The sequence below is a fragment of the Pygocentrus nattereri genome, chromosome 18, assembly GCF_015220715.1.
Source record: "Pygocentrus nattereri isolate fPygNat1 chromosome 18, fPygNat1.pri, whole genome shotgun sequence".
NCBI lineage: Eukaryota > Metazoa > Chordata > Actinopteri > Characiformes > Serrasalmidae > Pygocentrus > Pygocentrus nattereri.
In genome coordinates, this window is record NC_051228.1 from 15,459,333 (window position 1) to 16,036,048 (window position 576,716).

At 39.0% G+C, this 576,716-nt stretch overlaps 7 protein-coding genes across 26 annotated transcripts; 2 read left to right on the forward strand and 5 right to left on the reverse strand.

The window, feature by feature from the left end:
• Nucleotides 1-139,633: 139,633 nt before the first annotated feature.
• On the reverse strand, nt 139,634-144,095 carry plk2a (polo-like kinase 2a (Drosophila)). The gene is made up of 14 exons (XM_017693683.2): nt 143,865-144,095; nt 143,535-143,642; nt 143,317-143,433; nt 143,082-143,211; nt 142,792-142,975; nt 142,505-142,703; nt 142,183-142,330; nt 141,972-142,066; nt 141,731-141,866; nt 141,519-141,599; nt 141,230-141,389; nt 140,957-141,086; nt 140,738-140,848; nt 139,634-140,436 (listed from the first exon to the last, which is right to left on the reverse strand). Exons 1-14 carry the CDS (start codon nt 144,054-144,056, stop codon nt 140,245-140,247), a joined length of 1,983 nt encoding a protein of 660 aa, XP_017549172.1. The 5' UTR covers nt 144,057-144,095; the 3' UTR covers nt 139,634-140,244.
• A 4,153-nt stretch (nt 144,096-148,248) lies between these two features.
• On the reverse strand, nt 148,249-158,311 carry LOC108425195 (ATP synthase subunit C lysine N-methyltransferase-like). Of its 8 annotated transcripts, none has more exons than XM_017693680.2 (6): nt 157,810-158,310; nt 157,566-157,713; nt 154,067-154,344; nt 151,919-152,059; nt 151,772-151,822; nt 148,249-149,265 (listed from the first exon to the last, which is right to left on the reverse strand). In XM_017693680.2, exons 3-6 carry the CDS (start codon nt 154,337-154,339, stop codon nt 149,077-149,079), a joined length of 654 nt encoding a protein of 217 aa, XP_017549169.1. In that variant the 5' UTR covers nt 154,340-154,344; nt 157,566-157,713; nt 157,810-158,310; the 3' UTR covers nt 148,249-149,076. The 8 variants fall into 8 exon arrangements, with proteins under 8 accessions (XP_017549169.1, XP_017549165.1, XP_017549164.1 ...); XM_017693676.2 differs by having other exon boundaries at nt 154,067-154,432; nt 157,810-158,309; XM_017693675.2 differs by lacking the exon at nt 157,566-157,713 and having other exon boundaries at nt 158,051-158,311.
• An 82-nt stretch (nt 158,312-158,393) lies between these two features.
• LOC108425194 (ras-related protein Rab-3C-like) lies at nt 158,394-192,771 on the forward strand. Its single transcript, XM_017693674.2, has 5 exons — nt 158,394-158,544; nt 159,464-159,673; nt 180,290-180,408; nt 186,338-186,462; nt 190,319-192,771. Exons 1-5 carry the CDS (start codon nt 158,521-158,523, stop codon nt 190,510-190,512), a joined length of 672 nt encoding a protein of 223 aa, XP_017549163.1. The 5' UTR covers nt 158,394-158,520; the 3' UTR covers nt 190,513-192,771.
• A 5,038-nt stretch (nt 192,772-197,809) lies between these two features.
• LOC108425192 (cAMP-specific 3',5'-cyclic phosphodiesterase 4D-like) lies at nt 197,810-462,318 on the reverse strand. 13 transcript variants are annotated; one of them, XM_017693666.2, is made up of 17 exons: nt 462,234-462,318; nt 434,134-434,366; nt 241,226-241,417; nt 238,612-238,674; nt 229,775-229,811; nt 229,216-229,292; nt 228,939-228,988; nt 220,259-220,371; nt 207,074-207,167; nt 206,720-206,895; nt 206,343-206,441; nt 206,081-206,245; nt 205,735-205,834; nt 203,930-204,084; nt 203,044-203,166; nt 202,383-202,565; nt 197,810-201,675 (listed from the first exon to the last, which is right to left on the reverse strand). In XM_017693666.2, the coding sequence occupies exons 1-17, from the start codon at nt 462,276-462,278 to the stop codon at nt 201,178-201,180; spliced, it is 2,403 nt and encodes an 800-aa protein (XP_017549155.1). In that variant the 5' UTR covers nt 462,279-462,318; the 3' UTR covers nt 197,810-201,177. The 13 variants fall into 13 exon arrangements, with proteins under 13 accessions (XP_017549155.1, XP_017549156.1, XP_037403132.1 ...); XM_017693667.2 differs by lacking the exon at nt 238,612-238,674 and having other exon boundaries at nt 462,234-462,317; XM_037547235.1 differs by lacking the exons at nt 434,134-434,366; nt 462,234-462,318 and adding an exon at nt 427,108-427,299.
• Nucleotides 462,319-504,397: 42,079 nt separating this feature from the next.
• depdc1b (DEP domain containing 1B) lies at nt 504,398-511,072 on the reverse strand. The gene is made up of 11 exons (XM_017693577.2): nt 510,883-511,072; nt 508,890-509,155; nt 508,635-508,776; nt 508,423-508,550; nt 508,197-508,327; nt 508,031-508,078; nt 507,804-507,944; nt 506,624-506,790; nt 506,254-506,430; nt 504,966-505,157; nt 504,398-504,708 (listed from the first exon to the last, which is right to left on the reverse strand). Exons 1-11 carry the CDS (start codon nt 510,928-510,930, stop codon nt 504,544-504,546), a joined length of 1,605 nt encoding a protein of 534 aa, XP_017549066.2. The 5' UTR covers nt 510,931-511,072; the 3' UTR covers nt 504,398-504,543.
• A 157-nt stretch (nt 511,073-511,229) lies between these two features.
• Nucleotides 511,230-515,036, reverse strand: elovl7b (ELOVL fatty acid elongase 7b). The gene is made up of 8 exons (XM_017693576.2): nt 514,994-515,036; nt 514,097-514,179; nt 513,579-513,769; nt 512,999-513,079; nt 512,856-512,912; nt 512,646-512,751; nt 512,423-512,559; nt 511,230-512,322 (listed from the first exon to the last, which is right to left on the reverse strand). The coding sequence occupies exons 2-8, from the start codon at nt 514,158-514,160 to the stop codon at nt 512,098-512,100; spliced, it is 861 nt and encodes a 286-aa protein (XP_017549065.1). The 5' UTR covers nt 514,161-514,179; nt 514,994-515,036; the 3' UTR covers nt 511,230-512,097.
• A 9,173-nt stretch (nt 515,037-524,209) lies between these two features.
• LOC108425191 (aryl hydrocarbon receptor-like) lies at nt 524,210-543,745 on the forward strand. The gene is made up of 10 exons (XM_017693665.2): nt 524,210-524,624; nt 527,455-527,642; nt 538,415-538,521; nt 538,648-538,737; nt 538,863-538,968; nt 539,071-539,177; nt 540,915-541,117; nt 541,740-541,849; nt 541,959-542,100; nt 542,183-543,745. The coding sequence occupies exons 1-10, from the start codon at nt 524,584-524,586 to the stop codon at nt 543,081-543,083; spliced, it is 1,995 nt and encodes a 664-aa protein (XP_017549154.1). The 5' UTR covers nt 524,210-524,583; the 3' UTR covers nt 543,084-543,745.
• The last annotated feature ends 32,971 nt before the right edge of the window (nt 543,746-576,716 follow it).

A 576,716-nucleotide genomic window follows, 5' to 3' on the forward strand; every position in this document is an offset into this window, starting at 1 on the left:
TGTCTCCTTCTGGTTCTCCCCTTTTAGTTAAGCTGTTATAGTCAAATCTGTCGGAGTCATTAGCCACACTCTGGATATGTTCACATTCCCTGTTTTACATACAAACAAACAGAATAAAAATAATTCCATCTCCCTTTTCCAAATAAATGACCATCCACTTGTCCAGCTGGACATTGAAGGATGACTGACTTTCGAGCTCTCCTGCTACCCGCTTCAGACCAGCTGCCCATGCCCCAGCTACGGCCACCTGCCTTGGACTAGCTGCCCACCCTACATTGAAGTTTTCATGGACTCCTAGCTATTACTACTACTAATACTACTGCTATTTATATTAGTAGTATAATCATTTGTAGGTAGTTTGACCAGAGAAGGATGGGTCACCCTTGTGAGCCTTGGTTTCTCCCAAGGTTTCTTCCTCAGCTCTGAGGGAGTTTTTCTTTGCCACTGCTGCCCCTGGCTTGCTCACCTGGGGATTTTTACATTTCATGTTAAAACTTTGTCTTTACTAGAATTCTGTGAAGCTGCTTTGTGACAACATCCATTGTAAAAAGCACTATTCAAATAAATTTGATTTGAAAAATTTTATTTGATTTAGTGCAACAATTCAAGAAAAATATTTCTCAAATGTTGTAAAATAGCAAAGAAATTTTGTTTTTCATCATCTATGGTACATAATATCATTAAAAGATTCAGAGAATCTTGAGAAATCTCGGCATTTAAGGGACAAGGCCAAAGACCAGTATTTTCTGGCCATGATCTTTGAGCCCTCAGGCAGCACTACATTAAAAGTAGACATGATTCTGTAGAGAAAATCACAGCATGGTCTCAGAAATACTTCTGAAAACCACTGCCTATGAAAACAGTTCAGTGCTGCATCCATAAATGCAAGTTAAAGCTGTAAAACACAAAGAAGACTCTATTTACAACCAGGGTCCAGAAATGTTGCCACCTTCTCTGGGCCTGAGCACATTTAAAATAGACTGAGGGGACTAATGAAATATGACCGAGACCCTAAACTATTGAGCAGCTGAAATCCTAGATCAAGTAAGAATGGGAAAATGTTTCACATCTCAAAACTACAAGTGATCTCCTCAGTTCCCAGTCGCTTAGAGTGTTGTTAAAAGAAATACTATTTTGTAGTACTATTAAAAGAACTACTTTGGAATGTGTTGTTGGCATCAAATATTTTTCAAAAAACAATACAATTTTTCAGTTTCAACATTTGATTTGTTGTCTTTGTAGTATTTTTTTCTTTGAAAATATGGTTTACATGATTGCACATCATTGCATCCTACTTTTATTTACATCCTTCACAGCATCCCAACTTTTTGGAAATGAGGTTGTATGTTATGACATTTCACAGATGCTGTTATCCAGAGTGACTTACAATTTGATCATTTTTTTCAGAGGTAGGCAAAGGTAGTGTTAAGAGTCTTGCCCAAGGACTCTTATTAGTATAGTGTAGAATGCTTGCCCAGGAGGGGGATTGAACCCCAGTCTACAGTGTGGGGGACAGAAGTGTTCCCCACTGCATTATACCAACCAAACTGTAAAAATGGTCAGATATAGTCTCTTCACGCTGATAGACAGGCTAAAGTGGACTGATAAACTGTTGGATACACTGTACAGCAACAGGCAGGCTACAGCAAGCGGTTGTATACCTATGAAGTACACTTATATGCTAGGTATAGCAGATAAAATAGTCAGTGGGCATGGATACAGAGTAGGTGTTTCTAATAAACAGGCCACTCTGTGATATATGTCATTTAGCTCCTCATTTGCTTTAACATGAGCCATATTTTGTAGTGTACATGAATAGATGTCTTGCAGTGAAAGCCTCACTATTTGAAGGAAGGTTGTGTATTTTTCCACTCCTGCTTCTCTGTTTAATGTCAGGCGCTTGGTCCTCAGTGTGGGTGATGTTTTAGAAGATCTCTTCTGTAGCTGAAGCCAAGCTGATGAGCCACTCGATTGTTTACTACTGTGTACTGCAGTGTGTTTATAAGACAGCTTCTCTTCTCCCATTTCTGCTGTGACGTTTTCAAAGCAGGCTAATATTGACCTAAATGGACTCCACTAGATGGCAACAGAGCTGTGCAATGTTGTTGTCTTTAAAAGCACAGTCACTGACCCTCACAGAAAGGCAGGTGGGACTGGAAAACATCGCCAAGTGAAGTGCTTTGTATGCGCTCTCGTGCAGCAAACATTAATAATTCAGTTGTTTAGAGAAATCCCCAAGAAGGCAGCTGGTGTTTTTGTTGTAGGTTGTGAATTGCTGTCATTTTGGGAAGAGTAGTTTATTTATTCATTCCACCATTTCATGACAGACAACGTTAAAACCCTTCACGCCCCTTCGAAATGTTCAGGCACTGGAAACTCTTATTTGGGTACTTCCGTTTGGACAACTCTCGAACGTTTCCGGGAATGGACTGAACGCATGCCAAAGACACCCTTTGAATAGCCCGTAAGATTTATGCATGATTACTTTCTCCTTTCATCTGCAATTGCACTTCTTCAGAAAAACATGGCCTGAAGTGTTGTCCAACATAGGGTAGTCTGTAATTAATATCTGACTCAGAAACTTTTTGATCAGAACCTTACTGATGGCGGCTGATCAAATGACCTTTAATGAAAAGGTCACAAGGGCAGTAGGACTGCCATTATTGGGAAGCAGCTGCAAAAAGATGGCCAGTGGAGGAGACAACTTCAAGGCGTGTTTCTTCTTGTGCCGGCTGATTTCTGGGACTGCCCTTAGTCACGAAGATATGGATTACCGGATTAGGCGACTTTGCATTCTGACTATTTTTGTTTGGGCAGGCATGGGAGCATTCCTACATTAAAGTTTCAAGCAAAAAGAATGCAGCCTCTGAAATGAAAGTATGCAGAGAAGATCACAAGATGGCCTGTTCTCACAGGTCCATGGTGGGGGGGAAGTACATTTCTTATAGAGCCTTTCGGATTTCCTCTAACAGGTACATCAACTATTGTTGATAAAGCAGATGAACTACTCTGTGTTGACAGAGAACATCCCAAAGGTTTTAAACGGGCAGCCACTGACAGAAAGGCAGCTCTAGCTATTTGCTATTTGTTACTTGAAGATATCTCTTATCATCGGTCTATTTCATGTAAAAAAAATTTTTAATAAAAAACGTTTGATGCAGTACAACCCCATTTCCATTTAAGAAAAAGTTGCCGGATGCCGTGCAAAATGTAATGAAAACACAATGCAATAACGTGCAAATTCTTCAAACCCCATATTTAATTGAAAATAGTACAAAGACAACATATCAAATGTTGAAACTGAGAAATGTTCTTGTTTTTTTTTTTTTTAATATATGACCATTTTGAATTTGATGCTAAAAAAGTTGGGACAGAGTTAGGTTTACCACTGTGTTTTATCACCTCTTCTTTTAACAACACTCTGTAAGCGTTTGGGAACTGAATTATTTTCCAATTCTTGCTTGATATAGGATTTCAGCTGCTCAACAGTTCAGAGTCTCCTCTGAGGTATGTTTTCATTTCATAATGCACCAAAAGTTTTCAATAGCAGGCTAGTTTAGCACCTGAACTCTTTTACTATGGGGCAATGCTGTTGAAATATGTGCAGAATGTGGTCTGGCATTGTCTTGCTGTGATAAGCAAAGCCTTTCCTGAAAAATACGTGACGTTTTGCAAACATTCTGTAAACATTTACTCCCCAGTCCAGACAGAGCATATATGTAAACTAAGCTGCAAAAGCAGCCTATTTTGAATGTATTACATTTTTGTGATGAACATTTGCATATATACACAGCCTATAGCAATGTAGCCCTGCCCATTCATCCTATAGCAGTTCAGCCCCACCCATTCAGACTGAAGTTATAAAGAGAGTTTCACCCCGGACTGCTTTTCAAACTAGGCACAATACAGGGCACCCAATCCTAATACAAGCCATTTTGTCACACATGCAGGCAATCCTCCAGAGGACATGAACTGCAAATCCCAGAATCCTCTGGGGAATCACGAGGTGGAGCTACATCCCTCACTACTGTTTCCGGATTCGAACTCCATTTTCCAGACTCCTCAGCGAAGTCATGTGACTACGGATGTTTCTTTGCCATCCTATCAGTGGTCACCTGAGTATTAATGTGGCTCAGCTGAGTGTGTATCACATGACTCTTTTAGTTTAGTATAAAAGCCCAGGCTGTAGACTGGCTCAGTGTGAAGTATTGCTTTCATTGTGAACTTACTGAGTGGTTTTTGGACAGACCTGCATCGTGTGTATGACTTCCTGTCTGGTCTTTTTGGATTTTGCATTTCCTTGCCCATCTCTGTTATGGTAGCCTTTCTTATTTTGCTGATTCTCTTGGATTTAATAAACCCATGCTGGTTTATTGATGACTCTTTGCGTTACCGATTCCCCAAGTAAAGCTTCACTTTTGGTTTCTATCCGCAAGCGTCTGCTTTCTGATCCCATATCACATTTTTACATATACCATTCTTAAAGGCACAGTGTAACACAGTCTGTTTAATTCAAAGAAATAAAGAGAGGCTGAAAAAGTCACATAAAAATACACTTTAGCATACACAGGGGCTGCATCAGAAGAATTTTCACATAGTTGCTAGAAAAATGCTGAAACATTTAAAGGGGGTAGTCAGTGCCAAGTCCCATGAAAAGTGTTGATATTAAATAATGTTCAAACCCAATTGACAAAATGTTGGGACACTGTAAAATGTAAATAAATGTAAAAAAACAAGCAAAAACAAAATGCAATGATTTGCAAATCTCATAGACCCATATTTTATTTACAATAGAACACAGAACACATATCAGACGTTGAAAGTGAGACATTGTACCATTTTATGAAAATCATTAACTCATTTAGAACTTGATTGCACCAATGGATCTCAAAAAAGTTGGCATAGGGTCATGTCGACCTTTGTGCAGCATCCCCTCTTTTACCAACAGTCTGTAAATGTCTGGGAAGTGGATAGACTTAGTTTTGGCAGAGGGATTTGTCCCATTCTTGTCTAATGTAGGATTCTAGCTGCTCGACAGTCCTGGGCTTCTTTGCCAGATTTTTCATGATGCGCCAAATGTTATCTGTTGGTAAAAGATCTGGACTGCAGACAGGATAGTTCAGCACTGGAACTCTTATTCTGCGAAGCCATGCTGTTGTGATGGATGCAGTATGTGGTTTAGCATTGTCTCGCTGAAATATGCAAGGCCTTCCCTGAAAGAGACGTTGTCTGGATTGTAGCATGTTGTTCTAAAACCTCTATATACTGTTTACCATTGATAGTGTCTTTCCAGATGTGTAACCTGGCCACGACATAGGCACTAATGCAACCTCATATCATCAGAGATGTAGGCTTTTGATTGATAGTCCATCTACTCTTGAGTCCGCAGGGCACAGGGTCCGTAAAAAAGGATTCAAATTTTGATTCATCTGACCACAGAACAGATTTCCATTTTTCCTCAGTCTATTTTAAATGTGTCTCAGTGAAGACAGTGGCGTTTCTGGAACATGTTGACGTATACCACGTTGACGTTACCACACTGTCAAAGCTAACTTTGTTTGATCTTATGTAATGTTAGTGCTAATGTTAGTATAGATACAGTGCCCTCCATAATTATTGGCACCCCTGGTTAAGATGTGTCAAAAGCCTTAAAATAAATTCAGTTTTTATTGTGGAAACATACTGTCACACTGAAAATTGTAGAAAAATGTAACCTTTAACTCAAGTAGAGTTTTAGGGGGAAAATAAAATCCCTGACTAAGAAATAATTTTTCTTCATAAAATCACCTGTTCCACAATTATTGGCACCCCTAACAATTCTTAGGAAATAAATGTAATTAAAGAATTTCTGTCACTTCTACAGTAGTTTACGAAGTTAATCAAAGTATGTAGGAACATTTAATTAGCAATTCACAACTTCCTGTTTCCCTGGGGTATAATTATGACGTGACACAGAGGCCATTTCTCTTCAACATGGGAAAGACAAAGGAACATAGCATTCAAGTAAGGCAGATGTGTGTTGACCTTCACAGGTCAGGCAATGGCAACAAGAAAATAGCCACTCACCTACACCTGTCCGTATCTACTGTCAGAGGAATTATTAAGAAGTTTAAAACAACTGGAACAGTGGTAAACAAGTCTGGACGAGGACGCAAGTTTATTTTGCCACCACGCACAGTGAGGAGGATGATAAGAGAAATAAAAAGTTCTCCAAAGCTCACTGTTACGGAACTGCAACAAATGGTAGCATCTTGGGGTCACGAAGTCTCCAAAACAACCATCAGACGCTATCTACACGCCAACAAGCTGTTTGGGAGGCATGCACGGAAAAAACCTTTTCTCACTCACAATCATAAACGTAAACGTTTGGAGTTTGCTAAGCAGTACTGGGACTTCAACTGGGACCGTGTGCTTTGGTCAGATGAAACAAAGATAGAGCTTTTTGGCAACAAATGCTGTAAGTGGGTCTGGCGTAACACAAGAGCTGAGTATGCAGAAAAGCACCTCATGCCCACTGTGAAATACGGGGGAGGATCAGTGATGCTGTGGGCCTGCTTTTCTTCCAAAGGCCCAGGGAACCTTTTAGGGTGCATGGCATCATGAATGCTTTGAAATACCAGGACATTTTAAAACAAAATCTGGTGGCTTCTGCCCGAAAGCTGAAGATGGGTCGTCACTGGGTCTTTCAGCAAGATAATGACCCTAAACATATGGCAAGATCTACACAGAAATGGTTGACCACACACAGAATCAAGCTCCTCCCATGGCCATCTCAGTCCCCAGACCTTAACCCCATTGAAAACCTGTGGGGTGAGCTGAAGAGGAGAGTGCAGAGGAGAGGACCCAGGTCGCTGGATGATTTAGAGAGATTGTGCAAAGAGGAATGGTCGAAGATACCTCTTTCTGTGTTCTCCCATCTTGTGAAACGTTATAGGAGAAGATTAGGTGCTGTTTTGTTGGCAAAGGGGGGTTGTAAAAAGTATTAACATCAGGGGTGCTAATAATTGTGGCACACATTATTTGATGTTAAACAATTATTTCTTAATGTGGGATTTTTTTCCTACTGAATAAATGCACTTGAGATAAAGGTTGGATTTTGCTCTTTTTTCCATCGTGGTCCTATATTATTTAAAAAAAAACCCTCAATTTATTAGAAGCTAAAGAACACATCTTAACCAGGGGTGCCAATAATTATGGAGGGCACTGTAGCTCCAGTGTTGGGGTATTTATTAGAAAAAAATGATCTATTATTCCTTTTGCAAGTTTTCAGTTTTTCTTTCATAATGTGTTGTTTTACTTATTACTTCCTGGAAAAAGTAATCTTACTATTATGCCATACCAAACTGCCTCACTATATTGGCAAATAATGTTTGTTTCAAGCTAAATTATTTATAGTGAGACAATTTGGCTTAATAAAGTCAAGTAAAAAAATGTCCAGTATGTCTTATTATTTGTTTGCTACAGAAACCTCAAAATGAGAAAAATTACATATCTCACTAGATTTAAGATTTCACTTGCCAGTTTTTTTTCATTGTAAATGGAGGCCGAAACGCATTTAAAAAGATATATGCAGATGGCCCCATGGCTGTTATTTGCCTAGATCCCTAGAATGACTAAATCTGCCCTTGATGCTGTGGTACCTATGGCTGTTGCAGTGACAATGTTCGAACACAGTCACTGAACACAGTCTACCTACACATTGAAATCTGAATGGAAAAAATTCAACATGAAGTTTCAATATTTGAGCACGTGTCTAAGGCTTGCTGTCACCAGTGTTAATTCAGGGTTGCTGCATTTTACCGATGGTCACAGTTTCAAGAGGGAAGTGATTTGGTTTGCAGGAATGACCAAAAAAAGTTTTCTTTACACAGCTGTACTTTGAAGCACAAGAGCATGCATTTAGACAGTGTTTTAGTTTGTATACCACAAACCCTGCACTATATGTTTTTTCCAGAGAAGGCAATGATGCACCAACAAGGCAGTTGTCATGCTACCATCGTGGCAGTCATTGCATTGCAGCACAGGCTATTGTGATATAAACAAAGTTGCTACTTAAGCAGCAGTGTAACTGATGATGACTCAAAGTAGATGCAGTTGATGAGCCATTAAATGGCTAACCAGAAAAATTTCCGCAAGTATACATATTTACATACACACAAATATACATACAGTATCTCACAGAAGTGAGTACACGTTTCTGCAAATATTTTATTATATCTTTTCATGGGGCAACACTATAGAAATGAAACTTGGATATAACTTGTAACTCAGTGTAGAGCTTATATAGCAGTACAGATTTACTGTCCCCTGAAAATAACACACACAACCATTAATGTCTCAATAGCTGGCAACACACACACACACATACACACGTATATACATACACACCCACACAAACACCATATGGCCAAAAGTATGTGAACATCTGACCATCACACCTATGAGTGAGCTTGTTGGACATTTCAAAACTATGGATATTATTATGAAGTTGCAGTCCCAGACCATTATCCCTCCTCCACCAAACCTTTGCAATCTGGTAGGTTGTGTTCTCTTGGCATCCACAAAGAGATGCCTTCAGCACTCAACAGCCATGGCTGAGCTGTTGCTACTCCTAAATACATCCATTTCACAATAACAGCACTTACAGTTGACCAGGGCAGATCTAGCAGGACGGTAATTTCTTGACTTGAGGCACTGAGTCACTGAGTCACTGAGCACATTACTGATTTTACCACCAATGCCAATAGAAATTGCATGGCTATGTGCTAACAGTGAGCATAGCTGAAGCACCTGAACTATTAGGATATATATATATAATAATTAGGAGGGGTGTTGACATACTTTTGGCCATGTAGTGTCTGACTGAAGATCAGCGTAGGATGCTAGTTAATGTTTTGATTAAGAGTAGGCTAAAACAGGACAGATATAATATCAGCAGTCAGCTTGAGCACCCCCCCCCACCACCCCCCCTGCCCTTAAGCCCCATGTCTGGGTATGTAAACCCATACAAATGTTACAGTTGAACCTCAGGAGAAAAAAGAAAAGAAAGGAAAATTGTAGCATATGAGCCAAGTTTAACAGCTATGCAAAGTCTGTCAATGTGAAATGCTTTATATATTTCAGAGCTTTAGAAAAATGCCTCCACAGTTCTCTGTTCATTCATGTCAAATGAATGAATTGATGTTTGCTCTGGGAGAAAAAAGTCTCTTTAGGCTTTGCAGTGTCTGCAGCTTTAGAAGAAACTCATGAAAGGAAGATGGCCAAAAAATGCAGAGTATGTTTAGTCACAAAGTTTGATGTTCTACATGTCTCATGAGCTTTTTGCTTGCGTTCCACTGTTTGTTGCATTAAAAGAGCAGTTGGCATAGAGTTTTTGTGCAGTTTCTATAGCAACTTAGCTATGATGTTCAAAAAGCTCAAGCAGATGAGGCCACACTATGACACTGCTGCCTCTGCCACTACCTCTCTCTTTCTATTCATGCACATGAGACACTATTAGGTTTACAGGTTTGGAAAAAGAGGATTCCTACAGGAGGTTAAAAGCTTTAAGGGGGCTTTGTGAAAGCAGCAGGACCCATTCTTGGCTCGGTTTCATCCTTGGTTGGTATGAGGAAGGATGATGCCCCTGAACAACTGGAACTGTTTGAGAGGATGGGGGAGGGCTTTAGTTGATTAAGGCCTGTGTTCTTTTGCCAGCCGGCCTGACCTTCATCCCCAGCGTTAATCACGTCAATGTTGTCCAAATCAACAGCCGGTTACCGAGCAGCGATGAGGCTTTGCACAGGGAGTTCCTTCAGAAAAAAGGCATTTTCTCTGGTTTTTACTGTACACAGTTAATAGACTTGGGTTCAATGTTTTTGGACAGAAGTGGAGCTGTATATATATGTAGTATTACATGATATACTGAAAGTTTTATACCTTTTTAATAATGCAATCAGGTAAATAATTTAATTACCCATGCCAAGTTTGATCTAAGTATTCTTGGACAAGTCAAGGTTGTGGGCGAGAAAAGGAGCCTTTATGTTGGAGAAATTGAGAGTGACTAGATGCTGCAATGTATAACTTAATCATGTGTTTGAATGTATAAGTTAAGCTTAAGTGGCTTATTCTGGGTGACTGGGTGCCATTTGTGTCCCATTGAAATTACATTTACAAATATGCATGCAAAATACAAGTAAAGGACATTTAAACATAAAGTGTCCTGTTTTTCACAACAACCTATGTGCATATCTCAGATAAATAACATTGACAAAATCTATTTATAGTGTTAAGAAATCAGTATTTTGCCCAACTACACATTACCTTTAAATAATCATTAAAATATTTCAAAAATCTTATTTATTTTGCATTACTTATTTCTCATGCTTGAAACTTCCTTCTAGACAAATTGTCCATTACAGGTTAATAAATCTACTGTATATATGCAGACGTTTGAGCATCTCTGGTCAAATTGCATGTTTTGTTTTGTTGCCTGGACACACTCACATCTGAGAAAGATGTTTGGAATATTCAACATATACAAACAAGGAATTTCCACCGTCCAAATTTCTAGGAGATTGCTGGAAGAAGAAAAGGAGGTTATCTTATTATTTTTCTCCTTTTTTCCCCAAACATTTCATGTTATTGACTGATGTGGCCAAACCTGTTTGCCACATTATAATCTGAATAAATGATCAATATCAATTTATTTTATGGTTTTGATGTACTCAAAACAAAGGTGTCACTAAAATGTAAATACACTGCTTTTTTTTGGTTTTGGTGTACTTTTTAATAAAGTTTGTACAAAATAAAATAACTCAATCAAAGAAACAAATAAATAAAAGAGTGGGGTGGTTCATATGTCAATATAATGTTTATTTGTTGGAGGGGCTCATATACTGAATGGTTGAATTTTTTATATATAACTTGTGATGCATATACAGTTTATGAGGGAGTTTTCATGCACATGGCCAGAAACGGCACATTCAGGCTTGTGTGCCAGTTTCATGCTTACACAGAATTCACCCAACATTAGGCTGTATTGTATATTTTCATCTCACTGTTAATATTCCTGTCAGAATTGCATGTTCAGTTATTTAAACTGTTTTGCTGTAGTAACCATGTAGTATTACATTTATTATCAGAATCAAGTGTGGTTGTCATGACAATCCTAAATGCATGCAGATGAACTGACTGAGGATTTTAAAACAGTGTATTTTGGCTGAATCCTGATGGTATCAGGTTTACTTTGCTGTGTCTGTAAAGGTGCTGGCTTTTGATCTATGCAGATGGGACATACTGACCTTTAACTGTGTGTGTGTGTGTTTGATAAAACCCTGATCTCTGTCAACACTACATTCACCAGGATTGCTCTCTCTCTCTCCCTCTCTTTCTCTCTCTCTCTCTCTCTCTCTCTCTCTCTCTCTCTCTCTCTCTTTGTCCTTTTCTTTCTTTTTCTGTCTCTCTCACTCTCTTCACCCCCTTTACCTATTTATTTCTCTTTTTCTTCCCCTCTCTTTTCTCACTTTCTCACTTACCATCTTTCTTACTCATATTCTTACCTCATATTCTCTCTCCACTTCCTTCTTTCTCGCTCTTTTTATGTCCCTCGCTTTCCTTTATCCTCTTTTATAATCACCCCTTTCTTTCTCTCTCTTTTCCTTTCCCTCTCTTTCCCCTTCTTCATACCCCCTTCTCTCATTCTTCTCATTCCTTCTCATTTTCCCTCACTTTTACCTTCCCCTTATCTTCTCTCCTTCATTTTCTCTAGTTCTCCTTTTCAATCTCCCTCTCTCTACCTTTCTCTTTCCCTTTCTCTCTCCTTCTCTCTGTCATCCTATCTCTCTCCCCCTTTTTTCTCCCTTTCTCTAGTTTTCACTCTTTCCCCTTCTCCTTCACTCATTCTCATCCTCTTATCCTCTCTCACCCTCCTTCTGCCTATCTTTCTTTCTCTCTCACCCTCTGTTCTTCTCTGCCCTTCTGTTTGTCTCCCTCACTTTATCTTCCCCTCTCTTACCTTGCTTATTTTAACGCCCCCCCACCCCCAACCCCCCCACCACTGCCTCCCGTCCCTGCATCCCCTCCCCTTTCCACCCTGCTAGCAGCTGTCTCTGGTAGTTTCCATGCAATCGATTCAGCCATGTGACGTATCATTTTTGTGAATGGAGCTTCTGCTGTGCTGCATGTGTATAGCAGCGGACAGTACAGTATGTTATGATCTTTTCAGTGTTTGCTTTTGCCGTACACGTACAAAGTGTATACATGCAACAGATCTGGTGTAGAGGAAGCCATCAACTTAGCAAGCAATTGACCTCTGATGAACATTGATTGCACAAAATCAATCAGTTTTTAAAAGCCTTACATAAGTCAGGGAGACACTAGCTATTGTTTCCTTGGATTAAATCCAGATCACTCCAGCAGATTAATTTAGACTGACATCATTCCTGCGTATCATTTCCGGCCTTTCTGCACCGCACATGTGTGCAAAGCTAAAGCTTTTATGCTCTGTTTCCAGCCCTGTAGATCTCTCTCCACTCCAATTCAAACACTCTTTCTTGTATGAATGCTAAAAGTGCACTTAGAGTCTTGCTGTCCATTCAGATACCACTCACACCTCCTGTTTACCCAGACAGTGGATTTGTCTCTTAAATCATTCATTCTTTCTTCATCCCCTTGGCACCTGCACAGATCAGGTTAAGTCCATGTTTCATTGGAATTTTTGGCAATTGTCTAGCACTCGATGTGAGAACACATTTTTGCATGAATGTTTCACCTTTTGAACCTTTTACTGAGGTAATCAGAACATGCTGTAACCTTGTTAGCATCTGTGCATGATATAGGTTTTATCCTTATATAGGCCCCTTCCTCATTTCCATGTTGCCACTTTCATTGGTTTCATTGGCAAGCAGGAAATGATGTTTCTGGTTTAACCGAAACACATGATGCAGTCAAGTTTTAAGGCATTTTGTTGTGGCCAAATTTCAAAAATCATTATAAATAGGATTTCATCATGGCCAGGGCCCACTAGAAGGCTCAAAGTTTTATTACACCCTTCTATAATCTAAGAATAGCTCATCTAGTTTGCACTGAAGTTTCTGTAGTTACTGAATAACAGCCATTATTATGTAAGTCATAAAAAGCCAAGAGATTTTCTTAACTGTGGGTTAAACTGGTGGGTTTCTGTGCTTGATGAGGTGGAGGTATGAGTGAGGGATCAAGGCTACTCTTTGGTCTTATTCACACATACTGCCTCTGCTCATATGTACTAGCCTTTAATACATACAGCGTTTGTGCTGTGGAGCCAAGCAACGAGAAAGTTTTAGACATTCATTTGTCTAGATGGAGAAATGGTCAAATTAGTCACTCTGGTCAGCATTCTGGCTTTTGATTAGGAAAATTAGTTGATTTAGATCAACTGGGAAATCTGTTTTCAGCACAGAATATTTAACTCATGAATTAAATAAAATAAAAAGTAGAAAAATAAAATGAAAAGCAAGACTTTCTCATGCCACGCAGACACAGTATCAGTAAGATCAGCCAAACTGTCATCTGTCCTGATCTCTCAGCAGCTTTTGACACAGTCAACCATACAGTCCTTCTGGACATCCTCATCAACTTTGGAATCACTGACTATGTGCTATGCAATCTGGAGGATCGCTCTTATCAGGTAACATGGAGAGGGTTCACATCCTATCCACGCAGGCTCTCCACTGGTGTCCCACAAGGCTCAGTGCTGGGTGCTCTTCTCTTTTCTCTTTACACTAGCTCTCTTAGTGATCTAATATCTTCTCATGGCTTCTCTTTTCGCTGTTATGCTGATGACGCTCAACTAATGCTTTCTTTCTCACCATCTGACACACTGGTTTCCAGTCGCATCTCGGCATGTCTGCCTGGCATCTCTTCATGGATAGCAGCTCACCACCTGAAGCTCAATCCTAGCAAGACTGAGCTGATATTCATCCCTGCAACCACAGGTTCTCATCATGATCTTGCCATCTCATTCAAGAACTCTCTGATTGTTCCATCTTTAGAGGCAAAAAGTCTTGATGTGATTCTGGATGGCCAGTTATCGTTCTCAACTCACATTGTGAACCTAACTCAATCATGCAGATATCTCCTGTACAACATCTGTAGAATCTGACCCTTCCTCACCCAAGAGGACGCCCAGGTGTTAGTGCAGTCTCTTGTCATCTCAAGGCTTGACTACTGCAACTTGCTCTTGGTCTTCCCATGCAGGCCATCAAGTCTCTGCAACTCATCCAGGATGCAGCAGCATGGCTTGTCTTCAATCTGCCCAAGTTCAGCCATGTCACCTCACTGCTGCTCTCCCTTCATTAGTTTCCAGTAAGATGCACGCATTAGCTTTAAGACCCTAATGCTTGCCTACAAAGCCAAAAATGGACCAGCCCCTACCTACTTGATGGCAATGGTGAAATCTCAAACTGTACAATGAGCCCTTCGAGCTTCGAGTACAGCTGGGCTTCACCTGCCATCCTTCAAGGTGCGTGAAAGACGAGCATCAAGAATGTTCTCCGTACTGGCATCCAAGTGATGGAATGAACTACCAGTGGCTGTCCATACAGCAGAGTCTCTTGCTGTATTCAAAAACAGACTGAAGACACAACTCTTGTACACAGCACTTAGATGAGCATTGAATTAAGTATTGATTGCAATATATTGTTCTGCACTTATATATTATATTTTATTGTATTGCACTGTGTATGGTTGTTTATTGTATTGCATTGTAATGCACAGAGTTCTTTTCTTAATTAATTATGTGCAAGCTTGTTCGTTTATGTTTATCCTAGCTAATTATTTTTTAATCATGAATGCAAATAAAACTCTGCCTTGTTTATTGTAGTATTTGTTATGCTAAATGGGAAATGTATTTCCCTGCTGAAGAACCTAATGGAAGTAGAAAGCTGGAAATATGAAGAGGTCCCGCTATTTGCATAGTATTCTTGAATTTCCAAAACAGTCTGCAGAAGAGGTGCACAAAATGTGATATTAGTCAGCAGTGCTGATATAACAGAAAGCTGTAATATGTGTTTATTTATTTGTGTTTGCTCGAGGCACCTTGACCAGTCAGTCTTTGTGTGCTTTCAAGAATTGTGGTACTTTTGGTCAAAACAATGCAGGCAAATCTTTGTTCATGTAACATGATTCATTGGTGCATTTTTGATATATTGCTATCCATTTGTAATATTTTGCATGGAATTAGCACAACACAGCTGCAATGCAAGTATTTCGCCCATATAAAGTTACAAAGGAAACATATGAACTCATATGTAACTTTTTCACTGCTGGAGGTCAGATTAAACAATGGCCAGCTGCTAAAGGGCTGTTTCCAAACCATATTGATCCAGTGGCAGGATCAATAAAGTAGGCCAGATGTATTGAGTGTAACTGCAAGCACTCTAACCTATAGCCTGACTATGCTAATGAAAATCTGTGAAAAAAACCCTCTTTCTTTTGACTTTTTGGGAATGTGTCTCTAGCCATGTAGATCTCTGTGCTCACAACAAATTTGATGATTTGGTCTGATTAAGAATGCCAGTTAAAAATACACTGAATATACAAATGTAACTGTTTACACAGTAGTGGACAGTAGACAATAAAAACAACACATCAAAACTTATATTTTTATAATACTTATAACTTTAATATTCTTATAACTTTATATTTGCAAATAGACCAAGAATTTTCTTTCAGCCAAAAATTTGCACATATTTCATTGAATGTTATTATAATTGATTATAATTTATTTGAACATTTCAAAATCAATGTAGTTGAACCACCTCCAGATCACAATGAATCGACACATTTTTATGACCATGTGTTCCTTAAGCTATGATTTCATAAAGAGGTAAAACTCAAAGAAGACTAAAATATCTTTAACCATACTACTGTTGCTGTATGAATTATTAGTGCTAGTATTAATAAAGTAGTAATACTTTATTACTATTACTATTGGCTATGATATACAATATTGCATAATATTTTATTTCCAGTCAAAACAGCCATTAAGCCATTAACCACTATTTGCCTTTATTACAGCTTTCATTCTTTTCAGAAAACTTGCTTTTAGTTTTCAGAGAACTTTCCATGGATATTTTTCCACACCTCCAACGTTCGAAGTTGGTTGTATTTTGTCATGATCCAAGAAATTCCAAGCTTATTCAGTAATGTTGAGGTCTGGACTTTGAAGTTGTCAGTCCAATGTTTTTAGAACACCAGCAGCTACTTATTTGATTCATACATTTTCTTTTCTCATGAAGAGTTTCTTGACAGATACTCATCCTTTTAGACTCATAGTGCTGTGTTGTCTTCACTCAGTGGAAGGATGGATAGAAACACATGGATTTTTCATATCAAAAAACAAGAGTGAAGATCGATTTCCTCTTCTCTCTCAAAGATGAAGGCTTTGAAACCATTTATCTGATAAGAACAGGTTTAGTGGTCTTGCATGGTTGTTAGGGGTCCTACTTTCTCTTTTATTTGAACTCCTGTGTTTGGAAAGTCTTGGTTTTTGTTTTTGCTTATTTTCCTTTGACTTTCCACTTCCTTGTGCAAGTAGATTATCGTATCTACATCTTATATATCTCTCTTCAGGAATATCTCCTGAAAAGTGAATAGTGTGTAGTTAATGGTCATTTTGACTAGAAATTGAATAAATGAAGGCCGCTTTCTGACATTTGCACAGTGCAGTTCATCATTTTATCATTTCATGTTTCCATGAGAAAGGGAAATATGACTAGTTTGCTTTATCTCAGTGACTGTAATGCATATTAAATGTATTGTATTCATTGTATTATAATTATGTATGCTGTCTTATCTTACAACTTGGTTAATTTGTTTCTTTTCATTTGAAGTTGCAATTTACAATGTTGTGTTAACGTACACATAGCCGTTGATGACATGGTGTTAGTGTCTGTTCTCAAACTTGATTTTCAAACTCCTTTGACACATTCTGCTACAGCTGTTAACATTACTCTACCGTCCACTGACTTCTTCCTGCTGGTGCTGCTTACAGGCATATTTTTGTTGACATTTGCAGGATTGAAATGTAAATTGTAGGTTTCATCTGCGTGTATAAGTGCCTGGCGCCCTCCTTGATTTCTCTCTGTAATTTCTTTGCAGCCTGCTGAAAGATATATGGTGTTCTTGTAGGGACTAATATAAGTTTTATAGCCTGGCGTCATGGGAGCATAAGGCACAGAGAAAATGCAAATGAACTTAGCGCTCCTAGAGTAATAAGTATAAAAGCTTTAGGGCTAATTCTTCTCACAAATGCCACAACAAGAATGCAGCCCTTATGAAGAATTATAATGTGTCATAACATTTGATGTAGGTGCTTATCAATGGTAATGTCATCTAATGAAAATGCAAAAACGGATAACACATGCATAATAGATTGTGTGGTGGGTGTTTTGGTTTGGGTCTAGCTTGTCGGTGAAATTGGGGGCTTTGGCACAGGTCCTAGTTTGCCTTTGTGGTTATTATTGGGGTAAAGACAGCTTAATATTAATCCCAGTGCTTTCAATTATACTGAGTGTATAATGCATTATATATAATGAAATGGCATATTAATGTAATACTTCAGCCTTTTGTCTGATGGGTGAGCATTGTTAAATGGGTGGAGAAACCTAATATTATAGGAAATATAGCTGTGAGGAAATGGAAAAAGTACATTTACCTCTTAGAATCATAGTTATGGCCACAGAAAGACTAAGCATTAACCATGACAGTGTTTGTATCCCTACCAATGCCAAAGCCATCCATAATTATCATGTGATTCCAAGATTCAAAGTTTATTTACATAGCACTTCTAACAACAGACATTGTCACAAACCGAAAAAAGGCGACAGGGGCAAGGAAAAATTCACTAACAGCAAGAGAAAAAAAGTCTTGAGCGGAACCAGGACTCAAAAGGGGATCCCATCCTCTCATCCCCGTAACTGAGAAGCTATTAATCTTCAGCAATAAATTAGAGAGTTTGTTTCTAGCAGGTTTTGGACCAAGAAGTAGAACATCTGTTCTGTCTTAAATGGGTAAGAGGAAGTTACTTGACATCCAATCTTTTATGTCTTTTACACAATTCTCAATCTTGTTATGTTGAATTTACCCTCTGGTTTTGGCCAACATATACAATTGTGTGTTATCAGTGTAGCAGTGTAAATTGTTGCCATGTTTAGTGATAAAAGTGCCCAGCATTACCATATAAAATATAAATAATAATAGGGTTCCTAAAACAGAGCCTTGTGGAACACCACACTTTACTTTTGTTCAAATGGATGATTTGCTGTTTACATTTACAAAATGATTACAATCAGTCAAGTAGGATCTGACCAAGGAAAGAACTATTCATGTTATTCTTACAAGGCTTTCTAGCCTAGCTAGCAGGATAAAGTGGTCTATCTTATTGAATGTTGCACTAAGACCAAGATCAAGCATAACTAACAAAGATACAATTTCTTGGTCAGAGTATAATAAGAGATTGTTTATTATTTTTACTAGTGCTTTCTCTGTATTGACTGAAAATTTTCATGTATGTAATTCCTATGCAAGTCATTGCATCACAACTTTCTCCAAAAATTCTGATATAAATAGAAGATTTGAGACTGGTTTATTTTATATATAAATAATTTTGACCAGCTCTGTTTGTTGAAGTGAGGTTATAGATTCCAACCACTCTGCAGTAGTTACATTGTACTGGACACATCTGGATAGGTTATGTAGAGCAGCAGATTTATAGCGGTCAGCTGTGAGTTTACATTTTTTTGTCTAATGGTTTCAATTCTATTATTAAACAAAATGATGAGACCATTGCTGCTGTAGACCAATAGTATTTGAAGTTCAGTAGCTGTTTGATTTTTAGATATATTAGAAATTTTTTAATGGACAGCTTTTGACTGAAGATTGAGCTTGTTAAACTAGTGGCTGCATTTCAAAGCCTAGGCTGCAGCCGAGGTAGTACAGGCCCTCTTTAGGACAATCCTATGAAGATTCCTCCTTGGTAGCCTATTGGTCTCACAAATGGAACAATCCTAACAAGGCTGCATGGTGACGTCACCACAGTGGCGCCAAACTTGTGAAGGAACAGGTAAAAGAAAATGGAGCTTGTTGTGTTGTGTTTGTTACTTTTTCATTTCTTCATGGAAATGGAGATGTTCTTATGTAGTATGATAAATTACATATAAGCAAATACTTCTAAATAAAATATGACATAAGGACAATATATGATATCGATATACGATATAAGGACAAATGCATTAATTAATTAATCATTATAGACTTTATAAGGTAAAGAAAACAAATTCAAGTACATGAACAAGAACAACAAACTAACATTTTAATAAAACAAACTCTTCTCAAATGGCTTTGTTTTCTGCCATTTTATGGTGCTGTTTTTTTCCTTCTTGTCATTTGTGTGCAGAGAGCTGTGAGCAATTGAAGGCCTTGAAGGTCCTTCACTTTGGAATGGCCTGCTATGATGTCGTGGCTAAGAAATGCAGCCTTCCTTGTCTGCAGCCTAGGCTTTGGAACGCAACTACTGTCTTGAAGTTAACTCCAGAAAAGTAATCAGCATAATCAATTACCTTACAGTTCAGTGAGGCTTCAGTGAGCCCGAATGAACCTGTGCTACCTTGTTTCACATCGGCAGTATAGCCTCACGCTGCCTCTTGTGGCTCCCATCGGTGCCTGGCATATTTTAGTACACTGAACCGTGATATATTCAAGCTCATTCATGACGTACAAAACTGTGTGCTACATAGCGCCCCAGGAATCATGTTTTTGGACGCCTGTGTCTGTTCCTTCAGTGGAAAACTGTGAACTCTGCACTATAGTAAAACATTTGATGCAAAAATCAGTATATATTACCATATTACCATTAACCATCCATTAAAAAACATTTTTAAAAGCATGTTTTTAAGAGTAGGGGATCTATAATACTGTGTTTCACTGGAAAATATGTCTCAGTACACAATGACATTGCACTATGATTTCTGATTCACACTGACCCTAAAACCTCAGGCCAATATCCTCTTATGTTTTTTATTAAATGCGTTTTTGAGAGAGGTCATAAGAAAAAGCTTGCATCAGGTTCATGACGTATTCTTAAACTGCAGGGTTTGTGTACATTCTGTTCTTATCTGAGAACAAATCCCAAATAAGAAACATTGGTCAATGTTAGAATCTTTGTGAAAACTGCTTATGTGGGTTTTTAGAAGAACAGTGGGTGACTGAGGCCCCTTGTTTAGTCTTTGTGCAATTGTACCAATATAATCTGTCAGTGTTTCATGCTTCAAGTAGTACAAATGTAGCCACCTATTATAGATACCCATTATATAGTCAAGTAAGCAGTATTTTGTAGTCTCAGCTGTAATACTGTGCCTGCAACACTGAGAGAACAAAGCCTCCTCTTCTGTCTGAATCTGCTCTGTTTGTGTAGTAGTGTGGTGTGCCAGTTTTCCAGGAATGAGGGGTTTTTTTTTATTGATGTACAGCACAACAGTGTGAAAGCAGATAATCTCTTACGTGCTCTTTCATGTCCATGTCGGACTGGAGCTGTGCAGCCATTAGCACATGCTCAGCCAGTTCTGCAGAGTATGCCTGCATGAGAGTCAGGAAAAGTCATCAAGTCTGTCAATGGCTTTTAAAGCCTCTCAGCATTTGACATTCTGCTGTCTGTTTAGTGCAAAGCAATTTAGGACATGTGCGTGCAAGCTCCAAATCCCCAATTATAGTATCATAGGCCCTCATTGTACCACAAACAAATGTGGAGATTTGTTATCAGTGGAGTATGTTTGCTGAAAACAAATTGTGTTTTTTGGAGAGATATGGATCTGTTCATGAGGAGAAGTGGAACAAGCTTTGTGATCTCTGGCTTGCAAATCCATTAAACCATCACCTGCCACGTGCATGTCTATGTTTGATCGAGGTTGCTATCCACTCTCTGAAGTCTTGACTTTTTTCATCACCCAGCAGTCTGATTTGTATTTGGATCCAATGTTGTCAGCCTGCACAGAATGGCTGGCCGTTTCAATTTATCTTTCCATGATTAATCAGTTTATTCTCATCCATGATTAGCCAAGGCATCTCACTGTTTGTTTATTTTTTTTTCTAAACAAACTAATTTACCAGAACTGTGTGGGATGATGGCCAGGACTGCTCTTTATAGAGGGGGTGGGGGTATGGGCAGGGGTTTAAAATATCTAAGTTGGAATATTTGACTACTGTACTTAACACCTTAAAATCACAGGCTTATTACATGGAAAACAATGCAAACAGGCTTAATTATTTTTATCTTATAGGAGTGAGAGATTTGAACCATTCAGTGGGTCTTTAAATTGTCCTTTTCTTCTGGATTTGACCTCTTTTTGAATGTATTTCAAGTTAAAACTTTCACATTCCCTTCTTTACTGTACCACAGTAAAAGTATTTTTTATCCAGTCCATTTTTCCACGAGAAACAAGATTTCCTTTAAATTTATTTGCTCAGTTAAAAAAAAAAAAAAAAAAAATATATATATATATATATATCACCAGTCCATCACAGGGCAGACACACAGACATATACATTCACACCTAGGCATCTCCAAATAGCCTGATAGCATGTCTTTGGACTGTGGGTGCAAACCAAAGCACCCTGAGGGAACCCACACAGACACAGGAAGAGCATGTTAACTCCACACAGAAAGGACCTTGCCTGGGTACTTGGCATTCTAAAGTAATAAAATAAAATCCAGACAAGAGAAACGTTTGTAAAGCTAAATAAGATAATAATTGTTTTAATCGTCTTTGCTTTATACAAAAATCAGTCCAGCAGACATTTAGTTTTGAGACCCCTCATTTAAAGTAATTCTAAACAAAAGCCTTAAAGGTCTGTCCTGGTTTTTAAGGCTTCATATTAGTGCATCGTATGTAGACAGTCACCTTCTGTGATGTAATTTGTGGATGGTGCCTTTATGCTTTCAGGGTTAAGTAGTCCACACAAATTAGCTTGTCCTACAGATTTTAAAGACGTTCATTTCACAGAAAACACTGTAAAAAACAGTGAAAAAAGAAATCATTCATGCAAAAATGAAATCAACTTTACCCATCACAAGACTCTTTTCTCATTTCTCATTCCTCTGTCTCACATGATTATTCTTAGTTAGCCTTCACCACATAGCAAAAAAGATTTACAGCTAGTCAAACTGAAATATTGTATGTGGCAAAAAACAAGAATAAAAGAGCTGTTTGCTACTGTAGAATCAAGTGATGTGGAAAATCAGGTTAAAAGCCTGATTCAAATATCTTCAGGAAAACACAGATCTCAGTTCTACTGTGAAATATAAAAGACTAAATTTTACATTGATTTGCCTCATAAAAGGCCATGAACTGTTACTCATGAGGGGGCTTCTTCTGAATTCTCTGCTGGCGGCCTTCCCAGAAATGAAAAACTCTTCAAATCTTCACCAGTCATGTAACATATCATTCAAAATGGTGAAAGGTGACTGCATGTATGTGATTTGAATGTAACATCTTGCTAGTTGCTTAATATCCTAAATGACTTTTGATATGATATTTATTAACCTGCCTCTGATTCTTTCTTGTTTCTTTCTTGATCATGTTTATTTGGCACATTACACAAAATGCCAGGTCATGTTTGTACCCTTGCAGGCCCTGTCTTTGTTGTGAGGCTGTTATCTATATGGGTTCACTTATTAAATAGAACACAGCTCTCTTTGAAAACGGAGCCAAGAGCTGTTGTGCAAGAAACCTATCCACCTATCCAAGAGTCAATGCTTTGGTCTCGGATAATAAGTTGGACACAATGGTATCGTCACCTTGGAGGACTTCAAAACACTTTTGTTCAGTGGGTTATTTTTCCACAGGACTGATCAAACAAGATAAAGATCACAAAGCCTTTATGAGGAGTTCCCCAAGCCATGTTGTCATCCTGGACTAAGGTTTCACTTTCATCATCTCCATTTACGAAGAATAGACAAGCCTTCTTGGAATTCAATGCTCTGCTCAATGTAGCAGTTTGGCCTTTTTCTCTGCCGTGGAGATTAAACACATTTTGTTGTTGCCGAATGCTTTTAAGTGGTTGATCTCAAATGATCCAAATTGGGTGTGCTCTGAAATGGTCAGTGTCATCTTTTTAGAGGCTTTCATGTTTTATTGGCTGCTCCCCATCAAAGGAAAACAACATGAAAGAACGACTTGCAAATTGCAATATCAGTCCAGTCATTGTGTCCAAAGAACACCATGAGCCAAAAGAATACAATGCACTCCAGAGTGTGGCTCTTCTGCAGTGAATAGCCCTATTTGGATTTGGCTTAGTTTATCAATGGGACATCTGTATTAAAATTTCTACACGTCTCATGAGTGGCCCCCATCCTGATAGCAGATATACTGTGAAGTTAAGTTTTTTCTTAAATGGGTCTACGTCCGATTCGTGTTCTTAAACAGCAGAATTGTTCACACATTTGTGCTCTTGAGTGCGTGTAGATTCTGTTAGAACAAGCCCCAATTATGAAAAACACTGGTAATTCTTTGTGTGGTTTTAACAAGAAATGGTTCTATGTAGAACTTATGACTCTAAATAAAGTCACTGCCTTTATGAAAGAGTAAATGTTTTTTAAGAGTGTTGGCTAGGCGTGGAAGGTTTACAAGACAGTACTGCGTCCTGCTATGATGTGTGGTTTGGAGACTGTGGCTTTGTCTAAAAGACAGGAGGCTGAGCTGGAGGAGATGAAGATGCTGAAATTTTCGTTGGGAGTGACAAGGCTGGACAAGATTAGAAATGAGCAGATCAGAGGGACAGTGAAGGTGGAGCAGTTTGGAGATAAAGCCAGAGAGGCCAGGTTGAGATGGTTTGAACATGTGTTGAGGAGGAATAGTGGATATATTGGTCAAAGAATGTTGGAGATGGAGCTGCAGGGTAGAAGGAGAAGAGGTAGACCTCAGAGAAGGTTTATGGATGTAGTGAAGGTGGACATGGAGATGGTTGGTGTGAAAGTAGAGGAGGCAATGGATAGGGCAAGATGGAGGCAGATGATCCCCTAAAGGGAGCAGCCGAAAGAAGAAGAAGAGGCTAGGTGTGCACAACTCTAGACAGGGTGTCTGGAGATGTGTATCCAAAGAGCCTTAAAATGTTCCGTGCTCTGGTGAATACAATAGTTAATTCTGCTGAAATCTTCTCAGAATCAGCATGGTTGATCTAGATATAAAATCACTATATAGTGCCTGAAATAGAAAATTACCCCAGGTCCCCAGTAAATTCAATCTTATCCATGTCTGGGTAATGAACCATTTTTGTGTGGAATTAGAAGTACATTTTGAGTAAATGTTCTACTGAAACTCCAACCTTGACTCAGTCTTAGCCAGATTTGTTGGAGTCTATTTACCTTATACTGTTAGAAACAGGTACTGTTAAGGTACATTTTTCATTTATCAAGGTACAAACAATTTAAATGTTACCTCAAAGGTGCAACAGTGATTTTAAGGTCCAGTTAAATTGGACCTTAAATAATTGTTTTCCAGGTGAAAAGTATATATTTGTACATTTAAATAACCTAATGCTTTAAAACAGAACAATAAAATAAAAAGCCTGGATACAAGACGGGAAGGGTGGAGTCAATACAGAAAATATAATTTCAATGGACTGAAGGTACTGAGATGTACCCTTGAAGGTCCCATCCCAGGGACAAGAGGGGTACTGCGCCAGTGACAGTTTACTACCTTCGTTTTTCAGAGTGTAAGAAGATTCCTGGAGCCTTTGAAGAAAAAAGCAGCCCCTTATCATATATGACCTTTTATTTTTTGGCGTTTGTTTCCAAATGGCTTTATTTTCATCTAAGCAGAGAACCTAGCATCAATCAAAGTCTCACAACACCAGTGGCTTAAATTTGTGATTTGATGCAGAAGCTTTTTCTGGCTAATCTTGGAAACAGTGTGTTGGCAAGGACAATATACAATTGTATTGTAGTGTTGGAGACTTGGTGATGCAACTCCTGTGAGTTCTTTTATCTATTTTTATATATATATATATATATATATACACACACTAGAAGTCAATAGTCACTCAATTATTTTCCATAAATATACACCCAAAATGTCACTCTGTCACTCAGCACACTTAGTCCACTTCCAGGTCTTTATAAATACAGACACAATATGACTTAGCTGAAGTGGGCAGACACTTTAGATGGTGTCAACAGTTGTTGCGCTGAATCCGACTTGCCTTTGTATGCATACATGACATGCAGGCATACAGACAGTACAGATCACAATAATGATTTCTGTTGTTTCTGTCTATAAGCATACATCTTAGTTCCAAAAGTTAAAAGTTATTTACATATGGAAATTACAGCAATCACAAACATGCATGCACAACAATGGGTTTTGCATATTGTCTAAAATAGCTTACCCAAGCTATCTACATGGTGAAGTTTTGGTCATTTTTGTAGCTCACCGTCATACTGACTCCTGAACCACATTGACAAGTCTGAACAAGCTTAATGGTGTGTGGCTTAAATGGTTTGGACATGTGTTGAGGAGGAATAGTGGATATATTGGTCAAAGAATGTTGGAGATGGAGCAGAAGAGTAGAAGGAGAAGAGGTAGACCTCAGAGAAGGTTTATGGATGTAGTGAAGGTGGACATGGAGATGGTTGGTGTAAAAGTAGAGGAGGCAGTGGATAGGGCAAGATGGAGGCAGATCTGCTGTGGCGACCCCTAAAGGGAGCAGCGAAAGAAGAAGAAGAAGAAGAAGAAGAAGAAGAAGATTTATGGAAATAAAGTGGCTGACTATTGACTTCAAGTGTTAACAAAATTAACCTCTTAGCTAGAACGTTAATCTACAAAGAAACAAAATTTGGACACCAAACATGTTAGTGGAAAATTGTTTTGAATACTATCACTTCACTGAAAGGTTAGATGACACCAATATTTTCATTGTAAGATCAAGCTGATGAACAACAAAGACATTTTCACCAAAGATATTTGACCATTCTTGAGGAACTGTATGCCTTAGGCCATGAGAAAAAAGGAAAAAAAATCTAAATCTCAGCATCTTCAACTGAATCCATTTTATTATCCTGATAGTAAGAGAGCTCTTTTCTTTCATTTCAGCCAGGCAGTCTCATTGCGCCCTGAACTCCTAGAGAGGAATTAGAGCCCTTTACCTTCAGTGAAGGAGCTGTCTTTGACGTCATTGCTTTGCCGTGTTGCTGCGCAGACTAGCCGACGTGAGCCGACTACCGATGCAGCTTTCTTCCCCCCCCGCACCGGCCAATCAGACAAACTGTTTCTCTCTGGGGCTGGCCTCTAGCATCACAAGCACATGAACGGCATAGCAAACAACCTTTCATTGACACGGAAGGGTATGAATGGATGTTGAGTGTCAATCACTTCTTGGAGCCCCTCCGCTCATTCCATGTAATGCTGCGGTTATTGTAGGGTCCTTCAGAGCACTCACTCTTACTTCAGCAGGTGCCATCAGGCATACCAGGGAGACTGCAGCGCAATATGGTCCTGTGAGGATGAAGGAGGTGTCACCTATTCATTCTCAAATCACATGTTTGCTGAAATCATCAGAGGAGCTCAGGCAGTGAGATGTCATTTTGCAGCAATATGAAGGTGTTTTAATGGAGCTCCCCAGCAGATTAGAGAGTGTAGCAGATACTGAAATACGGGAGGACAGCGTGATTAGCCAGCTGCCAAAGCAAAGGTCTGGCTGCTTAATTGTTTCAGAGAGAGTTGTGATAGCACCTATGAATGCAGAGCATGACAAGAGCTCTTTAACTCAACATTACCTGCTTGACCTCTCTCAAGGTCTGACCTGTGTCATCATAAACCAGCAGACTGGAGGAGCATCAGACATGGATCAAATTACAGAATGATTAGAGGTGATGAAACATGGACATTTTCAAAGTAATGGCCCTGACATATTCAATCAACTGTTGGGCTGTCACTGATTGTCGGGCTCAGGTCAGGTTTAAATTTTATGTTCTCACAGCCCACCTGCTGCTTTTAACAGATTTTACACTGCATTTCCCCTTGGGAGGAACCAAGGCTCACAAAGGGGGACCTATCCTCCTCTGGTCAAACTACCTACAAATAATTATACTACTAATATAAATAGTAGTAGTATTAGTAATAGTAATAGCTAGAAATTCATGAAGTGGCAGTAGCTAATGGTAATAGCTAGGAGTACCACAGGTGGCAGTAGCAGGGGTGTGGGTAACTGGTCTGAAGCAGGTAGCAGGAGAGCTCGACAGTCAGTCATCCTTCAGCGTCCTGCTAGACAAGTGGGCGGTCGTTTACTCTGAAAAAAGTTAAGGAGCTGGAATTAGTTTTGTTCTGTTTGGGTGTATGTAAAACATAAAAAGTGGAAATTTCCAGAGTGTGACTAATGACTCCGGCAGGTCTGACTATGACAGCTTAACTAAAAGGAGAGAACTAGAAGGACACACAGACACGGGATTACTCTGAAACAGTTTGGCTCCAGTTTGGCTCCGCTCGACCGTCCACAAAGAGTGACCACGTGCGAGCGGCAGGACAACAGCAGCAGCGTCTCAGTTTACTATAATTCCCTGTGTCCATGGAGCCCTAGATCTACTGCCCTTTTGTAAGGAGGAACATTAACTACCAAAAGTTAAACTGAACAAGTGAGTTTTCAGCCTAGATTTGAAGATTGAAACTATGTCTGAGTCCATAACATTTTCTGGAAGATCATTCAAGGCTCTTCCCCCAGCTGCAGCCTTATGAATTCTAGAAACTATTAATAAGCCAGCACTCTGTGATCTGAGTAATCAGGGTGGTTCATAATAGGAAATAAGGTCTTGCAGGTACTCAGAAGTGAGCCCATGTAGGGCTTTATAGGTCGATAAAATGATTTTTTGTCATCAAGACCACAAAGCAGCACAAAAGGATGGTAAGAAAGCAATGATATGCAAATTTTACAATACAATAAAAACATGTTGCCATTTTTGCATCACAGTATGTAATGTGTTCAATAAATGTCTGAGAAAACTCTACTTTTGTAGCTGTGGCCAACAACAGCTGGTTAATAAAGCACCCTGATTTGTGCAAAAGCTTTATCACTTTTACTAGCTGTCAATGCTACAATTGGTGTTCAGAAGTAAAAATACACTGCTCAAAAAAATAAAGGGAACAGTCAAATAACGCATCCTAGATCTGAATGAATGAAATATCCTCATTGAATACTTTGTTCTGTACAAAGTTGAATGTACTGACAACAAAATAACACAAAAATCATCAATGGAATTCAAATTCCTCTCCTTGGATCACCACCTTATCGTGGTGGAGGGGTTTGCGTGCTTGAATGATCTTAGGAGCTATGTTGTCTGGAGCAAAAGCTCCTGGTAGGGTCTCCCATGGCAAACTGGTCCTTGGTGACAGGTCAGACAAAGTGTGATCCATAATAACCCCTATGAAGACACAAAAACAGGACTTGTGTACCCTGCCCGGAACAGGGTTACCGGGGCCCCATCCTGGAGCCAGGCCTGGGGGAGGGGCTCGCCAGCGAGCGTCTGGTGGCCGGGCTTTTACTCATGGTGCCCATCGACCCACCACCAATGGGAGGGGCAGTAGTAGGGGTTCGGTGCGTTGTGGATCGGGCAGTGTCCGAAGGCGTGGGCCTTGGCGTTCTGATCCTCGGTTGCTGAAACTGGCTTTTGGAACTTGGAACGTTACCTCACTGGCAGGGAAGGAGCCTGAGTTGGTGCGCGAGGTTGAGAGATACCGGCTAGATATAGTCGGGCTCACCTCAACACACAGCTTGGGCTCTGGGTCCAATCTCCTTGAGAGGGGCTGGACTTTATTCTTTTCTGGAGTTGCCCATGGTGAGAGGCGGCGGGCAGGTGTGGGCTTTCTCATAGCCCCTCGACTCGGTGCCTGTATGTTGGGGTTTTCTCCAGTGGACGAGAGGGTAGCTTCCCTACGCCTTCGGGTTGGGGAACGGGTCCTGACTGTTGTCTGTGCTTATGCACCGAACAGCAGTTCAGAGTACCCAGCCTTCTTAGAGTCCTTGGGAAGGGTGCTTGAAAGTGCTCCTCCTGGAGACTCTATTGTCCTACTGGGGGACTTCAACACTCATGTGGGCAATGACAGTGAGACCTGGAGGGGTGTGATTGGGAGGAATGGCCTCTCTGATCTGAACCCGAGTGGTGTTCAGTTTTTGGACTTCTGCGCAAACCACAGTATGTCCATCACGAACACCATGTTTGAACATAAGGATGTCCATAAGTGCACATGGCATCAGGACACCCTAGGCCGCAGTTCAATGATTGACTTTGTAGTCGTGTCATCGGACTTGCGGCCATGTGTTTTGGACACTCGGGTAAAGAGAGGAGCGGAGCTGTCAACTGATCACCACCTGGTGGTGAGTTGGATCAGGTGGTGGGGGAAGATGCCGGTCAGACCAGGCAAGCCCAAACGCATAGTGAGGGTTTGCTGGGAACGTCTAGCAGAAGAACCTGTCAGATTGATCTTCAACTCACACCTGCGTCAGAACTTTGACCAGATATCGGGGGAGGTGGGGGACATTGACTCAGAATGGGCCATGTTCCGTTCCTCCATTGCTGAAGCGGCTGACTGTAGCTGTGGCCGTAAGGTAGTTGGTGCCTGTCGGGGCGGTAATCCTCGAACCCGGTGGTGGACACCCCAGGTGAGAGATGCCGTCAAGCTGAAGAAGGAGTCCTACCGGGCATGGTTGGCCTGTGGGACACCAGAGGCAGCTGGCAGGTATCGACAGGCCAAGCGATCTGCGGCTTCAGTTGTTGCCAAGGCAAAAACCCGTGTATGGGAGGAGTTTGGTGAGGCCTTGGAAAGTGACTTTAAGTCGGCTCCGAAAAGATTCTGGCAAACCGTCAGGCGACTCAGAAGGGGAAAGCAGTGTGCCACTAGCACTGTATATAGTGGAGATGGTGTGCTGCTGACTTCGACTGAAGACGTCATTGGGCGGTGGAAGGAATACTTTGAGGATCTTCTCAATCCCACCGACACGTTCTCCAGTGAGGAGGCTGAGTCTGGGGACATGGGAATAGGCTTGTCCATTACTGAGGCCGAAGTCGCTAAGGTAGTTAAGAAGCTCCTTGGTGGCAAGGCTCCAGGGGTGGATGAGATCCGCCCTGAGTTCCTCAAGGCTCTGGATGTTGTGGGGCTGTCTTGGCTGACACTCCTTTTCTTTTTTTTTTTTTTTAACCTGTCATGTCTGGCCATTTTTGCAATCGGAATGGTAATCCGAATGTACTGATGTACCAAACATATTTGTTTTCACAAGAAAAAGCTCTATAGGTTACTAAAGCCTATTCTTGTTAAAGTTTTTATTTTATTTGTTTGGCCAGGCCTGACAGGCAATAAAAAAGAGGACAGGAAAGAAAGAGAAGAAGGGAGGAGAGAGAAGAAAAAAAAAATAATAAATCATAATAATGATAATTAAGTAAGTAAATAAATAAATGGAAAAAATAATAATAAAAAAATAAATAAATAAAAAAAGAGAAAAAACAAATAAAATAAGTAAATAAACAGACAACTAAATAAAAATAAATAGATAAATAAGTAAGTAAATAAAAAAAATAAAAAATAAAAAAGGGAGGAGAAAAAAAACAATTATACAGATATACATACATATACATATTCACATATACATATACATATATACACCCAGACATAATTCTACTATTTGCTGCTACATACATACACATGTTTACATATCTATACATATGCCTCTATACATATACACCCACCCACCACACACAATTCTACTGTTTGCAGCAATGTGTATATGTGTGTATATGCGTTCACGTGTCATGTGTCATGGAATGTGCTCAGCAATGAGGGCAAGAAGCCGCAACCATGCCCCCGTGGTCCAGAGACAGATAGGGAAGGACCCGGGGGACCCGGACCATCCACAGCCCATTAGGAACTCAGGAGACCTGAGGCCACATGCTCCGACGGCCACCGCGTGCACGCCCCAGAGGACGAAGAATGGAGGCCCCAGACAGAGCGCCCACAGACAAAGGGCAAGTGACCGGAGAGCCAGAGGCAATGAGCAGCCCCCCCCCCCAGCAGGCCAACATCCCCAGCATGAGCCGAGCATGCGGCCCCCGAGGGCCCAGGCGCCCGAGACCGGCCGACCCCCGGCAGGACCCCCCCCCCATGCCAGAGAGGCCCAAACCACCCTCAGGACACAACCGCCAAGGGAGCAGGGCAGGGACCACGCCAAGATGTCCAGCCATGCACCCAGGGACCCACAGGACACCCATAACCCGGGGGGTGGGTGGAGTCGGCAAGCAGCGGGGAGCGGTGGGGAGGGGTAACTCCTGCCCACCACCATGTACCACAGATGTCCAGGCTCAGCAAGTCATAGACCCAGGCCCAGCTGTCCACACACACATGTTCACATGCACCCACACACACCCACACCCACACTCGCACACACCAGTCACCCACTCATGTATACACACGGAACATACATGGACTCACAGTATCGGCGGGCGGACACCAGCACGGATCAGCGGTAACCCAGGGAGGCAGCCACCCCGGCCCCGAATGACCGGCCGGTCCCCCCACCAGGCAGGGTGCACCAAACCGGGGTGTGAGAGGACCCGCCCACCCCCCCCACACACACACACACACTCAATATGTGTGTGAAATGAAAAGAATGTGTGTGAGCTACAGTGCAATTAAAATTGGAGGGACAGAGGCAATGTAGTACTGAATAACAGCACACTGCCACACTGCCCCCCAAGGCCCTCAATGTCTAATGTGTAAATAAAATTGACACGCCTTTTCAACATTGCGTGGACATCGGGGGCGGTGCCACTGGATTGGCAGACTGGGGTGGTGGTGCTCTTTTTAAAAAAGGGGACCGGAGGGTGTGTTCCAACTACAGGGGAATCACACTCCTCAGCCTCCCTGGCAAGGTCTATGCAGGGGTACTGGAGAAGAGAGTCCAGCTTATAGTCGAACCTCGGATCCAGGAGGAACAGTGCGGGTTCCGCCCTGGTCGTGGAACACTGGACCAACTCTTCACCCTCTCCAGGATTCTGGAGGGTTCATGGGAGTTTGCCCAACCAGTCCACATGTGCTTTGTGGATCTGGAGAAGGCATTCGACTGTGTTCCCCGGGGTATTCTGTGGGAGGTGCTTCGGGAGTACGGGGTACATGGCTCTTTGCTACGAGCCATTCAGGCCCTGTACAAACAAAGCTGGAGTTTGGTTCGCATAGCCGGCAGTAAGTCAGACTCGTTCCCAGTGAGAGTTGGACTCCGTCAGGGCTGCCCTTTGTCACCGATTCTATTCATAATTTTTATGGATAGAATTTCTAGGCGCAGTCAAGGGATGGAGGGTGTCCGGTTTGGTGACCTCAGGGTCACATCACTGCTGTTTGCAGATGATGTGGTCCTACTGGGGACATCAGGCCGCGAACTTCAGCTTTCGCTGGATCGGTTTGCAGCCGAGTGTGAAGCAGCTGGGATGAGAATCAGTACCTCTAAATCCGAGACCATGGTTCTCAGGCGGAAAAGGGTGGAGAGCCCTCTCTGGGTCGGGGATAGGCTCTTGCCTCAAGTGGAGGAGTTCAAGTATCTCGGGGTCTTGTTCACGAGTGATGGTACAAGGGAGCGGGAGATTGACAGGCGGATTGGTGCTGGGTCAGCAGTGATGCGGGCTCTTTACCGGTCTGTTGTGGTAAAGAAAGAGCTGAGCCATAAGGCAAGGCTCTCGATTTACTGGTCGATCTACGTTCCCACCCTCACCTATGGTCATGAGCTTTGGGTAATGACCGAAAGAACAAGATCGCGAATACAAGCGGCCGAAATGAGTTTCCTCCGCAGGGTGTGTGGACTCTCCCTTAGAGATAGGGTGAGAAGTTCAGTCATCCGGGAGGGACTCGGAGTAGAGCCGCTGCTTCTTCACGTCGAGAGGAGCCAGCTGAGGTGGTTCGGGCATCTGGTTAGGATGCCCCCTGGACGCCTCCCTCGGGAGGTGTCACAGGCGAGTCCACCTGGGAGGAGACCCCGGGGAAGACCCAGGACACGCTGGCACGACTATATCGCCCAGCTGGCCTGGGAGCGCCTCGGAATCCCCCTTGGAGAGCTGGTGGAAGTGGCTGGGGAAAGGGAGGTCTGGGCTTCATTGCTTAGGATGCTGCCCCCGCGACCCGAACCCCGGACAAGCGGAAGATAATGGATGGATGGATGGAATTCAAATTTATTAACCAATGGAGGCCTGGATTTGGAGTCACACACAAAATTAAAGTGGAAAAACACACTACAGGCTGATCCAACTTTGATGTAATGTCCTTAAAACAAGTCAAAATGAGGCTCAGTATTGTGTGTGGCCTCCACGTGCCTGTATGACCTCCCTACAACGCCTGGGCATGCTCCTGATGAGGTGGCAGATGGTCTCCTGAAGGATCTCCTCCAAGACCTGGACTAAAGCATCAGCCAACTCCTGGACAGTCTGTGGTGCTACGTGGCGTTGGTGGATGCTGACACACTCCAGCCACATGAGGTCTAGCATTGTCCTGCATTAGGAGGAACCCAGGGCCAACCTCACCAGCATATGGTCTCACAAGGGGTCTGAGGATCTCATCTCGGTACCTAATGGCAGTCACGCTACCTCTGGCGAGCACATGGAGGGCTGTGCGGCCCTCCAAAGAAATGGCACCCCACACCATTACTGACCCACTGCCAAACCGGTCATGCTGAAGGATGTTGCAGGCAGCAGATCGCTCTCCACGGCGTCTCCAGACTCTGTCACCTCTGTCACATGTGCTCAGTGTGAACCTGCTTTCATCTGTGAAGAGCACAGGGCGCCAGTGGCGAATTTGCCAATCCTGCTGTTCTCTGGCAAATGCCAAGCGTCCTGCACGGTGCTGGGCTGTGAGCACAACCCCCATCTGTGGATGTCGGGCCCTCATACCATCCTCATGGAGTCGGTTTCTAACCGTTTGTGCAGACACATGCACATTTGTGGCCTGCTGGAGGTCATTTTGCAGGGCTCTGTCAGTGCTCCTCCTGTTCCTCCTTGCACAAAGGCGGAGGTAGCGGCCCTGCTGCTGGGTTGTTGCCCTCCTACGGTCTGTGGTCCCCACCTGCAGAACCATTCCTTTACTGGGTGTGTCTGGAGTGTGTCTTGCTAATTGCCAATAATTTCCACCTGTTGTCTATTCCATTTGCACAACAGCATGTGAAATTGATTGTCAATCAATTTTGCTTCCTATAAGTGGACAGTTTGATTTCACAGAAGTTTGATTTACTTGGAGTTATATTGTGTTGTTTAAGTTTATTTTTTGAGCAGTGTAGAGGGGAGGTATTCTGATTATTTGACCGCTAGCTGGTTAAGCTACAAAGCTCACTATTAAAGCACTCAATTTGTATGAAAAAAGAAGAGGATGATAAGAACTATGCATCGTCAAGAGTGCCGCTGCCACTGAGCGAGAGTCCTACTGGCCATGAGTGCAGTGAGACAGCTGTGGTGGTGCAAGAAAAGCCGGGCTTGAAAGCAACAGCTAGCACAAAGGCTAACCACAATATGCGCTCTTTGCAGCTTTCGCAACATCAGCAGGAAACCCAAATGCAGATGTAAAAAAGTAAACAAATATGCCAGTGTCCAGGGACAGCATTTAGCAGTAAATGTTAATACTGCAAAATATTCTGGGGGAGAGAGATTATTTTGTCTGGGGCATTTGTAAGGGGAGGCAGTGTAGCTTGTTTAAGAGATATTAATTAAAGTTATTAATTCTTTAGCATTTATTAATGGGTTATTCTGATAAGGACTTTTATTGTGAAGGATTGGCTAGAGAAGAATTCAGAATCAGAAATGAGATGCTAACATGACTTACACATTTATTTAATTGTTTATTTGTTGGTTGGTTGTTGGTTGCCATTTACAAAATGTTTCCACTCCCCACAAAACAACAGCTCAATCCATTTCCTTAGAAGACATAAAAAATACAAAATAAGATCAATTAAAAATTTATATTACACTTTGCAAATGTGCATTTTGTAAATATGTGTTATTATAGCTCATAATGATAAAGTGAAACCAAAAAATTGATATTATATCTTTCAGAGGCTTATTTACAGATCATATGTTTCTCTATAGATCATTCTACCAAATTGGTTCAATTGGTTGATTCAAAATACATTACTGACTTAGACTTTAACATTATTTTGCTTTTAAAAACTTAAATTATGTGTTTGTTTTAATTATGTTTGTATTTATTTTGCAGGGTGTGGCTAATATAAGGCCCTGCCTTAAAGCACTTTGAATGACAACAGTGTTTGAAAGGTGCAATATAAGTAAACTTGCCTTCCAAATGGACTAAAAAGCTTGTGTTTTGGTTGTGACATGAAAACATGAGACAGTATTTTTGAATATTTTTTTATTTTAATAATTAATCTAATGAAATCTAATAGTAATGAAAGTTGACGAAAAGTTTACCAGCAGCTGTTTATGGCCTCTGTTATTCATAGCTGTGTCAATATTGCTGGAGTAAAAGTGATCAGGCCCCAGATTTAAGTGGTGTGAAAGTGATAGGCTAGGCTGATTTCTTTGTTTTCTGTGATACTGTCTCATTTCTTCCTCCTCAATTCCTCTGTCCTACCTCCTCCAGACTGTGACCTGGAAAATGTGCTCTGCCATCTTTATGGAGGTACCAGTTCTGGAAATGTGCTCACAGGAATATATTACACTGTCTCCACCTGCACCTTGTGTAGTCAAGGTAATGGGATGGTACTACTGAAGGATAATGAAAGTGTGTCTGCTCTGTGATGGACTGGCAACCTATCCAGGGTGTTTCCTTGGGCCTTGGGATAGGCTTTAGCTGGCCTCGCAACCCAGAAGGATAAATGGTTTAAACAATGTTTGTGTGGGTCTACTATCAGCAGATCTGTAAGTGATGACTGAGGGAAGGACGCCTCATTCCTCTTTCCTTGCATCGCATCCTTTCCTCATTTTCTCAGAGGGAGGAGCTAAGATACAAATACAAGAGGCAAAGAAAAGGAAGCGAGGATGAATGATTAAAGATATGTCATAGAGACCCTCCATCTCCCATGGGGAGATGGCAATGTTTGGTTTAAAAAACATAATAGGGTGCAAGCAGGGAGAGCACAGCCTCTGAGACTGTAAACAGAGGTCATACCTGAGTGCTATTTTGTGGACACATTTTCAAATTTTCAAAATGTATTCAAAAAAAAAAAAAAAAATATATATATATATATATATATATATATATATATATATATATATGATCAAATATATTATATTGTGTCTGTCATATCATATTGTGTCTGTATTTATAAAGACCTGGAAGTGAAGTGGACTAAGTGTGTTGAGTGACATTTTGGGTGTATATTTATCGAAAATAATTGGGTGACTATTGACTTCTAGTGTTTTATATATATATATATATATATATATATATATATATATATACATACACACACACACACACACACACATATATATATATATATATATATATATATATACACTCTTTATATAATATACTTTATGATATACACACACATATATATTTATAAAACCTCTCCTCGAGGAATACAGTTTTACAGTATTATATGTAGTTAAAAAGCAACTCCTGATTTGACCGATCAGTGCTTCATTAAATTGAGCTCATGATGTAATTGATTATTATTGTGATAAACTCACTGCTGAGGTAAATTGTTAAAAATTTTGCTTAGATGACTTTTGCACAGTACCGTAGATTGCAACATGCTTCTGCTTCTGTTGACCTTCTACATGTTTTCTGTATATTTTTTAATGAGCCATGATATATCTAATATTAGAAAAAACCCAAATGTTTCGTGAGATGTGTACCAGCAAGTGATGTTGTGACAGTTAGTCATTTAGAGCACTGTGTCAGTTTTCTCACAATGGTATGTCCAGCAAAAGAGTAAATACTAAAAAAGTATATGAAAAATGACTGGCGCATACCTGTACACGGCTCTTTTATATCATCATCACCATCATTTTTATTTATGCAGAGCCTTTCCGATGCTCAAGGATGCTTTCCAATCAATAATAACAAAATACACAATCAACAATACATAACACAGAACACATAAACACATTTCACTGACCATGGTATAGAATCACTTAGCTAGCCTGGAAAGAGTCCTTTTGTTGTTGTTTTATACTAGAAGAATCAGCTGAAGCAGGACAAAGTAGCACACATTTATCTTAATGACCCAAACTGTGCACTTCTGCTGTTTAATTTTATTTTGCAATCTTCAAGCAATAATGGTATATTTGCATTATACAACAGTTTGTAGCAGACAGCACTTGGCAACCAAGAATTGTCTCTAACAGCAGCTTTAAATACTATTAATGTTAGCTTCAGCAGCAGCAACACTAGTTGGCTATAGTTTGTAACCATCAGTATTTTAGCATTATAATATTATATTATTAGCATTATAGCATTAGCATTATAATATTATGATTATATTATAATAGCAGTCATAAGTAATGATTTCATTAAAACTAAATTTTGTAAAGTACTAATGCTAATGATTCCATGCTGGGCTCATGACCTGTTTTGCTGTTGCTAACGCTTTTCTGACGCCAAGGTTGTATATGATTGGCTTACAACTTACAAAGTCTAATTTGATTAGCCAAGCTGATACCCAACAGCAGAGGGTTGCCATCTATGTTAGAGAATCTGTGATATGGGATAAATAATAATTTCTTATTTTATTTAAAATCCAGACTACTGCCACCTGCTAGTATAGAGAGTTATGTACTTTCTTGATTAATATACATGAACAACATGTATATTAACCATAATTTCTAGATTTGTAGTGTTTAAATGCACCTTTGCAATTCAAGACATGAGACAGTGGTGAGGTAAAGAACTAAGGGGCCGAGTCCTAACGTTGATAAACAGACCCAGACCACTGTCCCTCCTCCACCATACTTTACTTATGGCACTATGCAATCCAGTTGGTAGTGTTCTTGTGGCGTCTGACAAACCCAAAGCTGTCCATCAGACTGCCAGATTATAAAACATCAGAGTTTCTGCTGTTCTAGAGTCCAGTGGTGGCTTCCTTTACACCATTCCAGCACATCTGATTCTTGTGTTCAGCTGTTCAACTATAGAAACCAATTTAATGACACAGTTCTTGTGTTGATGTTGCTTTAAGAGGTAGTTTGGAGGTTTGCAGTGAGTGATGCAACAGAAGATGGGCTTCAACACTTGGCAACCTGCTCTGTGTGATCTACCACTTTGTGGCTAAGCTGTTGTTGCTACTAGATGCTTCCATTTCACAATAATAGCACTTACAGTTTCCTGGGGTATAGCACCACGAAATTTCACAAGTTGACTTGTGCTAAAGGTGGCAACCTAAGGCTGCCATGTTAGAAATCAGTGAGCTTTTTAGTGCATCCCATTCTACTGCAAATGTCTGTTTATAGAGACTGAAGAGGCAATGTGCTTGATTTCTATACATCTGTTAGCAATGAGTGTGGCTGAAACACCTGAATTCAAAAATTAAGAAGGGTGTCCACATACTTTTGGCTAAATAGTTTGCACACAACATACATTTATAGTATGCACACTTAAATACACAGTGTGTCTCGCTTTGGTACCAAAAAAGATTAGGAAATCCTATAAATGAATACTCTGTGTTAGCAAAAAAAAAACAGACCTGTCCAAGGTTTCTGGAGCAATAAAAGGTGTTGCCCCACATCCTGTCTCAAGTGTTTGTGTTCCTCAAAGCAAACCACAAGTTCAGTTCTCAGTGAAAGCCTGAGCTTCTTTCATTTTCCCTTCTCCATCTCACCCCTTCTAAGTCTGCATTCATGCCTAAGGTTATCTCCAACATCTAGAATAATGATGCTGGAAAAATTGTTGTTTTGTGGAGACATCGCATCTCCTCTCGCAGCATCCGTGTGTACGTGTATTTTTGAGGTACTGACCATTAGAACGTGACCAATGTCGCATGCTGCCTGTTAGACACATTCCAGTCACACAGTCACTGCATCCTTCCCTGGAGTATCAGTTTAGAGGACAATGCTAAGACTGTGTGACCTGTTTGATCTAAATTTAAAGCCTGCGCATGACAAGGAAAGCTGTGGAGGAAGTAGTTCTGACTGTATACATCCGATTCTGTTTTCGCAATGTGAGAATTTCCAAAAAGGAAAATGGACAAGCTTATTCAAAATATACCAGGTGTATAGGCCTAATGTACTGCCCAGCCACAGCTACTGTAAGAGGTTGATGTTTAAGTACAGTGCAAAATTTGTCTTGTCCTACATTATATTGGATCTCCTCAGAAATATCTCCGCAAAAATGAGCAACTTGTACTGGTCTATGATTTTATATATTGTACTATACCAACTGCCAAAAGAAAACACTAAAGTCACTTCAAAAAAAGCTTCTTTTTCATACCTCCCTGGCGAGGGGATGCCTTTATCCTGAAAATATACTGAAATAACTCCTTTGGAAAAATTAAGCTTGTTGACAGTGATGCATTTGGGATGTAAGGAAGCAACAAATTTCGCTTGCCATCACCTGAACTCTAGAGACAAAAGCAGCAGAGCGGAAATACAAATTAGATGTGCTAAGAGTGGAGGGATATAAATAAATCGCTCAACTGCTTCAGGCATGGAAAGTGTGTTAAGTCAAAGAAGGCCCATGAGCCTAGCTTCCGTGTGCCTCTCAACCTTCTGTTATTTGCATGTATATAAACCTCCCGGAACCATTTCGAATTCAGATCACGTTTATGTCTTCTCATCTGTAGTGTAGTGCTCTAGTCTACTGTATGTGTGGTGATTACTTAGTCCTTCATGGTACTCAAAAGGAATACAGTGCCCAAAATTCTAACATAGCTAATAATGAATGAAAGCTGGCAGAGGCGAATTATGCAGACGAGATGCTAACTGGTCTATATTATCTTTCATTCTTGACCACTTTAACATAATTCACTGTAGCATTTGTTTATGAAGTCCCCAAGAGTTTAATTTGCATATTATTATTATATTTTTTTTTTTTTACTGTTTTTTATAGATATTAGAAAATAGATATTCTGGCTAAAACTAGAGTTTGACATGTTTGTCATGTTATGTAGTGCAAATTTATATCTCATCTTACATCTCACATAATTCACAATTTTATATTGTTTTTGTTCATTAGTGTTCTCTTATAATACCCAGCCTACACTGTACACAGGGAATCCCTATGTTTTCAACCAGGCCTAATAGATACATATACATTGATGCCGTGTTGGGGTCATCTATGGCATCTGTATTTTGGGACTATTTTGTGCAGAGCAGCAGTTTAAGAAAGACACTGAAATTATATTATTTAAAGAACATAGCACACAAAAATGTTCAGCATTTTTTGCATTTTATGTTCAGAAAGATTAGATTAGATAGTGATTCACATGTTCATTGATTTGCTGATGTGTGTGAGATTATTGTGTTTCTACCAGATCCCTGCTGCACCTGACAGCTATGCAGCACATTTACAGTTATAAAATAGAAATAAAAACAACTGAGAGCAATATGTGGAACCTGAATATGCATGCCAGTTGAGAAATACAGGAGGTCCAAGGAGGGTGCAGGATCTTCTCATTAGAATTTTGATTTTGAGACATTCAGGGGATCCAAGACATTAGTCTTGGATCCCCTGAATGTCTCAAAATCAAAATTCTAAGGGGTTCCTGAAAATGAACTTTGACGTTACACTTTCCATTTTACAAAAACAGATACTCAAATACAAAAGTATTTTTTGAAGGAAAGTTCATGGTTTAGCTGCTTCACTCAAAATCAGCCAGTTTCTGTCTTAGGTATTTTTAACTATCTAGAAATGCACTGATCTGCCTCAGGGTGGCGCTGCAGCAAATTGGTTTACCCAGTTGGTCCTTCATATCCTAGCAACTGTAACTATTCTCAGGATACCTAGATAAAACTTTCTTACTCGCTCAAAATGTTTAAGATTTAAGTTTATTTCAAAGCAGAAAATAGCTTTTCTAAAAGAAGAATTGTTAAACACAACATTTTTTGCCACTGAAGCTGGCATCAGTGCTGCTATAGCAAGTGAGTTAGCAGCCAGTAGTCAGACAATATGAGACACCCCTCCACCCCCCGACCATGTATTATTTTTATTTATTTATAGCATTCCCTATGTACACAGGTGTAAGCAAACTGTCAAAATAAAGACATTTGCTTTGCACTTTGTGATAATTTTCTATAACACTTTAACTGAACTGTACCATTGGACTGTAGATACACATTAAGTACATTTGCTTTGTATTTTTATGACAGCTAGTTTATGTTAAGATTTTTAAAATCTAGATCACAAACATGTTACTGGTAACGTGTTCTGCTGTCTGTTTGCTCAAGAGAGATCCCATCACTGCCTTTAATTCACTCTGACACTCCTGACAGCTTCCTGATTCCAATTTTGTTAGAAACCAAGGCACATTACAAATATAGCACCATGTACCTCAAACATCTATTTTTTATTTAATCAGCAACAGTTGGAATGTCTGAGAAATTTAACAAAACAAATCTGGTGAAAATTGATTGAATAATAAGGAAGTTATGGGCAATTTGAGTATGAAAGCCTACAAGTGGATCCTGACACTTCCAACACGGCAGACGAACAGATGTATGTACTGGTAGAGATCCTCAGATAAAGAACAACAGACTAATATAGGATTAGTGATACAATCAAGCTAGCATTAATGTAACTCTTACCCCACTGTGAAACAAAGCTGTGAAGAAAACAGAGACTGATTCTGTTTTTTAAGGACAAAATGGACACCAGAGTAAAGTTTTTTACCCTTTTAGCCATAGCAAAGAAACTGAGGTACAATAGATCTAGATAGCCAAGTATAACTTCCTTGTTAACTTTAGCTTTTAGCTTGTTATGCTCTTCGTCTGATGAGTCATCTCTGTCATGTGTTTTTTCCACTTTAATGATTATTGGAGGAATGTTACCACAGTTCATAGCTACAATAAAATATTATTTTGTAATGTTAGCAGTCTTGCTACCTTCTGTTAATAAAATCACAAGCCTAAAGCACTTATAGTTTTACTTTGAACTACCTTTAAAATACATCATCTCCTACTCTTTAAGCCAGAAACTGTATTCATGCATGTTAGCATGTTTACAACAGAAGTAGCAATGATTCCGTTTTTCATTTTGATCAGAACAAACACACAAACATCTTGCAAACCATTGAAAGCTTAATAGTATTTACATTGAGCCTTGTGCCTGTCACAGTTGCTGTATTTGCATTGCAGGGTGAGGTTTCCTGCTAATGGTGTCAGGCTTTTCCTCACGCTTATCAAACGTGTTTAATTAGAGGTGCTGGAGGTGGTTCACACCCTCTGAAAGGCTTTGCAAGCCACCAGCCAAGAACTGACTGTGAAGTCTTGCAGTACCTTCGCCTCCTATAGGCAAAGCTGATTTTAGATCAGCACAAAAATTGTTTCAGTGGGTTTTGGTGTGTAGCTGCTGGAGGTGCTGTCCCACAATAAGCCAGTGCTGGTGGATGGAGGTCACTCCAGAGGGACCTGCTGTGGGTGTTGGCAACGTTTCACAGCATTGTTCTCCATGCTCTGCTCTCTCCGGTAGGAAGTCTCCGCCACACTTTTCCCAGCACCCTCCTTGGCCTGCTTGCTGTGTTCAGCTGCCCTTTCAGGAAACAAGCCCCACTCCCACCTACCTCCTCTCCCCAGCCCCCCCCCTTTCACAGGACTTCCCTTGCAGCAGCCAAGTGGCACAGTGCAACCTAGCCAAGACCCCAGCTGTTCCTTTTGCTTTCCCTTGCAAGACAACTTTCTAAGCATTCTACCTTTCAGTCTTTTTTATGGTGTAGCTGTTTCTTTTGCTTTCCCTTGCAACATAACTTTCTAAGCATCTTTCTTTTTTTCATTTTGTGACCTTCACTGACCTATCCATGATCTGCTCACTAATACTTTCATTCATAGCAACTCATGCGAGGTTGGATGATCCCAAGAAACCTGTCCTGCTTAATGAACAACAGTAGCATTGTCAAATTATAAAAAAATTGAGTGCTATTAACATTGGATGATATTTATTTTGTATGTATGTGAAAAGTCACACTGTTAGAATAGATAGTGGTAATGGAGGTAATGTTAACATGGTGGCAACTCAGCCAACCTGCCAAGGTATGATTAGTTACAACATAATCTGGATGTTAAATGTAGCATGTCATCATCTCTAAACTAAAGTTGCAGATTAAGGGTAAGCCTACTTATGGACTATATTTTCTTATCAATGGAAAACCTCCATTCAAAGTCCATGTAGTCCAAGACTAGGCTTAATCCTTGTAGGGGAAACTAGCTCTACCATTCCCACTTTAATGCAGTAGTCTAATTTTCTCAGTGGTCTGTAAAACTTCCCTAACATTTGCCATGAAAGAATGTATTTGTGGGAATAGCATGAACAGGACTTTTCAGTACTGGATGAGGTGTTCTGGTTGTCATGCAGAGTAGTTTCTTGTTATTGTGCCACAAAGCAAATAAGCCCCAGCTTAATTTGTTTTGTTCATTTTCTTTATATAGACCAGCAATATGGGCTCAAGAATTGTTCATCTTTTAAAATTATTAGAACTAGTTCACTCCTGAAAACAGAGAAGTGCACCGGTTGATTTCTTTCCCTCTCCTGAGCCATGACTTGAGAGGAAATCTAACGGACTTTATTCTTCTTTTTTTGTTAGAATGCAAGTATTATGCAACCACAGAGCGGTGCAAGTGTCTTTGTGAATGATTTTTAGCATGCATTTCAATTAGGCCCAATTGGCTAATGATTAGACTGTGAAATAGACCATTACACCCTGAGCCTAGAAAGCAGAAATGGTGTGAGTATAGAGGAACACATGTTTTATGGAGGAAACAAGGGAGATAAAGGCTTGCATTAGCCTGCAGAATTCAGTGCCACTGGCACTAAGCACAATTCTAATTTGTGAAATGTGGAAAAGCTGTGTGCTTGAAAATGTAAGCAAAGTATCTATCAGTGGGATTTGGGCAGAAAGGTTTGGTCTAAAATGCTAATAATGCTAACCATGAATGAACAGCCACTAATACAATGCTAATAGCATTATGCTATTTGCTAACTATTGGCTTCCATTTATTGTTAGCTATAATTAGCTATCCCTGCTAAAAACAGCATAGATCGGAATAATTGCTAACCAGCAAAACCAGCTTATGTTGTTTTTTGGATGCTGGTGTGCTGGTGACCATGCTGAGTGACATGCTAAACCAACACAAACCAGCATAGACCAAATCTGTTATGTTTGGCTTAATGCTTCCTTTAATGGTGAACTACAGTATTGTGTCTCCAGGAGATTTTCAGTCCGTTGCAGCAAGTAATGACCGCAAAGCTTCCATACACAGAAACACACATGCATTCATCAGTGTCGTTATCAGCAGTAATGGTAAGTAAAGGGCACCTGCTAGCTTCTGATTGCCATTTCCTGTTTCTAACTCAGTTGGGGAATGGAGGCTTCTTGGGAAAACACACCTCCCTAAGTGCAGGGCACTCAGTGACGTCTTTAAACAGTTAGAGAGAGAGCACAGGCCCTGGCATTTGAGAGATAAGACAGGAAAAGGTTAAAGACTGGAAATGGAAGGGTGTCACAACATTGAGGGCTGACTTTTTTGCACTTACGGTTAGAAGCTCATTTTGTTTTCCTGTCAGTAGATGTTCCATAGTACCATAGATCCCACACTATAAACATAATAATCTGTGTGATGTCAGAGGATGATCTGTGTTAATTACTGATGTGGAGTTTTCCAAAGCAAGCTGTTGATGTTCTAGTTTTTAAACCAGCAGACAGAATGCAATGCTGGCAAACCAGCTGAAAAACATTTCTTATAGCAGTTCACAAATACTTACAAAATCCTTTTTATATGTTTTGCCATTTATGCCGCATTTACTTATGTTTTCAATACCCACACGTTGTATTCTACAACTACAAACCATCCTGCTAAACATGTCAGCCAGCCCTGCTAGACGCTTTTGGATGCTGGTGTGCTGGTCAACCAACATGACCATGCAGGGTGACCATCTGAACTAGATTAAGACTAGCGTGATTCCATGCAGGTCTGCACTAGTTTTTTCAGCAGGGAGCTAACTAGCTCATTTCTAACTGAGCTAACAATTAGGTTAGCTAACAGCAATTTAGAACTTCATCAGTTCTTAGTACTTAGTTTAGCAATCCATCAGCAGCCATGTTGTTTGTTGTTTTTAACATCCTCTAGGCAACTGAAAAACATTTTTATTTATGATGTGTTTGTCCACTTTTGCAGTTTTAATGCTAAGTCTGAAAAAGCAGCAAAAAATAATAAAGGCTAAGTGAAACTTTTTGTCTAGTTTGCTTGTATCATTTACTTTAAATTTTCATTTTGATTCAGTTTGTGATATAGAGCATGTATACGTACTGCATAGCCTGTAGTTTATCCACACCACAGGTTCCCGACCCTGGTCCTGAAGTACCCCGTCCTGTACATTTTGATGATTTCCTGTTCCATCACACTCATTTCAGTTCAGGAAGGCTTGGGAGTTAGCTGATAAGTTGAATCAGGTGTGTTAAGAGCAGGGAATACATTTACATGCAAGGCAGGGGATACTTCAGGACCACTGATACACACAAGCCTTTTTGATCCAATCCAGATTTCTTTACATGGCCTACATCCAGGGTGGCAAAACTGCTGATTTCGCCCTCCAAGACCACAATTTGCCGCTTCTGGCTTATATTGCCATTACTGGCCAAAGCTCATTGAGTTGTACACCATTTAACACACTAATGGTGCAGTAGAGAACACAGTGTGTCGAGACACCAACCCCTGGGCTTGGAAATATCTAAAATGCAAGGCTCTTATGTAGGACATACAGGTATGTTTAATGGCAGGACCAAATGTCATGTGGGTATTATAAACAATAATAATGTCAATGTGGCCCCAGTGAGCTGCTCAGATTGAAATTATAATATGATGCTGAGATAAAGACTAGAGGCGTGCTGTATTTTAAAAGGCTACATGCAATGTTATATAATAATATATCAAAATAATGGATCCCTCCCCTTTAGTGTTGGCATAGGGTTTCGCTGTTGAAAACATGTTCTAACACTCAAGAATCCAATTTACACCTGAGGTGGCAAGGATTTTCATGAAAGTCGTAGAACAAATGTGAGACTTGGATGACTCAGAAGATCAAACACATTTCCAAACATCTGCAAGCCCGAGCGAGTGGTACTAAAGAATCCATGGGAACACACTCCTTACTTTCCACTTCTTTTTCACCTGTACTTTTCTCTCCTCCGCTCACAGCTCCAAAGCCTAACGTACATCTCAGCCATATTCAGAGATATATAGAACATGTGTGAAAAAGATTATCCATGTTCTGTTCACAAGTGCTGACTGCTACACTGCCGTGCTAGGCGCTTTTGTTGTAGACAACCACACCTACATTACACAAGTGGTCGCTCGCAGCATTAGGTGGGGCAAGGAGCAAGGATTTGTCAATTGAAACACACGCGCCCTTGGTTAGATTGGCCTCAGTGAGCTAATTAGCAAGCCATGCAAACTTTGTAAAGCAAATTTCTTTAAGAAGTCTGAACATGATGTATATAAATCCTGAGAATAACTGCTTTGTCTTGCTATAAACTTTGCTTTGGATCAGTGATGCTAACTAGCATGCTAGTAAAGAAGATAATAAATTAGCAACCAGCAATCATAACTGGTGGAATAGTTTGCTACATAAATCCCAGTATGACCACAGCAGCTTGAATATAGTTTTGAAAGTATTTTTAAATGATTAATTGCTGCTTTATTATCGCTTTGTCTGCCATTTTTATGAGGGCATGTTCAAATGAGTATTTGAAACAGAAAAAATTATGTTTCACAGGACCTTGAAATGAAAAAAAAAAATAGCCGATAAATGTAGGTATTCTGAGGAAATCTGAGAAATGCTCTACAATTTCTCTTTTGGTTGAATATAATTTTTGCTAGCTGTTGACAAACAAAGACATAGCAAATGTCATGAAGCCAAGCTTTATACAACACTGTTATAAATCTGATTCAAAATAATATGAAATGGTAGCATGTTTTTTTTGCCAAAATAATAGATTTTGGACCACTGGTCCACTAGTGTTTTAGGTCACTACATAGCACTTAGTTTCAAGTTTCCAATTCTATAATATCAAAATGGACTATGTATCCTGACAGTGTGACCTTTCACCCACAAACAAAATGCATATAATTTGAACGTCTTTACATACTCTAAATTTGTGCTACAACTTCTCATTTTCACAAGTGAAAGTATTTGTCAGTGAAGCATGTAAAGGTCTAATGTGTCCTTTTCAGAAGATGGAATGCTGCAGTCATTTAGGATGGAAATTTGGAACAGTAAAGGGAGTTCACAAGTTGGCCTGCGCTCAAGCATTGCACACAGGACAGGGCTTCTTTTATTTTAATTGGCCTGTGTTGATGGGAGGGCGGATAGCATGCCTGAATGTTCTACAGCTGAGAAAGCCATTTAGCTCCTTGCTGCGGTTTCCTTTTCGACACTCACTCGCAAGAAGCGTCTTATCTCCTAAGAAAACACGGCTTGAGGAATAACCCAAGGCTTGACCCTTAAGGTGTTGGCAGGAGAGGTGTGTGGATTGGGTCCATCATTTGTTTTGGGATTGGACTTCCTTCATACAAGAGCTCACAAAGGCACTTTTTCATCCATCTCACCTCTCCCCTTCATCTGCTCGCTGGAAGGGGAAGGGCACGCCTCGCTCCAGCATTCCATTGTAATAAGTCAAACGGGAGTGAGGTGAGAAAATGAGATGGCAAACAACATCCCAGGAAGCAAAAACCGCCGTCCACCCAGCAGATCAAACCCATACTTCATCCTCCCTTGGCCTGGAGGTTTAACACATATATATACACATAGGTTTACACAATGTCAGGACATACATATATGGACAAGGGAGGCAGGGGCACATATGGTATTATGAATTTGCCACTGAAGTCACAGAGCTGAACAGCTGCTTGAAAACAATTCTGAAGAGGCATAACTTAACATATTGTATTATTTCTGTTTATTAATCTGTGAAACTGGCAATGAACGGTATGAAGACACTTGAAGTGCTTACTAGTGTTCACTGATGAAGTTTCTTATTCATTAACTTCTTGTACACAAATCATAATAATTTTACTATAACACAAAGTTTAATTAATCACAGAAAATATGTCTTTCAGTGTTGACAATTCTTGCTGTTGTACACTAACTTTCAGAATTTGGGACACATTTTGTATGTCGTGTACATTGTGCAAATTTCTCTTTGTTTTAAATTACTAAAGTGTTTATTCTTTTACATAAATGGTTGCAACTGTAACAAATGCAATTTTCCTCTGGGATTAATAAAGGATTCTAATTTTCTTCAGAACAACAGGATCTAACTGCTCACCATGAGGCCATGTGGGACAGGGATGGAGTCTCATTTCCTGCTTTAAAATGCAGGGGTTCTCTGCCTATGGAATAAAACTCATTGTGTTTCAGTAGTGACATGAAAATGTAGGACACTAAACTATACTGCCAAAAGTATTCACTCACCAGTCCAAATCATTGAATTCAGGTGTTCCAATCACTTTCATGGCCACAGGTGTATAAAATCAAGCACCTAGGCCTGCAGACTGCTTCTACAAACATTTGTGAAAGAATGGTTCGCTCTCAGGAGCTCAGTGAATTCCACCGTGGTACTGTGATAGGATGCCACCTGTGCAACAAGTCCAGTCGTGAAATTTCCTCACTACTGTCAGTGGAATTATAACAAAGTGGAAGCGATTTGGAACTCAGACACAAAGTGGTCGGCCACGTAAAATGACAGATAAGGGTCAGTGGATGCTGAGGCACATAGTGAGCAGAGGTTGCAAACTTTCTGCAGAGTCAATCACTACAGACCTCCAAACTTCATGTAGCCTTCAGAATAGCTCAAGAACAGCGTAGAGAGCTTAATGGAATGAGTTTCCATGCAGCTGCATCCAAGCCTTACATCACCAAACACAATGCAAAGCGTCAAATGCAGTGATGTAAAGCGCTGACACTGCACTCTAGAGTAGTGGAGATGTGTTCTCTGGAGTGACGAATCATGCTTCTCCGTCTGGCAATCCGATGGACGAGTCTCGCTTTTGGTAGTTGCCAGGAGAACGGTACTTGCATTGTGCCAAATGTAAAGTTTGGTGGAGGGGGCATTATGGTGTGGGGCTGTTTTTCAGGAGTTGAGCTCAGAACCTAAGTTCCAGTGAAAGGAACTCTTAATGCTTCAGCAGACCAAGAGATTTTGGACAATTTCATGCTCCCAATTTTGTGGGAACAGTTTGGGGATGGCCCCTTCCTGTTCCAACATGATTGCACACCAGTGCACAAAGCAAGGTCCATAAAGACATGGATAACACTTTACTTTAAGGGTACATGATAGGCAATAAGGCCTTTTACTAATGAATAATTAATCAGAAAATAATGAGACAGTAATCAGGAACAAATTAATAAGTCATGTATTAACAACCACAAGACTAAATTACTAAAGCATGTACTAATGAATGATGATGAAGATAATAAAGACTTTATTCAGCACCTGAATTTATTAGGAATACATGTGTTAATTAAGCATACAAAAAGAATGTTACTACACACTGTTAAACTGCTAGAAGCTGTTAGTTTCATTCTATTCATGAAATTTATGATTACCTATGTCACACTGCAATGTGAAACAGTTACAACATAAACTATTGTATGTTTAATAAGCTGTAAACTATTTTATTTACTGAAAATAGGCATTTGATTTAATTTAAACTGTGAATTATCTTAATATATGCCATTCTGAAACATACCACCTTAAGAAAATTTTAAATACCATTATATATCTGTTATTCTTTTTAAACAATTGCTATATTTAAATGTTTAAGTAATGGAAATGCAACATTTTGAAATGTAACACTTCAACTGTTTCTGCAGCTGGACATAACTATTTGTCTTCGCCAGTAAATGGTAGTAATTGCGATAAATGCTATATGTCAAGTGGCCATAGAGTCTTAGGTGGATAACTCTCCTAAAACGTTTAAGAGAAGTGAATGAAAACAATTGAAATCATTTATATAAAATTTTATATTTCTCTTTTCACATTATTGCAATATTTAGCATTGTTCTTACTTTTAAAGGTGAGTTATGCATATGCATACTGTATTATATACATAAGATGATTGGGGTCTCTCTCCCCTCCATTATGGACATCTACACCACACGTTGTATGTGGAAAGCCACTAGCATTGTGGACGACTCCATCCATCCCTCACATTGACTTTTTTCACTCTTGCCGTCTGGCAGAAAGTACCGGAGCATCCGAGCCACCACTGCCAGACTCTGCAACAGCTTTATTCCTCAAGCAATCAGGTTTTAAACTCACAAGGACTGAGCTGACCCCCACCCCCCTCACACACATACTCCACACACACACCTCTTTTGATGCTCTACTTGCACTGTCTGGAACACTGCTGCTACACTGTGTTTTCACTGTTTTACTCAGGTTTTTTCTACCTCAGTAACTGTTGTGTTCATGTCTGTCATCTGCCTGTGTGACTGACAGATCACGGCATGTTAAATATCTCTGCACCTTATTCCACTACCTCATCTCCAGAATGAGTGCTGTGTCGGTGCTGCACAGTCCTCTCTGTTTACTGTGTCTAATGTCTGTTTAATTTATCATATTTATTGTTTCTAGCTTATTTTTGTGTTTGCACACTGTGTCTGCACGTTCGCACTTTATACTTTTGTTCCTTGTTGCACCGTGTTGTTCCTGGAGGAACGTAATTTCACTCCACTGTGTACTTGTACATAGATAGAATGACAATAAAAGCCTCTTGACTTGAATTGACATCGTAGATATAATATTTACACGTGGTGTTGTTGTCTGAGTGTTGTGAGTGCTAGTAAGCACAGAATGGATTTGCAGATGCAAATTATTTCTAAATTCGTTGTAAAGCAGCTTAAATATTTGGTTTGGTGCTTACTTATTTGCAGTAAACCTTTTTGGTTTTAAGAGTAGTGATGTGTTTGTTTTTCTCACGAGCGTCAAGTGATTCTAGTAGTAATATGTGGCATCAGGTATGTCTCTGAAACGATTCTGCCTGGTTAAAATCACATGTTGATTATGCTGCTTGGTTAATTTGTAATTCCTCATTTGACAGGGACTTCATTCTGAAGGGCTGTGTGTCTGTGGTGGCAGAGCTTTACAGGGCCTAGTAGTAAACAGACTGAGCCGAGACAGCGAGAGGGCGCTAACTGTGCTTATCAAATCAAATCATCAAATCAAATTTATTTGTATAGCACTTTTTACAACGGATATTGTCACAAAGCAGCTTTACAGAATTTCGGTAAAGACCAAGTTATAACAGGACTGTAAGAATGTACAAAACCCCCCCCGGTGGGCAAGCCAGGGGCAACAGTGGCAAGGAAAAACTCCCTCAGAACTGAGGAAGAAACCTTGGGAGGAACCAGGCTCACCAGGACCCATCCTCCTCTAGTCAAACTACCTACAAGTGATTATACTACTAATATTAATAGCAGTAATATTGGTATTAGGAATAGCTAGCAGTCTATGAGAACATCAGTGTAGGGTGGGCAGCTAGTCCAAGGCAGGTGGTGGCAGCTGGGGTGTGGGCAGCTGGTCTGAAGTGGGTAGCAGGAGGGCTCGGCAGTCGGTCGTCCTTCAGTGTCCAGCCGGATATATGGGTGATTGTATACAAGGAGATGGAATTAGTTTTATTCTATCTGTTTGTACATAAACAGGGAATGTAAACATTTACAGAGTGTGGCTAAAGACTACGGCAGATCTGACTATGACAGCTTAGCTAAAAGGAGAGAACCAGAAGGACACACAGACACGGCAGCACTCTGAAACAGTTTGGCATCCCTCCGCTCCACCGTCCACAAACCTGAGTGACCGCGTGCGAGCAGCGGGACGACAGCACCAGCGTCTCAGTTTACTATAGTTGCCTGTGTCCATGGACCCCTGGATCTGCTGCCTTTATCTAGGGGGGAACATTAGCTACCAAAAGCTAAACTGAACAAGTGAGTTTTCAGCCTAGATTTAAAGATTGAGACTGTGTCTGAGTCCCGAACAGTTTAGATTATTCCAGAGTTTGGGGGCTTTATAAGAAAAAGCTCTTCCCCCAGCTGAAACCTTCTGAATTCTGGGGACTATTAATAAGCCAGCACTCTGTGATCTGAGTGGTCATGATGGCTCATAATGAGAAACAAGGTCTTGTAAGTACTCGGGAGCAAGCCCATGTAGGGCTTCATAAGTCAATAAAAGGATTTTATAATCAATACGGAATTTAATAGGCAGCCAATGAAGTGATGATAGCACTGGACTAATATAAAATGTTCTAGTTATATTAGAACTGCGTGGATGTAAAATTGACTTTTCAATGTTTAACTTATAAGTTGTCTGACCAGTGGTAGGATGGTCCCCCCTTTAGATGTGAGTCTTGGTCCTCCCGAGGTTTCTTCCTCCTCCAGCTCTGAGGGAGTTTTTCCTTGCCTCAGCGCTCACGGGGGTTCTGTATATTCTGTATATTCTGTATATTATGTTCAGTGTTTTGTCTGATTCTCTGTGCTGTGATTCCCATTTTTGTAAAGCTGCTTTGTGACAACATCAGTTGTAAAAAGCGCTATATAAATAAATTTGATTTGATTTGATTAGTTTTAGCGAGGACCCTGGCTGCGGCGTTTTGGACTAGTTGGAGTTTGTTTAAATTCCTGCTCGTACATCCTGACAGTAGCACATTACAGTAGTCTAGCCTAGAAGTAATAAAGGCATGTACTAGTGTTTCCACATCACGCAGGGACAGGGCATTTCTGATCTTGGCAATGTTGCGAAGATGTAGAAAAGCTGTCCTAGTGATGCTGCCTATGTGTTGATCGAATTAAAAATCTGAATCTATAATAACGCCAAGATTTTTTGCTGCTGAGCCAGGTGTGGCTGGAAATTCGGCGAGATTTAAGATTAAATCTGGTAATTTACTTCCTGCTAATTTTGGACCCAGAAGGAGAACCTCTGTTTTGTTACTGTTAAATAGGAGGAAGTTACGTGACATCCAGCCTTTCACGTCTTTTACACAGTCCTCCATTTTCTTTAACCTGTATTTGTCATCAGGCTTATCTGATATGTACAGTTGAGTATCGTCTGCATAACAATGAAAGTTTACGCCATGGTTACTTATAACTAACCTAACTGTGCCGAACGGTAACATGTATAGTGTAAATAATAATGATCCTAAAATAGAGCCTTGCGAATTCCAAATCTCACTTTTGAATAATTGGAAGATAAACTGTTTACACTAACGAACTGATAACGTTCTGTTAAGTAAGATCTGAACCATGATAGGGCTGTCCCTGTGACTCCAACCATGTTTTCTAACCTTTCTAGGAGAATATTGTGATCTATCTTATCGAAAGCTGCGCTAAGGTCAAGTAGCACTAAGAGAGCTATGTAGCCTTGATCAGAGGCAAGAAGAAGATCATTAGTTATCTTAACTAGAGCCGTCTCAGTGCTGTGGTGTGGCCTGAATCCAGATTGAAATTGTTCATATATATGGTTCTTGTGTAGATATGAACTAAGTTTTTGGGCCACAGCTTTTTCTAAGATCTTTGATATAAACGGTAAGTTAGAAACAGGCCTGTAATTAGACAAAAGGGCAGCATCAAGATTTGGTTTCTTGATCATGGGTTTGATAACTGCTAGTTTAAAAGCTTTGGGTACATGGCCCAGACTAAGGGATGAGTTTACAATAGTTGAAAAAAGGGTTTATAATAACTGGCAGTACTTCTTTGAGTAATTTTGATGGAATTGCATCGAGTATGCAGGTTGTGCAACTTGCAGAAGAGAGAATCTTCTCTAGTTCTAGCTGTGGGAGTGGGTAAAAGGTTTCCAGGCTCTTTCCTACAGCTGTGTTTTGTTCTATATCAGCCAAGTCAGATGACAGCCAAGCTGGATTTGAATTTGATACTGTGGGTTGAATTTGTTGTCTAATATTTTCAATTTTATTATTAAAGAAGTCCATAAAAACTTCATTAGTGAGAGTTGTTGGAATTTCTGGTTCAGTACCTGCCTGCTTTTTTGTGATTTGGGAAATCACATTAAACAGTATTCTAGGATTATACTTATTATTCTTGATCAGCAAGGCCAGATATGCTGAGCGAGCTTCAGTGAGAGCATTTCTATAATCCATAAGGCCGTCCTTCCAGGCAGAGTGGAACACTTCCAGCTTGGTTTGACGCCATTTCCGCTCTAATTTCCGAACTGGATCTTCAACTTGTGGGAGTTATTTGGAAACACGACTCGCTGCAATATGAATATCTTTGTGACTTTAATTAGCTAGTTAACAGTTCTGAACGTTTTACAGATGTTTGTGGAACAACAGAACCAGTATGTATTTGGTTCCTTTTCATTTTCCGTGCACTACAGTGACATATTCACCTGCTCTAGTCCTGTGTATTGTGTAGAAGTCATAAGATAATAATAAAATAGGCTTTTTTATTCCAGTGAATTTTGTCTGTGTCATGTTTTTATATGAGCCATATCATACTTCTTTCATCACTGTTTTTCAGAGGGCAAAAAAATGACTGTCAGTTTGGTAAGTAATGATTGACCCCTGCTATTTTATTAGCTTTTAATCAGTAATAAAGTGTGATTGGCTCATCGCTTTACTGTAGGGGGGCACAAACATGAATTTATCATGAAGAATCAGAATTTAATGAGTAATGAGGTGTGATTGGCTCATCACTTTACTTTAGGGGGCACAGACATTATGAATTCATCATGAGTCATCAGTAAATATTGCTTTCTTTATAGTGAACTGGGAATTGACGCTGCATAGTGTTTTATTTTTCTCACTCTGACACACCTCAACCAGCACAACAGGAGCTTGTAAATTAGCAGTTGAGTTCAATCAGATATACTAGAATAGGGAAAGCACAAAAATGTACATACGATTAAGGATTCTTATAACCCCAGGAGACAGGCACTGTACTTTCCATATCAATAATGAACTCATTTCAGAGTTCAGTGGTAACTGTAGGATAAACCATTCCCTAATGAGGCACTGTGTATCAATATAGGAGTTAAAACGTCACATTATTACCATGAAAGATGAATTACAACTTGAAAATATTGACTAGTTGCAAAACAAATTCAGTGTAAGCTTTTAATTTTATTAAACAGACGAGGTAGCATAAGAAATAAAAAACAAAAAAGACCTGACAGATAGAAACAGGCAAATACAAGGGCTGCTTACACAGCATGATGAAGCAGAAGGACAAGATGACGAGAGGATGGAGCTACAAAAAAGACACAGTTGACTTTAGGCATAATTTTCCAGAGCACCCTGCCTCAGGGGGATCGTGTGACAACAAACATTAATTAACACATGAATTCCAAATAAATTCAAATGCTGAAGAAAGTCTTTATTATCCTCATCTTCATTCATTAGTACATGAATTATTAATTTAGTCTTGTGTTGTTATACGACTTATTCATTTGTTCCTGATTAATGACTTGTTACTTTCTGATTAGTTATTCATAAGTAAATGCCTTAATTACTGACAGTTCATGTACCCTTAATGTGAAGTGTTACCAAGACATGGATGAGTGAGTTTGGTGTAGAAAAACTCGACTGAACTGTACAGTTCTGACCTCTACCCAATAGAACACTTTTTGGATGAACTAGAGCGGAGACTGCGAGCCAGGACATCTCGCCCAACATCAGTGTCTGACCTCACAAATGCTTCTGGAGGAATGGTCAAAAATTCCCATAAAAGGCTTGTGGAAAGGCTTCCCAGAAGAGTTGAAGCTGTTATAGCTGCAAAGGGTGGGCCGACATCATATTAAATGCTATGGATTAAGAATGTGATCTCACTCAAGTTCATAGGTGGTCTTAAATGCTTGAATTAATGCATATCTACTAAATAACCCTTTAACCCTGAAGATTGGCACACAGACTGCTGGTCTATAGCAACGCAGATAACAATCTTGCCTCACATACCATCTAACAATAAGGCAAAGAGAAACTTTTAAGATGAACATCAATAATTGTGAGACAAATAGACTTATTTGTATTCATAATCATTCCAGCTGGTTTCCTGATACATTTAATCTGCAACAAGAGACTGTCAAATGCTAAAAAGTCAGCTTCTCATTCCAATTCCTGTTCCACCTTAAATGGTGCAGCAGTTACATTCTGGTGCCTCAGGCACTGTTTAAGGTGGAATGGGAAATTTTTAACAAGAAGCTGGTGAATTAGAATGCCTCTAATTGTTTTTGTACATTATTAAAACTAATGATGCAGTTACTAGTGATGTTCACATACCAAGCCTACAAATATCTACTAATATAGGCCTTAATAATGAATAAAGCTTAATCTCTAGTGAATAGCCCATTTAGATGTGCCTAGCGCGGGTTTTATCGATCAAAGAATCACTGTTCCTTACAGCTGCACTATGTGGGATTTGGGGATTTGGAGACCTCTCTGGTGGAAGTGTGGCATAATATGTAAAAACTCCCACAAAATGCGACCTAATGCCTCTGACTTTTATATTATTATTGTGTTGACTCACAGAGTTGCATGCACACCATATTTTAGTGTGTCTTTTTCTACTGAAATTAAGTGAAGTAATGCTATTTCTTTCAATTCTTTCAAAATGCACTAAACACATAGCACACAAGTAAATGTACAGTCTCTCTGGGGTTGTATAGTTATCGGATAAAGCCACATTTCAGAGTTTTTAAATATAATTGTCAAAAACCCATTGAAGTTTCTATAGCAACAGTGCCGGCAATGGATCAACACATCATCATCAGTCTAATGGAAACTCAAACAGTTTACAGCCCCATAGAAATGGATAAATATTTGAAAAGGTTACTGACTGAGCCTTCACTTTCCCTTTTATGTCTGTAGACCTCAGCAGTGAGGTGAAATTATAGGACAGTAAATTCTTTAATGTATGTGCATAATGTAAGAGTCAGAGTGTGATAAGTTTACAGACTCAAATCCAAATCACTGCATCATTCAGTAGCTAATATCTTAATATAAAAAGTTTACATTATACATGTTTTGGTGTAAATGTATTGGGAGGGTGGACACTGCTATATGTAAAGTTAAGGCTGAGGTTTGTACTGGATGGAATCAGTATCAGTCTTATTAGTGGCTTTTTGACAATTGGCTGTCAGTTATTCTGGCTTTGCAGCTTTCTCAAATCTGAGACTAATTTTAAAGGATCTCCCTATGTTTTTCAAAATAATCTCCACTTTTATAAAATATGGTCGATTGTGGACATTAATGTGACATCTCCATACTTTCCAAAAAAGAATAGAAATCATTTTGACTTTTTAACACACGCATAATTCACATTTATACACAGAGGTTTGCAAATTATGTTTTGTTGACTTTTGAAATAAAAGAAGTAAACACAACCTCTGCAGCAAACTCTGCAAATGTGCAAATAAATGGTAGTTAAGGGGAACTTTGAAAGTCAAGATAAGATCTAGAAGACCAAGAAGACTCTTAGATAGAATTGTATGCGCGGTGGTCAGAAAAGAAAAGCAAAACTCTTATATGACCTCAAAAAACCTGCAGGAACATAGGAGTGGTGGTACATCAATCTCTTGTGTAGTGTTGCTACACAAACATGATCTGCTTGGAAGAATTACTGGAAGGAAACTTTACCTGATACCTCATCACAAACGTCACTGTCTGCAATATGTAAAAAACATCTACATAGGCTAGAAGCATTTTAGAAGTGAACTCTTTGGTCACAATTACCAAAAGTACATTAGGAGGAAAAAAGAAGCAGCATTTGATGAAACCGTGAGGCTTTTGGGTAGGGTGGTAGCCTAAGTGATGGAATGGTTTCTACAACAGGATAACAGTTCTAAAACATACCTTAAAATTCACCATGAACTATTTTAAGAGTGGCAAACTGAAGCTTTTAGAATGGCCCTCAGAGTACCCTAACATGCAGTGCATGCAGGACATGATTAGAATTAGAAGTGCTCCACTAGGAAGAGTGGGTAAAAATTCCTGAAACAGTAATAGAAAGACTCCTAGGTGGTTACAAAAGCCATATATGAACTGTATTTACTTCCAAAGGGAGTGTTACATAGTACTAACTTAATAGAATGTCCAAATGTATTTTTCTCCCAACAACAGTGCATCACATATTTTAACGTATTTTGCTGCTTTTGTGTTTCTGTGTATCTTTTTACATTGTGTAATGTACTCCATATAGCTATATAAAACAGCATGCTGTGGGCAGGGGCTGAAGCAGCTGCCCTTTGGCTTCTATTGTAAATGTTTTAAACTGTACCATGATTTGTGTCTTGTACCTTTAGTGTTGGTATCATATTTTAATAGAAGGACAAACTATCTCCTGCATGCCGCTGTTACTTTGCAACAGCTGCATCTTTCTAAGAGGGAATTATGGAGGATGCAGCGAAGCATGGCCGTGGAAACATCCATCAAATCTTGTCTGGCTGCAGTAACAACCGTGGATAACAGGCTTCTCGTTCTGTCTTCACACAGCTTGATGAAATCAATAATGTCAGAATAAACTCAGACAGAAGAAGATGAATTTCTGATAAAAACAAAAAAACATTCATTTCGTTATGCCAGTGCTGATGCCAACTATTCAATGCCTACAGTATGGCCCATTGTTCCTTAATAGACTGTTTGCCTGGTGATGATATCTGCTCTGATTAGTTCACGGGGACTCGGGGAGAGGTACACACGTGCCTCGTGTCTCATCGAATTACGGTGCAGAACTAATGGGCAAAAATCCTTGCTGGGCCCCAAGGCCGTGCTGAACTGCTAAGATGCATCTCTGTTCACTTCACTACATTCACTCACTCAATAACCACACTTCAGATTTTCAGAGGGATGGTGTAATGAGTAGTAATGTAATGTTTTTTGTTCTGTGACTCTAAGTGCAAGAATGTAAATCACAACTCTAGTTGAAAACCCATTTTCAGAACTTACAAATTACAGTCTGCTGTATTTTGCTTTAGATATTTACTAACATATTCAAAAGGCACCGAGCAGAAAGAATGACCTGAAGAGTTTGCCTTGGCTCTAAATTGGGATCGCTTTGATATTATGATCAGGCTCTGGACTTTTTGTTTGGAAATATAGTAATGTGCAAAAGTCAGAGACACCACCCAACTGTATATTATAATGTGTGTGCATTTCGAGTCAGTAGGTTTTCTGTTCTTCTATGGAAAATGTGGAAATGAAGCACTGGGTGTGTTCACATGCACTCAATAATGCAATAACATGCAAAAATAAAATTTCTGCAGAGTTACCAGGATGGATTTGGAGTTTTTCTGGCCACAGAAAAAAGAAGGTCCGACTTGATGTTTAGCTCTCAAATGCAAAATTAACAATATGCTGATGAAAATATGATGGTAATAGTATGATGATATCAGACATGCCCCTTCGAATTCTTTTTTGACACACTCATAAAAGTTAAGTTTATTCACTTGTGGGGGTCCAAAGCACAACAGACATTACAAAATGCTCTCCAAACATTGTGTGCAATTACATATTTCCACCAGAGAGGTCTCAAAATCCCCAAATCTTACATATTGTTGCTTTATCTGTTTATCTGATGTTTTGGTGATCTAGCAGGTCTTGAATGATTGGTAGCAGCACTGTATTTGTTTTTCTACTATTTTCACCTGTTTTCTCCCAAAAAATCAAAAATCTAATGGACACTCTGGCTGGATTATGTTATAAAATAAATGTTTTAACATAATTACAAATGCACAAATAAAAGAGTCTTGCTGAAAATGCATGATTGAAATTAACTACTGAATTAGCTACAAACATGGAATCTCTTCTGCTAACAGACAGTCAATTTCTTGAAGAACATAAAATATATTGTCATGTCTATGGCACCTTAAGCAGCTTCAAAACATTGTAGACTCCAAAGCACATTCTGGTTGATACTTTTTCTGTATTGTAGGTCTGAGTGACACACCAAACCTTTGCCAGTTTTTTGCTTTGCAAAAACATAGGAAAGCATTTTGTTTACAGTGTGCTTGTTGATATGCTGGTTACTAATTGAAGCTGTTTATAGTATCAGTCTCATTTAAAAGCTTTGCTCCAAATTACACACTGGCATGAAAATGCATTCCCATCGCCATGCCCATGAACTCTGGAAGTAAACAAGATAAGATACAGTAACGGGGAAAGTTTCTTCACAGAACCTTCTTGGCATACTCGTAAGCACCATAGTTTTTAGCTATGTGATCTAATCTGTAAAACAATATGATTATTGACACATTTGTAAGCTCTGCACAACGTATTTTCTGTAAGAATGCATTCGCAGTTCCTAAGTGTATACATTAGAATCATTTTCAGCGTACTCAACAGAAGACACAAAACACATGGCCATCTAGCTCCAGTCATTTTTAATGGCTTTTTATAGCTGTGCACTGCTCTGTAGATTCATCTCCACCAAGGCCAACAGAATGTGTTTCTTATTTCTGATTCAATTTACATCCTTTGTGTGTACAGTAGAGCTGAATATTTACTCGGATCCTGAGTGTTGTTTCACATTGCAAGAGCTTATTAGCTCTGCAAAGCAATCCAAAGAGCAAATAAGCTTTCTAGAAGCCATCATAATGTATTGATAGCAGTGAAAAGCTGATTCTGCACCATGTAGGGCTCATTATTTTGATCTCTTCATCTCACAAAGCAGTGCCACAGGTGAGTAATAGCATCACATCCTATTAGGAATGCAAGGATGTGCAGAAAGGCTACTTGAGTTTTCTAGGCAAGAATGGGGGCTTCTATTCGTGGCCTTCTACTATCAACTTTCCCACTGCTGTCCCTACTAACTCCCACTGAGCCCCCTACTAAGAGTGAAAACATTCGTTGTGAGGCATCTGTGTGAGAGTTGCAGTTGAATTAATTTTGAAATGTTGATATTAATATTAATTGTAAATAATATGAATTTAATGATGTGCTTACTTTTGTTGTGAAAATACACTGAAAAGGGACTTAAATAATTTTCATTCATACAGGAAACACTTTGGACAGGTTGCCAGTTAATCAGGACAGACATACAGTCACACACAAAGGGGCAATTTAGTATTTCTAGTTGTCCTGACTGCATGTCTTTAGACTGTGGGAGGAAACCAGAAACCCATGCAGACACAGGAAGAACATACAAACTCCACACAGAAAGGACCCTGTTCACCCATTTGGGGAATTGAACCCAGACCCTCGAATGCCATGAGGCCATCCTGTACACATAATTTTCACATGAGTAAAGTATGTTACATCAATGCAGTTATAAGAAAAAGGCAATGATTGTATGTAATAAAGGGAATATATTTACTGATGAGGAAAAAACTTTGTTGTGTCGCCATTCTGCAGTTGGTGCCATGATCTCCATGTTAGAAACTCCCAGTCTAAACTAATGTTCTCCACAAGAAAAGTGAAAGGATTTCTCCAAATGAAGGGATTTCTTGAAAATTGTTGCCCTGTGGTAAACCAGGGTGTTCCAAAGCTCAAAGATCTTTTTTTTCATGTTGACATATTCTGTGAATTACAAGGTCATTATGAAAACAAAATGTGAATATTACTACATGCAAGCTGAACGAATGCGGCCACTTACAATTTCAATTCCAACTTTCAATTTCAATGGAATGGGCCACTGCATCATGCAGTGCATGATGGGTTGCGATATTATGAAATCTGAAAATTCTGCAGATTTCAACTTAAAACAAATGAGCTTAGCCAATCAGGCCAAGGTAGGCTGGTGTGACAACACCTCTCTATCTTTTCTCTTTTATGTTTAATGATGAAAAGATGTGATTTTATACAGAACTATTGCCAGTGAAAATTGAAAGGGAAGATGTCATTTGGATGTAGTTTACATGGTTTGAACAGGAAGGCAAATATTAAATCTAGTAGGTTACTTGTGACTTGATAGCTAGTTTGCCTTTTTCTACACATTATATGTTAATTCCATACATTAGTCTCATCAGAAGCTTCAGAGCAACAGCAATCAGTGTATCAGATTGTTTACTGCTCAAGAAGTGTTCAGTGCTAGGTGTGTAACGGTGTGTGTATTCATCCCGAACCACCACAGTTTTCTTGCATGAAATTATACCGAGATATTTTTACACATGTGCAGAGATTCAGCACAGAGGCTTACAATTTTTCCTGCGTCTTCTGCTCCTGTCTTCAAAATCACAACTGGAGTCCAATGTTCCCCGTCAAATGCAAATAACTCACACTACAGGCTGTATCAACTACCTCAGGAGGGAGTATACACTATATCTTGCACTACTGTCTGTTCAAATTAAATGCAACAAACTTTGTCTTATGCATTTGGGTGTTGTGTTGTGATGTTTTTGTTGTGTTTTTCCTGTTGTATTGAACTCGTACTGAACCGTGATGTCCAAACCAAAGGTCGTGACTTCTGTGTACCATTACACCCTGATTCAGAATAGTACTTATATTTAAAATAATTTTTTTTACAGTTTATTTGGGCTCAAACATGAACACAAACACAAACACAAAAATTTCAATCAAGTACATTTAATGCATATTTCAGCTACATCAAATATAGAAAAAATATATTAAATCAAATAGTGTTAAAATTTGAAATTTCGTGACATGCTGAGACTTATCCCAAAGAATTGCAATCAAATCAAATCATTGTGAGGTCAGAAGGAATACGCCTCTACCCCCTACACTGAACTGGACATCTCTGGTGTCACCATCACCCTGTGATGCAATTTTGCAGCCTGGAGCTGTGAGCTGCTCACTGAACAGACCCTACCTTCTCAACACTTGTCACATAATGATCCTGTAATGTCTGAGCAGAGTATGAAAGAGCGGCTCGTCTATTATTCAAGCAGCTCTTTCTGCAAGATTTGCATTCTGGTGCTTTGAAATGGAATGGTAAATTAAATTCTGATAACGAGTCATTTCGAGTTTCCAAGAAGAGATTTGTTTTGAAGCCTTGCGACCCCTTGACCCCCAGGCCTACATCACAGCCTTGCATTTGCTTATCTACCCCTTCCTGTTTAACCCAAGCTTAGATGCAATTTTCTGATTACTGTCGACACAGAAAACAACAGGGCCGAAGAAAACCTCACTCAAAGCTGAAATCAGCTGAAACTGATTGGACCTGCTATTTTAAGCAGAACTCCTAATACTCATACGTTCAAAAATAAACAGGCACTAAAGACATCCTACAGGGCAGCGCTGGGCTTGATCAAACTGTCAGCAGCTAGATACGCCCAAAGGATACTTCAAAGGACAAGATACTAATTCTAGCTTTGGTTTTAGGCCTATCATTAGCCAAACACCACCCAATAATCACAGTCCTTTGTGTCATTGGACTTCCTGTGATACAGCCAACATTTCCAACCCAAAAGCAACATTTGTCCCTGAGCTTAGTACCAGCATCCCTGCAAAACTGCTGCCTGGTTAATTATGCATCTTTCAGATATAACAGCATTTTCAACAGCACACTTCCGCGTGGAATGAATGAGATCCCAGCTGTTACATGAACACTCTCCATCTGCAGCATTTTACCTCTCAACATGGCCAAGATTTCAGCACTTTGATCTGAACTAAACCAAAGCACATTACTGTCAGTTAGAACATCTGTCCCCAAAGGAAAATGAATAGGCCTACAGGTTTTTGACTAAATTATGTAATTCCAGCTGCTGCTGTTAAGATCAGGAACTGGTGAACATTGAAGTGTCATAGTGCAGTGGATTAAAGTGTTTATAAAGTGACCAATATTTTTAAATGCTTTTTGTATTTATTCACACACGCTTTTAAAAACATTACGTCAACTTTTTTCTAGTGATTGTATCTTGCTCCATTTTATCTGGCACATTGTTGTGCAGAAGAGGCTACTGCTTGCTAATGAGTAGCAAGACTTTGCTAGACACAATTCCAATAGTTGTGGCTATCTTAGCATACTCTGTATAACATATGGTCTATGTATCTCTGTGTGGGTGGAGGGTAAAACCGCAAACCTAGGGCTTCTAATGGCGCAACCGTTTAAGCATTGGCCCTATCACCAGGAGATCACAAGCTCAGTTCCTGGAGATGCTACAGCCATCCGTGGCCTTGAGTCCAAGAGAGCCCAATCGGCCTCGCTGTCTCTGGGTGGGTAGGATGGCTGACGTAAAAGAACTGGCAGTTGGCATCTTCCTCTGAGCATGTTGAGCTGTCCAATGACATTGCGTTAGAGGCAGTTTAAAAAAGATGCGTTGGCACTTCACAGGTCTCAGTGGAAGCCTGTGTTAGCCTTCACCCTCCTATTGCTCATGGTGTTGTGTGATTGGGGGAATCCTAACTAGTGGATGGAATTGTATACATCTAAATTGGGGATAAAATTGGGAAAAAAAATGCAAACCTGACTACAAAAAGTTGAGGCAGTAGATTAAATGCAAATAAAAAGAGAAAGCAATGATGTGTAAGTGTACTTTGGCCTGATTTCAATAAAAACAATACAGGCAACTCATAATGTTTTCCCTAGTTAGCTTCATTTTGTTTGTTTGTTTGTTTGTTTGTTTGTGTTGTTGTTATTGTTTTGTAAATATTTGCTCATTCTGAAATTGATACCTGCCACACAATCAACAAAGTTGGAAGAGGGGCAATTTAAGATTAGGAACACTGGGCCTTGTTCAACAATCATTCTTAAGAAGAAAAGAATTCCTTCTTAAAACCCACTTTTCATTAATCAATTGCCATGAAGATTCTGACACGCACCAGTGCTTTTTTTTTGTGCGGGAATTGTTCTTAGGTAAGAACTGAACCTACACACAATCAAGAGCACAAAGGTGAGAGCAGTTCTGTGGTTTAAGAACACATCATGAATCTGATGTAGACTTTTTTTTGGACCTGAACATTAAAAAAAATAATCTAAACACAACCTTTTCTGCAAGTTTGTATGCTATTTCTACATAGGATATTCAGCATGCACAGATAGCACATGCTTTTAGTCACTTTTTTAACCACATCTCTGAGGATCGTGACCCTGGGTCTGAAAACCAATGTGAGGAATGGCAATGGAGACTGTAGAATGGGGCAAACTTTAAAATTATGGCTTTATTTCTGATGGATGTACTGTTATGGCTGTGTGGTTGTGTGAGTGATTTCAATAGAAGAATGCAAGCAAGGCTACATTGTTCATTTTCATTCTTGCAAGCACATTCAGATTTTTGCTTTGATCACATGCCCAAAATTTGACTCACAGCACTAAGTTTTAACTAGCCTAGCTCACACGTCTCTGCATGTGAAGAGACACTGCAATCTCAGGAATGAGAGCAGTATGATTTATTAACCTGGCTTTTATCCAGCATTCACTAAACCCCCCACTTTAGTACAGGACGTTTTACACAGCTGACGCAGTGAAAAGCATTTAACACGCCAAGCTCCATCTTAGGTGCAATCTAAGGGTGCAAAGCAGAGGAAGGCAATTGCGCAAAAAGCTGCTTCCCAACATCGAGGCTGAGTTTCCTCTCCATGATCCTAGAAGGGGGTGTTCACACAGATGGCTGTGCCTTCCTCCAGGCACACCCACATCCCACTTCCTCATGTTTATCATCAGCCGTTTGGAGGAAGGATGCTACACATATCCTTATCCGCCGCAGCTGCCTTAAACCGGCTTGATACTCCAGCCTTTTCTCTAAGGCTGATGGGGCCAAGCAAGTAGGTGGAACTGACTTGTGAAGCAAGGTCATGGGCTGGAACCGTCAAAAGTGTCAGGAACCTTTGTTCCAGAGCAATTGACGTGATTGAGTCCATAATTTCTTGCAGCCATTGGCCACTGGAGACCAATTGGCCAGATATAACACTGGAAAGATCTGTTCAATGTAATGAGTTTGTAGCACAGAACTCAGCCTTTAGGCACATGCAAAAGTAGACCCAAGGGAGGCTTGAGCAACCCTTTTGCTCTGTGACTGTATGGTTGATGTGTAAATGATTGTTTGAGATTGCTTTCGCCATTCTTCAAGATCTGTTTCAGTGAGGTGAGGCTTAGCCTTGGCCTGTGACTATAGCTTCCACGAGCTTCAGCGCCTTTGAGTGTCTCCACTTGTGCCCAAGCTAACACCTGATTTCACCTCAGTAACTTGCCATCACCATAGCACTAGAAATCCTACCAATAAAACAATGACAATCTCTTTATGAAAGCATCAATCCATAATATGGTTATTTTAAACTTCAACCAAACATAATGTCAGCAGTATGAAGCAGCAATAACCTGATAAACAAGTATTATAAAACAGTTAACATTTATCCAAGACTCTATGAAGCTGTTAGAACTCACAGGATTGTAGCAATTAGCACAGTGGGTGACGTTAAAGCCTTGTGTGCTATACATTGGGATTCAAATCCCTGTTCAAGTAGTAATGGACTTTTGTGTTATATGTGTGTGAAAGGTCATAATGTTTTATTTGAATACTTTGCCATTTAATGGAAGATTTTTAAGCATATTTGATTGATAGGCTAAGCTGGTTTGAGCTATATAAACATTGCTATCTAGCTGTGTAAACATCTTTACCTCCACTGCGAGCTACTGTAGTACATCTGAAGCTACTGTAATGGGTTTGGCAACAAAATTACAGCAAAAACAGATAAGTTATATCAGCTAAAGTTACATTATGTGGTGGTAGCGACGGTAACAGAGGTGAAAAGGATACACAAAGTCTGTATAAATCTGTATAAATCTAAAGGAGACAGTACTATAAAATGCTTCCGGTAGTTATAAGACAAAAAACTACACCCATCCTTTACATGCATATAAAATAAAAAGCATTTATAACTAGTAATACGCTATGACTTGATGGACTTCGTCAAGGGGTATCAGAACCCTGATGTCATCCGATGTTACACATTCATACATTCCTCCTCATGTTGAAGCAAACAGTCTTGCTTTCTGTCTGGCCCTATGTAAGCCCATTTGGTTGTGCGGTACAGAACAAGGCTCAATAGGGGGCAGTGTTCATTCAGGCCAAACCTGCTGACTCACATAGGTGTGGAAAGCTCTGAGCAGGCTGAGACAGGAGAACAAAGAGAACAAAGAAGCCGTCATCACTGCTGCCGTGAAGAAAAAGTCTGTTGTCACTGCAGAAATGAGTGAATGCAGTTCCTAGAGAGAGGGGAAAAAGTTGCCAAAGCCATGAGTTGTTGTATTTAATGAATGTCATGAACACACAAGTTTTTGGGAGGTTTTTCAAAGACAAGACAAAACTAGTTTAATTTTTGTCCAGTTTAATCATTGAAAGTGTAGCTTGGGGAATCAGGGTTTGGTCCTTGATTGTACATTTTCCTCCCTGTTTAAAGAAAAGCATGCCTGCTCTCAAGAAGCATGACATAAATTTCTCTCATTACTCAGTTAAACTATTTTGGCTACCGTTTCATGATGAAATGCTCTTCTGAAGTGCGGGTGCATGCCTTTTCTTGGGAACTCACTGAAATACATTCCTCACAAATCACCAGTCAGCTAAGAAGACTGTTGGTATTTGGTGTTTGCGGTCATGGCTTAAAAGTAACGTATGATAGTACTTCATGGAATGCCTACATGTTTGCTGTAGAACGCTTCGTTCCTTTAGTGTGATTCAGCTTTAGCAGTGTTGCTTGGGCCAAACATAATCTTGATGTTGTTGAGCTGCTGCTAACAAGGGTACACCACCTCTAAAATCCACCTTCTAGTCCAAATGCTTTTAATGTTTTAATTGTAAGAGTACAATCAATACCTCAAGCAAAACAAGCTAGCTGGGAAAATGCTATCGTTAGTTAATGGAACTCTTTCCCCTGCAAAAGCCATTGTCATTGTGCTCATTTTCATTGCATGTAATGTGTTCTCCACACATGCGACACACATCTACATGCTTAATTGGAGGCCTTTTTAGCCATGATAACTTACATTCCATCTATGAGTTAGTAACTGTCAGGCAATGTTGATGAACACACCATTGCTTTGAGCTCTGTCATCGGTTTAAATATATCAATTTGTTTATTCCCACCTTTATGTTCCCTCCCACATTTAGGGCAGAATTTCTCATGGTTGTCCCCAGATGTTCATGTTACAAGATCACATCTGGCTCCACTAGATTATATCCTTAGCTGACAATTGATATCTGCAGTTAAGAAGAGCTCATAGATTTAAAGACCACTTTCTTAGAAGCCCCTGCCTTGTAGCTCCACTTTGCTGGTGTACAGACACTGTTGATGCACAATTTCTAGCCTTTTAACTGGTGGTGGACCACTCACAATCTGGACCACTAAAACACCAGCAACGCTGCTATGGCTGATACGCTCATACCAGGACCATAAACATACTACTGTGCCACTATCATGTCAGTATCATTGTGCTAAGAATTACCCAAATAATACATGGTCAGTAGTGATCCAGTTGTCAGAAACTGACCCATGAGGAATGGAGTGGAGACTGCAGCCAGTGATCAGTGAGCAAAATTGTTCCTAATAAAGTGAGTGGTGAGTGTGGTTCAAGGGTTTTTTTCCAAACTTTTTGAATCCTTGTTTATAGTGTAAATCTTTAACCATCATCTGTTGTAAATATGCCACTACTTTAGTGGCCTCTAGAGCATGTTTCCCCTGTTTACAGACTATAAAGGTAGTTTTATTACCCTATAGATCAGTGGCTAGACTAGCAGGATTGGTTGAATGCCATAGGGATGCTCCAATAGTTGGAAGATGTTTTTGCATAATGCATGATGGATTTTTAGTGAGATACTAATGAGAAATGAACACAGAAAATGTTGCAATACTAAAGCAATACTATAAAGTAATATATAATCTAACTAATCACATATATGGATATAATGGATTAGAGCATGTCTTAATATTAACAGCACCAAAAACAGATAAGATTTACAAGTATTGTTTGTACAGGTGTGAAAGATGATCAGGTGTATCATCATTTTTATATTTTCCCTTAAATGCAGAAAGACAGAATCCCCTTGGATTCTGTGCCCCACTAGGGCCCCTTCCTGTAAACTGGTCTGGAAACATCACTGTTTCCAACTAGGAAAAATCAAAGAAAACACCCCCCTCCACTGGGAATTCATACTTGGAAACAGTTGTGTTCTCAAGTCCAAAGTTAGCATATGACATCAAATCAACATGGCTGCTCACACAGTAATCAGTTATAAAGTGCCTGGACATCTCTACTTTATACATGTGATTTGCTTTAAATAAGTCAACATAGAGTCACAATAGATGGTTAAACCTATAATACTGAGCATCACGTTTGCTGTTTTAAAAAGGTACAAGCTTCTTAAACATCATTATACATGAAACATATCATTAATATACAGTTAAAGTTATCACTCCTATCACTAACATGGGCTGGATAGCTTGTATTTTTTCCACTATGTAGCTGAAATGCATGGAGGTCAAAACTGATGTAATTCCAGGTTTTATCTTCTCGGGTAAATCGAATGCAATGTTATTCCATGTTGTATTTGTGCAACAAGGGGTATCAGTGTTGATCTGTATGGAAGCCCACAGGCAGCCAGCAAGCAGGGGGAGAATGTTTAACCACACACAATCCTGGGAACCTGTGCTGAGGAAAGCAGAAAGGATGCACGCTCACTTCCTCTGCTCACTGGAGTGCGGGTCTTGGCTGCAGCAGAGCACAAACTGAAGCACATTAATGCTGCAGTGACTACAAAAATTCAAGCTTCTACAGCAATGTGCTAGATACTCCAGTGGTACCACTTGTCACAACACTCGGTTTGGTCTTTTATGCTTGTATTTGAGTTTGTCAATTGATCCACGTTGGTTGGTGTATTGTAATGTTTTTAGTTCATGCTTAAAAATAAAGGTTTCTAAATTGGTTTTGGCTTGAACAGGAGATCCAAGGGAGAGCCTTTAACCATCTCTTATAATATATAAATAAAAGGGTCATTAAAGGGAAAAGTTTAAATTAACCAATAAAATCCTTTCATTTGGTCACCATATAATTTGCTCTGCTTTTTAAAATCCTTGTATGGCACTTTGGACCCTGTGGAAGACACATATTTCTGTGCTTGCAATATTAGTGAGCTACAAGTGCATTAGTGGTCTGTTGTATCTGATGAATATACATTTTTGATGAACAGGTATAATAGCAACTAATGGAGAAAACAAAATGAATTAAGTAACAAGCAGCATCAGCAAGAAGAGCTTAAACTATATAGATGAATGGTGACTTACTGTTTAGCAAGCAAGAAGTGACTGTTGCCATTTTTATTTATGTGTTATAACTGATTACCTTAATAACTATTAATACATTTTTTAAACAATTCAGAAACCCTTTATATTAGCCACCTTATTGCAAAGTGGGGTGCAAAAATTTGATTTGTACATTGTGTAGTTACTTACTTTTGTTCTAAATAATTAGTTTAAAATTCATTATTTTCATATGACAACCTGTTTCTTTGAGGCAACATGGTGCGACAAATGTTGTCTCAAGGCAACGAACCCCACAATGGCCTCAAAACACATTATGTTTTAAAAAATTGCTTTTGGTTTTAATAATCAGGTCAATTTTTATACAATAAAACATCCTTTCCAATATGTGGAAGTCATTTTGAGATTATTGTAAATATATTATTGAATGATAAACAATTCAACATTTATTTCAAAATAAGAAACATAACACATTTAAATTAGATCTAAGATCATTTTTCTTGCCAGTATATAATCAATGTTCTTTCATGGGTCAGTCGGTCTCTTACAAAAATAGTTCTTTAAAGAACCATCTATTGAAAGGTTCTTTAGGGAACCAAATGCAGTTCCTCCATTGTATTCCTCCATATAAATGTATTTGGAGTGTAATGTACTGTTTATGTTGCACTTCTAAGTTCTTCATTAATGTAGTGATTTAAGTCAAGAGGAGCAAGAAGATACAATTTGAGTTAAATTCAACTTTTCAAAATGCACACCATGCTAACTACTCTGAGTACAATGTGTGTCAGCCACAAAAGGGTTGTGTAGGGTGAGGTGGCAGACAGATGAAGGCAGACAGTGAAGGAGACAGAACTCCAAGCAGTGCAATAATTGGCTCAGTGTGCCATCTGGAAAGAGATAGAGAGAGGGAAAAGAGAGCGAAAGATATTCTGCAAATGGACGCAGAACGAGGGCTGTAAACTCTACTGACCCAACAGTTAAAAGCTTATTGAAACCATTACAAAGCTAAATGCTCGTATCTTGCCGCCTCACCTCTGCTGACCTCAGCTCAGCCTGCTATCAGCAATCTGACTAATTGCCACAAACTAGCCTGCAGCCACTTAGCTTGACAATTTACGAGAGATTATAGGTGCACATCTGCTCATGCCAAAGTACACGACTTTCACAGTTCAGCTTAATGATCAAAACAGGCAAATGAACTCTGCTGAAATGAACTGCACATCATGAAGACTGGACCACACTGGCATCGGATCAGTTTCCTACTGGAGGTGGGTTGAATGAAACTTCACTGCTAGAAAGCACCAGTGGGCAGGTTTTTTTTTTTTAAATGTAAAGGAAAGTAGTGGGGATTCTGAAGTTGGTCCTGATCTATTAGAGACTCACACAATACCTTTCAGTACTGTAAAGTCAAAGACACTAAATCATTTAGTAAATGCCCAGTTAGAATGACCATTAAGTACAAGCTGCATTGAATACACTTAAAGAACCATTTCCTTGCTATAATGGTTCTCTGTATGGTGAAATGGTTCTTCAGATTGATGTGTTTCATGTGGTTCGATATAGGACCTTTCTGAAAATGTTGCCATATAGCGCAAAAAACAGTTGTGCTATTTTTAAGGTTGTAACAATAGACAAACCCCTTTTGGGGCCATTTAGAAGCATTAAAAAGTGTGTATATAGAACCATGTGCAATGCATTCTCCATCTATTTGAAGAACCTCTATACTCTATATTGAGTGTGTGGGGGGGGGGGTGGGCGGGTCCTCTCACACCCCGGTTTGGTGCACCCTGCCTGGTGGGGAGACCGGCCGGTCATTCGGGGCCGGGGTGGCTGCCTCCCTGGGTTACCGCTGACCCGTGCTGGTGTCCGCCCGCCGATACTGTGAGTCCATGTATGTTCCGTGTGTGTGCATGAGTGGGTGACTGGTGTGTGTGAGTGTGGGTGTGGGTGTGTGTGGGTGCATGTGAACATGTGTGTGTGGACAGCTGGGCCTGGGTCTATGACTTGCTGAGCCTGGACATCTGTGGTACATGGTGGTGGGCAGGAGTTACCCCTCCCCACCGCTCCCCACTGCTTGCCGACTCCGCCCCCCCCCCCCGGGGTATGGGTGCCCTGTGGGTCCCTGGGTGCATGGCTGGACATCTTGGCGTGGTCCCTGCCCTGCTCCCTTGGCGGTTGTGTCCTGAGGGTGGTTTGGGCCTCTCTGGCATGGTGGGGGGGTCCTGCCAGGGGTCGGCCGGTCTCGGGCGCCTGGGCCCTCGGGGGCCGCATGCTCAGCTCATGCTGGGGGATGTTGGCCTGCCGGGGGGGTGGGCTGCTCATTGCCTCTGGCTCTCCGGTCACTTGCCCTTTGTCTGTGGGCGCTCTGTCTGGGGCCTCCATTCTTCGTCCTCTGGGGCGTGCACACGGTGGCCGTCGGAGCATGTGGCCTCAGGTCTCCTGAGTTCCTAATGGGCTGTGGATGGTCCGGGTCCCCCGGGTCCTTCCCTATCTGTCTCTGGACCACGGGGGCATGGTTGCGGCTTCTTGCCCTCATTGCTGAGCACATTCCATGACACATGACACGTGAACGCATATACACACATATACACATTGCTGCAAACAGTAGAATTGTTTTTTTCCCCTCCCTTTTTTTTTTTTTTTTTTTTTTTTTAACTTACTTATTTATCTATTTATTTTTATTTAGTTGTCTGTTTATTTACTTATTTAATTTGTTTTTTATTATTATTTTTTAATTATTATTTTTTTTTTCTATTTATTTATTTACTTACTTAATTATCATTATTATGATTTATTATTATTATTATTATTATTTTTTTTTTTTCTCTCTCCTCCCTTCTTCTCTTTCTTTCCTGTCCTCTTTTTTATTGCCTGTCAGGCCTGGCCAAACAAATAAAATAAAAACTTTAACAAGAATAGGCTTTAGTAACCTATAGAGCTTTTTCTTGTGAAAACAAATATGTTTGGTACATCAGTACATTCGGATTACCATTCCGATTGCAAAAATGGCCAGACATGACAGGTTAAAAAAAAAAAAAAAAAAAAAAAAAAAAAGAAAAAGAACCTCTATGCAAAGGATTCTTTGAATGTTCATGGAGCCAGTGTCTTTATTAAAGAATTCTTGAAGAACCATCCTTTTTAAGAGTGAATCAATTTTCCAGTAGAAACATATATTTAACCTCAACAACTATCAGTTCTTCAGTATTCAGATGAAATTTTCACTGGACAACACATATATGAAGTGGTCTTACTTTTGAAAAGTAACTGACCAAGGTGGGTCAACTTAGTACCCCAAAAGGAAACATTCCAACACAAAAACAAAAACCACGTTACGTGTTAGAGCAATGATGTGAGGTTCGTCACACAGACTATACACTCATTTACTAAAATAGTTGTCTAAAGAAACATCCATTGGAAGGTTTTAACGGAACCAAAAGTACTGTAGTTGTTCCATCATTGAACAAGCCATTTGTGGCCTTTTTTAAAGAGTGCACCATCCAAAAGTTTATAATCCGTGAGCATGTTATTAGGCATTTTGGGTGAAATAAGAAGAAATGATTATCTACATACTAAAATGACCTATTTATGATTAGTTTCTGTATCTACCTTGAGATTTGATCACTTTTCAGATTTGAGGCATTGAGGAAAAAGTCAACATGAAGGAGAAACAATTAAGCATTTTCTGTCCATTCTGTCATGTATTTCTGAGTGGAACATGATATCAGGGAGGGTCTCAGAGATAGCTGAGCATTTTCGCTGGATGATGGAGGTGGGGAGAAGAGGTGGAAAAACATAATTGTAGTGGTTTATATTGTTTTGTCTCACTTGCTGCTGCACAATGACGTTTTAGTGACGGCAAATATATGACTACATTTTGATGGAAGATCATAGGAAAACAAGAATTTTGTGTTTTATATGATGTATGATATGACGTATCCTACTTGAATATGACCAAGGATATGAACTAACAAGGTAAATATATATTATAATATGCATTATATATGATTTTATGTTTTATATTTTACTTGTACATTCATTTACAACCAATATGATTGAAAATAATGACTCAAATCTTTGAACCGTGAGCCCAGCCTTTAACACAGCAGTATACAATAAATTTAAGTTCAGGCCATGTCAGATCTATAAAGTCAGTGGTTCTCCAAAACCCATGAGAAAACTCAGTTAATTGGTATTTGCATTGTTATCTTGCGCCAGTGCTCTGACCTGAATTGACTTCTTGTGGAACTATGTAAATTCTCTGCATACATTTGAAATGAAAAGTCTCACTTCAGCTGAGTTTGCATACACCTTTGTTTTGGCCGTGCTCATGGCTAGAGCTTTTCAATGCTGAGAAAAGTTAAGGGCAGGAATTGATTTTTGGGCACTCCCTACCATCCCAGGCTGGGAACACTGAAAACAATGGTGTGAACTAGATAAGCTCCGCCCTTTGAGCAAAAGTGCCCTAGGAAATGTCCATTAACCCGTGTAGGAAATTACACTGTGGTTTTAGTGATAATAACCCACAAACATCACATGCTCAGCATTGGTATACATGCATAAACACAGGACAGAAGTCAGAAACAGATTTCTCTGTTGTGTCAGTTTTACTTACTTGTAATGTATTTAAAAGTTACCAGATTTAAATAAGAATTCTGGTAATTTTTTTAAATGTCTGCATAATTAAATGATGTAAATAGTCATTCAGAGTGATGACTTACCAAGTCAGCATTGTTTACAATGGTGGTGATGGGAGCCAGACATTCAAAGTGTTTGATACCTCTAAAAGCTACCTCATAGTTATTACATGAAGTGGTTATGAATATTTTGCTAATGTAACAAGCTCTGTTCTGATTGGTTGGGCCTCATTCAAAAAGCAGACCAGGCAGAAAACACTTCTTATAAAGTCAGTGTGACTTGCTGGGGTTGAACTGCTGAGGGCTGAATATATATGTAAATAAGTTGGATTTCTTGACATGACAAACACAATAAATTCATAACAGGTGTTTTGCAGCTTAGATGGCTTATGTGGACTGTAAGGACTGGGAAGTGAATTGAAATTTTAGCCATGCATATATACCACATTGGACTAATTTATTTCAAATAAATGGGGAACGTTCTGTTTTCTATGATATGGCCCATTTAACTGTACCACTATCATCGTTACATATATCATTCAAGGTTTAACATACTCTTTGAAGATGTGTAGGTTCACTGGTTGTTTTCCACAGGAAGTAAAATGGCTATATAGTGTTGCCTCCGATATGGTTACTTTCACCACAACTGCAAAGAAATCTGTAAGTTTCACTAAAACAAACCATTTCATTTAAAATAACTGTACGAAACCTGTACAAATTAACAAGTAATTTTGGACCAATTCCATTGTCCAATTCATCATGAAGTGTTCACACAATGTAAAGGGCAGCTGGTGTTTATAAATGGTATAAAACAAAAAACTGAAGTTACATATTTTTGACATAGAAAAAAATTATTTAAAACAAATATTTTGAATCTGTACAGTTACGTATGATATTCCACATCCTAATGTTCTTTCTCTGTTGGAACTACTTTAAACATTCTCACTTATTTTTATCCACTTAGTTTTTCAAGTCAACCCTGTGTTTTGTGATTATGGCTTAGGTATCCAGTGAAGCACATAGACGTTTCACTTATTACTATTTTTAGCAAAGTCAAAAAGCTTGCTATTTAAGTTGTTGTTTTGTCCTATTAAACGTCTCTGAGGTGCTCTGGGACAGCATGCAGTTTGCTGCTGTCGCTACAGCTCAGTGAAAGTGCAATGTTACTAGCATACAAAGCACAGAGCTATACGTGAACATAGCTTCATAATGACTTCCTAAAAAAGCCAATTGTTAGCATTAAAATTTGTGCACATAAAATGCAACCAGATGACAAACTATAAGTTGAGCATGATTTTTACTCCTAAGAGACCCTCTTTAACTGGTTTACGCTTTATTGTCTTTATAATTGAATATATTCTGCCCTCAGTAGAGTAGCCTGAGCACGTAGCAGCAAGCTAACTGGCTATCAGGCTAATGCTACAATAATAATAGACTTCACTTTCAAGTCTTTAAAGAAAGTGCTACTTAAAAACTGAGGCACACCGTGACAGAGAAAGTCACCCACATGCCTTTTATGAACTTAAAATGTCTGGGTTTAAAGTAGATCTGACAGGAAAATCCCATATAGCGCTGAGATAACTCTGCTAGCTTGACACTAACAGACCATGTTGAACTTACAAGGAGCATTATCGAACAGTTGGATTAAAAAAAAAAAAAGATTTCTACATTAGACAACATGGCTCTGCTTTGTGTTTTTATGCTTATACCAGAATCTCACAATTAAAAAGTTTCAATGAAATAAATTTTAGCGTGTGTAATCGGTGAAGACTATACGTGCTCTAAGCGTGTCTCACACAAGTTCAGGTTTCTGCTGACAGATCAATTACAAACAATTACAAAATTGGCACACAAGCATTCAAGCAATTCAATAATGATTATTTATATTTTTATATATTCCTGCATTTCTGTCATTTTAGGCATTTATTTGAAGTTTAAAGAGTTTTTTAAGCAGGGATTGACCAGCATGGCTGGTCTCCAACAAAACCATCATATTTTGTGCTTTGGAAGCTGGTATGCTGGTCAACTAGTATGAACTTGCTGAGTGACCAGCTTATCCAGACCCAGACCAGCACTAGACCAGCCTAAAGCAGGCTTAGACCAGCAACTTTCCATTCCATTCCAAATCACTCAAAGCATCACAGGCCACAGGAATAAGATAGATATTCTATCTTCTAGAACTGCTTTGTAAACTCTCAATGTCCATCGGCAAGTGATTGCACAGCGGGAAAGTATGCACAGTATGTAAATGGCAGAGAATTCTATTTTATAGCATAAACAACAAAAACTACTGAGTGTCACGATTGGCCCCTCCCAGTCCATGTGCATTTGTTTTGGTTTGGCCCATGTGTATTTGTTTTGGTTTTCTAGTCCTGCCCCCTCGTTTCATGACTCCACCCCTGATTGTCTCCACCTGTCCCTCTTTACCCTTATGTATTTAAGCATTTTCCCCGGTCTGGTTACTGGTCTTTGTTTGATCGTGCTGTTGTTTGAATCTGTGTTTGCTTTGTTGGTTGTTATATGCTGTGTTGGATGTTCTGTTTGAGTCTGTCATGTCTGCCCCCCAATCTATCCGTGTTGGCTCATTGACCCTGGACCGTTTTGACCGTGACCCTGGATTTGCCCATGATAAAAGTTGCTTATCTCAGCATATGCGTCTGCCTCCTCGCTCCCTGTCACACTGAGCTGGCTTGTGTCTCTGGTCGACATAAATACTTCAGCTGAGGGACCCAGTGTCCTGAATTTATTGATTCATCTGTGCCCATTAAATTGCTGTTTGAAAATTGTTTCCTGGGGACAGAACATTTTGAGTTGGAACACAGCAGCGGCCTTTTTGAGCACGGAGCTTAATTATGTTCCATGGTCAGAGGCACTTTTGTTTTTGTTGTTATTCTTTTGCTTTGTTTATGAAAAACTGAAAGAAGAACGTTAACCCATACGATCTCCTGAGGTGGAGTGGAACCAAAGATGTGTGCAGTAGTTTCTTCATACCTATTGTTTTTAGACAATGAAACAAAACATCTCAAAGACCTTAGAAATCTTGCAAAGACTTACATTTTCTTGACTTAAACTTCAAAGCAATATTCAAACAAATATTCTCCAGAACGTAAAGAAGTAACCTTACATCTGCTTTTACAAATACATAATAATTCTTGGCACCCTTGGCAAAGATGGGTAAAACAAAAAGGTCATGAAAAAAATGGCTTTGTGGTTATCCCTCCTTTTAAAACTGTAGTGACACACTACTGGCTGGTGCTGGCTCCAACAAGCTTGGGAGGCATGGCCATGCAAGCGGCCACACAAAGGGTCAGGGTATAGGCACACACCTTCTTAAAAAGGGACTAAATGCTGTCACTGCTTGTCAGTTGTAAGGTATGTGTATGTGGTAATGTGTCGATCTGTGTCAAAAAGAGGGGTCATCTGTTCTTCTCACAGCAGAAGCATGGTTACCCCTGTGTCTTACTCTCTGCCAATGTCATAATAAAAACAGCATTGAGTCTTCTCCTGCACTACTCAGTGAGACTGGAGAATAGAGAGTGAGGAATCTAAGAGCACTCTTCAATACACAGTGTCTCTGGATCCTCCAAGGTCCTGCATGGTTCTCTCTTTTTCACTCTCCTCTTTAGCTCACCCAAAGGCTTTCAATGGGATTCAGGTCAGGGGACTGTGATAGCCATGTCCAAAGCTTGATTCTGTGGTCATTGAACTATTTTGTGTGCATTTGCATACATCTAGGAATATTGTGCTCCTGGAAGACTTAACTGTGACCCAGCTTTCGCTTTTTAGCTGATACAGCTAGATAATAAAGACTCTAGAAATCTCTTTGGACTCTTAAGAAGTTATGGATGACCACTTAAATTTTCCACTTGGGTGAATTTAAAAGTGAAATTCAAATGGGAACACGTTTACTTTTCACTTCTTTCATAAGAATTTCTTGGGGGTTCCAATAATTATAAACTATGTGGATTGGTTGAAAAATGTTTTTGACATCCTGGACCAAATTTACTTAAGTTAAAGGTTAGATTTCTCTCAGAATTTCAGTGTGACTGCTAATTAACCACAAATACATTTTGTCAAGTGTCCAGTAGTTTTGAAACTGACTGTATTGTTGCTGTCATAACAAAACATTTAAGCCCAAAATGGTCACTTTGCAAGAGGAGAAAAAATAATCAAATAGATTAATAAATAAACAAATAAATAGGTAAATGAAAACTATTTCAATAATCTTAACTTTAATGGATGAATATACCAAAATTTTATCCAGTTATTTTGGACAACTTTGTTGTACATTTCAGCAATAAGAAGGATTTTGTGTTGAAAGTCGTATGATGGGCCTAGATCGCTGGAGTCAGAAGGAGCAGGACAGGGGGATTAACCCAACCACACACACACACACACACACACACACACTCAAACACAGCTCAGTGGCTGTGGTCCACAGGTCTAACACAACTCCCTGCCTTATCAGCCACGCTCAGATAACTCAAACCTCCATTCCACCCTGACAGCTTACTGATAGGACCAATTGGATAAATCAAGAGTGTGAGTGTGCCAGAGAGAGAAAGAGAGAGAGAGAAAGAGTGAGAGAGAGAGAGAGAGAGAGAGAGAGAGAGAGACAGACAGACAGACAGACAGACAGACAGACAGACAGACAAAGATACAAGTCTGTGACCAGGTAATTGATGTTGATATGGGTTAGAGCTTTGACAAAGCCTAAAATACTGATACAAACCAGAATACAGCCCAGACATTTCCTGCTCAAATCCAACCTGCAGCACCAAGTTTTCAGAATTGCAACCTAATGCAGCTGTAGCCTGACAAAACTATGTGCAAACCTGAATGCAGTCTGATTAAATTCTGTCTCAACTCAGCTGTACTCCATCAAAACCCTGTCCCGACTGCAGCCGACAAAATTCTGCCTGAGCCATACCATGGAGTGACAAAACTCTGTTCCATATGAAATGTTGCCTAAAAAGGTATTCCATCCTGACTGCAGAACAACAACGTTCTGTTCAATAGCTGACCAACAAACCCAACTGTAGCCTGCCGAAATTTTATCCCAGCCCAACTGTAGCTCAACAAAATTTTATCCCAGCTCAACTGTAGCTCAACAAAATTCTGTCCCATCCCAAATATAGCCTGACAGAATTCTGTCTGAAGCGGAGAGAAATCAACAAGATTTGTCTGAACCTAACTTTAGCCAGAAAAAATATCTCCTAGTCCAACTACTGCCTCACAAAATCCTGTCCGAATCCAACTGTAGACCATCAAAATTCTGTCTGAACCCAACTTCAGCCTGACAAAATTCTGTCTGAACCCAACTTTAATCTGACAAAATTCTGTCTGAACCCAACTTTAATCTGACAAAATTGTGAGTGAAATGGAAGGTAACTGCCAAAGCTCTGTCTGAACCTGAATTTAACCATCAAAATTCTGTCTGAACCTAAATGTAGCCACCAAAATTCTGTCTAAACCTGAATGTAAGCACCAAAATTCTGTCCTAACCCAGCTGCTGCTTGACAAAATTCTTTCTCAATCTGAATAATCTGTTTGAATTCTTAAATTTGAGTGCGTGACCTCTATAGTGAGGAGTTCCCAGTGACTCTGTAATGGTGTGTGGGGCATTCCGCTAGCATCATTTGGGTCCACTTGTCCCTTAACAGGGAAGTTACATATATATATCCTGTTAGGTGTGTCTCTTCCAAGATGACAGTGACCCCATCCACATGCACGAGTGCTCATTGAATGGTTTGATAAGTAGTATATAAAATTATGTATATGATATGCTATGGCCTTTTCAGTCACCAGATGTCAACCCAGCAAATTACTTCTGAGAGATACAATATTTAAGGGAACATCTTCTGGAATAATGGTGTTCCATCCCTCCAGTACAGTTTCAGAGATTTGTAGAATGCAGTCGCCCAACATCTTATTTTGTCTTGTTTTCGTCATGAATGGCAAATATTTAATATAACTTGCTTTAAAGGTAGAGAAGGCAAAAGATTACTCTCTTTTTCTTTTTTGAATGTGTGATAGTTTAACATAACAATACATACAAAACCAGAGAGGAATGGAAGATGTTTAACTGGATAAAGTTTATATGTTTCGAGCAAGAAGGTTAAATTCAAACCATACGGAGCTCTAAGGCTCTTGGAAGGTGACTAGCTTGAGACTGACTGAGCTACATAATATCCTAACATTCCTACTTTAAAGATCAGCATAAAAAGCATAATGTTTTTGTATTTTATGTATATTATGTATTTTATGCTCATTACAAGCTTGTATTATATTAAAACCAATAAGACAGTTTTATTATGATATTTGGGCATTTGTATTATTATATTATTATATATGAAGTAAACAATGTACTATGTTGTACTAAATCTCTTTGGACAGAAGTGTTTCCACTATGAAACAAATAGTACAACTTGATGCTAAATGAACTTGACATGGCTGTACTCTTCAATTTTTATACAGCCTCCCTGCACTTTGTTCAACGTTAACATGGCTGCTTCACAGATCTCTCTGACTGTCAGGAGTTCGCGTTAAACTCTTGCAAATATGTGGTCTAGCATATTTGCTTGTGCAAGGGGATATTACAAGTAGGCACTTTTGTGTGGTCAGTTTGCTGATGTGCAGCTGTGCTCCTGTTTGCTTGTTGCTAATCAGCAGCAATTTGGTTTCATTTGATTGAATAGCCCTTGAACACATCCTGCATAAACGCACATACATAACAGAAATTGTGTCAATAGGAACTGAACTGTTTACTAGGCAGATGAATCAATTAACAACATTCATGCAAATGCAGTGAAGAACTAGCCTCTCACTGTCCCCTGCATGCTGATGTCATTTTCATGCTGCAAGATGGTGTGTTGGTGGAGGGGGGCAGTATGATTATGCCTTTAATGTCATAATGAAAGCGTATGTAACAGCATAAATCGCATACAAGAAAGTAGTTGACCCTGAAGCTGTCACAGCAACTAAACATTACTAAACATTGTGATACATATCATGTACCATGAAAGTCTGTCAACCAAGTTAATTAGACTAAACTTAAAAACACCTCTACAAGTTTCTGTTGCCACCCTTAGGGGATTTCCAACAGTATGTTAGTGCTAATATAAAGGTGATTCTCAATAACATTTTAAAGCAATTCTAGACTAAGCTCAGATTCTTGAAGCTTGTAAAAGATATTATGTATGTTTTATCTGAAGCTTATAGCAAACATTAACCTGTATATACCTTGTATGCAGCAGTTTTACAGTCACTTTCTCAGTAAAGATCCCCGGTTTTCAATTTCTAACAGCTGACTGAAACCTGGTTAGATTAGCACTCATGCACTGTACAGAGGACTTCCAGATCGCCTAGTGTGAACTTTGTTCTCACAAAATTCGTTCCACTCATTGTAAATCAGAACACGGTTGAGTAATTCCTCTGTCACTTGGTAGTTATTGATGTTAGTGGTTAAACTGCCTTGTAAGGCCTTCTGTCCAGCTCCTGAAAGTCTAAACAGTAATAAAACTAGCTTTGCTGTAACTACATACCATAGTTTTCCATTAGCAATTTTAAAAAAATAACCCATTTGTTTTCAGCTAAAACACTAAATTAGAGTACTACTGCAAAATTTACAGAGGATAAATACAACAAACTTGATGTCTCTGTTAAATCAATATGAATGAAAAATTACAAACATGTATCTTTTAGTTCACAGAAATTATTATGTCCTCTTTGAATGCCAAAAAGACCCTAAATAGTAGGAGAAGGCCCACTTATCAAAATGTCTTCAAGTTACAGACATGTCTGTAAAACTCAGTTAGAAAAAAAAAACTCTATACATATATTTTTTGACAAGAAATACAAGCAAAGTTTTGAACATCCCAATATGTAAAAAAAGCCACCATGTCCAAGCTAATTGGGGAGCGAGGCTTCCGTTGCTTTGAGAGAGAATCTTTGAACCTTTGTGAAAGCCTCTCATCTTTTAGAGACATCGGAGTTTGTTGCCATGGCAATGGAGGAAGAGGCAGAGCGAGACAGAGAGTGAGAGAGAGAGCGAGAGAGAGCGAGAGAGAGAGAGAGAGAGAGAGAGAGAGAGAGAGAGGTGCATTGAAGTGTGATAATAAGTGCAGCTGTGGCACATGACGCCACAACGGTCGCCGCAGCAACATATTTGGTCAACATTTGCATATGAAAGAATTCAAATAGACTTCAGACTCACCGTGCACACTTTGAATATTGATTACTCTGAAAATATGTGTATTTGATGTCTAAATGCATTTAAATTCTCCACCTTTTATGTTTTAAACAGGAATGTTTGTCTTTTTTCCTGAAAAAATAATCCTGCTCATGAGTATTGCTGATGATGGTCAGTTAATACTGTTGATGTTCAGTTAATGTCAGCAAGCTTTTATTGCATTAAAGTTTTTGCTGGAGTATGTAAGTGCGACTGACATGCTACAATGCCTCGCATTCATTCACATATTGAGGGGGCCAACAACATTCCCTAATTTCATATATTTCAATGCTGCTTTGTTCCTTTTGAATTACAGTTCTGTCCTTGGCCTCGATTTTTTTTCACCCACCAGATAATGCATGGAGTTATAGCTGTGACCACTGTCAGCAGACAGTTATGAAACAGCAGGCCCCCTTTACCTCTCCAATAAAAGCGATGAGAGGAGCGTGATTATGAAGTCCAGCACATGTCACATAAATGAACTTCCAAAGGGCATCATGCTTGGCCAAGTAACGCATTGTAAAAACAAAGTCCTATGCAAATTCAGTGAGCCTTTAAACCATTAGAAGGCTATAGAAGTTATTTTACTATTTCTTTCATATTTAAATGGAATTCCATTCATTACATACTGAGTTACACAGTAGATTCAATTTACATTTAATTTACATTCTTTATTAGCAAATTCAAGTCTGAATGTTTCTGTCCTTGTTTTAATGTCAAGAGGGTCATTTTTCTTACCCCAAACACTACACATAAAACAGTAACGTTTTTGTCAAATTTGAATCATGATAAAATGTTACAATTGACAAATGTGCTGCCTGTTCAAAGTTCTGAATCTGATTATATGACAGAATATCTTTATTTATTTAAATGAGCTTCAGATAAGAAATAATTTGGTAAGACTTCTGTACAGGGGGACATTATATTGCTCTTCTAATGCTCATACTAAGCCTTCTCAAGCCAGCAACTGCTATCCAAGTTGCTGTTTATTACTGCTTTATAGTTGTTCACATCACATGAATGGCCTTCCAACATGATCACTGGTCTTTGTCTTGTCTCAATATCATTGACTCACTCTAGTCTCTGTCTCTGTTTCAGAACATCATGTGCCTGACTGCATTGTGCCAGCTGTAGAGCTTGGTAGAGGAAGGATAACGCTATGGGATTGTTTTTCAGGGGTTGGCCTAGGCCCCTTACTTCCACTGAAGGGATATCACAATGCTTCAGCATACCAAGACATTTTGGACAATTGTACACCCCTAACTTTGTGGGATACGTTTGGGAAGGCCCTTTTCTGTTCCAGCATGACTGTGTCCCAAACAATGTCCAAAAAGGCATGGCTGGGTGAGTTTTGTGTGAAAGAACTTGACTGGCCCACACAGAGCACTGACCTCAGACCCATCAAACACCTTTGGAATGAACCAGGCCCTCTCGTCCAACAACGCTGTCTGACTTCACACATGCTCTCCTGGATAAATAGACAAAAATTTCCACAGACACACTTTTTGTAGAAAGCTTCCCAGAAAGGTGGAAGCTGTTATAGCTACAAAGGGAGACCAACTCCATATTAATGATTTAGAATGGGACGTCTTAAAAGCTCCTGTGGGTGTAATGTGTAGGTGTCCCAAAACTTTTGCCCATGTTGCATATAATACATGTAAAACAAATGAATGACAATAAATGCACAATGAACTACAAACAAAATCAGTTTTTTTCCCTTTCTTCTTTATATTTTTATGTTTTGAAAACTACAATGCGTCTTGATCAAGACTTGATGTGCCCGGGTGTCTTCACTTGGCCTCGAATCTAATGGTCCAGACAACACTACCATCAATAATGGCAAGTCATACAGGCCCTGAAAGTGAGCAAGGCTTACAGTTCCTCAGATGCTCTTCTGTGTTTTTTTTTAGCTTCCTGGATGAGTCGCAGTGTGCTATTGGAAGAATTTTGGTTGGTCATCCACTGTACCAATTTTTCTCTATTTGGAGTTAATGAATCTCACTGTGGTCTCTTGGAGACTCAGACCCTTAGAAATGGCTTTGTAACCCTTTCAGACTGTTATATTTAATAATTCTCTTTCTCTTCTCTCCTGGAATTTATTTTGATCAGAATAAGGTTTTCCTGCTTGGCACAGGCCCCCCCAAACCCATTTTGACCAAAATCCACCAACTGCTCAGCTGCTTGTGTAAGTCTGTGTGAACTATAGGCATTCATCCACTACTCACCTCCCATTTGACTGTTTACTTGACCATTTTTCTGTACTTTTTTCCATCTTTGGGGAAGGGGGAGGTGGGGAGGTCCAGGTAGGAGTGCAATTGCACTAGGGATGATGGCACTTTGGGGCTGAAGGTCCCTAAAATCTTTATATTGTATATACTGTATATATTGTATATACTGAAACATTTGTGCACCCATTATTATTATTCAGAGAAAGATGCACCTGTTAGCTTCTATCAAGACTATACAGACAGCTCGGATGTCTTTTTATCATCCTTTTATTCAGAATGCATTTCATGGTAACCGTTTTCAAACAGATCCATTACAAACATCATCATCATCATCATCACTTAAACTACTTAATCCAGCTAGGGCCACAGTAGCAGTTGGGAAAGCAGAGAATCCCAGACGATCATGTTCCCCGCAATTTCCTCCAGCTCATTTGAGGGGACACTGAGCCACTCCCAGACCAACTTATAGATATAACTCCTCTTGTTTCACTGTTAACTTGTGGATGGCAACAAAAGGGTTGAATTCTTGAAAGATCCAGCAGAAGATTTACCAACCGGGACTTTTTCTTCACTTTTTTTCATTTCATTTTAGTGATTGTAATACTTTATTAACTTTGTGATTATCACTGTACAGGGGGATTTTTTCTGTCATATTACCGATTTCAGTGGTTGCTATCATACAGTTGAGGCATGCCTAGATGTATAGGCTTAATTTGTGCCACAAGGAAGATAGCTAAATGCTATAAGCTGATGTGATGTTTACAGAGCATCTCTCTAAACATCACATGCTCTACAAGTTAAAATAAACACACCAAGAATGGTTCTTTGGATTGACATTATAGAACAAGGTTGGTCTTCATAATGTATCAACCAAGAAATTAATGTTCAAAATGTTCCAGAAGGCCTTAATTAGCTAGATCACATGTTTTAGATAAATGTTGTAAGGACAGTAAATAACCAGGAGCAGGGCTGGGCACCCCTACCAAAGAATAATCAATTTTATTTTACTAAAGAACCTTTGAATCTATGTTTCTTTAATATTAGAATGCACAAGTTCCAGAGGAATTATTCTGTGAAAAATCCAGTTTACATCATTTTCCACTGATTGATCAGACAAGACATGTTTGGTGTCCATATTTTGCTTCTTTTGTTTAGCGCAGGAGCTAAGGCCAGCATCAAAAGACTGGATATCAATTGTCATCCAAACCTTTTCCATTAATACATCCCCAAAACATCTCTCAAGCCCCTCAAACCACATCCAGATCTTCATTAAGGTCTTGCAGACTTGTCAATGTATGACTTCCTGTTAGCTAAAATTATGTCCATAAAATAGAAACAATAGGAATTACAAATGTAATCTGGTGTTCATATGCCTGCATGAAGTGGGTGCAAGCAAAGAGGACTCAAATTCTGTTGACATGTGTATGTTTGTACACGGCTCATCCGGAGGTAAACAATCATGAGTTTCGCCAGCATCACAGAAGTCCCAGTGGTTGACCGCTGGACTCATCATATTCCATCACGGCCACTTCTTTGGTTCGTATCCTCAGATTCTTTAAGCGTTGCATCCTCCTGCCGCGTTCGGTCATTTCCCTTGAAACCTCTTCAATCACGGAGCGGCTGCGATGAGTTTCTTCTATTTTTTGGTACAGAAACATGAGCCTAAATGTTTATGAGTCTCAGTGCGAAATGATGACGAATGTCGAGAAAAAGTCGAGAAGTTGACGGAAAAGTCACATGAATTCTGATCTGGCTGTTCAGACTGAGTCGCATTGCCGTGGATCGGATACAGATCGGATTTCAGTGCCACATATGAAAGCGTCTCAAAGCGGAATTGAAAATGTCAGATCAGATTCAATGCTGAATGTTTTTGCTGTTCACACTGATACACAAATATAACACCTCTGTGTTACATATGAGGAAAAAGATCGGATTTGGGTCACTTTTACCTGCTGTGTAAACGAAGCCTTAATGAAAAACACTTAGGTAACTATTTACTTCTATTGATTGTTAGCAGCATTAGTATAATCATTGCAGCACTAATCTAAAAAGCAAAATATGAATACAGAACATGTCTGATCTGGGGTTACTGGAAAGTTATATATAATAATAATTGCATTACTTCACTTCCCCATGTAAAACTAATCATGTTCAAACAGTTTACTGAACAAAATACTTTCACACAGCACTGCTGACTCTTCACTTAGGCTTTTAACATGAAATGAATGAGCCAACAGGAAACCGGACTGGTTCTCTAGGACAGCATGCCTGTACTAATCCGCTCTTATCTAAAATCATTGCTGTATGTTTGGCTTCCGGAGGAACGAAAACCTGATGCGCTGGCCTGTGTCTGTGTACCAGGCTGAAATTGTAGACCTGTAAGTCTCTTTAACTAAATCCTGGTTGGGAAAGTTTCAGGTGAAACTGCCCGCACAGCTTTATTGCTTTGTAATTTTGCAATGGTTGGTGTAACTTTACATGTTTTAGGGGATATTGTGAGATCATCAGCCTCTGGTGAGACATTTCACCTGCTGTATTTGTGCCATGCCTTTTCCCACACTTTCTTTCATGAATGAGAGTTTCCATCGCAACTCTACGCCTCGTAGCACAGGGTACTTTTACTGCAGCAAAGAACTGCAATATGATAAACTCCCCATAGTCAAAATTCATGGAGTTAGTGATGGCACTGATAACCAGTATCAATATCAAAAATTCTTAATCAGAGTAAAAACAACAAAAAATCTAATAAAACTCTAGTCTGGAATATTACAAAACTGTATAACTGAATTTATTGATTTTTAAGTTAAGTGAAACTTTTTTAATCTCACAAACGGGGAAACTTCACCTCCGCATTTAACCCATCCGTGAAGTGAAACACCACATACACATTAGTGAATACACACACACTAGGGAGCAGTGAGCACACTTTCCCGGAGTGGTGGGCAGCCCTATCCATGGCGCCTGGGGAGCAATTGGGGGTTAGGTGTCTTGCTCAAGGACACCTCAGTCATGGACTGTTGGCGCTGGGGATCAAACCGGCAACCAAGTCTGATTTTAAATGTCTGATTAGATTCATGTAATGAATTTATTTTCATGTTAAAGTTATACACTAACAATTATTATTATTATTATTTTTTTCTATTTGCATCCCAGTCATTTTTTAACCTGGAAACTAGAACTTAAACTGCAGTTTCCCTCTGGGATCAATAAAAGATTCTGATTCTGATTCTGATTATGTCACATATTTTATTTGCCATGTATATGTATGATACACTTGCAATGTTAGTTAAATCAAATCAAATCAAATCTAATTTATTTGTTTAGCGCTTTTTACAACAGTCACAAAGCAGCTTCACAGAATTCCAGAAAAGACAGTGTTTTAACAAGAATGTAAAAACTCCCCAGTGGGCAAGCCAGAGGCGACAGTGACAAGGAAAAACTCCCTCAGAACTGAGGAAGAAACCTTGAGAGGAACCAGGCTCACCAGGGGGGACCCATCCACCTCTACTCAAACTACCTACAAGTGATTATACTACTAATATAAATAACAGTAGTATTAGTAGTAGTAATAACTAGGAGTCTATGAAAACATCAGTGTAGGGTGGGCAGCTAGTCCAAGGTAGGTGGCGGTAGCTGGGGCATGGGCAGCTGGTCTGAAGTGGGTAGCAGGAGAGCTCGTCAGTCAGTCGTCCTTCAGTGTCCGGCCGGACATGTGGGCAGTTGTATACTCAGAAAAAAGGCAGGGAGAGAGAATTAGTTTTATTCTGTCTGTTTGTATGTAAAACAGGGAATGTGAACATTTACAGAGTGTAGCTAATGACTCCGGCAGATCTGACTATAACAGCTTAACTAAAAGGAGAGAACCAGAAGGAGACACAGACACGAGAGCACTCTGAAACAGTTTGACATCCCTCCTCTCCACTGTCCACAAACCTGAGTGACCGTGTGCGATATTTCTGTTTTTATTTAGTTTGTTTTGAAAAATCACACTAAAGCCTTTAAAGGACCAAGTAAACAAACCTCCATTGTCCTTGCCAGTTCACACATGCATTAGTTGTCACTGCATATTCTATTCTATAAACTGTGAAACCTGAAGTCTGTGCAGTTTTAGCGCATTTTCCTATGAAAAAAGGCATATGATTCTACATTTTGTTTTTATTTCTGCATCACAGTAAGACATAGCCTCATCCTCTGCTACAATGGCCACACCCATCAATGCCACCTCTGTCGTTTCCAGCATGATTTCACAGCAAACAGCATGGACATAACAAGAATAATTGTGTACAATCGTTGGGTGCCAGGTTTCCATTGAGTCCTATGTCCAATGTTTTCAAGTCCTAGAATGTATGAAGAAGTGAACACCTGGTTAGTGTCTGTATTTTAGTTTATCTTGTAACATTATGTGCCCTCTGGACAAATATGTTTGCATCCCTTTTGCAATTGAAGACATCAGTTCTTGGCTGAGCTCCTGAAAATTATGCAACTTGTAGGCCTTCCATGATGATTGAACTCTCAGCACTGAGATTTCTGGTTTAGTGATACAAAACTGATATGTAGGTGAAGTCGAAAATGAGTACACACCAGTTAGACATCAGTGACAGGTCTATATCAGATTAATGTTAAATTCCTGTGTGTTTGCAAAGTCAGCAAGATAGCGCCGTTTATAAATCGTCCTTACCATTCAGAAACATCTTGCTGCATCCTGGTCAGTGGTTGGCAATCTTCAGCAGTCTCTTTGCATTCGCTGAATCTGGCTTGAACATATAAGACCACTGCAGAGTGTAGCACAGCACCCAAAAATTCCTGCAAAGGCACTGGTAATTCACGTTGATGTGTGGCAGTACTGCGACTGACTCCAAGACTTCTCCACTCCCTGTTCAGCATTTTGACCTTACTACATTACATTAAAGCTATATTGAGACCATATAAATATGCTATGATTCTTGTGGATAAATAGATAAATGCTAATGCTCTGTTACCTCTGCTAATTTTATTAGCTTCCTCTTTTTTAACTTCATATCTTTCAGCTTGAAAACACTAAATTTGTTATGAGGTAGTACACTGATTTCAAGCAAGAAAACAATTTTTTTTGTTCAATTTAAATTAAGTATAGAGTAAAAATCCATTCTATATCACTGTTCTGCTACCTGATGTGGGGGTGCACAAGGGTCCTGTATAGCCAGTGTCCAGCACATTTGGGTGTTTTACCTGCTCAAACACACCTGATTACACTCAAATATTAATTGCCAAGTTTAGTGGTGTGTTTGAGTACGGAAACCTCCAACTCCAACCTGCATGACTTCTTTTCAGTCTAGCAATGCTGTGGTCCATTGCAGCCATGTACAGCAGTGCAGTGATGACCCCAACTGTGCCCTGAACATGTTCTGCCTAGTCAACCCCACTATTAATTTACACACATTAGCAACAGAAGGGTTCAAAACTAATGCTGTCACTTCAAAACTAGGACAACGCAATAATAACCTTTAAAAATGAATAGTTAATGCATTATTAATACTATAAATGATTGACAACACAATTTAGCACATTTTGTTTTTTTTGCATGCTTTTGAGAGAATCCATGACTGTAGCCCACTCATTAAAATATAGCTTTTAAGTAGAAATTTCCATTAATGGCTCTCAATGGTGTTTTTTAAACTCTTTTTTGATGGCTTACTTATTTGTGTTAAATTTGTTATTGTATGGTTGACATTTTTCCACTGAAAACACAGTCTTCCTCAGTACATCAGGAAAATAGCAATTCATGAGTCACTACATATATAGCACAAATGCAATCATGATTCAGTTCATTAAAATATGCTACAGATCACACCTGTGGTAACATTGCAGTGTTAGAATTTTAAATGTTTGGGCTGTGCAGTATGCTAAAACAGGTTATGATGTTATTTAACATCATAACGGTGTCAAATTAATATTCCATATCTACCTAGTAGACGGTTATATATGGTACAGTGCTGTTCTAATAGCAGGAAGCATTTTAATGCAGTAGTTGTATTTGTCTGTGGAGCTGTCAACTGAAGCTATTTTTCCTTCAGTGTCCTCGTTTGGACTAGAGGCTAGCATTAGCTTAGCGAGAAGGCCTAAACAGCTTTATACATACTAATGCAGGTTCATTCCACCTCACTGATGCAAGTTTAGGGAATAAAATCTCAGATCTGAGCAGGTAAACCTGTGTTCTTGTGTGTGAAGCTGTTAGCTTAAGCTATTTATAATATCCTCATTATTATCAGAGGCTAATGTTAGCTTAGTGAGATGAATAAATCAACAGCAATTTAGGCTCACTGATGCTGCACTGAGGCAAGTTTAGAGGATAAAGACTGAAATATAAACAAGTTACACTGAATGACTGGTGCAGATGTGACAGAAGGGGGTTAAAGGGCTGTAAATCACAGCTTCATAGCCATTAGCATACATCATACAGCATATAGAGTAAGAGTTTGGGGTTCAAATCTGTTCAATGAAGTATGAACTTCATGAAAGATCATCTAAAAGATTATGAAGAGCAAAGAGAAAAATACTGGATTATAGTCAGGCGTACTTTCAAACCTAGTAACTATGCAGTGTCCATGGTAATTTAAAATTTAAAATAAAGGTAAATAAACAGTTTTTCAGGTTTTTTAATGTTGCTGTAGTTTAATGAGCATTGTCTGCTCATCTCGAGGCTAAAACAATTATACTGTTATCTTGTTCTGTTTTGAGAATAGATTCTGACTAACACCATTAATATTCTAATCTGGTTGCTTAATCAAAATTCTTTTGGGAGCTGTGCCTCCAGACTCACTGAACCAAACCAAATGATGATGATCATCTCATGCTTTATACATTAGGCAACTGACTGAATTATCACATAATCATGTGTGCTCTACCACTCAGAACTCATGGTGCTTAGAGTGATGGTTCAGTCAAAAATCCCATTTGCACAGTTTTCCCTTCAGTATAAACGTAGCTGCCAAGACATGTACATTACTTGGAATCACGTGTGATTCCAAGTAATGTACAGCAGCTGAAAGCTTATACTCCACCAATTAGCATTGTGCAAAGCATGTCTAAGCAATCACACCCGTCTCGAACCATGTCAAGTTGTTAAGTAATCTCAAAAAGACTTATGTGGTTTTTGCTGCTGTCTGACATACTTTACATCTATAAAAATTAACAAAGTATAGACATCATGTAAATTCAATTATGCTAAACCAGATGTTATTAGCAAAGTAAAACTTATTAAGAAACTTAAGGAAAAATTAGTTTAATTTAGATTTTTGACAGCACCATTGCATTTAAAGCACAAGCAGAAGATGAAATAATCTTCTGACATAACTCATATATGAACTCACTTAGTTCACATACCACCTATATTACACTGCACACAATGGCTTTCAATGTACAGCAAAAATGATGATGATTATTCACTCAGGGTCTCTTTGCTAGAGAAAATCACATGGCCCTTTTCATACTATTTAAAGGTATCATTGTGCAAATAATATCATGCTAACTAGTCCTCAGTGGCTTTTCATTGCATTTTCATTACTTCCCTCCACAGGCTCTGCATCCTGGTATCATCACTGCCCCATGTGAACACCATATATATACCCAACCTTCCATGATGTGAAGGAATGACCTTTTGCTATTGATTCAAGCTCCAGTTGCAATGCTTGTGTGCCCATTGTAGGCACTTTTAATGGGAGAAAGGGGTTAGCAGGGGCACTCTGACTGGTCTGTGGCTATGGAGCCCTGTACATAGCAGGGTGCAATGCACTGTGCGTTGTGACACATTCCTCTGATGAAAATCATTAAAAATTTCTGTGACTTGTGCTACAGTAGCTCTTCTGTATGGACCTTGCCCATTGATGAGCCTTGGGCAACCAACACCCTGTCACCAGGGCATGGATACTCACCACTGCTAAACAGGATCTCCCCATTTACTACATCCCCATTACTATGAGATAATTTACGTAACTTGCTTCATCTGTGAGCGGTCACAATGAGTGTACCTGTGTAACTAACCCTACATTTGAAAGCTGTACAAACTAAAAAAGTTGTAAAACTATTAAGAGGGAATTCAAATTTTACTGATAGCCAATACAACCAGTGGATCTACATATCTTCTGAGTTTTTTTATGTAACATTGATATATTTTTTCTTTTGAGTACTATTTTGCTATACTACTCCCTGCATGAACCTTTCCACCATGAGTAAACATATGCTTTAGGCAAAATTATCTTAAAATGATGTCTCAGGCATCAGGCAGTATTTTTATAATCATTTCATGTAATAATTTTTTGTAAGGTAGCTTTGGGACAACGCTTTGGATGTCTGGTTCCTATCACCACCACTGTAAACAATTCTGAATTGATAAGTTTATCTAGAGCAGCCCTGCGATGGACTGGCAACTTGTCCAGGGTGTATCCTGCCTTCCGCCCGAAGACTGCTGGGATAGGCTCCCAGGCCCCGCGACCCTGACGAAGAAGCGGCTTAGAAAATGGGTGGATGGATGGATCTAGAGCAGCACATTTCACACTAATCAACTCTGAACATCTTTGTTTGTATCTTTATGATTGAATTATGTAGACATTTGGAAAATCTGTGGAATTCCTCTTCAAAGCAGCCGACCTGGCGCAGGGTACACTGCTGAGTGCTCAGATCTAACTTCAGTAAACAATGAGGTCATTCTCACTGATACAGTCTCTGGTGACTGTATGGTGGTGAGGTATACAGTGCGAGTCTGTCTCAGGTGAGTAAAAACATCACCACGCAACATGACCATACAGGTCATCATAAGGACACCACAGTGAGTCACGAGCCAAGAGAGACGGCAGTCTGTTCAGGTACTACAGTCATGTCACTGTTGATAACAGTCATATTCATTCTTGTCTAGCTAATATGCCAGTTTGGTTGAAGCTTTCCGACACAATAATAACTGAAATCTCGTCTTACATCAGTGTGAGGAGAAGTTAGTAAGCATGATTCTGCAAATTATTAGGCCTCGATGATCCAGACTTGAATTCCCTCTTCCTAATTTGATTAACTGTCCTCTGTACCCTGTTTCATGATTAATTTATTGCCAGTCCACGGGTCCCAAAAAAACTCATCCAGATGTGTTGAAGGCAACTTACCATCTCCTTAAGGCTTGAACTCCCATTAAACACAGCTATTCTTCATCAGTGATTCCAACTAAGAAAAACAGTGCCGAACTTTTCCTGTTGAGAAGCTCCTGTGGCCTCTTGTAAGGTTTAAATACAACCAGAGGAGAACACGTCTGGCTCTTGTCCAATTTTATGAGCTCAGGTATCGAGCATACCTAGCACTTTCTTGGAGAGATCTCCTAGAATTTCTCATGAGAGGTGACAGCCCACTCTTTCTGCCCTAGGCCACGTGTGGTGCAGCCAAGCAAAACTTACAGAATAACCCTGAGGGGGGCACGATTTTGGTTTCAGACATGAATATGAATTAAAACATGCCTCATCTCTTTGCACCTACCTATTTCTAGCTCTTATTTTCTTTTTTTTAAATAAAGAGAGGGTCAAGTGCTCCCCATGTTGAAACCTGTATCTGTACCTGAGTCAGACTCAATATGAGTCATCCAAAATCTAAACAAAACTTTGTGCATTTTCAGACTGAATGACCAAGGGACAAGATGGCAATTGTAATAACATAAGGATCTGAAATAATTATTAAATTGAGCATAGCAAAGACTCTTGTGTGTTTGTCTTATAGTGGAGTTTGTGTTTTTCTATTTTTATTTCTGTTTAAGTTGACGCTGTATTTTTATTTCAGCAAGCCAAATTGCTTTTCTTGAGTACAGTTAGGCACTTTGGAGGCATGTTGCTAAAACACAAGCAAGTTGTGGTTTGAAAGTATAGAGATAGAGCCAAGATCTAAACCCCAATGCAGCCTAATGCGGTTGTTAAACATTTAAAAATGAATCTGATGTAAGAATAATGTTTTCCCAACTATTATTTCTCCTGCTCAGTCCACTTTCCAGTGTTAAATCTCACTGTGTGATGGTGGACCTGACATAAACTCAGTGCAACTTATTTGCATAAAGTTCATCCAAAATGAGCAAGCAGGGAGAGAATGTGCATCAGCAGTCTGATGTGTTAATTATGTTTATATACACACATTTTGTTTCACATAAATTGTCAAAAAAAATCTAATAGAAAAAAAAGGAAAACAATTTTGCATCATTCACATTACATATATGCTGCTTAAAATTTCAGCACACCCAGTTTAAAACACCCTAAAACGCATCCCTGGTTGTGTGACATCAGTATAGCAGTGGTAGGAGAAGCCATGAGAGGATATTATGTCACCAAAAGTGTGAGTGGAAAGTGAAAAGAGGACCCAGCACTGAGCCTTGTGGGATGCCAGTGATCTTCCCTTACTACAACAACCAACATTCATTACACTACATCCTCCCTCAGTGCAATAAAGAAATTCTGCTAGCTTAGCCACTGGTGTAGCAGCAAATAATTACATATGGGATATTCATGTTCTGACCAGAGATATTAACTATCTGGTTTTCTTCATTAGCTTGCTAGAGAAAAATAACTGGAGAAAAAAATTATTCTAACAGCCTAGCCCCAGAAATACACCTCAAAGCAGTAGTACTTTTTCAAAATTTCCACCTTCTACCTTCAAGATACATAATCCCCATCAAAAGGAGTGTTTCCTAGTCTTTAAACCAGAAAATCTCACTGAAAAGATTGTTTCAGTCTTGCTGTAGAATGAGAGTAGACATGTTTACAATGGATGTAGTATTGGTAAAATTTTGCAATTTAAGTTTAGCAGTCTGAGTGCAATAGTCAACAGAAATCAAAGGTGATATTTATAGTAGTATTACTCAGTGTTTGAATGTAAAAATAGTTGTTCATAATGTGCCCTCACCTGATGTTCTAGTGTGCAGAATGTGGGTCTTGAAAACAGTGCTAATTAGCTTAACATCACGCAGCAGCTCGTTACACAATGTACCTATTTCATCCAGCAGCCTGTGATTATAAAATGTGCGTGACAACGGCTTCTGTGTTTTGATGTGTACTTGACCTCATTTTCATTCTCTTTATTTTGCAAGATTGTTCCTTCAGTCTTTTGACTAATAGCTTATGAAATGTGTAAGAATTGGGTACATCCACAGTTTGTGGCCTAATTTCAAAAGTCATAACCTAAATTTAACAAAGGCTTGACACTCTCCAACCCAGAAAAGATGACATTACTGTGACAACACCATGTATAATTAGTTGTTCTGCATGTTACCTAACCTTAGCATGTCTATTTAGCATGAGAAAACAACTCATGGTTCATTGAAACATGATGTTATCAGTGAAGAGTTCAGCAGGAGAGCTCTGGTCACGAGAATAATCAGCACTCGTTTCTTTTTCCCCCTACATCCTTTGCCCTTGTGCCTGCTCGTCTTATCTTCCCAGTCGTGTTTGTTTCTGGTAAGCAATTTGCTAAAAATGTCCTGGGTTCGCTTGATGTGTGCAGTCCCACCCATCCACAGAGTGATTAGATTTTGCTTTCCTCAGCATTGGAGACCTTGCTGCAGAGTTTACAGTCTGATAAGCTTCAAAACCGACTTTACAGAACAGATCTTTTATATGATTATGCTTCTAAAAGACTACTTCACCCTGCTTTGAAGATAACATGGCTAACATTGAATGGAAGCAAGTGGGGATGGGTTAGCATAATCATATTTGCTTAATATAAACTGCTTTCACTGCAAGATTGAATTGTTAGCAGAGTGAGTTCTTGCGTATAGTCAAGTTGACTATAAGTGCCTGTCTGGGATGACAATTGATTTATGGTTCATGAGTTTTATAGGTTAAAGATGTTTAAAACTAGCATTGCAATGCTATTTGTTAAGTGATGCAGTATTCTGAGGTGCAGCATGGTATCATTTTCTTGCTTTCTTCCACCAATGTTCTGCCACTACAATGCCCACCATGTATTACGCAAATACTTCAAACTGTACTTGGAATTCCTACAGTGCTCAACAAGTCCTCACTGCTAGCCACTGATCTAAAGGCTAATAGGTACATCTGTGGTGCTAGCTAGCATAAGTGATTTAGCACTAACCTCAAGTGGAAAACATGTTTCTTTGTTAACCACTTTAAAGGCCAGGGTCTGCTGGCAGGCCCAAAGTTTTATTACACAATGCTATACCTTAAGAATAGCTCAACCTGTTCACATTAAAATCCCTGCACTCACTGAATAATAAGTCTTAGTATGGAATAGCTTTGGGTTTTAGGTGGTTAAAGGGATAATTCAGTAAGCTAGCACAAAAATCCAAATGGCCCACCCCCAAGCATCCATTCAACACTTTCAAAATCTACTTCAACCTTCTAGACACACCATCAGAAGAGTGTTTTCCTAGTCTTTAAATGAGGAAGTTTCACTTTAGGTCTACTCTGACACTGTCGTAAGAGGCAGATATGCACGTTTACAACAGATGTAGCGATGACTGTCCCTTTATTGTGTTGTGTAATTACAATAAAAAGCACTAACTCATAAATCACAGTATTAAACCAGCTGTTGACCTATTTCTTTTTTCCACAGTGACTTCTTGGTTTCATCTGCCACTGAAACGACTGACCAGCGGGAACATCTAACATATGTGGATGTAAAAGCAGAACTCTCATGGAGCAAAGACGTGACTGGGATGCATATGGGCTTCGCAGCTGAGCCAGCCAGCAAGATGCACCTGCACCGGACTAGAGGAAGCGAACACAATGGAGTTTGTGTCAGTTAGCTCAGGGCTTCCTACTCTCTTCCTGTTTGTCAGGAAGTCAAGACTCCCCAGGACCCCTGCAAAACCAGCTCCATGCACACGCACACTATGACTATTTGCTCTGTATTTGTTCCCAAAACTATAGCTACGTATATTCACGTTCAGTGAATCCAGTATTTTTAAAATTTAACTGCATTATAAAACACAGCTTTATATTATAAATCAATGTCAGCTCATGGAGAGCTGACAAAGTGAAAGGCTGTTTGCAGATGAACTAATATTGATTCTGTCTGCCATTTAAATACCAGACAGTAGTCAGATAACAGGGACGTCAGAGGCATAATGGAAGGACGCCCTCTGTTTAAATAGTAATAGACCATTTGTTGCAGCTTAGGACATCAGGAAGTTGGAAGTGGAAGTTGGATGCAATCAGCCAGTAAGTGAATGAAAAAGGGCTTTTAGGAAACAATGTCATGATGGGGCCTTACCTTAAGTTCTCTGGAAATGGAATTGCTAACAGTGTGGAAGTGCTGTGGTGAGCTAATGGCTTACATAACAAAAACAAAGCTGGAGAAAAGAAGCTCATGTAAAATGTCAATATACTTTGACACTTTGATGCTTCACATGTTCCTTCATTGGTCATTGCTAACAGCCAGAAGGCGAAAGTCCAGTCGAATTAGGACATTCACATTAAGGTAAAACCAAATATGTTAGAGGATTATCTGTGTGATGTAAGGGGTCTTAGTTAATAGTTTTTTTTTTACCCTGAAGTGCATTTTTATTGTAATAAATGAAAAGTGTGCACTCCGTTCTAAAGTAAATACCACAAGCCATTACTTGTTATGATTACACACTGATTAAACCAATACAGAATTGCAGCTGCAGATCTGTTAAAAGGGAATTTCACTGATTTACCAAAAAACCTGCAGCTAACTCATCCAATCAGTCAATTAATATGAAATGTGTCCTTCTAGAGAAATTTGCAATGTCAGAACAGTTCACTGTGGTGGTGTCAGGAACTAGACATCTGAGGTATTTAATGGTTCTGTATGGTTCCTCACAGATAGCTCTTACACGACATGGTAATTTTATAAGGTAATTTAAGTGAAAATTATTAGTCCCACAAGGGGGGAATTTCACCTCCACATTTAACCCGTCCATGCAGGGAAACACCACATACACAGTGGGCAGTGAGCACATTTGCCCAGAGCAGAGGGCAGCCCTAACCATGGCGCTCAGGAGCAGTTGGGGGTTAGGTGCCTTGCTCAAGGGTAGTTCAGTCATGTACTGTTAGCTCAGGGGATTGAACCAGCAATCTTTTGGTCACAGGGCTGGTTCCTTTCTTCCAGCCCAAGAGTGTAACTGGATATGTTGCTTGATACCTGAGAGATTGTTTTCTGATATTTTTTAAATAAGGCTTTGCCCTAACATGTATTTTGTGACTTACAAACATGAATGGAATTTGTCACAATGAACAATTTTGTGCCACACTTCCAGAGTGGAGCAATTTTGTGTGCAAAAGTTTCAGTCAGGTTCAATCTTGAAGAACGCAAATTCACATCTTCGACCATTAACGTGATAGCTGCGCTGACTAACAGCCACCCGGCTGCTGCTGACCAGGGCAGTGACCTAGTTTTTTGGTATAACAGTATGTCCACATGTATTGTTCATGGCTAGCAAGTTTAGCTAGCTTGCTAACTTCACCAACATGAAGATTTAAACAAAAAAATAATCTATTTTGAGGAATTTTGTGAACAATTCCATTTAACAATTTTCATAAAATGATAAATGATATATTGCATGTTTGTGGTGTCGTTAGCAGGGGTAAAGATGGGTGTTCTTGCCTGGTGATTGACTTCGCTTCAATCAAAGGTTGCAAAGAAACAAGAATTTAAAAAAAAATTATGATATGACACAATGGATTGTGCTACCAAACCAAAGATGTGAACTAACAAAATAAAACATGTCGATTTTGATTTCAGGTTGACTTTAAAAGCCCCCAGTTGCCTACAGTGAATGGAAGCCAAATGAACAATCAGCATGACTGTATTAGCACAATGCTAGTTAATCATTCATTAAGATTTTAAGGTGTTATTTTAAGCTTGTCTGGATCTACTTTTCCTCCTCATGCTCTCTGGTTGTGCTTTGTGAACAGGTCGCAGGGTTCAGCTTCATCCCACGACTTTCAGGCTGTGAGGTAGCATAAGAACACACTGGTAGGTTTGATTAAGGGCTTGATTCAGTGCTCAGCAAGGGCAGAGGAGTGCAGTCTCCAGAGAAAATAATGCTCAAGTGATTCGACGCTTGGCCGAAACCCACAAAGCCGACTTTTTCTCACACCCACTTCATTAATGGACCCTTGTGTGGAGAGCTGCTAATGAGAGCCGTTTTCTCTCACAGAGAGTGAGAGAACATCATATTCTGGCAGAGATTTTCGATGAGCTTTTGCGCAACAGGCTTCATTATGGAGCAGCAAGAGACGATCAGAGCATGGCCATTTGTCTTTTTCAGGGGCTTTTGAAGGTGATTTTTTTTTAATCTCAGACAAAAAATAAATCTGCAGTGTTCCAGCGCTCTGGTGGGAATTCCATTATTGTGACAGCCTTCTAGTGAAACTGTTCTATAGTGATGAATCATTCAGATCTCATGTGTATGGCTGACCTTCATGTCATGTAGGGATGCACCAATATGGAACTTTTGGGCTGACAAACAATAATCAACATTATGTAATGGTTTACACAGTTTTAATGAACAATAATTACATTTTTAAAAAACTTTTAATAATTTCTTAAAATCAATTTTTATTTAATCCAAACTGCTCACCCCTGGGTCACTGGATCCCAATGCTCATTGGGCAGAGGGCAGGGCACACAATGGACCCAGGTGCAGACAAACAGACACACACCTAAGGGCAACCCACACAGTTCACCCAGCTGGGGAATCAATTTAAGGGCCTTCTTGCTGTGAGGTGACAGCACTGCTCACTGCACCACCATGCAGCTCTTAAATGAGTTACCTTTTTTTACGTTTTAAGACAAGTTCACATTATAGCAGGGGTTCTCGACCTTTCTCATTTCAAAGCTCACCTGTTTATCACTAGGTCCACAGGAGAGCAATACAGTTTTGCTTGACAATTTTTTAAAATATATTTCTTACATGAAAAACAGAAAAGAGAAAATAAATGTAATTTGTGTTCAGCTTGTGCTTTACTTCCAACTTCTATCTGAAAGCTGACTCTGTATGTCAAAGCCCAGTGTCGAGCCTGAGTCAGACTCAGAGACCAGGAGTAGGCTAGGGACTACAGGAGGCTAAAGGTTACATGCAGCAAATTCAGTATGTCATATATCATGTTGATGTATCATGCTTTATTCATGAAATATTCTTTTAGTTTAATGTAATGTAATGAGGTTTTTTTTTTTCATTTCATTGCATCACAAATGCTCTTAGTCTAATCTGCACAATGTTAAAATATTTCAGCAAATAGCTCAATTATGATAAATATGATTATCTTTAAGAAAAAATAAAGAACTATTAAAACTATTATGCATAAGTCAAAAAATGATCATAGTTCATAAAAGTCACCTTCTTTTGCTGTTACTGACTCTAAACAAAACAACAGTTAGTTTTTGTGCTACTTTTTTACTTTTATACTTTTTTCAACAACCATTCTGTAACCCTCAAAATGATCACGCACATGCCAAACATGAAATATGTCTTGTTGCAGCTTACCAATGAAAGCACATTTTATCATTTAATCATTGTACAAACCCAATTCCAAAAAAGTTGGGATAGTAGATAAATTGCAAATAAAAACAGAAAGGAGTGATTTGTGAATATATTTTACATGCAATTAATTGAAAACAGCAAAGAACATTTAAGAAGAAATATATAATAATTTACCTCATCAACTTTATTGATTTTCATAAGTATAAGCTATTTCCAAATTTGATGCCTGTAATGCAACTAAAAAAGTTGGGAGAGAGACAATGTAAGACCACAATGGTCACAAACATCTGTGTGGGAACCTTTAACATGTAAACAGGTGACGTAACAGGTGATGCTTTCATGATTGGGTATGAAAGCATCATTCACAAAAGGACACATGACAGCAGAGAAACGTGGGATTTCACCATCTACAGTCCGTAACATTATTAAAATAATTAAGGAATCCAGAGAAATCTCTGTGGCTAAAAGGCAAGGCTGTAAACCAATATTGAAGGCCCATGACCTTCAATCCCTCAGACAGATATCGACATGCTTCTGTAATAAATGTAACTACATGGGTCGTGAATAGTTCAGAAAATGCTTGTCAGTATACATAGTTTCTCACTCCATATAAAATTGCAAGTTAAGACTTTACTATATAAAGCGGAAACCATATGTCAATAAAATTCAGAAACACTGACAACTTCTCTGGGTTAAAGATCATCTGAGATGGACTGACACAAAGTGAAAAAGTGTGCAGCTTTTTTTAGAAATACTAGATGTTGTGTTTTCTGGGCCAGAGAGGATGAGGACCAGATATGTCATGATATGAGGGTTTGTTGGTGCTAAAGGTATAGGTAGCATGCACATCTGTGAAGGCACCATTAACATTGAAGGGTACATATGTATTTTGGAGCAACAAATATCGTCATCCAGACAACATCTTTTTCAGTGACATCTCTGCTTGTCTTAGCCAGACAATGCCAAGCCACATTCTGCATGTGTTCTGTGTGACTTTGTAGTGAAAGCATGCAGGTGCTAGAACCGTCTCTCTCTCATCGTCAGCTCTGGCTCTCATTAGAAATGCGTGGTGCATTTGAAGTGGAATCTAATCCTCTTTTACAACTACAACAATTGGTATCTTTAGTTTAATGAAACATGGCCCCATTACAACTTTTTGGAACATGTTGTGGACATCAAACGTAGAATAAGTGTGTACCTTTACAAATAACACTGTGGTTTATTAGTTAAAACATTAAACACCTTGTTGTATTGTTTTTAATTGAATACACATGAAAAAGGATGGAAATCTTTGCTGCTTGTTTATTTCCTCCTGTCTGAATTTTTTTGGAACTGAGTTTGAGGATTAAAAAGGCGCACTGTATGGAATCTGACATTGCTTTACTTTTGTTTCATTCAGTAAAGATGAGCTGTTGAATGAACTCAGCCCCAGGCCTTTGCGGATGACTGATTTACACCAGATCTTTGCTCGTCCTGTATGGTTTACACATTAGTAGTATGGTTAAAGTTTATGTGGATATTCTCCCTGAGGAGTTGTGTAAACTCACAGCTGAACTCTTCTCTGGTAATAAAATGTCTTTCCCACATTTAAAGGCATGTCAAAACTACTTCTCATAAAAAAATGAATGTAAATCCTGTTGCACTTTACTTTTTGTGTTAGAAATGATCATGTACATGAACTCCTAGCAGTTCTAGTAGATCCTGTAGAAGGCCCTGCACAAAGTGGATATTTTATTTAAATGGATGCTTTGTTTAAGTAAACTCATTGACACCTTGATTTGTCCTCTCTCACCAGTGGAATGTGTTCCTCCTTTTCTGTGAGCTATCATTTTGTTAGTTATTACTGGTCATGTTTGGGCATGTCTAGAGGAGGTGTTTTCCACTGTGCTCTCAGGTAACCTTTTGCTTGGTGTCCTTTGGTTTCTTGATGACTCTTTGTGTTGCAACCTCTGTTTTTCTCTTGCTCTCAGCTTTTCCACAGCTTGCATCAGTTTCGCCGAAAGTTCTCAGGCGCCTGGAATGCGAATCCCTAAGGTGTGTTAGGGAGTAACTCTCCACAGTGCATTCAAGATCTGACAGCCATGGTGTTCGGTGTTTTTGTGTATGGCACTCAGTAGATGGGGTTTCCTCTAGCGTTTGTCCAGAATGTCAATAAACCTTTGGCCTAATGCCTGATACATTTGGGTGAAGTTCAATATCAGGGCCCTCAGGCAAAATCGGAAAACAAAGAGGGTGACGCAAGACATGGATTAGCATACATTTGTGTTATATGTACACTCAGGCAATGAACTAGTTTATGGACACTAACATTTCAATATAATATGTTAAAAGTACACATAGGGTATCAGAGCAATCCGATGGCGCATAATAAGGCATGGCAATTGGTATTCTACAATAATCATGACACAGAGAGAGCTAATAAGTACAAAAAATGAAAACCCACAACGTATGTTCTGTTTTTCACAATAAAACAAATAAATATGCAGGACTTGGAGTACTCCTGGACCAGAGTTAGAAACCTCTGTAATGTAAATGATTGGATCCAACAAATTCTCTGACCACAGGCTATTAAATGTCCCCAGTCCCTACTTTCTGAACTTTTTGTTCCTACTGATGGAAGAGAAACCATAAACTTGTAGACTTATAACCATAATAGTTCATTTTTCAACTAATGCATATACTAGAAAGAAGCCTTAGGTACCACGTAATTTTTTTAAATCATTTATATCAACAAAAAGTTAGTTTTTTGTGAGTAAAACACTATATAATATCAGAATGCTAAAATAAACACGAGGACTTCAACTTCATGCCATCGTCCATTGCATGGATTTGTTAAATTCTATTACCAGCATACCTGAATTAATTTAATACAGCACTGAATAGCCAAACCAGATTGTGGATGAGAATTGCAAATAATATTAGACTCACACAAGGAGGTGTTTGTAGCAGGTAAACAAACAAAAACTTACTGTTTGAAAAACTTTTAAAAGCAGAGACCAGCTTCTACCGGCTCCAAAATAGTACATAGTGATTGGACCCCAATGATTGCCATTCACTATGCAATTTGTAGATGATGGCTAAGCTCACATAGCAGTTATGAAATATTAAGAAGTTAAGAAATGTTCTACATAAATTTCAGACATAAACTGAATGGAAATAATTGTCTTCGTTGCTACCAATCATTTACCAGAGGGGAAACTCACAGGGCCTTCTGGGCATTCACAAGACTGATGATTTTACATGTCTGTAGTTTTTAGTTTATTTATATTCAATACAATCATGCTTGTTTTCAATTCTGCAAGTATTACAGTACTACTTTAGTTTCTTTTTTTTAATGGAAACAAAAGGGTTAAACTCTTGAAACACCCAATCAGCAATAGTTTTCTTAATGGTACATGAGGGAGATACAGCCAAGTAAGCTTTCATATTAGTTAAGACTGCAAGAGCTGACACAATGTGCTGCCCGAATGTGTTATATCAACCATCAACGTAATTACAAATGACAGAGAAATCAACAGATAACATTTTGATTTCTAATATTCTGGACCAATTTTGTAAGAAAAAAGTACAAAAGAAACATCATTGTAAACAGAAAGTGCAGCCTATTAGTCAGTTGTTAGAAATGGAAACAGCAGTAACCGCCACCAGATCTGTTTACTGAGTCACTGTGAAACTGCTTCAAGATAGAATATATGCTAATACATCAGTCACATTCTTCAAGTAAAATATGGAATGTCTTTTAAAGGCTTCAAATGTCTGTGTTTAAACTAAAACTGCTAATTACATGTTTGCCCTGACAAACTAAAACATACTGGAAAAATTTGAGTTGAGTATGTTTGAAACTTAAAAGCCCCCCTTCCCTTCCCAAAAGTGAAAAACTCATCAAATCTACACAGTTCATGTGAATGGTATGTCAAATTTGTAGAAAAGTGACAACTTTGCATGCGTGTCTACTTATTGTGTTAATAGTACTTGTATTTTTTCTAATGTTAGTGTTTTTCTCTGAACAAATATACACTCACTGCCCAATCAAACAGCTTTTTAAAATATATTTTTGACAGCCTTGTAAGCTTCACATTTCATTCTTCCTCTGGTCATCACATGTTCTTGTTCGTGACTTTTCTTGAGGTGATTGAACATGATGTTTCTGAAGCTAAAGCTTAAACTCACCGAAGCTGTCTCTTCTAATCCATGCCAGGGTTAATCATTATGCATACAAGGAAGGATCAGACCAAAATTATCAGCAAATCATAATTACATAATATCTGTCCTCATCTCATCCTATTCTAAGCACGGTTTGTCCATCTTGATTAATTATCTAATCAAGATCTAATCTATTCCAATCAGACCCATCACATTCCTATCACGACTAAAAGCAAAGTTATTTTTTTTAGCTTGTTTTGTGCTGAACAGAAACTCCTCTGAGTGAAGATACTTGTTTTGAGCTTAACAAACATGATAATTGTTTCATGCTTCTTCCATGTCTTTATCTATCGCTTGATACTAATTAATGAACTGCTCAATAAAGAAGGAAGAATCCACAGGGATCATGAAGGCCTTTTTTCTGCAATCTCTTCAGGTGGTGGTCAGAAAGGACATTGTTTCTTTACAGGTGTATTGAAGTCCTGTCTGAGAGCTATAATTGTGGATGCATTGACAATGGGGTAAGCACAAGTATTACAACGGTATCAAGGCCCTTTTAAAGAAAGAACACAGCAGTGCAAACACACTGTGTGGAGTTCATATTGCTGACTCAGAACCACTTAAAGGAACAATATAGAAATGTCTGTTTTCCTTCTCGCAATTGCCTTCATCAGCCAGAGGAGAAAATAAGGAAAATGAATCATTATTGTTTTGGACTCAGTATTGTGCATTGCCTGTTAAACCCCTAGCAGGAATGATAATGTGGCAGAGAGACTGTACACGCCACCATCTTCAAAACAAGCACTTTGAAAATGGCACTTTCCCGTTTTCACTTCTATAAAATGTCCCTTCTGTTGGCACATGGTTACATCATGCTCTTTAGGCTGAAGCGAAACACTCAGCCTGCATGCCGGTGCTGAAATCACACAAGCAGCCCGTTTCCTTGCCAACTGTGTGCATTTCCAGGAATTTTTCAAACCCACTTTATGCAGCCCCGTCCCATTACCCTTAACAATACTGATTCACTCACATCAATTGTGCCCCTATTTACTCTGGCAAACCAAAACCATTAGATCCACTCAGATGGAGGTGCGATTCTGTAAATGGAATGTGGAGGGGAATGAATTTCATTAAACATCGATCTCAGTCACGATTGCAGCCATCATAAGCTTTTCAGTGACATTTGGATCCAGAGTTGAGGAGCAAATCACACTTCTCTTAACACTTGGTTTTGTTTAGGATTAGTTGATTTCCCCACCAAATTGGGCTTGTTTGAAAATGCAGTCATTGGGAAAATAATAAAGTTTTATCTTTCGGTAAGTTAGCAAATAGGGGCTGGAGATGTTTGCTGAACGTGGCAACCCTACCTGCCACAAAAAATGCTAAAAACCTGACATTCTAAACTTTGCTGGTAATTGCTGTGAGGAATTTTGTTAGAGGGAATAAAACACTGATGTGATATTGTTGAAAGAAATGACAATGCATTCCATGATAATTTTGCCAGTATTTTTACTGGATTTTTGTTCATATGTAATTATGAGACATGTCAAAAATATACCTGTACAGTTATAGTAATTAACTGCTAACTGTTTGTCCAGTATTTACTTCTTTATTTACATATCCTGCAATTCACAGTTACAGCATTTTGTTGTAATCTAGTGGGAAACCACAAGGGAGATTTTAGGTCTTCAAAAAAAAAAACTTCTGTGAAATAAATAAATAGAGAGTCTCTTTTTTCCGTTTTTTTTGTCCACTTTTATTTAAAAGAATCATCATTCTTATTGTATTTAAACACTTCAGAGTTGTAGTAATTCTCTTATTTCATTTATGAAATTTGGTTGGAAACAAAAGGGTTAAATTCTTAAGACACAATAGAGCCAAGATAGAGCCAAGCAAGCGCTCTCATTGCTTATGACTTCAGGAGCAGAACAGAAGGCCTAATGTGTAAGATTAGACACTAATATAAGTGGAACTGACAGTAGAATCAACCAGTCATGTTTTGATTTACAATGGGTGGAACCAATATGTGAGAAGAAATGTCACTCTAAGCCTTCTGGAAGCTCTAGATACATCATTGGCTGAATGTGAGTGTCAGCCCCAGCATTGCAGTTCAGTCAGGGCAGCAGTTCTAGATCAGGGCTCTTTACAGAAACAATTATTGTAAGGTTGCTGTAAAGTAAAATATGATGCTATGGAAGTTTTAAATACAAATGGAATGTCTTTCACAAGCTTCAAATGTTCACATTTAATATAGAATATAAAATACAGAAAATGTTCATATGAATCACCACCAACTTAGTGCTAACATACTTATACTATCCCATACGGGTACTAGGAGAAATGAGGGTTATCATTTAGTTGTTTTTTATGTGCTTTTGAGTTTCAACATTTATTACCCAAACTGAAGGCCTAGCACTAATAGTCACGGTTCACCACTACTTTTATGTATTATACAGTAGTTATACAGTGTTATATGTTATACAGTTTTTTTCACAGTATTACAGAGGTTAACTGTACTATTTTTTGAGTAAGGTATTGTTTGAATATTGCACATATGCACTGAACTACTGTACTATTTCACTAGTAATATTCTAATTACATAGTGCAGTAGTGTGTATCTTACTGCTGGCATATATTTAAGGGCAATGCTGCATACAGTTGAACTTAAGCTAATACTACCTATTTAGAGCTAACAGTATAATGACAAAATCAATTATAATTGTGCTAATATGATTACAAAGAACATTTTTTACACAATGTATTTTAGGGCTTACATGCACTTATACCAGTTGTTAAGCTGGCTGCAACCCAATGTCTGTCTAAATATGATACTATAGGATAAACTTGTTAACTGAAAACATGGTTAGAATAACAAAACATGTCAAACGTATTAAAGCAATTTAAAAAGAAACAGAAAACTGGGAAAAATTAGTGCTGAGAAGCTCCACCCTCCATCTCTACAATATTACAGACAGGCTCCCAAGACTGCACAAAGCACCAATCACTTACCTAATATGCTTTGCAAATAATTGCTAACTAGTGTAAAATCTGGTAATTTCCTGGATACTGAGCATGAACTTTTAATGAAGTTTTAAGGAATATAGTAGATTACTACAGGATTTATGCTGCAAGTTTGCAGCAGTTTCTTGTAGTTTAGTGAATAACGGTAACCATTGCAGAGCCGGGTGTATTTTCAGTCACGGGTGCTCCAGATCACAAGGGCATTCCAAGAGTAATAGCTTAATTCCATGGAATGTTCATACAGTATAGTGGAAGTGTCTCTATTTAGTGACATTCCCCCAGAGCAGCGGTTACAGACTGCTGGAAAATCCCTCTGCTCTGTAATTAGCAGTGGGCCTTAACCCGGCACGAGCCATTTAGTTTCTGACCATATGACTTTCCATTGTAGCTATACCACAAAAATGATTCTGATGAACAAATGACAGAGTAATATAATTGCACTGCAGAACCCTGTACTTTTCCAGTCATTTTCTATGAGATAATGTTGTAATCTTGGCCATCTGATGGGTCGTATACCAATTTGCTGTTTCTTTTCACATTTCTTAAGGCATTGACTGAACATGTTTTTGGAGTGTTGTTTGCTTACATGTGGTGATTCCTTTCTTAGAAACTAAGCCCAGAAAAAACTTGGTTTTGCAGGAGGTTTTATATCCAGTCATCTTAACTCCCTGCCCTGGAGGGCCCAACACTACTCAGTTTATTATGCCTCCTGCTCTAAAAACCTGATTCAACTCGTCAGTTAATTACTGAGCTGAGTCAAGGGTGTTAGAGTGCTGACTACACTAAGCTGCGAAGGGAAGAAAACTGCTTTAATTCTTGCAGAATATGCAACAGGATTCAGCTATGCACAGTCGTATGCAACATTTGAACACCTTCCAAATATGTTAAATTCAGCAAATAAACATTAATTGTGCATGGTACCTTTGAGCTTTAGCACACATGCCCCTCTACCATGAGAGTTTTTAAAAATATTTTTAGGCCAAACTCATTTCAAAACTATCGTAAAGCAATGTCTCAGGCATCAGACAGTGTATTCATAACCATTTCATGTATTATCTTTCTGTGAGGGAGCCTTTAGTGGCATTTACCCCCTTAAAGTCCATGCTTACTACAAATTAAAGCTTATTATTCAGTAACTACAGGGACATCATTGCAAACTGGCTGAGCTATTCCTAGATTATAGAATTGGGTAATAAAACACAAGTGAGCCCTGGCCATTTATGGGGTCAAACTTTTTAGATGTCTGGTTCCAATCACCACCACTGTGAACAACTCTCACTTTAAGTTAAGGTAAGAGTTAAGGTAAGTTTTATCTAGAATGAAGCATTTCACACCAGACTATTTTTAATGACTTTTAATGATTGAATTACGCAGAAACTTTCAAAAATTGGTGGAAGTTTAATGCCTTGAAAAGATACCTCAACTAAATTAAAAAAAGTGATTAGTAAATTCTTTTTTATCTTTGTAAAATTAAAAGCAATGCAAAACGCAAAATTTTATTGTTCAGCAATAATGTTGCTTTCACAGATGTGCAGGTTACCCAATATTTCCCCCATACTATGACAGACTCTGGCTTTTGAACTTTATGCTGGTAACAGTCTGGATGGTGCTTTAGTCTTCGGTCCTGAGAACTGTCCATCTATCTATTTCAGATGAGCTCCAGTCCAAAGAAGTCAGAACCGTTTCTGGGTGTTCTTGACGTATGGCTTTCACTGTGCAGAGTGTAGTCTTAACTTGCATTTGTGGATGGACCTATGGCTGGTGTTTATTGACAACAGTTTGTCAAAGTATTCCCAAGCTGACACAATGATATCAATCATAGATTCATGCAGGCCTTGGTATTTCAGAACTTTCCTAATCTTAAACTGGCTTTGACCCAACCTTTTAGGAACATGTTGCAAGCATCAATTTCAGAATCAGCATACATTTACACAAAACAGAAGTTGATAAGTCAAAACATTACATGTCTGTACTGTTTTTGTTCAAATAGAAGCAAAAAGTAATTAATATAAATGGCCAGTAGCTAGGCAGTGAGACTGGACAATACTACACTGCACATGATATTACAAGCCTACCTGAAAGTGTTTTACTGGGCAGATGTACATGCAAAATAGTCCCAAAGAAAAACATGTTTTTAAGATGAATCACTATTTTACCATTATCAACATTAATAACATTATAAATCTTTCAGCTTTAATATTTTGGCATGCTATCTAGGGCAGAACCATGCAAATCAGCACCAGCTTGCCTTTGGACAAGTCTACACAGTGGCGGAATTCTGAAATATAGTTAACAGGATGTGATTTCTGATTATCTTCCAAATACATATGTCACAAATGTGTTCTTATCTAATCTCACTCTGCAACTAACAATGTCCATGAAACAGCTGGAAACAGAAACCAGGTTCGTTGGCAGGCTTTGCGAGATTATTGACAGGATTCGTTAATGGTGTCAGGCATGATGGTGTAGTGCTTTTGACAGAATGCGCTCTTCTGGGAGGCTTTAGCACTTTCTCTTGCTGATAGCTCTGCTGCTGAGTTTCTCCACAGGCATCCTTTTGGTTTGATCAGCAATCCACTCTAGTTTTGGACTGTGGTGCTAGCTGCTAATGCTAATCTTTAGTCTGCTCAGTTTCTTTGAAACTGCATTTCCAAAGCACAGCAAGGCTGCGAGTGACCACGAAGACAAAGAATAGAGAGACCAAGCTGTGCTGTTTTAAGACTGGAGAAAACTACAGGCAGTGAAAAGAGAATGAAAAAGCCTTGGTTATGTAATCCATGAAGATCCGTGGAAACCAGTGATCAAAATCCTCTTGAATAGCGCACACTGTGAAGTGGGGTGAAGACTAGGGCATGCTTACTGTACAAGAGAAACAGAGGAAGCTCAGCTGAAAGATGGCTTTCGAGAGAGCTGAAGAACAAGAGGAGCAGAGGAGAGGCTATCAATGAGAGATGATGGATCTGGAATACCACTCTTGGTGAAGGAGGCTTAGCCAGGAGAAATCTCAAAATCTGTGATTAAGGCAGCAGGCCAGACAAAATATGACAAGAAAAAGGAATCTTCACAATCTACTGCACTGTGTCTTTTATTTTATCCCCTACACAAAACAACACAAGAGTATAAGTTATCAATTTTTCTCAGGAAAAAAGCAGAAAACATACAGTTGAAAGAACATTAAATAGAAGCCTTGACAACTAAACAGAATATCACAGAATATAAACCCTTTTCCTTCCACTATATAGTGGTAAAGATAGGAAAATACATTGGCTAGACATATAAAGACCTGGGGCTCAGCCTAGTTCACTGTAGAACTGTATATTCTGGCAGATCATTAAATTAGCCTGTAAAATGTGCAGTTATTTTTTGTTTAACATTTACACGTAAACGAAACATGCAGCGATTTGGCATTGTTGATTGGTGTTATGAATTTAACCATAAGATACAAACAAAATAAGATACCACTATAAAAGCAAGCAAACATTGATGATTATAAAACAATGCTATTCTTAAACCCCTTTGCACATTTCCTTACATTACTGTTACACTCAGTGAATTCTGACATTGGATATTTGTCTGCGACAGTGAAATTGCTTGAAAAGTTGTTTGGTGTAAGGCCGGCATAAGAAGTTGGTTGCATTTTCCCCTTCTTTTGATCCAAGGAATCTCAAACACATTCAATGATGCTGGACTCTGGGGTGGACAGTCCATTGTTCTAAGAATACAGCTACTTTTTGGTTGGCAATGGTCTCTGGATAGCTACACATCCTTTCAGATCCATAGGGTTGAGCTGTGTTCTCACAGAGGGAGGATGGACAGAAACACCTTTTTCAGTTCTGATGCAGTGGAGCTTTAAGTGCTGTTTATCTCATGGTGACAGTTTCGGTGGTCTGCCAGGTCTTATGTGGTTGTTAGGGGTCTCATTTTCTTTATACTTTGCCCTTGACTTTCTCTTTCCTTATGCAAGTGGATTATCTTATATCTAATCTCTTCAGAAATGTGTCCTGAAAAGAACTTGTACTTACTGGCTATTTTCTCTGCAACTTAACGTGTGTTCTGAACAGCTAGCAAAGGACATAACTACCAGCAGTGCAAGTGGGCCTCTAACACAATGGCCCCCTTACAGCGTTATTTGACCTCTTATAAGTAGCTATGCAACATTCCACTCATGAATCATGGTCAGCTACAATAACTCAATAATATACTTTAACCATTAGCCCACACTAGTGCACCAACTGGGTTGAGACCTAGCAATTGGTACGTAATTACTTTTGTATTCATCGAAGGTAATTTTCATGTGGAAGGGGCATTATTTTATTTTGCATTGCAGCTCATAACATCCTAGTTACACCATTGGCCAGGAATGTGTCCTGATCTGAGCTAGAGAGTTGTGCCAAGTCAGTATAGCTAATAGCAGTGCTAATGAGCACATTTCCCTTCTCCACATATCTTTCTCTCTGCCGAACAATGCATTTCCTACGCCAACACACTGGCCTGCTCTATTTGAAGAGGGATATTATTGAAGACAGTGTCTATTGAAAGTTGTAAATGACCTGCATCTGTAGAGCTCTCTGTATAATTATCAACAGAATGGTTACTCATTCTGTTTTCATTCATATCTTGGTCCATGGTTCAGTGGCTGACACCAAGACACTACAGTGATTGACCTGTTATCACTGGTGTTTACTCTGAGTTAAGGAGCTTAGCCTTTACAACACTGAACATAAGGTTATGATTACATAATGTTGCTATTCATGGATATTGCTTTTTGATGTTCCTGTTTATAGATGCAATATACTGATAACTACATCCTTAACAGCGACAACAATACAATCACAACAATGCTGAAATGAGGGCATGGATGTTCTGGAGGAATAGCTGTTGAGGCATAGCTGATTATGGTGTCATTGGCCCAGCAATAAAAGTTGCAGGCCAACATTTTAGATAAGTAAACTAGTTGCCTGTGACAGTTAAAACATCAGTACATGTTCCTACATGCCCTGGGACCGAGCATAGACTGTTGGTGCTCAGTGCATCACCCTGTATCAGAGGTTAGCTAGTACCACCGAGTATGGTAGAGTACAATTGTAATGTTTTTTTTGTTTTAGTACCACACAAAAACTGTAAGAAAAAAATGCAAAAAATAAATAAATAAAAAAATCTTAATGGGTGGTCTAGAATGGTTAGGAAAAAAAGCCTCTCCTCATTTGATATAGGAGTGTCTCCTAACAGTGGTCAGTTATTTCTGCTGAGTTGCACTAGGTAACTGTGAGTTTGCATGGTCTACCTGAGCTGCTGTCGTACCTAGATGCTTCCATTTCACAATAATGACACTTACAGCTAACCAGGGCAGATCTAGCAGAGCAGAAATTTCACATATTGACTTTTAACAGTGCCACATTTAAAGTCACTTCAATATGAGCTATTCTACTGCCAGTGATTGTCTATAGAGATTGCAGAGCTATGTGCTTGATTTTATACAGCTGTCAACAATGGGTGTGGCTGAAACAGCTGACCTCAATAATTACGAGGGGTGTCCATATACTACTGGCTCCACTATAGAGTTCATTTTTCTTGATTGAAGAGGATGTTAATACAAGCTAACAGTGTTGCAATGGTCGTACATATACATTAAGTAATTTCATATTGTATTATACACCAACAATTCACAATACAGCCTGTCCTGTCTGTACTTTCCCATTTCTCTCTAAGAAATCAGTCAGTCACTGACATGTTGGTACAGCCAGGCTGCATTTAAGAAGTATTCAAGGCACATTTAAGAAGCATTCTGCACTCATGTGACTGTGTCAGACTGTCTGCTTATTAGCCCCAGTGTAAATCCATGTGAATGTGACATTCTCTCTCTCGCTCACTGTTATTCAGCAGAGTAGACATTAAGAGGGCAGATCCAGGCTGCCAGCTCACTCTCTGTCACTGTGCTTCACACTCTCTAACTCTCTCTGCACTCATCTCTTATGGCACCCGTGATCTCACTGCATGCAGAAAGGAAAACAGCATCCTATTCAAACATGCATCCAAATCTTCAAACAAAAAAGCTTTCATTTATCAGTGTCTGGGTCCATTAGCAGGTCTAGCTTAATTTTCCCCGACCACCATGCTACATTGTGTTAATCCTGTGGGCCCATATATTTTACTCGCTGTGAAACCATGTTCACACAGTTTATTGTCTTAACTCCAGGGCATAGCTATGAAACAATGGGTTAGCTGCTTGTGAGTCATTGTGTATGAAAATGTTAAGGCGTGTGCCCAGATTTTATGATTAATACATTAAGTCAACATCACAACCAGAGAAATCAGTGCTAATGACCCACTGACAGTTTTAAAAGGCTCATATCCTGTATTGTTATTCTATTTTGTTTGTTTCCTTGAGGTCCACTTATTTAGGTTGGTCATAATAAATTTTTGCATGACCATTTGTCCAACCTCTGTTTATCCATTAGAATTAAATAGTTTGTATTGTTACTATGCATGTGTGGCCGATATATGTAAATGACCTCTGACTAGCTGTCCTACAGGGTCTTCACTGCTGCAGGCTCAATAGGCAGATACGTGTAAATAAAATGATGCTTGTGACTTCACAAAAAATGGGGAATTCAAAACAGCCCATTTTTTGTGTGGACTGGAAAGTGAACAGCACATTGAAACTTTCTTAAAGCTTACGTACTACATGCTACAATGTTCACATACTACAAGAACTAGAAATTCAGTTCTCTATTATACAATGTATGCCAAACAGTATCTTTTACTGGTTTGTCACAGCTTTGTTGCTGTTTAAGCTTTATTCTGATTATACTGGACCTTGGTGTCCTTTACAAAAGTGCTCCAAGTTGACCCTCTTTGGTGTATAAATGTGGAAGTGTGGCACTATATTAGGTTGGTGTGAAACAAAAGCTCTTTTCTGTGAGGTTGTTCTGTTTTCTACACTGACCACAGCAGGTTTTGAGTTTAGCTTGTTTATTTCAGTGTTAATGACACTTTGACATTGGCATTTCCTAAATATGAACAGGCACAGAACATCCAATTCAACTTGAAAAAAAAAACATTTTCTAACACGGGCAAGTCAGTATATCACTGTTTCCCCACTGTTGTATTCTCTCTCCATATAGCACCAAAATGGGTTCTTTTATTGTTACTATATCAAGCTTATTACAATAGAAGAAACCTTTTTGGTGCTATATGACATCTTTTTCAAACAGCTTTTATATAGAACCATCTACAACACATTCTTTATCAATATGAAGAACCCTATCATGATGCAGAGAACCCTGTAATCATTCCAATATTATATGTACATAGAACCATCTTTTTTAATAAAGTAGTTGTGGATGTTCTTGCTGACAGTCACCTGACGAACTGTTTCTCTTCTGATTTTTTTACATATTGCACTAATGCACAAACATCACAGCCACTGAATGTGCAATTTCAACCATAAATTCCAGCCTTACTGATGTCTTTCCTTAGATCTAAACGCAAACGTCACTCTAATCCCTGCCACAGTAATGAGCCCTCTTTCAAAGTCACTTAGATCTTTTCCTCTTGCCATCTCGATCCAACATCGAGGTCAACTGGGCCTGCTTAGTGTTTTTATACATAAAACAGGACGTTAATTGCATCATGAAGTACACTTGTCTGGAAGCATCAGCCCTCGTAAATGAATTTCCCTACTCATTTCTAAACATAAATTCATACACCCAAACCATTTTTCGTTGTACTGGCTAAATAAAGAGTTCAGCTATTCAGATATTTTTCACCCTTTACTTCCTGTAGATGTAAGCTAAAGTCTTGTGTTCCATTTGGGTTCCATTATTGGAGTTCAAAGCATTCTGAGTATCTGAATTCTCTGAAAGGAAACTCTAGCCCAGGAACAGGCTTAATCCTTGTCCAGGAAACTGACACTTAGTGTACGTAATTATCTGTATCTGCAAACAGACCCATAGTGGAGGGTGGGGGGGGTGGGTTCTCTGAAGCCAACATTTTGTTTTTGCTGCCGAGAAGATCTTTAAAAAGAAGGTGTCAGATTTGATATTTCAGTGTACTTTTAAAATGTGAAGCTGCTCATCAACAATCTAATTGGAATTAAAGGCCAGACAGAGAATATGCGTTCACGCTTTGTGTTGAATATGTTTTACAACCCCTTTTCCAAAAAAGTTGAGACACTGTGCAAAATTTAAATGAAAATAAAATGCAACAATTTGCAAATCATACAACGGACAAGGCCAAAAACAAATATTTGCTGGCCATGATCTTTGGACCTGGGGGCACTGCATTAGAAACAGACATGATTCTGTAGTGGATTTTTTTTAATGTGCTGTTGGCATTAGGAGTCTTGCCCAAGGTATAGTGTGGGGTGCTTACCCAGGCATGGATTGAACCCCAGTCTACAGAGTCTACAGTGTTACCCAGTGTGACACATTTTGTTTGACGTGAATTATCAAAACAATGCTAGTTATTTTGCATGATGTCATCATTTTTGTCATGAACCCTTAAAACACATTCCTGTGTACCTACACTGCTATAGGTCTGAAAGGATGAGTATAAGTCATTACTGAGAAAAGAGGTGTGAACTGGGACACCAAAACGAGATTCTGAGATGTGTAATAACATTTTATGAACTTATAAGTCTAAATTTACAATGTGGCTTATCATGCACACCTAGGTCCAATTTAGCATGGCCTGACTGCATGTCTTTGGACTACGGCAGGAAACCCACATGCACATCCAGCTGGGAAATTAAACCCATGCCCTCGTTTCTTTGTAAGGACAGTGCTACCGCCATACTACCATGCCATCTAGGTATGTGCTGCTTATTTTCCTCATGCTGAAAAATAAAATGAAATGCTTGAGCGCAGTACTATAAATTTGTTTATTTGCCTCTGTAAACTTTAGACTTTTAATGATTAATCAGGCTTAGTGCTCAGTGGCCAAGATGAATAATTCAGGAATTACTATGAAACTAATGTGTAAGTTATGTAAGGCATGTCACGGTTCCTTGTAGTTCCTTGGAGGGGTTAGTGTTTATTCATGCATGCTGGGCCTAAGTGACAGTAATCGCTCATTTCCACTATTGCCCTGACAGGGTGAAAGCACTTGGAAGAAAACAATTGCTGGTTTGAAGTCATCACTGAGGTGGTGCAGGACTGATGAAATGAAAGTCTCTGCTAAGCGCTGTCTGCCTCAGTAATGCTGCTTCTCCATGCAGCAGTCGCTCACTGCAAGATTGATGATGTTTACAGGAAGCAATGACAATCCCCATGCAAATGTTATTGGGGTGCCTGCTAGCACCAGTTCTACCAAGACAGTGGATTAAGCAAAAGCCTTCGAGGACTTGTGTATGATCTTGCCATCAGCAACAGGACCAGCTATACACACACAGGTGTAGGCCGCTCTGACATGGCTTGCCTGCAATTACTCAACCTGTCAATCAAATTGCAGGAAAATGAAATGATTATATTTTGCATAAACATATCTGTCCTGGATAGAAAAATTTGAAAAGCGCAACTTACCTATGGTGCTAAAAACGTTTATAACCACTGAATTAAATCATTGCATGTACAGCATGTATCCCATTTCTTTCAGCTGGTGCTAGTGAGGGGTAGATTAAAACCTTAATTTCTGTCATGATATATCTCCCTCTCCCTGATGTGACTGTAGACTGCAGGCAATTTCCTGGTTCCTGTTTTTCTCTGCCATATGTAAGGCTAGCTCTATTATCAAAAACCACAGAGGACATATGTGTCATAGAGCAGAAGTTCAGTGAAGCTGGCCTTCAAAGTTTTCTAGGCTTCCAGAAGGAGTCAAAAAGGGTGCAAGAAAAAGTGATACAGTAGAAAATGCATCAATTTTTTTATTGATTTGAAATGAAGCCATTTGGATAGCCATCTGTCATTGGGGAGCTCTCGGGGTATTCTAGGCCTTTAGAGAAGATCTAATGATTTTTGTAAAAAAAAAGCCTATAATGTTTTGTTATTTTTGAACAAAATGATTATACTTGTTGTTCAGCAAGTATTTTATTAATTTTCATATTTTATTGTCAAGTAACCAAAAGGATTTTTCTTCTCATTGGTGTCAAGACAGAAAAGCCACATTTGCCCTCCTACTGGTTAGGTCATCAGGAGCGGAAATGAAGGCCTAATCACTAACCTGACAAGGAACTGACACTGGAATCAAGCAGTCACGTTTTGATTTTCAGTTTTGAAAATCAGTCTAGGCTCTGTTAATGTTTAACCTAGAATGTCCAAAAGTTGCTCATACGAGTCATGTGAATCATGCAGAGGAGTAAAACTAAAGCAGGGTGAAATACGGGGTAATATCTGTTAAAAGTGGGAGGTAGGCTGTGAGAACTTAACGTGAAATTTGAATCAGACCTGAGCCCAATACATATTTGGGAAGTGTTATCCAAACCTGATGAAACCCAGCTTTAGCATTTGGATCCCATGAAGTTTGGACAAATATTTAAGTTGGCTTGAAAAAAAACAACTTACTTTTCTTCATAATCTTCTTATTGTTATCATTCTATACTTGAAAAATGTTTTTTTGTAAAACAGTTTTAGAGCTATAACCATAAATCTTTGCAGCATCACAGGTTTGTAGTTTTCTAAATGATCCGATGTATGGTTTCATAAAAGATCATTCAGAGATGATATTTTTTCCTATAGGAAATAAAAGACGGAATGTTCAGGACATTCAAGTCTAACTGCCACAAGTGATGTCACAATGGACATCTCTCACACAGACACTCTTAAAGCTTAATGCACAGCAAGGACAGCACAAATAATGGATTTAAGGTGGCAGTGAATTTAAGGTGGAACTACTTTTAAATTAGCACTGAATTTAAGGTTCAACTGATTTAATGGTAGCATTGAATTTAAGGTGGCAGTGAAATTAACATATGAGTAAATTTAAGGTGACAGTGAATTCAAAGTAGTACTAAATTTATGGTGGAACTACATTTAAGTCAGTCACAGTCATTTCTAAGTGAAAATAAGTACACATTCTCTCATTCTCTCATTTGGAGATTCATTCATTATTGTTTATTTGCTGAATTGAATATATTGGAGAAATAATCATAGCTTGGGCAAAAATTGTGGCACATTTTAGATTTAAAACTCAGTGTAGTAATTGTGCATGAACATTTGCAGAAACATGTTTAGGTTAAATTTAAGTTCTTTTCCTGATTTGGCTGAGTTCACTTTGATTTTCACTTAGAAAATCAACAAAACAAGTAATCTGACTGGTGATGTTCCAAATTTTTACACAACTGTTTCACAGGCCTCCAGTGATCAATACCCCCATGAGTCAAAATGAAGTGGGCTGTGTGTTTTTGCTCTCTGTCTTCTTCCCAGACTTATCAAAGTATTATTACCTCCAGTGAGACCAGGCTAGAAATCAATGAGCTGTTTCTGGCAGCTAAACCTGCAGCATGCCCAGATATGCTCCATAAATGTGTGATTAGAAACCAAAATCGAGATGCCTTCTTGTCTGTTTCTTTTGCCTCAAACAGAAGTATTGCAACTGCAGCAAAGATCTAAATGTGAGATGACGCATAATTGAAAAGTTAAACCATTGCAGTCGAACTAGCTCACTAAGTGTCATGAATATGCCACTCTGAAATGAGAACAAAATCAAATACGGGTCACTTCAAAGATCAGCAAAGCAGATCTTTTAGAAAGGCAGTGAAATGTAATCTCTGTCTCATAGGCTCTCATCCTCCAGAGGAAACCTTTAGGCTCAAGGCCGTGTTATTAGAAAGTCTGAAATTTCACATGGCTATCTCCTCTCCGGCCTTCTCTTGGTCCTCCTCCAGCTGTATAAATAACCATGCTTTTAACTGCTTTCCCATCGAACGGCTCTCTGAGCCAAATTAAAAGCAAACCTACCGCAAAACACCAGAGGCTCCCTTGGTGTACATGACTTAAAGGAACCTCCTGTACATGACAGGCATCTTGAGAAGGTTCACAGGGTGTCTGCTTTTTACGAGCCAGAGCAGCCAGTAGCCAAAGCTTAGTTAGTATATGATACATCTGAGGAAGTGGCTTTTGTGGAGAGTCAAATCTTTCAAGACAAAATCAGTTTTATGAGGTTTAATGGCAAACACATTTGCACCAGTGACTAAACGGATGACAGTATTCTTAAGAATGCACTGTTCACTGAACTCTGCAGGCTTTCTGCTCTGCTTCTGATTGCATGTTTATAGTTTAACCCTATCAAATTAAGTGACTTTTAGAGGGGTTAAGGAACATGCATGCCTCCATGTTGATCACACTGTTACATATGAGTGTGTAGATCTGGAGCTTTCTGTGTGCTATTGTGTTTACCATCACAGTATAAAAGATCCACTAGGCTTCAGTTCGGATTGGCATGTGCTTATTATTGGCTGGGTTTATCAATTATCACAGTAAAGATAAAACATGACTGATGTGAGACCAATGGTGTAGTCCTAAGATCCAGTATGTATGCATCCAGTAAAACTACAGTATATATACTGTAATACTGGGGCGTGTATACTGTATACTGGGGCATGTGCTGAAGTGCTGTGCAGACCAACTCTCCGAGGTGCTGACAGACATCTTCAACTCCTCTTTAATCCAGGCAGTTGTCCCCACCTGCCTGAAGACCGCCACCATCATCCCAGTCCCTAAGAGCTCCACAGTGACAGGACTGAATGACTATCGGCCAGTAGCCCTCACCCTGATAGTCACAAAGTGCTTTGAAAGACTGGTTATGACCCACATCAAAGCCAACATTGACATCACTGGAGATCCACACCAGTACGCATACCGGAAAAACCAATCCACAGAGGATGCCATCTCCTCTGTGGTCCACACTGCCCTCACCCACCTGGAGAGTAAGGACTCTTACGTCCGTATGCTCTTTGTGGATTTCACATCTTTGTGGATGGAGAGCATTCTGTGCTCCAGCATCACCGTGTGGCATGGAAGCTGCTCTGTGGCAGAAAGGAAAGCTCTGCAGAGGGAGGTGAAGGTTGCACGACTGCAGGACTGTTGGAGTCAGCCTTCCCAACACCATGGACATTTACACCTCTAGATGCAGGAAAAGGGCCACTGGCATCATGAAGGACCCCACTCATCCAGCACACACACTTTTTGTTCCACTTCTCTCAGGTAGGAGGCTGCGGAGCATTAAGAGTAAAACAACCAGACTGAGAAACAGCTTCTTTCCTGAAGCCGTAAGACTCTTAAATTCCAATTAGACATCACTGCAGTGGTACTTAATATCCACTTATTTATCTCTGCTGCTGTACTGAATCAGTGCCTCCACTTTATCACCCCCACACATGTCACTTTATACATGTCACTTTATACATTACCAGTATTAAGATGTACACCTTCTACCTCATATTCATGCTGTTGCATGTGTTTCATGCTGCTGTTATTTGCACCTTACTCCATCCATCCATCCATCCATCCATCCATTTTCTAAGCCGCTTCTCCGAACCTTACTATTTATTGTTTATTGTTACTTTTGGGAGTTAACTGGGATGTTGTACACTATGTCGTTCCACCTCATGTATCACATGTGATGCGAATGACAATAAAGCCATATCTTATCTTATCTTATCTTATCTCTTATCTTATCTTAAATTTGCACCAGAACAGGACCATTTAACTAGAATTGTTTTTTAGATATGGAAAAAAGTATGGAAAGTCAACCAACTTAAATATGACAATTCTTTGAATATTTTAGAGCTCAAATTTATTTGTATGTTATATTTCCCTAATATGTTAAACTAATGAAATAAACAATAATTGTGCATTAATATGTGCAGTGGTGTGTTCTCTGTACTGGATGTGTAAACTTATTAGATGACACTTTGTTTTATATGGTCCTTAAAAAAAAACACTCAATGGACTCTCAGTAGCATGTCAAAAACATATAAGGGTTAGGATTAAGGCCAGGGGTAGGGTTTTGGATAAGGCTAGGTTTGACATAATGGAAATAACATATTAACAATACAACTACTTAATGTAAGTAATGTAGAGGTTTATTTTAATGTATTCACGTTTCACTACTGCTGTTTCACAGATCTGTTGCTACTTCACTGATATATACAGATTTACTGATAATCTGCTAAGGGTTTATTAATCACCTAAAAATGACTCCAATAAATTGTGAAATGTTCCAAATAAATTGTTACCACTTATTTTCACTTTGAAAAATCAACAAAACGGGTAATTTGACCAGGGACCCCAAACTATTTTTACCTGAAATCACATTGCCATATCTGCAGTTGACTGGTTGATGACTCCGATAGTGGTATCCATAGAAACAAATGAAAAGGATCCAGTCAAATTTTATTGATCATATGAAACTGATCAAATTGTGTTGGAAACTGACAGGTTTTTTTCTTCTCCCTGACTTGGAGAAATGATTTGGAATAAGCTACATGGATTTATGCAAACACCCAGCATTAAAAAGTCAAGTTTAAAAAAAAAGTTAATCAAATAAATGCAGTAACAGCACTGAAAAATTGCGATACTAAAGAAGAATGGATTAAACTACCACAGAAAATAGACAATTTAAAAGAACAGGCAACAAATCAAGTTTACACAGTTATCCCCTCAACCCAAATGTAGTTGAGTTGTCAGTAATCTCAAATAGACTTGCTTATGTGGTTGCTGACATAGTGTGATACACTGTCATCTATAATAAATGGACAAAAGAATGTTGCATATTTAAGAACAGTATTAGGGGCAATTTTGTCTGTACTCTAGTCAACTTTTATTGATGTCATATGATCAGCAAATATATAAGCAAATGTAAGTCAATTGGTGGTTTTTAAGTGTCCATTGTCAGTTAGCAACATTAGCCTTTTAAATCCAGCAAAAAAAACAAAAACAAAGCAGAAAATGCTCTGGAAAAACATACCACAGCTAAGACTGAAGGTCAGTTAAGTTAGAAGGTAATGGAGTTCTGCAGTCGCAAGACTGTTTCAGGTCATACATGGAAGAAACTCTGAAAGCGGCTGTTTTTCTTTCCACCATAAAATCATATGCACATCATGTGCAGTTCTCTCTGTTCTCAGGCCTATATTTGCAAACAGTAGTGAAAATAATTAGCTGTCTGCGTTTGCCATTCTAACAAGCATTTTCAGATCACTTAAGGCCTGAAGCACATGCAGCTAGTCAACATGAATCAGAAAATATAATGCATATACTGTGACATACTTCTAAGTGTCTCAAGGAGGTTCTCAAGGAGGGTCCCTGAGCTGTGAGTTTTTGCTCAATGATAGGAAGGGATGTGGGGAAGGTGAGGTAAAGCAGCACAGCCCTGGTTTGCTGAATGTATCTGAGTCTCATACAGTGGTTATAAATTAGATGAAGTTGAAGTTAGCTTCTTATTCTCATGTCCTGTTCCACCTTAAACAATGTAGGACTTACATTCAAGTTGTACAGGTGCTAGCGTATGACTGGTGTACAGTTTAAGGTGGAACAAATCTCAGAGAAGAAGCATCACCAAAAGTCTACCCAACCAAATGGAAATGGGGAAAGAATATTAATTCAGCTGAAGTTAATTAAGATAATGAAATTTGATTTACTCTGAGTGCTGTCATTGTGTTATGGCCTAATGAATCATTACATTCTCCACCAAGCTCTTCCTTCTTTTTTTAGTCCTCCAATCATTGCTTAGTAACTGATGCTTTCCGACATTGCTTTGAGCCTTCAGTTTGTGATCAATGCACTAGTATTTGAATTCGAAGCTCCAGTTGCAGTTAAATGATGTAACTGGGAACCTTTAAAAAGTCATATGTAGAGTATGTTGTATGATGAAGAGACAAGACAGGGTGTGTGGAGTCAATTCAATATAGAAAATTTTATTTAAATGTATTATGGTACAATTAGGTTTCCGCACTAATGGTATCGAGATGTACCCTTGATGGTACCACCCCAGTGGCAAGAGAGGTACTGCCCCAGTGAGAGTTTCACACCTTTGAGTGTACATGGAGTCATCACAGGTAAGACATAAATGGGTCAAAATATTTTTTATGCTCACCAGGGTAACATGCTTTTGCCTATGGTGATCAAACTTTACATTTATGTTGTGCTGTTTTTGGTTTTTTTTTTCTCCTTTTTTTCTCATTTACTTGTGTTTATGTGAATCTGGTTAATTGCTATTGCTATTATTTTGCTATTATCACCATAGGAAGTGGAAGAGTTAATGAAATAAGGGTGATGAGTGTATGGCTACCAGATGTAGGCTATTTCCTGATGTAAAAATACACCAGGACCTTAGCATGTTTGTAAATTGTTTCTACCAAGTTACCTACTTTTTTACAAGCTTACCTGAAAATGTATTTTTGTGTATGGCACTGGTGCACATTTGTAGCAGGAGAATACAGTTAGAGTTTGGAGGGCCGTTCTGCATCACGTATCACTCTGTTTCTCTGTCAATTGCTTATTATGAAGGTAGCTACTCTGATGTGTTAGTCTTTTAGTTCAGCTCCTGAAGGCCTAACAAATGAGAAAGCTACCTTGGCTATCTACCTAGACAGCATGTATCTACCTACATATTACATGTCTAGATATCTACCTAGTTATCACATTTTGTTTTACAATTTGTGGGACCAATTTCACGGGATAAAACATGATTCTAGGTCTTCTGGAAGCCCTAGATACTGTATGTCACAAACTGCAAATACAAGCTGTAGCAGCTCAGTGTCAGGGCTCTTTACTGAAAGAGTCACTGTATAACTACTATACTACGTTAATGTCTGTTACATGATCAAATACGTTGTATGCAGTGTCTTTCATAAGCATCAAATGCCCATGTTTAAATGTTTTTATATACACCAGTGTTTAAAATACCTTAGTGCTAAAATAGCGTTAGTCTTCAAATAGGCATGCTAGCTCAAATTAGCATTATCATAAAGGTGTTTTTTCCATGTTTTCATACGTATGGCTTAAACTGAAGCTGTAGCTGTAGTAGCCATTGATTACTAAGCATTTATTTATCACGTTCTTTACATATCTAAGGTAATGTGACCAAAGCATGTTATTGAATGATCATGTTATTAAATGAGAAGAGTTGATTAAAATGCAGAAATAGCTGCTTTTTGCCTTTTCATTAGAGTTAAGGAGTTAATTCAGCGTGATGCTTGCATGAAACAGAAATCGCTTTGATCTTGCACTGGAGATGAAGCTCTTCCTCAGTATCTATAATACTCAGTTGAAGTGACTGTAATGGAAGTGTCTGATTAGTTAAAATGACTGTTAGTATGGTGTATTGTATATTTGTAATTGTGTAGGCCAACAGTGAAGAATGCTGTGGTGTGTGGGAGGGAGCAACTGTGTGAAAGACTATGCAGGTGTTTGGAGGAATGCACGGGTGTGGTCATGTTCTGAGGAAACCGGCTGTGTGTTGACATTCCGTGGTGTGCCACACGGCATGAATGAACTAGTCACAGGGCCACAAAAATGTAACACAGAGCTCAATGCAAGCCTCCAGTCTTAGACAAGTACAATTCGGCAGCTTAAGCATGAAAACACCAGTCATTATTCTGGCATTTTGCAATGTAATAGTATTAAGAAAGAATGGAAAAAATACAAGGAAACAGTGCATACAGCAAATTTCAACAACGATATGTTCAATCTTGCAATTATTTGCATAAACGCTACAGCAGGTTCCATCAAATAGTTCTGATCTGGGGTCAAATGTACCCCTCCCTACACACACACACACACACACACACACACACACACACACACACACACACACACACACACACACACACTTTACGGGGCAGTCATGGGCTGGAGGTTAGGGATCCAGCCTTATGACCGGAAGGTCGCCGGTTCGACAGCACATGACTGAGGTGTCCTTGAGCAAGACACCTAACCCCCAACTGCTCCCCGGGCGCTGCGGATTGGGCTGCCCACCGCTCTGGGCAAGTGTGCTCACTGCCCCCTAGTGTGTGTGTGCTCACTAGTAATAATAATAATAATAATAATACATTTTATTTAGTAATGGCGCCTTTCAAAGCACTCAAGGACACCTTACAACGGTTAAAAGAAGAATGGTAGAGTATAAAAGAGGATAAAAAACAAAAAACAAATAAACAGATAAACAAATCAACATACATTCAAATACTTTCAACCAGACGAGAAACAAGACAAACAGAGAAAAGTGAAGATGAGGAATCAGGAGTATGCAAGTGTGAATAGATGGGTTTTAAGCCGAGATTTGAAGGTAGTTAGACAATCAATATTGCGAATTTGGGTAGGAAGGGTGTTCCAGAGAGACGGGGCAGAGTGGCTGAAAGCTCTAGTTCCCACGGTGGACAAGCGGACTGGAGGGAGAGTGAGCTGGCCAGCTGACGAGGATCGGAGGGTGCGAGCAGGACTGTATGTCTTAAGGAGATCAGAGATATAAGAGGGAGCAAGTCCATGTAGAGCTTTGTAGTTAGTTATGTAGTTAGTAAGATTTTATACTGGATCCGGTAATTGACAGGGAGCCAGTGGAGCTCTTTAAGGACAGGGGTGATATGTTCGGTGTGTATGTGGTGTTTCACTTCACAGATGGGTTAGATGCAGAGGTGAAATTTCCCCATTGTGGGATTAATAAGGGTCTATTAAATTAAAATTGATCAGATACACTGCCTCACATATATTGTTGACACTGTCACCCAATTACATCACAAACATAGGAATGAGTATTTTCCAGTCAGATTATATAGCATATCCATAAAGCCTATATTGAACTGAATTTGTCTTTATGTATTTAAATTAAATATTTATTGTAAATTAAATAATTCAAAACAAGCAGTTTAACAATTTAAATTCAATATATACACATAAAGTAGCTCACTGGCTCTAGTCGTTTTTGTGTGAATCATTGGAAAAGAAGAAAATAGCATGGACCCACACCAGGCTAAAAGATTTATGAAGGATTCTCAGTAAAAGTGTATCACAAAAAAGTAATAATAAAGAAGCATAGTCAAAAACTTTTACCTTCCATGTGAAAAACTGCTAAACTGCTGTGGAATGAATGGGCATTGGTTTTCAATGAATTCAAAACAGCCTTAGTATCTCTATATATGGGCTGAGGAGTGAATGGTGCATATTAACATTTTAACAAAGGTTACATAGTACATGCTACTCTGTAATCTCAAAAAGTGAGGTAAATTCAGTTTTCCATGAGCCATTTTTATTAAATTTGCATTATGAAATTGCTTCTAAGATGCAATCGCAAACTATTTCTTGCTAAATATCTTTTTGTGCTAATCAAAACAATGATATACTGAAGTCTTTGCAAATGCAGTGAAAACTGCTTTACCAGTGCTGATTTGTATGGCAGCTTTAGCCATGAACAGCAGCGCTAATGATGTAACACAAAATATGTTTTTGTAAAGCCACACACGTTGTTTTGGACAGACAACACACCAGAACACAGCGGGCAAAAAGAAGCAGGAAACTGGGGCAAGTGTGTGATGCATGTATCTAATGTAGGACACTTGGACTCTGACAGTGCCGTGATGGACATTCGAGTGAATGGCAGATGCCGATTATGTAAGCATGAGTGATTCACTGTCTTCAGATGGTGTTTTCTAGCTCTTGATACTTGCATAGAAAGGTCACATCCTCCTGATCAACCTAATTTATATGCAAGAACCCTGTTTTACATTTACTTACATCCCTTAACATTCTCTTCAAACTGAATCTTAACATACAGATGGGTCATGCATTAAAGGAAAAATGTGAATAAACGAGTGGAGAAATATAGCAAGTACAGATGTTTCCAGACAGAGTGTACTGCATGATATAATTACACTATTAACATCCTACAGTGCTCTGTGGCTTGTGTAAAAATGCTGAGCAAGCCATCAGGCCCTTGATTTTGGATCTTTGTTACTTTGAAAGAAGATTCATAATCATCATTGCATTAATGACTGCTCAACTGGCTCAGGTGAATGAGAATGTCAATGCAGGACATTGTTGAACTGTTGTCAGGAACAGTCTGTCCACATCTATGGAGAAAGAAACCATATAGAAGGGCTGCAGTGCAGTAATCCTCATTAGAAAGACAAATGCATATTATAGAATTCAGTGGTTACAGCACTGGAATACAGAGATGTGGAAAAAGTGGTATGGTCAGATGAGTCATCCTTCACCAAATTTTCCACAAGTGTGCCGCTTACACCAAAAGAACATTACAGGCCTAAATCCTGGACACTTAGGCTCAATCCCATTTCACCCTTTGCCCCTACCACTTAGCCCTTGCCCCTTCATTTTGCGCATTCATGCCTAGGGGTAGCGTGTCCTTATTTTTATTGAGACTGAGGGGTAGGGTGAAGTATTAGGGCTACATGGCCTTCCAGACTGAGATTTTCAGAGGCACACTCCAAACGGAGTGTTAAGAGAAAAAAAGAAAAACATTTTTTTAGCGTCTTACAGTCCTTTCAGCCTCCTTTCAGGTTGATGGGTTTTAAATCATCTGGCAGGGGCTTTAAACCTTCACCCCTTATAGGTGATTTGATGGACAGTGGAATGATTGATTTCCGATATTTTGCAAACCTTAAAATCCTTTCCCAGAATCACAGGCTTCTGCAACCTTCTTTCTGAAGGCTTTAGAGAGCTCTTTTGATGTAGACATCATGATGGTTGTGTTCTAATCTTTAGCACCCGATCTCCTGATTTCAACTTGTCAGTATAAGAAAATTGCATTTCTATTCATTTAAATTTTATGAAGGATGAAAAAATATACATTTAATGTTTAATTCACCTTAGTTATTGTTCAATATAGTTGTAATGAGAAGCCATTTAATTGGTAATTAGTGGCTTGACAAAGTTTAATAGGGACAACTTCCAGTTACCACCTTAAACAAAGTGTTACCAAAATATATCAATATTTGAACCCGGTGGTTGTATGAAAATTTCGTGATGAATAGACCAATTGAAATGCTCCAAAATGACTTTTGATAAAACCTCTTTACTTTAACTCACATTATTTAAAAGTTAAGAACATTTTTGCCCTCACCTGCAAAGTTATTATTTTGGAGAGAACAATTCCAGCAATTATATGTGCGGCCTTATGAACAGAATAAAGATAGCGGATTCAGAGGAGTAACCTTAAAGCCTGCTTCCACCAAAATTAGCCCTTGGTACATCTGGTGCATTCACACATTACACAGCAGCTGAAAAGAAGCAGAAGACCTTGTACCAGAGTAATGTCTGGTAAATGTCATTAGGCTCGCGATGTAACAGTTCCATAGACCGAAAGTGATGCACATTACCGTTTTACTTTGCTAAGTTTAGAAAGCAGCTATAAGAAAGGAACAAGGCTGTTGGGCTGTGGTACACCAGCTCCTTTACTGTGTATATGATAAGATTGTTTTCTAGCAGTCAAATTCTATCAAAGGTGACCTGCTGTGACACATTATTTTGAAATCTTAGCTGATAGCTCATCTTAGTAGCTATTTTTAAATAACTGTGTTTTATCTGTACAGAGCTGAGCTGATGTAGCACATGCAGCAAACCCAACTCTTCTTACAAGGCATTATTTAAGGAATTGACTTTTCACAGTTTAATCCTTACCAAAAGCAGCTAAGACATGATTGTGGTCTGACGTATGCTTCTTTCATTCTGCACTTAAAGCTATAAGGCTAATGTGTCGAACAAGTAGCATTATCACAAACTTTGGCACTAAAGTTGTTAAGTGACGTCATGTAGACTTACTTATGTGGCTTCTGACACTGCATGACATATTAGCTATAAAAATGGGTAAAAGTACCTTCCATAGCATTAGCAATCATTGCTGTCCGTCATTGCCTCGAGCCTTCAGTTTGTTAGGTCATAATTATCAAGAGGACACAGAGGTCTTTAGTACTTTCAGAAGGGTTTTATGTTTGAATGTGGAAACAACAATGAGAACAGCCAATTAGTAGTGACTGGTACTCAGTTGATCTCAGAACAGCTGTGGTTTGGCCATAGACTTTACCACCCACTATGTTTACTTCTGTACCTCTGTAAATGTGGGGAGTTTATGAGTGTAATTAACAGATTATGCTTGTAAAATGCAAATTCCATGATTCACTTTTTTATTTGGGCCATTCATAACATTGTTAGCTGACTCAGCACAATTTGCTCTGGTTCCAGTAGCTGCTCAGTTGAGACTAATTTTAAAGACGCCTTACTTGGTGATATATTATCAGTTAGGTGAAAAATGTACGTTTTTGTGTTAGCTATTCATAACATACAATGCCAGGCATGAAAAGTTAACTGTTATACAATATATTTGCGCAGTGTATTTTTTATAATGTATTTTTTATGTATGCTTTTCCAGTAACCAGTAAACTGTGTTTACAGTTGTGAAATGCTGAATGCTATGTGAAAACCGAATGCAGCTCTAATACAGTTCTCACTATTCATTTTATTAATTTGTTTAGATTGCTTCTCTGCATTTGCCAACTACTTCAGCACTATTTGTAGGATTGTTATGGTGTTAATTATGGGATTTAATCCAGTAAACCAGAGCTCCTTGAATGTTTTGGCCCAAGCCCCCAAAAGAAAGAATTCATATCAAACCAGCAGAAAATGCTTACTACATTGAGTTTAGGAACTGGCTCAGCATGGTTCCACAACCACAGTACAGCTTATCAATGCAGAGAAATAAATGTTTTTGTATCCAAATAACAAAACTTACAAAAGGCATGCAAACAACTGCCATCAGCTCCTCCTCACTCTTTTTCCAACTTCTCATTTGTCCTGTCCATCATGTCAGCTTTATGTTTTGACGTGTTGGTGGTGGGATTATTTATTAGATTTATATTGTAGAACTAAGAGCAGCGTTTGCTGCATTAGCACATTTATCACTTCTTTTTTCAAACTTCTCAAACAAGATGTGTCTTTTTTTAACACACTGAAGCTTCTCCATAAATTCTGAAATATGGTATTAATATGCATGTCTGAGCAAGAAAGACCAGCATAGACCAGTCTAACTGGTCACCAACAAAAGCAGCATATCACTGTTGTTGGAACAAAACCTCAAATCTCAGAGAATGGTAATTTTACAAGAGAAGGAAGAAGATACTTTACTGTAAGTCAATGGAACCAGAATTTTTTCATTTTGTTGTTTTTTTTTGAAAGTCAATTTTTTTTTCTTTTTTGGTCCATTCATCACAAACTTTACATACATAAAGGGTAACATTTCAATTTCAAATTATGTCAAAAACTGAAAACAAAATGGAGATTTGTTCTGACAGCAGCAATATGTTTAGGATGCTGGTATGCTGGTCAACCAGCATGACCATGCTGGGTGACCAGCTAAACCAGCAACAGACCAACATAAACCAGCATAGATGATCTTAGATGCTCCTCTACTTTTCATTGTTTTTAGTTTGAGCTAATGTCAGCTAGAGTAGCTAGCCTAGCCCAGGGGTCGGCATCCCAAATGTTAAAAAGAGCCATTTTGTCTGTCCAATAAAAATCAAACCACCTCAGGAGCCACAAAATTTTATGTCCAGTTACCATCTTGACTGTAAATATGTCCCAGTACTAGTAAAGACTAAAAATATATAATATAAACGAAAAAGCACTTAGATAGCTTTGCTCTGAGCCTTATCTCAGCTGTAGTGGCTGGCAGGAGACGTCTCCTCAAAAGTAGAATGGTTTCTTGTAAAATGTCTCTTAATATTCAACTTTTTACAAAGCTAAAATTAACTTCTCATTTGCCAGCTTCTTGTTTGAATTTTTCCTTTCTACCTTAAATGGCACCAGAATATAACTGCTTTACAATTCAAGGTGGGACGGAAGAATTAAAACAAGAAGCTGACTTCAGCTTTACAACTTTTTAGTGTCTGACAGTTTCTTGTTACAGTTTAAATGTACCAGGAAACCAACTGGAGTGATTATAAATGTAAATGAGTCAATTTGTCTTGAATTATTAATGTTAATCTAAAATCCCTCTCAATGCTTTTTCGTTAGCTACTAGCTAGGGGAGGTTCTTGCCTGCGTTGATGTGGTGATCAGTAGTCTGCACGTCAACCTTCAGGATTCAAGGTTAGTTCATTAGCAGCTATAGGGTGCATTAACTCCAGTGTTTAAGACCATTTCTTGTTAAAACTGTGTCAGAATGATCAGCAGAGCTTTATTTTACTGCAAAGGAGGATTATTTTATTTTTACCTAAAAATCAAATTCTTCTGTGGAGCCGCAACAGGGCAGTAAAAGAGTCTCATGTAGTTCCAGAGCTGCATGGTGCTAACCCCTGGCCTAGCTTTTAGCTTCTTAGTGTCTTCTTAGTCACATCCTCAATAAGATGTCATTGGCAACACTAAGGCACTTGTGCTTTGCTGTAGCAAAATACATACTTAATGTGCACTTATAGCTACATACAATAAATGAACTAGTGCATTTATAGGCCTTGTAATATATAACAGCATTTCACTAAATTGCGACCTATATATATTTTCTCCCTGATGTAGCAAATTAAGTAGAGCTTTTAGTATCCGAATATGGCACCTAGAATGGTTAAGAGAAAACGATGCCCAGGAACATTTCTGATTTAAATTAAACCAGCAGTTTTCTTCAGCACTTAGTGCAAGCATGTTTGCATGGAAGGCAAGTATAAAATTGATTCCATTGCCTACTATGTCATCATGTAACAAAGCGCATGGATGGGTCACTGTGATTTTCCTGTGGCCTTTGTTTGGCCTAGCATCTTCCTGAAACACCATAAAAACAGGAACTTTTAGACAGCAATCTGGCACTCATTCAGTTTTCAGCTCTTACAGTTAGTATCGCATTTAGCGTTTGTTGATTGTTCCTATATTAAGGATTGGGTGAACTTTTGTCTTCAGAGCTTCTTGTAATGTTCCTATTTATATACACAATCACTGTTATCCAAAACCATTGAAAAAGGACAGAACATTCTTGAAGAATATTGCCAGGGTCATTGTGAACTGTTAGAAAGGCAATTAAAAAGCCATTTCTGTCATGTAGGCCAACCTGTCTACAAAGAAGTCAGTGCTCAATTAGGAGTCAGTTAACTTTGATGAATCATTGTGAAACTGTCATTTAGATCTATGCTACTGTTAACAATGTATTTTATTCAACAATTACAAATAGGGCCGGTTGGTTCTGGACCCAGGACCACTGTGTTTGCGTGTATATGGGTGTGTGTGAAGTTTGTTGCGGGTGAGTGTGTTTGTGTTGGTTTGTATGTGTGTGTGTTTGTATGTGTTTGTATTGTAATTGTGAGTATGTGTATTGTCATTGTGAGTATGTGTATTGTAATCGTGAGTATGTGTATGTGTGATAATTGTTGTCTTTTGTGTGCGTGTGGGTGTGTATGTTTTGTGCTGGGTCAGCTGTAGCTGGAGCGTGGTGGTGTCCTGGGGGCGTGGCCGCTTCGGGCCTAGGGCCGGCCTTCCCTGCGCCGCGGCCGGGTGTAGGAAACCCGGGGTGCCTAGTGAGCTAGCGCCAGCTGGCTCTCTTCCTCCAAGGGGTAGTTCTCTGCCTCTCGGTCTTTCTTATCCTGACCCTTCCCCTCCTCCCACTCAGTCAAACATCACACTACACATGGGGGTTCTGGGGGAGGGGGGCCCATGCTGCAGTGAGTAGGGCCACCTACCTGGCTCTGGTCACTGTGATGCGTGATGTCCCACTCCTCCCCTTTTTTCCCCCCTTACAATGACATATTTCATGACACAGTACAGTACACACAGGGCTTTGGGGGGCAGGTGTGTCACTCAGTGGATGGTGGGTAGCGCTGCTGATGTGACCTCACTTATCTGCTCACTGCTACCTGCCCCTCAATTTTATTTACACATTAGACATTGAGGGCCTTGGGGGGCAGTGTGGCAGTGTGCTGTTATTCAGTACTACATTGCCTCTGTCCCTCCAATTTTAATTGCACTGTAGCTCACACACATTCTTTTCATTTCACACACATATTGAGTGTGGGGGTGGGGGGGTGGGCGGGTCCTCTCACACCCCGGTTTTGGTGCACCCTGCCTGGTGGGGAGACTGGCCGGTCGTTCGGGGCCGGGGTGGCTGCCTCCCTGGGTTGCCGCTGGCCTGTGCTGGTGTCCGCCCGCCGACACTGTGAGTCCATGTATGTTCCGTGTGTGTGCATGAGTGGGTGACTGGTGTGTGTGAGTGTGGGTGTGGGTGTGTGTGGGTGCATGTGAGCATGTGTGTGTGGACAGCTGGGCCTGGGTCCATGACTTGCTGAGCCTGTACATCTGTGGTACATGGTGGTGCGCAGGAGTTACCCCTCCCCACCGCTCCCCGCTGCTTGCCGACTCCGCCCACCCCCCGGGTTATGGGTGTCCTGTGGGTCCCTTGGCGTGGTCCCTGCCCTGCTCCCTTGGGGGTTGTGTCCTGGGAGTGGTTAGGGCTTCTCTGGCATGGGGGGGGTCCTGCCGTGGGTCGGCCGGTCTCGGGCGCCTGGGGCCTCGGGGGCCGCATGCTCGGCCCATGCTGGGGATGTTGGCCTGCCGGGGGGGTGGGCTGCTCATTGCCTCTGGCTCTCCGGTCACTTGCCCTTTGTCTGTGGGCGCTCTGTCTGGGGCCTCCATTCTTCTTCCTCTGGGGCGTGCACGCGGTGGCCGTCGGGGCGTGTGGCCTCAGGTCTCCTGAGTTCCTAATTGGCTGTGGATGGTCCGGGTCCCCCGGGTCCTTCCCTATCTGTCTCTGGACCACGGGGGCATGGTTGCGGCTTCTTGCCCTCATTGCTGAGCACATTCCATGACACATGACACATGACACGTGAACGCATAAATACACATATACACATTGCTGCAAACAGTAGAATTGTGTGTGGTGGGTGGGTGTATATGTATAGAGGCATATGTATAGATATGTAAACATGTGTATGTATGTAGCAGCAAATAGTAGAATTATGTCTGGGTGTATATATGTATATGTATATGTATAGATATGTGAATATGTATATGTATGTATATCTGTATAATTGTTTTTTTTCCCTTCTCTTTTTTTTTATTTACTTACTTATTTATCTATTTATTTTTATTTTTATTTAGTTGTCTGTTTATCTACTTATTTTATTTGTTTTTTTCTCTTTCTTTTTTATTTATTTATTTATTTCTATTTATTTATTTACTTATTTAATTATCATTATTATGATTTATTATTATTATTATCCTTTTTTTTTTTTTTTTCCTCTTTCCTCACTTCTTCTCTTTCTTTCCTGTCCTCTTTTTTACTGCCTGTCAGGCCTGGCCAAACAAATAAAATACAAACTTTAACAAGAATACGCTTCAGTAACCTATACTTGTGTTTTCTGGTGAAAACAAATATGTTTGGTACATCAGTACATTCGGATTACCATTCCGATTGCAAAAATGGCCAGACATGACAGGTTTTAAAAAAAAAAAAAAAAAAGTGATGAAACATACGTTTCCTTTTGTGGGGTTCCTATCCAGTGAACTGGAACAAATTTAAAAACTGCATTTCTAAGATACAGTAAGTGCTCTGCAGTTGGCAAATTGGAAGCCTAGATCTTTGGTTGGATAGGTTCAAGAACTGGATCATTTGCAGTTTTTGATACGATGCAAAAAACGTTTTTTGGCATACTCTTGCTCATATAGTAGAGTATTCCTTTCAAAGAGCAGGGAGATTGTTTTCCTTTTCACGCTTTTATGATTCTGCCATCTGAGGAAACAGAAGCATTATATAACGAAAGTCTTATTTCATTAATTCAGCCTATTAAGTAATCCAGCCTTGACTCATCGGAGACGAAGCGGCCTACATTTCTTAGCACCAGATGGCGTGAGTAGAAACTCCAGTATGCCAACTACAGGGCTATTCTGTTGGACTGTGGCTTCCAAAAACTTTCTTCCTCAAAGCCAAAGGAGAAGATGCCAGTTGTACAGACACTGCCAAGGAGAATGTTTCCGACGCATTCCGAAATGTTGACATGGTAACCAAGTGACATAATGTAACCTTCTTGTTTCTATATATACAGTATCTCACAAAAGTGAGTACACCCCTCACTTTTCCTGCAAATATTTTATATCTTTTCATAAGAAATGAAACTTGGATATTACTTAAAGTAGTCAGTGTACAGCTTCTATAGCAGTATAGATTTACTGTCCTCTGAAAATAACTCAACACACAGCCATTAATTTCTAAATAGCTGGCAACACTAGTGAGTACACATCACAGTGGACATGTCTAAATTGTGCTCAAGTGTCAATATTTTGTGTGCTGCACAGGCAGCTACTGGAATCCTCTTCCACTCCTCCATGACATCATGAAGCTGGTGGATGTTAGACACCTTGCACCCCTCCTCCTTCTGCTTTAGGATGCCCCACAGGTGCTCAATTGGGTTTTAGGTCTGGAGAAATACTTGACCAATCCATCATCTTTACCTTCAGCAAAGCAGTTGTCTTCTTGGAGGTGTGTCTCGGGTTGTTATCGTGTTGGAAAACTGCCATTTGGCACAGTTTCCAAAGAGAAAGGATCATGCTCTGCTTCAGAATGTCACAGTACATGTTGGAATTCACGTTTCCTTCAATAAACCGCAGCTTCCCAGTGCCGCCAGCACTCATGCAGCTCCAGACCATGGTGCTACCACCACCATGCTTGAGACAGTTGTCTTCGTACTCCTCACCAGGGCACTCTTTATCTTGGTCTCGTCAGACCACATGACATGGCTCCAGTAATCCATGTTCTTGGAACGCTTGTCTTCAGCAAACTGTAGGCTTTTTTGTGTGTCAGCTTCAGAAGAGGCTTCCTTCTGGGAAAATGGCAATGCAGACCGAGTTGATGCATCGTGTGACGTATGGTCTGAGCACTGACAGGCTGACCTCCCATTTCCTCAACCTCTTCAGCAATGCTGGCAGCACTTATGTGTCTATTGTTTGAAGCCAACCTCTGGATATGACACTAACAATGTGGACTTATGAGGAAAACAGCTGTATGATCTTTGCCACCATGCTAGTTCAGCTTCATGGTGTTAGCAATCTTCTTATAGCCTAGGCCATCTTTGTGGAGAGCAATAATTCTATTTTTCACATCCTCAGATAGTTCTTTTCCGTGAGGTGAATATTTGCAGAAATGTGAAGAGTGGACTCTCCTTTATGAGATACTGTATATGTATAGTTGTTCCATTTCAGCATATTTATGCTCTGTAAATCACTAGATGTGGTAGCAAGCTGACCATTGAACCTAAAATAACAGCACTTAAAGCATTCGTCTTTTCCTTTTGTCTAAAAGGAAGTGAAGCAGTTAGGAAGTCCTTACTGTGAAAAACGAAAGGAAATATAATAAAAAAAGAAATTGTCAAATCAAACCTAGAAGCTACTGGTGTTATAAGAACAGTGGAATGGCCACCCCAGAGTCCAGACCTTGCATGCATCATCAAACATCACTGAATGCTTGTGAGATTTATTGGATCGTGGGAAGCAGAAGGTGCAACCAATGCCTAAGACTGAACTTTGGAGGTGTGGAAAAATATTCCTTTAGATTTCTACTTGGAATGAAGGGCAAAAATGATATTTTACCAAACAGTGATTATACATCTCTGAGGAACCCATTTCGTGTTGTGGAATGAATTTAATAGTTCTACAGCAGTCTGCTCTACAGAGAGCTAAACATCACCCTGCCCGACTGAAGCAGATACCACAGCCATCAGAGTTAAGCTTCAGCATAGCAAGACCGGTCCATTTCAAAACAATGGACTGGCCATACAGAATGCTAGACCCGTTCATCAATTAATGCATTCAAGGTTACATCGACTGTGAGAAGCAGAAAGTGCAACCAACTTTTAGAACTATGGAGTTGTGGGGTAAAATATTCCTTCAGAGTTCACCAGAAAAGAGAAGTTGTAATAAAGGCAAATGGTGGGCACATTAAGACAGGCGTTGAAGAAATTCGATGAAGCTTCTGAGCAAAACTGTTAAATACATTTTCTGTATACTATGTGCAAGGAGGGGCTGCTAGGTTACTGAAGTTCACATAAAGTAGACTTTTGATTGAGCAGGCAAACATAATGCAAGACAGCTTGTGCCCAAAATAGAACTGATTCAATCTTTTCATCAAATGCATGCCACTTCAATATCCCTCATGCTTTTACTGCTGTCTCAGTAAGCTGTTCTCACACAATGTGATTGCTATCTTAAGGATAAAAGGTGCCTCATTTGTCAGAGAAATGAAGGGAGAGAACTCTTTAGACATTTTTGTGATCATGACTCAATTTAAACTATTATATGAGGAGAAAGTGGGAAAAGTGGGGCAAAAATGTTTTCTTCCAGTCTTAATATAGTACAAAAACATCTAGTGCTTAAGCCTAATCCACACAAAGAGGAGGCAAATTTTGCCTTCTCAAAAAAAATGGTCAAGAATGGCAGACTCCTTTTACCCCCCCCTTTTTCTCCTTGCTTGTGTTTATGCATCTACTTCCCCAGGCCTCTAGAGATCCATTTGTCAGCTGCAATGGCTGGCATTTAGCTATAAAAGACATAAGGGAGAGCAAAATATGCCCATGATTCTGTTTTAGTGCAGAAACCGTTGTGCATGTTCTGGTTGAATACACTAGAATACATCTGCTGTTGCTCTAAGGACCGCACATCCATACAGCTGTTAGAACATCAAAATCAAAACACTGAACTTCAATGAATTCAGTTGAAAGAACTATTCAAAAACAACATTTCAAGGTTATCTTTATTAAATAAATAAATACTGGGTTCCTGTCAAATAAGTTACATCCATGGCACACTAGCGTAGTATGTCTCTCCAGTCAACATTAAAGAAGGGGCCTGGATCCTTATCCTTGCAGCAAACAGTGATTATGGGGGACAGAACTATGGCACTGCTTCTAGGATGCATCACCATGGAGCCCACTTCATGTTGTGGAATGTATTCACAGTTTTACAGTGGTCTGCTCTACAGAGAGCTACACATCACCCTGCCCCGCTGAAGCTAATTCCACATCCAAAATCCCAGTTAAACTTCAGCAAAGCAAGATTGCTCCATTATATTTATATAAAGAAAACACTAAATATGCTGTTTATACTTCAAGTCCATTTAATGGTCTCTTCTGGTTCCAGCCCAGCTCTCTTGATCTTTTCACAAGTTCATAGTCATAGTCTCTTGGTTCCTTTGAGAGAGGACCAGTGTTTGTACCTCAGATCCATCACCACACTCATGTAGGTTGAAAGCCCTAACTGGAGTTCCAATGAATGGTGGTCAATGGAGGTCAGGGAAGTCCGTCAACAAGCCCATAAATTAAGCCTTCAGCCTGCAGTCATGCATGTTCAGTTGCATCTCTGAAGCAGCATGTTTAGGGCATACTCCATTCGGCTGCACAAATCTGAAGAGCAGCCAGAGCGAAGCAGCGCGCTGAGGCGTAATGTGGTGGACACGCGCTCCTCGTTGATGTAAGTCAGAAGATACTCCTCACTCTGGCTGCACAGGATGATCTTGGTGTGGTCATGGTAGAAGTTCACCTGTCAAGGCCAAAGTAAAATCATAAGCAACCAGAAAACTTGAGGAATAACTCTGCACAAAGACTAAGGGCCATCAATTCCAGTCCTGGTGGGCACCACTTATTTGTGCTGTATTGATTACCCTTTGCATAGTCTACAGAAAAAGCTCACCAAATCTGAACTTTGAATATTAGTTTCTATGCCTGGATTTTGCAATACTTTTGTCACCATAGGTGGCCAAGTTATCAACCAGATTATAAAATCCAGGAATTTCAAAATTCCAGATTTGAAGACCTCTGGCCTATAATGTATAGCACTCTACCTGAAAAGTGCCATCGTTAAAAAGCATCATGAGTGCACGGTCTGACTTGAGCCACTGCAAGAGATAGAGCCTGGGTTTGCTGATGTCCATCACATTGGGCAAATCACCACCCTGGAGATAGAGAAGAGCAGTCATTCAGAGAAAGCAGGACAATTCTTTATATTGAGATATATGCATGTATATGTGTAGACTAATTTTACACCATGTGAAGACACTTACATCCATTAGATTTTCTTCCATGTAATGTGCAAAATACTTCAGGATGGTGACCTGGCTGACAAACTGCTCTGGTGCCTCACTGGTAGAGAAAACCGTGCACTGGCCCAGTTCTGCATAGTAATGCACAGTCCTACAAGGAGAGAAGGCGTGTTAGTCTCTGAGCATCATCTCCAGCTGATTAACAAAACAGATGGTGTTTAACGCAATGGAGGTAATGACAAGGGTGTTAAACTCAAACTAACAGCTGAATGCTTGAATCCCTGGGCTACTTACTTCTTATCAGACAGTAGGCTCATGTGAGTGCCATTGTTGAAAAGAACACCAACTGTGTGGTCAGATAGCTGGTAGCCAAAGCCATACTTGTTGGAATAGTCCACCCACTTCGTCACCCACTGGAAGCTACAGCTCAGGCTCTCTTTTGGAATGTCATTAGCTTTGGGCACAAAAAAGTAAACGTCAGCATTATAAAGATTACATGTTTATATTTGGGATGATATCAAAAATACATGAGCTGTTCAAAGAGCATGAAATGCTTCTGTATCTGCTAGGAGTAACTGCATACCTTCTGGCATATTCTCCAGGCAGCCTCGGAGCACTCTAGCAACAGTGTCTGCTACAGTACCCATTGTGCTGTCCTCCAGGCCTGCCACCAAAACAAAGCACAGAAACCCATTAGCCACCACATTACAGCATCCATTAATGTCTAGCTCACAAATAAACAGCATCAAGATGAAGCACATGAAGAAAAACTACAAGCCCAAGCGAGACACATACATTCACTACTGCTGCTGCAGCTCCCCAGTGTGCCACGCACAATCATGCGGATGGTGTCACGGATCTGCTGCTTGTTGCCCCCGTCCTTGGCAGTGACAGCTGGCTTTCCGGTAGGTGGGACTGGTGGTTTGCTGTCCTGTTAGGACACAGACAGGGTTAGGTCACAGTTCAGAGTGATGAAGGAATGTCCTTTGGGATTGTGTAGGTAACACTACAATAATAGTAAGGGGCTGCAACTAACCTCAGGAGCTTGTCTGCAAGGCTGATTGCTGATTGAGGCCTTCCTAAAGTCATGTTGCAGTCTATGGATGTCCTCTTCCTCTTTTGTTAGTTTATCTGCAAAGGACAAAGAAAGGAATAGAGATATTAAACTTCATTTCTCATAGTTTGAACACAACTATGGACAAATGGTTGTAATGCACAGCCATTATTCAAAAAACAGAAGTACTTACTTAGTGTTTCAAAATACTTTGCCTTTTCCTTCTTGCCACCAAACAGAGCTGCTGCAGCCTTCTTGAAGAAGCTCTTGGCAGGGCTTGTGTGCTGGAGGTCAGGGGCTGTGTGGCAGCAACTGGAAGACAGCCTGTCTGGAGTGAAACCCTGAAATAAGACAAACACACAAGATGACTACAAAGCTAGAAGTGAGAGATACTAGAATAAAAGTGAGCAACAGTATAACCTGTCCTATATCATATAAAAAATATTGCAATAGAAACTTAAATTCATATCACCCACCACTACAGCAACATCTATATGCCATTTTGTCAGTCATACCTGGCTGAAGAAGTCATAGCGGAGGATGTCATCTAGCCTTGGCCTGTCCTCCGGGCTTTTGGCCAGCATGCTGCTAATTAGGTGCTTGGCCTGCGGTGACAGCGTGGAGGGCATGGAATAACGTGCTTCCCGTATGCACCGATACGTCTCCTTCAGATTGGTGGTTTCAAACGGAGGCCTGCCCAACAGCATGGTGTACCTGTAGAGTCAATCAAGGACAACTCATGTCAAGGACAAGTTCATGTGCTTTCCTTTTAGCTTCCAGCAGTTTAGCTACTGTAACTCACATGACACAGCCGAGTGCCCAAACGTCCGATTCACAGCCATGCCCTTGCTTGTTGAGGACTTCAGGAGATAGGTAGTTAGGGGTCCCACATATTGTTCTTCTGCGGTTTTCAACTGGTTCTAGCTTAGCTGCCAGACCAAAGTCCCCTATTTTCAGCTCCATCGCCTCATTAATGAAGAAGTTTCCTGTGAAGACCAGAACTAGTGGTTACAAATTATGTTCTTACATGTAGGAAAAAAGTAGTGAAATTATTGGTAGCAAATCAACATTTGGTTTTGGATTGTTTTCTACCTAATTTAAGGTCTCTGTGGAGGATTTCCTGCTCATGGAGGTACTTGAGTCCTGACACAATCTGTCTTAGGTAGTACCTAACCTCAGGTTCTGTGAGCACCTTGCGGGCTTTCAGAATGTGTGCCAGTGACTAGAGAGAAAAAAAAATACAGACTATTAGTCATAGAGCAAAGAGTCAAAGATCATCTGCAGCACAGCATCGGAGTTCAATACACTGCATTCTGTTAGAACTCACTCGTCTACTGCAGTACTCAAGAAGAATGTAGATGTTGTCTTTGTCTTCGAAATGGTGGTAGAATTGGACGATGTGTTTGTGGTGAAGGATTCTGTGCAATTCAATTTCTCTGTCAATCTGTAGAATAATTGAAAGGAAATTCAGTATTCTGTGTAAAGGAGTGAGGGAGGGAGGGAGGGAGTGAGGGAGTGAGTAAGCAGCAAAGAAATAAATCCTACCTTTTCCCTTTGGTGAGGCTTGGAGACACGTGTGTGTGGAATAATTTTCACAGCATAGACTTTGCCTGATCCCAGATCAGTAAATTCATAGCATTTGGCAAAACCACCCTGTGAATAGAAATCAAGCATATGGTTTAGGTTATGAGGGGCTTCCATAAAGACAACAGGTCAAGATCTGCGGGTGTCCGGACCACAAAATACAGTGAACAAAGCACTTGATTCCATAGTGAACCAAGATGGAAAAATAGTTCCAAAAGGCGTTTCCTTCTCTAGCCCTGGTGTACATGTATATTACAGAGGTGCTAGCATGCCTAACTCCTCTTAACGTACCTTGCCAAGAACTTTTCCCCTACAGTAACATTTCCCAGTCGTGGAATCCGATATGATCCGTGACATCTCCTGTGTTGCATGTGAACTGTCCTCCAGTTTCCCACGTCTCGCCTCAGAAGGTCTGCTGTGCGTGTGTTCACACATTTTGCTGTTATTTCCAGGCTGATGTGCGATAGTCCTGAGTATATCCATTCCAGCTCAGTCTTCCTCAAACCTCCTTTCTGAAGGGAAAAGCGGTGCGCTCTGAGTCTTATAGCCTAAGCCCCGCCCCTTCGTTTTCCCTCGCTACGTCACGTCTCTGCACGAGTGGAATGCAAATAAGTTGTCTCCCAGTGTTTAGTAGAAGGTGCTATTTAGTGTTCAAAATGTGCCAATAAAACAATAAGGAACACCTTTCTTACTTTTACCATGCAAATTCGGCATCCCTAACAACGTCATTTGAAGATTCATAATATATTCCTCTTAAAAATGAGGTAAAAGTTAAAACAAAGTTTTACAAACACAGTTTTCGCTGCACCTTCTGTCAAGAGTTCATACATCATGTTAATCCCATACGAAAATCAGACATATGGGCATCTATGGACATGCATCATAGAGTCATGATTTGCTGTTAAATCTTGCTATCTTAAGTACCAGTTTTGTACCAGTTTACTGTTAAATATTAAATTAATTATTAAATGTCAGAAAACATTTTTTTTACTAATTTCATGTTTTAATACTTTAGTATTGCATAACTTAGCATGTGCATGTATTTAGAGTTTAGTTATGTAACTAGTATACAAATATCCAACTCTTTAGGACTGGGAAGAAACAAAGACACATAAAATTATTATATTATATATGATGAAGCTATCCTATATGAAATATGCCTTCCATTTATGAACAATGTTTTGTTTTTTTTTATCTTGGGAAAGATATTAAACACATATATTTTTGTGTATGATGATAAATGGCTGAAAAATATGTGCCATATTTGAAAAAATGCAAGTTGGCACATATGTCCCATATTTTCATATAAAAAATACGAGAAAACTTATTTCACTCTTTCATGTCATTTATCATCGTTTTGCAAATGTATTAACACATTCTGTTAGGACTAACTTTGGAAGTCCAAGTTCTAATATTTATATTAATTGTACTGCAAAATATGCACGTGCTTGCTGAGCATATCAAATGGGAATTCCTCCAATTTTTCAAAATATCTGCTTACCAATGCACAATTTCTGTACAGCAGGGGTGATATATATATATATATATATATATATATATATATATATATATATATATATATATATATATATATATATATATATATAGACATCTTGTTTATTTATATTGTCCAAAACCACCAGTGAACCTGAGTTTTCATATGTAATGTTAACGATGCTAACACAGTAGTACAATTAGACAGTATATTTTTTATTTGGGGAATAGAGTGACTTTGTTTACATTTCAAAGATTAAATTATATAGAATTTTTTCGAAAAATCGGGGGAATTCCCCTTTAAGGCTGCGGCTTTATGTGTAACCTCACTGGCTCAGTGTGGTAACCTAATATATTCAGAGTAGGCTGAGATGCTGAGATGGAGGAAGCTAACAAATTGCAACATGAACACTGCAGCATGTGTCGTTACAGGACAGAAGGTACTGGAAAATGTGACTAGTTTTAGGATGTTCTATTTGAAAGCAACATTTTAACGTTTTAACGCTTCTAGGTACCAAAACTGAGGCAATGTTTTAGAACAGCGGTTCTGAAGAGCTGGAATTTGAGAACAATTTGAAAGCACGTCAGCGCGCCCTTGTGGTGCCAGGTGGTACTTTACTCTAACAACTGTCCTCACGCTAGCTACTAGCTCTGAAGAAGTCGTTCTCACTAAACGCGAAAAATGTAAAAATAACTAAAAAGACTGAAAGTCTCTGTTTTCTTTTTTCATATACATAGACAATAATGACTGTTGGAATGATTTAAAGTAACCCTGAATGAAGATAAAAACAACTAGCCCATTTCATGCTGGTCTAGTACCATTCTGGTGCTGGTTTAGCTGGTCCCCCCAGCATGGTGATGCTGGTTGACCAGCATACCAGCATCCAAAACAATACACAGCAATGCTGATCTATACTGTTTTTTCTAGCAGTGGTCATTGATATTAAATTTATTTTTTAGAAACATAAATGACCAAATTATCATTGTAAAAAATGCCAAAAGCAGTACAAAAACCAGGACTCCATTGTACCATAAAGCTCTCCAGTTCATTTACTCTATTGTTTATCTACATTATTATAATGACACTCATGACGCTCAAAAAATAAAGGGAACACTTAAACAACAAACTTAAACATCAAACTGTCCACTTAGGAAGCAACACTGATTGACAATCAATTTCACATGCTGTTGTGCAAATGGAAAAGACAACAGGTGGAAATTATTGGCAATTAGCAAGACACACTCAATAAAGGAGTGGTTCGGCAGGTGGGGACCACAGACCACTTCTCAGTACCTTTCTGCTTTCTGGCTGATGTTTTGGTCACTTTTGAATGTTGGTGGTGCTTTCACACTCGTGGTAGCATGAGACGGACTCTACAACCCACACAAGTGGCTCAGGTAGTGCAGCTCATCCAGGATGGCACATCAATGCGAGCTGTGGCAAGAAGGTTTGCTGTGTCTGTCAGCATAGTGTCCAGAGGCTGGAGGCGCTACCAGGAGACAGGCCAGTACACCAGGAGACGTGGAGGAGGCCGTAGGAGGGCAACAACCCAGCAGCAGGGCCGCTACCTCTGCCTTTGTACAATGAGGAACAGGAGGAGCACTGCCAGAGCCCTGCAAAATGACCTCCAGCAGGCCACAAATGTGCATGTGTCTGCACAAACGGTTAGAAACCGACTCCATGAGGATGGTATGAGGGCCTGACGTCCACAGATGGGGGTTGAGCTTGGATGCTTGGCATTTGCCAGAGAACAGCAGGATTGGCAAATTCGCCACTGGCGCTCTGTGCTCTTCACAGATGAAAGCAGGTTCACACTGAGCACATGTGACAGACGTGACAGATTCTGGAGGCGCCATGGAGAGCGATCTGCTGCCTGCAACATCCTTCAGCATGACCGGTTTGGCAGTGGGTCAGTAATGGTGTGGGGTGGCATTTCTTTGGAGGGCCGCACAGCCCTCCATGTGCTCGCCAGAGGTAGCCTGACTGCCATTAGGTATTGAGATGAGATCTTCAGACCCCTTGTGAGACCATATGCTGGTGCGGTTGGCCCTGGGATCCTCCTAATGCAGGACAATGCTAGACCTCATGTGGCTGGAGTATGTCAGCAGTTCCTGCAAGATGAAGGCATTGAAGCTATGGACTGGCCCGCCCGTTCCCCAGACCTGAATCCGATTGAGCACATCCGGGACATCATTTCTCACTCCATCCACCAACACCACGTTGCACCAGACTGTCCAGGAGTTGGCGGATGCTTTAGTCCAGGTCTGGGAGGAGATCCCTCAGGAGACCATCCACCACCTCATCAGCAGCATGCCCAGGCGTTGTAGGGAGGTCATACAGGCACGTGGAGGCCACACACAATACTGAGCCTCATTTTGACTTATTTTAAGGACATTACATCAAAGTTGGATCAGCCTGTCGTGTTTTTCCACTTTAACTTTGTGTGACTCCAAATCCAGGCCTCCATTGGTTAATGAATTTGATTTCCATTGATTTTTGTGTGATTTGTCAGCACATTCAACTTTGTACAGAACAAAGTATTCAATGAGTATTTCATTCATTCAGATCTAGGATGTGTTCCCTTTATTTTTTTGAGCAGTGTATAATATAAAGCACAAACAGGGGCAATTTTCTCCAAACATCATGGAAAACAATTATTGACCTACTATAAGCTACATAAACAGTGGAAATAACTTAATAGATCTCAAACTTTTAACAAGCAGACACTCTCTTTCTCTGACAGCAGTAACAGAGTCCTGCAGAGGGTCTCTTTGTTACAATGTCCTCACAGTAATTGAGGAACCCAAGCATTGACATGTGGCTGTGCCAATACCGCACACTTAAATGTCACACACAAGACCAATTTTACACCACTCTACTTCCTGCACTCACAGAGACTACAGAGAGGTAAAGCTCTTCTTTTGTTGTGCAGTTCTTTCACATACTGATCCATGTTGAATATCATACTGTTTAATGTGGATGTTCAGATGTCAGGCAACAATGTTTAAGATTTTTGGAACATGTTAAGATTTTTTTTTTCATGATTTGAGTTAAAGACTGCTAATTAAATAACTTGACTGCTTAAATCACAAAACATTCTGCCATTTCAAGGTTCATTTTAGCTTCCAGAGTGACAGCTTTCATAGTTTGTCAAAATTCAGAAAGCAAAAAAAAAGAATACACATTTCATAAACATGTATTTATTCTCTTCTATGTCAATTTGGTCATTAGCTGTGAAAGCCAACAAGCCACAGATCATCAGTCATATCAAACAGCATGGTTCCTTCAAACATTTTCATTATTGGTGGACCAGTAGTAGCAGCTGTACTGTTGGGCCTAGGTTTTGGACTGATTGTTTGGTGTTGGAGGCGCAGAAGGAGAACAGTTGTTTTGCAGTCTTGGTTTCCCAAACCTCAAAATGAAAACAATCAATTCTCCGAGCATGACTACGAATCACAAGGTGGCCACCAACACGATGGAGATTCTGAACATAATTATGAATCTCAACATGGCAGAGAACCTGAACATGAGTATGAATATCAAGATGATGACCAAGCTGAGGAAGACTCTGAACCTGACTATGTGAATGTGCCTGCTCAACCTCAAACTCCAAAGATGCATGGGGCCTCCATGAGGATGAGCAATGCAGAAGGAGTTTACTTATCATACAGTTCACTGGACATCAGCAACATTTATGCAAATTACAACCCTTACATGCATGACGACTGAATGGCTAATATATCAAGCAAGCTTATGTATAACATTTACTTGCTAGTACTCAAGTGAACCTAACTCTAGCCTTCATACATTTAATGCTTTTTAAATTAAATAATGTTTATGAGTGGTTTAAAGAGATACATATTAATAACAACCACAAAAAAAATCTTCACCTCATGGGATTGAGAGTTACATGAGGTTATAAGCTTGCATGAGAATCAGACTGCTTTTTGCAGCAGTGGGTGAACACACCTCAGTGTCAAGCAACACGTTTGGTAAGCAATGTCCAATTTAGCCTTGAGGTTTCAGAGAGGAAATGTTGGCTCTGTGTTGCACTGTGTAGACATCATAAGCCCAGACTTGGTCCAATCCAGTGCCTGTAGTACAGCTGTGGGGCCAATGTGGAAAAGGAAAGCGGCACACTACGACACGGGCATCCCCAGGAAGCTCCTTCAGCAACTTCTCCTCCAGATCCTGCATCTGACGAGACAAAATACAACATGCTGTATGAACTGTGACATGCAACAAGACTGCTGTGCTAGACTCTGGTTCCCCTACAGCAGTAAAGCACAAAGGTCATCATTATGTACCCTGAGCGCTGTCTCTGACATTCAATGTGACATTAAAGCAATAGCTTGGACAAACACCTAGTTTACACCATTTCCTCCTTACCATATGTGTAGATCATCAGTCAAGACATGTTGGGGTACCAGACGTTACGATAGATTTATAGTAGAGCTGCAAGGCTAATGAAATTGTAATGTAAAGGCCAACTGTGTCAGCTTGTATAAAATAGACTTGTGATGTTTATAAATGGAGAAAAATAAGTGTATGCCAAGCTAATTACAATAGTTAATAATAATTTAAGCATGCAGACTGCACTGTGCTAACCTAACCTAACCTAGCTTCCAGTACTTGTTAGCTACATTAGCCTCATAGCTCCAGCACAAAAACTAAAAAACTTCAAACACCAGCACGTCTTGGCTCATCAGGTGCAACAGAGGTGCATTCAATTGTGCAAATGCTAAAAATTGTGTGTGTGTGTGTATATATATATACACACACATACATTTTGTATATACAGGGTGGGCCATTTATATGGATACACCCAAATAAAATGGTTGGAATGGTTGGTGATATTAACTTCCTGTTTGTGGCACATTAGTTTATGGGAGGGGGAAACTTTTCAAGATGGGTGGTGACCATGGTGGCCATTATGAAGTCGGCTATTTTGGATCCAACTAGTTTTTTCAATGGGAAGAGGGTCATGTGACACATCAAACTTATTGAGAATTTCAAAGAAAAACAATGGTGTGCTTTTAACGTACCTTTATTCTTTCATGAGTTATTTACAAGTTTCTGACCACTGAAATGTGTTCAAAGTGCTGGCCATTGTGTTGAATTGTCAATGCAAGGGGGTCAGATGGGAGACCTTGGGGGCCATTCAATTGGCCCACAACAACCAATCCACTTTCCAGGAAACTGTTCATCTAGGAATGCTCAAACCTGACCCATAATGTGGTGGTGCACCATCTTGCTGGAAAAACCCAAGGAACGTGCCAGCTTCCAAAGTGGCCCCCAAGGTCTTTGGGTGTATCCATATAAATGTCCCATCCTGTATTTTTTTATATATATATATATATATATATATATATATATATATATATATATATATATATATATATATATATATATATATATATATATATATATATATATATATATATATATACACACACACACACACACACACACACACACACACACACACACACACAGCTCAACAAAATAAAGGGAACACTCAAATAACACATCCTTGATCTGAATGAATGAAATATTCTCATTGAATACTCTGTTCTGTACCAAGTTGAATGTGCTGACAACAAAATCACACAAAAATCATCAATGGAAATCAAATGTATTAACCAATGGAGGCCTGGATTTGGAGTCACACACAAAATTAAAGTGGAAAAACATACTGCAGGTTCATCCAACTTTGATGTAATGTCCTTAAAACAAGCCTCAAACATGAGGCTCAGTATTGTGTGGCCTCCACGTGCCTGTATGACCTCCCTACAACGCCAACAACAACCAATCCTGGTGTTCTCTGGCAAATGCCAAGCGTCCTGCACGGTGTTGGGCTGTGAGCACAACCCCCATCTGTGGACGTTGGGCCCTCATACCATCCTCATGGAGTCGGTTTCTAACTGTTTGTGCAGACACATGCACATTTGTGGCCTGCTGGAGGTCATTTTGCAGGGCTCTGGCAGTGCTCCTCTTGTTCCTCCTTGCACAAAGGCAGAGGTAGCGGCCCTGCTGCTGGGTTGTTGCCCTCCTACGGCCTCCTCCACGTCTCCTGGTGTACTGGCCTGTCTCCTGGTAGCGCCTCCAGCCTCTGGACACTACGCTGACAGACACAGCAAACCTTCTTGCCACAGCTCGCATTGATGTGCCATCCTGGATGAGCTGCACTACCTGAGCCACTTGTGTGGGTTGTAGAGTCCGTCTCATGCTACCACGAGTGTGAAAGCACCACCAACATTCAAAATGACAAAACATCAGCCAGAAAGCAGAAAGGTACTGAGAAGTGGTCTGTGGACCCCACTTGCAGAACCACTCCTTTATTGAGTGTGTCTTGCTAATTGCCAATAATTTCCACCTGTTCCATTTGCACAACAGCAGTGAAATTGATTGTCAATCAGTGTTTCTTCCTAAGTGGACAGTTTGATTTCACAGAAATTTGATTTACTTGGAGTTATATTGTTGTTTAAGTGTTCCCTTTATTTTTTTGAGCAGTGTATATATATATATATATATATATATATATATATATATATACACACACACACACACACACACACACACACACACACACACACACACACACACACATACACATATATATCTAAACACTGGTCAGGTGTGCCCCCATGTGGATTAAGCAATAAAAATGTTCAGCTAATAGAGCTCTCTAGGAGCAACTTACCACAGCGGGTGCCAGAAATGCAATCACGTTCGTGTATTTCGACAGGTCAGTCTGCATGAAGACAGAGCCTACAGTGATAAAGGCATTGCATAGAAAAGCCAAACGCTGAACCTAACCAAGTTTAAAATCTATAGATGTCATGAATACCTTCCAGAAATCCTGGTTAACAAAGGTGGCTTTACTGTGCGGAAGCCCCCTCCACCATGCTCTGCCTCTAGAGTAGGCTAACAGCATGGAATTGATCTCAAATCCTGTGCACTGAAATCCTGCGGCGCATGCTGCAAATACCTACAACCGAAAGATTCTGCTCAAATGACTGGCATTTTGATTTCTGAGCTGCAAGTCATTGATTTGACTAAGGTGACTAAAGTTGATTCTATCCTGTGTCTCAATTTAGGCACTATGCACCATATTCATTCACTATACAATATGTATCTCATTGTCTGGTGTCCGAAGGTGGTATCTTAAATCAAACATTACCCAGACAACATACTGATGTGGGCCACTTCTGGCAAACATGTCACCGGTGGGCCACTGTTAGCGCTGGCAAATTGCCAAAGTAGTTCACATTAAAGCATGCTTATTTGGCCCATGTTTTAAAACAGATCTGGGTGATTCTTGCAGAGGTATGGCAATACCAATAATATGTTGGCCTATGAATTTTTTGTGTCAAGTGAAAAAAAGTAGGCATTCCAAAACATAGAATGCTTACAAACCCTGTTTTGCCACAGAACTGTTTGGTGGTAGCATGTAATGTCATAGCTATTCGCTGATTACTTAGAAATGTATTGCTAAATGCTAAACTGCACTGATAACTAGGAAAGAGGTGCTGGTTAGAATCAGCCTACTAGCTCTTCTCACCTCACAACAGGTTCAAGTCTGACTAACAGAAGCTACAATGACGCAAGTGTGGTAATGACAAACTGAGGAAGAGAAGTCGAGCGGTTGGTGTTGGAATGACAGCAAGCCAAACTTAGACACGTTCTGTAGCCTTCCAGCTAGGCTAATCTAGGGGCCTACAGGTCCAAACACCACAGTACAGTTTTGATTACATCTTCTCCGCTGCTATATGCATACATGATAAAAATTCTTGTCCTCACATCTGAGAAAGCCAAGTTGAATGTCTAGTGTTGGACAAAAAAGCCGAAATCTGTAGTCAAATTTTGTTCAAAAGCAAAGTATTAGTGTTATCCTGTAGTGTTTGCAAAGTCCTGTAGTGTTTGCAGTAGCCTGTTGGGCTAGAGCAGGCTAAAGGTTTCGGTCATTGCAGTACAGTTAGGTTTTTCTTAGGTACTTCCAGGCTTTGATTTAGAAGCAACATAAAATACTGCAGACAAACCAGCCAGCTTTGTAAAATGTGGTAGTTAAATTGCTTTAGCATTAGTCTGAGTTTGAGTAGCTGATGTTGGTACATAATAGTGTTGCAGTTTAATATAAGAGTTGCGTTCATGCACCGGCATTTCAGTGTGCATGAGCGTTAGCTTTCTTGTAGCATGTATGTGGCAATAAATTTGTATTTTGACTGATAACGACCACATAGTTCAAAAGATTCAGTGACGAAAAAGGATAAAATGTACATATGACAAAGCTTTTTTTTTTTTTTTTTTAAACCAGGGGATGTAACAGCATTTTCTAAAACAGTTCATTTTTTGTCATAGAGAAATTCAGCGTAGACCAGGGTTTCCCAATATGGACATGATGCACACTACAGAATGACGCATGACTTCAAAGATCCATAGTCTGTGTGAGAAGTATACTATACATCCATGCTTTGTTGACATCAGTGAAGTGTGAATTTTGAGGAGGGCCATAAGGCTTCGGGCACCTTTTGGGACAGGCCCTTTGCATTCTATAGCCTGCAGGCTGCCATATGTAACAGAAGGGGAAAAGCCAGCAGAGCTATGAAATCCTATACTGTGAAAATAAGAAAAACATTATACTACAGTGCATAGTACCCACATTGAAACACAGGGACTGTTTGATGTTTCACACTATTTTCCGATGCGTCTAGAACATCATCCAAGTATTAAAAGGGGAATTCTGCACAATTTTCAAACCATTCAGTTAGTAAGAAGTAAACAGTCATTCATAGTGGTCTGATGTGAAATTCAAGAGAAACTTATTGAATCAGAACTCTTCAGCGTTGATTATAGAAGCTAGAGGTCCAAAGCATAAAAGGTACCTCACAGAAAGTTATTGAATAAATGAAATATTAATTAACAAATTTTTGTCCTAAAATGTATTTTTTAAATTGCATTAAAAGTACAGTATGTGAGTACTTGGTCTGAGACACACCAGTCTTCCATCTCCTGAGCCCAGGTCAGCCAGCTGGCCTTGCCGTCCATCCAGCATCTTTATTACATTCTTGGTCTGCACGTTTGTGGAGGGCAAGAAGGGCACCTTTAGCCGCAAAGGCACTTTTAGCCCAGGCATACAAAACATGGCCCAAAGCCCGTACACGCCAGAGAAGACGGCTCCCGTCACCAAGGTGAGAATCTGGTTGTCCCGGTAAGGGTGAAGTAATTTGGAGTTCCTGTCCTGGAGAATGACATCTATAGAGTCCTCCATACCAGCTGCAGATTATTAATACATGCAGTCTGAAAGAGTACAGGCTGGATTCCCACTATTTATAGAAGACAACTGTGAGCCTGTGCTAGCACACTCACACACACACACACACACACACACACAAAACAGATTAATGTTTCAGACATGGCAAGTTTAAAATACTATATACTATAGAATTTCCAAAAAGGTTGGGATGCTGTGCAAAATGTAAATAAAAAAAATTAAATGATGTGCAAATTATTTGAACCCTATATTTTATTGAAATAGTATAAAGACAACATATCAAAAATCAACTTATCAAAAATCAGAAATTGAAAAATATTTGCACATTTTGAATTTGATGCCAACAACATGTTCCAAAAAAGTTGGGACGTGGGCAACAAACCTGGTAAAGTTGTGTAATGCTAAAAAAAAACACCTGGTGGTTAATTAGCAACAGATCAGTCACATGACTATTTTTTTTTTTTTTAAAGCATCCCAGAGAGGCTGTCTTTCAGAAGTAAAGATCTCCACTCTGTGAAAGACTGCATGATCAAACAGTGAAACAATTCAAGAATATTGTTTCTGAATATAAAATAGCAAAGAACTGTTGCTTTTTGTCATCTATGGTACATCATATAATTAAAAGATTCAGAGAATCTGGAGAAATCTCAATGGTCTGACAAATCAACGTTTGAATTTTTTTGGAAATCATGGACACGGTGTCCTCTGGGCTAAAGACCACTCAGCTTATTATCAGTGCACAGCTCAAAACCAGTATTCATGATGGTACAGGGGGACATTAGTTCACGGGGCATGGGTGACATGCATTTGTGAAGGCTCCATTAATGCTGAATGGTATATGCAGGTTTTGCAACATATGCTGCCATCCAGATGACATATTTTTCAGGGAAAGCCTTACTTATTATGTTATATATACTTATGTCAAACCACATTCTGTACATATTATAACAGCACGGCTCCATATTAAAAGAGTCCAGGTGCTAAACTGACCTGCCTGCAGTCCAGGCCTGTCACCCTCTGATAACATTTGGTGCATTATTAAAAGAAAAACACAGCAAAGCAGACCTTGAACTGTTGAGTAGCTGAAATCCTATATCAAACACGAATGGGGAAACATTTCACTTTCAAAACTATAGCAGTGTCTCCTCAGTTCCCAAACACTTACAGAGTGTTGTAAAATGTATGCATGCTGAGTATTGTAATGAGAAACCACTGATGGTGGTGGATTCTGTCAAACGAAAGAGGCTGAGAGATGCATTGCTGAACACTGCATAACAAGACAACATTAAATGTTAGTATTAGGCCAGAATGCCTTTTAACACAATCCAAAACCAAGATTTCTTTATATACTATTTTATTCAAAGCAGCTTTACAGAAATACTGGATCCAAGCCCCAAATGAGCAAGTCAAGGGTGAGAGCAGCAAGGAAAAAATCCCTAAAACAAAAGGAAGAAACCTTGAGAGAACAAAGACTCAAACGAGTCTTTTTCTGGTCAGAAAAAAAACTTCAAATAAGTAAACATACAAAAGAAACATAACTATGTCAAAGATACACTTATTTTATTGTACTGCACTGAGTATTGTACAAACCGGATTCTAAACAATTGGGGCACTAAACAAATTGTGAATAAAAAATGAATGCAATGATGTGGAGATGGCAAATGTCAATATTTTATTCAGAATAAAACACAAATCACAGATCAAAAGTTTAAACTGAGAGAATGTATCAATTTAAGGGAAAAATATGTTGTTTCAAAATTTCATGGCGTCAACAAATCCCAAAAAAGTTGGGACAAGGCCATTTTCACCACTGTGTGGCATCCCCCCTTCTTCTTACAACACTCAACAGACGTCTGGGGACAGAGGAGACCAGTTTCTCAAGTTTAGAAATAGGAATGCTCTCCCATTCAAGTCTAATACAGGCCTCTAACTGTAGAATCGTTTTGGGCCTTCTTTGTCGCACCTTCCTCTTTATGATGCGCCAAATGTTCTCTATAGGTGAAAGATCTGGACTGCAGGCTGGCCATTTCAGTACCCGGATCCTTCTTCTACGTAGCCATGATGTTGTGATTGCTGCAGAATGTGGTCTGGCATTCTGGTACTGCTGCACTATCTTTCTGCGCAACAATGGTGGAATTGGTGATCCTCTTACCATCTTGGCTTCTGAGAGACACTGACACTCTATGAAGCTCTTTTTATACCCAATCATTTTGTCAATTGAGCTAATTAGTGTTAATTGGTCTTCCAGCTGTTCGTTATATGCTCAATTTCCTTTTTCCAGCCACTTATTGCTACTTGTCCCAACTTTTTTGGGATTTGTTGACACTGTGAAATTTTGATTCAACATATTTTTCCTTTAAAATGTTACATTTACTCAGATTAAACTTTTGATCTTTCATCTATGTTCTATTACGAATAAAATATTGACATTTGCCATCTCCACATCATTGCATTCAGTTTTTATTCACAATTTGTTTAGTGTACCAACTTTTTTGGAATCCGGTTTGTAGTTTATTGTATTGTATTGTATTATATCTTATTGTTATTGTATTGCATTGAATGGCACAGAGTTCTGCGTTCAACTCTGTTTCTTTTTCTCTTGGTGTCTGCAGTGACATTTTGTTTCTAGCAGTATCTGAGCCCAGGACTGTCTTTCTCTCTAAGCTACTGGTAACTAGCAAAGATACTTTCTCTAGATTGACAAAGCACTTCTTGTAAGTCGCTATGGATAAGAGCATCTGCTAAATGCTGTAAATGTAAATGTAAAACAAGTTAATGCCAAAACTCCTGAGAAAAACATGAAAGCTTGCTTTAGAAGTTAAGCCTAAAAAAAGTTCATCTTTGTCAAGACTAAAAAAACACCTTTACTTTTAAATGCATTGAAAGTAGACACTGGATCTTCATTCACAATAAGCCAAAAATCAGCACAACTCAATCAATACTAACTCCTAAAGTCTCCAACGAAGAAAGACTTAAGTTTAAGGTAATGAGCAGTACAGTACTAATATGAGAGTAAACGTTTTTTTGTGTGTAAAACGGCTAAAAATAACTTGATGTCTTATTCCCTACAAATCCAACTGGCCAGCAGAGGTCGCACAACAGCAGCTGCAACGGCATTTTCCACAGAGGGTTATTTAAGGTAACGTCTGTACCCTCTCACGTGTATGTAGCAGTCCACACTTCACCAACCCATTAAAGCCACAGTTCTAAAGATAAAACTTACTTTAAACATGCCCAGGACAAACTGCAAACTGCAACTTCTTAAGGCGAGCTTGAACTTGAGCGTTAGCTTCTTTCTCGTATTTCTGCCGTCCTACCTTAAGTGCTGCAGCAGCTCACGTTCTTGCGTCTACAGACTCCAGACTGTTTAACTGCGCACCATTTAAAGTGGAACGGAAAATGAGAAGCCAACTCCAGCCTTGTAAGCGTTATCTTATAGCATAGATGGACATAAATTGAAGCGTTACCATTACATGTAGGAGTGGTGTCATACTATAGCTCTACTTCTCTTCTTCTTCTTTCGGCTGCTCCCTTTAGGGGTCGCCACAGCGGATCATCTGCCTCCACTATAGCTCTACTTCTACTTCTCTGATTTTACCTTTGTTGGCTACGCTGGAAAATGATACTCTGTAGAGAAGTCGGTCTGGATTCGGCACATGGATTTGTCAGACTGATTTAATGCGTCTAACAGGTCACAAAGCAACGCACCTGGAGAAGACAATCGTTTGCGTCCGCGCCTTAATGCCCTCCATGCCATGACAATAGCGAAATTGTTTACATATCGACGTGTTCATCGCTTCATATTCATGACTATCAAATAATACAGCGCCGTGACGCAGGCGATCCAGTGTCCTGAAACAAAAATGAATCAAAAATACATCCAGCTGTGCTGCCAGTCGTCAGCTGTTTTGTTGACAATGCTCATGTCGTACTTTGAACTGTAAAACAAATCTGAAAGTGCGCAATGACGACTTATAGCGTGAAGATTTGTAGTCTTAAAAACTACAAATCCCGGCAGGTGTTCTGTGACGTAGGATCTAACAGTGAGTCCGCTCGGTCACGTGACACCGTGGCTTTGAAAGAGGAGGACGGAGCTGCTGCTCCACAGAGGGCGCGGAGCAGCCGGAGCATCATTGGGCTTAGTAAAGCTATTAGTGGCAAAATTTGGGGTTGGTAGCATGAGGCAGGACGGTTCCATGCAGGTTAGTGTGTTTATGTGTTTTTCACATTTATTTGGCTGATTTAGTCAGAGTAGACAATCGTAAGGCTGAAAAACTGCAGGTTCTGAGGGACCTTTACGTTTTGCAATAGAGCTTAACAGTGATCGTTTTGCACGACGGTGGCCTCCATGTCGCTATGTATTTTTTTACTCACTGTACGAGACTTATACGTCGTGGGGAAATGAAAATAAAAACAAAAGGTCCGGACAGTGTTAAACGTTGATAGAAAACACCCGTCTGTGAGTGGGGGGTGGGGGAATATTCCCCGTCAGCGTTTTAATGGCTGTGAGGTAAAGGTACATATAATGTCGTTTTCGACATGATACAAAAAAAATCAGTCGTTTAAAGTAACGTCTTGAATTAATGCTAACATTTGATCTGTGATATAGTCCAGATGTGTACTATTTCGGTCGATCAGTAAAAACATATATTCGATAATTAATTACTTATCTTGTTTAGTAAATAGTACATGTAGTAGCTACATACATTTAACGCCTTTTATAGCTTGTTATCAGAAGTTGGCATTCCCTGCATTTTAAGGATTCTCTTGTAAATGGGAATGCTGTAAAGAAGTACTCGTATGAGTCATTTTAGAAGGAATAAGTGACCGAATCTTATGTTATTTCCGGAGGCAAGATTTTTTGTCACACGTTTGTTCTTGAATAGCCTCGAGTTTAGGGTTTAGTTGGCTAACTAACCATCGCATCTTGGGTCTTCAGTCTGTATTGATGTTATGTCATCATTGATGGCAGTGGATAGGCTGCAGAGTGCATTCACTAACTGCTATGAATTAGAGCCCATTAATATTAGATGCAAATGAAATGGTGCACATGTAATCCTCATTTGAAATGCTAAACCATGTATTGAAAGTGCCTCTTTTATTGTGTTCTCCTTGGTGCAGATGGCTGCGGCGCAGAAAGAGGGCTCAGACCAGAACTTTGATTACATGTTTAAACTGCTGATCATCGGGAACAGCAGCGTAGGGAAAACATCGTTTCTCTTCCGATACGCTGACGACTCCTTCACGTCAGCGTTCGTCAGCACGGTGGGCATCGATTTCAAAGTCAAAACTGTGTACAAGAACGACAAGAGGATCAAGCTGCAGATCTGGGTGAGTGGTGCTATTGAGAAGGACTGTATGTCCTTGATGATGGTGAGACATTTTCTTGTCAGTTTTTGCTCATTTTACTGTTTGCCTCAATCTGTATATGAGCACTTGCAGAAGTGCTTTCAAAGTTCCTGCTAACTGTTTTAAAAGGATAGGACTGTGGTTCAAGCTTAATCCCATGTCATATTCAACTATGATGGCATGTTACTTTTTAAGTCATCTCAATGTACTACGATATATAGCAAGGAACAGGGATGTGTAAAAGTTGAGATTGTCATTGTTGATTATTCAGTCGTTGATAAGAAGGTCATTTAAGTGCATGGTGGCCATACATAGCACTTCCAAGTGTACAGTGCATCCAGATTGTGATCCAGTGGAGCATGACAATGATGTCATCAATGTATACAAAGCATATGTGGCCCCATAGCTCCCCTAAAACTGTTTCCATAAGGCACTGGAAGGTTGCCCCTGCATTTTTTTAAACCAAAAGGCATAGATTTATGGTAGAGGCCTACAGGTTTAATGAAGGCTGTCTTGGCCTTGGATCCATTGCTATTTGCCAATAGCCAGATTTCAAATCTAAAGAAAAAAAACACGCTGTCCCGTGTAAAGATTCCAGGATGTCATGAATCAATGGCATTGGGTATGCGTCTTGGGGTGTCTTGAAAATTCAGTTTTCTGTAGTCGACACAGAAGCGGTAGGACCCATCTGTTTTTCCCACCAGCACCACAGGCGAAGCCCAAGCAGACTGAGATGGCTCCATGATGTTGTCTTCCAACATGCGTTTCACATGCTCCTCTATGATGTTTCTTTTCAGTGGGGATACCTTATATGCCCTAGTGCGAACTGCAGTGTCATCACTGGTATATATATGATGCTGGGTTATGGTGGTCCTTCCTAATTTTGAAGAACACACTAAGGGCCAGGTTTGAAACAGCACCTGTATCTCTGGTGGGTGAAATTTCTCCAGAGTTTCATGGGCCTCTTGGGTTTCCGATGCAACAGTGGCCTTCACACTGATGGAGAGAGGAGGAGCCATAGCCACATACAAATTCACAGCCTTTCTTGATTCTGCTGATAGTGCCAGGTCAAATTACAAATTAGAGCGGTTTAAAAATGTAAAGAAAGATCTTTTCCCATGGATAAACACTCCATAAGTATGTCCTCCTAAATTAACTTGAGCTTTTGTTAAAAAATATCCAGACCTAGAATAAGAGGAAAGGCTAAGTTGCTGTCTGCCATAATGTCATAATGGCGTCACATGGGTCCTTCTCTTGGCCTAGCCTATGGATGTCTTTGCAGTATCACTGATGTAGCTTTCATAGACTAGAATGCAGAATTACATATCAGTACAGTTTGTCCAGTGAAAATCAGGAAAATCTAAGAAGGTGGAGAAAATGATGGTGTTATTGTTAAATAGACTAAATGCTGTTCACATATAAGCTCTCTCTCTGTCCAGTTTTGTTTAATTGTGTCTGACCTGGCTTAAACAAATGAGTCACTCTGAATCAAAATTACTTCAACACATAAACCAGGTGGTCACTGAATATGACTGAAATAGGCTAAATGTTCACTAAAGGTCAGGTTGGCATGCCGTTTATCAGCCTGACGGTGGTATTTCAGTTTATATATTTTCTAATTTGGTGTACTGAAAGGTTACATAGACGTTAAAAGCCTCATTAATGCTTTTGTAAATTCAAATAAGACGTATCTCCACAATGTAGACACCACAGAGTGGGCCTTGGTTTATGATGTGCCTCTCTTCATTTGAAATACTTGTTTCAGAGTCTGAGCTGATATTGCAGTGCAACTGTGGTGTCTGTCCCACCAGCCTGACTAATACATATGGAAAGTAGCCTGGAGCAAGTGCAAAAGCCGAGGTTTCACAGCGTAGGGTTACAGTCAGAGCGGAGCTGGACTCACCAGATTGATTCTGGGAAGTGGCTTGCCTCTAATATTATTTGTGGAGTTATGTGAGACTGACTGACTGACTGAGTGTCCACGATTTTAATCAAGCCAGGGTCCTCCTTGAGGCTTTTATAATCATTGATCCCCCATTCGTTCCCTTTTCAGCATTCCTGACTTCTGCCACAGAAAGCATTATGACCTTTACAGAAAAGGGTGTTAAGAAAGCAGATTCTAAATGTGTAGAGCTGTAACAATAAAATGAAAACAAAAACATGTGGTGCTTTGTTTAAGCCTGTCCTTTATCTTTTAGGTAAAATAATACAATAATCAATACTTGGGGAAAAAAGTGATATAATTATTAACATAGATTAACTAGGGATACACAATGATGTCGGAATAATATCTTTACTGGACAAAAATTGTTGTTTTTAAAGATCATCGGCATAGAGCTGGGCGATAAAACGATAACGATAATTACCGTGATATAACTTTTCCTCGATAGAGCATTAAGAAATGTTTGATAAATGTTCGATATAATGCACCACCACACTTCCATGTTCAGCGAAAGCCCTGGTGGTGTTTTCTACTGCAAGCAAAGCGACGCTGCTTTCGACGATTAGAGAGGGGGCGGGCACGAGTAAGATGAATCAGACGCAACGGCTGAAACGCGGAGTTACAGCTGCAGTCCCTGTTCGAGTGGAGCGACCGGTAATCTGTTCTTTGTGACAAGGTCAGTGGTGTTACTATAGCTACTGACCTACACTGACCTCACCTCTTTCTGTACATCCTAACAAGCTTTAGCAGCGTTAAATCCCAATCCTCACAACTACAGCGCTGTTACAGTGCTCAGAAAGTCATATTTTAGTATTAGTGCATTCCCAAGCAATGAAAGTGAAAGAAAGAAGTGGGTTCATGTGAGTTACAGCCCAAATTTAAACGAAAGTAAACTGAGGAAGACTCTTTCCAGGCTAGCCTTTTTTAGCAGCTGGCTAACTTGAAGCAGCGCTCCGTCACTCGCACAGCAAGGCGAACTGATGTAGTTAGATCAAACACGATACAAAAGCACCGCTATTAGTTTAAACATACCTAAAAGAAGGACGCTGTTTGTCTGGTGTTGATATATAGCGGTTCACCCCTCAAACGATTACGAAAGTATAGAGAAATCCAGTCGTCTACTAGCTGGTGTTTGTTGAGAAACTAAACAGTTTAGCACTGTTGGGCCACGTTTAGCATTTGCAATGGGATAGCTGAGCATTCGTCACCAGAAGGCTAAAAATAATCTGCTCCCTTTTTTAAATTATGACTTACAAAATCCGCGGCCATGCTTTTCCAGCTGATAAAACCAGGTCACCAGGCACTTTCTCCCACTGTCCCATGACAGATTTGTGAAATGTTCCACTGTTTGGTGAGTGTTTGTTGTGTTCCGTGTCTTCCGTGTGTTGTGTCTAAAACAGCAATTCATCACCCAGGAGCAAAAATCAGCCTTCAAACTTGAAACAAATAATGAATTGACATTTATCGCGCATACGTCTAATTAGCAGCAGCTCACACAGCTTGGAATATTCCAGTAAATATTTCTAGTGAGTAAGTAAAGGTTGGAATCAGCCAGGGCCGGCCCTTCCATTAGGCGATATAGGTAAATGCGAGGGGCGCCGTCTGTCCAGGGGGGGGGCGCTCGTGTGCATGTTTTGTTTTTTTTAACAAAGGAACAATTAATAAATATGAAAACAAGCAAAGTCCACATAATCGTAACTTCATTGTTTAACAATATTAGTCAAATTAATAATTATTATAATAACAACACCTATCATCATTTTTTGTGCAACACCTTTATATTTATTTATTGTTATACAGTTATATTAATAATACGTTTACTTTTTTTTTTTTCTTTAATACTGATTTTACTGTTTTACTGTAGTTTTCGTTCTTAAATAAAAAAAAACATAAAGCTTTGCAGTGTCTGTGTGAGTGTATGAACCCGATGATTGATGATGCAGGGGGCACCAACCAAAATCCCGCCTAGGGCACCACATTGGTCAGGGCCAGCTCTGTTCCCAACAGTTCACTGAATATCTGTTCATTAACCCATTATCTACGGATGGATACTCAAATGACAAACCGGTCAAACTGAGTATTGGGATATATCATATAGTGATATTGCAGTTTATTGTTTTGTGTAAATGTTATCTCTATGAACTGCTTGATTTAACTCTAACTGCTTTTATCTAATGAAGTTTCATTTGATAACCATATTACACCATATTCATCTCACTTTAGTCTTTCTATTGAAGCAAAACAATGTGACATTTTTGAAGCAAAAAATCAACAATCACATTTTAGTCTATTGGGCTTCATACACATGTAAAATGTTAATAAATAAATATTATCTGTACTAGAGTCTAGATGTATTTTTTTTTCACCCAAAATATCATAAGTGTGTGGTTTTGCTTATTCGTATACAGGCTCTATTCTATAGTATTATAATGTAGGTTCTAGAAAAAAAAGTTTTGCAGTTTTTGCTCATAAATAATTGCGTGCCATTTATTGCAGAATGCTGTGTGGAATATAAATCAGCTTGTTTGGATAAGTAGAAAGGTGTCAAAAAGTCCACTGTGTTACTGTGAGTCAGTCTTAGTAGGTGATTACAGTAGTATAGTAGCCTCTTGTACAGTGTATTTATGAGCCCATCTTATCTCTCATCGTTTGAAGCAGATGTACTGCAGCCTCCCATTTGAGAGGAACAGCTGCTCAGTGTCTTTTGTTCCAGCGAGCCAAGCATGCGTCAGGCTTGATTCATGCTCTGCATTTGGGGACACTGGTCCACCGAGCTGCATGGCCCACGCTTGCTACGTGTGGCTTCGTTTCTCATCGTGGAAAAATGGGCGTCACTCACTTTTAGTGGGGCTCCATTCACAGGAGCCTTTTAACTGTAGCACCACCCCAGAGTGTCTAATTATCACTGCTTCAGACTGTATGTTCATCACTGACTGGGAGATAAGTCTGGCTTGAAGCTTCCACACAACGAATAAAAGTTTAAATTCAAAGTTTGATGTAACTACATGCTATACACAACAAGGACAAGTATCACTTTCTAGGGCACTTTTGTCACTTTTGATTAGATTTGTTATCGAGGACTTTAGTTTATTTTGACAATTAATTGAATAATCAGATTTCTAAAAATGCAACAAAAAAAAGACTTAACAGTAACAAACCATGAGTCCTTTCACAGACTTCAAAATATGTTACTGGAAAGATTAAAAAAATAAAATAAAAATCTAAAAACACTAGCTACACTATATTGCCAAAAGTATTCCCTCATTAACTTGAGTGAGATCCCATTCTTAATCCATAGTGTTTAATATGATGTTGACCCACCCTTTGCAGCTGTAACAGCTTTCCACAAGGTTTAGGAGTGTGTTTATGGGAATTTTTGACCATTCTTCCAGAAGCGCATTTGTGAGGTCAGACACTGATGTTGGACAAGAAGGCCTGGCTCGCAGTCTCTGCTCTGATTCATACCAAAGGTGTTCTATCGGGTTGAGGTCAGACACTGATGTTGGACAAGAAGGCCTGGCTCACAGTCTCCACTCTAATTCATCCCAGTGGTGTTCTGTGGGGTTGAGGTCAGGAAACTGTGCAGGCCAGTCAAGTACTTTCACACCAAACTAACCCATCCATGTCTGTATGGACCTTACTTTGTGCACTGGTGCTTTGTCATGCTGGAGCAGAAAGAGGTCATCCCCAAACTGTTCCCACAAAGTTGGGAACTTGAAATTGTCTAAAATTTCTACTGAAGTTCTGCTGAATCATTAAGAGTTCCTTTCACTGGAACTAAGGGGCCGAGCCCAACTCCTGAAAAACAACCCCACGCCATAATCACCCTCCACCAACTTTACACTTGGCACAATGCAGTCAGACAATTACCGTTCTCCTGGCAACCGCCAAACCCAGACTTGTCCATCGGATTGCCAGATGGAGAAGCATGATTTGTCACTCTGGAGAACACGTCTCCACTGCTCTGAGTTCCTGTCATTCCCAGCCGTTTCCACTTTGTTATAATACAGTTGACTGTTGAATATTTAGTAGCAAGGAAATTTCACAACTGGACTTTGCACAGGTGGCATCCTATCACGCCATGCTGGAATTCACTGAGCTCCTGAGAGCGAACCATTCTTTCAAAAATTTTTATAGAAGCAGTCTTCATGCCTAGGTGCTTGTTGTATATACCTGTGGCCATGGAAGTGATTGGAACTCCTGAATTCAGTGATTTGGATGGGCAAATTTTTGGAAATATAGTGTATGTAGCCAAAAAAGTGTAATTAATGATTTTTGTGCAAATCGAGTAATTAGAATTAACTGAGTGATTGTGATGCCCCTACTTTTTAACAGAACATTTTCCTTGAGAGATTGAGAGCTGAAATAGAAATTCTTTGCTGGTATCCAGTGTACAACCTGTTTATTAATTTTCACAGGATGTGCTGTTACCTATTACCAAACTATTTTGGTTGCTTTTTAAAGTTTATTTCTGTTTTTGATTATATGTGAAATGTTTCATTCTAGAGAAACTTGCCAATTCAGAGTTGTTCACAGTGGTGGTGATCAGAACCAGGCATCTGAGGTGTTTAATGCTTCTGAAAGCTAACTCACAGAAAGCTACTACAGTAAATGGTTATGAATACACTACCTCATACAGAGACATTGTTTTTTACGGTAGTTCTGAGATGTGTTTTTAGCCAAAACCTTATTTTTGAACAAACATTCATGGTGAGGAGGTACATGCAAAAATAATATAATATAAAAATATTATATACAGCATATCACATAATGATATGAGCATTTATAAAAATGAACATTTGTACAGTTGTGCAAATAAGCATTGTTATAATACGTTTATATTATATTTCAGATGAACCCTTATTTTACCGTTATGAACATATTAATGATAGTAATTAAAAAAACACTCAGAAGACATATAGGTTTACTGGTCAGTTTGGATAGAAAATGAAATGGCTATAATTGTGTTGTAAACATCACAACCTCTGGTTTCTGTGACCACCATTTCTCTAAGTTTCTTTCAAGTCTAAGTTTCTCTACAATGCACACATCAAACACACCTGTAATTTCACACCAAGTCACTGAATAACTTGGTTAAATCAGCCATTGCATAGAAATTTGCCTCGTTTTTGTTTTAAAACCTAGGTTAAACTCAAGTTATTCAGTAGTTTTATGTGAAATCGTGCATTGTTGGTTGGGTAGTATATTGGTAACAAGGTATATCATTTAAAAATGACTGTCAAATTTCTACAGTCCCGCACACCACCAAACAAGTTCAACTTCAGTTTTTCTGTCACTCCAACACTCAACTTTTGCTCTCTCAGACACATTTTTTATCATCTACAGAGCACCAGTTAATCAGAATCAAGCCCATACTGTGGTGGATAGGACTGTTTGGGTCTTTAGCCTGCTCACTAAGCTGACATTAAGTTAGCAGTTCAGGCTACGGATCCAAACACCATGGCACAGGTTTAATTTCACATCTCTGTCAGTGCCACGTGCCCGATTTCACACCCTTTAATTTAAATCATTATCATTGCGTCTGTGCTTTAGTACCCAGAAGCTGTTAATGTGTAGAGCTGTTATCATGCTAGTTAAACTAATGCTAACCAGCACCGCTTTCAGCTGGCAGTAATATTTAACATTTGTCAGGTGTTATATAAATGGTTTGACATTTATTAAATGATTTATAGATTGATTTCTTGAAAATCCTGCCCTGCATTCACTGATTTGTTGACCATGTAAACAAACTTTTTGATTTTGCAATAACACAAGACGTAACAACACAGAAGTAATGTAAATGCTTTTGTGTCATTTACAACATGTTATGTCCCCTATAAACACCACCCAACCCTGGCTTATGCAGAGATGTTTAAAAATCAGTTGAATTCCTCTTTGAGGGCATTTCTTATGTAGCACATCATCTACATATCTTCTCCACCTCACTGCTCCTTGTTGTGCTGTTAAATGCTATAAATGTGCCAGTTTACATATCACCTTCTCTTATGCATATTCCACAAATGTCTTATATAATACATCATGACTGTTGATGTCAACTCATGGTCTGACACCACACAACATACTTACACAGGAATTTCCATTGTAGCTTGGTTATATACGTTCTTGTTTGCCTCTATTTTTGGTGGTGTCATGATGTTGTTGAGGACAGGATTGCTATTTGTCAGCATCCCGCATCCCAAGCATTCTCAAGACATTTCTTGTCCCCACACCCCTAAAAATGAATTCACCAGTCTTGTGCTTTGTGCCTCAACGCTCCGCCACAACCAACGGCATGACTATTCATCTTGAGCTATTTTTATCCTGCCTCGTTCAACCACAGTGCCTATTGGGAGAAATCTCTGAGGTAGAGCAAAGGAGAGCGGAAAGGGGAAACAGCTGAGCTGTTTTTTTTTTCTCTGTCATTTTTTTCATCCTTTCATTCAGTGAGATTTCAATCTGGTCTTTTATTTATTTATTTTTTGTTCCGTAATTTTCCCTGTAAAGTCAGGCATTTGATTGGCTGCTCTGCTGGATTGGAGATTGGCGAGGTCTTTTCACTGAATGAGTCTGGGCACAGATTTGAAGCTTTGAAGACTTTTCTGGAAATTGGGGCCAGCTTCCAAGTGCCAGTTTATATATCTGTTGGACTTATGTTTGTGTAAATGTGAATGTGTTTTTTAGTTTCCTGTAAAGGCCAAGGATCTGTTCACACTTTACCATTTGAGCTGGTTTCAGTTCTGCTGAGTACTTTTTGATCTGGCCCTTCATGTGGTTTTAAGTGCTCTTAAACTGAATCAAATCTGTTTGTTAATGGGGGTGAAATACACTGATAAGCGAATACATTGTGACCTCTTGCACTTTACATAAATAAGCATTGATTATCTTGTAACAGCAGCACATGTCAAGGTCTGATATATATTAGGCAGTAATCAAACATTCAGTTCTCACAATTGCCATGCTGGATGCGGGAAAATCGGGCAGCACGAAGATCTGAGTAACTCACTGAGGATAAACAAACTGGGTTGAAGGCTTTCTGAAACAACAGTGCTTCTGGGGTGCTCCACCCTAGCCGACACAAAGGCTACTATGGCACAGAATTTTAAAATTATGGTTATGGGAGGAATATGTCACCACACAGTACATCCCAGCCTACTACATAGCTGCAGACCAGTCAGAATGCCGGTGCTTACCCCTGTCCACCAGTACAAGTGCCTACAATGAACGTGAGCATTGGAACTGGACCATGGAGCAATGGAATGCAATGGAATGAAGTCATCTAGGCCCATGAGACCCCTTCAGGTAGATTTATAGCATTTACCTGAAGAAGTGAAGGCACCAGAATACACTGTGGGAAGATGTTTCAGTGAGTGTAATGTTCTGGGCAATATTTTGCTGAGAAACCCTAGGTCCAGTCATTCATGTGGATTTGACGCATGCTATATACCTAAATATTGTTGCGGACCAGGTACCCCCATCATGGTAATGCTACACTATATTGCCAAAAATATTCCCTCGTCTGTTTTCACGCACATGTGAACTTGAGTGACATCCCATTCTTAGTCTATAGTGTTTAATATGATGTCAGCCCATCCTTTGCAGCCATAAGAGCTTCAACTCTTCTGGGAAGGCTTTCCACAAGGTTTAGGAGTGTGTTATGGGAATTTTTGACCATTCTTCCAGAAGCACATTTGTGAGGTCAGACACTGATGTTGGACGAGAAGGCCTGGCTCTCAGTCTCTGCTCTAATTCATCCCAAAGGTGTTCCGTTGGGTTGAGTTCAGGACTCTTTGCAGGCCAGTCAAGTTCTTTCACACCAAACTCGCTCATCCATGTCTTTATGGACCTTGCTTTGTGCACTGGTCCGTAGCCATGTTGGAATAGGAAGGGGCCATCCCCAAACTGTTCCCACAAAGTTTGGAGCTTGAAATTGTCCAAAATCTCTTGGTCTGCTGAAGCATTAAGAGTTCCTTTCACTGGAACTAAGGGGCCGAGCCCAACTCATGAAAAACAACCCCACGCAATAACCCCACCTCCACCAAACTTTACACTTGGCACAATTCAGTCAGACAAGTATCGTTCTCCTGGCAACCACCAAACTCAGACTTGTGTATCGGATTGCCAGGTGGAGAAGCGTGATTCATTACTCCAGAGGACACATCTCCACTGCTCTAGAGTCCAGTGGTAGCACTTTACACCACTACATTGGACGCTTTGCATTGTGCTTGGTGATGTAAGGCTTGGATGCAGCTGCTCGGCCAAGGAACCCCTTTCCATGAAGCTCTCTACGCTGTTCTTGAGCTAATCTGAAGGCCACATGAAGTTTGGAGTTCTGTAGTATTTGACTCTGCAGAAAGTTGGCCACCTCTGCGCACTATGCGTATCCTTATCCACTGACCCCTCTCTGTCATTTTATACGGCCTACCACTTTGTGGCTGAGCTGCTGTCATTCTCAATCACTCCACTTTGTTATAATTGCACTGACAGTTGACTGTGGAATATTTAGTAGCCAGGCAATTTCACAACTGGACTTGTTGCACAGGTGGCATCCTATCACAGTACCACACTGGGATTCAATGAGCTCCTGAGCTCTTTCTCAAATGTTTGTAGAAGTAGTCTGCATGCCTAGTTGCTTGGTTTTATACACCTGTGGCCATGGAAGTGATTGGAACCCCTGAATACAGTGATTTGGATGGGTGAGTGAATACTTTTGGCAATATAGTGTATTCCCTGAGGAAAGTGGCACATTCATTTTACACAGTTTCCAATATGTTAAAACCAGCACATAAACAGAAATCATGCTCTAAAGTTTGCAAAAAATGCTGTATGTAGGTTTGCTCTCTACAGAGGGTGTGCACTTATTTTCACCTTTGTATACAAATGTATATGTCACTGGGATGCCGTGCCGATATCAACAGAAAATGATGCTGTCTCTCCATATATATTCAGCGGAAATTAATACACTAGACCTCAATCCTTGTAATTATCATTATTATAGATGGTGTAACAGAATTGTCAGTGTTGGTGTTTTCTTCCAAGCACAGCTGTCCAGTGATGTTACATCAGCAGTGCTTTGAAAAGATGCACTTTATGTGTAGTCCTAGCCCTCACCCTATCTTGGTAGCATCATCTGGTGAGACCTGTATAGCAGGTGAAGTCAACTATGACTAAACTGGGGAGAAGTTTGAGCAACAAGAACAAACAATACATAAATAAAATAAAGGAAATAAAGGTTACTGCATTGATTTTTGGCTTGGCTGTATGGTTTTAGGAACTTGTCCTTTAATTGAAGTTGACCCTTTACATCTTGGGTTTTTTTTAAATAAATGTTAACATGATTCTTCACATCGTATTTACAAAAATTATTCTTCAAACATTTATTCATAGAAAATGTTCAATAGGGAATCAAAAGTGGTTATGGTGTCAGTTCGGATAACCCTTTTTGGCATGTTTATTTTTAAGAGTGTACTGCATAGATGCACGTTATACAAACCCATTCCTGGTAGAAAGCACAGAATGGAAAGAGATGGCTTTGGAAGTCTAGAGATGTGGTATTCTGTTTCTGCTGTAGACACTGTGTCTCTGATGTACAAGCCTGCTGATATATACAAAAAGCGCCTGAAAAATTGTGCTGTTGGACGCAGTCTTTATTTTAGGTACTTTTACCTTGCTCTGATTTGGTGTTGATGTCTAATAACACAACAGCCAACATCCATCACATTGTACCTTTTTGCCAGCCATTTGCTTCGTCTGTATCTTTTCCTCTTGCTGATCATAGTCTCAGCTCTTCATCTGCTGTTTGCTTTTTTACTTTTTGTTAAGCAAACTCTGATATGATGTGGTCAGATGGCTGTCCTCTGTTTTCTTCCATATTCATTAGTCTCAAGAGCTGTCCATGGTGCTGCTAGTTTTTCCCCTCTTAGCGCCTTGCACTGGAGTCACAAAAGGTTGTGTTCATTTATCTCATTCATTTATCTTTCACAGGTAATTCTCTGCACAAATAATATAGCATATGGCTTCTTTATGAGTATTGAGGTATAAGTGTTTCTTCTCTTTCACCATGTCTTTTTTTTCTTTTTTGTCACAGTTTACTCAGTTAAACTTGATTAGTTGATTAAAAAAAAATATCAGTTTAAAATAACCTGAATGAGTGAATGAGCAGTGATTCAGTTTCAGTGATGTTGCATATTGCTGTCAAAAAAAGCTACATCTCCATTAGGCCTGGGCAATAATAATTATTAGTTAGCACAATATTTTCTAGTTAAAAATTCTTGAAGTTATTGTTGATTTATATCGGTCAAGAATGTGACATCATTCAATTATAAAACTGTTCTGAAAACTGATTACACCCAAGGCTGTTGTAAAATATGCTATAATACTACACTACAATAGTACTAGTACTATATACTTTAGTTAAAATAAACATAAATGCCATGGCTGGGGTTGGAACACAAGTATTTTTAGTTGCATGGCAGGAGAACCAATTGCCTGTTTATTCAAAATGAAATAAAATAAAATTGACACTTTTTTTTTTAGATAACATTATCTTTGATGTGTTTGTAAATTTCAGCATAATAGTTTAACAACCTGAAAAAAGTGTTTGATTTGCAATTAATTAACCATTAATTAATGAAAAGAACAATAATACTAATCATTAATGCAAATCGTAGTCTAGTACAAAACTTAATGCACATATTTTACATCCCAAAAGATAAAAAATCCAAAACACAGATAGTACTGAAGAATCTCATGCACAGCAACAATTCAGTTTGTTATTTATAATATTAAATGTTATTTCAGAAAAATGATCACAATACACATCATGCTGCTGTCTTAAATGGCTAAGAAGTTTGGTTTATTTCACGTTACTCTTTCTAGTTGAATTTTAACATTATAAACTTTGGTCAGTAGCGAGAGCAGTGCACTCACTGCTTGACCTCAAACTCTGCCTGTGAGCACTTCCATTGACTCACATTCCCCTCAATACTGTCATTTTATTGGCTCCCAGGTGGAATATCTGCATGAATTAAGGCGTTTTATGTCAATGTGTAAATTGAATGCACTTGATTTCATATTTTGGAATCTTTGAAAGGTTAGTATTTTATTATTAATCCATTTTTATTGTTTGGCCTCATTTTAAAATCCTCTACTGGTTACTCAGTAAATTGTTAAAACTGAATAAATTGCGTGCGCCCGCTATCCAATTACTAAATGTCTTACTGTGCGCTGTGAGGATCCTGTCCAATTCTCACATTAATTAATCAGAATTGTATTAATAAGGCAAATCAGAATTGTAGTATGCAGCTGTGTAACTGCAATGTGGTGTTATGTTCATGTCGTGCAGCCTTTCTCTCTTCCCAGGTCTGCTTGGAATGCCTTGACTAGGGCACAGAGGCTAGGGAGGTTTCAGCCTGTCAAAATGACGAGCACTTACATTGTCAGACAGAAATTTATCGGCCCCCATGAAAGGATAAAGGGTCGGTCTGTTCACAGAAGGGATCAATAAAGCTGCTTGGGGGGGCTGAGCTGAAGGCTCACTGGCACTGGGTGCATGAATCTTGTGGCTGTAGTGCAGGCAGATTGGCCTATCAAACTAAGGGCTGTACATTAACAAATACAGCTTTTACCTTAATTGCCACATTGCCTTATACCCATATAGGAAATGAATAACGCACACCACCCCCCCCCCCCCCCCCCCCCCCCAAAAACAATGCTTAAACAAAAAGTATTCACAGATTGCTTCAGAGATATTGTTAAATAATGATTATTACGTAATAATTATTGATGATTTATTCCATATGAAGTAAAAAGCAGTTTTCAAGTGGGCTATTTTCATGAGCACTGTGTTTTTTATTGTATTTTTTGGATTGTTTTCACCACACACTATTCATACAAAGGCCACAGTTTGAGTACGGCACTCTTTTGAATCTGGCCTTTGGAAAGTGTGACATTATTTGAGTCTTTTATTGAAGAAGCTCAATTATTACCAGGCATTTTCAAGTACAGCCTTTCAGCATAAAAGTCAATATCGAATAAATAAACGAATAAACAGCAAGTGACTTCAGGCGGCTTTTGAGAGACTGCGCGGCATCAGAAGGACTGTGTGTTGGTCCCACTGTGGGGCAGCCAGGCATTTTTTCTGCCAGACTGCACTCTGTCAGGAGCAGCTCTGTTCATGTCTGAGTGAAGAATAACATTAGGTTAAGGACAGGAGAACATACCAGACTGGTCACACTGACATGAGCGATTAGGACTTGTTAGGTCTAGGTCACTTCTCATTGCCTTTGGACTCTGCAGTCTTGAGTGAACTGTAGAGATCGGTCACTCATTGACTTTGTGAAAGAGATATTAGGACTAAACATACATCATTTGTTAATCAATGTAATGGGACTGGCCTCAGTGGGAGTGTCACAGAATGTTGCAGTATTCAAATGCACGTTCACAATTATTTCAATTTTTTTTATTTATTTTTTGTGAACTTGCTGACCAATAGCATACATTTGTGTTTTGCATGATTGATTTGTCATTAATTTGTCAATTTAGTGCAGTAGTTTAATGACAGAAATGTCCATATTGAACGACTGGGGTTTTCTATTTAGCCCACTTAGCTGCTTAGGGATGCACCAACATGTGAATTATGGGCAGGTGCCAATATACAGTATGTTTTGAGAACATATAGTTCTGTACTAAATTTTTTAGAAACCTGAGGAAATTTGATGTAAAAAGTTTTCTGGCCAGTAAATGTTTAGTTGCTGGGAAGATCACTAAGATTACAATAAATACAGATAGCATTAATACACAAACAGTTATTTTACATATGTCAGTGTTTTCGTTAAACCATTTCTTATACCATAAACTCTCCTCTTGGTAGCCCAGTATTGTTTGTAGTTAACATCCCTCCAAGAAGTCCAGGAGAGATCTGTAACCAGACTTTGTACTTCAAATTAGCTCACAGAATATTAACTATTTCTTGTTGCTTTTTACTGTAATTATATTTATTCTCTGGTATATAACTGGTGAAATATTGTTTATATGACTGGTAGAAAAACACTTATTGCCAGGATAAATAGTTTTGAACAATATGCTTAAGTTCATAAGACTTTTGCACAGTGCTGTATCTGCTGATACTAATTTATAAACAGTTATAATATTGGGAATAAATCCACATAAACCAGGAATACAGATAAGTAGAACATTTATTTCTGTAGTTAAAAATGATGCAGAATTTATACAATGTAAATATTTCATCACAGTGACCCACCTTGCCTAAATGTTAAGCTCTTCTAGAGTACAATACATACATTGTTATGTATTGGTTTGAAATATTGGTTGAATCTAACCATCTGCCGCATGCAGATGTTTTTTTTTTTTGTAATAATTATCTACCACTTTGGTTCTAACATCATCAGTCAAAGAAACAAAAATCGAGAAGCAGGATTTAAAGATATTTTATCACTCCAGTAAGACGCCTGGTTTGACGTTGTGATATTTTGTCTGTTCCATGCAGTATGTTGTGAGTGATTTGTTTGCTTTTACTGGTGTTATCCAGATCAGGCTTTTTAATTTTTTGTTTTTACTGTCATCTTTGAGTAGATTTGTTCTAAATCACGTTAAAATAAAACAAAAAAATCTTACATAATCATGTAAGCTGTGAAATATAGCTAGTTCAATTGGTTCATGACTCAATTGTTGTACTTCATGGGTCTTGAAACACTGGAAAATAATGTAGAAGCCTACACATTCACTGATAAATTAAATGAGTAACAATTTCCCCTCAGAATGGCTTCTGTAGTGATTGCAATTACAGCATTGCAGCTCTTACAAGAAATCTCATTCTTGCCCAGTAATCCAGCTCTGTGCCTTACTGAATCATCGTTTACTCAGGGCCACATAAATTTATTTAAATACCCTCTGAAAGTCACTGAAGCATTTTCTTGAAGCACATACTAAGCAGATGAAGCTGTGTTGTCACTAGGATGCACTGGTAAGAAATTTCAGGTAAAATAACATCTTGTTAAGGGTGATGCAGATACAGACAATAAAATATTTTACTTTTTAATTTTAAAACATGCTTTAATTGACTTATGAAGTGAGTAAGACAGACTAAAATACTAAAGATGCTAGCTGCCGGTGGAGATCAACACTGCTGTTCAAAAATGTGTATTAAATTTGTCAGTTCAATAGTTGGTAATAATAATAACTTGACACAATATGTAAGTTATGACTAATATATACGTTGTCATATGCAAAACCAAACATTATTAAATAATCTTTAAGTGATCCAATTACAGTAATTTCTTAATCTAAAATAAATATGAGTACCTATTTGATCAGTGATATTTGGTGCTTCTTTAAAATGATAAGGCATTCTGGATACCAGTTTTTTTCATTATAGCTATGAATCTATACAGCTTTCTCAATTATTATGGAATCATCTACAGTTCTGTTCATAGAAGACTGTTTTTAACACACAATCACTTTGTTCATCGCGCTACAGAAACTGTTGTTGAAAGGGACAAACCATGAAATGTACTTTTCTTGTAACTGCGCAGAAGTGCTTTTTGTTCCAGGTCAGAACTCACTCTTTTCCACTGCAGCGCTGCTTGGTCAAAGGTTATTAATGTAGCAAAGCTAGCCAATTCACATAATTTCATATCAGCTAGATTTAATGATTTAACTCTTAAGGTGCAGAGCACTCATTTATGTTAACAGCTGCTTTATTCTAATGAGGTTACTTAGTATGTTATCAGATTTGATATTGGCGATTACTAAAATACGTATATTTGTACTCAGTCTGATAAAAATGGTATTGATGCATCCCCAGTCATTACTTATTATGCCGATAATAATAATTGCATTTTTCCATTTGTTTTTGCGAATAATATCAGCCACTTTATTTATCATTGAAGTCATGCAATGATCAGATCCCAATAGAGCCTTGTCCAGAGCTAATGCTCTAGAGGATCCCATCTGCTCCTCTCCCGTTCAGCATGTCGGCATCAAAAGTAAATAAATAAATAAGTAAATAAATAAATAAATAAAAATAAAAAACAAACCAAAGGCTCTGGCAAAGCAATAGGTTTGTCCTTTTTGGCAGTAATGGTATCGAAGCAGCTTTGTGCTGCCTCCTGAGTGGTTTACCAGGCTGGCTGTTACCTGCAGAGGGAGGGGAAGAGGAGGCTCTTAAACAGCCTTATCAGTGGCTCTGTTTGCAGTAATTAGAGCTGTCCACTCAAGCATCTGTGTGCAAACAACGTCCTTTTACAGAGTCATTAAAAAAACGCATGATGCTTGAGTCATAATTGTCAGGAGATTGCGAATGAATACGTTTAATGGAGCCCGGTTTAGGTAGTTTGTGCGTGTGCGTGCGTGTGTGTGTGTGTGTGTGTGTGTGTGTGTGTGTCTGGAGCGCAAGTGTATTTTGTGTGTGTCTGTGGTTGTTAGAGCACGTGTTTCCTGGCTTTATCACGTACATGTGTATGCATAGAGAATGTGTGGCCTGTCCGAGCTGCCACTGTAAGATAAGGAGGCCTTCCTCCGCAGGCTGAGCTCCACTGTGGCTTAGCGATGGGAGGGAAAATTGCTACTTTGTCATGGTCCATTGCACACTAGAGGGCAGTGTTAGTAGTCTGGTGGCACAGGAAAGCTGATTTCAAGCACTTTTGGTGATGTACTGTCAGCCAACTGTGGATGTTTTTATTTATTTTTTCTTTAAACAGAATCTTCTCTATTTAATGTGTGGGATACTCAGTAAATGTAGAAGACATTCTGTGACTTCTGCAGTACATTCCCAAAGCAGTAAATTAAGAGGATATTCGTCAAGCACAAAGCAGAGGCAATAAGGACCTGACAGCAGGTGTTCTTGTATTTTTAGCTTCAGTAAGTAGTGAGGCTGTAAAAGAATATATCACCTTAAAATACTAAGATAGCTAACAGTGATGAAAGGTACACTCTTAAAAAAAGGTTCCTAAATGGTGCTTGATTTGGATGTATGGAAGAGGAATGTTTAGAAAGAGCTTTTCATTTCGTTCGGTAGTTATGCTATTTAAAAAGGGTTATTCAAAGATTCCTTAACAAAGACAGTGGTTATACAGTACTGTGAGAGCACGCTTCATCACACTGGCCAGTAGGTCCAAAAAAATGGAAATCATATTTAAGACACTTTGCTTTTATCATAGCTTCCATTCTTCCATTCCGTGTTTTAAAATAAATCTGCAACGATGTTTTTCCACACCTCTAAACTCCACTCTTGACATTCTCTCCTTTTTGTGGTCCAAGTAATCCCAAACGCATTTAGTGATGTTGAGGTCTGGGGTGGTCAGTTCATTGTGCTGAGAACACCAGCAGCTAATATGTCTGATTTGCTATTTTCTTTTCTATTTATAAACAACCTTTAAGATCGATGGTGTTTGTTTGGTGGTTTTCTTTCAGCGGAAGGATCAACAGAAATTCGGATTTCTTTCTTAGATTTGAAGCAAGAATGGAGCTTGATTTTCTCCTCTCTCTCAAAGATGAAAACGAAAAGTCTTAGTGGTCTTCCAGAGCTAGCAAGGTTGTGAGGAGTCTCGTTTTCTTTGAATATGCTTTTGAAGTTTGGTTTTGGAAACTCGTGTTTTTTTTACTTATTTTCTTTCTATATTTACCTTCCTTATTCTTTGACCTTTCCCCTTCCTTGTTTAATTGGGTTATATTTATTATTCTCAGAAATCCATTTATGTGGCTGATACTACATGACTGAAGCACAGCTTAGGAAAGTTGTAACACATCAATTTGTAATACATTTCATTAAACGACAAAAACTTTCTTAATGCCACAAACTGATTTTCAGACTCTGGGACACATTTACTTCAAAACAATGGGATCTAACTGCTTACCATGTGGTCATGAGGGACAGGGATACAGTTCTACTTCCTGTTCTAAAATGCAGCTGTGTGGCTAAAATAAGGCTCCACCTATGGACTAAAACTCTTTATGTTTTGGTAGTGACGTGAAAGCGTGGAAATTTTTTTTTTTTTTTTTTTTTGTTTTGTTTTTTGCTTCACTTTAGAAGAAATCAAAAATCTTTTTTTTTAAATACCTTGTTGTTATTGTTTTCACAAGTTGAAATTTATGGGTTAGTGTTTCGAAACAGTAACCTCCCAACAGAAAATACCCTAGAAATGGTTGCTTTTGTATATTGAACTTATTACTGTCTCATTATTACATTATTACTTATTACTGCCCATAATTTTTTTAAATTGGAAGAAGACCCCAATCCATTCATACATTAAAAAAAAAAGTTTTTCTTTTTCAAACCAGTTGCACTTGTTTCTGTGGTACACATTTGCTGATGCTATTGCTAAGTGTATGCTGTATTAATGTATGTGTTCTGGCCATATCCCAAGGTCAATAATTTAACCACCCACACCTCCCTTGTCCCCCCTGCCTCTTCTTATCCAGTTGCATTTGTACTTCCTGTTGCTATGCCCAGTCTCCATGGGAACACTGCAAGGACTTCTGGTTTTCTCCCCAGCCCTGTTGAATTTTCTTCAGAGAAGACAATACATTCTCTGATTTACTTCTCAGTCACTTTGACTCAAAAGCAGCCTCTCTTTTACTTTTGTCAGGTGGATAACATAACTGGATCTGAAGTGGTACTAAAGTATGGTGCTGCATCTTTGCATTACTGTGCAAACATCTTAGGCAAACATGAAAACTGTTTAAAAATATTTGTCTTGGCAGTAAGTTTGGTTCCTAACTTCTAACTTCTAGTTGAAAAATTCTGTCAGCAGCACACCTGATTTAATTTAGTGACTGATTAAAAAGCTGAATACTAGTCTTCTTTGAGGAGAGATGTGGAAATGGTTACACTAAAACAATGGTAGACATAAAATCAAAATGTATTGTTAATTTGTGTGCATTCTAATGAATTTTTGAAGAAATTACTTACTGTCCAGATCAATTTATATATGATTTTCTAAGTAGACTTTTGCACAATACTGCATATGTGTGCATGTATAAATATAACTGTGCATCTAATCCTTTTAAATATACAAGGTCTGAATGTGTGATTATTTTCAAATAGTATTATTGTGGGATGGACGTTCAGTACAATGGTCTATATAACACTAAAAAAGGGTGCAACTTTTGTATTGTTATGTAGTTTATGGTACTGTCTTATTACAGTTTATTGTAAGTCACAGAACCGTTTTGATACTATATCACGCTATTTAGCCCTTTTTTGCTTTAAAATATTGACCTTTAAAATATATGAAGGGTCTTTACATTTTAAGGAGATTCTTCGTACTCACAACCCTCCTTTTTTGAATAAAGTTTTTAAAAAATTGAACTCCTAATAAATCCATATTTCAACTTCAAAAGAAATCAAAGCATAAATACAAAATTATACATACATATGTAAACACTGTGTGTGTGTGTGTGTGTGTGTGTGTGTGTGTGTATATATATATATATATATATACTTGTATCAATATTTGGATTTAATGCCTAGTTGGGTAGTATCGGTATATTGTGTTTATATGATTTGTATTGTTATGACTGATATTCTTATTTTACAACCCAAAGCACTGCTGTCAGTTGTATCAAGGTATAATTATTACCAAACATACTCAGAAACTAACTAAACTTCATATTTTGTTTGAAATACTTTGTGTGTGCAGGATACAGCAGGACAGGAGCGTTACAGGACCATTACGACTGCCTACTACCGCGGTGCCATGGGTTTCATCCTCATGTATGACATCACCAACGAGGAGTCATTTGGAGCCGTTCAGGATTGGTGAGTGTGTATCAGATCAACTCTTAGAACAGTGTAGGAGAAGATGGTGCAAATTCCCCAAACACCACATCTTCCACCAACGTCCATGCTCTTGTGCCTGCCAACTAATCAAAGAGGAATCTGTGTAATTTTTTTTTTTAAACAGTAGGGGATATTTTTCTGTAACAGACTGTGCGTGTGTGTATGTTAGTGTCATTCCTGTGAAAAGGTGCTGTTTTTTATGGAGGTAAGTGAGTCATCGTCCGCTGAGAGCAAAGCTTTCCTTTAGTACAAATGTCAGGAGTCACACTGTGCTAAGAATGACTAAAATGAGCTGTGCTTTCTTCTATTGTGGTAGGGCAAAAAAAAAATGTAAAAGCCATAACTTATTAGCTCTGAATCTGTGTAGGTAAGGGACAGTTTAATGAATTAATGTTGTAACAGATCCATAAAAATAATAAATTAGTGCTCATACAAGATTGAACATTTAGTTAAAATCAGCAGAGTGGAAGCTGAGTGAATGTGTGTGCCTGTAATTTGTGATGCGACACCTTTTATTGCTGACGGATATGACATTTAACCAAATTGAAGGGAAAAAGACAGGAGGTAAAGGTTTTTGAAGGACAGTTGGGCTGTTAATATTTAATGGAATTGATTCTTGAATTTCCCTAAGGATCAGGACCTGTGAGTCAGGCAGCAAGAAAGTAGGTTCTGCACCCAGTTGGACCAGGTCAGTCCTGGTCAGACACCTCATTCTGTTTTGAGGCGGATGAGAGTTTATTGATCCACCCGGTGGGGTGTTTAGCTGAGCTTGGGGTGCAGAAGTTGATTTAATTAGGCAGCAGAGAGGCTAATGAGAGGTCTGACAATAGACTGAGGAAGTGGACAGAGATGGAGGGGGAGGCAGAATAGCTCACCCAGACTCAGACACTGGGGCAAGGTGACCTACTGTAGCATCAAGCTTCTGGGGAATTAATAAAACATCATGTTCTAATATAATAATAAGTTGTAGGTATTTGCTCTGTGTGAGTGCTAATGTGTTACACTGGTCTTCCTTATATAAAGGGCAAAGAAAGTTAGCTATGGCTGACAGAGTAAGAAGGCAAACAAAGGAATCTGTGACCTGTATATATGCAGAAAGGCAGAAAATGCACTTCGAGTTTAATGACATGTAGAGTTTGCTGACTGCTTTTGGCCAAATGATGGTCACCCACCTCACTGAAACAGTTCATGCTGAAAGAGTGCCTGTGAAAAGTAGGGCTCGAATGATATATCAGTAGGCAAATAATATTGGCCTATATTAAGGTTCTGCAAGTCCCCAACTGTTCTGCAAGTCCCCAACTACCTAGTGTAACACTCTTTCTCACTGGTTTTCATTTCTGCACTTGGGTCTGCCTCCCCACCACCCCATAACAGAAAGGTGTGACCATTATTGGCTGGCATGAGCAGCTGTTGCAAGACATAATTCAGCAGTTGACCCTTCTGGTCAGGGCACAGACCAAGGGGGTTCAGCCTCCCAGTACTGCTGCTGCCCCTACCTTAGCTCCCACTCCACCCCCCTTGCTGATCAGAGCCCCATCTGGTCTTATAGCCAATCCAGAGAGGTATGCTGGGGATCCAGAGACCTGTAGAGGGTTTCTGTTGCAGTGCTCTCTGGTGTTTGAGCAGCAACCCTCCAGGTTCCCCACAGAGAGATCTCACGTGGCTTATATGATCTCTTTATTGACCGGTAGGGCTTTGGCTTGGGCCACCTCACTGTGGGAGTAGAACTCTCCTGACGGTTTCGTCAAAGCCATGTTGGCGACCTTTCATAACCCCATCGGAGGAAGGGAGACTGTGCCCCGCCTCCTGGCCTTCTCTCAATCGGTGGCAGATTATGCCATCAATTTCCTTGTTGGCATGGGGGCTGTACTCTCCCACACCTAGGTCCAGCCAAGAAGCTCCACCCGTTTGCGTTGTCCCACTGTCTTACCCAAGATGAACACAACTACAATGTCGGAGACAGAACTTCTGGCCGTGAAGTTTGCCTTGGAGGAATGGAGGCACTGGCTTGAGGGGTCTAAACATCCCTTTGTGGTCTGAACACAAGAACCTGGCCTATATACAACAGGCGAAGTGGCTCAACCCTCGCCAAGCCCGATGGGCACTGTTCTTTAGCTGCTTTGACTTCCTGCTGTCTTATAGGCCAGACTCTAAGAACACCAAGCCAGATACCCTGTCCAGACAGTGGGTGCCTCCAGGGCCTGAACCTTCCCTGGAACATATTATTCCTGCTTCTTGGATCTTGGCCCCTTCCTTTGGGTGCTCGAGACTGCCATCAGGGAGGCCCTACGGCAGGAGCCAGATCCTGGAGGGGGTCCCCCTGGTAAGCTTTATGTGTCTGCAGCTGTGCGGCAACAGGTGCTACTATGGGGGCACGCCTCCCCATTTTCAGGTCAAGGCACCCAGGGTCACGGGCCCCTATATTTCTTCCACCAGCTGCCCATCCCTGCGTGTCCATGGTCTCACATCTGCCTGGATCTTCACAGGCCTACCTCCCTCCAAGGGCAACACTGTCATCCTGGTCCTCGTGGACCGCTTCTCCAAGGTATGCAAGTTTGTGGCACTGCCCAAGCTTCCATCTGCCAAGGATACAGCAGAGCTATTGTTACAGCATGTGGTTAAGATTCACGGGATGCTTAGTGATCTGGTGTCTGACCTGGGTCCCCAGTTCGCTAGCCATTTTTGGAAGGCCTTCTACCAGCTCATGGGAGCCTCTGTGAGTCTCTGCTCCAGCTTCCACCCAGACTCCTATGGCCAGACTGAGAGGGTCAACCAAGACCTTGCCTGGACTCTGCGGTGCTCGACCTCCGTGGAGTATCTACCCTGGGCCTCTAACACTCTCAGGTATTCGTCCCTGGGCATGTCACCCTTTGAATGCCAGTTTCGGTTTCCTCCGCCCATGTTCACTGAGCAGGGGTTGGGGTTCCTGCTGCAGAGGGCATGGTGGAAGGCCTGTGGTTCCCTCCTGACCACCACCAGGCCAGAAAGCAGGTGGCCGACCACAAGAGGCGTCTGGCACCCACCATTCTGCCAGGCCAGCGGGTCTGGCTCTCCACCAAAGATCTCCCGCTCCATTTGGAGTCTAAAAAGCTGGCACCTACCAGTAGCCTACCAGCTATGCCTTCTGCCCTTCATGCGGATCCACTCCACCGGTGATGTGTTGCGCCTCAGGTCGTTCCTTTGTGGCACTCAGCCCCCAGCATTGCGTCTTGTTTCTAGCTCTCCAGCATACATGGTCCGTTGCCTCCTAGACTCCCGTGGTGTGCGGGGTGGCCTCCAGTATTTGGTAGACTTGGAGGGCTATGGGCCTGAGGAGCGGTCTTGGGTTCCTGCATGCCATATCTTGACCCAGAACTAGGGAGTTTCCAACGGGTGCGCGCTGCTGGCCTGGGGACTTCTGGGGCCGCCCATAGGAGGAGGGTACTGTAAGGGTTCAGCCTGCACCACCAGTTGCCAGCAGAGAGTGACGGCGGCAAGGAGCCATAAGTTCAGGGAACTCCGATTCACAGAAGCCTTCAGGCTGATTACATCCAACCCGACACACCTGCGGGCTCCTCTACTTAAGGTTGTGGCAAACGGTAGCTCTCTGTCACACTTTTGTAGAAGGGTGACCGGTACGGTACGCAACCCACGTGGGCATTTGAACAAAAAGCAAAAAAAAATGGAAAAGAAAAGACAAGAAAAGAAAAAAAGAAAATGCCCCAAAACTACAGAAAATGCAAAAAGAAGCTTAAGCTACAAACTGGTTCAAGCTGTAGAAAAAGGTGTTTGCTCCACCAAGAGCAAACAACTGAAACATAAAGTCTACCTTCCCTTCATACTTACAGGGGCAGTGAATTTTGTTTTCTTTCTTTTATTCTTTTATTTCACCTTCTTAGTTCAGCCTTTGTTTGAGCACACTGCTTTCAGCGATTTTATTTGCCGTTACCCATTGTCACCTGTGTGGTAACTCCATGATCAGTACATCGGTGGTTGGAGCCTTGCTCTGGGTCACCTCAACTGCATCATTCCAAACTCACATTTCATTTTGTTAACAATGTTGACATGTTTCTCACTGGTTTTCATTTCTGCACTTGGGTCCACCTCCCCGCTGTCCCGTAACACCTAGGGCCTAATGCATGCACATGGAAGCCAAACACACGTATTTAAACATTAGGTGGAAAAAACAAACTGAAAATAGAGCCTATAAGGACTCCTTTTCAGACTCTTACTCACCAATCAAAGTTCTCTCTCCAAAGTTCTCCCTCCCACTGACTCAGAGAGGCTTAGGTTTGAAAGTGTCCTAGCTTTTCCCCAGGTTGGTCCCAGCTATCTAGAATCAGAAGAGGAGCCTTAAGGCTGGCCAGAACAGTATTTTACAGGTTTTAAAAAGTAAATATTGTTTTTAAGGATGGTCTTCCAAACGAATACCACAATAGAAGGCCACCCAAAAAAAAAACATATTTATGTTTCATAGTTATTTTTGTTATTTTAAGTATTGTCATTTATTTTTAGATAGATTTTTTTTTTTTAAGGTAAAATATGTCAGTTTTTGATTTGCAATAATTTTACCAAGGACTTTGCATTGAACATTAGAGAGGCTGAAAAGATCTAGGGGGCAGATTTGATAATGGCAACATCTACAAAGTTGTAGATTTATTGTCGCCGTCTGGAAGCAATATCATCACAAGAACGAAGACTAAGATCACTGCACAATGCAAAGAGTCGGCTGGAGTAAAGCATACTGCAACTGGATTCTGGATCATGGTGAATGGACCAACAAAAATGCTCAAGAAATACTTGACTTCAACATAAATATTGATGTCAAATCACCTTTGTCCCCATTGGTTTAATATTTGGAAACATATCTTGTTAGCTGTTAGCAAGAGGAGCAGTGGAGTAATGTTAAATACATAAGCTAATGTTAAGCAATTTAGTCATCTCGTTTAGGTTAGGACTCCACTGACGTTCCTCCACACAAAACTTGTCAAAGCATGTCTTTATGGATCTTGTTTTGTGCACAGCACCACATTCATGCTGGAACAGGAAAAAGTCCTCCCCAAAATGTTGCCACATGGTTGCAAGCATACGGTTGTCTAAAATGTAGCATTAAGATTATTCTTCACTGGAACTAAGGGGCCGAGCCCAAACTCTTACAAACCTAGGACCATACCTCCTCCACCAAACTTTATAACACTTTACACCTCTCCAGCCCAAAACACTTGACATTGTGTGTAGTATGACACATCTAACAAAGGAAAGGAAACCTCTTATATATTTATATAGTGATAGAAAACATGGTAGCTGTGGGTCAGTGTGCTGAAATTAATAAAATGATTTTACTGTTGCCAGTGGGGACATGCATGCAGTGCAACTCTGCTGTTGCCAGAAAACTGACACTTTGAACATGACAATTAAATCAGCCAAATGTGCTTGTAAAGCACTGTTCAACCAGAACGCTCATTTTTGCCAATATTCAATATCAGCTGACATTTTTGTCCTTTAAAATTGGTATCGGTATCGTATCAGTCATATCCTGAACAAAATCCTGTGTCAGTCTGACCTGCTGTATGTGAGTAAAGGTTGGGTTTTCTGTATGCTTTGTGGTGAAGGGGCTGGGCTCCTATCACACCCACACCAGCTGTCTGCTCTCTGCCAGCTCCGCTGTTGCTATGGCACCGATTATTGGAGCGAACAGCCTTTTTAAAGCAAGACCCGAGGAAGCTGTGTGCATTATATTCTCTCTGTGTGTGTGTGTGTGTGTGTGTGTGTGTGTGTGTTGAGCCCAGTAACAGTGTAAGGTCTTTCATGAAGTGTGTCTCCTTATGTGCAAATCTTACAGGGTTTGGCATTATCATTATTTAGGTTCTGGTGCATAATGTAGTGCAAATAGAATTTCACACGCAGACACTGTTGTTTTCGTATCCAGGTCGACCCAGATAAAGACGTACTCCTGGGACAATGCGCAAGTCATCCTGGCCGGCAATAAGTGCGATATGGAGGAGGAGAGGGTTGTGTCTGTGGAGAGTGGCAGACTGCTGGCTGAACAGCTGGGTAAGTCCTTTCCCTCTGCTGCAGCTGTGCTTCTTTCTCCAGGGCACCAATCAGCTGTGTCCATCTGACAGAGGGAACTAGTCATCAGGGATGCTCTGGGCCAATCAGCTGTAACTCTCTGACCTAGAGCGTACTTTATTCCCAGTGCACTGGAATTTAGTAAATCAGAAGCAATATACAGTTGTAGCAATGTATTTCCTGATTTAGCATGTGACAGTACAAAATTTCTTCCGTGGACAGGAAGATGATGAGACATACAATTAGAGTGCATCAGTCCTTGAAGTGTACACTATAGAAAATCAAGTTACACAGTAAAAATGCCTTTGGTTAATGTAGCATACCTTCACTGTGAATAAATTAGAGCATATGGAGTGTGCTGTTTGAGCTCACAACCTATGTGATAATTAAACATATCTAATTAGATGACACTAATCACTTGCAAACCACACCTCTCATACCCCAGGCCATTGGTGTGGGGAAAACAATAAAAAATAAAAACTTTCTTTAGAAAGTCACAGTCTTCTTAGAAGTCACAGTCTATCTGTCTATATGGTAAAGCTCCCCAATATGTCATTTGTTAATTATTAATATGATGTTTACATTTGCAGTAGTACAGTTTTTATGTAGTGTGCTATGAGCACTCTAAGCAAAAACCTGAAACGCATCTGAAACATCTGAAATTGTTTAATCAAGGCATTCACGTAATCCAGAAAACATCAATAACTTTGATTAATCTTTAATTGTGTCATCAGACGTTGACTGTTAATACTGCAAGGCAATTGTAATATTTAGCCATGTAATTGCAATATGGTCTTCTGCATATATCGTGCATCCCTAGTATTAATGTAATACAGTCATTTTACTTGGTTAACCAGATAATTGAATGACTGCCTTGATGGCCCCATTTTATAATATTTTTTTGTGTCTTGTTTCTTTGCCTGAAGTCCACTTATGGCATCTGTGTGAATTTTTGGACCAAAATTCATTCCGTTTTCAATTTTTAGTGCCAGTTTAACATCTTGTTTTGTTTTTTTGCAGATGTACAGTATGTGCATAAGACTGAAATTAGTTTCGGTCACGTAATGTTTTTATATATGTATATGTGTGTGTGTGTGTGTGTGTGTGTGTGTGTGTGTGTGTGTGTGTGTGTACACATACGGGTGTCACTGTACTCATGGCGGTTTCAGAGATCATCCAGTGTTGTGGAAAACAACAATGAATGGTCTGAGCTGTTGGAGGTTCACTGCCCACAAAAATCATGTTGCACAGTTATGATGGAATCACTCTTATTGAAGTGGAGAACACAAAACGCATCGGCCATCTCCTCACAGACTGAAGGGAGCCATCTTCTGGTGGCAGTCACTCTGTGTGACCCCCTCTTTCAATTGGTATGTGATTGGTTCCTAGGCACCTCACGGTTGTATAATTTGATTTCAAAGCATCATAATTTATGTTTTTGAATTCCCCTGTATTTGAGCTGGGCGATATGGCCAAAAATCTTATCACAATAACAAATTTCATATGGTTCGATATCTATATATATTTGTGATAAATGTCAAATCATTATTTCCTGCAATTTTGAAGGCTGATTTTTGCTCCTGAGTGGTCAGTTGCTTTTTTAAACTACCTTTTATGATCAGAATATGACAAACACTTGCCAAACAGTGTTTGTCACAGGGGAAGTGGAGGAAAGTTTCTGGTGAGCTGTTTTTACCACCTGGAAAAGCGTGGCTGCTATTTTTGTAATATTCATAATTTAAGTAAACAGATTATTTTAACTGTCTGGTGATGAGTGCTAGGCTATCTGGTTACAAGTGCTGAACTTTTTAATTTCTCAACAACGTCAGCTTAGTACAAACAGCAAACCTCAGCTGGCTCAGTACGTCAGTGATGGATCACACAGCCTTACTGCCATCACTCCTACCACATCCTTGTCAGAGCTTAGCACAGTGATCAGACACCAGCTAGCGACGTCTGGATTTCTCTTTTCTATCGCAGTAGTTTCAGGGGTGAACCGCAATATATCTAACACTCGCTGTATAAAAGCATTAACTGCAGTGTGATTCTCTCACACCAGACAGTCTTCCTTCTAGGTATGTTTAAACTGAAATTGTTTGATCTCACATCAATTTACCGTGCTGCGCAATTGACGAAGTGCTGCTTCAAATTAGCCAGCTGTTAAAAACAGCAAGCCTCGGAAACTAGCATTCGCCCACTCTCCAATGCCTCACAGCTTCCTCAGTTTATTTTCATTTAAATCAGGGCTGTAACTTGCATGAAGCCATGCCTTTCTTTCATTTTTGTTGCTTGGGAATGCGCGAATACAAAAATCTGTGCACTGTGACTGCGCCGTAGCTCTGAGGAAGAGATGTACAGGTGCAAAAGCCTTTTGGATGTTAGGAAAGATGTGAGTCACAGGAGAACAGATTGCGATCGCTCCTCTTAAATATAACAGCTTCAACTCTTCTGGGAAGGCTTTACAGAAGGTTTAGGAGTGTATTTATGGGAATTTTTGACATTCTTCCAGAAACACATTTGTGAGGTCAGACACTGATGTAGGAAGATAAGGCCTGGCTCACAGTCTCCGCTCTAATTTATCCCAAAGGTGTTCTATCGGGTTAAGGTCAAGACTTTGTGCAGGCCAGTCAAGTTCTTTCACACCAAACTCTCTCATCCATGTCTTTATGGACCTTGCTTTGTGCATTGGTGCGTAGCCATGTTGGAACAGGAAGGGGCCATCCCCAAACTTCCCACAAAGGTGGGAGCAAGAAATTGTCCAAAATCTCGTTCTGCTGAAGCATTGAGTTCCTTTCATTGGATCTAAGGGGCCGAGTCCAACTCCTGAAAACTAACCCCACGCCATAACACCCCCCGGCCCCCCCGCCCCCTCCACCAAACTTTACACTTGGCACAATGCAGTCAGACAAGTACCATTCTCCTGGTAACCACCAAACCCAGACTCATCCATCGGATTGCCAGATGGAGATTCATCACTCCAGAAAACACGTCTCCACTGCTCCAGAGAGTCACCACTGCATTCAACGCTTTGCATTGCACTTGATGTAAGGCATGGATGCAGCTGCTCGGCCGTGGAAACCCGTTCCATGAAGCTCTCTACGCTGTTCTTGAGCTAATCTGAAGGTCACATGAAGTTTGGAGGTCTGTAGTGATTGACTGCAGAAAGTTGGTGACCTCTGTGCACTATGCGCCTCAGCATCCGCTGGCCCTGCTCTGTCATTTTATGTGGCCTACCGCTTTGTGGCTGAGTTGCTGTCATTCCACTTTGTTATAATACCACTGGCAGTTGACTGAGGAATATTTTATAGCAAGTGATTGGAACACCTGAATTTAATGATTTGGATGGGTGAGTGAATACATTTGGCAATATAGTGCCGTGTGTGTGTGTGTGTGTGTGTGTGTGTGTGTGTGTGTGTGTGTGTGTGTGAATATATATATAATGTGTGTATATATAATATTATATAGTCTTATGCTAAACTTTGGGTGTCCCTGTTTAAATTACATGTTTTGTTGATAATAAATTAACACATCCTTTACAGAGAGCACACTTTTTAATTACTAAATTTAATTACTTTTACTGCTAATTGGATTTAACATATTGGGGAATGGAATAAACCATAAAATCTTGCTTGTGCAAAAGGTATGGCACATTTTATATGTTATGTTGAAATTTTGTCCAGTATGTTAAAGTAAATGGAATTTATGCACAAATATTTGCATAAAGATTGCCATATTAATGTTTAATTAAATCAGTCATTTGTAATGTGGTAAAAGTTTTGGTTTTCTTTTGGCCATTGACGCATCAAACTGTACCTTTTTTTGTTTTTGTGTCTTGAAGGTTTTGAATTCTTTGAGACCAGTGCAAAGGACAACATCAACGTGAAGCAAACCTTCGAGCGTCTGGTCGATATTATCTGTGACAAGATGTCTGAGAGTTTAGAGACTGACCCTGCTGTTACCACAGGAACCCAGGGCAACGCCAGACTAACAGACAACCCACCGCCCATACAGCAACCCAACTGTGCCTGTTAAGTGTTCTGCCTAGTGCGTCATAGTCCAGCGCGTGCGTGTCTGTTACTTAGGCATTTAACCTTTAACCTTGTGGGTGACCGGTGCCAGAACAAGCCTGTTCTTATTAGCCATGGAAGACTGAGTCATGTGATCCTCTGCCCCTGCCCAAATATTGTTTTGCGTTGGAATCTGACTGCTTTGCTTTTTTTGTTTGAGAAAAGATTCAGAACGGCTTCAAAAAAGCCAAAAAGCTTTTGTTTTGTAAGCTCTGTACATATGAAAAAGTGATGCTCTAGATGGCCAGTGTTAGACTCTTTTTACAGCATATGAACTGCTCTGGCACCGCTGTACCACACCCATATCTGACTCTCTGATGTGCAGTGCCTGGTTCTTTTTAGTTTAACGTTCATTTTTTTTCTTCTCTTTAGAGTGGATCTAAGTCACTGTGGTCTTGCACTGTAACACGAATGGTTCAAATTGTTCCAGCGTGCATGTATCAGATATTTAGAGTTCATTTGAGCATATGGTCAGTTTGCTTGTCTTAGGCCTGTTCAAGAAAAGATGTAGCTCTTTCAAAGCAGGAGCAATTCATTTCCTCTTAAATCAGAATGTGGGGTTTTTTTTTTTGTTTGTTTTGTTTTTTTACAGTTCCAACTGCTTATTTTGTTAGCGTTTCAGCACACTGATCTATCTGTGTGGAGGTTGGTGGTGTGCGTACACCTCAAGTAATTTAGAAATACCTGAAATATATAATTGTATATACCTCAGCAGTTTAGAATCGGAGATGTTGAGTGAGCCATACAGGGACACACACTATATTAACAAATGTTTCTATTATTAGTAGTTTTTCAGAGAAATCTTCAAAGATTTTTATGTGATTAAACTTATTTATTTATCTATGTATTTAATGTAAACCTTCTCAGAGGGTTCAGAGTTGGAAGAAAAGCTTCAAATGTCAGGCTTGTTTGATATTTGATTATATGAAATGAGTGCATGTTCGTGGCCGCAGTGCTCCCTGTCCTTTCTCTTTGTGTTTATCGCTGTGGTTTCTTTATTTCTGCTGGCAAAAAAGGTACTTTGTGGTAAAAGCAGAGCCTTTTAGCTTCTCCCGCCTCAATTGGTATCTCAGTCTAGCCTAAGAGCGGCTTTTGTGGTGTTTAGATGTTTCCTGTTTTCTTACTGAAAGTGAAGTGAGTGAGCTGTCTGGGGCGAGAGAACGCCGCGATACTCAAGCAAAGGTCCCAGGCAGCTATTTCTGCAGCGTGAGTCAGTCCATCAATATTTAAATGGGAAAACCTGTTATGACTTCTTGGATTATAAATAACAAGCTTGTTTATGCTTCCTATTGTGAATCACCACTGCCAGGCACCTGTCTGCAAGCAGAGCTCTCTGTCCCCATTCGGTTCACTGTTTTCTGTGATTGCCAGCCGTGATACTGCAATTGTCATCCATGCTCCCTCTGTAAATGCATTCTTTTGAGGCCACTGTTGAGAGGTTGGACAAGCTTTACAAAATGTTGGGAAAGAAAAAATCCTCTTTTGTAGCAGACAACTCAGTTTTTGCACAAATGTCTGAATTTAGAAGGCAAAAGATGTGTTGTATTTTGTATCATGTGGCAGGTGGCCATGATAGAATAGAGCAGATGTAGTTTTTCTTGTCGTGTAATCAGGCTGGCGTTAGCATTGTGGCAAATTAAATTGTTTCCAACCTGTGTAGCTTTAGTGAGCTACAAGAGCAGTGCAGTAGATTAGCATCTTAAACTGGAAACTTAGTAGCTACGTGTCCATTGAATTGTTCTGCAAATTACAAGCTATGAAGTTTTTGAAGCATGAAATCATTTTTTTGTAAAAGTGTCACTGTTTTCAGTGGCAAAACTGTTAGAGCCAGACCTTCAGTTAATGCCATAAATGTCAAAACGAGAAGCAAGCCCACCCCATTAACAATACTAATGACTTCTAGTGCCCTTATATGATTTTGGTAGCATGTTAGCACTAAGCTAACAGTGAATTACAGCAATGTTTTTGGTTGTTCTAGATTAAATACAGATATTTGAAGCTAGTAACAGACGCATTAATGTTTTTAACATGGCATTTTTTCTCACAAAATCAATCCCATTCACTGTAAATCAAAACGTGATTTACTGCTGTACTACTACAAAACATGACTGCACATTGTTACAGTGGGGCAAAAAGTATTTAGTCAGCCACTGATTGGTTCTCCTACTTAGAAAGATGAGAGGTCTGTAATTTTCGTCATGGGTACACTTCAACTATGAGAAAAAAAATCCAGGAAATCACGTTGTAGGATTTTTAAAGAATTTATTTTTAAATTATGGTGGAAAATAAGTATTTGGTCAATAACAAAAGTTCAACTCAATACTTTGTAACATAACCTTTGTTGGCAATGACAGAGGTCAAACGTTTCCTGTAAGTCTTCACCAGGTTTGCACACTGTAGCTGGTATTTTGGCCCATTCCTCCTGCAGATCTCCTCTAGAGCAGTGATGTTTTGGGGCTGTCGCTGGGCAACACGGACTTTCAACTCCCTCCACAAATTTTCTATGGGGTTGAGGTCTGGAGACTGGCTAGGTCGTTCCAGGACCTTGAAATGCTTTTTACGGAGCCACTCCTTCGTTGCCCAAGTGGTGTGTTTGGGATCATGATCATGCTGGAAGACCCACGTTCCATCTTCAATGCTCTCGCTGATGGAAGGAGGTTTTGGCTTAAAATCTCAGGATTCATGGCCCCGTTCATTCTTCCCTTAACACGGATCAGTCATCCTGTCCCCTTTGCAGAAAAACAGCCCGAAAGCCTGATGTTTCCACCTCCATGCTTCACAGTAGGTTTGGTGTTCTTGGGATGCAACTCAGCATTCTTCTTCCTCCAAACACGACAAGTTGAGTTTTTACCAAAAAGTTCTATTTTGTTTTCATCTGACCACATGATATTCTCCCAATCCTCTTCTGGATCATCCATATGCTCTCTGGCAAACTTCAGATGACCCTGAACATGTACTGGCTTAAGCAGGGGGACATGCCTGGCACTGCAGGATTTGAGTCCCTCTCGGCGTAGTTTCCACCATAATTTACAAATAAATTCTTTAAAAATCCTACAATGTGATTTCCTGGATTTTTTTTCTCATTTTGTCTCTCATAGTTGAAGTGTACCTATGATCAAAATGACAAACCTGTCTCATCTTTCTAAGTAGGAGAACTTGCACAATCAGTGGCTGACTAAACACTTTTTTGCCCCACTGTATAGAGACCCTAAACAAACCTTGTAGTTGTCCTTTTGACAAAAAGTATATTTTCATGTTTTTTGAAGTTGTATGCTACAAAGATGTTCTTCTAGGATTCTTTAGTAAAGAAAACAATTCTATTTAGCACCAAAACAGGTTCTGCTGTTTTACGTTGTCAAGCTTGTAACAGTAGAAGAACCCTTCTTGGTGCCAGATGGAACCATATACAACACATTCTTCATCATATGAAGAGCCCTTTAATGAGGAAATGCAAAGGGTTCTTTGAGTGTTCATGGTTCTGTAAATAACCATTTTGTTTACTAAAGAACCATTGAAGAGCATCTTTTTAAGTGTGTACAATTTTTCTTTAGACCAAAATGAGATTTTTGACATTGTGTAAAGCTTGTCCAACCAGTTGTTAAGAAAGAACATGCACGCTTGTCTGGAGCACCGATGGACTGATTCCCCTCATAGAATTAAATTCTAATGATAAAATGTAGCCCTTAAAAGAAAAATGTGTTGAATGTGATTTTGATCACATGTTCTGTGGTATTGTGAGTGTATTATGTGAAAAAAGCTCTAAAATGGTAGATAGTTATTTTGACATAAGCAAAAATAAATGCAGTCATATTTATTGTGTCGGAGGCAAGTAGGCCAGTGTTAGTAATGCCAAATGATCCTTACGCATCACTGATGTGTAATCAGTGTAGGAAATGGGTGAAAAATGAAAGTTTTCTGCAGCAACTACATTTAGCATTACACTTGCATGAAATTGTGAGACATTATATTTAGAGAACTGTATCTATATAGTTATTTTATTTCTGCATCCTACAGTATGTGGGCTGCAATGGGCCAATAAGTGCAATATTTTGAAATCCTGTCTCTTGTATATACTGTAGATGTATATTAAGGCTGTATGAACTGTGTGTGTGGGTGTGTGAGAAACAGATTGTGCTGTAAATGAATGAGAAGTTGGTGTGTCAGTAGTAAGTTTACTACTGAGTGTGTATTAGTAGATGTTTATCCTATAAATGGGCAATGCTGGTTTTGCACATTCCATTCCAATGTTTAAAAATCCTCCTGTTGTGTTGATCATGTGTTCATTTTTTGTGCTACAAATAAGACTTAAATGTTGTGTGGCAAGTATGTACAGTACTGCGTAAAAGTCAGAGACCAGCCGTATATTTCATTTCCAGTTGAAACAGCCAGTGTCATTTTTTTGGCTGCCTTCAGTGCAACCCTTCACAAACGTTGTACGGACAGATACACTGACATAACATTAGAGCAAACAACCACATAGCAAGTACTGTAACTAACGTTTGCTGGGATGTGGGTTAACAGACTCACTACAGTTGCTGCTGCAAAGCTAACCAGTTGGGTTTAACTGTCACAACATTAGCAAATAAAACAATGCTGACCTACTGGTTCTGTAGCAAAAATAACATTGCCCACCTGTCAAGCAGAAACAGAACAGCCTCCTCATCCCTTTTCATCCCTTTCATCTCTCAGTGAAACTCTTGTTCACCAGTTTCTTGTTTAAATTTTCCCGTTCCACCTTAAATGATACAGCAGTTATGCTGTGGTCCCTGAGGCTAAAACACCCTTTCCTGATCTAAGAACTTCTTTCTTACTTTTTGTTCTTCAGATCTTCTCCGCTTCTCACCATCTGTCCTTTTACAACACATGTATGCCCCAGATATACAGTTTTCCTTATGCAAGTAGATTATTTCATATTCACTCTTTTCAGTCTATCTACTGTAAATTAGCACATTGTACTTAATGGCTGTTAAACAGGAAATGAAATAGAATAGTGTGGTCTCTGACTTTCCAGTGCTGTTTGTGTAACTGTGTGTGTTTGAATGAGATTAAAAACAAGCTGCCTGTAAATTCTCTCCAGGTTTGGTGTGTGTGCGCGTGTGTCTATTAGAGAGCTGGTGCATGTAAAGTGTATCACTGTACTGAGATTCCTCTGTTATAAGACTGTAGACCACTGGACCTTCCTTGACATTCATTCATTAGCCACATGAACCCTCCACTAGAATGATCCAACCTCAGCAGTTCTAATGAAACTTTAGCTTCATTGCTGCACAGTGTCGTATTTAGAGAAATTAGGAGTTGGACTTTTTTGTATTAATAGCCATGCAGTCTATTACATTTATATGTAACCTACAATGCCATCACTTTGGTAAGCAAACCATAAAATACGAAACAAATAAGTAGTTTTTCGCTATGAAACAACCCAGAAGTAGGTTCTATACATGAATATCGTCAGTTGAGTTGTGTTGTATGGTCCACATTGATCCCACCCCTAAACTATGGGCATAATCCACACGATAGAGTTAAGACGTCATTGCACAGCGGTTCTTTATATTTTGTTGTACTGTATGTAGGAGTTACTGTCGAACTGGTTGTTCTGTTTGTGTGTGACGAATGTATGACAAAGGTGTTATAATTGCTATTGAAAATACCAATAAACATAACAACTGTATTGATACTGAAGCCTTAATTAGTAGCATTAATTACTACCACTCCAGCCTTTGGACCATCTGGTCAATGTGTGTGTTTATTTTTTATTCTTCAATTCATTTTGTTCTTTCTTTTGCTTCCTTGTACGTGTCCTGCAATTGAGGACGTGGGAGAATCCTGACCCCTGCTGGCTGTTTCATAGTATCACCAGCATGACGAAGCATATATTTTACGGCTGAACAAGCTTTTTTCCCCTTTTTCCTTTTTTACACGTAAAGAGCTGAATCTGTAATCTATAGCAAATGCAACCTTAAAACGCGTAGCCCATTAATCACACTGGATTATACATTCGCTTAGCATCGTGTAACTGTTAGAACACACAAAGAAATCTAAACCTGCTGTGAAGGCATTCATATAACGGACCTCAACATACTGAGTTTGGGTGGTCAAAATTGTGGCCACCAGATGGCAGCATTGGCTTTCTCTGAATTTCCTTTTGATCAAAAGGGGAATTACATCACTTTTCCAGAATTTCAGCATTAAGGGTTAAGAAGTACACATTCAGTTTTTTGGTGTGAAATGCGCCAGGCTAGAGAAACCTACCGAGTCAGAATTGTTCACAGCAGTGGTGACAGGAATCAGACATCTGAAGAGTTTAAAGCCTTTAAAAGCTCCTTAACAGTGAGCTTTTACATGAGCACACTGCCCGATGCTTGAGAAATCCGTTAGTGGAGAGGCAGTGTGGAAAATGCAGGGTCAGTCCAAAAAAGATTTACCCCATACTGTCAACATTACACATTAAAAACTGAAGATGTGAAGGTTCACTGACGAGTACAATAGCTGTACTTTGTGTTCTACACATCAACACCCCTGGTTCCTATGACCACCACTGTGAAGAAATCCAAGTTAGCATGTTTGTCTTTTTGATGTTTTTCCATTGTAAGTTAGTGCCTGTAATGTTAAAGTATGTTAGTGAGTTTGTCTACAGTGGATGTTTTTGCATCAAACCACAGTGATTGACAGATGTTTTCAGAAATCAGTGGAGTTCCTTTTTAACGTAGGCAGAGCTCTATGGTAACTGCTTCATGTTGAATGAATAAGTAACATATTTATGGCCATCTTTATTTTGCTTTTAATACCGCCCTAGTACTGACCACCATTTCTACGGTCATGTTACTGGCAGGCTTACCATAACCTGGGGACAGTTTGTTTTAAATTGTATGTTTCATGTTGTTGCTAGTGCAAATCCAGTAGAGCTAAAAGAGCTTAAAAGACTTCATCATGATTTTGGATCATATTAATGAAACATAAAATATGTTACCATCTTACCATTTTCATGTATTTACATAATAAATTGTTTTACATATTTAAGAATGAATTATTCTAGGTATTGTTACATTTTCTACTGTATAAATGAATCTTCTCTGTTGGTGACTTGACTGCCCAGCTACCACAAGATGGCAGTGTGAGACTGATGCAGCTTCCCACTGGATGAGGCTCAGTATTTAACATCATTGGATGAGGATCCATTAAGACTTACCTTTAGAAGACCACAAGGGTCTAAAAGGGCTATGGCTCAGCATTATTTCTACAAAAGCACATGTGTGACACAAAAGCAGAATCAACTCATGCTTTTATTTTATCTGTTGCATATAAATTTCTTTTTCTTTCTGTCTTGAAATTTTATAGCGTTTAAACTGATTGGAGCAGGATCTACAGTACCGTCAAAAGACTGTAAGAGACAAGGTATCCAGTGAAAGAACTGTAAAAAGTTTGTCATTGAAAGATGTAACCTAATGAATCAAATCTTGAAGTATCTGTTTATGTATCCCTTTAATGACACTGAAAAAAATACAAGTAGTATTAATAATAATAATAATAATAATAATAATAATAATAATAATTATAGCCACCATTGGCTTTGGTCCAGGGCTGCTAAAATCTACAGTATGCGTGTCAGAAAATAGGCTCTCTTAACATACAAACTCTAAGTATATATATTTTTTGTTTAGTGCACAAGCACATCTACAAGGCTGGATGAGACAAAGGTAGCAGACGGTACCTGAACAAATTCTGGAACAGCATGAACATAAGAAGTTAGTTGATATATTCAGCCAGCAAGCACCTATAGGCCAACTGTTCTCCTGCGTGGACTTGACGTGTAGGACTATTGCATTCAGCTGCACTGCGTGTGGCAATCGAACCCATGCAGCCGACAGTCTGCTCTCATTCAGAAACTGCAGTAGCAGCATAATCAAATATGTTCTAAGCATTAGCTTCACAATGTAGCACTTATTATGTCCTGATAATCAGGCAGCAAAATGGGTCGAACTTTCCCAGTGTACGCAACTACTGTCTAATACAGAAAGAGGGAGAAGGGACATGGACGGACGGACGAACAAATAAAAAGACACTGATTTAAGTTAAGGCACAGCCCTGGGGCCAAACACCAGTGGCGTCTTTTCATATTGTTTGGCTTTCCTCTGGTTCTCCATAAACAAGCTCAAAGGTGACTGTTTTTCCATTTTTTTCGTTTTTTTACAGAATATCCTTTTTTTTTACATTGTATAATATCCATAATAAACATTCTCTCAACAAGAGTTTACCAAATACAGCAACACCATCGCCATTAGGGATGATAGAGTAAGAACTGGTTATCATTTACATCAAACGTTACAATATATACATCATAATAAATACATGTCTGTAAACAGAGACAAACAAAATCCAGAACAGCAGAACAGGTAAGGTCATTTGGTGAGGAAAAAAGAAGAAGAAGAAAAAAAAAATACATGGCACAACTTAAATAATAATAATATTAATAATAGTCATAATAATAAAAAGGTCTAACAAAATCATCACTACTTTAAAAGCCAGATTCAAGTTTCTGTGAAGCAGTTTTTCCTATGCTTTTAAAAATGTTTGTTCTATGTACATATTTATCTTAAAAAAAACAGTAACTTGCAAGTAACATGCCGCCTATGCTACAGTTTGTGTTCTACAGTAACGCTTAATATGTACAGCAACATAAAATGTACAAACCAATAAATAAAACCAAATACATGTATAAATAATCCAAAACGAAAAGCCACTTGGCTAAGTGCTGCAAGTCCTATAGTGCAAGTCCAGTGAGGGAGTGTGGTTTTGGCATGAAAAGCGACATCGGTAGCTGGATGTTTGTCTATGTCTAGCCCTAAGAAAGCCTACCTGACCAAACGAACGGTCTCTCGACATACCGCAAACGCTGCATTGAAATCATATTCGTTTAAGCAGTTTACATAACTGCCCCTATAAAGATGTTGCACAACATGCTCCATTGTGGAATATCTGGGGCACGTAACTTATGATCTGAAATATTATTCAATTCAATCTAGTTAGTATATGTGAACAAAACAGTGGAGAGTATTACTGAAGTATGTATGTTCAAATGTACGAGATCCACTGAAGAGAAAAGAACAAAAGGCATGCGAGAAGAAGCACTGCTCACTCAGAAGGCTTAAAGCATCCAAATTCTGAAGTGTAAAGTAACCTGAAACATGCAAATCTACTTCAAAGTGTACTGTAAAGTGTATCAGATAAACTCTGTTGACAACAGGATGTCGACATTTTGACCATACAGTAGAAAGTGTTTGTGTGAGCGAGTGGAAACTGATCTGAGAAAGGCCTTGCCTGGTAGCATGTGAGAAACGTTTTATAGGATGAAGATGCGTTACAGGGATACAGTGTTTTACAACCTGATCTCCATCTGCAGCTTTTGTAGCTCGCAGTTACTAAAGACAATGGTGCCTATACACTTCCCTGTTCTTAGTAAAAGTCCTTGACTTCTAACAAAAACACAATTATAACAGAAGCCAATGGGAAGATGCCGAAGCACCTGCACACTGGCTTCTTCCATTAGTCAACAGATTTTCTGATCTGTTTTAAATAAAGTTCATGGAAAATAAACTACATGCCACAGGTGCTGCAGACAGAGATTGGGTTCTAAAAAAACAGCGGTTAAAATGTTTGCCAACTTCTTCAAATAATCTACAAGCAATCAAAGCAATGAGGCCATGCATAAATAATGCTACTTAAGCGACTGCCATTCACTGAACATACAGAAACGGTAGCGTCGTTGTGAGGCATTCTGTAGCTGAAACTGTATTCGTGCTGTATTAAGAGGCTCACTGGAGGTAAGTGTTTTAAAAAAACAGTATCTCAACAGAAAGACAACAGTAACATCAACAAAACTGAAGAGTACTTGTGCAATAAACAAAAAGGACACAGCAGTGTTGAACGACATTGTGAACTAGCCAGAGTCGCAAACACACACAAAAAAAATTATTGAATGACCATCATGAAAGCATACTTGCAAGTTACTCTTTGCAAGAAGATTTCTTGAAAGATTTCTTTGCTGTTGGTGTTTCTGTAAGAAAAGTAACATCTATGTAAAAATCTCCATTTTATATGCCATACAAAAAGAATTAGAGGCCATGACAGCACTAAGCTGCGTGTTTTTTTCAGTCAGGTTTTCAGGAAGACTTAAAATGTAGAAAAAAGGGTCTCTTTGAAAGCCAAAGAATGCATTCCAATGAATTTCCCATTACCCCCTGATGGCCAGGGCTGATGCAGTCTTGTTAAGCTCATTTGCTTCAAACCATCTGGCCTAAACTTCACCGGAACTCTTGCTGTCGATGCAGAGGAGGAGGTAATGGGGACGAAAGCACAGTGGTTTTAGCTCCAGCAGTGTTCAACCATGCGCAGGGGGCTCACAGAGCTAAGGGGGCCAAGGACCTTTGGGGGGAAAAAGGAGTGAAGAAGGGGAAAAAGGACTAAATGTTATTCCTGAGTGCAAAATAAGGACAATCTATCAGAGTCTGTGTGTCTACCCATCTCCGCAAAAGGAGAGGGGAGTGGCCAAGGTTTGAGGAGTGCAAGGTGCGCTTTGGAACTAAAACTTTGCTGTCTGTTATTAATATGCACCAAGACGTGCTTAGCATCACTGCTACGTTCCGGCAGGCTGCTCTTCTTCCTCCTCCTCCTCCTCCTCCTCTTCTTCTTCCTCCTCAGCCATGCTGGGTTCGGTTGAAGCTTCCTCTCCGGCGCGCTCATCCTCCTCCCCCTCCTCTCCCTCGGGCTGCTCGTCCAGCGGTATCTCTGTGGACTCGGAGTCCTGCGTGCAGAGGGTTTTAGTGTCACTGCAGCTGTTGTCCTCTTCCTCCTCCTCCTCGTCCTCCTCCTCGGCTTGACTGCCGCTGTCCTTCTCAGTGTCCGACTCTCCGTCCTCCTCCAGTGTGAGCTCGAACTGGAATTTCTCTGCTCCGCCGCCAGGTCGCCCACCCTCCTCAGCCTGCTCCGGGGCAGGGGACGGGCTCTGAGGGATGGTGCTCTGGTACCACTCCCTGTTATCCTCCAAGGTGTCCAGGATGTCCTGGGCGTCTGGGTGGACCAGGTCTGCCCATGTCTCCCACAGAGGGTGTACGATGTAGTCTATGAACCCCACCTACAGCACAGAGGAGACAGAGCTCAGAGAAATACTGACACTACAAATATACATACAAATTTGTCAGTTCTTTAGCACACATTACAAGCCTCACATTTGCATAGGTCAGTGACTCAAACCTGTCATTAATGTGAACCTTTTCCTGAAATGACTCGCATGCAAATTCTAATTAATAACACATGAATAAACCACGTGCATCAACTAGTTTGTTAGAGTGAGACGATGGTGAAAAGGGTCAAATGCAGGTTGTTTTGCTACCAGCACCAGCGCTGATGCCACATTAACACCGAATGACACCACATGAGCAGTGAAAAAAAAAAGGCACATGAATTCTAATCTGACTGTTCTCTAAGGTCGCATGGCCATGAATCAGATATGTGTCCATTCTAGGAGCATGTATGAAAGTGGCTTAGATCTGGTTTTTACTGCATGTCCACATAACTCAGAAAACATCAGTGTCACAGTAAAGCAAAAAATTGTATTTCAACTTCAGTCTAATGTGAACACAGCCTAAATTACATTCAAATCCACAATTCTGCTGGTACAAAGAGTATCATTTTAATTTTTCATTCAAGCCAAACTCAGGAAATCTGGAGCACCAGGTGCAGTAATTTCTTATTTTCGAAATGCATAATTAAGCATTCATCAGGCTAATTTCATATCCTGAATACCCCCCAGGGAGATGAATTTGAGGTGAGTTTGCATACCTGGGACTTCTCCACTGAGGCATTGTGCTTGTCACACATGGGGCTGATCTCCATTCCCCGCTCCCTCTCTCTGTCGCCCTGGCTGAAGAACTCCTCCATGATGCGGTCCGTCCACTGGCGATAGAGCTGCAGGGGCTTCGTTGGGTTACTGAGGTCCGCACAGTGGACCATGTTCTGTAGCACCTGAGATGCACAAAACATACATTCACTAAGCTCACAATTCACATTGTGCATCAAACAGCAGCAAGACAAAAATAGACATGAGTATCAGTGAGTATTCTTCCTAACTCCTGACTGAACTATAGGAACCTTGTTCATGTGTCCCTGAACTGTGTGGAGAACACAAATATATACGGTAGCTGTTATATCTGATTTTTATGCATAAATGTTTGGAATCTATATTTCTATAAATATTCAAATCGGTGCCCATATGCATTAATTTGAAGATGTAATTCTGAGTGATCAGCTGTGATGATGAGTTATAATTAGTCCAAATAGCTTCATTGGTAGACAGCTAATATTTCTGATTGTAATAATTCCATGTTGTTTTGTAGTTTTGATGTCTCCATTGTTATTGTAAAATGTGGAAAATTGTACAATTCAAAAAATAACTTCTGACTGGTGCTGTATGCTGAAAATTGTTCATGTGAGCAGTGCTTACTTGTATCCTGTCTGAATAGTTATCCAAGAGCAGGACTCCAGAACTGGTCACTTTCTTTGTCTCAACCATTGTTTTCAGGTCAGCCAATAGGTTCATGTGTTTAGACATATCAGTGGCTAATACCTAACACAGAAAACACACAAACAACAGTTAGCCTCCCAAGATAGTAGGTACTGTACAGTGATGTGCTGTTCTTTGAGCTGACTCTTTTAGGTTAACTTTGGGTCTCATGTTGAGTATTTATTTTTTCAAGTCAAATGGTTAGATCTTTTGACCTACTTGCTTGAGTATATCCAGTGAAACATTTCCGTATCTGACATAAGATCTAGAGCCAAATCTATGAAGAATGGTGAGATGCCAGCTAGACTATCACCTGTGTGTAGTCTAACCAGCATCAAGCAATTAACTGCTTATTATGATATTGTGTAGTGCAAATTTTTACATTTTTATTTTTGTACATCATTTTTACAACAGCACTCATGATGAATGAATGTTCTTTACTTTCATTAATGTAAATAATACAAACACCGGCTTTCCTTTTCCTGGGTGTCTCTGCCTATTAATCATAAACATATTTCAATATAATGTTATTTTGTAAATCAGGCAGTAGAGGAAATGTGACACAACAACAGGTCATAATAAAAAAAACTTAGGATTTCTGAGTCTGAAAAAGTGGCAATGCAACTGAAGGAGTCGGCTCTCATTGGTGAGCTAAGCCAACTTATATGACTCATTGAAAAGAGCCACAATGCCCCTCAATATTGTGCACAGGGAGAGAAAACTGGGTACAATAAAACTAAATAAATTTATTTAATATAAAAATATAAAATATTTTTAGAGCAGAATTTGAGGGATTGTTTGTCTGCATTTGGTCAGTTCCACTTACGATGTCGATAACCATCTTCCGTAGGGATTGTCTCTGTTTTTTGGTCAGGTTCTGGAAGATGTCACAGTTCTCTTCCTGGAGCAGCTTGAAGCCCACTGCCAGGTGATGGTTCTCCAGCACCGATGAGTCATTGTACATGAGAGCCAACTCTGAGTCTGCGCACACACACAAACACATGCACCATCAGGTCCTTGTGCTAATCCGGTGGCACATATATCACGTATATAAGCAGACAGTAGTACACTGGACTGTCTTATGCGATCCCACCTTGCTGTTTAGTGCATGATAAACAGCTGCGTCAGAGCTTCGTCACTGTTGGGGAGAGATTAGAGGATGTGGTGCAGGGGGGGTTGGGGGATCTGCTCCATGCACCACCCTCTGCCTCTCACAGGCAGACACGCAGTCTCATAGTCATTTATCTGTCATATACTCAGGCACTATTGCTTATGTCATACTGCTGTTATGTAAGCTCGGGTAAATCCTTGGCGGGAGGTCACTCGGCTTTGGGAGCAGATGTGGTCATGTTTGTGTCTGACTGAACCCACCTATGGTTTTACAAAGTCTTACACACAATAGAGAGTCCTTTGTTTTTTTTTTGAGAGCTGTGTCTCTGTATAATGGGACATAAGAGGCCCTGGTGCAGTGGTTGTCAATTCTGGCCCTGAAGTACAGTCCAGCACAGCACTCAGTAATACATGTGATTATGTGTTACAGTATGTATGCAATATTTACTATTCTGTTAATACATTTAAAGCTTCTGACTTGTGAGTTACTTTTGGGTTACTTATGATTTTGGCTTTTGTCAAAATGAAAATAAAATGTAAAATTAAAACCTTAGTCCTGGAGTATCCCCACCCTACATATTTTGCCATTTTCTCTGGGCTTTTTTGGGCTACGCCAAGACTGATGGATTGGGAACCACTATCCTAAGGGAATACAGTACTGTGCAATAGTCAGAGACCACCCTTAATATAAATATTTTTAGTATTTACTGTGTGTCCCAATGCCATTATTACAGCTTCCATTCTTTTCAGAGATCTGATTTTATTTTTTTCCAAAAGTTCTTTCAAAGTTCTTTTTCTTTTCATTTTCTGATTGTTAATATTGAGGTATGGGCTCTGTGGTGGCCAGTGCGTTGTTCTGGCTTCTTAGTTTGATTTGCAAATCTTTTCAGGCTCAGCACTGAGCTATCCTCCAGGTCTTGCACATTGTTAAGAGCCTCATTGTCTCTGTATCTTTTCATCACTTTTTAAAATCCAGTTTTGGAAACTCCGGTTTTTTCACTTATTTTCCCTTTAAGCTAGTGTATTATTTTACATCTAATCTCCTCAGAAATCTCTCCTGAAAAAATGAATAACCTGTATTGAATGCTCGTTTTGACACAAAATCAAATAAAGTGCCTCTTTCACAGTATTGTCACACTGGAAAGTGGTGTCTTACAAGTTGGCATCTGCTTTAATTAATTAATTTCAGAATTTCTGTGGTGTCCAATAATGTCTGTGGGTGATCAGTGAAGCAACACAGCTATCCCAGTGCTAAACAACCACTGTGATGAACCGGAAGCCGGATGGAGTGGGCCTTTACCACAGACTTTTTTGTACTGTTCAAGTCTCTCTGTGTCTTACATTTGTTCTAAAAGTGAAGTGCATCTTGTTAGGTGAGGAGTGGGAACATGTGAAGTGTGATGAGGCTGAGCTGTGAAAACATATACGCCCACTGGGAAACACATAACTTCTTCTCAATGAAACAAAGGAGGGCGTGGGAGAGAACTTATTTGCATCCCTGACATGAAGAAAAATACTCACTGGTGTTAATGAGGAACTGGTTGGAGACCCCCGGGTGGTCGACGTCGTGAATTGCACTAGCAAAAATGGCAGCGAGAATTTCGAGGTCTGTGAAAACGGCCTGTGAATAGACGTGCAGATCGAAAAAATTAGCAACACGGCTGTGCCCACATCTCCCCATAATAACTTCTCATGCATTATACTAATGCTAAAAACAGCAGACGGAAGAATATAAGCTACAGTGTGAAATTCCTGACAATATGAGCAATAATCCCCCACATAATCACTCTGTTCCAGAATACATACAGATACCTGAAGGATACAGATCCAGACATCTTCCTCTGTAAAGGTATGAAAATGGCCTCACCTCTAAAGCAGGCGTGGAGAGCAGCACATGTGTGGATTGGGTGACATCAGCAGCATGAATGTTGTTATGATACGCCACATCTCCATGGTAATGGTCTTCTAAGGTCATCAGGTAGGTTATAAAAGTGTCTAATGGAATTTTAAACGTCTTGAGCAAGTCTCTTTCCTAGAAGAAGAAAGAAAGACAATAGAAATCATCTTAAATTTTACAAGGAAAGACAGCTTATAAAGGCTAGGATCATCTTTAATTGAAAAACTCTCACCTGAAATATTGTGTACATCATAACTGTTAAAGGCCTGTTCCCCGAAAACTCTGTGACTTTGAAAACGTTAAGGCCCCATTTGTTTATGTCTTCCAGTTCCTGTGATGAAACATAAAGCCGTGTGTAAAAAACAATCAAACTTAAAAGTCAAACAATAAGTGTTTGTACTTTTTTAGAGTATTGTAGATTGTTCTATCTACTGGATCAATATGTTTTGTGACAGAACAATGACCTTCATACAAGGTCCGCCACAGCCTATAATCAGATTCAATCAGAATTCAATTAAAGTGGCTGAAGCCCCATCTGTAGCTGAAAGAGTACGAGCGGTTGAAGAAGCACTCCAAAACTTATAAGTCGTCTTCTTTTCTCCAGCTCACCTTGGCTAAGGACTCCTCTGTATCCGTCTTGACCCCAAAGCGAGGGATGTTAGAATTGGTGAGGCTGGTACTGTGCATTAACTTCTTCACTCCACTTATTTGAGACATGGGCTTTTTCTTCTTCTCCTTCTCCTTCTGGGTGTGAGGGGAAGGCATCTCCACGTCATGCTGTTTGTCTGTGGAGCAGGAGCAAAGGGGGCAGCACAATCAGTGCACCAATGAAGTACTCTCCAACATTTGTGCGGTAGAGGAACCAGTTGGCCTCTTGGGTGAGGACTATTTTTTAACACATGGATGTCATTTGTAGTATAGTGTAGTACTTTGTACTTGATGAGCATTGATGGGTGTGATTACCTAAGAAGGTGTTGGAAATGAACTCGGAGACTTGGTTCCCGGAGCGACTCATCTCAGACAGGTGGGTCAGCTCCCGGTTCAGCATCCTCTTGAACTAGAGTGTAAACATAGAGGTGGGGGGAGATGGGGGAGGGGGGCAGTGTTAGGCTTACAGACACTGACAAGCAGCATAACTGAGTGACACCAGAAGCACAAAATGAAATTGTACAGGGCCTGCCACACCCTTAAAAAGCTTTGATATATCCCCTTTAATCAAAAAAACACAACCACTAATTACTAATTATAAAAAAATAAAAATCTTAATAAATTATGAATTACTGTAATTAACTATATTAAATTATTATTATTATAAACAACAACAATAACAACAGAAGGATTGATAATAATAAAAATATAATGTTGTATTCCTATTGTTTTTAAGGGTCAAAATATGTTTATATTTAATTTACAGTCAAAACAGCTATTAAGTACAAATTAGTCAATTTTCAGGAGATTTATCTGAGAAGACTACTTGAAAGATTTTTTACTTGCATTAGAAAGAAAAAGCGAAAATAAGTGAAAAAACAAGGGTTTCCAAAACTGAAGTCCAACCTAATTACAGGTTATAGACAAACCTGGGGCTCCTAACATCTGAGCAAGACCTGGTAGACCACCAAAACTATCAACAGCTGTTAAACAGTACTTAAAGCTTTGATCTTTGAGAGAGGAGAAAATCTAAAAAAATCTGAAAAAAAAAATTTCCACAGTGATTTCCACTGTGTGAAGACATCTCAACAATATAGATCTAAAAAGATGTGTGGCTGTCAAAAAACCATTACAGAGAAAAGGAAAAGACCAAAAAATATGCAATAGAACACGACAAAAACAAGAACAGCAGCGGGACATCTCAGATGTGGAGTGAGCTTTTATACCCTTATCTGTATAAATTTGTAATTGGGATTATGTGGATTGTGAGAAGCAAAAAATGCAACCAACGTCTAAGACCGAACTTTCAGAGGTGTGGAAAATATCCCTGTAGATTTCTTTGAAAAACCAAAACCTCCAGACAAGAATGGAAGGTGTAATAAAGGCAAAGGTGGACACCCCAAATACTGAAAAGATTTTATATTTAGTTGTTGAGTCTTCTGTGTCATTTTCTGTTAAACTTACACACACAAAAATTTGAACCCCGCCCACATCAAATGACATGTTTTGTAACACCGCCTCTGCAGAGACACTTTATTTTTTGGTGCACAATTTGTATTTATCATTGCAATTTGTACATATTGCTGCTGTCGGGAATTTTAAAAAGGCAGTTGCCCTTTATGATGTCTCAAAATTGCATGACAAATGGACCAATATAAATAGTCCAAAATGACCTGGAAAAAAATACTTCTCCATTTACATTCATTAAAAGTTGAGAAAGTTTTTCCTTCTCCTGTAAAGCTACAAGGTTTTGTTGTGACAGCAGCAGTAATACATATATAGCTGAGTAAGTCAGCGAATATGTATGTATGTTTGTATGTATGTTTGTGTGTGTGTGTGTGTGTGTGTGTGTGTGTGTGTGTGTGTGTGTGTGTGTGCACGTGTATATACACGCTTTGCTTTATATCTTTATATACATGCAATTTACAATGTTAGCAGACATAAGAAACAGAACTGACAATTTAAAAATTACAGAATAAATAATGAACAAAATGCAGTTTATTCTTAATTGCTATCTGTCTACATGTCTGTATGCCTTTCTAAAACCCCCAACATATACAGAGAAAGATCCGTCAGGCTATGTAGTCTAGTCATTAGTGGGCCAGCTGTGGTCAGAGAGCTATTACAGCACAGAAAATCAATGCTTTTGATATTAGCAGTGCCAAAACATTCTGTCACCTGACAGCACACATATTTTTCAGGCCAACGAAGAAAGAAGCCCATTATGACTGAAGCCCTAGAAATCAAGCAGCTGAAGATCAGAATCTCTTTATGTAGGGATTCACACAATAATTATCTCAAACGTCCGTGATAAAGGTCAGACGGCTTTCACACAGCAAGAATTTCACACATTTCTCTGTCCTCTTTGACCAGCACTTCCAATTATTAATTTCCTCTCATTTTCATACCTTTGCATATCAAATACTGCAAAGCATCCTCTGACATCCTCTGAAGCTAACAAACAAACTGTGATAGAATAGTCCTTTGTTTAAACAGCATCAACTGGGTCAACATCTCAGAGGCTGGTTTCTCCTCTCAGAAGCAAAATATAGCTTTTAGACATCCTATATCTGAAGTCATGACCACAGCCCTGTAGAAGATAGAAGATAATACAGATTCTGAGCAGAACCAGGACGCCATACCTTTATATATCCCCAAGAGACCGAACGTAAATAATTAGCTTCAGGCATTTTCACAGAAGCAATCAGCCAGACACATAAGAAGGAAAAAAATAACAATGAAAACTGGTCTATCCGTCAGAAGGTGAGATAACAAATCTGCATTTGCTCATTTTCTCAGCCCAAAAAGGATGGGCACGAAGCAATGTCAGCTGACTGAAGATCAGACGGAGGCTTCAGAGAGATCCTGTCTGGGTCTGTGGGATGCATGTTCTCTGCCTGTTCGCTGAGAAAAATGGCAGTGGAGGGAGGATGGTGTGCTTCTGGAAAAGGAGCAGTCCTGCCAACACATTCCAAATAAGGGCCGGTGCTCATAATCCATGCAGCCCAAGCCCACCAGGCGGCCAATCAGCACTGATTACGGCTGGACGAGAGAGGGATGGGGTGGTCGAGGCATGCCTACCGTCTGCTGATGAAGGTGGGAGGTGGGGGGGGAGGTGTGAAAGCCTTGGGGACTGCTGTTCTCATTCTGTTCCAGCCCACCTCTTAGCTCTTACATATATATACCGGTGCCATTACTCAGATTCGGTAAAAGCCCAGCCAATATCAAAGTGTTGTTACCAGAAATGATATTAAGAACCTAAATTTTCCAATCATATCAGCCAATATACTTTGATATGGTCAAAATTTAAACAGACCATTAAAGATCAAACTCCTGAGTTTCAGCTAAACAGAGTTTTATTGACTGTGTTTCTGTCCTCATGGCTAGGGATCTGAAAGAATGCATAGCTGTCAAGAAGCCCTTACTGAGAAAAAGGAAATAGACAAAGTAAATATGAACTACAACACTGGAACTGGACACTAGAGACCTGGAGTAAGGTTTTATGGACTGCAAAGGGCGCACACTAAATAATTAAAAGTATAACAATCAGTACTTTCCTGGTAAGATTTTTGCTGATACTGATTAACCCTTCAAAAATACGACTGGACAATTTTATGAGCTAAATTATAAATAGATTGGGACCTAACATAGCAGGCCACCTGTGAGAAGTATATTTAAAGTTATTTATCTGGCAGGGAGCATTTATTCACCTGGAAAATATTAGAATAAATATAAGAAAACATTACTAAATTGAGATTCGATATCTTTCGGTGTGGTAGCTTACTCATTTCCAAGCCTCTCCTCTCCATCAAATTAAAAATCAAGTTAAATCAGGTGTGCTAGTGGTGAAATTTGGAGCTGCATTGAGTAGGGGAAGGACTGAACCTGTGATCTTCTATCCTGCACATAAACTATCAATATCTTTTAAAAATCTTTATTAGTTTCATGACATTAATGTTTATTTATATATACTGTAATGTTATATAGTGTTTTTTGCCAGAACAAACTTTTACTGCACACATTAAAGATGCCAAAAACTGCATTCATGCACCATTGATGACATATAGACTAGTCTCTCCCATATCCTTCACATTAAACTGAGATATCTATACATCTAACTCTTGGAATAACCTTTACAATACAAAAATGATGTTTGCATCTGCTCTATTCTAAGCTCACACTTCTGTTGATCTTGGAACTAATCTAAATTGCAGATGAAATTCCACTCTCAAATAAAAGCTGAATTAAGGGCGAGTGACTTTGATAACACTTCCTCTTATTCGCCAACAGGGGCCAGCGTTATGAAAGCGGTGCATCAGACACAACACAAGAGCATTCATATGGAGATAACAACTCCCACCTGGAATTCATCGAACCTGGCCTTGGGCCTTTTATGTGGTCAACTCAGATGACCTTATTTGAAAAACAAATGAAACTGACGAATGAAACACGGCCCCTTATTAAACCTGTGCCTGATGGCCAGCTTTATTGTGCCACCTCTCACCTATTTGAATATGAGCCTGCTGCCTGGTATGCACGGTATAGCGTGGCTGCTGGTTACCTGGGAAGAATAACAGGCCTCTTCTGTTACCTTCTGCGTCACTCTACGCCATTTATGCAAAGTGAAGAAGCACGATACGCTTGAAAGAAGAGATAGACAGCGAGACCATGGAAGTACATAAATATTGAACATCAATCATTGAGAGGTGTGAGTGAGAAGAGTCGGAAAACAACAGGGCCTGACATCGGATGACCAGCAGCATCAGAGCTACGCATCTGCGAACTGAGGATGCAGTTGCTGGGCAGTTTTTCTCCAGGTGTAAAAACTAGTGTAAAACATCAAAAAGTCATTCCACTAAGAATCAACAGTCTGCCATTCTGTTTTGTTGAAGCATACTGCATGCTATAAAAATATATGGTAAATGGCTTTTCAAAGATTCATTAAAAGACCAAAAATATAAAATTAAAAATCGAACAGTTTAAAATCAAATTAATACCCAGTTTTTTATCAATTTTGCGTAGGTTTGTTACTGAAGAATACTAGTGATGAATAGATATATCAGACAATTTCGCCCAATGATAGCTGGGATAGGCTCCAGCACCCCCCGCGACCTGGAAGGAGAAGCGGCTTAGAAGGTGTGTGTGTGTGTGTGTGTGTGTGTGTGTGTGTGTGTGTGTGTGTGTGTGTGTGTGTGTGTGTTTAAAACAGATAGTTCTGAGTTTAAAACTGAGCTGCTGTGAAACATTGTGATAATACTGATATACACATGCAAGCCTGTGTTCTTAAAAGGGCGGGATAAAGCTAAATCTATTTTATATAGAGGATGTCTTTCAAGGAGACTGGCTGATTTAATTCAAAGTAGCTGACATAAAAAAAATCCCTTCCACTCCAGAGATGACACCAGAGCACAAGTAACATAATAAATTATATGACAAAAGGGTTCTACAGTACAATATAGTTCAAGGTCAATAAGTCTTCTATAATATTACCAATACTGATGATCTATAATAATTAGTTTGCAATAATAATCTCTAAACACTAGTTTAGAATTATGAAAACAATAGTAAGAATATCTAAATCTCCAATAATATAAAACACAGGTGTAATTGTTAGTTGCGTGAAAAAAAAAGAAAAAAATGAAAGGAAAAAAGCAGCACTGTGCTAACCCACCACCACCACGTCACTGCAATGCTGAGAATGATCCACCACCCAAATAATACCAGCTCTGTATGGTCCTATGGGATTATTGACCATTAAAGAACAGGGTGAAGTGTGCTAACAAAGTATGCAAGGTAACTGGACCTCAAAATGGACAATGAACGCAGATACTGGCTTTAGTGAGTCGCTCTGGATTAGAGTGTTTGCTAATTTGCTGTAAATGTAGATGTATATACAAGGAGACTTAATGACATGGTCAGTCAGTGTATATACTCACAAACACATTTTACAGTCCTGTTGAAACACAAAAGCGCTGAATTGTTAGCCTATACATTTATTGAATGCTGACACCTCAACTTGCTAACCCCATGCTTAAATACCTGTGCACATCCCTAGCAGCCATGTTCCTGGCCATCCCTTTACTCCGCCCTTAACTGTAAGTATATGTCTCATTTTGTTCTTACGCTTTCAAGCTATGACATCACTTCCACTTAACTCCTATTATGTCTAATGTTCCCAAATATTTGGAACCATTGTACCCCATCTTTTCCCAATAGAATCCAAGCCCTGACCTTAAACTACATCAGAAAGTCACAATAAAACAATGGAAGAGAACATAGTGTTTGTTCTGCTGGAGCTGGCTTGGGACAGCACTGTGCCTCAGTGCTTTTCTGGGAAGAGTAGTGTTGGTGTGACTTCTCTGGAGGCAGCTGAGGCTGAGCCTCTGGGTTGGGTTCGTCTGGAGCTTTGGTGGCTTTAATTAAAGCCATCGTCTGCCTTTTGGAGCGCTCCACTGCTTGGTGTTTCCATCTTGCGGTTGAAGCTAAGAAGTGTAGTAGTGTGCGTGGCAGTGGCTGCTGCACCACAGCACACATGCAGGGTCCCACAGTGCCCTGGCAGTGTTCTTAACCATTTTAAGGTTAAGATGTAAACAAAGTCATGTAGAGTGATCTGATATGAAATGCTCCATTCTAGACTTCACAAAAAATCACAATTGTTCACAGCACTGGTGCAAGGTAATAGATGTCTAACGTATTCAACTCCACTAAAATTTACCTTACTGAAAGTTGTAATATTAAATGTTGGTGAAATGTGCAACCTGAAGTATGAGATACTGTTTTACAATAATATTAAGGCTAAAATATAAATAAATAATAAATAATAAATTAAATAAATAAATAAAATAATAATACATAATAATATTAAATGAATATATAATAAATTATATATAAAACATAAATAAATAATAATTATTCAATAATTGTTGAATTCCTCAGTAAAATCCCCCACATCCAATCTGGAAAAAGCTTTGCTTTAATTCAGGCAATCAAATGGAACTGCAATTAAAGACTAAAGTTGTCACTGGTGTCATTTTGTGAGATGTTAACTTTAAATCTGAAAAAAACTGACAGCTGTTTGAACTCATTTCCAATGCCATGTTTCTGACAATTATGGATATTCTTTCCCTGTGAATTTTCAAATCCCCTCTATACTAAATCTGTGCTAGTGTATCACAAGATCATAGTAGACACAGGTGATTTTTAGTATCTTCTGCTTGTCAATGCTTGGCAGTTAATCAGACAAATAAATATATTGCAATTGTATACTACACTGCCATTCTGCGTATCCAATCAAACCACTCGGTGTTATTCTTCTGCACAAAATTTAATATTTTCATTTTTACACCATTTGTGCGTTTGTGGTCAATAACCAGCACACAGATTGCATGATTAAACTTAACTATTACATAGTTAAGTTTCAGTAAAAATATTAGGACAAGCCCAGACAGTTAATTTTCTCTACACTTACTGGCCCTTTTATCCTAAAGCTATATAGGTACACTTTGTAGGTTTAGAGTCATACACTGTAGCCCACATACTGCTGCACAATATATTAGTCCTCCCTAAATTGTTTTATAAGAAATTATAAATACATAAAAACATAATTTTATATACAGAGCTTGCTGGTTACCTGCAAAAAAAGCAAGCTTGCTAGTGCAACAGAGTAAGCTAACATTGTCGATGAGTGATATAAACTATGAAAACCTAAGTCTCAACTTTTGTTACAGTAAGCTTTGGTGTAATATTGACTAAAATTAAGAAATGCCATGGAAACGCCCAGGCAGAGGGATCCAGCTTGGTGAAAAAGCAAAATGAACAATTTAAACGGGCACATATAGCAATTGTGTGCCATTCAAAATGGCCAATGCTTTTACAATTAAGCTTGTATGTGTGAGAAGATGTTATCAGCCATCTTTACTGGAACAGGCGTACTAGTGGAGGCCCTACAGCACTGATGAGGGCTGAATCAGAAGACTGAGTGTTGAGGGTAATCCTCTTCCAGTGGTCTACACACGTCGCACCTCTGAGTCATACATCCACTGAATCACCACATGTTCGAACACTCGACGCTGGTGGTATAAGTGTGTGAAACTACCAACAGCCTCATGGATGTACCTGAATAAATGTGATTAAAAGCACAGAACAGAACTGTATAAGCCTAAGGTTTGAGCAAACCTCACTGACCTTCTGGTCTACACCAGATACACTTTTTTGTGTGAGTGTGTCTCTCTCTCTCTCCCTGCTCTCTGCCACCCAGACCACTGCGGGGCTCCATTTGTTGTGTTTCCATGGCGACCTGGAGCATGTGGAATCCTGCTTGGGCCCGCTTGTCTGCTCAGTGACAGAAAGGGCGTGTTCGTTGCCATGCGTGTGTGCTGGTATTCCATTTATCAGCATTCAGCACGGTGGTCTGGTGCTTTTAGAGCATGCTCGCTTTAATGACAAACATGAAACAGGCAGGGGAGAAGAGGGGCCGCATAACAGGAGCGCAGCTGATTGGTCAAACGCAGACCTACAGCTATTACTGCAATGCTGAGAATGATCCACCACCCAAATAATATCTCGTCCTATGGTGGTGGATTTTGATGATGAACTGTGCAGTGACAGATGAGCTACAGTCAGTAACTGTTACTGACTTACAGTAACTGTGTACCAAAATGGTAGTACTAAAAAATGGCCAATGAGTGTAGTACAACATACACTACTATTCAAAAGTTAGGAATAAGTTCTCCGGTTAATCGTTTACTATTAATTTATACACAGCAAAAACTTAGTACAATGTTGGTGTAGCCTCTTTTTAAAGGTCCCTAAAGGGAATCAACTCAATTTTTTAAAAATAAACTAATAATTTCCCACAATTAAAACTCTGTCATCAGATTAACACTGTTATCTCTGTTATCTGCTGTGAAAATATTCACACCTCTCCACAAAGACAGCCATACTGAGACAAAACAGACAGTTATATACAGTTATATATAGTTATACATAATTTCATGAAAAACATTCCATCAACCTTACTGAAGAAAAAAAAAGAAAATCGCTCAAATGAGAAACCTTCTATAAACCAGGTGTAGATGGCATTCTGTTGCTACTGTGAAAAAAGGATTAAATATTCAAAACTGTCGTATACATTCATTAGGCATGAATATTAATTTAATTGTAACTTCATTCTTGATGTTATACAGCTTTCTATAACTCCGGTTATGAGTCTGGAATCATCTAAAAAAAAATCAGACTCTCAGTTTCCTAAAAATTATTTAAAACCTGTCAAGACACCAAGGACTAGTATATTAGGGTCATTTTATACATTTATGTCCAGCCTCATGAATTTATTTTATACTGACTCCAAACTTTTGAACAATGTGTACATGTACTTCAGAAACTAGCAGTACTTCAATTACATTTGGATAGTGTGCTGTATAAGAAACAGTCACAAAGCAGTTTTAGAGAAATGCAGGACCAGCTTATAAGGAACAAACTGAAGACGGCTGCAGCAGGAAAAACTCCCTAACACACTGAGGAACCGAGACTCGAAAGGAAAACCCATCCTCTACTGAGCCGCACTGGATAGTAGAGTTATGATACAAGTTTATATGCAAGAATAAACAAACATTTCAAACATACAGAAGAGAAGATCCATGAGATAACCCAGAGACCAATGTTATAAAGTAGACTGCTGATTGCATCAGAAATGTGAAGGAAGTAAAATGAGACAACATACAACACTATGCAAAAGCCAACTGAGAAAATTATATGTTTTTTGAGCTGTCAGCATTTATTTGTTTTAAAAACCCACTAACTTTGGAATATAAACAAACTAAATAAATAAACAAAACCAACACATTTATTTTTCAGTCTGTCAGTGTGTTGGCTTAACCATTACCAATTGTCTACTCAAGACGTCCAGCATTTACCATCACCATCCAACACCTAGTTCAGCCAAAACATCCTTCATTAAATTAAATCTGCTGTGCTGTTGATGGAATTTAACAAACCCATGAAATGGCTGGAGGGACCAAATCTGCAGTCTTCTAACTGTATTCTTTGACCTAAATATTAATAACTTCTTAGTTAGTTCTAGTTAGTTCTGCTCAGCTGGTCTCTTATTGTCGTGGGCTGGAGGTTAGGGAACTGGCCCTATAACTGGAAGGTGGCTGGTTCAATCCCCAGAGCCAACAGTACATGACTGAGATGTCTTTGAGCAAGGTACCTAACCCCCATCTGCTCCCTGGGCTCTGCGGATGGGCTGCCCTCCGCTCCAGGCAAATTTGCTCACTGCCCCCTAGTGTGTGTATGCTCACTAGTGTGTATGTGGTGTTTCACTTCACGGATGGGTTAAATGCGGAGGTGAAATTTTCCCATTGTGGGACTAATAATGTCTCTTAATCATCATGTCTTTTGACATTCTGCAGTCTCTCTAATTAATCCCACAGTTTCCCAAATGCTCTGCATATGCTGTCCTCAGACTGAGTTAATACATCAGCCTTAATCCAAATCACCCCATACTTAGGCCACACTGTAGCAGAAAAGCAGGTAAGCAGCTAATACCTGTAAGACATGTGGGACATCTACAGTGTGGATGCCTAAAGCAAAAGAAATGTAATTAAACTGTACTTCATTGATAAGATCTGTCCACATGCTGTGTGTGATAATGGTGGACAAGGTTGGAGTCTTTCTGTATGCATGCTGGCACCACAGGCCACGAGCCTCAGGGCCTCAGGACTGAATAGGTCGCCTGTGTCTGTGACAGACAATGATGCTTTCATGACATTACTAGCATTTCCAGATAGAAGTGCTGGCATGTAACCCAGCTTATCGGTTCCTAGAAAGCACTCAATCCTTTCTGTTCGTCAGTGAAGGGTAATTGTGTTAAAAGCTGCGTTACATAATTGAGTAAACACAGTGCACATTTTTGGATAAGACCAGTGCAGCTGCAGTGCTCTATCACCATGTTATTGGTGCACAATTGCAAGTCGGCTGAGTGATGACGAAGGACGACGAGATAAAAGTGTGCAGAGAAATGCTAACCCCTTCTAAAGATTTGATATATGATCAGCAGAATGAAGGCACAAATGCTTTACAAATATTTTCAAATGTATTCTTGATAAGATCTGTCAGAGAACATCAGCACTTTGTATTTGTTTTAGTGATGAATTTTGCAGCATGCTGTTTATCAAGAATTTAACAGAAAACATCAACGTTTACAATGTGTCACCGGAGCAATACGGTATTTGAAATGTACAATATACTGAAAAATTGACATCAAATTTCTGTTCCACATCTAATAAACTGCCAAATAAATAAATTTCAACCAGCATGTGAATTCAGGTGTGAGAGAAATGAGCGGTTTTTAATTCATCACTCAGTATAACAACAACCGCTAAACAGTAAACAGTGCTAACCAGCACAGCAAGGTTTAAATTTCTCTCTAAACCCAACCTGAACCACATCATCATATTTTGAGTTCAAAACAATTAAAATTCTGTTTGAAAATGGTGAGAACAAATCCACCGTCATCCAAAGTGCATTCGTTAAAAAATCATGCCCATTACCATGTGGTGGCATTAATAGCCGCCTCTATGTCACAGATAAATGATAAATGAAACATAAAACGCTACAAAAAGAAAACAGCTAAGGTTAAATTCTGCGTAGCAATTTATCAATCTAATAATGCTTTGGGACGACATCTGAAACTTTAAAATTTCCATAATGTGCTGTTCTCACGCTGTGCGGTGGTGATATAGCAAGACACCTGTTTAATACTAAATATTAAAATCAATACTTCATATTAAAACTCTATTTTTATAGCCGGTTAAAATGATTTAAGTAGTGAATGTAATGAAGAATAAAGTAAGGTAAAAACTAAAGTAGGGTGAAATACAGGGAAATGCATCTTTTAAAAGTAGGAAGTAGGCTGTGAGAACCTGGATGTGAACTTGAACTTGTTATATATTTCAGAAATGACAACAAAACTTGACCTGAACAGCCAGGTCTCATCAAGGCTGATAAATAATCCAAGTTCAAATTATAGTTATGGCTTGGTTAGCAAGCTAACTCCTCATTCCACAGGACATTAGCTTCCACCTAACTGATGATCCCCTGACAAGTTGAGGATAAAGAGTTAAAACTAATGAGCAAGGTGAACTTTGATGTTGGAGTGACCCCCTTTGGTAACACTTTCTTTGATGGGCTGAAAACACTGATACTGCCCTAACCTATATGTCACTATGAGATGACCTGGAATCTCGACACTGTGGAAATGAAGCGGAGAATGATGTATGACCTTCAGTACAGGATATGACGCTTCTACTCTCTCTCTCTCTCTCTCTCTCTCTCACCCTGTTTGGAGGATCTTGCTATCCTGTGCTAACCACAATAAATAAAACTAGACACCTGTGGCATCACAGCTCTAAGCACAACATAACATTCACCTCCAGTAACACCAAAGACAAACCAGCAAGTCACACCAAATGACGATGCAAAATAAACATCCAGCCAGCTCCATGCAGTTCGCTGCAACCTAACTTCTACAGAAACCATCATCACGAGAGTAGGCAAATAATGCAAATTTGCCAGTAACAATACTTCAGTCTGACTAAAGGATCAAATCTGATCATCAAAAAATACCGACGCAGACACACACAGACAACCACACGTTGGTGAGATGGCCAGCCGTTACTCACACAGCATTCCAATCGTCTAATCTCAGACAGCAGCACGTTTACAAGAAGAGAAGCAGAGCTGGTGGGGGGACAACATCATCTCAGATGCTGTGGAAGACCCCTGGGGCTGTACTGGAGCAGGCTGTGTGATAGAAAGTCTTAATAATTCTGACTCACTAGCATGTAACATGTGGTTTGTATACATTTGCCTAACACCACATGCCTGGAGTGGCCATCTTGGGTCTGTCTGATAAGTCTCAGCCAGCCAGCTGTCCACCACTGCTAAGACACAGAATTTACCTGCCTGCCCTGGCTTGTGGTAATAATGTTAACTCCACAAAATCCAGAATGTACCATTTTTTACAGCGATGACTATTGCTGTTCCTGAAAAATCTTATGTGGACCAGTTTTCTAGGGTCCCGGTGCATGTGGATGGAATGGACTATATGAATGGGTGAAAGCTTAGAGGGTTAGAGCCATAGGACCATCACATAAACATCAGGCAGAAGAACAACACAATCAGAATCAAGCTTAATCGTAAATATATATTTTATGTCTTGTATATAGATACAATAGACCATGAAAGGCATGTAAGTTCAAAGACTTAAAAGTTGGGACCAGAATCTGAACCAGAATCAAGCTTATTCTTCGTATACATCAACATGTGTGTATGTATATGTCCAATATATGTAGGAATCTGTCCTAATGTCTGGCCACAACATGCCGCATTCAGTGCAATCCACACCAATATTGCACATTGAATGAAAATACAGGGAAGACCCAGTGTATATAGATGGCACAGGCCCTTAAAGGAGCAGAAGCTTAAAGGCTGGCTTACCTTGTTGGAGGCCATCTCGCTGACGGAGTGCCTGGTCTGTAGGGTCTCCAGCTGGTCCAGGCACCAGTCCAGCTCCTCCAGTGTCTCAGTGGCCAGCTTCTGGTAGGCCTCCTCTGGGGGGAGACAGGGGAGGGGATGGTCAGTTTTGAGGCGTTTGATGGGGCTAGCCGAGGCTTCGTGCGCATCCTCCTCGTCGTACACAGCCATGTCAGGGTGTCCAGAGTGCACACATGGGTGACTCTTCATAGCTGGGAATAGAAAACTCCCCTATGAGGAAAAGAAAGGGCTGAAGGATCAAATGATGATGCTGCTCCTGGCCCTGGGAGAGGGGGAAAAAAATAAACTCCTGGCTTTAAGTCCACAGGAGCGCAGGAGTGTTCAAAGGAAAGGGCAAAAAAAGGAGTTATGCTGGTAAAGGTCCAGCAGCGTAGGGCTCCTGGTCTACAGAGCGATGGAGCGCCATGCTCTAACTACATGAAAACACAAGCATGCGCACGCAAAATCCTTTCTGAATCCTCTCTTACTTATCCAGAGCCAGATGTGTCCCTGCCTGGCATAGCAAATCCATGTCCCGCAGGATTATGGCCAGGCTCCAGCAGTGCTCCATCAGAACTTCAGTGAAGATACGGCTCTCACCTTTCCAGCCATGCGCTTCTGCTTCAACAAAAGCAGTAGAGCCCCCTCCTCCTCCTCCTCTGTGCACCTCCTACCCTCCCCAGTCTCCAGCCAGCCCCCCCAGCCAAAGACCCACACCCCCCATATGAAGCATTGGCTGCATACAGATGAGCTTCTCTTCAGATATCCAAGCTGATATTACACACCAAAAAAAAAATCACCCCCCCAAAAAAACAGCAAATGGTATGATGGTGAGCCTAGTAGCACCTCAGCTACAGTAACATGACTTAGGAAAGCATTGCTTTACACAAACATAAGCGGCTTCCTGTGAAACCACAAACCTAAAAGAACTAGAGAGCACGACGCAGGGCGAGGGAGAAAATCAGGGACGGATTTCATGGACTGGAGCTCAGCTGTCAGCAGAAAAGGAGCCTTCTCTCTGTTACAAAGCTGCTTAATAATGGAAGCATGACCCCAAAGTCTAGTTATGACTGCATGGCCTTGCTTTATATACATTTATTGCACTAAAAACAGCAATGTAGTGAATTTGATTTATTCAAATGAGGGAAAAATGTACAATGTTTTACAATGTAATATTTAAAAAAATACATTATAATAATGCCAAATGTAAGTAAATTGAAGAACAAAACTTTGTTGATTTAACATACATTATGCATTTGGGAATGAAGCACAAATTCTGTACATCACTGGTGTTTCCAACACTTCATGAGAAAGCTTCTATGCCAGAGGTGCAGAGTCCTGGACCTGGAGATCTACCACCCTGAAGAGTTCAGATCAGGTTCTAATGTTCAGAAGGCCTTCATTGCCTGTTTCAGGTTTGTCAGACTAAAACTGGAGCTAAACTCTTTAAGGTGGTAGACCAGGATTAACCTCTGTTTTAGGCCATGGCACCCTCATGTAAGCAGTGCTTTAGCGGTAGGAACATATTTTATGTCCATACAGGAACATTAATGAATATGGTGGGCAATAAAACTGATTGCACTTGCAATAATATTGAACTGGGTGATGTGTTACACAAATACTGTTATCACATTATGAGATAAGAAGGCCATGGTACTACTTGAATATCATAGCATAGCTTTCAACCAAACTTAATATTGGCTTTTTTAGAATCCTGAATTCCCAAATGTGGGTTTAAGACATAATGTGGGAAGCAGGATTTTAAACTGAGGGTGCTAAAGGTTTAAGCAACGTATATGTGACCTACACAATGTTATCCTAATGAACGATATGGAAAGTTTGTTTTTCCACTTGAGTTGGACAGACAATTCACATCATATAGATCGCTTCATAATGATAAAGTCCTGTAATGTGGTTAGAGACGACAAAAAAGCTCAACACAAGTAACTGATACAGCAACCGCTAATGTACATCTTGCTCTCCTTGGTTCCAGAGAAATTCTGCAAATTAGCTCAGTGGTAACCCATCATATTGTTGATAAGTGACTGGTAAATAATTGCGTCATGCCTAAGTTAAGCTACATGCTTTGGGTGTACATGAAGTGAGAAACAATTAGAATGAAAAAATAAATAAATTAAAAAAATAACAAAATACCTATAACTCTCCAGTTATTACTTTACTTGGGAAGCCAAGCCCTGCTTATATTTTAGCAACACAATCTAAAAGTTAAATTAAAAACAAAAAGAATTCCTGTATTTATCAATCAAATATCAATCAGGTCTTTATTACACTTGAAATAGTTGTTCTTTTCTTTTATCTATTTATGTTTTCATTCATTTTAGCAACTGCAGTCAAACCTTAAATGTGGAGATGCTGCAGCCCCCTCAGCCCGTGTCCCGTGTCCCTGTCAAGAGGTATTTTCTTCATTTATATTAAAATGTAATAAGGTAATATGTAGATAATAACACAGCAAGTTATGCAATGAACATCGCTTATATCTGAATTATATTTCATATGAACAGCATTGAGTGTGCAGTTCTGTTTAGGAGTAAAAAGAAAAAAAATGTGGCAATAATAGATGTTTTTTCTTTCTGCTGAATCAAAAAAAAGTTCTTTTTTCTCCTCTTCTACTCACAATCACAAATGTGCTATAAGCTGAATGTTTTACAGTATTTCTTCTCTTGTTTCAGTTACCTTGAGTAGTTTAGTAGTTCCTGATTAATCCCTTAAAATCCAGGCTATTTTACATACATTATTACATACTAAAGCTTATTATTCAGTAACTACAGGGACTTAAAACTGGTTGTTATTCTTAGGCAATATATGTGTGTAATAAAATTTTGGGCCTTTAGTGTGTTTTATTTATTTTCTTTTTTTGTTTTAAAAAATAAATTACATAAAATATAAACTGTGCCATAACTTTTGCACATGCTACATTTTTCTGCATTTCATTCATTCATCGTAAAGAGGAATGAGGAGGGCATTGTGAAGCAAAAAAGTCAGCAAAGAAAAGTATATTTTTCAGATTTCCATGTTTTACCATGATTAGCATTGCATCTAAAAGACATCGTGATCCCTGGTTCCTATCACCACCACTGTGAAGACTTCTGATTCAGTAAAGATCTAGAATGGAGCATTTCACATCAAACCACAGTCACTTTGTTTACATCTTTTTGGAATAACTGAAAAATCAGTGGAATTCCCCTTTTACGCAAATAGATAATTGTCAAATTGCTGTTGATAAGACATTTTCTTCACACAAGCCTGATGAACAAGTCATTTTCGGTAAAGCTACAGATGAGTTCTGATAGCTTTGCTCCGTCTTGTCCCAGCAGGACAGAATGAAAGGGGCTGAGGATGTTTACTTTAGGCCGCTCTGCAGAGCCTGTGAATCAGAATCGCAGAATTACTTGTTCCCGGAGATGCGCTTGCAGATTATAAGCAAGTGAATAATTTCAGATTAGAGAAATCATTGTTAGGAAATTAAGCAGTGGTGAACCCATTCAGGCCTGGCACCTTTTTTTCTTTGCTTTCTGTTTTTTGTGGTAATCCTGGATTATGACAGGCGGTGCTGCAGACATTCGGGACGTTTTCAAACCTACGTCAGGGCCTGCTGTGCAGATGTGCAGTGCGCTTTGTGCGTCTGACACCTGCATTGTAAACAAAGCAAACGTTTGTAAAAGTAGCTTTTTTCTGCGCTCGCTTTGACACGTGAGTCAAATGGTATTGTGTTAAAATACAAGAGTAAATCATTCAACAGGTCAAGTGTGCGTACATGCATAACCGCTATGGGACCAGGTGCTATTGTTTCCCAGTAGCCCTTTGACACAGTGTGAATTTGGACATGGAGGGATTGCTTTACCAGGAATAAGACAGAGAAATGTACAAAAAGGACAAAGACACATTATGTGTCACTTTCTCTCCTCCTTTCTGCCCCCCCCCCCTTTTCAAAAGGCTGTGCAATCGCTCAGGGGAGATTTCAAGAGCTGTCCTTGCTGACAACATCTCCTCTGACGTCAATGGCATTCTTCTCATGCTTAGTGCGACACCAGAGGCCAGCCCCTCAGAGGCTGGTCCGGCAGAGTGTAGGGCCTGGCTGCACCTAAACTCTGGACTGGACTGTCAGAGACAGAGAATAACATTCGGAACTTGAACACTAACATCCACAAATACAGCTGCTTTTAGAAGCCAAAAATCCCATTTTAAGTTTTCTTCTTACCCTAAATGTTGCTGATCAGCAAAGACATGTTTTGGGTCCAAACATTTGCTTCTTTGCAATGTTTGCACTGGTGCTACAAGGCTAAAGTAGTATTCTAGAAGCTTATGTACACCAAACTGTATGTCTACATCATCCCAAACCTAAAACAGATGCGTTTTCAAACATGGAAATATAGACTATTATCTACACAACTGCTGTATAAAAGTAGGCAAAAATAATAAAAAAAGTAAAATTCATGAAAATTCAAGCAGAATTCATCTGGTTCTTGTGATCTATTTTTGTCTATTTTCTATGGATAACACTATACCATACAGACAGGTGGGCCATACTTAAGTACTTCATTACTATCCTTAAGTATTATTTTATAATTGGTCTCACTTTAGAATATTGCTATTCTTATAAAGGTTAATGAATGGTTTAAATGGTTTAATGGTTTTTCATTAAGGAGTATTAATTAGGTAATTAATACTTTTAAAAACATTAATAAACATGTACAACACATTAATAAGTGGGCCAAATTTGACCTGTTATATATGATGAAGCTGACGGGTTAAATGTTGGCTGATGGAGATGACAAAGATAAATAACCAGCAAGATCTGAAGTTTAATGCTATTTTAACAGGTCCTTTTCCCTCTTTTTATTTATTGTAAGTGCTTACTGATTTTAAGGTGTTTAGGAACTAATTAATACTAATTAATAACAAAATGATAATAATAAACTTATTTTAAACCATTCATAAACACTGTATTCTAAAGTGGTACCCTAAAGTTATCAATCTTATTTCAATCCTAAAAAAATCCTGAATCTTTTTGTGTTTTACTTTTATATATTTTTGGATTCCTACTGACACTTTGCACACAGCACCATAAGTCAGTGATGAACTGTGATTACTGATCATGCTCATTTTTGCTAGGCCCTTATTCTAGTAGCGTGTTCCATGTTTTATCGGAAGCTTGTAAAATACATATCAACATATATTTTACAATGTATGTCGCAATGTTACAGTGACTCGGTAAAGAGCCCTGACAGAGAGCTGCTATTACGGTTTTCCATTTCTAACAACTGACTGAAACCTGGTTAGATGTTGCCCCGGTTTTACAGGCAGTGATATATCTAGAATTACCAGAAGCCCTAGACTAACATTTCTTCTCAGGAAATTAGTCCCACCCTTTGTAAATCAAAATGAGACGCCTTCAGTACAGCTTCTGAAGGCCTAACCAACGTGAGAACTTGGTAGTATCTACCTAGATCCCATGTCCAGAAGAATAAAAAAAAAAAACCTGATTGGACAGTTTCAATTGGGTGTTTCAAGAAACACAATGTTAACTGGTATAAGCATGTTAGCTACATCATCCTTGTACGTCCAAGTGGAAAACAGACACGAAACATGTTTTGGTTGACGAGGAACATTGCAAAAATTTAATTTTTCATTTAATTGTCAAGCCATGAAGAGGTAGCACTGATATATCAGAGCACCTGAAAGGGAAATTCACTCTGTAAGACTCTCATCATACCACAGAATCAACACAGGGTTGGTATCCAGAGCACTGGGTGGATGGAATGTCCTCATACCCTCCCACAGCACAATGGCTGGCAGACGTATTAATAAAGACCAGGACAAAGCTCACACCTAACACCTAAAGTGTCATGTCTGAAACTGGCTTCTCCACGTCCCTGGAGGATGCTGATGACGTCATCCTTCCAAGTCTAATCTCTTGCCCTTCCCCTCTCCTCTCCCTCTCCCTACCATCCCCAGATCTCACCAGATGCTTATTCGGGTCTGCCATTCCCAACGCTGTGTTGCCAGGCAACTGGGTCTGGTTAGAATGTGAGGGGGCAGAAAACCTTACTATTTTTAGCAGGTGCTATTTATGGCAGGGTCTATAATAAAACCAATCAATGAGAAAGGCTGAGCAGAGATTGAGCAATGGGGGGTGAACGGGTGTGAATGGCACCATTTCTCAGACGGCTGGTTATATTTGCTAAATTTGAAATACGACACAAGGGCGACCAGCTGCTGAACAGCAGAGGTCCTTATCAAGGCAGGCTTTGGTAGTTTTGCATGAATTTTCAAGAAGACTCAGCTCAGCAAAAGGAATGAAATGGCACATATGGACTGTGTTATCTTTTCAGACAGTGACTGTTTGAGGGGGAAGAAGGAAGCAGAGAGCGTCTTTGACTGACAAGCCCGTCTCGTGAGTCATGGCGAGGTGCTGACATACGTTTTAGCATGCTGATAACCTGTCTCTTGCTGAGGAGGAAAGTGAGATAGCATCGCTGTGTACATTAGAGCTTCAAGATATGAACAAAATACCATATTGCGAATATGTTGCTACATATTGCAATTGCGATAAGATCAGCCTGCAGTAGTTATGACTGAAATGATTTACCATTAAAATAGTTATTAAAATTATTTACTTTGACTTATAAAAAAGCACCCACACAAACTTATTTGTAAAGTTTTATCAGGGAGATTCACTAGCTCTTTTGCAGAGTACAGACTTGTCGGTACCAATATGGCAGTATAACAGTATATCGGTGACCCAGGGCCATATGGGTAACTTCTACACAACACTGACATAACCATGCCATAAAAATGTCATGGCAGATATCATTTGCTGTTGGGAGTTGTAATAATGTCTGGTGTAATCAAGGCTAACTTCAGTACAGTAAACATTAGCATGTAACATAAACTGTCATGACATCAACATCACAGTATGTTTCTTGATAGTTTTTGGTAATGGTACCCACTTTTACTGTTACTGAATAAAATCTGTCACAACAACACATGACAGCATATAAGATCTGCAATGACATGTTTATGGCATGTTTAAGTCAATGTATGCATAAAATGTTTCCTGATCTCATAATGAGAACATCTGGGGACAAGTATGAGAAATCCTTGGCCAGGTCTGGGTGAGATTGTAGACTTAGCCTGTCGTAAGCCTGTGGATATACCGTAGGTTAGCATGGCTACAAACCAAAAAAATAGGCGTATGTCACATGTGCGGAGAAGACATTACATGTGGAAAAAATAAAATATGCAAAACGAGTAAAAAATAAACATTACCTCCTGTAAAGGAAAACAGTTCTGTTAGCTAAGTATAACATTTAGCTAGTTAGTTTGTCTTGCTTGTGTTATTGAATGTACTCCAGACATTAAAAGCACCCTGATTACAACAGGGGTGGAGAACTGTGACTTCCCTGCTGTAGAACACTACGTGAATGTGGTAATTAGTTAATGAGTTGAATCAGGGTTGCTTAAGCAGTAGTATCACCAAACTGCAAGACCAGAGTTCCTGACGTCTGGGCTAAAATAAATTTGAGGGTGGGTTTTACAGTGAGTGTACCCTATCAGTAGCAGACTTCCCACAATCTAGCATCACCAAGTGTTGTCCCCAAGTGTGTATTCTCGATACAAGATCACGTATCTGACTCCTCAAGATGATACCTAGTACTGTATAATGATTAAGAAAATCGTATTAAAAATGTATTTCTTCCGAAATAAATGTATTTACTGTGCAGCTCTAAAATACACTGATGATTGTTGTGTATTATTAGAGAACCGTCAGCTGTATCTTACCCACAGACAGCATCAGTGCACAATTTTGATTCATCTGAAAATGGTATTATATATTTATATATAGTCATATGCAAAAGTTTGGATGTGTTTTTGACATATTAGGAAAAAAACATAAAATATGGCCAGTGTAAAATTTATGACACACTTTCTATTGAATGTTTTAGATTATGTAATATGTGTCCTCTAAAATGTGTCCTTAAATGCCAGACTTAAGTTTGTTCCCCTTAGAAAAGCTAACTTCTTTTTATGTAGAAAATCAACACACTGTGAACTTGCATACAACTGTACTAAATACATTAGGTTTTGTTACTGTAGAAAATCTGTAAAAACATTTTTTTATAAAATAATGATAAGCAGGAGTGATGTACAGTGATGTTGCCATGCTCAGTGATGACCAAAAGGTAATCTCATTTGTTTGAGAAATTGAGAAGACCGGCTCTCTGTCTCTCTCTAAGGGTGTAAAGTTGGAATGACAGGATGCCCCAAAGAAAAGACATAGAGCTCACATGACCTCTTACAAAAGGGACCAAGAAAACTAACCATTAGTATCAGATCTCCTTCAGCCACTTCTATCTGCAGAAATTCAGTCTGAAATGTTTATGAAGGTGTCTCATGTAATGATGTTTTCAAGATTTATACATTACAAACATACAGAGAAAGTTAAAAGAAGAAATGAAGAAGTTTAAAGAAGTATATACAGTTCATCCTACAAACAAAAGAGAATTAAAACGGCGGTCTTTCTATATCAGCTGTAAGTCACAGAATAAAAATCGAGTCATAGTCACACAAAGACCATCACCAGTGTTTATACAAAAGTAGAAAAAAGCAGAAAGGGTCTCACCTGTGAAGGAGGCTTTTGTGAGAGGTGGTTGGTTACACATTGGGGACCGTCTGCAAAATGACCACAGTATGAGAGGATAAGGGGTTTGACATGCATTCCATAACTCTTTCCCTTTTTTTTTGTTTTTTTACCAAAGACAGTAAACGATATCTGTATTATAAACTAGCAGAGGTTTGTTCAGTTCAGTTCAGCTCAGTTCCTTAACCTATTCATACTTATAGATGGGCTAAGCATGATGGTGCAGCATGTATTTCAGCAGTTACGTAACTGCACTCACTTATTTGAGGTTCTGTCTTGCTGTAAGTTGGTTAATGCTGCAAAGTTGTTTCTTACTGTTCTCAAACTGGCCAGTACCTAAAAAACAAGAAATAAAAAATAAATAAATCACAAACCATAAATTGGGGATAGAAATATTTATTGTATAGGATGTAAATATGTAAGATCAATTTCAATTAAACTGTCCTTCTTTAAATTGGTTTATCTAAACTCAAAATGGTCCAGAACCATATTACCAAACATTTATTATGTAAGTATTATTTATTGCTCTCATAATTGTGCTTCCATCATGCAAATGCAGGTTGTCGACCAGTTTATTATAGAATAAAGGCAGCAATTCCAAAAAAAGATTCATTAAACAAGGCAGTAGTTTCTCCAAAAATCTGAAATTTGGTAGAATTTCTGGAATTCCAAGGTTATTAATAGCAAATTGATTCTCAATATGAAAAACAACACTTAAAGTCTGCTATAGCTAAATGAAGCTACACACATTACAGCATTTGCTTTGTTATTACTGATGCAATGCTGAAAATTGTTCTGAAGCAGTTATTGGCACTAACCTGGGCAAACGGCGTGACAATCAGGTCGTCCCCATGACTGGAAGAGAGTGGACACATGCAGTGAATCAGCAGTTGAGGCGGACAGGCACAGTTTCAGCTTTGTTATGCTATGCTGTGAGGAGCGTAATGATGTTCCTCAGATGTGCAATATAGCTACATGTTTGAAATGTGGCATGCAGTTTGTCTCCACAAAAGAACCATATCATAAAAAAGGGCAAGAGGAGATTGTCTACAACGTGGACAAAAAAGCAGAGCACAGAAAGGGAGAAGAAACGTGAAATCAGTTTTGACTTCTCCAAGGGAGTTGTGATATGGTTTGTCTGTGTGACAAGGGCAGCAAAGGTGGGAAGGGGGCATGGCATTTCAGAACGTTAATGCTTTGAATGCTTGTGAATGTTAACTAATAGGATGTGGAGGCTGGTCCATCACTGGATGGATGAACAAAGGCATTCATTTGCTGAAGCTGTTTTGGTGATAGCCATCAATACTGTCATCATCAATACTGCCATTTCATGGCAGTAGAGGCATGACCACAATTTAATTAGACTGCAGTTCTTAAGGAAACAATGTAATCCATCATGAAGTCACGATTTAGAAAATACTCTGAATGCACAGACGTGGCTAGTGGAGCTACAGTTTAAAGTCAAAACGGTCATTAAGCCATTATGTTATTCATTTTTTGATATTAGGAACAGGCAGAAAGTGCCTACTGTTTGCCTTCATTACAGCTTCCACACTTCCATACTTTTGAAGAAATCTGCAGGGATTGTTTTCCACACTTCCAAAACTTCTCAAGATCTCCTGATCCAAGTAATCCCAAGCATGTTCAGTGATGCTGAGGTCTGGTTTCTGGGGTGGTCAGTCAATTGTTCTGAGAACACAAGCAGCTTCTTTATTTAATTTACAGATTTCCTTTTTTTCAAATCTGAAGCCATGCTGAAATTTTCTCTTGTGTCTCAAATATGAAAGCTATGCACTGTTTATCCAGTGGTGACAGTTTTGGTGGTTTAACAGATCCTGCATGGTTGGTAGGAATCCCATTTTATCTGTTATCTTTTTATATCTTTTAAATATCTCTGGAATGAATAATTTGTACTTAATGTCCATTTTGACTGGAAATTTAACAACTGGTGTGTGATCTCTGGCACAGTACTGTATGCACAATATTAAAAAACAGACAATAAAAAACAATACACTACTGAAAACAGTCCCAACAGGCCAATGAGCACATACTCGAATATTACTGTGATCAATTACATTGGATTCTAACACTCCCAAATCGATGCAATGAATCACCACCTTCAGATCAGTGGATCAGTGTATTTTTACACCCCTACAACTGCAGTAAGGTGTCTTTTGCTTGTACACAGACTGTAAATTAAAGGATATGTTGATCACAGAGAGCACCGTGTACTTTAACAGGGTTACTCTGAATGTGTTGCTTCAGTAGACCTCCGTCCTGGCACAGCTCAGAGCGTTCCTAACACGGACCCATGCCGGACAGGTTTACACCCGCAAAGGTCAGGGCTAAATCTATCTGCTAACAAGTCCACAAAGAACAACGTATTCTCTGCCGATTCTGTCCCTTCATTCTTCTACCACGTCATCGCCTTTTTCTTCACCGTGTCTTTCTCACCTCACCTGCCATCTGATCTGGACTTATTTCTGGTTTGAAAGTACCTAAACATAGGCATATAAAGGATCCAGTGATCCACAAAATGAAAGTCTACAGCACGTGTTCCATCAGTCCACAAAAAACCTGAGCTTAAACCAGTGTTACAATTACGCTGCTACATACTGTGACTACAACACATAGTGAATCAATAATGTGACATGAATAAATGATTGGCCTGCATTATATTAACCAAAATAATTACTTTATTAGGACACCCACACAAACACTCATCCATAACTGTGATTGGTCAAGATTAGGGATGTACAGTGACAATTGGTTCAATTAAAAATTATATTTGATATTAATTATTGTACTGTAATTATTATACGTTATCCCAATAGAATGAAGGCACCAGCCCACGATTCCCATAACGGCGTATCCCTAGCTAAGATGGTTACAGAACATGGTAAAAACGTGACAGGTTAGAGAACTTATTTGCATACTGCATCAGAATTGCTAAGGCAAACATTGCAATAACCACAAACAAACAATACATTGTGCAGCCCTACACCCCTTTCATATGTCAAGTCTTCCCTCTCAGGCTCAGTAACATCTGCATTCTCCAACAGGGTTCTCACATTAATACAGGAATCCATAGCTTTTATTTAGCCCAATGTTTGTAATGAACAGCTCAAGGAAGCATGCACTGGAGGCGGGTCATGCCGTGAGCCGAGCCGGTCATCAGCCCGGCTATAGAGGAGGAGAGCGGCCGGTCAACAGCTGTTGTTAGTGGAGGGAGCAGAGGAAGAGGTGCAGGGAGGGGGTGGGGCGTTCAGCTGGGATTTAGCATGAAGCAGCGGGTCTCTGGACAGCCCTAAAGGCAACTGGTCATAGCCTACCCTCTCCGTAGGTCACTGGGCTCACTGAAGAAACGGCTTATGATGCGCATGGCCGGCGTCTGCTGTCAGTGTGCAGTGTAGACAGCGCAGAGCTCACTACGAGTCGTGTGGTTTGACCTAGCCAAGTGTGCCTGGCTCTCTACATGCGCGCATGTGTGACTGATTCACTCAGCACCGCGTCTTCGCGCGCTGCAGAGGGAAAAGGTCGTGCAGCGTATCACGCGCTCCTACCGTGCTCCGTGGCTAAATAAACTACTCTAAACATAGCTCAAGGCCACTGCTTAATCGGGCTCGAACAATCCAGTGCGGGCTAACAACGATCACAGCAAAACACTACTTATGTAGAGCAATCAGCTGCACGTCAAAGGTTTGGGGACGTCTAGCTTTTCAAACTATTTTAAAATGCGTTTTCTTTGTCAGCGCACATCAACATATGAACGCCACTGTGAAGCAGAAAACTTATCTTGACGTATTTTTGAAGTGAAACACAGCGTTAGGCATCATACTGTGAGTGTTTTCTCTCAGTGACAGGTGAGGGGTGGGCACTAAAATGGTAGAGCATGATGAATGCCTAAAGGAACTGTTGTAAACATACCTACTTCCATCCCACAGCAGTGCCAGAGTGCTCCCTAGAGTGAAAATATCCAGGTTGAACACTACTAAAACCTCTTAGGACACACGTTGAACGTAGAAGGAACTTTTGAAAAACAACTGCTTTGGGGCGGATATTTGAGGGTGGGCTGTTTGAAATGCTGATGCTAGCTTGTATTATTTGTCTGTAGATCAGTGGCTATGCTAGCAGTGAAGACTGGTTGACACCACAAGAGTTCCCAATGGCTGAATGATACATATGCACAATGCATGCTGAGTAATGTAGCGAGAGTTCATCTATGAGCAAAAACACGAAGGAGGGAATACGCTTTAATACGTGGGTTTATGAAGCTGTTCATAAACTTTGCAGGTACACTTTCCTTCTTAACTAATAAAAAGCAACAAAACATAAGTTTCAAAAGAAGGAACATTTTCAATGAGCAGTGTTAAGTGTTCTAATCTGTAAACGCTTGTATTGCTGCATCACATCTGTACGTGTAGAACAACAACAGTGAGAATATTCTTTAATAGACTTGCGCAAAAGGAGGGCAGGTCAGAGCATCCTGTCGACGATGAACTCTGGGTGAACTTCACCTAGCTGACGTGCTGCGTGTGCGCGTTCACGGCCTGAGGGCTGCTGCTGACTATCTTCCAGAGAGCAGCGAGTAAAGCTAAGTACTGCAAGTGGGCCATTTATCAGTGCTTTGTCCCATGCGCAGAGACAGACTGCCAGGGCTTTCAGAGAGGCTCAGGTGACAGCCACCAGCTTCTGAGCCCCATTAAAACACTCAGGCCACTCATATATGACAAATACATGGACTTATGAACAAAATTCAGACAAGTACAGTAGTATAAACGTGGCATAGGTAGCACCACAACTAAACCTCGCTCTAAACCGATTAATACAGTACTCTGGAGGGAAATCAAATTTACTCAATTTGCTCCAAATGAAGTTTAAAAATGAAGTGTATGAAATATGCTTTAAAGACAATAGTCAGGCTTCAGAATTGCTGCCACTATTACTTTTGTCAATTAGTATAGATACAATCAAAACCTCAGGGCCTAATGATTTCTGTTAAATATCTGTATTTTTTATTTTATTTGTTTTATAACAGGTTTATAACATACTAAGGCTTATTCTTTAGTAATTACACAGAGCACAATGCAAACTAGGTTAGGTTATAAAAGTGTGTAGTAAAACTTTTGGCTTGCTGCAGGGCCTTATCATACAGAAATATAGTCACTGAGTCACTCTTAACAACAGAGCGATAACACAAAAGGATGCTGTTTCTGGTGCCCTCCTGCGTTAAAAGACACATCGAGTTAAAAGAAAGCAGCAGCCTAGCCAGTATTGCCAGATTGGGTGCAGTCCCCCAGAACAGCATCAGCTACTTTTTCTGAATATAATTGTTATCTATATAAGTATAAATATGTAAGGATGTAAAAAGAAAAACAGAAAAAAATGAACAAATGAATATAATTTAAGTAGGGTACTACACAAAACTAAAAAAAAAAATTATTCAATGAATCAGTAAAGCGAAACATATAAAGAGCTTTTTTATCTTTATAGAACATTTAAATATTTCAGATAATATTTGGCAGAACACTGGAAAATTGAATTATTGATTACATGTAATTAAATGATTTGCAGCCCTGATGTAATACAGTCATACAATGCCAAAAATCACATACACAGATCTGAGATTATGGTTTGTGTAGTGAACAGTCTAACTGATGGCTATAAACATCTATTACTTGGTAGCTACAATAGGTTTGTAACTTCATTGCAAAACTGAGGATTGGGGTGAAGGGGGGAAACTGTAAATTAAATTTTTCACAGGCAGGTACCGGGGGAAATGATATTTCCTGCTGTTCCTGAGGAGGAGCGGTCTATCTGATGGGATTAAATGAAAAGCGTGCGTTTGCTGTCCCATGGGGGAGATGCATTATGCATACCCTGGTGCAGAGTTACAGCCAGAACGACACTGAACCTGCAGAGGCAGGCTAAAGAGAAGGGAAGGAAGCTCACACTTGACTGCAACCTCATCCATCAGCGCACTTCAGCTATATATCTCATCAGGGCTTACGCAGCTTAAGGCTTAGTTAAATGCAGTGCTGCATTTAATTCATATCTTGTAGGCCTGCATAGTAGTGAGTGAAGACTTTTTCATTCATAGTGTACACCATGTGATTGTAGGTGTTATATGGCCCCATCTACTGTTGGAGAAGTGTCACTACACGTCCAGTGAATTCACTGCTGTACTGACAGTGGCACCTGCATTCTACAATGCAGGAAATGATTAAAGTGATAGTTCTACACAGATGTTCTCTTATTCCAAATGTAATCAATCAGCAAAAACTTTCTGAAGGTTCTGTGTTTAAAGGTTTTGGTTTGCAGTGGAGATACAAGGTTAATGTAGCTATCAAGTAGTGAAAGTTTATGTACTACAGTGTGATGGAGGCATTTTGAAAATTGCATGTCTAAATCATAGATTTGCTTCAAGCTATGTTGCTGTTAAATGACCTCAAATAGACATTTTTATGTGGTTTCTGACAGCATATGACAGTTAAGGCCCAACCAATAAGAACATTTGTGGGCAATATGATACCAATCTTACAGGAAGTAACAGTGCTTTACCAACAGATGCAACTGTCAGTTCTCAATTGTCACACCTCTTAACATAAAAGTGAACTCACAGTCTTAACGTATACGGTACTGTACAAAAGTTTTAGGCACCTAAAAGATTAATATTAAAATGCTTTTTTATCTGGGCAAAAGGTGTCTATTTGCTCTAATATTGAATAAATGCAAACAACTAATGCAATAAGCTGTGATTTTATGTATGTCAGTGAGTTTAACAATTTCCATACTCTCCTATATTTGTAGACAACATCTATTTGGGTTAATCAGTACATCATTATGTTAAATCAAGTGTGCAAGTGATAGCTGGGGGCATCACGTAGAAATCAACCAAACTATGTTCTTTAAACAAGCTCACTTTTTACAGTATTTATGTTCATTTGCATTTATTCTTATTTCATTTATTCAGATGATTACAAGCCAAAAACACTTGCCAAGATACATGGCTTTAAACAATGCGCTTAGGTGCCTAAGACTGAAAAGTTACCCTTGGTGATCCCACTGAAGGTGGTGCTACACATAATCTAAAATCCAGTTTGTCTAGTCTCATGTTAAAGGACATGTTTACATACATTTTACATGTTTTTGTTAAGATAACTATAACAGGGTTTTGTAGTCAAATCCCAGTTTTCCCAGATTGCCCTATCATTTGGAGATTAAGAGTTTGAATACCAGCAATGTCCCCACCAAAAAAACAGAGGTGCTTTGTCACCTTTATGAATACCATAGGCCAATAATAATTCAATATTTAAAATATATATTAACATATCAATAATTACAGGAAACCAATATGTCAGTTGGGCCCCAATACTGCTCTCTATAAAAATGGACAAAGGTATGTTGTATAGCTAAAAACAGTGGCAGCCATCTTGAAGCCTGAATTTTCTCCGTACTTTTGTAACTTTTGCACAATGTGAGTTCCCGTTGCTTTTGGCCTACGTTAGCTCCATTACAAAACAAAGGAATAATCTTTGGACACTGAGCTTACTGTCCTGGTGAATACATTTGAAAAATGTAAATGTAATAAAAATTGTGTAGTTTACAAACTATCGTTTTTAATTTCAGTGTCTCCTAATCATGAATCTACAGCAGGACCTAGAATGCAGTAAAGATGTGGGCTCAGTCTAATTTTGACATTCACAAGCTTGTGAATGGATACTCGATTAACCAAGGAGAAGAAAAAAACAACTTAAAAACAGAAAAAAAAAGATTTTGGTTGCAATGAGCTATGGCTTACTTTTTAGATAACAGCACCAGTGTTGCACAAAAATGTAGCATCATAAGGGAAAACATTTCAAAACATCTTTCATTGTAGATTTTCATGTCGGATAAATAGCATAGTGGATGCCGTATCAGACTAGCTAATGACCTAAATCTAACTGTTAACAGTGGATGCTGATGGAGACAAATCACCTTCTATAGGTGTTTTTTTTCTCTTCAGTGAATGATGTGCTAATATGTTAGTCTGAGAAATGTACTTTAACTGTTTCTAGACCTAGCTAACAGCCTAGCCTTCTTAGCGATAAAAGCCACACTATCTATGCCTTCTGTGCCGTGTTCTTAACAATGCATCCTTGACACTGCACTCCAGTAAAGGCAGTCACATTTCAGAGTACAGAATATAACACAACATAGTTTCTCACAAATACAAGCAAAACATTCCTGTTTCTCTAAATGGGTCCCCTTCCCAAGGAACATAAATATGCAAACGACGGATTAATAGAAGTATATAGAAGTTCTGCTATAGCCTTATATCCTGAGAAATACTGCCGTTTTTATCACTTCAGCTCACCACTGAAAGGTATGCATATGTGTCCCGAGTGGTTAGAGAAAACCAAACACAAAACAAAGATGACTCCAGACCAAAAAAAGGATGTAAATTCTTTGTGGCAGAATTCCTTGACAACTATCAAAGTATGATAATGATAGTTAATGCCTACATAAAACAATATGTGAAAATAACTATAACCAAAAAGCTAGATCAGTTATATTATCTGGAGATGTTAAAACAGCCTGCTAACAAGAAACTAGTTGGCAAGTAAACATGAACACACACAATGGCAGGGGGCGAGCCTCGTAGTCAAGGTCAGTAGCACTGTTGTAGACGTTCTCCACAAACACTGGTTCCAGTAAACATCTGCTTAACACCGAGCACTTGCTCTCTTAAATGCAGGAGGAGACATGAAATCTGTCCCACTGAAAGCGGCTGGGAACAGCAAGAACTTTAAAGCATGAACTGCCTTCAGTGTCAGCAGGCGTGAAATTCTGACACAAAGCTGATTTATTCATCCCTTCAAGTTGCACAAACCCATATTTTTCCTTGGCTCATTGTCAGCTGAGAAGTCATTAGAACTGAGATGCTAGCTCAAACACTTGGGGACGATGCAAAAGCTTTTGTCGCTGTTTTAGTGGAAGTGGCTTAACCTGGTGATGAGAACTGCCAGCTGAAGAAAAAACTTGGAAATGTGAAAAGGGTCTATATATTTCCTTCCTCTTCCCATGTCTTCAGCAATTAACCAAGTACTCAACTACTCTTGCACATCCATAGTATCCATGTTAACCAATCAGGAAAAGACATAGTGGATTGGGAGTCAATGGGGGATTTGTGGAATTCTCTACCACTACAGCCGGGGGTGTCGCATGCAATGCGAGGTCAATGCAAAGATGAATAGTGACACATACACGCACACACGTGGACAAACACAAATCGAAAAACGCACAAATTTTCATGCTATGAGCAAGAATTCCAGGCTTGATCGCACGCTCACACAAACTGTCTCCTCCATGCGATTTCCCTCACGACCGGCCCAATCCAGTCCAGAACACAAAGGTTTTAATGCCCAGAAGCTTCAAGCGTTACCATACTCCACAATGGCAAGAACAGTTTGAGACAGTTTCAGGCTAGTGTGAATGGGCCAGGCTGATTCAGTAACCGTTTTGTGCATTGAAAAGGTGAGAGGGGGAGAGGAGGGGATTCTTGATGCATGTGAGAGACCATGATGCCCAATGTCTAAGAAGTGAAGCAAGCCGATGCAGATCAAGCAGAGCATTCCTTTGCTGCTGGGAGAGCAAGCCAGCGCCAGCGACTTACTTTCCACTAATAACAGGCTCAGAGCGCCGAGAGACCAGGCCTGGCCTCTGCAGGTGGTTATTCCTATCGATAAGGACACAATTCAGTCAGACACACACATACACACACACACACACATACAGGTGACAGACACTTTGTATAGCTTGAACATACTTTGTAGATTCGTTTGCTTGTACAGTGTCAGTTTTGCTTTTCCTTTTTTGAAGGACAAGGTCAACAAACCACTACAGATTCATTGGCTTACTGTCAGAATGGGAGAAGCACAGCTGGTCTGGTAAACGGAAACGACAAGCAAACACGAGAAGGGCCAACCTTGTTGCGGGAAGCAAATAAAGAACATAACTGTTAACATGTACGGTATAAATACCCTATACACGCTGTCTTAAATTTCATTCAGAATAGCACACATCAGCTCAAAATACTTTCATTTTATTTGGTAACTTGAGAGAGGCACACTCCTCCAAATCAATGGAGGAGAGTTATTGTGTTGCAATAATGAGAATTCAGTCACTTAAATTGGAAAATGGGACTAAGAAACAGCAATACATCTATGTATATAATTTTAGGGTTTTTTTTTGTCAGAAGGTGGATAATGTACATGCCCCCACACGTGACAAGAGCGACCTCAAATTCAACCAAAAGACAAAAGTATCATTAGCGATTTCTTGGCTCCTAAGGGGAATATACACTAAGGGTGTTTTGCAAGAAAAAATGAAAACATGCCAAAGAAGTGGTTGTCCTTAAGACTCCTCCAGTAGGAGAGAAGACAGCGGGTCATTTGTCTCTGATGTCTCTGACAGTATATAGACAGAGAAAAGCCCCTAAGGCTGTGCTACAGAAAAAAAAACAAGTGAAAGGCCCACCTTCTCGTGTGTGTCGTCGTATGCGGGTGTGTTTGAGAGTGCGAGTGTGTTTGTGAGCACAACATAGAAGGACGTAAACACAGAGAGAGTCATGTGACAGTTCATGTATGGTTCTTTGGGCTAGGGGGCAGACACCAGCTTACTCATGTACTTACAAGAGAACACACACACACACACACACAGTGCAGAATGGCATGAATCATTCTAATGGAACAGTCCCTCTAAGCTATAGCTGTATGTCAGCACAGCAGAGCTACAGCGTGCCTCTATAAAGCCCCATTCATTTCAGCCTCTACTACATTATAATTACTCTGCACTGCAATCTACTACACTGGAAAAAGTGATGCACTGACTTTACATGGTTTAAATGTGCATCATAAGATTTATTACATCAACACAACTGTCTCCAAAAGTAAGTAAACTGCAACACAAATCTGTGTCAGTGTAATAGATGTGCACATCTAAATCAAGTAAATTCAACCCATCACTCTTCTTCAGTGTATCAGCAGGGCTCGATCTGGTTGATTTTCTTTTTTCCACTGCTTTGTTAAAATCGAAAAGCCAGATGAGCAATCTTTGCTCAGAGGTCAAAGGCGAGAATAAAAGTCAAAATTTTTCCCATGGGAAACTATTTGAAACATTAAAGCAAGTAGGATTTTTAAAGTAATGGCCTCAGAAAACCTTTATGAGACTTTTCTCAAGGGTGACTTTACTCTGCTGTCTGCAGTAAAAAAACAACAAAAAAACTGCTATAAATCTTAAAATGAAATCTGTTATTGGCAAGGGAGAATGCTCAAAAGTAGCCTTGGGACACCTCTTTTATTTTTTTAGATAATTTAATTTATTAATGTATTATGAAACTTTACCATATTAATTTCAGCTGTAACTTTTCAATCAACACTTTGGAAAACTAGAAAATGTACCCCTAACTGCCTATTTTACTTCAAAAGCAATGTTAGAACACTAATCTAAATGCACATCATGAGAAACCAGAGCTCCACCATCCAAAAACACTTGACACTTAAGAATCTTAACTAAATATCTGCAAAAAAGGATGGAGATTTCATGATTAAGCATGAAAAACAAGAATGCGCTGATACAATTTTTCAATACTGATACTTGATCCTTAAGTGTTGGCCTATAGCTTATAAGTCCTGATATTTACACAACTGCACTTTTTAAATATTTTATTCAAGTAAAGTATTACCCAAAATACTAACCTAAACAGCACACTAAATACTAAACTGCACAGAGGAAAGAGACACTAATATTTGAGTACTTTTGCTTGTCTTATTTAAGGTTTAAACTCAAAACTCAGCTTGATGTTAAACTACTGGGACTGTTTTGAGTTTCTGTTAGTAAACCTGGTAGTTATTTCTATTAGTTATATCTTTTCTGGTGATATGAACAAATACAGGATAAACAAAATTCAGAGAGCATCCCAAGAATACTTCTAATGATTGTAATCTCACTTAATTCCAGTTTCTGTTTTTACTTATCCTAGAGTGGTGATCATGTTATTTGTACATGGATTAGGCATGAATGAATTATGGGCGCAAAGACTACAAACTAAGAGTGCATATTAGTCCACAGGAAGACGTATTTAAGCATACAGGAAATACCTAGTTGTTGAGCTAAATGAGATGAGGGTGAGGATAAACGGTCCCTTTAGGGGACATGGTCTAACAGGAGTCTGCAGCAGGGGCTCATGGGAAGCTGAGTTCGCTTCTCTTTCACTGCACGGTACTCACATGTCACTGGCGATGGAGGAGTTGCGGGACATGGATTTGGGCGACAGATCATAGTCACTGTCGGAGCGGTAGAGGAAGGATTCCCTCCTCTGGCTGTGGACGAAGTTGGCCTGGAGGATGAGGCCTGAGCCCGGGCTGGTCATGGGGTCCAGGGGGCTCCTTCCTGACGACGTGCCATTGTCCACGTCGAAGCTGCATAGAGAAAGAAAGAGAGAAAGATATGACCAATTTTGAGACTGATGTAATCAGTTGAGTAGACAGAAAGAGAAACACTCGAGGCTTTGAAATTAGGGTCAGAGATCTGACTTGAGGAAGAACTTCCCCTTTTGTGGCACAACTAAAAATGGACAAATCCTTAGTGCAACAATTAGAGATTCTGTTTGGTTGGAGAACAAGAGCCTGAAGAATTTTCAGAATTGCAACATCTTCTATCATCTATCTTTAATAAGACATAAGACCTGAAAAATTCTGTGGAAAAAAACACTACAGTACTCTTGTCCACTCTTTATTTTTGTGCACCCCACTGCCACTTCAACTTTTCATCTTTCAAGTCTTAAAAACAAAGAGTTGCAGCTGAAACACAAAGCTGTTCACAAAGATCTCACCAACATAATGATCAACAAAGAGACACATTCACACAAGCAAGTACCAAAATACATCTTAGCTACCCCGAGACTTCTTTCTCATGTGCATCTAAAATGGCTAAATGAGATATTTTGGACGAGATTTGATATAAGATAATCCACTTGCATAGAGACAACATTTAAAAAGGGAACTTCCAAAACTAAAGTTCAAAGCATGATTAAACGAAACAGAGATAATGGGTACCTAACTACCATGCAAATACCTGGCAAGCCACCAAAACTGTCACTATCAGATTAACAGCAAGCTTTCATCTTTGAAAGGACATCAAACTCTGCTTTTGTTTCAGATCTGAAAAACATTTACAGGTGTTCCTTACCATCCTTCCACTGTGAGAAGACTCTCACACTCTCTCTTCTCTCTCTCTCTCTCTCTCTCTCTCTCTCTCTCTCTATATATATATATATATATATATATATATATATATATATATATATATATATGTTATATTTGCAATGTATGTATATGCAATGTTATTTATGGGGATGAAACGGTGTATCAACCTGCTGATAGTTGGTCCCTGCAAAAACCTTAACACACACTCATAGACACACACACACACACACACACACACACACACCATCCTAACCTTCTGACTTAGGATATTTTCCAGAAGAGCATGTGAGCCAAGAAAGATGTACAAGGTGCTCTGGATAGAATGTTCAGATGCTGACAAGTTGCAATCTCTCATTACAGAAAACACATCCGCTCACAGATTCCTCACCTAAAAAGGCTAACAGCAGTCCGCTTAGTGACAGACTGAGGCATACCTTGACGCAAATTTTTATCCAGAGAGGCATTTTTCTCTTACTGCTATTTAAGGTATGGACTGCAGCCAAGTTTAGTGCAGTCTTAAGTTTAAAGACTCCCTGCATTCAAAATGTGCTTTTTAAATGGTGAACTCCTCTTAGACAACCATTCTAATTGTATAGTCCAGCACTCCCGTGCTACATAGCACTCCCATGCTCCCTCTCATCTGTTCGATCTTTTCAAACATACAAGTTTTTGGGCTTGGGAATGGACCTTTTGCCTTATGGATTGTTCCACCATATTGACAGGGTTCATTCTTTGTTTACATGCTGCAGATACACACAAACACTAACCCTAACCCTACACTGTGAAAGCCTAAAGAGATTGCTTTATTATTACATTTTTCCAGGCTTGACACACTTAAAATTGAATCAAATGAAAAGGTAGAGTATCTTAAACAATTCAAGAACAATGCCAAATGTGGACTCCCAAACAAAGAGAGGAGTAATAATCTGCACATGCTAATGTTACCTTCTTTTCCATTCATACCTAGCTGGAGTGAGGCTTAAGTGCCCATTGTACAGTTTACAAATATTCATTTCCTTCAGACACTGGTAGACTTAACTCAGTTGCTGCTGTATTTAACTCACCCAATGCAGATTTGTCTGTTTTTCACTCTTAACTTTAATCAGTCAGCTACTGGTATGTTTAACCAAAGGCAATTCACATAGTCCTAACTCTGTTACTGGTGTATTTCACTTGGTTTCGATACACTTCACCAAGTCATTGGTGTATTCCACTGTAGGTAGCTTTAAACACTGCTTGCCTAGCTAGTTAGGAAACTAATGACACTTTTGCTGTATTGTATGATATTAATCTCCACAACAGTGTATACTGGATTATGCATGGCTTTATAAATAAAGTAAATAGAGAGGCAGTCAGCCTAAGGCCTCACATAAATAAAAACACATAAATACATGCTAATCGTCTCAGAGAGTAAGCATATATTGGTCCATCAACATGATAAGATCAGCACCCCTCTGACTGCATGCCACTGCTCATCCACCATCAGGCCACAAAGATTTTTGCCCTGCGTATGAAGTCTAGCTAGTTTTTAATCTTGTCAAACACATTTTAAAGGCATGAAGTCTATTAATTTGGAATCAAAACTATGGCAAATAATACCAACTACAGAGGGAAAAAAATCACTAGACCTATTATAAAATGATTTTATTGAAGTGTTTTTGCTGTTGCTGACACTGTACTTAATTGGTTACAGCTAGATAACCGGCTTTACTTATGATACTGGTGTTAAAATTATTTATTTAACTCATTTATAAAGAATGATTAAACAAGTAAATTAAGGAAAATAAGTAAATTAGACTGAGCAGAAAATAAGCAATTAAAAGTGGCATTTTGTCTAATACTCTGCTTAACCACTAGCGGGCTGGAAAACACTGAGCAAAAAGCCAGTGGGTCGCCAGTGTTGCCATTAGCAGGCCAAAAATGTGACTTGTTTATTTTCTGCCAGCTTCTCACTCCAATGTTCCGTTCCATCTTAAATGGTACAGTAGATAAATTCTGGTGAGGTGTTTTTTGAATGGTTAGTTCAATAATAAATCCACTAAATTATACTGAAGGTTTTATTCCATTAATTCTATATGATTAGAGTATAAATGAGCTTATGCTTGATTTTAATCTGCATTCTCACTGTGGGGCTTTGTATGAGCTGTTTAACTAGAACTGTGTCTGAATAGCTGAATCAGTATAGTTTTTCAGTTTGCTTTCGTCGATTTTGCTCTGATTTTTAATGTTATAGTCATGTAGATCCACATGCTGGTCAGCTCTGCAAACGAGTCAATGAGCTTTATATCAGATAAAAGCTGAGCTTGAGCTTCAGATCAGATCAAATCAAGGAAAACAGGTAGGAAAAGAGCCATTCGTTCAACTATTCTACGGACTGCTAAATGGTGATTGTTCGGTAATTATGAGAAACAGGCATCAAATTCAGTCCTTTCCATAAAGAGTCATGGCAAAACTGCATGTAAAATAAAGAACAGGTTCTTTTATGTCTGTTACATGCTTCACGTGTCATTTTAAGCTAAAAATGGCATAAAATGAGCTTAAGCAACACCACGAGCGTCATAATGACAACGCTACAAATTCCCACTGGGATGCTAGCAGAAATAAACATTTTCTACCAGCTAATCAGACAAATAAAGGCTGCTTATAAATTTAATTTCAGGGTTTCTGCATTAAACACTGCTATATAATCACAAATGGTGGATCTTCATGATTTTATGATTGTACCCAGTTCACTGCATAAATAAAACTATGAAGTTCATGATATGACTGGAATATGCCAGTCAATTTACATTCTGGTACATCCACACTTATTATCTTACATCTTATTAGCAGATACGTTTATGCCTACTGTGACTGTGGCTTTCTTTATTTTTATGTGTGGTAGAAGGTTTTAGATCACCATACATTTCTTGAATAATAAACACTACTCATGTCATGCTGCATTTTACACATGACACACCCTGATGTCCACTGATTTGAATGATGTAATTTGCTGCTGGAATGCATATTTAATTATTTTTTAATTCAACACAGGTTACTTTTAAGCAACAAATGTAGAGGTACTAAAAACAACACAAATCAAATAAAAACCACAGTTCATCATGAACAGGAAAAGTAAAAAAAATATATTCCCAATGTCTGCAATGAAAACATTGTCTGAGGAACTACTACACTGAAGACCTTTGATATGACCAATTATAAGTGCAAATAATACTCTGGCTAACAAAAACATGACCAAAAATGGACTTATGGATTTGGCCATAAAGAAATCGATATCTGAACAGGTCCTAAAAATGAATGATTGCACACTGCACAAACATGTGAACTATTCCAAGTTCCAAATCCCCTGCCTAATACCACACTCTGTAGCTGAATGCCACTCAGCTTGACTTCATCAAGCTGGAGACAAAAGCGAGCTCTGGCCAAAATCCTGCTGGTGGCTATAAAGTGCCAGGCCCTTTTAGGTGCAGGCCTGGGATGTGTTGAATTGCTCTTTATAGAGACACTCCCTTGTGGAGACTTAGGCACAATGGCTCAGCTATAGAGTTACAAGCCAAGCAGCTTTCCCCTCAAACTCCTCACTCCGTAGGTCAGCCAAGAACCAAGGCATCAGTCTTTGTCTAGCTCCAAATGGTGCCACGTTCGACGCCATCATTCTTAACACACAGCTTGAATGCTCACTGTGCAAAATAAAAGCGTGTAGGGCAGACACACAAATTAATTTAAACACAGTGAGAGTAAGTCATGGTTGTCTGAAGACGTAACAAATGAGAGACGTTCAGTACTGAGTGTTAAAATTTTGCTTGTGGACAAATACAATGTTACTTTGCAGGCCTTCGGACCATCAACGTGTGCTGTTCATCTACTGCGTTTGTCAAAAAAGGTGCAGATGAGGTCAAATAAGCTGCTTCTTAAACTTGCATACAGATTTGCCAGGCTGTCTATATCTCTTTATTTCCTTGTATTATCTAGGCATGTCACTACCCGTTACTAGTCATGCAATCTATGCTTAATTAAGTTATCTAAGCTTTGAAAAGGCCAAATAGTAAAAATGAATTTAACTATGCAATATCAAACTATGCAGAGCTTTTCTAAGATTGTGAAACACTTTGCTGGAAAAGGATAAACCAGGAAAGTTTTTAAAAACTTAAAATGCACATAAATGGGTTTGCCTATACAGCACAGCACAAATCCTTGATCACATATTCTGCTAAGTGAACCGTACCGTACCGTACCTGAATACCTGTGCTGAATTTGGTTACCCTTTTTGCCGGCGTACTGAACATGGATGCATGGATAGAGTTCCAAGGTGCAGACCACTGAATTGTCAGACGCAATCATCACACCCTGTCGCTTGAGTTAGACAACTATCATTTTAAAAACACTATCTAGCCAGCTGTCAGTGACTGTTTACAAAAAATCAGAGCACTGTTCCTCTAGTTGTTTGCATTTACTGCTATTCCTAGCATGACGTGGCTTGGAAACGGATACAGGTGCTCAACCTGAGTACAGATAGTTCTGGAATCAAATTAGTAAAACCACACTGAAAAAGCTGTGAAAAGAGATGAAAAATGCATCATCAAATGTGAAAATGACTAACTATTGACTCATCTATTTTAATTGATTAATGTTATAAGTAATCAATGAATAGTGACCACTCTAAAACAATCATTAAAAATCCCAGCCACTCTTAGGCTTCCAGGCTATACTGTATGCGCAAGGGCACTTGGTCCACGGGCAGCATTTTGCATAAGCAAGCAAAAGCTGACTGCATGTGGACACCTGAGCTTTACTCAATACTCTTTGCCATAATGTATTATGATACATCCTGCAGGGCAGCTACACAGAGGAGAGAATGTAAACAGCGGAAATGCGGCGTAGTTTCATAGCCAATGCAGCTTATGATGTAAGCGTGCGGCTAAACTTGTTTGGCTGATGCTGCCTTGAATATAAGGGGTATAGTAATAGCAGAGGTTTCTAAGAAACCCTTTTTCCTCATATTTAAGACTCCAGCTCAGCTGCTGAAGTTCTAATTAACTGTAAAGCTTGTTTAGCTGTATCTACTTAGATACTACAATAAAAAAATAAATCAATTAGACAATTTTCCATTGGGTGTTTCAAGAATTTAACCCTTTTGTTTACAACCAAAATCTAATGAAATAAGGTATTACCAAAATACTTGCCAAGTGTACATGCAATAAACACGATGATTATATAACATCATGAACTAAAAATTAAAAACGTATATATATATATATATATATATATATATATATATATATATATATATATATATATATATATAATTATTTTGCAGGACTTCCTAACCCTAGAAGGCCCTGAGGGTTCCCCACTGATGTACAACCCTAGTTCCAATGGAGTTGGGACGCTAACATAAATAAAAACAGAATACGATGATTTGCAAATCCTTTTCAACCTATATTCCTATATATTAATACACTACAAAGACAAGATATTTAATGTTCAAATGGATAAACTATTATTTTTGGCAAATATTCACTTATTCTAAACTTGATGCCTGCATCATGCTCAAAAGAAGTTGGGAGAGGGGCAACAAAAGACCGGGAAAGTTGAGGAATGCTCAAAAAACGCCTGTTTGGAACATTCCACAGGTGAACAGGTTAATTGGAAACAGGTGAGTGTCATGATTGGGTATAAAGGGTGGCATCCCTGAAAGGCTCAGTGGCTCACAAGCAAGGATGGGGCGAGGTTCACCACTTTGTGAACAACTGCATGAGAAAATAGTCCAACAGTTTAAGAACAATGTTTCTCAATGTGCAATTTCAAGGAATTTAGGGATTTCATCATCTACAGTCCATAATATCATCAAAAGATTCAGAGAATCTGGAGAAATCTCTGCAAGTAAGCGGCAAGGCAGAAAACCAACATCGAATGCCCGTGACCTTCGATCCCTCAGGTGGCACTGCATTAAAAACCGACATCATTCTGTAATGGATATTACAACATGGGCTCAGGAACACTTCAGAAAACCATTGTCAGTGAACACAGTTCGTCGCTCCATCTACAAGTGCAAGTTAAAACTCTGCCATGCAAAGTGAAAGCCATATATCAACACCACCCAGAAACGCCGCCGGCTTCTCTGGGCCTGAGCTCATCTGAGATGGACTGACGCAAAGTGGAAAAGTGTCCTGTGGTCTGATGAGTCCACATTTCAAATTGTTTTTGGAAATCATGGACATTGTGTCCTCCAGGCCAAAGAGGAAAAGGACTGTCCAGATTGTTATCAGCGCAAAGTTCAAAAGCCAGCATCTCTGATGGGATGGGGGTGTGTTAGTGCCCATGGCATGGGTAACTTGCACATCTGTGAATGCATGATTAATGCTGAAAGGTACATACAGGTTTTGGATCAACATATGCTGCCATCCAAGCAACGTCTTTTTCAGGGATGTCCCTGCTTATTTCAGCAAGACAACGCCAAGCCACATTCTGCACGTGTTACAACAGTGTGGCTTCGTAGTAAAAGAGTGCGGGTACTAGACTGGCCTGCCTGCAGTCCAGACGTGTCTCCCATTGAAAACCTGTGGCGCATTATGAATCTGACTTACAATTTGATCATTTTATACAGGTAGGCCAAGGTGGTGTTAGGAGTCTTGCCCAAGGACTCTTATTGGTATAGTGTAGAACGCTTGTCCAAGCAGAGGATTGAACCCCAGTCTACAGCATAGAAGGCAGAGGTGTTAACCACTACACTAACCAACCACACAATTAGTGTCCGCAGTCCCCAAACGCTTATTGAGTGTTGTTAAAAGGAAAGGTGATATAGCACAGTGGTAAACATGCCCCTGTCCCAGCTTCTTTGGAATGTGTTGCAGGCATCAAATTCAAAATGAGTGAATATTTGTAAAAAACAATAACGTTTATCCGTCTGAACATTAAATATCTTGTCTTTGTAGTGTATTCAATTGAATATAGGTTGAAAAGGATTTTTTATATTCTGTTTTCAACATCCCAACTTCATTGGAATTGGGGTTATGTGTGTGTGTGTGTGTGTGTGTGTGTGTATACATATATATATATATATATATATATATATATATATATATATAAACCTTAAACATTTTTTCTGTAACATATATAAAAACAAGCACGCACACACACACACACACACACACACACACACACACAAACTCTCATACAAAGATTCCTTCGTCTGACAGGCGAGAACTGACACATCTGATCTGCCTCATCAGACGTCATGCCCAGGGCTTAATGTCACACGTGACCTGCATCAAAAGGCATGTCATGTGAGTTCCTCACAAGATCCACCTTGTCTCTGCCTCTCCAGCACGAAGGAGCAGGCTAAGTTTGGAGGTGTCCGGGCAGGTACCTCCCCACAGAGAGCCCATCTGGGGTTAGAGGCACGAGTCTGACGCACTGTAGGGGCCTCTGGCTCTGCAGGGGCCATTCTAATTGCCCTATGGGTGGCCCAGGCCCTCAGCTACTGGCACACGGATGACAAAAGGGTTTATTTATAAAGGCGCCGAAGACGTGTGGAGAGGAGGAGACAGAGAGGGAGAGGCAGGAGGGGAGCCAGAGGGAGCTAGAGGAAGAGAGCAAGAGGGGCGCCCTTGGCCCATTTTTGGCAGAGGTCGTCCCCAGATAGATCACTGCATGGCAAGACAAGAGAGAAAGAGAAAGAGCGTCTGGGGAGCCGAACAGAACGGTCATGACGCGTTCTATTTTGACATTACGCCTGCACGGTTCCTCACGCACATGGCTGCTCCAGGTCGAGGCCATGAGCATGTGAGAATGAGAGGGTGCTGAAGCATGCAGCAGCATCTGTTTTGGAATATGCTCCTCATAAGCAAGCGTTTGTGGGGCAACAAAGCAGCTAATAACAGACCAGCCGGCACAAGTCCTCCAGCTCAATAGCTCACTTCACACTGTCCTCATGAACCCCTTCAAAAGCAACACAAACATGTAAGCAAAAGATCACATTAACATCAACACAACTATCTTAAAACATTATACTAAAGCTTTTTCACTAATAGCATGGAAATATTATCTCGCTGGTTTGCTAGCTAAAATTATTAGCTGGGGTTTTTTTTGCATTGTTTTTATCATTTATAACTGCAGACAAACGTTTTCAGCAATTTTGAGCAGTTTAACAAAGTTAGAGGTTTTATGTCACCCTCTGTGATTTAAGCATGCCATTGTCATTTTCATTAGGTAAAATTAGCAAGCTTGCTAATCTTGGATGGATGCTTCTAGATCATGACTGTAGCTAGCTAGCTTAGCCAGCTGCTAGCTAGATCACATTGCTATTATACAATACAGCTAATGTAGCTAATGTCATTTATAACTTGTGCTAGTTTCCAGGCCAGTTGATCTCAAACGAGAACACCCATGAGAAATTTGGGGCTAAATGTGGATGAGAACATAGACTTATTAGGAACTGAAATATTAGGATGAAACTTCACAAGCAATTCGAACACCTTGGGAAGGTGGAGTTCAAACTTGGCAGCTTTGGTGCGATCGTCAACACTATCAAGCAGACAACAAGTTTGTCGTTAGTGTTATAAGTTAGTATGACCGAAAACTCCCCCAAAAACTTCAATAAAGCTTGCAGATAAAAATGAACAATACAATGCAAAGGAAAACAGTTTGCCAGCTAGCTTGTTTTTCTCATGCTTTCCATTCCAGACATTAAAAGATCATGTTCCAGTGGAATCTGGACGTGAAATTTAGAGGGTTGTACCCTTGTTAGTACCGCAATCCAATAACAAGCTGTCGCCAGACGTGTTCTCATTACAATATCACTTCTGACCCCATGGTCACATTTTTAGTGAGCTTAAGTTTTTGGATTTGGTTTAATCCTGGTTTGGAGATGCCACTAGCACAGCTGTCACTGTCAGGCACTGTGCTAGATGCTAGATCAATCCTTGCTAGCCTAGCTATTGTTACTCAGAAACTGCAATTCTGCAGCTGATCCATCTATGATTACATTATGATGATTAGTCACCATTAGCCCAGCGGAATGAAGTAGAGTAGAGAATGGAAGGTTGTTAGCGTTGCTCTTTAAATTCTCAAGAACTCACATGTTGGCCCACATTTCAATTACTCTTATAGCTACATGAATTACTAATTAGATGTATTACTTACACGGATAAGTCCTAAGGTCAAAAGCTGAATATCAAGCTTGCAGGCTGCATGGGGTTAACTGAAGAGAATCTTAATCCAGTAAACGTCTTTGTTCAGTACAATAGGCATTACAGCTTATAAGAGAGTAGGTGTTGCTGCCTACATTCATTTAGTCTCTGTTTGCTGATAGGAGAGACAGTAAAGCGGGTGGACAGTTAACCCTGCAGTTATTGTCGTTATCTGAACTTTCAGCAGATACTGCATTTGTGGTTGTGAGTAGAACACTATGCACTTTTTTACAATTTGAATTGCTCAGTTACATTTTTGCCACATTTTTGTCATTTTTAGAGAGCTAAACAAAGTCAGAAGAGCAGACTCAAAGCTGTCGATACAGAATGGAAAAATAATGTTAAAGTAACTAGTTGTCTTACTCACTAGTATGACTACTAGTTACAGTTAAATATGTAAGCATTGAGCATTATTTAAAATATACATTTTTCAGTAACTATGATCAATCAGCCACCTGCCCAATGACTGCTGGGATAGACCCCCCCTCCCACCCCCACCATTGTAAGAAAAAGTTTGGGATTTGGTCAAATGACATGTTTTGTTGACTTTCTGAGTGAAAATAGGTTCACATCCTCTACAGAGAACACATTTCTGCATAATTTAATGCACAATTACAGTTTATTTGTTGAATGCACAATAAAACATATGGAACATTTAAGATTTATGTCTTTCCAATAGGCTCAACTCTAAATGTGTACTCAGATTTGAATAAACATCCCCTACAGCTCATATATATATATATATATATATATATATATAATGAGCCCCCTGCATTTCGATCAGCATTGTAAAGAAATCTGAGTAAGTTTCTCTACAATTCACCATTTAACATCAAACCACTCTGAGTTTGTTTACATCTCAACAACTGCATGATACAGAAATCCTGAATTTAAGAGAAATTTACTGTTTAAGGGGAAAAAGAAGGGAGAGAGGAAGGGAAGAGAGAGGAAAATTTACCAGATGCCCTCTGTGTTCCTAAGAGAGCTGGTGGAGCGTGAACGGGGTTTCATGACAATGCTCATGGTTACACGCGTCCTGATGCTCTCTCTCCACCTTTTCCGTTTTGCTGGTTCCTACTCCTCCACTCTGGGCATTCTCTCGCTGCTGCCTGCCCTTAATCCGCCTCTGTGTCTGAACACTCTCTCGCTCTTTCTGCCTTTCGTGCTCTCTATGTCTCTCTGACTTTCTCTGTCGGCTGAGTAAGTGCTGGCTGTGGTCTCGTGTTTCCACTCTCTCTCTCTCCTCCTCTCTTCTGTCGCTCTCTCTCTGGGTAACAGCGGCCTGGGAGGAGGGGGTGTCCTAGGGGGCAACGTTTGTGTGTGTGTGTGTGTGTGTGTGTGTGTGTGTATATATATCTGTATGTATGTGTGGTTTTGTGCTGTATCTCAAGCCAGAAAGGCTTCAGGGAGTAGACAAAAGTAAGGGGGGGGGGTTGTGGGTGGGCTGCAGCTGGTGACAACATCATAGCCTGCTTCACAGAGGCGCATGGAAAGCTCACAGACATGCCCATCCTCACTCACGTGCATGCTAGAGCGTTCACAATTTATAGATTCAACTTTTAAAAAGAAATCAATTAAACTGTAGGTACTTGACAAATGAGCAGGTACTATATTGTTAGTTTACGTGATAATATTACTTATTTTTAAATTCTGCAACTGATTTCTCTTACTCAGAAACCAACCCCATATCAGTCCAGAACATTTTAGAGATTTTAACATGATAACTGTGGTGCACTCTAAGAATAATGAACAACTGTGGAGTAATTTTGTTAATTGACTTCAACAATTATGCTAAAACAAATCTTGTCCAAAAATTTGTTTTTCTTACATATTTCTGTGGTGTTTGGACCCTGGTGATTGCCACTTGTAATGTAATTGTTTAGCCCTCAAAGCAGTTAGTCCACAGAAATCAACATATTCTGCATACATTTCAGATGAAAACTGATGGGATGGGATGGCACAGGATGGTGAGACACCACAAAATGGTGCGAAATGACAAAATCAGTTCCCCTATTCACCAGGACATGACTGTCAACTGTCAAACCCAGAACTTCTGAGAAACAGGAAATTCTATTACTTTTGAAACAAAAGAATACAATGGAATTCCTTCACAGGCCCACAGACAGGATTGTGTGCTGCACTGTCCAGCAGACCGTATCTGATCTAATAACAAGAACTAGGAGATGTAAAAGGCAGCTAGTAACGTCAGAGGCTTTCAGCAATAGCCCCCCTCCACCCCACTCCAACTCAAAACTCTTCGACCCCTATCCGAGCTTTGGCTGGCCTCAGGCTGTAGCCATCAACAACTCCCCCCACCGCTCACATACACTGCATTCTAACCTGCCCTTCATTATCCCGTATTACTGAGCCACTTCCAGCAGAGAGGCAGACTAATTAAAGAAATTAGTGAGGAAGAGATGTGATGCCTTATCTGAAGGCACAGAGCCAAAGACTGAAGAGAAACATGACAGGTTTCAAAGGCCAAAGCTATTGAGTACACACAGATCAAGTTCAAATTTCAAAGGGCCATCTGCTCGTCAAATGTATAAAGGTGAAATCTTTGACCCCACAACACAACCTCATTACAGTTCTTCTACAGAAAAATCTGACAAAACAGAGTGAATACAAAAAATAGAGGAACTTTTCATGCATTTGTGGAATTTATACATTAAAAGCCATGCACCAATGAACTGTTTTAGTTTTTAGTTTTAGCTAGAATTTTTAAATGAACACATTCTTTATTAAATATTATAGTAATAAGTGATTCAAATATTCCTAAGTTGGTGTATATTCCAAAATTGGCACTGCTGGGGCCAAAGACACCAGGTTTCCATCCAGCTGCTGGATAAACATCATAATAAAACTGCAATGCAAGTCCTCCTCTACTTTTACACCAACCATCTCCATGTCCACCTTCACTACATCCATAAACCTTCTCTGAGGTCTACTTCTTCTCCTTCTACCCGGCAGCTCCATCTCCAACATTCTTTGACCAATATATCCACTATTCCTCCTCAACACATGTCCAAACCATCTCAACCTGGCCTCTCTGGCTTTATCTCCAAACTGCTCCACCTTCACTGTCCCTCTGATCTGCACATTTCTAATCTTGTCCAGCCTTGTCACTCCCAACGAAAATCTCAGCATCTTCATCTCCACCACCTCCAGCTCAGCCTCCTGTCTTTTAGACAGAGCCACAGTCTCCAAACCATACATCATAGCAGGACGCACTACTGCCTTGTAAACCTTCCCTTTCACGCTTGCTGCTATCCTTCTGTCACACATCAACCCTGACATCCGTCTCCTCCCACTCCATCCTGCCTGCATCCTCTTCCTCACCTCTTTTTTGCACTGTCCATTGCTCTGGATGGTTGACCCAAGATATTTGAAGTCATCCACCTTTACGACCTCTACTCCTTGCATCTTCACCTTTCCACCTGCCTCCCTCTCATTCACACACATGTATTCCGTCTTGTCTCTACTGACCTTCATTCCTCTCCTCTCCAGTGCAAACCTCCACCTCTCCAGATTCTCTTCCACCTGCTCTCTACTCTCACTACACATTCTAAGAGCACAACACTGTCAAAATAAAGGCTCAGACTCAAAAAACAACTTGATTAGATGTACAAAAGTAATGGGTCAAAAAAGCGGCTTAGGCACTCGGTAACTTATAGAACTACAGTGGAACTTAGTACATCTAGCACCCATCATTATAGAAACTGAAGCTTGCAATTTTATATTCTTCTCTTTTTCAGATTCTTTCGGTCTACAAGATAATGCTAAAGCTCCAAAGTCAGAGGTGTGATCACACAGCAGTGCAGATGGTGTCATAAAAAAATGAATGAAATTCAACACTGTGAACTACCCACCTCTGGTGGCGGGAATCTTAGGTCAGTTTCTGTTTAATAATGCCAGATATGTTAGATAAAAGAACATTTTCATTTCTTTGTCAGTTCACTGGTGTCTGCTGTGTTCCCTCATGTTTCATAGCTACTGACAGACAAAAATGCCATGGACTGATCAGGTGTCTGACTTTGTTCAATTTGTTTTTACATACATTTTTTGGCCTGACTGCATGTCTTTGGACTGTGGGAGGAAACCGGAGAACCCGGAGGAAACCCATGCAGACACGGGGAGAACATGGAGCCGATTGGACATGCTAAATTGCCCCTGGGTGTGAGTGACTGTCTGTTTGTCTGCCCTGTGATGGACTGGCAACCTGTCCAGGGTGTATCCTGCCTTCCGCCCGGTGACCGCTGGGATAGGTGGATGGATGGATGGATGGATGGATGGATGGATGGATGGATGGATGGATGGATAGATAGATAGATAGATAGATAGATAGATAGATAGATAGATAGATAGATAGATAGATAGATAGATAGATAGATTTTTTGGCAAGTATCTTTCATTGTAATTCATTGCTTTTCTTTTTATCTGCAAATCCACCCCAAACAGGCAAAGTCTTATTTCTTCAATATGTCAAAATGCACAGACAAATAAGTGGATGGAAACCCAGCTACTGATATAGGTCACAGAACCTAACCCTACAGACAAGCATGAAGTGAAAATGGATTACTCAATATTATATTGAACAGTGAGAATACAAACTTGTTCATGTTTTTAAGTTCTAACGGTATTTATCCTTGTTCCCCAGCAGTAACTCCACCCTACAGTTAAACTGTAATACCATATCAAGACTAAAATTTGTTCTATTGCTTTTGCTGTGATAAACACCAAACCACAAGTTAAAGTTACTCATTAAAAACAACAATCACTGGGTCGCAAATCTTCATGCTCAGGAGTCGCCATGTAGCACTGTCTTTTACAAAGAGCTGTGGTGGAGAGTCATCACTCAAAAGGAAAAGGAGAGACAAACAACCGTGGCATTAGCCATCGTGGCTGCAATGTTTGAGCAGTGGCTATTGATAGCAGAGCACTTCCAAAACACACCAAGAGTGGGACCAGCTGTTCTGCTGTTACATATATGGAAGTGCGGATACTGTTTCAAAGGAGCGGCATAAGCTGGTGTGGAGGGAGGTATCAGGAGGGAAAATGGCAGTGGACAATGCTGTCCCAAACTGGAACAATCAGCAGGCCTATCAGGTATCTAGGTGATAAAAACCATCAGTAAACATCTGTTCATAAGTAGTCATCTCAAATTGTACTTGGGTAAATGAGCAGCCACTGACACAAAAAATACATATTAAAGAAAGAAAAAATTATGATGCAATATGATGATGTGATATACAAACACAACATATTTCAAAAATTACATACAGGTGAGGCATTCTGCTATTGTAGAGAGGAAAAACAGTGTCCCAGAACTTTGAAGCCAAGAGAATGAACAAGAGCAACAACAAAGAAAATAAAATAAAGTAAAAAATTTTTTCTTTTAATAAATTTTAGTCACGTTGAGCATGAAAACCAGCATGTTACACCAGTGACTTCACAGATGCTGAAGTATTATTTTCATGTAAAAAAACAATTTTGACTTTTGAAGTTTTTTCTCCCAGTTTAAATTGTAAAACTACATGGGCTATCCTGTGTTAAGATGAATTTCAAACGAAGAGCTGTGGACATCACAGTGCTTGTACTGTATGTGCTGTAACTTCAGGACACAACCTCTGACACTTTGAGCACATTCACGCTAAATGCGACGCAAGCTGGTTAGGAAAACATTAGGCAATGCTGATTTCATTACATATTCTGGCAGCCACTGCTGTATATTCAAAATGCCCTTTTTAGATTGTAGGCATTGTAATACAGAAATAAGAAACCAGAGCATCTTATGCTTCTACTGAAATACTCAGACTGCCATAATTACATGAAAGCATGAGCCTGTTAAGTGAAGCTAGGGGTCCCTCTAGTGTTAAGGAAAGAAACAGCTGGATTGTGATTAGTTATTCCTGGATTCTCTATGTATTGGGCAGTTCTTAAAAAGATAGTATGCTAGACACACATACAGAACTTGGTTTAAAAGTTTGGAATCTTGTCATATTACAGGGCTCATATCCTCAAATCCTTGTCTTTTATTTCCGCTTCTAAAGTCTGCTTATAACGTGTGCTTTTATGTATCAAAAACAGGCACAATTCAGTTTTACATGGCAATTACCCAGCCTCTCTTTCTTCCTCACAATTAAACAGGCTGTTTTTTTATTGTGGCTCTAAGATTGATATATACAAGTAATCTCTGCTCTGATTGGCTGAGCTGCACTGTTCCTCATTCAAATAGCATTCTAGGTTGAAACTCTCCTTATTACTTATCATTATGAAAGTGAAAGTTTTGTGAGGAAGTATAATTATACTTTGTTACTACAAAACATAAATGCCTCAACATGAGCATGTTATCAATTAATCAATTATGTGCTGTTAATTGTTCTATCTGTTCTAGTTGATTTTTTAGCAAAGTATTTCTCTGACAAACAGACATGCTTTTACATCATCTACTGAGGAGAAAAGACCTTCTGCAGAGCCTCCATCTGTATCCAACATCGTTCCGGTAGCAACAGCTTATTAGCTCATCTGAAGGGTCAGCTTTTGTCACTCAGCTGTCACGAACACCTATCAAAATATCCCTTAAGCTCTAATAATAAAACATTTCAAATCTTTACCTTCAATGCTACCATCTAATTTCAGTCTGTTTTTTTCCCTTTTTGTTGCTGCTTTTTGACTTCAATTTAGTTAACCAGATATCTGTTCATTACCTCTTATGGATACTCAAATATCACATTAAGACAGAATGCACAGCCCCGAAAAGAGTGCATGGTTATAATCTTAGTCACATCGGTGTAAATAGGGTCAGTTTGGCTTTATATCAAAACTTTTGAACAGTGATACCAAACATGTTAACTTTGCAAGTGGACACTCTGTTTATGCAGAGGGAAGATGGCTTTGGCCTGCATGTTCATCATGAATGTTGTAAGGGGTTTCTTTTCTGCACTTCTAAAGTGGTGTGAGAGTTGAGGTTTGGCCGATAGCACTTCAGTCTGAGCATTGCCCAGCGTGAGCCTACTGCAACATCCTCTTTCAAAATGAACAATGCATTGCAACATTTTTCAAGCCTTAGCACAGGCTAGGCTAAAAAGTGGCTATATTGTGCCCAGGCTGTCCATAGCACAGTAAATATAAAGGTCAAATTATATGAATATATTTTGTCTTATTTTTGGATGAAATAATGAAAGAACAAATATAACTAAATAAACACAATCTTAAACTAAATTTTAATTAAATGCTTTAACATCTCCAGCTTCTGTAACACTTCTCCATTTCTGTCAGCATGCTGAGTGCTTCAACACTAATGCAACACATTCGCTTTCCACAAATAGACAACTGTTAAAAAAACTTACATGACTTGGTAAAAGGGGTCTGTGTCCATGCAGATGACCAGTGCACTTACATCACCTGTCTACTTGCTAATACAATGCAGTGACATAAGGGTGTCCTGACTGAGAGTAGCTACAAATAGCTGCATTGCTCTTATAATAGCTGTGTGGAAAAGTAGAAAAAAGGGATAAGGGAGAGAGAAAGAAACAGAGGTACACTTTCTTTACTACTGAGCCCACCTCATCCAGCCACTGAGAGCTTAGAAAGGTGAATTAAGTGTCCAGTCTGGGGGCATTACTTCTATGCACTCTGAATTTCAGCAAATTCCACTCAGATGCTGAGCAAATGACACTAAGACGTTAATGGCTAATGCCTCCAATGAACTGACTTGAGAAAGCCACAAGATGCCTTTCTCGCTCAACATAAGGTAGAACAAGTCAAACACACAGGACAAGAACTGATAGCAGCGTGCTGCAAGGAGTGTACAGTACCTGTAGGATCGGAGCAGGCGCTTTCTCTTCATACCTTTGGATACAACATGGCCTGGGGCAATAAAGTTGCCTGTGGAGTCCCTGTGCCAATCCATGGCCACTGGGGCTGTTTATTTCCTGTGACAGAAGCCGAGTTTGAGTCTCGCACTGCACCGGCTGCTTCCTGGACTGTTCTGCGCTTTGCCCTCCCCACCCCCTTTTGCATAGAGTAACGGCCCACTCCACTCCCTCTGGCCTCCCCTTAATCTTATTAGGCCTTGGGGACACGGAGTTCAGCCTTGGGCTTCTCTCAGCTCAGGGCCTCCCTCTCCCTCCCCTCTACTGCCGCTGAGTCAGTCTCTCTATCCTTCCTTGTACTTGCTCACGCAGAGAGATGAACAAAACCACTTCCATTACTGCTAGCCACAGTTAATGATGTTATCCAGAAGGCTTTGACCAGTGATGGGCAATTTAGCTCGTTTTGCTATTCTGCTTTTTAAATCAATGATGACATGTGAATGCAAAACTGCACATACATTCCCAAATGTATAAATATGAATACAGATGAAGTTCAGGATTTCTGTTGATTCTATTCATATAGAACTTTTTGTATTGAATTTTCAAGACAAAGATATATGTGAATTACACCTGAACTTACTACTGCAATCCAGTGTTTCTATGCCTGCATGACATCCATAATAGGGAGTCATAAGTTGTCTGCCTGAAGTTCTCAGCTACATCAGAAAGCTTTGTTCACTTCTATCATACTGGCATCACGCTGTGTCCTAAACCACAGTGACGAGTCTGTGTGACCTTAATGAAGACCTTGATTTGACCGCTTTGAGGGGGTAATTATTGAAAAGGTTTGGGACAAACTTCCAGTGTTTGCCGATGACTTTATGTAGCAAGAATACTATTATGTATTAAAAATAAAAGCTACTAATGTGGGCAACAAGAGCACTAATCCAATGTGTTGTGTGCAAATGTATTTTTGAATTGCTTTGTGTAACTGTCAAACTGCCAAGTCGCATGAAACTAGCTGCATTAAAGTTTTACCATGTAAAGCCTTAGAATCGACACAGGCAGCCTCAAAGATTCAAACTGATGTCACCTTATGTAAAGCTCAGCCTCTACAGGGAGGCATGTAAGAGGGTAGAGCATTAGATCTGAAGTCAGGAGACTCAAAGGGCTCTGTGAGGTGAGAAAGCACCCTGAGGGTTATATCTTCTTTTCCACATGCCTCTTAACACGACAAATGCCAGGCTGCTGCTTGCATCTGATCTGACTGCAAGCATTTCCTCTGTGGCTAAGTGATCCGTATTCTAAGCCTGGTGTTTTTCCTAAGACGTTAAGTTGCGCTGCGGGTGGGGGGGGGCGTAATACCTTATGGTGTGGCTTGAATAGATCACTAAGTAAACCGGTTGCGACCAGAGACCCATGAGAGCTCGTCTTGTGCAGGGAGTTAAACCCTCCGGCTCAAGGCCTTTCACCCACATTCACCACCACTAACTGCCCTGATAAACAGCGACCGGAGCATCAAGACTTTGATGACGTATGACCACCCAGAGCCACAAAATATGAATGCACATTAATGGCCAAAGACGCAAACACCAAAACGAGACACATGGCTACGTGAGCTTTAACATGTAAGGAAGTAAGGTTCCGCTTAAATGTTGCCTATACAGCGTATGTTTGTGTCGTTCTCAGGCAGCCTCTGATAAAAGAAGCTGACACAGCAAACCTGCCAATCTTAAGCTGCTTTGCACTGAACTCAACGGAGCACTGAGATTACGCATGGCTTTGCAAGGTTTCTTGCAAACATTTGCTGCCAGGCCTTCCCAGTTTATTCTGACCTCTCAGACCACATGGACAGTCGTAATAGTATATCTAAATATACATCTTTATATAACCACAATCACACTGTAAAAAGATGTTTAAAAAACAATTAAGTATTCAGACTTCCAATATTTACAATGGTTATGTTATGGTCTTTAAATCCATGGCATTAACTGAGACAGTAATAAGCTAAATATACATAATCATCATCATTTACAGGGTTTATTTTCTGCTGGTAGGTATCTGTCCCAAACCATAACCCCTGAATTTTAACTTGTGAAAATAATACTTATTACATTTTCTTTTACAGTGAAGTTGAACAGTTTAGACTTATGAGTTCACTATTAAACACTGTCACTATTAAAACACATATGGTGCGCTGACAGGTTCTGCTAATGGAGCAGGAAAGTTGCACAGCAATGCAGGAAAGCACCTCTCGCTTGCCTGCGGATAGTCCCCATGATGCTACTGTCAAGTGTTCATGGCAAGCAGGCACAATCAGACAATAGTATATTGCACACAATCTCACAAGCCTGAACTCAACGTGCCATAGATATAAGGTGCCCAATGCCATAGATATAAGGTTTTGGCCTAAAACATATATTTTTTAAATGAAGTGTATAAAGAATGTTGTAAGACAAAACAGACATCAAAGAAAAAAACTTTAAAAAAAAACTATTCACTGGCTTCTTGTATGATGTTCTTTCAGAAATCTGTTGGTGTCTATCAAAGACAGCATAGCAGTTTGATACCATTTTTATTTATATTTGTTTCGAGAAACATCTTTACACATGATTTGTTCTCACGTGAGTAAGAAAAGCATTAGTTTATATTGTTTTATTTAATATGTTTACTACATGATCCCCATTTTATCTGATGATTCCATTATTTTCAATAGCCTTGCATGTTTTTTTTTTTCCTTTGCAGGTGGATTGGCACTGGAATTGGTGCTCCACTACTGATTCAGATCTATTACACCCATTAAAGCCAATGTGATTAGCTGATGAGGTAAAACAATTCCATTCCTGCATTCAGTCTGAGCTCCTGGACTAAGACCATATGTCTAGATGCAGCCCTGATGTTTTGCTCTACAGTATTTAGGTTAGAATTTGCAAACGTCAAACACCTCCCTTCATTGATTTAATTCCAGCCGAAATGCTAGGTAAATACAAATACATTTTCAGGCGATATTTCTGAGGAGATTAGATACAAGATGATCCGCTTGCATAAGGAAAAGGAAAGTCAAGGAAAAATAGTTTCCAAAAAACGAAAGTATTACAAGAAAAAGAAAAAAATGGAAGAAAATAAAGATCCACTCTTGTTTCAGATCTGAAAAAAATCCACAGGTGTTTCTGTCCATCCTTGCACTGTGAGAAGACAACAGCGCTCTGAAAGAATGTGTGGCTGTAAAGAAGCTCTTCCTGAGAAAAGGAAAATTTGCAAAGAAGCTGCTGGGCTCTCAGAACACTGGGCCTCATTTCCGAACTGTTCTTAAAATGCTATTTTTTTCCTTTTCCCACTTTCATGAAAATTCTGACATTCACCATTTTTTTTTATTTGGAATTTGTTCTTAGGCAAGAACAGAATCTACACACACTCAAGGGCACAAAGGTGTGAACGATTCTGTGGTATAAAAACACGTCATGAATCTGACGTAGACTTTTCTTAGGACCTTTCTGAAGAACAGATTCAATAAAAATTTTAGGAACATATTGGTGAATGAAATCCACTGAACTGTCCACCTTCAGAATCCAGATGTTAACATCACTAAATATGTTTGAGATTATTTGCATTGTGAGAGGCAGGAAATGCAACCAACTAAAAAGAATGGAAGCTGTAATAAAGGTAAAAGGTAGGCACATTAAATACTGAAATATCTGACAGTATACTTAGATGTTGAGGCTTCTGTATAATTTTCTTTTCCATGTTTTCTGCCTTTTTTATGCTGAAAAATGAATAGGTTGTACTTGATGGCTGTAAACAAATGAAGGGTGGTCTTTAATGTTTGCACAGTACTGTACATAACTTACAAACGCAAAAACAGCTTTGTTGTGTGGTACTTACTGATCTGTATGTACAGTTCCTCCAGCAGACAACCAGACAAACACAAACATAACTCACAATGTCCAAATCTTACCATCTCCTCCTGACTTTGATGTCGATAGGTTTATGGGTAGCAAATGGTGAGCCACTGGCGGAGATGTATCGGCTTCTGGTCGCCATCTCCATAGACAGAAGCTCAGTACTGGCAGGCAGACTCATCTTCAACTTCACACAACGTCACCAGCTTTACCCGCTCTTTAAGTACCAGCCACTGGGTCCCTGACGCCAGGGCAACGTGACACCTTGCATCCTCGCTCACACAAACACTGGGCATGAATAGTCAGCACCAGGTCCAGATGACATACTAGTCTTTACATGCTAATGAGCAGGGAAAGCTGTTGCAAAGTGTCAAAGTAGAACAGGCCAGTTCTTTCAGTTCAGCAACTCTTGTGGAGCTAGTTTTGACGGATACGCTAGCTTAGCACCCTTAGTGAACAAATGTAGGTCAAAAATATTATAAGCACATACTAAAAAAAATAATAATAATAATAATTAGGTACTTTACAGCACTTAGATTCATGACAGCATGTTTGGTGCCAACAATGCAATGCTAATGAAAACAGGGATCCAACAGGAGCCGTGGCAGATGTTTGCGGGAATCATGAAACTGCTTCCTCTGACTATTCATCGCGCAACAAAACTGAAAAAAGATGACTAATTCACATGACCAACTGAGTAACAAGATCGTTTTTTGCTAATCCCATCTGGCTTAGAGGCATTCATGAGGTAAAAAGGGCGATTGATTTGGATGGGCACTGTCTCACAGCCAGTCCAACAGGTGTAAGGTTGGTACACTATACTGGAAAGCGTTAGAGCTTGAAATATTTGTCTGAACCCGGCAGGACCGAATGCTAACATTGGGTCTGGTCAGATTTGGACATAATTTCTTAAATATGCGCTGATTTAAAATTTCACGTTTGGGTACTCACAGCCAATTTCAGACTTCTAACAGATTTTACCTCCTTTATTTTTTCTCCTTACTTTGTTATGAACTACATTCAAAAAAATGACTGAAAACATTTTTAACTTCAGGTTCACGAGGCAAACACTGATAAGAAAACAACACTGAAATGACTCAGGAGAGATTATTGTAGTGCAGCCAAAAGGACATTTAATTTGTTTGCCTAAAATAAATTATGTTATATGATCAATATGTTCTACGTAGCATGTTCTGTGAGCAGAAATAGACTTTCAGGATTAAACAGGTGAAGGTTAATCTTGCTATATTGGTACAGCACAGTGTGAAAACAGCACAGTATGGAAAGCTTATTACAACAAAAAATCATGTGAGATACTAAAGCAGCATTATATGACAAATAGATTTGTAAAGTAGAATGAAAACTGAATGTTGAATTTTTGATTATTTTAGAATAGGATCCTATTTTGGTTGTTTTATATATGTTATTTATCCACGCCCTAATAAAGGCTATGTTTACAGAATGTTGTAATACTCTTAAGTTTCTGACTCAAAAAATGATGATGTGGTTCAGGTCAGCTCAGGTTCTCAGGCTGTATTCAGCTTTGGAACAACATTTAAGGCCTGATTTTAGCTGTAGAAAATGCTGAGAAAAGTCAGAATGTTTATTAATCTCAGTTTCTACCATTATACAATCTTAACAAACTGCTGACAGTGCTCTAAAACCAGGCATCTGCTGATACGGCACATTCGAGTCTACCAAGTGTCAAATTAGCAAAAGGTGAAGAGCGGTTCAGTTTGAAGAAAGCTCATGCCTATGAAAATGTCAACAGCGAACTCTGTGTAGCACAGCCACATTTGCATGCATATGATACAAGAACGTAGTTTCCCTCTAAACAGTCTGAGCTGAGTGGTGGTGATGCTTTAAAAATGTATTTTTCATTCCCCAAGCAGCAAATGATATCCAGCTACAGGTGCGGCCTTGTTGCTGTGTGCTTCATGCAAACTACTGGTCACAAAGCTGTTGCTGTTTGCCAGCGGAGGAAAACAGTGTCATGATAGGTCCAACTTGCTGGCCATGGCAACCAATCAGAGAAGTGCAAGGGTGAGGAAGGGAATGTTACCCATTAGTGCACATTTAAAAGGACAGTATACAATGCACAGTGCTGTAAACCCTCAACAACACTGCTGTGCCTGATACACACACACCTGCAATACACACATTCCCATGCAAGAAACATGTAGGTGTCACTGGGCTGTTCAGAATGGACCTCCACCAAAATAATTTCTGGTCAGAGGTGGTCCCATTAACATGCTATTTAATGGATGGGATAGTGGGTGGCTGATAAACTACAGTGCAACAAATGTAGGGTACATTCGGGGAAGAAGTCCCCCAAGGGGATCCCTGCCAGTGATCAAATGATGGGGTCTTGTGGCGAATCTAATCAATGGCAAATAGTTTAACCGTCTATTGCATGAATTATTACTTAAACATGATAAAATGTTTAATGCGTTTCCGTTATTTCTAAAACTTTAGTAGGTTGCTTGGTAAATTGTTGCCATTTGGCAACAATGCAAAATTGTACCATAGCACCATAAAATCTAAAAAAAAGCTCCATAAAATATTTTTGCTCTAAAAACATCCCTTTATCCTTTTATTAAACATCATTTTATAAGTACAACTTATACTTAGTGAAATGTACAACCCAATATTTACAAATATTGGAAATTAATACAATTTCAATTGGAATTTTGAATGTATGATGATAAGAACATGATAATAAAAATTCTCGGTCATGTGATGTCATGAAGTATTAAGAAAACACAGATTTTATATATTACTGCTTTTTAGTAAAGTTAAGGTAAAGTAATTATGCAGTAGAGGGTTAAAATTACTGTATATTGTTCTCAACTGCTAAAACGATCCCAATTATGCTTGTAAAAATAGCTGTCATAGGAAAAGCCCAACTCACTGCTCTCATCATTTTTAGTGCTGTCCCTTCTGCTTCCACAAGAGGACAGCATGATCTCATCTGTTCTCATGACTGTTTCCGAGCAGGAGCAAAGCATTTAATCTGACACTGCCCAAAATTAAATGCACATGTGACATGCCACAGCAATTTTGTTTGCATCACTGTGAAAAATGATTTGCTAGGTGTGAAATGTGATCTGCTATGGTCGTCAAACCCTTTCAAAACTGCCAGCTTGACTGTTTTTATGCTGAGGCAACATAGATTTTAAAAGTAAGTAGTATGTAGAGGTGGGTAATCCAGCTCCAAAAAGTCAAAAACCTCCCCAGGATTTTGTTCCAAGTACCTGAACACTTTTGCTGCTGGTCTGAGCAAATTAGAGAAACAAAGCAGTTGGAACAAAATCCTGGGGAGGTTTTTTACTTTTTGGACCTGGATTACCCACCTTTAGTAGCATGTTATGTATGTTTTTGTTTTAAAAGTAATGAGGGAAAAAATGGCAATCTAGAAAAAAAATAATGAAGCTGTTTCAGGGCAAAGTCACTGACAAAAGCCACATTAACTTCTAATCTCATGAACTCTGCATTGAGATGTCCAACTTTTTGACATTGTGGTCATTTGATGAGAATCTGAAAAGCTCGGAAGTGCTAAAATTAGACGGTGACATTTTTACGACTGCAAACTTTCCCCTGCACAAAACGTGGACGGCAAGACATTCTGAGGAGAGGGAACAATTAAAAGTGGGGTATTTATAGGAGACTCAAACTTTAAAGCCCTCAGGCAGGGAGACCGGCCTTTCCCAGGACACTGCTCACTGACCTTCTGCCATGCAGGACGCAACGAGGGCCTAACAGAAAAAAATGGCAAGCCAGACCACGTCGTTCACTGAACCAGTGTAACATCCTCCACCCATCCAAACGACACTGAGGAATATTAAAAGATGGATGTGGGCTTAGAAAATGGGAGACAAAAGGATTTTGTCCATGCACTATTGATTAATCTTATTCAGTGTCTACAGTAAGAGCTATAGGCCAGTGGTGCAATCACCTATCCTGCCGCCTTTTATTTAGCCCACTGACATGCCACACCACCTGTGCCCCATCACGTTGCCATGGAGCTTGCATTCTTCTGCCTGCCCAGCTTGTCCCAGACTTCAGAACAGAAAATAGGTTTCCATGGCGGTTGATGGAAAGGTGGAAAAAGTGCTCAGGTTTGATTACCTGCTAATAGCAAAGCAAAACTGTAGAGCAGAGAGAGAGCTCTCCCTTATGGAGTTGCCAGAAATTTTGTGTGCATTTAGTGAACTATGCATCCACACATGAAAGATCCAAAGGAAAGCCTTCAGAACTGCCTTAATTCTTTGTGGCATACTTTCAACAAGGTGTTGGAAACATTCCTCAGAGATTTTGGTTGTTATTTGAGTCACTGTTGCCTTTCTATCATCTCGAACCAGTCTGCCCATTCTCCTCTGACCTCTCACATCACATCTCACAAGACATTTTCGTCCACACACCTGCCGCTCACTGGATATTTTCTCTTTTTTCTCTGTAAACCCTAGAGATGGTTGTGCATGAAAATCCCAGTAGATCAGAAGTTTCTGAAATACTCAGACCAGCCCGTCTGGCACCAACAACCACGCCACGTTCAAAGTCACTTAAATCCCCTTTCATTCCCCATTCTGATGCTCAGTTTGCACTTCAGCAAGTTGTCTTGTCCAACTCTACATGCCTAAATGCTGTGGCCATGTGATTGGCTGATTAGCTATCTGTGTTAACAAGCAATTGAACAAAATTGTACCTAATAAAGTGGCCGGTGAGTGTATGTTCCACACCCATGGTTCATGAACAGTTTTCACTGATAATCTCAAGTCAAATCATCGGTCTGACTGCTGTCAAAATTTGTAGACAAAAATGCTATGAGAAATATAAGAATGTGATCAAAAGCATAAACTATTTCTGTTCACAGTTTAACTCCATAGAAAAATCAAGATTACTTTTTACCCCATGTGAGGTGGCAGTCTACTCTCCCCCACATCCAAGAAATCAATGTACAGTTAGTTACAGTTAACTATGTCAAAAATGTAGAGTGGCTCTCTACACAAAAATAGTACAATAACTTATCAAATTCAAATCATAACATGGCTTGATCTCTTCTGCTAAATGTGGTATTGATTGAATGCTTAGAATCTGCACTTTCCACAGCATTTCTCTGCTTGCTTCAATGAGCTTAGAGCGAGAAATCATTTATACAATTAAATTAAGTGCTTTATTGATCCTACAAGAAAAAGCTGTCATTTTGCTGCCTAACTATGCCCAGCTTGCAGCACCAGCAGCGCAGCACCATCTGGGGCCACAGGGGGGTTAAATGCCTTGTTCAAGAGCACAAGTAGGTATAAACTCTTAAAAAATAGTGGATGGATTCTTTAGCAAGAGCAATGGCTTTATTTAGAACAATGAGTTTTATATAGAACCATTTGATGCTTAAATGGTTCTTTGCGTGATAAATGATAGTTTGCATGGTTGTTGTTCATACTGATGGGGAATATGTTTTTAGGTTCTATATTGAACTATTTTTAAAAAGGTTCTATATAGAACCATATATAATACATTCTCTATCAATTTGAAGAACCATTTCACCATGCAAGGACCATTTAAGCATTAAATCATTCTAAACAGAACCACTGCCTTTACTAAACCATATACTAAACCATTTACAAACCATATTTTTTTAAGATCGTAGGCCTGAGATTTGTACTGGCAACCTTCTGGCTGCTGGCTCACTTCTCCTACAACTATTTCAATACACTTTATGGACAAAAGTATTGAGTATTGAGACACAGCTCTTAATCATCGAATTCAGGTGTTTCGTTCAGTATCATTGCCACAGGTGTACAAAATCAAGCACCTAGCCATGAAGCATGCCTTTACAAACATTTGTGAAAGAACAGGTCATTCAACGAATTCAAGCACGATACTGTAATAGTCTGCTGCAACACGTCAGGTCGCAGAATTTCTTCCCTCCTAGATATTCCACAAACAGCTATGAGTGGTATTACAGAACAGTGTAAGCATTTAGGAACCACAGCAACTCAGCTACAAAGTGTCAGAACATGTAAAGTGACAGAGTGTGGTCGCCGAGTGCTGAGGTACATGGTGAATAAAAGTTACCAACGCTCTACTGACACTTCCAAACCTCCTCTTGCATTAACATCAGCACAAAAACTGTGTGCCGGAAGCTTCACTGCATGAGTTTCCATGGCCTAGCAGCAGCATGTAAGCCTTACATCACCAAGCACAATGCCAAGCGTCAGATGGGGTGGTGTAAAGCACACCACCCCTGGTCTCTGGAGCAAAGGAAACATATTCTGTGGAGTGACAAATCATATTTCTCTATCTGGCAGTCTGATGTACAAGTCTGGGTTTGGCGAATACAGAGTCCTGACCTCAACCCCATCAAACTGCTTTGGGATTAACTAGAACGGAGATTGTGAGCCAGGCCCAACATCAGTGTCTGACCTCACACATGCTCTTCTGGATGAATGGGCAAAAAAATCCCACAGACACACTCCAAAGTCTTGTTCCCAGAAGAGTGGAAGCTGTTACAGCTGCAAATTGGGAACCTACCCTATATTAATGCCTATGGATTTAGAATGCAATGTCACAAAAGCTCCTGTAAGTGTAATGTGTAGGTGTCCCTATACTTTTGTCCATATAGTGTAATTCAGTCAGCTGCCATAAAAAAACACTGCAATGTATGCTACAACAGCGTGAGGAAGTTCATGCCCCAAAATGTGTAAATGTCCATTTTCAGTATATGCCCCCTTGATCAGAGAAAAGGTTATATCCAGTAGAAAACTGCATTTAGTGTAGCTGGGGGGCTTACTTGTATGTATTGCCCCCTACAGTAGCATTTGATTCAGACTTACCACTGTGCTTTGCTTTAGTCAGTACACAACAAACCTCTACATGTCATGTGATCTCTGGATTTGCTCAAATGTTCAGAACCACTGTGCTACAGGCAAGATCTATTTTTGCTTCAGGTTTTTCACAGATCATCTCATGCTTTGTGGTGCATTGTGCAATTCACAGTTGATAGTAAGCTGCCTTTGCCTTGAATTATATAATGCTTCCACCACCAAGCTTTGTACATGTCATGTGAATCTTTAACTTACTTGCAGTTTTTTTGGCTTCTAAAATATTCACATTGGATAAATGAAAAATTTTGATACACATATCTGGCCAAGCATTGTAGCTCAATAACTCCAGCATCAGTGTAGAGTTCCATCTTTGTCTATAGTATATAAAATATGATGTTCAATGCAGATGGTGGACATCTTCAATGTTCATCTTTGATTTATATAACTATATAATTATTATTATATAGTTTTTAATGTCTTTCTCAATCCAGAGCATGTGCTTTTGCCTTCCTTGCCACCACATCAGCCATATTATTATTTACCTCCTAAAGAAGCTGCTGAATGATAGAAGCTGACCTATTACAGTTACTTATTAATATAACACATCTGCAAATTTCCTATAAGGTCTTGACCTAAGAAAATGCAACACCATCTTTTCCAGAATATTATATATAACCTTTGTTCACAAAGTGGGAAAAGTTTACTCCTGCACTACAACGGTAGGCAGAATAGAGTAGTTTGGTCTAAAGAAATGTGAATATCTGGGAACCGTGTTGGATGAATCCCCTGATATACAGAACAAACGATAAGCAAAGGGTTTAGTATTAATATAGAGTTTGTCTTGATTTGCTAAGGGTTTATTATTAGCAAAGGGTTTACCTTGATTAGCTAGGGGTTTACTATTAGCAAAGGGTTTAGCTGAATTAGGAAAATGTTTGCTATTAACAAAGTGATGCAAAATGCTCACTATTAGCAAAGTGCCGCAAAGAATTTACTATTAGCAAAGTGCTGAAGAAGTTTACTATCACAATAAACTGCAAAGTGTTGCAAAATGTTCACTATTAGCAAAGGGCTGATGTCAACTAGCAAAGGGTTTTACTAGTAAAAAAAGGTTTATCAAGGTAAGACCCCCACAGTCAGTACCATGACACAACGCTTACATGAGAAGGTAAGCAGTGCAAAGATCCACAGAAATCAATAACTCTCAAGTCAAGAGATATCAAGGTCAAGAAATATCACCGGCTATAACAAATACATCATTTTCTATTATCTCTCAAGGACAGAAAACAGAAACTAAACTTTCAACTGACACCACATTTGGGTTATTTTTACTAACATGACCCAACTTGAAAAAGAAAAATGACTAAACTGAAAAATGTCTTTTTTTTTTTTAGATATGCAAACAATGACACCCCCCGCCAACAAAGATTTTACTATTAGCAATGGTTTAAATTTGATGAGCAAAGGGTTCACTATTAGCAGAGCAGCTGTATAACTAAGTGGTTAAGTCACTTGTCCTGTAAGCAGGAATGTGGGATTCTGACACCCAGTTAAGACAAGCTCTAATGTTAAACATGGCTTCTAATGCTGCAACAATTTTAATAATTCTACCTGCTGTATAATTACAGTCCTCAGCAATTTATCAAGGTAAATCATATGGTGAAGACTAAAGAATGATTAACATCAGCCCTACATCACATGAAATTTCCCATCTGCTTAGCGCCAAAGAAATGTGAACAAAGCAGAAAGAGGTGAAAAACAATTCAAGAAACACCGAAGTGCAGGTCAAGACACATCAATGAGATCTAAATCAAGCACGATCTATACTGTTTTTTTAATTAATTCTGGACATGCCAAAAGATCAGCACACAAGCTTAGCTCTGTCTGAAAAACCAAGAGGCTAAGATCTGTTGCCCCAAGAAGCTTGGGAGGCAGCGATGGAATGTTTTGTCAGGATCATGTTAAATGCTGGAATGCTTATTGTCTTCTCGGTTCCCTCTTGCAAGCTTGCTTTACTGCAGTCTAAACAGCCTAATAAGGAAGACCACTTCTCCAATTACGCAGTCTTTCTGATCTCACGCAGTCGGCAGCTAAAACAACCAACCGCATGGTTAGGCAGGTACACTTACTGTCTCAAAATAAGCTCTGCTTCCTTCCTCCACCTTGATATGTGTTTTTGCCTTTATAAGCTTATTAACCTTTAACGTTTTCCATCTGTCATAACTGTGAGGTGTTCAGGCTACAATAAAGCAATACAATTCCATTACTAAAATCTTATTTAGGCTGATTAAGCGATGAACCAAAATTCCTTTCAAAACAGTTCTAGACAGGGAACAGTGGGTACTGTAAATAATCTACTATACCTCAGAAATCAACCTCCGTTAAAACACAATGGGATAAAGAGAAATAGGTGAGCAAGGTAAGGCTCCCTGAGTCAGTACCAATGAGAAAGTGAGGGGTGTGTTGACCCACAGAAGTCAGAGATATCACTCGCAATAACAGACACGTAATGTATTATTCATTGTCACCCATATCTCATTGAAGGACAGAAAATCTGACAGAGCAGATTTTAAACTTTCAGCTAATGTCATATTAAGTTATTTTCACTAACATGACCAACACTGGGACCCAAATTGGAAAAAGGTTAAATGACTAAAATTTAATAGTGTTTTTACATATAAACAATGACGCCTGGTTGTAGGGTGAGGGTTATATGGCAGGTTGTAGGGTGAGGGTGATATGGCAGGTTGTAGGGTGAGGGTTATATGGCTTCGTTGTAGGGTCCCCGGTTGTAGGGTGAGGGTGACACGGCAAGTTGTAGGGTGCCTGGTTGTAGCGTGAGGGTGAAATGGTGCCACTTTTTTAGAGTGTGGAATCTTTGGGAAAGTTTGTAAGGGTTAATCACTGCTGTTGTGGGCTACGCTCTAAAAAAGTTGTATACTCAGGGGCACAGAGTTGTATATTTGCTGAAACAAATGTGAAAAATCATGACTGTATGAATTCCCAGGGAATCTGCTAATGTTGCTCAGAAGGCACATGATTCTGCCACTGGGAGAGAAAAAGAACAAACCACCTGAATAAACAAGAGGGCGGGGGAATCGGTGTGCAATCCGCTCCCTCATTACATCTTCCACAGTCCTCCAGTCTGAGATGCTTAATTTGTCACCAAAGGCTGACACTTTGTCTCGCCACTTACCTAAACACTGCTCATTACAATAGCAGTGAGCGGAAAAGACGCCGCCATCCATCCCACAGATGTGTTGGAGGTGGGCTGGCTGTGCCCTCTAATGGGAGGGATACATTCCCCTCCAGCTGCAGGTTTAATTAGTGACTGCCATGTGGGCTGATCATCTGGGAGCACCTTGATGGGCGGTATAAGCTGTGCTAGCCTGAGCCTCAAGGCCTCTGTGTCACTCTGTCTTGCTGTAATGATCACCACCGCAGGAGACTGCAGTCACACTCACCCAGTCTGCTGCTATATCTTCCATCATGCCATCTGACTGAGTGCTCACAAAGCACTTAAAGTGTTGCCTTGCTGTTGGAAGGCCACTGTTTATCATCAAGTACCAGGGAACACAGTGAAACAGTAAAAATGTTCTGCTTTTTCTTCTTATTATTATTATATTATTAAGTGCCAACAAGTCGTTTCTGACTCCCAGCAAATATTTGGACAGGTTTCTTCACAATGTTAGGGTCTGTTTGGGTCTTCAGGCTTCTGAATGGCTGGTACATGATCCCTCTGACCGTATTTATCCATCTTGTTGCTGGTTCCTCTTTCTCTTTTACCTCAAACTGTGCCAAGTAAATGGTATTTTCCAATAAACGGGTTCTTCCCAAAGTATGTCCAAAATAAGAGCTTCAGTGTTGTTATTTGGGCTTTTTGGAGTGAGAGGTGAGGCTTGATTTGTTTTCTTTGCCATCCAGAGTGTTCTCAAAAGTTTTCACCAACACCAAAATTTAAAGGCATCTACATTTTTTCTGGCTCACTTATTGTCCAGCTTTTAAATTTATAAAGAACCACAAAGAAGACCATAGCCTGCACAATTCTGATCTTGGACCACAGAGACAAATCATTGAAGCTCCTTTATCCTTGTTCTGCCAAAAGACAAACTGTGTCATATTTCTTGACTGCTGAATATTTTGTTGTTAACAATACCCAGAAAGGCAAAAGCTGACCTCCATTTCCACATCTTCTCCATCAATAGTAAATTCAGCAGTCTTTCCTCTCACAGCCTTAATGTGAAATGTTTGTAGGTTACTAAAATCTGGTGTTATACCATCCAACAATCCCATAAAAAGTTCCACACTTCAAGAAGAAAATCTGGGGCACGGTCAAATCTGATCATAATATGTGCACATGGAAATTTTTGTTAATGAAAAGTTTTGTTATCCATCAGTTTCAGTTAAATAATCAAAATTATTGGCAATAGCATCAATAATATCAGCAATAAGAGAAAATACAGAAAATAGCAATAATGGTACTAATAGCTTTGCACACAGCAAATCTTGATCTAAAGCAGAGAGAAAGTGGTCAGAGCTTAAATTGACTCTGACTCATGGCACAGCAAAAAAACATTAAGCTAGCTTCAACTTTATGCAAATTACACAGTATCTGCTCCTTACCTGACTTCTTCTGTTTTTGTTAATTTGTCTCATTTAAATGTGTCAGATCATCCAACCAATTATATTACATGATACAATGATACACAAAATGCAGCTTTTACATGAACATGTTCTTTACTGAACATAAAGATTTATTCACAATCTATATATATCACTTATGTGAAAAAGTAAATGGCACCCTAGACCTAATAACTGGTTGTGTCACCCTTGTTAGTAACAACTGCAATCAGTTTGCGGTAAGTTGCAATGAGTTTATGGTCGAGTCTTCTTTGCAGAATTGTTTTAATTCGACTACAATGAATGGTTTCCGAGCATGAATTGCTTGATTAAGTTCTTGCCACAGCATCTCAGTGGGGTTCAAGTCAGGATTTTGAAAGCAACAGCAAAAAGTTTCTTTTGAGCCACTCAGAGGTGGACTTACATTACCCAACTGTGCTTGAGCTTTATGTCACAAGCTAATAGGCAGACATTCTCCTTCAGGATTTTCTGATAGTGAACAGAATTCATGGTTTTGTCAATTATGGCGAGTCCTCTAGGTCCTGTAGAAGCAAGGCAGCCCCAGTTTGGTAGGCCAGCCTCTCCAGGCAAGATTCACCACTGTCCCAAGATTTCTTCTTTTATGATAATTGGTTCTCACTGTGGTTTGTAAAGTCCCAGAGCCTTAGCAATGGTTTTTGTAACCCTTTCCGGGTTGATTTCAATGACTGTGTTTTGCATCTGTATGTGAATGTGGCATCATGTGCTGCATTTAGAGACCTTCTAGCCTGCTTCACATTACCAGACAGGTTTTATTGAAGTGATGTTTAGATTCAACAGGTCTGGCAGTAAAGATGCCTGGGTGTGGTTAGTGAAAGTGAACCCAATTATCAATTGAATTTGGGTAAGTGGATGATTAGCATCCAGTGTTTAGTAACAGCATTTTTCCTTCAATTGATGAAATCAACATTTAAAAACATTTTGTGTTTACTTTGGTTACCTTTATCTAATATTAAAAGTAGTCTGATGATTTTAAACTTTTAAGTGTGACAAATATGCAAAAACAGAAGAACCTGGGAAGGGGTAAATACTTTTTTACAGCACTGTAGTGTCATCTGAACAACATGGACAACAAGTTAATAACGGCTGAAAAGAATGGGAACTTTCCAGCGCACACAGAGCACAGCACACACCACCTTCTTCACTTCATGGTGTTGCTATTCTATTTGACGAATTAATAGCAAAACACAGTTTTTTAAAAATAGCATATCTGAGTGAGAATGTGTGTCATTTCATGCTGTATACAGTAAACACATATTGTCACTGCTGGCCGGTGGCCTCAGTCATGTTTGCTCGGTTAGCTTTTGTTTGTTGTTAGCTTTCCCTAGGTAAGCTTCTCAAATGTAAAAAAAAAGAAGGAGGGTGCTATGGAACACAGTTTTGTTAAAGAAATCCTTATGACTGGTGAAGACACTGGTTACATATGCACTACCCAAGACCAGGCCTGTCCAGTTTATACTGAGACAAGAAAATGTTGGAAAAATGCATTGACCATTTATTGGTCATTCATTCACAACACATACTTTGTACATTAACATTAGAAAGAAAGAAAGAAAACACAAATGTAGGTTCTCTGATACTTTAATGGTTGATCACGTGGAAAAGCAGCACCTCTCTGATTTGGCAATTCAACAGACTATTTATAGTGTCGTCTCATTTAGATTTCCCTTATTGGCAATATGATTTCAAACCAAGCTTACTTCTAAGGTTTTTCCATCCAGAAACATTGAATAACAGAGCACGCACGTCAGGCTATTTTTGGAGAAAACATGAACATTTAAAGTGAATGTAAAAGGTTAAATCACCTCAACACCATAAATATCTCCTTTTGCATCACACAAAATGCAGAAAAACTGTGGCTGCAAATCAAACGCCTTCTGCCACTGCTAATAAGTAGGTGCTGTCAAGGGAAACATGCTCCTGCACAATGCAATGGCTGAAAACAGGCAAAGTGACCTCGGAAAGGTCAGAAGGCTATGCTTAGCTTTCACAGGCTGTACTGTGGTTCTGAACTACCCTTATCACTCAAGTTCTTCTCAGTTTCCAAGACTGTAATCAAAATCTAAAATTAGCAAGATTGTGCCACCTTCAGAGTTACTATTGCTTGTGGAAAACTCCGGAAGATGTGGTAGTGAGAAGAAACCACTGGGTGACCTTTGAATTTTGAGCCCAACTGAGCCAGTTCTTGCCAGGCTAAACCCAGGGCAGGAGACACCCCAGCTACCACCATCGTTTCCTGTGACCCCAACTGCATCTGGGAATATGTATTCTTAAAACAACATTCCCAGATGGAAAATTTTGCACAGTTCCCCAAGGGGCTCAGCTTCTCTCGCTAATGAAGTGTGCTGAACCCACAGAGAAACAATGGCTTCATTCCGAGGAAAAAAGAGGTAATAATAAGCCAAAGGCCTTCAGATAAAATGTAAACAGACTCTGTGCCTCATCACATTACAGGCCCGTTTGCTCTTGTGATGATCCTAAATGAGAGACCATGGGAACACCCTACACTTTTAAAAAATACAGGTTCCTAAATAGTTCTTGGCTTGGATGTATAGTTCAAAAATATATACTTAACTGGTATAAAAAATTCCATTATGTTGAACTTTATAAAGGTTTTCATACTTAGATGGACATAATTCATCATAATTTAGGTGGATCTAGATGAAAACACAATAACTACAGCAATGTGAGTCACAGACTGTATTTTAGACATTTTGCTTTTTTTAATTGAACTGTTTTTTCAACTAATAGTTTTGCACATTTATGCAACACAGATTGTTAAAATGTGCTTTAAACATCTGCCACTCTGCGCTCTGACAGGAACTCCACAGTGACCCACACCTAGAATACAGTAGATCACGGTAGACCATTTTATTTATGAAATATTATTCATTTTAAGGGAAATCTCAAAAAAAGTACATTTATGAAACTTTGTCCAGTTTGGACGTTTCTGTAACACGGGTCCTGGTCTTATGATATATTCCTGTTTAAAACAGTGACACATAAGCAAAACTCTCAATACTATTAGAAATCCAGGCCAATTCTTAACTGTATAATGCAACAATACAAAGACTATATTTAGCCTGGATACTATTTCAAGATTTAAGATTCAAGAGCACGACAGGGTACATCCACTGGATTCTACTTTAGGAATTGCAACCTCATTTGCATTGTGGATTTGAGCGCTGTCGTGGCATGAAAGCCCGGGAGGGAGTTTCCGTCAGCGATGTAATGACTAATCCGCGCATTACTTACTATGCAAGGAGTGGCCTGATTACAGCAGAGTGGCGTGAACATCCTTAGTGTGAGAACACCTGCACATGGCTGGGGTAATGGATTTAGACATTTTTGGCAGGAGGAAGGGCATCTAACCCTAATCCGATCAAACCCTCCCCTGTGACATCACTGACCTGTACTTGGAAGGGTGAAAGAAAGGAAGGTGTGACTCCACGAGGATCCCACATGGAATATCATGGGGAATGCCCCTGACTCAGTGCTAAGTCTGTGAAGATCCCCTCCAGCGAGGCACACAAGTACGTCAGAGCCTGTAAACTTGCCCTGTCCTTCATACGCATTGGAGAGTCTATCGTGGCAGCTATGAGATCACTGCAGCTTGTCTTCAGGGTTTATGACATGCCTGAGCAAGGAGTCTGTACATGTTCTTTCTAAGTTCTTCTTTATTTACTTAAAAATTCAGTTCAGTTTTATTTGTAGAGTGTTTCTACAGCGGCCCTGCGATGGACTGGCGACCTGTCCAGGGTCTGTTATGCCTTCCACCCAATGACCACTGGGATGGGTTCCGGCAACCCTGCGACCCAGAAGGAGAAGCGGCTTGTGTGTGTGTGTGTGTGTGTGTGTGTGTGTGTGTGTGTGTGTGTTTCTACAGCAGACATTCTCCAAAAGCAGAGTTACAGGTTTACAGGAAAAATATCCTAAGAACATGAGGAAAAAGCCCTGAGAGCAGCCAAGACTATGAGACAAAGTTATTATACATGTGTAAGTTTACAGGTTAGGTTGTGTAGGTAAGTGTCAGGTTAAACAGAGGCAATAGGACTAGCACAATACTTACATAATCACCTGACCATAAATATGTGAACTGATCACATTTACTTAAGATGACCACAATTACTCTCCATAGTTGTTATTTTTCACAATTATTTGTTTATGCCACAAAATTGAAATATGTTACATCAATTTGGTTGATGCAAATGTAAAAAAAAGGTGTGTAAAATAGAAAGAAAACACATTTATTGAGAAATGTCATGGGTCTTACAAAAACAGCAAAATTCCAATCTGCTAACTGGTGCCATACCACCCACAGAGGGCAGCAGTGAGTAATGTTTGTATATTTGAGCTCAAGCTGTTTCTGTCGGAAGCTACAAAGTATCGACAGCTAGGGAGCAAGACAGCTAATCAGTCAATCTGCCCACAGTAAACCTGTACTTTAATCAGGGCTGTACATAGAAATGTTGAGCATGAGCATGTAGCACTAAATTTCATGTGCTGTAGAACATATGCATTTTTTTAACAATGAGATTAAAACGACATAAATGCCTCTGAAAAGTACAAATCTCAATAAATTGAACCAAGTGTCATTTTAACTGTAAAAGAAATACAGAAGCAGCATATAAAAGGTTTGTAGTTTAATGTAACTTCCTCAAGGTATTAGCACTATCAGCACTTGAGGAAACCCACACCAGCAGTGATGCATGAATATTTGGGATCATAAATTTTGAAACAGATAGTCTTATTACCTGACTGTAAAGATCACTGATATATAACGTGTGATTTTTAATCAGTGTACTATTATTAAAAACAGGCTATAATGGTACAGACAGCAAAGGCAGTGAGTGCAGAAGGGGATGCTTCAAATCATTGCAGGCTTTATGTATGGCATTATAGTACCAAACTAAACATCTCTGCATTCTGCACATCACAAGTCCCTTTGTTTACAAACGTTCTGATTACCTAATAGAACATAACTGAATTTGCGCCACGGCTTGCACAATTACACTCACCTGAACAGAAGACCTGAGCAGTGAAGAAATGCTTGGTATTGCACATACCACATAGTTTGAATTGCTGTGATGTTTTTTTTTATAACAGAGTTGTGTAATTAAGTACATACAAACCTATATGATTTATTACAAACCTATATGATTCAGTTCAGCTTCAACACACAAGGGTTCATATTAACTAAGCCTCCCAAAGTAGGCAATGAGAGAAATCCATATCCCCCCATATAAACTCAAAAGGTTACATTTTGAAGACATACATTCATCAATATCTCCAGATGTAAATATATTTCAAATTATATGCTGATATATGCTTTCCTACTTTGTGATCAAAAACAATTTCACTGCATTTCACAATTTTTTTTTCTAAACTCTTTCTAATCATACTGTATTTTCATGAATATATATTTCTAGGTATTCAGGTTGAAAAAGCTTCTCTGGAAAGCTCATCTGTGTTTTGCATTGATTTACCAGACTTTCCACCAACGTCTCTGAGGTGAAGCACTGCTGCCACTTTTGGCTGAACTGTTCAGAAACAGTAGGTGCTGCAAACAAAATGTATGTATTCATCTGCAGCAGAGACGTGTGCTTGAAAATCCTGTTAAAATACTTTTACAATTATTAGACAAAAAAACATGTTAGGTTGTTCCCCACTTTCTTCTGTTAACATGAAAACACTCTCCAAATATCTCTGTACATTTTTTAGAAAGTTTTATGTTATTTTACGTAATTATCTGGGAATGAAAAGAACAGAAATTCAGTCAGATTCAGTAGAATTCTCTGAAAAGCAAAGGTGCACTTCATGGAAAAAAATTGTAATAAGGGCCGTAACTGAGCACAGCTAGGACTAAAATGTCCTTCAGAGACATAAAAGGAAAGAGCATCTGCAATTGAAATCTCCTGTTAAATGAACTGAATGTATTCCCAGAAAAAGTTGCTGGAAACAGCAGAAAAAAGACTATTTTTTCTAGGGAGGAGAAGAGAAATCTTCCTCAGCAGGCTGCAATGCAGGGATAGGGAGGATATTTCCGGCTGGCTGAACAGTCCGTCTCTGGGTGTCAACCTTCAGTCCTAGAGGGCTACAGCACAACCATTTCTCCTACCCCTGTCCTCAGCCCTTATTTATTAAGGGCTGGTTAGTTACAGTAGCTGCTGAGTTCAATCGGATCTGTTTAAGCAGGGAAAATACTTTATACATGTTTTTTTTTTTTGATAAAACAGGCTAATAGTGGCTTATATAATGCTTTATAAAACTTGCCCTGCAGGCTAATCAAAAACACAGCTAAACATTGTTTCACGTCTTAATTCGGTTAAAGCTGGCCTCCTTTGTTCAAATTTCACGTTCCATCTTAAATGGATAACATTTGAAACACTTCTAACATTCATTGTTAAAAATTTAGGAACGATAAAAAAGAAAGGCAAAAAGAACACTTCCCCTACAACTGGACGTCTGAAGTTTGCAGTAAGGTTTTCTAAGCTAAATTTGACATCTTTGCAAGAAACAGAAGGCAGTATATACACCAGAGTATATGAATAGTGTGGAGTGGAACTGGACTTCGTCACAGATTGCAAAACATCTTAAAAACAAAGCAAATAGGTAAAGTAACTTAATATGAGATCGCGTTACCTCTGATTTCTATAAATGAAGAAGTCGAAGGTTTGTGTGTAAATTTGCAGACAACCTTTTACAGAAAGAAGAGTCAGTATTTTCCCAGTAAGCACTGATGGCTTCAAACAATTGAAAAACATTGTTGAGATAGTTTGTGATTAATGTGAGACCAAACATTCCCTATAGGGTTTAAATCTGGACTCTGTCCAGGCCAAAACCATTAGCAAAAAACTTTGTATTTTGGGCTTGGCCTATTTTTCTGTCCAGGAGTGTGTTGTTCATTTTGTTGTATGGATGATGAAGACAGTGTTAAAAGCCTGTACATTTATCCAACCTGGGCAGTTTTCTGGCTTGTGATAGTGCCATCATTTCAAGTCTGTATCTACCAAAACAGCCTGCGTAGCACAGAATGTTTACTACTTTGTCATTTAATACCGACCACAAAATATATCATTTGTGAAATAAAGAGCCTTGTCTTGTCCACATGTCTGAATCATAATCAATATCATAAGAATGAATCATATGGAATGGACAGGGTGCGGGTTTTCTCTGATGTGTAAGAAGCAGGAAACTGAAAAGCTGGAGCAGAGTGAGTAGAGGAACGCTTTGGGCCAATCCACTTCACTCACATACTCTGGTATACGCAACTTTCACTGGTGTATATACCATTGAAAGAGTTTTTAATCCATGTCTACAACCATCAGTCAAGCATAGCAGCAAATCTGTGCATGGTTGGAGATGTATAACATCTACACAGATCAGGCATAACATTATGACCACCTCCTTGTTTCTATGCTCACTGTCCATTTTATCAGCTAAACTGACCATATAGGTGCACTTTTTAGTCCTACAATTACAGACTGTAGTCCATCTGTTTCTCTGCATACTTTGTCAGCCCCCTTTTACCCTGTTACATCCATGGACCCTCACAGAACAGGTACTTTTTGGGTGGTGGACCATTCTCAGCACCGCAGTAACACTCACGAAGTGGTGGTATGTTAGTTTGTGTTGTGCTGGTCTGAGTGTCACTGAGTGACCTTAGTGTCACTGCTGGACTGAGAATAGTCCACCAACAAAAAAAATATCCAGCCAACAGCATCCTGTGGGCAGCGTCCTGTGACCACTGATGAAGGACTAAAGGACGACCAACACAAACTGTGTAGCAGCAGATAAGCTATCATCTCTGACTTTACATCTAAAAGGTCAACTGACAAGGTAGTAGTGCCTAATAGAGTGGACAGTGAGTGAACACAGTGTTTAGAACTCCAGCAGCACTGCTGTGTCTGATCATACCTTCTCTGTGCTGGACCAGTGGGGGGCCTGACCATTGAAGAACAGGGTAAAAGGGGGCTAAGAAAGTGTGCAGAGAAACAGATGGACTATAGTCTGTAATTGTAACTCTACAAAGTGCATCAATATAGTAAGTGGAGCTGATAAAATGGACAATGAGCATAGAAACAAGGAGGTGGTCATAATGTTATGGCTAATCTGTGTATATTTGGCTTATCTTTTAACTGAATGCATTACAAATGTTATACAAACAGATTTCAACACATCATGCATCATGTGTTTGTGATTATTGCAACCAACTTCTAGGACTGAACTTCGAAGGTGTGGAAAGATATCCCTGCAGATTTCTGTAAAAAATAAATTCTCCTGAAAAAAATGGAAGCTGTAATACCGACAAAGGGTGAATACACTAAACACTGATATTTATATGTTTGTCTTGTGTCCCTCATCCTAGCAGCCACACCCTCCCAGCCTGACAGTCATGAGAAAAGACAAACTTGGATCAGGTGGGAATTGGCCACAACTATACATGGGAGAATACTGTGGAAAAAGTGGGAACGCGTTTTTTGACGGTTATCTTCTTAGTCAGCTATTAGAAGACTGTGTCTGATCTATGAGCCTGTCCATCCTGGCACTTTAAACCAATAATGCATTGAAACGCAGTGCCTCCAAACACCCAGAGCTGCATGGATGGGCCCAGGCTTTAAGATTTGCTGATTCAGGTTGCGTCTGCACTATAATTAAATAAGAACCTACACCATGGACTTCAATTCCATTCCGGGGTGGCGGAGTGCAGTGCAGCGAGCTGGATAAGATGCAGGACGGCACTGCGCCACTGCAGTGATGTGGCAGTACCAACCACAGCACCCTCCTATCCTTTCTGCACTCCCACCCTAAACCCAAACTGTAAAACTAAGGCCAGCGGTGACGCACGTAGGCCCGAACACAAGCCACAGCACAACCTGTGTTAAGGCCTTTGACCAATCTCAACTAGAATCAGTCTGGAGACTTGTTTTGGAAATAACAACTTTGTGTGGTTCAGTGGCTTTGTAAGGGCTAGTGTTGACGGCGGTACATTTTCAGTGGCCTACACTGGAAAAGTGCATCTTTGAGGTTGAGGAAAATGTGGGTCATGTAAGTTCTAGACATCCAAAGATGTAAACAGCGAGATGCAATTAAGAAAGAAAATAAATAAAATTGACGCAGCTAGAAACAACTTAACTTCTGTAAGCTGTTAAGTGCTAATCATATTATATAGGCGTTCATTTAAAAAAGGTGCATATGAACCAACTTATTTGTGTAATTCAGCTACTGTAGGCCATGCATTTTAGAGATCTTTTGTTATATGCAATGCAACAGAGTGAAAGCATGAATATCTTACAGAAAAGACTGCACAGTTTTAAATATGGTGAGATATTATAAAAAACAGCACACGACTACAAACAGTACAAAGTACATTTCTTGAAGAAAGTGATTGTTCAGTTTAAGCAGCTCCCAGGTTGTTGCTAGAGTTGCCAAGTGGTTACTGTGATATTTTAGGTGGTTGCAAGGTGCCTGCTATGGTATCCAGGATAGTAGCTAAGGTGTTGGCAGGCGGTTCATAGTGTGTTGCTAAGTGGTTGCTATGGTACTCTAGGTGGTTGCTAGGTGTTGCTATGCAGTTGTTGTGGCATCCTGCATAGCATCCCAAGTGGTTGCTGTGGTGTTGCTAGGTAATTGCTGTGGTATACTGGGAGTTGCTAGATTGTTACTGTATGGTTGCTTTGGTATCAAATGAAGCTGTCAAGTGATAGCTATTGTATTCCATGTGGTTGCTGTAATGTTGTAAACTGGTTGATAAAGTGATATTGTGTTAGTGTTAGTTAGTTAGTGTTACCGTGGTGGTTGCTAGGGTTTTATGAGGTTGTTGTAGTAAGATCACAAGGTAACAGCACACGATATATCTATATAGCATACATACAGTACTGCTCAGAGATCACCTTCATTTACTAAATTCTGAGTCAAAACAACAATTAAACACAAGATATACATTTTTCAGGAGATCAGATTTAAGCTAGTTCCAAGTTTCCAAAACTAGAGTTCCAATCATGCAAGACCTGGAAGATCATCAAAACTACCACCATCAAATAAACAGTGCTGAAAGTTTCATCTTTGAGAGACGGGATAAAATTCCATCAGTCTCCATTTGCTGGTACACAATCAATTTTTCATCTTGGTTGTCGCCGTGCCAACAGCAGACGTGACCAGGATCGGTCAGTGAGTTCATATCACTGGCAAAAGTGCGCAAAAATCTAACAGCAAATAAAACAATGTTGCTCTTACACCATCTGAAAAATCACATTTGGTGTGCAAAGTAGCATAATTTATACACATAATCTAATTAATTTGCTGTTGTCCAAATTATTCATGCTTTGTGTGAAAAATATCCCTGCGGAGTTCCTAAATCAAGTCTCCTGAAAAGAATTTAAACTGTAATAAAGGCAAATGTGGATTCACTAAGTATAGACAAAACTGAATAAATTAAATCTAAATTTTATTTAGATGTTGAGGTTTGTGTGTAATTTTCTATTAAATAAATATTTTAATAATTTTAATATTTTTTTCCTGATAGTGAATAATTAATAACTTGTACTTAATGGGTGTTTTGACTGGAAAGTAAATAAATGAAGGACTCCTCTTCACATACAATTGTACATATAGTCAACTATGGTCCAAAGCTATTTATATCATAAGGTCTTTTATTCGCAGCAAACAATAGATAAAACACAGTCACCATGACTCTGCAACCTTGGCAGAAATATGTTATGACTGTATTTGATATTAGAAGAAATGTGAGCTGAAATGACTGAAATATTATCCTATGCCATCTTTTAGCATTTCTAGTTGACATAGGCTATAATAAGAAACAGTCTGTATATTCTGTACGTGAACAACAAATGCATGATGCAGTATGTGTTTTGAGAAGTCTTTCCTCTGTAAGGTCAGATTGGTCACATTCACAGCCTGCTATTTTGAGGTGGACAGACTCCTTCATCTGGATGGTGAACCATCTGCTCATGGTGGTGGCATTTTAGCCTTAAAATGCACAAGCAAATGCACAGTTACTGTAGTCAATGCCTTTTGTTCACTGTCTGTAGCTAATATGAATGGAATTAGGAATGGTGGAGAATATATCAGAAAGCTGAATCCCCCTTTTTTTTCACATGACCACTGTGTTTTAAGATTATGGCTGAGATATTTGGTTTGGGAATGGAGAAGTAATTTGTTACTGTTTCTCCAGAAGTGAAAGTATGTATTCTTACTTTCTAAGTTGTTGTTTCGCCCCAATAAAAGTCTCAGAGGCGTTCTGGGACAGTGTGTAGTTTGCGGCTGTCACTACAGCTGAGTGAAGAAATTACAGCAGGAACAGCAATGTTACTAGCATAAAAAGCACAGAGCTTCAGCAGACACATGAATGTGGCTTCATAATGACTCCTTGAAAAAGTCTGGTTGTTAGTGTTGAAATCTGTGCACATAAAATGCAACCAGATGACAAACTGCCTCACAACATCACATTTCTGCAAACAGACTCCCTTTAACTGGCTTACACGTTATATTCTATTTTTAACTGTATATATTATGCCCTCAGTAGAGTACACACTTAAAAATGATGGTTCTTCAAGGGGTTTTTAGTGAAGAAAATAATTCTATATAGACACATGAACACTCAAAGAACACTTTGCATGTAACCTAACCTAGCAGAACCCTTTTTGGTGCTCTCTCGAACCCCTTTCGAAAAGGTTCTATACAGAACCATCTACAGTACATTCTCCATCAACCTGAACAACACTTTCACCATGCAAAGAACCATTTATGCATGGAAATGGTTCCACATAGAACACTTTACTAAAGACCCCCCCATCATTTTTAAGTTAGCTAATAAGCTAGCACTATGATAATAAAAAACAGGCCTCAAGTTCAAGGAAAAGATACTGCCTGTTACAAGGTTTAATGTTTACAATTTAATTAGAGCTGACTACAATATCTGACCTAGAGCTGAGCTAGCTTGACGCTAACATACATTGGTGAATATCAATAAGCAGATTCTAGATTTCTGCCATTAAAAAATATTATTTTTTTATATATATATATATATATATATATATATATATATATATATATATATATATATATATATAAAAAGGTCATTACCTTAGCCACAGCATTTTCTTTTACTGTATGCCTACATATGGTTTAAATGACATAAAGAAATCACTGAGCTGTATATGGTATAATAATAATAATAATAATAATAAATTACATTTATATAGCGCCTTTCACAAACCCAAGGTCGCTTCACATAGCAAGACAAAAAAAAAACACTATACAGAGGAGGAGGAAGAAAAATGTGCATTAAACAGAAGAGAATTTAAGTCACATTTAAAAGAAGAAAGAGAAGAGCAGTCCCTGAGGGACTGAGGAAGAGAATTCCAGAGTTTGGGGGCCATGGCACTAAAGGACCTCCCTCCCAAGGTGGAAAGTCTGGTGTGTGGAACAGCAAGTATGTTATTGCTAGAAGATCTGAGAGAGCGAGAGGGAGTGTAAGAGGTCAGCAGTTCTCTGAGGTAGGGGGGAGCAAGATTATGCAATGTATGCATAGCTTTCTATCATTGAAGTACATTGCCTGGTTTAATTCTTTATTTGATCTTTTTTTAGTTCATTTCATTTGTTTCTAGTGTTTTTTCTAACATTTTATTTTTATTTGTTTTACTGTCATATAACAAGCGAAGTTTTAATTAATTTTATTTCCCCACTCAGTTTGCTTCAATTGTTTTACACTATTTTCAGGGTTGCAAAACACTTTGATCTGCTCCAGTTGTGAAGTGCTATGTAAATAAAATTGTTGCTACTCTAAAATCACTGTAACACGAGGCCTCTAGTGGATTATTGCTTTAAACCACCAGACTTGCCAAATTTCAAGTCAACACAGACATGAGGAATTAGCTAATATAAACACTCTGTCCCTGAGAGAGAACAACTCACATGCACACAAGATGAGAGAAAACACATTTGTTGTATGCCTTATATTTGCAACTAAAAATATCAGCCTGAAATCTAGAATATGATCCATTTTTTTCACTATTCATAGAAATAACAGAATACATGCATTTTCTACAACAGCTGCAATGACCTGCCATTAGTAAAATGAATGAGAGGAGTTGATTTAACTGAATAGCACTGCAGCCCGCCTAATCATGCCTGCTGATATACAGTTGTATGCAAAAGTTTGGGCACACCTGATCAATTTCATACTTCATGTTGATTTTTCTAAGTGATATCTGCTGAATGTTATATATTGGAAAAAATCAAACACAAATCCAGACACCGCTGTGCACTAGGTTAGCAGTTGCTCCATGTAAATAACAAAAATATACCTGCTTTAAAAAGATAAAAATACCACAAAAATAGGATCTCAAGGTTCTACAAGCTTTGTCCATTCACAATTAATGTAATCATGCATGAAACTTCAGTATGACTGAACTGTAGCTACGATTCTTCAGACAGAAGCCATGCAGAGTCATTTAGTGAGAGAACAGACCATGATGTCCTTTTCTCACATGCTTCTCCTTGTAAGATAAAGGACTGGTTGTGACAAGATGGAGCACAGCTGGAGTAGGAGGCCATGTGGGTGGGGCATAAAGCTGCCACTCACTGGAGTTGGAGATGATTTGCTATCTGAACAGCCACACTCTCTGATGAGAGCCAAGCACAGAGGACTACAGCTGAGGAACGACTCACATGCCATAAACTTGCTGAAATGAGAGACTAGCAGACTGTAAATTTATCTGATTAAAAGTGATAAAAATCTATATTTAAGTGATTAAAATGAAAACTCAAACAAGATATTAAGATTTTATATTGACACTCACAAGTCTGGATATCACCTTAGCTTTGCTATACTACTAAAAAAGGTTATACAGTAATAAAAACTAAGTACTGTGCAACCTTCACACAATACCATCTCTTGCAGTCAATCCCCCCTTGAGAGGGCCGAGAATTTAATTACATAGTGATTTATTCAATGAATTACATATACTTTTTGTACAACCCCAATTCCAATGAAGTTGGGACGTTGTGTAAAACATACATAAAAACAGAATACGATGATTTGCAAATCCTTTTCAACCTATATTCAATTCAATACACTACAAAGACAAGATATTTAATGTTTACCACTGTGTTCCATGACCTTTCCTTTAAACAACACTCAATAAGCATTTGGGAACTGAGGACACTAATTGTTGAAGCTTTGTAGATGGAATTCTTTTCCATTCTTGCTTGAACTTCAGTTGCTCAACATTCCGGGGTCTCCGTTGTCGTATTTTGTGCTTCATAATGCGCCACACATTTTCAATGGGAGACACATCTGGACTGCAGGCAGGCCAGTCTTGTACCTGCACTCTTTTATTACGAAGCCACGCTGTTGTAACACGTGTAGAATGTGGCTTGGCATTGTCTTGCTGAAATAAGCAGGACATCCCTGAAAAAGACGTTGCTTGGATGGCAGCATATGTTGCTCTGTATGTAACCTGTATGTACCTTTCAGCATTAATGGTGCATTCACAGATGTGCAAGTTACCCATGCCATGGGCCCTAACACACCCCCATACCATCAGAGATGCTGGCTTTTGAACTTTGCGCTGATAACAATCCGGACAGTCCTTCTCCTCTTTGGCCCGGCGGACACAACGTCCATGATTTCCAAAAACAAAATGAAATGTGGACTCGTCAGACCACAGGACACTTTTCCACTTTGCGTCAGTCCATCTCAGATGAGCTCGGGCCCAGAGAAGCTGGCGGCGTTTCTGGGTGCTGTTGATATATGGCTTTCACTTTGCATGGCAGAGTTTTAACTTGCACTTGTAGATGGAGCGACAAACTGTTGTTCACTGACAGTGGTTTTCTGAAGAGTTCCTGAGCCCATGTGGTAATATCCATTACAGAATGATGTCGGTTTTTAATGCAGTGCCGCCTGAGGGATCGAAGGTCACGGGCATTCAAATGTTGGTTTTCTGCCTTGCCGCTTACTTGCAGAGATTTCTCCAGATTCTCTGAATCTTTCTCCTGTCAATGAGTTTAACTTTTGTAATTCACATATAATTCATGTAAAATCACACCACGCTTTAACGGCGATGACAACTGCAGCCATGGCTGTAATTAGCAAGAGGACACCATGCTTCTAAGCTGACCCCATAACAGCTGTGGTTTGACAATAGACTTAACAGCCTGATATGTTTATGTCTACCTGTATGAGGTGCTATGCTACCCAGAATGAATTTGACTTCTTGAGATGTTCAAGTATGCAGCACACATACAAAAACATATGACACTGCTATGATAAAAATATTACAATTTATGAGGGTAATTAACACATTATGCTTGTAAAATGCAAAATCCTTCATGTTTTATTTGGACAACTCATAACATAAAATCAGTATGCTTAAGCCTAGTTCCAGCAGTGACTCAGTTTAAGCTACAAGCTCCATAGTTGTACATAAGCAATCAAATGAGAACTTAATAATAGTTCACAGTAGCTGTATTATCTACTCACAACATACTTTAACCAGCATGTTAAAAATTCACTTTTAACTAGCATATTGATGGCAAAGTATATATAATATAATTAAGAAATCAGCAGGTAAATTTGACTGTATTACATCTCATTAAATGTAGCCAGCCTTCCTGTAAGCTAGGGTTTAGTAGACACAGCCTTTTATAATATTTGTATTGTATGCGTTTCCAATAATCAGTGATGAGATGTCAACACCACAGCGAGAAAGAGGGAGAGACAGAGAGAAGTAGGCAAATACATAAAAAAAAAATCAATAATCAATAAAAAAAATGTAAAAATTATCAACTGATTTAGTCCAACTAAACTATCATCTGATAATGTTGGAGAAAAAAAAACTCTCTGAAAGTATTGTTGCTTTTCACAATGTAAAGGGCAGCTACCATTCACAAATTCTGTAAAAAAAAAAAAAAACGACATGCAAGGTTTTATCCAAACAGCAAGGATATATATATATACACACACACACACACACACATTTCAAAAAGCATATTGAAGAATAAAGGGATGGGAATCGAACAAATTAAAGGAAATATGCCTGGAATTTTTATGGCATTTTACTTTATAGCATTTAATTTTGCTGCAACTTCTATATATGGACCATTCTACTGAATGAGCTCCAACTGTGGAATTTTCTGAAATGAAACTTTTTTTGTGTTTAATGAAAAACAGTATGATTTTATGTGTGTACAACTGTTCAAAGTTGTGTTTTTTCTGGTCATGTACTGGCTGGAGGTTTTGAACTATGCTCAGTACTGAAACAGTCCCTACCAAAACATTCAGTAAAATTGTGTCGTTTTGGTAGTGAAAATAGAATGTTCAACTATTGGGTTCAATACAGTAAACATAATTACATATAAATAAGGTCAAAGCAGTCAACTCTGAACCAGTTCGGTAAGATGATCAATATAATAAGATACATAATATGTAACAAGATACTGAGTGTTCAGTAAAGAAACGTATAGTCCTCCTAAACTTAACATCTTCTGTCATCAGACAGGTATGCTAATTTAGCTCTATTTTGAAACTATACACACACACACACACACACACACACACATCTGTTTTGGTTCCCTTCAAGCTACTCTCAACACTAGTTTTTACATGCTGTGTTTTGGACAGCAGCCTAATGCCTCAGGAGCCACAGCACAGGGCTTCATTTCGTTTGTCACGAACATTGACAATAAATATATCATACATGGATGTACCTCCTACACTGCTTCCCAATCAGACAACAGCTTGAATGTAAAGATGTATTGACTATACGCCCCCCCCCCCCCCCCCCCCCCCCTGCTCCTTTATGCCAGTGTGTTAGTAAAGCAGAGTCCATTGTACACTGTGCATTAACCAATACTTGATTGAGTTAATTAGCAGCGATGCAACACTGCACACTGAAGGAATTGGAGAAAACCGAAGGCGGTCACTATTAATAACACCAACAATCAAGTAATCTACCTTTGTTATGACAATTAATCTAGTATTTAAAGTATTTGGAAATTGTCTGGGCAATAAGTATTTTAACTCAAAAAATACTATATTACAACAAGTCCAAACAACATGAATACAAAGAGTAGGTCTGTCAATGTTAACAATTTCCAAACATGTCCTTAAGGAAGCTCAAGACTATGTGTAGTTATCATTCAGCAACTAGTTTGGCTCAAATAAAGCTTCATTATGTTAAATCAGATGTGCTGGTGATGGAATTGAACAAATTCATGTGATGGCAGGTGGGCATCGATGTGAATTCTGGAACCAAATGAGAAAGATTTTTACACTAAATTGTGTTTTTATTGTAAATAAAAAACACAATGTAGCAAAAAACGTCAGGCTCTGTTTCTTACTGCTAAAGCAGCAGGAGAATTAAAAAATTGCATCAAAATTATACTAAATGCTAACAGCAAAAAAGGCATTCATCAAAAAAGTAATTTTTTACTCCATCAGGTGCTCTTCAGTTTAATATATTAATTTCAAGAGCACTAGTTAAAAGAACAAGCTTGGTCATCTTGGTCAACGTATCAGAGGATATAAAGAATGAGGGTGAAAGAGGGGGTTGAAAATGAGACTACTAGTAGAAAAGCTAGCAAACATTGTTTTATTTGCAACCTTATCCATTGTTTCTGCAGATATTGTATGGTATGGTCAGATTCACCTCACTCTTACTGGACCGACTTTTCACCATCCACAGTCAGTTTCCACAGTCAGACAGAAATATCCACATAATTACACTTCAAACATAAAAAACAGGACCTGTGCACAGGACCGCCATGTGTTCTCAATTGTTCAGTGATAGAATCCCATTAAAATTCTTAGCTGTCCACTGTTTGACTAATATCTTGACCTCAGGCACCTTTTGATGTTCAGAATAAGCGCATATTTTTAGTAAAATATGTATATGGGTTGATTGGTTCTATGCAGATGTGGAACTGTTTGATCACCTGAAAGCAAGGAAGAACGTAGCAAAAGAAAAAAGAAGCACCGCTGTCTCAGAAAATGTCATGCATCATGTGCTCGTCTCGGCTCTGAACTCATGACTCCAGCACCATTTGATAAAACTGGTCTAAAGTGAAATGTCTGTTTTGCAAACAGTGATGTGGCTTGTTTTCACTGTCATTTTGCTTTTCATAGACTGATAAGGATTCAAGGGAATCAGACTGTTCCTGGGCTGCTCTTGAGAAATCCAATTTATGATGTGTATCATTCCGCTGACGACTCAACCTTTTAATGAAGGGCAACTTATTTGTTTTAGAAGTTGTCAGATAGCAAATCTTGACTATCTAGGACACAAAATCTAGTTAATGTAATGTATAGGAATCTCAAACAAATTACATTTGAACAAAGCTGATTTTGTTTCAGGCAAGTCATAACTAGAAAAATACTGTATGCTAATTGTCTTTTTCCCAACCTGTTGAACGGGCAATAATGCACCGTTTTCACATGAAACTTCAGACCCATATTGACACAATGGAGTTATTTGATCTCGTCCTCTTAGCCTGGAGGAACAGGGTAACGATGAGAACCGTGTCTGCAGGCTATGGCACACAACATTAGTGCAGCAGGATGTGGATGTGACCGTTTGAAGGGAGGTAAAACTCCACCCTGCACTGTGCAAATAGCGCCCACACTAATAGTAGTTCCAGTCAAAGTCACATACCCACTCTCCCAATGCCTGGGCCCCATATACAGTAAGCATTGCCAACAGTGTACTATGAAATCATTGACAAAGCACGGTTAACCTTCTGTTAACCTCCTACAAACTGTGCATTCTTTCCATACTATTTACGTCCACAGCAAACAGCTGTGCCTTTAGCTCATACGTCAGGAAAAACCTCATTCATCCAAAAGAAAAATGTGCCTTAAAAAGACAACTTGCCTGTTTTCTCCACAAAGACTTAAAAAGTGCTTTAGGTGTGCGTGGAAAACTATGACTACCACACCAAGTGGAGCTTTGTTAAAGGTCATGTGTCAGTTGGGTAGCTCTGGTGTGCCTCTCCTCACTTTATGACACCTATATTTGACTAGACAGTTTCAAAGATGCCAAACGCAGTCCAACTAACAGATTAGCCAACGTGCGTGAAATGTTGCCTAGCTGAACTGCATTCTGCATGTTATGTTCATCTTGTAATTGCATGGGCCCGCTGGTTATGTCGCATTCATCCTGCTTCCAGCCTGTCAGTCCTGTTTAAATTACGTCAAAGAGGAAGAGAAAGACAGACAAGAAAACCAACAAATACTTCTGTCATGCTTGAGTCACTGTTGCTCTGTTTCCTTTAACGTGGCTTCAAGAGTAAAGTGACGGCACAAGCCCCTTGTGCTCATACTTAGGTGTTAAAAGCGTTTCTGAGCAAGTGGTCTTGCAAAACCTCAGAACAAACAGTGCCACACCCTCAACCGGCCAGACCATCAGTCACCACAAACAGTGCGAGCAAGACACATGAAGCAAGTGTAGCAGGAGCGAAAATGTGAGGATTTACATGAGGCAGAACCTGTCTGTGAAGCTGTGAATACCTAAATCCCATTCGGATGTCCATTGTGTGATGGTCAAACACTGACCACAGACCACTACAACATAAGCACGATGTGGACCACACCATGAGCTAAACCTGGACCACAGCGAAGATTTACTTGAGTATGAATTAGACGATACTTGAATAGGAATGTTGTTAGGGATCATCATAGTGCATTTAGTACCTTGTGGTCAATGTCATTATCACCATCAACTAATGATCATTCATAGGGGTGGGGACAGCTACTGATCATTCGTTGGGGTGGAGACAGTGATAATCATGCTATTTCAAATTTCCCTGAAAAGTATGTCTACTGCCTGTTCACATAATTAACCTAAACAGTTTAAGCACTAAGCACTAGCACTGGTGATAATTTCATATTTATTTAAATTGTAACATGAAGTTTAAGGGTGTACTAATGCCTGTGTATTAATGCTTTTTTGAGCAATTACAGTATATTTTAACAGTGCAGCTTTTATAATCATAATAAATGTATATGCTGTCTCATTCCAGGGTCATCATTCCGTATATTTCATTTTCTAATGGAAAATGACAGTCGTTAGACCTTCAAGCTCCAGAAGCTCTGAAGTGCATTGAGCTGACAAAGCCATGGGCCTGTGGTGGAGGCCTGCCAGCTGTGATAGGAAGCGACACATAGGTCTCAACCTCATCTACCCTCTTCCAACCAAGTGCAGTCAGCGAGCCTTTGCTCTGACCATGCTTTCATGAAGCGGATGTCTACTTCAAGATTAATGCAAATCTCAGAGCTCATCTGTGTATAAGCCTGGTCTATAAATAAGATTGACCTGACACAGGGGATATCATGATGTTATAATCCAAAACACAAACACATTTTTTTCATAGTGATTAAGTAATACAGAACAGCACTCACCATATCCAGGAATGCCTCCTGAATGGGAAATTATTGACTTGCATCATTTTTTGGTCCCTTCCTGTGTAATTGCGGCCAGTCTTCATTTAAGCAAAGGTGTAGTTTGCGTGGCTTTTCTTTCATAAATAAATAGCCCTTACACAGGGTCTGGAGAATGCCATTACTTCCACACCTTACATACTTCCTCGTAAGTCCTTCTCAAAGACATAGAGGCTGTAAGCAAACATATAGAGTACATTGTCCTCTGTGATATACTACTCCATGTCAAAGATCTGAAAAAAGCCCATAGTACAGTTTTAAGGCAACAAAATGAGCATGCCAATGCTAAAGAATGTAAGGTTCATCCAACATTAAACAAAAAAGGGGAGCTAGAAAAAGGAAAAACAGTCAGGGCACCCTTGGAAGAGCTGTTCTATAGTAGTAGAGGAGAAACAGAAAGCAAAGAGTGGCGTAGGAGTCGTCACTTTCCTGCCTTTTTCGCGGAATTCTCCCGGCTAAGATGTCAAATTCATTCTGGCACATCCTCATCGTGAAGTCATATTATTGTCTTCCACAGGGGGAGAAGGCGCTGTCTCTCCCTCTCTCCTTCCCTCTCTCTTTCCCCAAGTCATCCAGGGGGGAAGGGTTCATTTGAGAGAGAGAGCCGCATGCCTCTGTCTCCAGCAAGCCTGGTGTGGCACATAGTTACCCCTTTTCTTCTGTCCTGCCATCTTCCTGGATGCCATGGAGAAAAATAATGGTACAGGACCTACTGGTGGGACACCTCAGAGCCCAGAAGCACAAAGTGAACACACTTCAGGAGTAAAGAGTGCCTGCTGGCTCCAGTCGTGTACAGCACAGTGCAAGCTATTGATCCTCTTAGTGCAGACACCTCTGATTAATTCAGCCCTGTTTGCTGAAGGATGGGAGGTGCAGCCTTAGGGAAGACGGAGAGACAGCAGTGAGCAGCAGGATGGAAGAAAAGAAGTTCTGAAAGAGTACCGAGTGTCATCTCAGGTCTCCCTGCATCGCCTTGTCCTGCCAGCTGTTGTCACCCTCGGGACGTCCGGGTGGCTTAACTGCAGCCAGGGTGTTGGGAGAAGCCTTACCTCTTAGCACGTGCTAATGCAACACAGCACGCACAGTCACTCCCACTCCTTCACCTCCTCCTACCTTGCTCACTCTTTGCAAAACTGAAGTGCTTTCCTCTTATCTCACTCACTCTGAGCTGATCAGATAGTAATCCAGGTTTTCCTGCTAACTCAACTGCGCTCACTCACTCACTCACTCACTCACTCACTCACTCTGTTGAGCTGTGCTGCAGAACCAGCTCTCGGCTGCAGTGGGTGTGCGTGTGTGTGTGCGTGCGCGTGTGTGTGTGTGTCTGCGAGAGACTGTGTGACTGGATGTCTGAGTGCGAGCGTCAAGGGCCCCCACGAGGGAGGTTCTGGCTAGCCAACGTAATGGAGCACTAAATAAGGCCGTAGAGCTTCATAGCTGGAAACGCCTGTTTCTGCCAATGCCAGTTGTGTTAAGGACAAAGACAAAGGCTGTAATGATCACAATACAGAGTTGACACAAATCCTTTTTTTTTTCAGACCCATGTGAACAAACGTGATGATTTCAGATTGGATTTGAGTCACTTTCGCGAAAAGTTCTAAATCACACATATCCAATATGTGGCCATGCGATCATAATGATGCTGTCTCATATGTCTGTTTTTTTTTATTTATTTTTTTATCATACTTCACTGTAAATGTGCATATCATGGCTGTCATCATCTACTGTCAGCAGCATGTCAAAATGTGTGCTTGTAGGTCCTTTCAGGGCAGGGATGAGTTCACAGTATTGACAGATATGGGTCACTTACAATCATGAATGTGAACAGAAATTAGAAACCTGGACCTGAGCAAAAAGGGCAACGATTATAACGACACACAGGTTAAAGCCCCAACAAATAAAGAACAATGAAGTACACCTCTGCCACCTACACAGAAACAGGCATGGTTGGGACTCACAACTCTCCACTACCTGAATATTACACTATTTTCCATCAGAAGCAAATTAACATTTTAAGCAAGACTCTTCAGCAATGACATAACCAACAGACCCTCAGGGAGCCCTGACATGCCTGCCTCCTGCCATTTTAGGACAAAGAGTAAAGTGTAAACAGACAACTTTGCAGTGAAGCCCATATCAAAGAATTAGGTCTGTTGTCAGCTGCTTGATTCTTCTTTATTCATTTTTCCTTGAATAAGCAGACAAGTAACAAATCACCCCCAAATTTGTCCTAAAAACAATGCAACTGATCTAGTTTCACTGGTTTATATGCACTACTGAATGAAACCAAATGTTAGTGCAAAAACAAAAAAATCAAAGGCATCCTTGTGACAAAATGTAAATGATGTTCACTGAGAGTTTTGTTAAGATAAGTCATGCGTCACAAAGCCTGTTCTCTGACCTGAGGCTACTGCAACTAAGGATAGCAGCTTTAGATGGTATTATATCAAATCCTTTGGCTGCAGTGAAAGAATAAGTTTGGCTCAACTACCAAAAACAAAGCATCACATATTGTGTTTGTTAACACTTTAAAGTCTGCAGTATTTCTGCTTGTGTTTTACATGTCATGCTGTCAATGTCTGAAGTAATATCAAATATTATTCACCTTTCAGTTCAGCACAAGCTTAGCTACTTATGTATGTCACTCAAAGACTTATACACACTGTAATAGGAAATCATAGGTCATGCACAATCTACTACAGCCAAACCATTTTAAATGTATATGTGAATCACTCTAAGCTTCATCAACAAAGAAAACTGATCCACATCCAAAACAGAATCACCCTCAATTCAGTTTTTTCTCTATGAGGTTACTGAGTGGTTTGAAGATGGAATGAAACCAAGTCCACACTAACACACTGGGACTTGATAATTATGCTGCATTGAGTGGTGTCAGAAACTGGGAAATACCAGTTTTCCCACTTGTAAACTGTCACATTTACAACTAGTGTATTCAGAATTCTAGATGATACATGGGTTTGTGAGATGTGACGTATAACACTACCTTTAACCTTTAACACAAGTCAAAAATGCGAAACCTGCAGTGAATGTGAAAAAATAAACCACTGACACACTTCTATTAGAACCTGTCCAGGGTGTCTCCTGCCCTACGTAGCATTACTCCGGTACTGTTTTATTCTAGAACCTATACATTTGATTATCTCCCATAGTTCCATACTAAATGTAAAGTTGGTGGGGGTGTGGCTATATCAGCTCATCTATATCAAGTCCTCATCCAACATGAGTCATTTAGCATTGCAGTTTCAGTAAAGAACAATGTTTTCTACGGAATTAATAAACATATTTGCTATAAATGACTATTTAGACAAAATTAGTTTCATAAGGGGAGGTGGGGTCATTTTTACTGCTATTTTAGACTCGACTGAATATGCCATATCATTTTTACAGACTGCGTTTGCACTCTCATATCAGTAAAGGTTCCGGTCTCTTTTACATTCTATAAAAAAAGTACAGAATTAACCCTGGGTTCTATTATCCTGTGCCAATCGACATGCTTGTAAAAACACTATGAGATTCTCTGGAAAAGAAGTTTATTAAGCATGAATGTAGAAGTGTTTACTTGTGTCCTTTGTGGCTAAAATCAGGCCAGTGTATGCTGTCCAGCCTCAAGCGTACAATTCAGAACACTAAAACAAGTTTCATTTTATGTGATGATGTTGACTGTTTGCTGTGAATTCCCAAGCTAATGAAAGTCCATTAGGGTAAATAGCGAATTGGCAAAATTAAATGTTTTAATATGTTTTCTGTTCTTTTCTGGAATAACTGCAGTGCATAAATCGAGTAGCCACTCCCAGTTCTGTCACTGATTTTGAGATCTCTTAACCCACGCAAATTGGTCATAAACATTACAGACTTCCTGTGGCACAATTGCGCATCCCCCCCCGAATAGTAATTGTCAGTAAACATGCTGACTTTTGATAGTAAAGACAGCAGTTCTTTCAAATCTCTGAAGCAGCTTCACACATCCAAACATGACGGTTCCCCTTTAAGTGTTGGAGCTTCTTGCTTTTGAGTGGCCTCATCTCCCATGTGTACCAATGGGTCCATGTTTACTTATTAAAAGCTTTGTGTTGTTTGGCGCTGGGCATAAATGTCACATTGGGTTTGCTGCAGTCAAGAAAGCGCCTGATGCCTAGAGTCAATTTAGATCACCGTGAACACAGCAACCACGCGCAGAGCAGCCTGCAGAGCAATGCTGATTAAATGCATTTGGAAGCGCCAGCTCTCTCCATGGAGCCCTAGCCAGTGTCTTAGCCAACAGCCAAGATGCGAGCCTTGGAAAAGCCATAAGGTCTGTAACATAATTGAGCAGTTCTGCTTTGGTTGTTTGTTCTCTGTTTTAAAGCTCAACAGTTGCACAGGAGAACCGCTACAGCATTTCAAAGGACAATGAACATTATGTTTGTTGTAGCTTGAATGATGGTTTAAGGCTCAACAAGATCTGGATTAGGAGAATATCCTATAAACTTAACGCACAGTCTCCATAATTGACTGTTTTGGCCCATGAAAATGGTACAATACGACATTGGGGATTGTGGAAAGTTGGCTGAATTATTATTGCAGGAAGTAACTGCATTCTCAGTTTGGGGATCTGTATGGAACGAAGAAAAAGGCTGAAGTTCATGTGTATGAGAAACAGCATTACTGACTGCTGAGAGACAGTGAGTGGGATGTCTATCTCTCTTGGGCTCTTTCACTCCTCTTCATCTTCAAGACTGTTCTCAGAAATTAAAGTTAGTCTAAGCAAAATCCCAAAACATAACTTCACAATGCGTCCATTCAAACCAATCCAAAAATGTCTAATTGTACCAATAATATCAGACATAAAAATTTGAGCCAAAAATCCATGATGTCTTTTCAGGATCACCTCAGAAAACCCTGTTGACAAATGAGAGCTTCATTAGGGAATTTCTATGAATGCACTGTTACAGGAATGCATTGAGGCCGTCCAGCACCGGAGCATATGCCAGAATCTGTGTGGCCACAAGTGGTTTGGTGCTATTTGCACTATGAGAACACTACTGTCTTGCTTACAGTAAAAAGAGAAGCGCAGAGCAGGCTGCTTCTCCTGAGGCTGCTGTGGCAAAAGGGGAATCAACTTGGGATCTTTGCAGCTTCATATTAAAGAAAAGGGGTGGTAGGTTATATGTATCAGAATTTAACACTGACCCAAGAGTTTAATCAAAGATCTAGACATGAAAGGGCCTGTACGTGGGCCCACACTTCAGAGTCTCACTCTTAGCTACGTAAGTTATATATTATCCACACAGCAGTTACTGTATAACCTGTAGTAGTTACTGAAAAATGCATTTTAAGATTTATGAATTATGAATAAGCCGTTGAAGATGGCAAGCAAATAAAGTATAAGCAAAGTACCATGAAGTTCTAAAACTATTACTGAAGTCAGACTTTTATCCCTCCCACTGCGATGCAGAGAAACTTGTACATGCATTTGTCACACACAGAATTGATTACTGTAATGCTCTTTTTACTGGGTTTCAGAATAAAACCATCCATCTTCTACAACTAGTACAAAATGTAGCAGCAGGGATCCTAACAAAGGCTGAAAATAGAGAGCATTTTGAAAGAACTGCTTTGGCTGTTAATTTATTGTTTTTTAAAACTCTAAATCGCTTAGCACTTCACTCAATGTCTGTCTCTCTATGTTCCACCATGTGATTTTAGATCAGCAGATTCTGGCCCATTCCAAATTTTCCCTGTGTAAACTACAGAAACAGCAGGGAGGTCTCTTTCTTTTTTATGCTTCTAAACTGTGGAAATCATTACCCCTTACAATTAGGCAGTCGAGTTCAGTACATATTTTTAAGAAGCATTGAAAACATGTTATCTAATCTAGCCTAACTGAAAATACTGTTGTAATCTATTTTAATTTCTCATCAATTTAATTTTCTTTTTCTTCATTCTGTTATTTTCTACTTTTATTGTATTTATTGTACTTTTGCTTTTACTACTTAGTTTTAGACTTTGATTGTAAAGCACTTTGAGCTACTTTGTTAAAAGTGCTCTATAATAAAATGTATTACTATTATTATCATCATTTGTAGACACCTGCTCTAACAATGTTTTACCTGAAATCAGAGGTGTTAACAGTAACTGCAGTAACTGCTTCTACTCTTCTGAGATGACTTTACACTTGACGTTGGAACGCTCCTGCGTGGATCTGATTGCACTGAGCCACATTACTGAGGTCAGGTACTGATGTTGGGTGATTAGTTCTGGATCACAGACCCCACTCCAACTCATTATACAGATACTGGATGGTACTCAATCGCTCCAGAGAACACAGTCCCCCAGCTCCACAGCACAAACCCCTATAGTTGACATTTGGCTTTGAGCATGATGACCTTAGGCTCATGTGCAGCTCTTCCAGAGCATCCTGCTCTACTGTCAGTGCTTTTCTATAGAGATTATGCAAGCTGTGTGTATGCAAATGATCACTTGTGTCAGCAATGGGTGTACCTGAAAGCACCAAGAATAGTACTAAAGGTGTCTACAAACATTTGGACACATCCACCTTATCCCTGCACCCCATGGTGCTTTGAGTGATTTATGGAAAGACCATCGAAGCATAAATATGTCGAATGCTAAGGACATTCTAATATGACAGAAATGTGGGGGAAAAATCTTTTTATTGTTATGATGCTTGAACGCTTGTGTAATCAATAAGAAATCTGAACGTGCATGAGAAAAACTTGCATGAAATAAACGCTTTAGTCAGAGGACTATTTATAGCCCACATCAATTCATTATCACTTATTTAAAGCCAATTCGTTTCAACTAATTTTGTTTACACTCTCAGGTCCAGCAATGGTATCACATAACAATTTCAACAATCATGCATTTAAGTCACAACAAACAGAAAGAGAATAATCAAATAATCAAAAGCACAAAACACATTTACATTTAACTTCTGACTGCTGCTGTAACACATTCAGTGGGCAGGTGAGTAATGCTTGATTATTTAGGTTTGAGCTGTCTGTCTTCAGCTAGGAGCTACAAAATATTATCAGCTAGAAATCCAGATATCTAATCAGCCATTTTGCCCACTTCAGTCTTGTACTTCAGTAGCTGCATGTCATGAACAAAAAAATGTCAGTTCAATTGTCGCTTGCAATTATTTGCATAGCAATTAGGCTAATCGGTTAAAAATTTGTGATTGTGACTGGACTAACATGAAGTGCAGGTTCTGTACAAAGCATCTACAATTTCAAATACACACATTATACAAAAGAAACTATATACTCGCATGTCAACTTGTAAAGCCTGACTTTAAACAGTGCCTTGTGCTAATGTATAAACTGATTGGACAGCCAGAAATTTGAGAAAGAAAAAGAATGCCTGCATGCTCTCTGAGTTACACCCCATACTGTGTCCTGACATTTGAGCTGTTACATTAGCATAATATGGCAGGGCCAGTGCACTCTCAGTGACACAGCACTGTATACGACCCTGGTCAGAAATTCAGTTGGGGAAGACGTTATTGGTTGCTCTTGCCCTTCACACACTGTCTCCTCTGGTGCGTAAGGGGCCGAGATAACAAGGAGAGCATTTTCTCCTGAAGGCTCACAGGGCTCTATCTCCTCCTGCACTAGGCCATGCATGGCTTCAGTAGGCCTCCCTATCACTGCACCCCTGACTCCAAGCAACCTTGCTGATAACATACCCTAACCCTGAACAAACACACACAAAAATGCCTAACTGTAGCAGATTTCTGAGAAAAAGACCATTTTACTGTGTAAACTCTTTACCTTGTAATTGCTGCATGGCATCAACAAACAAATTATAAGAAATATGCATTATTAGATATTACAATAGCCAGTGCTCAGATCACATATGTGTGTGTGTGTGTGTGTGTGTGTGTGTGTGTGTGTGTGTGTGTGTGTGTGTGTGTGTAATTAAGATCCTGGCTTGACTTTGCCATTTCAGAACTCTCTATTTCTTTCTTTTGAGCCATTTCTTGGTGGATTTACTGGAATGTTTTGGACCACTGACATGTTGCATGGTACACTTCCGCTTCAGTTTCAGTTTCCTCAAGTACCCTATGGCACAATAATGAATGCATAGTGGATTTTATGATGGAGAGCTTGCCCGGCCCTGCAGCAAAGCAGCCCCAAACAATTCCACCTCCATGCTTCACAGTTGGCATGAGTTTCTTGTGCTCACGTTTCAACTTCAGATTCATCTGTCCAAGGCATATTGCTTCAGAAGTTCTGGCAAACTTCAGGGATTTGCTTCTTGCACACCTCCCATTAAGTTCAAACTAGTGTAGTGTCTTTATAATGGTAGATACATGTACTTTGACATCAACTGTGGCAAAAGCTACTTGTAGGTCGTGTGATGAAATTTCAGGCCTGACCTGGTTATGTCCACAGATCTTTTAAATGTTCTCCAATTATAAACTGTTTTGCACACAGTGGAATGGCTGGTTTCTCATCTTTTTCAATCCTTTCCCAAGCTCATATTCATCTACAACCTTCTTTCTGAAGGCCTCAGAGAGACCTTTGAATCTTCAACAATTAAGAGCAAACCAAAAAAATTTCTAAAGTTTAATAAAGACAGGCTCTTCCAAAATCCTCTCTAATCATGTCCTGTTCTTTTGCAGCTGATCTAATGCTCCTGATATCTAATTTTAGGCATTTTAAATAACAATAAATGAGGGGATATTCTAACTTTTTCCTCACAAAAAAATTATATTAATCCATTTTTATTAATTACACTATTTATTTTTTAGGACCTTTCTTCAGTTTTATTTGTTTAGTTGCATTACCTACATCTCAAATTCTTAAAATGAAGATCAAAACCTATTTTTTTATTTGTTATATCCAAAATAGTTACGAATGTATAAAAAGCAATATGACTCTTCTTTTTATTTTCCAAAATAATGAAAACTGTATTTTTGTATGTAATGAAAAGTTAGGTTTCTGTTCACATAGCCAAAAAGGACTCTGTATTTATTTTACCTATTTTTAGACACTATTTTAATTTTCTTATATAGTCATCATAATATCCAACCCCACAACTTTAATTGAAAATTCTGATCATTAGTTATTGGTCCTTTCATCATAAACACTTTTGATATAAACTTCAGCTGGCATTTAAAAATAAATGGAATTACAAAGTTTTGGTATAAGAAAATGAATATAAACTATATATAAATAAAATCACAGATGTGAAACAGTTATATAATGGGAGGTGCAGCCAGCACAGTGGTCTGTGCATGTGGATTTCATTTTTGTGTGCGTGCGTGTGTGTGTGTGTGTGTGTGTGTGTGTGTGTGTGTGTGTGTGTGTGTGTGTTTGTTGCTGCTGTCACAGGCTGTTCTGGCTGGCTGAAATGGGAAATGTCAAATGCTGCTGGTTCAGGTACACAGTGAAGCAGGGATAGAGGTCACATCTTGGCTCCTGCTGAGCGATCAAATCCCAATAGCAGTCTCTCACTGAGCTTTACACTGACCACTGTATGGACCACTGTGACATGAGAATGAATGCACCACAGCAGGCGCAGGCATGGACTGGACCAGCCTAAAGAGCAAACTTGTGGTGAAGGCAAAAGCTCTTATATACCATGTTTTGCACTACAGCTGTGTTTTTCCCTACCATAGGAATTAGTACCCTGTAATCTTGATCACCCATCCACTAATCCATCCACTCTGCTTCCTTTCCTCAAAAAAAAGGAAGGCATCCTACAGAGGATACAAATAGTTGTCCACTGTGTTTGACTGATTACTTTCTCGTTGTGTCTGTACTTATTCTGCAGACTTACTCTACACTGACTGGATACCAAAATGAGCCTAAAAGCCACTGCCCACTGAACATGTTGCACTGTACTGTGTAGCATCAAGTAGCACATGTATGCTATACTACACAGAATTGGCTGCATTGGGAGTTCAGCATCATTTTTTTTATGCTCCACTTAAATAATTGAATGAAATAAAACTTTCAACATCATTTATCATCAGTTTACTATCTCTACACAAACTTGCTATTTTCAAGCTAAAAGATACAAGGCGAAAAAAAGACTAGGTCAGTAACATTAGCTGTGGTAATACATCATTAGCATTTGTCTGTTTCTCTTTGTATATTTCAAGCCACATGTTATCATCTGTGGCTTTTTGTGCTCTCAAAATGGATTTGTGGAAATATAATTTAATGTAGGAACAGCAAAATGGCACACTGAGAAACTAAACAGCGTTCAGAGTCACTGAGCACTGACAAACCTTCACTATGAACAACGCTTTTTCATTTTTTGGATGCAGCTTGTTGCGAAGTGCATCTAGTGTGTCGTGGTCTCAAAACTCATTTTTAAAGCACAACAGTGCAATTTTACATTTGGAGTCTTCGGCGCTTGCAATAAGCACAGTGCATATTACAACATCCACACCATATTAGTGTGTGTTGTATTTCAATTTGCAGTAGGCCTAGAGGATATCTAAGAATAGTCATCACCACATTATCTTTTTTTTTTTAATTACATTGATTGATGATACAGTTCAATGAAAGTGATCAGCGTGTGCCCTCTTGTGGAGAAACTTTAGACTGCTAAACTTATGTGAGTGAGTTCCAAAGCCACATCCATGTGCAAAAACAATTTTTTTAACATTATTGCAGAAGGGCTCTTGAATTCAGCTAAACATGCCTGTGGGAACTATACAATATTTTGTAAACTCATCTGAACCATCAGGAGACTTAAGCTATGCTGAAAACTAAGAAATAATTAAATTTTTCTAATTTTACAAGTCATCCAGACCATCAAGACACTTAAGCTTTACGGTAAATGCTTAAAATTTACCACAGACTCCAGCAAAAATTTGCTTTCTTACTGTACTTAGTTTTAATTTACTCTCCTGTATCTTTACAGCTTCTGCGTAATAATGTTTTTAAAAGTTTTATTTACTTTTACAGTTTTGGATAACAATCAAAACATGAGCAAAACATAACATATATGTGTCATTTAATAATACATAGCAAGCTGTTAAAAATGATCATTCCTTTCTAGGTCCATCTGTTCCCTTTTCCAAACACTGCAATTATCGGCTTTATAACATTCTTATTGGGTTACTTGTAAATCATTCCTAACATCTGATTACATCATTCTATTGCACAGGCTCAATTCGTTGCCCCGAAACAAGCTGAACTCTAACAAGAATTTAGGTAAACACTGTAGAGGTAATTGAATGGGTAGCAGTACTTAACTTTATTTATACTCATTACCAACTAACTCTCTTTATATCTAATTTGTATCTAATTGTGTATTAAATGAAGTCTGAGAGCATTATGCAATAGTTACTGCTCACTGAAGAGAAGACAGAACTTTTTAGAAAGCAATGACCTCAACACTATACATCCCATTAAAGAGATTTCATTAAAGAGAAACGAGTGTGAGAAGAACGAGGCAGAAACATCAAGTGGAAATGATCAGAATAGATGAAAAGCTTCATTACCCCATTCTGACAACAGATGGAGCAATTACAGATACATTTGTGCGCAACTGCAGGCGAAGGCCGATGCCATCTGTCAAAATCAGATCCAACTGGACTTTCTGCTTCAGATCCGAGTTCTCAGTGAATTAAAAGGCTGTATGTGTTCGTGAGTGCTGCATGTGCCACTGAGTGTGCAGGCCTGTCGAAAACGAGTCATCGCAGCTCACGCAAATAGTGAGTAACATTGTCAGTTAAACAAACCTTAACATAATGATCACTGTTAGCATCCAATTGCTTAAGAGAAAAGACGTACTATTTAGCACATAGCAGGTCAGGGAGCCTTTATGGTATTTACCACAGGATGGTATAAATGTGGCTTCTACTCAATGTAACCATCACTCTTCAGTTTAGGACATTTTCCTTTATAGCTGTGTGATCCTATTTGATGGAGCATCTGGGCCTCCAAGCAAATGGAATTGGGCTGGATTTTGAGCATTAGTATTGTGACTTGAGGAGTTTGGAATTAGGCTTGAGAGTTCATGGTTTCATTATTCTCACTGTGCACACATGACCTGTGCACACCTTCTTACATAAATTAAATATGGCAACATTTTGATAGTTACTGTAAATGTTCTTAGATATTTCATCAATGAAATGATATTATTTGAACTGAGATTCGAAATCTTTTAAATTCAACATGAATTTTCCCTATTCCTACTTTCTTAAAAAATACAGCTACTCAAATGGGTTCTTTGGAGAGATAAGATAGAAGAACTTCTGGGACCTTAAGGAACGTTTAGAAGGAAATGTCTCAGGTGAAAGGTTCTTTAGGGGACCAAAAGTGGTGGGATTGCTGCAAACAACCCTTTATTTTTTAAGAATGTAAACTTAACATTCACTCTAACCTTAAACTCTAATTGTTCCCAACACAACAAACCTGGCCCTAATAATCACCCTAATACCAGAAAGCTAGTAGACAGGCTACAAGGGGACCTTAAAAAGAAGCGTGATCGGGCTGTCCTGAATAATCTGAATACTCAAGTAGTAACTCATAAGATTGGTTTTGTTTCTCTATTTAGTATTTGAAAACTTCATCCCTTCTTTTAAGCCACCATATTTGTAGTCTAAACTATTAGGTGTGAAAATTACAAAAATAGAAAAATGGGGGATAATAATGTATGTGAATGAATGGATTATGTTCTTCTGTTTTCTCTTTTTCTGGAAGGCTATTTTACCCTGGACAATAGCTAACTTTGTTTAATTCATGCCTGGATCCACGTAACCTCGCTTCAGAGCACAACAATCTTCACCGCTTTCCATGTAGCCACTGAAGCTAAAAGAACAGAGAAACTCTTCAAATTATCAGACGATACGAAATCTGCTCAGTGCAACACTGAGTGAGGGGTTTGCTTTGGTCTAATACAACGCCTGCAGCTAGTAAGACTAAACTACAATTCTCTATTAAAGACTCAAGACACAACTTGCACAGCAGTGACTCTGACTCATATAAATCAACTTGCGAACACTTTGAAAACATCAGATGCTTCTTATACTAGTACACATGCATTATTAAACTAGTCTACAGGTTATACAGCTCCTGTGTTCTAGCATGAATAATCAATGAATGGACAAAGCTTAGATTCTGCTGGTTTTCTAGCCAGTTGTTAAGAGTCCTCAAATGAGCACAGATTAGAATATCATTAAAAACACTGCTATAAAAATACTCCACTACATGATGAATTATGAAAACTAGTGTAATACACTTTCAATGCTGACACGAACTTCACCAAATGTACCCCTTTTCTACATCCTACACCCTTTTCCTCCTCACAGGTTCTCATGTTCCCTGTGCACTTTGGTCAGCCAGAAGGTAACACCATCCCTGGAACGACAAACAGGCCTCCTGCGTGTAGTTACATGCCATGACATGCATGCTTAATGCGTGCAGAAAACCCAAAAGACCACAGCCCCGACTTCACCTGATGACGTCAGAGGAGCAGGTCTGCGTGCCAGCACAGTAGGCGACATTTGCGTACGCTGATCGCTTCTCAATGACTCATTATCATGCATCACGGATTTCCACACTGACTGACAACCCGCTTGTGCTGCCACCTAGAGCTTCCAGCTTTGTGGCCATGAACTTTTGAGAGGCCTTGCGGCAATTAAGAGTGTCCCAGTGCATTCCTCGCCCTCCCAGAACCTTTCTATTAGTGCTAATGAGCCCATCACAAATCAAAGGCACCTTCTACTAAGGCATCGGCATCTGAGATCTTTTAAGGCAAAAATCCAAACTGCAGAAATGAATGAAAAGTCAAGAGTGGCAACACATTTACAAAACATTTTTACAAAAACATTTGTAGACTCTGGTTAATCCCACATTTATTCCAATATCAAAAGTAAAGATGGCAAATATCAAACATTTTGGAATATTCTATAAAAATTAGCATTTTCTTTAAGAGTAAGACAAGCTAAAGACATGCTTCTTAACTTTTTATTATTCTTACTGTTGCTTTGTTTTCTTCATAAATAGCAATTTAATCATTATCTTAGAGTTTGTTAATAATAGTATTATCTAATAGAATTATGTAATAGTCACTTGTGCATTAATAAGTGCTACCATTTGAATAGTTAACAGTTTGCTTGGTGGCATACAAATTAATGTATGTATTTTTTTTTCATAAATGTATTATTATTATTATTATTATTGTAATACATAATACAAAATGCATTTCAATAACTCATAAAGTTGCTTTACATTATAATAATAGCGTCATCATCATACTGATTATCTGATCATTAATCAAAAGTTCATACATCACAAAGCAGTAAGATAATAACTACCTACATAACCACTTGAAACGGGATGTAGATAATTCATTCATAATCATTATGAAATGCTTTTATATGCTAGACATTTCAAGTTGTATCATTTGTGAGATATGAGTATAAAAATACTAAATCATTATCATCATTAACAAACTATAATTAATTATTAGGTTTCTACAATTTAAAAATGAATATTGATTATCTGTATACCACTATGTAGATGTCTAAAATGTTTAATTATGTTTAAATATGCACTTATTAATGAATGTGTAACTATTATTAACAGTCAATTATATCATAATTATTTAAATATATAAAAATATATAAAAAAAACATTTCAGTCACCTCTGGTCAGTGAAGGTTATTAAGCCACCCAAAACATGCTGTGTAACTTAGCTATATGCTTCACTGCCCAGTGCTGTCCGAATAACTCTCCTACAGCTCTAGATAGCTTGGTAGCCAGCACACTGTCACTTATTCTCAGTAAAAAAAGTGCCTTATAATCAGGAGTTTGTTGAGTTTGTTCCCCAGTGATGCCACAGACATCCATGGCCAAGAATCCAAGTGAGCACAATGGGCCTCACGCTCTCTGGGTTGGCAAGCTGCTCCTCCCTTCCCCCCCATCATTTAGCATGATGCTAGCCAACGCTAACATAACATCATAGCTCTGGCAGTTAGACTCTCCTCCAAGCATGTCCAGCTGTCCAATGACATTCCGTCAGTGGCAGTATGAAAAATGGAGTAGTTGGCTTTAGTGTTAGCAGCTAAAGCTTTGATTAATGGAAGCTGAAACTGGAGGACGGTGAACAGCCAGGGATGCAGCCACAACTTTCTTAATCTTTTCAAGCTTCCAGGTTATTTGAGTTTTGTTTTGACATTTATTTCACAACAGTAGCTCTTTGGCTAACTACCTTACTCTTTTTTTTATTCTGATTATGTGTTACGCTTGAACTGTGTGCATATTGTTGGTTTCTTGGTAACAGATGTAACAGGTGATTATCAACTTCAACTGAGTAATTTAGGACTTACTAACTTGTGATAAGATGTTGTAAGATATGTTTCCTAAATTAAGATGTGATTTTTTGTATTATGGCACCTGGATTACAAACGCCACTGTAATCCATATTATAGCCCGGTGCTGTGGGGCTAATTCACCCTCTAGCCAACACTTTGCATTGGGCATGGCGACCTTATGCTCATGGATCACTGCTCCAGAGTTTCTCATTCTACTGAGATCTTGCAGCTGAATGCCTGTGTCAGCATTGGTGCCTTTTTTAGGTAGCTGAACTCAATAAATAGAAGGGGTGTTTTGATAGTTCTGTAAAAACTGTAGTTCAGCAGCCTTTCTGAATCTGAAGCCAACAAAGTTAAGCTTGGTTCAAGAGAACAACGTTCAAACAGAAATCCTGCAGGACTGCAGCTACTAGAAAAATCATTGTTGATTTGCGGTACTTTCTGTGAATTAACTCTCAGCTAATCCTGTAGTGGCTGTGCCCAAATTCCCAAATGCAGCTTTAAGAGTCTTCAGAGGCAGGCATGTTTATTAAAGCTTGAGTAGGCTTTATTCTCTTAAGTAAGTGGAGGCTTTTCTTAAGGCTAACATCCTTTCAGGGTGAAGACCATTTAAGAACACATCTGTCTCAACAGATCTCCTCTCCGAGGCAAAATACCTAGGAGCAGAGTACAGCACTACATCTCTCTGTTATAATCTTTTTTTCTGGTAAATCACAGACATACAGGGTGTGACTGTAAAAAGAGGGACTGATTCAAAACAGGGATTCGCACGGGTTTGGTAAATGGCTCCCTGGGCACAACTAGTTGGTCTTAACATAATCACAGTATGAGTCAGGCCTCATAGTTCAAGCTTTTACCAGAACCCACTGGTAAACATGTCACATACTCCTCATTTGGAAATGAAATATAAACACACTGAATCTCTTTCACTGAGTCAACTGAAAATAAAGGTGATTCACCAGTCAAATGTTTCTCTCATTTAATGATTTTCCATATTTGAGGATAATAGTGAAAATGCCAAAACTATGAAATAACATATATGGAGTCACAACATGTTAAACAAACATGCTGGAATACAGAATGTCTCACGAAAGGTGAACGTTTCGGTGATGTTAGGTACAGTGCAGTAAAATGCCACTCTGAACTAGAAATTCAATAACAATGGTAAGCTCCAGACTAATATCCATCCATCCATTTTCTAAGCCGCTTCTCCCTCAGGGTCGCGGGGACCAAACTAACATCTTCACGCCAATCATAAACACAGTAATGTTTAATGCAGAAACTTTTAGCCAATAATATTTCAGATGTTGTCTAACCAGACATGCCCCATTAAAATCATGAAGGGTGACAAAAATGGGAAATACGTTTTTAAGCAATATGTAATTAAAAGGTGGTGAGTGGAAAAATAAAAGTAGAGAAATAAATGGAATATAAAGTTATTTTTGACTTATTTTCTTAACTGTTAGAAGACTTCAGTATTGATTTAAAATCCAAAAAGACCAAAAAGCATAGGAAATCACAGATTTCACAGTTATAGACATGTAGAAGATACAAAATGTGAAATAAAGGGTTTGGATAACCCAGTGTGCAGTGTTGACTTAACTGTAAGGAAATGGAAGAGGCATCATATCACCCAAGCACTTGTGAGGGAGGCCACTAAGAAGCCAACAATCACTGTGAAGGAGGTACAGAGTTCAACGACTGAGAATGGAGTGAAGGTGCACCAGTCAACAGAATCAAGAGCTCGACATACAACTCCTGTAAAGAAGGGTGGCTAGAATGAAGCCCTCACTGAAGAAAAAAGACATCAGAGCATATATGGAGCTTTCCACAAAGTATGACAGATACCCAGCTAAAATGTAAGATAAGATTTTGTGGTCAGATAAGACAGAAATTAAGCTTTTTGGCCACAAAAAGTCTAACACTGCCCAATCCTCAACAAACACCATCTTAATAGTGAATCATGAGGGTGGCAGCATTACGTTGTAGGCATGCTTTTCCTCAGCAGAGACCGCACATCTTGTTGTGAAGAACGGATGGATGATGCAAAATACAAAGAGATACAACATGACAATTTGTGTCAATCGCCAAAAAACATTCAACTTGGCAGTAGTTTTAACTGCAGGACATCATCAGCACATATATATATATATATATATATATATATATATATATATATACACCTAGCTCTAATACCATGTCCTAAATGATATACTTTCTATCTATATGTGCATATATATAGCAAAGTTTAGATGCGGCTTCCTACTGAGTGACAGGAAGCATCACAACCAACAATTCAACAAATTACTTCCACAGCAACATCTTCCTTTAACAAGACATGTTTGTATAACTAGAGCCGTCTTGCCCTGAGAGATTACATACCTGCAAGCTAAAATCTGCCAGCCTCCTTAAGTGAATATCTGAACCACTTGTCTATGAGAAAAGTCTATGGGTACTTAAAGTTCTATGTGTTATTTGGTCATCTTGTTAAGATCTTTTCTTATCCACACAGTCAGTTTCACCCTGGGGGAGCTTGTGGCAAAAATGTTCTCACATTTTAAGCACAAGATTTTCTTAGGATGACTCTAACCAGCCAAAGACTGGTTAACCACTTAAGACTAATAAAAAATGGTTTTGTGTGTCATTTAGTCTGCTCTTCACTTCATCTCCCATGATTAGGAATATAAATCACACATCGGTTTTCTCTAATCAACAATAATGCTTAAAAAATTTGTGCTCTGGATGACCTTGTATGCTCACTTAGTATTTTTTAAATGTTATAGTTAATGAAGCTGTTGGTAGAATTATGCATGATTATCAAATGCTAATTAACATGTGATAATAGCAGTAGTTTATTGCATTATTGGCAACTATGGCTTCAAAATGTCAATGTTAAACAAATGATTGGCTTTTTGCATTGTTGTGGTTCAGTATTTTGGGCCATTTCTTTTGTCAAATCATCTTCAATTGCCCAAGGTTATAAGTGTTCCTCTAATGACCAGTTTCAAAATCCTCCATTTTTTCCTATGTGATTCAAGCACGCTTCAGTTATTTTTTGGGATTATCGTCTTGTTGAAACATCCATCTCCTCCCCAGTTTCAGTTTCTTTGGTGATGAAATAAAATTCTCCTCTAATATGTCCCGAACATTGCTCCATTCATGTTCCTTCGGTAATGTGTAATGCCTTCAGTATCATTTGCAGAGAGGCAGCCCCACATCACGATGCTCCCACCAGCATACTTCACGATGGGTATGGCCTTCTCGGGATCTACATGTGCAACCCTTGCTGCTACCATGACAGCAAAATCTAACATGAAGACATTTTTACAACTCAGCACAGTCACATCTCCATTGTAGCTTCACTTTGGTAAGTCGTGATAGAGCAACAGCTTGGACAACACTGTCAAAATCCAAAATCCAAATCCAAAACAGGAAAAACACCTGATGTCAACAGGAAATTATGTTACGTAACCAGCCATATGTTGTAGGAACATTGTGAGCAGTGTTTTCTGAGAGACATTGCAGGTACAGTGTGACAGATGAACATGCACAGACCAAAATGTGCCAATTCAGACGTTGCATAGCTTTCCTTGATTCTTGGGGTGCAGATCACTGAGTAATACTGGGTCAGAAACATGAGATGAGTTGCAGAGTGGCTGGACTGACATGGTCACCCAAAGCTTTGGCCCTCTTTACTGTCCCTCCATCACCACGAAGGAAAGCAGCACTCTGTCCTCATCAATCATTCAGAGCCAACCCACACGGTGTGCCTTACAGTCACAGCCTGGAAATGGCAGACTTCCACCTGCTCGTTTACAGCCCATAACACACTTTACAGAGAACTGCTGCTCTGCTTATGTCATATTCTGTAATTCACAGTGATGAAATTCATCAAATTAAAAAGCAAAAACAAAGTTTCAAGATTTCAAGTTTTCAAGGCTCTTGTTTAGCTACAAAATGTGCTTTATAATTTTATAGAGAATAAAGCCTCATATCTCCATAACAGTAACTTTAAAAGAGAACGAAAAAAAAACACTTTTAACTTTCAGTGCCTGTTAATGTACCAAGGTTGTACTCTTGGACCTGGACAGTGCTATAATTTCAAATTATAAAAATTATTTTAAAAAAAAGAAAGAAAAATTAAAAATGGAGATAAATTGCTTAGACAGTGATACCTAAAGTAGCATTCCAGCTTAGAGCTGATGGGCTATTATCATGTTATTCTGTAGCGCAGCACAGTGAAGAAAAGATTCTGTAAAATCACAAATGACAAAATGTCATAGAATCACTGGAAATCACTGTGGTGTCAACCAGTCCTGACTGCTAGCCAAGCTATTGATCTAAAGGCCAATGAATTCAACAAAGACATCATTAGTGTAACACTTACCTCAATCATCAATCAAGATCATTTCTTTTATTTATTCACAGATACAGTTCAATTGATGAAAGCTGGCAGATCACATTTTATATGTGGATGAACCTGAGGGATTGGGTAGTGTACTGGGCAACAAAGCAAGAGACTGGACTCAAAATATCACCTTTCTTATTTCTCTGAATATGTCAATGTGCTAAATACGCAAAATTGCCTTCTATTTCACCGTTTTTACAACATTTACAACATTATTTACATGCATATGTCAAACTAGAGGACCACTAGAAATATGCAGAATCTGTATCACTGGCATGTCCAGCAACGCAAACTGTAAAGAAATCAAGGATGCTACCTTAAATTCAGTACAAAATACACAGCAAAGACATGCTGCACGAGCGTTCAACCAGAGTAAGGTAGATAAACTGAGGTAAGTCATCTAGATAGCCAGTTGGCTGCCCTGCTAACTTTTAGCTTGTCTTCTTCCTCTGATAAGTCATTTCTGTTGCCATTCCAGTGATGATTTGAAGGCAGTTAACGCAGTTAGATAGCTGCAATAAGGTATCCAACTTCCTTGCAGTAGTAGTAGCTAACTGCCTTCCTTCTGTGTTTAGCCACTAGCAAAAACAATCTCCCTAAAGTGCTGTTGAAACTTTGTCTTTTCTGAAATTCTGTAAAGCTGCTTTGTGACAACATCCGTTGTAAAAAGCGCTATACAAATAAATTTCATTTGATTTGATGATTTGATAAAGTGCTTGTACTTTTTCAAAAATTCCTTCAAAAGGTTCAGAAAGGGGCTTCTCCTAGTTTTTAAACCTGAAAAGCTGACCAGTTTCATGTTTGGTTATTATTGTTTTCTGTCTGCTGGTAAACAGTGATACAATACATTTTTCTGTCTTGTATACAACATAATGAATCATTGCTCTCATACTGCGCGCAGTACAGGGTTAACTTTAAGTATGCAGTATGCACCCTGCTAATTTAGGGAAAACTGCATAAATAAACTACGTTAAATACAAAAGTTTTGGCACCCCAGGTCAAATTACATTTTGTTGATTAAAAATAGTAAATACACAAAAAGTGAAAAAAATAAAAACATAAAATGTGACCTGTCAAAAGTTAAAAAAAAATAAATAAATAAATTATGGTTGATTTCTTTACAGTGTGTTGAACTCAGCAAACAAGTAAAACGTGTGTGCTAAAATGAGTAAAAATGCAATATTTAGGTGCTCTTTCTGTAGATTATGTATTCAGTTATTTTCACTTCGAACATTAACTTAAGCAAACGGCAATAATCAGTGACAGAATCTGATCCCTGTGCAGTACTGAATGAAGCAGAACTGTGGGAATGAAGCAGATTTCAGCTTCAGTGGGTAATGGATGAGTAGATTGAGCACTCTGTTATCTTCAAAGATGCACAAGCTTGGAAAAGATTTTTGCTTAAAGCAATCCTCTGCATGTTTATTTATGAACACTTTCCACTTGAGTGTGGGTGGAGGAACTAGCACATTTTTTGCTGTGGTTGTGTCTGCTCCGTGGGAATGGTTTTGAAAATACTGGAAGAAGTTCCTGTATGTAGTTAAAGAAGTCCCGTTCCCACACACAAACTACGTGATTTTGAGCAGGCACGATGCCGTCAAGACAGATTCCCAAAAACAGAAAGCAGCTTAGAACGAGATTAGACAGTGTGAGAGATGAGGGCAAGGCTAGGAGCAAGGGCGGGGTTTTGCTTGATGAAGATCTTCATTAATATTAACAGGTCTCCCTCCAAAATTAGGCCATGGCACCCCCAATTACACAAAATGACTCATCCATATCACGTCACATTAGGGGAATATTAATGGAGCTCGAAATAGAGCAAATGCACACATGCTGAGTGATTACAAATCAACTGCTCTGCCTCATGGGAAATTGACCCTGGTTTTTGTTAGGAGCTTGAAATGTATGTGTGCATGGTGGGCATTTTTTTTACACTTTTCAAAGCACTGACTGCAGCTGTGTTTCAACACCATCATAGAACAAAGTCAATGTGATATCATTTTTAATCCAACATTCTCACAAAATCTGATTTAGCCACATGGATTTACTGAAAAAGTGCTTTCCAGTTCATAAATAAAGCAATTAATTTTAACATAAACAAACTTTACATTTCCCCACCAATGTACACATCTTAGCTAGCTTGCAGATTTCTTTCTCAAAAAGTTCAAAAAATTGGGACTTCTCATAACCATTTGAGACCTGGCAGACCACCAAAATTGTCTCAATCAGGTAAACATCTTTGAGAAAGAGAAGAAAATCAAGCTCCGCTCTTGTTTCAGATGTGAAAAAAATCCACAAGTGCTTCTCTACATTCTTCCACTGTAAGAAGACAACTCAACGCTATGGGGCTGATATATAATAAAGGCCAAGTGTGAACACACTAAACACTGAAAAATGTTAAATGATATGTAGCTACTGAAACTTTTTCTGCACTGCATACTGAAAATTAATTATTAATTAATAATTAAAAATTCATTATTAGTACTTAATGGTGGATTTCACTGAAATGAAACATATTAGAGACGTAGGAAGTTGATTTGACTTGCCAAAAGCCCTTGACTTTAAATAAGATGAATTAATATGAAACTGCAAAAGTGTAAAAACCTTGGTAAGTGGGTTTTTTTTTGTGACCCCACACTTCTATCACTTCTAAATATATCAAAGTACATCTTTATCTTCCATCATAACACCAGAAAGGCATCTTACTTCTTATCAATGTTAATATGACCATTGCAATTAAAAACTACAACAGCCCTAAAACGAGACAGAACAGAAAATAGGTTCATGTCTCCAGTGTTTTGAAAACACAGCCCCAAGACATGCATTCATAAATCAGTACCAGCCACTCTATAAAAGCACTGCTGATATTCCTGAGCTACATTTCACAACTCATTTTACACACAGCTTTGAGCTAAACTCCTCCCTGCAGCACTCAATTTCACAGAACTAATTTAATGTCGCATGTCAATCTTTGCTCTAGCTGTTGTATGTTACATCTGTAAAGCAATTCAGACCGTAGGAAAGGCCACTACACAAAACAAAGCAGTTATTATTAACATTAATGACACGGGTTGTGAATGTGAGGTGGATTAACTGAGCGTTGTTACGCAATCCACTGTAGAACAGCTAGTGGCTCCTTTTCCCCATCTAAACAGCACCACAGAGAGCAGCTTCAAGATGTGAATGATAAAATGATAAAAACAAAATAAAAGGAGCTCTAGACTTATTAATTTTGATAGGAACCAGCACTGTAATAAAGACAAAGAGTGGACACACTAAATACTGAAAAATGTGATAATATATGTAGTTGTTGAGGCGTCTGTGTGATTTTCTAAATACTGTTGTTTTCTGTTGTTTTCCTGGTGCTGAAAAACTATTTTTAATAAATAACAGTTCTGATTCAATAAACTAAAGGGTGGCCATCGACTTTTGCAGACAACTGTACTTTATACTTCAAGTTGCGTCAAATTTAGTTTCTAGTTTGACTCGAACAACATAAAGGAAACTGCTTTGCATTCCACTAAGTTTTCAAGCATCTGCATTTTCAGGGAGATGTAAACAAAGTCATTCACAGTAGTTTGATTTGAAATGTTTCCTTGCATAAATACTTATTAGCTCAGATTACTTTACAATGGTGTTGAAAGAAACCACAATGTCTAAAACTCAAATATAGCCATTTTGTTTACTTTCCAAAACAACCAGTGAACCTACATGTGTCTTCTGAGTTTTATATGTACTGTTGACAATGGTAAAATAGTGTAAATCCAAACAAAAACAGGGAAGACTATTTCAGTTCATTACACACTGTATGTAATTTGCTGCTATATAGGAGTTTTAAAAATACATTTTAGAAAATTACATAAATATAATTTACTAAATATAAAATATATAGTAAAAAAGGTATCAGCCGTCAGGGAACTCTTCAGACATCTGGATACTATTATCACCATTGTTGTCACAATTGGCCCCTCCCGGTCCTGTCCATGTGATCGTTTTTTTGTTTTGGTCTAGTCCATGTGCCTTTTGTTTTGATCCAAGTCCAGCCCCTTGTTTGGTTACTCCGCCCTGATTGTCTCCACCTGGGTTTCCACCTGTCACTCATTTACCCTTATGTATTTAAGCCTTGTGTTTTCCCCTGTGTGGTTGCTGGTCTTTGTTTGAATTGTTGTTTGGATGTTTATGCTTGTCTGAGTTGTAGTTTCGCTATTAGCTCTCTGTATTTAGCCTGTGTTCATTTTGTCATGTCTGTCCCTCCTGCTCTCTGTATTGGCTATTTGAACCTGGACCGTTTTGACCATGATCCTGGATTTGCCCATAATAAATCACGCTTGTCTCCGCACATGCGTCCACCTCAATTCTGACTTAGTGGGTTTCTTTAGAACGGAGAACTTCACATCAAATCAATTCACTATGAATGACTTTGTTTACATTCCAGTGGTTTGGTTATATGAATTTTACAATATCTGAGGAATTTTCCTTTAATCAATATAGGCTTTCACCACCTGGGCAAGCACCCTCTACTATACCAATAGGCAAGACTGCCTTCGCCTATCTATGTAAAATAACCATTCTGTAAGTCACTCTGGATAAGAGCATCTGCCAAATGCTGTAAAAATACAGTTGTATGCAAATGTAAATGAAAGAGAAGGAAAGGAGACTCCTGTTGTGTCATTCACTGAGATTAGCGCCAAATGAACATGTTAATTCGAATTTTACTAATCTCAGGAATAATTGTTCTTACCTAAAATCTGATTTTCCCAACTTATCTTTATATTTTTAAAAAATAATTTGGTGCAAAATAACAACGACTATTTTAGCCCTATCCAATGAATTTATGACAGAGGGGAATGTAATGGAATGCGGGGAAATATTTCAGGCTTTTTTCAAATGTTAATAATATGACTTTTCTGTGAATGATGTAAAAAAATGTATGCATTTGTTTTGTGCAACAAGGTGGAAATATATTTTATAATATATAAAATTATTTGGTCAAATCATATATTTTGTTGGAATGAAAATAGTGAAAATAGGTTAACACATCTTCTACATGGAACATACTTTCATATTCTTCTAATTTTAATGCACTAGTTCTATTTTTTTCTGAGTTTAACATAAAACAGAAAATAGAAAATGCGCCATAACATTTGCACAGGCCATATTTAGTGATTTTCCCAGTAAGTACAGCTTAAATAAAGCTAATAAACAGTAACAAACTACAGGGTGGGCCAGTTATATGGATACACCCAAATAAAATGGGAATGGTTGGTGATATTAACTTCCTGTTTGTGGAAGTTATTAGTATATGGGAGGGGAAAAACTTTTGATGAAAAACTGAGATGTGCAGGACCTGAAACTACAGATACTTGAAGCCTGTGCTAGCATTTCTTCTGCGGTGTTGCTGTCAGTGTGTGAAGAGTGGGAGAAGAGGGTTGCATTGACAATCCAACACAATGGGCAGCACTTTGAACACATTTTATAAGTGGTCAGAAACTTGTAAATAACTCATGAAAGAATAAAGTTACGTTAAAACCAAGCACACCATTGTTTTTCTTGTGAAATTCTCAATAGGTCTGATGTGTCACGTGACCCTCTTCCCATTGAAAAAACTAAAGTTGGATCCAAAATGGCCGACTTCAAAGTGGCCACCATGGTCACCACCCATCTTGAAAAGTTTTCCCCCCTCCCATAAACTAATGTGCCACAAACAGGAAGTTAATATCACCAACCATTCCCATTTTATTTGGCTGTATCCATATAAATGGCCCACCCTATATAATTAATGACTAGGTTTCTATAGATCAAACAATAACTGATTCTATAACTATTCATATGCCACTATGTAAATGGCTAATATTTCAAATGATAGGCATATGTAAGTATAATCATTATTAACAGTCACAAAAATTTTTAGATTGTGTACTTATGCTAAATTTAATACGGTTTACCTTCCTAATGTAACATATTGGGGGAAAACTATCATAAAATGTGGCCTGTACAAAAGTTATGGCAAATTTCATATGTTTATCAAATTTCATGTTAGATTTTTTTCCAAGTGTTACAAAATTGGGAACTAAAATTAAGAGGAAAATGCCATATTTAACTGTGCTCACTGTGGGGGAAGGGTTAACAAACAAAATCAACAAAACACGACTATGTAATGTGTATATGGAAACAGAGATATATTTGCAATATTTGAGACTTCAATGACTGTCTATATGGACATGTTTAAAGATATAATAAAATAAACCTTTTTCACTTGCAATTAAAATATTCATGCACTGAGAAGCGGCTTAGAAAATGGATGGATGGATGTATTAATAATGAACTTTGAAATCATATACTTGAAAAATATTTATTAGCAGATTTCTGTCTCTAATCCAAGAGATTAAATGTCACTCTTTTCATGGAATGACCCCACTATACAGAACTCCCTTTCTCTCAGCAAGAAATAAAGCCATACTTCACCAGTACAGACACCATTCCAACACATCAGAGTTGCTTACCTAAAGGAGAGAAAAGGAGAGAAGAAGAACATAAGTGACACAAACTCAGTGATGGCGTCATTTTTTCATGCAGTAATAGTCACTCAGGCAGGTGCAGAGCTCTCAGCTGAAAAGACTCCCCATTAGCAGTTGTGAATACAGAATCAGTCTGAAATGGCTCACACTAATGTGCTGCATTAGAGAGAGGAGTGTGTGTGAACTCTGCACCCTCTCAGACTCCCCTTCGTACGGAGGTGACTCAAAAAAGAAAAAAAGAGAACGAAACACAAATTTTCACTCAGCATGCTCTAATGAGGAGCTCTAACTGTTACTCTGCTTCACACTTCACTCCTCAGATGGGTCTATTTATAAAAGTGTTACTATCAGCACCAGGCAGTTCATCCAAAATTCACATATACAACCCCAAATGAAGTAACTGGCAGAATATGTAATAGGAAAAATTGATGCTGTGGGAGTGGGAGCTTCCCAGAATAAATACAGAGCCATGCATACATTCACTGGCCACTTTATTAGAAACACCTGCTCTGCAGCTGCACCTTGCTGCTGTACATTTAAAACACAAATTAATCTCTACGTCTACACCAATGGTAAGATTTGACCCAGTGAAATATTAATGGTATTATTGTGGAAAGGAGGCCTCTAGGAGCAACCACAGCTCAGCCATGAAACGTTAGACCACACAAACTCACAGAGGGAGCCGCCGAGAGCTGAAGCAAAAATCTGAAGCATGAAAAAATCTGATGTATCACTCACAACAGAGTTCCAAACTGCCTCTGCTAGCAACATCAGCACAAGAACTGTCTGTCGGGAGCTTCACGAATGGGGTTTCTATGGCTGAGCAGTTGCACACAAACCTAGGATCACTTGTTTGGTGGAGAAGGGATAATGGTCAAGCAGTTTTTCAGGGTTTGGGAGAGACCACTTAGTTCCAGGGAAAGGTAATGCTAATGATTGCCACTTTAAAATAAAATTACTTTTACAAATTGTTCATAAAATGAGTTTATTAATGGCCATTAATTAGGTTTTGAAGACCTTAAAAGCATTAAAAAGCATTTACACATAAATAAAAAAAATAAAATAAACACATAAATAAAAGGAGCAACAGTTACCAGTTAACAGTAACAGTTGTGAATTGTGAAATTCATTTAAACCTGTCACATAATTATCACATATTCATCAGATATAACTACTCACTCTTGCCCATTTTATTATGTTATAACTGCTTAAGTCCCAAACTGTCAAATTCATGTAGAGAAATGTAATAAAAAATAGTCATGGTAGTAGTTTTGATCATTATGTTCTCCACTTATTTAAAAGGGCAAACTACAACTATGCTGTCACTGATACATGAACAATTATCTGCTATGACAAAATTCTATCATTTTCATATGCATCCTTAATTTCTGTGCTGCTCTCAAATCAAATCATTAAAGTCGACCACCTGCAGTTAAAAAACTCTCCCTCTCCTCTGCGAACGCTGTCCTTTTATTGCTTTCACATTCACACTTGAGTGGATCATTCCAGAAAAAGCACAAAAGATGCGCCTTGTAAATAACGCATGGCAGGTGGCGCAGTAAGAGATTTAGCGTTAAGGATGGGCTGGAAACTCACTGAGCTTACGGAAAAAGTACCCTTGATGTCAGAACCTGGCGCAGGGGAGCACTGGAATTAATCACTCCTTTCCCATGTGTTCTTAGTGAATTTACAAAAAGCTGCTTTGATACAGTGAGAGGCACATGTGAACATCAAAGGTTAGGAACGGGTGCTGGGCAAAGCTTTTGCTAATCAAATCACACATTTCGTTGGATATGGTCTTTGGCAGCATGTGCTTGCCAGCTTTGTCCTGATGTGAATTAGGATGATGTTGTATAATTTCACCCAAACTGACAGATTTGTGTTTCGAACTATCATTTCCCTGCATAAGCTGCCATTTGTATTATGTAACGACATAAAATCTTATGAAACTCACTTTGTGCTGGATGTGAGTAAAATCTAATTAAAAGGACCACAGACATCCTTGTTCGCCAGTGATTTTTACAGCTTTCTAGGAACGGACATTTTCTTCTGGTGAAGTATATTGTTTTAATAATGAGATTACTTCTGCTGTCTGGCTGTAGTAACTGGACTTTAGTGCTAAAAAAAAAGCCAGTATTTGAGGTAAGTGTGAAAATCCTTTGCTATGAAGGATGTGTGGTGGGTCTCATGATTCATGGCTTGGATGTATGAATGCAGGAAAAGCACAGAATGTTGTAAAAGCTTTGCAGTTTTTTTTTTGGAGGTTCTTTAAAGGTTCTTCATGCTTGCACATCTCATTTACAAAAATGATCCTTTAAACAAACATCAACTGAAATGTTCTTTGGGGAACCAGAAGAGGTTTTTCACTGGAATCACTCCAAAATATCCTTTTTTTGGCATCTGTGTAGCCCTGTTGTTAGTGATTATTTGGTAATTGACTCATATACATTACTGTGGCACTGATTAATCTTAATGCTTCATTCAGAAATAAATCTGTGGTACTACGTATGTGAATTTTGCCATTTGTTTTGACTGATCTCCAACTCTTATGATTCAACGATTGCTGATTACTCAACAAACTTAAAATCACAGACAAGACCTCAAAAACATCAAACACAGCACTATGTTTAATATAAACCAGCCTACCATAACAGACATGACAGCAACATTATGTTGTCTGCTTACATACTTTACAACATAATGATTACCCCAATTAACAAAAATATATGGCCTGACAAACTATCTATATTGTGAGATTTTGGGGAACAACCTCCTTCCCTCAGTTAGAGCATTGAAGATGGGTCATGGCTGGGTCTTCCAACATGACAATGACCCAAAGCACACAGCCAGGATAACCAAGGAGTTATCCTGAGAAGCATATCAAGGTTCTGGAGTGGCCTAGCCAGTCTCCATACCTAAACCCTATAGAAAATCTTTGGAGGGAGCTCAAACTCCGTGTTTCTCAGCAACAGCCCAGAAACCTGGCTGATCTGGAGACGATCTGTGTGGAGGAATGGGCCAAAATCCCTGCTGCAGTGTGTGTAAACCTGGTGAAAAACTACAGGAAACGTTTGACCTCTGTAATTGAAAACAAAGGCTACTGTACCGAATATTAACATTGATTTTCACAGGTGTTCAAATACTTATTTGCAGCAGTAACACACAAATAAATTATTTAAAAATCATACATTGTGATTTCCATTTTTTTTTTTTAGATTATGTCTCTCAAAATGGACTTGCACCTAAGATGAAAATTTCAGACCCCTCCATGACTTCTAAGTGGGAGACCTTGCAAAGTCACAGGGTGTTCAAATACTTATTTTCCTCACTGTACTTGTTATGTTTTAGCACATGAGGACAGAGAAAAACAGAAATGAACAATTCCATGAAACTTTTTTCAAACACCTGCTTTTATGTTTTAACTGGTCTTTAAAATGTTATAGTTTTGCTTGTATTTGTATGTGTATTATACTTTGCCACTCCAAATACAAACAGCATAAACGTGAGTGTGTTAAGGACGTGACTGAAAAGGCATATGCAGTGTGGCTTCTCTAAAAAAAAGGGAGGAGAAAATACCTTGTGTAATATAACGCGTCCTCATTAGTACTGTTATACGAATCCGCTGTAGTTTTAGCTAACATCTAAAGAGGCAGCCTCAGTTTCTTGCAACACAAAAGCTATTAATTTCACTTTACTTTTACTTACTGATTTTTTTAAACACCAGTGCTATCATCTAAAAGAGTAAGCCTCCAGGTCTAACCCTATGTTTATTTTGCTCAAAGTGCCTTTTTTGGGGTGTTTTTCATGTTTTTTTTCTTCTCTGTAGTTAACCGTATATCTGTTTATTAACCTTTGTGGATACTTGAATATCAAATTGACCTAATCTCTAGCTTGAAGTTGCATAGCTTAAACAATCAACATAAATTCAGTAGCTTGCAGCTAGAACCAACTTCTACAAGGAACCATTTCATTCCTGAATGGTTCTTTGCATGGTGAAATGGTCCTTTTATGGTTCTAGATGGAGAATGTGTTGCGTATTGTTCGAGATTCTATATAGCAGCCAAAAGTGTTCATCTATGGTTACAAGCTTGACACCATAATAGAAGGACCCTTGGTGATATATGGCTATAACCATTTAAATATGACTTAAGTATTGGCTTTACTAAAGAACACCTGAAGAGTTTAATCGTTACCAAACATTCACAGCTGTGCTATAGCTTAAGGCTAAAGAGAAGCAACATGACCTTTAAAGGAGTCAGAATCTCTGCTGTGTATCTTTATCAATGGCTACAGCACTAACTATTAAAATGAAGTAGAATCAAGGAGTCTACTCAATCGACTTCAGCAGCAATGGAGTCATGCGTTTCAAGCTGAATGAAAACCTTGACTATTTAAACACAAACATCACTTGTTAATCGGAAATTAAACTGACTTTTTAACCAAAAGCACTGGTCAACATTTCTTAATTGTTGGTCAACATTTGATCTGTTAGCCATAAATATCCCTACATAGGACACCATCAATTTCACAAATCTATAGGACAAGGCTGTGTAATGCTCACATGTGGTACTTCCTAACTGAATGTGCCTCACAATAAGAGTTTATCACAATAATCTCTGCATATGATAATCGTCTGTTTAATTTGGTATTATCATCCACGCCTAGTAAAGCTCTGTTCTAGGAGCCTCCATGCTGTTTCAGATTGCTTTGGACTGTTCCATACCAGCTCCTTCTCCATGCTGCCAAGCCCCACAATCTCCTGCACCTGTGTCTAGTTCATCTGCAAACAAGCTGTGCACTTCTGCATTTTCTTGACAAAGTCTTGCTTGAGTTCCTTGGCACTATAAAGCTGCTTTCTCTGGTGTTCTTCCTAATTCTCAGGTTTTTTTTTTTGCTTTATGTTCTGACCTCACTGCCTGTCACCTACTTTATGATTGTGAATATGCCCCATACCACTCTGTCTGCTTTTCTGTTTTGAATCTAACTGCCTGCGATGACAGTGCTCTGAGGAAATGGCCCATTAAAGCTTACTTGTACTTGCAGCCTGTCGCCTCAGGCTCCACTTTGTTACAAAGACAGACTGCGCAAACGCTGCCAAATTACAAAGCATGTCAGTGCCGTTGCGATAAAAAACCTCCTATCCCCAAAACAGCAACTTCTCATTCTTTCTCCCAGTTTTGGCTTAATTTGCATGGAACGCCAGGCTGCCTAGGCTTGATTGTTTTGCTCCCACAGCTATAAAATGCTTAGAGGGCATAAAAAGGACAGTTAACTTTCAAGTTATGCAAACACATGTATCTATGCATATATTGCTACTGTAACAGCAGTGACACATGCAAGTCTTAGAATGGGGCTTTCTGACATGTAAAGATTGTGAGAAATGCATGAATTTCAAGCTGATGCAAAAAGACAGAACAGGCATAAAAGATAAGGTGTGCTGACGTCAATGGTCTGGATTGTATTTCACCTTAGATTCTTAACAGAAGATTAATCCGTTCTGGTCTCTCTTGTGCACAAGCAGCAGCTCCAACCACTGTTTTTTTCTTTCACTTCAAAATCTGATTTGAGCATTATGACCATGTGAGACTAATAAGCATTCACATAGCCAGCAGAGAGACTTCAAGCATTAACACTGCCAGATAGCAGATATTTCCTCTTCGTTTGCTGCTTGTGCTGCTTCTCATTGATCTTGTAACCAAACCTTCAAAATGGCACAGAAGAAAAACAGCATTCTTAGTATTTTCCAAGTCATTTTAGACCATTTCTATTCCATTTGTAATGAAATGTTTACACAATATAAAGGGTAGCTTTAGCTCAGATGGTCCCAAAAAAGAGATTTTCAAAGTTTGATGTACGTTTTCTGAAGCTTTTAGTAAGTTTTAAGGGTCTACAAGGCATCTCATGAGTTTCTCTTCATTTCTCTAATTAGTCTCTGACCTCTCACAGATGACAATGGAACATTAACCATTAGCATGGCTACAGCAGTATGGAAACACTAACCACCAAAACCTGACCAAGTTATAACAGAAACACAAAGTGTTCCAGGGCTATATTAGATCTTGTAAGAAAAATGTCTGGAGAAGAAAGAAATGTTGGGCTAAATGTGGGTGGGAACGTTATTACGGTGGGAAACAACTAAATTTGAAATTTCAAAACTATTGTAATTTGTGAAGGTGGACTTAGGCCACTATGTTAGCAATGGCTTTAGCAAAAATATATTCAGTAAACCAGTTAAATTGACAATAAAAACACATCACTAAACCTAAAAGATACACTAAAAGACTTTAAAGATCTTCAACTTCTGTATTATCAGTGTTGACTAGGTAAGCAAACAGTCTCTTTATTTGACATAACGGTACAGTACATCTTTCTGTTGCCATCTTTAGGTTGTTCTGGTAATTATAAAATGTAAGCATGATTGCTTTTAAGAGTGAGAAACATCAACTGTAACATGTTGTGTGGGTCAGTCAAACAGCATGCTATTGCTTCAGTGTTAAATATGGCCTAAAAACGTGCATGCAAAAAAACATTCCATAATCTACAATTCATGCACTTGTTTCAATGTGTTAGGAGTGAGAAATAAGTAAATAAAGTATAAGAAGAGGGTTTTCAGAGTGTGTACACCATGGGGGACCTGGGAGGCTGATCTATGAAATCTTTGGCATCAGTGCTTAAGGGGGTTCTGCCTGATGGATGAGCACAGAGGCTCCTGAGAGTTAGAGATCCTGGTGCGTCTGTGACAGCTGTGTGTGTGTATGTGTGTGTGTGTGTGTGTGTGTGTGTGTGTGTGTGTGTGTGTGTGTGTGTGTGTGTGTGTGTGTGTGTTTGCTGAAATCAGTGATGTGTGTGAGGATGTTATTTGGGGTCTGCCTGTAAATCTAAACACATACACACACTGATATCAGCATACACACACAAGGCAACCTGGATCTGCCAGTCATGCAACAAAGTTTCCGTTATCCATCTTACTGATGGCTCCTCAAGGAATTCCTCCCTGTTTCAAGACCTGCTCTGCCGTGTTAAATTCGCTCATCTCCTCTTAGCTTTTGAGCTACTATAAAAAGTAGCTCCTTTGAGGACTTACCACAGTCCTTAAGCTAAACAAAAAGCATCAACCTGAGCTTTGATTTAAATCCCCCCTTAGGCAGTAGATCTGTAGGAAGTCAAGCCAGATCAGACAACTGCCACCGATTCCACAGAAGATCATTCACAGTATTGTAAAATAAACAGTCTAAAACTCTCAGTTAAGTGTTGACAGAAGGTAAGAGGAATGAAAAGGCTCGTCAGGCCAGACATTTTAAAAGAAGTATTCCACTGAGGTTTTTCAAAAAGATCTGTAGAGATGTTCTTCCACATGTTACGACCCCACGGGTAAGCCTAGGGGAAAAAGGTCCAGTAACATATGGTTTCGATGTGATGTTTGCAGCACAAACCAGGAAGGAACAAGACACAACAAGTTCAGTTCCAAGTTCAGTGGTAGAAGTTAATTGTTTTGAGAACAACAGCAGCTTCTTTGCTTGATGCCCGTATACACAATAAATGATAATTAAAAGCGATATCTGTTCAGCAGGGGTCCTGTGGTCAGAAACTGACCAAAGATGAAAGGACTACAGGGTGACTGTCAAACTACACATACCAATAGATTTCATTTATTTCATTTCCAGTCAAAACTACCATTATATATGCAGTTTTATCAACAGGAAAAAGTAGAAAATATGCAACACTGTATACTTTAATACAGTACGTGTTTATATTATGAAAAACACTAATATTACAACAAATACCATCAATACAAAATTGAGTTTATGTCAAAATTCAATCGATGAGGTGTACAAAAAAAAAGTAATTCACAGTAGAGATGCACTGAAAATTGTTGACCAAAAATGGTTGAAATTAGCATTTTCGAATTTCGGCTGCAAGAAAAATAGACCACTGTAGATCAAACAGGTCTACAATTCACTTCGACAACAATAATGTGAACGATAATGAAAATAAGAAATAGTGATTAAAACCACTGTTGGTTCCCTTTGCTCTCCTGTCAATCAGCACAGACACGTTCAAACAGTCTGAGAAGCAGCAAAACAACAGTGAAACAAATAGTCTTCTAAAGTTGTGTTCAATATGGTCTCTAGCCTGCATGTATTTTAGTGTTAACTGATTTAATGAAATTCTCTACTAGAAATCATATAAATAATACCGAGTGGCTCAATATTATTAAGAAGTCATTTTTTTCACCTCTGGTCTTTAAAGTTGTTGCTGCAAATGTGTTTGTTAGATTCTGCTGAGGTTTATGACTGTTTCTTATCTAAATGACAAACACTAAAGCAAATGTCGAGCCCCCTGCCAGAGAAACTTCAGAGTGCTAGACAGAGGTGCCAAAGTCATGTCCATGTGCTTGACATATTAAGAAAGAAAGGTGTTTTTATCGTTATAGAAATCCTGCTTTAGAAGCTCTGGAAAACTTGAAGTTATATATTGTCATAATAATATTTAAGATAAGTTAGCAAAATGTTTAAAATGAAATTAGTCCTATAGCTCATTGTCAGTTGTTAGCTGAGAGTGCCCTGAATTTCACTTTGAGTTTCAGTCAAGAACATTTTTATTTGCAGTGGTTTGATGGGAAAGGGTTCCTCGCAGAGAAACAAATCGACTCAGATTTCTTTACAGTGGTGATGATGAGAACCAGGAGTTGCAACGTAAGTATAGCCATTTTTTACCATTTAAAATGGCACATAATGTTTTAACTTTTACATTTTCTTTGCTTTATAATGGTGCAAGCCTCTCAGCTTAAAAAGAAATTAGACTAGAATTCTCTCAGAACTATCACAAAATAATATTTCACACACAGGCAGCATATCCCTAATCGCTTTGTGTAACAACTTCCTTTCAGGCGTTTAGTTCCTATCACCTCTACTGTGAAAAGCTCTGACTGTAGTTTCTCTAGAATAGAGAACTTAGTCAAATTACTCTGAATTACTTTAATGACATTTTAATGATTTAATTAACGAAGACTTCCCTTTTACAGAAATGTGTATTTGCAGAATGACGTGAGGCTGAGTGATAACGCTGGCATCTCTCTGCCTCTTGTCACCATTGGTTGGGGGAAGAGGATTAAAGTGGAAGCAGATGTAGCATGTGGTGCAAACGTTTGAAGGCAAAACCCTGTGGCTCAGCCATGTGTAAGTCCCTCTCTCTCCCCACGTCATCGCTGCGCTCTGCCTGCGTCACCACACACCAGCCATCCTCAGCGACCCCTTTCTCCTCCTCAATTCATCCCTCCTTCACCTGCCCCTCTGCTCAACACCACCCCAGGGGATTGTAACCCCTCTCTGCGTGATAGCAGCATTGAAACAAAGGGCTGTAGGAACCCATTCAAATGACTTTAGAGACACGGAATGGTGCACTTTAATGGCCCTTTCATGCTCTGCCAGAGCCAATTAAGAAAATCTGATTTTCACACTAAGCGTGCAATAATCTGTCCAGAGTGATCTGCGAAGACCGTAATGGGCTGAACTGCTGGGATATGAGAAAAGTGCCAAGCACAGCAGACCACTTCTTTCCACAGAAGCCAAACCAGCCAAGTACTGATATGATGATATGGCTCTAAAAACATCAGATAACATCAGTCTTTCTAAGCCCAGATTTCAACACTAATGTTTATTCTCCAGATGTGAAAAATTAAACTGCAAGATTTTATTTAAAAACACACCAATCAAAAACTGGTTTGAAGGTAAGACTGTTTACCAAAGAAATCTGTAAGGATGTTTTTCCAAAGTTCAGTCTTAGAAACTGCCAGCATTTTCTGCTTCTCACGATACAAACACACTCAAATACGTCAAGGTCTGGTCTCTGGGTTGGCTAGTCCATTGTTCTGAGAACATTAGCAGCTTCTTTGTTTGTTTATTATGTGCATAATAACATTAAAAATAATATGTGGGCAAGAGTGGTTCAGAGACTAATGATGAAAGGAGTAGAAGATGGCTGTCAAACTACACATGGCCACAGATGGGCTACAGTTTCTAATTGTTCATCTATGGTACTGTGCAAAGGTCAGAGACCTCCTCGTCACTTATTTAATTTGCAGTCAAAATAGCCATTAGGTACAAATTCTTCATTGTTGTATTTTGCCATTTCATAATGCATGCAAATGTTTTCAGTGTGTGACAGATCTGGACTGCAGGCAGGCCAGTTTAGCACCTGGATTCTTTTACTACAAAGTCATGCTGTTGTAGTACGTGCAGAATGTGGTTTGGCATTGTAGTGCTAAATTATGTAACGCCTTCCTTCGTCTGGGTGGCAGCATATGTTGCTCCAAAACATGGGTATATATCGTTCAGTATTAATGGTGCCTTCACAGATGTGCAAGCCACCCATGTCACATGCACTAATGCGCCCGCAGACCATCACGGATGCTGGCTTTTGAAGTGTGTGCTGATAACAAACCAGATGGTTCCTCTCCTCTTTAGCTTGGAGGACACAGCTTCCATGATTTCCAAAAGGAATTCTAAAGTTAGATTTGTCAGAACGCAGGACATTTCATTGCATCTTAAATAAGCTCTGGCCCAGAGAAGGCGACAGCATTTCTGGATCCTGTTTATATATGGCTCTTATTTGCAAGGTAGAGTTTGAACTTGCATTTGTGGATACAGCATCTGTGTTCACAGACAGTGGTTTCTGTAAGAGTTCCTGAGCCCAGGCAGTGATTTCCAGTATAGAATCATGTCTGTTTTTAATGCAGTGCTGCCTGAGGGCCTGAAGATCACGGACAACCAATACTGGTTCTTTCAATGATAAAATACACCACAGACAATGAAATCCCCAAGATCTTTGACATTTTACACTATGAAACATTATTCTTTAATTGTTGCACTGTTTGTTTGTGCAGTGGTAAATTCCTCCCCAGGTTTGCTTCTGAAAGACTCAGCCTCTCTGGGATGCCCTGTTAAACCCAGTCATGTTACTGACTTGTTGCCAATTAATATACTTAGTTGTGAGATGTTCCACAAGATGATTTTTTTTCACAATGTAAACACAATGTCTTTTATTTTAGTTTTTTGGGTTTTTTTCCCCCATGCTATGAGAAGCGACCTTGGGTTTGTGAAAGGCACTATATAAATGTAATCATTATTATTTTGTTGACCCTATCCCAACTTGAAACCTTTTGCTGGCATCAAATCCAAAATAGACATACAGTATCTCACAAAAGTGAGTACACCTCTCACATTTCTGCAAATATTTTATTATATCTTTTCATGGGACAACACTATAGAAATGAAACTTGGATATAACTTAAAGTAGTCAGTGTACAGCTTGTATACCAGTGCAGATTTGTTGTCCTCTGAAAATAACACAGTCATTAATGTCTAAATAGCTGGCAACACAAATGAGTACACCTCACAGTGAACATGTCCAAATTGTGCTCAGTGTCAATATTCTGTGTGACCACCATTATTATATAGCACTGCCTTAACCCTCTTGGACATGGAATTCACCAGAGCTGCACAGGCAGCTACTGCAATCCTCTTCCACTCCTCCATGACATCATGGAGCTGGTGGATGTTAGACACCTTGTGCCCCTCCTCCTTCTGCTTGAGGATGCCCCACAGGTGCTCAATTGGGTTTAGGTCTAGAGACATACTTGGCCAGTCTGTCACCTTTACCTTCAGCAAGGCAGTTGTCTTATCTTAAAAAAGTTGGCATCTGTGTTTGGGTTCATTATTGTGTTGGAAAACTGCAGTTTAAGAAGCGAGGGGATCATGTTCTGCTTCAGAATGTCACAGTACATGTTGGAATTCATGTTTCCCTCAATGAACCGCAGCTTCCCAGTGCCGGTAGCACTCATGCAGCTCCAGACAACGATGCTACCACCACCATGATTGAACGTAGGCAAGAGACAGTCGTCTTCGTACTCCTCACCAGGGCACCACCACACATGCTGGACATCTGAGCCAAACAAGTTTATCTTGGTCTCGTCAGACCACAGGACATGGCTCCAATAATCCATATTCTTGGACTGCTTGTCTTCAGCAAACTGTTTGTGTCAGCTTCAGAAGAGGCTTCCTTCTGGGACGATGGCAATGCAGACCGAGTTGATGCATTGTGTGGCGTATGGTCTGAGCACTGACAGGCTGACCTCCCTATTCTTCAACCTCTGCAGCAATGCTGGCAGCACTTATGCGTTTATTTTTTACCCTAGCAAGACCTGTTCTGAGTGGAACCTGTCCTGGAAAACTGCTGTATTACCTTGGTCACCTGCTTGGTCATGCTTTCAGGGTCTTAGCAATCTTCTTATAGCCTAGGCCATCTTTGTGGAGAGCAATAATTCTATTTCTCACATCCTCAAAGAGTTCTTTGCCATGAGGTGCCATGTTGAATATCCAGTGGCCAGTATGAGCGAATTGTACCCAAAACACCAAATTTAACAGCCCTGCTCCTCATTCACACCTGGAACCTTGTAACTCTAATGAGTCACATGACACCAGGGAGGGGGAGATCACACAATTGAGCACAATTAGACTTGAGGATTAGACACTGTGAGGTGTACTCACTTGTGTTGCCAGCTATTTAAACATTAATGGCTGTGTGTTCTGTTTTATTTACATTCTGTACAACATTCCAACGTTTGTGGAATCAGGGTACAGTTTTATTATTTCTGGTAGACTTTCCCTCAGTTTTTCAGAGAAATCTGCGGCAGTATTTTTTTTTCACACCTTCAAAATCCAGTCTTAGAATAATATTTTTCTGCTTCTCACAATCCAAGTTATCACTCAGTGATGCTGAGGTCTGAACACTCCAATGATCATATGTTCACATCAGACCGATGTGTTATCTTCTCAAAGTGGATGGATGGACAGAAACACCAGTAGATTTGAAGCCAGAGTGGAGCTTGATTTTCTCTCAAAGATGAAAAATTCAGGTACTGTTTTTTGGACTGTTCATCTTATCAAAACTGGTGACTGGTGGTGTATACACATATACACATTATACTCAATGTAATTATGTAATCTATATAAATGTTTATAAAATTGATGGACAGACAAACAAACTACAGATTTCTGTGTTAAGCACGTTGTTTCATGAAGTATCTCATAAAGGGTTCAGTGCTATTAAAGTGCTATTAAAAAGCAGCATACATTCAGCATTTCAAAGTACAACATCTGTCATGCTCTGCTGTTTTCTTTCAATCTGCCAGATGGTGTTTGGTGTGTACTGGTCCCTACTTACGTCAGTATATAGATAGTTAAAAAAAAAAAAAAAACATTCTAACTTTATAGAGCAAAAGCAATGGGAGATGGGTTTGTCCAAATGCTATTTACAACCGTGATCAAAGCTACGCTACGCAACATAAATTCCATTTATGCTTCCCACATTATTCCAACCATAAACCTCATGCCAAACTCTTCCAGTAGTAAATCTTTTGAAACTTAATGAAGAGTCTATTCCAAAAGTGTCTAATAAAACTGAATAGACGACAATCAGGTCTTCATTTGAGCTCACTGAGTAAGAGTAAGCCAAGAGTAGCTTTAAGCATTATATAAAGTTCAGTTAGTCTAATTTTGTGACTGCAATTACTAAGATACTCATCCAAAGTACATTAATATGTGGTCCAAATTCACAGCTGACAAGACTTATGCTAGCAAGGATCTTGTCTCCAGGAATCGTGTTTATGATAAAACATTCCTTGTAATATGTGTCAAAATATAAGCATATTGTTGTTCCAGTATCCTGTAAACACAACACTGAAATGCTTACTCAGTTCTGACAATGCATCTAAATGCAAACAGTTACCCACAAACAAACAAAGCCAAACACTGGACGTCACTCCACTACGACACAACACTGAATAATGCCCATACTAATACTCATTTTGCGTGAACAGCATGGACCCAGTGTGGAGAGTGAGCAACAACATTAAATTGTCCTAAATAAATAAACACATATTTGAAAGAAAAACAAGACTTGTTTTTAACTTTCTGCAGCACATCTTTTATGCCTTTTGAACAGATACTGAATCACACCAATTAAATGTGTTTCCTGTTTATTTAGGCTACTACACAGCACAATGTGAGTTATGGTTATAAGAGCATGCCAAATAAATGTGCAGTTAGTCAAAACTGTCACAAGGGACTACTGAAATGTCTGCAGTATCAGTCCATTTTATTAAATTTTATTCATACAGCACATTCTTTTAAAGATGCACTGATTTCTGGACCTCAACACAATCACCAATAACTAAGGGTGCGTTTATATTTGTGGTTCGATTCCTTTCGTCCAGACCAAAGCAGAAAATGATTTAATGTTGCATTTTAGTTCTGGCTTGCTTAGCGTTCACATTAATGCATTTAACATTGAAGCAAAAGATGTAAACACATCATATGAGTGAAAAGTCACAACTAATTAGGCAGATTTTCTGACATACAATAACTGTGATAAACATTTCACTGAACTTTATGAATCATGCTGTTCTCGGTTCTATCTGGGCTGCTTGGTTTTATTTATGTATTATTGTATTAGAGCAATAAGCCATGAGACTTTTTGCATTACCATGGTTTTGCATGATGCGAAGCAGAGTAAACACCCTGTAACAGCCTCGAGTGGCCTCCTGCTTTTGCAAGACAAATAAACCTTGACACCTTAATATATAATATAACTCATGTTTGCAGCCAGTTGTGTATATTCACTGTTTTAAAATGACTCAAACATGCCTCAGCCTTGCTTTTAAAACTAAAACTGTTGTATAATTACCAATTTAGAGCTTATGAAGAAATGATTTGAAGACAAGGTATGTGAACACTCCTAATTAGTACTAACTGGATATTCCAGCCACACTTATTACTAAAAGGTGCATAAAACTAAGTCAATAAGGAATGTACAGCCATGCAATCTCCACAGACAAAAACTGGCAGGAAAATGGGTCACACATGGGCCCAATCATGTTTGGCATTTCAGTCAATTTTCTCACCTGTTAGAGCTGCCCTGGTCAGCTATAAGTGTTGCTATTATAAAGTGGAAACGTCTAGGAGCACCTGTGAAGTGGTGGGCCACACAAGTACGTAAAAAAAGGTACGTTCAAAGTGCCTCTAGCAACTTCAGCACAAGAACTGCTTGTCAGGAGCTTTATGAGTTTCCATGATGATTAGCTAGACTCAAGACTAAGACTTCTTAGACTCAAGACTAAGACATGCACTGCATGGTCTAAGGCTTTGGGCTGAGCCTAATGGTAACACGAGAAAATAGAAGCTAAATAAGTATAATTCATAAATAACAATTTACTTTATTTTAAATGGGCTAATTTTGAATGTATTTTTTCATGCTGTTGGCTGTGAATTTCTTCTTATAGGGCAGCAGAGTGTTTGAGCAGTGTGAGCATGATAAATTTAGATGGCCATCTTAAACAAAGTGATGAACAGCTCATTTTAAAGCATAGTACAGTACAGTATCAGCCCATCAGCCAATTCAGTACTGGCACTCATGTTTAAAAGAAAAAGGTTCCATGCCATCTCTGCTATTAGGAATATCTTGTCACCAATATTAGATTTGTAGGCAGTTTAACATCAGTGAGTGTAAATGGGTAATTTTGCTCACGTCCCTATTCATTTCTTTCAGACCTAATTTTTAATAACAGCCTCCCCACCAGATCTGCTTTCAGCAAGGCTCTTTAGCCAGAGAGCAAAGCCCACGCATGACTTCACCTCTCACTGATGCATACAAATTCACTTTCATGTCCTAATAACTTTTCTCTTGGATGGGACAAAATTAGCAGGCACAAGCATAATATTTCAAGCCTCTGTCTTATTGTGGTCAGTGCACAACAAAGTTACACAATGATCATTTCTTTTAGCCGAAAAACACTTAAGAACAGACTGAGCTCCAAGTTAACATCAAGCTGATATAATGACGGAGAACACAGAATGCTGATCATGACTGATAATTACTAATGCCAGTGACATTGCCACTATCATGAGAACATAACATGATATTGAAGATCAGCAACTCACTGTAAGTAAACCACAGGTATGTGAGATGTCAACAGAACATCATCAACATGGCACTGAACACAGAAGTGAAACTATCCCTGCTGTTGCTATGGACTGAGTCCCTCTAGTGGTTACAAGCTAAAAACTGTTTTAGGTTTTAAGCTAAAACTTCAGAAGCTGAACCTGCCTCACTCAAACCGAGTCCTCAGATGTTTGATTGTTAGATTTTTTTCAGGAGAAATGTCTGAATTTCTGATTTCTTGCATGAGGATGGATAATGTCATAGGAAAAGAAATGATAAAACAGGAGTCTCCAAAACTGGAGACAGGAGAGAATCAAACTCCACTTTGCTTCAGATTAGAAAAAATCCACGGGCGCTTCTGTCCCTCCTTCCACTGTGAGAAGAAGGGTTTGTGAAAAGGATGTGCAGCTGTCAAGATGCCACTACTGACAAATGAAAATAAATGAAAAAGAAGAAAATCTGTAAATCAAACAAAGCCGCTGGTGTTCTCTGCATAATAGACTGACCACTCCAGAGTCCAAACCTCAACATTACTGAATGAGAAGCAGAAAATGTAACCAACTTCTAAGACTGCAGATTTATTTGAAATACTAAAAGCAAAAATAAAAAAAATGAAAGCTGTAGTTTAAGGCAAAGGATGGACCCACTAAATACAAAAAAAGTGTAAGTTGTTTAGGCTTTTATTAAATAAATGAGGGGTGGTCTTTTTTCACATTATATATACACTAAATGGCAAAAGGTATGTAGACACCTGAGCATTACACCTATATGAGCTTTTTGGACACAGTGCAACTATAACAGCCACCACTCTTCAGAAAAGGTTTTTCACAGAACAGTGGAGTTTGTCTGTGGGCATTAGTGCCCATTCAGTCAGAAGGGCATTTGTGATGCAGACAGGTAGTGTTCTTCTGACATCTGCCAAACCACAAGTCATCCATCAGACTGCCAGATAGTGAAGCGTGATTCACCACAACAGAGAGCATGTTTCCACTGCTCCAGAGTCCAATGACGGCGTGAGTCATGGGACAACGTGGCACACTATGATAGTGCCACATTTAAAGCTCTTCACCACAACCCCTGCCAGTGTTTGTCTATAGAGAATGTATGGCTATATGCTTGATTTTGTACACCTGTTAGCAGACACACATGAACTCAATAATTAGGGAGTGTCCACATCATTTTCCTCACATAGTGTGTGTATGTGGTTATACAGTGGTGCTTGAAAGTTTGTAAACCCTTTAGAATTTTCTATATTTCTGCATAAATATGATCTAAAACATCTTCGGATTTTCACACAAGTCCTAAAAGTAGAAAAAGAGAACCCAGTTAAACAAATGACACAAAAATATTATACGCATTTGTTTATTGAAGAAAATGATCCAATACTACATATTTGTGAGTGGCAAAAGTGTGTGAACCTGTAGGATTAGCAGTTAATTTGAAGGTGTTTTCAATCAATGGGATGACAATCAGGTGTGAGTGGGCACCCTGTTTTATTTAAAGAACAGGGACCTATCAAAGTCTGCTCTTCACAACACATGTTTATGGAAGTATATCATGGCCCAAACAAAGGAGATTTCTGAGGACCTCAGAAAAAGAGTTGTTGATGCTCATCAGGCTGGAATACGTTACAAAACCATCTCTAAAGAGTTTGGACTCCACCAATCCACAGTCAGACAGATTGTGTACGAATGGAGGAAATTCAAGACCATTGTTTCCCTCCCCAGGAGTGGTCGACCAACAAAGATCACTCCAAGAGCAAGGTGTGTCATAGTCAGCGAGGTCACAAAGGAACCCAGTGTAACTTCTAAGCAACTGCAGGCCTCTCTTACATTGGCTAATGTTAATGTTTATGAGTCCACCATCAGGAGAACACTGAACAACAATGGTATGCATGGCAGGGTTGCAAGGAGAAAGCCACTGCTCTCCAAAAAGAACATTGCTGCTTGTCTGCAGTTTGCTAAAGATCACGTGGACAAGCCAGAAGGCTATTGGAAGAATGTTTTGTGGACGGATGAGACCAAAATAGAAATTTTTGGTTTAAATGAAAAGCATTATGTTTGGAGAAAGGAAAACACTGCATTCCTGCATAAGAACCTTATCCCATTTGTAAAACATGGTGATGGTAGTATCATGGCTTGGGCCTGTTTTGCTGCATCTGGGCCAGGACGGCTTGCCATCATTGATGGAACAATGAATTCTGAATTATATCAGAGAATTCTAAAGGAAAATGTCAGGACATCTGTCCATGAACTGAATCTCAAGAGAAGGTGGGTCATGCAGCAAGACAATGACCCTAAGCACACAAGTCGTTCTACCAAAGAAGGTTAAAGAAGAAAAAAGTTCATGTTTTGTAAAGACCAAGTCAAAGTCCTGACCTTAATCCCATCAAAATGTTGTGGAGGGACCTGAAGCAAGCAGTTAATGTGAGGAAACCCACCAATGTCCCAGAGTTGAAGCTATTCTGTACAGAGGAACGGGCTAAAATTCCTTCAAGCCGGTGTGCAGGACTGATCAACAATTACCAGAAACGTTTAGTTGCAGTTATTGCTGCACAGGGGGGGTCACACCAGATACTGAAAGCAAAGGTTCACATACTTTTGCCACTCACAAATATTGGATAATTTTCCTCAATAAACAAATGACCAAGTATAATATTTTTGTCATTTGTTTAACTGGGTTCTCTTTACCTACTTTTAGGATTTATGTGAAAATCTGATGATGTTTTAGTTCATATTTATGCAGAAATATAGAAAAATCTAAAGGGGTCACAAACTTTCAAGCACCACCGTATATATAAGAAAGAGATTAACTCATGCCAAGTAAAACACTCAAGCTGAGGATATCATTCCACTATTAGAAACTCCAACCCAAACTTTCCCAAAATTTTATTACAGATTTCTTTAACCTAAGAATAGCTCAGCCAAGTTGCACTGAAGTTACTGTAGTCACTGAATAATAAGCCCTAGTATGTAGTAAGCCTGGGATTTTAAGGGGTTAAAAGCTTTTATTTCTTAGCTGAAGTTCATCATGCGCTCAGAGTATTGCTTTCCAAAGTAATGTTTGGCTTAGCATAAATGAAGCCAGGTTTCTCTGTCAAACGTTTACACAACACACACATATGCAATTACAGTGTGTGTGCTCTTTGGCTTTTAACAGGACATCCCTGTGTATACTATCCAAGGGCGCAGGGTATGACATTCAGGTTGATGCCTTTAATGGTATAGCAGTAAAATGGTATGTTTGCTCATTAAAATACATTGAAAGCAGCTATAAATTATGTCATAAGCCCTGGGAACATGGTTAAAGGCATGAGAGCTACTTATAATCACAAAACAGTATTTTCAGTTAATTCATTTTGCTGAGGCTCACAGTAAAAAATACATAATACTTTTTTGGACTGGTTATTGATACATGACAGTGGACTATGCAATTGGGCAGCGCTCGGCTCTGTCACTTACATCATCACATCATGTTCAGTCACATGGAACATGCCACTCAGACTACTGGAAGGTTGAAATGATCTTATTGTCTCTTGCACCAATACGCCAGCCACCAGTCTTTCACTTCCTGTGAGGTGAGGCAACAGTCATTAAAATAAATTGGTAGGCTAATCCAGAGCTGTCTCTAGGAAAATCGGATTCTCTCTGATTCAGCTACACTGCACATACCTGAAAGACATCATGCGGTGGTGACTAAAGCAATGGAATGAATGAAAAAAGGTTCGGAGTGAACCAGGTTTCTATCAAGTTGAATGCAACCTGGGAATGTTTGGATGAAATGACACAAAACAAGAAATAAAGTTTAGGTTATTTAAGTTTAGGGACACACAATAATCATTTGTTGATCATTACTGGCTTTAATTAATTGCAGGGTTGACTAGTAATAGAATACATTTGGCACATTATGTAATTAGGATCCAAAAAAGTTATTGAAATCCATTACATTACTGTAAAAAGATGAAAAAAAGTATGAGAATATACGTACATTGTGAAACGGTGATTACAAGCAGGATTACAATAAGCCATATATATATATATATATATATATATATATATATATATATATATATACACTCCTTTTGTTTAAATTTGCCATTCTGAATGATAAACATGTGCCATGAATCATGTACAAAAGAGTAAAGAGTTTTTAGTATTAAGGGAGGGGGTCCCAATGCCTGTAGAGATTTTTGAAGAATCCTTTTCTCAGTTGTTGGTCTTTTATTCAGCCCATATCTACAGAAATTTTATTTAGTACATTATGTTTATTGGCAGAACAAAGATCTGCATAGATTGTCCAAAAATATCTGAACTAGGGGCTTTCTGTGCATCTTCTTATGTCTCCATCTTTTCTGCAGTTCTACAAAACTTGATGACCAATAATGTATAATTTTGCTTCATAAAACAATATGGAAAAATAACAACTCCACCCCTGGCTCAACTTTGAAAAATATTAATGGGAGGGGCATTGCAGTGCTCTACAAGTTTAGAGGTGGGGCTGCAAGGGAAACCTCTACAAGTTTGGAAGTGGGGCTGCGAGGAAACCGGGTGGGCTGGGCTACTATGTTTTTAGAGCTAGCATATGTTAGATAGCAGAAAACATGAAAAGTGACAAAATCAGCACTTTTGGCAACTGAGAGGTCTGTTGATGATGTTGATGGTTTTTCTCTACTACCATCCCCATCTTAGTACTGATTGAGAGAGGCATCCAAATGATAGAACATTCCCTAAAACCGTGACAGCTAGCTTCTACTTATCTGTTCAGCAGGTCCATATTCAATATGACCCGAGTCCTGATTTCTTAGATGCACCGGATTTCGAATGAATAAAGAGGATTTTTTTAACATTGTCTTAAGTTTCATTCAGTTTGACGTCAAGGTCACAGACAGCAGTGGAAAGGTTGATACAGTAAGTAACACTGGACATTTAACGTTAGCCTTTCCTAAACCACTTTTAGCAGTTCCAGCCGATTATCTCTGTTCAGTGAGGGCATGTGAAAACGTGGATCGGATGCAACATCAGCAGCTTTATGGAGACTTGCAAGAATCCTCACTTAATTGGTCCTACATCTTTATTACAAACTAAGCTTAGAAATTAAAAATAAATAACCCAAATTGGGTTATTCACAGTTGGTACAGACAGCTGGCATATCGCAGCCTTGTGAGGTGGTGCTGGTGGTATTTAGCTCAGTGAGTGAATGTGGTTACCTCCTCCTTGAGGCTCCTAAGTTTTCATATTTTTGTGCGCTGCACATCTAGGCTGTCTTTTGGGGCGGTAACGTTGTTTGATTGGTTTGCATCCTGTGACGTGTTTTGGTACTTTGGTCATCCGTGCCTATAGCAGAGGTAAACCAGAGGGGTGCTACAGAGGCAGAACTGACCACGATAAAAATGATATTTTTACAGTCTGGAAAGATGTGTTGACATTGTTAAGCAAGGCTGGTATATTTTATTATTAGAGAGCAGTGTATTTCAGCTGTTAATGAAAAAAAAGGTCTTAGGGTGTAGTTACTCTTTAATTATATGAAACAACAAGTAATCCAAATGAAATTATCAGATTATATTAGTTTTGTGTTTGTTGAACATGTCATTATTTATGCTTACTTACTTTTTTGTTCATATCTATAAATACAAAGTCAACAGACACTGTGTCTATATCTAAAGTGGATATATGCAATGGACATATATTAAATAAAAACAAAAGTGTCTCAATATTTGTTTCCTCTCTTTATTGCAAGGTAAATGGCTTGCAATATATTAGATGGTGTGGAATTATCTATTTATAATATTTATAATATTTAATAGTATAATCACAATTCTAACTCTGGTTAATATTGTGCAGCCCTAATTCAATAGAAGCAAGGACTTCCTGCTATGGGCACTGTACAGTTTGGAAACAGTACTAAGAATGTGCCGTACTTACCTATAAACAAGGTTCTCTCTAATCCCCATTGCTCCAATTCAGTGTTTTTGAGCACAGCACTGATGACATTTCGGCCTCGTTGAGGCTGATCAGTTCACGATTCCATTTACAATCGCCCCTCCAGCGGGCTGAGGAAAGGCCATTAAATTGCACCTAGTGGGCTGAGCTATTAGAACCTCAAGCAAAAAAGACCACAGCTACAAGGGTTTCCTGGAAAAACCGTTGCCTTGGAAATAAACGTCGCTAAGATGTCATCTGCAACAGGCTTGGGGGGGGGGGGGGGGGGCAATGGTAACACTGGGGTCATATCTCAAGACGTGCATTAAGGCCAAGGTAATAGCAAATAGACCCTGCCCATACGTAAGCAGACTGAGCATGCAGAATCTTAATGAGGCATACTATTGAAAGAGCACCTGAGAGATTGATGAATGATGTGATGCGTACTGAAGGGAGGGCTCCATTCAGGCCGCTTGTGAGGCGGGAGATGGAATATTGCGCCGGGCTGCAGCTGGCCACTTTCATATTGAAATGAACCTGTCTCAAGCGTGATGCAACAAAAGAGAGCCTTTCACACTCCCTCCTGGCTATTTATAAAGATAAGATCCCCCTCCTGGCATGCTGTCTCCGCATCACTCCCTCAGCCTACCTCTACAGCAGCCCCAACTGCACTAGTCTATTAATTACTCTGTTTTATTATCTGCCAGCTTTTGATAAGATCCACAAACAAAAAAAGCCTCCTCATTTGTTATTTAAGGTGTATCTCTGGGAATTAAGCTAATGTCTAACATTTTACTTTGAACCTGCTACATAACACTTTGGATTGTATGATATTGATATTAAATGTGATGTTCAGTAAATGAAAGATATTCAGGAATAATTCATGATTAAAATAGTGCGTACCTTACTGGTGGGAACCTCTCTTTTAAGCAAATAGCAAAATACAAAATTACAAAAGCACCATTTACTACTGTGCAAAACAAAAAGAAGAATAACAGCTGCTTAGATCTGCAAGCATGCAAATTTTACCTCAACAGCTTTTTCTATAAAGGCTACAAAAGCAAATAAATATACAAATACAAATAAAAATGTTTGCTTGTGGCCCCAAAATATTAATTTGTAACCTCAAAATGGTGATTTGTAGCTTCAGTATAGTAATTTATTGCCTCAACATGGTAAATTGTAGCCTTGAGATTCATACATTCATGTTAAAACTCTGTCTTTACTGGAATTCTGTGAAGCTGCTTTGTGACAACATCAGTTGTAAAAAGCGCTATACAAATAAATTTGATTTGATTTGAGATGTTGAAGTATTTTCCTTTAAAAATATGATTTGCATGATTTGCAGATCATTGCATTCTGTATTTACTTACATTCTGCACAGTGCCCAAACTTTTTCAGAAATGGTGTTATAGTAATTTGTGGCCTCAAAACAGAGATTTGTGGCAACAATGTATTAATTTGTGTAAAGTGATACCCTAATGCCTTGTTAAAGCTTGGTATGTCACAATCTTAAAATTTTTCATTAAAACATTTTAATTCACCAACTTCTTATGAGCAGTATTCCAAGTAGAGGTGGGCAACATGATGATATTTGATCATTATGATATATTAGGTCACAATACACCTTATATTGTGGATATACAATATAATACAATACATATTATATTGCAAAGTAAGCATAATAAGGTCTGTTTTATTAGATTTAGTGCAGTACTGTATGTAAAACACTGAAGATCATTGTAGTTGTAGATTTTATTATTTTTATTATTATAAATTATTATAAATTATTATTATTACTATAGTAGTATTACTATTATTATTATAGTAGTATTTTGTCTTTTCCAAAATATTAATTTTCAATCATGATGCATACTGTGTATACTGAAAACATTGTGATATAATATTTGCCACATCGCCCACCTCAATTTTAGAATCTATTTATTTCCACCACATTTGCAAAATACAATATTATACATATGCTAAATTCAAATTCCACTACAATAATTTTTCCATTTATAATCGCCCCCTCCAGCAGGCCGAGGACAGGCCATTAAATTGCACCTAGAGGGCTGAGCTATTAGAACCTCAAGCAAAAAGACCAGGACAAAAAGTTTCCAGGAAAAATTGTTACCTTGGAAATAAATGTCACTAAGACGTCATCTGCAACAGGCTTACAGGGAAAAAAAGAAGACAGTGGAAACAATGGGGGCTGTAACGTGGAGTGAGGAGGCAGACGCATACGCTGAGATAAGCGACTTTTATTGAGGGCAAATCCAGGGTCGTGGTCATGACAGTCCAGGTTTAACGAGCCAACACAGAGAAATGGAGTGAAAGACATAACGAGATAAACACAGAATACAGAAATCCAAATACTCCAAACCAAACAAACGACAAACAACATCCCAAACAAAGACCTGCAAACACACAGGGGAAAACACAGCGCTTAAATACATAAGGGTAAATGAGGGACAGGTGTGAAACAGATGGTAACAATCAGGGGTGGAGTCAGACAACAAGGGGGCTGGACTGAACCAAAACAAATGCACATGGAAGATCAAAAGTAAACAAAAAGCACATGGAGCAGTGGGAGGAGCCAATCGTGACAGCGGCATTATTATTATTATTATTACTAATAAAGGGAGCAGCCAAAAGAAGAAGATTATTATTATTATAAATTATTATTATTGTTGTTCTTCTTATTATTACTATTACTATTACTTGTATATGTAGCAAAACAGGTAGCATTTTGTTTGTTCCAACATATTACATTTCAACCGTGAAGCATACTTTGTGTACTGAAAACGTCTTAGAGTACTGTGATATAATGTTTGCCATATCGCCCACCCCAATATTATACATATGTTAATTTCAAAATCCACCACAGTCATTTTGCTCTCTCTATCCTCTCTTATCACTTTTAGAGGGAAAGTCATTCTGTGTCCCAGCAAACATTCTAGGCAACAAAGAGCATCAAGCAATTCAGAAAGACCTGTCAACATGATTTACTGGTGACTTCCGGGGGGCAGCGAAAACATGCATTCAAACAAGCTGTTATTAAAACTCAAAAACGACAGCAACTGCACCCATAAGCAACACTTGCCAGCAGTGCTGTGGCAAAATGCACTACATTAGCAGTGTATTAGGTGTTCCTCCCTTGTGCCTACACTCAGAGTTGGGAAGTACACATACTGCGTAGTATGAAATACGTGTAAATGTGTTATGATAGGATATGAAATAAAGGTGACTGCTACTTTTTTCAATTACACAAAAAACTTTGCAGTTGCTTTTTTTAAATTGACATACATAGCACACAAACTACATTTCACCAATTTTATTTCAGTTTACCTTGTGTTAGGTGCTGAAACTGATGTTCATTTGTCATTAACTTATTATATGATTTAAAAAAATAAGAACACAAAGTAATGAAAATGTCAAGTTACTTTAACACAGTCATCTATTGAAATAGGATACAGATTCCAATTTTTAACAGGTAATCAGTAATCTATAATGAAATACAACCCATTTCCAAAAAAGCCAGGATGCTATGAAGAATGTAAATAAAAACAAAATGCCATGATGTGCAAATCATTTATACCCTATATTTAATTGAAAATAGTACAAAGCAAACAAATAAATATTAAATATATATACAAATTAAATATATGTACATTTTGAATTCGATACCAACAACACGTTCCCCAAAACGTTGTGGCTGGGGCATCTTCTTTTAACAACACACTGAAAGGAGGAGACACTGCTGTAGTTTTGAAAGTGAAATGCTTTCCCATTTTTGCTGAACATAGGATTTCAGCTGCTCAACAGTTTGGGGGCTCATTTGTCATATTTGTCAAATGCAGACCAACTGAAAGAGGGGGTCATAGAGTTTCTGACTGTCACCGGAAGATATCTCCCTTCAGTCTGTGAGGAGGTGGCGACACCTGAGCACAAAGCGTTGTGTTCTCCACTTCAATAAGAGTGAATCCGTCACTGTGCAACATGATTTCTGTCGGCAGTAAACCTCTAAAACAGCTCAGACCATTCGTTGCTGGTTCCACAACACTGAATGATCTCCGAAATCGCATTGAAAAAGCTGTGAGCACAGTGACACCCGACATGCTCAATTGAGTATGGGATGAATTTGACTATGGCGTTGATGTTACCCATACCAACCATCTCCATGTCCACCTTCACTACATCCATAAACCTTCTCTGAGGTCTACCTCTTCTGCTTCGACCCGGCAGCTCCATCTCCAACATTCTTTGCCGAATATATCCACCATTCCTCCTCAACACATGTCCAAACCATCTCAACCTGGCCTCTCTGGCTTTATCTCCAAACTGCTCCAACTTCACTGTCCCTCTGATCTGCTCATTTCTAATCTTGTCCAGCCTTGTCACTCCCAACGAAAATCTCAGCATCTTCATCTCCACCACCTCCAGCTCAGCCTCCTGTCTTTTAGACAGAGCCACAGTCTCCAAACCATACATCATAGCAGGACGCACTACTGCCTTGTAAACCTTCCCTTTCACTCTTGCTGCTATCCTTCTGTCACACATCAGCCCTGACAGCCGTCTCCACCCACACCATCCTGCCTGCACCCTCTTCTTCACCTCTTTTCTACACTGTCCATTGCTCTGGATAGTTGACCCAAGATATTAGAAGTCATCCACCTTTACGACCTCTACTCCTTGCATCTTCACCTTTCCACCTGCCTCCCTCTCATTCACACACATGTATTCCGTCTTGTCTCTACTGACCTTCATTCCTCTCCTCTCCAGTGCAAACCTCCACCTCTCCAGATTCTCTTCCACCTGCTCTCTACTCTCACCACAGATTACAATGTCATCTGCAAACATCATGGTCCATGGAGCCTCCTGCCTGACCTCTTCTGTCAATCTTCCATCACCATTGCAAACAAGAAAGGGCTCAAAGCCGATCCCTGATGTAACCCTACCTTCACCTTGAAACCATTTGTCACTCCAACTGCACACCTCACCACTGTCCCACTGTCCTTATACATGTCCTGCACCACCCTAACATACTTTTCAGCTACACCTGACTTCCTCATACAGTACCACAGTTCCTCTCTTGGCACCCTATCATATGCCTTCTCTAGATCCACAAAGACACAATGTAGCTCCTTCTGACCTTCTCTGTTCTTTTCTACCAACACTCTCAACGCAAAAATTGCATCTGTGGTACTTTTTCTGGGCATGAAACCAAACCGCTGCTCACTGATCTGGACCTCTCGCTTTAGCTTTGCTTCAACAACTCTTTCCCATACCTTCATGGTGTGGCTCATCAACTTTATACCTCTGTAGTTACTGCAGTTCTGCACATCACCCTTGTTCTTAAAAATGGGGACCAATACACTGCTTCTCCAATCATCAGGCATCCTCTCACTCTCCAGGATTTTGTTAAACAACCTGGTTAAAAAGTCCACTGCCTTCTCTCCTAAACATCTCCATACCTCCACAGGTATGTCATCTGGACCAACTGCCTTTCCATTCTTCATCCTTTTTAAAGCTGCCCTCACTTCCACCTTACTAATTCTCTGCACTTCCTCATCCACTATCTCTCCGTTGTCCTCCTCTCCCTTTCGTTTTCCTCATTCATTAGTTCTTCAAAGTACTCCTTCCATCTACTCAACACTCTCTGTTCACTCACTAGTACACTTCCCTCTCTATCCTTTATCAGCCTAACCTGCTGTACATCCTTTCCAGCTCTATCTCTCTGTTTAGCAAAATGATACAAGTCCTTTACTCCTTCTTTACTGTCCAGCCTCTCACACAGCTCATCATAGGCCCGAGCCTTTGCCTTTGCCACCATTCTTTTTGCTATGTGACTAGCCTCACAGTAATCCTGCCTACTTCCTTCATCTCTCTGGTTATCCCACTTTTTCTTAGCTGCCTTCTTCTTCTGAATACTCTCCTGGACTTCCTCATTCCACCACCAACTTTCCATGTCTTCTTTCCTCTGGCCAGACGAAACACCCAACACATTTTTGCCAGTTTCTCTCACCACCTTAGCTGTATTTTCCCAGTCCTCAGGTAGCTCCTCACTGCCCCCAAGGGCCTGTTGCAATTTTTCCCTGAACTGCCTGCAACCATCCTCCTCCTTCAGCTTCCACCATCTAATCTTTGGCTCTGTCTTCACTCTCCTCCTCTTCTTTGTTTCTAATCTCATTCTACAGACAACCCCCCTATGCTGCCTTGCTACACTTTCCCCTGGTACCACTTTACAATCTCCAATCTCCTTTAGGTGGCATCTCCTGCTAAGAATATAAACCACCTGTGTGCACCTCCCTCCACTCTTGTATGTCACCCTGTGTTCTTCCCTCTTCTGAAAATACGTGTTCACCACAGCCATTTCCATTCTCTTTGCCAAATGTACAACCATCTGACCTTCCACATTTCTGTCTTTCACACCATAAATACCCAGCACCTCCTCATCCCCTCTGTTTCCTTCACCAACATGTCCATTGAAGTCTGCACCAATCACTAATGTCTCCTCTCTAGGGACACCATCTACCACTTCATCCATCTTACTCCAAAATTCTTCTTTCTCCTCTAACTGACAACCAACCTGTGGTGCATATGAACTGACCACATTCAAAATTACACCATCAACCTCCAACTTCAGGCTCATGATCCTGTCTGACACTCTCTCTACATCCAGAACACTTTTCACAAGCTGTTCCTTTAGGATTATCCCTACTCCATTTCTCTTCCTCTCTACACCATGATAGAACAGTTTGAATCCACCTCCAATGTTCCTGGCCTTGCTTCCTTTCCATCTGGTCTCCTGGACACACAGAATATCTACCTTCCTTCTCTCCATCATGTCTGCAAGCTCTCTGCCTTTACCAGTCATTGTTCCTATGTTCCCTACTCTAACCTCCACACTCCTGTCTTTCCTTCTCTCTCGCTGCCTTCAAACCCACCTTCCTCCTCTTCTCTTTGATGGTCTTCAACCTGCAGTAGTAATTTCCACCTGCACCCTGCAGGTCAACAGCACCGGAGGCGGTCGTTGTTAACCGGGCCTCGACCGATCTGGTATGGCAATAATATTTGTGATCCGCATGATAGTTTTGGCATAAATTTTACGTCGGATGCCTTTCCTGACGCAACCCTCACCATTTATCCAGGCTTGGGACCGGCACCAGAAGTACACAAAGTACACCCCTAATGGCTGGTTTTGCAAAAAGCTTTTAGTCAAAAGTCCAAAATGTGTTTTTAACTCTTTGATCCCATTCAGTAGAATGATCAATACATGATCAGAGCTTAGTTAGACTGGTAATGAAAACAATTGGTTTGTGAGTTATTACTGATAAATAGAATTAGTTTTTAAAGTGTTGTTTTGAAGCACAAATTCGCAAGCTGGATGGCACAAACACAGAAAGCACCAGCTGTCTCATGCGATGACTACACACCATGTGTCATGTCTGTCTCAGTCCAGGCCTGACTCACCCAGGCTAATCCAACCAAATGGCTTACCCAAGCACAGATACGTTTCTCTAAGATTTGATGCGCAAAATATGCCCTAATTGTAGCAATACACACACACAAATATCATCACAATCATTCTTCAATAGGTTTTACTGGAGAGGGCATTATTGGAACAGAGTTAAACTGGATAAAGCAGTTCCAAGGACAGCGATAGAGGATTTTATGATAGATCAGGACAGATAAGATCAGTGGGCAGTTGTCAAACAGTGGCAGTGAGCCTCTCCCGCCAGCTGGCAGCACTGTTTGTTTCTCATTACTGCTGTTTACTTAGACAGGCCAAGTCACCTTTATGCACAAATACCACTAAATTCTACAACCTGCTGCTCGTGCATTAATACCAGCGATGTTACAAAATTTTCTTGAGTCAAAAGTGTTGCCAGTTCATCAGGTACACTGACCTTACATGAAAACTCAGTCATTTTATGTGGTGCTCTTCTTATATACAGCACTGTAGAAAAGCCAGAGACTACCCTTCATTTACTTATTTTCCAGTCAAAATGGCTATAAAGTACCATTTAGTTAATATTTTTTTTCTGATTAGACATAAAACAATCCACTTTTATAAGGAAGAGGAAAGGTATAGGAAAAAAAAAAAAAAAAAAAGAGAACAGAAAAAAGAAAAGCAAAGAGATAAAGAAAAGAAGAAAATTTGCTTTAGAACACCAAAAACTCAAAGCAAGTGTCCTGAAGTAGAAATCGGATATTATATTTAGTTTTTCTGTAGTTATATTTTCTGCTTTTTTTGTTACAAAATCCTTCATTGTCATTTTGATTAGGAATCAAATGCGAAGTGGTTAATGACTGACAGGAGCCCATCTGTTACTGCACAATTTATCAGCCACCCTTTGCAGCCTCCATCAATGGAGAGGGACTACCACAGGATCATCGCTAGCCAGACACTGGGGTTCTCAGCAGGGACAACATGGTAGTGACCAAAGAGCGCAGGCACAAGGTAGGTGTGACCCAATAAACTGAAAAACTACTGTATGGCATGCAGATACGTGCTTTTGACAACAACTGAATTAACATAAAAATATATATATTCATATGAAACTGATGTGCATTAGAATCAAGTAAATTCAACACACACTATTTTTTAGAATATCTAGTAATTCAGTAAAAGTCTGATTACTCAGAAAGAATGTTAACATCTGATTCATGTTTAAATACTCAAAAGTCACACTCTGTACCTGTAAGATACACTCTGTGAACCTGAGTGAGGTAAGAAGCCTAATTTGAGCTCATCAGTGACGCTAGCTGTCATCTGAGCACTGAAGTGTAGTTCAGTAAGACAAGTATGAAGGTTAGTGAAGTGCGTTTGAGTGAAGCAGGTGCACTGGGGAGTGGATGAAACAGAGCCTTAAAGTCGGGAATGCAGACCTCTAATACACTGTGACTGGGAGACCTGTGACAGAACATTTTTTCCCCTCTTAACCAGGAAAAATAGACCCTCAAATGCCCCTTTCACACAGCACCATCTTCAGAGCTTAGAATCAAAGGCTATCTAGCCCAGGTTGGGAAAAAGAAGCATTACAGTTTCAAAGGGTCTCTGCAAGTGAAAGGGAAACTATGATTGCTTCTGTGATCTTCTGCTCAACAGCATGAGGTACAAACAGCTGTATAGCTGAGAAAGAACAAAGTCTTGCTTTCAGTCTTTTACACTGCTCAAACTGCAGCCTGGTTTCTCGTTTAAATGAGAGCCTCCATATGCCTCTCTTTTACAGCACACCACTGAGGATACTTGTGCTGCAGAGGTTTCATCTACATATCAAACAACAACTTCCTACAAGCTAACAAAAGGAACATAACACTCATCTCCAGTCACGCTCCACCTGCTTAAGAGCAAATTTGAGTTATGAGGCAGTTTAGGCCTCCTTATTTACAGTGACCTCATTACAGGTCTAGAATTACCTCCTCATTACACAGCAGCTATAATGAAAAGGTCAGCTATGCCAAGTGTAAACTAAATGAGTGAACACAGGTAGCATATTACAGAGATTTCCACAGTTGATATATCACATAGCTGACCGAGGCAAAGCAGAGAAAAATAAAGGGACCTCTCTTGAATATCACCGGTGTCAATCTTGTTTATCTTATTTTATCTTATTTTTACAGCATTTGAAAACATATTCTGCCCTTTTGTGTGGATATTTCATGACAATTCAACCCTATATTCAACCCAGGCAAATTATGACAATCCAACCCGTGAAGTCACATTAGTAGATTATTAGTAGATTAATTCAATTATTAATTAAAAAGATGAGTTCAATTCGACCAGAAATCATTTTTTCTTACACTGTTACTTCACGTATTTGGACAAATTAAGCACAATTCATTATACCATATCATTTCAAATGTTCCGTTTCTCCATCAACATGCATACTTCAAATTTTTGGCTACTTTACGATGCATCTGTGAACTGGGAAAAATGACTTTAACCAATAATGTAATGCCATTGCATCTCTTCCTCCCATCACCTACACCTATCACTGAGTCAAAATGCTCGGCTAGCTCAAAGATCCTTTGTAATACTGCATTTCACTCAGAAATGTGCAACAACACTGAGATAAAAGCTTTTCTTACAAAGGCGACAATATGAAACAGGTAGACATCAGCTGAGATTGCCAAGTGTGCTTGTGGAGGTAATTCTGGGATTTCAGAGAGAGCACTGATTAAAACAGCAGGTCTCCAGAGAAAACATACACAGCAAATGCACCATACAGCTCCACATCCTTATTCCCACTACAGTGTCACCAATCTACAAGATAACACCAATACAAGTCTACAAAATATATCAACAATTCACTGATTCATAAATAGGAACTAGTAAGAGAAAGAAAGAAGTCTTTGAATTAGCCAAACTCTAATTTATGCACAACCAATAAGGAGCTGTATCTAGCTAAGCCTGTTGATATTTGTCCACAGAGCAACCAACAGAAACCTGTTTGGGAGTCTCTAAGTGTTAAAAAAAACTGAACTTTATACTCTATGCCGTAACAGAAGAGTATATTCTATGCTGTGACCTGTGCTCTGCAAGGTCACATAAAAAATGTGTGTAAGCATTTGTGGTCTATGAGATCCTGTTAGGATAAAAATGTATAAGCATTAAAGTACATGTACAGGAAGGTGCGCATGAAGCTAAAAAGAGCTGCACCAATTTTAGGTAAACAGTATTTGTCAATTTTTAAATTGGCTATCGAGAAGTGGTGTGGTCAACTCTGACAAAGCTAAAGCATAACACTGCCTGCTTAGCTATAAGAACCTTGTTTCTATATCTATTTTTGAGCATTGGCATCTAGACTATGTTCTGTGTGTAACTGCTCCCTTGCTGCAAGAATAAAAGACTTCAAAGACAACCAAGCCTGTTTTTTAAACAGAATTTTTCTTACACAAAATGTCGTCATTTAATAGTATTCCAATGACATCATGGCTACTGGATTATAACAGCTACCATTTATCTAGGCTAATTTAAAACATCCATACTTACAATAGTTCACAAAATAATGAATAAAACTGGAATTCCAGTGTTTTTCTCTACTTTTTCCTTTCATAGGTTTCAAGTACAGAACTTCATTTTCAGTTCCAAAGTAGTTTTGTAGAACTAGAAGTACAAAAACCAATATCAATATCATCATATGCCTGGATTACACTGTGAATTTTGAATGCATTAATGCATTTAACATATTCACCAGAAAATATTTACAAGCTACAGTTGTTTACCTGCTAGCTTGATAACTAGAATTCTGCAAGCAGAGTCTAGAAATTGATAAAGTTGAGAAAATACAGCCAACAAACGCAATAACAAAACAGGAAATGCTCTGTCTTAAACAGTTTTTGGACTGGATTAGTTTTCAAGTGGAGGTAGAGTAACGCAGTTATTACTGTTATTTTAGTCTCATCTGAATCCATCCTGTCCATCATTTTCATGGACTGTGTGCTTACATACTGCAAATTTTGACTAAAACTTTTGCACAGGGATCTCGGGGTCTTGTTCACTAGTGATGGTACAAGGGAGCGGGAGATTGACAGGCGGATTGGTGCTGGGTCAGCAGTGATGTGGGCTCTTTACCGGTCTGTTGTGGTAAAGAAAGAGCTGAGCCATAAGGCAAGGCTCTCGATTTACAGGTCGATCTACGTTCCCACCCTCACCTATGGTCATGAACTTTGAGTAATGACTGAAAGAATAAGATCGCGAATACAAGCGGCTGAAATGAGTTTCCTCCGCAGGGTGTCTGGACTCTCCCTTAGAGATAGGGTGAGAAGTTCGGTCATCCGGGAGGAAGTAGAGCCGCTGCTTCTTTACGTCGAGAGGAGCCAGTTGAGGTGGTTCGGGCATCTGGTTAGGATGCCTCCTGGACGCCTCCCTCGTGAGGTGTCACAAGCAAGCCCTCCAGGGAGGAGACCCCGGGGAACACCCAGGACACGCTGGCGTGACTATATTGCCCAGCTGGCCTGGGAGCGCCTCGGAATCCCCCCCGGAGAGCTAGTGAAAGTGGGTGGCTGGGGAAAGGGAGGACTGGGCCTCATTGCTTAGGATGCTGCCTCCGCAACTCGAACCCCGGAGAAGCGCAAGATGATGGATGGATGGATGGATGGATGGATGGATGGATGGATGGATGGATGGATGGATGGATGGATGGATGGACTTTTGCACAGGGCACATTTTTTGTAGATTTTTTTCCCAATATGTTAAATTCAGCAAACAAGAAGTAATTATGCATAAAAAGTTTGTTCTCTGTCAAGGTTATTTACTTTCTGTCAGTCAGAAAATCAACCTGTCATTTTACTAGAGGCTGTTAACCTGTTTGCATACAACCATACAGTAATGTGCAAAGGTTTTAGGCATTAAACGTGGCATGGTTGTTAGTGCCAGACAGGCTGGTCTGAAACTTCTGCTCTACTGGGATTTTCATGCACAACCATCTCTAGGGTTTACAGAGAATGGTCCAAAAAAGAGAAAATATCCAGTGAGCGGCAGTTGTGTGGATGAAAATGCCTTGTTGATGTGAGAGGTCAGAGGAGAATGGGCAGACTGGTTCGAGATGATAGAAAGGCAACAGGAACTCAAATAACCAGCCAAAATCTCTGAGGAATGTTTCCAACACCTTGTTGAAAGTCTGGAACGAAGAATTAAGGCAGTTCTGAAGGCAAAAGAGGTCCAACCTTTTACTAATAAAGTGGCCAGTCAGTGTGTGTGTGTGTCTTGGGTGCCTAAGACTTTCGCACAGTACGGTATACACTGTAAGAATTGCCATATCCATAAATTTCTAATGGTAAACTAGTTTTAAAGGCTTTTCTTAACGTTCAACTTTTACTCATATTCTCTGTGGCCCAATTCAAGCCGATATGCACATTCCGAACTCCAAACATTAGAATGCATAAAATGACAGAAAAAAAGTCTGACTGCTGGCTTTAGACAAGGTTAAGGCAAATGAAATTACAATTAAAGAAAATGTTTGGCCATGTTTTCCACTTGTGAGCAGCTTAAAGTTTGATATGGAACTTGTTTGGCAAGACAACAGTGTGTAAATTAATGTAACCATTCCCTTTTTTGTTATTTATAGTTACATGTATTTTTTAAGTGAAAAAAGTTAAGACATCCTTTACAGGGTAAAAAAAAATAATATGGTAGTTTGTTTTTCAAATTACAAATTTACGAATTTAATTCATTGCTGAGTTAAAAAAAAAAAGAAAACATACAGCATAAAATATGCCATAACTTTTGCCACTGGCCACTAGGGAAGATTTAGCAAATGAAACAAAGTGAGTTTTAAAAATAAGAAGTGTCTTCTCTGTGGAGGATATGTTAACTTATTTTCACTTAAATAATAATAAAAACACACATCATTTGACCAGATGCTCCCAAGGTTTTGCATATGACAAACAACATAGTCATCCTGCTGTAAATTTACATTACCCCACCTTTCCACGTTAAAGCAAAGCTGAAGGAGGCAGTTAGTAGACTGGTTTTCCAAGTTATTTCCTTCCTATCCAGTTAACCAAAATACAAATGCACCAAAAAAAGTGACAGAATGAGCATCTGCACCAAGTTAGAAATCAATCATGTTTGCTTTCAAGGAAGAATCAATAATCATTACTTTGTCACACATCCTGAGTGAGACAGCACCTAATGTGAGATGAATGATAGTGGTAACTATGGTGATGAAAATGAGAAAGATGAAAGGTGGCAGCAAAGCATTGGTTTGCACATATTTAGATGAACACATTTAGCGGTAACAGACATCTCAGTCTTTCATCAATACAGTGGAATGTGAAAGGTCTCTGGTTATTGACAAATGATTACGTCAAAACAGCCTTAAGGCAAAGTGAGGCAGACAGGCCAGTAATGCAGCAGCACAAACGGAGCTCCATCTGGACAAGCAGCTGAATCTAGGACAGCAAGACAACCTGTGGCTTGAAATCCTTACCAAGTGTGGGCCACAGTGAAGCGGCGCTGTTTGTGGATGTTATTGTTGAGGAGCATGCGGCGCAGTAGCCGGGGTGAGTTGCGTGGGGACAAAGTGGTGGGGGACAATCGCGGAGACATGGAGGATGGTGACTTCCTTCCCCGAGGATGTCTGGGACGCTCCTGCTGAAGCAAGTTCTCCCTCAGTATCCGCACCAAGTCCTCGTTCAGTCCCACATGGTCCCCGTGGTGGAGCTGCTTGGCGGGAACTGCCAGGGTGTCCTGGCTACCTCCTGGTTGAGCCATCAGGTAGAGCAGATGTCTTTGGCTTTTTGGTGATCAAAAACACCACAGAACACCAAGACAAAGATGCCCGAACAAGCCAGCCACTACCTCTAAACTCCACGGCAACACCAAACTGGGAGTGTCCTGTAGCTGTAAAAGAGGCAGGGCAAGCACCCAGCACTGCCTTATCTGTAGCCTCTCGTGAAGTCAGTCTGACACTCCGTGTTTCTTCTTGTCAGCATCTCGCTTTCAGCATGAATCCACAGCTCTACTACCGGCACAAGAACTGGAGCGCCAGGGTGAGTGTGAGCTGTGTGGAAGGGGAGGGAGGGGACTATGGGCAGGAGAGTGGGCTGTGTGTAAAAGGGAGAGGAGGGGGCTAAAGGGAATCACTTGTCAGCTGTACCAACAGAATGACAAAACTAAGGGCTTATTACGCTGGCTATTGAGTAAACCAGCCTCTCCCGGCAGCAGACAAAGGCTTCCGCTTGTGTACCAAAGGGCTGAGAGGGAAACTTTCATCACTGCGTCTCATTTATCGGTTCTGTCCAACCCTCTTTAAACTACAAGAAATAACCACAACAAACAGAAAACAGAGATGCCCAAGAATGAATAGAATAAACAGCGAGCCTGTTCTGGTGACAGCTGCTGTCCACAGTAATTTGTTCCACAAACAACATAATAGATGGACATAGATAAGCTTATTTGCACAGAAGCACAGCACTTTAACATCAACGAAATAATGGTAACCGACACTGTGGGACAGCGTTACAAACAAACATTGCAGCCCCCGGCTACAACTTAACCAACGTTTTTTTAATTACATCTCTCATCAAGCACATATCACAAAGACTCCAGATGTTAAGATTACGAGAGCTCCTGAATGTCCTGATATCTTGTATCTAATATCTGCTGCTAATTCATGTTATCAGCAGATATTGTATTAAAATATTTATTTATCAATACAGCATGTGTTTGAGCTGGGAAAGTAAAATACTATTTAAACAGATATCGTTAAGATCGTTAAGATGGTAAAAAATCAGTAATAAAAAAATTGTGAAATTTCTGGCAGCAGGGATGCCAGCTATTTCACAATCAATCTGACAGCGATTTCATTTATTATTGCCTTTTTCCTGCAATTTAACAGTTTCACTAGTTCAACTTTTAACTCTGACATATAGTATTTTACCATTATAATAACAGTAGCAACCATTAAAAACACAGATGTCTGAGAAATAGAGGTGATCATTTGTTTTTGTGAATTGACACCCAATTTCTGCAAATTAACAACAGCAGTTGTATGGTATGTATGCTTTATTCACATGAATTTAACTTTTTTTTAAATAAAACTTGGTGTTAACTATTATATTTTACAGTACTTTGATTTTTTATTGGCTGCTGCTTCATTGAAACAACAGTTAGATTTGGAGGATCCTTTGAGTCAATAATCATGGTTTTCTCTTCCATGCTGGCAATGGCCACCCATTCTATGTGGACCTCGGAAACAGAGGGAGGATACTAGACTATGGAAAGCGCATGAATGCTTGCCTGAAAATGAATACAGTGTCCTTTTTTCTGCTCTGGTTAGTACACAGCAAGTTTCTCCCACAACAGTTTAGCATGTGATAGCAGGCTTGAGTAAGGGTGCATAAATCTAGACCTGGAGGGCTGGTGCCCAGCACAGTTTGGTAGTTTCCCAACTCAAACCCACCCACCAAACATTTCCATTAGTAATGAAGTGTAATCAAGTGTGCCTGAGCAAGTAAATCACCCAACTGTGTTGGACACTGGCCCTCCAGGACCAGAGAGAAGTGCACCCATGTGACAGGCACTGCTCATGTTTATTTTTTGTGAGATAGGGATTTTCTCATCAGGCCAACTTTGTCACCAAACTCTTCAGTTGAAAAACTGCGCACTATGTGAGCCTCATCTGCGATCATCAACAAACAACAGGTTCCAAGTGAAGTCGTGCAGTGTCCACTAGGCATCAGGTGTGCCTTCATCATGTGTACAAGGCACCTTCCTGGAAATCCTTCCTCAGAATTTATTTTACCGCTTCGAACAGGTTTCGCCCAGCTACTTTATAGTGCTCTAAGGCTTTTGATCTCCTGAAACACACCTGGAGCTTCTTGTGAATTTTTTTTCCACTCTGGCCTGTATATGAATTACTGAAACTGTCCAAAAAGACTTACTTGCTTATTTGTTTTAATGAGTTCTTCTTCTAAAAGTACTTTACTGAAGTACTTTACAGAGCTGGCTAGCTTCTTTTCCATTTCTTTCACAATCCAAATTAAATTTCCCAGTAATTTCATTATTTCTTTGAACTTTTTAAAAGCTTTAAAAGCTGAGGGCAAAGCAGACTGTCATTGCTGCTCCTGTTACTTAATTAAATAACAGTAATGCAGAAGTAAACACATTACTGTTTAATGTCTCTCTGTTGACGCTGCCAAACAAAACAATGAGGAGGCATATTTCCTTTCCTATGTAGTTGAAGTTACAGCTTAACAGCCTGAAGACATTCACAATAAGTCAGAACAGAGAAGTGATCAGCACTCCTCCCAGAAAACCTCCCTTCTTGCAGTGTTTTGTTCCAGCACACTTTAACACACCTCGTATCATTAATCAGTGCCGTCCGAAGACCCTGAATAGTTGCTTCAGGAGTGACAGACCTGGATTGCAGCCCTAGTGTTAAAAACAGAAAATGTTCTATCAAAATGCAAAGCAGTATTCAGCTTTATTCACTGTAAGGTTACTTAAACTCTGCATTGGAAAGTGTAGCAACCACAGACAATAAATCAACACAACTTTAATGTTCATGGTAACGGCAACATTAAATATACCTTCATACGTCTTATTATGGCATTTATAAACAGTCCTACAGTATGCAGCACTGCGCAAAATCAGAGATCACCCTTTGATTATGTACTCTAAAGTCAAAACCAGCATCTAATCTAAGGTCAAAGATCAAAGAGAAAACATGAAAAAAAAACAGAATTTCTAAAAATCATAAAAGACCTGGTAGATCATTTACATTTACATTTACAGCATTTAGCAGATGCTCTTATCCAGAACAACTTACAAGAAGTGCTTTGTCTATCTAGAGAAAGTATCTTTGCTAGTTACCAATAGGGTGGAGAAAAAGCAGGTCCTGAGCTCAGATACTGCCAGAAACAAAAAGTCACTGTTCATACCCAGAGAGAAAGGATCAGAGTTGAACACAGAACATAAGTGCAGACTACCAAAACTGTCATCATACAAACAGCACTGAAAGGATGTGTAGCTGTCAGGAAGCAGTTGCTGAGAAACGGAAACAAAAAAATGATGAAATTTGAAATGAAATCAGAGTCCAGATCTTAACTTCACTGATTGTGTTGGGAATCTTTGGATCATGAGAAGGAGAAAATGCAACCAACTTCTAAGACTGAACTTTGCAGGTGAGAATAAAAAACTGGAATTTGCCTGTAAAACAACAGAATCTGTAATAAACGTAAAAGCTGGAGACGCCACATACTAAAATCGTTGATATCATATTTAGTTTTTGAGGCTTCATCAATGAAATCCTCTGTTAAATATCTCATTTCTTCTTTTTTGAAATCTGAACAACCTAACTGCTGCTTTGGAAATTCAAAAATAACTTGTGGTTTCTGACATTTGCACAGTACTGCATATGTTGTAATGCAAGATTTGCACATTGGGTCGTGCTCGACGTATTGTGTGTACTCATAAGACAGCACAGAAAAACAGGTATTGCTTCATGTGGGTAGCTCTTAATTCCAGCTGCTGCTCCCTCAGCCTATCCACTCTGCCTCCGTTTGCTTGTTACTTAGAGGCTTTGACTGGAAATTAAATGAACAAAACTCTAACTACACAGTCCTGTGGTAAGACATTTTAAAATAGGTTCCATCTAAACGCAGAGCAACAGACAGATCTATGCAGGAGGTCGCATACATTCTGCTACAAGGTAATTGAACATTTATATATTATTCTATGGAGGAGCATATGCTGATGTTTGACCTTCCTTGATGACTTTGATGCATTAAAATAAATCCACCCAGTGTTATTTGCCAAGAGTGCCGCTCCACGAAGCCAGGCCAGACAATGCCAGGGGTTAAACATTATTAATTACGTCGTGTGCCATCAAGCGCTGGCTCCAGGATTGTGTAATGGAGATTATTTCAATACATGTGTAATGCCAGATGTCTTAATAACTTAATAAGTATTTCGTTGTTTTGTAGGAAATAAGTGAATGGGACAAATGAGCTTAAAGCAAGTGTAATTGGTATAAAAGTTCCAACTAGTTTCATAACCCATGCTCACAATACTGTCACTATACAGAACCTTTAACCATATGACATCACAAAGTGTCTCCTTTCATCTTTGAAACAAGCACATATCCTTGAGGATTACAGAGCTGTCTATGAAACAAAAGCAAACTAAATAGTGCTGAAGTTCAAGAATTTCATGAATTCTACACCTTCAGAACGGTGCTATCCTTTCTTATTTTTGAATCCTGCATCCTATTCACACTCAAATATCACTAGTCCCAACTAACACACTCTCTGAAAAGCTCTGAAGTGGGGTGGTAACACAGTTGGACTTTAAAACCACCATTGTACTTTTGAGGATACATTTCCATCGTACCGTGATGAAACTGAATCAGCCCTACTTTTGGCCAATTTACTGAAATCCTTTCAGCTGATTTGTGCTGCAATTTTATGACATGTATATTAGAAGTCAGCTAAGTACCTACTTTAATAATGATAAAAAAAACTAGAAGTACCATTTTAGCCATTTGTGTGTTCAAATATCTTTTACAGTTTTGTACTTTATTAAACAAATTATATTCAACTATCTACCCAACGAATAGCTAATAGCTATTTACATTGTGCCATTCATGCAAAGAACCACTCTTCCATAGCAGTCCTTATTTACTGCAGTCATTTCTGCTGGTGTAAAGACAATTTGCGCATTTCAAGTTTGTAAGATGTACCATACTCTTTACGTTTTACATATACACAGTGTATCCAACTGCAAATATTCCAACTGGAATACTAACGGAGGAGGAGGCCAGTTAGCAACCTGCTGAGCTGGTTATTAATCCATTTCTGGATGCCCCATGATGGTGATTCATTAATATAATTAATTAAAATGTTTGTTTTTTTTTCACAGAAACTGCTATTAGATAAACTAGGGCACTGTTGGCTCTCTGTACTTGAAACAGCTGTGTTGAACTGCTAGCGAGCAATGAGGGGTGGAAAGGGAAGCAGTGAAACCCCCCACTGTGAAAACAATTAACGTCTCTCCACAAATATGGTAGTGTCAAGATAAAATGGACAAGTACAAGTGCAGCTTTATTGATATCAAAAATTGTGTACAACTCAACAAAAATATTGCATTTATACAAATGAAAAGCAGTTTTATAAATGTAGACTTGCTCACCTACAAAGACAAAGATCCAGTTTGCTTCAGTAATTTTTAAATAAAAAATTTCCATCAATATATATTACATAAATGTTAAAATATAGCTCAACTGAGGGGCCTTAAAATCAGGCAAGGTCAACAAAATTGTTTTCTCTACTAAAATTTATGCACCTCTGCAAGCTTCATCTGAAATGCACACATGCCCATACATCTGGACTATGTTGCATAGTGTTTTCATTTAACCTGCAAAATGCAAGCTTCAGCTAAAGAAGAAAATAAATCATTTTTGGGATATCATTCACAGCATGTAATAGCATTCACCCTTCTAGCGCTGGTAGTATCAAGTGATTGGGAGGGACCTAACTAGTGGCACTGGAAAAAACTAAATTGGAGATAAAACTGGGGAAAATAACGGCCATACCCCATCCTCCACACCAGACAGCAATCACGTCATAATGAACTGACCTAAGATGGCAAATTCTGTGCTACTTCCAACCGTCCTGATTCAAAGGAGCCGTCACAGCCAGATGGGAATTCGAAGAAGAGAGACTGGTTTATACTTCATCGAGCTTTCGGCACAAATAGGCTTGGGGAGCTTTATGGCTCAATTTGAATTCACTCCATCAAGACAAGAGCAATGAACTGACAAAGGTCACTCACTCATGTAAAGAAAGCAGGTCTATGTCTCCATCTAGTGTCTGAAAACAAAACTACCTCCATAAACCCAGGGAAAATGGCAAAATCATTTTGAACAGTCCGGAGATGATGTAGTGAGACATTCGTATACCGTATCATAACATGCATTAACAACAAAAGAGAAAATAAAAAAGTAACACATGCATAACTCAATGGTTAAGACGTGGCATGGTTTGACCAGAAATGCTCAGAAAGCATCTGAAGGGTATAAAGCCTCTACAGGCATGTAAAACGAGAAGGTTCCAAATTGCAACCACTGGTTCCAAAAGCCATCACTGAAGAAATGTGAGACACAAAGTTTCTCTACAGTGCACCATTTCTCATCACACCAATGTTGAAAATCAGTGGAGTTCCCATTCAAGCTCATACTCAGCAGCAACATACTGAGCTGCTGTTCTCTTCATGGCCAACAGAGCACACAATGCCATCAAGAATGAATGCTCCCCTTCATATACACTGAGGCAACAGCTCAACTGACACATTCTGTAGAGTAACTGGAGACTTGGTGTCTGGTGTGTTTTGATTGACACTGACAACAGAATCACACTGGACTCAAAGTTTGTGTAGACTTGAAATTCTACTGCTTGAAATTCACTGAAATATTTGTCTGAACTGCTCATATTAGGTTTGGTTGGGTTCAGACATTATTCTGGACTCAGGTCTGGTTCAAATTTCACAATCCCACAGTCCTCGCAGCCTGCCTCCCACTTTTAACAGATTTTTACATGTATTTCCCCCAGCTTTAGTTTTACTCCTTACTTTATTAATCCTCCCTACTTGTAATACCTTTAATAGTTTGTTTATCAGGCATGCTGGAGTCACTCACTTGTGTTATTGACAGAATTTGGCCCAAGTGTTGAGAAAATGGATGTGCAAGAAATAACACAATAAATCAGTTCAAGAAAGTAGACTGGTGTGGCCAAACGGACATTTAATTTGTTTGCAAAATATTTTGAATGATATCTGTTATATGACATACATAACATGTTCTATGTAAATGGTTTTAGAATTAAGCGGGTGAAGGCTACTATATCAGCCCACAGAGCATTATGGGAAATTTATCCAGACTAAAAATGTTTGAGATGCTGTTCAAAAGTAGTGCTTGATGTATACATTCATTTAAAAATTGAATTTAACTTTGGAAAATTTTATTATGCATTATCCTTATTTTATACAATTTAATGATGGCTATTACTGTTACTGCATTTTACTTTAACTGATGCTACCATTAGAAATGCCAAGTTTTATTCAGCTCTTTGCGTGATGATGGGTTCGTTCAGGTTAGTTCCAGACAGACATTTGCAGTACTAGTGTCAGTTCCGGACTCAAGATTTGTGATAGGGAACAATATGCCTGAGTAGGGCAAGGGTATGCAAATTTTTTTCAAGGAGGGCCAGATCATATCATGTCAAAATACCTGAAGGCCAAAATACTGTTCACAAATGATTCAAAATAATATGTTTTCAAAATATCAATGCATACAATTGGAGTTTTCTATGTGTATCACTGTATACAAGATGCACAAGACGTATTTTAGTGCTGTGAGATCCGGGTATCTGCAGTTGCTTTAGTTTCTTTGCCCTCTCCTCCCGTGAATCTTTATTGCAACATTCATACTTTGTTTCATGTCTATTGATAATAAAATCACGTGTTTTGACATATGAGGCACACACGTTTGTTGTTGCTTTAGACAAAAAAAGTGTTCAAATTTCAATCTCACCAAAATTGCAGATTCTCAATGTTAATTCTGTGCTTTATGGCTGTACTATTGACTAACCGTCACTCAGTAAATTAAGCTGCTGGGGCCAAACTTTTGACACCTGTCACAATTGGCCCCTTCCAGTCCTGTCCATATGTTTGTGTTGTGTTTTGGTCTAGTCCATGTGCTTTTTGTTTTGATCCCCTGTCCAGCCCCTTGTTTTGTGACTCCACCCCTGATTATTCCCACCTGTGTTTTCACCTGAGTCCTGTTATCCCTTGTTAGCCTTCTTGTATTTAGCCCTGTTTTCCTCTGTGTTGTTGCTGGTCTTTGTTTGGGATGTTGTTTGATGTATGTGCTGTTGGATTTATTTGGTGTGTTTCTCTGTTGTGTTTATCCTGCATTTATCATTATGTCTGTTCCCCGATCTCTTCGTCTTGGCTATTTGAACCTGGACCATTCTGACCATGACCCTGGATTTGCCCTTAATAAAAGTAATTTATCTCCGCATATGCATATGCCTCCTCGCTCCCCGTTACAAAACCCCTGTGTAAGGTGTGGACAAAATTTTGCTAGGCTTGGGTTAGATTTGGACAGAACATTCTCAAGCTGAATGCAGGCACAGACCAAAATTTCAGGGCTAGTTAAAGCTTTTAGGGGGGTTGGAGGGTTATAGTCCAGTGCAAGGCTTACAGTTTGCTGATCAGGTCAAACGTTTTCAGTCTATAAACTGAAATACTAATTTACAAAGTATATTAACATACATATAGATTTTTTTTCTTCAAAACATAAAATGGTTTACAAATCATCTGTATAGTCAAGATATGTAGATGCTCTAAATATTTTCCATCCTCTTATGCCTACCTACACCCTAAATATAGAAATCTTCCTTTTAAAATACAAAAATCAATATCAATCTTTTTTAAATGCAAAAATCAATGCAGTCACTGTTCAATGGGGTAATGTATTAAAATACTGCTAGAGCCAGCGACCAGTTCTATTTATCTGTAAAGAGCTATTGATGTGGATGACTCACATCCTAGATTCCAGAAATTGCTGTGCATTCAAAAGCAATGGGTTGCTTATTTGAAAGGGGACTGATTGAATCTCCGAAGACATAAAAGCCATGGCAAATTATGCATAATTATTAAATACAATGCTGCAAGGAGCTTTTGTGGTCGGCATCTACACAGAGTGTACATTTAGATTGTGCCTCGGCAAAAACATATGAGAACATTTCCATTTCAAGTAGCTTATTTAACTGTGATGTACATGGTCACATGATTTTAAGGGAAAGTGCAGTAAATGTACAATAAAAGACCAGTGAGTCCAATTTCCAGCCATCGCCCACAGTGAAAGCCAGCCTGTCTAGATGAGCCTAATCCTAAAGAGGATGAAGTTTTCTGTGATGCAGCTTCCAAAATAGCTCACCTTCAAAACCTTCAGTGGAAAATGGTGATTTAACTAATGGCTGCAATTTTTACATTTAGACATAGGACTCATCAGCATTCTCACAGCTAGCTGAATTTCCTGCAATGGTAGCAGAAACTGCTCATAGTATAACTGCACAATGTGTTGGAAATTTAACCTTTTTCAACACCGCAGTGTGGCAAACAACACGCTAACACGCTAATTCATCATAATGATTTGTTTACTATAAATGAGCCATTTCACAAACTGAGTTTAGAGGTGTAACACACAGGGGTGCACGAAGTACACAAATCATGTGCTTGAGTTAAAGTAGAGATACCCAAGGTATCAAATATTACTCCAGTAAAAGTAGAAGTCCTTACTCTAGACCTCAACTTGAGTAAAAGAACAAAAGTATTTGCCTTCAAATGTACTTAAGTATCGAAAGTAAAAGTACTAAGATTAATTATGGCTCTGATGTCCTGTTATCCATCCATCCATCCATCCATCCATTTTCTAAGCCACTTCTCCCTCAGGGTCGCGGTGATGTCCTGTTATCATTTTTATAACAAGACTCACTTCATGAACTCATTTTAGGTGAAAACACTCCAGTGTCTCTCTTGGTAAACCAGTCTTTTAATAGAACGTCATTAATTAGTGACGCTGACGTCTATTAAAATGATCATAAGCACAAAACACTGAAGGCAAACCGTTTCCATCAGGGAGAACCGAGTGGCTCTGAAATCACTTTTACAAACAAGCAAAGTTTCAGTTTAAGATTACTTTGTAACTTAATTACAAGTTGAATAAAAACTTGCTTTAAACTCAGGATCACAAAGAAGTTTTCCTTTACTATATTGATCTGTAGGTCTCTGTTAAGATAAACTAACTGAAACTAATTTACTATAAAATGAAAGTGTTTGTATGAATTCAGAAAAAAAGAAACATGCCAGTCAAACTGCATGTGTGTACATATTTCTATATTGTGGTCTATTTACACAAAGTTAGGTTAGTTCATCATTTAGGTGACGTATGTGCTCCCAAATTTTTATGCTGCTGCGCTGACGTTGAACCCTGTGCTGCACTGGATTGGTATGACCAAGAGGTCAAAATAAGCTTGCTTTGCGCTTCTTTTGTTTGGACATGTTACGTTTTTATTCACACAGAAACCAAAAGGAACGACAGATTTCTCAAAATGTAGTGGAGTAAAAAGTCAGATATTAGACTCTGAAATGTTGTGGAGTGAAATTAAAAAGTCGCCCAGGATGGAAATACTTAAGTACAGATACACAAAAAAACTACATAAGTACAGTAACTAATTACATTTACTTAGTTACTGTCCACCACTGGTGACACAGGCATAAAGGTCCATCAAATTCATCAAGCAAGAGGATCCATAAAACAGACAATTTACATCTTATTACAGTACATTTTCTTGCCACAGCCTCTTTCTGCAGGGCCCCTAGTGGCCATTCTGCCCACAGACTGTAAATCGGATATTTGATATTTGTAGTTTCTATTTTTATAAGTCTATTATCACACTAATAAGGACACTGTTGGTTCGTTATGTGTAAAATGTTATGACTCTGTGTAGAGCTGCTAGTGAGCAATGATGTTTGAAAGGGAATGGGATAAGAAACCCCTTCTAACCAGTTTACACCTCTCCACAAAGACATCCATTCTTTGACACCAAAAAAGTAAAGCATGTAAACACACACAAAAAAAAAACACTTTAATAAACACTTGCTTATACAAATACAGTTTGTTTCTGGGGTTGTAAATCAAACATGGTCCCATCAAAATATATACCATCAATGTATTTCATGGCTAATTTTAAAAAGGGTTAATTGGTTATCCTTGTTTACTTTCCCCACATCTAAGCTCCTTCCTCTGAGGATGCGAGGAAAAGATTGGAGGCCAAACATGATTAGCCCTGTTCAGATTGCATCCGTTTATCAGGGGGACGTCTATAGAGACAGATATTCACGTCTCCTCAGTGAGAAAACTTATGACCAGCAATAAAATTACTACAGAAGGCACAAGTTTTGAGCTGTAATTTCTACAAATCTAGATGTTTGCCAGATGTGGTCATATGATTTTGCTCTATCTGAGTCAAAATTTGATATTTTGTAAATAACAAATGCTTTGATGATTCAATGTAAAGTTCTTTATACTTCATCAAGCATTTTGTAACTGCTGCCATTATAAATGACTTTAATTAGCCTGTAAGACCTTGCTTTATTTTTCCTCCTGATAATGCTCTCCCAGGGTAAGGAGGATGGAGACGAAGTTCTACCAACCACACCAAGTTGATGTTTAAAAGCATCCACTGTGGCATGATTAAAAAATGTTTGTTTAAATGTGCAATATTATATTAGTTGTTCAAGGGATTGTCATTCCTCAACACAACTTGTATACCTTGTGAGTAAATGTCGTTCAGAATATACTCCAGACAGGGGCTGGACGATATAGTAAAAATATTATATCACGATACTTCAAGACAATATGTATTGTGATTTGTAGCTATTATGAGATCGGAACAGGTCACTTAGAACCTATAGTGTTACATATAAGTTATTATATAACTATATAAGTTAACTGATAACTATATATATATAACTGAAAATCGACTACAAGAAGTATTACATTAACTTTCATCCAATTAAAAATTACAATGCTACCTAAAACCTGGTCCACACCACACGATAATAAGCCTGATTTTGAGGCCAATACATCTCTCTCTTTACAGTTCAGTCAAGCTCTATTTCAAAACTTACAATACAAACTTTCAATATTTACAATTCAACATCATAATCTTGATTATTTAACCACCAAGTGTATTTTAGGCTGTTAAATTATTACACTCGTATGTACACGTGTACCTACCAAATGTGAGTCTGTTCGTACATACATGCCAAAGATTAAACTAATGAATAACAAAACTCTCTGTAAAATCTGTGTGTGCTTATTTTACGATCAGACTTGCACGCATCTTTGATATAAATATATTGAATAATGTCCAATACGATTAGCGCTACCCAGTGTGTAATGGGACCACCGACATACATCAAGTGCTACAAACAAAGGCTTATACACAGGATGCACCTGCAAATCCTCTCTCTGAAAGTCTCCTCTATCCTCGCTTTTCAATTTAAAAAATGAATACGTCCATATAGACAGTGGAGTTCATTGGATTTCTGGGTCACAGGCTGGAGGACATAGGACAGAGGAATGGAGGAGGCATCAATTACGCCTTTTCCAAACTGGTCACTCAACATGAACACTCCATTAGGGAGTGTCACTCCATATGAAGTTGCACTCTCTGCTGTGGAGGGCACTTCTAATGAAGGAGAGGGTTTCAGTACATGGGTAAACTTTGAGACGTCCTTGCCACGCTTCAGGAGGAAGCTGCCGTTGCCATGGCTACAGAAAAGTGCTTCGCACGTTTAGCTGTATTGTCATCATATGCTGCGTTAGCACTTTCAGCATTTATAAGAGGCAAAGATAAGAGCTTACAACTGAATAAAAGAGCTCCAGCATACAGAGAAAACAATTAACACACAGTAAAATATATCAGGCTTTTATTTTTAAACTGCTGCCTGCATTGACACAATTTAACTAAAGCTGGGGAGAAATACTGTATAATTGCTGCTTCTCAGATTTAGTCAAAAGACTATAAGAAAAATGTCCATTGTGCCTAAGTATAACACATTTGACTTAAATGCAAGATGTAAGTAACATTTGTTTGTCATTTCTTTCATTCTGCTAAACATGCTGCAGTTGTGTGAGGTGTTGTCAGTAAGTCTGCATATTATAGTTTTATAGTCCACTCCCACACACACACACACACACACACACACACACACATTTTCTAAGCTGCTTCTACCTCAGGGTCACGGCAGCGTGCTGGAGCCTATCCCAGCGGTCGTCGGGCAGAAGGCAGGATACACCCTGGACAGATCACCAGTCCATCGCAGGGCAGCAGTCCACTCCCACTCAGTACAAATTACCAAGACATAGCCCTCAATATGGCAAGCCCCCCACATGAACACATGGACCAAGGAGTGGACAGGCCAAGGGAGCCAGGGCTGAAATCAGACTCAGAGTTACAGCATTGAGATCCACACTGAGAGCTTCTCACTTCAAGCTGCACAAGCTATATTTACTGCTCCGGTGTGCCATGTTATGTGTGCACACAATACGTTCAGTACCACCCAGTGTGCATGTTGCTTGACATTATATACACAACACTGTGCAACAGCCAGACACAAACATTTAATTAATTATTTTCCAGTGAAAACAACACTTAAGGTATTTATTTTAGAACATCAGGAAAGAAGTGGAGAACATATTTAACAGAAAAATACACAGAAGCCCCCAAAACTACAAGTTTTTAAAAGAAATCTTCAGGGATATTTTTCCACACCTCCAAAGTTCAGTCTTAGAAGTTCTTTGCATTTTCTACTTCTCACAATCCAAGTAATCCCAAACATATTCATTGATGTCAAGGTCTGGATTCTGCAGTGCCAAAGCCATTTTTCTGAGAACGTCAGCAGATTCTTTGCTTGATTTGAGTTTCTTTTGCTCATTTTCTTCCCTCAGTAAACACTGTTTCCATAGTGTTGAGTGGTCTTCTCACAGTGAAAGGATTCACAGAAACACCTGTGGATTTTTTCAGATCTGAAGCCAGAGTGGAGCTCTGTGAACTCAAATTTTCTCCTTTCTCTCAAAAACGAAAAAAGGAGTACTCGTGACAGTTTTAGTGGTTTACCAGGTGTTGCGCAGTTGTCAGGGGTCCCATTTTCTCCATCCTGTTTGTGTACTCATTTTCCTTTATGCAAGTGGATTATCTTATATCTAACCTATGTGTATAACCTATTAGTATTTCGGACATACACAGATGAAACGTTTTATTCAGTAACTTCTGTGTCTCATGCACCTAAAGGCAATCAGTATAAGCTACAATCAGAAATATGTGAATTTGTTGAAAGCACAGTGTGATAACTGTTAAGGACAATTATTGTGGACAATGTGGCACAAATGCCTACTTGAAGACATTTTCACTATATACAATATGCATCACAATATTCTGTTATTCTGAGACTTAAGTTGGAAAAGACAAAAAAGGACCTGTGGCACTGCATCGTAATAATAATAATAATAATAATAATAATAATAAAATATACAACTACAATGCTTTTTTATTCAATGTTTTTCAAACTGTACTGCACTAAATCAAATTAAATAGGCCTAATTATGCTCACTTGATATTATCAGTGTTTTAGTACTTTTAGTACTGATGATAACCTCAATATGCTCAGAAAAGCATATTATAACATACAGTATTACAATGGCAATAAAAAAATCATCATAATTGCCCACCCCTGGGTGGTACTGTATATTCCTTTCGCTTGTATTTTGGGTATATCACCTACACTCACAGAGAACTAATCTTCACTTCTAAGCATAATACACGTGGCCAAGCTTTAAATGTTGAGTTACCTATTTAATTTATTTAACACTTCTGCAAAATTAAGCTTTAAAAAATGGCATCTTGGTAGCATTGATGAACCTGAACAAACTGCTGACAACTCCAGATATATTTCTGCCTTTGTTATTCACATGTGGAGTATGCTGCATTCTTGCTCAGAAGATGAATATCTACAGACAGACCTCTGACAAAGAACAAGTCTGGCACAGTAGAATTCATATTGCAACAATCAAAAGACCACATAGGTATGGAATCCTCCTGATGTAACTTCAATGGATACTATTCATGAAAGACAAGACCAAGGCTTGGTTTTAGGAAGCAAGGCTGAAAAGTCAAAGCAGAGACAAATATAGAGAAAATACAGCAGGGCTGCACAATATAGTCAGAATACCACTGTGATTATAGTGCTACACATTGCTATTATGATGCCTTGCAATATACAACCCCAGTTCCAACACAATATTTTATGGTTTACTTTATGAACTTCTTGTTCGTAAATACACACTCATTCCAAATTCAATGAGTGCAACACATCACAAAGCTGGGACAGGAGCATGGTTACCACTGCATTACATTACCTTTTCCTTTGACAGTGGGTTATTAACATTTGGGAACTGAAGACACCAACTGATGAACTAGTTTTGAAAATCTAGTTAATCCAACTGTATAGGGCCTTTGTTGTCATATTTTGAGGTCAATAAGACACACATTCTCAATAGGAGACATTTACATTCATGGCATTTGACAGATGATCTTAAACAGTGTGTCTTACAATTTGATTATTTTTCAAAGATTGGCTAAGGTAGTGATAGGTGTCTTGCCCAAGGACACATTTGGATAGCATACCAGTGCTCACCTGGGTGGGGGCTCAAACTTAGTTTGCAGCATGGTGGTCAGAGGTGTTACCCAATACACTATACCAACCAATTGTTAACAAACGATTTATTGTGCATGCCCAATATAAATACGAGCGATTGAAAATGAAGTCCTCAAATCTTTCCACAGCCTCCTGAAGACCGGAGAAAAATGCTCTGTGGCAGCAATTCACCATGCCTCATTCTAAATGGCCATCGTTTTAATAGCGCATCAAAAATGAAATATAGCTCAGTAAAGGTCTTCACAAAGCTCATTATTAATTGCGACACTGTCAGCCATGAAGGACTCCCATGTTTACTACCAGGTAGTGCTCACAGAGGTTTAAGCTTCATTAACACTGACAACATTTCACAAAGAAGCTTAATAGTTTGTCAGTGGAAGACTATTGACTTGTTCCTTTTCTAAACGCTGCTGAGGGAATGTTTCATAGATGCAGATTCACACTAGCACACTGAAAGTATTGTTTTATTTTTTGATTACTAATAAGCAAATAAGATATAACAAGAATAATACTCTCTAAAATACTCTCTTTTGTTTGTGGCATCAGACTTAGGTTGTATTTGAATACTGAAATAAAATAAGGAAGATTCAAAGTAGTATTTAACATCTCACCAAGCTGCAACCACAGCTTGTATAATCTCCAGGCAAAAGCAGACTCAATGGAATGGGACACTGTAGAGCAGAAACACATGAGCCTAAGGTCACCATGCCCAATACTAGGTGCTGGCTAAAACAGTATAAAACCCCCTCCAATGGGTTGTGGAGCAGTGGTATTTCTTTCTATGGATTGATGGAACTGGTTTGAGTTGGAGTGGCATTTATGATCAAGAGCTAAAAAACACCTTCAGTACCTGACTTCACTAATAGTCTTATGGGTGAAAGCAATCAAATTCTCACAGGAATGTTCTAACAACGAGTGGAACTGTTCCAACAACGAGTGGAACTCTCAGAAGAGCAGAGGCTGTTGCTGCAGTAACATGGAGGACAAACTTCATATTAACACCCTTGATGTCAGAAGAAATCAGAGGAACTATTATGAAGGCAATCAGAATCTTGAGTTAGGAATGGCTTGTCTTTACTGCAACTGCTATAAATAGAGCATATTTTTTTAATGAGGTTAATTGATTTATAAGGATGAAACTGCCTATGTGCAGCATGTTCCACATGAATATAGCCTGATAACCCATTAAAATATTTCCTCATTTGTTTCATAGCTCATCTCTTTAAAATCTCTTTCTGGAATATTATTGTGAGGGTCAGATTCTCTCGCACTACTGCACACGGAATAGTGCCATGCCATGTCACACAGTTCATGCATGGAAGTGATATATAAAAAACAAAAACCTACACAGCGAAAATAGCAAAGCAAAAATCTCTCAATAGAAGTATCTATTTGAAATTTTAAGGCACATGCAGGCTGGATCACACTGCAGTGACTTGGCCCTACAGTTTAATCTGTTTGGTGCTTGCTTAACCCTATCTTATCTAATGTGTCCCCTGTGATACATTTTTCTTTGTCATTGTCCGCTTTAGCTCATTAAACTTCGCCCCAGAGTAGCTGGGAAACTGCACTTTGGCTACTGTAAAATGCAACAGCATGTGTAGGGTTCTATGAAATCTTTAAATAAAAAAAGCTATCACAATTAAAATGAAGAGGAAATATTTAAGATTCTGCACTTTTTCTAGGGGACTCCTGAAATTTAAACAAAATTGTAACACTGTCCATGTTAAACACTTGTTCAGACGACTCAGACAGAATTGATCTACTGAGTGCATGCTGACATTAAAGCAAAAGGGGGGAACAGCAAATAAGAAGAAATTCTAAAATTCATGTTGAAATTTCAAAGAATGAAAAATAGAAGCATTTTCAGTAGTCTTAGACATCTGGACCCCCCCCCCCCCCCCCCCCCGATATATATATGGGGGCAGCACGGTGGCGTGGTGGGTAGCGCTGGAGGAGGGCCTGGGTTCGATTCCCCGGCCGGGCGGCCAGGGTCCTCTCTGTGTGGAGTTTGCATGTTCTCCCCGTGTCTGCGTGTGTTTCCTCCGGGTTCTCCGGTTTCCTCCCACAGTCCAAAGACATGCAGTCAGGTCGATTGGACATGCTAAATTGCCCCTAGGTGTGAGTGTGTGAGTGACTGTCTGTGTCTGTCTGTCTGCCCTGTGATGGACTGGCGACCTGTCCAGGGTGTATGCTGCCTTCCACCCGATGACTGCTGAGATAGGCTCCAGCACCCCCCGCGACCCTGGCGGAGAAGCGGCTTAGAAAATGGATGGAAGGATGGATGGATATATATATATATATATATATATATATACATACATACACAACCATTTTATAAATGTTTATTTTTTTATATGTTTACTGAAATTGCTAAAACAACAGTAAGAGCAGGAGACGTTCAGGTCATATATTAATTTCAAACTTACACTCACTTCCTCACTCGCGTTTAGCAGGCTAACAATTCTCATAAAGAGAGTGATATTAGCTCTCACAATGTTTCTGTGTGCTTCATTGAAAGAAAGTAAATCAGCATCATTTCATATCAGCAGGACCTGATGAATGCACATGTTTTCAGTCAATTGCAGTTTCATTCTGGGAATGTATGAAATAAAAAACCTGAAATACACCCAACAAACATATGTGAACACAGAGTATGTTCAATGTTGCTACTATTGCTTTATGACAACTGTTTACTGATGTGAGACACAGAAATAATACTCCAGTGAGACTGAAGAAAGACAAAAAAGCACCAAGGATGTAACCACATGAGCGATCCTGTCTACTCGTTTTATAAAGTAGCAAGCAAAGTTTATTTATATAGCGCTTTTTACAACAGGTGTTGTCACAAAGTAGCTTAACAGAACAATCAGTATTACAGGAAAAAAAAAAAAAAAGAAAAGAAAAATCTGGGTCCAAGCCCCCAGTGGCGACAGTGGCAAGAAAAAACTCCCTAACGGCAAGAGGAAGAAACCTTAAAGGGAACCAAGACTCAGAAAGGGAACCCATCCTCCTCTGGTCAACACCAGATACCAAACATTGTTAGTATAAAGTATTATAGTACAACATGATAAAAACAGGCAGGCACTGGTTAATTTGATTAGTTTATGAATATGCAGCAGCAGCAACAGCAGCATCTGAGGTGAGGACTGCCCAGCGTTGTACAGCAAGAAACTCAATGGTGGTCAGGCCAGCCCAGAAGGCTGGCAAGCAGCAAAACCTTTATCTTGTTCAGTCTTGATATTTTAACTGTTCTTTTCAACTGTCAAAATAACATCAGTTTCATCTCTGCAGCATCAGTCTGGTTTAAATCTGCTATAGGCGTACGTGATGCACTTCAGGACTAAAGTATGATGCAACATCACATTATGCAAATCAGTTAGCAAGTGTTACGGCCCTCTGATGATGCCTGCCTTTTCCTATGCTGAAAATGCATCTGAAATAAGAGACTGTGAGAACACAAACATACTGACAAAAGTAAGCTAGCCAGATTGTTGTCACTCTCCTACCGTTACAGTTAGCTGTTAGAAGAAATGTCCAATGCTGACATAATGCTGCTTCCTCCTGGAGAGACGCCTCTTTTCAGTGTTTTTTGAGCTTTCAGTGTTATGTTACTACCAAGCTAACATCTTCCTTAACACACTGGATTGAATGTTATTCTAAGTTACATTAAGTAAATGCTTTACTGAGCCATGTATGGATCACAGTAAATGTGACAGACAAAGAGTAAGATTACTTTTTTGCATTGTGATGCGTGACCACTCTCAAACAGTCTAAAGTGTCTCTGTGGCGTGAATTAAGGGTGGAGAGAATCTTAAATGTAAAAGGTCTCACTGCTCTTTAATATTACCAGGTAATTCACATCTTTACCCTTGACTAACTGACTCTCATTTCTTTACTGATAGGGATGCAGTGCACATCGTGATATACACAGAAGCACAACAGGAATGTTAACTAAAACAATGAATGTGAGATCATTTTCTACAATCTTCAAACTACAGAAAACTTTCAATATGTTCAGAACTGTTGTAATAATCCCCCCAAAATCACCAAATGGCACACATTTCCATATTTATGTATGAAATTGACCTTTTTCTCTCTCAATTCTGCAATTCCGTCCTCGCAAGTCATAGGAACCTTCATATGGAATCTGAGCTTTCTGTGTGCTACTGTGCTTTCCATCACCATATATAAGAAACACTCTGCTGCCTTTTTTGCTGGATGCACTGCGATAGTTGCTAAGTGAGCATGTGTACATTCAAAACAGCCTTAATGTTGCGAATCACTGAATGATCTGTTTCAACAACAAGGTGAACCAAAGTTCTGTGAAAAAGTCAGAGACCACCCTTCACTTAAATAATGTCCATTCAAAATAGCCTGAAAAATTCATTCAGTTATAAGGCAACCCAGTTGCATAAAAAAGGGGAGAGTGAAAGGAAAATGAGTTAAAAATAATACAGACATAGAGACTAACAGCTGTGCAAGAGCAGGTAGACCACCAAAACCGTCAACATCAGATAAACATTACTTAAAACTTTCAGCTTTGAGAGAGAGAAGAACTCAATGCTATGAGTCTAAAAGGATGTGTAGCTTTCAAGAAACCATTGTGGAGAGAAGGAAATAGACGAAAATGAAAATAACCTGCAAATCAAAAAAGCTGTTCTTAGAACAACTGGCTGATCACCCCAGAGCCCAGATCTTGGGATTACTTAGATTGTGAGTAGACCATCTGCAAACAACTTCAAAGGCTGAACCTTTGAAGGTGTTTAAAAAAACCCTGCAGATTTCTCTGAAAACCTCCTTAAAGAACGGAAGCTGTAATAAATGCTAAAGGTGGACACACTAAATACTGACAAAAGATGACATCATATATCATGGAGGCTTCTGTGTCCGTTTCTGCCATTCAATTTTCTGTGTAATGTCTCCACGCTAAATAGATAGCAAAAGGTTTTCCATTCTGCTCCACGCTACTTCCATACTGCATTGGGTGCAGTTCAGACATAGTAGCAATTGCAGCAGAGTGACTACGAGCATCTTCTTAACTCTCTCTCTCTCTCTCTCTCTCTTTCTTTCTCTCTCTTCAGTGAATGCAGCTTCATAGTGTCAGATGAATCCTGGGGATGCAGTGGCTGACCTTCAGCTCGGAGAAAAGAGCACCCCGGGCCTTTATTAGGCTGAGAGGATAGCACTGCTGCAGCTGGAGACATAGACATCCTCTCAGCATGCCCTCTGCCTGCACTGCCCTCCCCTGAGAGTAGAAGCCAGTGAACAGACTGCCACGTAGCATGCCGCCTTCCAGCTACTGTCCACCTTTTCTTCCGGCTCTGACTCAATTAACCAGATTCTCTGGCCGCAGCTCAGATGCACAAACAAGTGGTGAGGCAACGGAATTCAGAACTATATTTAACTTGCATCCGAGACGTCTCACTTCTGAAACAGTCTTATTTTCCCTCTGATTGGCAAAGCACGTCTATAGGCATCATGTCTTTTGACTTTTGCGTTCACCAGTCAAAGTCAAAATCATTTTGGGCAAGATTCTAACCTCAGGCTACAAAGGTTGTTAAAGGTTCTCACATTTGCCAACCTAATAAAGTTACATCAGCCTGGATTAACTTAACTCTGATGAATTTTATTTTGCCATTGGTGGAGTACTCGCAATATTTCCAGGCTGTTACCAGCTATAGGCAAAATAGCAGGCATGAGGATTACACGTCTTGCATCACATTGACAGTGTGAAAAAAAGGTGCACTGTGCACACACTGAGTAAAACAGCAATTCTGAAATGAGAGTGGGACTGGGTATCGAATTTCAATACCTTTATGTTACCGATTTAATTGCTTCAGTACTGCAGAGAACCAAAAAATTCCATGTTATTCAGCTCCAAATTTCAGTATCCACATTGCCAGTCTTAGCATCAGTGAACCAATAAGCGCAGATGTTCCGAAATCTGGACGCCTGATTTGCTGTATAAATAACATTTCATAAGCATGTTATTAATATTAGTGCTCCTTGATTATTCTGTAGTCCATTACAGTCAGAAAATTCCCCCACTTTCACACTGTAAAAAATGGTTTGTTTGTTCAATCTAAACCAGCCTATGTTAAATTTATCATCATTTTAATGAAGATGTTTTAATAAGTTTAATAAAACTAGTTACATTTTCTTTTGTACAGTGCAGTACCTAATATCCATTTTGGGGTTGTAATTTTAAAAAAGGGTATAAAAACTAATGCATACCACGAAACATGCTTTACAGTACAACATAAGAGAATGATGCAATATACCAGATGTACCAACATGTTTGTCAATTTGTACGTGATTTTATAATGCACAGAAGGGGGCGGACTGAAACGCCTTGCTCTCCAACACAGCCTTTTATACAAACAACAATGAATAAAGAGCAAAGCTCTAACACTTAGAACACTAGCTTTCATGTGTTGGATGTTTTGCATTTGCAAATACAAAATATTTTCCAAATAAAACACTACTGGCTCCATTCTGGCTGGATTTCAACGAGTGAACATATTGGCACATAATTAACAGAGTAGAAAATATCTTATGTAGAAGACGAGACCCCCTTTACCATGTGATGTCACAACTGTTAGCTTGAGCTTGACTTCATCTGAGAAAGCAGCATTCCTCCCTCACTCATACCTCTCGCTCTTCACACTAAAAAAACACACTATATTTAGTATCTAAGAAAAAAAATCTCTTGGCTTTTTATGAAGGCAGAATATTTTTGAATATTACAGGCCTAACAAGCATGTTAATAGGGGTAGGAATCTTTAGGCATGTCACGATTCGATTACGATTCAGAGGTCTGTGATGCGGTTATAAAACGATAATAAATGCATCTTTTTTTCTATACGGGATTTCTTTTTTCCTACCGTCTGAGGGCTTGGTACTTTTAAAGCAAAGTATTCATAATATTCCACAAAGAATTTACTTCCAATATCTTTTATTAATAAACCAAATGGAAGTGGTTTTTTAAGCAAATTGGAAGGCTCTCATTTACTGCACATGTTTGGAGCACATGAGATGCTGCTGCCACTCATCTGCGATAAAATGCTACGGTGAAATAAGATCTCAGCTCCTAAGTGTGTAACATAGCGCGAAAGCCCTGGTTCTCAACGATGAGAACTGACGAAAATCCTTGGCAATACAAGTTGTGACAGAGTTGTTCACTAGTTCACTTCGTCCTTTCCGAGTTGGGTGGAAGCTATTACATCGCTTGCTCGATGGTCCTCTGGTTGTCAGCAAGTACAACCAGATGGAAAACTAAATATGGTTTTCCCCTTCAGCTCCATAGAAGCCCAAGTGCTTCCATACGCTAGCTCAAGGGTCGGCGAACTGCAGCTGTTTTACTGACCATACAGAGTTTTAACAGTAAATGGTCTTAAATGCTGGAGTTAATGTAGTGTTTAACCGCTAGTTCACCTAGCGAGTAGCTAAGGCAAAGGGAAAGATTTGAGATGAACATCCATAATTTGGAGATGAACGTGTTTATAATCACTCCTGTTTTCCTGATACGTTTAATCTGCAATGAGGATCTGTTAAACACTAAAAACGTGAAGCCCAAGTCGCTTCTCATTCACCAGCTTGTTTGAATTTACCCATTCCACCTTAAATGGTGCAGCAGTTACATTCTAGCACCTCATGCACCATTTAAGGTGGAACGGGAAAATTCGAACAAGAAGCTGGCAAATGAGAAGTGACTTCAGCCTCGTAAAATGTAGAACACTGAGAGGCATTTTACAGTAAACTGTTCTACTTTTGTGGAAAAGTTTCCAGCTAAGCTAAAGATTAAAGCAGAGCAAAGTAAGTCTGTGTTTTTGTTTGTATTATATTTTTAGCCTGTACTAGCACAATAGCACATGCCGAGACACATACAACTAAAATGGTAAAATGGACTCAAAGGCCCAATCCCATTTCACCCCTTGCCCCTAAACACTTAGCTCTACCCCTCCGTTTTGGCGTTCACGTCTAGGGGTAGGGTTGTCCCGCTTGTTGTTGAGATGGAGGGGTAGGGTGAAGTGTTGAGGCTATATGGCCCTTCAAACTGAGATTTTTCTGAGGCGCACTACAAATGGAGGGTTATGAGAAAATTGCCAGAATGCCCTGCGAATCATCAGCAAGATGGCTGCACAAGCGACCAAAGAGACACACAAATGTCAGTATTTCTCTGTTAAAAAGCCGCTGTACTGTAAGAACCACTGTAATAGCGTTTTATGGTCATTTCCTTCCTAACACGCATAAAAATCACTAGTAATACTCTGATGTCTCGGTCACTACCTGGCAAATTTTCCTGTTCCACCTTAAATGATGGAGCAGTTACGTTCTGGTACCTGAGGTTTCCTCACCATTGAAGGTGGAATGGGAAATCGATGATGAAGCTGGCGATTAGAAAGCTAAGTTCAGCTTCATATCACTGAAGAATTCTTGGTGGCGATAATAAATAATTGCCCCCCTCTCTGATGGCGTATGATGCCCTAAATGTATTTAAGCAGTGAGGAGCTGAACTTCACCCTCCTCTGCTGTCACTGCAGACTGGCAGGGTCGCATACAGAGCAGCGCTAGCAGCTGTTAATGAAGTGATGTGGGTTTTTGTTTGTGCTCTTTTTTATTCAGTGACTCGTTTGATTGATTGATGCGTAAAACTGAGGTTGTGACTGAATCGCAAGTGCCCTGCTTTTCAGTCTCCTTCAGATAAACAGCAAATGTCAGTGCAATATACCATTATTGCTATAGTCTGGAGAGAAAGCAGGAAAACACATCCTGATTATTTTTCCAGGCTATATTACATATGATTCACCTGTCCTGTCATGTGACACACAAGTGAGATCACCACAGCTGGAGGCAGCACATTGGAAATGGCCGTAATTGTCTCGTCTGTTTATGTAAAAGTCGCTGATTACAACTGATGACATATCCGGTTCTTGAAGGGTTGTGCCATTTCATAGGGGGAAGATTTCAACCACTACCCCTTGTAACTCAGTTTCAAGGGTGAGGGTTATACCCGAGGGGTAAAAATAAGAAATGGGATTGGTCCTGACTCTGAGTAGTAGTAGTCTTAAGTACAACATTACCATGTAGAACTAAATATGTACATTTACATAACATTCCATTTCATCTAATGCTCTAATAACACTATTCTACTATAATAGTGCAGAGATGAGCCATGATCTATTTTAACAACCCTGTACTTTTCAAATAGCCTGAATTCATACCTGTATGAATAAACCCGAGGAAACCAGCCATTAGGGGTGTACTTTGTGTACTTCTGGTGCCGGTCCCAAGCCCGGATAAATGGTGAGGGTTGCGTCAGGAAGGGCATCCGGTGTAAAACTTGTGCCAAAACTATCATGCGGATCACAAATATGATTGCCATACCGGATCGGTCGAATCCCGGGTTAACAACGACCGCCTCCGGTGCTGTTGACCAGCAGGGTGCCGGAGGAAATTGAACTACTGTAGGTCGAAGACCATCAGAGAGGAGAGGAGGAAGGCGGGTTAGACGGCAGCGAGAGAGAAGGAAAGACAGGAGTGTGGAGGTTAGAGTAGGGACTCTGAACATAGGGACAATGACTGGTAAAGGCAGAGAGCTTGCAGACATGATGGAGAGAAGGAAGGTAGATATTCTGTGTGTCCAGGAGACCAGATGGAAAGGAAGCAAGGCCAGGAACATTGGAGGTGGATTCAAACTGTTCTATCATGGTGTAGAGAGGAAGAGAAATGGAGTAGGGATAATCCTAAAGGAACAGCTTGTGAAAAGTGTTCTGGATGTAGAGAGAGTGTCAGACAGGATCATGAGCCTGAAGTTGGAGGTTGATGGTGTGATTTTGAATGTGGTCAGTTCATATGCACCACAGGTTGGTTCTCAGTTAGAGGAGAAAGAGGAATTTTGGAGTAAGATGGATGAAGTGGTAGATGGTGTCCCTAGAGAGGAGACATTGGTGATTGGTGCAGACTTCAATGGACATGTTGGTGAAGGAAACAGAGGGGATAAAGAGGTGCTGGGTATGTATGGTGTGAAAGACAGAAATGCGGAAGGTCAGATGGTTGTAGATTTGGTGGTGAACATGTATTTTCAGAAGAGGGAAGAACACAGGGTGACATACAAGAGTGGAGGGAGGTGCACACAGGTGGATTATATACTTAGCAGGAGATGCCACCTAAAGGAGATTGGAGATTGTAAAGTGGTGCCAGGGGAAAGTGTAGCAAGGCAGCATAGGGTGGTTGTCTGTAGAATGAGGTTAGAAACAAAGAAGAGGAAGAGAGTGAAGACAGAGCCAAAGATTAGATGGTGGAAGCTGAAGGAGGAGGATGGTTGCAGGCAGTTCAGGGAAAAATTGCAACAGGCCCTTGGGGGCAGTGAGGAGCTACCTGAGGACTGGGAAAATACAGCTAAGGTGGTGAGAGAAACTGGCAAGAATGTGTTGGGTGTTTCGTCTGGTCAGAGGAAAGAAGACAAGGAAAGTTGGTGGTGGAATGAGGAAGTCCAGGAGAGTAATCAGAAGAAGAAGGCAGCTAAGAAAAAGTGGGATAACCAGAGAAATGAAGGAAGTAGGCAGGAGTACTGTGAGGCTAGTCGCATAGCGAAAAGAATGGTTGCAAAGGCAAAGGCTCAGGCCTATGATGAGCTGTATGAGAGGCTGGACAGTAAAGAAGGAGTAAAGGACATGTATCGTTTGGCTAAACAGAGAGATAGAGCTGGAAAGGATGTACAGCAGGTTAGGCTGATAAAGGATAGAGAGGGAAATGTACTAGTGAGTGAACAGAGAGTGTTGAGTAGATGGAAGGAGTACTTTGACAGTTGGTCCAGATGACATACCTGTGGAGGTATGGAGATGTTTAGGAGAGAAGTCAGTGGACTTTTTAACCAGGTTGTTTAACAAAATCCTGGAGAGTGAGAGGATGCCTGATGAGTGGAGAAGCAGTGTATTGAGCTGCAGTAAGTACAGAGGTATAAAGTTGATGAGCCACACCATGAAGGTATGGGAAAGAGTTGTTGAAGCAAGGCTAAGGCGAGAGGTTCAGATCAGTGAGCAGCAGTTTGGTTTCATGCCCAGAAAGAGTACCACAGATGCAATTTTTGCATTGAGAGTGTTGGTAGAGAAGTACAGAGAAGGTCAGAAGGAGCTACATTGTGTCTTTGTGGATCTAGAGAAGGCATATGATAGGGTGCCAAGACAGGAACTGTGGTACTGTACGAGGAAGTCAGGTGTAGCTGAAAAGTATGTTAGGGTGGTGCAGGACATGTATGAGGATAGTGAGACAGTGGTGAGGTGTGCAGTTGGAGTGACAAATGGTTTCAAGGTGAAGGTAGGGTTACATCAGGGATCAGCTTTGAGCCCCTTCTTTTTTGCAATGGTGATGGACAGGTTGACAGATGAGGTCAGGCAGGAGGCTCCATGGACCATGATGTTTGCAGATGACATTGTAATCTGTGGTGAGAGTAGAGAGCAGGTGGAAGAGAATCTGGAGAGGTGGAGGTCTGCACTGGAGAGGAGAGGAATGAAGGTCAGTAGAGACAAGATGGAATACATGTGTGAGAATGAGAGGGAGGCAGGTGGAAAGGTGAAGATGCAAGGAGTAGAGGTCGTAAATGTGGATGACTTCAAATATCTTGGGTCAACCATCCAGAGCAATGGACAGTGTAGAAAAGAGGTGAAGAAGAGGGTGCAGGCAGGATGGAGTGGGTGGAGACGGATGTCAGGGCTGATGTGTGACAGAAGGATAGCAGCAAGAGTGAAAGGGAAGGTTTACAAGGCAGTAGTGCGTCCTGCTATGATGTATGGTTTGGAGACTGTGGCTTTGTCTAAAAGACAGTAGGGTGAGCTGGAGGTGGTGGAGATGAAGATGCTGAGATTTTCGTTGGGAGTGACAAGGCCGGACAAGAAATGAGCAGATCAGAGGGACAGTGAAGGTGGAGCAGTTTGGAGATAAAGCCAGAGAGGCCAGGTTGAGATGGTTTGGACTTGTATTGAGGAGGAATGGTGGATATATTGGGCAAAGAATGTTGGAGATGGAGCTGCCGGGTAGAAGGAGAAGAGGTAGACCTCAGAGAAGGTTTATGGATGTAGTGAAGGTGGACATGGAGATGGCTGGTGTGAAAGTAGAGGAGGCAATGGATAGGGCAAGATGGAGGCAGATGATCCGCTGTGCGACCCCTAAAGGGAGCAGCCTAAAGAAGAAGAAGATGAATAAACCCAAGGGAAATAAAGGGAAATGATTTGTTATTGTTCAATAGATCTTTGTATCTTGCTCTTTTCTAAAAAAATCTAACTGACTGATTATCAAAACAACCTGCAGAGTACTATAATATAATCAACAGTGGCAGTCTTAGTATGGAGAACGCTTTAAAAAGACTACGGTTATTGCATGTCTCCAGTGGTGTCAGAGATTGTGAAGCAAAATGACAATTAACATGCATGCTTGAAAAAATTAGCTTTAGGCTAGCCTAATAAAACATCTTACGGGCTCTGCCACAGCTCGAAAGGACAGTGGGTAAGAGAGGAATGTTTGAATGGAGTCTGAATTGTGTTCAAGTGTAGATATTAGCTGTTTAAATTATATATATATATATATATATATATATATATATATATATATACACACACACACACACACACACACACACACACACACACACACACACACACACACACAACGTGTGCCAAATGGGGACGACTTTCTCAAATACATCAGAAAGTTAGCGGGGGCTCACAGAGTGTTCAACCAAGATAATGGCTTACATTTTTCAGAATCCAAGGACTTACTACAATTTCCTTGCAACTTCCTTGAAAATCAATCACCTGTATTAAAATCTTGTCACATCTCAACTAACGCTAATTGCCATTTAATCACATACTGCAACAGACTGTACATTTCATTTCCCTTTAATGACCGATGTAAGTTACAAATTGGTTACAAACATTAAATGGCTATTATTAACCAACATATGTCTCTGTAGCTCAGTAAAATAAGGTCAGCTGCCATTTCATCTCTCACTGTGACCAATTTATCCAAAAGTTTAATGTGGCTACAAGCAAGATTTTAATTTAACTTTCTTTAATGACCCCTGTGAGACATACATTTACCAACATATGTCACCCTAGACCATCTATTTGATTCTAAAGCGGTAATGGCTCTTTCTAAAAAAATCCAGGCTAAATGTCATGTCGATTTATCAGCCACAAAGACAGCGGTCGGGTTTTTCTTGCAAACTCCATGGGTGAAGAGACCACATGGAAAAGACACATGTCCCAATTAGCACCATATTGTGTCAAATGTGTGGATGAAGAACATGTGAGAATAGATTCTTTGTGAACGCAACACCATAGGAGCATGCCAATGTGCTAATGAGACTGCATCCAATATATTTGTCTACCTACAGTAGTTCCTTTGTGCTTGTGGATGTCAGATATAAACAAATGTGTAGCATTAGCTATCATGTGTAAACAGTAACAGAAGAGGCCATGAGACATTCATATTTGACCAGTTTGACCATAATTCAGTGTTGCTTTAAATCAAAATCTCACCAGGATTCATACGGTAATAATACTAGATGTAATAATACTATAAGCAGGGCTTAATTTGACGGGGGGGAGCAAGGTGATGCTATTCCTGCTGGCAGATTTGTGGACCTCCTGCCAAACTGGGTTAGTCTGAAATATGTGTTCATGGGTGAAAACTATAAAGTTTCAGCTGCTGGTGGGCAACTTTTAAGCAAACTTTGGACTGGTGATGTTTGATGGATCTGGCACCATTAGCCAGAATTTTAAAGAAAAGCAATATCTGTGGAGGCATTAACCAGCTCAGCAGAGAAACTGAATACACCAAAAGCCAACAATCTGGAATATACTGAACACAGAAAAACTGAGGTGTACTTGATAATGTAGGTCCTTATGATATTTTGGATCTGTTCTTTTGTAAATAAGTCATGCTAAACAACAGAAGTACGTCGAGTGATTCCCTGATCTTTGTATAGTGATGTTACTATCCATCTTATATACATTGTATTAAATATTATAATCCACTTGGAACTACTAAAAGAGATACAGAAGAGGAATGTACCATGATATTGGCCATGTGTAGAACTGATACTAACATCTTCTCAAGTAATCCAATTACAGGTGGAGAGCAAGACGTATTGCTGTTTGCACCTGGCATTTCTATGTGCCTCATAAACATTTCTAGTGACCAACTGTGATTGGAAGTGTGACATGCACATTTGCTATGTCAGTTTCTCACCATGTTTGTTTCCAGACAAAAATGTCCTGCAAGCCCTTGTACATGTACAGGCTGTTAGAAATATTTAGATCGCTTGGACTGCTAACTCTACTTATAGATGGAATGAAGAAAGAGGCAACACAGCTGACTAGGTGTCCCTTGGCACACATTGGGATGCTAGTGTTAACACTACAAATTAGTGACCCTGATCACCTCCACAGGTTTCACAACACACCTCCAAGATTCAGTCCTGCACTGCTGTGTCTCATTCACTCATATCAGTGCAACACACACTAACACACCACTACCACGTCAGTGCCACTGTAGTGTTGAGAATGATCCATTACCCAAATAATGGTAATTATTTGCCGCACACGCACACACACACACACACACCTACCCACACACACCCACCTACCCACCAAGTCGTTATAAAGGGGGAGAAAGGTCGGATAAAAAAAATGAATGGTAGCGCTCAAAACAGCATCTGTTTACAAAGAAAGTCCCATCTTCAATAAAAAGAGACAGTCAGCTTGCTGGCATAGGTGCAAGTGGGAGAAGCTCACCCTCGTTTGAGAGATATGTGCAGTACACTAACAACAAGCTGACAAATCACATATTGAGTCAAATGCTATTATGCAATTTGGTCAGATTTTAACAATGATTTAAATATCCTTTTAAAACAACAATCTGGCTTTTAATTTCAGACTGATAGGATTCTCACCATTCAAAAAAAAAAAAAAAATAGGAACTTAGGGTTTTGTATGACTGGAAATAACTGCCCAGGGAGTGGACAGACTATCCTAAAAGGACTCTTATGTAAACTTTGAATGTTTCTATCAAGCAGGGCAGGAGTGGGTTTTCTGACCAAGAGTTACATGTTGCAGACCAGTCCACACCAAATCTAACTGTATTGCTTCTGCTAAACTTCTACCAGTAAGAATGTGTATTCTCACACACACAGTGCTGCCATCGCGCAGAATAGCTTTTTCTAAAATCTTTTTGCATTTTCATCTTCTTCATTTCTTACTCTTATTAACTGGTAGAAGTTTTATCTTAAATGTGACATAACCATGACAGTCAATACGCTTTACACTAATGCAAGCTAAGTAAGTTCAGGTCCTCCCACAGAGAAAAGAAATATTTGGCCATTTTTTTCTTTAAAAGTGGGATCCATCTAATACTCAAATAATCAAAATGTATTTCAAACACTAAAGTACCTTTAGCAAAACTTATTTCTGGTCATATTTTATAATCACATTTTACATATATCTCTTTTCTGTAAGAGTTGTCAGCATTTGTCACTGTCCATCTGCTTGGATATGTCCTCATCCTTAGGTAAGCTTTTTCATTCTTGTCTCCTCCATGCCATCTTGATTTTTTGCCGTTCTAGCCACTTTCCAGATTACCCACATCACTAATACTGCCAACAGGTAAATGCCATTCATTCACAGTAAGAAGGTTTTATTTGTGACAGAGATAAAAATGAAATACTTAAACAGTGTAACTGTATAAGTATCAGGATTTAAAGGAATCTATAAGGAGTAGTTATCAAAGTCAGCAGGCACTTGAGGATCATGTATCAGTATCGGTATTATGAGGAACAAAGTGATATTGGTGCATCCTTAGAACAGAGTGCACACAACAAAAAGCTCATCTGTGAGTTTGTGTACATATTGCTGACCATGGCAAAAAAGCCTTTCAATGGTGTGAGCTTCAAAATGTATCTTCCTTTATCTTCTGTAGAGCTCCACCTGCCCTTGAAACCTAATTTACTGTGTCTGAACTGTGCGCTATGAAACCATCACAAACATAGAAAAAGTACAAAATTAAAAAAAAAACTTTGCAAATAAGGATCCAGTGTGGTAATGCTTAACATTAGAGCTCATCAAACTACCATATAAATGTCTGTGTGGAGGGTTAGCATTGAGAATCTGCATTTTAGAGCAGCTGAGCTGATGAGAGGCATTTACATGAGGCCTCAAGAGATCTACTGCTGAACAAGCTGAAAATGAAGGATGTCATACCACTATACCACTGTACAAGATTTACAGAGCCCAGCTGAGCTCAAAAACGACAGCCACAGATCTACGGAAATATTTATGGGGAAAAATGCTTGAATTCACAGGATGGCTCACACAGGGACTACCAGAACATGAATAAAGCAGAATGTGGAGAGACGTATCAAATGAAAAGCATCACTGGAGCCTCTATTCTAAGTAAGCACCAATTGAGAGAGCTTGGAACTATAGAATAGTTGAAGCTACACTTCTGATAAAGAGCAGATGAAGGATCTATGGCGAAAAGACTGCCAAGACATTTGGATGTGATTTTCTTATGAGGTAACACTGAGAGCTGGCAACGGCACTTACTCAGAGATGAAGAAATTATATAGCCTACCCACACAATCTGTGCTGAGGGAGGAACATTGCTGGGGGGGTGCAGATTTCTCTAGGACTGTACAGTGAAACACTGCACTCATAATACTGGGGAAAGACAGCATGGTGAAAAATAAATCAGTCTTTATTCCACTAAAACGTTCTTAATTGTTTTCTCAGCTTCTGTGGTTAAAAACGCTAATTCAGAAAAGACTACAATTACTGAGCAGCTCAGTAGTAGAATAGCTGCATTTGCACACACACACACACACACAAACACACACACCTTCTAAGCCGCTTCTCCTTCTGGGTTGAGAAGGGGTGCTGGAGCCCAGCTGTCATCGGGTGGCAGGCAAGATACACCCTGGACAGGTTGCCAATCCATCAGAGGGCAGACAGAGAGACATACACACACATTCACTCCCACACTTAGGGGCAATTTAACATGTCCAATTGGCCTGACTGCATGTCTTTTGGACCGGAGTACCCAGAGGAAACCCACGCAGACACGAGGAGAACATGCAATCTCCACACAGAAAGGACCCTAGTTGCCTGGCTGGGGAATTGAACCCAGGCGCTACCCTCCATGCCACCATGCCACCCCACGTTCAAAACAGTTTGGTCTAAATTATACTTGGATTGATTTTAGAAGGTTAAGGTTTGGGAACTTTGAAACCAAAAAGCTTTTCTTTATTCTGTATGCACTCTAGCAGATTTGCGATTCAGGTAGTCAATATGCAAAGATAATATGACTTGTGATGCATCCTAATATCAACAGTATTTGTATATCACAATGTAGACCTGATTTAACACAAATCCTTTACTGGAAATCACATGTTAAACAATATAAAACTAAGTAAGAACATTAAAAAAAATTCACCTCTTGTTCTAAAAGTTGTTACTGCAAACATGTGCATTCATATTTATTTTCTATAATTAGCACATACACAAATGCAACTTAGCACCCCCTGTTGAAGAAATTTCAGATTGCTCCACACATGCTTGTTTAACACCCTTCAATTCCCAGGCTTATTACATACTAAGGCTTATCAATCGGTAACTACTGGGATGTCGGTACAAACTGGTAAAGCCTTTACATGGCCAGGATCTCATTAAACACTTCTATAACCTAAGAACAGCTCAACCAGTTTGTACTGAAGTCTCTATAGTTACTGCATAGTAAGTCATAGTATGCAAAAAGCCTGGGATGGTTAAAGAAGCTCCAAAGCCATGTCTAGGTGTTCTACATATTAAAAAATAAGGCGTTTTCTATCTTTGTACCAGAGTCACTGTGAAATTCAGCTATAGCTGAGTAGCCTATAGCCATTATGCTTTATAATTGAAGTAAGACAAATCAGTTACACGAAGGGTTTTGCTGCAGAAACAGTGATGAGACAAGTTCTTTAAGAGCATAGTCAGAATTGCAGCTAACCTACTAAAATGGCGGTGGGGCATTCTTAATGATCTAATTGAATACTATGAATACCCACATGTCCACAAGAGCGTATGGTGGTGTGATTTATCACAGTAATTAAAAAAAACATATCGGCCACCTAGTAGACCACCAATAATGACTCTTTTACAGAGACAGCTGTGCGCTATTCTGTTTTCTAATGTGCACAATTCACCAGACAAGCATCTGATCTTTCCATAGCACAATCTAGCCAATGCACAGAAAGCTGCCAGAGTAATTGAGCCCCAAGGGCACTAAACACATAGAGGTCTGCTTGTCTGCCTGCTGTACTGAGAAAACCTCTCGAAACATTCCTTGTGTTCTATACCATTAGAGTGCTGGGGAAAGCCTCGACGTCATACTCATTACTATACACTTCATAGCGCTCTTCTCCCTGGAGCTGACCTTCATATTGTGGAGCAACAACATTTATGTTTTTCTGATTTCTTACAGTAGTTTCTTCACCAAGATCCATCATACAGGGAAAAAAGGTGGTCTGTCGTTTCACTTCAGTGATGCAGGAAATTCATTCAGCTTATCAAATCACAGATTTAGGGAGCCAGACACATTTGCACCATGACTGTTCAAAAACCCATAAAGAGCAAAGGTCTCTTTGATGATATATGGTACATTTACCCATTAAGCATTTTTATTAAGCAATTCAATATCAAATAGCTCCCAAACCACTGACCAATTATATCATGCCTGCAATATCCAGTCCCAAAGTGGGCAGTGAACATGTGGGATTTCTGCTCCCTGTTCTACAATTTTAAACCAAATGCTGCAACCTATTTTTTAATGTGGCTCATATCTACATTCAGAGGCAGCTAAAAGATCTCTCTAGCAGCTTCTTTGAATTCTGCAAGGACATCTGCTCATCAAAAAGTTTTAGTGAGGAAATGAATACAAAGGTACCCAGACGTGGGCGATATATTTTACTGTTATAATGAAAAATATATCTTTGAGCAGACAAAATCTGTTGTCTGTGAGCATATCATGGCCATGTCTGTGCTTAAAGAACACTAGCCAACTGCATGTTTCAGTAAAAACATGTTTAATTTAGTGTTGTACAGTATGTGAAATGTTGGACAAAAAATGATGTATTGTACACAAATATTGTGTCTGTTTCACAATATGACATTTTTGCCTCAAACTCCATATTAAAAGAACAGTTCAGCTAAAAAAAATCAAAATAGATATTTAGATTTAGATCATTTTTACTTACTCCAAATATGGAGTAATCTGGCTTATTTAGTTTAGAACTGGAGCTAACGGTGCTAATAAATGCAAAGTAAATAGTCACCGAAACCGCCACCTCAGTAAGTTGAAAAATCACATATTTGCTTCAAGTCACGGCAATAAGCTTTGTAAACTTCTTTGGGAAAAAAAGAATTTTGTAAAATGTCATGGACCACATTTTAGCTAAAATACTACATCATTATCTGCACAACATCATGCTTTCTTCCTTCCATCAATCTCTGGGAGGCTGGAGAGCAGAGGCGTGAAAAATGTCACTTCACATTAGCATTGTAATACCTAAAGCTTACTTAATGTAAGAGAGTTAATATTTGCATGTTGAATAAAACTAATGTAGACGCATAATAACCTGTGGCTTTTGGTAACAACCCACAAACTAGCAAGAGAGACGATCAGTAAAGTTACCCAGCAAAACATTTGCATACAGTATGTTGGGATCATTTTTAATGATTACAAGGAAGGTGGAATATTCAAAAAATGTACAGCTGTACCAAGAATATTCTTACAGATGGCATCTCAAAAAGTGAACCAGAGGTAAGCAGGGATTAGCCTGTCTCCATCTTCATTGTGCTCACTTATTAGGCCATATGCAGCTCAGGTTGAAATTGGCTTACTATTTGACAGCTATATTCTGGCACCAGAAGCACCCTAATGTAACTGCTGTACTATCCAACTTACAGCTAAAGAGGTGGGTCTGGGGAGTCACTGGTGGGTCCAGCATCCAACTGATTCATTTCATTTGTATACTCAGGTCCAACATATCTGGTTGAGTCTCATTCATGAGGAAAACGTGGTCCTCAAATTTGTAATTGGACATTGCTCTGATGTTCTGAGCAAACTCACTTTCTGTCCCTATATTACCCTACAGTGCCTCAATGTTGTGAATTCCCTTACAGGCTGATATTTGGTCTTGTCATTATCAAATTGTGCTCAGAAATTGATTCTGATTACCCTAAATGGCTGCCCCTTGTTTAGCTACACAGAGAACTGTTTTCATTTTTATAGAATAGTATTATTTTCTAAACCACATCTACTTGACCAGCAGTTTGAGAAAAGATTTAGACATGTATTTGTGGGAAATGTTTGGGAGACTATTTACTTTCAGTGTTTGGCAACATCAGCCTTGTTGCTCCAGCAAAATTCTGGCACCAAACATGTCTTGGCTGATTGACTGCATTTGGACTAAGAAGAAAATCATGGAAATTTGATTTTTTACCCTGATTTCAAGTGTTGAAAGAGCAAGTGTCTGCAAAGGTTTGGACATACAGTGTAAGAATGACGGGAAGCTCCACCTCCAGTGCTACAATATTTATAAAGGTATGAGGTACCTGAGGTTTTGGAGAAGGAACATCTGAGGTTCCTCTTCCTGCCAATCTCGCTTATAAATTTACTTGTCTATATCAAGTTTCTCCATCCTGTCTCTGGTCATTAAAAGGTGGGAATCCAGCCTTTTACCTTAAAGCAGAAGCCACCCAAAACTCCAGTCCAAGTTCTCTTCTGCAGTCAAACAGTCTATCATCATACTATGACCATATGATGGAGAGTACAGTCTATAGTTCACATTAAAATTACTTAAGACTTCTGCTGTTTATTTAAATGTAAGAAATAACTGAGAGTCGTATCGGCACTATTTAACTCAAACTACCATGTGTTTAACCCATTAAGGGTCAGCTGCATCATGCTGTTTATACTGAACACCAGGTTCATGACACATTGTGTTTAAGCTGAAATTACTTTACAACTGTTTTGCATTAACTGTTTTTGAAATTCACATTAATGTAGAGAATCTCCCCAAAATATACCGCGCATGTTTACTGTGTATTGCATATTCTTCTGAAATCCCAGGACAAGATCTGCACTACATCCACAAAGTCATCTGCACTGTCTGTCCATAAGATCGCAACGTATACAGACTGAAGCTCATCTGTAATTCATTGGTAGCCTAAAGGATTTAATACGCTAGTGTGATCTTTCCTATGCTAGCACAGAAACTTGCAGTTAGTGGACAGAGGCTGCCCAAACTTAAATAAGAATTCCAAGATCAAACATGTTGATCCAAAGTACTGTCCTGAGACTGAACTTCCTATTAAAATCCTAATTTCCGTACCTGGGACTGAGCTGGTATTCCAGGTGTCCCTCAGGACTAGCACATAGCGCAAGCCAAAGAGCATGTGACCCCAAAAAAGGTTCAACAAAAAGTACAGATGGCTGGTGAGGAGGAATCATTTAATATTGCTGTCATTTAGCTGACACTCCAGCATCCGCCGTTTTGTCCTCTTCTGTTCCCTGTTCTGACTGATGGAGGGTTTGCATCACTTAAACGGATCTCCTTCACTCCTCTGTCACCAAATTCAATTTCATACGAAACCTTTCACACACTTTTCACCTCCCCTAGGCAAGAGCTTTGTGATGTGGGGATAGCAATAAGATACAAACTGCTCATCTGAAACTAAAATAAAACTTCCCTCTCGTATAGCTGAGGTGCACGCCAAAACGTTCCGAAGACTTCCGTGTCTCATTTACTACTGAGCTCTGGAATGTGACCATCCATCTTAATGATCTTCATCACTTACCCAGACTTTATTTTCTAACTGGATGCTTTTGATTACTCTGGCACAGTGCAGTGATCATTTATCTAAGCTTCTGTTTATTCAGTGCAGACTGTAAGTAAGACTGTTGTTTTGGTTCTATAGTCCAGCAAATTAAATTGAAACAAAATGACGAGGAGGGTAAAAGTGCAGAATCTAAGTTTTCATTCAAAAATATTGAATAAAAAATTTGGTGAATCAAACAGATTTTGCAGCTCTTTCTATACTCTGTCCTAGAGCTGGGTAATATGTCTTTGATATTGTGATCAATAACATTACAATACGCTTTTCGGAATATATCAATGGTCTCATTGGCACTTCTAGAACATTGAACAAGGACACGTGCCACAGATAGATTCAGACGTTCAGTCTCAGAAGTTGGCTGAATTTTCGGCTTCAGTTTGATTTACAAATTTTCTTCTTTTTTGACTTTTCTCATTAATGGCTTCTTGACAGCTACACATCCTTTCAGATCCACAGCTTTTAGGTGTCTTTTTACAGTGGAAAGACAGAGAGAAACACCTGCTTTTTCAGATCTGAAGCAAGAGTGGAGCTTGAAAAAGGCTGTTTGATAAAGTAACGGTTATCTGATGGTGCCATCTTTGGAGATCTAACACAATTGAGCCCCATGTTCTCAATATTTTCATTTTTGGATCTCCTGTTTTTATTTAATTTTCTTTCACTTCACCCTTGCTTATGCACGTGGACTGTTTTAAATCTGCTCTCTTCCAAAATATGTCCTGAATAACTTCTTAATAAGTTCTTAATGGTTCTGATTGAAAAATAAATAAATGTAGAACAGTCTCTTGTTTTTTGCATAGTAATGCATGTAAATCAATAAACTAAGTATCGTAATAAATGAAGTATTTCAATGTTATATTACTGCCATATTGCTCATCTTCACCTAGTCTTCTCGTTTCAGGGAATTATCAGTAACTGGACAAATGGCCACTCAGGTGTATGAAAATAGCTCATCTAGAATTAGTTTTTGTTATCTTTTGCTAAGATTCAGTAAAACTACCACCATGTTCTGTTTTGTTTCTAAGTAACAGGCAGCTTTATTTGTACTTTTTTACTACCGGGTAGTTTCTTACTCTTAAAATAAGAACCTGCAAATCTCATCTGCATGAGTAAGCTGATGAACATGCCTACATCTTGTGTGGCCAGATGTGATCTTATAATGAGGGAATTTTGGGCTAAATGTGGGTGGCAATGTAAAATCACTAGGTCAGGAACACACTCTTGTGGGCAAACAATACACATGTACACAAAGCACGTCCAGTGAATATCTTTCCAATGTCCATCTGCCAATTTATTTTACAGAAATTCCCCTTTCTCAATGTAAACTGGGCGGTCCTAATCTTGCATACGTAAACCGCCTCCTGACCAATCACAAGGCTGATGTGGTTCCTCCCACCCACACATCTTACCAAAAAAATGTTACCTCCCGAGTGCTGCAACTGTCTAAGTGCTGGCCTTATTAGTATAAGGAAAGTTAAGTGATACTTTTTTTAATCCCACCTCCACATTTAACCCATCCATGAAGTGAAACACCACAAACACACTAGTGAATACACACACATACTAGGGGACGGTGAGCACACTGGCCTAGAGCGGTGGGCAGCCCAATCCACGGCGCCCTGGGAGCATTTGGGGGTTAGGTGTCTTGCTCAAGGACACCTCAGTCATAGACTGTCAGCACTGGGGATTGAACCGGCAACCTTCCGGTCACAGGGCCAGTTCCCTAACCTCCAGCCCACAACTGCCCCCTTGTAAGTGCAAGTTTGATTTCCAGTGATGTTACAGCCATCCTTGGCCTCGCCTCCTCTGAGTCTGTACGGTGGCTCTAACACTCCCTAGGTCGCTCAGTGCAATGCTAGCCATCCCATGCGGCTGTTAGCAAACTAAACAGAACTGTCTGTCCTCCCACATTCTTTTAGGGCCAGTTTAGTCAGAGAAACTTACTGAGAAAAAGTAACAGTAACAGACAGCGTTATTTGTACTTTTTTACTACCTGGTAGTTTCTTACTCTTAAAATAAGAACCTAGACATAAACATTAGAGTTTGTACCTCACACTTGTTTAATACCTGTTTATTACCTAGAACTGACTGTAAAAGAAAGCATCACACAAAACCTTTTTTCCACATTGTCAACAAAAACAATGCGCAGCCTTCAGCACTTAAATTTATCTGATACAGAGTCATATACTTTAGTAAACCCGCCATTTTGCCAACACAACATGGAAAATGTGAGCTCAACTGTAACAGCTGTGTTAGAGTTGAGTTTTTAGTATGTTTATAACCTGTAATTTAGCCAATGACCTCATCTCTCAGGGTTAGACATTTGGCCCTAAAACATGGTGAAATCCACCGCTAACAGGGGGTACAACCCCACTAAACCCCGCCCCCCAAATTCTTCTAGGCCTGTACTATGAGCACGTATGAGCATGCTTAACTGGAGTTTTTGGGGGACTTTTCAGCCATGCTAATTTACATTACATCCATGAGCTAAAGACAGGCTTGTTGTCTGATGGACAATGTTGAGAAGTGTATCATTGCCCCCTACTTTTATTGGTTTAGAGACTTCCCCCTCACGTGCTCCTACCCTAGTAATTTGACATTCCCACCCACATTTAGTCCAAAATTCCCTTATTACAAGGTCTGGCCACGCGGGACAATCAATTACAAGTTCAGAGATTGAAACAGGCATGTTCATCAGTTTACTCATGCAGATAAGATTGACTACTTCAAAACACAGTGGTATCAAAGTAATTTTTTCAATGTGATAAATTTACTGAAATTCAATAATCATAGTCATCAACTGCTTAAGGTCTGCAGAAAACTTAAGGTCTTCTGAAACAGGGGGATTATACGGAGCCCTGATGATGACATCCTGTATAAATAAAAATAATGCATGGCCACGACTTAGGAAGGCATGGGAATGAGATGATTAAGTCGTGGCCACAACTTAGTAAGGCGTGGGAACAAGATTACGGCTTACTAAGTTGTGACCATGTATTATTTTTATTTATACAGGATGTCACCAGAGAGGCTTCTAGGACTGTGCATAAACATGGCAATCTGGCTTACATGACACACAGGTTAATACCCTACAATTAAAGCAGACATTCTGCACTTCTACCTCAATGGACTTCTCTTCCCTAGTTCACGGCTCATTTCACATCTAATGTGCTAAAGCACAGTGTCAAACAACACCATCTATTTACTTCTGCACTGTGCTGTGTATGTCAGATTTCTTCCTTTCAAATGTTGCACGTTTAAGAGGGTTCAGTTAAGTTTTAGCTCAGCTCAGTTCATTGCTGACATCAACGTGTTTCAATAACTGAGCAGTAAAGAAAGCTTAGTAGAAACACACTCTAAAATGTTGGAAAAGAGCATTTTAATGGGCTATAGGTGCATCATATCTTACAAAGAACACTGCATTTCACCTGAAAAAAATGCATGCTTTTTATTCTAATTGCCTTTCCATTTAAATGTGACAAAATGAATAATTTAAAACATACTGGCAGTAGGAAAAAAGCTCTTTGTCAAATCAGAGCTATGATTCATCAAATGTTGTGACCTCAGAAGACATTTATCAGCTGCCTGAGAGAATTCAGAAAGGTCACACGGTTGCTTCTCAGAAATGTAGGACTTCACAGTACTTAATTTGATTCCATAATTGACTTAGGCACTGTTACGCCATATAATAATGTGGGCAGTGGGTAACGGCTCTGAATAGGGAACAACAGTGGGATAATGACAAATCTCGGTGCTGGTATGCCATACTAACACCACTTTTCTTTCCCATGCACACATTCTGTACCTTGTATGTTTTCTGTGCATGTTCTGAAAAGGCTGCATGTGGAACAGCACATTTTCATGGACACTGAATCTGTGTGACTCATTAACAGTCAGTATATTTGACATTCGGACTCCACAGCTGTGGCACAGGAATAGGGACAGGAATAGCTCAAAGAGAGCATGGTGTCTAGTAGAGCCCAGTCAGCCGTTCCAGTTCAGTGAAGGAGAACATATATGTAATTCTGCTTGTCACCAAGCAGAAATAAGGCTAAGCTACAAAGTGAATTACTCCACTAACATGCAGCCATGTCCCCTCTAAAAGTAAAAAAAAACAACAGAATAAGAAACAAAATAGGCACTAATACAAAACCATGCCTAACATTTGAAAATCAAACTTTATATTACATGATTTTTATTAGTGCTAAACTCTGGTGAGACAACAGAAATAATGCACTACTATAATAAAAAAAGCCAAAAATCCAGTAATCATGCTTGGCATCAAATGGCCCTCTAATTATCTCTACAAATGCTTGACTCCAAAAAAGGGCTTTATAAACCAGACATTTTTATTTAAGAAGCAATGATTCTTCCAGGTGCAGATATGAGTAACTTCCTCCTTATCGGAGTTCCTCAGGAAAATGCACAGTGTGTTAGAATTAATCATTCAGTTTCCGATCACGTCAGTCTCTGACAAGTGACAAGAGTATATATAGAGAAAATGACATCAAATAGGCATGCCTGGTAACTGAGATATCAGAAACATATTAAATCACCTACTGTTCCACTACTGAGTCCACTAACTGTTTGAAAACTGTAGGTGATTGATTTTGCAATCCCCTTTCTTAATGTAAACTGGGCGGTCCTAATCTAGCATATGTAAACAGCATCCTGACCAATCACAAGGCTGATGTGGTTCCTCCCACCCACACATCTTAAAAAAACTGTCACCTCCTGAGTGGTGCAACTATCTAAGTGTTGGCCTTATTATTATAAGGAAACCGCAAGTTTGATTTCCAGTGATGTTGCAGCCATCCTTGGCCTCGCCTCCTCTGAGTCGGTATTAAGGCTCGAACACTCCCCAGGTCGCTCAATGCAATGCTAGCCATCACATGCTATGTTAGCAGACATAGAAGAACAGTGCCCCCCCCACATTCTGTTACGGCCAGTTCAGTCAAGGAAACTTCCTGAGAAAAAGCTAATGATAAACAAAAGCTGACCTAGCAAAAGTATTCATTTGTCTGTTGTTTGTGCAAATGGCCACATCAGCAATACCTGAATGTACATCCAGCAAATAAAGTGAATAAGAACATTCAAAAGATGCTGTTTTTTGTGAGCTGTGGATGCCGTGGGGATAGTCTACAACACGACCTGCATACATAAAGCCCATTTCATTCATCTCTCCCCGCTTCGCTTGCACTGTTATGTTTAGCTTTACTTCCAAGGCACAGCAACCTCACAGTGTTGGACTGAGCGATGTCAATTGCTGGTGCTCAGCAGAATATTAGCAGAAAATTAGGCCATGGCCACAGTGCTCTGAGATAGGGCTGATTTTCAAGCCGTGTTTTATTATATTTCTCATATCTTCTTTTTTCATGTTTGATATAGCACTCAGTTATAATATTACACAATCATTTTTAATTGATCTCAAGTTCAACCAAGATGGTGAAGTTTATTAGGCTGAGTTGCTAATAGAGATGGCACCAGGTATCAGTCATGGGGATGATGTCAGCAGAAAATGCTGAACTGGATATCTGTAACAAATCTAGTTTAAAAGAGCCCTCACTTATACTGTGTGATGTGATTGATCTTCTTCTTCTTCTTCTTCTTTCAGCTGCTCCCTTTAGAGATCGCCACAGCGGACCATCTGCCTCCCCTATCCACTGCCTCCTCTACTTTTACACCAACCATCTCCATGTCCACCTTCACCACATCCATAAACCTTCCCTGAGGTCTACCTCTTCTCCTTCTGCCCGGCAGCTCCATCTCCAACATTCTTTGACCAATATATCCCCTATTCCTCCTCAACACATGTCCAAACCATCTCAACCTGGCCTCTCTGGTTTTATCTCCAAACTGCTCCACCTTCACTGTCCCTCTGATCTGCTCATTTCTAATCTTGTCCAGCCTTGTCACTCCCAACGAAAATCTCAGCATCTTCATCTCCACCACCTCCAGCTCAGCCTCCTGTCTTTTATACAGAGCCACAGTCTCCAAACCATACATCATAGCAGGACGCACTACTGTCTTGTAAACTGTGATGTGATTGATCACAGAACATTTTTTTTGTCCAGACATCACTGACCTCATTTACTGATTTGGTCAAATTCAAATTAGAAGCAGAGATCAAGTACAATTTATTTGTATTACTCTGATTGTGATTTGTGTATGTTAACCAAAGCATTAAGTTGAATTAGCTCTCTGAACTGTCTTGCTTACTAGGTCAACAGGGACATTTAAATAAAAACTGATATCTGGTGTCCTGAAGAACAGATTGCAAAAGTAGTTAATGTTGCACTCTTTCCTTACGTCTTGACTTTTGGAATCAAGAACCGAGAAAATTATTCGGTACAACTGACTCTTGGAACTGGCGCCTTCAATTTGCATCACGTGATATCAGAATGGACTAAAATTTCTTTGGAATCAAGCAGCTGTAGGTACAGCTGTAGGTGAGTTTTGAGTAGTTTAAATATGATCATCATAACTGAAGAGCTTCACTTAACTTCTTTTAAAAGTGGCTTACTTTTAACGAATATTCGATCAATATTGGCATCGTCTGATACTCATGGTTTCAATATCGCTATCAGAAAAAGAAAAAGTGGTATCGTCCTATTCTAGCTCCTAATTAACAACTAATGAGTAACTTATCATCAAAGGCAACTTCCTAAAAACAATCTTACTATGAATCTTACTATGACTCACAAGTGCTCAGCATAGCAGATCAGGTTAATGTAACACTTTACACAACACAAATGAAATAACTACACTGATATCAGCACAATTCAAAGGAAATGTGCATAATACCATGGAGGTTAAGTCGTTGTAGACCACTCTCCTTGGCAAAATGTGTTACTGACACCTTTTCACCGTTAACTGTAAGAATCTTGGAGAAAGCTTAAGATTTCTCCCTGAGGGAATTCCAAATTCTGCTCTATATCCCAGGTACTGGAAGCTGTTTGAAGTCACTGTGGAAGCTCACAGTAAGAGTGTGAAAGGAAAATGCCTGGGTAACATCCATCGCAAAGATAATACACAGTGTCCTTCACTGCAAAGCTGCTTAAATAAGACATGGGCTCCGCATCTGCATTTTCAATTACGAGTCAAGCACATGAGGTACTGGTGCAAAAAAATCAGGTCAGGTTTGAGCAGGACCAGATCAGACTGAAATAAGTGATAATTAAAAATTCAAGATGAAACTGCAGTGCTGCTTCATCTCTATGGCATACTGTTTGCATGAAGCAAACTGAGTCTTTGCAAAAAGACAGCCGACTGTCCACTAATCTGCATAGTCTCTATAGTACATCACCACTGCAAACACCTACAACTCACAAGAGCAGTGATTTCAAGCAGCAGCCTAATGGCTAATCCTGCTTCCCACACATAGAGAGATTTACCAGCAGAGAGGAGTTTTTATCAAGGCTACACTTAATGGACTTCTCTTCTCTTATAACGTGATTAATAGGACCCCCCAAAAACCGAGCAGAAACCACTCAAGGCGAGTTGAGGCTAATTCCTCGTTGAGATGCAAATAGGAACAGTGAACACATTCTCTAAGCCTCAGGTTAGTTCCATTTATTTTTGTAGCGCTTCAATCCATCTATCATAGGGGTGGACAACTGCATCAGTGCATTATGATGCATCAGTCTGAAAGTATTAACTACACTGGAATTTTGAAATGAAATAGTCTGAAACAGTAATAACATTTATTAAAGTATTTTCTTGCCCAAAAAACTGTGCTCAACTGTGTCAACTGACTGTGTTCAAATATAAAAAATAAGTCTGGCTTAAACAGCATTGTAGAAGACCTCAGATATTTGTTGGTGTTTCTGAACAAGGACGCACATTACAGAAGCCCTAAAGGGACATGAATTTGCTTTTTTATGCTGTTTTCTGAAAATATGTGTTATTTTCATTTGTTTTCTCAAGGTCTCATGATATTTATAACATTATCACAGCAAAACAAATGTTGTTTTCTTGATCTCTAGAGTTATTTATGTTATTATGACATAAGCATTGTTTTATCAAGATAACATCTGTTATGGTGTGGCAATAAACATCTTAAGATCTTGAGGAAACAACATTTATGTCATGATGATGACATAAATAACTGGAGATCTTGAGAAAACAAATGAAAGTAACTTGTTATTACAGCAAAATGTTTTAATGGATATTACTGCAAATGTGCAGTCATGAGCTTCCTCTGGTGTAGATTAATACACCTGCATGCTAATGGTACTCACTTTTGCAGAAACTTCAGATGTAAGTGATTTCCAAAGTACGTCGCATTTTTTTCAGCATTTTCTTTTTTCAGTTTTAGCCTCTCAAGCTAAACTGACCATAAAGTAAAATACATAGAGAGTGAAGAGCTGTGCAGTTGGTAAAGCTAGCACTACAGTGCATAGCAGATAGAACTGGCAGCTTCTTAACAAACCTCTCTCTCTCTCTCTCACTCTCTCTTTCTTTCTCTCTCTCTCTCTCTCTCTCAGTTCTCTTTCCCAGCACAGTGATTATCATAGCGTTACATTGCCTTATCGCCCAGGCCTAATTAAAAGTGTATACCGGTGATTAGGGCTGGCACAAAGAGCATTTTATATGCTTCAAATCCTCGCTTGTGTTTACAAACGAGCTCTTAAATACTCATATCTCATATTGCTTCTAATCTGCGTAATGCAGCTCCACAGTCAACCGTCAGTGGTATTATAACAAAGTGAAAGCAATAGGGAATGACAGCAACTCAGCCACGAAGTGGTAGGCCACGTAAAATGACAGAGAGGGGTCAGTGGATGCTGAGGGGCATAGTGCGCGACGGTCGCCAACTTTCTGCAGAGTCCATCACTACAGACCTCCAAACTTCATGCAGCCTTCAGATTAGCTCAAGAACAGCGTAGAGAGCTTCATGGAAAGGGTTTCCTTGGCCGAGCAGCTGCATCCAAGCCTTACATCACCAAGCGCAATGCAAAGCGTCCAATGCAGTGGTGTAAAGTGCCGCCACTGGACTCTAGAGCAGTGGAGACGTGTTCTCCGGAGTGACGAATCACACTTCTCCATCTGGCAATCCGATGGATGAGTCTGGGTTTGGCGGTTGCCAGGAGAACGATACTTGTCTGATTGCATTGTGCCAAGTGTAAAGGTTGGTGGAGGGAGGATTATGGCGTGGGGTTGTTTTTCAGGAGTTGAGCTCGGCCCCTTAGTTCCAGTGAAAGGAACTCTTAATGCTTCAGCAGACCAAGAGATTTTGGACAATTTCATGCTCCAAACTTTGTGGGAACAATTTGGGGATGACCCCTTCCTGTTCCAAAGCAAGCTCCATAAAGACGAGCAAGTTTGGTGTGGAAGAACTTGACTGGCCTGCACAGAGTCCTGACCTCAACCCAATAAAACACCTTTGGGATGAATTAGAGTGGAGACTGTGAGCCAGGACTTCTTGTCCAACATCAGTGTCTGACCTCACAAATGCACTTCTGGAAGAATGGTCAAAAATTTCCATAAACACACTCCTAAAGCTTGTGGACAGCCTTGCCAGAAGAGTTGAAGCTGTTATAGCTGCAAAGAGTGGGCCAACATCATATTAAACCATATGGATTAAGAATGGGATCTCACTCAAATTCATATGCGTGTGAAGGCAGACGAGTGAATACTTTTGGCAATATAGCATTATAATGTATACATTTATATGTGTGTGTGTATATATATATATATATATATATATACACACACATACATATATAGACACAAACACAAACACACACACACGCACATACACACACACAAACACATACATACATACATAGTATTCATCTTCTGTGTATATAGCTTGAATGGAGAAGGATTTCATGATGCACTGAACTGTTAGAGCTTAAGTGCTAGACAATAAATAAACATTTAAGCTTTCGAGCTGCTTGACTGTCAGTGTGGCAATCATCTCTAATAACTCCCACCAACATTTTAGGCACGTTCATGCTTTAGTCATAAACCAACAAGCAGAGTACATATTTACTGTTCCTTTTCCCTCGTGACAAAGGCTCAGCAAAGAGAAGGTAATCCTTCAATGGGGGATGCCCACGTTGCATATTTACACAGTCGTTTGATTGGACACACTACAGGTCTATGCCATGTTTGTCTTCCTGCAGTAGCATGGCACTGGTACCATTTCTAAGCAGAGTGAAGTTAGTGCAGAAAAGACTGGAGTGTTACATAAGAGTGTTACATGGAGCGCTGCATTCTGCGGTATAAACCATGCAGGCAAAATGTAGGCCACTTGAATGGACATTTCCAAACCCAGTGGAAAATAATACAAGTGTGTGGCCGTGTTGAGCAGAGTAAAATAACAGGGTGAACGGAACACCTTCAACACTTTTTCTTATGTAATGTAAGCTTAATGTAAGGCATGTAATGATACACATATTTTCAATTCTATACATTTATTTATTTATTTGACTTTACAGAGCTAATTATTTAAACAAATTAAAGTTCTCAAGCAAAACATTTTTTTCAATGCTTGCAATGCCAGCCCTCTATCATAAGCCTCAAAAATAACAACCCTTACAATTTAAAAAGGCCATATCATGGATAACAGGGAAAAATGCTCTAATTGTATGTATGCTAGTTATAGTAAACCATATTTTTAAGATGGAAAATACTACAAAGACAAACTGAAACTGAGAAATTTTATTGTTTTAAAAAAAATATATGCCCATTTTGAATTTGATGCCAGCACGTTCCAAAAAAGTTGTGACGGGGGCGTGTTTCATCACTTCTTCTTGTAACAACACTCTGTAAGCATTTGGGAACCAAAGAGACCAATTGCTGTAGCTTTAAAAATGAAATGTTTTCCCATTTTTGTTTATCATCAGATTTCAGCTGCTTAACAGTTTGCGGTATCCTTTGTCATACTTTTCCTTTTATAATGTGCCAAATGTTTTCAGTGGTGACAGGTCTGGACTGCAGGCAGGGCAATTTAGCACACAGACTCTTTTAATATGGAGCAATGCTACTGTAATACTGTACATACAGAGTGTGGTTTGGCACTGTCTTTCTGAAATAATCAAGGCCTTCCCTGAGAAAGTTGTTGTCTGGATGGCAACATGTGCTGCCAAAACATGTACATATCGTTCAGCATTAATGTTGCCCTCACAGATGTGCCAGTCACCCATGCCATATGCACTAATGCACCTCTAAACCGTCATGAATACTGGACACTTTTCCACTTCTCCTCAGTCCATTTTAAATGAGCTCAGGCCCAGAGAAGGTCGCATTCCTGGATCCTGTTTATATATGGTTTCTTCTTTGGGTTTTAAGAGTTTTAACTTGCATTTGTGAATGCAGCGACAAACTGTTTTCATAGACAGAAGTGTCTGTTCAGAAATGTTTCTGAGCCCATGCAGTGATTTCCACTAGAGTTTAATGCAGTGCTATCTGAGAGCCCAAAGATCAAGGCCAGCAAATTTTTGGCCTTGTGCCTTACATACAGAGATTTCTTCAGATTCTCTGAATGTTATTATGTCTGTAGATGAGTTCTTTGCTATTTTAGGTTGAAAAACGTTATTCATGAATTGCACTATTTGCTCATGCAGTCTTTCACAGAGTGGTGAACCCCTCCTCATCTTTACTTCTGAAAGACTCAGCCTCTGTGGGATGCTATTTTTATACCTAATCATGTTACTGACTTGTTACCAATTAACCACCAGGTGTGTTATTAAGCATTACACTACTTTAACAGCCTTTCATTGCCCGCATTCCCATTTTTTTTGGAACATGTTGCTGGCATCAAATTTAGTATGGGCATGTATTTTTCAAAAACAAGACATTTCAACATTTGATATGTTGTCTTTGAAGCATTTTCAATGAAATGTAGGGTTTAAATGATTTGCACAACATTTTTTTTTTTTTTTTTTTGCATTTTTCACATCATCCACACTTTTTTGGAAAGGTGTTGTATATTCACCTATTCAGCCTGTAGCAGTTTGATGTTCTAAAAAGATTTTTAGCCTAGACAGCTTTTTGAATGAGACACAATAGTGAGAGGCCAATCAGAACAGAGTTCATTTACATGTATCTTTTTGGCACATTAACAAAAACAACTGTAATCCTGAAAGATGATCATGTAAAATGAACAACAACTGTTTTTGGCGCATATAACAGCAAAAACTGCTGAAGTGTTGTGAGCCAATAATGAGTGCAGATCTGATGCTAATGCTCTTATTTCCTTCTTCAATTTAAAATCTATATACTTCACTATGGCGGCATGAAGATGTACACATCACATCATTTCTAAACTAACAAAGAGAAAAAAATGCATAAGAAATAAATGAAGTGTATTATGTAGTAATATTACTAGTCAGTACCCAGCCAGATGCACTGATACCACTTTTTCTCTCCTGATACTGACACATCCACAAGTATCTCTCACCTAACTACTCAATAGATCGTTATTACACTTTTTAAGCATTAAAAACCTTAAGCAAACTTTTTTAAGCAAACTATACACTGTTTGAAACAAAAGTAATGTGCAGGTACATTTATCTTTTATCAAGATACAAACGTATAAAAGTATAAAAGTGGTTATACAGTAAGGTCCAATTGTGTACCTTAAACTACATTTTGCCAGGTGAAAATTATGTATTTGTCCCTTTTCTTAAACTAATATGTGAAGTCAAGTCATCTTAGAAAAGATAAATTCAACATGGCACAATTATGTTCCCTGACTAAAGGTACTGAGATGTACCCCTAAGGGTCCTGCCCCTGTGACAGTTTCACACCTTTATTTCTGAGAGTGTAGCCAAAATAAGGAGTTCACTGTTTGAAGGGTGATGTTTTTATCATTTTTTATAGATACTGTTACCATGAAAAACCGTGATAAAACATGTTACCATGGCCCAAACCCCCACATACATACAAACTGTGGGCCCACTGTACCATTGCATCCCTAACTGTGATATATTTTGCCATATTGCCAACCTGTTCCTACCATTTCCTCCCTTCAAAATATTGGTATTACAGATTTTGCAACACATAGTTGTGCTGCTGTTTGTCAACTCAAGCCACCAATATGCTGGCTGCTTACTTTAGTCCATCTACTGGTGTGCATGCACATGATGGACTGAATACTGAACAGCCTGTTTCATTAAGGTACAAAAGTAACATTTACAGTAACAATTTGTCTTTGAATTGTTCAGTTTTGTTTTTACTATTCTGCATACTAAAATATCTTGAATTTCCTTTAGTTGTTCAGTATAGTTCATAATAAAGGTTCAAATACACCACTGTTGACCTGCAAAAAGAAGATTATTCAAGCATCCAAAATGGTTTTATTTGAAAAAGTATACACTATACCATCACACTGAAACCAACAATGATCTTAATTATACTGTGCTAAAAATTTTACCAATTCCATCTACTGCTAACTAATAACTGATCCATTTAACAAGTGTAACAGATGGGTGCATTCCTACTGCTTACTTTGTACTGTGTGCTGTGTCTGTGCCACACTGCCCTGTCTGTTTACTGTATCTAATGTCTGTTTAATTTATCATATTTATTATATTGTTTCTAGCTTAATTTTTGTTTGCACACTGTGTCTGCACGTTTGCACTTTGTACTTTTTGTTCCTTGTTGCACCGTGTAGTTCCTGAAGGAACATAATTTCACTCCACTGTGTACTTGTACATAGATGGAATGACAATAATTGCCTCTTGACTTGACTTAAGGGAAGGGGGTTTGCTACAAATAATCACAAATCATAATTAGAGTGGTTCTCATTTGATCAGACTACCTGAAAGAGGATATTTAACAAAATGAAAAACACTAAACCAATTTCAACACAGTTCAATCACGAAAGGGCTGTGAAAAAAATACCACAGAGTTTATATAATTCTCAGACTGTGCACCATGCGGAAAATCCATCTTAGTGATGTGTGTTCATCACTGACTGTTAGAATCTAGGAGAAGGTGTTTTAGAGCTCCAGAGGGAATTCCAAATGCTGACAACTATGGAGATCTACAACAGAATAAGAGAACACAAAATCGTCACTTTTTACTGTGCCTGCTAATGCATTATTTAAAAGGCACTGCTGTGCATTTGGCATAACCAAAAGTCATAATGTTGAATTGCAAAAATGGTGAATATGCTGGGAACTGAATTCGCAGAGCCAAGTAGAGCAGTGTTTATCCCAAGGAATGTAATTATGTCCTTAATGAGGCAAATGAGACAGAAAATAATCTTTTAGAAGAATTTGGTAAACACGCACTTGCCATAAGCACTACCTGTCATGAAATCCAGGCACTAAAAGCATCCACGTGAAAAAACACTGCATGTCTTTTATGTATTAACTAATCCCACATGCCACTCGCCCTGACAGGGCTTCCAAAACGTCAAAGTGGTGTAAAAAAGATGTATCTGTATACCGTAAAAATATTACTTAAACAAAAAACGTCTAATTACTGTCATCATTTCATAGATAACAAAGATAATAAGTTCCATGTTCTATGCGCAGAGTTATTTGTATATTGTTTTCCACTTTTCAGTTTTTTAAAACAATTTTGCTGACTTCTTGTGAAATGTATGTCTTCCAAGTAGGATACAACATAAACTTTGCCTCCCAAGAGAGCATATACAGAGCAATACAGAGCAGTGAATGGTCTTGTACAACTCCAAGCACAAAAACCATTTACCAAAATTACTTTCCCAGTCACACTGTAAGAACATAGAGTTATTTACCTATTAGCTTGATTGCTCACCCAGTCCCAGGCACATTCTAAGATTATACACATTCTGTTTTTATCAAGTCTGACTATTTACATGGAAATAATAGCTGTCAGAGAATACAACGTCGCTGCATTAGCAGTATAATGTATAATGGTTTCCAAGAGCAATTTCACTGCTTTGTTCTATGCCCTGTGGAAGCAGCATATCTTACAGCACAATGCTCATATGTTACACAAAAAAATCATAATTTGCTCTCTGCTGAGTTGTCTGTCACTGCAGACAAAGTGATTTTAACAGGGGAGATTTTTCTGCAGTCTCCAGTTCAGCTACAACACACGAGTGCTTGGGAGGATCCCTGGAGAAGATGATACTTTGACCATAAGTTCAGATTTCCTTGCTCTAACCAATCCACCAAAATGTAATCATCAATAAAATAAGCTGAAAAGCAATCCACCCTTCATCATCTTTAATCGCATGAGAGGCTATTCCAGCCATATTCTTCAAAATCACTGGTTTCTCGAGGGTTCTGTAGTAAACACAATGTTTGTATAGAAGCATGAACTCTCGAAGAACCACTGAATGCATGCCAGTTTTGTATTGTTCTTTTAAATAAATATTTAGCACCAAAAAGGGTTCACCGATTGTTTTGAGTCAAAGCACTTCTTCAGTCCTATATAAAACCTATATAGAATAGAGTGAACAGTCCAACCAGTGGCCAATTTCCACCAGAAAGAAAGGAATCAGCAATCAAACTGTTTCTAATTTTGATTTTGGTCAATCTGTTTTGCAAAATTAAACTCACACTGTCTCTGAATGCAACTTCTACACCTGTATCAAAACATTGTAGCATAATTACACATGACTCATTGTGCTTAATAGACAGTTGTCGCTTACTTTTGATGTAGCTATATATTTGATTTGTGTTAATTAAACTTTTTTTTTTTCATTTAAGTATTTAAAATGGCAGGTGGCCTGCTAAAGAGCAAATAATGTTATTAATGATGCAACACATAAATTAATGTTGCAACCCGAATAAAAATACGGATACTAATGTGTTTTAATGTGTTCACAAAGTGTGAGCTCTGAGTTTAAAAAAACTATTGTAAAAATAGGCCCAAACAAAAAAATCTATCTGGTTATGAAGAAATCGGAATAGGCCATAAAAACTGAGGTGCACCTCTACTACGTGGTACGTGTAAGGAGGAAACAGTTGTGCCAGCAATATGCTTGTGTGGGAGAGCTTTGAGGTGGAATGAGTCTGGAAGAGACTAAAACTACTAATGAAATATGTGCCATCATCATGCGGTACCATTCTGGCTGTACTATTATTACAGCCTATTAAGCCAACTCTATTTCTATCAATATAAATGAGCCTTCTTATAACCTCCCCAACATTGTTCCATCCTAGTGAGCAGGTTACAGGATTGTCAGGTAGACTTTTGTGCCTAAACTAGTTTTGGCTCTTCAACACCCTCCTTGTTTGTCGCTCGGAAATACAGCAGTTCCTTGATTTATGATTGTGTTACAATTACTCTTATTCCAGAAATAATTTGAGTGATTCTAATGCCGTCTCAAGTGTCATTCTAATTTGATTAAAGGAGGGGGGAGAAAGGGAGGGGAACTCAAAATGTGCTCCACTCCTCCAATGATGAGTGGCAAAGCCATTAGGAAGATAATGATGTGAGATTAAATTATAACTGTAATGTCTGGAAGGGCAAACAGTGGGGCATGAGAGAAGGACAAAAGATGCGACCAGAATCATGGCCTGTTTTACAGGTCACACTTATTTTCCTCACATCTTAATTTCACATATTACAAGTGAGGATAAGAAGAATATTGTTATATTTATGATGGACGTAAAGGCTGTGCTTTAGAAAAGTTCACAAAAAGGCACAACACACATTTGTGGTGGGCAATATATCACATATAATATTACACTTCACCATTTCATTTTTCAAAATACAGACAAAATGCATCAGTAATGCTGGACTATGCAAGCCACGTTTTGCTGGACCACCATCAGCTATGTTATTTAATTAGCATCCCGAAAACGGAAAAATCTACCTTCATGGTGGATCGGTTTGAAGATCCCATTTCTTTCTTAATCCTCACGTGCTGTATGCACTGGTATGTTATGAATGAATCCATAAAGACAAATTCAGCTAGCTCTCTAGCTCAGTCTATATTAAAATAATGACAGACTCAGAATCTAAAATGATTGATACTCACACACACTCACAAAGATGTCAGGATTTATTCAAAACTATGCGTAGAGTCAAGCAAATGTTATATTTTCTCTCAAAAGGGTACAAATATGAGCCACAAACATTCATTCTCTAACTGCTAGCATTAATAGCTTCTAAGTTATTTAATGTTATATTGGAGAACTTTTTATGATGTGATGATTCTAAAATAGTAACAGGTATAAAAATACTATGTTAGTTTACTTTGGTGCCTTTATTTGCTAAGTAACAGTTAGTAGTGGGACATACCAGAGCTCAAATAAACATCAACATACAAAATTTACTGCTGTACTACTGAACCCATTACTAGAGCCTTTTGTGTTTTTGTAATACTCATGACATGTTGGACTGATGCATTTGCTTCCTCTCATTATTCACATGACAGAACTACACTGGGTGATGATGACTGCTTCACTTAATGAGGTGTACAGTGTTACATACTATTTGTCCTGGGTTTTCAACAATGCATGTCAGAAACAGTGGAAGTCAGGCACCAAAAAGATGCTTGTATCATACTAAAATTCTGTGTTATACATATATATATATATATATATATATATATATATATATATATATATATATATATATATATATGAGTGTGTATATATATTAGAGTATTAGATTATGATGATCATGTGTGATTCGCGACATACCTCAGTCCAGCACTCCCAGCTACTACAACACAAATCCAGAAGAAATAAGCAAAATGGGCTCTACTGCAGGGGGTGGACTACTTTGCTGTGTTCTTGGCTCATTAAAAACATTACTTTATATGCTGACATCTTAAAGAAGATGCCTCTTTATTGCTAGATGTGCATCCAGGCAATGCTGCGGTGGCCCAGTGAATGCTCAAACAAACGGACAGACAAACAAATGGATTTACAAATAAATGAATAGATGGGTGAACAAATGAACTCCGGGCAGAGACCTGAGTTAGCTGGACAGCTCAGTTATGTTTGCTAGATTAGCTTTTGCTGAGGATTTTTTTCCCAATATTACCTGTACTGCACTACACCCAAACAGGAGCAACAGACTTCTAGCATCATCAAGATTCAATGGTGAGAACAGGGAGAAGCCTTAGACACCTTCGTCACTTGGGAGCGCTGCATGAATCTTTGTTTTTTTTAATTAAAGAAGCTGTTGGTCAAGCAATGCTGACTATAACCACAATATGCTTAGAAAAGTACATTGTGATGTGATTTATCGTGACAGCACTATATCATCATATCACTCCTGCATATGCAGAATACCCTAGATGAAATAAATGTGAATTCTACTGAAATCTTAACTGGCCGAGAAACCAATTTGGCTCATAGGGCGTGGCATTTGAGGTACAGTGTTACATACCATAACCTAAGACAGTTTGCCTGGGATTTTAAGAGGGTTAGCCCTGTTGAACTGAGCGTCTAACCGGTGATCCATGTAGAGAATTTGGTGAATGCCCCTTAAACTCATGTAAAAATATGCTGCTAGATGAGATATAGTGCATGTCCGTTCATGTTCGCCACATTGAAATGTACCAGCATGTAGAATCTTTCTGTTTACTGCTGTGTTTTCTAACCGTATGTAAAAGATGCACAAGGCTTTCTTCATTGCTTGATACACAGATCTTTCAGCTCTTTTAGAGCATGGCTTGGGCTGGAAAGCTATTATTATTGCTTTGTTTAATCAGAGTAAAAATCAAATTTGACTGCTGTGTGACTTTTATTCCTATTCACACGTTTGAGTGTTCATAAATGTAGTTTGTAAAACAAACTAAATTCAATTCTGAGTATGTTTGGCTTTGCTGGATCACATCACATCAAATAAATGCAACAACAGCACTGAGAAATCATGTTATTAATGCAGAGGAGAGGATTAAACGCCAGAAATACACATGCTTTCTCATTAGCCATTAATGGTGGAAACTGTCGACCATGGAGGAGTCAAGAAGCTCAGGACCGGGGCTGTTACAATGTTGCCCTAGTGTTTAATCAGGCGGTTACCTCCCCATTTGCTTTCCAAAATACTGATTATAATGCATTTCTGTCTGTCTGTGTGTTGCAGTTCCTTAAACCAGAAGTTGTTAGGCTATTTTAGCTATGAACTTCACCCTCTCAGATCACCCTGAGAGCAGAGGTTCCTAACCTTTTCTAACTCACGGCCCACACAACTGACCACAAAAGCTTCTGAAACCCTCTGGATTAAACCAGCTAGATAATTTAACATACAAATAAATATGATACAAAAATCAATGCAGCCGGACAGTTTTGCTTGATTTTTTAATATAATGCAACACAATAAACACAAAAAATAACCAAACATTTTCTATCTCACAATGAGTTAGTTGGTAGTGTTTGGCAGCTACCAATTGCTGAATGACAGGATGTAAAAATGAAAGTTTTAAAAGGAGGTCTGGCTCAGTTCAATAGGTTTCGATGCATATTTGCATCAGCCTCCATCTGACAGCATCATTTTTCTTTAAAGCTGTATTTAAGAAAGAGTGGTAATTCCAGATTTTCTATTGTCAGACGTGTGAAGCCTAAAGGTCTTTACGCACTGAACAGTTTATCTGTGCAGTATTTTCAGATGACAGTAAACAGATTCAATCGCATGCATAACTAATAGTATGCTGCACACCAAACATGATCTTTAGAATTGTGCAAATGCGGCACTACTTTATGTACGCTCTGCTTGTGATTCGTAAACCTTCTCCAGTGACAGGATTTGTTTGTTCTCTGTATTCTCAAGGACGGAGTTAGCATCTCCAAAAAAATTGTGGTATAAAAAATTGACAGCTGTTGCCCTCTAGCAGTACCCCTGTGGCCCACTGGGGGTCTGTGGCCATCCATCCATCCATCCATCCATTATCTAAGCCGCTTCTCCGTCAGGGTCGCCCAAAAGTTGAAAACCTCTGCTCTAGAGCAGCCTTCACATTTCTTCACGTGGAGGGGATGGGGACTAGACAAAAAATATGACCTTGCTGACTTTAAATAAACCAAAAAAAGGCTGCAGGCATTTGACAGTTTCTTGACAGCTCAAGCACTCAACAAAAGAACATGCATAGTTTTTATGAACCTTTCAGTGTAGTTAGGTAATCATCATGTATTACTTTTATTTAAATTAATAATGACATTATTCTGTAGATTATATTCTCTTTCCTTTAAGTCAGAGGCAGACAACCCAAATGTTAAGAAGGGCCATTTTGTCCTTTCAACAAAAATCAAACTACCTTGGAAGCCACAACATGTTATGTCCATGTTATTAAAATTTTTGTCATCTTGACTGAAAAAAGTTTGTCTTAATATGTGTCTCAGCTAATGTATAGACTAAAAATATTAATGAAAATGCACTTACTTTGCTCTGCTTCAAGCTTTAGCTCAGCTGTAGCCGCTTTCCTTCACAGTTTCTTGTGAAATGACTCTTACTGTTCGTCTTTTTATGAGGCTGAAGTCTGCTTCTGATTCACCAGCTTGTTGTTGTTTTTTTTTTCCAGTTCTACCGTAAATGGCGTCTGAGGTGCCAGAATGCAACTCCTGTACCATTTAAGGTGGAACAAGAAAATTTGAGAAAGAAGCTGGTGAAAGAAAAGCTGACTTCAGCCTCATGACTTGATCAACCGTATTAAATCTATCAGGAAACCAGCTGAGTGCTGAACACAAATCCATCTGTCTCCAAATGACTGATATTCAGTCTTTCTCTTTGCTGTTTGTTAGCTTCTAGCTAGCCGCGATTGCTGTCTGCATTGCTGTGTGACCCGCAGTCTGTATGCCAACCTTCAGGGAATTATTTACTGTTACGAACGATAGAACATTAGAATGATCAGCAAAGCTTTCTTTTACTGCAAAAAATGATTATTTTTTTAAATTTTACTAAAAAAAATCTAATTCTGCTGTGGAGCCACAACAGGGCAGTAAAAGAGCCGCATTTTCCCCATGTAGATGGTGCATAAACTAGTGTTTAGGTTTAAACACCAGTTCTGAGCCTAACACGTTGCTGTCTCTCTGTGAACTAATTTCATGTGTGGGTTAAATTACTACAGTAAACACAATGTTGGCCTTTATATCCAGATGATTATAAATTTGTGATTAGAAGACATATAACTAATCAAAAGACCTCAGAGAAAGAATGAGGTGATTTACACATCTTCACTACTAATCAGGCTCGCTTCAGTTAACTCCACAGAGAAATTCTATCAAGTCCAGGAAGTCATGACGACATGTATTGCAGGAACTACCACAGCGTGGTCAACCTCCTGTTTTACGCATTCCACTCCATCGAAGCAGACAGAGCGCCTCTTTAATCTTTGATGAGCTCTGAGGCACTAGGAGTGGCACAGCACTCAATCTAACTTGACAACTCTCTAAAACATGTTTCCCCAGAGTCCTGGGTGGAATCACATGCTGAGACAGAGCGGCGTTGCAGGTCACAAATCAGCTCAACCATTACTTTTATTTTCTCAACTATAACAATGCTAAATGACCGATTTTCCAAAAGCTCTTCTGGGGTGACAACTAATATCATGGCCTGAAGCAGGAGCAAAGACAGCGAATACTAAGTGAACAGGTGCCCTAATGAATCGGATCATTGACAGCGACATATTTAGACTCAAATGTCCCCAACTGGAAGTAAAGAGGTTTCTCTTTCAGGAGTATTGCAAATTTGAACTAATTAGACATGCGAAGGCATGCCAGGGAAAACTGGGGCATCCCAAAACGCCCATAATTGCGTAGTTAATTACATTAATATGTGAAATGACATTTCTGGGGGAATAAAAGTCATTCTGTTGGGGAAAAAAAAAGTCAAGAATATGCCAAAAACAGTTATGTCAAATGCTTCAGGCACTCTATTAGAAGTTTCACTAAAAAAGAACATTAATAATCTGTCAGTTTGGAGGGTGAAAAGTTAATCCAATAACAGCTGTTTCACTGAAAACATATGGCAAATAGAGAGCTGAAATTTCTGTATAGTAATGTCTGTGTTGTTTCAAGGGGATGGAATACTAATTTGTATTAAAACATGTTCAAAGTTATTATATTAAAAATTATTATATTATTAAAAGTTATTATATTCATATATTAAATATTAAAATATTCTAGTACATGGATAATACTATTCATTTGCCAATGAACTGCCAGGCCTTAAAGAAAATATTCAATTTCTTGAAACCACAAACATATTAGACGAGGATGTTTAGCATTATATGATTTACTCCTAAGCAACAATATGAAGTTAATCATTGCATATAAAATAATGTAGCATTTAATGTATAGGCAATGTTTTCTAAGTTAACGCATTAAGTGAGATGAATCTTTGTGAACAGAACTTTTACACACAAAAAACATGAAATAATCACCTTTTCCAGTAACTCAGCAATTATATTTTTTCCTATTTTGTGTCAGAATATAGTGTGGAACATGTTGCTTCAACAAATCCTGTATTCTGATATCAACAGTACGATATTAAGGAGTACTCTACTCCTCTCTTCAGGTTTGCTTTCAACAGCACTTTACCCCAACAGCCTCCCACACTCACATGCATCTCAGCATTTTCACAGCTTCACATTAATTCTGTACACCAGCCAGTACATCAGTCACAATCAGCTGGTCAATCACAAGGCCTGTGCTGCTCGACTGTGTCATGGTTTTAAGGTGTATCATCTACATACATTTTAATGTAGTCATTATGTTAAGTTCTTTTTAAGTAAGGATGGGTATTAAACTGTCACACCAGTACTGATTTCATTCAAATCTTGCTAATAGCAGAACCAAAGCACCATGAAAAAAATGTTACCATAGTCACATCCAGTCACATCCATTCTGGCCAAATAAGTCCTTTTGCATGTAAACTTCATGTCATTTGTGTTAATGTTGCATTAGGTATAATTAAAAATATGATCAATGTACATTCAATTTAAGTCCAAGGTTGTGACTGAGCACAGCAATGTTTTCATCAACTTTCTATGCAAACTTCAAGCAATAACCTGAAAAAGTGTAAATAAATAAATAAATAAATACATAAATAAAATTATAATAGCAATGAGGACCAAGATGCCATTTCCTTCAAAAAAAAGTTTCCAACTCTAATTGTATGTATGCTAGTTATATGTATTTAACATTAGATCCTAAAAAGGATATTTAGCTTATTTTATTGGATTTTTTAGAGCTTTTTGACATAACTTCTATATAGAGTGGCCACAGCTTTTCTGGACATCTCTCTCTCTCTGTAGGTGCTGAAAAGTGGCATCATTTCTTTTAGAAATGTTCTTATCTCCTCCTTAGCCCAGCTTGAGAGGACCTGTCAAATGACACTAAATTTATGCTTAAATGCATTATTTATTCCTGAAAACAAAGTAAAAAAAACAACAAAACATTTTCAATATATAACCCAATTTTCAAAAAAGTTGGGACGATGTGCAGAACGTAAATAAAAATAGAATGCAATGATATGCAAATCATGTAAACCATATTTTTAAAGGAAAATTGAAACTGAGAAATTACACTTTCCAAAAAATTTGGGACAGGGGAATGGGGAGTGTTTCATCACCTCTTCTTTTAACAACACTCTGTGTTTGGGAACTGGAGAGACCAATTGCTCTAGTTTTAAAAGTAAAATGTTTTTTGTTTGATATATTTTTATATTATGATAGATTTTAGCTGCTCAACAGTTCGGGGGTTCATTTGCTGTACTTGCCAAATGTTTTCAGTGGTGACAGGTCTGGGGTGCAGGCAGGCCAATTCAGCACCCAGGCTCTTTTAATACAGAGTAATGCTGTTGTAATACCTGCAGAATGTGGTTTGAGACTGTCTTGCTGAAATAATCACTGATAATAATTCAATCAATAATTCCCTGAAAAAGACAAATACTGGCTTTTGAACTGTGCACTGATAACAAGCTGAGTGGTCTTTAGCCCGGAGGACACACTCTCCACATTTTCTAAAAAGAATTTCAACTGTTGATTTATTGGACCACAGGACACTTTTCCACATCCCCTCAGTCCATTTTAAATGAGCTCTTTCCCCGAGCAGGCGGAAGCACTTCTGAATCCTGCTTATATATGGTTTCTTCTTTGTGTTTTAGAGTTTTAACTTGCATTTGTGGAATGCCGCAACAGACTGTTTTCATAGACAGTGGTTTTCATAAGTGTTCCTAAGCCCATGCAGTGATTTCCAATACAGAATCATGTCCAGCAAATACTGTTTTTTTGCCTTGTCCCTTCTCAAGATTCTCTAAATCTTTTAATGTTATTCTGTACCGTAGATGACAAAAAGCAAAAGGTCTTTGCTATTTTACATTGAGAAACATTATTCTTGAATTGTTGCACTATTTGATCGTGCAGTCTTTCACAGAGTGGTGAACCCCTCCTCATCTCTACTTCTGAAAGGCTCTGTCTCTCTGGAATGCTTTTTCATACTTTTTATCATGCTACTGACCTGTTGCAAATTAACCACCAGGTGTTATTTTAGCATTACACAACTTTAGCACCCTTTTGTTACCCCCGTCCAATGTTTCTGGAACATGTTGTTGTCAAAATGGGCAAATATTTTTCAAAAAACAATGAAATTTCTCAGTTTCAACATTTGGCATGTTGTCTTTGTACTATTTTCATAAATATATATGGTTTAAATGATTTGCACATCATTGCATTTTGTTTTTATTTACATTTTGAACAGCGTCCCAACTTTTTTTTGGAAATGGGGTTTTTGAAATGTTTCAGGTATCTCAACAATTTCTACAGAAAAAAAATGTCACTGACGTTCATAAAGTATGAAATATCATTGATGATTTCCTTTCCACAGACAAAATATTTGAAGCATTAAAACATTTTTTGCAAAACATGATTAGGAGCGTGTGATACAAATGCTAACCTCTACACTGTGTGTGTGGAGCCCCAACAAGAAAATGACAAGCATGCTTATTTCTAGCTTTAAGGCTAGGTTGATCATAAAAATTACAGCATCACGTTTTTTGGTTGAGTAAAAATCTACACAATCTTATGTTGCAACATGTTCTGAGTGGTAAGAGACTTTTAATGTTAAACCATACTAAATTTTTGCTTTGATGTGATGCTTTTGGAAGGCAAGAAGTAGTTCTCGCTTGAAAAATTCATTCGTTTTTTTATGTGAAAATTATAACAGAAAGCAGATCAAAACATGGATGTGTCAGCATTTGTATTTGTATTTTACTAGTATGCATTTTGTCAAGTTTCCTTAGTAAAAACACCCAGAATGTCGCATCATCTAATTCCATTGAATGGAATCACATGAGCAGTGCGATTTCACTTAAATTGTCTGAAGAATAACAGCACGTTCCTGATCACTTGCATTCTGAGAGGGTCTCATTCGAGCACACTCGTGATTACTATTAACACTTCAGAAGGGTGTAGCACTCAAAGTGAAGAATACTGTGAAGCATCAAGAAACTCCTACTTGAACAAAAGCTTCTGCATGCTATTATGAGCCTGCCACAGACGCTAAGAACAGATTAAACAGGAGGTGCCTCTTTCTCAGAGCTTCGCTTGGGCTCCTCATTACAAACATTGTCAGAGTGATTGACTCTGACCTACACAAACTGCATGAGGACAATAAAGCCTACAAACCATCTTCTACTCTGGCCGTTGCTCTTTTTAATTGGGCGTCTCACTGAGGCAGAATCAAGTGAACATCACTCCCCGAACTAATGCAGTGTGACTGTAAAGACACTTTTTAGAGCCCTAAAGAATACTGATAATATTGGTAATAATGCAGAATTCTACTGCTGACACTGTCACAGGTACCCTTATCATTGAAACAAAAGATGTCAACATTGTAGCCTGGTGTCTTGTTCATTATTGCACATGCACGTACTTCTATTGCCATGGAATCAGCTTTCCCATTTCAGAAATGGAGAGTTAGTAGTTTTCTTTAATATGTAGGATTCACGTCCTTGTTTCTCCCAGCCAATTACCTCCACTCACTCTGTAAAGAACCTGTAGCTCCTCCAGACATCACAGTGACACAAAGTTAAAATTAGGGATACACTAGTGTCAGCCTCATTTACTCATACTCCAATACCAGAATGTCACACCACCTGATACCGTGAGATGTAAGCTTAGTGCACACTGCCGCGCTGATGAACAAAGCTGGCAGCGAACAAGAGAGGTGTTTCTGACACTGTGGCAGTTGGACGTGAAGTCATTCATCACTTCGGACTTTATGACCACTTCCCCAATACAGGTCTAGTCAAGTAGACTAGCAAAACAGAGGTGAAAACCACTCTGTTTAACTAAATAGAAATGTGAAGTACAACCTTTAATATTGGGATTTTTTTTAAAAAAATGATTTCTTTATGATGTCTTTATGAAATAGGCTGTAAGAGACCACACTGTGCTTCAGTGTACAGACCTGTCCACTTTAGTTTCAGTGCACAGTGTGGCACAAGTCAGCAAAGCTGCCCTGTTTCAGCTTGATACTTTGATACGTAGTGTGTAATTTTTAATAAAACGGCTTTATTGATAACTGTTCAGACTGAGCTGTCTTTAGAGGCTACATTTAATGTAGCATGTCAATCTGACCAATCAGTGTGAGTCATCAAATAACAGGATTTCTAAAACTGCAAAGTGTATGTCTGGCTTTAGATGCCATTCAACTATGGCTGAATCAGCCAATCAAAAGACTCCAACAAGACATAAAACTCCACAAGTGAGCTCCTCAGCTGCATCAGCCTTGGATGCCATTCCTACTAGCATGGGCTACAGAGATTGCTGTTAAAAGAGACAGGTGAGGAGCATGGTATCAAAACTATGAAACATACTTAAAGAGACACTTTTCTGACTTGGAACAAAACCTGCTTTTCTCTACTCTAGCCATTGTAATGATTTAGCTGTTCAGGTACACTGCACTCATTTACACTACTTAATTCTAAATAGGTTACTCATTATGGTATCGGAATCTGTATCAGCGAGTACTAAAAATGAATGGAATGGATCGATGCATACCTAGACATAACATATTGAGTACTGAAAATAAAAATCAATATTTACAGAACTACTACAGAAGAAATACATCCCTGGTGTCAGAAAGCCAATCCATCCAGAAGAAGAGCAGTTGAAGTAAAAGTGACGAACTTGACAAAGTACACTATAAATCCATTTTCCCCCAATTCTATTTTAATTTCCCCCATTTATTCCTGTTTCTGTATTTGGATTTATCCATCCATCCATCCATCCATTTTCTAAGCCGCTTCTCCGTCAGGGTCGCGGGGGGGGTGCTGGAGCCTATCCCAGCAGTCTTCGGGCGGAAGGCAGGATACACCCTGGATAGGTCGCCAGTCCATCACAGGGCAGACAGACAGACACAGACAGTCACTCACACCTAGGGGCAATTTAGCACATCCAATTGGCCCGACTGCATGTCTTTGGACTGTGGGAGGAAACCGGAGAACCCGGAGGAAACCCACGCAGACACGGGGAGAACATGCCAACTATTTGGATTTAATCTCATTTTACTGTAAGAAAGTGTGTTTAAAAAGTACAATAACACAAACAATAGAGAAATGGCACTTTGGATTATTTTTCAGTAAAGTAAAGCAAGTTCAGTTCATTAAGACATTTGCAAATTAGTTGATTTTTAACTCACACACTCACTCCCTTCTTGCTTATGTTTAGCAGGATAGTGGTGCTACACAAGGAAGCACTTCAACTACTCCAATACCTGAAAAATGTATAAACCTATATATAACCTATATATATAATAAAATATATAAACCTATATACCAGCAGGATTTAGCATTTTTTTTAGTCAGTTTCTTTCCGTTTGGGACAGCATGAAGTTAATAAAGTTAAAACATCTCCTACACAAGTAACAAATGCAGAGCATATACGATGTTTGATGCCAACAGCTGTTTGCTGAAATAAGAAGTGTTCACTTAATCAGAAGAAAAAAACTTCAACTAGAAAAACAAATCATAACTAATTACATCCGATATTTAATATGTGTAGAAATATAATAATAGTAATAATCTCCTTTAAATCTCCAAGTTCCTTGCACTTCTGGGTTTGTGTCTGAAATCCACTGTTATGTCTCAGTTTCATGTTCTGTGTTTTCTACATCAGGCAAATCATAGAGTTCTAATGATGGTGTTGATGTGCATTTTCCTATCTTACAGTTGCGATAACCTACTTGACATCAAGCAGTGTACAAGGTAATGAGCTGCCATCCTGACCTGAACAACTACCAGTTAGTTGTTAGTTGACAAGACAAATACAAATGGTAAATAGGAGGACTGTCTTTGAATTTATTTCCAAAACAAACATTTTAAACTGAAATATCGCTTTGCCTGTACAGCTTGTAACAAGAAAGCTACAAGTACAACCAACAGACTACAAAAGAGTGCTAACATAATGCTATAACACAATAATATAATAATTCAACAAGACAGCAGCTAAAAGTGTTCAGTTATGCAGTAAACTCATATTGATCAGGTTATTATTAATGTGTATTTTTTTTATCTATTAGTCTGTCCAGTTTTATCTGACTGCCCACTGAATAACCAAGCATTTTTATAGGTCAGAAGGAATGTTTATGTTTTGTATGTGGATTCAGGAGTGTAACTGCAATTTGTTATTTTAAACAGTAAAGCATGATGCTTTACTGAAATGCTCCTTGGAGCAACAAAATGCCTGACCTTAGCACTCTGGCTAGTGTAAATCTATTCTTGCTCCACATGTCTGTGAGAATCATTGATCTCAGACTTGATCTGATGGTACTGCTGGAAATCTTATGTAAACTCTCTGGCTTCATTCCAGAAGACACACATGAAGGTGTGTGTATGGCATAAAGCTTCAGAAACCACAGCAAATAAAACTGTAATTGATTATAACTTCCATACTACAGATCACTTTCCTGTAACTGGACATGTCCTGTGGCACTGCAGGTGGGGCATTTACTCTGTTGGGACCCATGATGGCTGGGCTCCCTAACATCTTAATTGCACCTATTATATCTCTGTTTGCGCAACTGTACACCCATTACTCATGGGAAGGTATAATAACATAATAATATACTTTAACCATGGATCTACACTCAGAAATAATAATAGCAAGTAGACAAGAAGATTATATATCATAAATTGAAGGTTATTTTCATATATACATGTATATATATATACAGTCTGGATATACGTTTTTCATGATCATAAAACACATTTATATACAGGCTTATACTTAACTGCTTAATTTTTTTTCTAGGAAAATTACACAGTACTGTGCAAAAGTCTTTTATTTATTCAATTCCCAGTCAAAATGGACAATAAGTGGAGTTACACAGGAGTTACAAAAACTGGAGCTCAAAAATGTTTAAAAGGTTTCAAGAAAATGGGAGCCCAACAATCATGCAAAGCCTAGGAGACCACCAAAAATGTCCCATCAGATAAACAACACTTAAGCTTTCATCTTTGAGAGAGAGAAGAAAATCGAGATACACTCTTGCTACACATCTGAAAAAATCCAGTCATTTCTGTCCACTGTGAGAAGACAACTCAATGCTATGGGTCTGAAAGGGTGTGCAGCTGTCAAGAATCTGTTATTAAGGGAAAAAAAGACAAAAGAATACATTTCAAATCAAACAAAGAAACTGGACTGCCACCCCAATTTCCCAATTTAAAATAAACTTATTTTTAAAATGAATATGAAGATATGTGTAAATTGAAGCTGCTTGAGCAAACGCCAAGAGAGTGCAAAGCTGTATCAAGGCAAGGGGGAGCTTCTCTGAAGAATCTAAAATATAATTTGTTTACTCTTTTTTTACACTTTTTATGCAGTGACACTTTACTGGTCACTGCATAATTCCATACGTTATTTCATATATCAAGTATTATTACATAAATGTGGAGAATAGAAAAAAACAATACAAGGAACCCTTTGTGTGTAAGTGTCTAAGCTTTTGACTGGTACTACAGATACATAAATAAAGGAATAGCTACAGGGGCAATAACTAATTTGTCGAAAATTGTGATGAATGGGTGAAGACCATGTGTCCTTTAGTGTGCAGTTGTTAAGTGATATGATGCACCATAGAATAAATCTTCTACATTGACAGAAATTAATAGATCAAGGGCAACTTGATGACTTCTCTGCTAAAGCCAGCTCTGTTTGATTGGTAGTGGAGGATGCCAGAATGGCCAAGATTTCAGTGAAATCCAGTTATTTCACATGAAGAAGGTAGATCTCTGCAGCCCAGCTACCACACTGACAGGCTACTTGCAGAAAATTTCATATCATTCCCTGAATGAAAGAAGCTATCTGTAGCTTAAAAACGCCTCTGAGGACTCCTCTCAAAATATAAAGCACAGCACTGTCAGAACCATCTGTCCCTTAGAGTAATATACAGAAAGTAAGACATTTTTCTCCGAAACACGAAAACTGGACAGAGTGTTAACAGTGGGAAACAGACCCATAGCTTGGCTCTGCTCTGATTTATTGGGGTCTTTTTAACAGTACACATGGGAATCAGTAACGGTCTTCAGTCTAATTGGTAATTGATCTATGCAGGAGTCATTAATAAAGATAAACAAGAGATTCTCAGGAGAAACACTTCACCAGAATGCCATCCATGCATAGAAATGAGTGAAGGCCAAGTATCAGTGAGACAGCGATACCCTGGCACATTAATTATGTGGCAAGTTTTGTCTCAGTGAGGACAACTCAAGGTGGAAAAACAAGCCCTGATTTATGATTTACAGAAAATTTATGCCACTGTGTATGATTAATAAAAAAAATTCTATCAGGAATTCCTGCTATGTTTCCAAATGTCCACATAATCCAAACTGTAAGATGTAAAGAAAGTGAGAAATTTACCAAGTCAGAACTGTTTACAGTGATGGAGATAGGAACCAGGAACTGTTGTAGAGGTGGGTAATGTGGCCAAAATGCAATGTGATGATACTTCAGAAAGTTTTTACAACATACAATATGTTTTAATGTTTTATTCCCCAACATCTGATAAGGTACCCCTGACAAAGCAGTGCCATATTAAAAAAAACAGTCAATAACTATAATTACAATGATTTGTATTCAACATTTTACACACTTTAAATGTAATTAATCAAGACTCTCTCCTTGTAATTAGACAAGCAGTTAGGGAGTGTTGTTTAAGTACTGATTACATCTGAGATATGCTCAGAAAAGCATAACATACTGTCAGGGAATTTGTCACAATAAAAATAAATATTGTCACATTTCGCAGACTTGCATTGTTGTTTACAAATAAAACACATTTTTCCTATGAAACTGCTGAAACTGCCAGCTGATGAACTCATACCAATCTCATAGGTTCTACTCTGCAGATATACATAGTTTGTTCCCTGAGCACAACAATGTATAAAGTCCTCTGGAAAGCACTGCAGTAGGAACGCAGTGTTCCTCAGTTAAGTGAAATCTCATGACGCTCCACACAATGCCAGCTTTCCAATCCCTCTCCAGTGACAGCTTCAACAAGGGAGCTTACATCATATTCTGATGTAGTGATAAGGCACACTAGACATCCATCTGACTAGCGGACAATCACAGACTCACAGAACATGCGATCTAAGCGCCACTTTTTGCACCTCTGAAGTAGATTAGTTCTGCTTCATCTACTGCTGACCACAGTGACCGCACGGTTCACTCCTGCCAAATCCCATGGAACTGCGACAAGCCACGGACTGCACAAGATCAGTGAGGATGCACCCACATTTCCATCCAACACCATATTCCCTTTCAAAGCGAGCAGCTCTGGAAGACAGAAGATCACACTAGGATGCGCTGATGAAACATTCATGAGAAGCCTGAGAGTAAAGCTACACAGCCTAATCTTCCGCACTGGGCAACTTCAATGCAAAATGAACTGAAATTGCGCTTCTGAGCGTCCAGAAATAAAGCTAGCGCTAACTTTCTAAGTTTGGCCAGAGGAACGGCCCATTAGCTGAGCAATGACGCTTATTCATCCTTCTACTCATCTTCAACATCGGTACTTCATCTATAAACGATATAACGTACAGAGCACTGCGTATTACAGCCTGTCATCCTATTAAAATGCCCCAAGCTTAAAAGCTAAAGGGTGGATTATAAAGTAATAGTATTATAGGCTACTCCAACAACTGCCAGCAGCAGACTTTAAACTTCACGATTTGGTTCATTGTAGTCAAAGATGCAGCAATAAGCCCACCTTTGATCGCCAAACAAAGTGCACTCGACGAAGCCCCCCCACCCCATGCCTCTCGATGTGAACGATAACCCGTCCCCTTACCGTCTGAATCCCTGAAAAGAGGACGGCCAAGACATCCGCGATTTCTTGAGACCAGGTCGGTGACCTGTATCCACGGCGTAGGTTCGGTCCATTTTGGCTCGCTTTTTTGGGCTTTCTGGTGTCTCTCTGTGTAGGAGAGCAGCCCCCGCTCGCTTTCTCACTCGTTGTGCTTCTCCGCTCCGAGCCGGTAGGTGTGCTCAAGTGGGCGAGGCGGCTCCCGGTGCTGTGTGAACGTTGAGGAGCGCTCGCATTTGCAGGGCGCGTTGTTTGTTTCCCACCCGTATTAGGACAAACTCCGCCTCCTGCTCTGCGATTGGTCATTAGCAGCCCACCTCGCGCGCAAGAGCTGGCTAGGAGTTCCTACTCACAAGCAGTCCATCAAATCAGCAAGCATGAACATGTAGCCAATCACTGGGCAACATGCAAATGAGCAGACTGATTGTAAAATTGAAGTAATAGCCAATCCTGGCGCAATATGCAAATAGCCGGCCTTCTCCTGAGCAGACCATGCTAAGACAGCAATACTGCTCTGCGTATATGCACTTACTGACCACTTCATTACGTTCACCAGCTTATATCTAGACACTTTGTCCATTTTCTCAGCTCCACTAAACATTTAGCTGCACTTTCTAGTTCTGCAATTATAGACTGTTGTTCAGCATACTTCGTTACCCCCTTTCACCCTGTTCGCCAATAGTCAGGAGCACCACAGCGCAGGTGTTTGGGTGGTGAATCATTCTCAGCACTGTAGTGCCACTGATGTGGTGGTAGCATGTTAGTGTGTGTTGCGCTGGTATGAGTCGATTGGAGTTGGAGTTCATTGTGGTCATTCACTGTCAGTGAGTGTCAAAAAAAGCAGCAACATAAAATGTGAAACGCAAAGAAAAGCAGTGAAAGAAAAAAGAAAGAAACGCAAAAGAGGGAAAGTATTGCAGAAACAAAATAGGAACGTAAAATGCAAAATGCTAATCTTATATTTGCGATATTTTTTTTTTCTCGTCACCATTAAAGACCCTAATTTGACTCCATAGTCACTCGTTGTCCACACTAGGAGACACATCTACTTTGTTGGCCCCTCTTATAAATGCAAAGTCAGCTATAGTAGCTCATTTGTTGCCCCACAGTTTGTTCTGGTCATCCTCTAGTCCTTCATCCATGATCACAGGACGTTGCCCACAGGATGCTGTGGGCTGGATATTTTTAGTTGATGGAGTATTTTCAGTCCAGCAGAGACAATGAGGTGTTTAACAACTCCAGCAGCACTGCTGTGTGATCCACTCACACCAGCACGACACACGCCATCACCACGTCAGTGTCGCTGCAGTGCTGAGAATGATCCACTACTGAAATAACACTTGCTCTGTGGTGGTTCTGAGGCTTGAATAACAGAGGAAAAAGAAGCTAGTGCCATTTTGATTTTTTAGCTCTTGTTGGTCAGCAACCCTCTCTGCCATACCAAGCTCATCAGCTACAACATAGCCCATCTTTCCATGAGCCCCCAAGATATTGTCAAGTTTGTAAGACTGATGTGTTATGACTGTTGCACTGTGCAGGAGGAGGGGACAGTTTTCAGCCTGAGCTAAAAGATAAACAGAGAAGCACAGTTACCTCCCCTACATAATCTAGCATAATGAGTGTAGTGCAGGGTATTGATTATTGTTATTTTATTATGCCAGGCTGAAGTAAAGGGCTACAACAGGTACTAAAGGTCTGCTGTAATGACACTGATTGACAGGATCGATTATATAATGCTATGGAAGGGCTGAGGTCAGCAATATTGATACTGAAAGCAGCCTAAAACCCTGGCAAGAGTTTTTACCTGCCAGGGAACCAGTGGGCCAGAAGTCAGCGATTTGCCCAATATAAATGTGTCATTACTCCTGAAGTATTCAGTAAGAGTTGAGCTCCCCTGCTGAACCACAATAAATAAGCCAAGTTCAGAGGCACTTCCACCCTGGAACTATCACAAATCTCATCCTGCCTTCAGTTTAGAAAGATTCAAGAAGTTATACACTGTACTAAGAGGCCAAAGCAGAAGAAAGGTTCTACATCCACTTTGCTTTGACAAGTTTATCTGGCATTATTAAAGTTGTTAAAGAAGCATCAACAGCTTTTTTTAAAGTCTTGTCCATATATTCATGGTATACACCAGTTATACAACTGGCATATAACATAAATATATTACAGTTACACATTTCATTCCCTCTAAAACTCAAGACTGTGTTGACAGGCTTACAAAAGCTGTCTGTCAGACATTTCTCTGAAAATAAATCATGAAAAAAGTGAAATACTGATCCCAGCAAAATTCAGAGAAAAACGCTTTATGAGAAGCTAAGCTTGCTGCTTCATATACCAAACCTGAAGTACAAAACCTGGGTGTAATCTTAAGAATCTGATTCACCCTGCAGAGAAACTTATTCATGGCTTTAATACAAGTAGACCTGATGACTATAATGTTGTGGTAATCCATTTCCACTGTGCAACAGATGGGCTACAGCCAGTAATTGTACCTCTATAAAGTATAATTGTATGGTAAGTGTTTCTGACAAAAATGGCCAATATGTAGGTACAAGGTAAGTTTACTGGCAACTGGTGTACAGTGCCTAGAAAACTGAACTGGTCCAAAAGCAGCGCTTCAATTCTGAGTGCTTTTAAGTACAGAGCTCCTCATGTTATCAAGCACACTGTGATGAAAGCTACATCCAGAGTATGCTGGTATATAACATAAAAACACAGTGCTATTTGTGGTTCAAAATAACAGAAGTCATTTCTTGATTATCTCATACCTCGTTAAAAAGCAGCTCAATACAGTAAAAAGCCTCGGTGGGCATTTGAACTTTAATGGAAGGCAGCAGTCTGATGGCCAATATAGCTTGATTGAACCCTCTAATCAGCTGTTAGAGCTAGACTGCTAAAACAGAATATGGCAGACCAGCCTAAAAATACATTTTAGGGTGGGTATAAAGCAGCTTTTCAGAGAATCGCTGCAGGAGGACATTGATTGTGAGCAGCAGGCAGCCTCCGATTTTTTTCACTTTTGCTGTGTAAAAGAGCACATACAACAAAAGAGAAAAATGGAGAGAGCAAGAAAGAAAGCTCGTGCATTCACGACTGTATGTGCATTTGTTCAGGATTTTAATGTTTTACAATGAAGATACAGTAATGAAAAAAAAATGATGGAATATGGCTCTCAGTTTTTCAAAGCAATTAAAGCTTAATCAAGCTATCAGGCCTCAGTTTCCCTAAAGCATCATACTATTATGATCATCTTAACTGTTAGAGATTGTGTTCAAATTGAATTCTCCACAGAAAGCCTGATTAAAGTGTTGTGCTCCATAAATAAGATGGTAGTTTTGCTATTACTTCTGTCATTACTATTGTGAGGCTTCAAGCCTCAGTGGGAACACTTCAGCCTTTAATGGAGATGCTGAGGTATCTGATAATATTCTTGATGTAAGCCCATATTAGATATGTCAAAATAGCTTTGAGGAAATTGGTCATGCCAAAAAGATACTTGAAAATACTTGACTGAGGTCTATTCCTCAGTCAATTCCAGGCTCTAGTGCAATTTTCTTCTTTTTTCTCAGTCACAGCTTCTTGACTGCTACACATCCTTTCAGACCCATAGCGATGAGTTATTCAAAGAAAGATCTTCAAGGATTTTAAAAAATCCATACAAAACAGAAGGACGTCGAACTCTGGGGTGGTCAGTTACTTTTACTTTTACTTTTAAACCATACTTTTGGACTTTCTGGTTGGTCTCAAGATTGGAAGAATGGAAGAGTTAAAGTGACAGGAGGTGCACAAAGGTAAAGAGTGGATACACTAAATACTGATAGATTTGATACAGCTGGAGGCTTGAGTGTAATTTTCTGTAAAATATGTTCCCTGCTTGTTTTCCTGATGTATAATGTATAATTTGTACATAAGGACTATTCTGGCTGGAAATCAAATACATGAAAAGGTGGTCTCTGACTTCTGCACAGTACTCTACATTTCCAATGTTGTGCTATTATGGCAAAATTCCAAACAGCTGGTGTCCCACTTTGAACAGATATAATTCTTAAATAAATAGAACTCAGAATTAAGATGTCATTCTTCTTTTCACTTTAATTACACATAGTGCTGTGGTTCAGTAAAATCAAAAGAAAAGAGAAACTAAATTATTTTGAGAATCAAAATTCAGTCAAAATATTAGCATCTGTTTAGAACTCTATAATGTCGACACGTCATTACCACTATTGGAAAATGCATATGATAGCCATACTGACCGTGAAAAATAAAAGATAGACCTGATTGTTTACTTGGTCACTTTCTACTTAATACTATGTGAAGAGGAGACAACTTCATAAAAGTGCTAAAAAGCTTACATTAACTACAGTTGGTGATGTTATTTCTGCAGTACACCCAGCCCTCCACGCTGTCTCTGAATGACACTGAACTCCTGCTGAGGACAGATGCACACTCAACACTCAAGCTGCAGATGAGACAATAAGAAAGTTTTCTATCATAAAAGTACAGTGCAAAAGCACTAAGTATTTAAATTCAGGTATTATACTGATACACGTTTAATTAAACCTTTAGCAAAGCTGCACTATGTAACATTTGAAGATTTGGGGACCTCCCTGGTGGAAATGTGTAATTGCAAGCAACATGTGCTTCAGTCCCCTTCCCCAAGTGGATGAATCTGATGACTGTGAGCAATGTTGAAACCGTTTGGACGTTTCTTTTAAAGATGTAAGTGAACTATTGTCATCATATCTTCATCGCATCAGTAGAATGGTGATTTTGCCTTTTTAAGGTCTAAAGATTGAGCCAGACCCTCTTTTGATGTTAATATGTGAATAAAAACGTATGATGTGTAACATCAACCCAACACCTGACTTTTAAATTATTCAAGGCTTTACATTTTAGGGTTTTTTTCTCCTTACACAGTAAACCTACTTCTTTCAAATCCAACAAAAAGTCTTATAAAATCTTACACAGTGCTGCTTTAAATAAATAAAAAAAGATCACCATCAGTAATTCTGTCTTCTTCTCAGACTATAACTCATTAAATGAGTTGTCCTGGTGTGTGCTTTGAGGGAGACTATGTTAGTACACTACTTCTCTCATAACTTTGTAAAAGACGGTAATTGTACAGTTATTGTAATGCTGTAAATTGGAAAAGGTATGGGAATCACTTTTTTCTTCAAACAAACAGTTGAAATTAGTATCGTTTTAGAAAAATGTATGCAAATACATGATGGAATGCATTTTGGTGCATACATTACACTTACCTTTACCCACTGGCTACATTACCTCTCAGCCTTCATTACTATGAAAAATGAGCTTGAGATTCATATGAGCTTGAAATGTTTAGATTTACACATACAAAATATGATCATGTGTAAAAGAGCCATGATATTTATATTTATATTATGTGATATTAAGATATTTATGTATAATATTTATATTAATATAAATATTTTAATATTCAAAATGATGCATGATGTGAATTGTTAGATAGAGTTTCATGTTATAAAATGCAGTGCAGCTGTCAAAACTGAAAAAAAAAGAATATATATAGTTAGCCTACCATGGATGCTGAAGTCAGCTTCTTTTCATTTAAAATTCAAATACATAAGTTACACTCTGGTGCCAAAGGAAAATTTGTGTAAGAAGCTGGCAAATAAGCTAACTTCAGTGAGGATGCAAGCAGCTGCCAAGAATTGGCGAAACAACTACAGGGATGTTTATAGCCTCTGATTTGCACCAGTATTCAACTGTAGAGAGTTCTGGATTCTGCAGTTTGTGAGCGACTGAGCCTCATTAGAGAATTTCTTTCATACCCATTTCAGCCAAAAGGTAAAAGCTGTTGTAAATAAACTAGTATAGCTCAGAGCTATAATAGCACATGTGCATGCCAAACACACATGTGGAACATGTAATATACTATATCTTGTACTTTTGTTTTTATTTCTTTAATTTATTTTATGTTTTCTAACAAAAAGACTTTTGGTTACCCTTTTAACACACACTGTTGTCTTTATGAGTAAATTTTAGGATTTCTTTTCTAATTCTGTATCTGAAATGTAAACCTGTGATGCAAACACACATGCATGGTTGCAGGCCCACACACAGACATTTTGGCAGAAGCTCAATGGGGAAAAAGGCCTATATGAACATGAATTAAACTTTATTCATTAAAATTTTATTTACTGTACACTGCAGTCACTCTTACAGACAGTATATTCAAGTTTCAGATAAAACCAACCATACAGTTGTTCCAAAGGCTGCCAAAAGCACAAATTTAACTATATGTGTGAATCTGAACCTGACTGCATTATTCACTTACTACGTAGCATTTAGTCATAACTCTGTTTAAAAGCTCCACTGAGTCTCATAAAAATGTGTTTTTACTACAATGAAAACGTAGTGTTAAAAATTATTAACACCCCTTATTGCCAATTCAAAATAACCATATTATCAGATGGAATGCTTTCTTAAAGACAATATCTGCATTTTATTGGTAGGTTTTCCAATGCTGTGGTGATGTGTGACGGATGGGCGTTACTGAGGAAACCTACAGGCAGTTGTTACCACACCAGAAGGAGCACTCAAGAGCGATAAATCTCACAGAAACTAAGTCAAAACACAAGCTTTATTCCCAGTGCGAGGCTGAGCTTCGTTTCTCACTGAAACTGATCTTGAAGAATGCCGGAGGCAATATAAAATACATTTCTCATACACACCAACCAAGAGGACACTGAGGGCAAAGGGGCAGGGGCTCAAGCCACCCTTGAGCCCTTTTATGCATGTGCCTGCATAGCTGTTATAGTGTTTGAACCTTTATGCTTAAAATATGTGTAATACATTTCAATTCCACTGTAATGTTTTACATCTCAGTTAAGTAATTTATTACTAATCTTTGGGCTGTAATTTTACAGACTAATCACCATCATGTATCTCAAGCACACCAGCTGTCTAGTACTACAAATTTCACAGTAAGATCCTACACGCTGTAAAGTGATTCATTGTACTCACCTGCTTGTGTCAGCTGAGGTGATGGCGATGAGTGGTGGGATGCGGAGCGCCAGAGTGGTGGGTCGAGGGATCTGCTCTGTCTCTTTGCGCTCCCAGTCATTCTGATCGGCTTGTCGGAAGGCCAGCGGGGGCAGCTGGAGGTTTCTGGAGGACAGCCTGCGGACCTGAATGGACTCTGAGCCTGAAGCAGGACCGGCCTCCGCTTCTGGGGTTTCGCGAGAGCCATCAGACACCTTTGACAAAACACAGACAACCACAGAGTCTGGGATGACTTGGTGTGTCACAGCATTTAAATTGAAGAAAAAAAAAAAGAATGCGCTTTTATTATATGAGCATGGCTTGGGCCGGGGGAAGGGGAGAGTGAGAGGGAGAGATATTGAAGGAGAAGCAGCATAAAGTTAACTACACATAAGTAGCAAAGGTGTCCTGGACAGAATATCTTCTCTTATTTTTAAAGAACACCTAGAGGTGGTTCCACTACTGATTTATCTAATGTTTACCAACAGATGATTATAGAAAAATATTTTAACTATAGAAGGAGAAAGATTCATAGCTCAGGTAACTCTGATCTGTGCAAATTCACAATATTAGAGGTGCTTTGCAGTCATTAAACTAGCTTAAACCTTATTGAAATACACTCATAAGAAATGACTATATGTTAAAGAGGTTAGTCAAGTTTTGTTTTGATGTGTTTAACCTCTTTTTCCAGCAATTAAGATTTCCTCTGTCAGTCATAACACATTTCAGTTCCCTGACATTGTCCTGGCAGAGCGGATAGAAAACGTCTGGTAGGCTATAGCGCAACCCACCAGAGCAAAAAGCCACAGAAACATATCTTAACCATAGATTTACAGCATTAACAAAGAGGCTAGGTAAAAATCGATGCAGGCAGCAGGCGAGACCTGTTTTTATATATATTTACGTGACAGTCTAGATTACTGCACACTCAAAATAGATATAAAGATATAAATTAAACTTGAAAATAAAAAAAAGTTAGCAATATTTGTAGATAACTAACACACTCATGAGAACTTTCTCTGTTAGAACATGCTTTGTTTATTATTTTATTATTTTATTATTATTATTGTTGCTGCTGTTGTTGTTGTTTTATGATATTATATATTATTATTCTGACTCCCGGCTACCATACAGATAGTGTTTCTCCAGAATATCCTGTCTGTTTGGGGCATCAGGCTTCTGAATGGTTTCTCTGATCATACCCACCCATCTTGTTGCTGGTTCCTTTCTGTCTTTTACCTTCAACTGTTCCAAGCATAATTTTCTTTTCCTGGTTCTTTTTTTTATATATACTTTTTTGATCCCACAACCAGGGAAATTCCACCTCCGCATTTAACCCATCCATGAAGTGAAACACCACATACACACTAGTGAACACACACTAGGGGGCAGTGAGCACACACTTGCCCGGAGCAGTGGGCAGCCCTATCCACGGCGCCCGGGGAGCAGATGGGGGTTAGGTGTCTTGCTCAAGGACACCTCAGTCATGGACTGTCGGCCCTGGGGATCGAACCGGCAACCTTCCGGTCACAGGGCCAGATCCCTAACCTCCAGCCCACGACTGCCCCCGTATTCTTCTCAGAATATGTCCAAAATAAAACAGCTTCAGTTTGATAATCTTGGATTCAAGTGAGAGGTGAGGCTTGATCTGGGTCAAGGACTCATTTGTTTGTTGTCTTTGCTGTCCAAGATTCTCTCTTTATCAGCACCACATTTCACAGGCATCAATATTTTCTTGTCCTGCTTTCAAATCCATAAAGAACCACAGAGGAGGTCATAGCCTGGTATAATTCTGGCCACTGTTTGTAGAGACATTATTAAATACATAAAAAATGCAGCTGTCAAGCTATTTAAAAATGTAATCATGATTAATCACATGTGTGATTCATCAAGTGTGTGATTAATCACATTATCACTTTGTGTAGTTAAACAAAATTAATCAGAACTTTATTTTAGTTTTCGGTCTGTTGAAGTTGAACAAGGATATATTAAGAAGAGCAGTTGTTATGGAAGTCAAAGCATGTAAGTGCAGTTTCCATAGTTCATCAAATTAACAGGCTGTATGATTCCCAGTGGACTATGAAATACTTTACATTCTTGATGTATGTAGTATGATTTGTTTTATCTGCTGAAAGTGACACTTTTTTTACATGGCTGATGCCACAAAGGTCATGAAGAAAAAAACGTGACCTGAATAGGACCAGAGGGGTCCAACTACATTAGAAGTCTGTCCTTGATTGGTCCAAAGCTCACTCCAACTGGTCTAAGAGCTGTTTTTGACCCAAAAATCCCAAAGTTAACCTGTCCCAGGTAAAGCATGCAGAATAAGTTACTACAATGTTATAGCCTGGTAAAAACTGATCCACCATTAAGACAGAAAATCCAGGGTTAGCTGGCCATCTAAGAAGAAAGCCTTGCTTCATGGCACAGACCCCGGACAAGGAAACACAAGGTCTATATACACAAAGACTAACTAGACAAGACTAGGGAACACTGATTGGAAAGGCTGAACTAAGGAGTAGACAGGGTGAAGAGAAGACAAAGCGGAAGTGGAGCTAGAGACAAACAATGGAGATGACAGAATGTAAGATACAGAGGGAGGCGGAGTTTAACCAGACAAACCATGACAGAGTGTTGAAAATAAGGTTTAATTACTGTCAATCAAAGAGAGATAAAAATGTTGGTCATATTTATGGGGTAACATTTAAACAGGATCCAGGTTACATGTAGGCTGTAATTAATTTACAATGGACTAAGAGACATGAGTCTCATCATGTTTGACAGCTAATAATAAAAGTATGATCAAAGGGAAAAGCTTGACACCTAAACTCAATTCTTAAATCAATAACTTTCCTTTATGACAGAAAAAACCCCAAGAAACAAGAAGCAGGGTTCTAATTTCACTGTTCTAATCCAACTGTCCCATTACTTTTTTCACATAGAGAAATGTTTAAATGTCAGAGTGTGACCTCCACAAAATATACCTTCTTATCAAGATGATGTGTTTACTCTGCAATGAAAAGCTAATTATCATTATCAAATTGGCATCGACTTAACACTGCAGTCTCGCACTGCCTACAGCAACACAATGCAGCTTTACTGACCCACCACAAACACAAGGGATCCAGCAATTCTTACAAACTCATGCTTGTGTAATTTTTAAGACACTGTGTATGTTTGCATGCATTTAATAATCTGATAACTGCAGAAAATTAGATTTTGTCAGCAATCCGATCAACGTGTTGATTTGTGCTTGAGTAATCAGGTAATGGGAATATTTTGTGTGTACATGAGTCAGACAGTAATCGCATTTCTGCTTTGCCACGAGCCAATAAACTCACAGAAGTAGAAGTAGACGTGACGTAATGCAAACTCAAGCTTCATGCCGCGGCTGTTTTTCGCCATTTTAGCTGACAACATGAACACACATCATCCAGAAAATAAAGAATATTTAAATACCTCATTTCATCAAGCATGAAGTTTTTTTTCGTTGTTGGTCCAAATGTGTTTTGCTGCGTCTCACAGTAATGGTCTGTTGTCATACAACCCCAATTCCCAAAGTTTGTGTAAAACATGAATAAAAACAGAATACGATGATTTGCAAATCCTTTTCAACCTATATTCAATTGAATACACTACAAAGATAAAACATTTAATGTTCAAACGGATAAACCTTATTTTTTGCAAATATTCACTCATTTTGAATTTGATGCCTGCAACACATTCCAAAGAAGTTGGGACAGGGGCATGTTTACCACTGTGTTACATCACCTTTCCTTTTAACAACACTCAATAAGTGTTTGGGAACTGAGGACACTAATTGTTGAAGCTTTGTAGGTGGAATTCTTTCCCATCCTTGCTTGATGTACAACTTCAGTTGCTCAACAGTCCGGGGTCTCCGTTGTCATATTTTGCGCATCATAATGCGCCACACATTTTCAAAGGGAGACAGGTCTGGACTGCAGGCAGGCCAGTCTAGTACCCGCACTCTTTTACTACGAAGCCATGCTGTTGTAACATATGCAGAATGTGGCTTGGCATTGTCTTGCTGAAATAAACAAGAACATGAAAATGAAGTTGCTTGCGTGGCAGCATATGTTGCTTCAAAACCTGTATGTACCTTTCAGCATTAATGGTGCATTCACAGATGTGCAAGTTACTCATGCCATGGGCCCTAACACACCCCCATACCATCAGAGATGCTGGCTTTTGAATTATGCGCTGATAACAATCTGGACAATCTTTTTCCTCTTTGGCCTGGAGGACACAATGTCCATGATTTCCAAAAACAATCTGAAATATGGACTCGTCAGATCACAGGACACTTTTCCACTTTGCGTCAGTCCATCTCAGATGAGCTCAGGCCCAGAGAAGCCGGCAGCGTTTCTGGGTGTTGTTGATATATGGCTTTCACTTTGCATGGCAGAGTTTTAACTTGCACTTGTAGATGGAGCAACGAACTGTGTTCACTGACAGTGGTTTTCTGAAGTGTTCCTGAGCCCATGTTGTAATATCCATTACAGAATGATGTCGGTTTTTAATGCAGTGCCGCCTGAGGGATCGAAGGTCACGGGCATTCGATGTTGGTTTTCTGCCTTGCCGCTTACTTGAAGCGATTTCTCCAGATTCTCTGAATCTTTTGATGATATTATGGACTGTAGATGATGAAATCCCTAAATTCCTTGCAATTGCACGTTGAGAAACATTGTTCTTAAACTGTTGGACTATTTGCTCATGCAGTTGTTCACAAAGTGGTGAACCTCGCCCCATCCTTGCTTGTGAACGACTGAGCCTTTCAGGGATGCCACCCTTTATACCCAATCATGACACTCACCTGTTTCCAATTAACCCGTTCACCTGTGGAATGTTCCAAACATTTTGGAACGTTTTGGGCATTCCTCAACTTTCCCAGTCTTTTGTTGCCCCTTTCCCAACTTCTTTGCAATGTGTTGCAGGCATCAAATTCAAAATTCACATTCTGGCCACTACACATGCAGAGCCTGCGACCTAAGTGGCAAAATGAATGAACATGAAGATTTGTTTTGCATTTTTTAATTTAACAAAACAGTCAGGTGATTTTCCCACATTCACAAATATTCAGTGTTAATTATTACACTTGATTCTCCCACAAGATCTAGAGCCTGTTTCGTCAGGCACAGAACTAACTGCACCTTGCCAACTAGTGTTAACTTTACCCCTGTGAAAGTTAACATGACAGCAAGTGACAGCTTCTAGGCCTTATAGAATTCTGAGCTTTTCTTTGTAGCCTGCCACAACGGCTGGGTTGTTAAAATATTGATTTAATATCCGTGTCACTGCTGAGAGTAACAAAGAATTGGATAGCAATGATGACTTACAAGAATGACTATATCAGGAAAAAACAAGGATCCCTTTGTGTCACTTGTGTTTTGATTGGTATAATGAAAAAATAATAATAAAGTAATGAGGAACTATAGTTTTTGGTACTGAAGCAGGCATGTTCATTTTAACAAGATGTTTCAACCATCAAGAAATAATAAACAATACACTGTAATTCGTTCTTTATACATGTACCTGCAACTAAATGTATTTGATTTTTTGAAAACATTGATTCAAACTTTTGAATGGTAGTGCAGCTGCAAAATCTCCACAATGGGGCTGTCACTATCAACAACTATTCTGATGATTCATAGAGTAATCTGAGACACACAATTGTCATGGATTTATTTACTCAAGATACATTTTACACACATTGTGTAGCAAAAAGCATGTCCATAAAGCTCTTACTGCGAGAGACCAGTCTGAGAATCTAAAATATGCATCATCACTGTCAACTACTGTCTTCATCAAGAAGCTACATTTTATTTATTTATTTCCTAAACAAGTCATATATTTTAATTGAGCCATTGTGAGAGCCCTAGGCCACATTCAGCTCTGTATAAAAGTTGGAGGGGAAAAAAAACATATTTAACAGAAAAAACAGAACCCTTCACAACTAAACCTTCATTATATGTCCACCATTTGTCTTTATTACAGTTTGTTTTCTTTTCAAAAGAAAGAAGAAATCTGCAGGGATATTTTTTCACACCTCCAAAGTTCAGTCTTAGAAGTCGCTTCCATGCTTCTCACAATTCAAGTAATCCCAAGCACACTCAGTGATGTCGAGGTCTGGACTCTTCTCTGTTTGATTTGCATTTTATTTTTCTTTTTGTCTGTTTCCTTTTCTCAGTAACAACTTCTTGACAGCTACACATCCTTTCAGACTCATAGTTTTGAAAGGATGGACAGAAACACCCATGGATGTCTTCAGATTTGGGACGGATGGTGACAGGTTTGGTGCTGTACCAGAATTTGCATAGTTCCATAAGTCCAGTTATCTCTGTATATTTGATCCTTTCTTGGACTCCAGATTTGGAATTCTCCTGCTTCTTTTCCTATTTTCTGTTGATCTTCGCCTTCCAAGCTGTTGTGACTGAAGTTAAATAAATGAGAGGTGGTCTCTTTCCGCAACCTAGACCAACCTAAACAATGCCATTTACAAGACCATGTACTGATGAAGTGAAACTCTGGTGGTACAGAAGATGGGGTATTTGCAGAAATGTGCATTTTTATATTTGAAAGCCTCCCTCAAGCCTACGGCCCCAACTTCATATGTGGATTTACTTGGCCTACTGCGTATTTACTCTTCTACAACTTGTGCCATGAGGGACACTGATGTTTATGAAGCACTTCACATAGACTTTTTTCCCACAGGGGTAGTTTAATGCTGCAGAGAGATGTGGAAATGCCACATGGAAAAGCAAAGGAAGTGAACCGCTTCCAAGCTGCCATTTCATTTTGGTAAACAGTCAATCTAAATAAACTCTTAACTAATGACGCACCAGAAAATCATGGCACTGCTAATCTGAAAAGCTAAAGCTGTCAGTTACACCAGTGACGATATGTACAAAAATGATTTTAGACAGAAAATGTTCCACCACCCATGCTATCTAATGGTGTAACTATGCACTGTGCTGTATCTCATTATGTATTGTTTTCATTGTATACAGATATAAAATTAACAGACCAAAAATGTCCATTATTTTGCTATTGTATCTCTTACTTTTCCTGTTTTTCGTTTTGCAACAAGGCTCTAATGCACAATTCATTATTTATATGATTAGCCTGAGTCATCCTGTGAAAGCTTGGGGACATGCTGAAAGCAGAGTCCCCGACATAATGCACTAAGGGGGTCATTTATAATCAGAGCACATTCGCACACCCGGGGAACATAAAATGTGGCCATGTGGATACACAGGAAAGGAAATAAGAGAAGGAAGCACGGTGGGTTGGCTGTGGCTTAAATGAACCGGTACAGTATTATACAAACACTTACAGCATGACAGAACTGAATCTTTGATTAGGCAAAAACAAGAGCCACATGGGGGCTGTATAGTGGTTTCCTATTAGTTAACAGGTTTCTATAAAAAGGTTTTTTTTTTCTACACTGCAATCTGTGCAGAACAAAACTTACTATCTTTACCCAAACGTAAAGACCTGATACTGGGGACATTAGCAATTTCTGCATCTACATTTGACTAAGTAGGACTGCACAATATGTTGATTTTTGGTCATCATGTTCTAGTTAATGGCCTAAAAAACCTATTAAAAAGAAATTGAACTATTAGATATTTTATTTTAAATAAAAGCCTCCAATTAAATGGCTCTGGGTCATTTAGGAAATATTTAGCTTTAATGGAAAATTTCAGTGATCTTTCCTAATTTCTGCTTAATTCAGTTTTTAGAGTAGTCTGAAAAGCTGAAAGTCAGAATTGTTCATAGTGGTGCTGTTCAAATATTAGACATGTGGAGTTTTCAAAGTTTTCTTAATGCTACCTCACAGAAAGCTATTACATGTAACAATTATAAATAAGTTGCCTGATGTCTGAGATACTGCTTTGCTGTAGTTCTAAAAAAAAATTGGCAGGTAGATGCAAGGCATTTTAAAACTTTCCAGAATTATCACTATTGCTAATTACCAACAATACATATAAAAACTCAGATAACATATCCATCCATCCATCCATCCATCCATTTTCTAAGCTGCTTCTCCGTCAGGGTCGCGGGGGGGTGCTGGAGCCTATCCCAGCAGTCTTCGGGCGGAAGGCAGGATAACTGAACATCAAATAGTAAGTTAAAAATGTCTTGCATTCTCTTATTTAAACAAATCATATCAGATATTCAATTAATTTTTGTTGCATTTATTATTTTAAGTCAATCATATTACTAACTCTTCAAAGTTGAAAAAAAATCTTTTCTCATAGTACATTAAACATTTAGCATAGGACGTAGAAATTGAAATGCTTTCTGGAGCTCCCCAAGTGGCATAACTGTCTAAGCATTTACCTCATTATCAGAAGATTGGAGGTTTAAACCCCAGTGAGCCAAGTGAACCCTCAGGTTGAGTTCAATAAAAATATGCAGTAAAAAGTTGACACAAAATTTTGACTTGAGTTGGCCTTTCATTTTTAGTGCAAGTTTGTGTTGTTCACATTATGACCCCTGGTTCCTATCGCCACCATTGTAAAGAAAATCTGTTAATTCCTTTACAGTGCAGCATTCTTGAAACATTACAATGTAGTGTTCTTACATAGCACACACACACACACACTCCATATGGTATATATATATATATATATATATATATATATATATATATATATATATACACACACACCACATATATTGCTTGTTCTCCAAGGTCACAGAGTGTGCTGGAGCCTATCATAGCATTCATTGGACAACAGGCAAAAAACACACTGGGCAGGTCGCCAGTCCATCAGAGGGCAGACACATAGACATATATTGTCAGACACACTTAGGAGCAATTTAGTATGTCCAGACTGCCTGACTGCATGTCCTCATACTGAGGAAACCAGAGCACTCCAAGAAAACCCACACAGACACGGGGAGAAAATGCAAACTCCACACAGAGAGGACCCTGGTCGCCCGGCACTTCCTTTTTGCTGTGAGGCAGGAGCGCTACCGGCTGCACCACCGTGCAGCTCAATTCATTTATTTAACTTTTGAATTGAAGATACCAAAAGCTTTTTAAGGTAAAACTACTCTGAATTAAAACACACATGACTATGCAGGTTCCCTCAACACTGAGAACCCAAACGTAAACTAAAAAGACACATTACCCTGGTTCTAGTCTCTTTCCAGTAGCTCCTCATTTGCTTAATTCCAGCTCCATTTAAATCCATTCTATTAATTGATTTCAACCCTCTTAATGGCCTGGCCATTGCTTATATCGCTGACCTACTCTCCTTTAACTCTGGCTCAAGATCACTCAATACTGCCAATCAATCGCTCTTGGCTGTTCCAGGCTGTCTCAGTTAAAGCTCTGGGGAGCCTTTGCAGTGCCAAGGGCACAGCATTAAATTCACCCTTTCCATATCAGCTCTTAAATCTCAGCTCAAAGCTCATCTCTGCTCTGTAGCATTCAAAGGTGTTTAAAGTCAATCTGAAATCAAATCATACATTTTTTACCTTGTCAGTTCACGTGTCCGGTCATCCTAAACGTGATTTATGGTATTATCTCATTTAAAAGACAGAATTCCTGGTTTTATTTTTCAATACGGTTTTTTTCATGCTTTAAGGAAATAGAAAAAGCGTATTATGTAGTAGCCACATGTCTGTTTTTTAGTATTTTTAGCAGGCTGTCATTTCAGTGCACCTCGCACACAAAATTGGATGCATAAGAAACACAACTGCCTAGGGGTTTCTTGTAATATTTGCAGTTCCATGTACCCCACAGTCCACAGAGTAAACAACCTTAATATGAATACAGTTCAATTATCCCATCATGCTCATAACTGCACTCACACATAGGCAACGGCATCTGGGACACTGAGAAATCCGGATTTGGTGAGGAATTAATGCCTCTATCAATGCAGGGTATGTAATAAGAAACTATACAAATGTTGTGTGTCAAGAAGGTACCGGCAACAACTTATGCAAATATACAAATGGCCCTTTAAGGTATTTCAGTCTCAGAGGAGACTGGGTGAGCCTGTTGTATAAAGGGCACACCGGATGGCTAGAACAGAATATGCAATGAGAGCCTTGTCCTTATTCACAAAGACACAGATACAGGATGCTCACTATGTCTTGAGTGTCACAGGTGATGATGTGCACGACTAGGTCATGTCAGTGAAACGGATATTAATAGATGTTCCAATCAATGAAAGATCTCAGTTCATTAAAGCAGATCGAGAGTGACACAGACAGCACAGGTGGCTCAAGCACAAACAGTCTGCTATTCTACGGTTAGGTGAAGACACTGTGGGCTCGATCTACGTATGAGCGCAGGTGCAGCGCAAAAAAATGCAGGCGCAATATGTGCTCACCATGTGGCATGAACTTCTATTTGATTTACTAAGGCTGACTTTACATGATGAAACTTTCATGTAACTTTGGTTTGGTTGAAACCTACATAAAACTGAGTTGCACTTGAGTTGCATGTTGTAAAGCATCCTGCAACTCATTTGCCAAACTCACAAACACACACACAAACTCAGCTGCAAAAAGTGAAGGAAGTTTCATGAAGCAACCAAAGAAAATGGCAAAACATACAACCTTCACCAAATCGCTGGACAAGAAAACAAAACTGAAAATGAAGATGAAGACTGGACTGTTGAAAAGGAGATCCCTTCCCTGAACTCAAGGTTGACAGTTTTTCATTTTGTCTGTTTTATGAGTCATAACAATAAATGTGAGTTTCTCAATCGTCTGCGTCAACTAGCCAGCTGACGGTAACAGCTGTTTAAACAGCTGCTTGTGACAGCGTTTATTGTTTTTTAGCCTATTGTATTCATGATTTACATAACTTGGCTAATAATTTCCTTCTCACTTCACTAATTTTAAACAGAGCTCAGATGCATTTGGGAGCCAAAATCTTAAAATTATTACAGAATCGGAGACTGAGATGTTACGAACCTGAACGTTTTGCGTGTGACTTTTATTGTTTTTAATTTGCCTGAAAGTTTTGCCATGTAAAACCAGCCTAAGGCTATGCAGACGCCTGCAAACTGCACACAGGACACCTAGTAGCTGCACTCCTGTGAGGTGCAGGGTTTAGATGTGAAATAACACAAGAGACAAAGAAAGGTTAATGATGAAGAGATTGCACTGTTGATAACGTTTTCCCATCCAAAACATTACAGGGGAATGTGAATCAACTCCTGATAAAACACTGAATTTGCAAACAGTAACACAGACTGCAAGCTCATATTGTGGCTACATCATGGTACTGTGTTGTCTCATATACGTACATCTGACTTCAGGTCTTAAATAATGTTGTAATTATTCAGCATGTCTTTGGGGCTCATACTTCCATGTAGCTGCTTTGACTATTTCTGCTGTTAAATGAAGCTCCTCATCAACAGACTTTTGAGATACAAATGCAAATTTAGTGTTTTATTAGGAGGACAAAATCACTGTAAAAACGACCACCATGACTTAGGATTTTGTTGTCAGCTGCATTTCCAAAATCTCCCCATCTTCTGTGTATCCACCCACATTTTGCTCTTTTCAGACCTCACCAATGTAGCTGTAGGTTTATCTGTTAAATTATCTGAGCAGTGACCGATATTTTATGCACATGACATATTGAATGCTAGTGCTGTTTGTAGACCAATGTAGCTGTTAGTTTATCTGTATATTTCTGGATTCCTCACAATTCCCTCAACTAGACTTTCTCTTATGAGTGACAGATCTTTCTGCTGCTGCCCCCAAACTCAGAATTCTTTCTTCAGATCTCTGCTTTTTTCTTCTCTTTAGTCTTCTAGACCTTTTTTTGTGACATTATGTAAAACGTTATTGGGTTTGTGAAAGGTGCTATATAAGTTGAACTTACTATTATCATTATATTTTCATCAAATAGAGGAAACAGCACATACAGCACTCTGTGAAAAGTCATTAAATTGAACACTAGATGTTGGAACATTGCTGCGAGGATTTGATTGCAGGTACTGAGGTTGGATGATTAGCTCTGGATCCACTCCAACTCATCCTAAAGGTATTGGATGGAGCTCCTTTACTGCAGAGAACACAGTTCCACTGCTCTGCAGCCCTGGTGACACTAGGATCATGTGTGAGAGCTCCAGACCTTCCTGTTCTATTGGCAATGCCTTTCTTTGGACATTTTATAAGATGTGCATGCACAGTTGAACATCTGTATCAGCAATGGGTTCACCTTAAAACAGATTTGAATAATTAGAAGGTACATCTAAATACTTTTATACATACAGTGCATATAGAAAGATATATGTCATATGTTTTCATCTATGGCATTACCCTGTTCTAGAGTTCCGGTCTGGACCCAGGTGCCAGAAATAAAATGTGGCTTATTAGTAATCTTTGAGGCCTCAACTCTACTTACATTTACATTACAGAGTTCTAACATTCGCCCTATGATGGCAAGATCACGAGTTCTGGAAGTCCTAGAGAGCACCTCGCTCTCTCTAGGTGGGTAGCATGGTCTGCCCCCTCCTCCCAACCACTCAACACTACACTAGCCAATATGAACAGACATAACACAATTGCCAGTTAGCGTTTCTCTCCAAGCGTGTTGAGCTGATATTATTTTAGCTGCAGTTCAAAAAGATGTGGTGACTAACTTCAAGAGTCTCAGAAGAAACTTATGGTAGACTTTACCCTTCCAACTTGGTAGCAACAACGAATAGTAAATAAATAGTTTTCTCAGTAATTTTTAAGACACTGATGTTCCTCTGACACTGTGTTTCCCATATGAAATAAGGCAAGGAAGCTTAATTCAGGCCTGGAACGGGGACTCAAAACTCATTAAAAAACGCTCATAGAGTCAGGCTCACTCACCATGTGTGTTCAGCAGTGATGGTACACATAGCAAAGATTTCATACCCAACGGATGACTAACAAGTGCTTTCGTAACAGTGTCAGTTACACAGACATGTTTAAGGCAATGACTAAGCCTAAATCTGTGGAATATGTAAAATATTTGAAATCACTTTAACGTAAGAAGAATATAAAAGCAGCCATTCGTTTAATGTGGCCCTCAAGTTGCGCCATAAAGAACAAATTTACATTTTAATTACATAAAATAAGCACTGGTAAAGCATTTCTGAAATCATGACCTAATTAGAGGAGTAAAGGAACAAAGCCGGGAGATCAGATACATTCCTTAAAAAAAAAAAAAAAAAACAAAGGTTATTTTGGGAGATCTCAATAGCACTGCATTACTACAAACTCCAACCACAGTGTAGCACGAGGAAATAAACAGCACTGTTTGTTTCTTAGTTTAAAGCCACTAGACAATTACTATATTGCAGAGGCCTATAGCAACGCCTCATGGTTTTGCAGCTACGCGTCTTGCTTGAAAAGTTTCTCCATTAAAATCCAGTCAAATTGCATTTGGATCTATATCTTCAGGTGTCACAATTTGCTCTTCTTGTTTGTTTGTTTTCAGGCTGCAAGCAAACAGAATTTTAGAGCTGTTTTTTCCTGCAGAGATATATTGTTCTGGGAGTTAAGCTCTGGGAGTTGTAATAAATTATGTAATAAATGTTCAAGCGTAAAGAAAGAAAAGGTATTATTATCAGCATTATTGCACTGTAAATTTACTAGATTCTCTGCAGTTTGTCTTGTCAGTTGTAAGAATGGATGGGAATAAGGAAAAAGAGGAAAAAAGAGCTTTATGCACTTAATTCCTGTTGTAATACTGGAGGATCTCAGACAAAGCCACTAAAGGTTCGCACTCCATGTAAATGTTTACATGTGGAAACAACCTTAGTGAGGATGCAGACTATATTTAAAACTGGGGTGAAATCCACTGAGCTTGTGTAGGTTAATATTCTGCTGTGGTCAGTTAAGGTGCATTACACAACTGCATACACATCACCTATTTTTAGGCACTCAAAGGTAAATGAACAAACCAACATAAATGAAACTGTCATTTTTTAATACTTTATTGTAAAACCCCTTGTAGTCAATGACTGCCTAAAGTCTGAAGCCCGCAGACATTACGAGACACTGGGTCTCTTCCATAGTGATACTGTGCCTTCAGTAAGTGAAATGCATGCTTGATTAGACTGAAGTCAAGTGACTGACATGGCCACTGCAGAACATTTGCCACAAAAGGGGGGACAAGAATGCAAACCTTGTCCATTATACCCATCTGAGCAAAACAAAGTAACATACTTTATCTTTATATCCTGCATTTTGTTGTTTGTTAGAAGGGCTGTCAAAGTTAATCCTTTAATAAGGCCTTAATACGATAAACTATAACTTAAAATTTTATTTTAAATCAATCACATTGCATTGCATTTTCGTCCACACAACTGGCGCTCACTGGATATTTTCTCTTTTTCAGACCATTCTCTGTAAACCCTAGAGATGGTTGTGCATGAAAATCCCAGTAGATCAGAAGTTTCTGAAATACTCAGACCAGCCCGTCTGGCACCAACAACCACGCCACATTCAAAGTCACTAGTCACTTGACCACCCCTACATGCCGAAATGCATTGAGTTGCGGCCATGTGATTGGCTGATTAGCTGTCTCAACAAGCAATTCAACAGGTGTACCTAATAAAGTGGTGAGTGAGTGAGTGTGTGTGTGTGTGTGTGTGTGTGTGTGTGTATATATATATATATATATATATATATATATATATATATATATATATAAAACACATATACACAAACACATGTATATACATACCCTCTTATTAGTACCAGGTGCTTCTTGTTTCCCCTCAGTGTATTTATATCCCTGTGTTTGCTCAGTCCTTTTGTCTTGCATTGTGAATTCATTTGTCTCCCTTTGGGTTTTCTTTTGCTCTGTTTGTCTATAAGAGACCATATTTAGCAACATGGTTTTTAGTTTAAAGTTCTCAAATATAAAATCATGCCAAACTATTTTATTTAGAATTTTATTAATTATTAATTTATTAATTTTTTATAGTTTTCTTAACCAACATATATGGATGGATGGTTGCACCACCTCACATTTTTAAACTTTTGGAGGCAAAAAGAAACTAAAATTAATTTTACATGTACGCCCTAAAAATACTGCTGAGTAATGAGTAATGTCATGTATTTATTAAATTATTTTTTGGGAAAATAATGGACTTGGACTCAAAAAAAATCTTCTCAAATCACATGAGTTGATGATTCTAAGTGAAAATAAGTTAACACATCCTCTACAGGAAACAAACACCTACAGTAATGTTAGTGCTCAACTTTTTTATCTGCTGAATGTCCATCCATCCATTTTCTAAGCCGCTTCTTCCTCAGAGTCGCGGGGGGGTGCTGGAGCCTATCCCAGCGGTCATCAGGCGGAATTCAGGATATATATGTACATATGTTATATATGGATATATATGTACAGATATACATATGTTTTAATATATTGTTTTTTCCAACCTATTTGTTAAATTCAACAAATAAACTGGGGTTGATTGTTTGACAGCCCTATTTACCTTTTGTTCTTGAAAACCCTTTTGATTAGTAACACACACTGTTCATTGGGTAAATGAATGATGGCCTACCTTTGTTTTACAATGCTTTATGCAACATAACACACAGACATAATAGTTTCGTGCATTGATTTAGCAAGCCAATTACTGGGTTCAGAAATCTCTTTCCTGCGTTAGTGTGAAATAAATCAGCTTCCTTTACACAACGCATCAATATCTGCTGTCGGAGCATGTACTGGTTACAGCCTGTACTGCTTTGTACAGCTATATATTAAAGCCTTATCTCTTGAGGCTTTGTTAGCTACAGCTGACAAGTAAGATCTCCTGGAGTCATCTGATAAATGTGGCAGCATGTCCTTAAGGTCCATTTTTTTATAATCAATTTTTAGCCATGATTCTTTTCATGTACTCGTTCACACATGTAATTTGCTTTTGAATTACAAACCTCTACGCAAGCGTATGAATAAGAGATCCATAATTGAAGTGAGCGAAATGAAAGCACCGCTGCACCTGCTGCACTGGTGGTGTTTATTGTTGCTTTGAGCTAGGTCATTCTAAGTGGCAGACTCAGCTAAGTTGAATTTATGGGCACTCTTAAGTAGGTCATGCTCATCTTCTCTCTCAGCTATGAAACAGTATGAGCAGAGCTTTGTTTATCCTTGGGGAGAGGGCAGGCAGGAGTACTGGTCTGTTAAAATGAGAAAACCTGTTCCAAGCAACTGAAACACATATCCTTACAAAGGCTTCTTTTTAATTGGGGCCCAAGAAATACAGAAATATTGCAGCTATGAGTGGTATGTGTTTCATAGAGCTGAACATTCAGATTAGAGCTGCAACAAACGACTAACTTGATAGTCAAATAATCTATTAAATATTAAAACTTATTATTATGAATCACTAAATTATCAAATAACAGTTTTCTGTCGTTTTTTTTATAATGCATCTAAATTTAAATCTGTGCTTTCTGCATTCTGCTGTCTGTCTACACTCTGTTACAACTAAATATTACAACCACAGGCCTTTATTGAGGAAAGTCAGTATCTCTTTTTGCTCTTGTGAGAGTCTCACTTTCCTCTGAGAGCAGACACTTCCTGCAGCAGAGAAGATGTGCTCTGATGGAGCAGCTGGGAAAGTGGTGAATGTTTTGTTGCAAACTCTATGAACAATTTTTTGTAAACATTTTATTCCGACAGTAACCCTTTGTCCAGCTGCCCTGTATGTTCGCAGAGAACTCTTCAGACTATTTGCGAATGGTGGCAAATGTGCACGGAAAACAGAAAACTGTGGGCAAGTGCTTGCAAACCTTCTCCTACATTTGCTGAATTTGAAGGCGCCAGTGGCCTCAATGTTAAATCAACGATGCAATGTATAAAACTGTAAACGTTACTTGGAAAATGAACACTGTTACTTGATTCTTTGTTCTAACTACATTAACAATTCAGGAGAACATGGATTTCAAAACCAGCACAGCTAACTTACTGAGATGAATCTTCTTCATCCAGTGAGGCAACATGTTTCCTCTTTAGATGTTCCAACATGGAGGACGTGCTCTTGTGCCAGCTAAGGTCGGCTTTACAAATAGCACAACTGACAACTTTTTTACTGAGTTTAGCCTGAAACGCACACTTTTGAGGATTTTGTTCTTGAGGCTGCTATCGCACCTTTGTTGACTCTCCAGTAAGAGGTAATGTCAAAACATTCCTAGTGAGTGTGAGAAAGACATAAAGACGTAATGACGTCAGCAACTAATCAACTATTAAATTAATTGCCAACTTATTTGGTCATCAATTTTAGTTACATAATCTATGCACCCCTTTTTCAGATATCAGATAGTATATTTATATTAATATTATATATTTTACTCTGATTTCATTTTCATTGTGCCAACTGTGATTTGTCAAACTGAGTGTCAATTTTCATTTATCACATTTTATCATCAAATAACCAGCAGAAAGTGTGACAGTTTTCGGGTGGTGCTCACATCTACTTTGCCAACAGAAAAAGATGCAAAGATGTAAGCAATGCAAAGCGTCCATTAGCATTCTAGACTGTTAGCTTCCACACTGCTATTACTTCTATTACTGGGGGGCAGGTTTTCTTAAAATTCAAAAATGTATATATTTGTAAGTAACACAAAGATATTTCCAATAGTTTCTTTTTCAAAGAAATATAAGAAGTCAACATTTCACCACGTGAAGGGTTTCTGCAGGCCACCACACAAACAATTCAGCATGAGTAGCAGGGCTTTGTAGAATTCTTAGCTCTTTCCTTGGATTTTGTTACTTGTCATTTTGATTATTTAATTAATAATGATTATTTTTATCAGTTCTCTTCATAGAAAGGTGTTTATGTATCTTTTTCATACTCAACATTATGCATTTTACACGTTTTTACTCAATTTTACAGTTAAATGGTGCTGCAGCCAGAGGTGCTATTATCTAGCACTGGGCAATATGGCAATATTTATCATTATGGTGATATATTAAACAATATCACAATGTCACGATAAGCTTTTCTGAGGATATCAGAGATATCGTCAGTACATTTACATTTACATTTTCAGCATTTGGGAGATGCTCTTATCCAGAGCGACTTACAAGAAGTGTCAGTACTTAAAAACACTTCCCAACGTCAATGTTTCATTACAGAGTATAATTAGTTCTGTTTTTCTGGATCTACAGCAGGACTATAAGTGAATTGTTAAACACAATTCACTGTATTCATGGTTTTTGACAGCATTTTTAAATGTGGAACTACTTTTCCACAGCTTATGAAATATCAGAAACAATATTGTGGCATATTTTATGTATCGATATATATATTACATGTGGCCCAGCACTACGTTAATCTACATGTTTATTACTGTATCACCTGTAGCTGTTGCTGATTACTCACAGACAGGCTTAAACAAAGTGACAATTTTTATGTGGTGGTAATTTGGCTCTTAGGGAACAGTGCCTCAGTTTGTCAGAACATTGCCAAATATTTTCTTGTTTAGTTCTGTACAGTTACAAAAAATATTTGTTGATTAATGTACATAAATGATCAAATACAAAAATAGTTTTGCAGCACTAAAACTGTGCTCTGGTCATATCACCCACTCTTAGCCCACTCCCATCACTTATCATATAAAGAGATTTAAGATGCTGTGCTTTCCTGAACTGAACACAATTAGGTGCAGGGCCATAAAAAACGATTGAAAAAGTGAGCGTTTCATGCTGATGGTGCTGGGAGTGGGTGAAGGAAATACAGTCAGAGTCACTGTGCTGAGTCTGCCCTTCTCTGACAAGGCGAGGCAGCTGTGTGGCATTTCAGCAGATGCCTGCTGCAACTGGCCGGCATAAACCCATTACTGCAGCAGCCTCAGTAGCCTCCAAAAACCATCTCATCCAGGCAGCCATCAAAGCAGTGACAAAGCAATGCTTGTGACAGCCAAAGGGAGTGCAAGTCTGTCATAATAGTTGTGACAGCATGAAGATTAGTTCTGTCAGGACTTCAGAGAAGAAATCTGAATTTATGAAATATGAATTTAATATTACAAAATCACTTTGATGTTTAACAAAATCTATGATCTGTAAATATTTAAAAATACTTTATCTTTATATATATATATATATATATATATATATATATATATATTTATTTATTTATTTATTTATCAGAACTACACTTTTAAACTTCAGAAGGGGAATCCAATACATTCCCAAAATTTCTGTATAATTCAGAAGATCCAGTGAGATGTAAACAAAGTCATTCAGAGTGATTTGATGTGAAATGTTGCACTACAGTGAAATTTACTGACTCTGACTTATTTACAGTGGTGGTGATAAGAGCCAAGTGTCAACAATGAAAACAAAGTGAGAGGAAACAAGTATTCAACAACTTTTGTTTTTGTTATTTGATGTACTTAAATGAGCTTATATCCAGTTTATATTTACACAGATAATACAGCAATAGGCAACACAAAGTGTGAGGGTATATGATACTTATTCATAAATAAGTGCCACCATGGCAGTGATTAGTGTACCAGTGTGTTTTTAATGCTGCATTATTTTCACCAATGGGAAGTACAAATCCAGATCAATATGTAAATAAAGTCATACATATTAAAGACTCCTGCCAAGTGAAGTTCCACTTGGCTGCCAGAATGGATACAATGAAAGAAATGAAACATAGAAAATCAAAATCAGAAACCCAATTACGTATTTTAAGGAAAGAAGTGCTGGAAAATGAAAGTAAATTGTTTGGTTAAGAGGCTGTTTGTTTTTATTTAAAAACAACAATGTTTCTTTATCAGAAAAAGTTGTTGATACTAGATATCAACAACAAACAGATGTATATGCGGATAAAAATCAAATTATGGCAGAACATCAAAATTTGAATCATAAGAATGATCTTTTAGCAAATAATATTTTATTTTTCATTAGTCAGAATTCAAACCTTTTCCCACTTTATTATAATAGCCGTAACAATTTTTACCATCATGAAGTCAAGTTTAATGAGGTCAATTTTTTCCCCACACAATTAAATTTAAATTGACATACTGAAATTTGAATTATTGGTTCAGCTTCTATTTCCTATTTTTCTTGTTATTTGCCCATGTGAAAATTGAAACTACACTAATAGTAGTTAAATGTCAATGAGGAAGAATTCAGAATTTACTTGTAAAAAGTGAATTTTCACAAGTAAAATGTAATTTGTACATAAACTGAAAAATAGTATTAGAAGTTAAAATGGCTTGCACAGAGATGCGCATCTAAAAGTTGCATATTAGCATTCTGACAAATGAGAACTCTTTTGGAACAATGTACTGTGGTTAGACGAAACAAAAACAGAGCATCAACTGATCACAAGAACACCTGACACCCAGTGAAGTACAGAGGTGGGAGCATCATGACATACATCACCGATGTACCGGGAGACACTAGAGGAGAATTTAATCTCATCAGCCAGAAAAATTAGACCAAGAATGTTTCAACATAACAATGACCCCCAAAAATACAGCTAAAATAACTAAAGATTGGATTGCCTGCATGGACTAGCCAATCTCCTGACTTGAATCCCAATGATATTTATGGAGGATCCTTCATAACATTGGGGAATTGACGACGGTTTGCCAAGAGTAATGAGCCAAAATTCTACAATAATGCTGTAAAAAGCTTAAAGAACAAAGCAATTCCGAAGAGTTCTCATCATCAAGTGTGTGAACACGAGCGCATAAGCATCAAACTGACACGCAGGTGCATCATCACACAGCTTCGTCATAAGGAAAAAGCCATCAAAGCGGTCACACTTCGCCTACAAAAACAGGCAGTGCCCTTTTCATTAAACAGAAATGCACTGAAAGGCAAAGGGCCTTTTAACAGAGACGTGTGAGAAAACAGCTGATTAGATAAAGCAATGGCACACTGCTCTTGTGCTGAATGCTTTTAGAAAAATGAGCTTTACACAAAGTTAGTAGAAATGGGGCAATCAAGCATGCAGAAGAAACATCAAGACTGCTAATGAGTCACAATTGCTCTTTCCTTACGACATCTTCTGCAGTAGAAAAGCCACTGTCACAAATGAAGGATCTTGAGCATGCAGAAGAAAGCTCTTTCCCCATTTCCTCCAAAATGGTAAAATTTCAGAGCATAATTACAAAAGCATTTAAAGGCAGTCCTACGCTAATATATTCATTGCCTTTGCTGGTGGTGCTATGTGCCCTCATTTACTGGCATTACAAACATTGATTTGGAACTACACTGCTGGACATAAGAGATTCTAATGTGGTCTGACAGGCCACCAGAGAGTGCACAGTGAGCAAGCATGGTAAGAGTGAGCTGTGTGTGTTGAACTTGCGCCCTCTGTCACATCGAGCTCTACAGCTCTACAGCTCTACAGCTATATACGCTGAGCATGGACCTACAAAACATATATTCAAAATACAAACAGCATAGTATAATCAAACAAACAGCTTAAAATTTTAATTGTTCTCTTGTTTGTCTATGTTTATAAACAACATAGACAAAAAGCAGACTCCTAAATCTTCTGAAATAAAGGCTGTCACTGTCATTGGGGTAGTGCCCCTCAAGGGTACATCTCAGTACCTTTAGCCAGGGAACATAATTGTACCTAATTGTACATGTTGTATTACTTCCACACACCCCGTCTCATCTTCAGGATTTTTAGTTTATTGTTCTCTTTTAAAACATTAGCTTATAGAAAGGTACAAATATTTTATTTTCACCTTGTAAAAAACTTATTTAAGGTACACAATTGGACCTGAAAACTACTGTTGTACTTTGAAGGTACCTTTACATTGTTTATTACTGTTTACTTAATGAACAAAAAATGCACCTGCACAGAACCTTTTTTTCTTACAGGGAACAAAGATTATTTCTGAGTTTATGTCCTGTTAAAATTCAAAAGTATAAAATTAATTGAATACAATGGAATATACACATTTAGATGTACAAAATGTCTGTTTGTACGTTAAAAGGTATCTACTAAGCCATCTAAAAGCTACTATGGCTCCCAGTACATTCCTGACCAAGAGTTATGACATATATACAGCTATGAAACTAACTGAAACAAGAACAATACATTCTGGCTTTAATTTAAGTTTTAAAGTGTATGGGTACACAACCCAACTCAGCCAGTCTAAATGAAGTGCTATGTATACTTTACAAGTTAAATAACACTAATGCTACAGGTGTAATAATGCATCACTATGTCATAATATCACGATATCACCGTGCAACACTTTTCATTGTGGAATATTCGTTTCCTCCAAGATGCCTGAAGCTGGCAACCACATCTTTTTAAACCACTGATATTGCAAATTCCCTGGACAGCTTAGCGCACTTGGAAAAGTGTGTTACAAAAGTGTGTAGATTGTGTTAAATTAGCTAACAGTCTGCTCTGTTTGGGACCCTGGAAGACTCGTTCTCATAAGTACGTCAGAATTGGCCCATGTTTCTTTCCTAGCTTCCTGCAGGTTAAGAATCCCTGGTTTCTGACATTTTAAGCTTCCGAGGATGCTTGGTATTTACTTGACTTTTACTGTGGTTATGGATGTAATGTCTTTTCTATGTTTCTAGACAAACAGGGTACTTAAATCCCAAATATGTTTGCAGGGGTGGAGCCAGCCTACTAGACAAAACAAAATTGCTAGTCTACAAATACTTCACACTGAATTACACTGGATAAATTTCAGTGCCTTCTGCAATACAGTGTTTTCACAAGATTGTCTCATCGTAGGATATTATGAATATGTGTCCTTTAGTTGATTATTAGGTTATGGACCACGAGCTGTAGCATTACGTTTCAAGCTTATCAGCATATCAGTTTGGCTCACATCAGCTTAAAGGTGCACTATGTAAAATTTTTTTATCAAAATTAACAGGTGTTGTCCGAAGCAAAACCAATCTCACAAACTTTACTTCTGCACTTTGCATGCAATTACACATTTCCACCAGAGAGGTCTCCATATACCCAAATCTTACATAGTGCAGCTATAAGTATGTAAAAGGTTAATATTTTAGCAAAGATGATGAATAACGAGGGGGTGATTAGAGCTGCAGCTGAGCCCAAAACAAAAGATTAAAGTAGTTAAGGTAAAACTGCACAGCATGCAAGCCAGTAATTATGACCAGCTGCTGCAATTATAAATCCTTGATAGGCCGCATCATTTGCTGCTAGCTGAAGGATAAGCCTCCTCAGCAGGAATGCAGCCAGAATCCTGTGATTAATAACTTCATTCACTTTTGCTATAAGTTACCTTTATTTTAAAAAATGCAATTGAGTTATAAGAGTTATAATGGGTTAGGCTATTTCATCTACAAAATTATATTAACTCTTCCTGTGCACTTCTGTGAAGGGTACAGCATGGTTTAAATATTTTTTGTGACATGTTTTAGTTTTTGTTTTGTTTTTTTTTGGGGTAGGTATGGGATGAAAGACCCACAGACCCTTCCTTTGGTGCACCCCTGATTTTAATATTTGACAAAAAAACAAAGGGAAATTTCATTTGTGATCCCAGTTGATAGCAATATTACCCATTATACAGATGCTACATCACAGCAGCATTAACTGCATGATCTATTTGAAAACTGATCAAACCAGTTGATTTAATCAAACCAGTTGATTAAACAAATGAGACTTTATGTTCTTTCCACTTAAATATCATAAAACCAAAGCAAACATAAAACCAAAAGACACAGTCATAGTTCAGATTGGGAAAGGCGGGAGGCCTGTCCCTACCACTTTTCACAATTCAGTTTTTGTCTCTGAAGGTCATGCTAGGCCACAAGAAACAAGATCTGCAAAGATATGAATCACTCTACCTGGCTGCTTCATTTTAAAATCTTTTTGTTTCAAGTGACCCAATCCCTTAATTATGTTTTTTTAAACAAATGACTGAAGATTCAGTTTTGCCATTACCATAAAAATCATGCTGTGCTAGTTAATAACCGCTGGTGTAACCCTGGTCACATTACTATCAAGGAATGCGCCTTTTGCCTGGACTATTGAGCTGTTGGCTGTTGGACTCGGGCCATATTATTCACCATGCGAGTACTCACACGCTATTATCGTGACTGTTTACGTCCCCCCATCTGCCAACCCGATGTCAGTGTGTGACGTCATTTATTCAACTATAGCGCGTCTCAACACCCGTCCCTGTCCTGGCTCCTCTGCTGCCAGTCCTCAGCAGTCCCCCTCCTGTGACAGTCCATCTCACACCTCCACCCCTCCCCCACCCGTCACCTTTACAGTGAGTCTCACTGCTGACCAGATGAGAAGACAACTGAAGAGACTCCACACAAACAAGGCTGCAGGCCTTGGTGCTTAAAGTCTGTGCCTCCCAGCTTTGTGGAGTACTTTGTGTGAATCTCCAGAGGGTCCCTATGATGTGGAAGACGTCCTGCATTGTTCCTGTTCCGAAGACGCTGCGACCCAGTGATGCCAAGGACTACAGGCCAGTGGCCTGACATGTCATGAAGACCCTGGAGAGGCTTGTCTTAGATCAGCTCCGACCCATAGTCCAGCCTTTTCTGGACCCCCTCCAGTTTGCCTATCAGCTCCGCCTGGGAGTTTAAGATGCCATCATCTACCTGCTCAACCGAGTATGCACTCACCTGTATAAGCCAGCCAGCACTGTGAGGGTCATGTTTTTTGACTTCTCCAGCGCATTTAACACTGTCTGGCCTGCTCTTCTGGGTGATAAGCTCACAGTGATGGAAGTAGATGCCCCCTCGTGTCCTGGATTGTTGACTACCTGACTGGCAGACCACAGTATGTATGCCTGCAGCACTGTGTGTCGGACAGAGTGGTCAGCAACATTGGAGTTCTGTCCTCTCTCCCTTCCTCTTCACCTTCTACACCACGGACTTCAGCTACTGCACAGAGACATGCCACCTTCAGAAGTTTTCTGATGACTCTGTAATAGTTGGTTGTATCAACAAGGATGATGAAGAAGAGTACAGGGCGACGGTAAGGACTTTGTCGCATGGTGCAAGCGGAACCACCTGCAGCTCAATGTGACAAAGACAAAGGAACCGGTGGTGGACCTGAAGAGGGACAAGGCACCGGTGACCCTTGTGTCCATCAGGGGGGTCAGTGTGGACACTGTGGAGGATTACAAATATCTGGGTGTGTATATTGACAATAAACTGGATTGGGCTAAGAACACTGACACCTTCTACAGGAAGCGCCAAAGTCAACTCTATTTTCTGAGGCGCCTGAGGTCCTTCAATATCTGCTGGACTATTCTCAGGATCTTCTATGAGTCTGTGGTGGTGAGTGCATGCAGGGGAAGCAGGCTAAGGGTGGCAGACGCCAACAGACTCAACAAACTGATCCGCAAGGCCGGTGATGTTGTGGGTGTGGAGCTGGACTTGCTGTCGGCAGTGTCGGAGAGGAGGATGCTGTCTAAGTTGCAGGCCATTATGGACATTGGTTCCCAACCCCTCTACGACATGGTGATGAGACACAGGAACACATTCAGTGCAAGACTCATTCTACCGAAATTCACCACAGAGCACCACAGGAAGTCATTCTTACCTGTGGCCATCAAACTCTATAACTCCTCCCTCAGTGTGTGATTCACAAAGTGTGGTTCATCTGTGCAAAACTCACTGTTCATATGTGTAATAATAATAATAATTGTGTGCAATAACTGAGAGGTACAATAATTTGAACTGCCTTATACTAGATGTTTAATATTTATTATCACAGTCACTGCCACTTTATTATATTCCTAAGAACTTAAATCCTTTGTACATATTGCAAATTTCTCTTTATCTTTGTTTTAAATGATTAAAGTGTTTATTCTTTTACATAAATGGTTGCAACTGTAACAACTGCAATTTCCCTGCAATTTCACTGCAATTTGAACAGTACATTAATTAATTGCAGTGATGCAGTCTTACTTCCTGCTCAAAAATGCAGGGGTGCGGCTAAAATAAGCTTCTGGACTAAAACTATTTGTGGTCCGACAGTGACATGAAAATGTGGGACAGCATATTTGGATAAAAATTTTTTTAGATAAATAAATTGAGAAGCTTCACTTTATTATACCTTCAATTTAAAAGAAATTAAAGTGATTTAAAAAAACAACATTGGTAAAACAAAGTATTATTTTCACAATTTACCCTATATATTGTGATTTAGTATATATTTATCTTTTTACTATCTCAATTAATGAATTTGACTTAGATGTATATCATAACATAATTACAAATACCTGTTTTTGTTTTTACTGTGGGAGCTATTAAGCAAAAAAGGAAGAAAGGAGGAATTCCATTTTGTGAGATGATATTCTGTTCTTCACTGTCTTCATCTTCACTGTAACCCCCTAATTTTGAAACCAAAACTACACCCTCTCCAAGAGATGCAAGGGCGATAACATTTTCACTAATTGCAATTGTGCACTCTGACAATGTAACATATAGCAACGTTAAAAAAAATGTATATATATGGACAAAATAACAAATACATAATGTAAGGTTACACATTTTTTAATTAAGAAGAGAAGAAAGATTCTATTGAACTACGGTTTCCTAGAAATTGAGCTTATTTGTGTAAAACAAGCATCAGCAGCAAATATTGTGTATTTGCCAGGCAGAAAATGGCCTTTTATCTCAAAACTACAGCAGCATCTGTTTAGCTGCTACGTGTAAATAGGAAGGATGTAGAGTGAAATTGAGATCCTAATGTTACAAATGGCTGTAATGGTTGCTAACATGATCACTAATTTATCTTTAATCAACAAGACTAAACTCTGAAAAAGCATTGTATACATTTTTTTCTTAAAAAGTTCACTGATAGGTTTCATTTTGCAGTGCAAGATCAAGCCAATGTATAATAAACAAACCATTTTATCTTTACTAAAGGCAAAAATCATGCTTTGATCTTCCACCCCTTTGCTCTATCGGCTTCTATTTGCTGAATCTTTTGTACAGCTATTAGAACAATGAGGGTAGCCTCTTTTATTCTTCTCTTATAATCAGGCATCACATAAATTCCTGTTCATTTTAAGTGAACTCTTGGTCTTGACATTTACAGAACTATTCCAAGGGAATAAAATAAAGATTTGTTTTATGAACATACAAGATCCATTCTTTTTATGGTCAGCAACCCATTGTACATGGGTTTCTGTTTATATAATTATTATAAAAGCCCTCATAACAAATACTAACAGTTTTATTAATAAGAATGGAAATCCTGGTCAAGATAGGACTACAGTCCTTCATACTATATTTACTGACTATCCATAAATACAGTTCTTTATAGGGTGGCACAATATAACATTGCTTAATCGTTACTGTGACACTGGCTTTCCCATGACCAATATTGCAGAAACAATGTGCAATATGAGCATCCTGATGAATCCCAGGTGTTCTTTGGGTGTTGGGAAGAATCAAAGGCATTCACACCATCAAATTAAATTAAATTCATTCAATTAAAAATGTGATCTGGCAATCATTTCAAGCCTGGGAGACCCGTAGGAACATGCAGGACTAAATGTTTAACTAGCTTCAATTGTATAAGGTTTTTCTGTAGAACATTTTATTCATTTTTATAGTTTATTTAATTGTATATTGGCCTAAATGCAAACGAACAACTGAGCACCTAAAGCAACAGAGGTTATGGTCTATTCTGGTCGGTCTTCAGCTAGACTAGATCTGCATTACTTGGTGAAAAAACTCAATATTCTGTTGCACTAACTACTAACTTTGGTGCGAGACATGCTGTGGACACCACAGACAATTTTGGTCACAGTTTGGTCACAGACACACAAAAATGGCAAACTCAACAACAGTGAACAGTCAGCTTGGTACCAGAGCCTAAGAAACAGATAGCATTCAGTGCTTTCTTGCACAAGGTGCATAAGTGAATAGACTCATTTCTATGAACCATACAATCATACAGTATAGCTTAAGGGTTAAAAAGTCAGGTCTGCTAACAGTTTTGACAGACAACTGGAAGGACGAGGTGACTGCGTTCAAAATCTATATATGTTGGACAGATATTATGAGTCCTGACATTTTTTGTAACAGACAAAATACTCTTAACTCTTAGCTTTATATATAAATCAAGACAAAAATAAAGAAATTCACTCACGCTCTCTTGTCTGTCCTTCGCAGCGCATTCATTCTTTTTCATCATGAAGACTTTTCCAAATTGCAGCGTCTTAAAAGTTTAATATGCTGAAAAACAAAGAAAAGAGTGGCACATCAAAAAGCAGAGACCTGTTAAAGATGTTAAAATCTGCATTAGGCAGTAATTAACACACCCTAATTCTTGTAAACATCTAAAGTCTGAATACTTCATTGTTTTTTTACATAGTTTTTACTGTAGGACAGCTAATTTGGTAGAATAGTCCACACACACACACACACACACAAACACACACACACACTCCAGCAGACACAATCCAAGGCCAACAGACTGTAGAGAATACTTGAGTCAGGCCTGCCAAGCTGCCTATCCTCAGCTCCTTATTGAGAATCTAATCCTATCCTGTGGCATTCTCTCCACCAGATTGAGACACAAAGCCCCGTGACAGCCACACGCAGGCAAATTATGCCTTGCAATGAGAAGAGAGATTCAGCAGTGTCTTAGTAAACTCCTATTTGCTTTTTGGCAACATATGCCTTTAATAGTTACACTGGTTTTAATACCAGATCACACATGAGCACACTAGAGGTGCACTGATTATATATATAGCCAAATTGTTCCATTTTTATTTATTTTTTTAAGCAAAAAAGCAATTATTTTTGTTCCAGTACGCTTACTGTTCAGACTGACATACTTGATATCAAACCAACAGATGTGAATGAATGTCACATGTGTAAAAAGGCAGGTTTTATGACACATTTAGCAATGACAAATGGGATCATGTCCAACCGGCTTTCTTAAACCCATTGTTCTCTGGCCTAACAGCTTTTACATGGCTTTCATTTTCTGCATGTCCTCTTTTATCTGTCTAGTCATGTCAAGCAATAAGCTTTGAGAAGTCATGTTACTGTGGTCTTCCAGACAAAAGGACTCTAAAACCCAGCCTTGAGTGGATATTGCTTTTGTAAAATGCTGAAAATCTGCCACATTAATTTGAAATACAATTGCTGTATCCAGTGTTACATGTGCAGAGAGGAGACAGTGGTTGATTTTGTTTTAGTCCATATAGACATCTTTGGACCTTACTTATCAAACTGCACAAGAGCTCGCTTGTAAGTGGACCAAGACTGACCTCCTTAAAAGGATCTCAGTTAGATTATTCTGTTCCCGCCAGGCAGTGGAGTAATTTCTTGGGGAGCAGAGGGGCAATAGTCTGGCCACTCAAAATCATTACTGGGACCCTCAGATTGCTCCCCAGTTTTTTTTTAACAACATACCTCACCAGTTAGCTTCCATCAACACTACTCAGACAGCCCCTTGTATCTAATTATCTCTCTGATGATATTCATAATGCATTTCATTATGCATTCGTTTCCAAATGGTTCGTTCACAACCTGTAATATGATACATTCATCATTTATCATTTAAAAATGTTAAATATTTAGTCTAAGATGCTAGTGGGTGGAGCAGAATGCCTTTAGAGAATATTTATTTGAGACATAAAGACAGAGCAAAGAAATATTTACATTGCCCATTTGTGTTCATTGAAAGTCATTTTCTTATGTTTTTTTGCAATTAAGATCCTAGTTATGCCACTGGAGTCACTTGTTCTAATGAATCGCAGTAACAAAGCAATTGGTCCGTTTTAATTAAACCAAATCTGGATCAAAGTATTTACATCATAAAATCATAACACAGAACTGCCAAAATAATAATATAATGTTTGCGTGTCACATGTTGAGTGTATACTGGCCAATGACATGTCCTGCCCAATCCTGATCATGCACTCACAAAGTACCCAAATCCAAATATAGTCCTATATGAAGCTAAATGCACAGGCAACACTGAATATTTACAGTAGAATGATGGATTGCTGTCATGTAGAAGGGGACATTTAGAAAGCTGAGACTGTGAAAGGTTTCCAATAGAAAAGACATTATTGTAATAGTCTCTCATGACAAGAAAATCTTGGGTGTGATGTGAAAAGTGGAAAACAACGACTCGTTTAACGTCATGACGTGTCACTTAAGTCATAATGACGGATGTTTAGGATTGGAACCAAGCTTATAATGTAATTTCACATTTGTGTAGGCAGGGTTGGAAAGTGTCAAAAATCTGCGAAGATGACAAGTCCAGCGTTTTTTTTCTGACTGCCTTTTTCCACAGTTAATGGCGATAATGACATACTTAAGACTGAAGGTTTGCCACACCAATTTGTGACTCACCATGGATCTTTTCTAAAGTGATGAGCCAGTAGCGTCCCACAGCCCACTCTTTAAAGGGGACCCTGAGCTAAGAAAAGACTCTCTAAATCTCTTCAGAAAGGCCACTGATGATTCTGGGAGCTGATGCTAATAATGTGCAATAACTCAGACCTGTGGCTTCGGGCTGGAATATAAAGCTGAAAATGAAACGACAGGCAGAAATTACAACAGAAACTGTTAGAGATCACAATGCAATGTCAAGACGACGAAGCCAAAGCAACAGGTTTCTCTCACAGCCAGGCTTACATGAAAGTGCTGCCTGACATCATCAATCATCACTGAGGCACATGGCCCTGTCCTTGTAAAGCCTATAATGAATGCGTTTCAGGTTGCTGTCACAAGAAAAAAGGAGACTGTGAAACAGACGCAGGTAAATATAAGATGTTAGTACAAAGTGGTCCAATGAGTGGCTCAATAATGTTACCTTGGTTGGAAGAGAGGATTTACGATGAACATGGTAATAATATCTGTGTCTAATTCTGACTGGTTGGACACATGTATTAAAATAATAAAAGGAGGTATTGTTAAAGATAACCAGAGCAGGCCAACGAGGGGCTAGACTCTAACAAACCAAAGCCCAGATTCCTTCCATGAGTATCTTTACTGTGCACTGGAGAGTGAGCAAGCAGTCTGCATTGTCATAAAAATACAGTGAATGTCAATGCAGGGCTTACAGAGTTATGATCTCATACATAGGATTTTATTCCATTACCCTTAAGGCAAAGCAATAAAGATTCCTACTTCAGTGCTCTGGCCCACGACTGCAATGACTCAAGTAAACAAATTTAGATTACAAATTGAAGCAAATATGTGATAAAGGCCATAAACCAACAAGGTTGAGGACCCCGAATTTATTTGTGAAATCTAACAGAATCTCCTGTTTCAAAATGCCTATGGCTACCAAAATAAAAATAACACTGAGACAACCCCTTGAACCCTAAGCTTATTATTCACTAACTACTATGAAATAAATACCAAAGTTACACAGTTATGAGAGTGAGGAACTTAGCTGTGAGCCCGTATACAGACCCGTGGGGTTTAAGGAGTTTAGGTAATATTTGGACAGAACTGCTTTCATGTGAATGAATCAAACATTTGCCAAGTGCCTCCCGTCACTGGGATTCCTACAGATTGCAGTGTGCTTTTCTAATTGAGATGGAAGGATGCCAGGATCCATCTCTTTTCCAGCCAAACACACCAGCCAATGCAGCATCTGCTGGATCATGCGGGAAATTGGGCACATGGTGCATTCCTCAAACCGAGTTATTAAACAGTGCTACATGCTGCAGAGTTCAAAAAGATGAAGCATCAAACGGAAACTAAAGAAGGTTTATAGGCCAAATTTCTGTATGATTCAACTACGTTAACTGACATTTACGTTAAGTCTTTTAAAGTGGTTTGAACAGACATTTTACATTGCAGATGAAAAGTACTAAGTTCTTTACAGTGGTGGTAACAGAAATTAGGAGTAGCAATCAAATACGGCCATTTTATGCACTTCCGGTTAGGAATGCGTTCCGAATAGACGCGCGATAGCACTGCTCCCGTAGCGACACACTAACATACTCGTTGCTTTTGCGACAACAGAGTTACTACCTTGTTGAAAACTCCCTGACGCCTTTCTTACCTGGACCAGGATTAGTCTGATGTCGCGCAATTTGAGAGAGAGAAGCTTGCTCAAAACTGCACCCACCGTGGCTCGCTCACAATCACCTCTGGAGCCATCGCTAAATGCGGGAGCTAGCTCGGGGCGACATGCTAAGGACTCTACCGGCTCTCGAGCCCACGCAGCGGGCAGCCCCTCCCACGACACAGCGGCACCCTCAGAGAGGCCTAGCTCCCCGGCAGCTAACATCATGGCTGACTTGTCTGACTTGGTTCTTGTCAGCGCTCAAAAACCTGAAAAGTTCTTTGCTCTCAGAGAGGACGGTGGCTCTGTCCAGTGCTCTACAGCCCACTGCTGACACTCTGGACTCAATCAAGCAAACGCTCGAATATCATTCAGAGAGCCTCAAAGCCCTGGAAGCCTCTACTTAAGATCACAGCGATAGGATAGCTCACCTGGAAAATCGATGCAGATCACTCACTACGGAAAACTCCGCACTGCTTGATAAGCTAGATGACCTGGAGAACCGCTTCCCTCCCCAAAGTCACTTTCTCTTCCTTCTCCAGGTCGCTATGCTTTCAGCCTTTGTCTGCATTATACACCTATGCTCTCTACTGCATCATCTCTTCTCTTCATCTACGTCTCTTCTTCTCAGTTAAACAATGGCTTCCAATATAAATAATCCAGTTAGATTTATTTCCTGGAATATCAGGGGCCTGCAGTCTCGAATTAAAGCTGTAAAGGTTTTTAATCATATTAGATCCATGAAGGTGGATATAATAGTTCTCCAAGAAACCCACCTGTCCAGATTTGAACGTACGAAACTGCGTAAGCCCTGGGTTAACCAAGTATTTCACTCTAACTATAGTAGTAGATCTAGGGGAGTAGCAATATTGATTAATAAAAGAATACATTTTACACCTTCCAATATCATATCTGACCAGTATGGTAGATATATTATTGTAGTAGGCTCACTTTATCAAACTCCAGTGGTGTTAGTTAATATATATGCACCAAATTGGGATGATGTCGATTTTATGGATAGGTTGCTGTCCATCATTCCTGATCTAAATTCGCACAAATTAGTACTCTGAGGTGACATTATTAGTGTTATGAACCCCACGCTAGATCGATCAAAACTGACGTCAACAGTACCCTCAAAAATGGCATCATCGTTGTCCTGCTTTATTGATGAAAATGGCTGTGGTGACCCATGGCGCGAACTTCACCCTCAGTCGAGATCTTTCTCTTTCTACTCTCTTTCTATTCTTCCTTTTCTCGAATTGACAATTTTTTTGTCAATCGCGAGCTCATGCAGTTTATTACCCATGTTCAGTATTTGCCGATAGTTATTTCAGACCATGCACCACTGCAGCTGGATCTTACCTTCAGTCATTATCAGAGAGACCCCCCTCAATGGCGTTTTAATCCAACACAACTCTCAGAGGAGAATTTCTGTACAATGATCTCAGATTCCATTTGTTTTTTTTACACACTAACAAAACTGATTCTATTTCGAATTCAGTGCTATGGGAGTCGTTCAAAGCTGTTATTCGTGGTGAAATTATCTCCTACACCCCATATATTAAGAACACCAACAAGAAAAAGTTGGACGAGCTCTCTAGTTCTATATTACCTTTAGGCAGTCAGATTTCTTCTTGTCCAACTCCAGAATTAATTAAAAAACGTCTTGACCTACAAGCAGAATTCAATTTGTTTTCCACAGAATATGCTGAAGCCTTTATTTTACGTTCTCAAGGTTTTTTTTAATGAATATAGTGAAAGAAGTGGGCGTCTACTAGCGCATCAGTTAAGGAGACAGGCTGCGTCCAGACTAATACACCAAGTTAGGGATACGCATGGAAATTTATTGATTTTTATCTTAAAGACATCAACAAGGCTTTTAAAAATGACTACTCTTCATTATATACCTTGGATGGCCCGACTGATACTATTGCTATGCACTCATTTATAGACAAACTAGCACTCCCGGTTCTTGATCCTATACTGGCTGAAGATTTAGATCGCCCATTCACAGTAGGGGAAATCTCAGAGGCTATTAGATCCTTAAGTAGTGGTAAATCCCCTGAACCAGATGGATTTGGTATAGAGTTTTTAAGAAGTTTGACAACCAACTGTCACCTCTTTTGCTGGAGGTATTTAACGAGTCACTGGAAAGGGGTTCCTTGCCTCCTTCCCTGATGCAGGCTAATATCTCACTTGTAGCTAAAAAGGATAAAGATCCCACTTTTTGCAGCTCATATCGTCCCATCAGTTTGCTTTGTAACAAGCACAAAATCTTAGCTAAGATTCTGGCCAGACACATTGAAATTGTCCTCCCATCTATTATATCAAAGGACCAAACAGGCTTTATTAAAGGGCGGCATTTATTTTCTAACATTCGTAAACTTCTAAATATATTATATACATTAGATAATTTGCAAATTCCAGAAGCTGTTGTTTCGCTAGACGCAGAGAAGGCCTTTGACCGTATAGCATGGGACTATTTATTTTTTGTTCTTAATAAATTTGGGTTTGGAAATATGATTTCCTGGATTAAGCTGCTCTATACTGCACCATTAGCTCGTGTCCATACAAACTCTGTATATTCTGATTACTTTTCTTTACACAGAGGTACACGCCAAGGATGTCCCTTATCGCCCTTACTTTTTGCTATTGCCATAGAACCTCTCTCAATCGCTCTTAAAACTGCTCCTGGAGTACAAGGAATCATGAGGTACGGAATTGAAAATAGTTTCCCTCTATGCGGATGATCTCTTGATATATATATAACTCACCCCCTGTCTGCCATTCCTATTATTAATTCCATTTTAGTAGAATTTGGTTTATATTCAGGCTTAAGCTAAATTTCTCCAAAAGCGCATTTTACCCAATTAATGCTGCTGCCTGTATAATTACACAAACGGAAATCCCGGAGTAGCCTTCCCCTCTCTTTAGCAGGTAGGGTACAGTGTATTAAGATGAATGTCCTTCCTAAATTCTCTTTTTTGTTTCAATGTCTTCCTATTTTTCTCCCCAAATCCTTTTTTGCTTCTATAGATAAGGCTGTCACTGGGTTTATTTGCGGTGGTCATGTCCCCCGCATCAGGAAAGGAATTCTTCAGTGTCCCCGTTCTTCTGGTGGCTTGGCCCTCCCTAATTTTATGTATTACTACTGTGCAGCCAACATACAAAAAATGGCATTTTGGTTTAAAAACCCAGAGGCTGCATGGTGTATTATGGAATCCCTTTCCTGTCACTCGTCTTCTATTCGCACCTTGGTTTATTCCTCTCTTCCCATACTTTCCTCTCATTTCTCCTCTAACCCGTTAGTTGTGTCTACGCTAAAGATCTGGACTCAGTTTCGCAGAATGTTTCATTTTACTGAGGCGTCTGTTTTAAGTCCAATATGTAAAAATCATTTATTTAAGCCTGCAACCCTGCACTCTAGATCTATAAGCTGGGAGAGGAGAAGTATTACCACCTTTAAGGATCTCTTTGATGAAACATTTCATAGTTTCTCTTCAGTAGTCTCTACATTTGGGCTTCCTAGAACAGACCTTTTTAGATTTTTCTAAAAAAAAAGTTTGACACTGTGCACAATTCCTTTTTCCCATGTTTCTGGAATGCCCCCCAGCTCTCCCATGGGAGGACTTTTCTACTGCAAAAACTGAGGGAAAGCTTATTTCTATTTTTATAATAAGATCTTGTCTTTTCATAAAGCAAAGATTTGCTTTATGCCAAGGCTAAATGGGAAGCGGAGTTAGGACTTGAGTTGGACGAGAGATGGTGGACTGAAGCTTTGGCTAGAATTAACTCCTCAACCTCTTGCGCAAGACTAAACATAATGCAACTGAAAGTTATTCATAGAGCTCATCTATGCAATGCTAAATTAGCACAAATTTATCCAGAGGTTAAGCCAACTTGTCCCCGCTGCGACGAGGACCCAACGACCCTCTCTCATATGTTTTGGTCTTGTCGCAAATTGTGGAGATTTTGGGACTTTGTATATTCTACTCTTTCAACAGTCTTTAATAAACATCCGAGTCCCTGGCCTCTACTAGCTATTTTTAGTATTTACATCGGCAGTACTCGGTTGAATTCCCGAGAATTGGAATCTATAGTTTTTGCTCTGTTATTGGCAAGGCGGAGAATTCTTATAAACTGGAAGTCTCCCTCTCCTCCCTCTCATTCCCTCTGCCTAAAAGATGTTGTTTTCTTTTTGCACCTCGAGAAGATCAAGTTTAGTTTGAGGGGTTCAGTGGACAACTTTCATAGGTGCTGGTCACCTTTCATCACCTTTTTTAGGTCCCTCCCCCAGCTTCCTGCGGAAGACTTTGGCACTCCCCCCTCTTGAACGCACAATAGTCCCAAACCCCCCCCCCCCCCCCACCTTTTTTTTCCCCACCTTTATGTGTATATGTATGTATATATGTATATGTGTGTGTATATGGGTATGTGTATGTATATGTATGTATGTGTGTATGTATAAATGTATATATTTTTATATAGATTAATGTTTTGTTTTTTCATTGTTTTCATTTTTCAGTTTTCCTTTCATGTTATTTTATTTGCATATTGATTCACGATTATAAGGCTGTACTTTGTAGTTGTTGTTTTAGTACTTTTGTTTTTGAATGTCTTTTTTTTTGTATTCGTGTTGTAAGACCTGTAAAAAGCAATAAAAAAAATACAGCCATTTTATTTGCTATCCAAAATGACAAGTGAATCTACATGTTTTTTGAAGTTTTATATATAATGCTGATAATATAAAACAGTGGTAAATCTGTAAAGTTTTCTTTGAGGACTGCTTAGCTTTACACCACCATGAGTGTGTCTAAAAAGATATGTTTTAGACTAAAACCTCATCTTAAAACTCGTCTGATGCATTACGCATTAGCATATTCATAATAATCCTGAGCAGTGAGGCAGCATTCAGAGGCATTAAAAACATCAGATGTCTGATTCCGATCACCACTGTTGCATTTTGATTTGCTAAGTTTGTCTAGAATGCTGCATTTCACTCCAAACCACTCTGAATGGCCTTGTTAACCTCTTAACAATTACGCAGAATTTTTTCAAATGTTAGTAGAATTGTCCTTTCTCGTGGCAGAGGGGAAAAATTGTGAACACTGTGCATAAATATCACCACAGCACTTTTAATTCCTTTTCATGTCATTCAACAAATAATAAGAATAGCCTTTCAATCCAGAATGACACTACAGCTGACTGACATGAAGAATGATCTCATGGAAAAATGTTACACAGACAAGAGCTTGCAGTGTGTGCTCAATGTAATTGATTAAACTAGACAGTGTTCATTAGTCTAGTCAAATTATCATCAGGGTATCTCTCTTTGAAGCACCAAGCTGTGTTCAAAGCAGCTACACCGCTGTGGCTCAAAACTACAATACAAGTGACACATGCTATTCATATGGAAACTGGTGTGTCTTTGAATTGTAATGCTAAATGTTTTAGAGAAAAATAACCCATAAGATAATATGGCAAATCAAACAGGAACAGGAGCTAGTAAATCAATTTAAACAAAACTGCTAATTTCATAACACATTCTAAAAAATCCCTTTTCATTTCCCTGCTTACTCTGCTTCATGTTACAGTTTCTCCCCATCATGCTTCCTTGCTCCACCCTTCTTTCCTTTGTTTTGCAGCAATACCCTCCGTCATTATCACATTACAAGCCTACCTCTTTTATAGCTTTAGCGTGCTTCCAGGCAGATGGGTCTAGAGTGTAAGGCCATTCTAGGCCAACATTGTTACAGCTGGCAGATCTGCAAAAAGCTAGGGGCAAAAACAGCTCTAACAATCATGAAGTAAACTCCAGCATGCCACAGTATCCAGCTGCAGCAGGAACAATGATTCTTTGAGCTAAAAAACTGCAGCTAGCCTTCACTTCCAAGGTTCACACAGAACCTACAATAGACTCAGTTATTCAATTTCCAATTAAACATGCCATGAAGGACAAGATATTCAGGGTCACAAAAATGCAGAAAACATATTTAACAAAACCATTTTGCGGAATTTCAGGAGACTTGCTTTCAGTTTTGTCACAGAAATCTGCAGGGATGTTTTTCAACACCTCCAAAGTTCAGTCTTAGAAGTTGGTTGCATTTTTTGCTTTTCTTCATCCAGGTTATCTCAAACACAATCAGTTTTGTTGAAGTCTAAATTCAAGCATGGGCACTGAGAACACTAAGAGCACCTTTGTTTGATTTGTCTCTTTTTATTTTCTCAGCTAGGGCTTCTTTACAGACTCACAGCACTGAGTTGTCTTCTCACAGAGGAAGGATGGAAAGAAATACCTGCAGATGTATACAGATCTGATTAATTCAACTCAAAGCTTATTTGCATAGCGCTTTTTACAACAATGTTGTCACAAAGCAGCTTTACAGAAGTTTGAAAACACACAGTTACAACATATATCCCCCAGTGAGCAAGCCAGAGGCAACGGTGGCAAGGAAAAACTCCCTCAGTCTGGAGGAAGAAACCTTGGGAGGAACCAAGACTCACAAGGGGAGACCCATCCTCCTCTGGACAAACAGTGTTTACAATTTAATAAGCTAAATACCAAATAAAAGCTAAAAGGATCTCTGTTTGAAGACTGGATGGTAAAGCTTTAGAAACTGGTAGAGGCAGTTTCTGACTGAGGCAGTTTCTGACCGAGTCTTTATGAAAAGTGGGAGTGAGCTGAAACAGTCCCATCCTATCTCAATGCTGATACATCTAAATTGCACAGTGATGTAATTGAGGCTGTTGCAGTTGGCACAAATGAGCAGGAGAGCAGGCTGGTGATGGTGAGGAGGAGACACTGATGGTCAGTCTTCAGCAGGATGGGAGGGCAGTCATTATCTCAGGAAGAGTAAAGAGACAAAATTAGTTCTGCTCAGGAGTATGACTGTAATAAATATGATTTCCCCCAGAGCGTGGTTGGTTACTCCAGCAGATCTAACTATAACAGCATAAACTAAAAGGACAGAACCAGAAGGTAACATAGATATGAGAGTACCCTGAGACACTGTTAGGAGTCCCATTTTCTCTTTGTTTTTAAATTATTTTTTGATTTTTTATTTGCGCAACTTTCTGCTTTGCTATGCAAGTGGATTATTTTATATTTAACCCTCTTAAATGGCCAAAGTTTTATAAACACTTCTATAACCTAAGAACAGCTCAGCCAGTTTGCATTGAATTCCCTGTAGTTACTGAATAATAAGCCTTAGTGTGTAATAAGCCTGAGATTTTAAGGGATCAGACTCCTCAGTAAGATCTCCTTCAGTCATTTCAGATGCACATGAGAAAGATTTGTGCAGCTGCTAAAGTGAGTTTGGGAAAAGGTGATTTAGTGCTTCTCTGAGTGGTCAAATTGAATACTGAAAGATTTAAAATTTTCCCTATAATCCAGGCTTATTACATACTAAGGCTTATTTATCAGCAACTACAGGGACTTTAGTGCTCACTGACTGAGCTAATCCTAAGTCATACAATGTGTAATAAAACTTGGGCAAACATGCTAAATTAAAAAAACTTGTACTAAAACACGTAAGCATAAAGTGATGTACTGCATATGAGAATCAACACTTTCTCTTGGAAACTAAATCCCAAATCTACAATGTAAGCTTGAGCACAGTTGTTCACTTGGAGGTCAGAGACTTTATCAAACCAGACAAATTCCACAGCCAAAGTCTGTGTAAAGCCAACACCTTTGACAAGCAATTCCAGAGACTATGGGAGCGGGGGAAACTAGTGATGTCACTGCTCTGTAGGTCACCTTCTACTCTCCTGAAAGTATGTCCTCCTCCGCTAGCAGTGATTATTTGTGTTTGAGAGTAGGCATGTCTGAGAGAAAGAAAGACTGCTAACTGTAACGCTGCACACAATTTGGTGCGATGCATACTACAGATTAAATCATTATAAATTACAATTTTACTGTCCTTTACCATTTTAAAAAGCACAAAGTGAAGATAATAAAATGACCAAGAAAAACTGCAAAAGTATTTGAACATCTACTGAAAAATAAAGACAAATGGTAAGATTACAGGTAGGGCTGTACGATATTGACATGAAATGGTCGAAAAAGCTGTCAAATATCATGTTGACGATATGGGAAGCGATAAATTACTATTAAAATAATGTGCTTCTGATTGGAAGAGGCAAGTACAAACTTTTATTTCGACCTGTAAATCGAGATCTAACTAACCTGTCCTTCAAGTAAACAGCAAAATAAAAAAAATCACAAAGTCTCGTTCAGTATTTTTGTGCACTAAAAGGCTGAGGCACAGCCAGCATTACCTCAATAGCATTTTCTATAAAAGCTACAAAACCATATATATATATATATATATATATATATATATATATATATATATATATATATATATATATATAGGCACATAAGAACGAATGAATATTTTTGTTTATTTACTTATTTATTTTTTGCTTACTGTGATAGCAGCCATTACTGCCTCACACATATAAAACATAACACTGGGCATGAGAACAATCCTGATGTTTGATGCATTTTTACAGCTAGTTTTTGCTTCTGAGTAGTTTTTGCACGTTTGTGTTTTTAACTAAATGCTTAGTCAAGTGGTTGAAATACTTGTCCCCCATGTGGGAGAGCAGGCTTCAATCCCAGCAAAGTAATCTGATCTGTTCTGTCATCGCAGCTCTTAATGATGTGTTCTTTGGGGAAACTAATAAGATATAACTATAAGAAACTAATAACGATATAGATAGACAGATACTTTATTAATCCCCAAGAAATTTAGCAGCCATTAGCATTCACACAACACAGGACAGTTATAATAATAAGGGTGATACAATGTAAAAAGAAGAATATATACAAAAAATATCTACAGCCATATATACAAATAAAAATATACAATAAATATGCACTAGATCTACCTATCATTTAGCATGAAAGATTCAGTCCTAATCTATCCTCTTATGAGGGGCTGGTTGTATTACCAAGGTATAAAACTGGTCTTAATCATAACTGTACCAACGTTTCCCCAGTACAAGTACAGTAGCAGTTCCCAGAATATGTGTAATAGAGACACTTACCAAGTCAGAACTGTTCACAGTGGTGGTGACAGGAACCACAAACCTGAAGAGTTTAATGCATCTAAAAGCCTCACAGGAAGATATTACAGGAGATGGTTATACATGCCCTGCCTGATGTCCTAAATATTGTTTTATGACTTTTTTTTTAAAATGCAGGTAGGTGCTGAGCGTTATAACTAAAAATGAACAGCATAACACTTTTTTCCCTGTACCTTTTTCCAACCAGTCCCTCATGGAGAACCTAGAGGCCCCTGCTCTAAGATTTGGCATGACGTTCATACTAGAAGAGTCTGGCAAATATAAACAACCAACATAATGACAGCAAAAACCACAGATACATAATTCATATGCATTAACCTTCTCTGCATCTTGCATTTAGTAAGCCAGCTTCACGCAATCTCGAATGAAAAGCTCTGTTTCCACAGCCTTTCCTTCTAGCCTTTGAGGTGTAAGGCCTGTCTGGTCTTTTGCAGCCCTCAGGACACAAATGCTGTCCTGTATTTTATTTGTTTTAATCCCCTTGCATTGTTGCCTATATTTTAGTTTGTAGACTAGCAGCAGAGGATGTTAATCATTCATGGAGAAGTTCAACTCACTCTAGTCTATAAACCATAGAGATGAAATGGCACACTCCAAAAGAGGTGACAATGCAGTGAGACAGCACAATGAAAAGAAAGAAGGAAAGCTTTCGAATCCCAAAGGCTTATTATGCATTCCAGTTGCTCATCCATCAGGCTCTGTTCAAACCTGGTGTCAACATCTGTCTCAAGTTATCTGATCATACATGGACAGTGAGGCATAAAGCCGTTTACTCCCAGCATTAACCCAGCATTTACATGAACGCATCTCCAGTAAACACTTGCAATTTTGTGACTGGGGAAAAGGTTATTGGGTATATTTATAATAAATACCCCACATGTCCTTGCTGCACATCTGCAAGCTGTTATAAATGTCTATATTACACAGACTTCTAGACAAATGGGAGAGGAGGCAAAGAAAGAAGCTATGCAAAGCAGCTGCTGTTGTCTCAGCTGTGATGATGCAGTAGTTTAGGCACTCACTATGCAGTAGTGGATGGTACACCGGTGTATCATGTGTATCAGTTGAAATCCTTCCTCGGGTATAAATTTTGTCAGGACCATTATAACTGAATGCCAAAATGAACACGAGCTGGTACTGAAGCATGAATTTCTCTATTATTTTGTCTGATAGTCAGAGGGACAAGTGTATGAGATGCACAACTGAGACAAATAACTTGAGAAATTCAACAAAGCTGAAGTTGGCCTCTTATTCCCATTTCCACCTTAAATGTTGCAGCAGTTGCTGCACAGGTGCAGCAGGTAGTTACTGCTGATCCATTGAAGATGGAATGGAAAACTGTTTAACCAATAAAACACTGAAGCTAATTTTGTTTTTATTATATATCTCCATTTCATTTTTGTTTTCAGTTTTTTCAACTTTTTTCAGTTTTTGACATAATTTGAATATGCCTGTTGTCCTTTACATTGTGTATAAATTTCATGATGAATGGACCAGAAGAAATGACCCAAAATGACTTGGAAAAAGTTCTGGTTCCATTGACTTACATCAAAAGTAGGATTATTCCTTCTCCTGTAAAAACTATTTTGGAGATACAAGGTTTTCCCCCGACAACATACAGTGATCATTTTATTAGGAACAATATACTACTGGGTAGGGCCCCCCTTTGCTCTCAAAAAAGCCTCAATTCTTCATAGCATGTATTATACAAAATATTATTACATTATTACATGGAGAAAATCACTAAGAACACAACTGCTGCCACAGTACTAGTATTCCATATTCATACATTTCAATTACATTGTATTTTTGACCATTCCACCCTCTACTAACTATGAACTAAGTGTCAACAAGACACACTGGACCCCATTCACACTATACTGGGATCACCAAGGAAATATGCTAATGACAGATGTGAGTAGGGCCTTACTGGTACAGGGTAAACATCCTTCTTAAACACAGTAGTGATAGAGCCAATAATAAACCCAAAATCCAGCATGACTTCATCCTTACGACACATGATCTCATCTTTAAAACACAGCCACAATTCTAGAATGTTTTAAGGCTGGAGATGAGCTGGCATAAATCCACTGACGCTTTTTGGACCATGACAAGGCACATTTGAGACCTTCCTATTGTGAAATGAATTTTGAGGGTTCTGGACTGAATTAACATACCTTTTTTCATATTTTTCTCTTCTAGCTTTTAGTCTCTTTTTGCCTTCCATCCGAACAATTCTAGCTGGTCTCTTACTGAGAATTACTCACTAACCCTAACCCTGTCTGTCCAGTATTCAGAAGAGGCTTTGTAAGTCTTCCAATAAACAAAGAGAAAAAGACGCTTGAGACAGTCCAGACCAGATTCTGACAAACATCTGAAGCATATTCTTCAGAGTTTGATTACGGTGAATTTAGGTCCATTTTAATAGACTGCTAGGCCAAAGTAAAATTGTACTATTGCTATACAGGAAAACTTCCTAAACTCATAAAAATTGGAACCATTCCATCAGAATGTCGCATTTTGACTTTTATCAAATACATGTAATTTAATCTTCTTGTTAAAGTGAGCATTAGATATTTGCTCATCCTGAGCTTTCATTAAAAAGACAGTATTGCAAGGTAAGAATGGTTGTCTTCATCTTACTAGATATACACTCACTGTCCACTTTATTAGGTACCTGTTCAGTTGCTTAACACAAATAGCTAATCAGCCAATCACATGGCCACAACTCAATGCATTTAGGCATGTAGAGGTGGTCAAGACAACTTGCTGAAGTGCAGACCGAGCATCAGAATGGGGAAGAAAGATGGTTTAAGTGACTTTGAACGTGGCGTGGTTGTTGGTGACAGACGGGCTGGTCTGAGTATTTCAGAAACTGCTGATCTACTGGGATTTTCATGCTCAACCGTATCTAGGGTTTACAGAGAATGGTCAGAAAAAGAGAAAATATCCAGTGAACGGCAGTTGTGTGGAAGAAAATGCCTTGTTAATGTGAGAGGTCAGAGGAGAATGGGCAGACTGGTTCGAGATGATAGAAAGGCAACAGGAACTCAAATAAATAAACAAAATCTCTGAGGAATGTTTCCAACACCTTGTTTAAAGTATGCCACGAAGAATTAATGGTTCAACCTTTTACTAGCAAATAAAGTACCTAATAAAGTGGCTGGTGAGTGCACATTGGATGATGCTTTCTGAAACCAAGGAAGCACAGGTGGTGATATTCTAAAGGCAAAAAACAGACTCACAGACTACCATTCAAAACTTTTCATATGAAGTCAAGGTTATTTTACATGCAGTAATTGCCAGTGGATTTGTATATTTGGATGTAAATATCACAAAAATATTGCCTCCCATCTGAGCCAAAAGGTCAATACAAGTATTTTTGGGAACAATAAGAAATTATGATACAATTAAATATAAGTATATATTTAAAAGAGTACACACAAGGTATTTGGGACATTAATATTCTATAAAGTAATTTCTGATGCTATAGAGATTTATCAGTCTATAGCTCTGTTCTTTCATCAGTCTAGAAAAATGTAACACCAGTTTTCCTCTTGTTTTTTAGATTCTCAATTTCTAGTAATTCAAAACCTGTAAAGGCACACTGCACTAGCATACTGACATCAATGTATAAATTTATCTGCAAACAAATGTATTTAATTTTATTGAAATCATTCATTCTAAACTTTTGAATTTATTTCCTATACGCTATCTTCTAAAATTACATTTAAGCTCTGCTGCTTTAAAAAGCACTTATTCAATGCTTTACTGTTGACAATAAACTTAGGAAATTAAAGAAAATCACCAGAACTCTATATTCACACTTTATTCACAGTATTTTCCAAATGCCGATGGAAAACAGCCATAAAATCCATGTGTTGTATTGAACCAGAAATGATTTCAAATGACCCTTATACTGTAACAGCACTGAGCCTGGCTAGTTCAAGTTCAAGTCCATGTCAGTCATGCATATTACAGTGTCCATACTGGTCCAGTCTCCGCCAATCATCACACACAGAAGCTGAGCTTCTAAGTGGGATAAAAGTTATATTTGTAAAAGGCTTCAGCCCAATAAACACTGAGATATTTTTCATATGAAAGAAGCACTAACAATACCCTTACTGACACCCACTAATGGCTAACATCCGGGTTGGACCCAAAAAGCCTGGTTTCCAGTAAATGTTGATCTTTGCTCCTCTGAAACACTATATATTTGAATCTGACATTGGCTTGATTTGAATCCCTGCTTCAGACGGCTTCTAAGGGACATGCTTTCACTGGACTCTACATTTATGCAGACTATATTGTCTATCTGATACATTAAATAAACAAACAGCACCAGAGTACGGGGATATAGAGTAGATATTTCATATTGTGTATTTGCTAAAAATACTGAATTACTGTAATAGTGTAATACAGATAATTCACCATTTCACTGCTGTGTTACAATGGAATTTTAGAGGAAGCTGTGCATAAAACACTTTAAGTCTTAAAGCAACTACCTGTACTCAAATGTTATTCTGCAAGAGTTAATTATGCTAACTTGTGCTCTCCAACTTTGTTTGCTTTGCCTAAAGGGGCAACACAATAGACCTCTGAAGTTTAGTATTCCATCCGGAAGTCGCAGTTGTGCCCATATTAAATATTCTAAGTGCTTTGCTTTGCTTGCTTTTGCTTTGCTTTAAATAGATTTCCTTTTCAAATCTGATAAATCTTGCTGTCTTCTGTAGGTAATCTGGGAAAGGTTGCTCCTTGCTGAAATAAGCTTAGATCCAAAACATACTAATATGGGCATGAGAATTACAATATGACTTCAGATATATAATCAAAAGAATTGGGTTGTTATTTAATCAGAAACTAATAAAAACTAACAAAAAATAGTTACACTATATAAGACTTGGGGATTTAGAGACCTCTCTGGTGGTAATGTGTAATTGCACACAATGTTTGGAAGAACATTTTGTCATCTTACCTTCATCAATATAGCACTTATTTTGCATCTGAGACCTAAACATCGAGCTGGACGAGAGTGTGACGTTAAAATGGAAAGACATACAGCGTGGTCCGAAAAATTCCTACAAAGTCTGACCTGACACCTCTGATGTTTAAATTACTATTTTAGGCAGCACACAATCACCATAGTTTAGTGTTTTTTTCTCCGTACTCATTGCTATTCTAGTAGTTAAGGCTGCTTCTTTTCATTTTAACCAAAAAAGTACTACATTGTACATCTTTAAATATACAGCAAAACAGCCCCTACAACCCAAAGATTTCTGTTCTCACTGACAACTATTTCAATGATAAACCCGGAAATCCTTTTTTTTAGTAAAAACATAAACAAAGAAGTGATGCATGGTTAATGCAAATTCAAAGAAAGAGTTGCACTTTTACGGTTCGGCAGAATCAGTTTGCATCCCGCTACACGATAACTTCCAAAGCAAAAACAATCCCAGGTACTCCATATTTGGAGAAGCACCAAATCTTTTATCAGCACATTGTGATGCTTTCATCAGGACACAAAATGACACACGATTTTGCCATTTTCATGTACTTTACAGTACCTTTTTTTAGAAATATATTTTACAGCCCTACAAGAATCTGTGGATGGCGCTGTTCTTTAATGTTGCATCTCACCTCTGCATCTTCCTCCACATATAAGGAGCCAGATAATCCTCACAAATCCAAGAATCTTTCGCTGAGAAGGTCACATATAGGCTACTTCTGAGGCACAGTATAAAGCCTTAACTTAAAAGTTAAGCTTTGACTGCAATTTAAAGCCAAATATTACTAAAGAAAAAAACCCTCACAAGGAAATATCTACACAATCCAACCTGTATTCTGGTCTGAGAAACTCCCACAGGTGTCATTACAAAAAGAAAACTAAACAACTGACTGTGCACTGAGACCACAAAGAAACATGATCCTTAAACAACTATCAAAAAACTCCATATATGCTACAAAGTAACACCAAGTCACCTAAACACTCATTGAACCATGGAGACCAAAGAAACTCACCTGTCTTCCTTGGCTGACTTACGAAGGCAAACGTCCCACAAGCAATGAAGAAATGCATAACCCTTAGTGAACAAAAGGTGGCTGAACAATCTGCCCTTTTATTCCAACGGTGAGGACATGCCCACAAAAATCCTGGTAACTCAAAGCTGAACGCTCTTATACACTCACTTAAAAAGATGAGGCTGAGCTTCCAAGCAGCCCAGCCAATAATGTGTCACCGCCCCCCCTTCAAACCAGCAGAGCTGGCTTTGACTAACTACAGGAGCAGAGCCTGTGCAGTGTACCACAAACACTGTATACCACAGAGCTCATTCAGGCTTTAATCAGCTCTAAGCCCCCACGCTGCTTATTCACTCTATTGTTTGTGTAATTTCAGCAGCACCGCACCTTACTGGGTTTAAACTCGGCTTGTCAGGTTTCAAGATCCATCTTAGCGTTTGTTTGCAGACTATAAGTGAAGCACGAGCCAGTTAGAGATAAAAGAGGGAAGCACTACTTTTTGGGTAACTTTACACCATCAGCTTTACGACATTATCCAAAGTACTAAGCTCTGTATGGCCACCTATCTCGTTTTACTGAGCCTCAACTTGTATGAACTCTTTGTGGTGCTGCAAGTTTGAATATCTATCTCCATATATTCAAAGATATGTAAATCTTCCAGTTGAGCGCAGCAGAGAGGAAGAGCAGAGAGGAAAGACCTACATAGCAAAATTACTTTTCTAACAACTTCAAGTCAAAAGACATTCAATTACAATTCCTGCATTGCCGAAACTGAATTCCATGCAAAAACATTATTAACAATAACACGATGCCAATCAATGTGCAGAGTCTTAAAGGGCCCGCATCATATCATGTTATTTTTTGTAATGAAAGAGTTTGACGTAGTATGTAAATACAATTTCAAAACGTACCATTCACGCCGCAGTTTGTACAGTCCATAAACTAACACAAAGCTGCACAATGGCTTTCTGTATTTGTGATGCCATTAAAACCATCACATTTACATACATCTGCTTATTCAGCGTTTAGCTGAGCCCTGCGCATTCAAGTTAAAATTTTTATGGAATCTTTCAGACTATACTTCAGACTAGACCAATCAGAAAACAGCTCATTTACATATCTCAATCTTCAAGGTGCAATAACCAAAACAGCCTATTTAACTCTATGGGTAAAAAGAGGTCATGTAAAAAATTATTTATTAAATTATTATTATTTATTTAACTATTTTTGGTGTGTAAAAGATAAATGTTGATAGGGAAAAAAATGAAATACAATAAAAATGTCACATACAGACCCTTTAAATGACCCATTCCACATAAGATCCAATTTTCCCTGCTATTTTGAAATGAAAGTGTTTAATGTAGTAGGTAAACACTATGGAAACTATACTACCCCTTACTATTAACTCACTGTTTCTGTGATTTACAGATATGCACAGCAGTTTAGCCCCATCTTATTTACAGTAAAGTTATGAAGAGTGTTTTAGGCCACTTTTTTTTACATGAGGCACAATACAAGACAGTCAATCAGAATTAGCGGATATGGCTATTTTAAGGGACACAGCCATTCACAGCTTGTATAATTTCTATAGAAAATCACTGCCAATAGAATAGGATGCTGTGGAGCAGCCACACATTAGCAAAGTTCACCTTGCCCAATGCCAAGCGTCGGCTAGGGGGTATAAAGCCCACCTAGCACTGGGCTGTGGAGCCGTGGAATTGCTTTCTCTGGAGTGATGGGGCACCAGACAAAACCTTTGGCAGGAGTGGACAGATATAAAAATTGAAGCCAATAAATGACATAACCAATCAATCAATCAATCAATCAACCTTTATTTTGACTCTGAAGTACATTGAAGGCAACCCTCATTTTCAATGTAGCCGAGCAACCAAAATTGAGAATTTGTGGAGACAATAATAGAAAAATGTTTACTGGATATATATTGTATTTACAGTTATTACCCATCATGCTTCAATACCAAAGACACTTAGATTTTTCTTTGAACAACCTTAATTATTAATAAAGACACTGTCATTGCAGTGACCTGATAATCTGGTCTGCCCTGCTGTCAAGTGATGTAGGATATGTCTAGGTATCAGATATTGTTTAGTATCTGCAGTGATAGCCTATCTGTGTAACACCAGCTTATTTAATATCTTATTTTATTTAAGATTTTATGTCATAGCATGTTGTTTGCAAATTTCAACCAATGGAGCACTCATGACACCAGGCAGACCAGCTCGACAGGGGGTCCACCACAATCACCACACTGCTTACAGTTATCAACTTCTTTAAAAAAAATCTGATTTAATGCAGTTTAACGCCTGCCCTGCCGTAAAACACAGAAACTCACAAAAAAAAATCTATGACACAAGTGGCCACTCAGGCCACAAGCTCTGGATTTTTATAGGCCCAAATTTGAAATTGTTGTGGCCAAGGGCATCAGGCAATAGTCAATGTCCATCCCTGCCTTTGGGATGAGCTGAAGTGGTGTTTATGATCCAGAACTAATCATCCAACACCATAAACAACCTCAGTAATGTTCTTGTGCCAAAATGCAGTAAATCCTCACAGGAATTTTTCAATGTCTAGTGTTAAGCCTTGCCAGACAAGACGAGGCTGTTACTGTAGCAAAGGGAGGACAAACTTCCCATTAACACACTTGATTTCAGAAGAAATGTTGGATGAGTAGGTGTCAACTACCTACTTAAGTAACTTAATCTCTTCTGCATAGAACCATGAACACTCAAAGAACCATTTGCATGCTTGTAAAGTTCTTTGCATGGTGAAATAGTTCTTCAAATAGATGGAGAATGTTATGTATATGGCACCAAAAAGGTTCCTGCTATTGTGATGATGTCAGTCTTCTAACAACAGAAGAACCCTTTTTGGTCCTATATAGAACCATTTTCAAAAAGGTTCCATACAGATCCAAAAACAACACATTCTCCATCGATCTGTAGAACGATTTCACAATGCAAAGAACATTTAGGCATGAAATTGTTCTATACAGAACCATTGCCTTTAGTAAAGAACCCATAAAGAACCTTCTTATGTACTTTATTCAGACTTTAACATCTAGGTATCATCTAGGACCCATACGTCAAACACAGGTCCCCAGCATGCACTGCAACGTCATATGTGTTCCCATGCCTCTCCCCCAACAACAATCAATAGGACATTGGTTAAACCTAAATTCTACCACACATGTAATCAACAAACATACTAGCTGCTTTTCAGCTGCAGGTCAACTAATATAAACACTATAAACACTGTAAACACTATAAACACTATAAGCAGTGTAAACACTATAAACACTATAAATACTATTAACATTGTAAACACTATAAACAGTGTAAACACTATAAATACTATACACACTGTAAATACTGTAAACACTATAAACAGTGTAAACACTAAACACTATAAACAGTGTAAACTATAAACACTGTAAACAGTGTAAACACTGTAATTACTGTAAACACTAAAAACTATAAACACTGTAAACAGTGTAAACTCTATAAACACTGTCAACACTATATACAGTGTAAACACTATGAATATTGTAAATAGTCTAAACACTATAAACAGTGTAAACACTATATACAGTGTAAACACTATAAACCATGTAAATACTGTAAACAGTGCAAAATTTATAAACACTGTAAACATTATTTACAGTATAAACAGCGTAAACACTATAAACAGTGTAAACACTAAACAGTGTAAACACTATATACAGTGTAAACAGTGTAAACACTATAAACACTGTAAACAGTGTAAACACTATAAATAGTATAAACTCTATAAACACTGTAAACACTATATACATGTAAACACTATAAACATTGTAAACACTGTAAACAGTAAAAGCACTACAAACACTATAAACAGTGTAAACACTAAACACTAAAATACTCAGCAAATTTATTCTAAGAAAGAATGAACTTGCAACAAAGAAAAGATGCCAGGTGTCTAGTTCAAGCGAATAAATAAGTTTAAAAGACCGATCTAGTTTTAATATTTGCAGCATGCATTTATATACTGCATATTACATTTGCAATGCAATATTTCAAGGCCTACTACAAGTGCCTTTATTTTTTCTGTCAACATTTTGCCGTATTCTGATTGAACACTGGCAGGTTCAGTTTAAAAATGAAATAAAAACACAAGTGTTCTTTGACCCATGGATTTGTTGACAATTTTTAATATGGTGCTTTTTAGTTGTTGAGTTTGACACCCCTGGTTTGGCATTTACATACTATTCTCCATACCATGTACACTTTACAGAAAGAGCAGGAAGAGTTGTTACATGAGAAGGTGTACAGTCCAAGAAAATTTCACATATTTGTTCTACAGGTTATATGTTTGGTTAAAGTCAGTGGAGCATGATCGGTTAACTAATCTAATGTACTGAATTGCTTTTTAATTGAAGAATCCAATCACTAAAATCATTTTTGGCATCACATTACTGATTAGTGGTTGTAACAGGAATACTGGCGGTTATATAGGTGTGTCTGTTCTAACGTCCAAGAAAAACAAACATTTTGGGCAGAGTCAAGCCACGAACAACAACTGAGCCGCAATTTTCTGTACCTCAAAAAGATAATTATGCCAGCTGCAACTTCAGTGAGTGGTATAATGGAGGAGAAAAGTCTAACCATTTTTTGCTAAACAAATAAACTAATTCCCTGTTTATGTTCTGTTTAGACATCCATAAATCTGCACAGAGGTGGGGCGTCCGTTATAAGAACAATGCGTCTGTTCTCTATAGCAGTGAATAGCAAGTCTAGCCCTGGTATAGAATCAAAACATGTAGGTAAATTTAATTGACGTTAGTTCACGTTAAGAGATGCCAAAGAAGAGCAAGCTGAAGGAATTAATTCACCTGTTTCAGCTATTTCCCACTGACTCAGTCTACCCCATCGCTAACGTTAGCCCCTGTAGCTAGCTAACGCTAACTAGATAGATAACCAAGCTTAGCTAAGTTAGTGTAGCTACATGCTGCGCTAATTTACCAGATAGAATGCACAAGCAAAGTGGCAAAATTATTTTAAAAAGTAATAACATTTATGTATGTAAGCTTTGTACTCTTACTCACCGCCATGTTGGTTGTAACGGGCGTCCTTGCTTTTGTCAAAACAACAAGAAAGAGAAAAAACGTTGCAGGTACCTACGAAGCTGCTTAAAGTTTAGCTAGCTAGCTAACAGTAAGTTAACTAACTACCTAGCCAGCTAGCTAGCTAACCCAGTTAGCCCAGAGTTTAACTCTGGACTGTGCTCTGTTACAATTGTCTCTTTTAATAACGGACAGTGGGTAGTAGCCAAACCCACATTCATGCCAAAGGAATTTTTTGACTTAGTACCCTATTAAAATAGTGACTGAGTTATTTAAAGTACTGAGTTCCCCTATAGAACTGCAGTGAAACCTCTTGGTACATCCAGCGTCTGTAGAACTGACCTAACCTCTACTCTTTTGGATCCTTTGTGTTCTAGAAGCTAAAAGCAGAAAAATTCAGATGTGTGGGCAATAGTAAAGCTGTTCAGGTACTGAGCCAACAGAGCAGACTGACAGATTGAGCTAAATGTCAACAAAAAGTGAACTTTTAAATATATATCTGGACATGTTCACTGTGAGGTGTACTCATTTGTGTTGCCAGCTATTTAGACATTAATGACTGTGTGTTATTTTCAGAGGACAGTAAATCTGTACTGCTATACAAGCTGTACACTGACTACTTTAAGTTATATCGAAGTTTCATTTCTATAGTGTTGTCCCATGAAAAGATATCATAAAATATTTGCAGAAATGTGAGGGGTCAACTCAGATGAGATGAGATACTGTGTGTGTGTGTGTGTGTGTGTATATATATATATATATATATATATATATATGAATAATGGTAACTGAATGGGCCAACACATCTGGAGGGGCTCTCTGGCCAAAATCCATTGCTACATCTGTTGTAAACATGCCTACTTGCCTCATACAGTAGTTCAGACTAGGAAAATGTATGTTGAAGGTGTTTGAAATGTTTTTGAAACGTTCAGAAGAAAGCCAGACAATGTTAATCCTAATGTTACTGCAAGGAAGCCAAATATCATGTCTGTGTTTATTAAGGGGGTGGATGGGGGGATTCCCAATGTTTGTTTGATGGATTTACACAATGTATGCTGGGTATTCTAGAGAACAGCGATGGAAAAATACAAAATAAGTGAATTTTGTCTAACTGATGAGGCTGAGGGTTGCAGTGCTATGCCACAGAATGCTACATAACATCACAAATAATATATTAAATGCTAGTTTTAGGCCAGAATGCCTTTGAGTGGAGAAAGTGTGTGAAGGTCACTGCTAATGTAAAGAAATTTGATTTACACTGAAGATGAAGTACTTCCTGGTCACATTACGAACAATGGAGATAAGTGTTAGACAGACACTGCAGGTTAGTATAATTTAAATGATCCGCAAGCTGGCATTACAGCACTTTTCACCAGCAGGGTTTACAGTGCAGGCAAGAATTAACTAGACAGCAGCATGGTGTGGTAGTCACTGTACTCTAGTACATTATATCCGACTTGACACTTTGACCCAGATAAGTGCAGAACAACAATTTTAATTCAAGATTATTACTTACAGCTTATACAGGTTATTTATTGGGCAACTTATATAAAAGCACAGTTTAATTTTAGAGGACCACACGGAATTAAAGAACTGGCTGCTTGGTTGTTTCTCGGCCAACTGCATGGTGTTGGTTTATTAGATCATGCAAAGAGAGTTAACAAAAGGTCTACAGTTGACTCCAGCGTGGCATTTGCTTAAACATGAAGAATAAATATGACATGTTTTGCATCAAAGTAGGTTCTGTTCAATGGAAAAAAAGAGTATTTAGTATTTGGGCAACTTTGCAAATCAGATTCCTCTCTTTTTTTGAATTTAATGAAATTTTGAAATTAATGCCATATTTGTAATTTTAAGTACTGGATTTGAAAATACTCTGCAATGTAGCCCACAAAAAACATAACAATTACAGGCCTACAACATGCATAACTGACTAAGTGGTAACTGGGTAGGCCTACCTATCTGGACAAACGTAAACTGAAAAATTAAAAATGTAATCAATGCTACATTTGTTGTAAACATGCCTACCCACCTCCTGCACTGTTAGAAACAAAGTTACTGTGCAGGTGCATTTTTGTTTATCAAGGTACAAACAAAGTAAAAGTTCCTTCTTAATTAGAACAGTGACCCTTAAATACATTTTCCAGGTGAAAACATTTCATAATCTAATGTATTAAAACAGAACAATGAAATAAAAAGCCTGTAGACAAGGCAGGGAGTGTGCAGTCAATACAGCTTAGAAAATGTAATTCCAGTAGATTATAGTACAATTATGTTTCCTGACCAAAGGTACTGAGATGTAAGCTTGAAGGTACCACTCCAGTGACAAGAGTGGTACCACTGTACCTTTTTTCGGAGAGTGTACAGTGATGCAGCAATAGCAGCATGATGACATTTTGCAGTCTAAAGCTTAAGAAGACCTTCTAGTTATGTGTCTTGAAGGTGGGAGGAACTTTTGAAAAACTACATGCATTCTGGGATGGCTGCATGGGGGCAGGCTGTTGGAAATGTTTTTAAAATGTTCATAAAGCAGCCAGAAAGCTAGAAAGCAGAATATCACAACTGTATTGATTTGTCTGTACATTTGTTTTTTGTCATTGGAGGCTTATGAATGATTATGAAATGTATTTGTGCAATGCATGCTGGATATTGTAGTGAGAGAACACTGATTGACTAAAATGCTAAAAGGAAATAGTGAATTGTGTCTAACTGGTCAGGCTGAGGGGCGCAATGCTACTCCACAAAATACTAAATAACATGACAGAGTAATGTTTTAAATGCTGCTGGCTAAAATGGTGATGTGGAGGAGTTAAGAAAAGCCTATACTGTACAAGCCATAAGCAGCTGATAAGTTAAGTTCATAAGCAACATGATGTTATTTCGTCTCTGTACTCCAGAACAACAGACTTAACTTTCTAACATTTTCTAGGTTACACTGCAGAACGTCAGCTTTAATTGGAGATTAATACTTCTGAATTAAGTGAACTATACAGAAATCACAGCTCCATTTCAGGGGACCACAAGTAATTGGACACTCGTTTGTTCGTTGACAATGGCTTGTTGGTTGTTTCCTGGCCAACTGTGTATTGTTGGATTATTAATTCATGCAAAGTGAACTGACAAAAGGTCCACAGTTGTCTCCAAGTGTGGCATTTGCATAGAAATGAAGAAGAAAGAGGCCAGTTGTCCATTACCTCTCCTGAAATGCAGGAATATTTCAAGAGCTGTGAAAAAATAGGCTCTGCTCAAAGTAAAAAACTTAGTATTACATACATTACATAACGTAGTATTCAGGCATCACATGCAATGAGACAATTAGTTTCCTAATAGTTATTTTTTTATTTTCAATGCTGACATTTTTGGTGGATCAACCAGTAGCTACTGTACCAATAATATAATAATAACAAAAGTGGACCATAAATGGGCCATAAATGCTTACTTCCAGAAGATGTTAATTGATGTATAGTGGCCCCAAAACGTTTTTGGACACTGTAGCCATTTAATCGTTGGAAAACTTTATTTCTTTGGGTATTCCGACTTTAGGGCTGGAGGTTAGGGTTCCAGCCTTGTGACCGGAAGGTCGCCGGTTCGATCCCCAGAGCCAACAGCACATGACTGAGGTGTCCTTGAGCAAGACGCCTAACCCCCAACTGCTCCCCAGGCGCTCCGGATTGGGCTGCCCACCACTCCGGGCAAGTGTGCTCACTGCCCCCTAGTGTGTGTGCTCACTAGTGTGATTGTGGTGTTTCACTTCACGGATGGGTTAAATGTGGACGTGAAATTTCCCCGTTGTGGGACTAATAAGGGTCACTTAATCTTAATTTCATATACTGTTCAACAAAAACACCTCTAGTGCAACATTGGGTTAACGATAGTCTCTTTGTGTGGAGAAAGCCTGGAGAATTCTAAGCAGACCACAATAAGGGTTCTGTAAAACACAGAGGTCAAAATATGAGTCTGGGGCTGTTTTTCCCACAATGGTGATGGAGAAGCTTGTGTGAGAAGCTTGTGTTTACTGATGAAACTATGAACTCAGAAATACTCAAATGCTAGCCAAATTTTGAAAGAATACTTTCCCCAAAAGAAAATTACATTATTGGAATGGTCTGTTTAAAGTGCCACTTGATTTGACACTTACTAACACTGTGACCTTCATACATTTTTAAGATGTCCAAACACATCTGCATGCTGTTTGTTTTTCAGGCTTTTTTCTACCGCTTATTTAAACTTGCGGAGTCAGAATTGGTTACAGCAGTGGTGATAGGAACCAGACATCTAAAGTGTTCAATACCTTCCATAAGGTTGTCACGTGAAATTGTTACAAATATGTTCCTTGATGCCTGAGACATTGTTTTATGGTAGTTTGAGAAGGTTTTTTGAAGTATTTTTAAAATCCAGTTATGGTGGAGAGGTGTAAGCAGGGTGTTGTGAGGAAAGTAGCCCCCAAATAGTTCCTAAAGAAAATATTTTCAGGTTTACCTCTATTCTATTACTACCAACATTATGTGTAAACACTCAGTGTAGGCACAAGACAGCCACGCTGGTGATTTTGCAAATTAAATAAAATGGGAACATTTGCATTGCTGACATCGCCATCCCTGGTTCCTATCGCAACCGCTGTAAAGAAATATGAATCGTAAAGTTTCACATCAGACCACTCTGAATAAGTCTGACAAATGTCCATCTCTATCTCCAAGCATATTTTCCAGGTCCGTAATTCCAGGCAGCCTTTAAAACCAACTGGGTTAATATGGCCTTGACCATAACAAAGGTGGACCCAGAATGCCACCAGTATGTTCTCTGTCTTCTGTAGCTGATGTCATTTTTGAATGAGTACATCACTAGACTGAGCCTGCTCTTTGGACCCGAAGGAAGAAACCTATTCTTCACATAATTGGAATATTCTTTTCGTTTTTTTTTTCATTTCCCTTTTGTATCTTGTTTTCTGTTGTATTTTGAAAGGTGTATGGGTGAGAGAGCATGTGCAGAAGCAGAAGGGCCCATTTTTTCTGGATAGACTGATAACCCTTATAGATTCACAGTGTGTGGTGACTGTGTAATCACGCAACTAAAATAGCCTTGAGCGTGAACGATGACGTGAGAAAGTATAATGTAAATGTGTCTAGTGAGCAGAGACTGTTCAATAGCAGCACGGCTGTACTAGTCATTTCCTCTTAAATCCTGCTGCGTTTGATTCTTGCACTAAAATTAAACTTTCCTCTCGTCAGTCATCAAATAATGGCCCATTTACAGCTAAAACAAAACTACTCTGTCTGTGCTGTCTATGCTAATATGGCAAGCCTGAGGTTCATTACAATCTAACACCTAGCTCCACAAGCCATCTGCTTTGGCTTCCCTGTTTTCATTGATATGCAATTCACTGGCTTGGTATAAATTTGCAGTGAGCATGGAAACTGAATACATGTGTCAATGATGAAATGGCTTAAATTACTTAATTATGGTATAATCAGTTTACTCTCATTCTTAGCTATAGCATTCAGGAATGCAAAGTGGGTTTATTATTACGCTTTCATTTCCATACAGTTTTATTTCAGTGAACACAGAGCGTGGGGATTCTAAATAAAATTATCATTCAGAATGGCACAGGCTAGAGTTCTACCCACAACCAAAGAGGTACTTAACATCACAAGTGGATAGTGACTAATACACACTGTGATTTTATACCATGCATGAAGAGATTTCATCACAGCAAAGTGTTCAAAATTCATGCATTAAATCTCACAGCCATCATCAGTGTCCATAGGCCACCAGGCTCTGGCCAAATAGCCCACACAGTGGCAGGGCTGAAGACGTCAGCAGTTCACTGACAAGAAAAAAACAAACATCAAAACACCATCGCAGGTCTGGGAACTAAAGGTTACGCTTTTCCTCCATTCTCTTTCCTCTTCTGCCCGCTTAAAAATAATCTATCAATCAACAGACTCTCACACAGTATAAGCAGCTTCCATCACTGGGCTGCCCACCTCCGGTCATTTACTGCTCATGTCCAGCTCCCCCACTTAACACTAACCTAATAATTACACTACTTACTTGCCTAATGAGGGAGGGGGATGCCTTTTTTCCAAAAGTCAAAACCCTTCAGCACGATGGTGAGTAACTAAGGGTGGATTTTCTTTTCGATACTGTGATATGGCGGGTTTTCATAAGAAGCTTGGATAACTTGAGGTTTTCTAAAACTCAGCTTAACTTGACTCAAAAAACAGAGTACAGAAAGAGGAAAAACAGGCTTGGCTGTCTAACTTTCTACAACACGCAGTTCTGGCAGTTCCTAGCCCTGGCCTTCACGATAAAAGTCCATACAAAAGAACTAGTTCCAATGAACTAAATAGCCTAAGCTTTGCACGCTCACACAATTAAGTAACAGCTACCCAATCATTTTTTGGTTTGACGTGAAATTGTAGACAAACCTAACTCCGATTTCTTCACAGTTTTAGTGATAGGAACAGAATCAGTGTCAACTACAATGCAATGTCTCAATTATTAGAAAAGATATTTGTAATTTATTTATTATATTTGTTTATTTATTACATTTTATGTAATAATTACCTTTCATGTAATAACTACCTTTAGGCTTTAAGTAATGCTCTGGACGTCTGGACATTCCTGTCACTACTGCTATGAACAGGTCTGACTCGGCAAGTTTATCTAGAATGACACATTTCAATCAAAACATTCTGAATGACTTTGTTTACATGTCAAACTTTAAATTATGCAGAAATTATGAAAAATTAACAGAATCCCATTTTAAGAGGGTGTCAGTAGCAAAAAGCAGGCCTGAAACAATTTAACTTGGCAGGCTACTTTGGCTGAAAATGACTTGCATGTACCTCTCTTTTATGGATATGCTCTAAAAATGACATTTTAGGTCAAAATCTTGTCGCACAACTACTGTAAACCAAAGTAGCATGCATCAGATAGTATATTCATAACCATCTTGTATTATGACTTTTTGTGATTTAGCTTTCAGGTTCATTGAAGTTTTATAGCCATAGAAAATTGCTTGGATTCTCCATGTAACTGGTGAATGCAAGCATCAGTAAACATATATTTGAAAGACATGCATTAGTCTTAACAGTCCAGTTTAAGCCTAAATCTATGCCTGTTCATGAACCTCATAAAATTGTGCTTCTCAAGTAATAACAGGCATTTCAAGAAAGTATTAAAGAGTTAAGTGATTAAAATAAGCTAATATTTGACCTGTTACTGTATACCAGCATAATGAATCTGTGTTCTGATCCTGTCTTCCCCCTTTCACTGTTGTCAGCACCAAATATACATGGAATTTAATTACAGCAAATAAACTGAACTTTCTTACTAGTTAACAATAGGGAACTGCTACCATCAGAGGCATTCAGTTTGGGCTATTCAAAAAATTGAATAAAAACCCCTCTAAGCTAATGCTAATTTATGCTAGCACCCCTATGAGATTTCTGATAGTAGGTCACCGCTAAGCTAATATTGGTGCCTGTGAACATTTCTTGGTCTTTCCAGATTAAATATAGACATCAGAAGCTTGTAAAGCACATTACAGATTTTATTTGAAGTTTGTAAGAAACATATTTTACTTTTCATGTAGCATTTAGCATTTTTTGTTTGTCTTTTCTGCATATAGTCATTTCTAACAGCTGACTGAAACCTGATTAGCGTTTATACACAACAAGGTTGATAAATTAACACAAATGTCTTAAATGTACAGACATTTATTATTTTTTCTAGCTCCTAGAAACAAGTAGGTCTTCTCTGAAGGCCTAGACGGCCCTGAGGGTTTCCATTTGGTATGAATATTTTTATGTAAGGATTGGTCCTCAAAAGAGAAGCATCGGGATCCAACGTAGCTTCTTCAATATCAGTTCATCCCTAGTGGTCATGTCTCTTTGGCAAAAAAGAGAAGCAGAAGTCATAAATGGAGCAGACGAGGCCTGTAGAATCTGTCATTTTTTGAGCGCGAGAGGCCTTCCCCTTGCTAAACAGCTGATGAAGGTCTAACACATTCTCTACCTGTTCAACAAAAGTCTGCGAGGAGATGTAATTGCATCATGCTGAGCAGGAGAGCCACATGACTTTCAAAATCTAATTTCAGCTTTGAGGGTTATTCATTTCCTCCAACAAGCACACTAAAAGAGATGTAATTACTCGTCAGACCTGCATGCATATATGCGTCTGAATATGCGTAATGGGCTAGAGGTGGTCATATCCTGCTGATGTAATCTGTAACATAGCTGTATACAAATCAAAGACAGGAGAGGGCAAATTCTTCTCTACATTATACCAGCCAAGCCTGAATGCTTGAACATATGAACTGTATGGAGCATCATGTCGTAGTGGGTTATTAAACAGTAGTAATAAGAGATACTGACCATAATATATAATAGTAAGAGATACTGACCATATGCAAGAGAGTAGGAAGAGAGGAAGCACATTCAATGAAAATCCTGACACTTATGGCATTATTTAGTACCGAGAAAGCTGTAATCATAAGTATAGACTTAGTGTACTTACCAGGAGTAGAAGGCACTGGAGCTCGTTAAAACCATCATTTGGTTTGCTGTACACCTTTTTTCAATGTCACAGTGTGATCTGAAGCAATGCACGAATGTAGGTTTACAGTGTACAAACTATGCCAAGTTGAATATTTGCATGCCTTGGCTTTGTATCCAGCCAGGTTAATAATTGACAATGACTACACACTGCCCTCTGGTGGGCAAGAGGTCATTTACACACCTGCTGAACAACAGCTTGCGTGCCTAATGAATGCAAATGAACTAAACCCTAGTGAGCTGAGAAAGTTGCTGCTATGTCATTGAATGAAATGGGAGCTGTATGGCACAGAAAGGTCATACTGACTATAATATTTGAGATTTATGGTGATAGATACTATCAGTGGTGTAACTACCAGGCTGGGGATAGAGGGGTCAATCACACCAGGGCTTGTGGCAGAGGAAATATTTACTGGGCCTCTTATACAGATAATGACAAAATTGTACACCCCTGACTCAAAAACATCAAATTAACTGTATTTAAATCATCATTAGTAAGTAAGTGGATCACTCAAATAACAGAAATGACCTGTGGCTAGATGATGACAAGCTAAAAGCTATAGTTAGCAACATTGCTGGCTATCTCAACCCCTCTCCTTAGTTTTGTACGAATTCTAGCTTGGTTTTATTACTAGCCTTAAGATCCGTGGCCAGACGAGAAGTTTAGAAGTTCCCAATGGTTGTATGATGTTTTCACATGTTGAGTATAATAGTGAGAGAACACTGATGCACATAAAATAAAAAGCAAGTTTTGTGCAATATCTATAATTATTACTGTGCAATATCTACACTTTCTGTGCAATATCCAGTCATTACCTGCTCAGAAAAGTGCAATTTCCATACAACTGCATGTGTAAACTGTAAATTTGTATCATTTCTTAATTCTATTTTTTAAAATGTTTTTCTGCTAACAGATGCCTTGTTTATTTATTTATTTCTATAGTATATCTTATATTTTGTATTTTGTATGATGCACATCTTTGTCTACTTACCGCTCTTTATCTGCTTACTGTGTAGTCTGCTGTAACAATGCAAATTTCCTCCAGTGGGATAATAAAAGTCTATCTTATCTTATCTTATAAAAGCAACGCAAAATTGTGAATTCAATTGTGAGGCCAAGGGATGAAACACTGTGATACATAATACAGCATAACATGACAATAACATATTAGTCTTTTGTTTCTGGCCAGAATGCTCCTTTAATTGCTTCTGTACTGGGGCCAATAAGATCCTAGTTACACTCAGAGTTTCCTACATCTGCATTCATAGAGGATAATGGTGTATCAATAAATAAGAAATGGAGATGCATGTATGAGGTATAGACTACTTAACAGCTAGTGTGCCAGTGTATTATATTGATCTGAAGACAATAGGCAGCAGCTGGGGCAGATTGAAAGTGTGCATACAAGTAGATTACTTTGAAAAGATCAATTAGAGATGGAAAAGAGCAGCTTAGATGTCTTAAAGTCTACTCATAAAGACAAGCTAAATATAAACCCAAATCCAAAAAGGTTGGGACCGTAGATGAAATCCTGATAAAAACAGAACACAGTGATTATTAAATTTAGTTTGACCTGTATTAAATTGATAATGGTGCACAAACACAATATTTCATGCTTTACCTTAGAAACTTCATTCTTATAAAAATGTGCTCATTACAAGTTTATAGAATATGGGTTGATGTTGAAACAAGCATGGACGTCCCTCAAAACGACACTGTCTATAAAGCAACATATGTTGCTCCACAATGTGTTCAGTGTTAATGGTGCCTTCAAATATATGTAAGTTACCTTCTTTGATTTCCCTCAATACCATGATAGACTCTGGGATTTGAACACGACATCCATTATTTCAGTAAATTTGAGCTGTTCGCTCGACAGACCACAATACACCTTTCCACTGTTCATTTGTCCATTTCAGAGGAGCCTTAGCCCAGAGAAGTTATTGTTGACATGTGACTTTCACTATGCATAATACTGTCTTAACTTGCACATGTGGATACAGCGATAAATAGTGTTTATTCACTGTTTATCAAAGTATTCCCAATGTCATGTGGTGATTTCCATCACAGAAGCATGTCTGATATTAACGTAGCACTGTTTGAGGGGTCATGGGCATTCACTTGTGCTTTTCAGCCTTGCCCTGTATGTTTTATCTGTTGATGTTATTGTGCACTGTATTAGGTGAAATACCTAAAATCCTCACTGAGGAGTGTTATTCTTAAACTGATGGATTTTTTACTGATGCATTTTTCCTTACTCAAGGACTTTGCCTTTGCTGGTTGCTCCTTTTATATCCAAGAGTGTTGCATTACCTGATTAAGATGTTTAATGAACATTTTACTACATTCCTAGTCCTAAATTCTGTCTTAATCTTTTTGGAATGTGTTGTAGGCAAAAAAAAACAATGAAATTGATTTACTAAACATGACATATTTTGTAATTGTATTTGTTCAAATACAAGTCAGTATTAGTACTAAATTACAGTTTTCTGTTTTTATTTGCATTTTTCCTCCCAACTTTTGGAATTGGGTTTATAAGTTTGGCTGACACACAGGCAGTTTGGCAAAGAAAGTAAATGGAATTAGAGTAAGAGGTGATTGGCAGCTGCCTGTCTATACACTCCCATGTGGGAGACTGTTTAGAGGACCTTTTGCTTCTAGGGGAGATCATTTGCCATCACTCTAAGAAGCCAAGACATATAAAAGCCCTGCTGCCCTGCTTTTCAGAACAGAAAGTGTTTAAATGGCAGCTCTAGCCATGCTGTGGCCCTTGAAATGTCAGAGGCAATGAACGTTTCAGCCAGAGTTAATGCCCTTTCTGAATGTCCAGTTGGAGATAATTCCTCTATGTATAAAAATATTGCAACAGGAGAGTCTATAGCTTTTACTGAACGAGAGCTGGAGGTCATTGTGGCCAAACTGACATGCACAGAGGTAAGGCTAAACTTGAGTGGTTTTGACCACTTTTAGACAGAAGGCCATATTGTACATCAGTGAAAATCAACGGCTATAGCTCAATGTCTAGTTTTCATGTAGTAAACTGGTTACTGTTACTGTAACTGTTACAAGTAGCAGTTAATGTACATTTGTGAACCTTTTGCTACAGTAACGGCTTCTACTCTTCTGGGAAGGCTTTAAACTAGATGTTGGAATACTGCTCCGATTCAGCCATGAGAGCATTAGTGAGGTCAGGTAGTGACGTTGGATGATTAGCTCTGGATCACGAACGCCACCCCCACTCTTCCCAAAGGTACTGGATGGTGCTCCACCACTCCAGAGAACTTGGGTCCATTGTTCCACAACCTGGTGCAGGGGTTTATACTCCTCTGAGGTGACCTTGGACTTATGTGTGGCTTCTCCAGAGCATCTCATTCTTTTAGTTATGCTTTTCTAACTGGTTTCTACAAGCTGTGTGGGTGTGCAGTTGAATGCCTGTGTCAACAGTGGTTGCATCTTAACTAAATTCACTAATTAGAAGGGTGCCTGGATACACTTTTGAATACATTGCACTATAAATACACTGTCATGCTGCTCACTTGGACCACCAAGTGTATTAGATGATGTAAGAACGCAGTTTAGGTTCAGACAGCTTCTTTTCTGAGCAACTTGGCTGAAATATAGGAGGCTAAACAGCTCCTCCATCAATATTCAGTATTTACTGAATAATTCACTGTAAAACTGCAAAATAAAAAGTAAAGAATGTGTTACTTGAATGTCTTACATGCTTCAAATCCTGTGTTTCTGGTCAAATCTGGCATTAAACCCAGAAGGAGAATGTATGTGGCACCATTAGCTTGATGCTAACACAATGAATGAAACTGCATTGAGATGCTAGCAGAAATGCACAGTATTGTTGTGGTGGTAATTTGGTGACCAAAAACCATGTGGTGAATATTTGCATTAAATATTGCCAAATTATATTTTTAATTAGTATATGACAAAATGTAAAAGTTCATGAAATGACCACAGTAGACAATGATGGGCGACATTTGCTTTGCATCATGAAAAACACCCCTACAGAGTGGTTTGTGTAGGTAGTTGGGAACAATAAAGTAGCAGAATATTGAGACAGAACCATAGTTGACTGTCATGCATGCAAATGTGTGCAATATTTTAGGTGTCCATCACTCCATTTATTTATCTGTTAGGTATCTATCCCTAAACTATACAACAGGCTTAACAAAACAGAACTATAATGTGTCACGGTTGGCTCCTCCCACTACTCCATGTGCTTTTGCTATTTACTTTCTGATCTTCCACATGCATTTGTTTTTCCATCTAGTCCGGCTCCTTGTTTCATGACTCCGCCCCTGTTTCCACCTGTCCCTCATCATCCCTGTTGTATTTAAGCCCTGTGTTTGCCCCTTGTCTTTGTTGTTTGGATGCTTGTTGTTAGATGTTTGGCTGGTGTTTGTTTGTTTGGCTTGTTCTGTACAATTTTGGATATTGGTGTTCTTTCGTCATGTCTAACATTCATGATCGTGTTGGCTATTTGAACCTGGACCTTCTTGACCATGACCCTGGATTTACCCATAATAAAAACAAATGAACAAGTTACACATTAACAGCATGCAAATGAACACAAGGTTACACATAAAAATATGTAGGCTAAACTCTACAGGCTCTAAGGATGGAGAGACGGCTTACTACATTTGCTAGTTTTGTTAGAGTGCCCATGCTTTACTCATTTACTTTCTCACTAGCCACTTTTGATGTATTCTAATCTCAAACTTGCTTCCCTTACATTAAATGAAAGACTCAGATGAGCAATATAAGCTATATCTATTTGAAACTACAGCCAACATAACTATGTATCATATTGTTTGGCAAGTAAAAAGACTGACCATATAGTAATACACACGTGTCCTACACTAGGTTTATAGACAAGCCTTCTAATTAGAGAACTCAGCTAATTTAACATGTTTGCATAGCTTAAATAAGTTCAACAGAAAAGCACTGACCAATATAACAAGATGCTCTGTAGCAGCCACACAAGCCTATGGTCACTGTGCTGAATGTTGTGTCCTGGCTAGAGGGCATAAAGTCCCTCCTGTGTTCTCTGGAGTGATGGAACTGCAATGAGCCAGAGTCCTGTTTGCAATCTAGAACTGCCCTCATTAATGCCCTAATGGCGATGCAATCAGATTCTCACAGCATTGTTCCAACATCGAGTGTAAAAACGTCCCAAAAGAGTAGAGGCTGTAATTGCAGCAAAAAAGAGAAAAATACCATTAATTTTAGAAGAAATATTGTGTGGGCAGGTGTGTACAAACCAACAGGGTTGGTTTCCCAGGAAGGTTTAAGCCTTAAAATATTAGCTTGGACTACACAGGATTTTCCATTTCCATTGAAAGTCAAAATTTAATCAATGACTAGGCTGTCCAGGAAACTGGCCCATAGTGCATGGCCAACAGTTGGTCTGAATAACTGCCACATTTCAGCCATGTTGAGGCATATAAACTTGCTACAACACTAATAGGCTTCATTCCATTTGCACCTGATTGAAAAATTCAGCAGAGGGAGTTGGAGGAGCATCTTTGTCACTTTTCAAGATGTCAACATGTAAAACAGCCTCATTATAATGGCTAAAATGCACAATTCTGACACCAGCAACATTCTACCTGTGGTAAAAAAAAATGCCCCAAATGTTTACGCTAAATTAAATGATTTGATGTGCATATGCTGTAGGTGTTACATGGTTCCAGGTGTGAATGGGGAGCAGGGCTGTTAAATTTGGTGTTTTGGGTACAATTCACTCATCCTGGCCACTGGATATTCAACATAGCACCTCATGGCAAAGAACTTAAAAAAAACTCATGAGTGCTGCCAGCATTGCTGCAGAGGTTGAAGAAATGGGAGGTCAGCCTGTCAGTGCTCAGACCATATGCCGCACAATGCATCAACTCGGTCTGCATTGCCATCGTCCCAGAAGCAAGCCTCTTCTGAAGCTGACACACAAAAAAGCCCAGAAACAGTTTGCTGAAGATAAGCAGCCCAAGAATACGGATTACTGGAACCATGTCCTGTGGTCTGACAGGACCAAGATAAACTTGTTTGGCTCAGATGGTGTCCAGCATGTGTGGTGGCGCCCTGGTGAAGAGTCCCAAATAAACTTTCGTTTGCCTACAGTCAAGCATGGTGGTGGTAGCATCATGAGCTGGAGCTGCATAAGTGCAGCCGGCACTGGGGAGCTGTGGTTAATTGAGGGAAACATGTATTCCAACTGCACCGCATGGCAGTTTTCCAACTTGATAACGACCCCAAACACACTTCCAAGATGACAACTGCCTTACTGAAGGTAAAGGTGATGGACTGGCTAAGTATGTCTCCAGACCTAAACCCAATTGAGCACCTATGGGGCATCCTCAAGCGGAAAGAGGAGGAGTGCAAGGTGTCTAACATCCACCAGCTTTGTGAGGAGTGGAAGAGGATTCCAGTAGCAGCCTGTGCAGCTCTGGTGATTTCTATGCCCAAGAAGGTTAAGGCAATGCTAGATAATAATGGTGATCACACAAAATATTGACACATTGAGCACAATTTGGACATGTCCACTGTGAGGTGTACTCACTTGTGTTGCCACAACTTTAGACATTAATGGCTGTGTGTTGAGTTTTTTCAGAGGACAGTAAATCTGTACTGCTATACAAGCTACTAAAGACTACTTTACGTTGTATCCAAGTTTCATTTCTATACTGTTGTCCCATGAAAATATATAATAAAACATTTGCAGAAATGTGAGGGGTGTACTCATTTTTGTGAGATACTGCATATTAAAGAAAATTTGGTTTAAAAAAGTGGCTCATCACCAAAATGTTTGTATATCTATGGTAAAACCAGAAGCTTCACAGAAACATTCAGCTTTGTAATGAGGGCAATAGCAGCCACACACGCAAGGGGCAGATTAGACTGCTTGTCTAAAGCAACCTGAAAACTCAACATTGTAATACAAAACTGTTGCTAGCATAAGTCTAGGGGTATCACACTGCACAGACCAAACATGTAGACCTAAACCTGTTGCAGGTGCCACTGTCAAACCAGAAAAGGACATTTCAGTCTTTATGACTCATAATTCATTATATCACAACACAGTTCTCCTTTCAAGATGAAAAATGTTCCTGCCACCTTTCAACGGATAACGAACAAGGCCCCTGCTGGAGTCAGTAATGATGTTTCTTACGTCAATAGCATGGTGGTTCACAGGAACCCGTGACAGGAGGGCATGGAGTATGCTGGAGTTTTGTATGAGTGCAGCAAAGACAGTTAGCAGTTAACTTGGAAAAGATATTAGACTGGAAAAGGTCAAGCTACTCATTATTCATGATGCACGTTATGCTTCAAACACATTCAAATTAGAAATACCATGAAAACAAATCATTTCCCGCATGCAACATAGTATTATGATTATCTAGGTGATCGTGAACTGTTCTGTGATGTTTGTTCCAATTCAACAGCATGAAGTTTAATTGTGTGTGAATAATTCAGGATGATGGACATCACTAGGTCATCACAAGGTATTGTTACAGAGTGGGGTCCAAACGTCTGAGACCACTGGTGAAAATGCTTCTAATTTGCATTTAATTCTAATTTAATACAAAGTTTTACAGCGTAACAAATTAAGTGAAAGGCAGAATCTTTGTCCAATAAAACATTTCAGGAAATAAGGAAGGAATAAGACAAAAAATAAAAAAAAAATAAAAATTCTTAGCATGGTCAATTTAGCAAATTTCAATTTGAACAGTGGGCTAGGAACACTGGAGAGTTAGGAGCATCTTCCAGTTTAACTGCCATAACTTTAACATGTTTAAAATTCTTTTTAAAAATCTTTAAAAAAAATTTTATTTCCAGGTTTCAATAATAACTATTGTCAATATGGTTTCATAGATACAGTACAATATAGTTTCAATATAGTCCAACTTTTGCTGTATAATGATAAAAATAAATGACGCTTTCATACCAATTCTTTTCAATATGTATTATCACATAATTCCAGCAATGATCATGTGCAGCGTTCTAGACAGTAACAGTAACTCCAGCATTTCTACTTATCACAAAGACAAACATATACACACAATGAGACATGCTATTCATTATTTAAAAATTGACTTTAAGGACAATTTGAAGTTTTTATTTATGTCATCATAGAATAGAGGTGGGTAATATGGTAAAATATAACATATCAATACTTCAAGATTGTCACAATATAAAGTTTAGTGTTTCTGAGAACCAATAAAGGTCAATTTAAAAACTTCAGTAGATACTTTTTAATTCAATTGCACTGCAAAAAATGGTGTTATTGAAGTACTAATAACCACAATAACCTCAGAAAAAGCAGTGATTTATCATATTAAATGTTAGTCATATTGCCCAGCCCTATTTACAATGCAATTTCACATCAAATCTCTGCTGTGAAATGAAGTAGGTGTATTTGCAATATGCAGATAAGTCCTACCGAGCCTTAACCTGGAAGCTTTGTGTATTATGACCTTTACAGAATTTGTAAAAATCTGACATGTTTTGAGTGCAGTATGATGTTGTAGCCTCTTTGTCTGGCAAACATCTAAAATCATTCCAAAAAGCATTATTACCATTTGAGTAACAAAAATATAACACTGTACCATTTTATCTGAAAAAAATCTACAACCAGATCAATACAAAAGATACCTAAATGTTCCAAAACTCAATGAAATGAGAACAAAGGATCAATTTCTAAATAACTTTGTGAATATAAAGTCTTTGCAGTATAAAATGATTTCTTTACAGCGTTTGTGTTTATAAATAGAATTTCTAATAAAATTATTAGAAATTAGGATTTTCCCCCAAACTTAACTAGTATACAGGTAATGACACACTCACCATTCACTTTTTCGCTCCTTGTTCACTGGCCACTTTGAAGCCAATATACCTTGAAGAATTTACAACTATACAACTACAGATATCAGAGAGGTCCACCCCCCAAAAAATAACCAGCCAAGAGCAGCTCTGTGGTCAGAAACTAACCACCAATGAACGGCTAGAGGATGACAAACAAACAGTTACTACAGTTACAGGTACACTTGGTACTCCAAGGTGGAGCTACAATGGAAGGATGTCTAATAAAGTGGCTGGTGAGTTTATACTTATGAACTCCTTGAAAAAGTAGAATTTAGAATAAGACAACTTAAAATGTTACAGTTTTATGCAGGATTCAAGTATTTAAACTGAAAAGTTTAGTATTCTGTTGTCTGAAAAACACAGACATATAGGGCTTTCACTGCGACAGAAAGTACGATCACATCACGTTGTGTCAAATGAATGAATTTCAAATCCATTGTCCTCTCCGCCACCCTCAAGTCTATTCCAAAATGGAATATGCCTGCATTAGCCAGGAGCTTCAGTACTCAGATGCTAATCAACTGAATTTTGTCTTAATGTCCAGCTTGTAACACTTACTGGATTTTACCAAAAGTCAGGAAAAAATAAACAAACAAACAAACAAACCTGCAAATGGCTGGTCATCACCCACAGTAGGTTTATATGTCACATGCCTGAAACAAACCATTACATTTTAAAGATGACAGGCTGATCATATCAGCTCTTAAGTCTGTAGACAGTTTCTTACAACACTTGGTGTGTTTATGAAGAACCATATTTTCAAGCACGAAAACTCCAGCTTCTCTGGAAGGGTTGCAGAGGCTTCTTTAGTGTTAGAAACATCAGTTGAGGTTTGAGCCGCTGAGGCCTCTCTGGAAGCACTGCGGCTTCGCTCTCAGGCGTAGGAAAGCGTTTACAGTAGATGTCGGGATAGGATCTCTGGAACTGAGGCAGAAAAAGATTGAAAATTTAAATATAGCCAAGATAAACCAAGGGTATTAAAGTGGTTCTTGTTTAACGTCATGTAACACAATGACAAAATAAACCATGAGGTACACGAAAAAATTCTGATTACAATCATAAACCAGTGGGGTCTGAATGATATTTAAAACACTCATGATAATAATGTAATTAAGTGAAACACACGTGCAGCATGTGTCATAGGCACCAAAAAGCCACACTCGCAAATCACTATCGCTCACCTGTTTTAACTTCTTCTTCTTGTCCTTTAGTGACATCAACTTGTCTTGAATAATGCCTTCCAGTAGTTCCACAACAGCTCTCTGTGAGGCTGTGACCCTCTGCTCTTCAAACTCCTCTCTGCTGATTTGCCTGCAGTAAGTGTGGGGTGGGGAGTCCACAGCCGAGTCTGTGTCTGCACCTGCATACTTTATCTGTTAAAAACAAGACAATGTTCAATAGAGAAAAAAAATCTTCCTAAAGCTGGACTTTTTTAGTTAAAATTAGAACTGAAACTAATGGTTTCCATAATCAATTAACTGGTTCAGCAACAAATAAGTGCAATTTTGCTACACAGTGTAGACAAAAAAAATGCAGCTCATTGCTTCAGCCAACGCTGTTTATTTCATGTGATGTGATATTAAACATTCCACCCATAACACCGCCCATAAATATCTGCCCGACCTCTCTGGTTTGCAAAGCTTCTCAGAGGTAGGATTCTCACTTTTTTTGCAGAATATGCAGTGTAAGGAGGAGCAAGATTGTTGAGGGTTTTTTTTAATGTGAGCAAAACAACTTTAAAGTGTATGCAATACTTCAGGCAGTGGAACATTGTCAGGAATTAAACTTTCCCAACTTTTACTATTGCCTGAGGTGGTGGAATCAGATCTATCCCATGCATCCTCCTGCTTTTTCCTTTTTAAATAAACAATCAACACTACCAAAGCTCTCCTCTAATAAAGCATTCATTTTCCCTGTGATGCTGTCACCATGCCAATGCTTGCATGGAGGCATGCTGCCATTGGGCGCATACCAGCATGGAACAACGATTTTGTAATATAAACATAAATGATAACATATAAATTAGTGAAAAGATAGGCGGCTGCTTTATAGACTGTCTAGAACTTATGAAAGGACGAAGAAATAAAGAACTAATACTACCTTGTGCACTACTGACATCTCACATCCTGCAAAATGCTCTGTGCTGAATGAGCTCTTTGTGCAATCACAGACACAATTATATAGTGCTGTGAGCATCATAACCAATCACAATGTTACTTGAGTGTTTAGTGGGTTTATTGATTAAACAAGGCATTCATATGAACCAACAAATCGGAATTTTCATTAAAATTGTGAAGCTTTTCCACATCAAAGAGTTCACAATTGTGTTTTTGAAATACTGTAAGGTACATCACAATTGTAATGTGCAGCAACAGAATCACAATACATTTTGTCTAAATGGTGCCACAATGCTTCTGAGTTTAAAATGTAGTCTTGATATTTGTGCATGTGCTTGTGAGTGTAACTAACCTGAGCCCTTCGCAGATGGGACAAATGCTCTTCCACAGATCTATGCAGCTCAGCAGGGACCTTCAGGACATTCTCATGGTTGTCCAACATGACGTTAACCAGCTTGGTAGCCAACAGCTCATCCAGATCCACTTCATCTGCAGAACATAAAATGCAGCGGGAGAAGGTCTGGACCATCTGTCAAAAAGCAGAAAAAAAGAAACGAAAAAAGAAGAGCATGAAAGGGAACAGTTCTATTAAAACTGCAAATAAGTTGTCAACAAATACATAATCAAATAAATAGTCAACAAGTACCTCCGGTATCTGGAAAAAAAAAGACAATACACAAATACTTCAAATTTTACTATAAAGAAATAAGAGAATGAAGTACAAGGGTACGAGTTCCTATGGCATCATTGAGTGGAGGGAGAGCATGGTTATGGCAAGCTTTAGCCATCAGGCGCATTAGCAGCTGCAGCTTGCGGCGGTTGGCTGGCGGCAGGAGGAGGCAGCACACCTGCAACGCTTCGACCGCAATCTGCTCTCTTGGAAGAAGTCCTGAGGAGAGGGAGGGATAGAAGAAAAAAAATGTATCTGCAAACCAGTGTATTCAATAGTGTATGTTCAAAAACACAATACAGCCCAGTTTCCTTTATACATGGTTAGAAATGTAAGAAATAACATTCATGTGTGTTGAATTTCATATCTGAAATAGAGATATTGGTAACAATTTTACTGGAAGGCCACCTACATCAGAACTTAATACTACATGCTTTAGTGCCATTAGTCTAATCATAGACATTTTTTCCATTTAAAAGAACTGTTTGGCAAAAAATCTAACATGATTTTCCTGTTACCCCAAAATGTCATTATGCAGGTACAGCATTACTGGCACCTTACATTACCTTACCTAAAGGCTTACTTACTGCAAGAGACTTAAGTTGCATCATTATTTTTATTTCTTTTTAAACTTCATAGTAAGTCTTACATTATTCTAAACCACATCAACTTGTCAGTGTGACCTGAATAAAGTTCTGGATATGGTTGGCAGATGTTTTAGACATGTTTATAGAAATGGTTGGCATGGCTATTGACTTCCAATGTGTGTTAGCAGTGTTAGCCTAGCAGTTCCAGCTCCAGTTCTAAACTAAACAAGAAAATGTGGACACCACATGTCTGGGCTGATCGCCTGCATTTGAGGTAAGTGGAAAATCATGTAAATTAGATTTTTTGCCAAACAATTTCTACAACATCAACCATATAATTCTTGCCTTTAAGTAGGTCACTGCCTGATAGGTTCCATGATCTGGGAATAAAGATTTGGATCAATATGTCCATCACTTTAACATAAGGGCACCTTGCTAATACAATGACCTTATTTCATACATAATCTTGTCATTTTGCGAATACTGACCAAAGCATTTTCTTTATGAAGTAAATTTGACCATTTTTAAAGCACTGTTTAAATAAGTTGTACCATTCTGTCTTGTTGCCTAAAACTACAGTACATCTGAACATCCTTCCCTTTACCACCACTGTAAGCAACAGCTTCCTTGTACTCTGTTTCTTACCCAAGATGCTGACAAAAATTTCATACAGGTGGAATGTCAACAGCGGCTCTTTTAATCTCTGAAAATGTTCTGCAACCGTTCTAAAGACATCTCGCTCAAATCCAGGATACATCGGCTGCTTGCTGTCACTTCCATTTGGCCCTGAAAGAGCATAAACAACCGTTTTTTTAAACTATAAATGATATTATACATTAGTAATTGCAAACACATGATATTGTCATACTCACAGTTTGCCAGGCATTTCATTGCAGATAATACCCAGTGGGGTAAATCATCTGTAAAATAGAAGAAACTCCACCAATATGAAACCATTATGGATACCACGATGTTACGTGGTACGCACTTGCATTCATTTTCTAGTTTAGATTAATATGAAGTCAGCAGCTTACTCACCTGACTTGTTCTTCAGAATGACAATGCCTTGTTTGTTGACTCTGAATACATTATGAACAATGTGTTTTGGGCTCAGGAGTTTGGCATCGAGAACCCCATCTAAAGACTGGAGCCCCAAAACACTCTGTAAGCTAACCGAGAACAAAGTTATTCACGAGAACAACATAAGACACACTGAATGTATGAATAAAATTCATGTACTGACATGTTCTGATTCAGCACTTACTGGGCTAATGTCATCGATGTCCATATCTGGTCCACATGCTTTGGTGTGATCTCTTTTCTCCGAATCAGCTTGCATTCGGGCACTTCCCCTATAGCAATACTATGCCTTTTGTTCCAAGACTCTGAATTCTAACAAGAACAAAAACATGACTTATAGGGAAAATACATTTTCTCACATAACATCTGGGTTTCATGCATTTGTATATCCCTCACCAAAACAAGAGGCTTCATGGGTATCTTTTCGGGCCCTTGCATCACTTCACAGTCATCCCAGCGTGGGATTGGAGGAATAAAATGTCTTTGTGATATAGGCACACGCTGAGGAAGGGGCTTGAGAGGTGACTGTGGTGGAAATCTGAAAACATAAAAAAGAGCATTATTAATTCTGTTTGTTATAAAGCACTTCAATCATTACAGAAGTGAAGATACATCATTAATAAATAAACTGTTAAAATGACATCACAACACCTGTACAAACGTCCATTGTCATCAAAGTCCTCATTACCAAAACGTCCTTTAACATCTTCAATAACATGGTTCTTAAGAAACTTCCTCAGCAACTGGAGAGACTGATAACGGGTCACCTCAGGCCCAAAATTCTGGTTCCGCTTTAGTAGTTCGTGCAGATAATCAATGCCTTCAGACCCCGTGAAACTGTTATCATAACACCGAAAATGCGCCCAGTGTCTTCGTAGCGGCATTCCTCCACGGAAAAGCTTGACCGTTTCATTCCACTGAAGAAACAAAAAAAAGACAGTACTGATAGCAGGCATTCCAAAAAAATTGCTAAATTTGCTACAACCACTGGCCATTTTGCAGGAGGAAGGGTTGTTACATATCTTGCCACAAAGCAGGATTTGCTACCTACTTCAAGTAAAGTGGACAATGTATACACAATAAACATTTTTCAATCTTTGTGGCCACAAGACTCAACGGAGTGCACAGTGCAAATTTTTATGTCTGGCTACTCTGGCCTTACAAACAGTTCCTATACATGTTGAATATATAAATAATTCTTTGGGGACTAGTTTGCCTTAGAACACCCTTCATGTATCCTTCCATCATTAACGGAGTAAAATAAACTTTTTAAAGTATTTTAATACTGATTAAAATATGTTTTAGACCAACAAACTTTATCAAGAAACTATAGTAAAACAATATATCATACGTCAGGCAGTATATTTATAACCACTTCAGGTAAAAGTTTTCTGTGAGCTTTTAGAGGTGGTAAACTCTTCAGACGTCTGGTTCCCATCACCGCCACTGTGACTAATTCCGATTCTGTAAGTTTCATTAAAACAAAGCATTTCACACCAAACTACTCTGAATGACTTTCTTGACACGTTAACCATTTAATTAAGCAGGAATATTGAAAAATCAGTCGAGTTACCCTTTAACCACTTGCCAAAGTAGGCTTGAGTCCATGTGTCCTTATTAAAGGGAAAAACCACTGATTTTGAAGTTCAAATGTTAATATGAAACCTATGTCATTGAGTAGTTTCGATGTGAAATGCTCTAAATGCTTAAAATTTAAAGTCAGAATTTTTCACAGTGGGGGTGATGAGAACCAGACGGATGAAAAATTCAAAGCTACTTCCCAGAATCTTGTCGCATTAAGTGATAATGAAGACGCTGCCTGAGACCCCGACAGGTTTCAGATAACGTTTGGGGCAAAAACGTTTTTCAAAAAATACGCACAGAAAGAGTTAGTACGTCGAAAGACAGAATAATACCCCAAGAAAACGTATTTTTAGATTTCCATCTCACAATTTTCAACAATATATATAAATACTTCGACAAAACGTGTAGGAAAAAACTCTGTTTGGATAGCAAATAAAATCGCTAGCGTTATATTTGCGTTGTAGACATTACGATCTCCTAATCACCAAGACTGTAAAGAAAACCTCAATCACTACGTTTCTCTACCTCTAACAGTGTTTATTTCAACGACTGAAATATGCAGTAGTGAACATGGAGTGTCCCAGAGTGAGTTAACGTCTCTGAAATGTAGCCAGTTACTTTACCTAGCTATCTTATCAAAATCAGATTTGCTGTCGCCACTACTGCACGTATTTGCTGTGAAGTTATGTAGTTACACCGCGTTACAGTTTCAAAATTAAGGTATGCACACAGTTAGTTTCGTATCGATATAAATGGTCAGTGTTAGCATTTCACCAAGCAGTACCAGCAAGGTTCAGTGTTTTCGGCACAGCACAGAAAAGAAGTGACCCAACAGCTCGTTACGACTCTTACTATCAAACACTCATGATTAAACCAATGTTAACGCTGCTAGCATTAGCCACCTTCCTCGTGGCTTAAAATGAATCATATAAAGTACTGCTTGAATCAAATACTCCGCTAAAACAAAACGAAATCTCGCTGCTAGTTGGGCAAAAACAAGCCTGAAGCTCCAACATATTTGCTCGGTGTGGCGTTAGCCAGCTCTACTTGGCAAACTTACCAACTTTGTTGCCCTGTAGGGACCCGGGCCGATCATATTTCCATCCATTCTTCTCTTATAACAGTTTTAACTGCCTAGTCTCGTCATACCGCAATGAAAGGGTTCATTTTAAACTCCAAACACACGTAAAATGTACATATCTAACCACGCGGGCTATATCGCCGCTTACCCGATGCCACTCACCCTCACCGCGAACTGGTTAGTTTTGAAAGTGGGTATTTTCTTTAGAGCGACCCGATTGGACGATAAAGTCACGTGATGAAGCTGCGCCACCAAACCAAATATGGTGGTACTGAGATTTCCGAGACCGCTCTAAATTCAACAGCAAAACGTCAATAAACTCAGGGGACCATGGACATTAACAATTTATTTTGTTCAGTAAAAAGGCAGTTTTTCCATCACACAATAATACATATAAATAAAGCAGTGTATACAAATGCAAAACGCGTTACAGTACAAAAGGTCACATGACTAGGGAAAAATGTAACCCCAGAGGCCACGATCATTCAATTCATTGGCAAGTTTGGTTCTTTGAAGAACTTAACACACCTCAGTCAGATTTTTTTTTGTTAAAAAAACAAAAACAAAAAACAAACAAAAAAAACCACACACAAACAACACGCCTTAGACTACATAAACTTACAACAAACATTGAAAAATAAGACGTCTCAAAAAGAACCCCAGCTTTCACTTCGGTCACTCAAACGCAAGGACTCAAGCTAATCAGGTAGTCAGTCATGCTCTTCTTGGTGAAAGGGCTTCAGGTTTTTTTTTTTGGTCAGCCTATGAATAAAAACAACCTTCACTGCCCCCTCAGAGACCAATAGCATTAAAAACGTCTGATACTTCTGCTCTCACAATCCATGTTTTCATTTCAACCAGCAGCCGGTTCAGAATCCAAATGCTGGGATTTAAATAACTATGTACAAAACGGGGGATATTAAAACAAATATTGTACACCCCATAAACATTTCAGAACCCAAGTGAAGACTGTACAAACCAGACCATCGTTGGGGGGAAAAAAACCAAAAAAAAAAAAAAAAAAAAAAAAAAAAACCCACAATTGTGCTAGTTTGACAATGTACATCCAGTGAGAAGGTGGCATTCCACAAAGTTTTAACATAAAACATGGTGGGTGAAATTCTCTGAAATGACTCAAGAAATAGCCCAACTTAAAAGCTGCAGGATCTTCACTTCTGGGTGACCATGGTGTTCTTACTCGGCCTTCTTGTGCACACCATTCTGACGGCACATTCCATTCTGAAAGATTTTGGGCAGCCTCTTTCCCTTGGTGTACGCATGGTAGTAGAAGTTAAGGAAGAGAACCAGGAAGATCAGTCCATAGAGGCCAATGATGTACAGGAACACAGGGAACTGGTAAGGACAGTCCTTCATGAAGAAGAACTGACCAATGTGGGCGGTCACCATGATAAACTGAATCTGGGGGGGGGCAGGACAAAAATAAGATGTCTGTCAGTATCTTGACACGCCTATCCAAAAAGAAGGGTGTATGTGTGTGGGGGCGTGCAATACTGCTTACCAGCTGAATGGTGGTCATGTACTTCTTCCACCAGAGGTACTTCTGATAGGCTGGTCCCATAGCAGAAAGGGCATAGTAGGAGTACATGACAACATGGACGCAGCAATTCAGCAGAGCATGGAAGGTTCCTAGACCACCTGGTAAGACAGGATGTTCCAGTTAGATTCTCTAAATAGTGTAAAAGGAATTATAAAAAAGATACACATACTGTTTATTAATTTACCTGGAGCAAACTTGACCCCAAACCACCAGGTGAAGGGCATAATGGAGTGATGGTACACGTGGAGAAAAGTGACTTGGCTGTTCTTTTTCCTCAGCACAAAGAAAATCTATCAAGGTAAGGAAGACTCATGTTAAGCAAGATTACCACACCCTTATAACGTAAACTGAAGATTTTTGAAACAAGCACTCAGTCTGTGAACCCAGTACTTACAGTATCCAACATCTCAATGAACTTAGAGAAGTAGTATAGCCAGCAAGTCCATGCCATCTGTAACAGAAACCATAAGTGGTGTTACACAAGGAGCCAAGTAGATTAATATATGCATAACTATCAGAATCCTGTCACAGTCTTACCCTCATAGCCTGAGGAGAGCTGGAATAGTCCACAAGATCACACCTGTATGAGTATCCATTGGCCCAGCCAGACATGAGAAACTGGAGAAGGGAAAAAAAAAAAAAAAAAAAAGAAAAAAATAAAAAAAAAAAAAAAGAAAGAAAGCCATTTTGGTTTACATCAGCTTAAATGGTACACACCCTTCCACACCTTTGCAGTCATGATGCCTCAATAGCTCACGTTCTTACCCCACCCATATAGTTTTGGTCACAATGAAAAGCAAGCCATTACAACATCATACATTATTGACAACTGTTTCTTGCAGTCAGACAGGATTACAGTCATGACCATCTACTTCAGGCCTAGGTCATAACAGAGCAGAAGAGAGTTGGTGGCCCCAAGGCTGTAGTACACTGAGGCATGACCAAGACCATCAAATATCAAGCAATGTAACTCTAGCCCTCATTGTAATTCTAGTTAAGTAAATAAAAAGGAGCAACACACATTCAGCCCCTTCTCTCAGTTTAGCAAGTGACATTCACCTCATTGTTCTAAAAATCAGAGCCTGAAACTTTAACATCTAGCACACTGGTTCCTTACCTCATAAATCATGTAGAGCGAGAATGCGACTATGCTGAAGTTGTAGATGATCATGGGCCGCTTCAGGTCAAAGGGTTTGCGGTTTTCCATTAGACGGGGCCCCAGTGTTGAGACGAAGTAGATGTAGGACAGGATGATCACTGTTTGAGGAAATGGGGAGGACATTAAGGGCCAGTCCTCAACTCGTGGGTCTATGCACAAGGGGAAGAAAAAAAAAGCCACCATGAAGCACATTCTTATTGAAGAAGCCCTTAGCAGCCACCAAAATAAGGGTAGGCAATTACAACACATTTATCATTATGATGGATGAGCATATTATGTATAATTAGTCCTGTTTAATTAGATTTAATGTATTATAGTCCATACAAGTCACTGTATTAATAGTTTGATATTTAAAAAAAAAAAAAAAAAAAAAAAAAAAAAACTGTGGCACCATGGAATAGATAAACAAAATATAGTGATCCTTATAGATCAAGAAAATGTCTCCCCTCGTCCCATGTTACCCACCACTCACTCACCTGCTTTATTCATCCACTCATCATAAAGCAAGGCAGCACTTGAGGTCAGTGTGTTAAAGGCCATTTTCTAACTTATTCCCCTCCTGAAAACAGAAGAAACTTAATTCAGTACACAAATAATGTCAAAGAAAGTTCCTTCAGAACTGGACATTCAACTTCATGTCAGACCAGTTCCAACAGGAACAAACTTAACACCAAACCACAAAGCCCACATAGAAATATCCAAGAAATTTCACAAATTCTGTTATTACTAGAGCCTAGTAGCAAAACCATGACAGAAAATGAGAGCTTTAGCTCCAAAAACAGGTGCCCAAACCACAGATCTGTCCACATACAGCCTACAACCAAGAGAACGACGGAGCATGTTAGACATTAAGTACTTGAAAAGCCACCCAGATACAGATGAGCTACACCTAGTGTACACAAGACTTTTCTAGCTAAGCTACCTGTTCCGTCACACTTGCCACTACAGAGGATGTGAATGAAGAGTTCATTCATTAAACCTTAGAAAACCTTCTGCGGACATCACATAACAACCCAAATACTCTGAATTTCTGGATAAATTAATCTAGACATACTGGCTGACTGTATTCCAACCAAGCAGCGAAACTCAGCCACCTTATTAGGCTTCATTCACTTACATGTAACTGCTGCACCACTTAAGGTGGAACGGGAAAATTGGGACAAGAAGCTAACACTGACGAATAAGAAGCCACATTCAGCCTCATTTCCAAGTGTCCTTCTGCTAAGAAATAACACAAAACTCAGTCTGTCTGCGTTAGGCTCGCGTGATGAACGCTATTAGCCTCTCAACAGCAAAGGAATGCGATAAACGTAAAATACGAGGAGGAAAAACCAGCTTTAAAGTTCAAGACCCAACAAACCAGCACGGCTCACCTGCTCCTGCCCTGCTGAACTCGCAGCCTCTTCGTCTTCTTGCTGAGCGGAAAGCTGCTCAGCCTACTTATCGGCACCTGAGCGCAGGACTCCACCCACAGCCTCGCAAGGGCGTAGCTGAAGAAACTTCAACCGAAACTCCCTCAGCTATGTGAAGAAGTGCTGTAGGCATATTTGCGAGTGGTTAAAATTGAATTTAACAGTAGAATGATGTGTCTTATATCTATGTAATAATAACAGTAAGAAGGAGAAGAATGGTTAATAGTTAATATAGATAATAGATAATAATAGTGCTGTGTTATGAGGTGAAAATGTTCTTGTCGCACTAAAATGGCTCATTTTTAGCTATTGCTATGGCTAGCGTTGAATGCTATCCGGCTAACGTACTTAGGTAAAAAAAAGACATTTTCATTCATTTTCTTAGACTGTAGGTGTAGAAAATAAGCAGATCTTCACTGAAAGTGAGAGGGCCCTAACCATTTAACTTTCGATTAACTTGAATGAAATTCCTTCCTTGTTGAACCCTGAGGGTTTTGCTCTCTAATGTGAGTTGGCTGGCTTTAGACACTACTACTTTCCTGTAAGACACATTCAGATTCCACCAAGAAAGCATCGTGTGCATATAGAATCAGTCCCAGAACACCTAGTAAACCAATAAAATCATTTACACGGTGATATCAATCCATCAGGAAAACACAAAATACCATTGCTGGCTAATGGACACCACCAAACAACACTTTCAATGCTCTTAGGATTTGGTTTCAGCAAAGTTTTTCAGAGAAAACCACTTTTAGCCCAACTTCAGGCTGATTGTTTACTCTTGGTGTGGAGAAAGCCTGAAGAAGAATTCCTACCAGACTGTGTAAAGGGTACTGAGGTGGAAACGTCAAAGTCCAGGCCTGTTTTCTTACAGCACTTTTGGTGAGCTTGTGTTCATTGATGTGATCATGAGCTCAGAAGTGCACGAAGGCGTTCGGGATGCAAATCTCCAGAAGTCTGCAAAGATTCATTTTAAAGAATGCCAAAAAGAAATTACAGCCTTGAAATGGTCTGTTTAAGATAAGCCCCACTTGGCTTGACACTTTGTTTCCTAACACAATGAACTTAATACATTTTAAAGTATGGAACAGTTCTTTATGAGGCCACCTTATCAATCAGGTTAATAGTAATACAACAGTAATTTCTACAAAATGTCTATAAGAATTATATAGTAAACATGGCCTGCGACAATGGTATATTTAGTAAACTGTACTACCTATGTATTATTGCAAAACAGAACAGCAGAAATATTATACAAAGGTGAAAGTATTATAAATATTATGGAAGTTTTACACACTGCACTACAGAACCTTCTTATAGTATCACCATCTTTTATTGTAAGCATGGGTTCTGCTGAGGGATTTACTGCTGTTACAGCTCACAGTTTTACAAAGTTCTAGAAAACATTGATACTCATGGGTGTGGGGATAATGGTCATGAACCCAGAACGACAGCAAATGTGTGCTTCTTGACTGTTGAATAATGGAGAAACTGATCCATGGATTAGGCCTAGAAATGGGGTTTCACTCAATTTGCACCTAAACTGAAGCTAATAAAGATGTTTCAGGTGCAACCTGTGCAGCCATTGAGTTATTTAATCCATCTTCATGCACTAGCCTGATACTTCCCCAATGAAAATACAATGCTTTCAACAACTGCCTGACAAACGCATAATTCCCAGAAGGTTTTATTCATTCAGATTACATTTGACTTTGGGTGCTTTGGCCCAGTTTCAAATAAACATGTTTATGTAATATAAGTCTAAATTCTAAATGGATATTCAATTTGACAGTGCACTGTTTTAGTTTCCAGTATCTCTGTTTTGAGACATTTCAGGTTAGAGCTATGAAGATAAAATCAGTAAAATGTTTCCTTTGGCCATTCTTTCAGATACTGATGTCAACAAAAACTTTATCGCTCCCAATACCAGTGGAAAAACCAATCACTACAGACTTAAATATCTTATGTTAACTTTTGGAATAATTAGAAGGGTAAATAATATGTAATATGATCTGTTCCATGTTCTAATAAAGCCTTTGTAAAGCTCTCCAGGTTCAAGTACATGATCTGTGATGGCATTCTTGCCATCTGAACTCCTTGTACTGATACAGCAGAGAATCTGCACACAGATACCTTTGTAATGACTAACACTTCCGCTGTTGTTGTTTTTTTTTCTTTGTCTCGGATCAGCAAGATACCAATTTGCATAGCGAACTACTAATGCTCCAGCAACATTCCAGACACATCCTCAGAAAAGAATTCCATCTATAGTAAGACCTTCTATAAACAACTTTGAATAACTAACTGTACAACATGGGCATAGCTTTGAAAATATACAAAGATTTCTGGGTAAAAACAAAGTATCTTTGATATGCTTGCATTAGAATATACAATAAAATACTTCATATATGATATTATGGGCGGGCGGCACGGTGGCGTGGTGGGTAGCGCTGTCGCTTCACAGCAAGGAGGGCCTGGGTTCGATTCCCCGGCCGGGTGACCTGGGTCCTCTCTGTGTGGAGTTTGCATGCTCTCCCCGTGTCTGCGTGGGTTTCCTCCGGGTTCTCCGGTTTCCTCCCACAGTCCAAAGACATGCAGTCAGGCCAATTGGACATGCTAAATTACCCCTGGGTGTGAATGTGTGAGTGACTGTCTGTGTCTGTCTGTCTGCCCTGCGATGGACTGGCAACCTGTCCAGGGTGTATCCTGCCTTCCGCCTGAAGACTGCTGGGATAGGCTCCAGCATCCCCCCGCGACCCTGATGGAGAAGCGGCTTAGAAAATGGATGGAAATGGATGGATGATATTATGGCGGATTTCAGCAAAAATCTAATGAAAATCCAATACATTGGGTTACAGGTTTATCAGATTACATGAACGAGCAATTTAGCAATGTCTGCTATACTTAATGAACGTATAAATTTCATTAGTCACTGTACAGCTCTATTAATGGTGAAGTCAGATTGGTAGCCTCAGCACATAGATAACTAAATGCATTTATTTATTTCTGTGTATTTAAGTGAAACATTTGAAACATTTAAGCTTTTCTCCATTTTTCTTGTTGTTATCTGACAAAGAATTCTCACATACTTTTAGAAAGCTGGGTGTTGGTGTTCCAGGTACTCAAAGGAACTGGTCCATCTAGTTCTGTAAGGATGGTGCCAGATTCCCTGTGTTGCACTGTGACGTTTTACCCCCATTCAACTTTGTCTCTGAGGTGATGACAAAGACAGAGGTATCTGAGCGGAAGTATGAACTGGAATATTCCAGTGTAATCTTCTTCTTTTACTACTTGGCGCATATAATACACGTTTTGTTTGAAAATTCTTGTACTTTTTGATTATTATACAGCACTGCATACATCCCATCCTTTGGAAATGTGGGTTCTGCTGAGATATTATCTGATATTAACACATTTTTGGACCATTCAAGAGAATGTTGGTACTGAATGGTTGTGAGGATAGTGATTGTGCTTCTTCACTGTGGAACGATGGAGAAACTGATCCACGGATTACGGCCAATTCCCACTCTGATTTGACTCAATGAGTTTCACTCCATTCACACCTAAACTTGAGTTAATAAATGTGTTTCAAGTGTCCAGTGTGTGTATTAGCTCTATACTTTCCAACAGCTAATATTGTGCACTTGACAACTGCAAAGAGCAAATTCATAATTTTTGTACTGTCTGCACTGTTTTCAACTCCCCCTGGATCATGAACTGTGTCAGGGGGGCCACCTGGACCTTGGCCTAACCTGTTATTTTAACTTTCACTAGTAAATCAGTGCATTAAACTCTGATCCTTTTGAAATAAGATCACCTTATGTCGGGGGCGTCCCCGACGGACGCGAGTCGAGCTCTGCTGCCTAGGCCCACTCTTTTTAAAAGGCACTTTTTAAAATGAGCTAAGAGGGAGCCTTCAAATGTTCAAAAGAAAATAAAATGCCCTAAGAGAAAATACATTGAAATCAAATGAAATAAAAATAAATAGAATAAGCAGATATAAAGATCCAAGTGATGAATATGTGAATATGTAGCTAGGTGAAGCACCAGAGGAAACATAAAATCAGTTATTATTTATAGAATATTATACAATGATACGATCATTTGTACAAAGATGCATTTTGATCCAGAGTGGAGTTGTTGCTCACAGTAATGGTGGTGTTGGGGGGTCGTCCAAGTTTCATCTAATGTACAAGGTATCTACTGTGTGCCACGGATAAGGGGGAAAAGGCAGTTTCATTTTTTTAAAATTACTGCCATACCTGTTCTGTAGCATTAAAATAGAGACATAATATAAGAACATAATTCTTAGGCCTATGGCTTTACCTTTACCACAATCAGCGCAACAAAAATGAACATTACTTCACATCTGCTACTTAATTTGGTTTAATGCTGTGCCAGTTTTTAGATAATTAAACCACTCTCTGCAAAGTAATGACACTCTGCAATTAGATTAACTGTCATTTTGATGGCAATATTATGTATGCAGTGAGCAGTACACAACAAAACAATGAGGTGTCATAAAATGACAACCAATTTTTTCAAACGAATAACAAATTTATGTTAAATATGTTCAATTAGCATCCCCCCTGACGGAGAAGCGGCTTAGAAAATGGATGGATGGATGGATAAATGCAACAAAGTTAACATTAAAAAGGGAATTCCATCATTTTTTCCATCATTCCATCTCTACATTTCTGTGTAATTTATCTTCAAGACACTCTTTCAGATTTGTCTGACGTGAAACCGTGCATTGTAGAGAAACTTACCACAATTGATAGGAACCAGATGTCTATGTCGCAAATATAGCTATTTTATTTACCATCCAAAACCACTAGTGAACCTACATGTGTCTTAGAGGTTTTATGTCATGTTGATTATGGTAAACTAGTGATAAATCTGAAAAAAATGTGTTTCCTTTTTCAAGATAAGATAATCTCTTCTAGAGATTGCCAAGACAGAATTGTTCACAGTGGTGCTGTTAGGAATCAGACATCCATCTTCAAAGCTTCCTCAGGGAATGTAATTACATGAAATGGTTATGTATAAGCTGTCTGGGCCCTGAGACATTATTTTACAATGGTTTTGAGAAGGCTTTGGACTACAGTGTATTTTTTAAAAATCTACTCATGGCGGAGGGATACATGCAGGGAGTTGCAGGGCAAAATACTCACAGATTTAGCTCTGTTTCACCATTATCAACAGTATATGTGAAGACTCATAAGACATGTGTAGGTTTTGTATAAGAAATGAAATGTTTATGTTTGTACTGGTAACCCTGGGTTCCTATCACCACTACTGTTCAGAAGTCTCAGCCACTGAATTACACAGAAATTTAGACAAATCTGAGAAATTCCCCTTAACACTGACTTCTTTGGGGGTGGCTTTCTGGACACTCACTCTCAGAAAAGGAAGGATACTGCACTGTACATTTCCTGGTACAAACACTCACTGTGGCAGTAACCTTAATGGTATGTCTTCAGTTTCTTGACTTTAAGGAAAAGAAATGAACTAGATTCCATTTCAGGCACATTATATTATAGGTTATATTGATTGATCTAAACACCCAGTCTTGACTCAAGGCTATTTTTAAAATTTATTTCTATTTGATCATTTTGGTTATAAAAAGGTGCAAATGTGCCCTTTTCACCTGGGAAAGTGAATGTAGTGTACTTTTAAAACTCATTTTAATCTGCACAACTGGTCGTTAAGGACTATATTGTACCATTTACATTGTTTGCACTAAAATGCCCTGGACACTGTAGATAAAGACTAGTTATGTATGAAGCCCAACCGATGATGTAATCAGTCAAAGTTGAGCCCTGATTTCAGTCTGAAAAGACAGCATTGTGTTTACTTAGATGTTTGCATGTTGCCATTACAACACGTACGAAGAGTGTCAGTAACCAAAGAGCACAGAGCGGAGACTCTCTGAGAGTGAGATATGAGTGAGGTATGAAGACCAGTACAGCAGGCCCAACCAGACTAGCCCTGTCCACACCAGTACTCAAGTGAATGCATGCACACACACATTTTTTCATAACTATCGGCCTTCCGCCCCTCTACAGTTAGATTTCCAGTCAACACAGCCATTAAGCTTGAGTTCTTTCTGAGGACATTAGTTCAGAGGTAATCCACTGAGGAGTTTCTAAAACCAAAGTTCAAAAAGAAGAAAAATGGGTCTCCTAACAACAGCGCAGATTTAGTAGACCACCAAATCTGTCACCATCAGACAAACAGGAGAGAGTCTGAAAGGATGTGTAGCTGTCAAGATGCCCTTACTGAGTGAAGGAAAGACAAAAACAAAGAAAGACAAGAAAAATGGACTAACCACCTCCGAGCCTAGACCTCAATGTCACTGAAAGTGCTTGGGATTACTTGGATTCTGATAAGCAGAAAATACAACCAACTTCTAAGACTGAGCTTTGGAGGTGTGGAAAAATCCCTGCAGATTTCTCTGAAAAACTGAAACAAGACTCCTGAAAAGAACATATGCTGTAATCTAGGTGAAAAGTGGTATATTTTGTTGTTGTGGCTTCTTAATGACTGGTTCTCTGACTCTTGCACAGCACTGTAGGTGTGCATTCTCTCTGATTTAACACACATATGCACACAAGATAGATTACATAATTACAGAAGTGTGAATTACATGCACAAAGTTCATCATACAGTTTCAGTAACTGGAGAGTGTGATGGAAATGGCATTTGAACTTTTCTCTTTTGTAATATTTTATTTTCAATATTTCAACACTACAGAAGGTATCATGGACATGGAAAGACACAGAATGTGGAAAGGTAACATAGGAAACATGAAAAGTAACAGATAATAATAATGAAAAAAAAGTAAATAAATAACAGAATGGAGAAAAAATGCAGTATAATTAGGTGATTATAAAGCTGTTTTAATAATTATGCTATCTGTAGATTCTGGATGTGGGTTAAAAGCCAGAGGCCTCTGAATTTGTTGCAGAGTGCTGGCTGGACTATATTTCTGCAAGTGAACTGACATTCCAAGCAAAACAGGCATTCTTATATTGGGCTTATGCAACATCACCAAGTTATAATTAGAGGCGTTAAACACGCTGCCAATCAGTAATTTTCAAGTAGACTGTGTTGTCATTTGAATATTTTTTATAAAAAGTTTTCTCAGAGCTATAAAGAGTCTGTGAATGAACATCAGGCCTTCCCTACAAACACCAATCCAGTGTGAAACAGATTGCTGGATTAAGCCCAGAGGGGCAGTGACTAGTTCCATTTGAAGGATTTTGAAAAATTAATAAATTCCAAAGGAAAACTGCTTAACAAAAATCCATCCCAAGTCATTCTAAGCAAACTGTCCTAAATGTTCATGCTACGCTGCATTTTTCAAGTTTTCTGTAATTTCAGTTACATATGGTGCCAAATAAAATCACTTTCCCACATCAGTGACCATTTTATTCTTATAAGAGGCGAAGTGTTGTACCATTATACTTCAAGAAGTTTTCTACAGTACACAATATGTCACAATGTTTTTAATTTTTAGTTTGCTTTAGTTAAGTTAGAACAGAAAAAGTAAGCCCATGTTTTAAAAATACCATCAAAAACAAAGATAACGATAAATAGTGTTGTACTGCCTCGCTCTAATTCTTCTCAAATAACAAATGCTTATTTGTCATATGCTGTCATACTGAACTTGTGAAGAAGGGGCTTATATTGGGGTAAAGTATTTCATATAAATGCCTGCCATGCTCCTGTTTTATTAAGGTTATACCTTTTAATGTCAGTTTTTCAACAGTGAATTACATGACATTTCTGTGAATATTGCAAATATTTCTTAAGGAAACTTTCTTTATCCAATCTGTGTGATGAGGGGAGTCGTTATGCTTGACACGCCCTGTTAAGGAAAAAGAAAAGAACAAATGATAAGACTTTTAAAGCTTAAATGAGCTGCATCAAGTCACTTAATGTGATAGTATCTCTACAGAGAGCTTCTGCACATTGTAATGCACAATTTATATTTATTTGCTGAATTTAACGCATTAGGGAAAATATATATAAAATGGGGCCTGTGCAAAAGTTATGGTACATATATTTTATTTCTTTTTTCCAATTTGTTAAACTCAGCTAATTGTGTGCTAACATTTGCAAAGAATTGTCATATTTAAGTTTATTCCATGTAGAGGATCTGTTAACTTACCTTCATCTTAGACAATCAACAAAACGTCATCTGACAGGAAGTGTCGAAACTTTTGCATAATGTGGAAACAGACACACATCTGAGCAAGGCAAAGGTCTTATGTTAAAACGATTTTATTGACTGGTTTGAGATGGAACTTCACTCTAACTCTCCAACTGTCACTCCGAGCTTGTGGAAATGCCCTTATGAAAGTGGAATTCCAATGATTTATAAAAAAATCTCTTCTTAAAACAGAACCAGACATCTAAGCCTTTTGATGCCTCTAACAGCTTCACAAGTTTTTCACTAGAATGCTCATGAATATGCTGCCAGATGCCAGAGACAAGCTTTTGGTCTAAAGCTTATGCAGGGGGTTTTGAGCCAAAACAGTCCCCAAAGAAAACTTATTTTTCAAAATTGCCACTATTTCACTATCGTCAACATTACATATAAAACTGTAGTTTCACTGGTAAGCATGGATAGTAAAAAATGGCTATATTTGCATTGTAGACATTCATGTCATCACCACTATAAAGAAATTAGAGTCAATAAGCTTCTCTATAATACTATTTCATATCAAACCACTCAGAATTACTTTGTTTACATCTCAACAACTAGAGTGTGTAGAAAATTCTGAAAATTGGTGGACTTCTCCTTTAACCGTTGTATCGAATGCTGTGGATTTAAAGGCTCTAATCTCCTAGACTGACTAAAAGAGGCTCCGCTGCAGTTCTAAAGGGAATTCAATTGACCTGGTATTATTTTTTTTAACTCGAATTGTTTTAGGTACTTTATTTGCACACGTGTCGTTATTTAATGTGATACTTCATTTGACTGAATTTTATTAGACTTTTGTCCGATTATGGTTTAGGCTAATCCGCCCTCTGATAAAACGGTAACTTTAGCAACAGGTAAACATGACAGACTGTAACTGCGCATCTCGTCCGCTAGAGGCCGCTGCTCAATTAACTTTCAGCTCCAGTGAAACTTCCCTCTACTGCGATAATACAACTACGCAGGCAGGCGAGGAATATAAGGATACCCCCGCATTTTCTTATGCATTCTAATTTTTCGGTTATGTCGACTCAGCGACGATGCTCGCCAACACTACCGGCATGTGTTTAGCAATTTCTTCAGGTGCTGCTTACAAACCCCGTACAAAGACCCTACCTGAAGAATCACAGCGCGCGCTTCGCAAAAAAGACTTGGAACACTTGGAAACTTCCCTGTGATAAAGGATTCGCTCCAACGGCGAAAAACAACGTGACCTGCAGAGGAGACTCGGATGTGCCTTAACACATTTTGGACGACCTAACTTGCCGGCTTCGGTAGACGTCGCTTTTCAAACAGCCCAGCAGGAGAAACCGGGCAGTCAGTCGTGGTGGGGAATGGTGGGATGTACGCGGTGAAGAAAAGAAAGAGACCCCTTCAAAAAATGTACGTCATTTACACCTGATATTTAATGTGTGGTTTAGTAGGCAAGCTAAATTTGCCATGATGAGGTGCCAGACCTGAAAACTGCCTCCTTGTTTTCCTTGAAATTTTGCTATTTTTGACACAAATCTAGCCAAAATGCTAAAGTGCCTATTCATATTTGTGTTATTGTATCATACAGCATGAACGGTGGCAAGTGGATAGTAAAGCAGCCTGCAGAGCATTATGGTTACATATCTCTGTAATAACACAAAAAGATGGTTCTACAAGGGTTAGGAAAGGGAATAGCTCTGTTTAGAACCTTGAGGTCTGTTTAGAACTCTCTCATGCTTCAGTGGTTCCTCAGATTGATAGAGATTGTGTGGTATATGGTTAGAAATAGAACTTTTATTGAAAATGGTTCTAGATAGCAGTAAAAGGGTTGCCACTATTTTGCCATTATCAACGTTACGTAAAATTTAGAACCAGTTCAACATCATAGCGATAGAACCATTTTTGGTGCTATATAAAATCATATACAACACTTTCTCCATCAGTCTGAAGAACCAGAAGAATTTCATTTAAGAAACCACTCCCTTTACAAAGAACCCTTAAAGAGCCAAAGTGTTTAAGTGTGTAGCTAATATGAATAAGATTGTCTATTTCCATCAGACAGCTTGGCCTACATTTTTGACATTTTAAGCAATAAATCTGTCATATAAATGTTTAATGATTAGAAGAAATTCTCTCTCTCTCTCTCTCTCTCTCTCTTCCTCCCTCTCTCTCATGTCAGAGACAGAGAGACATGAGACATGTTCAGACCTGCATCAGCAAAGTCATTTTGTCTGAGTTGTAATGTAACACATTTATAAAGACCCTTTTTACTACAAACACTAAGAGACATTGCTTAGATATAACAAAATACAAAGTCCAGATACTTAGACAGTTTCACTATTTATGATAAGCATCACAATATTCAGTTTTTTCTGCTGTTTGAGTAAAAACTGACAGAATGTACCGGTGTCACATACTGCAATGCACCACATGCAGTTAAATGGGACTTTTATTGTAATGAAACTGGCAGTTGAGCAGCGTTCAATACTGACAGTAACCACAATAGGCCCTTTCATTTGTAACAATAAGATAAAATACTTTTACGTTGCCCACCCCGAGTTAAATGCGATGACTGTCTGTGATATGTGAGTACAGTTTAAAAGCCATATCAGGAACATTGCTTTAAGGCAATGTAAGTCCTCTTAATTCACCAGATGGAACACCATCCACTTAGTATTAGTCTTTTACTGATGAGCTTATTGTCCTTGGAAAATCTAGATGTTGTACAGGCCATAAGCCATGACAATATTGCTTTTAGATAGATAGATACTTTATTGATCCCAAAGGAAATTTAGCAGCCAGTAGCAGACGCACAACACTAGAGTAATAGTAATAAGGGTAAAGACAATATAACAAGAAGAATAAATATAAAAGATCCTGTCTATAGGCAGATATACAAATAGAAAAATACAACAATCTGTAACAAGATCTATAACCTGAGATGAAAGACACAGCACAAAAAGACTGTACGAGGAGGTACAGGTAATGGCATATAATGACCATACTGAATGAATAAATATGTGCAGATATTGGTACCAAATATAGTGTCTAGTGTCCAGATGTGCAAATGGACAAAGAAACACCAGATTAAGCCTGAGATATAAGACCTATGATGATTCGTGATTTAACATGAGATTCAGATTCAGTCCTCATCTCTCCTCTTCCCTCTTCTCTTCTGCCCCCCCTGGGAAGACTTGAAGAGCCTGATGGCTCTAAGGACAAAGGATCTCCTGAATCTGTTTGTTGAGCAGCTCTGTCATAGCAACCTGCCACTAAACATGCACCTCCTGTCCATGATGATGGTGTGCAGTGGGAGGACATCATCCTCCATAATGGAGAGCAGTTTGAGTAATGTCCTTGTCTCAGCCACCTTGACTACAGAGTCTAGTTCCACACCGACCACTGACCCCGCTCACCTGACCAGCTTGTCCAATTGCATCTCGTCTCTCCTTTTTATGCTTCCTGCCCAGCACACCACAGCATAAAAAAGACAGCTGGCAACCATGGTCTGATAGAACATCTGCAGGAGCTTCCTGCAGATGTTAAAGGACCTCAGCCTCCTCGGGAAGTAGACATTTTTTTAGACATTTAACCGGAGAGCCACTTATCTATTAGTGTCACCAAGGAGCAATGAGTTCTGGTCCTGGCAAGCTGGGCTCCTGCACAGTTAGGTGACTTTTAGAGATGGTAGATATTGGTGTCAGTATCAGTGGATGTTGATATTGGGTTGATATCAGCAGAAAATGCCAGCCATGTAAAAATACCAATGTCAGTACCTATCAGTCAAATTATGTGGTGCTATGTACTTGTTTCTGTAGGGTATGAGAGTGTTTGAGTAATTAGATGTTTTTTTTTTAATCTAAAGTGAAGTACTTCAATTAAAAAATAATTAATTAATTTTAAGGTTTACTAGTTCAAGAAAAAAAAAATCAGGTAAGTATCAGACGATACCCATCAGAAAAAAGGGGGTATTGCCTCATCTCTGATGATCTCCCTGCTCAAAACCTACTAAACCTGCTAATTAACTGGGTTGGGTTTCCAGAAAGCATCTTAGGACAAAGATGAATCTTAAGTCATTGAGCAAGCATCACACTGAACGTTCTCCCTGCCATTTAAGATGATCTTACTGCTAAAATGCTTTTGGGAAAGTTTGGGAAGTTTGAGCAGGAAAATCGTCAAAATGTGTTTGGTCTTCCAAGGCTGTAATTGATGACCTCTGGTTCAACTCCTTTTGTTGCAGACTTAATGCTGTGAACCATGATGATGCAAAGTCGACCCCCTCTAAGCGCCACCGGGATCGGCTAAATGGGGAGCTGGACAAGCTAACGGCTCTTTTGCCCTTCTCCGAGGACGTGAGAGGACGCTTAGACAAGCTGTCCATCCTCCGTCTCAGTGTGGGTTACCTTAAACTCAAGAAGTTTCTCCAAGGTAAGTTGAAAAGAATTGCCGAGTAGTGTTGTATTAGTTGGTGGTGGCTCTGCAGTTGTGAGCCTAATGAAGTTTATAATATAGATTCTACTTTTGCCTCTCTGGCTGTTATCTTTCTCATGAGGAGAGGCCCTGCTGCGAAGAAATTATCCGATTTGTGTCACGCATTCAGCGCGTCAAGTGAACTCCAACTCCCAGAAAACCCTGGGAGATCCTGTGACTCTGCACTCAGGCTCGCGCACCTATCTGCGCTCACAATCTCCAGACTTTTGATTGATGTCCCCGGTGCCTCATTAGAGCAGAGTATTTAAGCCTGGCTCTGACAGTCAGTCAGTGCGAGTTATTGTTTTCATTCTGAAACCTACTGAGCGTTTTCTCCTTGTTGTCTAATCGTGATTTTGACCGTTTGATTTTGTGTTTTCGACTATGTCTGTTGCCTTTCCCTCTTTGGTACTTTTGCTGCTTACTTGGATTGCTTATTTGGATTTTTGGACTGAACTAGGACTACTCTTTAGCATTTTGCCCCTTTTTGTTACCTTGGTTGATAAGTAGACGGATAAATCGTCTGACCTCTTATCCGCTAGCGTCTGGGTTTCTGTCCCAGCTTAACAATTTGTCAAAACCATCAATTAAGTAACTCAATGTGTTCAGTAGGATTGTAACAAATACCAGAATTTTGACTTTAATACTGGTACCAGTATTATGTAGTAGTGTAGCATCACAATGTTTGATACCAAAACAATATTTTGGCAAATAATTAAAAACACTGTCACAACTGGCCCCTCCCAGTCCTGTCCATGTACTTTTTATTTACTTTTTTCGTCCATGTGTTTCTTAGTCCAGCCCCTTGTTTTGTGACTCCGCCCCTGATTGTTGCCACCTGTTTCCTCGTTCCTCATTAAAAATGAACATTATACTAATGAAAATAAGGTAGCAGTAGTAGATATTTCATTTATATCCTTAGAAAACACATCCTTCACCAAGTTTCTCTTTGAATATACTTTCAACATGTTTGCAATCAGCAGATTTGTCCATTTGTCCAAAGAACAACCCATGTTACAAAATGTACTTCTGAATGTTGTGTGCAATTACACATTCTTACATAGTGCAGCTTTAAATGAATAAAGCGTCACCACACCAGCGTATTTTCATTACTTACTATTAGACAAAGTTGCAACAAAAATAACATTATTTGCTCTTTAACAGGTGAAGCTAGTGTTTTACATTTCTGTCCCACCTGACCTGAAAAAAACATTTAAAGTGATAGCAGTGTATAAATGTGTTCCAGGGTCTACAATATCCAATCTATATGCAATACTTGCATTGCCTGTTACTACTCATAACACAAAAGATACTAGTATATAGATTTTGTAAGCATTTACTGAAATGTGCTCCACTTTTGAGTAAATAACGAGACCCGTGACAGTCCTGCTGTAGATAGTAGAAAATGGGGTGGAAAAGGTTTAAAATTTTAAAACTTGGAATGATAAGCATATTTTTCATGAAACATTTTAGGTGAAAAAGTACATGAAACAGGCCTTGATTTAAGTGGTAGGTGGAACATTGTAACGCAAATCAGCAGCTTGCCAACATGGTGCAGGCTTGTAACATAGGTAACAATCCTGCACCATGACAGAGTTAGATATTTGTTTTGGCCTGCTTAGTTCTTTGATTCAAGATTCAAGAGTTTTATTGTCATGTGCACAGCAGAAGAGTCGGCTACACTGTACAATGAAATTCTTACTTTGCTGTTCCTCCATTCACCGAATATAATCTTAAGAGAATAAAAAAAAAAAGAAAATAAGAATAACTCTAAAACAGTAGTAAAAAAGTACAAGTAAAAATGTACAGAATGTGCAAAGGTGAAATAAAATTAAAGTTACACGTGCATATGTGCAAATATGTAGAGCAGCTGTTCATAAAATGCATCAAGTAACAGATGTAAACAGATGTAAACAGTAGTGTTCTGTGCAAGTAATAGATGTAATCAGTAAACAATATTGTTCTGTGCAGGTAATAGATGTAAACAGTATTGTTCTAACAGCAGCAGTGCAGTGTAGGTAAGGTGCAGTTGTTGAGTGCAAGGTTAAATCAGTTCAGATTGGGAGGGGGGAAGAGGTAGTAAGTGAGGTGTTCACCAGCCTGATGGCTTGTGAATAGAAACTGTTGGTCAGTCTTGTTGTCCTGGACTTCACACTCCTGTAACGTCTGCCTGAAGGTAGGAGTGTGAAGAGTCTGTGCTGGGGGTGTGTACTGTCCCTGATGATGTTTTGGGCCCTTCTGATGACCCTGGCGTGATAAATGTCCTGTAGTGGGGGGAAGGCTGCTCCTGAGATGGACTGGGCAGTTTTGATCACAAAACTGTGCACAATCTTGTTTTCCCTCACAGTGAGACATTTGACTTTGCTCATAAATGGCTTGATTATGAGCTGAATGAGGTGGATTTCAGTAAGGTTAGACAACACTTGAAGTGGGCAGTACGCCAATATGGTGTTGTTATTGTGATAAATGATGTCATGATACGCTTTTCTGAGCATATTGTGGGTATTGTACGATGAAGATCTGAGAAAATAGCAGTGAAGTACAACAAAAGCTGTTGAGCCGCATAGATCAGGAAATGATTACAAGAAAAATAGCTAAATAGTTGAGAAATGCTCATCTCCACTATAAATTTAAAACGACTGGAGATGTTGAGAATCTGCTGGGAAGAGGACATAAGTCTGTACTGACCCCATGCACAGTGAGGAGGATGGTTTGAGGGGACAAAGAATCTCCAAGGATGACAGATGGTAAATTGCAGGAATTAGTTAGGTATTGGGCTCAGAACGTCTCCCAAACTACAAGCAAACACCACCTACATATATAACCACAAGTTGTTTGAGGGGGTTGCCAGAAGAAAACCTTTGCTGTCAGGGCCCAACAAACTCAAGCATGTACAGTTTGTCAAACATTGCTAGAACTTTCAGTGGGTCTGTATTCTATGGTCAGATGAGTCCAAAATAGAGGTTTTTGGTAAACACCAGAGGTGAGTTTCGTGTGGACATGCAGAAAAGTGCCTCATCCCCTCTGTGAAGTATGGTGGTGGACATGTGATACTGTGGGGCTGTTTCTTCCAAAGGCCCTGAATTTATTCAGATACATGGGGTCCCAAAGCACACCACAAAATCAACGCAAAAATGGCTCACTGACCATATAATTAAGGTTTTGCCATGGCCGCCTAAGTCCACTGACACAGACCCCACAGAAAACCTGTGGGATGAGTTGAAGAGGAGAATCCACAGTGTGGACCTCAGAATCTGAATGATCTGGAGAGGCTGTGTGTAAAGGACTTGTCTCAGAACCTTTCTCAGAACCATGTGTTCTCCAGTCTCATTAAGTGTTATTGGAGAAAACTCAGAGCTCTTATCTTTGCAAAGGGAGGCTGCACAAAGTATTAAATGAAGGGTGCCAATAATTGTGGCAAACAACACAGTGTTTTTTCTTCCGTTTTTGCTCATGTTTACCAGGGGTTCCAGTATTTGTGGCACTGTAAATAACAGAGATGGGAGTGGCTACACAATTTACACAGACACACCAAGAAATGTTCTATGGCTCACAGGTAGAAACCCGTCCAAACGTTTAATTTCATAATTACGTTCTCCTTAACCGTCTACCTAGCTGTCTTAAGTGAACATGATGTATCATTAGCTCACTGCATAAAATCAAACCTCTTTTTGTCGTTTTCTGTGTTTAAACATTTAAGGTCGTACACTTTAGGAGGACAATGCATCAGAATAAGAATCCTTTATTGATCCCAGAGGGAAATTGCAGTTGTTACAGTTGCAGCCATTTATGTGAAAGAATAAACACTTTAATAATTCAAAACAAAGATAAAGAGAAATTTGCAATACGTACATATATATATGACCTTGATTTGGGCCACAAAGAACGCAAATAAATCAGAACTCCTTATGGAATATTTACCAACATGACAAGTGACATCAGATTAATATTACCTGGAGTCATTTCTATGGTTTGTTTTATATCAGGTATCCAGTCCATAAAAATGACTGACGTGGCAGATTTGGACAGGCCTAATTCACAAAAAAACACAAGTGAAAAGAACACAATTTAAGACTAATTCTATCTGAGTAATGTTAACCAAATAATACTGATGGTTTGTTGTTGGGAGATTGTAAGTTTGATGCTATTAAGAATCCAGGAGAATTTCTTTTCAATTTGATGTACATGAAACACACACACACACACACACACTTCTTAGCCACTTTGAAAGCGGGTGGCACGGTGGGCAGCGAGGAGGGCCTGGGTTTGATTCCCCGGCTGGGTGACATCTCTGTGTGGAGTTTGCACGTTCTCCCCGTGTCTGCCTGGGTTTCCTCCGGGTTCTCCGGTTTCCTCCCACAGTCCAAAGACATGCGGTCAGGCCAATTGCACATGCTAAATTGCCCCTGGGTGTGAGTGTGTGAGAGATTGTGTGTGTCTGTCTGTCTGCCCTGCGACGGACTGGCGACCTGTCCAGGGTGTATCCTGCCTTCCGCCTAATGACCGCTGGGATAGGCTCCAGCACCACCCCGTGACCGTGAGGGAGAAGCGGCTTAGTGGATGGATGGATGGATGGAGGTTTTGAAAGCATTTTTAAATGTGACACTATTTTAGACATCATGTCTAAAATATTTCTAACATTTTATTTTGAGAGTCCAATGTGGATATTATACTATTAATGTGCCCCAATACCTAGTTTAATACCTAGTGAAGCCACTTACTAACCACTACTGCATAGGCAGCTGTTTAAGTAGGCATAGAATCTTATAATACAGATAAATGAGAAGCTCTATTTAGGCAGCAATGACATTTCTGCTTGTTCGTGCCCACTGCATGTAGATGCTTACCTTGTCTTTATAACCTTTAACTAAATATATATTAAATGCCACTGAACCTTAAATCATAATAGATTTTGCTAATTCAATCCGAAACCTTAAAGGAAAATTCAATTTTTCTTTTCAAACTTTAGTAGAATTGAATGTTTAAGATGTAAACAAAGCCAGTCAGAGAGGTCTGGTGCGAAATGCTCCATTCTGGAGAAATGTACAGTCAGAATAGTTCACAGTGTTGGTGATAGGAACCAGACGTCCCAAGCATTTAATGCCTCTAAAAGTTGCCTCACGGAAAGTTATTACATGAAGAATATATTGCTTGATACCTGCTAAATGTTACATTAGTTTTGAGAGGTTTTGGCTTGAAACTAATTTTTAAATTTATTTTTTATGCAGGAGAAGCACATGCAGAAAAACAGAAAAATCTATTTGACACATGAAAGTTACCTGGTCATTTGAGATGAATGTGGCTATATTTGGGTTGCAAACATTCCTAACACCACCACTGTAATTCATCCCATCAGTGGTGCTCAATATAAATTACACTGTTCCTTACAAGTTGGAAACATTTGGAGAAAACTGCCAACTGTGCTGTACAGGCAGATGAGTGATAGATCAGATCATTGTGTATTAGCAATTTCATACAAAACCATTGTGAATTACTTTGTTTACATCTTAATGAATGAATTATGCAGACATTTTTTTTAAATGGTCCTCCAAGTGGCTTGTTCTTGAGCACATCAATCTTTTCATTCCTTTTTTGTGCTAATAGATTGAAATGAACAGGAGAGTAACTGCTGATGTCAGGCGAATGTTACTGGCTCTTTGGTAGTCGCCTCATTATAGCAACTGGCTCTTTTGATACTTATGTGAAAGTTGCCTGTTGTTCTGCTTGTTATTCTGTATTTTTTATCATGTATTTTTGTAGTAAGAAACCTTATTAAGTCCACCAGAAACTTGACAGAGAGTCACATGTTCTGCCCTTCAAACCAGTTGCATAAAGTTTCATGTCATTATGTAATTTTCGGTGCTGGTTTAGCTCTCTAGAAGCTTTTGTGCCAAAACATGTTTTCCTCTTGCAGGCCTTGATTAAAGCTGTATCTCAAAAACTATTTGTTTGTTGGCTCTTCTGCATCTCCGGAGGGTAAATCCCTCTGCGCTGGAATGCATAGTGCAGAAGTTCACTGATGGAGTTTTAGCATTAGCACAGAGCCAACAGTGTGAAATGCATAGGGGCTCTTGTTCCTTTTCCTTGAGGGAAAACCTGTCAGACAGGTTGGCTAATTCACTCATTATTTTCAGGAAGTCTTTTCTCTAGAAAAGATTTGAATGGAGAGGTGAGTTTGAGTATGTGAACATGTGAGATTATGCAAATGTCCTGTCCAAGGGATTTGCTATGATCTAGTGACATTAGAGGCTTAGCAAAGACCTTTTCTGCAAAGGGAGTTCTATAGGCCATTTTTTTCTGTACACTCATGACTGATTTATTCTTTACTATTCTGTAATACTCTACAAACTTGTCAGATGCTTGTGGATAAAATTGAAGGTTGACTTCAATAACAGTAGGTTTCCCAAAAATCTAGCGTGAAAACACACCCAGATCTAAACTGAGAGTGATGTAATCATGCTTGGATGTAAAACAATCATCTATGAAAGGCCTGGTCCTTTAGGAGCAAGGAGGGGTTGAGGGTCACCACTTTATCAAAAACGTATAAGCAAAAAAATCCAGCCATTTAAAAATAACACTGCTTGATGTGCGATTGCAAAGATTTTAGGCATTTCACGCACTGCAGCGCATAATAACATCAAAACATTCAGGAAATCCAGAGAAATCTCTGCATGTGAAGGAAATGGCCAAAAACCATAACTGAATGTTCATGACTTTTAACCCCTCAGATTGTTCTCGGGCTGTAACTTGTCTGAAATGGGCTGGTGCACAGTGCAAACATGTATCGTGGCCTGACTAGGCAACATTTCAGATTATTTGTGGAAATAATGGAAGCCGAATGTAGTAGGGTTGCTGGAGAATAAAGCTTCATTGTTGCCATCTGGTGGAACTGAGAGGTTGGTGCAAGCTGTAGACCAACTCTACAAAGAAAGTCTTTTTTTTTCTTCTTATTTAGTTTTTATGATTATTTCTTGGTTTAAAGGGAACTGACAACTTCCCATTCCACTCTGTCCACTTCCTGTAGTTTAAGTTGTGCATGTAAATAGTGTTTCATGACTGGTAGGGACAATAAAAGTCTTGGGCAGACAAAGGGGAGCTTGAATTGTTTGGCGCAAGCTGCTGTCTCTGGAAGAACGAGTCCTGGTCATTGCGGTTTGGAAAACGGACCAAATAGAAGTCCATTCAGAGTTAGATGCAGGTCTCCAGCCTGAGTACTGAGTCTAACGGTGCTTAAATTTCTGAAGGAGTACTCAACGTTGCAGTCCATGCTACCAGTAAAGTTATATGTTTTGAGTGACTAATCACAGCTTCTCTTGCTCGTCCAAGGGTGGAGTACGATTGTAGGTTAAATAGTGGATCAAGACCTGGTAGTCTGCAGGCCACTGTTTTCCCCTGGGTGTTCTTTTATAGATGCCTTCCGATATATTTGCACTGAGCCACTTATTTTAGGGTATTTTATGTGTTGTTTGTGAGATTTGCTGTTCAGCTGCTCATTGATATAATTTTTATATTTACATTTTGGAACAATATTTATGGTAGAAATTTTATTAAAGAGTGTGTGGGTTAATTTTTTATTTATTTATTTTTTTTGTGCTCTTGAAGTGTACAATTTCATCAGTCAGCGCTGAGATTATTCTGAGATTTTGGTTTTCTGCAGTTCGTGTTTTTTTTGTTGTGGTGACATTATTTGTTTCTTTTTTTGAAGTGTTGTGTAATTTTGGTTGTATTGGTTCATTTATATTTGAGGTTTGATTTTTGTACCCTTCTGAGCACTTGGTATTAATACTTAAACTGTTATAATTACATCTGGTTTCTGTGTTTCTTATTTCACTCTCTTGTTGCTCTTAACGGTTATATTGAAAATATTGTGGACAGCTCTTAATTTTTGTTGAAAGTTAAAAAATTAATTGTAAATATTGTGGAACAGCTCTTTCTAAGTCATTTATTTGAGTATGGCCCCTACCCAGTAAATTGGAGTGACGTCTAGGAATTTGTTCCTTTGGTACCTGCACCGGTCACATGTGTTCTCAGGGGCAAAGAAGAAAAGGACCATCCTGACTGTTACCAGCATAAAGTTCAAAAGCCAATTCTGTTTTGGTATGGTGGGGTTTTAGTGTGTAACCTGAATTTCTGTGAAAACACCATTAACACCCAGATGAACCCATTTTGAAGCAACATATTGTTGATCTTTTTCAGGGACACCACTGCTTGTTTCAGCATGACAATGCCATGCCACATTCTGAACATTCTGAATGACTGTTAACAGTTGAAGTATGCAGAAATTTTTAAAAATCAGTGGAAATTCCCACTGAATAATTTTCCATACCTGTACAAATGTTATTTCATAGCCAGCAAGAACTGTTCCATTACCCAGAATGAAAAGTGAAGGACAGTGTTATTTTATAGTAATTACCCATGAAGCTCTATAAATTTTTTATTTTTTTTGGTAAGGGTCACTTTAAGTCTTTAAGTAAGGCTAACCTCATTTTTTAAAGTGTTAATATCAGTTTCAGCTCAGATTTGAATTTCAGTAAGGGTGCCTCTGTGGTGAATTCTTCAGCTACTATATGAACCTCACTCCCCAGGTATCAGGGTAGTGAAGCTTTTAGACTGAAATTAGTTCAGGTCAACCATCTTGGAGTTCTTTTTGTGTCATCTGTTGGGCTGTTATTTTCAGTTCTTGTTTACGTCTGGCTCATTGTTTTCATCAGGGAGAGCTACGTCACCTGACACACAGGGAGTGTTATGTGCTGAGCTTTCTCTGTCCCTGAAGCCTCACCTCCAGAAGTCTAGACAGTATTTCATAAGCCAAAGCTGAACACAGGTACTCATGAGGCTAAACTGTATCTCAGAAGTGGATGCTGTCAACTCACAAGAGTAACTGTTGTTGCTGTAGAGACGGCACAGTACCACTTTTTACCACTTCTTTTATTTTTTTTTTTCTAAAAAAATGTATCAAGCTTGTATATACAGTATACACAGTGTGAAAACTTTTAGGCATCTAAGCAAATTTCTAAACAATTTACCTCAGCTGTCAGTTTATCAATATACATTAGAATAAAGTCATATTCATAATTCAAATAAACATAAAAACAATAAAAAGTAACAAGAATTTCTTGGGTCCATATTTTTCCTTGTCACCTTCACAGCCACCACAGAGACTTGTTAATGTAATCAGTTACATCATGAGCACAATTGAATGAATCACTGATCAGTCAAACCAGGAGTTGCTATTTAACTACATATAATACTGTAATACTGGGCTTCCTCGAGCAGAGGTTTGAAAATGGTTAAACAGACACACTGACATTTATAAAATAACTATTTATTTTATATATATAATCATTATTAATGAATATTCTATAAATGTTGTTTAATTAATACTTTTCTCAGCAAATAAACACATACTACACAAATAAATAGATTTTGAAAATGTGTCTTGGGTGCCTAAGATTTTCACACAGTACTGTGTAATAAATTGTTTAGATACATTTAACTAACCTACAAGAAGAAGTCAATACTTAACAGCATGATAACATTATGGATTTTTTATTTAGTTCTTTCTGCAGGCCCCCTAGTGGTCTTTGCACAAGCAGAATGGAAATAAACTTTGATGTTTTTAATTAATATAAAATAAAATATTTTCCTCAAATGGACTATGATACTGTTGGCTGTGTGTATAAAGTGTTGTGACACTGTTGAGCTGTTAATAAGCAATATAGGGTGACAGGAAAGGGGTGGGAACACCCTGCATCGGCATTAGCGGCAGAAGTTTTCAATCTTAATGTTAGTTTCAAGTGAGGTCTTTTTACACCAAGTTGATTTTAATGCATGAAAATGCAAATGAGATTGTTAACGCATTGAAAAGTTCACTCTGATATGTTTTCTTTATTAAACACTCTCACAAAGAAGACAAAGAGGAAGAAAAATGGATTTGTTGCGTAGTAATAGTGATAGTTATTCATTTTTTAAAGGGGGAAAAATGCTTTGGACTTACTGTAAAAACCGCTGTATTTAAATAAGGAAACCACCTACATCACATTTACCTATAATTTTGTCCCTTTTTTTACAATTTTTCAAAATTGCTTATTTTCTCAACCCTACAAAACAGAAATAGAACTGTAAAATGTTTTGAAATTGTGATGTTCATTCCTCAGTGCTTCATGGTCACAATGTGGTTACTATGTAATGTGTTGTAATGTTTCATAATCATGCTATTTTATTTAGATTTTTTTAAATGATGAATTTCTTTTAAAGTTTAAATGTGCAGATACGGCTGGGTCGGTCACACTATCTGGCTTTTTTAAGGCATAAATGACTTAATTCAGATGCAGTGGATATATAGAATGTTATGTTTTGCAAAGTTTGGTAGTATAATGTGATATTTCTTGTATTTATTGAATTGTTTAATAGGAAAATAATGTACTTAACCCAAATTACTTTCACCACTCTGTTAGTAATTTAGTGCAAGGAATGTCTTAATTGCTTTAAGTAGCAATAGAATCAATTGCAACGTGATATTCTGTTCATGTTGTTGAGTCCTGGGAGGCAGACCACTGTATTGTAGTCCACAACTAATTTGAAAATGAATGTGTAGTTTAGACCTACTTTGGGTCAGTATCACAGAGTCTTCATGACAAAGTCATGGTTTCTTTTTTCTCTTTTTAAGGTGAATGAGCAGCAGTGAGCAAGATATTTTGTTGAAAATGATGTGATTTTGTCTGTATTAGGAACTTTGAGGAACAGTGATGGGAACGCATTATTCTGTGATAACAGTGGAAAGACAGCAACTTCAATCGATGGGGTCAGCTTCTCCGAAGGGGATCTTTTGCTGCAGGTAGATGATGACCTTCATCCCGTGCTTCTTGAACAAACAATACAAGTCCTATTTTACAGTAAGCCCACACAGATGGCCCTGGCTCCCAGTGATCAAAATGGCTGTGTTGTGTCTTTTCCCTCGCAGGCTCTTAATGGTTTTGTGCTGGTGGTGAACACTGAGGGCTGCATCTTCTACACCTCTCCAACTATACAAGACTGCTTGGGTTTCCATCAGGTAGGTTTTTAGGCAGAATAAGGCTTCACAATATATTAACTTTTATTGGTCTTTGCAATACGGAAGGCCACAATATGCAAATGAGACCTCCTGACAGACCAGCTCATCCCGGTCTCTTCAAACAGTCAGATCTTGTTCAACAAAGCATTTACGAGCTGATCCACATTGATGACCGGGCTATGTTCCAGTGCCAGCTGCACTTTGCCTTCAACCCAAAGAATACTGGAGATGGTAGGAGCTACAACATTCTTTGGAGGCTACTTGACTCTGTTGACAACTTCTGACATGTTGTGCAATGCACTGAACAGTTGAACATGTTATTTGTCCTTGCAGTGCAGAGTTACAGCCCTCAGCATCTTCCCCCAGAAACCTCAGCTTTCCTGGAGAGGAACTTCTGCTGTCGCTTCCGTTGTCTTCTGAATAACTCTTCAGGCTTCCTGGTAAATCCTAATTTCAAATTGGTTGTTTTTTGCCTGATTGAGCTTACATTCAGCCTTATGTCAGCTCTTTGGGACACTCAACCATACTGGAATAGGTCAGTGGTGTATAGGGGGAGCTGAGTGGTGCAATTGTGTCCGGGACGAGGAGTGGCTGTTTAAAAAATCAGAGGGTCGGTATTTGTTCTAGCTCCAAGGTCACTCTGATGCTGCTCTGTTCCATTAAGCACATACATACTGTGTTAAAACACAAGTATTTGTTTATTGTTGGTGGTTTTGTGGACTTGTGATTGGTCTATCGCAGTGGTATCCAATCATATCTGTAAAGAGCCGGTGCGGCTAAAGGTTTTCGTTCCAAACAGGCAGGAGCACAATTGATTTTAACTCTTTAATTAGGTCTTGGTCTTCAGACACCTGATCAAGTGCTTGTTTGGAATGAAACCCTGTAGCCAAACTGGCTGTTTGTGGATAAGATTGGACACAACTGGCCTATTGTTTACCAAATGTCTCAGTAGTGACTGTTTCAGTAGTGACAATTTTAGCTGATTTTGAGCAGAACTCAAAGATGCTGGCCAGTACATGACTAGCAAACACAGTTTGGAAGAGTTGTACACACATACAGTCAAATGATTTTTCATTAAAACACAAGAAAGTTTGTTCAGTAGGGACAATTCTTAAAGTTATACAATAATTTTGCAGTCTCACTTTGTACTCTAAAACACAAGACTGTGGCTAAAATACGGCTCCATCTATGGATTAAAATGGTTTCGGTAGCGGCATGAAAACTTAGGACAGCATTTTTTTATAAAGTTTTATTTCACCAAAATTAAGCATATGATAAATCTATATCTAAGTATTATCTCAGTTGAAATTTAAGGGTTAGGTTTTGTGCCACCTCCCAATAGAAAGTACCCCATAAGTGATGATTTTCTGTGTGTTTAGTTTATTAATATCTCAGTTAATCTCAAGAGAATGCTTAATTGTTTACTGTTTTGCTTAATTTATTGTGAGATTGCACTTTACACAAATTCTGCTGAATAGTCCATAGATCTGCCAGATTATGCATGTGACTATGAAACTTGTAACTAGTTTTGGTTAAATAATGGCCATAGGTTGTATAATTTCTGAAGAGAAATGTAACATGTCTTATCAAATTGTTCAACATTAATAATTTTATTTCAATAGGAGTACTGGAAATACAATCAATGTGGAGTGTATAATATAAAAATACAGTGAGTTTCTCTCTTGGGTGAGCCATGAGCGAGTGAGCAATGGGAAAGTGAAAACTTTAAGCAGATTGATTACAGAGTGCTTTGCACAGGGAGTGGAAATTTCTGCCACATGACTGCACCTACATACTCTGTACTGTACAACTGGGTTGCTTGAAGTGATGGTTCAGTCAAAAGTCCCCTTCCCTTTAGCCTAAATATTACTCAACGAAGACACTTGCACTGAAGTTATGAGCCTAATACAGCTAACTAGTAATGAAGGCTTATGACCACCTGTTTGCCTCTTGCTAATTTTAGCCAATCAGTGCTTTGCTGAATTAAATATGTTGGATTTGGGATATTGTGGGAAAATCTGGCCCCAAATCTGAGCTCTGAAAAACAGAAATTCTTGTTACTTTTTACTGCGTTACTGTATGTTTTATTTTTAAAAACTGCTTAGGTGCTTAAGACTTTTGCAGAAGAATTTCCCCATAAGCCAGTTGTCTATTTCAACTCATTTTCTTGTATGCAGGCCCTGAATTTTCAGGGGAGGCTGAAATATCTTCGTGGAGAAGACCACGCTGTGGAGGGAAGCTCATCAGCTCATTCACAACTTGCTCTGTTTGCAATTGCTAGCCCTGTTCAGCCTCCATGCATTCTACAGATCAGGACCAAGACCCTCATCTTCCAGACCAAACACAGGCTGGACTTTGCACCACTGAGCATAGACACCAGGTATAACCTAAGAAAGAATTTTTGAGTGTTTCGCGTTGATTATCAAGATGTGTTTGTTTTTTTTAAATCATTATCTTGTTGTAGAGAGCAAAAAAATGTTCACTGCAAAAAAAAACAAAACAAAAGCAGCAAGTGTATTGAATCAAGGCAATAAGTTCATGGTCCTCTTTACACTTTTGACATCTGATCACATCCCTGGCTTTTTTGCCAGACACCAGCCATTTGTCAATCTGTTTTTCTCTGTGTTTTTTAAGGAATATTTCGCTGCGTATCACCATTTTTTTACGATTTTCAGTTTATGACATAATTTGAAAATCATAATCATAATTTGAACGTTTCCTTTAACATTGTGTGTAAATTGCATGAAGAATGAAGCAAAAGAAATGGCACAAAATGACTTGGGGGGGTGGGGGTCAGGTTCCATTGACTTACATTAAAAGTAAAGTAGGTTTTTTCCTTCTCCTGTAAAGTTACCATTTTGGAGATACAAGGTTTTGTACTAACAAGTGATATTAAGAACCCCAGACTAAGATTAAACGCCCACCATCAGGTGGAATCCAGTGATGATACCCGTGCTTGTGAAAGTTTACTTTTGAATCATCTACTGTATTTCTGCTCTAAGGGGGAAGATGGTTTTGGGCTATACAGAAATGGAATTGTGCACAAGAAAGTCTGGCTACCAGTTCATTCACGCTGCTGATATGATGTACTGTGCAGACAATCACCTAAGAAGTATAGTGCCTTTTCTAATAATAACTTGCACATTCATTTACAAGTCAATGTAAGCCTCCATGCTGTCATACAGAACTGAAGAAACTGATATTCTGTTTCTTTCTGTTAGTGATAAAGACTGGAGAAAGTGGCTTCACTGTCTTCAGGCTCCTGACTAAGAACGGAGTGTGGGTCTGGGTTCAGGCCAACGCCAGAGTAGTTTTCCAGGGAAAGAAGCCTGATTTCATAATAGCTCGACAGAAACCCTTAACGTGAGTGGCCATTAAAATTGATTGATAATGTGCCATTATCAGTGCCATAAGCATATTTTAATGAATTGTCCCATCTTTCCAGAAATGATGAAGGTGAGGAGCATCTACGTCAAAGACGACTGCAGCTTCCCTTCAGTTTTGCAGGAGAGGCTGTCCTTTATGAAAGTCTGGAGGTGCCAGAACTGTGGAACAGTTTACCCAGATCCACAAAGAGGAGGAGACCTGCACAACAGAAGGACCTGGACCCTGACTCACTGCTGGGTTCCTTACTCAGACAGGACCAGTCTATCTACATCCATCCACCAGAGCTGGAAATCGACTTCCCTCTGGACCAGGCCTTCATGGACAGTCACGCTCTTCTCAGTGTCCCTATCGATGGCTGGAGGACAGAGTCAGTTGAGCCCAGCTTTAATCAGGACTCCATGCTGAAGTCCCTAGAAAAGATCCTGGGGAAGGAAGGTGCCGAGGGAGCTCTGAAGAAACTGGAGGTGGACCAGATACAGCTGAAGGATTGGGAGGATGCCTTATTGAGGATACGTCTAGAAAAAGGAGATGGACCTACTCAACTGAATGACATTCTGGCTAATGATGTTTTCTCGTATGTAGAAGAGGCTTTGTTGAAAGAGACCAGTATGAACAGCTATAAGCAGACTAAATGTGAGGAAACAGAAATGTGGAAAGACACAACTTTTGGTGTTTCTCAATGTGACCCTGTGAAGCTGCATCAAACCTGTATGTTGCCTGAAAAACCAATGAAGATCCATCAAACGTTCAGATGTTCAGGCAGATTCACAAATTCAAAACCAGGTGGTCATAGGTTTGAAGACCAAAGTACATTGAATAGGAGAAGCATGAATGACTCACATGGGTTTCTGGATCCACTGCACTCAGGAAGTCTGGGTGAGGGCATCAGCTGTGGTTCTAGTCCTGCCGCTGTTAGTTTCCAGCTTCAGCCTGAGTCCACAAATGCCTTGAATCTATGATCTTCACAGAGATCTCAATTCACAGATTTTGGCTTAACGAATGTTTTTCAAAGCAGTAAAGAAAAGCCCATGTCACAAAGTCAACATCCATTGGACCCGAGCATTTCACAGCCATGGGAAGATCAACAGGCTGATCCTCAGGTGTTTTACTATAATCCCACAGCATCACAGCACATACAGAAGGGTCAGTCACATACAACATTTAATATACATTACAGAGTTTCACGTGACCAAGCTGAGAATGGTTCCCATACATTCACAACACCAAAGAGCTCAGAAGGCCTGTACAGTAGCTGCAGGGTTAAGATCAGTGTAGCAGGACAGTGGGACAGCGGGACACTGTGACCGGTTTCAGTGATCTCTCCTAGGAATATATATATATATATATATATATCTGCAAGAAGGATCCTCTATTGAAGTATATGGCAAATATAGCAGCTGAAATCTGAATATTAGAAACCCATTGGAGTCATTTATTCTTCTCCTGCAGAAACAACAGTGATGTTGCATCAGATTCAAGCCTCTTTGCATGTACTCTCTTATATCATTGTTCAAAACCCATACATAAGCCCTGATATATCATCCATCCATCCATCCATTTTCTAAGCCGCTTCTCCGTCAGGGTCGCGGGGGGATGCTGGAGCCTATCTCAGCAGTCTTCGGGCGGAAGGCAGGATACACCCTGGACAGGTCGCCAGTCCATCGCAGGGCAGACAGACAGACACAGACAGTCACTCACACCTAGGGGCAATTTAGCATGTCCAATTGGCCTGACTGCATGTCTTTGGACTGTGGGAGGAAACCCACGCAGACACGGGGAGAACATGCAAACTCCACACAGAGGAACCCGGTCATCCGGCCCTCCTCGCTGTGAGGCGACAGCGCTACCCACCACGCTACCGTGCCGCCCCTGATATATCATAAAAACTATTTTAAAAAAAAGTATTTCAAAGTAAAATAGATAATAAAATTTTATAAGAAAAATGGTTTTCATCATTACAGGGACATGAAAAAGGAAACATAATTAAGAAAATGGATAAAAAAATGAGAAAACTGACCTCAACAGATTATCTCGTTTACACACATAACCTCACACACAAAGGCTTAACTAAGACAAAAGTCTGAAGAACATCAACAGGCATAAACTCTAAAATTGATCAGTCACTTGTTTACCAGTTATAAACTGATAGAAATACCCAGTTCCAAGTCTTGCACCACACACTGTACAACATAATAATAGCACTTACTTCATGTTTTGGTTTACTTTGTTAAAATTACTAGTACAAGTGATACATAGTATGTCTTGTATAACCTTAAGTCAGTAATGTAAAGATTAGTTCATTTGTCCTACAGACTGAAGAGTCTTGTGTCCAAGAAGTTTTACAGCACTGTTGGTTTCTGTTAACTCTTATTTTTATATATTTATATATAATTAATTTTGCAAAATGCTATTTTTGTGTCATAGCATAGTCACCTAATTTAAGTTTACAGCATGTTTGGTAGGAAAGGTTGGAGATGGGCATAAACAAGTCCTTATCTCATGTCTCCGCGTCCTTCTCAAGGAACATACCATAACCCTCACAGGAAAAATATATTCTTAAGCAAAGTATTCTACATGGAAAAAGATTGAATTTTGATTATAGGCAATAATCTACATCCCTGCAGTAGGACTTGAAAAGTAATTACACTTTAAGGGGTTAAGTGCTAAAACAAACCAGAGTTTAAATGCTGGTCAGACTGACACGGCAATTGACCTGCATAAGTGGCGCCGTGGCTTAGTTGGTCAAAGCGTCTGTCTAGTGGGCAGTCGTGGGCTGGAGGTTAGGGTTCCAGCCTTGTGACCGGAAGGTTGCCGGTTCAATCCCCAGAGCCGACAGCACATGACTGAGGTGTCCTTGAGCAAGACACCTAACCCCCAACTGCTCCCTGGGCACTGCAGATTGGGCTGCCCACCGCTCCGGGCAAGTGTGCTCACTGCCCCCTAGTGTGTGTGGGCTCACTAGTGTGTATGTGGTGTTTCACTTCACGGATGGGTTTAACATCTTTAGCCATTAACAGCCAATGCTTAACCACATCACATCAGTGGTTGTGTATTTTTGATATATTCCTGGTCAAATTGCAAAAGTGATACATAGTAATGTAACCACTATATGGTACTTTGTCCATATCATGCAGTCCTGCCTTACATATAGGCTGCTTAATGTGAGTCATCAATGTATTGTCCATTCTTTCCAAAAACCACAAAAACAGCTGTGTATTGAGATGTAAACATGTGACAGGGAAAGATACAAAGATACAAAGGCATCACATCTGGAGTCAGCCTCCCTAGAGGCGCTCATTCCCTCAGGAGTATCCACGTCTTTATTAGACGTCTTCATTCAGCAGATGATAACATACGCACACATTGTTTAGTCAGTTTATCTGTCTGTATGTTTTTTATTGTGTAGTTAAAAAGCTACTTGTCTCGACGCACAAGTGAGGGTTGAATGACGTATGAATGCTTTTATACAAGCTTGATGGTATGATTGGCCGTTTTTGGAAGATTTAGGCTGATATACCTCGCATGCTAAGGCATTTCCTATTGCATCATTTTTATGAGTTTGTGTATTTATTGTCAGTTTGTGCTGCTTTATACGGAATATATGTTGTAGTGAAGCTGCTAAAATCTCAGCCAGGTTTACTAAACTGACACAAACTTTAAAACTATGGCAAAATGGATGGTTTTATTGCTGTTTCAGAGAATTTTATATGAATTTGATAAGCAACAGGTCTTCGACTCTCAAACATTTAATCAGCTTAGCATGTCTGTATTATCATCGCTGTCCAAAAAAATAAAAACCAACCATTTTATTTTCTGATTTGCGTTTTTCTACACCACTTGAACACAGCGGCTGCCCTTAATGTCGAGTGAAAATGATGATGTGTGGACCAACAGGAATGCTCCAAATTATTTTTTACAGTAACTTATGTTAAAAGTAGAGAATATTTTATCTTAACAATCTTAACCTTTTTTATTAGATGTATTTTTATAATTACATTTTGTTATTTTCTGTAGTCTAGTGTTGACTTCATGAAAGTCATGAAAGAGTCATGAAAGTGTGCTGTATAAATGAAATATGTTATTATCATCATCATCATTATTATTATTATTATTATTATTATTATTATTACTATTCTCTTGAAAACCTGCCATTTTAGAGATAATTGTGTATGGGCAGCGTTGATACAGTATATTTAAACAGGAAATTGATTAACTATTAGCATTGTTTAACATTGTATTTGAACTTATTTTGATCATAACAACAAGTAAATGATGGTTATATTTCATACCTACATGTAAGAGGAACGGACTGTGCCTGTATAGTAGTTGTGTTTTCATTCAGCTGGTTGAATATACAGCTTACCCTGCAGCTTTAATGATAAGCATTTCATCCATTTAGACTGTTTATTGTACTGTCACTCTGAAGTGATTGTAAAAGTTTGCTTTTACTTATAAATATTATGTAATTGTATTGCTATTTTTTATTTTATTTTAATGTTCTATTTTAAATGAACCTTTAGAAGAGGACGTTTTCAGCTAAGCAGGATTACTTTACAATCATTTTTATTCAGTGTTTGATGTAAATGAGCTGCACTAAATCTAATGACCCAGGCGTAACTATGCTCACACGTCCATAATACACTCAGAAAGGTCAGAATGGTAAAGTCGTATGCAAAGGCGTGGACAGCCAGGGGTGCCTCAGATAACATTAAGTGAGAGTTAGCATGTCCTCCACAGAGAACATGCTTCTGCACGTTTTAATGCACAGTGACTGTGTATTTGCTAAATGTAACTTATTGGGGGAAAAAATAATGCCTGTGCAAAAGCTAGAGCACATTTTATTTTTTTACTTATTTCCAGTATGTATTCCCACTTGTCTTATGTAATTGCCTGCATCCACTGTTCCTCTCCCAGAACACCATCATCTCTGTGAGCACATGTGTGCCTGTGTGTTTGTTGTCCTGATCTCTTTGTGCCGCCTCTATGACTACAAATGGATACAGACAACACGTCCTTGATATGCAGGAAACATGCACCCTTTCCTTCTCCCTCTCTCTTCTCTCTCTCTCTCTCCCTCTCTCTTCCCTCTCTCTCTCTCTAACTCATTGTCTTCTCTTTTTCACTCTACCTCTCCCACTCATTTTCACTCTGTCTTCTTACTGTGCAACACACAAAATGTATTCAAAACAAAACACAGTCCCTAAAACAAGAATCGAAAGAGTCCTAGTGGGCTACAAAAGTGTCTTCAAGCTGTGATGTGCCAAAGGGGGAGTGTGATGTTGGATATTCTCGAATTCACACCTGGTTGAGTGGTTTTGTCGGGAATCCTGGGTCTACCAAAATTATGGACTGCGATTCCAAAGGTCATTGCAAATACGTCATTGTTTATTAAGTGAATTACAAACAGCAAAAAGTAGACGAGTTTAAGTGCATAAGGACCTCAAACACCCATTATCTTGGTCCACACTCTGCCCCGACTCAACCTCAACACAGGAAATTTTTGTCTCAAGGTCATGAGACCGAAGAGACTTCCTCCCAAACTCTTGTTTCAAATAATGAACCTCCCCTGCTAGGCTGACCTCCATGTGTATTTATACCTCTAAGCCCACCCAGGGTTAAACCTTTTAACACAAAGGGTGGGTGCTCAGTACACAAAACAGTATTTAGACAGTTACTCCCCGCCATGTTTAAAACTGACACGTCATCGGATTTGTACACATTCTACAGGTAAGTATACTTTTACATGGCAAACATTGACAGAGTTCTTCCTTTTCATGTTTGCTGACGACAGGATCACTGTAACGTGAGAGAGTCAGGCAAAGCAGATCTGCTGCTGTGAGGCCAAATTTTGGAAAAGCTCTCCACTAATCAGATCTTCATTATCTGTAGACCACTGTTACTTATCATATCTGAATGGGCATCACCTGGTTTAAACCAGAAACATGTTTTTCTGCAGTTTTGTGTCAGTGGAAACAGGGGAATTTGCATGAACTTTGGAGGCCTCTGGCTTGAGTGTAATCTTAGAAGTTTCCTTAGATATAAGCCTCTGGTCTGAGTGTGAGATGAATCTAGAAGAATAGAAATCCAATACTGCAATCACAATCTGAACAATTCTCACTTCTCTCACGCAAGAAATGTGATGCTCTACAAAGTACAAAGAAAATCAGTCTCTAAAAAGGTGACCTACACTCACTGATTACTTCATTAGGAACATCTACCTTGTATCTACACTCGTCCATTTTATCAGCTCCACTTACTCTATAGGTGCACTTTGTAGTTCTATAATTACAGACTGTAGTCCATCTGTTTCTCAGTGAAACACACACTAACACACCACCACTGCATCAGTGTCATTGCAGTGCTGAGAATCATCCACCAGCCAATTAATACCTGCTCTGTGCTGGACCTGTGGGGGTCTCGATAACTGACAACTGGGTAAAGGGTGGGATAGCAAATTACGCAGAGAAACAGATGGACTACAGTCTGTAAATATAGAAGTAGAAAGTGAGTGATATGGTAAATGGAGCTGATAAAATGGACAATGAGTATAGATGTAAGATTAGAGTACAGGAGTGTATATGACCTGTTTTACAGCTCAGATTTGGAGTTAATTAGCAGGTTTTGATCTCAGGCAGTGGCTTGGGTGATCAAAGCAGAGCTGGCTTTGGTATGTTTTCATCATCTTTCCTGTGAGTCCTTAAGAAGGCGCTCTAAAAATGGCTGAAACCTATTCAGGAGCACACGCCTCTAAAGCCACACAAAAGGCGCCTTTATTGAACATGCATTTTTCACTTGTCATTTGCACTATAAGCTTCACTGTACCTTGCAGGTCCCCACCCTCAGAGTGTTCCCAGTGGGTGGAGTTCTCTCAGACAAAGGGAATTTCTTTTGTGCTGATAGAACAATGCTTCCCCCTTGTGGGGGTTTAGGACATTACAGTTGGGAAGGCCAGAGGTTCTCGGCCTCAGTGATCCTATACAGCCATGATTCGGCTGGTGATTTTAAAGTTGGTATAATCAGGGCTGTTTCTGAAAATTTGGGGGCCCTAAGCATCATCCTGCCTGGGGGCCCACCAACCTCACTGTGTCATGTTGCAGCTTCATTAAAAAATCTCACTGAGCCATCTACTGGCTTGGGGGCCCTAAGCGAATGCTAATAGCTAGAAATGGCCATGGGTACAATTGCAGAATCTTCTAAAGAAACACACTGCAACCAGATATAGGACACTAGACCAACAGAGAGTGCACTACTCAAACCACAGTGAAATAAGTGTATGCCATAGACTTGTGTTGATTTCCACCCATTTTTAAAATTAACCAGAAATTAAATGCCGTTTTACCTTGTTACTTCATGTTTGTGGTCATATTAAGCAAATTAATCATCTGTACAATGTCACATAGAAAAAAATAATATGAACCAATAATAGGCTTCTCCTCCCCCTCCCATCACCCCCACCTATCATCAAGTGGAGCACTAAACTAGCTCAGAGACCCTCCCTGATAGTACATTTTACTCAGTAATATGCCACAGTACAGGAAAAAAAAACATTATGATTGTTAAATTCTCACTGGACTTCATTCACCAATATCATTCAGCAGGTTTTTTCTTAAATGTGAGTGCGTGCAGAAGTCCCAAATAAGAATAAGTGGTTTTAAGAAAATATTTCTTCTTTGAAGAATGAGGCATAATGACTTTAAAAGTATTTTATGAGACCCCCTGCACTCAAAATGTGATTTTTATATGGTTAACTCCTTTTGCATGGCTTATTATGATTAAGCATACTGATTTTTGTGTATTTGTGTGAAATGTGTTACCACAGCGCAACATTTTTTCAGTCAAAACAAAGGATTTCTCAGCACATCCGGAAAAAAAGCAAAAAGCTTAGTTTTGCACATCACAGTCTAGTATACTAAAATATGCTAATGAGAGGAATAGGACATGACACTGTTATTTATGTTGCTATGTAGAATGATGTCATTAGTCATCTAGGTCTCTAATTCATACAATTGTATAAAAATGTTTCAGCACTCCTGGCCAAATGACCAGGCTTGTTGATTTTCTGAGTGAAAAAATAAGTACCTATCCATCACAGAGAACACACCTTTGCACAGTTAAATATGATATTACAATAACAGAATGTGAAATGCTGGACACCCTTTTCAATGGATTAAAATATCACGAAGAATGGGCCAATAGAAATGCACTAAAATTACTTGGAAGATTATCTTGTTCACTTAACCCCCATTCAAAGTGAGGAATGCCTTTTCATTCCACTGTAAAGTTCCTATTTTATAGATACAAGATTTTGCCCTGACAGTGAAGGTATGCTGGATAATGCCTGGGTTATAGAAATACACTGACCAAAAAAGACGCTTAGGCGGTTTCACTCTATATGTATGTGGACAACCCTCCCAAATACTGAGTTCAGGTGTTTCAGCCACCTACCTTTCTAACAGGTATATAAAATCAATTGCTTCTTCATAGACAAACATTGGCATTAGAATGGGCCCTACGGAAGAGTGACTTTAAACATTGCAGTGTCGTGCCACCTTTGCCACAAGCCTGTTCGTGAAATTTCTGCCTTGCTATATTTGCCCCAGTCAACTATAAGTGCTATTATTGTGAAAGGAAAACATCTATGAACAACTACAGCTCAGCCATGAAGTGGTAGACCATGCAAGAACAAAGCCAGGCTGCCAGGTGCTGACATGCATAGTGTGCAAAAATTGCTTATACTCTGTTACATCTCACTACAGTGTTCCACATTCCCTCTGGAAGCAACATTAGTGAAAGAACTGTGTACCAGGAGCTGCATAAAATGGCCAAGCAGCTGCACACAAACCTAAGGTCACTATGTGTCACTATCTGATAGATGAATCTGGGTTTGGCAAATGTCAGGAGAAGGCTACCTACTAAAATGTATTGTGCCAAATGTAAAGTTTGGTAGAGGAGGGATAATAGTCTGGTGCTATTTTTAAAGCTTTGGGCTCATTCTAGTGAAGTGTAATGATAATGCTATACCATACAGGTTTGTGGACACAATTTGGGGGAAGGCTCTTTCCTGGTCCATCAAGATTGTGCCCCTATGGTCCAAATAGACATGGTTTGATGAATTTGATGTGGAGGAGGTCCTGTGGTCTGCACAGAGCCCTGACCTCAACCGCGCTTAAATGGAACATTGCAAGCCAGGCCTTCTTGTCCAACATCATTGCCTGTCCTCACAAATGCTCTTTTGTCTGAATGGGCACAAATTACCAAAGACGCACTACAGAATTGTATGGAAAGTCCTTAAAGAACACTGTGTGGAACACAGTCAGCTGTGTTGCATTTATAGTCAATAATTTAACAGTTTACCCAACAGCACATGAAGGCAAAATAGGCATCAGTGTTGAAGATGTGACTAAGAGAAATCTAAAGAGTGTTCCTGTTCAAGAAGGAGTATTTTTCTATCATGATGAGAATGTGGTGTCCCTAAACACAGGACGTTCAAGGGCGCTAGAGAATGGATTCTCTCGCTAACAAAGAGTTGAATGTGCCTCGGCTGGGATGGAGGCCAGAAGGTCTCATGGTCGAAGGAGAAGGCAGACGTAAAGAGGTGACCTCATCGACAGGGCAGTACATCCTGATAAATCGTGCTAAGGTCCAGAGGACAAAGAAAGAAGGAGAGAATAAGAGTGCATACACTGTAGAGAACAGGTGAAGTGCAATTTCAGAATGCAGTTCTTTCACAGCGTTATTAATATTTTCCTCAGGTTTTATTTCGTTTTGTTTATAAACATGAATCATGTTTGAGAACCAGGTTGCTTTGTGGCCGAATTACAGAAGTGAATGAATTCGGTGGTCATTTCTATGGTAGAAAATATGAGACCTTGAGTCTGGTGTATCCTGTCAAAAGTTTGGCAACACGTTACTGAATTAATGATGTTTTTTGTGTGTATTTCAACATTTTTACATCCATCTGCCACTGTATTAGGAACACTTGCTACACGTGCTCAGTCGTACAGTTATCTAAACAGCCATTCATACAACAGCAGCACAGTAGGCCTGAGCATATGTTTAAAAACTTGCCACAATATTTTCTAGTTAAAAAAAAAACATGGTTATTTATTAAATCACACCCCCTACTACAAAACCTGTAACCATGTGCTTTACATATTTAAAAATGAGTGGTTTCCGCATGTTGCAGTTGAATTACTTTGGCGTTCAGCTATAAATGCATTTTAAAAAAACATGTATTTCCACCTGCACACTTAACCTGTCCATAGAATACTACAAATTTTTGCTCAAACAGTACATCACACACTGTAGGACAGTGGGGAATTTATTCTACTGTAGCTGAGCTGCTTTTAAAGGCCCATAATAATGCATAGGTTTAATAGTAAAAGTAAATAAAACATGTGCACATTATTCAACATCATTTGTTGCCTTTTCCTGATCCTGCTTCCTGGCTGTGGACAGGGATCTCTTTCTCTATTTGTAACAGTTCCAAGGCTGCTAACTTAGCCACTGTAAGGTAACAGTGTCCATTTAGCTTGGTTCTTTAGTGCAACGAGTCACACTGAAGCAATCAACATCAAACATCAGAATGAGAAAATAATATGATCTAAATATGATTTAACTGACTGTGGCATAGTTGTTTTATTTCACAAACTGCTGATCTCATTGAACAATCATATAAAACAGTCTCTAAAATTTGCACAGAAGTCATAGGAGAATGCTGCATTAACTTAAATAACCATTGTTTACAAGATCAGCGATAGGAAAATCATCTCTAAATGCACGTCAAACTTTAAGGTGGATGGGCTACAACAGCAGAAGACCACATTGGGTTGCACTCCTATCAGCCAAGAATAGGAATCTGAAGTGGGTAAGGCTCGCCCAAACTGGACAGTTGAAACATAGCTGGGGCGATGAATCATGACTTATGCTGCAGCCTGCAGATGGAAGGGCCAGAATTTGGTGTAAACAACATGAATCCATGACTGACAAAAAGCAGGCTGGGTCAACTGCCTTGCGTCAACAGTTTAAGCCGATGATTATGTAGTAATGGCGTGGGGAAGGTGTTTTTGGCACATATTGGGTCCCCTAATACAGGGGTTCCCAGGCCTTGTCCTGGCAACTCTATGCTCTGCATGTTTGTTATGTTATGATATGTTAATGGCTTTAAAGCTTGTTAATTAGTTAATTCATTGAATCAGGCGTGCAGGGTGAGACAAAGCACAAAAATGTACATAATTTCAGGTAGAAACCCATGCCCTGATATCAAGCAATGTTTGAATGTCACAGCTTGTGAGTATTGTTGCTGACCATGTGAATTCTTTTATGGCCACAATTTACCATCTTCTAATTGTTACGTTGAGCATAATAATGTGCCTTGTCACAAGTAATCTCAAACTAATTTCAAACCAAACATGAATCCAGCAGAGCACCTGGGATGTGGTAGACTGAGAAATTTGCAGCATGGATGTGCAGCCAACAAATCTGCAGCAATTACATGATGTAATGATGTAATCATGTCAACATGAACTAGACTCTCTAAGGAATGTTTGCAGCACTTTGTTGAATCCATGCCATGAAAAAATTTAGGCTGTTCTGAGAGTAAATTGGGGTCCTACCCAGAATTAAAATGTTATTTACCAGTAAGTGAATTTTTCATATAGGCTGTAACAACTTAGTACAATGCAAGAATAGCCACAGGCCTGTTTCATCCTGCACTCTCTTTTCTCTGTCTTATACTGGCTGAGATACACAGAATCGGAGCAAACTTAAACATAGCTTAGGTTAACAGCAATTATTGCCTCTCTCCACATCTGTAGAATAGCAGGGTTTGCTTGATTCATGCTAGCTATAGAAAGCACTAGACGAGGAGGAACAATATCAAGAGGAGGTTGTAGCCACTGCCTGATTGAGAGTTTGTGATGTGGCAGCCAGTGTTGATTTTAGCTGTTGTCTTTGTAACTTATCAAAGTTTATGACTTTCTCTGTCATTTGGAAATTTATGCTATCATTAAGTTATAGAAGAGCAGAGTTCAAAGCATGCTGGATGTGGGTTTGAGTAGAAGTTACATCCATTACCTGACCTCAAAATCGAATGCCTAGATGAGTAGACTCCCGGAGAACATTACTCCAGAGCACAGTTTCCACCACAACCTGCCACACCTGCTCCAGCTAATACACCTCATCCCTGATTCGCTTGATCAGATGTAGTAGAGTTAAGTAAATGGGCAGGGCAGGATACTGGATAAAGGTTGGAACTAAAATCTGCAGGAAGGACTCTGGCTCTCCAGGACCAGGATTGGAGATCGCTGGTCTAGACAGTCCCCTAGCATGTGCATTAAGTCTCAGATATTCTTAAACTACACTCTTAGCAAAAAGGGTTCTATATAATATCAAAAAAGTATTCTTTGGTAACAACAGTAGAACCTTATTTGGTGCTATATAGAACCTTTTTCAAAAACCATCTACAGCACATTCTCCATCAATCTGAGGGACACATGATGTAATGGACCCTTTAATCTTGCAAAGGGTATTTTGAGTGTTCATGGTTCTATATAGAAACATGTTTTACTAAAGACCCCAGAATCATCTTTTGCAATGCCAACATGTCAAGCCAGTAGACGATTACTGAATCCTGTCTGCAATGTGAATGAAATCTAATCTTTTAAAAAAATAATAATTATTATTATTGACACCCCTATGAATTCCTAGGAACAAAATATATCCATATAACTAAAATGTAAATTATACCATTCATATATATTATTCATATATATTAGCTGTAATTCAACAGGGCTTGTCAGATCCTGAACACAGGGGGGATCAAGCTTTTCTGGTACTCCACATTCTGACTGCACAATTGCAAATACTGGCTGAAGTAATGCATTTATAATGTTTAGATACGCCAGTTTATAGTGGCCAATCCACGTGCGTGCTCCAGTGTTATCAGTAAAAGATCCCATTGACGTTGCCTATAAAACTATTACACCAGTAGGGGCGCTGTTTATCTTTGTTCAGAGGAACAAGGTAAGTCTAGTTCACAGCTACTCAGAAAACTGGCGTTATTTTTTAATACTACCCGTTTTCCGACAAGCCCTGCCTTCTATGCTAGGATTGGCTACTGGTCACACCCACGAACAGGCCGTAGATTTGCATATCGCGCTGGGATTGGTTAGTACTGCACTAAGCGTATGCAAATTGACAGAGCGCTCGTGGGGAGGAACTAAAAGCGAAATGGGCGTGGCTTACAGATAACGGGTGGGAACAAAAACTATGAGGAAAACATGGAAACATTCAGACTGCTGGCAATTTGATCGCGTCTGATTCTTAAGATTTGTGCTTTTTCAGTAGGTTTTTATTATTTTTTTTCCACACAATATTTACATTTTGGTCTGTTCTACCCGAAATGCAGCTGTTGTAAACCTAAATAAATGTTAAATTCAGATTTCAGCACATTTTGATTAGACTCGGATGCGTGTGACTGGCTATTCACTCGAGTCTATTCAAGTCTTTTTTTTTCTCTTTCTCCATTCTGTCTCTCCTCTCATTGTCAAGCGCCAGGGAAAAGGGCGACCAGTTTGTTTTTAACACAACAACAGATGGCTTTGGTGTCACTGCATTCAAGTCCAAGCCTAAAATCTGAAAGGGAATATCGGCGAAAAACAGAGTCCAGATTGGTGGTTCCTCAGCCGCCAGTTATCCCAGGGGTAAAATTAGGGAAGTTCAGTGTTTGTCTGAGAGCCAGCACAGCCATAATTGTAAGAAAACCAAGGCAGACAATAGACATTAAATCAATCCCGATTTTTATTAAATTGTTTATCCCACCCTTGTCATGCAGTGGTTTATAAGAAAGAACTTTGGAGAGCATGAAAGTGGCCTTGTGCTCTGACCAAAATGAGCTTTGAGTCACCAGCATTTACTATACTGGGTGTCAAAGGTGATACTAAATGACACTTTCACCGCATTCGGTGTGGCTGGATTTGTAGTTAAAGGAATAATTCGGAGAAAAATCAAATTTACTGTGTTCCACTTGGTTCAGATGTAGTCAATCAGCCAAGACATGTCTGGTGTCCAAATTTTGCTTCTTTAGCTTAGGGATGAAGCTATGGCACTAACAGTGCTAATAAATAGTGGACGTCAATAGTCACCCAAATCTTTTCTGTAAATACATCTTCAAAACTCTCAATCCAGTTAAACCACATGCAGATGTTAACTCAGTGCTTATTGCCTCCATTTGCTATTATGTGCGAGCTCATTACTTACAGTTTGGAGGAAATTGTTCTAATGTAACTTTAACAGATAGTGATCAGATACCTAGCCTAACGTAGCCAAATATAGCAATAGAAGTATTAATATTATTCTTTTTGCAATATAAGTAAACACTTTACATTGGCAAATAATATGAATCTATTCATATTATAACAATCTTTGGGGCTTTAACTCCTTAAAATCCAGGCTTATTGCATACTAGAGCTTATTCAGTGAACAGGAACTTCACTGCAAATTGCCTGAGTTGTTTGTAGGTTAAAGAAGTGTGTAATAAAGACTTTAGGGCTGGCAGTAGGCCCTGGTCATGAAAGGAGATAGATAGATAGATAGATAGATAGATAGATAGATAGATAGATAGATAGATAGATAGATAGATAGATAGATAGATAGATAGATAGATAGATAGATAGATAGATAGATAGATAGATTGGACATTGTGTCTTTATGGCTTAGAAACGTTTTATAGAGCTCCTTGTGAAGAACAACCCTCATTGCGCCAGTGAGGGGACCTGCTGTTTGTGGCTCACTGCTGACTTTTAGATAATAATGAGCTAAAACGGAGTCTGTGATCTTAGATCACCACTGCTGACTGGTTAGGCCTCATGGCCTGATATCAGGACAAGCAATCATCCTGTCTGGTGATGTATAATGATGCAAGATGTGCAAAGACCTTCAGAATTACTGTTATCCTAGTTGCTAAACTTATATGATTTTTGGAAATTGTACATTCATATTTAAATAATTTCATGACTCTTATGAAAATTAGCCTTTTTTAATCCTTTTAAAAAAAAAATAGACCTCTGAAGTTCTTGAACTGCCATAATACCTCATACAAACCAGCTTTGTCACAGTCAAGTTGGCAGTAGTGGCCTACAGTTTGAGGAATTGGTGTTGTTTCAGAATAAAGTTGAAGTACAAGACTAGACTATATTTTAGTGCACAAGTGTTAACTTGCTATTAGCATGTATGTAGCATTATTTGGCTTGCAGCACCTTAATGTTCTCATTTAAGAGAGAATCCAGTGACATTCTGGGGAAAATGTAGGACAAAGCGTATCAGCTTTGGAACGCTGCTTACTACAAGATGCGATAGTGGGAATTTTTTTCAAAAATGCCATTCAGTTTTTCCCAGCTTAGACCCAGAGGTCATTATGTGGGCATGATACTGAATAGAGAATAGTGTAGAGGTCTGTGTTCAGGGTCAATAATGAAACTGAGCATGTAAGTGATCTCTCAATAGGCCAGTAAAGTAAATATGCGGTGGAAGCTGCTTTGACTTTGTCTTATTTGTCGTCATCTTTTTTCTCTAATATGCATCCTTCCTTTAAAATCACAAGCCTTCCTTTGCAATCTTTTTTGGTTCTTTTGCTGCTTGCACGTTTTTGTAAAGTTCATAAGTTCACTGGGGGCTTGTGATACTCCATCATTTCAGCAGTATTAAAATTGTCCCACGAGGCCACAAACTTTCCGATGCCATTGTATGAGAGAGATTTGCCTGTGTTAAACATTAATTGAATTTTGATTTTAGGCAATTATCCTTCATTTGTGGTTATTTGCATTAATCTAAAATATTAATGGGTTCATTTGGGGGAGCAGCAGAAAAAATGTATTTAGTCACAAAGGACTCTCCTCCTGACTTTTCCCCTCGAGACATATTGCCCAAATCACTCAGGCCCGCTCCCAGGCAGTGAAGCGAGCACGAATGAAAAGAGATTCTGTCCCATCCAGAGAGGCCTAAGTGTGTGAAGTGATTTCTGATTGCATTAATACTCTGACTTAGACAGTCTAAGTCAAATATTCCTCATTTGACTCTGCGCTTGTGTGGCTGTGATGAGCCATTAACATGATGGATGCATCTTCACAATGAGAATCTGACATCGTGTAGAGCAGTGGTCCGCAAGAATGTGCATGTGGTTATTTAGTGTCGACAACTCCTCATGCCCCCTGAATCTGATCAAAAATTTAATTATTAAGCGTTATTTCATTTTTATGAAAATGAACACATTTTCAGTTGATATTTTCAAAGTTTGCTATGACAGAGTAGAAAATAGAAAAACTAAAAAGCAGTTGCTAAAAGGGTGGAAATCACAACAGGCTGCGATGCAATATTATCAACATACTATGAAGAAGATTCTATTATGATAATTAAAGACTTGATATGCTATTATATGCTAAGTATTGTGAGTTATTGCAATTTATGTAAATTATTCCTCCAAAAGAAAACTTCTCGATGAATGAAATTTGGCGCTCCTGTCCTGTCTGCACCTGTCTCTGACAGTGAAAATTTACTCTTGGACTCCAACTCCCATAATGCCCTGGACTCTTGCATCACACGTCCCACGGATCGCATGCCTCTAACCAGATATCAGTCACCTGAGTTCTAGATTGTCTTCACCTGGTTCCACTAGTATATATACCCCTTTGTTCCATGTTGTACTCACTGAGTATTGTTTGTGGTTCCATCCTACCTCTAAAAAGTGTTCTTGTGATGATTGTGTATTCTCTGTGTATTACCTCTTTGCCCATTTCTCCGTGTATGATTTTTGCCTTGCCTCTGATATTGATCTGCCGTGCTTCAAACCCTGGAGTGTTTAACCACTCTGATATGTTTTGTATTTTGCTTATTTTCCTAACTTTGAGACCCTGGCCTGACTACTCTTTTGGATTGGCCCCTTTAAATAAAGCCTCATTTAACTACCCCTGCTTGTCTTCTCCCTGCCCGGTCGTGACAATTTGTTTCATCTCAGTTCAGTCTGTAATTGAAACAAAATACAATTGTGTCAACATTCAACAAAATTTTATCCTTTCATTTACTGACACTTAAGTCTGTAAATATGTAGATGTTGACAAAGACTTTCATTTTTAATTTGTGGTTATTTTCATCCAAATCAGGTACATGATTTAGGAACTACAACCATTTTCATGCATAGCCAACATACGGTCCACAACATAATACTACCTCCACCATGCTTCAGAGATAAGGTGGTATGCTTTGGATCATGAAGAGTTTCTTCTCTTTTCCATAGTCCTTCTCACCATTGTTCACAGCTTTTTTTTAGATATATTTTGGCAAATAGCAGTGGTACCAAAAATACTAATGTTGTGGTAGATCGTCTGTATTTACTCTAGTGGAGTCTTCCTTTGATTGTTGACTTTGACATAAATACACTGCAGGAGGGTGTTCTTAAACTGGCCGACTATTGTGTAGGAGATTTTCTTCACCAGGGACTTCTTCTGTCATCCACTATGGTTGCTTAGAATATAATATAATAGAAATGTATTGTTCATTTTTGGAAATTTGGCTTTGATTTTTAGAGACCATACTAATTAGTTGATTAAGGTACACCTAAACTTTTTATCTATCTGATAGGTTTCTTTTGACTTTTTTAGCCCAGTGAGGGCTTGAGACAGAAATGCATTTTGGTAATCTGTTACCAAACAGACCTAACAGTAGGCTTAATACACATTAAAAATAATTACAAATAATACATCAATTCTTCAGCCTCAGTGTGGCTTTCTTTCACCCCTAGCTTAGTTAAAGCCTTAAGGGCCTGTATCCTACATTTCTCTTATATTTTATTTTTTCCGTGTTCCACCTATAACGTTTTTGTGGTTTTACCAACATCAGTTTTCAGTAATTCAGAAAACTGAGTGAAACTGGGAGGGTCTCAGAACTAGCTGAGCATTTATTCTCAATGATAGGGGGCGATGATAGGAAGGGGAAGTAAAACATGATATTATTGGTAAATATTATTTTCCCCGCCTGCAGGTTGCATGGTGATGTAATCAAAAGTCAGTAGATGCCTTACAGCTGAGAAAAAGATATTACATTTTGACCGGAGTTATGGCAAAACAAAGACTGGTGGTCTTTTAAATGAAATAATATGATGAATCATGCTTAATATGATCAGTGACATGAACTAACAAGGTAAAAAAAGTGAGGTCGAATTTTAAATGATATTAGAACCGAGATGTCCAGCACCAGTGGCTTACAATTTTGCCTGATATGCAATGAATCTTCAGTATTTCAGTGTCATAGGGCCTTCATATTGTCTGACTCTCTACCTTCATATTTCAGTGATATGAAATTCAGATTTTTGAGTGGAAGAGCGGGAGACGGGAGGGAGGGGGATGGATTAGGCAGAGAGAGAGTGAGAGAGAGACGGCCCGAATATTTCCAGCCATTTGGCTCCTCGCTGTGCGGACTGTCAGACGTCATGGGGCAGATTGTTTTGACACCCCGTTAAGAAATTCAGGAGGAAGATGGACGGCTCATGAAATTTGCAGGCCCTGATTGAATTTATGATATTTTCATAAAGGCCATCAAGTGTGGACGCCTGCAGGGAAGGACGGCCTGACAGGCAGATAGAGGGAGGGAAGAAAAAAAAGAAAAAAAGAAAAAGTGAGCTGAGGACCCACCCGCCCCTCCGCGTCTCCTTTCCTCTCTTTCTCCTAAACCCTACCTCACTAGGCCCTCACCGCCTGCACTGACAGAGGAAAGAGAAAGGGAAGGAGCCTTTAGGCCTTCAGTACACATTTAACTCATACTGGCCTGCTTGCCTTTGTGCCATATCACCTTATGAGGCGCAGGACTGACCGCGTAGTCATTTCCTGAGCGCTTGGTAAAGTGGAAAGTTTGATTTGAATTCTGCACATTTTAATGCACAATTAGTGCTGAATTTAATATATTGGAAAAAACTAAACATGCAAATGTTATGGCACGTTTTATATATGACGTTTAAATTTTTCCCAATATGTTCAAGTCAGCATGTAAAGAGAAATTGTGCACCAAACATTTGCTGAAAAATTACATATTTGACTTTATTCTCTGTACAGGGTTGTTAACTTATTTTCAGGCAGAAAATCAACAAAACATGTCATTTGCCCAAAGGTGTTTTTTTTATATCACACTACATCTATTACTGCATCGCTGTCAGTGTGTGTTGAGCAGGTATGAGTGGAACATACTTGTTCTTTTGAACCTTACTGCTGCATTTAACATGGTGTGTCGCAATATTCAGATTTTAACTGGCATTGCTGACACAATACTTATATGGTTTAGATCATATCTTACTGACAGACAGCAATTATTCTCTATTGGCAGGTTTAGGTCTGACCTATCTTGTCTCTCTCATGGTGCTCCCCAGGGCTCAGTTCTTGGCCCTTTACTTTTTATTATATACATGGTTCATCTTGGCAAGATCATTAGACAGCATGGTCTCCAGTTCTGTTTCTAAGCAGATGATACAGAAATCTATATTTACACTAAACCCTCTGACCGACTCCCACCTGCTGCTTTGATCAGTTGTATGGCTGATATAAAGACATGGCTGGCTAAGAATTTTAAAAATTAAATAATTATGCCATGCTAATTGCATCTCTATACACCTTGAAGAAATTTTGCCAATCCACCTAGCTATCTCAGATTAAAACAGTATATTTTCATCTTAAGAACATTGGTTATGTTATTCTCTTTTCCACTCTGTAGCTGAGGTCTGAAGAAGTTGCAGTGTGTCCAGAGCTCAGCTGCTAGGGTTCTTATAAATGGGACAATGGGAACACATAACCTCCACTCTCAAATGTTTACAATGACTCCCTGTACGCTTCTAATATACTTCTTTTGCTTTTTGAGATTTTACATTCTGGCACCTCCTTACGTTTCTGCTTTTTTTTCAGATGTGTTCACTTTCACACTCCATCTGGCCCCTGATATCCACCTGCTTTCTGTCCCACTCTCCAGGTTATGTACTATTGGATATACACGGGAAGACATGGGTTGTAGCACAAGCATGCTTATTGGCAGCCTGACAATGAGAATACTGACGACTTAGATATTGTAATTTGAATGACGGAATATTTCTGTACTTTGTAGTTTTGAATTCATTCAATCGGCACCATAAAAATATTCCATTCCAGTGCCCTACTGTGCAGCAGTGTACATGGCTTCAAATTGGACTACTTCTCTCACCTTAATGTGCCTTAATACCATCCAATTCAATTTAAGTTTCTCAAGTTCCTCAACTAAATTTTTTTTTATATTTATTTTGCAGATCAGACAGAGCAAAGATCCATGATGTAAGCTAATGATTAAGGCCTTGCAGGCTACTAAATGTGTCAGACATAAACCGGATGTTAGAAATTTAAAAATAGTAGGAAAGGGTTCTGTATGAATGTTACAAAATAGGAATCTCAAGTGGGAATCATAATGGGGAATACTTTTTTCTCCTTTTCTACCAGAACATCTGGTGCTGCATAGTCTCTTGAAAAGCTCGTTTTATCTATCAATTATCATGAGGGCATTGTGTGTTAATAATGAATAAGTGGCGATAAATATCTAATGTCCTCGTAGACCTGAGCCTTTATTTCATTTTAAATTAGTTTGTCTGAAATTTTTTTCACAGGCCCAAACATTTCTGTCTTAATTATTCAACTGACTGAGAAAAAAAACACAACAATGTAACACTTTTTTGGGTGTAAATGCCTTGGTTCCCATTGTGGATGTGAGTAGGAGGAGATCAAATATTTATAAGCGCACAATCTTTTCAATTATTTCTCCGACACTTTAATAAGAGAAAAAAAATCTCCTAAATGAAATAGAACATTTTTAATGCAACACGGCTTTAATACATCCTAACACAATACAACCGTTTCAATTATTCAAAGCGGACAGAGGCCCACAGCATTATACATTCATGTCTCAAAACATTCTCCCAGTGAAAATTCACTTATTCGTCTGACAGTGATCGTGCTCGAAAGCTTGGATTGTGTTTAAATGCTTTTTAGCAGTTAAGAAAAAGTGGAAAACACAGTGTTGCTCATGTTTTATGAGGCCACACTGTCCAAATTCTCTCTGGATTAGTTGCTGTCAGTGTGACACTTAAAAGATTTTCCAAAGTCGATTGCTGTTTAGACAGTTTTGGCTTCTTCTACACTGTATTGTTCTCTTCTGCGCCGATGCTTTTTCTGCACCTTGTTTCTTGGCTTGTATTATTTCAGATCTCCACAGCATGCCCACCCTAGTGCTACATCAGACAATACTTAGGAGGCAAAACTTCAGCCTATACTTACACTTTCAGAAAACAAGGTACTAAACTGTCACTGGGGCAGTTCCTCTCTTGTCACTGGGGTGGTACCCTTAAGGGTACATCTCAGTACCTTTAGTCAGGGAACATAACTGTACCATAATCCGTTTAAATTATATTTTCTAAATTGTATTGACTTCCGTCTTGTCTCCAGGCTTTTTATTTTATTGTTCTGTTTTAAATCACTGGATTATGGAAAGACACATATACATACTTTTCACATGGAAAAATGTATTTAAGGTCCCAAATTGGAACTTAAATCTTCTGTTGTACCTGTGTGGCACATTTACATTGTTTTTACCTTGATGAAAATAAAATGCACCTGCACAGAACCTTCATTTCTAATGATGTAGGAGTCAGAACAGGACATGGACATGGATTAAGCGTAGTCTTGGACTAGACTGCAACTGCCTTTTGCCATTACAAATCCATTTGGTCTAGGCTTGTGCTTAATTGAGGTGCATAGTTTCTTCATCAGAAACACCAGCCTTGTACTTTCACAAGCAGTCATGTTGATAAGTTTAGACATGCTCTACAGGGATCATACTTCATACGACAAATGTATGTGCAAATTTATTTGCTCAGTTTAACACACGGAAAAGAGAGAGAACATGTTAAACTGTGCCAGAACTTTTGCACAGGCCAAATTTTATGTCTTATTCTTCCCCCAGTATGTTAATTTCAGCAAATACACAGTAATGGTGCATTGAATGTGTGTTCTCTGTAAAGAAGTGCACCTACTTTCATTTAGAAAATCAACGAATTATGTATTATGACCAGTGGCAAATACAACTCTTGCATACAACTTGACAGGTCTGCTGTACATCGAGACAGAAGGCAAAATACAAGAACAACAAAAAAATCTTATGAAGACGTTGGGCCATTAGCCATTAGAGCTTAAGGGTGACATTTCATTTTAAATGGTCCTTTTAGATGAAATAAACACTCTCAGTAGCTTGTTTAAAAACATATGACGGTTAAGATTAGGTCTAACCGCTAGGCTGAAGTTAAAGTTAGGGTTACGGTTAGGTTTAGGGTTGAGTTTAAGGTCAGGGTTAGTATTAGGGTCAGGGTTAGGGTTAGGTTTTAGGAAACAGTTGAGGTTAAGATTAGGATTAGGACCAGAGTTAGGATTAGGTTCTGGGTTGAGGTTGAGGTTAGGGTTAGGATTAAGGCCAGGGTTAGGATTAGGGCCAGGGTAAGAGTTAGGTTTTGGATTGAGGTTGAGGTTAGGATTAGGGCCAGGTTTAAGGTTAGGTTTTAGTTTGAGGATAAGGTTAGGGTTAGGATTAGGGCCAAGGTTAGGGTTATATGTTGGGTAAGGTTGGGTGAGGTTAGATGTTGTGTAATAGAAGTAACATATTAACAACACATCTATTTAATGTACTGTATCAACAGAACATCTATAAGATATTTACTTCAGTGCCGCATTACTGCTACTTCACTGATAAGTTGCCAATCTGTTACTGATAATCTGTTAAGAGTTTATTAATCATCTACAAAGGACCACTCCAAATAAAGTGTTACCCACTTTAGCATTGATTCTGGAAGTCTCTGCAACTCAACAGGAGGAATGAAACACCATTATCCCAAAGATGTTCCCTTGTTGGTGTTTTGATGATGGTCTTAGTGAGTGTTGTCTGAAACGTTGGACCAAAACTTACCATGTGTGTTCAGCTGAGTTGAGATCTCGTGATTATGGATCAGCATCAAACCATTCAGTGACCCCTTGTGCTCTGTGGATGGAGGCATTGTCACACTGGAAGAGGCCACTTCCAACAGGGTGCAAGTGTTTCATTATAGGATAAAGGTAATCAGTCAAAAGAAATTTGTGATGATTTGCAGTGACCATTCCCTCTAAGGTGACAAGTAGATCCCAACCATGCAAGAAGAAATGTCCCCCCATAGAATATCAGAGCCACTGCACCCTGCACTGTAACAGTCCAGCATTCAGGCCTGTACTGGTCTCCTGGAGATAGTAAATGATGATTCACCTGACCATATCACTTTTTTGCACATCTGTGTAGACCACTGCTGATGGTTTAGCACTACTGAATTCATAATCTTTAATGTGGTTGTGAATGGACTGTTCTTGCTGACAGTCTGATCCTGTCCTGCACTGACATTCTCAGCTGCTCCTGTTTCTTCACTGTAAAAAATGTCCTAATTTTACAGTTAATTTAATTTTGTTTTTTTATATTGTATATAAAACTCTGTATATTCTGTCTGCCCAGTTGCTATTTAAAGGATTCTGCCAATAATGACAAATTATATTTATTTCTTATTTTTATACAGAAAAATTACTACTTATTTATACAGTATTTTTTGAGGAGGATGCTGAGCTATGGGACTTTGCCATTATGATAGAGGTCAACAATTTGGAAATGCATTTGTCATGGTATTTGGGCTCCTTTATGCCCCTGTTTTCTGCTTTCTGACAACTTCAGTTTGTCCAGAAGATCTTGATTGAATTTGGATGGACACAAGCTAAACAGAAAAATGTTCAGAAGTGGTGGAAAGTAGGTTTCTTTGGATGGTCCGGCGTTACAGCTCAGGTTAAATGTTCACCAAATAAATTGCATTGAGTCTTTATGCACATGTTGGTTTTTAAAATTTGAGTTGTCTTCATTCTGACATTTGAAATAATGTTTTAAATGAGTGGGTTTTGCACAGTAAATTCTTTACTGCACTTATGGTGGGATGTTAGTGTTAAGATATTAAGCCCCTCAACGTGACTGAGGTAGGAAAGCACTACCATGTTTATATTGACTAATTTTCCTGTGTCATGTAGGGCTGACAGCACTTTGAGCTAATTTGTATTGACTTCCGAATTCCGACAGAATTTGAGCTAATGGTGGAAAATAGCCAAGCTACAGTTGTGTTTTTCACTAAAGCCCAAACTTTTTTTGACACAATTTTTTATATAAAAAATTTTATGGTAAAATTTGCATTCCTTGACTTACATCATTAGAATGACAATTTAATATTTTAATTTAATTATTTTATTTATTTTAATATTTTTAAATGTAATAATTTGTCTAATTGAATAATTGACAGGTTGTTCAAGTTGTGCCTTCTGGTCCATTATATTTTATCTACATCTACAGTGCTTTATTTGGTGGGGGCACAAATTTGGCCCATTTTTTAAGTGGGTGAAAAACATGTGAAACTTTGTCACTGATTGAGTTATTGTTGATGTCAATAAATGTACCTGAAGCAGATCTTCTCACTTGTGTCTATAAATAAGTAGAACAAAGGAATTTGATTGACATTATATATCCTGTCTTTGTCCAGACAGTCTTTACAAAAATGGTAAAAGTGACCATAAAACTGTAAAATATGTGCTTCTCTGCAGAACCTTTGGTGCTATTATTTTTAGAAAGGTGTTCGTAATAATTCAGAAAAAGTCAATGTTTCCCTGCAGAACTGTTAGCACCTTTACTTTGTTGAAAGTGTTTGATCACAGTAATTAAAAAAAACATCTGTTAAAGAACTTTTTGTGCTATCACTTTATTGAAGATTCTTTATCACAATAATTTAGGAAAAATATGTAAAGTTTTTTCTGCATTCATTTTTGTGTTATCACTTTAATGACGGTGTTTGATCATGATAATTTAGGAAAAATCTGTAAAATAACAGTTTTTATCGGCAGAACTTTTTGCCATTTTTTATTGAAGGTGTTTGATCTTAATAATTTGGGGGAAAATAAGGTGTAAAATAATGGTTTTTGTCTGCAGAATGTTTTGTGCCATCATTTAAAGGTTGTTTCATCCTAATATTTTAATTAAAATCTGTAAAATAACAGTTTTTATTCGTAGAGCTTTTTATGCTTTCTTTTTATTGAAGGTGTTTGATCATAATAATTTGGCAAAACTCTGTAAAATAATGGTTTTGAGCCACAGAAAGTTTTGTGCTATCATTTTATTGAAGGTTTTTGATCCTAATATTTTAGCAAAAATCTGTAAAATAAGTTTTTTTCAGCAAAACCTTTATTGAAAATTTCCATAAAATTATTATACTTTTTTTTTAATTAGGATATTTTACTTAATTTTACAGGTTTTGTTTGGCAGTTGCCAGTCATTTGACTTTTTTTTTTTACATTTTTTTTTACTGTGTTCTTACATGTCACACTGATGCATGAGCGCCATGTATGCTTTCAACCACAATTTCCGGCCATGTTTACTGATGTCTTTGGCATAGATCTAAATACAGATGTCACTTGAGTCACTCTTCCTTTTAATACACTAGCCAGTTTAGTGGTCTTTGTGACTGAAGTTCCAGTCATCCATGTTCCAATAATGCACCCGCTTGGCTTCATTCACACCGCAGCTAAAAGTGGCCCAAATCTTTTTCTTCATATGTGATGCAGAAGTGTTATCTGTGTTGCAGTGTGAACAGCAAAAACTGCATTAAATCTGACATTTGAGACACTTTCATATGTGGTATTGAAAGACTCTGAACAACCAGATTGGAATTCATGCGACTTTTATGTCAATCCAACTCGATGTTAGTCAGAATTTTGTGCTGTAAATATTTGGGATGACATTTCTGTACAAAGAATTTGAAGAAACCTATCCAAACCACTCTGTGAAGAAATTTTGAAAGAAATGCCGAATGCAGCCATAGAAGAATGAAGCTGCAGTGTCAAAGAAAAGTTAAAAGCCTAAAACCTAAGTTTAAAGAAACCATGGATTTGAACCAAAGAAATGTCCTTGACTGAATAACGTGCCCTTTTCCAGTGGGCTCAAACACATTCTGGGTGATAAACACGGCTGTCAGCCATTTGAACTTATTAGCTCCCATGATGTAGGCGAAGATGAAACTGAAACCTCCAGGAGCAGCTGTTACTGTTTACTCTGTTTTGATTGTTTACCTCTGGGTGAGCATACCACATTAAGCATTGTTTTTTTGCGGATGTGATCTGTTCAGACTAATGTCTCATACAGGTCACATTAAAAAAATATGGGGAATAGCCCACCAAAAAAATCTGATTTGGTGAGAGAATTGGGCCTCTTTAACCTGATGTGTGAACATAGCCTTAGATCCCATTCACACTGGGTAACTTTATGTGACTAGTATCTGGATTTTATCCTGATCAGATTTTAGATCTCTGCATTTACACATGGTAGTCAAATGCATCTCTGGATAGCTGTACTGAAGTACAATTGTGTTGCTACCAGTTTTTTTGGCACAGTAGTGTCTGTACATATTACCATTAAGCATTTTATGGCACTCCAGTGCCCATCTATGTACATCATCTTTCATTATCTTCCTCACAGACATAGGTCATGTGTCCACTGATGTTCTACATGGCTTTGGGGGAGGGGGGTTGTTTGTATCAGGAGAAGTTTTGATTGTACTGGGAGGGGTTTCGGTTGTACTGAAAGGGGTTTTGTGTCTTGGAGAGACTGATGCGTTTACAATGCTATACCATGTGGCCAAAATGCATCTCTGACCAACTCCTGAAGTGGTTTTGGACCATCAGATTTGTATCTGTTTTAAATGAGTCTTGGATGCATTTATACTTGCATTTATATGTGGCCTCATCCAGAAATAATCCTGATATTCAAGACACATGACTCTCAGATCTTTTCTTTTTCCATCTTGATTCAACATCAAGGTCAACTTGGCCTGCTCAGCATTTTTATACACATCACATCTCGTAATAAACTGCTAATTGTTAAATTGCATCATGCACACCTGTTTGGAGGCATCTGTGCTGATACTGACATGGTAGTAGCATGGTAGATTGTGTACAAGTGGATTAGGTACAACAGTGTTTTCATTGCTGGGTTAAGAGTAGTCCACCACTTACAGATATCCTGCTTTGGCCCTATTATTGGGAGTAGAGCTGGAACTGAATGTTGGACTGTTCAGAGATTTCTTCATTGGGTAGTAAAAATGAAGCCAGTGTCCCCTAAAAAATATTATGTTCTTGGTTTTTGGAGTTTCCGGTCCATGAGACAGCATTATTTTTAATTTGCTAGAAATAGCACCAGATATGGTGAAAAGAAACACAACCTCTCCAGTGCTAACAGCTAAAAACATAGCACTTTGCTCAACTCCACAGTGGTGGTTAGTGTAGTGGCCTCTGCCTTCTGCACTGTAGACTGGGGTTCAATCCCCACCTGGGTAAGCACCCTACACTAAACCAATAAGAGTCCTTGAGCAAGACTCCTAACACCACCTTCGCCTTCCTGTGTAAAATGATCAAACTGTAAGTTGCTCAAGATAAGAGTGTCTGCCAAATGCCATAAATGTAAATGTAACTCCAGAAAACCCACCATTCCACCCATATTCAGGCTCTTTGACATAAACCTCTGCATACGAATAAACCTAAAGCTGCCAAACATTTCTTCTCTTTTGAAAAACTGAACTACCTCAGGTTAGACCACCTCTGTCAAGCACTGCTTAAACAATGCATGCACTGTGCTATTACCCACTAGTGCACTGCTAAGAGAGGCTAGTGTGCCTGGGAGACAGAGCAAAGATGTGCTATGAGCACTGCAGAGCTGTGTGAGAAAAACAGGTAGCCTGGAGATTCAGATTTTAAAGTGAATGAAACTGCGGATGAGCTTTCAACACGGGGCAAAGCTTTAAATATTCATTGTTGATTACTGCCGAAGCTCCAGAGCCCAAAAAACTGGCACTTGGGACAGTCCTAATTGGGAGGTTGCTGATTGTGGCAAGGAGCACAATTAGCCTCGCTTTCTGGGTGGGCAGGACGGCCCTCTGCCCCCATCACTCAACAGACTTGGCAGTTAACATTCTCCTCTAAGTGTGTTGAGCTGTCCAATAATGTTGTGCTTGTGGCAGTTTGTAAAAAATGTGGTGGCTGGATCCAGAAAACTCAGAGGAAGCATGTGCTAGTCTTCACTCTTCTAACACTGAGGTTAGCACTAGCTAGCAGGTGGAATTGAATATGACTAACTATGGGGAAAAACTGCTAATGCTCAGAAATTGACCATTGATGAGGGGCTAGAGGATGACAAATTGGGCATCAGTAGATGCACTACAGTCTCTAACAACACACTGGCAGAGTGTGGAGAAAGAGTAGATGTTTTTAATAAAGTACCTGGTGATTGTAGTGTATATCACCAATTGGGCTGAAAAATCATTGTAACAAACAGTGCTAGAACAGTATGAAATGTGTCCATTGAGCACGTTCTTGATTTAAGTAATTTCCAGCCAGTACATATGTGAATTTATTCATTACTGAAGTACACTGAGTCTGAAGTGTATCAGTAAATATATTTGGCCAACAACACTGGAGAGTGCTCCTGAAGACCTATGAATAAAAGAACCAGCAGTAAAGGAGAAAGCTGCTCTTACTGGGCGTCGGTGAAGAAAATTGGAAGCTGTGCTGAACCTTTGTAAATCATCTGATTTCACACAATGAAAATAATTGAATGATGAAGCTCTTTGGGTTCAGTTAATTGCAATTAATTATTTGAATTATTTGCCATAATATCCATACAGGTCATTTTTAAAATTAAAGGTAACTGCATTTCTGGCATCGCAGCAGAAGGCCCATAGCATGCTCTCACACAGTTCTGTTGCTAAGGATATTACACCCTGTACCATCTGCTTAACCTCATATGGATAAAGCAATGCGATGACCTCATCCTAAGACTCTTTTCTATCACTCTCTGGATGAAGTTATTCTTCAATGTGGATTTCAAGCACCATGGAGGTAATCATTCCTAAATGTTATCTGCCTAAAGATAGAGCGGTCGTCACCATGACAACCACTTTCCCATATCACTTATTGCTAAGAAAATTGGGAGGAAAGCGCAGGTGCCTGCATCTGTATCCCCCCTCAATCTTATTAGAGATGGTGCGCACACAGACTTAGTCTGTCTTTATAAAGCTGTCAATTAAGTCCAAAAAAGGCTATGAGTGTGTGCTCCAGATGAGCCAGATTCCAATAAGAGATGACTGGAGAAAAAAAATCTAAATTGCCTGTTTTTAGAAGAACTAAGAAGTAACAACTGATGCTGAATTCAAACTGTTGACTGTTCAGGAAGAAAGTCAAGTTTTATATTGTATTATCAGTGTAGAGTGAGACACAGGGAAGGTCATGATTACACCACAAGAAGCTCTCTTATTAAACATTGGGGCAGAAAGACAAAGCACTGAACTTACTAGTCACAGGATTTGCCCTCACGGTGACCAACCCACAACACAAAACAGCCACAGCTCAACACAAAATAACACAACAGACACATAGCACATACTTTTACCTGACAAACAACAACATAAACAACATTTAAGCCCCTCCCACAAGCCTCCTAGTATGGGTCTCAGCATGGCCACGCCTCACAAGCATCTAGAGGCCAGCACCAACCAGCAGGTTGCTACAGTATCAACTGTGTAATAAAAGCAGCAATGAATAGGCCTCAACTGTGTATTCGGGTAAATGTAATTGGGTCCCTGAGCCTTTACGCTCAACAAGACTAGATGAAGACTGAAGAGCTTTGCTCATAACTTGGAGAACCACTGAATGGCTTTTCAGCCGAATAAACAAAGTGCTTGAAAACCCAGTCGTTATTGTATATAGTTAGCCCTTGATGAATAACTTGAGAATTTCTTCAAAATATTCAAAGTTGACCTGATGAAATAAAAACATACCTTTCTTACTTTGTAATTTAATGTACCTGGTTATATTAAGTGTGGTTCACTGTGTCATTTCATTCAAAAGATCAAATTCATGCTTTTCTTTAATCTTCCATTAAAATATAATGACCACTGCCAACCAATTAAAAACGTTCTGATTTTTCATTACATCACTGTGTTTCTGCTGGTGGGGAGAGAAATTAACCAATTATATCATGTTTTACCTCCTCCTTCAACACCCCCACCTGTCATGAAGCAAAAATCCTCCCTCAACACTAGCTAGTAACTTGACATTGGAATTAAGACTGTTCATTACCTTTTTTTAGGAGATGGAGAACCAAGAAGTAAGACTTAATTGACATTCCAATCAAATTGAGGACTGTTCAGGAAAAGTGTGTAATTTATCTGTGTAATAAAAGCAGCGAAGAGTACAGTTTATTATCTATTGTATAAAAGCTGCAATGGAAAACTTTGGTAGGCCTCATTGGGGTGTATTCGGGCCAATATAAGCCTACTGTCAACAGCACTAGAAGATGGCTGAAGTATGGCGTTCAAGAAAAAAAAGAAGAACTAGTTGGCTGTGGGGCGGCACGGTAGTGTGGTGGGTAGCGCTGTCGCCTCACAGCAAGGTGGGCCTGGGCTCGATTCCCCGGCCGGGTAGCCAGGGTCCTCTCTGTGTGGAGTTTGCATGTTCTCCCCGTGTCTGCGTGGGTTTCCTCCCACAGTCCAAAGACATGCAGTTAGGCCAATTGGACGTGCTACATTGCCCCTAGCTATGTGTGTGTGTGAGACTGTGTCTGTCTGACTTTCTGTCTGCCCTGCGATAGACTGGCGACCTGTCCAAGGTGTATCCTGCCTTCTGCCCAATGGCTGCTGTGGGATAGGCTCCAGCAAGGCTCTAAAGACTTCACAGCCATGTTAGCTTATGTTACATCCACAAGCTAACAAAGGCTTGCTGTCTATTGGACAATGTTGGCAAACGAACCATCACCCTACTTTGTGCTCCTCAATCATAAGGTATAGCAAATTTCAAACTCAGGTCGGTCCCAGTCTACAGTAAGCCTACATTCACATTAAATTTCTCCTGGTTGTCCTTAGATATTCTCATTGCTAGATTACATCTAGCCCTACAAGACTATAGCACTAGAACATGGCTGAAGGATGTTGCTCAAGATGAAGAACTCCTTGGCCTTTCAGGCAAAACCAAATGTAGTGCTAGCCATCTTCGTCTATAATTTTTTCAACTGCCCAAAGCAAAGCTCATGTTTCAGTCTCAGCAGTCCAACCAAGCATGACGGCAAATGGTGAGCAAATAAGTAAGATTCAAGTTTGTTGTTTTTAGAACAAGTCTTTTTAGAAAGTTTAAAAACTGCAATGGAAAAATTTAGTAACTACTGTCTACATGTATTCAGGTCAATGTAACTGAAGAAGCATTTTAGGATTTAGAAGAAGTCTTTTACGATCAGTTTAAAAACTGCAATGGAAAATTTTGGTAACTACTGTCTATGTGTATTCAGGTCAATGTAACTGTGTCCCTGAGCCTTTCAACAACACTAGAAGATGGCTGAAGGACATTACGCATAAAGTGAGGAGCGATCTTATGAGCAGTCGTTGACCTTTCAGGTAGTGCTAGTAGTATTTGTCCATGATTTTATCCGCAGTCCAATTCAAAGCTCCTCTCTCAGTCACCACAGCCTTGTCCTGCTTTATCTTCTGTTGAAAGCTGAAGGGCATTGTTCATAAGCTAGAGAAGCACTGTCCTCCATCTCCTGGTAGGATTTCATTACCATTCACCCTACCAGACAGGCCTACACTAACTCTCCACACACCTCCAGCAACCCCCCCCCCCCCCCGCCCCCCCAACCCAACTCGACCATTGTCCTTCATGCTGCACGTCCCTTCCAGTTTGTGGCCACATCATCAATTCTACTGTAACGCAGCCGTTCATGGGTGGGGCGAGGCAGCCGTTGGCCATTTTCCATAGGTTTCTCTGTTACCCAACCCCCGTCCTTTATTCTATTACACGATCGATCCTTTAGGTACTGGTTGGTTATGATGTCAGAGCAATGGTAGGGCTGAGGTTGAGGGCATGAGGGGGCTGTGAATTTGCCATGGTTTGTGGGAGGCTGGGTGTGAATGGGCTGTCAGAATAACCATATTCATTATATTTGCCATAAAAGGAGATTCCACCTGCCGTCTTCTTCTTACAAATGCATGCTGCCAGATCCTTCTGTGGAGCTTTTTTCCGCAGCAAGGAGGAAACCAATGTTTATTGAAGCAGAGGTGTTCTTTTATTTGGACATCTGTAGGTTATTTCAACTGAGCTATATTTTGCGCTCTTCTTAAAAATAGAGCTTTTGTGGCCCTACCGCTTTTCAATCTACGTAACCATTGGAGAGGCGAATCCTCATGACAGATAATGAAAAGCGTTCATGCTCACTGAACATTTTGATTCGTTAATTAATTCAAGATAATGATCTCGAGCCTTACCTTTCATGGCTGGGGATTGGAACGTTTGTCATTTGCTCAATTGCTGGCTTTTAACGCGAGCGCTGGGAATCGGAGGTGACAGTTCAGTGCACTCTGATTGGCCACAATTAGCTGGATCCATGACTGTCAGTAAAAGCATTTGTGGAAATTCGGGCAGAATGAAGGCTGCGCTTAAAAAAAACATGGCTGGTCTTTGTCTACCACTACGCCTGCAGTCTGTGGCGTGACTTCTGTTTCAATCACCTTAGCCCGTGCCGGATGACTCAAGCATTTCTTCAGATATTTGACCCTCCTTTGTCCTTCTTTATCCTAGGATTTGCATGAGCCGTTGGGACGGGAGGTGACCCACCTCTGCCCCCACCCCGCCCCATCAGCCTCTGCATTTACATACATAAATCTGTGCAGCAGATTTGTCCATTACAGCTGAGCATCCTGAGAGCAAGGCCTGAGGGTCCAGAGGCTAATAAGCCATGCGCTGTCAAAGCAGCGGCGCATCATTATAAATTGTGCATGGGCTTTATGTTTTAAACATTTCAGCCTCGCCTCACATGCACACAAACATTGGCTCAGACACACAGCAACCCCAGCAGCCTCAGCGCGAACTGAGTGTGTCTGCGTACAGTGTCTGCATACAGTACGTTGAGCAGAGGAGGGAGGAGGGCAAGAAGCAAAGGAGCAGGTTGTATAGGGTATGAGAAAGAGAGAGAGAAGCCCACTGGTTTGTGGATTTATTCTGGAAAAATGTGGTAGGGGGCTTCCCTCCTCCTCTGCCTGCATGCATAACTGCATATGCGAATGAACCTGTGTGTGTCTGTGTGTGCATACATGTACAGCCACACGCCTGAATGCACCAAGCACAGTCTGCAGGTGCAAATGGGCACGCTCGACTCAAGTGCAACAAATTTGAGTGTCTGAAACGAAAGCAGAGGGGTGTGAAAAACGCAAGTGTGTGAAAATATGCCTTTGTCTCTTCGAATTAACAATTCATTCATCGGAATGTGAGATGAATTCTGCCTCCCCGCTGTAACAGGCTGAAAGGAAAAGCTCGCTCTAGGATGTCTTCGCACAACAAAGAGAACAAGGACACATGGGGTCACTGGTGCAAAGAACCACCCTTACATAGAAGCCCTGCTGCTTTTTTGCCTGTGGTCATCTCCACAACCTAGCTGAAGTATCATTACTCTGATAGAGTGAACATTTTCATATCAGTAAACAGTTGTAAAACTGCAACAGCTGCGGCATTGAATGTACCCTGCAAATTCAATTCATAACTGCAGACATACATGCTTTTGTCAGACTGTGCTGTCCAAATTCTATTTCAATGTCTTGTTCATCTCCAAGCCATCTTCATGAACTTTGCATCTACATCAAAGACATGCAACGTAAGTGCTTTCTGAAGGAAATGTGAAGTGCGGTAAATTTAAAAAATAAATTGTTGCAATAGCAGTTTGTGAAAGTGCCTAGACTAAAGTCAACCTGAAATCAAAATTTGCACAAGATGCTTCTGTACTCATTTAATCATTATAGGTGTCGGTATTTGAATGCTGAAATCAATATTCGGGTATCTGTTACATTTCATTATGGGAGGACAGAAAGTATAGGCTAACAATTCAGTGAAAGCGTTTTGGATGTTATGCATTTTATGTTATGCTTTGCTACTCCAACATGAGTACATTACCAAGGACATGTTGTCAAGAACACATTGTGTCACTATTTAGCTTAGCTACTGTAGCTAATGTTAGCTAATTGCAGAAGCAAAGAAAATGTTCCTCTGTGTGCTGCTAATTGTGTGCAACACCAGTGCTGTCACCAAAAAAGGTAGGCCTAAACTGCTGCCCTACATTGTTATCGGCCATTGCTGCAGTTAAGCAGATGCCTGTTCATGGATATTTGAATATCAAAATGAGTCAGAATACACATCCGTAGTTGCTGGGCATATTGAACATGATTCATTGTATAATTTAAACCTCAAAGTTCTTGTTTTCCTGTAATCTTCCATCAAAATACAGTGATTTTTGCTTGCTTCAAAAATGTCTTATGATGCTCAGCCTGCTAGGAGGACTTTAACTAAATGTAGTATGCTCTAGTATTACAGTAAACTAACATTAGCAAACTTCATCAAGGGATTAGAGGGGGCCTT

What these genes read in the sequence shown, in the direction of transcription:
- plk2a (XM_017693683.2), bottom strand. Translation starts at nt 144,056, where the DNA reads ATGGATATACTCAGGACTATCGCACATCAGCCTGGAAATAACAGCAAA. An exon ending in AGCCTCACCAAAGGGAAAAG is followed by an intron (nt 143,434 to 143,534) that starts GTAGGATTTATT and finishes ATTATTCTACAG; the next exon opens with ATTGACAGAGAAATTGAATT. An exon ending in CCTGGAGAATATGCCAGAAG is followed by an intron (nt 141,390 to 141,518) that starts GTATGCAGTTAC and finishes TTGTGCCCAAAG; the next exon opens with CTAATGACATTCCAAAAGAG.
- LOC108425195 (XM_017693675.2), bottom strand. Translation starts at nt 158,099, where the DNA reads ATGGCATGGAGGGCATTAAGGCGCGGACGCAAACGATTGTCTTCTCCA. An exon ending in TTAACCAGGATTTCTGGAAG is followed by an intron (nt 151,823 to 151,918) that starts GTATTCATGACA and finishes GTCTTCATGCAG; the next exon opens with ACTGACCTGTCGAAATACAC. An exon ending in CATTTCTGGCACCCGCTGTG is followed by an intron (nt 149,266 to 151,771) that starts GTAAGTTGCTCC and finishes TTGTCTCGTCAG; the next exon opens with ATGCAGGATCTGGAGGAGAA.
- LOC108425194 (XM_017693674.2), top strand. Translation starts at nt 158,521, where the DNA reads ATGAGGCAGGACGGTTCCATGCAG. An exon ending in TTTGGAGCCGTTCAGGATTG is followed by an intron (nt 180,409 to 186,337) that starts GTGAGTGTGTAT and finishes TTTCGTATCCAG; the next exon opens with GTCGACCCAGATAAAGACGT. An exon ending in ACTGCTGGCTGAACAGCTGG is followed by an intron (nt 186,463 to 190,318) that starts GTAAGTCCTTTC and finishes TGTGTCTTGAAG; the next exon opens with GTTTTGAATTCTTTGAGACC.
- LOC108425192 (XM_037547233.1), bottom strand. Translation starts at nt 357,416, where the DNA reads ATGGCTCAACCAGGAGGTAGCCAGGACACCCTGGCAGTTCCCGCCAAG. An exon ending in CAGAGGAGTCCTTAGCCAAG is followed by an intron (nt 206,442 to 206,719) that starts GTGAGCTGGAGA and finishes GTTTCATCACAG; the next exon opens with GAACTGGAAGACATAAACAA. An exon ending in ACTATTCAGACAGGATACAA is followed by an intron (nt 202,566 to 203,043) that starts GTAAGCACTGCT and finishes TGTGCATCTCAG; the next exon opens with GTGCTACAGAACATGGTCCA.
- depdc1b (XM_017693577.2), bottom strand. Translation starts at nt 510,930, where the DNA reads ATGGATGGAAATATGATCGGCCCGGGTCCCTACAGGGCAACAAAGTTG. An exon ending in CCTACAGGGCAACAAAGTTG is followed by an intron (nt 509,156 to 510,882) that starts GTAAGTTTGCCA and finishes TTGTTTCTTCAG; the next exon opens with TGGAATGAAACGGTCAAGCT. An exon ending in AATGAAATGCCTGGCAAACT is followed by an intron (nt 507,945 to 508,030) that starts GTGAGTATGACA and finishes ATGCTCTTTCAG; the next exon opens with GGCCAAATGGAAGTGACAGC.
- elovl7b (XM_017693576.2), bottom strand. Translation starts at nt 514,160, where the DNA reads ATGGCCTTTAACACACTGACCTCAAGTGCTGCCTTGCTTTATGATGAG. An exon ending in GCTCTCCTCAGGCTATGAGG is followed by an intron (nt 512,913 to 512,998) that starts GTAAGACTGTGA and finishes TTTCTGTTACAG; the next exon opens with ATGGCATGGACTTGCTGGCT. An exon ending in TGGGGTCAAGTTTGCTCCAG is followed by an intron (nt 512,560 to 512,645) that starts GTAAATTAATAA and finishes CTGTCTTACCAG; the next exon opens with GTGGTCTAGGAACCTTCCAT.
- LOC108425191 (XM_017693665.2), top strand. Translation starts at nt 524,584, where the DNA reads ATGTACGCGGTGAAGAAAAGAAAGAGACCCCTTCAAAAAAT. An exon ending in AAGAGACCCCTTCAAAAAAT is followed by an intron (nt 524,625 to 527,454) that starts GTACGTCATTTA and finishes CTTTTGTTGCAG; the next exon opens with ACTTAATGCTGTGAACCATG. An exon ending in CCCAAAGAATACTGGAGATG is followed by an intron (nt 538,969 to 539,070) that starts GTAGGAGCTACA and finishes TTGTCCTTGCAG; the next exon opens with TGCAGAGTTACAGCCCTCAG.